At 38.1% G+C, this 488,606-nt stretch overlaps 4 protein-coding genes and 3 pseudogenes across 11 annotated transcripts; 2 read left to right on the forward strand and 5 right to left on the reverse strand.

The window, feature by feature from the left end:
• Nucleotides 1-7,632: 7,632 nt before the first annotated feature.
• On the reverse strand, nucleotides 7,633-11,975 carry COX7B (cytochrome c oxidase subunit 7B). The gene is made up of 3 exons (XM_030849618.2): nucleotides 11,816-11,975; nucleotides 9,120-9,244; nucleotides 7,633-7,834 (listed from the first exon to the last, which is right to left on the reverse strand). Exons 1-3 carry the CDS (start codon nucleotides 11,853-11,855, stop codon nucleotides 7,757-7,759), a joined length of 243 nt encoding a protein of 80 aa, XP_030705478.1. The 5' UTR covers nucleotides 11,856-11,975; the 3' UTR covers nucleotides 7,633-7,756.
• A 5,369-nt stretch (nucleotides 11,976-17,344) lies between these two features.
• Nucleotides 17,345-64,872, forward strand: MAGT1 (magnesium transporter 1). Of its 3 annotated transcripts, none has more exons than XM_030849609.3 (10): nucleotides 17,345-17,504; nucleotides 33,447-33,616; nucleotides 36,152-36,269; nucleotides 47,844-47,984; nucleotides 48,746-48,886; nucleotides 49,403-49,492; nucleotides 50,147-50,210; nucleotides 59,019-59,093; nucleotides 61,479-61,569; nucleotides 62,844-64,872. In XM_030849609.3, exons 1-10 carry the CDS (start codon nucleotides 17,403-17,405, stop codon nucleotides 62,857-62,859), a joined length of 1,008 nt encoding a protein of 335 aa, XP_030705469.1. In that variant the 5' UTR covers nucleotides 17,345-17,402; the 3' UTR covers nucleotides 62,860-64,872. The 3 variants fall into 3 exon arrangements, with proteins under 3 accessions (XP_030705469.1, XP_060148792.1, XP_060148793.1); XM_060292809.1 differs by having other exon boundaries at nucleotides 17,350-17,504; nucleotides 36,203-36,269; XM_060292810.1 differs by lacking the exon at nucleotides 17,345-17,504 and adding an exon at nucleotides 34,646-34,676 and having other exon boundaries at nucleotides 33,596-33,616.
• Nucleotides 38,185-38,997, reverse strand: LOC115848732 (general transcription factor IIE subunit 2 pseudogene; annotated as a pseudogene).
• A 13,686-nt stretch (nucleotides 64,873-78,558) lies between the features above and the next one.
• ATRX (ATRX chromatin remodeler) lies at nucleotides 78,559-327,574 on the forward strand. 6 transcript variants are annotated; one of them, XM_030849631.2, is made up of 36 exons: nucleotides 78,559-78,784; nucleotides 100,169-100,227; nucleotides 131,484-131,596; nucleotides 153,213-153,268; nucleotides 154,172-154,224; nucleotides 155,112-155,236; nucleotides 158,273-158,386; nucleotides 162,544-162,653; nucleotides 164,308-164,375; nucleotides 164,679-167,761; nucleotides 171,043-171,115; nucleotides 189,277-189,410; nucleotides 189,865-190,041; nucleotides 195,323-195,416; nucleotides 201,899-202,001; nucleotides 203,644-203,862; nucleotides 224,587-224,728; nucleotides 225,900-226,009; nucleotides 227,044-227,190; nucleotides 227,347-227,524; nucleotides 233,551-233,688; nucleotides 235,222-235,397; nucleotides 236,768-236,885; nucleotides 242,716-242,846; nucleotides 244,794-244,882; nucleotides 245,013-245,185; nucleotides 263,949-264,102; nucleotides 266,829-266,935; nucleotides 272,806-272,914; nucleotides 289,083-289,260; nucleotides 289,877-290,071; nucleotides 320,217-320,366; nucleotides 321,209-321,334; nucleotides 322,075-322,170; nucleotides 322,683-322,811; nucleotides 323,841-327,574. In XM_030849631.2, exons 3-36 carry the CDS (start codon nucleotides 131,581-131,583, stop codon nucleotides 324,117-324,119), a joined length of 7,350 nt encoding a protein of 2,449 aa, XP_030705491.1. In that variant the 5' UTR covers nucleotides 78,559-78,784; nucleotides 100,169-100,227; nucleotides 131,484-131,580; the 3' UTR covers nucleotides 324,120-327,574. The 6 variants fall into 6 exon arrangements, with proteins under 6 accessions (XP_030705491.1, XP_030705486.1, XP_030705484.1 ...); XM_030849626.2 differs by lacking the exon at nucleotides 100,169-100,227 and having other exon boundaries at nucleotides 164,679-165,730; nucleotides 165,818-167,761; XM_030849624.2 differs by lacking the exon at nucleotides 100,169-100,227.
• Nucleotides 172,542-176,716, reverse strand: LOC115848731 (translation machinery-associated protein 7-like; annotated as a pseudogene).
• LOC115848725 (large ribosomal subunit protein uL16-like) lies at nucleotides 252,049-252,878 on the reverse strand (annotated as a pseudogene).
• A 19,303-nt stretch (nucleotides 327,575-346,877) lies between the features above and the next one.
• FGF16 (fibroblast growth factor 16) lies at nucleotides 346,878-354,872 on the reverse strand. Its single transcript, XM_030849634.2, has 3 exons — nucleotides 354,599-354,872; nucleotides 348,482-348,585; nucleotides 346,878-347,123 (listed from the first exon to the last, which is right to left on the reverse strand). The coding sequence occupies exons 1-3, from the start codon at nucleotides 354,870-354,872 to the stop codon at nucleotides 346,878-346,880; spliced, it is 624 nt and encodes a 207-aa protein (XP_030705494.1).
• Nucleotides 354,873-488,606: the final 133,734 nt, after the last annotated feature.

Raw genomic sequence — 488,606 nt, forward strand, 5'->3', positions numbered from 1 at the left:
ACTCCAGATGAATTTACCCATATCCCTCAATTGAAAAATGATCTCTGCGCGCTCTCCGGTGAGGTCGTGGGAAACCGCGCTCATTCGCGCAAAATGGAATTCGCTTTGCTTCACTTCCGTGTTTCTCCAACAGAAAGGTGAACAGATGTGCATCAAAAGTTTAAAAAAAAATCGGTGGCTGAGGCTTGGAGGAGTGACATTAGATTCTGAGTGAGAATACCACTTAGGTAAACTTGGAAGGCCCAAAAGGCTAAAGCTTTTCTGCAAAACAGATGCGGGGGACACTGAGGGGTCTGTCCCAACTCAGCCTCCAGCCGACAAATCTTGTCAGTGGATTCTGCCCTGCTGTCCACCGTGCCAATGCAGTCAGTCAAGCTGGGCGGCGGAGCCTTGGGTTTTGCTTTCCAGAAGAATTGGTTCGTCTTAGGCGGCCACGGAGAAAACCCAAACACTGGAGCAAAACCAGAAACGGAAGCAGAGCACACCATTTACTTTTGAGGAAACTAGTGAACTTACATGATGGTTAGCATTCAAGGAAAAGCTACTTTATTCCCTGGCAGATTGTACAGCAGATGTCTAGAACTTATTCATCTTGCATAACTGAAACCTTATACCCATTGGTTAGCAATTCCCCATTTCCCCCTACCCTCTGCCCCTGGCAACCACCATTCTATTCTCTGCTTCTATGAGTTTGACTATTTTAGATACCTCATCTAAGTGGAACCATGCAGTATATGTCATTCTATGACTAGCTTATTCAGTTAGCATAATGTTCTAAAAGTTCATCTATGTTGCCACATACTGCGGGATTTCCTTCTTTTTTAAGGCTGAATAACATTGCACTGTATGTATATGCGTATTCGTTAGCCATTTGTCTGATGGACATTTAGGGGCTTTCCACATCCCTGCTGTTATGAATAGTGCTGCAGTGATCATGTGAGTGCTAATGTCTCTTCAGTTCTTTTGGATAAGTACCCAGAAGTGGGTTTGCTGAATCATATGGTAGTTCTATTTTTAATTTCTTGAAGAACTTCCATACTGTTTTCCTTAGCAGCTGCACCAACAGTGTACAAGAGTACCAATTTCTCCACATCTTTGCCAACACTTGCTTTTTTGTTGTTGTTGTTGTTCATAACCATTCTAACATGTTTGAGGTGATATTGTGGTTTTGATTTGCATTTACCTGATGATTAGTGAGGCTGATTATCTTTTTTTTTACATCTTTATTAGAGTATAATTGCTTTACAATGGTGTGTTAGTTTCTGCTTTATAACAAAGTGAATCAGCTATACATATACATATGTTCCCATATCTCTTCCCTCTTGCATCTCCCTCCCTCCCAGCCTCCCTATCCCAGCCTCCCTATCCCACCCCTCCAGGCGGTCACAAAGCACCAAGCTGATCTCCCTGTGCTATGCGGCTGCTTCCCACTAGCTATCTACCTTACGTTTGGTAGTGTATATATGTCCATGCCTCTCTCTCGCTTTGTCACAGCTTACCCTTCCCCCTCCCCATATCCTCAAGTCCATTCTCTAGTAGGTCTGTGTCTTTATTCCTGTCTTACCCCTAGGTTCTTCATGACATTTTTTTCTTAAATTCCATATATATATATATATATGTTTGCCATTTGTGTATCTTTAAGAAATGTCTAATCAAGTCCTTAGCCCATTTTTTTTAATTTATTTATTTTTGGCTGCATTGGGTCTTTGTTGCTGTGCGCAGGCTTTCCCTAGATGTGGCAAGCGGGGGCTACTCTTTGTTGAGGTGCGCAGGCTTCTCATTGCGATGGCTTCTCTTGTTGCGGAGCACAGGCTCTAGGCATGCGGACTCAATAGTTGTGGCACATGGGCTTAGTTGCTCCGCTGCATGTGGGATCTCCCCGGACAAGGGCTCGAACCCGTGTCCCCTACATTGGCAGGCGGATTCCTAACCACTGTGCCACCAGGGAAGCCCCCTTAGCCCATTTTTAAATTGAGTTATTACTTTTACTGTGGAGTTGTGGGAATTCTTTATATTTTTGGGAGCATAACCCCTTATCAGATATATAGTTTGCAAATATTTTCTCCTATTCCTTAGATTGCCTTTTCACTCTGTTGTTTCCTTTGGTGTGTGGAAACCTTTTAGTTTGATGTAGTCCCACTTGTTTATTTTTGCTTTTGTTACCTATGCTTTTGGTGTCATATCCATGAAATCATTGTCAAGACCAATGTCATGAAGTTTTTCCCCTATGTTTTCTTCTAGGAGTTTTATAGTTTCAAGTCTTATATTTAAGTCTTTAATCCATTTTGAGTTGATTTTTGTGTGTGCTGTAAGATAAAGGCCCAATTTCATTCTTTTGTATGTGGCTACCTAGTTTTCCAACATCATTTGTTAAAGAGACTATCCATTCCCCATTGTGTATTTTTGGCACCCTAATTCAGTACAGTTGCAGGATACAAAATCAATAGCATAAAAAAATAAAGCACTTAGACCTAGAAAAATTGTACAGATGAACTGGTTTGCAGGGCAGAAATAGAGACACAGATGTAGAGAACAAACGTATGGACACCAAGGGGGGAAAGTGGTGGTGGGGGCGGTGGTGGGATGAATTGGGAGATTGGGATTGACATATATACACTAATATGGATAAAATAGATAATTAATAAGAACCTGCTGTATGAAAAAATAAAATATAAAAATAAATTTTTTAAAAATAAAACACTTAGGAATAAACTTAACTAAGGAGGTGAAAGACCTTGTACACTGAAAACTACAAGACATTGATGAAAGAAATTGAAGATACAAATAAATGGAAAGCTATCCCCCCAAAATAATGATCTCAAATTTTTTTTAATTAATGTTTTTAAATTCATAATCTTTATGTATGAGTGTATTTGAGTTGGGGCAGGGATCTCACCTCACACTACCTTCACATCGCCATTTAAAGCTCTCAAACACTTCCCCATTTATTTATTCATTTGTCCATGATCTTAAAAACTTACAGGATTCCAAGGATGCAAAGAATATTAAAGTATCTATCATCCTGAGTTTAGACAGAATTGAGATGCCTAAAATGTAGCAATACGATGCAATAAATAAGCAGTACAGAAAGCATTTCAGAAAAAAGTGTATTTTTTATTCCTTTTCCAATTTGTCATTTTAAAAAGCAGCAAAATCCTAGAATTTTTAAAACTGTAAACATTAACAGTAAGAGGGAGGGGCTCCATCTCACTAATTTTGAAGTAAGATGTGGTCTTTTCACACTTCCTTTCATTAAATATCTGTCGTAAGATGTAGGGGGAAAATAATCATAGGATTATTTATATTTTCAACTGGAACCATTTCAACCCAGTTACCATAGAGTATCAAGTCAAATAACGTTGCAGAACTCAGTCAGCAAAGTGCAAATATTATTGTAAAACTGTAAAAGACTTGGAAAAGTGGCACACAGTATGCATATTTATATGTTTAATAATTTTCATCCTACCTGTTTGAAATCCCTAATAAGCCTTGACAGGCAACACTGCCCATAGATTTAAATTTTAGGCCTACAATTAAGTATTTCAGAAAGAATTATTCTTTGCCGCTTTACACCCATCCACATAAAAATTCACTTCAGGACTCCTTACCTTCCTGGACATTCAATTGTAGTTGTCAATCAATGTGCATAGCCTTAACTATTAAGATATAAATTCAGCCCCAAATTTAAAAATCTTAACTCACATCACATGAAATTAAGATGGGTTTTAAGTGGGCTTCCAATTATTAGCAAGTTGTTTTCTAACTTCAACATTAACACTGTGTTAAACTTTCAAAGAAATTCACTGAAAGGCAGAAACCAGAAATAAAGCTTTATCAGAAGAATATCAAATCTACTAGGCTCTCTAGTTTTTAGGTAAAGTTTATCATTATGAGTGGCAACATCCTCTACATTCTTAATCACTGGGCCTTTCCCTGACTTTAAAACACTTCAGGGTGAGAGTGGCATTGATATACACTACCAAATGTAAAATAGATAGCTAGTGGGAAGCAGCCACATCACACAGGAGATCAGCTCGGTGGGATAGGGAGGGTGGGAGGGAGATGCAAGAGGGAAGGGATATGGGGATATATGTATACATATAACTGATTCACGTTGCTGTACAGCAGAAACTAACACAACAATGTAAAGCAATTATACTCCAATAAAGATGTAAAAAAAAAAAAAAGAAAAGAAAACACTTCAGGGACCTCCCTGGTGGTGGAGTGGATAAGACTGAGCTTCCAATGCAGGGGGCCTGGGTTCAGTCCCTGGTCAGGGAACTAGATCCCACATGCATGCTGCAACTAAGAGTTCGCATGCCACAATTAAGGAGCCTGTGTGCTGCAACTAAGGAGCCCACTGGCCACAACTAAGGAGCAAGCAAGCCGTAACTAAGGAGTTGGCGATCCTCAACTAAGGAGCCTGTGAGCCACAACTAAGGAGCCCGCCTGCCACAACTAAGACAACTAAGATCTGGTGCAACCAAATAAATAAATAAATATTTATTTAGAAAAAAATAGAACCTGGATAATTAAAAAAAAAATAAACCGGGCTTCCCTGGTGGCGCAGTGGTTGAGAGTCCACCTGCCGATGCAGGGGACACGGGTTCGTGCCCCGGTCCGGGAGGATCCCACATGCCGCGGAGCGGCTGGGCCCGTGAGCCATGGCCGCTGAGCCTGCGCGTCCGAAGCCTGTGCTCCGCAACGGGAGAGGCCACAACAGTGAAAGGCCCGCGTACCGCAAAAAATAAATAAATAAAAATAAACCACTTCGTATCTCTACATGAATCATCCCTAATCTCCCATATCAATGCATGAGCATACCAACACTTTTTAAATTACTACTATATTAAACTGAGCTTTCAAATAGAAGGGAATGTCTTCAAGAAGTATATCAGGTTTCCTGGCATTGAGCAGATAGTAGGTACCCCCCAAATGCTTATAAAATGCTTATTAATATCACCAATAAAATTGATAGTCAGGAGGGTGAGAACACAACATCTGTGCCTCTACAACTACCACGATACCTAGTTCTAAGTAAGTTTAATGAATTTAAAAGAACAGAACACATGCACTAAAATAGCTTGAGTCAAATTAAGAATGGCAGTTACAACATTCACCCTTTTTAAAAAATACTTCATAACTCCCCCAATAAATAACATTTGAAGGATTGGCAATGCTTCCAAATTAAGTCACTTATCTAAATTCTTCAAACATACAGATTTTTACAGGGAGACTAATTTGACAACCTTCACACAGGATGAAAACTTTGAGTACACTAAGCAAGCTGCAAGGTCAGAATATTGTGATGACACAAAATAACTTCGACTTAAACCACAGCTTCATTTCTGGTAGTGGCCGTGGTAGTTTTATAACTACTCATCAGGACAAGATTAATCATAAAACTAAGTTTTGTAAGTATTTTCAAAGATGCTGACTACCACCACGATTTTATCACACAAGGCAACACGTATGCTGACAAATAGACATTTTAAAATGTCATACTAGGACTTCCCTGGTGGAGCAGTGGTTACGAATCTGCCTGCCAATGCAGGGGACACAGGTTTGAGCCCTGGTCTGGGAAGATCCCACATGACGCGGAGCAACTAAGCCTGTGCGCCACAGCTACTGAGCCTGTGCTCTAGAGCCTGCAAGCCACAACTATTGAGCCCATGTGCCACAAGTACTGAAGCCCTCACGCCTAGAGCCTGTGCTCAGCAACAAGAGTGTAGTGACCGCAATGAGAAGCCCGCGCACAGCAACGAGCACTGCAACGAAGTGTAGCTCCCGCTCGCCGCAACAAGAGAAAGCCCACGTGCAGCAACAAAGACCCCAAAACAGCCAAAAAATAAATTTATTTTTAAAAAAAGTCATACTATTTTTTTTTTTTTTTTTTTTTTTTTTGCGGTACGCGGGCCTCTCACTGTTGTGGCCTCTTCCACTGCGGAGCACAGGCTCTGGATGCGCAGGCTCAGCAGCCATGGCTCACGGGCCTAGCCGCTCCGCGGCATGTGGGATCTTCCTGGACCGGGGCATGAACCCGTGTCCCCTGCATCGGCAGGCAGACTCGCAACCACTGCACCACCAGGGAAGCCCCCATACTATTTATTTTTGCCTATCAGAATAGCTGACAATTACTACTTATCTGACAGAAGTGGTATAAATCATACTGAAAATTACCTCCAGTCATTAGAAATTCTCAGTGCCAACTCAGGAACAAAAACAGAAGGTTGAAACTTTCTTAAAGACATGTTTATTTTGCTTAATCATGTTGGAGGGTTACGTGCATTTGAATACTTTAGTCCTCTTTTAACATTCTAAATATGATATAAAGTGTTCAAATTTTACCAAATGGTGTCACTACTATGTAGTTACTAATCTTGCAACCTTCTGTGCTGCAATGACATTCAAATCCTTATTCCTACTTTAAAAAGTCATGAAATTACTGGCTTTGGTACATTAATGAGAAAACAGGACATATTGCCATAAGAGCAATTCTAGTATTTCACCTATTGAGTAAACATTCTTCAAATGTTTGGTTAAGTATAAATCCTTATCTACATCAGGAAAATTTGGAGAGTCCTAAAAGCCACTTACCTGATAACCTACAGTATCAGGTAAGTGAATTTTAGAAATCTCAAATTTAGCCAATATAGATAGGTTACTCAACTGAAATTTCATTTTCTGCTTGAGCACTATTAAAAAGCCACTACTTGAGGCTTACTTCAGAGCCTTTGGCTGAGGAAATAAAGAAGCACATGGTGTAGATACTGTGTTTTCTTCAGTTAATATCTTACACATAAAATCCAATGTCATAGTGAATTCAGGATAATCCACCAATCCAAAAACTGGTATAGTTACAGAAAGCCAACAGCAGAGGTCACTAGTAGTTAGATAAGTAAAACAGATCCTTTCTTTAATAACCTCATAAACATCTCAAATAAATATGCTGAAAAATATAGAGCTCGGGCTTCCCTGGTGGCGCAGTGGTTGAGAGTCCGCCTGCCGATGCAGGGGACACGGGTTCGTGCCCCGGTCCGGGAAGATCCCACATGCCGCAGAGTGGCTAGGCCCGTGAGCCATGGCTGCTGAGCCTGCGCGTCCAGAGCCTGTGCTCCGCAGCGGGAGAGGCCACAACAGTGAGAGGCTCGTGTACGGCAAAAAAAAAAAAAAAAAAAAAAAATAGAGCTCTAAGATAAATGTACCGAGGGAGCCAAGAAGCTAGCTAGTCTTCAGACATCCTAGGAGTTCATTTGATAGGACCACTCTTCCTATGGGTCTGGTGACACCCTAAGTTCTCTTGGCAGGAGTACAAAGGACTTAACGCCAATTCTAAATACAAACATATATGAGAGGCTGAAAGTAGTAGGTATAACCAAGATATGGACACCAAATTTTAAACTCATAGATGCCCTAAAATAACTCTGTTATCAGTTATTCATTAACTGTAATTTCAGCCTATTATAAAGTTGACTCCTAGGTGACAGCCAAACTTTCCTTTCACACTACCTAATAGAGAAAAGCTATTCAAGAAGTTGTACAGTGTTTTGACTTTAATATTAACACAAAGGTTAAATAAATAAAAATGATCAAGCTTGGTTTCATTTACAAAAGAAACAAACAAACCTACAATGAGGTTTTCAAATGTACTTTATTTCTTCAATCACGCCATATTTTAATGGGTACATAATGCTTTTACTTGGCATCAATTATGAGTTGATTTTGAAACAATTCAGTATTAAACGAGCTGGGATGATCACTGATCTCTCCATTCCTTTGGGGTGACTCTGCCAACAGGGGACAGGTTCCATTCTATTCCAATTTGTGTTGCTGTCTGTAAGAATTAAAATGCTGTCAGTTATATGTTTAAACCAGAGCCCACTCTCCCTTGGAGAGTATTTCCTAAAGTGGCAAAGGTATTCTGCACTATAGGTTAAAAACACACAGAAAGTCACCTGGGATACAGTGCCCTCCAGGTAGGCCAAACCTAATTGCTGTCCTAATTCTCTAGAGCAGTGCTGTTCAGTAGAACTTCCAGAGATGAAGGAAATGTTCTATATCTGCACTGTCTAATACAGTTAGCCACTAGCTACATACAGCTATTGAGCAACTAAGATGTAGCTAGTGTGACTCAGCAACTACATTTTAAATTTCATTTAATTAATTCAAATTTGTATATCACATTTCTATACTACATCCTCAAAAACATTGTTGCACTCAACCACGACTACCTAAATACTGCCAAAGAGAACTTTTATAATATCCCTTCTTCAAGTAGCACTTCACTTCCAAAAGTGCCCCCGATCACACATTTGTTCAACATCTGTTTACTCTTCCAATTAAGTACACACACTTATTTTAATAATATATCTGATTTCAGGAAGATCAAAATAAGAATGAAAAAGGCCTATTAATAAAGTCTTTGATTATTAAGGCAAGGGTTGTTTCATATCTTTTAAAATCAGTTTATATATTTATTATAACTTCAAGACTCCTATTTTTAACCAGCAAGTACAGTGACTGGTAAGTAGATTGGTAAATGAAGATGTAAAAAACTAAAATATTAAAAGCAAGTCACTTTATATGTCATCCATCAGAAATGCTGTACTCAGTTCTTCTATAGAAGAAAGGTTGATTAAGCAAAGAAAGGTGACCAAGATGGTGAAAACCCTGGAAATCATATAACAAAAAAATGATCAACAGAACTAAGAATGTTTAATATGAAAGAGAAGATCCAGGAGACATGATAGGAATCTTCTAATATCTAACAGCTGATACATGGAAATGTGATCAGAATTTCTGTATTGCAATGAAATGATGGGTAAAATATGAAGGAGGCAGATTTTAACTCAACATAAGATCTTTTCAACCAGCTACACAATATGGAAAAGACTGCCTTTTGATCCACTAAGCAACTTGTCATTGGAAATGTTAAGAACAGATGACGGATGAATGCTCAATGTTGAGGAAGAAATTCCTGCACTAGGTGGGTAATTACGTTAGAAAATCTCTAAAGCCCCTCCTAACTAGAAATGTATACTGTGTGAAAACATTTTGAATACATGAGATAAATGGGAATAAAAAACATCTAAAACAGGTTATCAATCAACAGTACTTACATATGCCCATACAGCAACACAGAAAGTGGCTCCACTTGCTAATACAGCATTACCATATTTGTCATGGAAATCAGGTGCCCGCTTCTGGTGGCTCTGCCTTGCCATTGTTTGCGGAATGCTTCGAACTTAAAGGGGGAAAGAAAAGAGAATACGGGAGCATATCTATCAATTATCAGGAAAAGAGAACATGTGTAATTGATATTGCCACTCACAAAAGCCAAGGAAGTTAATTCTACAGTATTACGCAGTATAATAAAATGTTAAAACATATTGCAGCTAAAAGCAAAGTAGCATACTTTGAAATGCTTCACAAATAAGATTGACAGATGGATAAATATGTGATATAACAAATACAGCAAAATGTTAGTTGTAGAATCTATGTGGTGGGTATGTGGGTATTCATTATACAATTCTTCCAACTTTTCGATATGTCTGGAACTTTCCACAATAAAATGTTGAGGGGAAAAACCAAGAAAAAGTGATGTCAGTAACATCCATGACAAATTGGTATTTGTATAACCTCTGAACTTAGCTCCTACTTCATTAATTTGAGTATTTATGACTTTGAATTTCACTAAAGTTTACTCAGCAGTGCTCAACAACTTACAACATAAAGGGGTAAATAAACTCAAAATCATTAAAGCACGCTAAATGTTTATGACCTTAAAATTACCCCAAAACCTCCAAAAACTAGAGTAATCTTGACTTTTTAAAAAAGTGACTAATGAATATAGCACCATGCTAAAAGAAATGGGGTATATGGAAATGTGTAAGACACAGACCCTGTTCTTGGGTAACTTCCACTCTAGGGGAGGCTATTAGATACAAAGACACAAACCATTATAATAAAAGGAAGTACAATGTTACCTAAGCACTTTGAATAGCAGGTAGGATTTGGTTATGTAGCCAGGCTATTAGATACGAAGACACAAACCACTATAATACAAGGAAGCAGAATGTTAGCTAAGCACTTTGAATAGCAGGTAGGATTTGGTTATATAGGCATTGGAAAGGCAAATCTGAAAAAAGCAGAGACAGAAAACCCAGTGTCCTAGAAAACAAATTACGTTTGAAGGACAAGGTAAATAAATTAGTAACAGGAGGTAAAACTAGAAAGGTTCATGGAGGGTCACTTTTTTGGTAGAGGTAAAAGCTGTTGAGCAGAATGACAACATGAAAGCTTTGCTATTACTGCTATTTTAGTAGAAAGAGTTTCAAACTGCCTCTGGAGGTAGTTGGGGGGCTTGGGAAAGAGCCAAGACTGGAAAATGCATATTTCCAGCTGCTTTTTTCTTCCTCTCCAATCTAAGTAGCAGGTCCTTATTGTTTTAGAGCCTCAAAAGGTATGTAATGAAAAACGTATTAAAGAAACAGCAATGTTGCCCATTCACTAGCACTTATGAATATAATGGGTTATGTGATACAATGGGTTATTTGATATAATGTGATACAATGGGTTATTTCACGATAGTTATTTGACCATTTAATGGTTTCTTCGCTTAAGTGCCTTAGGTTTTTTTCACCTTTAGTCACACTTGGGATGAGCAAATTTACAAACATTTCCCAATATAATCTGCTCTAGAGCAGTTAAAAAGTGAGCATGTGAATTCCACATTGAAAATAACAACCCCCAAACCCCTTTCCTGAGGTACAAGGCCCTACCTGCTCAAAAAGCAAAGAAAATAAGATTACCAAGCAAGCAATTCTGGAACACCTCATGACCTCAACACTCAGGTCACCCAAGTGGATTTCTTTGGACCTCTTCTCTGTGACAAGAAATGGTTCAGTTACCACCTATTGGTAATCTCATATAATCCTCAACAACTCTATGAGGTAGGTATTATTTACTAAGCCTCTATTTTACAAAGGAGGAAAATGAAGTTGAGAGAGGTTAAATCATTTGCCCAAAGTGAAAGAGATAATAGATGTGGCTTTTGGAATATGAAAAACCGGTCAGACAACTATTTTTTGGTTATTGTCAAAGGTGCTTGAGCATTTAGAACACAATCTAGCAATACTTCTAATGACTCCATAAACAGAAAATAAAAAGATGGCTAAAGAAGCTAAATGGTAGTTGTTTAAGGTCACTTTCATTGTAAAACTGCTCACGTTACTCAAGGTCACCTTCAGTGCAAATCAAGTATGGAAATGACTTTTATCTCTCCAATCTAGTGCATTCTCAGTACATAATGCTGGTCTCAAAATTTCCCTGTACCTGCCTAACTTTTAGGTAAGAAAAAAATGACAATTATTTAGTTAATAATCCACAAATAACATAAAAGCTGCAGTGCTACCATTTAGGTTGTCTCCCTGCAATGAAACCAAGAATTGGAGAAGAGGCTCTTCCATTTGCGGGTAAACGTGTCCCCAAAGCTAAAGTTTACGGAATTACTTAAGGAACGAGAAGTGTTCACCAGGTGTCTCCCCTGAAATCGTAGGCTACCGAAAAATAAAAAAAAAAAAAAAAGCAGAGCTGGGTTATGACTCCAGTAACAAAAGAGAGCTGGGAACCCAAACAGAAACGCTGAGCGATTAGGCTAATGCTAAGGACATTTTCCCAATTACTTGGGGTGAAGTAGGAGACAGAGCATTTAGAATAATAAAGTCGAGATGCACATGGAAGGAAGGGGCACGAAAGACCACGAAGACAACGGATAAAGGCAGTTGGAAAAGATGTGCTCACAATTTTTGCTCACCTCCGAGACGACTTAGTGCGTTTTTGGCCAAGGGAAACATCGTGAAGCTGAAGACAGAACGGCGGCAACTGCAGCTGCTGACTTCTTGCAATTTCACCTCTAGTACCCTTGCAAAGCGCCCTGAGAAACAAAATGGCTTCCTGCTGAGCTCGTTAAAGAGATTTGATGAATCTCGCGAGACCTGTAAAAAACCTATAGAATTTGTCCTCTTTACAGCACGGAAGGATAAACGCCTTGTGGGAAACGAAGTTTTACACTTTGTAAATGACATACCAAGATATTTACGTAACAATGAGAGAATCCCTGGCCTCCAAGCCAGGTTTAGGGATCTATAGAGGAGAGCTGAGACATTGATCTCAGACTGAGACATCAAAGGCACCAGCTTCAAGATAGTGTTTCAGAGGACTGAGCTTGTGTCTCGCTCCACACTAGCAGTACTTTCTGTTCCCTCCAAACTTCCTTCATTTCTTTAATTTTTTTCCTATTACTACCTACTAATTCGTTTAACTTTTAATTTTGAAATGATTTCAAGTTATGAGGAAACTTGCAAGAACAGTAAAAAGAATTATTAATATGTAGATAAATATGTGATAAAGCAAATTTAACAAATTGTTGATTGTAGAATCTTGGCGGTGTGTGTTCAGAGTACAATTCTTTCACTTTGTATATTTGGATATTTTCATAATAAAATATTGGGGGAGGGAGACTTCCTGTACACCCATTACCAAGGTACACCACTTGGTAATATTTTGCCACATGTTTTCTTTGTGTGTATGATTAAATACATGTACATAAAAGATGTATATATAAATGCATCTCTTTTTTTCTGAACCATTTGAGAATAACTTGCATACGTCATGTGTTTTTACCTGTTAATACTTCAGGGTTCATTTCCTAAGAGTAAGCTATTCTCTTACATAACCACAGTACAGTTATTAAATTCAGAAATTTTAATATTGAGACACTACAGCTCATATTCCAATTTCACCAATTACCCCAATATCTCTATCCAGAATTCAATCCAGTTCCCTGTATTGAATTTAATTATGTCTTTTTTTTAAACATCTTTATTGGAGTATAATTGCTCCACAATGGTGTGTTAGCTTCTGCTTTATAACAAAGTGAATCAGCTATACATATACACACATCCTCATGTCTCCTCCCTCTTGCGTCTCCCTCCCACCCTCTCTATCCCACCCCTCTAGGTGCTCACAAACCACCGAGCTGATCTCCCTGTGCTATGCAGCTGCTTCCCACTAGCTATCGGTTTTACATTTGGTAGTGTATATATGTCCATGCCACTCTCTCACTTCGACCCAGCTTACCCTTTCTCCTCCCCGTGTCCTCAAGTGCATTCTCTACGTCTGCGTCTTTATTCCTGTCCTGCCCCTAGGTTCTTCAGAACCTTTTTGTTTTTTTAGATTCCATATATATGTGTTAGCATAAGGTATTTGTTTTTCTCTTTCAGACTTACTTCACTCTGTATGACAGACTCTAGGTCCAGCCACCTCATTACATGTAAGTTATGTCTTTAGTCTCCTAGAAAATCAAACAGTTCCTCGGCCTTTCTTTGTCTTTCACAGCACTAATTTTTTTCTTACTAAGGTAAACTTTACACTCTCAAGCTTACATATGAAGGAAGTGAGGTGCAGAATCAAGATTAGGCAATTGTAAGTGACAACTGGTAACGGACCTTCTGACTCCACAGGTCTGTGCTCCGTAATATATTTGAAGAGTACAGGCCAGTTATTTTGTAAAAGTTCCCTCAAATTTTGTGTGCTTGACATTTTCTCCTAATTAGATTCAGTTAATGCACTTCTGACAGGAATACTACATGACAGATATGTCTTCTTAGGGCATCTTATCAGGAAGCCTATAATATTAGCTTGTCCCATTATTGATAATGCCAACTTTAATCATTTGATCAAAAGGGTGACCTCCAAGTTCCTATAGTATAAAGTTACTGTTTTTCCCTTTGTCATTAATAAGTAACGTGAGGAATACATTCAGACTATGTATATATCCTGTTCTTTATCAAACTTCCACCCACTAGTTTTTGTATCCATTGATGATTTTTGCCTAAAAGAATTATTAGTATGAAAGTTGCAAAATGGTGATTTTCTAACTCTATCATTCCTTCCATATTTAATACTGAGTGTTCTACTATAAAGAGGAGTTTGATCTTCTCCCCTATTTATTTGTTCACTATCAGTGTGGATCCATGGATTCCATAGGTTATAATCCATTGCTATCATGATTTATTTTAATGCTCAATAGTCTCAGATGTGGTCAGTAGGATTCCCTTCAAGCTGGCTTATATGTCTTTTTTTGACGTCGCCATCATTTTTTTTGAGCACATCTTTATTTTCTGACACAAGGCTCATCTTGTACTTTCCCTGCCCCAGCACTGGAATCAACCATTTCCCTAAGGAGCCCCAATTTATTTCAGGGATGGCATTTAGCAACCTAGATTTGGCACTAGGTTTGCTCATTGATATTGGAGTGTCATTGCTTCTAGTCCTTCCTGTGAATAGAGCTAGGAATATATATCATGAATGATAAATTTATACAAATACTTCCAATTCCAGTCCAACCCCCAAAAGTTCTTTTTTACTTTCCCTCATTTCATATTTGTATCTCCCTTCTTACACAGTGAGAATCCTGGCTCTCAACATCAGTGTTTTTACATATTACATTATACACAATATATTTTCAGAATTGCTTTGCTCATATCACTATGAAAAAGAAATCTACCTAGTAGAGTTTAAGATTTGCTTGTAGTTGTGTTTTTTTCTTTAGACTAATGGTATGTAATCAAGGTACTGTGTTCATAAATTTTTCAGATTAGTTATTTTTTTTTAGTGTGGTTTTTTTTCATTTGAAATAGAGCTGTGCTCCCTTTTTTCTGTTTGTATTCAATTTCAGTTTTTTAACCCATTCTTACTGATGTGATTTTTAAATGTTTAACTTATTTTTTAAATTGTGGTAAAATATACATAACATAAAATTTAGCATTTTAACCATTTTAAAGTGTATAGTTCAGTGGTATTAAGTACATTCACATTGTTGTACAACTATCACCACCATCCATCTCCAGAACTTTTTTCATCTTGCAAAACCATATGATTTGCTTTTATATTTTATTTTTAAAATATTAACATTATTTCAAAAGTCAAAACTATACAAACTGGTGTACTTAGAGAAGTGTCATTCCCTCATAACTTTTCTACTCCATTTTCTCCACCTTCTGTAGGTAACCAATTTCATTAGTTTCTAATTTAAGCTTTCTGTGTTTCCTTTTGCAAAATGGGCAAACATATATATTTTCTTATTTCCTCTTCTATTTTACACAAATGTAGCATAATATGTATGTACTTTTGCACTTGGTTTTTTCATTTTAACAATAGATCTTGAAAATCCGTATCATTTACAGAGCTCTTCCTCATTCCTTTTCTTTACAGCTGTGAAATACTCCATGGTATTTATGTACCATAGTATATTCAATCATTCTCCTATATTTGAACATTTAGGTGGTTTTGAGAATATTTCAATTACAAATAGTGCTGAAATGAACAAATTTGTGAGCATATATTTTCTTATTGTTGGAGTAGATTCCTAGAAGTGGGATTGCTGAATCAAAGGATAAATGCATTAGATATTAAGTTATCCTCCATTTTTCATTCCCACCAGCAATGTATGAGGGTGCCTGTTTCCCCACAGACTCAATGACATCATGTATTGAATTTTTGCCAAAATGATAGGTGAGATTTTTGTGTACTTAAAAAACTTACCTTAATTTTTTATTTGTTAAATTTACATGCAGTAAAATTCACTCTTTTTTAGTGTAGTCTTCTGAGTTTTGACAAATGCAAACAGTGTGTAACCACCCCAATAATTAAGGAGAGAAAGGCTGTATCCTCACAAAAAATCTCCTTGTGTGGCCCCTTTGTAGTCAGTCCCTCTCCCCACCTCCAGCCCCTGATAGTCACTGATCTGTTCTCTACCTTTCTAGAATGTCATATAAATGGAATCATATGGCATGTCCCAGTGTCCTTTTTTAAAAAATTTCTTACTACGAGTGTCTGTAAACGTTTTAATTTTTTACATATCTCTAGATCACATCTCTTCAGAAGCAACTATTTTCCCTTCCATACCCATCTCTTTGTCTCTCCAACTTAATGAAATTATTTTCCTCTCCGTGTGTTTCTCAGCAGGGCCTAAAAGAATGGTCATATGATATTCCACAGCATCAAAATAAATCCAAATTACATGCAATTGGTTTTGTTGGTGTTTTTCCTCTTGAGTATATTATTCTTCTCTATTATCCCAGTTTTACAACCCACAATGGTAAACAGAACTGGGCCAAATAAGTGGAAAGTTCTGCTATGTAGGATTTTTATTATTTTTTAGATAAGGGAACTGGATATTTAAGAAAACCGATTATGACACAAAAACTTTAAAAAGACAGAAGTGCTTTCTTACAACCTTAGTGCTGCGTCCATCTCTCAAACAAAAGAACGGCAAGTAAAAAAAAAAATTTGCTGTCTATAACAGAAATTTAAGTACTTGTTGGTGCCTACCTAATAAACCTAAAGGTTTGCCATGAATAAACACTTTAGAATATAACTTTTGATGTCTGTTGTGTTCAGCACATGTGGCACAGTTCCTGGGACACACAAGGTATTCAACAAGCTCTTGTTCATTCACTTTTTAAAATATCCCTCAGTAACACTGTTTTTGCTTTCCTGCTTTTACCTATTTTTTGGCTGTGTTGGGTCTTCCTTGCTGTGTGCGGGCTTTCGCTAGTTGCGGTGAGCCTGGGCTACTCTTCGCTGCAGTGCGCAGGCTTCTCATTGTCCTGGCTTCTCTTGTTGCAGGGCACGGGCTCTAAGTGCGCAGGCTTCAGTATTTGTGGCTCGCGGGCTCAAGAGCTCAGGCTCAGTAGTTGTGGCACACGGGCTTAGTTGCTCCACGGCATGTGGGATCTTCCCCACCCAGGGCTCGAACCCGTGTTCTCTTCATTGGCAGGCGGATTCTTAACCACTGCCACCAGGGAAGCCCCAACTTTCTTTTTATTTTTTTATTTGAAATACTTTGGAGGCCAAATAAGGGACTTGGATAGCTCCTATCAATCACGTGGCTAGGTCCAATTTCTCTAGAATATTACACGAAAGAGGTGTTCAAAGAGTTCTAAAGAGTCTCCGGGAAAAAGTTTCTGTCCTAACAACCCTAAGCCAGCTTGGACGCTGAAAAGCCACAATGCTTCACAACTGCGCACGCGTATTTGAAGAACCGCTAAGCCCGCCATCTTTACGTTTAATGAAAGGGGCGGTCCCTCATCCTTAGCGGACCAATGTAAAACCTCCAGATTGTCATTTTTCTATTGGCTAACAGAGACCAATTAGAAGTGAAACGTCTTTTAGCGGGCGTCTGGCTGTACAGCGCCCTGACGTAATGTGAGGGGACTACGGGCAGGGTTGAGCTGGACCAATGAGGAGGCGCGAGGGGGCTGGTTTGCCTGTTCTCACGCCCAACCCTCAGACCCAGCCCCAGGAAAGTTTCCCTTCTAGGAAGGAGAGAAGCGAACATGGCAGCGCGTTGGTGGCTTTGGTGCGTCTCTGCGACCGTAGCGGTGGCACTGCTGCTCGTTTACGGGGTTCCCTCAGCCTCTGCCCAGAGAAAGAAGGAGGTGAGGACGCTGTTTCCAGCAACACGGGCTTCTCCCAACGAGTGGGGCTTGAGAGGGTCTGTTTTGTCCTTCCCGATCCCTTTTCCCCGCCGATTCTGTACCTTTGGCGGCTCCAATTCCGCCGTTTTTGGAATTGTGGGATTCGCGAGAGAAGAAACTGTAATACCTTGTCTTCTGGGACTGTAGAGTCTGAGAGTGGGGTGGGGTAGGTGACAAGCTGGCTTCTATAGGCCTGTGGATGTACATAGCTACGAGTTTTGACACTTCTTTGAGTATGGGCCCCATCAGGTGGTGGCGGGAAGTTCGACTTCAGGTCCAAGGGGTAGAATATCTGAGTCTTTCTTCTGTCAGTAGATGTAACTCCCTTTTAGACGTGTGAGAACTATGTATTTTGTAGCATTTTCACTTCAGGAATGAGAGGAGTAAACAGAAGAGCGGAGCTATGCCAAATTTATTTCATTGTCCAAATAATTGATTCAAAGTAAGTTACCGGAGTGAAGCTCTTAAACCATTTTCAATGGTTTACCAAATATCAAGCGCGCCAGGCGCTGTTGTGAGAAGCTTAGTGTATATAAGTGAACAAAACTAAGATTCCTCCTCGTGGAATTTACTGACTTTGGCAAGTGGAGGAGATACAGTATTCTTTACTCACCATTAAGCAATCCAAGCTGAGGAATTTTAACATTGTTGTTTTGAAACATGTGTAGAGCCGTATGCTCTTAGAGCTTTACAGATTACTAGCAATTCTTTATGCTCTCTAATTTTATAAATAAGGAAACCCAAGTCCTAAACTTACACAGTTAACTGTTGCAGAACAAGGACTGAAATCCTAGGTCAGTCCGTCTTATGCTATTTCCTGTACATTCTGTGCCTCCTTCTAGTACACGATACCTGTACAGGCACTTTTAAAATGCCATTTAAACATCTCCGATGCTTGTCAACTTGAGCTGAATTTAAGAGAACCTACCTTCTCTGTTTTTGAATATGTGTACTATTCCATAAGAAAAAAAATAAGCTAGCATATTAAAACGAGTTAATTAATAGATTGGCAAAAAGTAAAATTAAAAATATACAATTTTCAAAGTAATGGTGAAATGAGCAGGCTCATACACTGGAACTAGAAATCTATGTGCTTTTTTAGGAGGGTTCCAAGCCATTTTTACGTGGAAAACAAGATGTAAAACAATACATAGTTTTATATTCTAGAGGCCTTTTATGTTTATATATATATATATATATATATAAAAGTGTATATATATAGAGAGAGAAACCTTTGTAAGGATATACAACAGTGGATATCTCTGGGTAGTTGGGATTGTTCATTAGGGGAACACTGTAACTTTTTACCTTATATGTTGCTATTGTCTAAATTTCTACAACCACCATTTTTTAATAAAACAGTGAAAAATGTTAAAAACTAGTATTTCTACCAGTTAAATTATTTATTCATTTAACCTCTCACTAAACTAGAAGCAGAAGAGCCTAGCAGGGGATAGATTACTTTCAAAAGGAATTAGCAATGAATTATGTACTTGATTTTTTATTTTTTAAACATCTTTATTGGAGTATAATTGCTTTACAATGGTGTGTTAGTTTCTGCTTTATACCAAAGTGAATCAGTTATACATATGTCCCCATATCTCTTCCCTCTTGCATCTCCCACCCTCCCACCCTCCCTATCCCACCCCTCTAGGTGGTCACAAAGCACCGAGCTGATCTCCCTGTGCTATGTGGCTGTTTCCCACTAGCTATCTATTTTACGTTTGGTAGTGTATATATGTCCATGCCACTCTCTCACTTTGTCCCAGCTTACCCTTCCCCCTCCCCGTGTCCTCAAGTCCATTCTCTAGGAGGTCTGTGTCTTTGTTCCCGTCTTGCCCCTAGGTTCTTCATGACCTTTTTGGTTTTTTTAGATTCCATATATATGTGTTAGCATACGGTATTTGTTTTTCTCTTTCTGACTTACTTCACTCTGTATGACAGACTCTAGGTCCATCCACCTCAGTACAGATAACTCAATTTTGTTTCTTTTTTATGGCTGAGTAATATTCCATTGTATATATGTGCCACATCTTCTTTATCCATTCATCTGTTGATGGACACTTAGGTTGCTTCCATGTCCTGGCTATTGTAAATAGTGCTGCAGTGAACATTGTGGTACATGAGTCTTTTTGAATTATGGTTTTCTCAGGGTATATGCTCAGTAGTGGGATTGCTGGGTCATATGGTAGTTCTATTTGTAGTTTTTTAAGGAACCTCCATACTGTTCTCCATAGTGGCTGTATCAATTTACATTCCCACCAACAGTGCAAGAGGGTTCCCTTTTCTCCACACCCTCTCTTGCAATTATTGTTTGTAAATTTTTTGATGATGGCCATTCTGACCAGTGTGAGATGATATCTCATTGTAGTTTTGATTTGTGTTTCTCTAATGATTAATAATGTTTTATGTACTTTAAAATTGTTAACACGGTGGATTTTATGTTACGTGCATTTTATCTCAATAAAAAAATGTTTTTAAGGAATCAGATTCTAACTCCCTTCCCATCATGCCACTGTTCAAGACCCTTATCGCTCTTGCAAATCTCTTGCCATAACTGCCTAACTGGTCATCCTTGAACTCATCCTTCATAGTGTTGCCAGAGATGCTAAGGTAAAAAACTGACAACCGAAAGGTTAAAATAACCTATTTTGCAAAGTATAAAAGGACTCCTGTGGTCTGTCCCTGGTCTGCTTTTTCCAGGCTCATCTCAATTCAAGCTCCGCCCTCTACTGGCCGCATGGCTTGCGGGATCTTAGTTCTCCCACCAGGGATTGAACCCTTGCCCCAGCAGTGAGAGTGCCGAGTCCTAACCACTGGACTGCCAGGGAATTCCTGCCTTGATCTTTCTATACTCTCTTGCAAGTATCTATACTTGCTGGAGTATCTCCCTTCTTCTCCCTCACCCCACTCCCTCATTCACCTGAGGGTTCCTACTCTTCAACTCTTAGCTCAAACATTACCTTCCTTCTCAACTAAGCTTTTCCTGGTTCCCCTAGGTGAATTGAGATGAATTCAGCACATTGTATTGTCATTGTTTATATACCAGTCTTTCCCATTAGACTGTGAGCATCTTGAATACAGACACTTTTGTTTAACTGAGGTATAGTTGATTTACAATATTATATGAGTTTCAAGTGTACAACATGGCTATTCACCATTTTTAAAGATTATACTCCATTTATAGTTATTATAAAATATTGGTTATGAATACAGACACTTTTAAATTAATTCTTTTCACACCTAGCAGTATCTGTCAATAAACATCTAATTAATTAATTAATTAACTGTGTACATATAAAGTCAGCAATCTGTTCTTTCACTTGAGGGTTTGTTTAGGTTTCACAATCTAAAATTGGATTTTCTCATCAGTAATCAAGGAACAAACATAGGCTGGTAAAGTTGGTTTCGTTTTTATACCTTTCCCCTATAACTGAGCATGTTTTGGACTTTTAAATAATGAGATTACTGTGATACTACTTAGAGACAGTTTAAAAATATAGACGTTCTGTTGCAAAATGCTTACAATTTTTGAAAACATTATTTTTAAAAAATCCCAGGTCTATCCACCATAGTAGATTTGACTTTAAATGGTAGGATAATGTATGATCTTATAATCTAAGTATTATGTTTTAAAAGACACCTCTCCTGTATAACTGAGTCACTTTGCTGTACAGCAGTAATTAGCACAACTTTGTAAATCAACTACACTTCAATTAAAAAAAAATAGAGGGCTTCCCTGGAGGCGCAGTGGTTAAGAATCTGCCTGCCAATGCAGGGGACACAGGTTTGAGCTCTGGTCCGGGAAGATCCCACATGCCACGGAGCAACTAAGCCTGTGGACCACAACTACTGAGCCTGAGCTCTAGAGCCTGAGAGCCGCAACTACTGAGCCTGTGTGCCTAGAGCCCGTGCTCCGCAACAAGAGAAACCACCAAAATGAGAAGCCCAAGCACCGCAACGGAGAGTAGCCCCTGCTTGCCACAACTAGAGAAAGCCTGCGTGCAGCAATGAAGACCCAATGCAGCCAAAAATAAATAAATTAAATAAATAAATTTATTTTAAAAAATAGAGAAGAACAACAAAAAAAGACACCTCTCCTAAATGAATATAATTAAAAATCACTCAAGTTCTTCATAGTTGTCTGTTGTTAAATGAAATGCTACCCTACTTATCAGATTACTTACACTCGTAACAGTGTTTTCACTGGAACATTGACTTATTCTCTAATATTTATTCAATGCCTTCTACATGTCATGCACTATGGTTTACATGCATTATCTCTAATCCTCACAATAACCCTGCAGAGTATTAGCCCTTTTTGAAAGGTGAGGAAACTGACACTGAGCAAGAGAGACGTTGGGGGTTTGCCTAAAGAAGCACAGCTGTAGAGGCTGAGCTGGGATTCTACCCCTTGTCTGACTCCAAATCGTATGCTCTCTGCTAGGCCACAAAGGCTTATTTTGCAGTGACTTATTTTATTTTTATGGTGAATTATTTCCCCCTCTGGTAGAAAGAAAGTTGCTTATTCTTGCAACTGGTGTCATTTTAGGGAGGCAGCATGATAAAAATGAAAAGGCATGGTCTTTGACAAAATTATCCATATCTCAAGACTTCCCTGGTGGTCCAGTGGGTAAGACTCTGAGCTCCCAATGGAGGGGGCCTGAGTTCGATCCCTGGTCGGGGAACTAGACCCCGCATGCATGCCGCAACTAAGAGTCCGCATGCCACAACTAAAGATCCCACATGATGCAAGGAAGATCCTGCATGCTGCAACTAAGACACGGTACAGCGAAAATAAATATTTAAAAAAAATAATAATTGACAATTCTTCACTTGTAAAAAATTATCCATATTTCTTGATCTACTTCTGGGAATCTGTAATAGAAAAATAATATGGAATATGGAAAAGAGTGTCATTTTTTTTCTTTTCTTTGGCCACACTGTGTGGCTTGTGGGATATTAGTTCCCTGACCAGGGATCGAACCTGGGCCCTGTGAGTGAAAGCCCTGAGTCCAAACCACCAGACAGCCAGGGAATTCCCTGGAAAAGAATGAATGCACAAAGCATACTGAAACATTAAAAAATGGTCTTAATAATGCTAGGGTGGCAGATAGTTTTCCTCCCGTTTGCTCAGTTTTCAAAAAATTGTGTAAAATTTTAAAGATCATGTATGTTAATGCAACCCAAGTGATCTTTAGCAAGTTACTCTGAGTCTCATTTTCCTTATCAGTAGAATGGGAAAATGCCTATCTTCTTTTGTATTGTGAGAATTAAAGGAGATGAGGGCTGTAAAGTGCCTAATGCAGTACCTGGTATGTAGAAGACATTAGATGAATATTATTGATAGAAAATAAAATAAGCTTGTGTTCCTCTGCAGTATAAAATATTTTTCAATTGATCTTTTTATATTGTTTTTATGAAGCTTATTCAGAAAATAAAATTATCTGCATATTTTGACAAGGCAGGCAATTATTGGAAAAAACTTCTGTATTCTTTGACATTGCTTTGAGAAGTGATGCATGAAAGTATCACATGCGCAAAACCCCAGCAATTACTTAGAAAATACCTTATTACCAAGAACAAAAGGCTCAGTAGCATTGCAAAACAAACAAATTGAGACATCCTCCAAAAATAAACATCAAGGAGAGGGGACAGTGGTATATTTTAGCCCTGTGCAAGAAGTATGTGAACTGAGAATGGAGCAGATAGCATTTAAGGATTACAGATACTCTCTTCTCTGTTCACTGTCTTTCTCCTTCAGTCATTATCTGCCAATTATGTTTCCAGGTCTGTTCAGTCTCACTTGTAATTTAAGGATGGAGTTGAAAATTTATTCCTTAACCAGGAATTTTTTAAACTAACATTTGTAGGCTAGTGGATTATTAAGAAAGCTAAAAATATCAAGAATTTTTATGAATAAACCCTGATGGTCTAGAACACAGATATAATGAAATAAGTTTTGGGGGAAAGGGAGGTGCATTTTAGAGGAATTCAGACTGTTGATGCTTAGCTTTATTACTTCTGAAATTCAAAAGTAATCTTAATGGCAGCATCAGAATTTAGATTTAAATTATAGTGGATTCCTATATACCAGGGGTCCCCAACCCCCGGGCCACAGACTGGTACCGGTCCGTGGCCTGTTAGGAACCGGGACTCACAGCAGGGGCTGAGCGGCGGGCCGCCGGGCGGGCGAGCGAAATACAGCCGCTCCTGATTGCTCGCATTACCGCCAGAGCTCCACCTCCTGTCAGATCAGCGGGGGCATTAGATTCTCATAGGAGTGCGAACACTACTGTGAACCGCGCATGCAAGGGAGCTAGGTTGCGCACACCTTATGAGAATCTAATGCCTGATGATCTGAGGTGGAGCTGAGGCGTTGATGCTCTGCAAATACAGATTATCATTAGCAGAGAGCTTTGACTGTACGGAGACCATAATAAATCAATTGCTTGCAAACTCATATCAAAACCCTATCAGTGAGTGGCAAGGGAAAACAAGCTCAGGGCTCCCACTGATTCTGCATTATGGTGAGCTGTATAATTATTTCATTATATATTACAATGTAATAATAATAGAAATAAAGTGCACAATAAATGTAATGCACTTAAATCATCCCGAAACCATCCCCCACCACCCCGTCCATGGAAAAACTGTTCCACGAAACCAGTCCCCGGTGCCGAAAAGATTGGGGACCACTGACTGCTATATGCTATCTTTGCTGAGTGATATTTAGTGATAATAGGAAAATTTGTAGTTGTTAAGGCTTAATCTATTTTGCTAGAGCTAATTGGGATACATATTATGCAAGCAAGTAGAATAAAGTAAAATTAGTGCAGTGCTGTGTTACTGCACTTTCTTGGTCCTCTTAATCCCTTGTAGTCCTAAAATTTTCATCGTACTTGATTATTACTAACAGAATTAGAGATATTAATTGACTTCCTGTTAGTGGGATTATTTTGTGGCCATAATAATTTAAATGCTTCAAGAGAAGAGAAAGACTTTAAGCTTACTTAACTTTGTTGGTAAGCATTATATTTTAATTGTGAATATTATTACTCTTCTTTTTGTTTTACTTAAATAGTTGAAAGTAGAGTAATGTACTCCAAGAAGGGGAGATATCAATTGATTGTGAAAGTCTTTGCTTATAAATTTAATGTTTTTTCATAGTAAACTTTTATTTTGTTTTAAATAAATATATCCAGTGCAAATTTTAAGACTGGATGGGTATATTTTCTCAAATGTTTTTTAAAACTGTAGTGGAAAAAGTATTTGCAGTAGGAGTTGTTTCCAAATCAATTACTTTTTTGAGTTGAGCTCACTTGATAAACCTCCTACCTTTATGTACTATAGTCCCTGGAAAATATCTTTCCTACTAACAACTTTAAAGTATTAAATAGTAAATAGAAGGGCCTGAAGGTCACAGGTGATATATTAATCCTTTACTTTTGAAGGTTATGACTTTGGAAGATAAAGGAATATTTAGAGAGTGAATAGTGGGACTTAGTGTAGAGCCTATAGAGAAACAAAATTTTTATTTCTAAGGCATAGCTTTCAGTACCCAAACAATGGGCTCTTGACAACGAATAAGAGGCATCCTAAGGAAGAAGGTTCTTCAGTACTAGCGATTTACTCCGATCAAGAAAACTTTTAACTCAAATGTGAAAAAAGAGAAATTCCTTTATAAAATCATATAACAGAAGAGACAAAAGAAGACTAGTGAAAGAAGTGTCTAGGAATTATTAAGGTGTTTTATATATATATATATATATTTAACATCTTTATTGGAGTATAATTGCTTTACAATGGTGTGTTAGTTTCTGCTTTATAACAAAGTGAATCAGTTATACATGTACATATGTTCCCATATCTCTTCCCCCTTGCATCTCCCACCCTCCCACCCTCCCTATCCCACTCCTCTAGGTGTCACAAAGCACCGAGCTGATCTCCCTGTGCTATGCGGCTGCTTCCCACTAGCTATCTATTTTAAGTTTCATAGTGTATATATGTCCATGCCACTCTCTCACTTTGTCCCAGCTTACCCTTCCCCCTCCCCATATCTTCAAGTCCATTCTCTAGTAGGTCTGTGTCTTTATTCCCGTCTTGCCCCTAGGTTCTTCATGACCTTTTTTTTCCCCTTAGATTTCATATATATGTGTTAGCATATGGTATTTGTTTTTCTCTTTCTGACTTACTTTGTATGACAGACTCTAGGTCCATCCACCTCAGTACAAATAACTCAATTTTGTTTCTTTTTTATGGCTGAGTAATATTCCATTGTATATATGTGCCACATCTTCTTTATCCATTCATCTGTTGATGGACACTTAGGTTGCTTACATGTCCTGACTATTGTAAATAGTGCTGCAATGAACATTGTGGTACATGACTCTTCTTGAATTATGGTTTTCTCAGGGTATATGCACAGTAGTGAGATTGCTGGGTCATATGGTAGTTCTATTTTTAGTTTTTTAAGGAACCTCTGTACTGTTCTCCATAGTGGCTGTATCAATTTACATTCCCACCAACAGTGCAAGAGGGTTCCCTTTTCTCCACACCCTCTCCAGCATTTATTGTTTCTAGATTCTTTGATGATGGCCATTCTGATGGGTGTGAGATGATATCTCATTGTAGTTTTGATTTGCATTTCTCTAATGATTAATGATGTTGAGCATTCTTTCATGTGTTTGTTGGCAATCTGTATATCTTCTTTGGAGAAATGTCTATTTAGGTCTTCTGCCCAGTTTTGGATTGGGTTGTTTGTTTTTTTGATATTGAGCTGCATGAGCTGCTTGTAAATTCTGGAGATTAATCCTTTGTCAGTTACTTCATTTGCAAATATTTTCTCCCATTCTGAGGGTTGTCTTTTGGTCTTCTTTATGGTTTCCTTTGCTGTGCAAAAGCTTTTATGTTTTGTTAAGTCCCATTTGTTTACTTTTGTTTTTATTTCCATTTCTCTAGGAGGTGAGTCAAAAAGGATCTTGCTGTGATTTATGTCATAGAGTGTTCTGCCTATGTTTTCCTCTGAGAGTTTGATAGTGTCTGGCCTTACATTTAGGTCTTTAATCCATTTTGAGCTTATTTTGGTGTATGGTGTTAGGGAGTGTTCTAATTTCACACTTTTCCATGTAGCTGTCCAGTTTTCCCAGCACCACTTATTGAAGAGGCTGTCTTTTCTCCACTGTATATTCTTGCCTCCTTTATCAAAGATAAGGTGACCATATGTGCGTGGGTTTATCTCTGGGCTTTCTATCCTGTTGCATTGATCTATATTTCTGTTTTTGTGCCAGTGCCATACTGTCTTGATTACTGTAGCTTTGTAGTATAGTCTGAAGTCAGGGAGCCTGATTCCTCCAGCTCCGTTTTTCTTTCTCAAGATTGCTTTGACTATTTGGGGTCTTTTGCGTTTCCATAAAATTGTGAATTTTTTTGTTCTAGTTCTGTGAAAAATGCCAGTGGTAGTTTGATAGGGATTGCATTGAATCTGTAGATTGCTTTGGGTATTAGAGTCAATTTCACAATGTTGATTCTTCCAATCCAAGAACATGGTATATCTCTCCATCTATTTGTGTCATCTTTAATTTCTTTCATCAGTGTCTTATAATTTTCCACTTACAGGTCTTTTGTCTCCTTAGGTAGGTTTATTCCTAGATAAGGTGTTATATTTGAGTTATCTAGAATATATCACATTCTTCAACCATTTCAGGAAGATCAGGTGGTGGTTTATTTTTAGGAATGGTGTATTTTTTCCTGTTGTGTATAATTTGAATTGCTTAATGTTTATTTAATTTCCCTGTGTAATTGCATAGAAATTATATAAGACGTAGTCCTTACCCATAAGAATTAAAATGTAGAGCAGTAGTACTCAAACTTCAGTGTATAAAGAATCACTTGGGGAACTCCCCTGGTGGTGCAGTGGTTAAGAATCCACCTACCAACGCAGGGGACATGGGTTTGATCCCTGATCCGGGAAGATCCCACGAGTCGTGGAGCAACTAAGCCTGTGTGCCACAACTACCGAGCCTGCGCTCTAGAGCCTGCGAGCCACAACTACTGAGCCCGCGCACCACGACTACTGAAGTCCGTGCACCTAGAACCCGTGCTCTGCAGCAAGAGAAGCCACCGCGATGAGAAGCCCATGCACGTGGCCCCCGCTCACCACAACTAGGGAAAGCCTGCGCACAGCAACAAAGACCCAATGCAGCCAAAAATAAATAAATAAAATAAATAAATTTTTAAAAAAGGAATCACTTGGGGTACATGTTAAAATTCCGTATTCCTGGAATCCACCAGAAGCTACAGAGCCCCCCAGGAAGAGAAAGGGAAATCACAGCCTTGATTAAAGATTTAAAGGCATCAGAGGTGGTAAGTGATGCAGTATCTCACAACAGCAGCCCTCAATGGCCAGTGAAAAAAGACTAACAGGAACTGAAGCCTTATAGCAGATTATTACCAACTGATTTCAATTGTTTTTCCCATAGCCCAGGCTGTTCCAGACATTGCGACTGCAACTGAATCTATTACACAGACTGATGACAAGTGGTATGCAGTCTTAGACATCACTAACACCTTCTGTGCCATCTTACTGATATTTGAGGATCAAGGTCAGTTCATTTTCAGGTAGCAAGGTCTCCTATATATGTTTATAGTATTCTCTAGGGGTACCTAAGGTCCCGTGCCATTTGCTACCAGTTGGTGAGTCAGGATTTAGCATAAGTTCCTCTACCCTTCCATGTTTAAAGCTTTCACTATATGGATGATGCCTTGTTGGCAAGTAAAAGCCTCAGCCTCAATGACCTTGGTGGTGGTGCTCTCATACTACAGAGGTAGCCAGGAGCAGTAGCTGATAAACCCGACGAAATCCAAGGGCCTGCTCACCAAGCAAAGTTCCTTGGGACTAAGGGAATGGATTTATAATGCTCAATTCCTGTTGTGGTCATGGAAAAACGGCTGTCTCTTTGGCCCACCAAACCAAACAGGAAACCCAGCACCTTATTGGACAGTTTTGGGTATTGGAGACAGTATGTGGCTCACTCAGGCATGCTGCTTGGTCTTTTTTATCAGCTAACCCTGCTAATCAGCATCCTTTGAGTAAGGCTTATGTAGATCTACTGAATCAAATTTACTGGAGGATGAAACCTAGAAGTCTGCACTTTTAACAGGCTCCTTTATACTAGCCACACTTTGAGAAACATGGACCTAGTAAGTGTATTATCCATTATGCTAAGGGCTTGCTCTGGGAAGTTTTGATTTACTTTATCACCAAGTCTTTCTTTTACATTGTGTTCCGATCGGTAATTAATAAAAATAGTTTTGAATACATAATAAGATTATAAAAGCTTAAATCAGACTGTGAAAATCCTTTTCAGTTTAGAACAGTGGTTCTCAAGAGGGAGTGGGGAATTTTACTTCCCAAGGGTTATCTGGCAATGTCTGGAGACATTTTTGGTTATTGCCAGCTGGTGATGCTACTGGCATCTAATAGGTAGAGGTCAGGGATGCTGCTCAACATGCAATGTGCAGGACAGCTCCCCACAAAAGAATTATCTGGCCCAAGATGTCAGTTACCCTGCTGCTGAGAAACCTTGGTTTAGAATGATCTGTTTGAATCCTAGCTCTGTGTCTTACTATGGCACTTTGGCCAAGTTGCTTAACCTCTCTGATCCTGTTTACTCAACATTTAAATGAACTAAAAATAGAGTATTTAACCTCATAGTGTTGTTCTGAGGATTGAATTAAATACTCATTCTATAAGGAGAGAAGTTGCTGCCTGACACATACGTACTAAGCATTCCAAATAGTAACTGCTATTTTCTCCATAAAATCAAGATGGGCTTACTTTAATATATATTAAAATGTTAAAAGATTAGGTCATTGTGAATAAGGATTATAGCTTCTAATTATCATGTCCCAAGCTATGTTCATGTACTTTTATTGTAAAAGTTTAAAACTAGTTCATTTTAAAAAAATGAACTGAGAAAGTAACCTAATTAATTGCCTCGGTAATAAGCAGTCTTTTGAGGTAATAATCCCATTTATAAGAGCTTTAAAGAGAATTTGTAATTCCTTTGAACTAATTTCTTCTACTTGATAAGTTATTTGGGGATTGTATAGCCAGAAATCTGGTCTTTCCAGTCTGTTAATAAACAAGAAGAGGAATATAATACATTTTTTACATAGACCTATTCAAGACTTTGTTTAAGAAGACTCCACATGTTTACCACTAATTCAAAGCACATACATTTGTTTTATTGGAATGATCATATATCTATGTGGTTGAATAGAGATAGACTATTTGAAACTATACCTGTTACTGCTTTACATTTTTTTTTCTAAAAGAGCCCGAAATAGTATCTGTAGCCATGGTGAATAAAATAGGCAAATTATGTTTGAATTTGCTGGTAACTGTCAAATTTAATTTGAAAATATAACAGAATTAATGACTGCTTTAGAATATAGAATGCATATTTTCTGTGAACTAATATTGTTCTCTTAGCCAAGAGGATCATTAAGTCTGTATCAAATAATAAGAATTCATTTTTTAGAAAAACTGAGTTTAATTTATGCAGCCTTATTTTAAATCAAATATCCCTATTCTTGACAATTTTTGGTAACTAATTCTACTGCTAAAGATGAACTAGCCTCCATATACTGTGTATATGTTAATCCCAAATTCCTAATTTATCCCTCCCCCAACAACCTGTTTCCTATCATTCATTGTTCCACAAGTCTTGTTAATTATTTGTTATACCAGTCTTCTGCGAGTGTATATATTTCTCTGTGGGCTTATTAGAGACTATATTCATTTTTCCATGTGTAGCATATTCATTTTGTGGCTCTTACTGGAATTACTTTATATCTGCTACAAAACTATTTTTTATGCCATCTTTCTCTATTGTTCATAGAAGTGTACTCAGGAAGTAAAATTTTTTTCAGTATTGCCTGAATTCAAGCATGCTTTAAAGGTAAATCATGCATTTTTAGAATCCATGTTATTGTTGCCTTCCTGAAATTAAAAAAAATCCCATTTCTATTAAGTGTTTATGTGTATAATCGTCTTTTTTTCCTTATATGTTGATGATGCAAGTGAGTCCATTCCCAGCTGGGTTCTGTTAAATAGAAATTCAGTACACACTAACTGAATGCCTACTATATGGCAAAGTACTATGTGTGTCTGCTCTCTAGTAGCTAATAATCTAGAGAAGGAAACAGATATCAAATTGTCTTAGAATGATAAGTGCTATAACACAGGTAAAAAGTGTTGTGAAACATCTAGCAGGGGTGGGGAGATTAATATGCTTGTATCCTGGTTCCTTGACCACCTAGGAAAACCATTTAGGGTCATTCAATTAAAACCCACTAAACCCACTAGACGTGCATTCTTTGAGAATTTTGTTGGGATGACTAAAGCCACAGAAGCCATTCTTATTGGTTCCAGGGATTATTTTTCTTAGCCTAAGTCTGAGGCAACTCATTTGCATTACTGACACCTATCTTTCAAAGAGTGCTATCTTTCTACTAGGTTCCTGATCCACTTCCCAACTGAAAAGGCACATCCTAACATCTGTTCTTTGATGATTGAATTTAATGAGAAGGAACTATTTTTAAAGTTTGAATGCCAGTGCCCTGGCCAAACTTCAGTGTAAGTAATGGGAAATGTAATTGGTCAAATGCTTCTGAATAGTGAACCACTCCATGATTTCCCAGCCCTTTACAAACATATCCCTGTAAAGAAGAACAAACCCATAAATTAGCATTAACTCTGCATTGAGATTCTTCTGCACTTCTTTTTTTTTATCTTTTCCCATCTTCTTACTACTCTTGCAAAGTTTGAACATAAGGGTAGAGGTGAGGGGAAGGATAAATGAATATGATTGCGTTTATTTCAAACTGAAATTCTCATTGACTAACCATGCTTCTCTTCCATTGCCTCATTGATGACTGGCTTTTAAAAAGAAACAAACAAAATGTAGCTCTTTCTTTGTTTAGACGTAAATTTTCATTTCTCCGAGTTAAATGTTTGGGAGTGCAGTTGCTGGATTGTATGGTTAGTGTATATTTTACTTACTTAATTTTTTTTAACATCTTTGTTGGAGTATAATTGCTTTACAATGGTGTGCTTGCTTAATTTTTTTTTTGTTTTTTTGTTTTGTTTTGTTTTGTTTTGTTTTGCGGTACGCGGGCCTCTCACTGTTGTGGCCTCTCCTGTTGCGGAGCACAGGCTCCGGACGCGCAGGCTCAGCGGCCATGGCTCAAGGACCCAGCCGCTCCGCGGCATGTAGGATCTTCCCGGACTGGGGCACGAACCCGTGTCCCCTTCATCGGCAGGCAGACTCTCAACCACTGCGCCACCAGGGAAGCCCTGCTTGCTTAATTTTTTAAAGAAACTGCCAAACTGTTTTCCGGAGTGACTGTACCATGGTACATTCCCACCAAAAATCTATGAGAGACCCAGTTTCTCTACGTCCTCGCCAGAATTTGGTACTGTCGCTATATTTTGTTTTAGTAACGGGTGTGTAGTGATAGCTCATTGTGCTCTTAATTTGCATTTCTGTAACGGCTGATGATGTTGAACATCTTTTTGTGTGTTTCTTTGTCATCAGTAGATCATCTTCGATGAAATCTTTTCATGTCTTGCCTATTTTGTTTGTTTTACTGTTGAGTTTTGATAGTTTTAAAAAATATATTCTAGCTACTAATTCTTTTTAGATGTGTGGTTTGTAAATATTTTCTCCCACTCTGTAGCTTGTCTTCACATCCTCATAACAGGGTCTTTCACAGAGCAAAAGTTTTTAATTTTGATGAGGTCCAGTTTACCTTTTTTTTTTCTTTTTTATGAATCGTGCTTTTGGTGTCAGGTCTAAGAACTCTTTGCCTACCCCTTGATCCTGAACATTTTCTCCCATATTTTTTCCTAATTTTTAAATAGTTTTCATTTTTACATTTAGGTATGTGATCCATTTTTAATTAATTTTTAAAATAAATTTATTTATTTTATTTTATGTATGTATTTTTGGCTGTGTTGGGTCTTCGTTGCTTTGTGCAGGCTTTATCTCTAGTTGTGGCGAGCAGGGGCTACTCTTTGTTGCGGTGAGCCGGCTTCTCATTGTGGTGGCTTTCTCTTGTTGTGGAGCGCAGGCTTTAGGCACGAGGGCTTCAGAAGTTGTGGCAGGCAAGCTCAGTAGTTGTGGCTCGTGGGCTCTAGAGTGCAAGCTCAGTAGTTGTGGCACACGGGGTTAGTTGCTCCTCGGTATGTGGGATCTTCCCGGACCAGGGCTCGAACCCGTGTCCCCTGCATTGGTAGGCGGATTCTTAACCACTGCACCACCAGGGAAACCCCTTTAATTAATTTTTGTATAAGGTGTGAAGTTTAGTTTGAGGTTCGTATTTTTGACTATGGATGTCCAGTTGCTTCAGCACCATTTATTGAAAAGGCCGTCCTTTCTGTACTGAGTTGATTTTGCACCTTTGTGAAATATCAGTTAGCTATACTTGTGTAGGTCTGTTTCTGGCTCTTGTTTCTGTTCCATTGATCTATATGTATCTATCCTTTTATGTAGCTATATAATAAACCTTAAAATCAGGTAGAGTGGCTTTTCTCACTTTCTTTGGAATCTTTAGCCAATGAAAGGTTTTTTGATTTTATCTTATTTATTAAGAAATAAGTAATTCACAAAAAAATGTAGTATTGCAATATACATTTAAATCTCATCATGAAATAATGTAATTTTAAGAATAATTATCATCATCAGGCACAAGTACTAAATTTAATTTTTAGTTCTTTCACATTTTTTATGTACCTCTGCTTATTAGTCTTGGTTTTAAGTAAGTTATCTAGCTAAAAGAAATTTTAAATGCCAAGTTGAGAGTATTAATGGCATGCTGTCTTTGTCTTTTTTTTAGATGGTGTTATCTGAAAAGGTTAGTCAACTGATGGAATGGACCAATAAAAGGCCTGTAATAAGAATGAATGGAGACAAGTTCCGTCGCCTTGTTAAAGCCCCACCGAGAAACTACTCCGTTATTGTCATGTTCACTGCTCTCCAACTTCATAGACAATGTGTCGTGTGCAAGTATGAACTTTCAACTACACTTTAAAAATTAAATAACTCATAAGATTTTAACCATATCTCAACCCCAGAAGAATGAAATTAGTTCAGTGGGTACATAAACAATTAATGTATATACGTTACTTAGAGTGTCTGTAGTAACACATAATAGTACTACTCTTTTATAGTCTTTTCTTGATGGTCCATATTATTGGGGGAGGGACAAAGAGCAAGGATAAAGTTTCATGGTAACCATCCTAGAAATAACATAAAAAAATCTAACAATCATCTTATAAATTGGTATCAACTTATATAAATGCGTGTCAATAGCATTGATGTAGTGTTTTATTATTTGTGTGTGCTTTCAACTTCATACTCTTGTTTTATCACAACAACCCCAGAAGGTACATAAAGCAAATATTCTCTCATTTTTGAAAGAAACAGGTTCCAATATGTTAACTGGTCTACCCAAAGCTATAGATATTTATTAATGCAATAATGGTGGCTACATCCAAAATTTGGAATTACAAGAGAACTTTTTTAGAAAACAAAGATGCATGATTTAGAGGTGTTTCTTTTTTCTAGATTATTTTGTAGTAATTTTAAACCTTAGAAATCGAGACTAATCTCACTTAAAATTTCATCAAACAATGGTTTGTTGATTTTATTTTACTATTTCTGAATGATCTTAGGAAAAAAGACATTTCTTTAAACAAAAGCACTATAGATAATTAAAAATAGTGGATACTAAAAAATAAAATCGCTTTTGCTTTTTGTTGTTTATTTACTTATATTTTTAGATCAGTATTGTGATCTGGGAATTCACTTTAAATGAAACGACAAAGTTACCCTGTGAAAAACTAATTTAGTAAAATCTTGGAGGCTTTCCAAATTCTGATAGCCTGAGTCCATGTGAAGGAATAGACAGCCTTCTTTCAGAATAGTGTGTTATGCTACCCCAAGCCTTTCTAACTCTTTTTAAAGGATTTTCTCCTCAGAGGTAGGAGATAGTCAAGGGATTTGGTACCAGAGTGCTTTTTTTTTTTTTTTTAGGGATGGCTGTTATGCTGAGTATAAATTAAAAGTAAGTAGAAGAAGGAAAAACAATAGTAGATATTAACTGTGAATAAACTTAAACTCTGGAATTACTCTATAATTCAGTCAGTTTACTCACTAGCAATCATGAGTATACAAAAATGTCAGGGAATGAACAAAGTCCTTCATAATTCTGTATTAAATGCAAATTAATGGAGTTCTTAATAACTAAAGTTTTTAATACTGTCTTACTTTTTACAAGACCAAATTGTAAATTAGCACATTTTCCTAAACTCATTCAAATAATTAAAACTAAGCAACAGCGATGTGTGTAATACTATATATTTGGTGCCATCAGGATGAAAAGTATAAGAAAGATATGCTATTCTTATCATCCGGCTAGGGAAATCAGTTCCACATATGAAAATTTAGCTGGCAATATAAGACAATTTATGATTAAGTACCAAATGAATTGTGTACATAATAAATGCTATAAAATTTCAGGAAGGACATATAAGAGGAGTGGTTAGGGTTGGCCTAATGGAGAAGATAGGACTTGTACTAGGGCTAGACAGATGGATCAGATTTACATAGCAGTAGGATATTCTGATTAGAAGCAATGATGTGTGCAAGGGTACAGAGATAGGCATAAAGTGCTGGAATTAAGAGATCCTGTTTGAGGTTGAGTTGTAGTAAGGCTATGTAAAAGCTAGATGCATTATTTGGAAATAGATGATAAAGAACTTTGAATAACCAGTGAAAGAGCTTGGAGACTGTTCTGAAGGTAATAGAAAAGCAACAATGGTTTCTGAGACGAGGAGGAGTATCAGGAAAGTAGTCATTTAGGAAGACTGATATATATTGCAATGTAAGAAGGATTGGAGGAGGAGAAAGTAGAGTTAGGGTTTTAATGTTCTAATTTCAGATATTAAGGATCTGACTTTAGATGATAACAATGAAAATAAATGGGGAAGGATAGAGTTAAAAGATAATCAGAAATGAAAAATTGTCAGATCTTAGAAACTGAAAGCATATGGGAGATCAGGGAAAAGTAAAATATGGCCTGAGGTTTCAATTAATCTCAATTCCTTAGATTCTTCTTCTTTTTCACTGTAATAATTCATCAGACTGTATTCTTACTAAGTAGCGTTTTGTACTTTAGATTTCTTAAATAGATTAATATTATAGTCTAATTTCTCTGGGAAGTACTTCAACCTTGTCTTTGAACTCTTAGAAGTAATTTAGGGTATTAAAAATTGGTATAGAAACAATCTAGTTAGACTTTCTTCCAGCGAATGTTGAAGGAACTTTGAGATAAGGAGTAGGCACAAAGTATGAAGCAGAGTCAAGTAATCACTACTTCATGGTGAAATCCCCAACACTTGGTATAAGGCTTCTCTTATGCCAAAACAGTTGGCAGTGTTTTCCAAGGTTTGTCCTAACCCTGTCAGCAGAGCCTGACTTGCATTAGATTGCTTTAAAAAATGTTTTATATGTTATCTTCACAAATCCGATTGCATCCAGGCAAGCTGATGAAGAATTCCAGATCCTGGCAAACTCCTGGCGATATTCCAGTGCATTTACCAACAGGATATTTTTTGCTATGGTGGATTTTGATGAAGGCTCTGATGTATTTCAGATGGTAAGCTATTTGGTTTATTCTATTAAATAGAAATAGATAACATATGGCTAATATGGAATACCTTTATTTCAATGGCTGCAAGAAGTTAAATAAGATTTGTCTTACCTAAGATCTAGAGTAGTTAATGAGATAAAAGCTAAACTTAAGCTAAACATGAAATGTAGTGGTCAATACTAGCCTATTAGAATATGGAAATTGGGTAGAAATCAAGTAACTTTTATGTATTTTTTATTGTGGTAAAATATAATAAAAAATTACCACTTTATTTTTTTTAAAATAAATGTATTTATTTATTTATTTCTGGCTGTGTTGGGTCTTCGTTGCAGTGCATGGGCTTCTCATTGCGGTGGCTTCTTTTGTTGCAGAGCACGGGCTCTAAGCACGTGGGCTCCAGTAGTTGTGGCTCACAGGCTCTAGAGTAGTTGTGGCACACGAGCTTAGTTGCTCCGTGGCATGTGGGATCTTCCCGGACCAGGGCTTGAACCCGTGTCCCCTGCATTGGCAGGTGGATTCTTAGCCACTGTGCCACCAGGGAAGTCCCCCCTCTTTCATTTCTGATATTAGTAATTTGTGTCTTCTCTCTTTTTTCTTAGTTAGCTTGGCCTAGAGGCTTATTGATTTTACTGATCTTTTCAAAGAACAAGCTTTTGGTTGCATTGATTTTTCTCTATTGCTTTTCTACCTTCAGTTTCATTACTTTCTTCTCTAATTTTTATTATTTCTCTTCATTTACCTTTGGATTTAATTTGCTCTTTTGTTGGTTTCCTAAGATGGAAACTTAAATTATTGAGTTTAGACCTTTCTTTTTTTGCCGTATATGCATTCAGTGTTGTAAATCTCCCTGTAACCATTGCTTTTGCTGTATTCCACAGATTTGGATAAGTTCTGTTTCCATTTTCATTTAATTCAAAATACTTTTTAAGTTTTCTTGCGATTTCTTCTTTGACCTATGTGTTAATTAGAATTGTGCTGTTTAGTTTCCATGTATTTTGGAATTTTCCAGTTATCTTTCTGTTATTGGTGTCCAGTTTAATTCCATTGTGGTCTGAGGGCAGACATTGTGTGATTTCTGTTCTTTAAATTTGTTATGGTGTGTTTTATGGCCCAGAATGTGGTCTTGCTTGGCAAATTCTGTTGTTTTGGATGAAGTCTATAGATGTCAGTTATATCCAGTTGTTTAGATGGTGTTATTGAGTTCAGCTATGTCCTTACTGATTTTTTGCCTGCTGGATCTGTCCATTGGGTCTTGAAGTCTCCAACTACGATAGTAGATTTATCTATTTCTTCTTGCAGTTCTATTAGTTTTTGCCTCACATAGTTTGACACTATGTTGTTAGGCACATACATGTTAAGGATTGTATCTCTTCTTGGAGAATTGACCCCTTTTTCATCACGTAATGCCCTTTTTTATCCCTAATATCTTTCCTTGTTTTGAAGTCTGCTCTATCTGAAATGAATATAACTACTCTTGCTTTCTTTTGATTAGTGTTAGCATCGTATATTTCTTCCAGTTACTTTTTTTTCCTTCTACAATGATTTTATTATAAATATGTTCTTTTGAAATAAACAAATATTGCATTCAAGACTATCAGCAAACTTGTTCTAAGGTAATAAAAGAGGGAAAATGGAACCAGGAACCACTTAGAAGTAGAGATAAATAGCAAAGACACCTGCATGCCATGCTGACTGCCTTTCCCCCAAGAAGTAACAGGAGGTTAACGGGGACATCACATTCTCATTAGCGCATTAATGAAAATAAGCTTCGAGTATGGTAATTTGCACTAGTTCTGTAAACTGAACTGCTCCTCTCCTTGGTCCTAAGAACTAGAATGGGAAGACAGTCAGTCTTCGGATCCCAGCATCAACAACGAAGATCTTGACTTTGTAACTCTTTGCTCTCAGACAAAACTGTTCACTACTTGCCAGGAGCGATGTCAGAGTAGTCCTTCAGCACCCAGGCCAAGTGCTCATTGTGAGGCTTAAACCATCGCTTTTTCTGTGAAGCAGGCTTTTTCTTTCTCTGAATAGGGGCCACTTTCTTTGGTCCAGATTCCTGCATGGAAAAAATACCCTGTCACTTTAGATATTCTTCAGTTTTCTCCTCATCCATTGAATCCACGGTGACACTCCTTCACAGTTTCTGAAACTTCTCATCCACAGAAAACTGACAGCTCTTATCATTGAAGAAAAGAATTTTCTTCTTATCAGGAAGGTTTACAAATGGTATCTGGTTCCCTGAATCCTTAACTGCTTTCTGGGAATTGGGCAGTCCTTCCCCAATGTCTTCTAAAAGAATTCTTCCTAAGCCTTGCTGATCATGCTTATTTAAGAGCCTAAGTAGGACCTTCTTATCTTTCAAGTTGTACTTGGGCTTGAAGGCATCCTTTCCATCTATTACTTCAGTTTTGGGATTACTGACTATTGCCTCAGTCATTAGCCGTTGTTTCTGCTTGAGTCCAATATCTAAATGTTGTGTTTCATCCAAAATTTTAGTAAGAGGATGTGTATCTCGTTGCTAATGCCATGTTTTCATGTAATTCAAAATCTTAGCAAGAACGCCAAACTTATATCCAGAGTGTTCTGATAGAACTTTCGAGTTAAATGATCCATTGCTATGATCAGAATTTTGTTTAGAGCTTGATGATCCTCCATGTTCTAGCTTTGCTTTCTTCTTCTTTGATGATGATCATAATGACTCAGAAGATACAGCATGGTATGTTTCCTCCATCTATTTACTTTTAATCTATATATGTGTCTATTTTAATGTGGGTTTCTTGAAGACAACATATACTTGGGTCTTGTTTTTTGAACCACTCTAACAATTTCTGTCTTTTAATTGGTGCATTTAGACCATTGATATTCAAGTTTATTATTGATATAGTTGGATTACCATCTGCCATATTCATGAGTGTTTTATGTTTTTTGCCCTTTGTTCCTATTTTTGTCTTCCAATCTTTTTCTGCCTTTTGTGGCTTTAATTGATCATTTTATATGATTCCATTTTTCTCTCCTTTTTTAGTATATTAGTTATACTTTTTTTTTTTTTGCTTTTCTTAGTTGCTGCCCTAGAGTTGGCAGAATACATTTACAGCTAATTAAAGCCCACTTTCAAATAACACTATACCACTTCATGGGTATCAAGAATACCTTATAATAACAAAATAATCCTAATCCCCCCTTCCATCCCTTGTATCATTTCTGTCATTCATTTCACTTATGTATAGGCACATACACACACACACAATTGAATGTATTGCTGGTGTTATTTTGAACAAACTGTTATGTGTTAGATTAATTAAGAATAAGAAAAACAAAAGTTTTTATTTTACCTTCACTTATTCCCTCTTCAGTCCCTCCCTTAATATATGTAGATCCAAGTTTCCAACCTACCTTATTTTCCTTTTCTCTAAAGAACTTCTTTTAACATTTCCTGCCTGGAATTCCCTCAATTTTTCTTTGTCTGAAAAAGTCTTTATTTCTCCTTCACTTTTGAAGAATAATTTCACAGGGTACAGGATTCTCTAAGTTGGTGTTGTTTTTTCCTCTCAACACTTTAAATATTTCACTCCGCTCTTTTCTTGTTTGCATGGTTTCTGAAGAAACATTGGATGTAATTCTTATATCTCTTCCTCTATAGGTAAGAGGAAGAGAGATTCCTCTGACTTCTTTCAGAGTTTTTTTTTTTTTTTTTTAGATGTTGGGGGTAGGAGTTAATTAGCTTATTTATTTATTTTTGTTGTGTTGGGTCTTCGTTTCTGTGCGAGGGCTTTCTCTAGTTGTGGCAAGCGGGGGCCACTCTTCATCGCGGTGCGCGGGCCTCTCACTATCGCGGCCTCTCTTGTTGCGGAGCACAGGCTCCAGACGCGCACGCTCAGTAGTTGTGGCTCACGGGCCTAGTTGCTCCGCGGCATGTGGGATCCTCCCAGACCAGGGCTCGAACCCGTGTCCCCTGCATTAGTAGGCAGATTCTCAACCACTGCGCCACCAGGGAAGCCCCAGAGCTTTTTTTTTATCTTTGGTTTATTTGAGTTAAATTATATGCCTGGGCATAGTTTTATTGGCATTCATCCTGCTTCATGTTCTTAGAGCTTCCTGGATCTGTGATTTGGAGTCTGACGTTATTTTGGGTTATTCTCAGTCATTAAATATTTCTTCTATTCCTTTCTCTTTCTTCTGGTATTCCCATTATGTGTATGTTACACCTTTTGTAATTGGCCCACAGTCCTTGGATATTCTGTTCTGTTTTAGTTTCCTTTTTTTTTTGTCTTTGTTCTCTTTGCTTTTCAGTTTTTGAGGATTCTATTGATAGATCTTCTAGCTCAGAGATTCCTCAGACATGTCCAGTGTACTAAGTCCATTAAAGGCATTCTTCATTTCTGTTACAGTGGTTTTCATCACCAACATTTCTTTTTGGTTCTTTTTAGGATTTCCATCTCTCTGCTTACATTAACCATCTGTTTTTGCATGTTGTCTACTTTATCCATTAGAGATATTAGTATATTAGTCAGTTTTGTTTAAAATTCCTGGTATGATAATTCCAACATCCCTTCCAAGTCTGGTTCTGATACTTGCTCTGTTTCTTCAAATTGTGTTTTTTTGACTTTTGATATCCCTTGTAATTTTTTTCTTCATAGCCAGACATGATGTACTAGATGAAAGGAACTGCTATAAAGTGGCCTTTAGTAACGTGGTGTGAGGGGAGAGGGATGTTTTATAGTCCTATAATTAGATCTCAGTCTTTTAGTGAGCATATGCCTCTGGACTGTGAGCTTCACAAGAGTTTCTCAGTTTTTTTCCTCCCCTCTTAGAGGACAGGATGGCTGGAGTGAACTAGAGTTCGGTATTTCCCTTCTTCCAGGTCAGTTAGGCTCTGATAATACCCCAGCAGGTTAGGCTGTGGTTAACTAGTTTCCTCTGAGGACAGACCTTGTTAAGAAGAGCAGAGTTCTTTGGGGTATTTCAAAATGTTTTATTTTCCCCTCACCCTGACAGTAGCATGAGGTGATTTTTCTCCAGTATTTACTGTGGGAACCTAGTCAAGCTCCTGGAGGTAAATCTCACAATATTTTTACCCCCCTCCCCAAAACTGTGTGCTTTTGGAGTTTTTAACTCTCAGAGTTGTCCACACTGAGCCTCCAGTAATTTGTCAGTTACAGATCAGGTTTTCCTACTCTGGCAATGTTCCTGAGGCGGTTTCCACTTGTTGGTCTCTGCTCAGATAAGCCGTGACTCCCTGTATTTGCCTGTCTGTCTCTCCAATCTTGGGGGCAGTCGTTTGCCCTGTGTCTTCCTCTCTCTTAGGGAATCCCAGAAGAGTTGTCTGCTTTTCAGTTTGTTCAGGTTTTTACTTGTTAATATGATAGAGTAGCGACTTCCAAGCTTCTTACATGCAGAACTGGAAATCATAACTTTCAACTGTATTTTTAACTTCAGCATCTGTACTAGTTTTTTTTTTTTTAATTTATTTTTGGCTGTGTTGGGTTTTTGTTGCTACACGTGGGCTTTCTCTGGTTGTGGCGAGCGGGGGCGACTCTTCGTTGCGGTACGTGGGCTTCTCATTGCGGTGGCTTTTCTTGTTGCGGAGCACAGGCTCTAGGCGCGTGGGCTTCAGTAGTTGTGGCTTGGGGGCTCCGTAGTTGTGGCTCGTGGGCTCTAGAGTGCAGGCTCAGTAGTTGTGGTGCACGGGCTTAGTTGCTCCGCGGCATGTGGGATCTTCCCAGACCAGAGCTCGAACCCATGTCCTCTGCCTTGGCAGGCAGATTCTTAACCACTGCGCCACCAGGGAAGCCCTGTAGTAGTTCTTTCCCCTTTGCGTATAAGGGGACATAGATGCAATCAGTAGATTCAAGGACATAGATTGAGTTTTGTCTGTTTATAAATCTGTCTAACTCATATATTTGGACATATTTTACTCAACAATTGTATAAAACAGGAAAGGAAAGATTTGCGTATAACTTCTTGTTGTACACCTTTATATGAATGACTTCCCAATCCAAAAATTCATTATGTCCCAAATAAAACTCCTGTCTCTCCCACTTCCACTCAAACCCAGTCCTCTTGGGTTCTGTATCATTGGTGACACTTCTTTGTCATTCCTCTTTTTCTACAACATCCATCATCCTTTACTTCCAAGGCCTTCATCTTCTTTCATTTGAACTTACCATCCATATAATACTCTCTCGATATTGCCTGCCGTAACAGTTCCTAGAGGTTTTTTTCTAGAGGGTATTAATAAGAAAACTTGGGGGAAAATAAAATTTGGGAAACCTTAATTTAAACAAAATTAAATTTTATTTTTTACTTCAGGATATCAAGAACTATGAAGGGTCTTGAGGTTTTATTCTACTTGCAAGCTAACAAGTGACCCTGCCACAGTTTCATAGATGCTCACAGATGACATGACACTCCTGGGTTGGAGTTAAAGGACTTTATTACTCACAACAACAAAATCCAAAGTATCAACACTTCATTGCACTGGTTCCCTAAGCCCCACTTCCCATAGGACAATGCAAGGAAAATGAGTGGGTTGCATTATGGAAGAGGAACTCTAAGCTTTGGGAACCCAAATCTTCTATAAAGGCCAGTAAGCATGCATGCCCATTGCTTTGGAGGGAGACTCTGTTACTGTCTTCTAAGGCTGTACAAACATCCTTGAGAAGATCATCCAGAACAAAGGCAGTCAGTGCCTCTGCTCACAAGACATGCATAAACATGAGAAACTGTTTTCCAACACAGGACTTCTCATAGACTTCAACATGCTGAAATGTGTTATTCCTTCCATTCTAATAGTGAGCTGTAATATGCAGAATTTCCCCAAGTATTGGACCACTTAATGGAGCATTTTAGTTGTATTCTATGGAACACACTTTTGGAAATAGTGGCATATAGACTAAAGCCAAAATTCCTTAGTCCTCCTCACTTCATGCCCTCTTTACTCCAAACACATAACCACCTTTCCCATATTAATATTATGTCATTGTTTTATTTCAACATTGTTGATCATTTCCTTCAACATAAAGTATCTTTTCTCTCTTGCTCCCTTTCTCTCCACTTTCAAAGTTCTGTTTACCCTTTAAGCCTCATTTCAGATATTCCCCTGAAGCCTTTTCAAATCCTCAAATGTGAGTCAACCCTTTTTTTATATTGTCACACTACTTTCCTTATATTTCTATTATATATATATATATCCAGATTCTATCTTATAGTAGAATTAACCCTAGAGTTGTTTGACAGTCCCTCTTAGAATATACTTACTTATGGGCAGAGCCAACATCCTGTAGCTATTAGTGCTAAGCACATAATAGATGTTCAGTAAATGTCAAACGGATGGATTAATGTTCCATTTTACAGTATGTCATCGTGCTGGTCATATTCTAGTCTCACACAGCTCCATAAATCAAAATCAGTATATTCATAAAACATGCTATAGCCTAAAAGGTTAGTGCATTTAGGCCTTTTTAGACCAAAGGAAACAATTTCTAAAGTTTAAGAACTGCTTTCTCATTCTCTACTATTAAAGCAAGGACTGTTTTGGAAATTAAAAATTGTAATTCCATTTATTTGAACAAGATACACATAAAGAATTTCTATTAGTGATTTGTAAAAATACAAAACCAATTTTCTTCTACGTCAAATACCTTTTAATATCAATGTTCATTTTAGAGCTATATTTAGAATTAGTGGTATAAGGATGGCAGTGTGTCCATCTGTGGAAGAAATTCAAACCTTTCTCCAAAGAACAATGTCATATGCCACAGTATACAAAAGCTAAGCATGGATGAAAAGTGGTACCTACCAAAAACAGTACATCTTATTTTGGTTCTTTAACATCTAAGGATTTTCAAAGCCTACAAGACTTTAAAAAATTTTTAAATTGAGAAAATAGGCATAACATGAAATGTACTATCTTAACCATTCTTAAATGTGGTTCAGTAATGTTCAGTACATTCAGGTTGTTGTACAACCAACCTCCAGAACTCTTTTCACCTCGTAAAACTGAAACTCTTTACACATTAAATAATTCCTTATTCCCTCTTCCTCCAGCCCCTGGCAACTATCATTCTACTTTGTCTCTATGAATTTGACTACTGTTGGTACCTCATATAAGTGGAATCATACAGTATTTGTCTTTTTGTGACTGGCTTATTTCACTTAGGATAATGTCCTCAAAGTTTATCCATGTTGTAGCATGCATCAAAATTTCCTTGCTTCTTAAGGCTGAATAATGTTGCACTGAATGTATATACCACGTTTTATTTATCCATTCATCTGTTGATGGACACTTGGGTTGCTTCCACCTTTTGGCTATTGTGAATAATGCTGCTATCAGCATAGGTATACAAATATCTCTTCAAGACCCTGCTTTCAGTTGTTTTAGATTTATACCCAGAAGTAGAATTCCTAGGTCATATGGTAGTTCCATTTATTATTTTTTTAGTAGCTTCCATATTGTTTTCCATAGTGTCTGTACCATTTTGCATTATTTTTGATTTTTTGATAATAGTTGTCCTAATGAGTGTGAGATGGTGTCGCATTGTGGTTTTGACTTGTAATTCTTTAATGATTAGTGATGTAGAACATCTTTTCATGTGCTTGTTGGCAATTTGTATATCTTTTTTGAGAAATGTCTATCCATATCCTTTGCCCAGTTTTTAATCAGTTTGTTTGGTTTTTAGTTGTAGGATTTCTTTATGTATTCTGGATATTAGCCCCTTATCAGACATATGATTTGTAGATATTTCTCCCATTCCATTGATTGCTTTTTCACTCTGTTGATTGTATCTGTAGCCTACAAGATATTTTTACAAAGCTGATTTGGTATAAAGATGTTATACTGGTAATCATGGACATACAAATTACAATAATGGTGATACACAATATTCATCCATTAGATCAGCTTTTGGCAAGAATGTGGGGAAACAGATACCTTCCTATGTCTCTGGGTAGGAGTGTAAATTGGTACAGCCACTTCTGAAGGCGAGTTGGCTCTATCCATTTTAATTTAAGATGTTTCTGCCCCATGAACTAATTATTCCATTTCTAGAGAAACACTCTCAGATGTATACAGGGAGATATGTACATGGCTGTTCATTACAACATCATTTTTAATTGGAAAAAAAGAACTAAAATACCAACAATAGCATAATTACTTAATAAACTGTGAGAGTGAGGTCAATATATATATACATACTGTCATGGATAGATCTCTCAAACATGGTTGAATAATAAAAAGCAAATTGAAGAATATTACAGTTAATGTGATACCATTTGTGTTAAAATAAAGCACACACAAAGCAATATTTTATGTTTTCTGTTGGTACATACACATGTATATGAATAAATTCAGAAAGGTCTAGAAATGGTAATAATGGCTGCCAGAATGGACTGGAGTTGGTCCTCATAACCCTGTAATTTTTTATTTTTAATTTCATAAGGGAAATGGATTTCATATATTACCTAGTTCTTTTAGATGCATATATATATTTTAAATCCAAAGGAGGTACAATAGTCCCCTCTATCTACAGGGGATACATTCTAAGACCCTGAAACTGCAGACAATACCAAACCCTATATGTAACTGTATTTTTTCTTATACATGCATACATACCTATGATAAAGTTTAATTTATAAATTAGTACAGTAAGAGATTAGCAACAATAATAATAAAATGGAAGAATTAAAACAATATACTGTAATAAATTTATGTGAATGTGGTCTCTCTCAAAATATTTTGTTGTACAAATTTATCTTTTCCGTCTTACCTTTTCTATCTTAATTAAGCACTTATCATTTACTGTGGCTGTAATTTTTGCAATTGAGGTGGAACAGCAAAGTCAGCATGAATTTATCTTCCTTCTTCACAATTTCATGAAGATTCACTCTTACCATAGGTCTTAGCAACCTCAGCATATGATTTTTTTTCTTTCCTTATTAAGTTGAGAACTTTCACCTTTTCACTTAAAGGAAGCACTTTACAGCTTCTCTTTGGGATATCTGAATTGCCAGCATCACTACTCTTGTGTTTGGGGCCATTATTAAGTAAAATAAGGGTTACTTGAACATAAACATTGTGGTACCAGGACAGTTGATCTGATAACCAACACTGACTAATGGGTGGGATATGCTGGACAAAGGGATGATTCACATCCTGGGTGGTATGGCGAGAGATTTCATCACACTGCTCAGAATGGCTGCAATTTAAAATTTTTGAATTGTTTTTTTATGGAATTTTCCGTTTAGTATTTTCAGACTGAAGTTGCCCATGGGTAACTGAAACTCTGGAAAGTGAAACTGCAGACAAGTGGGAACTGCTGTATAGCTAAACAAATACTGAAGAGTTTGGCCTAAAGTTTGGGCAGCAGTTTGGTGGCGTGAACACTATCCAGGGTGTGGTTCTTAAGTTTTGCAGACTCAAATTGAATTTTTAACAGTGTAGCCAGAATTTATCTAGCTCTGCAGACTTTGTATATACTCACCAAACCATAAAAATCCATGGACATTGGTAACCAAAGACCTAATCTTTTAATTCACCAATTCACCATATTTTACTGCCAAGGAGACCAAAATAATCATGTCCACTATCGGTATACCCTCTCCCCTTATGAGAATATCTAAAAATATTACTGTTAGAAGGGTTACTGTAATAAGTATAGAATCAAAGCAAGGGAGTGGGTTATTTTATTGGTTGATGTCTTAAGTTATAATTGTTTTATACAAGCCAATCTCCATTAAAGGATTACCTGCTGAGGGGACCTGAATGCTTGCATCCGTTGGTCAACATCTTTTCCCTGGACTTAGACTTTATTTTCCACAAGTATAGTTATATCACGTCAGGAAAGATATAATGCGGATGAGTAGGTCATAGATTCTTTACCTTAGCAATTCCAGTGTTATCTTCTTAAGAGTACCATGGTCTCATGACAGAGAACAGAGAAACATGATGCTTATCACTAAACATTTATGAACCTTTTAGAATTGACTATTTCTCATATTGGTTATCATTTCGTATTGGTTTTCACTACAATAGAGCACTCTTTTATCCTGATCTTGTTTCCTCCAAATTGAGAATGTGCTCTAGGGACTTCCCTGGCAGTCCAGTGGTTAAGACACTGCACTTCCACTGCAGGGGGTGCAGGTTCCATCCCTGGTCAGGGAACTAAGGTCCCACGTGTGCCACATGTCATGGCCAAAAAAAAAATAGAGAGTGTGCTCTATTTGGAGCTTACCTAAGCTACATGAGACAATTTTAGTTCTCATAAATGTATTATGTTTTGCATAATCTCTGAACAGATTAAAGTGATTGCAGTATGGGAAATTTTCCATTCTAAAGGAGTAAAATGTTGGTTTCTTAGCTAGGAATTTATATTTGGTAAGTAAAGTGTGCTAGTTAAGGTCACAAGCAGCCTTCGGTTTGAATCCTGTCTCCATCACTTACCACTTTCCTTAGGCAAATCACTTAACCTACCTAAACCTGGGCTTCCTCATCTTTGTAAAATGCCTAAATTTCAAGATAATATTTGCTGTTAAGATTATTTTCTTGGTAATTTATATTTTAACGCAATACTTTTTATTCAGCTAAACATGAATTCAGCCCCAACTTTCATCAACTTTCCTGCAAAAGGGAAACCCAAACGGGGTGATACATATGAGTTGCAGGTGCGTGGATTTTCAGCTGAGCAGATTGCCCGGTGGATTGCTGACAGAACTGATGTCAATGTAAGTTTCCTTGCTTTGTACAGTAGAAAGTTACTTTGTCATTATCCACTTTGAATCTTTATGGGAGGTCCTAATTGGTCTTGTCCCCATATCACTGAGGTAGTGATAGTTTGTCAGTCCCTTCATAAGTAGCATTTAAGAGAATCATCCTGATGAAAGACTGACATTACAAAACATCCTCTATTACGTAGTCAATTCAGCATGGAAACCACTCTTTTGTCCTTGTTAAGCCCATGGACTATCTAGTTGTACTTGGCAAATTCTTCTTAATCTAAAAGATGTTATGTTGTGAAAAAAAATGGCTTTCAAAAAGCAAAAATAGGGCTTCCCTGGTGGCGCAGGGGTTGGGAGTCTGCCTGCTGATGCAGGGGACGCGGGTTCGTGCCCCAGTCCGGGAGGATCCCACGTGCCGCGGAGCGGCTGGGCCCATGGGCCATGGCCACTGGGCCTGCGCGTCCCGAGCCTGTGCTCCGCGGCGGGAGAGGCCGCAAAGGTGAGAAGCCCGCGTGACACGAAAAAAAAAAAAGCAAAAATAAATAAATAGATAAATAAAAGATGTTATGTTGTGGTTAAAGAGAATATTGTATCCATCCCATTTTCGGGTACATTGTAGACTTTTTCATTAGGATGAAAAGAAAAAGTGTAATTTTTCTTGAAAATGACCACACTAATTTTGATTGCTTTCATTTCAAAGTATTTTGAACTGTATAATTAATGGATAAAATTCATACTTTAAAGTGTTTTTCTCTCCTTTCCATTAGATTAGAGTAATTAGACCCCCAAATTATGCTGGCCCCCTTATGTTGGGATTGCTTTTGGCTGTTATTGGTGGACTTGTATATCTTCGAAGAAGCAATATGGAATTTCTCTTTAATAAAACTGGATGGGCTTTTGCGGCTCTGGTAAGTGAATTTTAGAAGAAAAATTGCTTGAATAGAACTCCTAATATTACATTGTTAGGTGGCATTTTGTTTATTTCTTACCTGTGGGAAAAGATTTGATATATTTTTATTTTATACCTTAAAATCAGTTTGTTTCCTCCATTATCTCATTAGGATGGACAGAGCTTGAAGGAACTCATTGTACCCAGTTTTTATTCAACCTGAAAGACTGTCACCCCTACAAAAATCTCCAGTTCTTTTGAAAATATTCTTCTAAAACGGTTTTCAATATTCAATTTTAAACTTGTGTCAGTTTATTTATAATGTTAAAACAGTGTTTTCCTTTCAAAGTAAATATTATTGATTCTTGTGATCCTTGTGATGAAATATAAGTCTTTTATCTTTTATCGTTTATCTGAAAAAATTTATTTCATATATTACTTGAGAGGGTGCACTTTTCATACACCTATGAGTCTAATCAAGGTGGGAACAGCTACACCATGTTATATGAGTATTTCATTACTTTTTGTTTCCTAGTGTTTTGTGCTTGCTATGACATCTGGTCAAATGTGGAACCATATAAGAGGACCACCATATGCTCATAAGAATCCCCACACAGGACATGTGGTAAGGGAAAGTCCAGGATTTCTTTTCATCTTATACCAAAGTTAACCTTAATTATTATTATCCTGTGAGATCAGTGCCAGAGTATGAAGGAACTAGATTTAGTTTTGACTTTTCAATCTCTTTGTATTAATGAACTTCAATTGCTAAAAAGCTGTGCAGTACTCTTAAAAGTGGGAAGTTCCTTATCCCATTTGGTAGTTCTTTTGAGTAAGGTGGCTAAGAATGAAAGTTAGCCTTCAACTAAATAGAATAATAGATGATCAAGTACTTGAGCATCTATCCTTTCTAGGCACTGTACTAGGTATTACTAGGTATAGTGATAAGAAAAACATAGTCCCTGTTTTCATGGAGTTTATTTTACTGTACCTCATGGTCTTCTACACTGAAAAACTAGTTTTCTCATATATTCTGTTGTTGAAAACACAGTATAAGTACAGTGAATAAGTACAAATAAATATAAGTACAAATAATAATAAATAACAGAAATAGCTTTATTTTAATCAAACTTTTTACTGATGAATGCTACAGATCCAATGCTTACATACATCAGGTAAATTATTAATTTCATAGTGTTTGAAAGTAGTCAATTTTAGGATTAAATCACCAAAATTTACTGTATATTTAAAGATTAAATTTTGTCCTTTTTCCCCCCAGAATTATATCCATGGAAGCAGCCAAGCCCAGTTTGTAGCTGAAACACACATTGTTCTTCTGTTTAGTATCCTCTTTACAATAAGTTCTTGGTGCCACATTTTAATTTGTCTGTTTTCTTACATTCTACAGCATTTGGTTGAGGCTGCTCTCTTATTAGTGCAAGTCATAATATCTTTGGAATCATATTACTGTGTCATCTGTCTTAGCCTGATCAGCTAAAGACCACCAGGGACAAACCTGCAAGTCTGATAAAGCCAAGCTTATTGGATCATTGCTACAAAGGAGACTACAAATCAGAGGGACCATGCGATATCTTACCTAAGGAAAGATAGAGTTGTTATAGGATTTAAGGAAAGGTGGAGCTTAGATGAAATGTAAATGAAGCAATGTTTTGATGAGCTCAAAGCAAAGCCAGGCTAAGTGTAAAGGGATCAGAATCAGGTCTGGACTGTGAAGTGAACCCAGGGTTCTGTTTCCTGGAAACTACACCGTTCAGATAAATTTGGGAATTTGTCTTCAGAAACTCCTTTTTTTAAAAATTAAATTTATTTATTTATTTTTGTCTGCATTGGGTCTTCATTGCTGCATGTGGGCTTTCTCTAGTTGTGGCAAGCGGGGCTACTCTTTGTTGCAGTGGGTGGGCTTCTTGTTGCGGTGGCTTCTCTTGTTGCAGAGCACAGGCTCTAGGCGTGTGGGCTTCAGTAGTTGTGGTACATGGGCTCAGTAGTTGTGGCTCGTGGGCTTAGTTGCTCCACAGCATGTGGGATCTTCCCAGACCAGGACTCGAACCCGTGTCCCCTGCATTGGCAGGTGGATTCTTAACCACTGCACCACCAGGGAAACCCAGAAACGCCTTTTTTAAAGCTCTGTACTTTGGTTGTAAATTGAGGCTACTTAGAAATGTACTTGGAAATTGAGTAACTTAGATCCTCCAGTCCAGAATGGAATGTTTCCTTCTTACTGATGTAATTTGAATCAGTCTATGATTTTAGAGAACAAGGTTCCTCATTGAGTAAGAAAACTGTAGTTACTCAAAGACAGGGTTTATTTTGACATTTTACAGCTGCAGCATGCCCTACGGAGAAATATTATTTCCTGTAAACTGTGCAGCTACTTTATATGTGTGTTGGCCCATCCTCTTGAATGGCAGGGCAGATTTTTACTTTCTCACATCTGAAAATTGATGTCTCTGTAAGCTGAAGAATGGGTAACAGTGATATCAGATAGGTAGCAGTCTACATTTCTTAGTATTACTGATCATAGTTTACCCACCTGAATGCATAAACAGTGACTCTGCGGAGCAAATCAACAAGGGGAATAAATGTAATGTTCCTAGAGTTGCGCTTCTCAGCCAAGGGGTCCTAACATTGACATACAGGAATCAATTGTAGCCCAGGCTGTTAGAGAATCTGCCCAGTGACTTGGTGGTAGTGTCATTTGCCCTGCCTTGTCATCCCATCATCTAGATGACTAAGAGGAGTTCCATTTTTTATAGTTATAGACATACTTCACACACAGTTTGGTTTTTTAATGTATTGTAAGCATTTAATAAATTGTATATGGCCTTCAAAGTTACAAAAGTGCATGAGAATTACAGAGCAATAAGAAAATATTGGCAAGGAAAAGGAAAAATAGTCATCATTATCAATGTCTTTATAATGGATATATCATAATTCAATTATTCTCCTATTGGTGAATATTGGAAAGAATGTTTTCTTGGGTATAAAAATAATTGACAGCATTCCCTGGTGGTCCAGTGGTTAGGATTCCAGGCTTTCACTGCTGGGGGCCCAGGTTCGATCCCTGGTCAGGGAAATAAGATCCTGCAAGACACGCGGCACAGCCAAAAATAATAATAATAATTGGCATATCTCTGAATTTCCAGAAGTATGAAACAGAGTGTGTAAATCTGTCTATTGCTCTTCGTGTTTTGTCCAAATTGTTTTCCAAAAGGCTTTTGCTTAAATTTAAGGGTAGGAGGGACTTCCCTTGGCGGTCCAATGGTTAAGATTCTGTGCTTCCAGTGCAGGGGGTGTGGGTTCAATCCCTGGTCAGGGAACTAAGATCCCACATAGCACGCAGTGTGGCCAAAAAAAAAAAGGCGGTGGGGTAGGGAGGTTTGCTGCCAGAAATATATATGTGCCCTGCTTTCCCTGGCAAGTCCTAACCATCGTGATGTATTATTTTTTTAAACTGCTAATTCAGTAGGCAAAGAAATTGTTTAAATGTAGCTTGGACAATAATAATCAAAGTAACAAACATTTTTCCTCAATTCTATACTTATGCTTCCTTTTATACAAATATCTTTGCCTTCATCGTATATAATGTACTTTCTTCTACTGGCTCTTTTATTTTTTTATTGAAGTGTAGTTGATTTACAATATTTGTGTTAGTTTCAGGTGTACAACATACTGATTCAGTTTTTTTCAGATTATATTCCATTATAGGTTATTACAAGATATTGAATATAATTCCCTGTGCTATACAGTAAATCCTTGTTGCTTATCTATTTTATGTATAGTAGTTTGTGTTTGTTAATCCCATAACCCTAATTTGTCCCTCCCTCCCTCTCCCCTTTCATAATCATAAGTTTGTTTTCTATGTCTATGAGTCTGTTTCTGTTTTGTACATAGATTCATATATATTGAGTTGGCCAAAAAGTGCCTTCGGTTTTTAAGTAAAAATAAAAGACATTTTTCATTTTCACCAAGAACTTTATTGAACAAAATCTTCACCCTTTTGTTCCACTACTTTCTGCCATTTTTCAGGCAACTTCATAATTCCATCCTCCCAAAACTTTTTATCTTTTTGAGCAAAGAACTGTTCCAGGTGCCTTTTACAGTCTTCCAGGGAATTGAAATTTTTTCCATTAAGAGAATTTTGTAAAGACTGAAATAAATGGAAATCCGAAGGTGCAATGTCTGGTGAATAAGGAGGATGAATCAGAACTTCCCAGCCAAGTTGTAACACTTTTTGCCTGGTCATCAAAGAAACATGCGGTCTAGCGTTATCCTGATGGAAGATTATGCGTTTTCTGTTGACTAATTCTGGACGCTTTTCATCGAGTTCCGCTTTCAGTTGGTCTAATTGGGAGCAGTACTTGTTGGAATTAATCGTTTGGTTTTCCGGAAGGAGGTCATAATAGAGGACTCCCTTCCAATCCCACCATATACACAACATCACCTTCTTTGGATGAAGACTGGTCTTTGGTGTGGTTGGTGGTGGATCATTTTGCTTGACCCAAGATCTCTTCTGTTCCACATTGTTGTACAGTGTCCACTTTTCATTGCCTGTCACAATTTTTCTTAAAGACGGAACGTTTTCGTTACTTTTCAGTAGAGGATCACATGTGGAAATACGGTCAAGAACGTTTTTTTTGCTTAACTTATGTGGAACCCAAACATCAAAGCGATTCATATAACTAAGCTGGTGCAAATGATTTTCAGCACTTGTTTTGGATATTTTGAGTATGTCGGCTATCTCCCACGTGGTATAACGTTGATTGTTCTCAATTAATGTCTCGATTTGATTGTTATCAACTTAAACTGGTCTACCCGACCGTGGCACATTGTCCAGCGATAAATCTCCAGCACGAAACTTTGCAAATCACTTTTTTTGTTTTTATAAATTTATTTATTTTATTTTTGGCTACATTGGGTGTTCGTTGCTGCACACGGGCTTTCTCTAGTGGCAGCAAGTGGGGGCTACTCTTCATTGCGCTTCACGTGCTTCTCATTGAGATGGCTTCTCTTGTTGCAGAGCACGGGCTCTAGGGAGCACGGGCTCAGTAAATTGTGGCTTGTGGGCCCTAAAGCACAGGCTCAGTAGTTGTGGTACACAGGCTTAGTTGCTCCATGGCATGTGGGATCTTCCCAGACCAGGGCTTGAACCCGTGTCCCCTGCATTGGCAGGCGGATTCTTAACCACTGCACCACCAGGGAAGCCCCGCAAACAACTTTTGACATGTTCGATCAGTCACAGCACCTTCTCCATACACTGCACAAACCGTTTTTTGCATTTCAGTTGCGTTTTTACCTTTCTTGAAATAATAAAGCATAATATGCTGAAAATGTTGCTATTTCCCCCATCTTCAGTATTAAAATGGCTACACAAAAATTCACCAATTTTGATTAGTTTTTTTTAAATGCATGCTGATATGACAGCTGTCACATACAGTCTAACAAAATTGTTTCAAATGAATAAAGACAACTAAGTGCTACTAGAGCCATCTTACGGAAAAAACCGAACGAACCTTTCAGCCTACCATATATATATATATATATATATATATATATTCATTTATATGCATATACTCCCCTCCCCCACATTCTGTGATTTTGATGTCCTGTTTTACATCTTCATGCTTAACCTTTTACTGTTTATTGTAGTTACAGTCACTTTTAAAATTTTTTAAATTGTTTTTTAAATCTATGTACTGGTTTATTATTATTTTATTTTATTTTATTTTTTTGCTGTACGCGGGCCTCTCACTGTTGTGGCCTCTCCCATTGTGGAGCACAGGCTCCAGACGCACAGGTTCAGCGGCCATGGCTCACGGGCCCAGCCACTCCACGGCATGTGGGATCTTCCCGGACCGGGGCACGAACCCGTGTCCCCTGCATCGGCAGGCGGACTCTCAACCACTGCGCCACCAGGGAAGCCCTGTACTGGTTTATTTAAGTGATCTTAAACCCTTTTATATATTTGCCTTTCCTCTTGTGGTTTTCCCTTTCCTATAGATCCTTGCTTCTTTTCTATTTAGAGAAGACACTTCAATATTTCTTTTAGGGTAGGTTTAGTATTGCTGAATTCTTTTAGTTTTTGCTTGTCTGAGAAATTCTTTCTCTCTCCTTCTATTCTAAATGATAATCTTGCTGGCTATCCTGATTTCAGGTTTTACCCTTACAGGACTTTGAATATATCATGCCACTCCCTTCTGGCCTGCAAAGTTTCTGCAGAGAAATCAGCTGATAGCCTTATGGAGGTTCCCTTGTAACTGACTGTTTTTCTCTTGCTGCCTTTGGAATCCTTTCTTTATCTAGTTCCTTGTTATAATGATCTGCATTTCTATCGATAATCTTTCTTAATTCAGTTATTTTTATTACCACCTTTTTGAACTTGGGGTCTACTAGACTGGTGAGCTCTGTTTCATTATTTGTTTTCTCTGGGGATTTCTCTTGTTCTTTTTTTTTTTGTGGTAGGCGGGCCTCTCACTGTTGTGGCCTCTTCCATTGCGCAGCACAGGCTCCGGACGCATAGGCTCAGCGGCCATGGCTCACGGGCCTAGCCGTTACGTGGCATGTGGGATCTTCCCGGACCGGGGCACGAACCCATGTCCCCTGCATCGGCAGGCGGACTCTCAACCACTGCACCATCAGGGAAGCCCTCTCTTGTTCTTTAATTGGGAGTAGTTCTTCTGCCTTTTCATTTTACTTAACATTCTCTGTCTCTATGATTTCAGGAGAAACAGTTATCTTCTGTGGTCTTAAAGGGGTGTTTTTAAGTGGGAGCATCCCGGTGTAGACTATGTGTGTCCAACGTTTTTGCTGCGAGGGTGGTTTTGGTGTGGATACCAGCCACGTCTTTCCTCAGGGTGTGCTGGTCATTATCCCCTTGATGGGGGTTTTGGTTGGTGTTGGAGTATCTAGAGACTATGCAAGATATGAGGTGGGCTTCCTCTCTGCTCCATGGCTATCCCTACCCTGTTAGGGGCAGGGTCTGCTCCCCAGTTCTTGGAATAGAAGCCCTGAGGGTCGGGTTCAATCAGGCTCCACTGCCCTTGAATGCGTGCCCTGCCCCATCGGAGGTGATTGCTGAAGCAAGTGAGGCCTATGCAGTCACAGAGGACTTATGTGCTGCCTGTGTAGCTATCCACAGTTCCGCTCAGAAGCAGTCCAAGGTTGCGTCCCTTTGTTGTGTTTGTCCCAGATCTAGTGCAAGGCTGTGGGGGTTGGAGCATTGTGGCTGCAGGAATTGAGGTGGCTGCACTGCCATGAGAGATCTGGGCTGCCTCTGTGGCAGTCTTCTCCCAGGACCTGTCTGTCCCATATCTAGAGCTAAGCTAGGGTGTGGAGTTGGCAGAGCCTAGGTGCCACTGCGATAGGAACGACTGTGTACACCTGGACCACACCCCAGGCCCTCCAGGCAGTCTTTGCATAGCTAGATGAGTCCTCTCCCAGGGCCTGTCTTCCTGAGATTTCAGCGCTTAGCTGCTGCATGTTCTTGTGGTACCACCCTAGGCAACCTGGTCTGTCTCTGCATAGCTAGACCAAGTCTTTGCCCAGATCTCGCGCCAGGCTGTAGGGTGGAGTGAGCACAGCCGGGGTGTCCGCCCCTTCCGGTTGGGGTTGTGGTGTGGTGACAGACATCAGTGCAGGGCTCACTCTGCCCTGATGGTTAGTAAGCCATCACTCGTGTGCTCCTTGCAAGTAGAGTCTAAGCTTCTGTAGCCCTTTTGTCTGTCCCAGCAAATTTCCTAGCAGGCAAGGACTGGGATGCCCAGACTCTGACATGACCTGCTCACTCCCCAGGGTGAGGATCCACCCATGCAGACCTTCTCTTCCTTACAGATCTCTCCAGGAGGAGTAGGTCCTGACCCAACGCCTTTTTTTTTCCTGACCTACCCGGTTAAGTGGAGATCTTCCTTTCAGTTTTGGTTGTATAGGATTTCTTCTGCCAGTGTCTAGTTATGTTTCCATGAGAATTATTCCACATTTAGATGTATTTTTGATATGTTTGTTGGGGGAGGTGAGCTCACATCCTCCTACTCTGCCATCGTGAACCCCAAACCTACTAGCTCATTTATTTCTTTTATTTAATTTTTTAATTAATTTTTTTCAATTTATTTTTGGCTGCATTGGGTCTTTGTTGCTTCATGCAGGCTTTCTCTAGTTGTGGTGAGCGGAGGCTACTCTTCATTGCGGTGCAGGGGCTTCTCATTGTTGTGGCTTCTCTTGTTGCAGAGCACAGGCTCTAAGTGTGTGGGCTTCAGTAGTTGCAGCACATGGGCTCAGTAGTTGCAGCACGTGGGCTCAGTAGTTGTGGCACGTGGGCTCAATAGTTGTGGGTCGCGGGCTCTAGGGCATGCGGGCTTCAGTAGTTGTGGTGCGTGAGCTCTAGAGCACAGGCTCAGTAGTTGTGGAGCACGGGCTTAGTTGCTCTGTGGCATGTGGGATCTTCCCGGACCAGGGATCAAACCTGTGTCCCCTGCATTGGCAGGCGGATTCTTAACCACTGCACCAGCAGGGAAGTCCCCCTAGTAGCTCGTTTAGTAGCCTAGTTTCTGTATGTTATGTAATATCACCTCCTCTCTTTTCTATTTAGTTCTCTCAGGGTAACATGTCATCATGATTATGTAATTATTTATTATTTATTGCTTGTATCCCCCCACTAGAGTGTAAACTTGTCCAAGGAATGGTCTGTATTTCCTCTAACTTTGTGACTCCAACTAATAGTGCCTCCCTATAATAGGCAGTAAAAGTATAATAGTAAAAGTTTAAAGAGTCTATAAATGAAATGAAACAATACATATGGAAGTGCACCATAGCTCTTGATAGCTGGACCTTGGTGGTATACTGTAAGATGGAAAGCTCATAGACCATGATACAGAAGCAAACCATTCCAAAAACAAAAGTCTCAACCATTAATCAGAGTACCTATAGCCAAAGCCTATAGAAATGATCAGTCTTTATGCTTACATGCATACAAAGAACCCCAGTAAGAAAAAAAATAATCACTGGAGAAGACAACTTGGCTAAAAAACAAAAAACATGAATGAGTTTATGCCCCTTTCTGTTTAATTATACCCACATGAGGTAGCATACAATATGCATGTGTATATGCATAATTAATATGAGCATTTTAAACTGCTGTTTGTATTCACCAAACTGCAGGGTGAGTCTCTTTTTTCTACTAGAACACATTCTCTTTGTTTCAAAATGTGATTTTTCTTATTTTACTGTTCTGCCATGCCATGTGTTACCTTTTGCACGAGTAAGTCTATTTTGTATTTATATAGCTTCTATATTAAGCTGAATAAAAGTGAGGTTATGGCTCGCAGGATTTTCTCTTTTTATTAGAATAGGACAATTTAGGTAGTTTAGTAGTCATTTGTGCTTTAAAGGTTAATTATTGAAATTCTGGAAAATTTTGATAAGTTATTTTTCAAATAAAAATTAGTTGCTATTCTTTTTTTTTTTTTTTTTTGCGGTACGCGGGCCTCTTTCTCACTGTTGTGGCCTCTCCCGTTGCGGAGCACAGGCTCCGGACGCGCAGGCTCAGCAGCCATGGCTCATGGGCCCAGCCGCTCCATGGCATGTGGGATCCTCCTGGACCGGGGCACGAACCCCTGCATCGGCAGGTGGACTCAACCACCGCGCCACCAGGGAAGCCCAGTTGCTATTCTTTAAATGGTGTACGTTTCAAGTGTGTTCTTTTTTGGAGGGTGGTTCAAATATTCAAAATGGCTATTTAACTTTTTTAAATGTGTATGAGATTGACGCAATAGTTGGAAGAATGTTCCAGAAGTTTATTTCAAAGTACAATTTTAGAGGAAAACTCATATTTCATCTATGAGTTTAAATATCAGTTTTAAATACTGATATCAGACAGTATTTAAAAACAAGTATCAGACATTTGTTTAAAATATCAGTTTTTATTTGTGCAAATAAAGTAATTTTCTAACCTTAATTTTTTATTTTATCTTCATAGTAAATAATTGTCATACTATGTAGACACCAGATTATGTAGTTATAATTTTTTATAATTGAGAGTAGAAGGTTTATATATTTATTCATTCTATATTATTCTAGAAATATTAAAGTTGTATGTTATTTTTGTCTGTGTGAATTTCTCCTTAAACAATTTTTCTAAGATGGTGGGGTTACCTTAGGGATGGTGCTTTTATGTGAAGCTGCTACATCTGACATGGATATTGGAAAGCGAAAGAGTAAGTCATATCATATGCCAAAATGTAGCAATTCTGCCTTTAATACAGAAAAAAGAATGTCCTTTTAATCACTTCCCCTCTTAGTTATATTATTTTACTTCTTTATGATTATAAAAATAATATGTGCTCATTGTAGAAAATGTGGGGGAAAATAGGAGAATGAAACATTTCGGGGGAGAGTTACCCATTGTTCCACCATTGAAAAGCTAATAATTTTAACGTAATATAAGTTCCTTCCATTTATAAAAACATCTTTTCAACTGTATGTATAATACTTTGAATCTTATACCACCCCTTTTTAACCAGAGTTAAAATATTTCACTAATACTTTCCCATACATAATTTTTAATTTATAGTCTATACTGTAATTTACTTAACCAATCTGATTTTGTTAAGTGTTTACTTTTTTCCTAACTTTCATTATAATACTTATTTAGTGACTATTATGGTGCATATTAAACTTTATCCTCTTTCATATTAATTCCTTAAAGTAGAATGACTGTGTGGTCCTGTGTATGAGTATTTTCAATTATCTTGATGTTTTAAGCTGACGATGCCTAATTCTTTCCCCAAATATTTTAATAATTTAGATTCCTACCAGTGGTATTTCAGAATGCTTGTTTCACTGTAACTTTATCAACATTAGATAACCTCATTAAAAATGTGTATGTGTATATTTGCTAATCAGATAAGGGGGAAATACATTATTTTGTACTTCTTTGGTTATTAGTATAGTTGAATATTTTCTTAGATGTTTATTAGCTGTTTGTGTTTTCCCTTCTGTAAAATGTCTTTTGCCATTTATGTATTAGAGTCTTATTCCTTTTCCTATTGGTTTGCATAGACTTTTTATATATTAGAATATTCACACACTGATATTTGTTACAAAGAAATGCAAACAATGTAATTTATGTCTAAGAGTTTTACATGAAATCAGTCTAAGAGTTTCTTTTTATGGTTAAAGAGTTAAATGTCATCAAAATTAACCTAGGTTAATAAATCTATTTACTTTTTCTTCTAGAAAAAAGATGATGACATTGGATTTTAAATTTGGGAGATATGTATTTTGCTGAATTGAAATGAATTTTTACATATTAGAAAAATAGAACTAATGTAACAATTTTTTATCTAGTCAATATACATCCTTTCATTCCTGACTTTTGAAAAATTGCCTATTTCAGTATTCATTATTGGGGAAAGGCCATCTGGGTACTACACTGCTGGCATGAATTTAAATTGTAAAACATTTTGGTGACATATATTAAAATAGTCACAATTTGATCTACTTCTAAGATTCTAACTTAATGAAATAGTCACAAATAGTAATAATATATATTTCTTTAGTGCCTATTATGTACCAAGAACTACCTGAAGCACTCTTAGATACGTGGAAAAAGTAGAGTACAAATATATATTCAGAGTGAAACTGTATATATACATGTATGTGTGCATTTGATTAGGGAAAAAAAAAGACTTCTCCAAAGAGCATGTGTTAATACTCAGATATAATATATTTAACATTTACATTTTGGCCCCTAATCATATTGTGTGAAAATTTTAAAAGGAAAAAGAATTATTCTCTAAGTAACAAAACTAAAAGTTGTTTTTGGTATCGGCCAATAAATATGGAGCTCCAGTTTCCCTGGAGCTTCCATTGCTGTAGCACACATGCTTTCCCACACCCCTCCCTCTATGCTTCTTAGCCAGTCTTAGTCCAGGGACTCAAAGAGCCTCATGTTATGGGAATCATACTTGAGCATTGTAGGGTCAGCATCTAGAGTTAAGGTTGGTAACTGCTATGCTAAACCAGAGCATGTGGGATTAATGGAGAGAGCTATGAATTTAGGACTAGGAATCTGGGCGGATTTTTTCCCCTCATAATTCAAATGCGGAATCCATGTTGAAGGAGTTCCTCATACAAGCAGTGTAGTTACCAGTGAATGAATAAAATACTTTCAAGTAAGGCTTTCACAATGATATTGCCAGATGTCTTTAGGTGAATATTTATCAATAATAAATAAGATAATACTAAGAATTTAAAAGAAGTTTAATAACTGAGTGAGTTATTTTCTTGTCAGTCATAAAACAGTGTATTTAACACTAAATTCTTGACTGTGATGGCTTTAATAAAATTCATTATTTCATACAATTAAATTACACAAGTATGTAAATGGAACTATTCTATTATATTGTAATGGAGCAAATTAAAGGAGAAGGCAGACTGCTGAAGATATAAGAATGGGGATGAACTTTGTTGTACAGTTTAGATTTACCAGTAAATTAAAGCCCTTGCTTTTTACTCTTGGAAGTATAGCCTACAAGTTATGCTCTTGCTCTTTATTATGCTTAACATGCTCATTTTACTGTCCTTTTATTTTTCTGCAGTAATGTGTGTGGCTGGTATTGGACTCGTTGTATTATTCTTCAGTTGGATGCTCTCTATTTTCAGATCTAAATATCATGGATATCCATATAGGTATGATTATTTTTCATTTATATAGTGATTATCTATACTTACAATGATTAGAGTTGATGTTGCTTTATAGTATTTTTGACTGTATTGCCAAATTACTCTAGCTTCTAAAGCAAAGAGGTAGGCTTTAATTTAGGTATGTTGCATATAGAAATTAAAATAATTATGAACAATAGCATGTGATTTCTCAGGAACATCATTCAGGGTTATTCTGACATCTCCTAATTTAACCTAGAAATCTATCAAACACATAATGATTAGGACATTTTATACCCTGTCTACTCATACAGTTCCTTATCTGCATACTTTACGTGTTTTTGAGGACAGAATTATTTTTCTAATGTTTTTTAAAACTTCTCACTCTACTTTTCAGGCTCTTTAGCTGGCATAAACAGAACATTTGATTAGAATCCAGTTTGTAGAGTGTATAATAAGAAAGAGTGTTTAAGAAGGTCTAATTGGCTTATAATGTTCATAGAGATCTCTAAGGCTCAGGGAAGACATTATTCTCCTGGTTATAAGTTCTTGGTTTTATTCTGTTACTAGCCAAAATAAATGTACCAGTACACAATGGGGAATGTTGTAAGTTAGTTTTATAATCTGAGTGCCATTTACTATAATTCCTATTCTTTTAATACAACATTGTCCTGTTGTATAAACGACTATGAACACTAAAGGTAAAGTATATCAAGTGATATTTTTGAGACACATTCATTCTTCGTATTTTTAACACAAGTTTTTAGTAGGTAATTTTGAAACACTCCCTGATCAGTTCATTATATTGTCACATTCCTAAATGCATTTTGATTAGTGAACAACTTAATCTTCTTTTGCATTTTCTGCAGAGTTACTTAATTTTAAGACCAAAACCTACTAGAACTTTGATCCTTGACTTATAATCCTCTAGCTTTATACTTTTATTCTTCTGTGTATGTACATTTTAAAATAATTTATCCCCTATAGAATACTAGCTGAGATACAAGGGTAATCTTCTGCTCCCCAGAAGCTGGGACTTCTGTTACGTATTTGATCACCGTGGTTGATTCAGTTATTAATTGGTGTCTCCAGGAGATATTTTAATTCGAAGTTATTTCTATTTCCTTTTCTCCTAAGACTACCTCAATATCTCAGTGTTTCTCACTTTTTGTGATTGATACTCAAAGTTTATTATACATGTACCCAAACGTTCTTTGATCTGAAAAAATCAAGATATTTATTAGAAGTAAAGACTACTTTTCTTTCAGAGACTAATAGATTGGTATATATTTTTGTTTCAGCTTTCTGATGAGTTAAAAAGGATTCCAGAGATATGTAGACACTGGAGTAATGGAAATTGAAAAATGAAAAACGTGTGTGTGAAAAGAAGAATGCAATTTGTGTATTTTGTATTACCTCTTTTTTTCAAGTGATTAAAATAGTTAATCATTTAACCAAAGAAGATGTATAGTGCCTTAAGAAGCAATTTTCCATCAAAATCATGAAGTATTTGGATATGATTCTCCTCTTAACCTTCCCTTCCCAGTAAACTTTGTGGAATATTTAATTTAGTGGAATTAAATATTTTTTAAAAATTTTAAAGCTACTACTTCATTTTAGTTACAACAAGGTTCAAAACTGCTTTAGTTAACTTTTGACCATCTGATTTTTTATTATCTTATCCAAAGGTGTGGGGGGCAGTTCTGATAACAACATCAAGAATCCATTCTTAACTTTTCCATCTTTGCATGGATGTGTATACTTTGCACATCTTTCCTTTTGGGCAGAGAAATCATATGTGCTATGTGTCTTCTGAAAATGGAACACCATTCTTCAGAGTACATGTCTAGACTTTAGAAAAAAAGACTAGCCAGTCCTCCTCCATCTTTCCTCCTGAAATGCAGTGCAAACTATGCTTCTTGGTAGCTGTAGACATTAAGAAATATCTCTAAATGCAGGATTATGATTTCTGCATGAGTGTGGTATTAACTACCTGTATTTGGAAAGATTTCAGGCTCATTCTGTCTCCCTAGTTTTCTTTTATTTAAGGTGGGCGCCTTTCTAATAAAAATGTAGCTTAGTGCTAAAATCAGTGTAAATTTTAAATGGTCTAAAACGTTTCTGCAAATTAGAGCTCATCACTTATTTCATTTGTACCTAAGAGAAAAAGCTAGGTTCATCTGGTTAAGTTGATATCTGTATTACAGTTGCAACATATTTCATTAACCCTTGTGTTTAGGAAAAGGACTCCCCTAGATTGGGAAAATAAAATCGTGAAATATTAAGCTGTTGCCTGTGAATAGAAAGTAAATGTTTCTTGAAAGCTGTTCTGGTTTTTGCTATTATTTTAGCCTTCATTTTCTCACTTTAAGTGGAGAACAAAGTAATCATTTGAAGAAGTTTTGAGTTTTATCTTTTTTCTGTCAGTGAAAATAACCGTATGTGCTAACCAAATTTCTGTGAAGAATGGAAGTTGATGGTTATCATTAGATCTAGCTATAACCTCCCCCATAGTTATAAAGAGTATCCAGAAATGCCACTGTTAATGGAAATATGAGAATTCTGATAATGAAAAAAATGTTTAATAAATCTTAGAAGTATTATTACATTAAAATAATACTGTGACTGCCTGCTACTATTTACCATCTAATAACTCTCCCACGTGGTCTGGAAGTCTTATATAATAGAGGTTTGAAGAAAGAGATGGATATAATTGCCTAAGAAGAAATGTTGTATGTGGGGGTTTTGTTTTTGTTTTTGTTAGTAGATTTGGTGGGTGAGGGGATATTTACTCTCTAGTGGAGCCTGTTTTTGTTACTCCACTGTAAATTGTATGATTCTGGATTCCTTATCTGCTGTTCTTGTACTTGTCTCAGGCCAAGTAAATTTATGCTGTGATTCTTATGAGACTTGTATGAATATACCCTGATTTGTACATACTAACCGGGGGAATATTACTGCCATGTAAAATGTATAGCTCCAGATAATTTGCAACGAACATTGAAAGAATGACAGTTTTTTTTGTATTTGTTTTGTCTCTTAAGAGCACATTCTTCTTCTTTAAGGAGAGAAGTTGCATTCTGGCTAAAATCTGTAGAAAGCAGATTTACTACACTTAGAATAGTGTTACTTTTGTGGAAATGTTGAAATTAGCTTTCATCTGAAGTGCCTTAAGTAGACTCTTAATTAACTTTTCTAGCAATTGTTTAAATATTATTTGTTATGCATTTAAAAATACTATTTAAAATGACACATTGTAGTGACAAAGATAACCAAATGTCTGGCTGTTTGCTTTTTGATCATATCAATAAACTTTTACAATCTAAATTCTGAGTTTCTGGTTAACATCTAAGGAGAGGTGAATTTAAAACACTAAACTAGAATTGTAATATTAGGACGTACCATTTTGAAATTATAGTTAAATTTCTTATTGTCCTAATGACAGTGAATTTGATAGGCCAATTTACTTAGGTATTTCTGGACTGAGATACATTCTTCCAGGATTCCATACATTATCCTTCATTAATGCTGTCACCCATTAGATTAGTCAAAACAACCAAGATAAGTAAATGAATGACTGTTTTCAATGGTTCATTACATTTTGCCCTAGTCAGTGAATGCTGTGACTAGGTAATTCCCTTTTGGCACTAATTAATTTGAAACAGTTACCCAGACAGATTATCAAGTTATATAAGACTGGGCAGCAGTAAATTTGCAAATATGGAGTAGAAACACTGGATAGGAAGTAAAGAAATCTGGCTTTTAAACAGCTTTTGGTCCTTACTTTGTTTCTGTCTAGCTATGTGACCATAGGCAAATCAGTGAACCCCTCTGGACCTGTTTCTTTATTCTAATGTGAGTGCATTGGATTAAACCACCTCAGTGTTCCTTTCAGCACTACTGTTCTGTGATGTAAAATATTAAAGATGTATTTCAATTTTGAATGGATATCATTTATGATATTCAGCTTTGGTGTTGAATTAGATCAATTGAAATGCAGGGTGTTTTGTAGTCAGATTTCGGAAGAAGCTATGAAATGCTTGTGGAAGCCATTATAGCTGAAAATTGTTTAATAATATGCATTGAAATATTTTTTTAGAAAGAATACACTTGAAACAATTATGTTAATATCAGATCTTGATTTAAGTGGGTTCTGCCCAATTTTGAGCAAGGATGAGATGAATAACTGTAATAGTATGCTAATATTATAGAAAGTCAAAACCAAAGGGACCTTAGATACCATTTAATCACTCCCTTCGTTTTGACTGCTAAAGAAAACCTGCCCTAGAGAGGTGAAGCAATTTACTGAAGGTTATTCCAAGGAAATTCCTACAGGTTTCCTATTTAGCTGCAAATTTCCTATGGATTAGGTTTCACTTCAGGATACAAATTACTCCCTGGAGAAATGGAAACCATAGTTAGTCTGTCTTGATTGCTTCCTGATATCTAGATTGCAGGGACCTAGGGAAAGGGGAATGGGGAGTTGTTGCTTATAATTAGAGTTTCAGTTTTGCAAGATGAAAATAATTCTGGAGGTTGGTTGCACAACAGTGTGAATGAACTTAACAGTACTGAACTATACGTTTAAAAATGGTAAAGAAAGTATATTTTATGTATATTTTACCACAACTCAAAATTAAGACAAATAGTATTGCCTTGGCACCAACCCCATATTAGCATATCCTTACTGACACCACTTTGTATTTGATCATTGTCCTGAAAATGATTACAGCTGAATAGAGTATGACTCATGGTGGGAATGTTGGAGTATGGTCTTCAGGCTCTTTGGGTGACAATTTAAGAACATGCAGATAAACCCTGCCTTCAGAATCAGTGATGAGTATATTCCTATGAGTGCTTTATAAATAATGACTTCCAGCTGAAAAAAAGAAAAACAAACTAAGATGTGCTGGCTCCACCAAATACCCAGACTCAGAAATGATGCATTTGGTCTGAACCTTCCAGTTTATAATGCCTGGCTGTGGCTCTGTGGCTAGCAGTTGTACCTAGAGAACTTTGGGTCTGAAGTTCTTTTTATGATCATCAAATAAAATAAATGCAATATTTTCTCTCCCTCCAAACACAGCTTGAATATTATAGTCTCCTGGAAGCTTTCCTGACCTCCCGGTTTGGGTTTTATACCCTTCCTCTCTTCTTCGATGCATCTCTGTTATCCTATCTTGTAATTGCCCTGTCCCTCCCATAAACTGTAAATTCCTTGGGAACAGAGACATTGTCTTACTCATCTCTGTATACTCCTTTTCTAAAATGCATGCATAGTACACACTCAGTAAATTTTCACTGATTGAATAAAGAAAAAAGTCTTTACTCTCAAGTTGCAGTCTTGTGGTGGAAACAAACATGTAAACAAATGCAATCCTAGTGAGAAAATATGTTTTATATCATAGATACAGAGGAGGGTTTGATCACTTTCTTGAGGTTGGGTGGGAGGGGAAAGGAGAGGTTTCTGTGATGGGAAATGAAATTTTAAAGGATGATTGATTAGTTCACAAGATACATTTTTAAAGTACTGAAATGCCAAATTACTCTTATCAGTATAGTATCATTTTAGTACTTTTAAGAAAATCTCAAGTCAGAGTCATTTACATCCCAAATAATACCCAAAGAGTTACATGGTATGTGACAATTTCTAAATGAACAAAAATGCACTACTTTAAAAATATTCTTACCATTCTTATCCCTCTGCCTGTTTTACAAAGTCTTCTGAGGGATCTCATTTTAATGACCAATTCTCAAGTTATTAGTAACTCTGAACATCTTTTCTCTTTATTTCTTAGTCATTTGTATATCCCTTAGAACCAATTTGGGCCTTCGTCTAATTCCAAAGGTCTTCCATAGTCTTCTTAGAATTGAGGTAGAGAAACTTTATGGAAACAGAAAGAGAAGATAGGGACTTCCTGGTGGCACAGTGGTTAAGAATTCGCCTGCCAATGCAGGGGTCACGGGTTCAATCCCTGGCCCGGGAAGGTCCCACATGCTGCGGAGCAACTAAGCCTGTGCACCACAACTACTGAACCTGCAAGAGCTCACACACCAGAACTACTGAGACTGCTTGCTGCAACTGCTGAAGCCCGTGCGCCTAGAGCCTGTGCTCCGCAAAAGAGAAGACACTGCAATGACGAGCCCATACACCACAACAAAGAGTAGCCCCCACTGGCCGCAACTAGAGAAAGCCCATGTGCAGCAATGAAGACCCAACACAGCCAAAAACTTAAAAAAAAAAAAAAAAGAAAGAAAGCAAAAGAGAAGATAGTAGTGAAATTTGAGGTAAAAAAGAAAAAAGATGGAGGCAGGTTTCCAGGACCCCTGAAACCCAAATGCTTCTCTTCCTCCATGGTTAGATTTCCTCCTCTTACCTCTCTTTCTTTCCCTCAAAGGTCAAATTCATTCTCACAAGTCTGACCCCTCCTCACCTCTTTTAATCAAGATTTTCTTCCTTATTCATTCTATTTGGAAAGCCAGACATACAAGCGATCCTTAATCCTAGTTCCTGGTCCTTTTGCAGGTGTAACAACATTTGAGGACATGTAGATGACTATGACAATTTTATCTCAGATTTTAATAAAATACAAATGTTTTGATAATATACAAAATACTAAAATATTAGTACAACCATTTTGCTCTAGTATCATACATATTATTGACAGATTCAAGTTCCAACAGCTTAGCAGAAGAAAGGAAGATGGAATTCCCTGATAGTGACTAGCTAGTTCTATCAAATGTTAATTCAAATTAAGATAGTATCAGGAATAAATGTAATAATAGATGTGCAAGACATATTGACTGGAAACTACAAAACATTGTTGAGAGAAATTAAAGAACACAAATAGGAACTTCCCTGGCAGTCCAGTGGTTAAGACTGCGTACTTCCACTGCAGGGGGCACAGGTTTGATCCCTGATCAGGGAACCCAGATCCCACATGCCACATGGCATGGCTAAAATAAATAAATAAAGAACACAAATAAGGGATATACCCTGTTCATAGTTTGTGTGTGTGTGTGTGTGTGTGTGTGTGTCACACGGGCCTCTCACTGTTGTGGTCTCTCCCGTTGCAGAGCACAGGCTCCAGACGCGCAGGCTCAGCGGCCATGGCTCACAGGCCCAGCCGCTCTGCGGCATGTGGGATCTTCCCAGACCGGGGCATGAACCCGTGTCCCCTGCATCGGCAGGCAGACTCTCAACCACTGCGCCACCAGGGAAGCCCCTGTTCACAGATTTTAAAATTCAATGTTCAGCTATACTCCAATAAAAATTCTTTAAAATTTTTTTTAAACTTTTAAGGAAATAAAATAATTCTTTCAGTTGAAATGTGTATGAACCTTGAACAATAATAACCCTTTACAAGTTACTTCCTACAATTATAACACTAAGTAACATCAAAAATGAAATATGCTAAACTTTCTCAAAAAAATACAATTTAATGTTGTAAAGCTCTCAATTTTCATATCAACTCCAATAAAAATTATAGCATATTTTTGTGTGTGTGTGAAGGTTGAAGTTTATATGGAAACGTGAAGGGCCAAAAATAGCTAAGATAAATATTACTCAGCCATAAAAAGGACGAAATAATGGCATTTGCAGTGACATGGATGGACCTAGAGACTGTCATACTGAGTGAAGTAAGTCAGAGAAAGACAAATATCACATGATATCACTTATATGTGGAAGCAAATAAAAGGTACAAATGAACCTATTTACAAATCAGAAATAGAATCACAGATGTAGAAGACAAACTTACAGTTACCAAGGGGAAAGGGGGGAGGGGAGGGATAAATTGGGAGATTGGGATTGACATATGCACACTACTATATATAAAATAGATCACTAATAAGAACTTACTGTATAGCACAGGGAACTCTACTCAATACTCTGTAATGACCTATATGGGAACAGAATCTAAAAAAGAGTGGATATATGTATAACTGATTCACTTTGCTGTACAGCAGAAACTAACACAACATTGTAAATCAACTATACTCTAATAAAAATTAATTAAAGATAAAATGTTGCATAACAATCAAAAAACAAAACAAACAAAAAAAATAGCTAAGATAGAAAAATGACAGAGTAAACAGTTCAGAGGGCCCATCCCTCAGCAGAAACACTGAAAAAGATGTAAAGACTGCCAGAATCAACTTTGTTGTAACTCTGGAAAATAGGCAAAGGTTTGAAACAACAAAGTGAATGCTAAATCAGAAAAAGTTTCCTTTAGAAAAAGGAAACTTAAGCATGGTAGGAGAACTTTGTGGTGTTTTAGCCTCGCCCTGTCTCCCCATGTTGGTGTGGCAGAGTTTTGAAGATGGCATTCTGTGTTTCCAGTTTGGGTAGCTGGTCCCAAAGAGAGCAGAGCAGACCTTGTTTCCAAGAAATTGTGTTTGTCTGTTTTGACCTGTCTGTGGGTTCCCTAAGAAATGACACAAGAGACTTACCTCAGTTTTGCCCAGCTCAGAAATCATTCAGGACCGAAAAGCAGATATCCTCAAAAATGTTAAAAGACAAATGAACAAGCCACTGCTGCCTGAGGCAAAACATTGCTGTTGTGGCAATCAATAGATGTGTCAAAAGTCTAGGAGCAAAAGCTGAGAAGAGACTTACTTTGGGAAACAGGATGCATGCTCAGAATAGACTTAACAGGATGCATGCTCAGAATAGACTTAATAGTTCTCTAAGCTTTTACCTCTGACTAATCTTTATGCTCAATGCAAGCAGGAAGTGAAAACTAAGGCAGAGTTGTAAACAGACTGGCTAAGTGTTGAAGGACTGTACCAAGACAGGGCCAATCTGCGAAGATTGAAAGAGGGTTTTTGTTTTGTTTTTTTGCCTCCAGATGTTTAAGGAAATCACTCTCATATCACTAGATGACCACTAAGCTAGTGAAACAGAGACTTCAGTGTCGACATATGACAAAGAATACAGTCTTTACACAAATAGTTTAGGAAGTTCACTAAGCAAAAACTATAACCTACAACATGCAGAAACAACAACTAATGGGAAAGGAGGAGAATATGATTTCCAGACTTACCACATTATAATATTCAAAATGTCCAGTTTTCAACAAAAAATGATGCAGCACATGAAGGAATAAGAAAATATAGCTCATTCACAGTGGAAACATAGAAATTAACAGAAACTATACCTCAGGAAGCCCAGACATTGGACTTACTAGAAAAAGATTTTAAATCAGCTATTTAAAATATGTTCAGAGAGCTAAAGGAAATCATACGCCAAAAATAAAGGAAACGAGGTAAACTATGTATCACCAAACAGAGGATATCAATAAAGAAAGAGAATAACAACAGAATGGTAATTATGTGAGGTAAAGGATGTGTTAAGTAACCCTATTGTGGTAAACATTTCACAATATATATGTGTATGAAATCATCATGTTGTGCACCTTAAACTTACACAATGTTATCTGTCGATTATATCTCAATAAATCTGGATAAAAATAAAACACATTACTCATGGGGAGAAAAAAGAGATATAAAAAAATAGAAATTCTTGATCTGAAAGATACATTAGTGAAAAAAGTTTACTAGAGGGCTTCAAAAACATATTTGAGCAGACAGAAGAAATAAATAGTGAGCATGAAGATGAGTTGATTACAATTATCCAATTGGAGAAGCAGGAAAAAAAAAGAATGAAGAAAATTAACAGAACCTAAGAGACCTGGGGGACAGCATCAAACACACCAATATACAAATAATGAGAGTCCCAGCAGAAGAGTAGAGAGAGAAAAGACAGAAAGAAAAAATGAAGAAATAATGGCTGAAATCTTCCCAAATTTGATGGAAGACATGAGTCTACACATCAAGAAGCTCGTCGAACTCTAAGTAAAATAAACACGGAGATCCACACCAAGACAGACAGACAAAGAATTTTGAAAGTACCAAGACAAAAATGATTTTTCACTTTGAAGAGATGCTCAGTAAGACTAACAAAAATGAATACACTCCAAAAAATCAATTAAACACAAAAGTAAGCAGTAATGGAGGAACCAAAGAACAGAGTATATATGACATAGAAATCAAATAGCAAAATAGCAAAAGTAAGTCCTTCCTTATCACTAATTACTTAAATGTAAATGGATTAAATTCTCCAATAAGAAGATAGAGAACGGCAAAATGGATTTTTAAAAAACCCCACCATCCAACTATAGGCTGTCTACAAGAGACTCACTTTCATTTTTTTCTATTTTCTTTATTGAAGTATGGTTGCTGTACAATATTATATAAGTTGCAGGTGTACAATACAGTGATTCACAATTTTCAAAGGTTATACTCCATTTATAGCTCTTGTAAAATATTTGCTATATTCCCCGTGTTGTACAATATATCTTTGTAGCTTATTTTATTTATTTATTTATTATTATTTATTTAATTTTATTATTTAGTTTTGGCTGCATTGGGTCTCTGTTGCTGCACGCAGGCTTTCTCTAGTTGCGGTGAGCGGGGGCTCCTCTTCATTGCAGTGTGCAAGCTTCTCATTGCAGTGGCTTCTCTTGTTGTGGAGCACAGGCTCTAGGCATGCAGACTTCAGTAGTTTTGGTGTATGGGCTCAGTAGTTGTGGCTTGTGGGCTCTAGAGCGCAGGCTCAGTAGTTGTGGCACACGGGCTTAGTTGCTCCACATCATGTGGGATCTTCCCGGACCAGGGCTGGAACCCGTGTCCCCTGCATTGGCAGGTGGACTCTTAACCACTGCACCATCAGCGAAGCCCCTGTGTCAGGTCTTAGCTGCGGCACGCAGGATCTTTTTGTTGCAGCACTTGGGCTCTCTTGTTGAGACGCGTGAACTCAGTAGTTGTGGCGTGCAGGCTTAGTTGCCCCGTGGTATGTGGGATCTTAGTTCCCTGACCAGGGATCGAACCCACGTCCCCTGCATTGGAAGGCAGATTCTTAACCACTGGATCACCAGGGAAGTCCCTCCCCTATTATTAATTACTTAAATTAGTGTGGTATATTTGTGACAATTGATGAACCTACATTGATACATCATTATCACCCAGAATCCGTAGTTTACATTAGAGTTCACTCTTGGTGTTGTACATTCTGTGGGTTTGGACAAATGTATAACGACAAGTATCTACTATTATAGTACCATACAAAATAGTTTCACTGCTGTAAAAATCCTCTGTGCTCTTCTTCATCGATCCTTCCCCCAACAACCCCTGACAACCACTGATCTTTTTATTGTCTCCATAGATTTGCCTTTTTCAGAATATCAGGTAGTTGGAATCATACAGTATATAGCTTTTTAGATTGGCTTCTTTCCCTTAGTAATAGGCATTTAAGTTTCCTCCATGTATTTTCATGGCTTGATATCTAATTTCTTTTAGGACTGAATAACATACCACTGTCTGGCTGCACCACAGTTTATTTATCCATTCACCTACTGAAGGACATCTTGGTTGCTTCCAGGTTTCGGAAACTATGAATAAAGTTGGTATAAACATCTGTGTGCAGGTTTTGGTGTGGATGTCATTTTCCAATTCATTCGTGCATTCATTCCTGCAAGTGTGGGATCATATGGTAAAAGTATGTTTAGCCTTAGGCTTGGTAAGAAACTTTCCAAAGTGTCTGTACCATTTTCCATTCCTACCAGCAATGAATGAGAGTTCCTGTTGTTCCACGTTCTCATTGGCGTTTGCTGTTGTCAGTGTTTTGGATTAGCCATTCTAATAGTTGTGTAGTGGTATATCATTGTTCTTTTAATTTGCAATTCCCCAGTGACATGTGATGTTGAGCATTTTTTCATAAGCTTATTTGCTATCAGTATATCTTCTTTGATGAGGTGTGTCTTTGATTCTTTTGCCCAAGAAGAACCCAATCTTAAAACTGGGCTTTTGTTTTCTTATTGTTGAGTTGTAAGAGTTCTTTGTGTATTTTGGATATCAGTCCTTTATCAGATATGTTTTGCAAAGATTTTCTCCCAATCTGTGGCTAATCTTTTCATTATCTTAGTAGTGTCTTTTGCTAGCACCATTTGTTGAAGACCTTCCTTTCCCCGTTGAATTGCCTTTGGTCCTTTGCCTCAGATCAATTGACTCTGTTTGTGTGGGATTATTTCTGGCCTCTCTGTTCTTCCATTGATCTATTTGTCTGTTCTTTCACCAATATCAAATTGTCTTAATTTTAAATTCACATTCATTTTTTGAACAGGAAATACACCCACATGTATTTATAAAATATAAAAGGTGCAAAGAGTATATAGTGTAGTGAAGTTTCCTCCTGCCCTGGTCCCCCCACTCCCAGGTTATCTTCTCCAGGTAATCACTATTATTAAATATAATTTTCATTCTTTCAGAGTTATTTTATTTCTTATCCTCTCTCTTTCTCATTCTCACTCTGGCTCTTACTCTTGCTCTTCCTCTCTCCCCAACACAAATATTAAAATACAGTGTTATGCAACTTGCTTTGTTTTTTCATTTAACAATATAACTAGAAAAACATCTCATATATGTACATCTATACCTGCCTTTTTAAAAAAGTTTTTAGGGCTTCCTTGGTGGCGCAGTGGTTGAGAGTCCGCCTGCTGATGCAGGGGACACGGGTTCGTGCCTTGGTCCGGGAAGATCTCACCAGCCCAGGCGGCTGGACCCGTGAGCCATGGCCGCTGAGCCTGTGCGTCCGGAGCCTGTGCTCTGCAACGGGAGAGGCTGCAACAGTGAGAGGCCCGTGTACCGCAAAAAAAAAAAAAAAGTTTTTATTTGGTAAAAAAGCATGTAATATTAAATTTACCATTTTAACCATTTTAAGTGTACAGTTCAGCAGTGTTATGTATATTTAGATTGTTGTGATCTCTAGGACTATTTAATCTTGAAAAACTGAAACTTTATACCCATTAAAAACTAATGCCCTCTCCTTTACCCATCTCCCCAGTCCTTGTCAACCACTTTCTACTTTCCATTTATAGGATTTTGACTATTTAAAATACTTCATATGAGTGTAACCATACAGTATTTGTCCTTTTGTGAGTAACATTTTGCTTAGCATAATATCCTCAATGTTCATCCATGTTGTAGCGTACGAAAGGATTTCCTTCTTTGTTAAGGCTGCATAATATTCCATTTTCTTTATTCGTTCATCTGCCAATCGACATTTGGGTTGCTTCCACCTCCTGACTATTGTGAATAATGCTACAATGAACATCAGTGGGCAATTATCTCTTCAAGATCCTGCTTTCAGTTCTCTTGGTTATATACCCAGAAGTGGAATTGTTGGATCATATGGTAATTCTCTTTTTAACTTTTTGAGGAAGCTCCATACTGTTTTCAATAGCAGCTTCACCATTTTATATTCCCAGCAACAGTGCACAAGGATTCCCTTTTTACCGTGTCCTTGCCAGCATTTCTTTTTTTAAAAAAAAAATTATTTATTTATTTATTTTTGGTTGCCTTGGGTCTTTGTTGCTGTACATGGGCGTTCTCTAGTTGCCGCGAGCGGGGGCTACTCTTCATTGCGGTGCGCGGGCTCCTCATTGTGGTGGCTTCTTTTGTTGCAGAGCATGGGCTCTAGGCACGCAGGCTTCACTAGTTGTGGCATGCAGGCTCAGTAGTTGTGGCACATGGGCTTAGTTTCTCTGTGGCATGTGGGATCTTCCCAGACAAGGGGTCGAACCCATGTCCCCTGCATTGGCAGGCAGATTCTTAACCACTGTGCCACCAGGGAAATCCCTTGCCAACATTTCTTATCTCTTGTCTTTCTGATGATAGTCATTCCAACAGCCTGAAATAATACCTCATTGAGATTTTGATTTGAATTTCTCTTATGATTAGTGGCGTTGAGCATCTTTTCATATGTTTGTTGGCCATTCGTATATCTTCTTTAGAGAACTGCCTATTCAATTCCTTTGTCCATTTTTTATTCTTTATTTGTCATTGCTGCTAATTGTAGAAGTTCCTTATATATTCTGGATATTAACCCCTTATCACATATAGGATTTGCAAATATTTTCTCCCATTCTGTAAGTTGCCTTTTTACACTGTTGATAGTTTCCTTTGATGTGCATAAGTTTTAAAATCTGATATAGTCCCATTTATCTTTTTTAGTTTCATTGCTTGTGCTTTTGCTGTCACATCCAAGAAACCAGTTGCCAAATTAAATGACCTAAAGCTTTCCCCCTATGTTTTCTTCTAAGAATGTTACAGGTTTAGGTCTTTAAGCCATTTTGAGGTAATCTTTGTATATGGTATAAGTTAAGGGTACTACTTCACTCCTTTGCAGCTGGATATCCTATTTTCCCAACACCATTTATTGAAGAGACTATCCTTTCCCCATTGTGTAGTCTTGGCACCTTAGCTGAAAATCATTTGGCCATATATGCAAGGGTTTATTTCTGGGCTCTCTTTTCTGTTCCATTTTCTATATATTATGCCAATACCACACAATCTTGATTACTGTTGCTTGGTAGTATATTTTGAAATCGGGAAGAGTATGGTCTCCAATTTTGCTCTTCTTTTTCAAGACTGAGTTGGATATTAAGGTCCCTTGAGCTTCCATGTTAATTTTGGGATTTTTTTTCTATTTCTTCAAAGAATGCCACTGGGATTTTAATACAGACTTCATTAAATCTGTAGGTCTTTTTAGCTAGTAGGACATTTTAACAACAGTCAGTCTTGCAGTCCATGAGCATGAGATGTCTTTCCATTCTTTTTGTCTTTCTCTGATTTCTTTTAGCAATGCTTTATAGACTTCAGTGTGCAAGTCTTTCACAGCCTTTGTTAAGTTTATTCCTAAGTATTTTATCCCTTTTGATGCCATAGAAAATGAGATTGTTTTCTTAATTTCCTTTTTGGATTGGTTGTTGTTAGTGCATAGAAACACAAGTGATTTTTGAAAAATTTTTATATTAAGGACTTATGTGGTATTATGTTATATGGATAGCATAGTTTATTTCACCAGTCCTCTATTGAGGACATCTATGTTGTTTCTAAATCTTTGATGTTACAATGTTGCAATGAATAGTCTTGTGAACAACTCATTTTTCACATGTAGAGTTTATCTGTTAGATAAATTCCTAGAAGTTAAATTTCTGGATTAAAGGATATATACGTTCAAAAATTTCATGATTATCACCAAAGCATTATGATTTTGACATAAGATAGTCAGAATTTGTGATGCTGTTTATTTAAAATTATGAGAGTACTTTTTCTTCTAACTTGCACTTTAAAGGTAATTTACCTTGTCTTTCTTCCAAAGCAAATAAATAGATTCACAAATCACACATTTATGTTCAAGAGTCCAAGAAAGGGGTCTGTGTTGATTTCTGTGGCAACTTGATGAAAAATGTGAAAGTGATGTGTACCAGTGAATTTTTTCTAAAATACAGCTGAAGGAAAGTCTTTGAAAATTATATGTTGAAAGTGATCCCCCTATAAATACATCAATAAAACTTTGTTAGTCATCCTTTAATGGCAAAGATATTCTTTATGATTCACAAATAGTGAGTTATTTTATACTTTTAAAATTGTGTGATTATAATTTTGTTATTAAGATGTTTTTCTATTTGTGGAATTTGCCATTTAAATCTGCTTAGTGTTGAGTCTTGTCCCCAAGAGCTCGTTTGAAAGTTGTGTGACGTCTTCTAACGGAGTGGATCTCCTTTCAAATTAACTGCATTTACTAACCAGGAAAACATAACTTCTGTAAATTGTATGTTTAAGTAATATTTAATGTATAAAAGACAAGAAGAAAATCAGTATTCCAGATACAGAAGGCTGGTTTCTACAGTTGGCAATGGTACTTCAGTATCTGAAAGATGACTTGAAATGTGTACAGGCTTCTCTTGATTAAAAAGTTGCCCAAGTCTATCAGATTATCAAAGTGTTCCATTCAAAAAATGCTCATCGCTTGCTATTCCAGTAGAAAGTAGCAACCTTGTCACCTAAACACAACAGGAGCTCTTGTAGATTTCAGGAAAAAGCAAGTAGAATGAACTTTATTTATGGCAGAATAAATTTAGAAATAAAACTTGAAACTATTTGATTTTAGAGAAGTGATTTGTGACTTGCAGAGATTACCAATAGACAATTAAATTATAGAACGTGAAAACTGGACAGGCTTTTATTCTATTTTTATTTATTTACTCTGGCCACGCTGCACAGCTTGTGGGACCTTAGTTCCTCGACCAGGGATTGAACCCTGGCCCTCAGCAGCGAAAGCGCAGAGCCCTAACCACTGGATGGCCAGGGAATTCCCTGGAAAGCCTTTTAGAGATGATACAGCCAAACCTCTGTAATGAGGTGGAAATAGACCTAGATTGGTTAGTTTGTGAGCCAAACATCACATCAGACTGGGGAAATGGTCCACGTGTGTGTTCCAAGCGGCAATTTATTCAATATTGAAAAAATTGTGTGCAGATCTCAAGTTGGTCTTATGTTTTATATTTATAATATATATATATGTAAGCATGCTGGAATGATTAATATTATATATAAATCATCTAGGAAAGTAAAGAACTTGATGATAACCTGGAATATAGGAAAGAAAATGTATAGGATGGCCACGTAGATTAGTGGTTAAGAGTGTGGTGTCTGATCGGAATCTTGGCTCCACTACTGTGTGACTTTGTGTTTTGGTTTCCTCGTCTAGAAAATGTAGGTAACAAGCGGCTGTCTGACTCAAAGGGTATAAGGATTACATGAGACAATCCGGATAAAGGATTAGTATAGTGCTGGGTATATAGTAAACTCTCAATAAATGTAAATTGCTGTTCTTGTTTTGTCAGTATGTCAAAGAAAAGAGGACGGATTAAAAAGCATTTTCAGAATAAAGTCAAAATACGTCACTAGTACTTTCAGGTCAATGGGACTGAATTGGACCCCCTATGAAAAGGTGGAGGGGATCAAATGACGTAGACCGCCTTAGCAACAGGCCCCCAAAGAAGGTGAATTTCTGTACCCAATAGGCATCTGCGCTGCCGAGAAGGCAGCCAATGGATGATGGAAGGAGGAAGAGGGAGGACGCGCCAATTCTGCTGCCTGAGCCTCGGCCCAACAAAATGGCGGCGGCGGCGGCGTCGCTTTGTTTCCGCGGCTCCTGCGGAGGTGGCAGCTGTGGCGGCCTTTGAGCTGTGGGGAGGATCCAGCGCCAGCTGTAGTGACGACTAAGAGTCCAGTGCATTTCTATCGTAACTGGGCACCGGGGAGCGCAGAGTGGCGCCCTACGGTCGCTGAAGCCGACAAGGCGTTGAAGCGAAAACATGACTGCTGAGCCCATGAGGTAAAACACAACCCCGTCTCACGGATCCCAGTGGTTTCGGCCTACGCGCCTTCTGAGCCGGGTGTTTGGGAAAGCTTTGGCTTGGTGGGTTAGGCCTGTGTTTTGCTGAGCGGAAAGAGGCATCGTTTTCTCCTTAGGTGAGGAGGGTTTCGGGGTTTCGGCGGTAGGCTCCAACCCGGGGTGGGGGTGGGGGGCGCGGCCTGGCGTGTCGGGCGCTTTCTCCAGCCTCCCCGAACCGCGGAGCTTAGTTGGTCTCCTCTGTTTATTCTTTGGTGCTTGTGGAATTGAGACCCTGAAGTGGGAGGCGGTTTTTGGTATCCCGGTCTTTCTTACTAATCTTTGGGCCTAGAGACTGCTAGGGGAAGAAGGGGTGGGGGTGAGGGGTGGGAAGAGGGGGAGGGGCGGTCGGGAGGATGTGAGATCCTGGGACGACTTAGTGGCGTTTGGACTGCTGAAGACGGGAAGTACCCCGTCCTTGCAGAATTTTATTTTTTTTTCTGCAGCCCCTGGGGACAAGCCCATTTTGTGGGGTGAACGGGTGGGTCTTGCCAGTATTCCTTATCTATCCCAGACCCTGAGGGGTATCCTTGGATTTACCTCTAGGCAAAGGGATACTAACGCAGGGTTTTGCTTCCAGAGGACCCCAGTATACTACTTTTTGTGTAGTGCAGCTTTAAATGGGTGGTAAGGCAGTCCTTAGATGTTTCTCCAATTTATGGGCAAATTTTGAGCAAAAGTAATTAGACCTTATTTTTGTTTATTTATTTATATATTCCAAGAGGGGTGGGGAGCACGTTAACATGGGTTGATGGGAAGTAAGATCTATTGCAAGGAAGTAGTGCCTGGCAGGCCACCTCTTACCAATCAAGCACGTTTATATTAGGTTGAGGCTGCTTTTCTCTTGTGCTTCTGATTTGCCTCTTGATAGTGTCTAAAAATAATGGGTTGTTAATAAGAAATGTATACCACTTTTACACAGGTGGCTGGCTTGCTTTTCAGACAGTTTGACATTTGACTTTTCATCCCTTGTGAATTAAGTAATTTTTCTGCTCTGAGATGGATCCTTGGTGCCTAGTGGCAAAGTAAAATTACAGGGATCATAGATCACAATTGCATTCGTAGTTGGCAAAATATGCTTTTGAGTAACTATTAGGATGGTGTATATATGTGTGTGTGTGTGTGTGTGTGTGTGTATATATATGTACACATCATCTTAATAGTATATAGGTATATATGTTTTTAGAGCACTTTACCTAGTGTATAGAATTTGGGAATGAACCTATGATGTTTATTGTGCCTATTTTTCTGCATTAACAAGCAGTAGATGGAAGATGTTTTCCTTCCTTTGAGGAAAAAAAATGCACTTTAGTTCTTAGATTATAGATCCCTAGTTGTGTAAGGATTGTGGCCTTGGTTTTTGAATTTGTGTTAATTGGTCAAAGTGCAATAAGCCTTTACGTAAGGGGTATTGGGCACATAAGAGGTACCCAGCACAACTTGTTGGTTAGTTATTATCAGGTGCCCATTTCCTGTACATGAAGGGTGTACCTTACAGTTAAATATGACCTCTAGATTTTACTAAATGTCACAAAGTCTGCCTCTAAAACTGTAGCTTGAACTTGGATTTTCTCCCTTTCTTTAGGGTGAGCAAATTAATTATGTATAGACTTTCTGAATAGAATTATTCATTTTATGCCAGGGTCAGTTTTCCTTATGAGCCTTGAATTTTTGTTGATCTTAGTGGTAAAAGTAATAATCATAACTAAAATTGAGTGCTTACTGTTGACTTTTACCTGTGTAATCGTGATTAATTCTCAGAACAACTCTATGGGTAGGTACTTGGTGTTCCCCTTTTTACAGATAAGGAGGAAACTGAGGCATAGAGAGATCAAAGAACTTGATCAAAGTTATATAGTTTGTAATTGGTGGAGCTGGAATTGAACCCAGTCTTGACTCCAGAGCTTATGTTCTTAACCACAGGCATTAATACCTCCTTGAGCTGCCAGATACAATGTGATTATGACCATTTTAATTTAGCCTAAGTATTACAATGGAAGAAGTTCATGTTAGCTACTATTGTCATTTGTTGTAGGTCTTTTGAGTTTGTAGGTGTTTATAATATTTTGTCTTTTATGTTCATATGAGATAGTAAGATAACTGAAGCATTTAATTCCAGGAGAATCTTAAGCTACGTGAAAACCCCCTTGCAAAGAACACATGTATAAATGTGAAGAATTAATTTAAAAAAGTGTGATGCTGATTATTTACTATGAAAGTGCTCCAAGTGGGTGTTCAGAAGAACTGTCTCAGTCTGAAGTGTCATTCATCTCAAGCCATAATTGTAGTTAAAGGATAATCTGACAGGTAATGCTTGAGTGAGTTGAACCCACAATACCAAATCACTCTTGATTCTCTTCTAATGTGAGGCAGAAATAATATGAACAATTCTATGAATTGTCATTAATTTTATTTTACACAATTGTTCCAGATTTTTTCTTTATCAGATCTTCTGTCCAGCACTTAAAAATAGGAGCAAAGATTAGTTTCTAATTTTTACTTACATTTATAAAAAAAGAACATTCCTAGGATTCTGTGGTAAAAAAATAGCCAAAAGGCAAGAGGGAGGAAAATAAATTGATGATTTGGCTAAATCATACAGTTGGCTCTGTGTTCCTCCACTCAGTACCAAGGATTTCAATCTGTGGTTGATTGAATCCGAGGATGCGGAACTGCTGATATGGAGGGCTGACTATGGGACTTGAGCATCTTCAGATTTTGGTATCTGTGGTGGGTCCTGGAACCAACTCCCCTCAGATACCGAGGGACAAATATACACTGAAAAATCAGTGGCTCAGTTTTCAAAGGTTTTGTTATTTATTTATTTATTTTTTTTTTTGCGGTACGCGGGCCTCTCACTGTTGTGGCCTCTCCCGTCGCGGAGCACAGGCTCTGGACGCGCTGGCTCAGTGGCCATGGCTCACGGGCCCAGCCGCTCCGCGGCATGTGGGATCTTCCCAGACTGGGGCACGAACCTGTGTCCCCTGCATCGGCAGGCGGACTCTCAACCACTGCACCACCAGGGAAGCCCTGTTATTGTTTTTAAAGAGTTTTTTGTTATTTATTTTGTTTTAAATAAGATTATTTCTTCAGTTTTTTGGCCTGAAAGATCAGCCTCTGATTGACAGGTAAACTTTCATTTATTTATTTATTTATTATTATTTTTTTGCGGTACGCGGGCCTCTCACTGTTGTGGCCTCTCCCGTTGCGGAGCACAGCCTCTGGACGCTCAGGCTCAGCGGCCATGGCTCACGGGCCCAGCCGCTCCGTGGCATGTGGGACCTTCCCGGACCCGGGTACGAACCCGTGTCCCCTGCATCGGCAGGCGGTCTCTCAACCACTGCTCCACCAGCGAAGCCCTCATTTATTTTTATATAAAGATCTTGGAGATTTGATGGAACTTGTCATTCTAATCCTTATGGCAATTGATTACTTGAAAAGCTGAAAGCAATATAACCAGTTATTGGTCTTAAATTTTTAAAGGTAGAAGTGGTCCTACTTGAGAGATGTTTGGAAAATGTCTTAGAAAATGTCTGTTATTGTGGTAGTTCACAATCAGTTGCATACTAATCTATTTTTGAAAAATGTTATCTGTGAAATATGTGCATTCCCACTGTGTGGAAATTATTAAGCCGGGCCTGTGGCAGCGGAGTACATGCAAATTTTACAAAGGGTTTTGAAAATATTCAAATGCCAGCTGTTTCCTTATGTTATTGGTGGGGATGAAAAGAAAGACATTTGTGATTTTAATTGTGATCAGGCCAGTTCTCATTATTGGCAACCCTTGGTATAGTTGACCATGAGCCTTCACTTTTATATTGTATTTCTAGGGATAAGATAAATGTAGTACTTAAAGGTATTTGTATATAGATTTAGGTGTGTGAAATATTTTTTTCTGTAAGAAATTGTGTGTATTTATGTGCCTATTTCACTTTTGAAATCTGAATAAATTTACGGATTGGGCGACAGAATACAGGCAATTCTTGGGTTTACATGAAGTCTTTTTCCTCCAGAGCTTGAATGTTCTCTTGGACATTGGCAGAAGCTGTTAAAATGGGTTAAGCCATTGGAAAATGATGTATAGCTCTTCCTTTAGGAATGTTGAATATAGCAGGGCAGTAAAAGGAGTGTCTAAGTAGGATCTCTCTGTACATGTATCCTAATGCTTGTCTTATTGGCTTGATAGCTGACATGCAGGATGATTAATCTCCATAGCTCTTCATCTGTAAAATAGGAGTAAGTTTAAAAGATACTGATAAAGCCTGCAGTTCTGGAGGAGATAACATGGTTTTAACAGCGGTTCTTAAAAGACAGTAAACTAAAAGCTCTTTGGGGGTCTTTGTTAATTTTTAAGTGTTTTAGGAGTGTAAAGAGGTCCTGAGACTAGAAGTTTGAGAACTGCTGGTTGTAGAGGAATGAATGCTTAACTCGAGGCAAACCTGGGTGTTCTAGTTACAGCTCTGTTGCTCAACTGATTGTTGTGGACAAATCATTCATCTTTCTAGGCCTCTGCTTTGTCATTTACAGAATGAACTTGTACTAGATAGTCTACAAAGTTATTAAAAACATAATCCTGGTTATGTTAGTGTCGATCATTTTTTGACTTTGTTTGCCTTTTTGGGGGTAGGGAGAAGAAGTGATGAGGGAAAGTTTCTTTATTCAATGTATGCATATCTTTTTTGCCTTGAAGCGTACATGGTTAGGATACAGGTGTTTTGTTGCTAATATAATCTCATATACTGTCACATACACAGACATTTATTAGAACGGAAAAACTTTGCTGGGAAGTTCGTTAATAATTATTACGGCTCAGGATATGTTCTGTTTTGAAAAATTACTATATGCAGTGTATTTCTGCTCTTTTATGATTGGAGATGATACTTCTGAAAAGACGTATATTCTAGCTGATTGTGATTTTTGCCCTGGGAAAAGGTTCTGTGAATTTTGCTCTCTAGCCACTGTTTTCAGATCCTGTCTCTGAGACTTTGTCTCTGAGTTTTGGCTTGAAGTAGCCATTCTTGGTATCAGTAGTCCAGCTTTCTTGTGAACTGTTACATAAAATATTTGTTTAAGAAATTTATTGGTATGGTAGTGGTGTTCATGTGTATATAGCCTATACTCCATATTTTGGAGGAATGCTTTATTAGTTGATCAAATACTTGAGTACCAACTAGGTGCCAGGCATTGTACTAGCGTATGCAAAGGGTAAAAGACAAAATTCCTGCCTCCTTAAAGCATTCTTAATCTAAGGAGGGAAATTGTAAGTAAATAAGCAGTTACAAAGCAGTGCTAAAATGGAGGTATATTGGTTGTGCTAGGGATCAGAATGAATGAAAGCCTAATTTGGGGGATGTTTAGGAAAGTTTTGCAGAGGAGATGGTATCTGTATTGGGTCTTGAAGGTAAGTTAGCAGTTAAGGGTTGGCTGTGATAAAGGGCAGTCCAGCAGAGGGATTAGTATGGCTAAAGATTAGGCTTATTTTCCACACAGCAGAGGAAATAAGACATGTTCACAAATAAATTTGAAGCAGGATATAAAGTGCTACATGCTGTGTTGGGTAAAAAGTGACTTGCTATGGGAGTTTAGAGTAGGAAGACATTTCTGATGGGGTCCAGGGAAGGCTTATAGAGAGGTAGCATTTGGATGTGACCCTTGGAGGATGCATCTGCTTTTAACAAAGAAGACTGGGGGAGGATTTCAGATGTGAGTTATAGCAGCCTGAGCAAAGAAATGTTGTATATATTAGTGTTTTCTAATTGAAAGGAGGTCAACTTAGACTTTTTAACTCAGTTCCTGGGCAAATATTGTATAACCATGTGCAATTAGTATTTTTCCAGCTTTATTGAGATATAATTGACATATAGCATTGTGTAAGTTTAAGGTGTACAATGTGATGATTTGATATGTGTATATATTTTGAAATGACTGTCACAATAATTACCTTTTTTTGTTATTGTTGTGGAGAGAACATTTAAGATCTACTCTCTAGCAACTTTCAAGGATATAATACAGTATTGTTAACTATAGTCACCATGCTGTATGCTGTACATCAGATCTTCAGAACTTATCTTACAGTGCAGTTCATATGTTAACTTTGATTGCTCGATGATCTTGTAAAAGCCACATGTGCCCTTGTGACTGAGCCCGATAATTTTAATTCAGAAGAGCTATCAAAAGCATAACCCATTTTCCTTGAAGATTGTGTAGAATTTAATGCACAGATTTTGAATGACTATGAGTGTTCAAAATGTACCATTAGTTGTCTTTATTTTGGTCATTTGTCAGTTGACTTTTGGGTGACATTTGATTTATAAAATCCAAAATCAAAAATAGTTTATTTTTGAGTAATACTGGATTTATTTTGCTTATTTGAATTATATCAGTTATTTTTTGGTTTACTTGATAGCATTCTAAACTTAGTTCTGCTATAAAACTTGTTTTGAAAAGTGAATTTGTTCCAACAAGATGGATGTATCGGGGGACAATTTGAGCATAAGACAAAATTTGCATTTGCTTATTTAGGATTTTGTCTGCAAGTTCAGGGCTCAGCAAACTATGGCCACCAAACTGCCCTATTTTTGTAAATAAAGTTTTGTTGGAACACACCCAAGCCCATTTGTTTACTTTGTCCTGTGGCTGCTTTTGTAGCACAGTCTCAGAGTTGAATAGTTGCAACAGAGACCTAATGGCCCACAAAGCCTAAAATATTTACTATCTGGCCCTTTATAGAAAGTTTGCCCTGGGTGAATGCAGGAAACTGCATCCAGCTGAACTGAGTTACATTAAAATACACGCATATATAGGCACATACCTCAGATATCTACCACATACCTCAGTTCACCCCTTGTGTTATGAACCACACCCATCCACACCTATTGTTACAATTTTCCATCCGATTTCAGATAACTCTCCTTCCATCACTTCACAGTAATTCATGAGCTGCAACCCTTCTGATGCCCACTTCCACAAGCAAACTTCAGGTCTTTTTCAAGGTAACGTGCCATATTTATTGTTGTGCTTGTGTATTTCTTAATCACTTAATATGTGTAAACTGTGTAAAATTGTGCTACCATTTCTATTAGGTTTCTGTCTTTTTTAAAAAAATGTGTCACTGATGAAGTTTTTTCAGTGTTGTGCTTTTAACCCCGTTTTTCCCGTGAATCCTATGGTGTTCATTGCACAATTTTGCATTACCTGGTGATTTTTAGGAACTCATGTTATATTATTGCAGAACTGACTGTAATTGTCGTACTGCAAAAAGTATTGATTCATTCACCAAACATTTCTTGGGTTGTGTGAAGACTAAATGAGTTAATGGACACAAAACACTTAGGTAAGTGTGACATAATAATTACTCAAGTATTAGTTGTTACTAATTACTATTACCATTGCCAAGAACTGTTCTAAGTACTGCTTAGGTGAACAAGACAAATTAAATTAAGGCTCCCCATGGAGCTTACATTATACTTTACACTATACTTAAAAAAATCGGTACTAATTTACATTTTGGCTAGTAACTCTGTTCTCCCACAACAACAAAAAAAGATGTTTTGGTGTTTTTATAAATGATACTTAAAAAATGTCTATCCATGAGACCTTCAAGATGGTGGAGGAGTAAGAGGTGGAGATCACCTTCCTCCCCACAAATACACCAGAAATACATCTACATGTGGAACAACTCCCACAGAACACCTACTGAACTCTGGCAGAAGACCTCAGACCTCCCAAAAGGCAAGAAACTCCCCACATACCTGGGTAGGGCAAAAGAAAAAAGAAAAAATAGAGACAAAAGAATAGGGATGGGACCTGCACCAGTGGGAAGGAACTGTGAAGGAGGAAAAGTTTCTACACACTAGGAAGCCCCTGTACTGGTGGAGACAGGGGGTGGCGGCGGGGAAGCTTCGGAGCCACGGAGGAGAGTGCAGCAACAGGGGTGCAGAGGGCAAAGCGGAGAGATCCCTGCACAGAGGATTGGTGCTGACCAGGACTCACCAGCCCAAGAGGCTTGTCTGCTCCCCCTCCGGGGCGGGTGGGGGCTGGGAGCTGAGGCTCGGGCTTTGGAGGTCGGATCCCAGGGAGAGGGCAGGGCTTGGCGTGAACACAGCCTGAAGGGGGCTAGTGTGCCACAGCTAGTCTGGAGGGAGTCTGGGAAAAAGTCTAGAACTGCTGAAGAGGCAAGAGACAATTGTTTCGGGGTGCACGACAAGAGGGGATTCAGAGAACCACCTAAATGAGCTCCAGAGACGGGCATGAGCCATGACTATCAGAGAGACACCAGAGACGGGCATGAAACGCTAAAGCTGCTGCTGCAGCCACCAAGAAGCCTGTGTGCCAGCACAGGTCACTATCCACACCTCCCCTCCAGGGAGCCTGTATAGCCTGCCACTGCCAGGGTCCTGTGATCCAGGGACAACTTCCCCGGGAGAACACACGGTGCACCTCAGGCTGTTGCAATATCACGCTGCCCTCTGCCTCCGCAGGCTCACCCTGCATTCCGTACCTCTCCCTCCCCCGGGCTTGAGTGAGCCAGAGCCCTCTAATCAGCTGCTACTTTAACCCCGTCCTGTCTGAGCGAAAAACACATGCCCTCCGGCGACCTACACACAAAGGTGGGGCCAAATCCAAAGCTGAACCCCAGGAGCTGTGCGAACAAAGAAGAGAAAGGGAAATCTTTCCCAGCAGCCTCAGGAGCAGTGGATTAAATCTCCACAATCAACTTGATGTACCCTGCATCTGTGGAATACCTGAATAGACAACGAATCATCCCAAATTGAGGCGGTTGACATTGGGAGCAACGATATATATATTTTTTCCTTTTTCTATTTTTGTGAGTGTGTATGTATATGCTTCTGTGTGTAACTTTGTATAGCTTTGCTTTTACCATTTGTCCTAGGGTTCTGTCGGCCCCCCCCATTTTTTTTCTTTCTTAGTGTAGTTTTTAGCGCTTCTTATCATTGGTGGATTTGATTTTTGGTTTGGTTGCTCTCTTTCTCTTTTTTTCTTTTTTAAAATTTTTATTAATTTTTTATTTTAAATTTTAATAACTTTATTTTATTTTATTTTTCTTTCTTTCTTTCTTTTTTTCTCCCTTTTATTCTGAGCCGTGTGGATGACAGGATCTTGGTGCTCTGGTCGGGTGTCAGGCCTGTGCCTCTGTGGTGGGAGAGCCGAGCTCAGGACATTGGTCCACTAGAGACCTCCCAGTGCCACATAATATCAAATGGCAAAAATCTCCCAGATATCTCCATCTGAACACCAAGACCCAGCTCCACTCAATGACCAGCAAGCTACATTACTGCACACCCTATGCCAAACAACTAGCAAGACAGGAACACAACCCCACCCACTAGCAGAAAGCCTGACTAAAATCATAATAAGGTCACAGACACCCCAAATCACACCACCAGATGCAGACCTGCCCACCAGAAAGGCAAGATCCAGCCTCATCCACCAGAACACAGGCACCAGTCTCCTCCACCAGGCAGCCTACACAACCCACTGAATCAACCTTAGCCACTGGCGGCAGACACCAAAAACAACACTAACTACAAACCTGCAGCCTGTGAAAAGGAGACCCCAAACACAGTAAATTAAGCAAAATGAGAAGACAGAAAAACACAGAGCAGATGAAGGAGCAAGGTAAAAACCCACCACACCAAACAAATGAAGAGGAAATAAGCAGTCTACCTGAAAAAAGCTTCAGAGTAATGATAGTACAGATGATCGAAAATCTTGGAAATAGAATAGAGAAAATGCAGGAAACGTTTAACAGGGACCTTGAAGAACTAAAGAGCAAACAATGATGAACAACACAATAAATGAAATTAAAAATTCTCTAGAAGGAATCAATAGCAGAATAACTGAGGCAGAAGAATGGATACGTGACCTGGAAGCTAAAATAGTGGAAATAATTAATGCAGAGCAGAATAAAGAAAAAAGAATGAAAATAATTGAGGACAGTCTCAGAGGCCTGTGGGACAATATTAAATACACCAACATTCGAATTATAGGGGTCCCAGAAGAAGAGAAAAAGAAAGGGACTGAGAAAATATTTTAAGAGATTATAGTTGAAAACTTCCCTAATATGTGAAAGGAAATAGTCAAGTAGAGGAAGTTCAGGGAGTCCCATACAGGATAAATCCAAGGAGAAACACAACAAGACACATATTAATCAAACTATCAAATATTAAATACAAAGAAAAAGTATTAAAAGCAGCAAGGGAAAAACAACAAATAACATACAAGGGAATGCCAAAAAGGTTAACATCTGATCTTTCAGCAGAAACTCTGCAAGCCAGAAGGGAGTGGCAGGACATATTTAAAGTGATGAAAGGGAAAAACCTGCAACCAAGACTATACTATCTAGCAGGGATCTCATTCAGATTCGACGGAGAAATTAAAACCTTTACAGACAGGCAAAAGCTAAGAGAATTCAGCACCACCAAACCAGCTTTACAACAAATGCCAAAGGAACTTCCCTAGGCAGGAAACACAAGAGAAGGAAAAGACCTACAATAACAAACACAAAACAATTACAAAAATGGGAATAGGAACATACATATCGATAATTACCTTAAATGTAAATGGATTAAACGCTCCAACCAAAAGACAGACGGGCTTAATGGATACAACAACAAGACCCCTATATATGCTGGCTAAAAGAGACCCACTTCAGAGCTAGGGACACATACAAACTGAAAGTGAGAAGATGGAAAAAGATATTCCATGCATATGTAAATCAAAAGAAAGCTGGAGTAGCAATTCTCATATCAGACAAAATAGAGTTTAAAATAAAGACTATTAGAAGAGACAAAGAAGGACACTACATAATGATCAAGGGATTGATCCAAGAAGAAGATATAACAATTGTAAATATTTATGCACCCAACATAGGAGCACCTCAATACATAAGGCAAATGCTAACAGCCATAAAAGGGGAAATCGACAGTAGAATCATAGTAAGGGACTTTAACACCCCACTTTCACCAATGGACAGATCATCTAAAATGAAAATAAATAAGGAAACACAAGCTTTAAATGATACATTAAACAAGATGGACTTAATTGATATTTATAGCACATTCCATTCAAAAACAACAGAATACACTTTCTTCTTAAGTGCTCATGGAACATTCTCCAGGATAGATCATATCTTGGGTCACAAATCAAGCTTTGGTAAATTTAAGAAAATTGAAATCGTGTCAAGTATCTTTTCCAACCACAACACGGTGAGGCTAGATATCAATAACAGGAAAAAGTCTGTAAAAAATACAAACACATGTAGGCTAAACAACACACTGCTTAATAACCAAGAGTTCACTGAAGAAATCAGACGAAATCAAAAAATACCTAGAAACAAATAACAATGAAAACAGGACGACCCAAAACCTATGGGATGCAGCAAAAGCTGTCCTAAGAGGGAAGTTTATAGCAATACGGTCCTACCTTAAGAAACAAGAAACATATTAAGTAAACAACCTGACCTTACACCTAAAGCAATTACACGAAGAGAACAAAAAAACCCCAAAGTTAGAAGAAGGAAAGAAATCATAAAGATCAGATCAGAAATAAATGAAAAAGAAATGAAGGAAACAATAGCAAAGATCAGTAAAACTAAAAGCTGATTCTTTGAGAAGAGAAACAAAATTTATAAATTTATTTATTTAATTAATTTTATTTTTGGCTGCATTGGGTCTTCGTTGATGCGCATGGGCTTTCTCTAGCTGTGGCGAGCGGGGGCTACTCTTCGTTGCGGTGCGCAGGCTTCTCATTGCGGTGACTTCGCTTGTTGCGGAGCACGGTCTCTAGGCGCGCGGGCTTCAGTAGTTGTGGCCCACGGGCTCAGTAGTCGTGGCTCGTGAGCTCTAGAGCGCAGGCTCAGTAGCTGTGGTGCACGGGTGTAGTTGCTCCACGGCATGTGAGATCTTCCCGGACCAGGGCTCGAACCTGTGTCCCCTGCATTGGCAGGCAGATTCTCAACCACTGCGCCACCAGGGAAGCCCGAGAAACAAAATTTATAAACCATTAGCCAGACTCATCACGAAAAAAAGGGAGAAGACTCAGATGAATAGAATTAGAAATGTAAAAGAAGTAACAACTGACACTGCAGAAATACAAAGGATCATGAGAGATTACTACAAGCAGTGATATGCTAATAAAATGGACAACCTGGAAGAAATGGACACATTCTTAGGAAAGCACAACCTTCCGAGACTGAACCAGCAAGAAATAGAAAATATAAATAGACCAATCACAAGCACTGAAATTGACATTCTGATTAAAAATCTTCCAGCAAACAAAAGCCCACAACCAGATGGCTTCACAGGCGAATTCCAGCAAACATTTAGAGAAGAGCTCACACCTATCCTTCTCAAGCTCTTCCAAAATACAGCAGAGGGAGGAACACTCCCAAACTCATTCTACGAGCCACCATCACCCTGATATCAAAACCAGACAAAGATGTAACAAAGAAAGAAAACTACAGGCCACTAACACTGATGAACATAGATACAAAAATCCTCAACAGAATACTAGCAGACAGAATCGAACAGCACATTAAAAGGATCATACACCATGATCAAGTGAGGTTTCTCTCAGGAATGCAAGGATTCTTCAATATATGCAAATCAATCAATGTGATACACTTATTAACAAATTGAAGAATAAAAACCATATGATCATCTCAATAGATGCAGAAAAAGCTTTCAACAAAATTCAACACCCATTTATGATAAAAACTCTGCAGAAAGTAGGCATAGAGGGAACTTACCTCAACATAATAAACCCATATATGACTAACCCACAGCTAACACCATCCTCAGTGGTGAAGAACTGAAACCATTTCAACTAAGATCAGGAACAAGACAAGGTTGTTCACTCTCACCACTATTATTCAACATAGTTTTGGAAGTTTTAGCCACAGCAATCAGAGCAGAAAAGGAAATAAAAGGAATCCAAATCGGTAAAGAAGAAATAAAGCTGTCACTGTTTGTAGATGACATGATACTATACATATAGAATCCTAATGATGCTTACTAGAAAAGTACTAGAGCTAATCAATGAATTTGGTAAAGTAGCAAGATACAAAATTAATGCACACAACCCTCTTGCATTCCTATACACTAATGATGAAAAATCTGAAAGAGAAATTAAGGGAACACTCCCATTTACCATTGGAACAAAAAGAGTAAAATACCTAGGAATAAACCTACCTAAGGAGACAAAAGACCTGTATGCAGAAAACTGTAAGACACTGATGAAAGAAATTAAATATGATACAAATAGATGGAGAGATATACCATGTTCTTAGAGTGGAAGAATCAACATTGTGAAAATGACTCTACTACCCAAAGCAATCTACAGATTCAATGCAATCCCTATCAAACTACCACTGGCATTTTTCACAGAACTAGAACAAACAATTTCACAATTTGTATGGAAACACAAAAGACCCTGAATAGCCAAAGCAATCTTGAGAAAGAAAAATGGAGCTGGAGGAATCAGGGTCCGTGACTTCAAACTATACTACAGAGCTACAGTACTCACGACAGTATGAGTACTGACACAAAAACAGATATAGATCAGTGGAACAGGATAGAAAGCCCAGAGGTAACCCCACGCACATATGGTCACCTTATCTTTGATAAAGGAGGCAAGAATATACAGTGGAGAAAAGACAGCCTCTTCAGTAAGTGGTGCTCGGAAAACTGAACAGCTACATGTAAAAGAATGAAATTAGAACACTCTGTAACTCCATACACAAAAATAAACTCGAAATGGATGAAAGACCTAAATATAAGGCCAGACACTATCAAACTCTTAGAGGAAAACATAGGCAGAACACTCTATGACATAAATCACAGCAAGTTCCTTTTTGACCCACTTCCTAGAGAAATGGAAATAAAAACAAAAATAAACAAATGGGACTTCATGAAACTTAAAAGCTTTTGCACAGCAAAGGAAACCATAAACAAGATGAAAAGACAACCCTCAGAATGGGAAAAAATATTTGCAAATGAGGCAACTGACAAAGGATTAATCTCCAGAATTTACAAGCAGCTCATGAAGCTTAATATCTAAAAAACAAACAGTGTGCTCCAAAAATGGGCAAAAGACCTAAATAGCCATTTCTCCAAAGAAATACAGATTGCAAACAAACACATGAAAAGCTGCTCAACATCACTAATCATTAGAGAATTGCTGATCAAAATTACAATAAGGTATCGCCTTACACCAGTGAGAATGGCCATCATCGAAAAATCTACAAACAATAAATGCTGGAGAGGATGTGCAGAAAATGGAACCCTCTTGCACTGTTGGTGGGAATGTAAATTGATAAAGCCACTATGGAGATCAGTATGGAGGTTCCTTAAAAAACTAAAAATAGAACTACCAAACGACCCAGCAATTCCAGCACTGGGCATATACTCTGAGCAAAGCATAATTCAAGAAGAGTCATGTACCACAATGTTCATTGCAGCTCTGTTTACAATAGCCAGGACACGGAAGCAACCTAAGTGTCCATCGACAGATGAATGGTTAAAGAAGATGTGGCACATATATTCAATGGAATATTACTCAGCCATAAAAAGAAATGAAATTGAGTTATTTGTAGTGAGGTGGATGGACCTAGAGTCTGTCATACAGAGTGAAGTAAGTCAGAAAGAGAAAAACAAATACTGTATGGTAACATATATATGGAACCTAAAAAAAAATTGTTATGAAGAACCTAGTGGGGGACGGGAATAGTATGCAGACATAGTAGAGAATGGACTTGAGTACATGGGAAGGGGGAAGGGAGAGCTGGGAGAAAGTGAGAGAGTGGCATGGACATATATACACTACCAAATGTAAAATTGATAGCTAGTGGGAAGCTGCCGCATAGCAAAGGGAAATCAGCTCGGTGCTTTGTGACCTCCTAGAGGGGTGGGATAGGGAGGGTGGGAGGGAGGGAGACGCAAGAGGGATGAGATATGGGGATATATATATATGTATAGCTGATTCACTTTGTTATAATGCAGAAACTAGCACAGCACTGTAAAGCAATTATACTCCAATAAAGATGTTAAAAAAAAGTCTCTCAACAGATCGAAGATACTTCCTTAAGTTTCTAGTCGATGTCTCATTCATCTCATGTACTATTTTATTGAATGATTTTTTGTGAATGTTTTTTATAACTGTAACCTCAGGAGGTGAACGTGATCCTACCTTCAGGGAGATAAAGAATAATCATCTCCTGGGACTCCCCTGGCAGGCCAGTGATTAAGACTCTGCACTTCCACTGCAGCAGGAGGGGGTTAGATCCCTGGTCTGGGAAATAAGATTCCACATGCTGTGTGTGGTGTGGCCAAAAAAAGAAAAAAGAATATCTCCTTTTTACTATATTTCAAAATTAAAAGTTTCCCGAGGGACCTCCCTTGGTGGCGTGGTGGTTACGACTCCGACTGACAGTGCAGGGAACATGGGTTCAAGCCCTGGTCCGGGAAGTTCCCACGTCCCGCGGAGCAACTACTAAGCCTGTGTGCCACAACTACTGAAGCCCACGCGCCTAGAGCACGTGCTCTGCAACAAGAGAAACCACTGAAGCCTGTGCACCGCAACAAAGAGTAGCCACTGCTTGTCTCAACTAGAGAAAGCCCGCACAGCAGCGAAGACCCAACGCAGCCAAAAAAAAAAAAAAAGTTTCCCCAAAATGGGAATATTGTCTTATATAACGTCAATATAGTTAGCAAATTTAGAAATTAACCTTGATACAGTACTGTTTCTAATCTACAGACCTTATTTACATTTTGCCAATTGATTCATAATGTCCTTCATAGCGAAAGACTAAAATATCATTTTTTCTGGTCCAGGATCCAGTTCTGGAATATGCATTGCATTTTATTTTCATGTCTGTTTAATCTTCTTTAATCTGGAGCAGTTCACCGTGCCTTTTTTTTGCCTTCCGTTCTTTGAAGAACACAGGCCAGTTAATTTGGGTTTGTCTGGTGTTTCCTTGTGTTTATGTATTTTGCTAGGGATAGCATGAAGTGATACGCCTTTTTGAGCACATTTTATCAGGAGGCACATCTTTGCTTGTACTATACTTTATTTTATTATTATTTTGTAAAAATATTTATTTATTTGGCTGTGTCGGGTCTTTAGTTGTGGCATGCGGGATCTTCGTTGTGGCATGCAGGATCTTTAGTTGTGGTGCATGGGCTCTTCATTGTGGCATGCGGGCTCCTCTCTAGTTTTGGCGTGCGGGCTCCTGGGCACATGGGTTCAGTAGCAGCACGTGGGCTCTAGAGCGCTCGGGCTTAGTTGCCCCGTGGCATGTGGGCTCTTAGTTCCCCGACCAGGGCTCGAATCCCTGTCTGCTGCATTGGAAGGTGGACTCTTAGCCACTAGACCACCAGGGAAGTCCCTAGTATATTTTAAAAATGGTTTTACTTTTAATACTAATATTATCAGCCCACTTTAGAGATTTTGAAGCTAGGCTTGGTTAATTTCTGTAGAGTTAGAGAGAATTTGCCCACCTCTTATTTTTCTTGCCTTTCCCCTTTCCTCAGATACCCCCAACATTCAAAATCAAAACACCCTATTTATGAATTTTCATTGTGTTTTCTGAGTATCTCCTAAAAATAGAGAACTAAGAGTAAATGTTTCATATTACAGTGACTGGACCTGTTACTGTTAAGTATATGAAATAATGCATTTCTTTTGAAGGCTGCCTGTAGAGCATCCAACATAGCTTATTGAATATTTCAATTTAGAGATAGAAGGGAAAATATTTGATTGTACTAAATGACTTCAGGGCTTTTAAAAAATGCTCAACAAATCAACACTCTTTTCTCTTAAGGAATCCCTGAGCAGGAATTATCTTTATCTTAATAAACATTTAGTATTCCTCTGTTCAAGGAAATTTGTTATTTCTCACATGGGAAAAAGAGGTGAACTCAGACCAGTTTCCTCCTTTGAGGCGTTTACACTCCAGTAGGGAGTACTCTTGAGTTTTAAACAAGGAACTATAAGCTGAATGTGTTGCTCTTAAAGAGAAGTAAAGCAATATTCAGTGGGTGAAGAGGGGAAAGAGAACCTTCTTTGAGCTTAGAGTTGTGGTCAGATGAGATTGGAAAGTCATCTGTGAATTATTTTGCAGAGACCTTCAAATTCTTGCTTAGGATTTTAAAAAATATGTATTTATTTATTTTGGCTGTGCCAGGTCTCAGTTGTCGCACGTGGGATGTTCATTGCGGCATGTTTAGTTGCAGCATGTGGGCTCTTAGTTGCGGCATGCTTGGGGGATCTACTTCCCTGACCAGGGATCTAACCTGGATTCCCTGCATTGGGAGCATGGAGTGTTACCCACTGGACCACCAGGGCAGTCTCTCTTGCTTAGGCATTTGCACTTTATCCTTATTTATAAACATGGGAAGCCCCTGGATGTTTTGAGCATGGGCGTGACAGATATTTGAGTCTGCTCAACTATACCAAATATACTGGATTCTGCATCCGTGGATTTAACCAAACTCGATTGAAAATATTTGGGGAAAAAAGTTCCAGAAAGCAAAACTTGAATTTGCTGCACATAGGCAACTATTTATTTACTTATTTATTTTTTTTGGTTGTGTTGGGTCTTCATTGCTGCATGCAGGCTTTCTCTAGTTGCGGCGAGTGGGGGCTACTCTTTTTTTTGGGGGGTGGCTACTCTTCGTTGTGGTGCACAGGCTTCTCATTGCGGGGTGGCTACTCTTCGTTGTGGTGCACAGGCTTCTCATTGCGGTGGCTTCTCTTATTGCAGAGCATGGGCTCTAGGCACGCGGGCTTCAGTAGTTGCAGTGCATGGGCCCAGTAGTTGTGGCTTGTGGGCTCTAGAGTGCAGGCTCAGTAGTTGTGACGCACGGGCTTAGTTGCTCCGCGGCATGTGGGATCTTCCTGGACCAGGGCTCGAACCTGTGTCCCCTGCATTGGCAGACGGATTCTTAACAACTGCGCCACCAGGGAAGTCCCCTGCTTTCTTGATCTTGCCACGTTCTTTGCCTCCTTTCTCCATTTGAAGCCTCTGCGTTTGGGTGGGGATGGGGTGTGGCATATTGATGAAATGAACTGTATTTAATCAGTGTGCCAAATAGAATGAAACATTTCTTGAAGTTCCTACTGGGAATTACTGATTTGGCCCATGTGAACATGGTGACTGTTATTGCAATTAAAAAATTCTGAATGTTACGCAGAGATCACTATTTATACATAAGGTAAAATGTAGGTCTTATTCAAATGTTGCTGCTTTATTACTCAAACTTGCATCTTTTTACCTGCATTAGAGCACTTATATCTTTGTATTCAAAACAGTAGACTGGAATTTGTTCAGTCCTCCATTGTTTCTTCATTGTTTTGGAAAGTTTGACGTTTTCTGACAAATTCTGAATAGTGTTTATTTGCTAAAGTAGGTACTGTTGGTACTGAGTCTAATAAAACCAGAAATACCTAGGTTCTGCCCTTAAGTGCTTTTAGAATAAAACTAAGCTAATAACACAAGACAAGATATTTAGTGAATTGTATAAACATATTTTTCTGGCAACAAATATGGAGATAGGTTATACATGCACACTTATGAACTATCAATATAGATTTTTTTTTTTTGGTTGTGTTGGGTCTTCGTTGCTGTGTGCAGGCTTTCTCTACTTGCTGCGAGCAGGGGCTACTCTTCGTTACGGTGCGTGGGCTTCTCGTTGCGGTGGCTTCTCTTGTAGAGCACAGGCTCTAGGCACACAGCTTCAGTAGTTGTGGCACATGGGCTCAGTAGTTGTGGCCCACGGGCTCTAGAACGCAGGCTCAGTAGTTGTGGCACATGGGTTTAGTTGCTCCGCGGCATGTGGGATCTCCCCGGACCAGGGCTCGAACCCGTGTCCCCTGCCTTGGCAGGCAGATTCTTAACCACTGTGCCAACAGGAAAGTCCCAATACAGATTTTTTTTTTCTTTGCGGTACGCGGGCCTCTCACTGTTGTGGCTTCTCCCGTTGCGGAGTACAGGCTCCAGACGCGCAGGCTCAGTGGCCATGGCTCACGGGCCCAGCCGCTCCGCGGCATGTGGGATCTTCCCGGACCAGGGCACGAACCCGTGTCCCCTGCATCGGCAGGCGGACTCTCAAGCACTGCGCCACCAGGGAAGCCCCCAATACAGATTTTTTAAAAAATTATTTATTTTATTTTTGGCTGCATTGGGTCTTTGTTGCTGCACGTGGGCTTTCTCTAGTTGCGGTGAGCGGGGGCTACTCTTCGTTACGGTGCACAGGCTTCTCATTCCGGTGGCTTCTCTTGTTGTGGAGCATGGGCTCTAGGCACACGGGCTTCAGTAGTTGTGGCCCACGGGCTCAGTAGTTGTGGCCCATGGGCTCTAGAGTGCAGGCTCAGTAGTTGTGGTGCACGGGCTTAATTGCTCCGCGGCATGTGGGATCTTCTCGGACCAGGGCTAGAACCTGTGTCCCCTGCATTGGCAGGCGGATTCTTAATCACTGTGCCACCAGGGAAGTTCCCAGAGACATAATTTAGAAGTTTTTTAGTTTTATAAGTTTATTTAAGTGATGCCATATAATACATATGATTTTGCAACTTCCTTTTTCGGTTCAGTATTGTTCTGGGGATTTTGAGGTAACTTTAGATCTGCACTGTTCAATATAATAGCCATTAACTATCTGTGGCTGTTGAGCACCTGAAATGTGGCCAGTGTGAATTAAGATGTGCTGGAAGTGTATTTGCTCAGAGGATTTCAAAGACTTAGTACAAAAAAAATGTAGAATATCTTATTACTAATTATTTTATATTAATTACATATTGAAATGATGATTTGCATATATTGGGTTAAATAAGATTAAAATTAATTTCACCTGCTTTTTCTTTTTCAAAATGTTTCTAGAAATTTTTAAATTATATTCGTGGCTTACATTATATCTCTGTTGAACAAACTGATCTGGAATGCTCACTTTTCATTTTATTAGTTTTGAGTTGAATGTGTATACTACAATTCATCTGTCTACCATTGGTGGGTATTTAGAATTTTTTCTAATTTGGTGCTATTAAAAAGTGTTAGAACATTCTTAAATGTGTCTCCTTTGCACATATGCTGGAGTTTCTTTAGGAGGTCAATTTTATTTTTTATTGTAAGATGATTGCCAAATTGATCTCCATAATGGTTTTACTAATTTACACTTCCAGTGGCAGTTTGAGAATTTTCTTATTCTATAGTTGTTCACCCTGGCCAATGTGGTTTTGTAGACAACTATAACTTAACAGCTGAAGCAAGCATTGGTAATTCTTTAAGTGTGTCAGCTTATTTCTCTTTGTGAATCTTTTGTAATAGTCAGTGCACATAGCCCTTTTTTTCTGCACTATTTATGTTCTGAATAAATAAAAATTGATTTTAAAATTTAGCAGCCATGCTACAGATCCTAATAGGAGGCAGCTGCAATTCCTGCAACAAAAGCATATCTGTCGTTAAGTGCTGTTAGCTTGAGAAAAAACTTCTGGCATCTTTACATGATGGAATACTATACTGCCATTAAAAATTGTTTTAGGAAAATAACGATGCAGGAAAATATTCACTGTGTATTAACAGAGGGAAGAGGTTACAAAGCAGTAAAGTAACCATTCGATTTTGTTAAAAACAATGAAAATGCGTGCTAACATTTTCCCCTATGATTATCTCTGCATGGTGGGATTTTACCTGACATTTTATTTTGTACTTCACACTTTTCTTTATATTGCACTTTCTATAGTGGACTTATTAGGGAAGGAGGATGTGGAGGGAGTCCTTAGCAACAATCAGCTAAAACTTCCACATCTGGAATATTATTATAGGCAAGGGAGAGTAAATGAGCTGTAATTGTTCCCATTCTAGATATTAAATATCAGGCTTTCCTTAAGATACAAATGGACCCAACTATATTATTCTATACCCATTGTTTTTCCAGTATTACAGGAAGTTTTCCAAGAATTAGGGATTGTCATTTAACTTCAGTAAGAAGACCATTTGCATTTGATGTGTTCTACTCTTGGGGAAAAGAAATAGTGGAAAAATGGATTATTCTCCAGTCCTTTGGAATAAAATTCAGACAGTTTGAGCTCCGGTCTCAACTTGCTTTCATTTGGAATTACCTCATGTATGGCTAGATTTGGGTTCAAATCCAGTTCTCTTTGTAACCTTTGGAACGTTACCCAACTTTTGCGTTGTTCTTTTATCTATGCAGTGGAGACAGTAATACCTAAATGAAAATCTTTATGAGCTGTATAGCATAGTGTAAGCGCTTAACAAAATTGAGTTGCTTTATCTCCTCCTTTTCTATTTTTCAGAGTGGATGCACTTAATAGCTGGAGACAGAACTGATTAGGTATCAATTTCATGAAAAGAGGTATGAGTAGCTCTGATGTACATATCAAAAAGTAGAGAAGTTACTTATAAGTTGATTCTGATTTTTCATACCTTCCCCCTCAGGTTTCTATCACCTGGAGCATTGAGTTCACTAGATTCTAAAGATAAACCAAACACTGTATTTTCAAAGATTATCTAATCTGTTTATATATCTTTTCCCCTTGGAATGATGGTTTTGTTGCTCTTGTAAAAACATTAATACTATCTCAGACCTTAATCAGCAGTTATCAAAACTCCATTTAGCTAGTGATTGCATTGCAGACTTTATCTGATTCCGTTTTTATTGATTAGGGACGTAAGCTTTATTTTTATCTGGAGAGATTTGCTTTTTATAACTCCCTCAAAATTGAGTAGGAGTCCACAAATTAAATGATTAGCTCAATGGCTTGTAGATGGGCTTTGTTAAAGCACTGAATGCTTAGCTATAGATATAGGAATTATGTGACTTTGTCTTCTCTCAGAAAACCTAGATTTTGTTTTTCTCCCCTTTCCTCTTTACCAAAAGAGAAATGAGAATCTTATTTAAATTGGATTTCAGTACTCTTTGCATTACAATATATAGGTATATAGATTCACTCTGATTCAAGTTGTAGAAGAAAATTGATTTTCTTACAATGGGCAAAGTAAAATTGCATTTCTGCTTCATCTGAGGATAGTTTGTTTTTTAACCTATTTAAAACTAAGTTCATTCCCTTTGAGCTAAAATGTACTTCATCCCAATAAAAACTTTCCAAAGGTTTCTTTTTTTGAGGGAACTTAGTATGCTTTTGTTAGAAAATAAAGATAGTGATATAATACTTGCACTTATTAATTTTTGTGTTAAAGTGAATAGAATATATTGAATTTAGATAGATGTGCCTCAAATGGAATAAATCTAAGTTTTTCAAATATTTATGCATATTTCTCACCCTCAACTGATTTTTATTTTCTCTTGATTCTGTATAAAACCATTACACCTTTCTCTTTTAATACAGGGAATATCCGTGGTTCAGTGTTTGCTTTCCCAAGGTATTCTTCAGGAAATTCCTGATTCTCTAGCAAACTTTGCTTTTTAAAATGGAGGTTAGCAGGTGTTGGAAATAAGGTTAAGAGTTTTAACCCTAAAGGAAACTGTATAAAAATTAGATGAAAAAAATTACATGTATGAGAGATTTAAAAGCATTAGGAAATTCACAGTTATAAGGATGGTTCCCCTTTCTTCCCTAGATTATTCCTGGGATACTTAACAGCCTTTCTTTACCATTAGATTGTGAGTTCCTTAGGGTCAGGTATTATGTATTTATTTTTTATTGCAATACTACGTACTCACAATATATTCAGCATTTGGTAAATATTGTAAAATGAATAAGTGAATCTTACTCCTCATGAATAAAAAGTGAAATCTGACTGACTTACGGTTAAAACTCTTAGGTCAGTTTGGGAAGAGTTTAAATGGAAGTTTTTCAGGCAAGTGATATTTGTGAAGCTGACCTGAATTGCCTTTGTTTTGAAATTTTAATGCTTTACAGATGCTTTAAAGGATTTTCCAAAAAGCTTGAACAATTAGAGAGTTATATCTCAACAAAGTTATATCTCTTAAATTAACAAGTATCTGATTTGCTTATATTATAACGTCTGGATTATAGCTCATCTTTCCACTGAGGCATCAGCCCACTGAAAGAAAGAGATTGATATGACTTTCAGATGTTAAAGTCGGACTGGAAAATTAGAAACTCAGGATGTTAGCCTTTTCTGAATCTCTTTTATTTAGTCTTGCGGAATGATAAGAAAATCAGTTAATAGTTAAAGAAGATACGATATTTACCATTTATTATTTACGATAATACCATTCTGATAGCTGATATTAGTTTAAAATTTCCAGGATTGGATCCATCAACTGAAAGAAATGAATGAGGAAGTTTAACCAGAGGGACAAGGAATGATTTGTAGTTTTGGGTGGTAAGACTGTCATAGAGTTAGGTTACACATACAGCACAAGATACTCAGATGTTAGGATGAGTACACACAGACTAGGAGCGCTAGTCGTCTTGAGATAGGAGGATTAGAGTTGATGTTGAACAGGTTTGTTTGGTTATTTTCTACTCATCTATCAGAATGTAGAACTTACTGATTTTCTCTTGTTTCTTCTTAGTTGAGTCCTTTCTTCATGCTAATCTTTATATAACTTTAATATCTAAGCATTGTTTATATAATTAGTTCGCTTCTGATCAACTCCTTTTGGATTATTCTGTTTACTTCTATAAAGGGATGTTTTCTACAAAATTTAGAAAGACTGTTCTGCTTTTTAACTCAAATAAGTTAGATCCAAGTTTTTGTGAAAAAAGAGATTGCCTCCTTTTTGCTTTTAGAGAAATGTTCAATGGTACTCAAGAGATTTTTAGTGGCTCTTTGTATTCAGTATACTTATTTATGAAAGACTAACTTTTAATATATCTTCTTGTTTTGGGACTCAAAAAAAAGGTCTTATATTTTAGTAGTGCCTTGTTTGTTGTGGTAAATTTTGGATTCTGTTTTCAGAAAAATAAAATTTATCTTCTAAGATGATTATTCTATGGTGCCCATGCTGGATATGCCCTGTCATCTCATATACTTAATTTTTATGTCCTTAGATGGCTAAGAGGCCTGAATGATTTTTTGAGATGATGTAAAAGAGATACCAGTGTTATTTCCTGTTTCAGTATTTTTTTTGTTCCCCTCCCTTTTCTTCTTTTTGTAAAGGAACAAAAATTTGTTGTATTCCCAGAAATTCTTCAAGTATAAGATGTTAATAACATTTCCCAAGGGTCAAGAGAAGCATGTGGCTTTAAAAAGTCTAGGTCTTTTAGAGGATACCTAGAGGAATCTCTGAAGAATTTAGAGGGTAGATACCATTTAACTTCTCTTATTTGCGGCACAAGTTTTATACCAGACTGTGTGGTACATTGATCCTTCCTATGTCCCACTATAAAATTACTGTTAAACAATTAATGTTAAATAGAAAGAATATTACAATAATAAGATTCAGGTAGAGTTGAAGGCTGGAAAAGTCTTATTGTAGATAACAGAAATTGTAAAACCATATTGTAAAACCTTGTGCTCTTGTGAACATGAAGTGTGGACACTTGATTCTTTTTTTTTTTTCCTCCTGTACGCGGGCCTCTCACTGTTGTGGCCTCTCCCGTTGCGGAGTACAGGCTCCGGACGCGCAGGCTCAGTGGCCATGGCTCACGGACCTAGCCGCTCCGCGGCATGTGGGATCTTCCCGGACCGGGACACGAACCCATGTGCCCTGCATCGGCAGGCGGACTCTCAACCACTGCACCACCAGGGAAGCCCTTGATTCTTTTTTTTAATACTGAATGTGGAATTTTTCAGAAGCAGAGCTTCATGAAAGGCTTGATATCCTACGGTGAGATCCTGGGTAGAAGAAACTTGTGCTTTTTCTACATCATTTTTAATATCGTCAATCAGTGTTCACTGCTACTTGGCCTCCAAAGCACCAAAGTAGCTATCTAGTTTGACAGATGAGTTTTAAAAAAGATATAGATAACAGATTTATTTTAATTTCTGTTTCTATTCCGTAGTTTTATAATCTGTGCTGAACCAAAAAATTCAAGCAGTATAGCAGATCGATTACTTCCTATTCACTGCTTTTAAAGCTAAAGATATTCAAGTAATATCCTCAGATCTTGTTAAAACTTTTAGTTTGAGTCAGTTTTTCCCCTAACTCTTGTTCAGGGTAGAAATTGTATGAAAGGTCTAAATTCTAGTGCAATTGCTGTCAAAAGATCTCTGAACAACTCAGCTAATGTCCAAGTCATTTTCTAAAAATTAACAACTTTATTGATGTAAATCACATACCACAGTCTATCCATTTAAAGGGTACAATTTTGTGGTTTTAGTATACTCACAAATCTGTACAGCCATCAACAGAATATTCATCACTCCAACAAGAAAGCCTATACCAATTAGTGGTTACTCCTCATTTTCCCCCATATCCCTACCCCAGATCCTGACAACCACTATTTTATTTTCTATCTCTATGGATTTGCATATTTTGAACATTTCCTGTAAAAGGAATCATACAGTATGTGATCTTTTGTGATTGGCTACATTCATTTAGCATATTTTCAGGGTACATCCATGTTGTAGGATGACTCAGAACTTTACTCCTTTTTATTGCTGAAAAATATACATTCATCATTTCATGGATATTTGGTTTGTTTCTACTTTTTGGTTATTATGAATCATTGCTGCTGTGAACATTTGTGTATAAATTTTTGTGTGGGCATTTATTTTCATTTCTTTTTGGAATCCTGGGTCATATGGAAACTCTATGTTTAACTTTTTGTGCAACTGTCAAAACTGTTTTTCAGTTTTGTATTATTTTACAAATAGTAAAGTGTGCTTTTTTTTTTTTTTTTTTTTTTTGCGGTACACGGGCCTCTCACTGTTGTGGCCTCTCCTGTTGCGGAGCATCTGGACGCGCAGGCTCAGTGGCCATGGCTCATGGGCCCAGCCGCTCCGCGGCATATGCGATCTTCTCGGACCCGGGCACAAACCCTCGTCCCCTGCATCGGCAGGCGGACTCTCAACCACTGCACCACCTGGGAATCCCCAAAGTGTGCTATTTTATGTTCACATCAGCAGTGTATGAGGGTTCCAATTTTTCCACATCCTCACTAATACCTCCTGTTGACCATCTTTTAAATTATACCCATTCTGGTGGGTATGAAGTAATATCTTGTGTTTATTTTTACTGTGGTAAAATATACATAACATAATATTTATCACTTTAACCATTTGTAAATGTGCAGTTCAGTGGCATTAAGTACATTCACAATATGTAACAGTCACCACCATGTGTACCCAAAACTCTTTGATCATCCCCAACAAAAAACTCTGTACCCATCTTGATAGTCTCTTTAATAAATGGTGCTGTGTCAATTGGATATCTACATGTGAAAGAAGGTTGGACCCATAGTTTACACCATATACAACTAAAAATACCTAAATTTCAGAGCTAAAAGTATAAAACTCTTAGGAGAAAACATAAGGACCTTGGATTTGTCAGTGGTCTCTAAATAAGATGGAAACAACACAGGCAAGAAGAGAAAAATATAGATAATACAGACTTCATTAAAATAAAAAATGTGTGTGTTAAAGGACACTATCAAGAGAGTGAAGACAACCCACAGAAATAGAAGAAAATGTATGCAAATCATATATCTGATAAAGATTTAATATCCAGAATATATAAAGAAGTTTTGCAACTCAGCACCAAAAGGACAACTCAGAAAGTGTACAAAGGACTTGAATAGAAATCCCTTTACTTTTTTAAAAAAAATTGTGATAAAATAACATAACATAAACCTTTTGAAGGTGTACATTTCAATAATGTTAAGTACATTTTTATATTGTTGTGCAACCAATCTCCAGAACTTTTTCATCTTGGAAAACTGAAACTCTGGGGACTTCCCTGGTGGTCCAGTGGCTAAGACTCCACGTTCCCAGTGCAGGGGGCCTGGGTTCAATCCCTGGTCAGGGAACCAGATCCTACATGCTGCAACTAAGAGTTCACATGCCGCAGCTAAAAAGATCCCGCATGCCGCAACTAAGACCTGGCACAGCCAAATAAATAAATAAATATTTTAAAAGAAAAAATAACACAAACTCTACACCCTATAAACAACAACTCCCCATTTCCCTTGGCTTCCCTTTACTTATAATCATTGTCTTTATATTTAAAGTGGATTTCTTGTAGACAGCATATATTTGGGTCTTGGTTTTAGTCCTCTCTGACATCTGACTGTATCCACCTCACACTCTGACACACTCTCTTAGTTGGTGTACTTAGATTATTCACATTTTAAGTGAATTTTGATATAGTTGGTTTAATATCTACCATGTTTGTAACTTTTCTCTTCATTGTACTTGTTTTTTATCTTCTCCTTTTTTGTCTTTTTAAAAAATATTTATTTATTTATTTTATTTTTGGCTGCATCAGGTCTTAGTTGCAGGATCTTTGTTGTGGCATGTGGGATCTTCCGTTGCGGCGCATGGGCTTCTCTCTAGTTGCTGTGTGCGGGCTTCTCTCTAGTTGTGGCGCATGGGCTCAGTAGTTGCAGCGCGGGGGCTTAGTTGCCCCGTGGCATGTGGGATCTTAGTTTCCCGACCAGGGATGGAACCCACGTTGCCTGCATTGGAAGGCGGATTCTTAACCACTGGTCCACCAGGGAAGTCCCTTTGCCTTTTTTTTTTTTTTAAGTCTTTATTGAATTTGTTACAATGTTGCTTCTGTTTTATGTTTTGGTTTTTGGCTGGGAGGACCAGGGATCGAATCCACACCCCTTGCGTTGAAAGGCAAAGCCTCAACCACTGGACCGCCAGGGAAGTCCCTGCCTTTGTTTTGTTTTGTTTTTTTTAACATCTTTATTAGAGTATAATTGCTTTACAATGTTGTGTTAGTTTCTGCTGTATAACAAAGTGAATCAGCTATCCTGCCTTTGCTTTTAATTGAACATTTATATGATTTCATTTTCCTTCCTCTTTTAACTTATAAATTATACTTCTTTAAACATTTTATTGGTTGCCTTATAGTTTGCAATATGCATTTATAACTAGTCTAAGTCCATTTTTAAATGACACTGTACCACTTCACAAGTACTGTAGATAGCTTATAATAGTATTCCCAATTCCTCTCCTTATCCATAAGCTATAATTATCCAATGCATTTTTGCTGTTATTAATTTGGACAGTTAACTATTAGGTCAGTTAAGAATAAGAAACATAGGGGCTTCCCTGGTGGTGCAGTGGTTGAGAGTCCGCCTGCCAATGCAGGGGACACAGGTTCGTGCCCCGGTCTGGGAAGATCCCACATGCCCTGGAGTGGCTAGGCCCGTGAGCCATGGCCGCTGAGCCTGCGCATCTGGAGCCTGTGCTCCACAATGGGAGGGGCCGCAACAGTGAGAGGCCCGCGTACCACACACACACACACAAAAAAAAAAAAAAGAATAAGAAACATAAAAGATGTTATTTTACCCTCATTTATTCCTTCTCTAACGCTCTTCCTTACTTTATGTAGATGCATGTTTCTGCCCTATATAATTTTTTTTTATTATTATTTTTTGACCACGCCCTGCAGCATGCAGAATCTTAGTTCCCTGACTAGGGATCAAACCCGTGCCCCCTGCATTGGGAGTGTGGAGTCTTAACCACTGGACCACCAGGGAAGTCCCATATAATTTTTTTCTCTCTAAAGAACTTCTTTCAACATTTCTTGCAAGGAAAGTCTGCTGGCAACAAATGCCTTTGGTTTTTGTTTGTCTGAGAAAGTATTTTTCTTTTACCTTTGAAGAATCATTTTGCTGGGTACATTATTCTAGCTTGGTGGGGTTTTTTTTCCCCAACACTTTAAATAATTCATTCTACTGTCTTCCTGCTTGCATAGTTTCTGACAACACATAAGATGGAATGCTTATCCTTGTTCCTCTATAGATAAGATGTTTTTTTTTTTTTTCTCCTGGCTTTTTAAAAGATTTTTCTCTCTGTCTTTGGTTTTCTGCTGTTTGCATATGACATAGCTAGGTGTAGATATTTGCTATTTACCCTGCTTGGTATCCTGCTTCTGTGGTATCTGTCATTGATTTTGGAAGTATTTCCACCATTCTTTTATATCAAACATTTCTTCTCTTTTCCTTCTTCTCCTTTGTATTCCCATGACATGTATGTTACAACTTTTGTAATTATTCTACAGTTATAGTTTTTCTGTTCCCTTTTATTTGTTCTTTTTTCTCTTTGCATTTCAGTTTGGAAAGTTTCTATTGACATGTCCTCAGCCTCACTGATTCTTTCCTCTTCAGTCTCATTGATCCTTTCCTTGACTATGTCCATTCTGTTGATGAACCCATCAAAGGCATTCTTTATTTCTTTTACAGTGTGTTGGATTTGTAGCATTTTATTTTATTTATTTGAGTTTTCATCTCTCTGCTTACAGTACCCAATTATTCTTGCACACTGCCTACTTTATCTATTGAGTCCTTATCATTCTAGTCATAGTTATTTTAAATTTCCCTGTCTGATAATTCCAAAAATCTGTGTCTTCTCTGAGTCTGGTTCTCATGCTCTCTTTGTGTCTTTAGATTGGGTTTTTTCTTGCCTTTTAGCAGGACTTGTAATTTTTTTGAAAGCTCTATGTGATATTTCTGGTAATAGGAAATCAAACTTTTAGTGTGAGATTTTATGCTAATCTGGCTAGGAATGGGGCTGTGTTTAATGTGTGCTGTAGCTGTAGGTGCTACAGCACACATTAAACACATTATTTCTTCTAGTTCCCTTGTCCTAGTTTTTTTTTTCCTTCCCTTTTGTCTTTGGGATTCCTTAAGAATTCCTTTTTTTTTTTTTGTTGCGGTACGCGGGCCTCTCACTGTTGTGGCCTCTCCTGTCGCGGAGCACAGGCTCCGGACGCACAGGCTCAGCGGCCATGGCTCACAGGCCCAGCCGCTCCGCCGCATGTGGGATCTTCGCGGACCGGGGCACGAACCCGTGTCCCCTGCATCGGCAGGCGGACTCTCAACCACTGAGCCACCAGGGAAGCCCAAGAATTCCTTCTCAGAGTCTGTATCTTGTAGCTTTCTCATTTATAATTCAGTGTTACCATATTGGATCCCAGGAGTTGGAGAGGGAAAGTGATCTGTAATCTTATGAATTACATCTTTCTTTTTTAAGTGGTCCCTGGGCTGTGACCTTCAGAAATGTTTCTTAGCCTTTCCCCCTGCAACACTACTTAGGTGAGACAGGAAACCTCCAGGAGACTGAGGTTGTCTAATTGCTCTTCCTCCAGGTACACAATGCTCTGGTAAAGTAGTTTATCTTGAGAGCATGACTTTGTTAAAAAGAGAATGCTCTGGGTGAGTTTTAATATGTTTACTTTTCCCTCCTCCTGCTCAAGGCACAAGAGGATTTTTTCCCCTCAGGTCTTCCTCATGAATACCTGAAAAGCTTGTGGCACTCCTGGAGGTAAAACCCAGGAAAGTGTGCCCAGCTGGGACACCAGGATTTTTTAACACTCAAGCTAATCTGTATTTGGCCTCCAATAATTCATCAGTTACTATTGAAGTGTTTGCACTTCAGATAAAATGTGATTCTCTGTATCTGCCTGTCTCTCCTTTTTTTTTTCTTTTTGGTGATTTGTCCTGTGACCTCAGTTCTCTAATGGATCTAAGATAACTTACTGATTTTCAATTTGTTTATCTTTTTTCTTGTTGTGAGCATAGGAGTGAGGACTTCTAAGCTCCTTACCTTTTGTAGCTGACTGGTTAGTTTTTTTGTTTGTTTTTGACTTTTTAAAATAAATGAACCTATGTGAGATGACATAGCTATCTGTGGCTTTTTGGGGGTGCTCTCCTTTGTTTGTTACATCTTTCAGGTCTTGGTCTTTGTGAGGATCAGGTTCCAATTTCAGTTGGAAGTTTTAGGAATTGATTTTAAGATGATTTGTTTGTCTTATTGTTAACACCTTATGTTTAGTTACTGCTGCATTCAAATAAGGATAGTGTGGTAAGCTCAGTGGATTAAGCATGCACAGTAAAACTAGAGAACTTAGGTAATTTAAAGCATTCATATAGTGTTTTTATTAAAAATTAAAGAAAAAATCAATGAGTGTATTCAAAATGATAACAAAGATAGCAATGAACAAAGATGAAAAACTTTGGAAAAGTATGCTGTAGTAACTGAAGGCACTTTGTGGACATCTTAGTTTATCCTTAGTCCTTTGAAGTGTTCTGACTTTTGAGGATTATCTACTAGTGTGATAACTACTTTTCTGTTCATTAAGTTATATTAGTCACTGTGCCTTGAGTTTTCTTAAGGGATGTGGTATAGGGTGGGCTTTGGTTAGAGATAGAATTCCTGATTTTCCAACGCAAGTGCAAATTATTTAATTCCCTTGCTGTATTTAGCAAATAAGTGCCTTTCTGAGCCTCAGTTCTCTGTAATAAGGAGGGAGGTTTCATGAGGTTTAAATCAGGCCAGCGTGTATAAAATGCATGTTAAAATTTGTCATGGTTATGTAAGGAAACCCAAGGCAGCGTAGACTCACTAAGAAAAATTCCACCTTTTACCCTAACACTTGATCTTCCAGTGGTTGATATTCATTGGCATAGTAGAAACCTGTATGGACCTTTATCACATTTGGGAGTAAAATTAAGGCATAAAAAGTTTATAGGGAATTAGGCTTTATATTATATGCTTACATAGTTAATATTGGGCAGCTGTTAAAAGGATTTCTTATAATTTTACTTGAATAAGGACATAAGTTAGAAGATTTTAAACACTTATATGAATACTAAACTTGTGGTAAATAAAGGAAGTGTAGAAAATCTGTTGGATTAGTGAAAAGCCAATTGTGAATTACTAGTTAATTTATAAGTGAAATTACAGATACTAAGAAATAAATGAACTGTATATTTTATAATGCATTATAAACACATATGATAATTTTAAACCTAAAAAAACACATGCACTTAGGAGTAATGCAGTGAATTTATGTCACAAAAAAACATTGTTTTTTTGAGGAAGGCTTGTATCGCTATGAACTTCCCATTTCTTTTCCTTTGGTTGATTTCTAGTTTCATGCCTTTGTGGTCAGAGAAGTTGCTTGAAATAATTTCTATAGTCTTAAATTTGTTGAGGTTAGTTTTGTGCCGTAGCATGTGGTCAATCCTAGAGAATGTTCATGTGCACTTGAAAAGAATGTGTATTCTGTCTTTTTTTTTTTGGATGTAATGTCCTGAAAATGTCAATTAAGTCTAAGTGTTCTATTGTATCATTTAGCATCTCTGTTGCCTTATTGATTTTCTGTCTAGGAGATCTGTCCATCGATGTGAGTGGGGTGTTAAAGTCTCCTACCATTATTGTATTCCCATCAATTTCTCCCTTGATGTCTGTTAGTATTTGTTTTATGTATTTGGGTGCTCCTATATTAGGTGCATATATGTTGATGAGTGTAAAATCCTCCTCTTGTTTTGATCCTTTTATCGTTATATAGTGTCCGTCTTTATCTTTCTTTACAGCCTTTGCTTTAAACTCTATTTTATCTGATACGAGTATTGCAACGCTCACTTTCTCTTCATTTCCATTTCCATGAAATATCTTTTTCCATCCCCTCACTTTCAATCTATGTGTGTCCTTTGCCATAAGGTGGGTCTCTTGTAGGCAGCATATTGTAGGCTCTTGTTTCTTTATCCAGTCTGCCGCTCTCTGTCTTTTGATCGGAGCATTGACATTTAAGGTAATTATTGATACATATGTATTTATTGCCATATTAAACCTTGTTTTCCAGTTGATTCTTTGTTTCTTCCCTGATCCTTTCATTTTCTTTTTGTGGCTTGATGATTTCCTTTTATTTTATGCTTGTGTGTTCTCCTTTTTGTTTTTTGTGAATGTATTGTGTGTTTTTGATTTGTGTTTGTTCTGTTTTTCAAGTATCTTAACCCCTTCCTCTGTCTGCTTGCTTTAGATACATAGGCTCAAACACATTCTTAAAAAAAAAACATGGGCTTCCCTGGTGGCACAGTGGTTGAGAGTCTGCCTGCTGATGCAGGGGATGTGGTTTGTGCCCTGGTCTGGGAGGATTCCACATGCTGCGGAGCAGCTGGGCTTGTGGGCCATGGCCGCTGGGCCTGTGCGTCCGGAGCCTGTGCTCCGCAACGGGAGAGGCCACAGCAGTGAGAGGCCCACGTACCGCAAAAAAAAAAAAAAAACAGAAAAAAACCAAAAACAAACAAACAAACAAAAAATACAAAAGGAGCTGCATTTTCTTACTCTCCTTCCCCACATTATGTGATTTTGATGTCCTTTTTTACATCTTCGTGTTTATCCTTTTGCTGTTCCTGGTGTTTATTATCAATTTCACAAATAGGTTTTTTTTTCTCTTTCTCTTTTTGATCTGTTTACTGGCTAATTAAAGTGATTTACTTTCAAATTTTGAATTCCTCCTTCCTATATCTTCTTGCTTCTTTAATATTTAGAGAAGATCTATCAATATTTCTTTTAGGATAGGTTTAGTATTGCTGTATTCTTTTAGTTTTTGCTTTTCTGAGAAGTTCTTTATTTCTCCTACTATTCTAAATGATAATCTTGCTGGGTAGAGTATTCTAGGTTACAGATTTTTCCCTTTCAAGACTTTGGATATATTTTTCCACTGCCTTCTGGCCTGTGGTGTTTCTGTTGAGCAATCAGCTGATAGCCTTATGGGGCTTCCCTTTTAATTAATTCTTTGTTTTTCTCTTGCTGCCTTTAGAATTCTCTCTTTATCTTTAACTTTTGCTATCTTTATTATAATATGTCTTGGTGTAGGTCTGCTTGGGTTCATCTTGTTTGGGACTCTGTGCTTCCTGTATCTGGATATGTTTTTCCTTCTTTAGGCTTGGGAACTTTTCAGCTGTAATTTATTCAAATACATTTTCAGTTCCCTTTTCTCTTTCTTCTCCTTCTGGAATCCCTATTAGTAGATTGGGATGCTATGTATTATCCCCTAGGTCTCATACTGCTTTCTTTTATTTTTCATTTGGTTTTCTGTCTGCTGTTTTGCTTCAGTAAATTCCATTATTCTATCTTCCAGATCGCTTATTCTTTTTTCTGCATTATTCATTCTGCTTTTCATTGCCTTTAGATCGGCTTTCGTCTTGGCAAATGAATTTTCTAATTTTTCTTGTCTCCTCCTCATAGTTTCTAGTTCCTTTTTACAATAATCTGCATTTCTGCCAATAACCTTTCTTAATTCCTTCAGTATTTTCATTACCTCCTCTTTGAAGTCGGTGTCTGTTAGACGGAAAAGGTCTGTTTCATTGTTTGTTTCTTCGGGAGAATTCTCTTGGTTTTTTAACTGGGAGTGGTTCCTCTGCTTCTTCACTTTGCTTATGTTTATCTTATTCTGTGAGTTTAGGAGAAACAATTATATCCTGTAGTCTTGGAGCCCTATTTATATGCGGGAGCATTCCTGCATAGGTCATATGGGTTTAATGATTTTTGGCATGAGGGCTGTTTTTGATTTGGATCCTTGCAGTCTCTTTCCTCAGTGTTTGCTGGCCATTATCCCCTTGATAGGGGGTGTGCAGGTGTGTGGCTTGTGCACGCTCCAAGTAAGGCGGGGGCAGTAGTTGGCTCCCAGTCGTGGGACCCTCAGCAGTGGCAGTGGTCTGTGCCCGCCTCTGGAGTCTGAGATGGCAGCGGCAGCTCATGCCCGCCCCCAGAGCTCTTGTAGGCAGTGCCTGAGAGTGTGTGTGGAGAAGGATGCTCCTATGGAGGCATGCCCCCCAACAATGTCGCCTTGCCTCTCTGGTGGGCCCAGACCTTCCACACCACACCCTAGCCCCTTCAGGCTGTCTCCATGCAGCCAACCCCAGTCCTCTCCTCTGGGTCTGACCTCCAAATCCCGAGGTTCAGCGCCCAGTCCCCACCTTCCCCAGTGGATGAGCATCTCAGACTGGGGAGTGCTGGGCAGCACTGTCTGTGCAGGTCTCTCTTTGCTTTGCCCTCTGTAAACCAGTTGCTGTGTTCTTCTTCGAGGCTCTGAATCTCGCCCTTTGTCCTGTCTGATCTCCCCACCAGTGAGGGAGCTTCCTAGTCTTCAGAGACCTTTCCTCTTTCACAGTTCCCTCCCAGGGGCACAGGTCCTGTCCCGATTCCTTTCTCTCTTCTTTTCTGCTTTCTTCTTTTGCCCTACCCAGTTACATGGAGATTTTCTTGCCTTTTTGGAAGTCTGAGGCCTTCTGCCAGTGTTTGGTAGATGTTTTGTGAGAATTGTTCCACAGGTAGATGGGTTTTTTTTTGATGTATTTGTGGGAGAAGGTGAGCTCCACATTCTACTCCTCTGCCATCTTGATCTGATCTCTGATTCTAATGTTTTAATTGAAGTATAGTTGATTTACAATATTAATGTCAGGTGTACAACATAATGATCCAATATTTTTGTAGATTATACTCCATTTAAAGTTATTATAAAATATTGGCTGTATTCCTTGTGCTGTACAATATACCCTTGTAGCTTAATTATTTTATGTATAGTAGTTTCTACTTCTTAATCCCCTATTCCTATTTTGCTCCTCCCCTTTCCCTCTGGTAACTACTAATTTGTTCTCTATGTCTGTGAAACTGTTTCTGTTTTGTTGCATTCATTCATTTTATTTTTTGGATTCTACATATAAGTGACAACATGAAGTGTTTGTCTTTCTCTGAGTTATGTCACTAAGCATAATACCCTCCAGGTCCATCCATGTTTTTGCACATGGCAAAATCTTCATTTTTTATGGCTGAGTAGTATTCCATTGTGTGTATATACCACATCTTCCTTATCCATTCATCTGTTTATGGAAATTCGGTTGCTTCCGTATCTTGGCTATTGTAAGTAATACTGCTCTGAACACTGGGGTACATGTATCCTTTCAAATTCGTGTTTTTGTTTTCTTTGGATATATACCCAGGATTGGAATTGCTGGATGATATGGCAGTTCTACATTTAGTTTTTTGCGGGATCTCCATACTGCTTTTTATAGTGGCTACACCAATTTACATTCCCACCAACAGTGTACTAGGGTCCCCTTTCTTCTGCATCCTTTCCAACATGGGTTATTTGTAGATGTTTTCATGATAGCCATTCTACAGGTACGAGGTGACATCTCACTGTGGGTTTTTTTAAAAAAAAATTATTTATTTGTGGCTGCGTTGGGTCTTCGTTGCTGCATGTGGGCTTTCTCTAGTTGCGGCAAGTGGGGGCTACTCTTCATTGCGGTGCACGGGCTTCTGATTGTCGTGGCTTCTCTTGTTGCAGAGCACGGGCTCTAAACACGTGTGTTTCAGTAGTTGTGGCTTGTGGGCTCAGTAGTTGTGGCTCATGTGCTCTAGAGTGCAGGCTCAGTAGTTGTGGCTGTCAGGCTTAGCTGCTCCATAGCACGTGGGATCTTCCCAGACCAGGGATTGAACCCGTGTCCTTTGCATTGGCAGGCAGATTCTTAACCACTGCGCCACCAGGGAAGTCCCTCACTGTGGTTTTGATTTGCATTTCTCTGGTGACTAGTTATGTTGAGCATCTTTTCATGTTCCTGTTTGTCATCTGTATATCTTTGGAAAAATGGCTATTCAGGTTTCCTACCCATTTTTTATCTTTTTTGGTTTTTTTCTAATATTGAGTTATATGAGCTGTTTATATATTTTGGATATTTACCCCTTATCAGTCATATCATTTGAAAATATTTTCTCCCATTCTGTAAGTTGTCTTTTCATTTTTTTGATGGTTTCCTTTGTTGTGCAAAAGCTTTTAAGTTTAATTAGGTACGATTTGTTTATTTTTGCTTTTGTTTCCTTTGCCTTAAGAGACAGATCCAAAAAAAATTGCTATGATTTATGTCAAAGAATCTTCTGTCTTCTAGGAGTTTTATGTTTTCCACTGTTATATTTAGGTTTTTAATCCATTTTACGTTTTTTTTGTATATGTTGTGAGAATATGTTCTGATTCTGTTCTTTTACATGTAGCTGTCCAGTTTTCTTGCACCACTTACTGAAGAGACTCTCTTTTTTCCATTGTATATTCTTGTCTCTTTTGTGATAGGTTAATTGATCATAAGTGCATGGGTTTACTTCTGGCTCTTCATTCTATTCCACTGATCAATGTGTCTGTTTCTGTGCTGTTACCATAATGTTTTGATTGCTGTAGCTTTGTAGTATAGTTTTAAGTCAGGGAGTGTGATACCTCCAGCTCTGTTCTTCTTTCTGAAGATTGCTTTGGCTATTCCGGGTCTTTTGTATTTACATACAAATTTTAGAATTATTTGTTCTAGTTCTGTGAAAAATGCCATTGGTATTTTGGTAGGGATTTCATTGGCTCTCTAGATTGTCTTGGGTAGTGTGGTCATTTTAACAATATTAATTCTTCCAACCCATGAACATGGTATATCTTTCCATCTGCTTGTTGTCATGTTCATTTTCTTTCATCAGTGTCTTACAGTTTTCTGAGTATAGGTTTTTTACCTCCTTAGTGAGATTTATTTCTAGGTGTTTTATTCTTTGTTATGTGATGGTAAATGGGATTGTTTTCTTAATCTCCCTTTCTGATAGTTCATTGTTATTTTATGAAATGCAACAGATTACTGTATATTGATTTTGTATCCAACATCTTCACCAAATTAATGAGCTCTAGTAGTGTTTTTTGGTGGCATCTTTAGGATTTTCTATGTTGGGATGATCCTAATTAAGTCAATGCTTGGAAATAGTTGCATGCAAATTATGTGTGATAGAGATAATAGAATACAGTAATGAAAAAAAGAAGTATTGTGAAGATTTGCCCATTGAACTGAGATTGTTTAACAAGCTAGTTCCTCTCTAAAGTGATGTGCAATTTTTATGATACCTTTTCATAATCCTAGTACAGGTTACATTGTTCATAATGCATTGTCAGTTGAAGACAATCTGAGTTTTTCTACCAACAGCTGTAGTTTCTTCAAACTTCTCTTCCAGTTTTCAAGAAAACTGTGTTTTCAAGGTGCTTTCAGTTTTTATGGTGAGAGATTTGCTGTCAGAAGTGACGACACAGTCTGGCTTGGCCATTGCATCCATTTTTCACAGTGCCAATCCCACTCCTCTTGCCTTCCTGTATTCCTCAAAATCTTTACTCTTCCTTCATATATTCATCAAAGCCATTTTCCTATTAGCTGCTGAAAGGTAGCCATGGTTGGCCTTGGGAACAGTGTCTTGTGTGGGAAGCAGGGCACTTGGTCCTGGGAGGGGTGCTTTGCCTTACCCCTTCTAACCCCTGACCCCCATTCTCCTGAGCCAGGAGGTGCAAACTAGCTCCGCTCAGGACTCCTCAGGTACTTCCTGCAAGCTAAGTTGCTTTATTATTAAAATAATATGCTAGTTAAAATTAATTACATTTCCTTCAGACTTTAAGTTATTAGAATATTGTAGCTAAAGCTTAAGTTCCATTTGAACTATTTTCTGATGTATCTATATTGATACATATGGCTCTAGTTCATTCATTTAATTCATATATGGTCATCCATCATGTGAATGTATAATCTGTCTATCCTGTTTTTTATGGATAATTAGGTTATTTTCAAATTTTCTCTAGTACAAACAGTACTGCAGTTTGTACATGTCTTCATTCATAGCTTTAGTGGCCACATACAGCACGAGCTTTCTTTTAATATTTGCCTGATATATCAAATATCTTTTAAAAATTTACTCTTTTAATCATTTTTAAGGGTACAGTTCAGTGGCATTAACTACATTGGCAGTCCTTTGTAACCGTCCACACTCTCCATTTCCAGATCTTTTTCATCATCTCCAAAACAGAAACTCTGTACCCATTAAACAATAACTCTGCATTCCCTCCCCCCTCCAGCCCTCTATTGTGCTTTCTGTCTCTGTGCATTTGACTACTCTAGGACCCTCATCTAAGTGGAATTATACAATGTTTCTCCTTCTGTTGTGCCTGGCTTATTTTAGCTAGTATAATGTTTTCAAAGTTCATCTGTGGTGTAGCATGTATCAGAATTTCATTCTTTTTTAGCGAATATCATTCCTTTTATACCATGTGTATTGGGTTGGCCCAAAGGTTTGTTCAGTTTTTTCCATAAGATGGCTCTAGTAGCACTTAGTTGTCTTTAACTTCATTCGAAACAATTTTGTTAGATTGTATGTGACAGCTGTCATGTTAGCATGCATTCAAAAAAAGGTATCAAAATTGGTGAATTTTTTGGTAGCCATTTTAATATTGAATATGGATTAAAAAAAGCATTTTTTGCATAATATGCTTTATTATTTCAAGAAAGGTAAAAATGCAACTGAAATGCACAAAAAGATATGTTCAGTGTATGCAGAAGGTGCTGTGACTGATCGAATGTGTCAAAAGTGGTTTGTGAAGTTTCGTGCTAGAGATTTCTTGCTGGATGATGCTCCCCGGTCAGGTAGTCCAGTTGAAGTTGACAGCGATCAAATCGAGATATTAATTGAGAACAATCAACGTTTCACCACATGGGAGATAGCCGACATACTCAAAATGTCCAAATCAAGCATTGAAAATCATTTGCACCAGCTTGGTTATGTGAATTGCTGTCACGTTTGGATTCTACATAACTTAAGCAAAAAAAAAACCTTGACTGTTTCCACGTGTGATTCTCTACTTAAATGTAACAAAAATGTTCCATTTTTAAAACAAATTGTGACAGACCATGAAAAGTAGATACTGTATAGTAATGTGGAACGGAAGAGATTGCGGGGCAAGCGAAATGAACCACCACCAACCACATCAAAGGTCAGTCTTCATCCAAAGAAGGTGATGTTGTGTATATGGTGGGATTGGAAGAGAGTCCTCTATTATGACCTCCTTCCGGAAAACCAAACAATTAATTCCAACAAGTTCTGCTTCCAGTTAGACCAACTGAAAGCGGCACTCGACAAAAAGTGTCCAGAATTAGTCAACAGAAAACGCATAATCTTCCATCAGGATAACGTAAGCCAGCATGTTTCTTTGATTACCAGACAAAAACTGTTACAGCTTGGTTGGGAAGTTCTGATTCATCTGCTGCATTCACCAGATATTGCACCTTCGGATTTCGATTTATTTCGATCTTTACAAAATTCTCTTAATGGAAAAAAATTCAGTTCTCTGGAAGACTGTAAAAGGCACGTGGAACAGTTCTTTGCTCAAAAAGATAAAAAGTTTTAGGAAGATGGAATTATAAGGTTTCCTGAAAAATGTCAGAAGGTAGTGGAACAAAATGGTGACTACGTTGTTCAATAAAGTTCTTGGTGAAAATGAAAACTGTGTCTTTTATTTTTCCTTAAAAAACCGAAGGCACTTTTTGGCCCACCCAGTATATTAAATTTTACTTATCCTTTCATCTGTTGTTGATGGATGTATTGGTTGTTTTCCCTTTTTGCCACTTGTGAATAATGCTGTTATGAACATTGATGTATAAGTATCTGTTTGTGTCCCAGCTTTCATTTCTTTTGGTATATACTTAGAAGTAGAATTACTGGATCATATGGCAGTTCTATGTTTATCTTTTTGAGGTACTGCTATACTGTTTTTCCACAGTGGGTGCGCCATTTTATATTCCTAACAGCATCACACTCAGGGTTCCAGTTTCTCCACATCCTCACCAACACTTGTTATTTTCTTTACTCTTTTTTTTTGTGTGGGTGGGGGTTAATAGCCTCTTAACGGGTGTGAAGTGTTATCTCATTATGGTTCTAATTTGTATTTCCCTAATGACTAGTGATGTAGAACATCCTTTTGTGTGTTTATTGGATATTTGTATGTCTTCTTTGGAGAAATGTCTATTCAAGTCCTTTGCCCATTAAATTTTTTTTTGTTGAGCTGCATATTTTTATTTTTTATTGAAGTATGTTGATTTAAAATATTGTGCTACTTTCAGGTGTACAGAAAAGTGATTCAGTTTTACATATACATACATATATATACATACACATATATATGTGTGTATATAATGGGTTGCCCAAAATGTTCCTTCAGTTTTTAGGTAAAAATAAAAGACACATTTTTCATTTTCACCGAGAACTGTATTGAACAACGTAGTCACCGTTTTGTTCAACTACCGTCTGCCATTTTTCAGGCAACTTCATAATTCCATCTTCCCAAAACTTTTAATCTTTTTGAGCAAAGAACTGTTCCACGTGCCTTTTACAGTCTTCCAGGGAACTGAAATTATTTCCATTAAGAGAATTTTGTAAAGACCGAAATAAATGGAAATCTGAAGATTCAATATCCGGTGAATGCAGCAGATGAATCAGAACTTCCCAACCAAGCTGTAACAGTTTTTGCCTGGTCATCAAAGAAACATGCTGGCTTGCGTTATCCTGATGGAAGATTATGCGTTTGCTGTTGACTAATTCTGGGTGCTTTTCGTCGAGTGCCACTTTCAGTTGGTCTAATTGGGAGCAGAACTTGTTGGAATTAATCGTTTGGTTTTCTGGAAGGAGGTCATAATAGAGGACTCCCTTCCAATCCCACCATATACACATCACCTTCTTTTGCTGAAGACTGACCTTTGGTATGGCTAGTGGTGGTTCATTTCGCTTGCCCCACAATCTCTTCTGTTCCACATTGTTGTACAGTATCTACTTTTCATCGCCTGTCACAATTTGTTTTAAAGATGGAACATTTTCATTACGTTTAAGTAGAGAATCGCATGTGGAAACACCATCAAGAAGGTTTTTTTTGCTTAAGTTATGTGGAACCCAAACATGAAAGCAATTCACATAACCAAGCTGGTGCAAATGATTTTCAGCGCTTGATTTGGACATTTTGAGTATGTTGCCTATCTCCCACGTGGTATAATGTTGATTGTTCTCAATTAGTGTCTTGATTGCTATCAACTTCAACTGGCCTACCCGATCGTGGAGCATCATCCAGCAAGAAATCTCTAGCACGAAACTTCGTAAATCACTTTTGACACATTTTTTCAGTCACAGCACCTTCTCCATACACGGAACATATCTTTTTGTGCATTTCAGTTGCATTTTTACCTTTCTTGAAATAATAAAGCATATTATGCAAAAAATGTTGCTTTTTTAATCCATGTTCGATATTAAAATGGCTACACAAAAATTCACTAATTTTAGTAAGTCTTTTTTAAAATGCATGCTGATATGACAGCTGTCACAATACAGTCTAACAAAATTGTTTCGAATGAAGTTAAAGATGACAGTGCTACTAGAGCCATCTTATGCAAAAAACAGAACGAACTCTTTGGCCAACCCCATATGTGTACATGTGTATGTATATGTGTATTATTTTTCAGATTCTTTTCCATTATAGGTTATTACAAGATATTCAGTATTGTTCCCTGTGCTATACAGTAAATCCTTGTTGTTTGTTTTATATATAGTGGTATGTATCTCATAATCCCATACTCCTAATTTATCCCTCCCCATTACCCTTTGGTAACCATAAGTTTGTTTTCTATGTCTGTGAGTTTGTTTCTATTTTATATTTAGATTCATTGTATTATTTTTTAGATTTCACACATAGTATTATATAATATTAGCCTTTTTCTGTCTCCGTATGATAATCTGTAGCTCCATCCATGTTGCTGCAAATGGCATTATTTCATTCCTTTTTTATGGCTGAGTAATATACCATTGTGTATATATACCACATGTTCTTTATCCATTCATCTGTTGATGGACAATTAGGTTGCTTCCATGTCTTGGCTATTGTAAATCGTCCTTTTATGAACATTGTGCTGCATGTATGTTTTTGAATTAGAGTTTTTGTCTTTTCTAGATATATGCCCAGGAGTGGGATTTCTGGATTGTATGGTAACTGTAGTTTTCATTTTTGAAGGAACCTCCATACTGTTTTTTATAGTGGCTGCACCGGTTTACATTCGCACCATCAGTATAGGAAAGTTCCTTTTTCTCCACATCCTCTCCAGCATTTACTATTTGTAGACTTTTGCTGATGGCCATTCTGACTGGTGTGAGGTGATACCTCATTGTAGTTTTGATTTGCTTTTCTCTAATAATGAGCAACGTTGAGCATCTTTTCATGTGCCTGTTGTCCATTTCTTTTTTGGAGAAATGTTTGTGTAGGTCTTCTGCTCATTTTTTGATTGGGTTGTTTTTGTTTTTTTTCTATTGAGTTGTATGAGCTGTTTATATGTTTTTGACATTAATCCCTTGTTGGTCGCATCACATGCACATATTTTTTCTGAGTCCGTAGGTTTTCTTTTTACTTTGTTCATGGTTTCCTTTGTTGTGTAAAAGGTTTTAAGTTTGATTAGGTCCCATTTTATTACTTTTGTTTTTATTTCTATTGCCTTGGCAGACTGACCTAAGAAAACATTGGTATGATTTATGTCAGAGAATGTTTTACCTGTGCTCTCTTCTAGGAGTTTTATGGTGTCGTGTCTCATGTTTAGGTCTTTATTTTACGTTTTTTTGTTGTATATGGTACGAGGGAATGTTCTAACTTCATTGATTTACATGAGGTTGTCCAGCTTTCCCAACACAACTTGTTGAAGAGACTGTCTTTTCTCCATTGTATATTCTTGCCTCCTTTGTTGAAGGTTGATTGACCCTAGGTGTGTGGGTTTATTTCTGGGCTCTCTATTGTGTCACATTGATCTGTATGTCTGTTTTTGTGCCAATACCACACTGTTTTTATTACTGTAGCTTTATAATATTGTTTGAAATTTGGGAGAGTTATGCCTCCAGCTTTGTTCTTTTCCCTTAGGATTGCTTTGGCAATTCCAGGTCTTTTGTGGTTCCCTGTTACTTTTAGGATTATGTGGTCTAGTCCTGTGAAGAATGTCATGGGTAATTTTATAAGGATCGTATTAAATCTGTAGATTGCTTTGGATAGTATGGCCGTTTTACCAATATTTATTCTTCCAAACCAAGAGCATGGAATATCTTTCCATTTCTTTGAGTCAACTTCAGTTTCCTTTTTCCTAGTTCTCAGTTTCCTTTTTCCATGTTTTATAGTTCTCAGGGTATAGGTCTTTCACCTCCTAGGTTTTTTTCCTAGGTATTTTATTTTTTTGTATGCTGTTGTGTCATATTATTTATTTTTAAAAATTACCTTAATTTTAAGTTTTGTTTATTTCTTTGGCTGCACCGTTCAGTTTGCAGGATCTTAGTTTCAGAACAACGATTGAACCCAGGCCATGGCAGTGAAAGCACTGAGTCCTAACCACTGGATCGCTTGGGAACTCCTTGGATGCTATTTTAAATCAGATTTTTTTTACTTTCTCTTTCTGATATTTCATTGTTAGTGTAAAGAAGTGCAACAGATTTCTTTTTTCTTTTTTTTAAAAAAATTATTTGTTTATTTGGCTGCATTGGGTCTTAGTTGCAGCACGTGGGATCTTCATTGCTGTGTGCGAGATCTTCGTTGTGGCATGCAGGATCTTCAGTTGCGGCATGCGGGATCTTTTTAGTTGTGGCATGTGGGATCTAGTTCCCTGACCAGTGATCGAACCAGGGCCCCCTGCATTGGGAGCACAGAGTCTTAGCCACTGGACCACCATGGAAGTCCCCAGAAATGCAACAGCTATCTGTATATTAATCTTGTATCTTTCTACCTTGCTCAAGTCATTTATTAGTTCTAATAGTTTTTTTGTGGCCTCTGTAGGAATATTTGTATAGGGTATCATGTCATCTGCATATATTCACAATTTTACCTCTTCTCTTACAATTCAGATACCTTTTATTTCTTTTTCTTATCTGATTGCTGTGCCTTTGCCCATTTTTGTATTTGGTTGTTTGGTTTTTTTGGAGTTGAGTTATAGGATTTCTTTATGTTTTCTGGTTATCAATACCATTTCAGATATATGATTCAGAAATACTTTCTCCCATTTTGTGGATTGTCTTTTCTTCTCTTGATAGTGACCTTTGATGCACAAAAGTTTTTCATTTTGATGAAATCCAGTTTATTTTTTGTTGTTGTCTGTGCTTTTGGTATCATATTCAAGAAAGCATGACGAAATCCAATGTCATGAAGATTCCCCCTCTATTTTCTTTAAAGAGTTTCATAGTTTTAGCTACTATTTTTAGGTCTTTGATGCATTTGGAGTTAATTTTTGTATGTGGTGTGAAGCAGGCATCCACTTTATTCTTTTGCATTTGGTTATTCATTTTTTCCAACACCCCATGTTCAAAAGACTGTCGTTTTCCCATTGAATGTTGTTGATACCCTTCTTGAAAATCAGTTGACCACATATATGCAAGGCTTTATTTCTGGGTTCTCTATTCCATTGTTCTATATGATTGTCCTTTTGCCAGTACCATACTGTTTTGATTATTTTAGCTCTGCAGTTAGTTTTGTTTTTTTAATTTAAGTATAGTTGATTTACCATATTGTGTTAGTTTCAGGTTTACAGGAAGGTAGTTCAGTTTATATATATATATATATTCAGATTATTTTCCATTATAGATTATTACATGATATTGAATGTAGTTCTCTGTGTTATACAGTAAATCCTTGTTGCTTTTGCAGTTAGTTTTGAAGTCAGGAATTGTGAGTTCTTTAATTTTGTTGTATTTCACAACTGTTTTGGCTGTTCAAGATTCCTTGAGATTCATCATGAATTTTAGGATGGAATTTACTGTGTCTGTGAAAAAAACTGTTGGAATTTTGATAGGAGTTGAATCTCTAGATCACTTTGGGTAGTATTGTCATCTTAACAATATTTATTTGTGTCTTTAATTTCTTTAAGCAGTGAAAGTTTTCCTGTTTTGCGGCTTTCCATAAGTCTTTCAATTCCTTGGTTAAATGTATTCTTAAATACTTAATTCTTCTTGATGCTATTGTAAATGGCATTGTTTTTTTTAATTTCCTTTTTGGATTGTTCATTGTTAGTTTGGAAAAATGCAGCTGATTTTTGCGTGTGAATTTTGTATCCACCAACTTTACTGAATTTGTGTATTAACTGTTAAGAATTTTTTGTGGTATCTTTAAGGTTTTGTACATGTAAGATGTCATCTGTGGACAAAGATAAGTTTACTCTTCTTTTCCAGTTTGGATTATAATATGCTATTTTAAACAGTTGTTAAGTGAACAAAAATGTAAAGTTAATTACCAATGATTTGTTTGTAAAAAAGACCATTTTTGGTCAGTATACTCATGAACATATGTCCAAATTTTAGAGACTCTATATGGTCCATTGCTAGAAGACAGCCACCCATCTGTGTGAGCAGGTAGATGAATGGGGGAAAATGAAAAATAGTTTTTGTTTTGTTTTTGTTTGGCCATGCCGTGAGGCTCGTGGGATATTAGTTCCCCAAACAAGGATTGAACTTGCGCCCACAGTAGTGAAAGCGCTGTGTCCTAACCACTGGCCAACCAGGGAATTCCCGAAAAATAGTTTAGGATGTTACCATTGTGGAAGACTGGGTAATGCATACACAGGATCTTTCTTACAACTGCATGTGAATCTACGATTATCTCAAAATGAAAAGTTTAATTTAAAAAAGGCTAGCTCCTTTACACATATACTTCTCCAAATAATGCAAAAGAGGTGAAACACTAGTAATTTTTAGAACTCCACATTTCTCATGGAAGAAATGTTGTAAAACATTCAGGGTGAAGAAAATGGCCCATAGTTAAAAACACTGACATTAGTACTTAAAACTTGTCTGAAATCCAGTCATTTATGATATGGTTAGCTTACATTAGGAATTTAGAATTTTTTTGGTTCTCTTGAAGATAGGTAGATTAGATGTCATTGGTCATTTACATCAAGCCCATGTTGTAATTGTGTGTTTGTGAGTATGAAGGCTGATCAGATTCTTCTTCAATCAAGATTTTTAACTATTCTTAAGGATCATTTTAAGGACTTGTACCTAGAACCTAGAATTAAGTAATGTATAGTACTGGTGGAGTAAGCTTCACATTTTGGTGGAGGAGGAAGAGAGTGACAGCCACGTCTGGATTTAATAAAAATAACTTAGAATAGTTCACAATTATAAAACTGATAAGTTAATGTGTGCAGTTTTGCCTTAGGAAAAGATCCTTCAATTTACAAAAGGGTTGATAAGTGTTGTCTTTCAAACAGTTTATTTGGTGTGTTTAAAATATCATTTCCACAAATAAGACTTAATTCCAAGGACCATCTCCAATGTATGACTCTAGAAATGAGGCAGATTTTAAAAGCTGACATCAGAGCTTTTATAAATGAATGAATATTTCCCTTCTAAATAGTCACCCTTGGAGGCCATACTGAAACCAATGATGATGTCATTCCTGAGGATACTTCAAGAACTCTCCTTTTGTAACCAATTTAGAAGACATGCAAGAAATTAAGTCTTCAGGAATACTTTGAATTTTGGCAAAAACTATTTTTAATGCACCTGATAATCTTTCATTATTCACCATACTTGACTCTAAATGACATTTGGCTATTTCCAAATATCACATCTGCCCTTAGAGAAGATTTTTCAAATGAGTGGGCAAATTTTTTAAGTATCAATTTTTTTTCACCATTGGACTTATAGCTGGTCTTATAATATATAATATTACACAAATATGTTCATTCCTAAGAATGCTGTCCTTCAGAGAACAAAAAAATTCTGATTGTATCCTCTTGTTTTAATTTTTTCATATTGAGGTACTATTAATGGGCTGCATTGATTTATCCATAGTCTTGACCTTGTTCAGCTACAGTATGAATTCATGTGATAGCTGGCTTTGTGGTTGGATTGCTGTGAATTCTAGGAATGAGTGCGATAATCATTATGCTGGTTTGCTGTGCTCTTTCATTTCTAAAGTACAGCGCTTTTGCTGTTTGGTAATCTGTTGATGAAACAAGATGTAGAATGACATCGTCCATTCTTATTTTTAGATTTTGGTTACCAGGAATATTGTGTGCCATTGGTTGACATGTAGCGTCTTTTCCTCTGGTTCCATTCTCTAATTGAAAATTAAGGATACTGAGTGACTTGATGATAATTTTTTTGTACATCTGGTTCATTTCCAAAGGAAGGTTATGGCAAAAAGTAGAAACCATACCCTCTTGGTACCTATATTCTAGAGTCAAGTTTGTTTTAAGATTATTTAAAACAACCCTCTCCACCAAAACAACCAAAATCCCACACACAATGTCTAGTTGCAGTATGCCTGTTAATTTCATTTCTTTTTCGTTCACTAAATATCTTGGGATCTTCCTAACCAAACGTAGAAAAATGGTACAGAGGGGCCACTGGGTTTGGAGCCCAGCACCCTGCTTGAATCAGGGTGGTATCTGGCCCATGAAGGCCTGACTGAGATGTTACCTGTTTCCTAATTTTTTTTTTTTTTTTTTTTTTTTTGCGGTATGCGGGCCTCTCACTGTTGTGGCCTCTCCCTTTGCGGAGCACAGGCTCCGGACGTACAGGCTCAGTGGCCATGGCTCACGGGCCCAGCCGCTCCGCGGCATGTGGGATCTTCCCAGACTGGGGCACGAACCCGTGTCCCCTGCATCGGCAGGCGGACTCTCAACCACTGTGCCACCAGGGAAGCCCCTAATGTTTTAATGTGCATTCTTTTGATGATTAGTGAGGTCGGTGTGCTTTTTCTCCCATTTTTTTTGGTTACACAGTTATATTCCCTTTTTAAAAAATTTTTTGTCTTTTATTCATTTATCTACTGGGAATTTAGTATTATTATTTTTTGGCCATGCCACATGGCATGCAGGATCTTAGTTCGCCCACCAGGGGTCAAACCCGTGCCCTCTGCAGTGGAAGCATGGAGTCCTAACCACTTGACTGCCAGGGAATTCCCAGTATTATTTAGTATAATAAGAATCTTTATCTCTTTATTTTCAGATGAGTTTGCCTATTAAATTTTGGTTATTTTTTTGGAGGTTGCATGCAGAAGTTTTATTTCTTATGTAAAGTTTTATTACTTACATACATTCTTTTTTTTTTTTTTTTTGCGGTACGCGGGCCTCTCATTGTGGCCTCTCCCGTTGCGGAGCACAGGCTCCGGATGCGCAGGCTCAGCGGCCATGGCTCACGGGCCCATCCGCTCCGCGGCATGTGGAATCTTCCCGGACCGGGGCACCAACCCGTGTCCCCTGCATCGGCAGGCGGACTGTCAAACACTGCGTCACCAGGGAAGCCCTACTTACATACATTCTTGAATTCCTTTCTCTATTTTGCATTTTCCGTTGAGGTGAAATTCACATAAAATAAAATTAACCATTTAAACCATTTTAGTATATAATTTAGTTTTTAAAGTTTTTACTAAATTCACAATATTGTACAATTGTCACCACTTTCTAATTCTAGAATATTTTTTTGCCCCCAAAAGATAACTTATACCACCCAATTTCCCCCTTCCTTTATCCCCTGGCACCCACTAATCTACTTTCTGCCTCTGTGGATTTGCCTACTTGGACATTTTACATATATAAATGGAATCATCCAATATGTAGGAATTTGTGTCTGCATTTTTTTTTTCAGTATGCAAGCCTCTCACTGTTGTGGCCTCTCCCGTTGCGGAGTACAGGCTCCAGACGCACAGGCTCAGTGGCCATGGCTCACGGGCCCAGCTGCTTTGCGGCATGTGGGATCTTCCTGGACCAGGGCACGAACCCCTGTCCCCTGCATCGGCAGGCGGACTCTCAACCACTGTGCCACCAGGGAAGCCCTGTGTCTGCATTGTTTAGCACAAAGTTTACAATGTTCATCTGTGCTTAGTATAGATGAATATTTCATTCCTTTTAATTGGGGTATAATATCCCATTGTCTCTTCATCAGTTGATGGATATTTGGGTACTTTTCACTTTTTGGCTGTTATGAATATTGCTGCTATGAACTTTTGTGTTTAGTTTTTTGAGTGTGGGCATATGTTTTCATTCTCTTGGGTATATATCTAGGAGTCGAATTGCTGGGTTATTTGGTAACTCTGTGTTTAACTTTTTGAATTACTACTAAAATGTTTTTCATACTGACTCCCATTTTACATTCCCACCAGCAGCGTACGTAAGTTCCAATTTCTTTCCATCCTTGCCAACCCTTATTTTTTAAAAAATTATTATCATATCCATTCTAAAGAGTGTAAAATAGTATCTCATTGTGGTTTTGATTTATATTTTGCTCTAATGATTAATAATCTTGAGCATTTTTTCATGTGCTTCCTATTTGTGTATATTCTTAGAATTGTATATCTAACTTCTGTTTTTTATCGAGGTATAGTTGACTTACAAAGTTGTGTTGATTTCTGCTGCACAGCAAAGTGATTCAGTTATAAATATATATACATTCTTTTTTAAAAATATTCTTTTCCATTATGGTCTATCATAGGATATTGAATATAGTTCTCTGTGCTATATAGTAGGACCTTGTTATTTATTCATTCTATATATAAAATCTTACATCTGCTACCCCCAACCTCCCATGCTATCCCTCCCCCAACCCCCTCCCCCTTGACAACCACCAGTCTGCTCTCTATGTCTATGATTCTGTTTTTGTTTCATACATAGGTTCATTTATGTCATATTTTAGATTCCACATATGTGATATCATGTGGTATTTGTCTTTCTCTTCCTGAGTTACTTCACTTAGTATGGTGATCTATAGTTGCATGCATGTTGCTGCAAATGGCATGATTTTGTTCTTTTTATGGCTAAGTAGTATTTCATTGTATATATGTACCACATCTTCTTTATCCATTCATCTGTCAGTGGACATTTAGGTTGTTTCCATGTTTTGGCTATTCTGAATAGTGCTGCTATGAACATAGGGGTGCATGTATCTTTTTGAATTATAGTTTTGTCTGGATATATGCCCAAGAGTAGGATTGCTGGATCATATGGTAATTCTGTTTTGGCTTTCTGAGGAACCTCCATACTGTTTTCCACAGTGGCTACACCAACTTATATTCCTACCAACAGTGTAGGAGGGTTCCCTTTTCTCCACACCCTCTCCATCATTTGTTATTTGTAGACTTTTTAATGGTGGCCATGCTGACTGGTATGAGGTGGTACTGCATTGTAGTTTTGATTTACATTTCTCTAATAATTAGCGATGTTGAGCATCTTTTCATGTGCCTGCTGGCCATCTGTATGTCTTCTTTAGAGAAATGTCTATTTAGGTCTTCTGCCCGTTTTTCAGTTGGGTTGTTTGGTGTTTTGTTGTTGAGTTATTGTATATCTAAGTTGTTTAAAACCCATTTCAAATTGGATTTGCCGTTTTACTGTTTAATTGTAAGAATTCTTTACATTATTAAAAGGGTATACATTTTATAAAAGGATTATTTTATTATTTTTTATTTTTTTGCGGTACACGGGCCTCTCACTGTTGTGGCCTCTCCCGTTGCGGAGCACAGGCTCCGGACGCGCAGGCTCAGCGGCCGTGGCTCACGGGCCCAGCTGCTCTGCGGCATGTGGGATCTTCCCGGACCGGGGCAAGAACCCGTGTCCCCTGCATCGGCAGGCGGACTCTCAACCACTGTGCCATCAGGGAAGCCCTATAAAAGGATTATTAATGCTTTTTCAGATATATGATTTGAAAATAGTTGTCATCAGCTATGTGGGTTGTCTCTTCACTTTCTTGATGGTATCTTTTCATACACAGAAGTTTTGAATTCCAATGAAATAAGTTTTATCTGTTTTCTTTCTTGCTTTTCAGTTTAGGAAATCTTTTATTAGAAATGGGGTATATGTTTATTTTCTGCATTTTAAACTTTTAAGTTTTTTTTTTTTTTGCGGTACATGGGCCTCTCACTGTTGTAGCCTCTCCTGTTGCGGAGCACAGGCTCCAGACGCGCAGGCTCAGCGGCCATGGCTCATGGGCCCAGCCGCTCCGTGGCATGTGGGATCTTCCCGGACTGGGGCACGAACCCGTGTCTCCTGCATTGGCAGGCGGACTCTCAACCACTGCGCCACCAGGGAAGCCCTAAATTTTAACTTTTTATAGCCCTGTTTGTTGGATTACAGGTACACTTATTACATAACTTAATAGGATATGCTGTGATAATTTAGTTATATAAATATTTCCATGGGAATCTGTGAGCTCTTCTAGGTCCTGTTCTATTCATCTTAGTGTTGGTCATTTATACATTTATTCTGTTCTAAGCAGAAAATAGAATAATAAACAAAAGAACTACTGAAGGCTTCCAGAGACTAAGTGCTCAGGAAATATATTTGATACATTACTGGATTATTATTTTAAATGATGTAAAGCAAAATCTCATACTACCAGCATTTTCCTTGAATAGTACTTTTTAATTTTTTAATTTATTTTATTTAAGTATAGTTATTTTACAGTGTTGTGTTAATTTCTGTTGTATAGCAAAGTGATTCAGTTATACACATATGTATATAGATGCATTCTTTTTCGTATTCTTTTCTATTATGGTTTATCACAGTCCTTGAATTATACTTTTTTAAAAAAAATAATTTTGTATTGGAGCATCGTTGATTAACAATGTGTTAGTTTCAGGTGTACAGCAAAGTGATTCAGGTATACATATATGCATATATATACATTCTTTTTCATATTCTTTTCCATTATGGTTTATCACAGTCCTTGAATTATACTTTGATTGTAGATAAGTGTACAGGTAGATTTTGTTACTCATGTTTTCATATCCTCAGTGAAATAAAGAAAATTCATTTTCTTTCTTATTTTAAGTATGCATTCTTTCAGACCACTTACAGTGTAGATATATTTTCAGTTTGTTAAACTTTATATTTAATTTAATATATGACCTGGTAAGTTAGGATATTCTTAAAATTTTTATTTTGACAGTGAAAGCAAGTTGAATACATTGGTGCAGAAGCTTCATGACTTTCTGGCACACTCATCAGAAGAATCTGAAGAAACAAGTTCTCCTCCAAGACTTGTGATGAACCAAAGCACAGGTAAATTGAAAAAGGATGTGTAACATCTTCTAGTCTATTTTCCATTTATTTTTGAGCAGGTGCAGTTATTAAAGTCTTTAATAGCCCCTGTGTACCTAGTAGTTAGATAATATCTGATACTTGAGATTTTAATTCAGATAAGTAAAAAGTATAAGGTTTTATGGTTATAGGTGCTTAGAGAAGCATATACTTAGGGTTTTGTGTGTAATAGAAATGCTTTATAGAGGTGGGTGATGAGGTTATCTGTTTAAAATAGATAGTATTAGAAGTTGTAGGAATAGTACAGAAATATATTATCCTAGAAGTTATGCATGTATTACGAGTTACATTTTTATATTGTTTGATAACTTCTTTGAGTAGATTTGGTACATAAATTTGTTTTTAATAAAAAACAACATCTCCTCTCTACCTCCATTTTTCCTTTTTAAAAGTATCTTGTATCATATATGATGATTACCATCATTTGTTTTGAGGTTTTTAAGGGTAGCCACATATATAAGAGGTGAATACACACACACACGCACACACGCACACACGCACACACACGTACTTGCACACAAACACAATATGTACAAAAAGGGTGAAGAGTGGTAGATCACAGTGAAAAGTTCAGCCATATGTGTAATTAGAGTACCAGAAGGAGAAAAGAGAGAATGGGTCAGAAGCTGAATTTGATGAGATATTCACTGAGCATTTTCTTTTTTTTGTTTAAAGATTTATTTATTTATTTATTTTATTTATTTTTGGCTGTGTCGGGACTTAGTTGTGGTGTGCCGTCTCTTTCATTGTGGTGCTCAGGCTTCTTTCTAGCTGTGGCGTGAGGATTTTCTCTTCTCTAGTTGTGGCGCGCAGACTCCAGGGCTCTGTAGTTTGCAGCATGCAGGCTCTCTTGTTGAGGTGCGCAGGTTCTCTCGTTGAGGTGCGCAAGCTCAGTAGTTGTGGCGCACAGGCTTAGTTGCCCCATGGCATGTGGGATCTTAGCTCCCTTACCAGGGATCGAACCTGCATCCCCTGCATTGTAAAGCGGGTTCTTTACCAGCGGACCACCAGAGAAGTCCCTCGCTGAGCATTTTATAAAAGTGAAGAAAGACATCAAGCTGTAGATTCATGAAACACTATGAACCCCACGCAGGATAAATAGAAAACTACAACTATGAATATCATAATTAAACTCCTAAAGAACGAAAACAAAGAGAACAATCTTAGGAGCAGCCAGAGGAAAAATGTCTTTGCTTTTTGAATGTTGAATGTTCTGAACAACAGTAACACTGATAGCTCATTTGACGACAGGAATTTTAGAAGCTGGATGATGAAGAAATGATTTATTTAAAGTGAGAAATGAAAATAATTGCCAGAGTCAAAGTTTTCTCAGTGAAAACATCTTTGAAAAGTGAAGGTGGAGTAAAGATAAAAAGTGAGAACTTGATGTCAGCACACCGACACTAGAGGAAATAGTAAAGGGTTTTCTTAAATGAGAAGGAAAATAATTCGAAATGGTGACAGCAAAATACAGGAAGTTACAAATAACAATGGGAGGGATAAATAGGTGAATAAAATGAAATATGTACTTTTATCTAATCCACAGTCCGTAGTCTTAATTCATAAATTGCCCCAACAGTGTTTTCATAGGTAACTTCTCGCCCCGCAAGTCCAGGATCCAGTTGAAGATGCCACATTGTAAATAGTTATTTGGTCTTTAGCCTTTTCATATCTGAAACAAGCTGGAACCATAACATTTATCAAATGTACAGATATATTATTTTGGTGGTTGTCCCTCAATGTGGATTTGTCTGATTAGTTATAATTAGATTGGGATTTTTAATTTTTGGCAGGATTGCCATGTAAGTGGCATTATGTTCTTGTTCATACATCATATCACAAGGTACGTGATGTAATCTCCCCGTTTATTGGTGATGTTAACTTAGGTTACTTGGTTATGGTTGTTTTTCTAGGTTAAGCCACTGTAAGGGTATGATTTATTCCTTTGTAACTAATTTGTTGAAGATTACTTTGAAATTAACTTAGGTTTTTTTTTTTTTTTTTTTTTTTTTTTCCCGGCACGCAGGCCTCTCACTGCTGTGGCCTCTCCCGTTGCGGAGCACAGGCTCCGGATGCGCAGGCTCAGCGGCCATGGCTCATAGGCCCAGCCACTCCGCGGCATGTGGGATCCTCCCAGACCGGGGCACAAACCCGTGTCCCCTGCATCGGCAGGCAGACCCTCAACCACTGCGCCACCAGGGAAGCCCCCTTAGGTAGTCTTTTCATCATCGGAAGTGAGCTTTTATGGTTTCTTACTGCAAATTACCACAAACTTGGCATCTTAAAACAACCCGGATTATTTATTTATTTATGGCTGCATTGGGTCTTCGTTGCTCCACGTGGGCTTTCTCCAGTTGTGGCAAGCGGGGTCTACTCTTCGTTGTGGTGTGCAGGCTTCTCATTGCAGTGGCTTCCCTTGTTGCGGAGCACGGACTCTAGGACTCTAGGTGTGCGGACTTCACTAGTTGTGGCATGTGGGCTCAGTTGTTGTGGCTTGCGGACTCTAGAGCGCAGGTTGAGTAGTTGTGGCACATGGGCTTAGTTGCTCTGCAGCATGTGGGGTCTTCCTGGAACAGGGATCAAACCTGCATCCTCCACATTGGCAGGTGGATTCTTAACCACTGCACCACCAGGGAAGTCCCAACCCAAATTTATTATCTCATAGTTCTGTAGGTTTGGAGTCTAGGTGGATTTTGATGAGCTCTGCTAAGGGAATCACAAGGTCTAAGTCAAAGTGACAGTAAGACTATGTTCCTTTCTGGAGACTCTGTGGAAAAATCCATTTCCATGCTCATTCAGGTTGTTGGCAGAATTCAGTTCATTGTGGTTGTAGGCCTGAGGTCCCCATTTCTTGCTGACTATTGGCCAGGATCCTCTCAGCTCCTTAATTTCCTCTCACATGGCCCCCGCCATCTACAAAGACATCAAAAACATGTGTCTTCCTCATGCTTTGAATTTCTCTGACTTATCCTTTTGCTTCTCTGCACCTTCTGCACGAGCTGGAGTCATTTTTCTACTTTAAAGGTCTCATGTGATTAGACTAGACCCCCTCCTTCTCACCACTTCCCAGTGAGCTCCCATTTTTAAGGTCAACTGTGCCATTTTACATAGCAAAACCATGGGAGTGTTATTTCCTCACGTTCACAGGTTCTGAAGATTCGGGATCATGAAATCTTGGGGACCATTCCTAGAAATTCTGCCTACACCACATCCATTCACGATTCTTGTGGCTCAATGATATGTTACTATGGTGGGTTCAAAATCATGATGTTCTGATCTATCATTCCTCCTATGTTTTAGTTGGCATATTACTATAAGGGAGAAGTTTACATTTCTATGCTCTGTATTCATTTGTTTATATTAGTATATACTAATTTTTTTCTTTTTCCATGAACATTTTCTTACTGTCATTATTTTAATATCCAAATTGTACCAGTATTGGCTAGTGGGAACCCCTTTTGTATGGCTCCTGCAGACCTTTTCACAAGTCTTCATCAACCTTGAGCACTTTCTTACTTTCTGCTCTCACAAGATGTTCATTATTTACTTTGCACTGTCCCTTCCCCAGCCATGGAATCAGTTATTTCTCCAAGGAGTTCTGATTCCTTTTAGAGGGATATGGTATTTAGAAAGCAATATCTGGGTGTATGATGTGCTCATTGCCGCCAGGATGTCTGCTTCCAGGCCCTTTAGCAGAGAAAGCCAGTATATGTGTTATGTTTTCATGCACTGATATTGATACTTTTAATTTTACTTTGGACTACAGACATCATTCTAGTCTTCCTCTTTTTGTATTTTAACTTCTTACTGCAACAGAAAGATGGCTCCCATTATCCTCAGTTTATGTACTCAGTTGATCAGTCTTCATTGTATCCACGTGGTTTCAAATTTGCAAACCAAATCATCACAATAAAGAAACCTAACTAGTGTTAAATATTTGTTTAAAGTTCCTTTTGTCTTTAGAATGAAATCATAGCGTCACAGTTCTATATTCAGTAGTTAGTTGGGGAGTTCTGCTTCTGGTAGTGGCAGAGTAGCTCTTTATGGATAAACAGATATCTCTCACAGATACCAATTATTAATTCTGGCCAAAATACTGAACACAATGATGTGAGGAAACTGAACAGTGACACAAAGCGGACACAAATTGGAGTAGGGTCAACCCATGGAAGAAAGAAGTATTAATGGCTGAATTCCCAATTGTTAAGCCTTTTTTCCTTAGGAAAGGTGCCAGTTAGCTCCATCAGTGGAATTTAAGACTTGGATAGCTCTGTCCTTCTGGATATGCTGTTTGAGCTTGCAACCCCACTACTTCTGATAGCCTTCTTGCGACTAAGGTTGAACCAGCATAAAACTCAGCATTTGGTCCAAGGTGGTGGTGTAGGAAGACCCTGATCTCACCCCTCCCCACAGACACACCGAATTTACAGCTACGTAAAGAGTGATGCCTCTTGCAGAAGAACTGAGGTCTGATTAAACAGCTTCTCCACAACAAATGATACAAGGACCACATAGAGATTGGTAGGAGACACAGAGAGAGAGTATTGAAGGGAGCCCCACTTCAGTGTGGTGTACTGCCGTGGCGAGGGATATCACTAAGGGGCCTGTGTACAGACCTGCCTCCCCTGGGGCACAGAGAAAAAACAGTGGTTTAAAGGAGATCTAGACTGTACATGCAGGAAATCCACTTACTAACCCTAGAGTGTCTGCTAAATGGGCAGGGAACTGCTGGAACTATCTCCAGTGTTGAAGGTGCTAGAGAGCACCATTTTTTGTGTTCCTCCTTTACCTTGATAGTGCAAGTGGGAACATAGTCCACGTTCTCTGGCTGGCCTTCCAAGGCCACCTCAGCATACCTCTGGCCCACACAAGCTATAGGCGTCCTACCAAGGCAGCCTGAGTATACAGTGCCCCAGGACCCCCTGGCTCATGACTTATTAGGCTCCAGCCGGCTTGCCAAAGCTGCCTGGCACACACAGACTACACAGGGGATGCTCTTAACTGAGGTTATGCCTTCAAGACCGGGAGAGGTACCTGTTTTGCCTGATGTATAGAAAGAAACACAAAGTCAAACAAAATGGGGACAGAGGAATATGTTCCAAGTGAAAGAACAAGGTAAAACTGCAGAAAAAAATCTTAATGAAATGGAGATAAGTAATTTACCTGATAAAGAATTCAAAGAAATGGTCATAAAGATGCTTACCAAACTAGGTAGAAGAATGGAGGAACACAGTGAGAACTTCAGCAAAGAGAAAATATAAAAAAGAAACAGTCAGAACTGAAGAACACAATATTGGAAAATACAGTAGAGGAAATTATAGTTGATACAGTAGAACACATCAGTGATTTGGAAGACAGAATAGTGGAAACCACCCAATCAGAACAGAAAAAAAGAAGAATTTTAGAAAGTGAGAGTTTAAGGGATCTCTGGGGGGCTTCCCTGGTGGCGCAGTGGTTGAGAGTCTGCCTGCCGATGCAGGGGATGCGGGTTTGTGCCCCGGTCTGGGAGGATCCCACATGCTGCGGAGCGGCTGGGCCCGTGAGCCATGGCCACTGAGCCTGTGCGTCCAGAGCCTGTGTTCCACAACGGGAGAGGCCACAACAGTGAGAGGCCCGCATACTGCAAAAAAAAAAAAAAAAAAAAAAAGGAGATCTCTGGGACATCAGGAGTACTAACATTCTCATAGTAGGGGTAGGGGTCTCAGATGGAGAAGAGAGAGAGAAAGGGACAAAAAATTTACTTAAAGAAATAATGTCTGAAAACTTCCCTAGTCTGGGAGAGGAAACAGACATCTAGGTACAAGAATCACAGAGTTCCAAACAAGGTGAACCCAAGGAGATCCACACCAAACATGTAAGTAAAATGGCAAAAGATAAAGTGAGAATTTTATGGGCAGCAGGAGAAAAACAACTAATCATATACAAGGAAAATCCCATAAAATTATTAGCTGATTTTTCAGCAGAAACTCTGCAAGCCAGAAGGGGGGGGTGGCATGATATATTTAAAGTACTGAAAGTAAAAAAACTTCCAACCAAGAATACTCTACCTGGCAAGGTTATCATTCAGAATTGAAGGAGAGATGGAGTTTCCCAGACAAGCAAAACCTAAAGGAGTTCAGCACCACTAAAATGGCCTTACAAGAAATGTTAAAACGTATTCTTAGGTGGAAAAGAAAAGGCAATAGTTAGAAATAAGAAAATATATGAAAGAAAAAAATCTCACTGGTAAAGGTAAATATATAGTAAATCAGCCACTTACAAAGCTAGTAGGAAGGTTAAAAGACAAAAAGTAGTAAAATCAACTATAACTGCAATAAGTAGCTAAGGGATACACAAAGTATAAAGTTGTAAAATATCATGTCAGAAACAAAATGTTGGGGGGGTAGTAAAAATGTAGTACTTTCAGAATATATTTGAACTTAAGCAACTGTCAGCCTAAATTAAATCACAGTGTGTTTGTGTATGTGTGCGCACGTATCAACCTGATGGTAGCTGCAAACCCAAAACCTGCAATAGATAAACAAAAAATAAAGGAGCCCAAACATAAAGAAAATCATCAAACTACAAGGGAAGAGACTTCCCTGGTGGTCCAGTGTTTAAGAATCTGCCTTCCAACGCAGGGGACGTGGGTTTGATCCCTGGTCAGGGAACTAAGATGCCACGGGGCAGCTAAGTCTGCGTGCTGCAACTACTGAGCCTGTGTGCCGCAACTAGAGAGCCCACACGCCACAACTAGAGAGAAGCCTGTGCGCCACAGCTAAGACCCAAGGCAGCCAAAAAATAAATTAATAAAATATTTTAAAAAAAACTACAAGGGAAGAAACCAAGAGAAGAAAGGAATAGAGAATAACTATAAAAACAAGCAGAAAATAATTAACAAAATGGCAATAGGTAAATCCTTATCAATAACCACTTTAAATATAAATTGACTAAATGCTCCAATCAAAATAGAGATGGCTGAATGGATTAAAAAGCAAGACCCATTTATATGCTGCCTACAAGAGACTCACTTCAGATCTAAAGACAAATAGAGTTGATACTGAAGGGATTGAAAAAGGTATTCAATGCAAAAGGAAACGAAAAGAAAGCAGGGGTACTAAACAAAATGCTACAAAACCAATGCATCAACGAAGAAATCAAAGAGGAAATTAAAAAATACCTTGAGACACATGAAAATGGAAACACAACTTTCCAGAATCTATGGGATGCAGCAAAAGCAGTTCCAAGAGGGAAGATTATAGTGATACAGGCCAACTTCAAGAAAAAAGAAAAATCTCAAATTAAAAAAAATGTAGCTTTACATTTAAAGGGACTAGAAAAAGAAGACCAGAACAAGTCCTGACTTAGTAAAAGGAAAGAAATAATAAAGGTCAGATTGGAAATAATGCACCTGATAGCTCGTCTCCTTCCTCTTAACAGGGTCTTTTGTAGAGTGAAAGTTTTAAATTTTGAGGAAGTCTAATTTATAGATTTCCTTTTGAGGATCATGCTTTTCTTACATATAAAGGAGCTAGAAAAAGAAGAGCAAACAAAACCCAAAGTTAGTAGAAGGAAATAAACCATAAAGATCAGGGCAGAAATAAATGAAATAGAGACTAAAAAATAATAGAAAAGATCAATGAAACTACGAACTAGTTTTCTTTTTGAAAATGTAAACAAAATTGAAAAATCTTAAGTCAGACTCATTGTGAAAAAAAGAGAGTCCAAATAAATAAAATGAGAAAGGAAAGAGGAAAAGTAACAACTTAAACCACATCAATGCAATGAATCCTAAGAGACTATTGTGCCAACAAATTGGACAACATCGAAGAAGTGGATAAATTCCTAGAAACTTACAATTTTCAAGACTGAATCATGGAGAAATACAAAATCTAAACAGACTGATTACTAATGAAATTCAATTAGTGATCAAAAAACTTCCAACAAACAAAAGTTGAAGAGCAGTTGGCTTCATAGGTGAATTCTATCAAACATTTAAAGAAAAATTAATAGTTATCAATATTGTAATAACTTAGTATGGTGACAGATGATAACTAGACTTGTAGGGGTGGTCATTTTATAACGTATAAAATATTGAATCACTATGTTGTGCACCTAAAACTAATATATTAAGTTAATTATTTTTCAATTAAAAGAGTTGAATGGAAACCTGCATTCTTGATGAGGCATAAAGGAATTTAGGGAGACCACAGTATGTTTAGTAAAATGAGAGGGGAGATCCCACCTAGAAGAGAGCTACAGTTTGGGAGCTCTGGAACCTGCAAAAACTCTTGCCATATCTGGTTGATTCACAAGTGCAGCCCAGATTCTAGGTAGCCCAGTTAGGGCTAAAAGAACAGAATAAAGCTTTCAGCTGCTTACACTAGAGGGTATATATTTTGGGGTTTGATTTCAGGTAAGCTGACTATCCGCTATTAACAAAAATAACAACTGTAACAGCATGCAGTGTTTTCACTGTATCTTTAAAAATGTCCAGTACCCAATCTGAAATAAAAAGAGGAAATTGTGACTCATGTTCAAAAGGAAAGGCAAGCAGTAGAGACAATCCACATATGTCTCAAATGTTGAAATTAGCAAGCAAGAATATTAAAGCAGCTATTGCAACTATGCTTTAGTATAATAAAGCAAATACATTTATGTTGAACGGACAGGTAAGAAATCTCAGTACAAACATAGAAAATGTAAAAAAGAACCAATTTGAAATTCTAGAACTGAAAAATAAATTTCTGAATAACAAATCATTGTTTGTACTTAACAGGAGATTAGAGATAGCTGTAGTAGTGTCAGTAAATTTGATGATAGTCTAATAGAAATTATCCAAAATGAGAATAGAAAACATTGAAAAATAAGAAGTGTGCAGAACACTTGCTCTTCAGATCCTTTCCCCAATAAATCTGTGTAGTTATCCACCAAATACATGTAAAGAATAGGAATGTTTAATGATAGAGAAAAAAATGTTGATAGAAACTCTCAGTTGGCCCAGTGTTTTGTAGTTAGCCGTATACTAATCTTGCATATACTTTGATACATTTTTACCTTCTTACTTCATTTTTGTGGTGCTATTTTAAATTCCCTGGTTTTTAAATTTCAGATTCCAATTGTTCATTGCAGGAATTCACTTATGTTTTTTATGTCGACCTTGTATCCTGTGAACTTGCTCTAGGTAGCTTCTTTTTCATCTTTTAGATTTATTGGAATTTTCTACCTAATCTGGTTGTCTGCAAATAGGGTCACGTTTATTTCTTCCGTTCCATCTCTTTGCCTTTTAATTCCTTTTCTTGCCTCATTATGCTGGGTAGGACTTTCTGTATTTTCCATTATTATGTTGAAGAAGAATGATGATAGCAGACATCTTGGTGTTTCTGATGTTAGTAGGAAAGCGTTCAGCTCTTTCACCATTAAGTATGATGGTTACTGTATAAGATTTTTGTAAATATTCTGTCAAGTTGAGGAAGTTCCCCTCCCCTAGTTTTCTGAGTTTTTCCCCTAAAGTGGTATTTTTATTGAGATGGATGTAGATTCATATGCAGTTGTAACACACACACAGCTCTTACACACTTTTCCCAGTTTCTCACAATAGCAACATTCTACAGAAGTATAACATATTGTCAGTTAACCACGTTATTGATATCTACCAATCTGATTTAGATTTCCTCAGTTTTACTTGTACTTTTGTGTTTTTGTTAAGTTCTATACAGTTTGATTACCTTGAGTTGATTCATGTATCCACCACCACAGTCAACATGCAGATTCCTTATCTTGCCCTTTTATAATCATGCTCAGCTCCCTACCCCTACTCCTACCTGTGCCTAACACCTGGAAATCACTAATTTGTCCTCCATTTCTAAATTGTTTTTCATTTTAAACATGTTCTATAAATGGAATCCTATAGTATATGACATTTGGGGATTGGGTTTTTTCACTTAGCATAATTCCCTTGGGATTCAGCCAGGTTGTTGCATGTGTCAATAGTTCTCTCCTTTTTATTGCAATGTGTAGTTTTCTATGGTATGGATGTACCACAGTTTAACCATTTACCCATTAAGGGACATCTGGGATGATCCCAGATTTGGGCTGTTACAAATAAAGCTGCTGGTAAACATTAGTGTACAGGTTTTTGTGTCAACATAAGTTTTCATTTCTCTGGGATAAATACCCAGGAGTGCAGTTGGTGTGTCATAGGATGGTTGCATGTTTTTTTTTTTTTTTAAGGACACTCCTAAATTGTTTTCCAGAGTGGCTATACCATTTTATATTCTCACAGCAATGTATGAAGGATCAATTTCTCTGCATCCTCTCCAGCATTTGGTTTTACCACTATTTTAAAAAAAATTTAGACATTCTGATAGATACCTAATGATATCTCAGTGTGGTTTTAATTTGCATTTCCCTAATGACTACTAAAACTTTTAACACCATTATTGAGATATAATTTACTTACAATACAATTCACCAGTTTAAAGTGTACAATTCAGTAGTTTTTAGTATGTTCACAAATACATGCAGCCGTCACCACAGTAAATTTTATAATGTTATTATCACTTGAAAATGAAACTCTGTACTCTTTAGATATCACCCCCTACCCCCAGCCTTAAGCAACCACTAATCTACTTCCTTGTCTTTATAGATTTCCCTATTTCAGACTTTCTTATGAATGGCATTCTATTACATGTGGTTCTTTGTGACTGGCTTCTTTCACTTAGTATAATGTGTTTAAGGTGTATTTATGTTGTAGTGCATATTAGTACTTCATTTCTTTTTATGACCAAATAACATTCCTTTATATGGATATACCACATTTGTTTGTTGATGGACAATAACATCTTGTTTCTACCTTTTGGCTATTATGAATAATGCTACTATAACATTTGTGAACAAGTTTGTGTGTGGCCATATATTTTCATTTCTCTTAGGAGTGGAATTGCTGAGTTATATGGTAACTCTGTTAAATCCTTTGAGGAAATATCAAACTGTTTCCCAAAGTGGCTACACCATTGCATATTCCCCCCAGCAGTGTATGAGGATTCTGATTTCTCTGCATCCTTGCCAACAGTAGTTGTTATCTGACTTTTTAATTTTAGCCATCGTAGTACATGTGAAGTCGTGTCTTATTATGGTTTTGGTTTTCATTTTGCCTAATGGTTAATGATGTTGAGCATCTCTTCATGTGCTTATTGGTAGTTTGTATATATTCCTTAGAGAATTATCTATTTAGATCCGTTGCTCATTTTTAATTGGGTGTTTGTCTTTTTATCATTGATTTATAAGAATTCTTTATATATTCTAGACTTTTATTATGATAAAACTACACAATATAAAATTCACTATTTTAACCAATTTTAAGTATACAGTTCTATGGCATTAAGTACATTCACACTGTTGTGAAACCATCACTACCATCCATCTCCAGAACTTTTTCGTCTTCTCTACCTGAAACTCTGTACCCATTAAAATCACTAACTTCCCAATCCCCTTTACCCCCAGTCCCTGGCAACCACTATTCTACGTTCTTTCTCTATGAATATGACTACTTTAGGAACCTCATATAAGTGGGGTCATACGGTATTTGTCCTTTTGTGTCTGGCTTATTTTACTTGGCATAATGTCTTCAAGGTTAATCAGTGTTGTAGCATGTATCAAAATTTTCTTCTCTTTTAAGGCTGAATAGCATTCTGTTGTGTATATGTATGTATTTCTTTAATTTTCTTGATGATGTCCTTTGAAGCACAAATGTTTTTAGTTTTGATAAAGTCCAGCGTATCTATTTTTATTCTTGTTGCTCATACTTATGGTGTCATGTCTAAGGATCTATTTCTAAATCTGGGGTCACAAAGATTTACCCCAATATTTTCTTGAAAGAGTTTTATAGTTTAGGCTCTTATGTTTAGGTTTTTAATGATGCATTTAGAGTTAATTTTTGTATGTGGTGTAAGGCAGGTCTCCAACTTAACTTTTTGCGTGTGGATACACAGTTGTGCCATACTGTTTGTTGAAAAGATTATTCTCTCCCTTCTGAATGGTCTTGGCATGCTGTTGGAAATCAGTTGACCATAGATATATGGGTTTATTTCTGAACTTTCATTTCTTTCATTTCTGATTTTTATATCTGTTCTTTTGCCTGTAGTACACTGTACTGATTATAGTTGTTTTACACTAAGTTTTAGAATCTTGAAGTGCGAGTCTTCCTATTTTGTTTTTCCTTTTGAAGGTTGTTTTGACTATTCTGGGTCCATTTTAATTCTACATGAATTTTAGAATGAGCTTGTCAATTTCTACAAAGAAGTCGAGTGAGATTCTGACAGGGATTGCCTTTTTTTAAAAATTGTAGATCAATTTGTGGAGTATTGCCATCTTAATGTTGTCTTCTATTTCATGACCATGCAGTGTTTTACCACTGATTTAAGTCTTTAATTTCTTTCAATGATGTTTTGTAGTTTTCAGAGTATAAGTTTTTAACTTCTCTTGTTAAATTTATTCCTAAGCATTTTATTCTTTTTGATGGTATTATAAATGGATTGTTTTATTTTCAGATCATTCTTTGCAAGTGTACAGAAATACAGTTGACTTCTGTATATTGTTCTCACATCCTTCAACCTTTCTGAACTCATTTACTAGTTGTAATATTTTAATGGATTTCTTGAGACTTTCTCTATTCAAGATAATGTCTCCAAAGACAGTTTTACTTCTTCCTTTTCAGTCTGGCTGCCTTTTATTTCTTTTCTCTTGCTTACTTGCTCTGGCTAGAATCTCCATTACAATGTTAAATGGAAGTGGCAGGAGAGGATTTCCTTCTCGTATTCTGATCTTAGAGCAAAAGCATTCAGTCTTTTACCATTAAGTATGATGTTACCTGTGGGTATTTTGTAGCTTGCTGTGGAAGTTTCCTTTATTAAGAGTTTAAAAAAATAAATTATATTCTTTAGAGCAGTTTTAGGTACACAGAAAAATTGAGTGGAACGTACAGAAATTTCCTATTATGTGTCCACACACATGCACAGCCTCCCCCACAACCACAGTTGTACATCTGTTACAGTTGATGAACCTACAGTGAGTGACAAGTCATTATCATCTAAAACCCATAGCTTGCATTGGATTTCACTCTTGATGTTGTACATTCTAGGGATTTTGACAAATGTGTAATGACATCTATCTATCATTATAGTATCACACAGGTTAGTTTCACTGTGAAGCTGTACACCTCAGATTGGGACTTGAACTCAGTCCCACCTCAGATGGGACTAAAACCCAGTTGTGCCTCAGATGGGACTTGAACGTGCAACCTCTGGCTTAGGAGGGGACTCAAACCCTCCCAAGCTGAAACTGCACACCTGGTCTCAGGACTCAGTGAAGCTCAGATTTTTATGTCTCAGCACAGAAGTAATTCAGCGAGAGGCAAAGTGACAGGCAAGAAGTAGATTTATTAATGTAAGATGCATGTGAAGTATACAAGCAGGCAGGCAAGAGGGCTGTGCCCTGAGAACTAAGTTGGCTACATTTTTACAATCAAAGGAAAAGTGGGAAAGGAGAGAAGACCACCTTCTTCCTCTTCCTTTGTAAAGATGTTGCAGGAAAATGGGGTGCAAGAGGATGGTCATGTTCCAGGTCTTGGGTGAGTTCCTGGGATGTGCTGCCAAGTGAAGGTCCCTGGCTTCGTGCAGGAAAGAATTCAAGAGCGAGCCATAGTGAAGTGAAAGTAGGTTTATTGAGCGAGATACACATTCCGTAGGCAGAATGCGGTTCATCTCAGAAGGTGAGAGAGCAGCCCTGGGAGCTACACAATCCATAAGGTGTGGGCCACCTCAGAAGTAGAGAGGCCCTGGGGTGTGGGGGGTGTTTATTTTTTATGGGTTTGGTAATTTCATAGGCTAATGAGTAAGAGGTTTATTCCAACTATTTTGGGGAAGGGGCGGGGATTTCCAGGAATTGAGTCACTGCCTACTTTTTGGCCTTTTATGATTAGCCTAGGAACTGTCATGGTGCCTTGTGGGTGTGTCATTTAGCATGCTAATGTATTACAGTGAGTGTATAACAAGGCTCAAGGTCTACTGGAAGTCGAATCTTCCACCATCTTGGGCCTACTTGGTTCTAACCAGTTTTTGTCGTATCCTCAATGGCTCTCATTCTTTTAATGGTTGTGCCCTGCCACCCTCCCTCCTGTCTCAAGTGCACTAAAAATCCTCTGTTCCATCTATCCATCCTTCCCCCTGTCCCCGCCCCCAAATCCATGGCAACCATTGATCTTTTTCTGTCTCCGTAGTTTTGTCTTTTCCAGAACGTCATATAGTTGGAATCGTACAGTATGTAATCTTTTCAGATTGGCTTTTTTCACATAGTAATATACAATACATTTAAACTTCCTTCATGTCTTCTCATGGCTTGGTAGCTCATTTCTTTTTAGAGCTGAATATTATTCCATTGATTGGATGTAACACAGTTTATCCAATTCACCTTTTGAAGGATATCTTGGTTGCTTCCAAATTTTGACAATTATGGGAAAAAAGCTACTTACGAAGGTGTTTTCTTTTTTTTTTTAAGGTTTTCAAAATAACATTTATTTCTTAAAAGTTAACATGTGCATAATAGGAAACCAAAGAACACAAGAAGCAAAAAACAAAGTCATCCTCCATCACAAGCAGTTTACCATTTGATGTGTCCTTCTAGGTCTCGTTTGTGTATTTAAACACAACTAAGCATCCATTTTTATGTAATTAAGATCATACAGTTATGTATCATGCTTTTTCACACATCATGAATATTTACCATTTCAAAGTCCCAAAGTTATGAGTATTTTGATAACCAAAAATACACTACACCAACTCAATCTGGAAGGAAAAAAAATGTAATCCTTTTTTGGTGACAAAAACTTCAGAAAAGACAAAAATGGCAACAGGCCTCTAGATAAAGATATTGGCAGAGTTATGATTAAAATACTACATTCCCTTAACGTTCAATTAAAAATGAGACATAAAGCAACAGCGTACCCAAAGTATAATGCTTTTAAGAGGATTCATTATCTGATCTAAACTATTAAAGTATTAGCAAGGAGGTATGTTTCCACTGAATTACTTAACAATGTATTCCTATAGTACAGCTAAGAGATGCACACACATCAATGGTTATCATCAAAATATAAAAAGGAACACATCCACGTACTTCCCTCCCTTTTATACTGCCTTCTGCCCCTCTGCTGCCAACCTAATGAACAAGTCCTGGTGTACGTTTCTCAGATGGTTTAACAATTCCATGTCCAAGATGCTACTTTTTTACCAATTATAACAAAGATACTTACAAATTGGTTAATTCACTAGCTCTACTTTTTATCATACATTGTCACCTCAGGACTCCTAAAAAGCCTAGATGTTGCAAAATAATGAATGAACCTTGTCCATAGTAAGCATTGGTACTTTACAAAAATGCACATTTAGACCTATGGTTATAACCTAAAACTGTCTTCTAGATATGGAGATATTAGCTAAGAGCCCTTCCCTTCACCCTTCCTCTTACCCCTCCTCCAGCATATCAGCAACTAAGTACAGGACTATATCTAGCTCCAAGAGGTGGATTAACATAGACGCTCCCAGAAGACACAGCCCTTCCTAAAAACCAACAAAAGGGCATTTATTAAGGGGTTATTTTACTACCTCTACTTTTAATATACTTTGGGCATTAGGACTTGCTTATTCTTTGATACACAGCAATATTAACTAAAACACACAAATAGAACACTGGTTAGACAATCTGAACTTGTCTAAAGACTCATGGGCACAGATCCCTTCTCTGTACTTCCTTCCTGTCTGCTCCCGCCTCCCCACCACCCAGTGAATAGTCAGCTTACTCTACAAGACTCAAGTTTAACAATTTCCACTCCCCAATACAACCATTCCTATGAATTAACAGAAAAAAAAACTTAAAAGGTGTTACTTTTAACTCTCTATTTTCAACATATGTTGTGTACTTTTACACATCTAGAAAGATTAGATGTTTCAAATACAGATTTAACTTTGTCCACTATGTATACACGTAGTAGCACTGAAGAAACTGCACACAAAGGCTATAGTCACAAAATGTCTCCTAAACAGGAACACTCTGGCCTAGAAGCTTCCCCTTCTCATCTCTATCAACCCAGTGGACAAGAATAATAAGCAACTGTAATGCTTAGAGGGGATTTTAACAATTTTACTTCCTCCAGTTGTTTTCAGAAGTCTTTCCTATGAATTTTAACACGAAGTGTACACAATGTATTTATCGGCTATTTTTGTCATACACTGGCAACCTCTTTAACATCTAGGAAGACTAGATGTTGTAAATTTGGACCCTCTGTCCTTTATGTACACTATGTACACAGCCAAGTAAAACAAAACACAGAGACACACCAGACAATGGTTAGTCTTGGTATAAAGCCCTTTACACTTTCTTCTTTCTCCCTGAACCAGCACAAATAAAATAATGTGTACTGCTCAGAGATGTGGTTTGATCATTTTGATCACTCCATTTCTAAAAGACAGTATTTCATATGAATTTTAACAAAAGGATATATCTACAAAATATGTTACTTCACTACCTCTACTTTTAACATACTTTGTGCACTTCTAAACATCTAGAAAGACTAGATGTTTCAAATAAGGACTAAAGTTTGTCCACTATATACACAGTAGTGTTGAATAAACTACACACATGTAACAGTGGTTAGGTCTGAAAGTGTCTTCTACATAGGAACATTCTAATCTAGAACACTTCATTTCTCCCAGTACCTCCTTTCTGTCATCCATCCAACATTGGGCAAGTACAGGCACAGGTGTCACTTAGATGTGATTTACAATTTCACTTCCAAAGGCCCTTTTCAATGAATTCAATGAAGACGGCCTTTCAATGAATTTTAACACAAAGTGTACAAAATGTGTTAGTTTACTAACTCTACTTTTGTCATACATTGGCAACCTCTTTAATATCTAGAGACTAGATATTATAAAATTGGGACCCATTGGTCCAGTATATACAAAATATATACAGTAAAGTTAAACAAAATGCATGTAACATATAGAGCAATGGATAAGTTGAAATGTTCTAGTACCTGCTAGCAAAACATCTTTTGCAGTCTTCCCTCCCACCTCCCTAAACCCAATGAACAAGCACAGAGTATACTGTTCAGAGAGGAGGTTTAACAATTCCATTTCCAAAGACAGTGTTTCCCATCAGTTTTTAAAAGCTATTTACAGGAAGCATTATTCTACTAAAACTACTTTTAAATACATCAAGCACTTCTAAACATCTAGAAAGAATAGATATTTCATATAAGAACTTACTTGTCCACTATGTACACAGCACTGTTAAATAAAATTGCACACATGTAACAATGGTTATAATCTGAGGTATCGTCTAAATATGACCATTTGGCCTGAACCATTTCCTCCCTCACTTCCTTCTCTCCACCGCCAATCCAGTGGACAAGTACATGCGTATGTAATGCTTAGAGGTGGCTGAACAAATTCATATCCAAAAGTCATTTACAGAAGACAAGCTTTCCTATGAATTTCAATAAAGTATACAAAATGTGCTAATACACTGGCAACCCCTTTAACATCTAGAGACTAGATGTTGCAAAACTAGGACTCAATTTGTCCATTATATACACTATATACACAGCAAAACAAAATGAACATACAAAAAATGGTTTTGTCTGAAAATGTCCTGGTATGAACACACTAGCATATTACCTTTTGCAATTCTTTCCCTCCCTCCTCCAAACCACTGAACAAGTATAGACAATAGTATACTGCTCAGACAGGTGGTTTAACTTCCCAAAGACAGTACTTCCTGTGAATTTTAGCAAAAAGATATTTACAAAGTGATATTTTACTACCTCTACATTTAACATACGTTGGGCACTTGTAAACATCTAGATGGACTAGATGTTTCAAATAAGGACTTAATTTGTCCACTATATACAGAGCAGTACTGAATGAACTGCACACATGTAACAGTTATAATCTGAAACTGTCTTCAAAATACCAGCATTCTAGCCATTCTAAGACCAACCCCCTTCTCTCTCTCCCCCCCACCAACCCAGAGGGCTATCATGCTCAAATTTTCAGAAGACAATCCTTCCTAGAAATTTTAACACAAAATGTACAAAATGTATTATTTACTATTTTTGTCATACACTGCCAACCTCTTTAACATCTAGAAAGACTAGATGTTGTAAATTAGGACTCATTTGTCCATTATACACACTATATACACAGCAAAGTGAAACAAAATGCAGGAACATAAAAAAGACAATGGTTAATCTTGCCTCACTATAAACACACTGGCACAGAGCTCTTTGCACTTCCTTCTCCTCCCCGCGACCTTGAACCAGTGCACAAACAAACACAGTGCATACTGCGTACTGTTCAAAAAGGTGGTTTGGCCACCCCTCCCCCCACAAAACAACATTTCATACGAATTTTAACAAAAAGATATTTACAAAATGTCTTTTTACTACCTCTACTTTGAACATATATCAGGCACTTTAGAAGATCTAGAAAGACTAGCTATTTCAAAAAAGTACTTATGGTCAACTACACATACAGTAGTAAGGAGTAAAATGCACACACAAAACAATGGTTCTAATATGCAAATGTTTTCTGTGACCAGTCTGGCACAGAACCTTCTTTTCTTCCTCCTCAACGTCTTCCATTCCATGTCCTCTAACCCACTGAACAAACGTGGACCTCTGTGGCTCCTGATGTTGCCTCTAGAGGTAGTCAAACAACTCCATTTCGAAAAGTCATTTCCAGAAGACATTTCTTTTCTACGGTTTTTTTTTAAAGAAACAAATGGGCATTTACAAGACATGTGACTTTAACTCTATAATACGTCGGCAACCTCTTCACATCTAGAAGGCCTATATGTAGAGAAAAGTTTTCTTTCCAAAGGTTGGGGGGAAAGTTGAGAGCAGCTTTTTCATATTATATACACAGGCCTTCTATAAACGGCCAGTAAATCTTCCCAAAGGGTGGCTGGCACTTCCTGTTGGCCGCGTGTGGTACGTTATAATACCATTTCTATCTTCCGACAGCGAGGTCTTGGTAGAACGATGACCAACCGCCCGATGACCCGCTAACGTTCCACCCATCGTCGACCGGGGCTCCGCTCACCTTCCGGGCCTGTTAAGGCCTTTGTCTGTCATTGTCCGGACGATGTGAGGTCTCGTCCAACTGGGGCAGAGAGGTCACCTCAGGTCCCGGATCCGCGCGGGCTCCAAGGCCGAAGGGTGGCTGAGCTGGCGTCCACATAGAGCCCCCTTCCCAGGCCCTCGAAGCTCTAATGGCCCTCCGCAGTGTTCCAGTGGCCTCTATTTTTCTCACCCTGCCACGCCCAACGCCCAAAGGCGCGACGTCCTCCGTGGCGTGACGGAGGCTTGCCTAACCCCTGCAGCGTGGGGTCAAGAGACCCGGCGGTGGGTGGGATCTGGGCTCCGAGGGGCCGCCGCCATTAGGTCGTGGAAGTGGCGGTGCGGGAGCAGTTTGTTGCTGCTTCCAGGCTCGGGCCCTGCCAGTGGGCGGCTGCGGCGAGGGCTCTGGGGCTCGGTAAGACACAGCCTGAGCTTGTCCCGGGGGCCCCCCAGTTCACCTGCCGACCAGAGGCCGGAGGGCCTGGAGGGCCCCGGGCTAGAAGGCCGCGATCCGCTTCTCACCGCGCTCTCTGCCGGAACTCGAAGGTGTTTATATAAGTAAAAATATTTAAAACCATCTGTGTGCAGTCCATCTGAGTGGACTTTATTTTCAACTTATTTGGGTAGATATCAAGGAGTGTGATTGCTGGATCATGTGGTAAGAGTTTGGTTAATTTTGTAAGATATTGCCAAAAGTTGCTGGACCATTTTGCATTTTTTTGAGCGGTGAATGAGAGTTCCTATTTCTTCACATCCTTACCAGCATTTTGTGTTGTCAGTGTTCTGCATTTTGTCCATTGTAATAGGTATATAGTGTTATCTTATTTTTTAAATTTCCAATTCCCGAGTGACATATGATGTGGAGCATCTTTTCATATGCTCATTTTCCATTTGCATATATTTGGTAAAATGTCTTCAGATCTTTTGCCTGCTTTTAATCATGTTGTTTATATTATTATTGTTGAGTTTTGGGTTTTTTATATATTTTAGATAATAGTTCTTTATTAGATATGTCTTTTGCAAGTATTTTCTCGCAGTCTGTAGCAGAAAGACATGTCTTTCATTCTTTTGAAGTTTGCTAGTATTTTATTAAGGACTTTTACATCTGTATTCATAAGTGATGTTGGTCTTTTTGTGGTATCTTTTCTGGTTTGGTACGATACTGGTCTCATTGAATGAGTTAGGATGTGTTCCCTCCTTTTTTACTAGAAGAGTTTGTGAAAAATTGGTGTTAATGCTTTTTTTCTTTTTGAACGTTTGGTGTAATTTGGTGGTGAAACCATCTGGACCTTTGCTTTTCTTTGTGGGTAGTTTTTTGATTACCAATTCAGTCTTTTCAGTTATAGGTCTATTCACATTGTCTCTTTATTCTTGTGTCAACTTCAGTAGTTTGTGTGTGTTTAGGAATTTGTCCATTTCATTTAGGTTATCTAATTTTTTGGCATACAGTTGTTCATGATATTTCTTTATAATCCTTTTATTTCTTTAAGGTAAGTAGTGGCATCCTCTCTTTAATTTTTCATTCTAGTAATTTGAGTCTTGTCTCCTTTTTTTCTTGGTCCATCTAGCCTAAGTTTTTTTTTTTTCAGTTTTATTCATCTTTCCAAAGAACTTATTTTGGTTTTGTTGATTTTTCTCTATTGTTTTCTATTCCCTGTTTCATTAATTTCTATTCTAATCTTTATTATTTCCTTCCCTCTGCTTCCTTTAGGAAGTTGTTTTTCTTTTTTTAGTGTCTTATGGTAAAGGAAAATACAGTTAATGTGATTTTATTTTTAGTAGAAGATGGAACTTAAATTTTCTTCTAAGAGAAAAACCTTGAACAATTACAGTAGGAAATATTTTGATTACAAACTGCTCTTTTCAGAAATGCTGTTTCAGAAGGGATTAGCGTGTCAAAAGAGAGTGATTTTAATCAGAAAACTCTTTTTTTTTGGTTTTTTACATGAATTTCTTTTTAACATCTTTATTGGAGTATAATTGCTTTACAATGGTGTGTTAGTTTCTGCTTTATAACAAAGTGAATCAGTTATACGTATACATATGTTCCCATATCTCTTTCCTCTTGCGTCTCCCTCCCTCCCACCCTCCCTGTCCCACCCCTCTAGGTGTTCACAAACTACCGAGCTGATCTCCCTGTGCTATGTGGCTGCTTCCCACTAGCTATCTATTTTACGTTTGGTAGTGTATATATGTCCATGCCACTCAGAAAACTCTTTTTTAACCAAAGCAATATTATTTAAAAAAAATTTATTGGAGTATAGTTGATAGAAAACTCTTATATTTTAATGTGAGTAAAGTACTACCAATACTGCCATACTACATAGTTTGAAAAATAGGTTCATGGAATCGTAGGTATTGGTGTTCTATTTGATAATGCACCAAAGAGATAAATAATGTTTTTACTTCTTCTCTTTTAAGATAAAGTCAGTGGTTCTGGAAATAACTCTGATATGATGGAAAACAGCAAGGAAGAGGTAAGAATAATTTGAAGCATTTAAAAGATATTTATTAATTAATGCTAATCAACTAGAGTATGTCATCAGGTTGCTTTTATTTAATACATGCATGTGTTTGAGTTTACTGTTATACCCAAGTATTATTACAGTACTTCATTTTGGGTCGTTGTCCACTTTTTGATGGTGTTCATTGTTTTTGTTATTGTTGTGGTTTGCTTCAGCTGTATAGCTAAAGTCAGACAACTGAAGGCTTGCTAACAGATAGGTATTTGAGTGTTATTATATTGCAACAGTGGTGCCCAAGGTGGTTGTTATGGGCATGACCCCATGGTTCTGAGATCTCTCAAAACTGAGTATTTTAGAGTCTCTTAAGCAGTATTATTGGAACCCATCCTGAGGTCCTTCACCTGATACCCCAGCCTACACTACAGTTTTAGGATTCTTCCCACCTAGTGTAAAAAATTGAATCCAATAAAATATACTGATTATATTGGCAAAACCAAGGTAAATTTAGTATCTCAAAGGAAATCGTAGAAGGTATTCTGTGCCATATGTTAGGACAGAGAAAGTGACACATGTTTAGATCCTTAAAACTCTCTGCCCCTGTTGGGATCTGATTACCTCTACACCTTTGTTTTGTCTTTGTTGGCTTAGGCCGAGATCATGATATAGCAGTGTATCATCTTCTGTACCTCAAAATTCAACAGTAACAATTTAATGAAAAAAATTAATCTTAAATCAAGGAAACTTGAGAGTAAATTAGAATTAGTTTTTGAAGTTCCTTTTAGAAAAATACTTCAGGCATAAAAATTATATCTCATTCTATCACTATATTAGACATCTTGGTATAGGGAAACAGTGAATTGTAGGGATGTTTCTCTGAGAGTTTTACTCACCTTTGTATTTATTTCTCGCATTTAGGGAGCTAGCTCTTCAGAAAAATCCAAATCATCAGGATCATCACGATCAAAGAGGTTGGTTGATGTTGAAGGGAAAAAAGTTACTTTCTTTTTCAGGTTGTTTTATTTTCTTTTTCTTAGAATAATCTTTTTTTCTAAACTTAAAGCACTCTGTTCTCAGTAAACTATTTTATACAAACATATATATTTTTAAAAGGGCAGTATAGTATAATGAATCTCTTGTATCCATCACTTGACTTTTAATTTTAATTAAAAATTTCCCAGGAGGGGATTTATTATATATTAGTGGCCCTGGCAATATGTAGATAATTTCTGTCAGATAATATATGTGCTTTAAAAACAAGGAGAAAAGGGGAAATGAAATGTTGAATGCCTCATGAGGCAATCTGAGTTTTTTAGGGTTATATGAAATTGTCTAGGATGGGGACTGGTAGCCATCATAGTTATGAGGAAGTTATAAGAAGATCAAAGAGTGGTTCAAATACTTGTCTGTGTTAAATTGTCAAAGTGAATTGTACGTAACAACTGAAACTACTTCAAAGCATAATGTAATGCATAATATAACTGTGGAGTGTAGTTTGTATTAGAAGTTTGCAATTTATTCTATTGGACTTTTACTTTTTTGAACCAGTGGAAATGTCTCTTAATAATCACAGCTTGCTTGTTATTAACTTATTCCCTAAAGTAGTGATTCTTAAATAGGAGTTCCCTTTAAAATCTTCCTCATAGCTTTTTCAGAATGCACATGCTCTGATCCTCCCAAGACCTACTAAATCATAATATTCAGTTATATGGTATAGAGATGTATGCTTCCCTAGGTGATTCTGATATGTATCCCTGGTTAAGAGCCACTGCTTAATCTAAACATGTTATTTATGTTACTTGGGTGTTTTTCCAATAGCAGAAATGTCCATAATTCTGTGGACTTAATTCTCTCATAGGAAACCTTCAATTGTAACAAAGTATGTAGAATCTGATGATGAAAAACCTTTGGATGAAACTGTAAATGAAGATGCTTCTAATGAAAATTCAGAAAATGATATTACTATGCAAAGCTTGCCAAAAGGTAAAGTGTATTAATTTTTCATATGAAGTTAAAGTTGAAATGCATTTTTAAATGTCATTATTATAAAATTGGAACTTGATTACTTTAAGCTGTGTGTGAAGGACCAAACCTAATATTTTGATAGTGATGGTCTGGAAATGTATTAGTATGGTAATGATAATGTGTGTTACTGAGGTTCAAAATTTAGAATATTCAGTCAGGTTTGATAAGAAGAAGACTTATTTTCTCTTTCCATTGGGTTTTAGAAAAGGGATTTTATTTTCCAAATTATACTTGAATGTGGAAGTTGGTTTAAAAATTTAGTATATTAAGTTTTGGTTCAGTAAATTTTAATGTGTTTGCTTTATAGAAAAACATAATGAATACTCTGAAAACTTCTTAAGAAAACATTTAAAGTCTAGTTTAGTCTTACTGCATTCTTAAATTCCCTAAGACGCAAAGCTGAAGTTACCTATTAAATTTGACTTAGGTATATTTCTTGTAATTATCTTTTTAAAAATGCCTTGTTACATTTCCTCTCAACCGTTGCATTTCTAATATTAAAAGTGCATTGATTAGATTGGGGCCTGGGCAGGGGTGGGGAGGGGGGAAGCCAAATGAAAATCTTGGACTTTTCATAGCCCAAGTCTGAGAGCAGTGTGATTACATGATGAGAGAATGACAAGGGTCTTGGTAATTTCATAGTGTTTCAGAAATCAACAGTTTAGATTTTTCTCTTTATTGAATAATATGTTTAAAGGCTCTTAGCAGATTTTTCAAATTTATTCTCACAGATCATTTACAGCAGTGTTTACTACTTTATTCTCTTTCTCTACTTATGCTTATGTGACACATTTTTTGATTATGGAAATTTAAAAAAATGATGAGTTAGGAGAATAATACATTGCTTTACTAGGACAAATTGGGAGTTATAATAGATGAGAAATGAAAAGAGGAAAAGAAATGAATGAGAGAAAGAAGAGAGAAGGAAAATTGATGGGCCTACCATTTACTTGGCTTTGAAAATCATCTGTGACAATTTTATGTAATGGTTTTGGTGGCCTATGGCAGAAACAACTAACATGGGAGTCTGAGTCCCATAGGCAGTGACTCACTTTGGATTATTACATTCTCAGTGGTTGTCACTGGGAGTCCTTATGATGGCCACTGGGTGAGCTAAGAACTAGGAATTCCAGTCTTTGTTTTAATGATATTGTGGAAGAGAGTTAGTATGGGATGTTACGAACCTGAACTAAGTGTAATTGTCTCCCACCAAACCAAAAATAGACCTGTTTCATAAGGTTAAATTTGATTGATTATAATTATTGTTATCATACTATATTGAGTATGTGTAAGTACCAGACTCTTAAAAAGTTAACTTATTTAATCCTCAAAACAATGCTGTAAGGTAGTTACTGTTTCTATTTGTAGAGATGAAAGAACAAATTCAGAGCTCAAGGAACTTTTTCAGCTTTAAATTGAGAAGCTAAGATTTGAACCCAGGTCTGCCTGAATCCAAAGCTAGTGAGTGCTCTTTCCACTCTGCTGCTTTGCTTCCATTTAGAGAAGAATCTTCAGAAAGAAATCTGGTTTTTTTTGGTTAACTATAAATCTTTAGCTTTTTTCAAATGCCAGGGCTTCTCTGAGAGTATATATGTGAAATGGTTGTTGTGAATAAAGGTTTTTTTCTGTGTGTGGAGATTATTTATATTTACCAGTTTGTAAAAACTCAATCCTCTGTGCCCTATTTCCCCTCTTTTTTCAGAGACTCAGAAGTTCATTTAAGTAGGTGCTATACCTTGCTAAAACTTGCTCGCTAAATAACATAGACCCATGTTTCAGGGAGACAGCCCCTGACAACTACCAGATTTTACAGTTGGCCCTCCGTATCCGTGGGTTCCGCATCTGCATATTCAGTCAACTGCAGATCAGAAATATTTGGGGGAAAAAATTCTGGAAAGTTCCAAAATGCAAAACTTGAGTTTGTTGTTGGCTGGCAACTATTAACATAGTGTTTACATTGTATTAGGTATTATAAGTAATCTAGAGATGATTTAAAGTATACAGGACGATGTACGTAGGTTATATATGCAAATACTATGCCATTTTATTTAAGGGACTTGAGCATCCACGGATTTTGGTATCCAAGGGGTCCTGGAACAAATCTCCCATGGATACTGAGGGATGACTGTACTTTCTTAATTGTTGTCAGTAATGCCCAATTACTAAGCCCAGCAATGTAGGTAAATGTGAGACCTGGACCCTTTTTACTATGCCCCTGCTTTATTTGCTCTTGAGAGATTAAAATGAAAACTTAAATTAGCAGCCTCTCTCCTCAGTTCACATGTTTTATAGCTAAGAAAGTACATTCTTTCTAAAAGATTTCCATAGGGACCAACAATTGATCTCATTCTGCAATTTATTGTCATAGCACTTGAGCTTAAGTATCTTAAGGCAGTCTTTGTTTAAAACTCTTTAAGGACTTTGCAGGGTACTGAAACTTGGATGTATTATTTGGGAAATGCCACAGAATAGGTATAGCAGTAATAGCAGAATTAACTTCTCACATTGTCCCCCACTATCCTCCCCCAAAGCAATATAAAACAACCCCTTAAAAATCTTTTTCTGCATTTATGATTTGGCTTATGAGAAGAATAGGATGTCTTTTTAAAATTTTCTCTTCTGATCCTTTTGTTTTTTTAAACTGTGGAACTTAGCATGGATGTTCATATTCAGAACAGCTTTTGTGATAGGCAGTATAAAATTCAGAACTGGGCTAAGGCTTTATACTTTATTCACACATTTCTGTTATGAATCAGTACATAATACTGCCCCCCCCCATTTTTATGAACTATATTCCAAAAAGTAATCTGTTGACACCTGGCCCTTTTACTATTTCCCTGTTTTATTTATTCTTGAGAGGTCCTTATACAAATACTGAAAACTTGAAAGAAACAAAACTATGTACCAGCAATGTTGGCTTTATCTGAACTGAAGTCTTGTACTTCACTTGCACATTTAATATGTGTAATGGTTTTTTAAATGAAATCATTCTAGGTACAGTGATTGTACAACCAGAGCCAGTGCTGAATGAAGACAAAGATGATTTTAAAGGGCCTGAATTTAGAAGCAGAAGTAAAATGAAAACTGAAAATCTCAAAAAACGCGGAGGTAAATACAAGTGAAAATGAAAACATGAGTTTAAAGTGCTGTTTATGACCATATTGGAAAATCTGATGTGCTTACTAAAAATACCTCCACTTTTCTGCCCATTGTTTTTTAAAAGCACTACTTAAAAATAACTTCTGTTTCTTTCTGAGCTCTGAAGCAGAAAAGGTTAAACACCATTTATCAAAATGCCTTTGCCTTCAGTGGCTATTAAGTTATCTCAAGAAGCTTACTATTTCCTTCTTACACATGTTAGTTCTGTAATGCTTATATGCCAGAATACCATGTGTTCCCTCTCACCCCGAAAGAATTTTAGATTTGGATAAAATCTTGCCTGTGGCCTTCAGGTAACTTTATACATATCTAAAACATTGTTTCACAGAGTGATGGACATCTGCATTAGTGTCACCTGGGGTGCTTATTAAAAATGCAAGTCCCTTGACTCCACTCATAACAATTTAGAATTTCTGAGGATGATGTCAAGACTCTGCCCCAGTTTGTTCTTATGTGCGTTCAAGTCAGAGATCTATTGATCTAAGGATATCAGTGCAGAGATGAGTAGGAAGGAGATGGGAACTAGAGCTAGTAACCTTCCCTCCATCTGTCTGAGCCGCCTTTCCCTTTGTATGTCTACCCTCACTTATACACACAACCATTGGCTAATCATCTGTAGAAAGTTAGCATAAGGAGGATTCATTTAAAAATTTACGACAGTGGAGTATGTGTCCCACTTGTTTGTGTGTGTTTAAAATAGTACCTGTATGTATTTTTTGGGCAGATTAAGAGAGTCAGAATCCATTACTGTAGGAAGAATGAATCTCTAAAAGATAGAACATGACACTAAGTTTCTAAATAGAAGTGTAATGGAAGCGTGTCTGTTAAATATTTATCATGTACATTGTGAAATTATAGCATAGTTCTTGGTGAAATTTTGTGAAGATTTTAATTTCAGTGCTATGTGATATCTTGATGGTACTAGTAAAATATATCTGTGTTTATAGTATATATACACATATATGTGTATATACACATATATGTATATATATGTGTGTGTGTGTGTGTATATATATATATATATAGGTTTTCAGATTCAATAATTCATTAGATTGTTAGAGAAAATCAAGGAAATGTTGTTTAGTCTTTTGTCCACAAGGGGGTGTTCTACCCCTCTCAAGCATAAGGAAGATTCATTGAGAATCTAATTCATAGTAAGGAAACTGCCATTGCAACAACAGAGCTCACCAAAGCTAAGTAGTATTTAAAATAAGAGAATCTGCAAGTAGAAGGTGATGATAAGGACCAGTAGTAAGAGTTTCTTCTTTTTATTTCTGATTATGGGTCCTCTAGGGAAGACAGATAACTAAGTGTATTGTGTCAAAATTAATATCTAATTGGTGGCTTTTGGGGAGGGACTCTGGAGCAGTCAGTGTCTCAAATGTGGATAACAGCTAAAAGGAGAATAAAAAAGAACCACAGTCATTGGGGAGGGTGTTTTTAGTGACACTTTACTATGCTGCTGGTATTTGGTCTGAGCTGATATGTCTCTGGAACATTTTATTGAGTGTTCTGTGTAAGAATGTTTATATTGTGCTTAAGGGAAAATGTATGTTTATAGCCATATAATAGCACTTAAAATCTTTCATGTTAATTTTTGTCTTAATGATTTTCTACATCTTTAAGCTGTCGGAAATCACACAGGAAATTTAACTATGTTTACTCATGTACACATGTACGAATAAACTAGTGATCTGAGGTACTGAATTGCTAGTTAATATTCAAACTTCCTAGGAAAGTTAGTTCTAAAATTGAATTCTAATATAGGAAACTGTCAAGAAGGTAAACTTTATACATAAAATAATCTTATAATGATTTGAAACAAAATTAAACACAAAGATATTGATCATTTCAGGAGCCATTGTTTTTTAAATACCATAGCCTATTTTGATATCCTTTCCCTAGTTTAATTGTTAGAAAACATATTTTACACCTAATTTTTCTATATGGCAGAATAATTTTGTTCTTTCTTTAAAACTGATAAAATGTATTGAGCTCAGAATTGAAAATGCCGCTTTTCCATTTATATACTATATATATTATAATCATGAAGATATTTCATAGCTAAAAATAAAAATTTAAAACATGCATGCATAGAAACAAGTATGTATACTAAAGTACCACTTGAGCATTTTACAATATTTGTTTCAGATCTCACTTAAATAAGATCTCACTTAAACTAATTGGTTTAGTCCTACTCTCATCTATATATCCTTCCTTTCACACCTCAGGTTGTGATTATTTGACGTTTGTATGCATGTGTGGTGTTTCCATGCATGTTTTTATATTTTTCTTTACATATTTTTATTCTTAACAGCATTTATTTTTCATTTAAAAGTATACAAAGTAGTATCTTGTATATATCCTTTTGTAGCATTTCTCATCCAATATTGATTTTGACATCTATTCATATCAGTAAATGTACAATCTAGTTTTTTTACTTTTTGCTCTTCTGTAGAATTTAGTTGTATGAGTAAACCACTATCCATTTTCCAAATGTGAAATTATTTCTAATTTTCATTTTCAGATTTTTCAAATTTGCTAATTAACACTGCAATGAATATCCTTTATATGAGTCATTGTGCACAGATGGGAGAAAATCTCCAATGGATCACCTAGTTTTTTAAAATTCTTGAGTGATATATGTGCAAAAGCACATAGAAGATACTTAATATTATCTAACAGTGGATGAGCATTCAAACTCTAGCTTTTTGTTACCTTGTTTATATGAATGCAATCATTATTTGACATGAAAAAGCACACTGTATATTTATTTATGTTAAAAGAAATACAGAATATATGAATACTCAAGATCAAAACTAATGGAGGAGAATATGATTTAAAGGAAAATATTAGCAGCTTATATAGTAGGTCTTCAAATTCTCTGTATTTTCTGGAAAAGTATCATGGTGCCCTTATACCTTGGTTAAACTTTTTTAACTTATGCAAATAAAGATATTTGTGATAATGCTTGGGTCCATGGTGCTTTGGATCTTAAAACTAAGAAAAACACAAAATAGAAAATTAAAAGGTGAGAAATGTATTTATTGTTTTGTCTTTTATTTAGGGATAGAGACAGTTTTTTTTTTCTTTTTTTAAGTCATTCACTTTTTTTTTTTTTGGTGAATGCAGGCATTTTCACTGGCCTCTTTTGAATCATAATCTACCATCTTATTTGGATCAAGGTCTTGGTTGCACATCAGAGTCGTCTGTAAAACTTAAAAAAGAAAAAAGTGTCCAGGAGATCCCCATTCAGTGGGTTAGGGGTGGGAATGGCTGTCCCTGTTTTTAAAAGATTCTTTGGCTGATTCTAATGTTCAGCTCAGATTGTGAAGCACCGTGCAGAACTATGGACGAGAGTGAGGCAGGAGAGGTCCCCTTTATTCTTGTGTAGGTTATCTTCCATCTGTTTTTCTGCAGAAACTGTGGAATGGGGCTCTGTCAAAACGCAGCCATTCTGAAGTTTTGCTGTCAAGATAGATATACCTGCAAATCTTATTTGTCATTATTTGGAAATAATAGACAGTGCCGATATGGAATAGACATAGAAAAAAGGCAGGTTAATGGGGATTGTGGATAGTATTGAAGGGACTCTTAGGAAGGAAATTGGTAATATAAAGTTAGCAGGTTTTCACATAATATTGAAAGGATCTGTGTAGACAATTCCATTTTGAGAATAAAAACTTTATGGCATACCTAACTTAAGTACAGGGTTACAAAAGAATCTATTCCATATATTTCACTTCCCCATTCTTTAAGAACTGATCCTGAATTTCTTTGTGAAGCAGTAGCAAAATGAAAAAGAGCTCTTGACCCCTATTTTTAGAACTTTTTTTATAGAGTCTCTTCATGTTATATCAAGTTGTTGTAAGAAACAGGGTTTGTATCTGTAAAAGGGAGCAAATTAGCTCTGCAATTTGTCAAGGTTGTCATTTTTTTAGTAAGTCTGTAAAATTATTAACCTTTGTATTTGTGTCCAAAATGTCATTTTCTCAAGGATTATGAGGTATTTAATTTTCAATTCGAATGTTGGGAAATGCTGACTAAAGTATATATCTTTTTGTACGTGTGTATATGTGTGAATAATGGTCACTCCTTTCTCCTAGAAGATGGGCTTCATGGGATTGTGAGCTGTACCGCTTGTGGACAACAGGTCAATCATTTTCAAAAAGATTCCATTTATAGACATCCTTTACTGCAAGTACTTATTTGTAAGGTATGTAATGATCTGTTGATAATTAATTCCACAAATATTTGAATGCTTAACATGTGTCAGACTTTTGATGCACAGTGATGAAGACGGAAATGGTCTCTGCCATTGGAGGACATATAATGTAGTGGGGAAGACAGACATGAAAGGCCCAATAAGTGCTATGATAGGGGAGTTACTGTGTACTTTGGGAACACACAGGAAGCCTTTGTAATTTGGAGTTGGGTGGTGGGGGGCTTTATAATGGAGATGATGTAGGTGGTACCTGAAATATAAATAGGAATTAGCTTGACAAAGTGGGATTGGTTCAGCATATTCTAGGCTAGAGGCAACATGGTATTCAAAGGCTCAGAGGTGAGGGAGAGTGTGATGTCTTGGGAAACTGCAGAGTATATATGTGTGCACACATATGTTTTACAACATTCCCTCTTACATAGCCTAATTACCCAAATCTGAACTCTCCATGTGGAGCAGGGTTTTGACATAATTTGGAGATAATAGAATTAAAAATGTTTCATATGTATTGAAGATAGTTTTAACAGTCTGTGTAAACTTTTTTTACAAGTAATACCTTGGAATTAATTTTAAATATCTATAGTATCAAGGTTATCATTTCCCTAACTCATATTACTGCTAAAATTAATCCTTTGTTAGTTTGCTTCCCAATAAAACGCCTCCTTGAATTACAGGGGCAGACCAGACTTTCCTTAATTAGAGTTCCAGTTCTAGATCTTGTATGAATTTTTGGTAGATGTAGACCTCCTTAAATGTACTAAATTTACTCCATCTTTTAGTAATTTGTGTCCTCCTTTCCTTGAATTCATTTCAGCCAGGAGCCTGTTTAGGGTACATGTTGTAGCTTCTAGTTTTAAATTGTGACAGCTGAATTTTATATTGTTGGATTTGTAATGTGCATTGCTTTTCTCTTTTCTTACATGCGTGATTGGTTTTTTTTTTTTAAGGGCCAGTCTGTTGTGCCTAGCCCATTTCAGTAATCAGTAGTTTTCATCAGTGGGCATGGAACCTTCCCTTTTCTCCAGTCCCAGTGAAAAAGAATTTAAAGTCATTCAGACTTGGATTTGAATACCAGTTTTGCCTCTTCCAGTTGTATAACTTTAGGAGATTTAGTTACATATTAATGAACCAAAGCCTTTTCTCTCAAATTGGGCTGTAATACCTCCTACCTTGCACAGTAGGTATTTGAGATTTAAAGATAATATGGGTTAATGTAGGATACTGTTGCTCAGCTCTATACATAGTAGCTGTTTATATATGATGACTAGTAAATTATTATTAACTAATAGCAACATCTAATACATTTTTATGTAGATCTTTGGTAGCTAGTCATATGAGATCAGAAATTTGCTTTACCAAAATCTTTTATCAACTTTTATGTAAGGAAAAGTGGTACTTGATGATATGGAAATCTATTTCAAGGAATTAATTTCTTGAGCTATTCCTGTGTCTGGAAAGTACTCGTAGGGGTAATACAGTGTTATCGCTTTGATTCTCTAAAACACACACAAACACACACAGACACACACACACACACACACACATTCCCTGTACTTTTTTAATGACTTAAAAAATAAAGTTTTTCTCCTTTATGAATGTTAACAGTTTTGAATAAATTTCCCCTTTCCCTTTTCTTTTTTAATAGAATTGCTTTAAATATTACATGAGTGATGATATTAGCTGTGACTCAGATGGAATGGATGAACAGTGTAGGTAGGTAATAAATCAAGATGAACTAAAATTCAGTGTTGTCTGCTTTTTGAGGCGAAATTCTTACATAGTCTGTTACTAGATCTATTTTTTATAGTATCATCATTGATATCTTTCGTGAAAGGTTGTTCTTTTCCATGAAGTCCTTGGTTTATGTCTTTTAATTTTCTAATAAAGAATAAGTAAATGACCAAAATTACTTTGCTATTAAAATTGCTGCCAGGAAATTTTAAATTGCTTTAATACTGTAAAGGTTTAAAATATGTTTCATTTCAGAATAATATTTTAATCTTTAAATAATTTCAGATGGTGTGCAGAAGGTGGAAACTTGATTTGTTGTGACTTTTGCCATAATGCCTTCTGCAAGAAATGCATTCTACGCAACCTTGGTCGAAAGGAGCTGTCTACAATAATGGATGAAAACAACCAATGGTCTTGCTACATTTGTCACCCGGAGCCTTTGTTGGATTTGGTCACAGCATGTAACAGCGTATTTGAAAACTTAGAACAGTTGTTGCAACAAAATAAGAAGAAGATAAAAGTTGACAATGAAAAGAGTAGTAAAGTATATGACCATGCACCCAGATTTTCTCCAAAGAAAAACAGTTCAAATTGTAATGGAGAAGAAAAGAAATTAGATGATTCATGTTCTGGTTCTGTAACCTACTCTTATTCAGCACTAATTGTGCCCAAGGAGATGATTAAGAAGGCAAAGAAACTGATTGAGACTACTGCCAACATGAACTCCAGTTACATTAAGTTTTTGAAGCAGGCAACGGATAATTCAGAAATCAATTCTGCTACAAAGTTACGTCAGCTTAAGACTTTTAAATCTGTGTTGGCTGATATTAAGAAAGCTCATCTTGCGTTAGAAGAAGATTTGAATTCAGAGATTCGAGCTTTGGATGCTGTAAACAAAGAGAAAAATACCAAAGAGCATAAAGTCATAGATGCTAAGTCTGAAACAAAAGTACGAAAAGGGGAAAAACCCTGTGCTTTGGAAAGGAAGGATTTTTCAAAATCAGAAGCTAAACTGTCAAGAAAGCAGGTAGATGGTGAGCGTGTGGATCAGAGTGTTGCAGTAGAGGAACAAAGAGCAAATAAAAATCCCAGTGGTGAACATAAAAAATCTGATAAAAAAGAAGAACCTCAGTATGAACCTGCTAACACTTCTGAAGACTTAGACATGGATATTGTGTCTGTTCCTTCCTCAGTTCCAGAAGACATTTTTGAGAATCTTGAGACTGCTATGGAAGTTCAGAGTTCAGCAGATTATCAGGGAGATGGCAACAGTGGAACTGAGCAAGAACTGGAGAGTTCTGTAAAATTAAATATTACTTCAAAAGACAACAGAGGAGGTATTAAATCAAAAACAACAGCTAAAGTAACAAAAGAATTATATGTTAAACTCACCCCTGTTTCCCTTTCTAATTCCCCAATTAAAGGTGCTGATTGTCAGGAAGTTCCACAAGATAAAGATAGCTATAGAAGTTCTTGTCTGAACCCCAAGCTGGAGAACTGTGGACTTGAACAGGAAAAGAATGATAATGAGCATTTGGTTGAAAGTGAAGTTCCATTACTTTCAGAAGAATCTGATCTTCGAAGATCCCCACGTGTAAAGACTACACCCTTGAGGCGACAGACAGAAACCAACCCTACAACATTTAATTCAGATGAAGAAAATAATGACACCATTAAGGAGAAACAAAAACTATCAGTTTCAATGAGAAAAAAGGATAAGCGGAATTCTTCTGACAGTGCTATAGATAATCCTAAACCTAATAAATTGCCTAAATCTAAGCAGTCAGAGACTGTGGATCAAAATTCAGATTCTGATGAAATGCTAGCAATCCTCAAAGAAGTATCCAGGATGAGTCACAGTTCTTCTTCAGATACTGATATTAATGAACCTCATACAAATCATGAGAAGACTTTGTATGATGTAAAGACTCAAACAGGAAAAGATGATAAAGGAAAAAGGAAACGAAAAAGTTCTACTTCTGGCTCAGATTTTGATATTAAAAAAGGCAAGTCAGCTAAAAGGTCTATAATTTCTAAAAAGAAACGACAAAACCAGTCTGAATCTTCTAATTATGACTCAGAATTAGAAAAGGAGATAAAGAGTATGAGTAAAATCGGGACTGCCAGAACAACAACAAAAAGAGTTCCAAATAAAGAAGATTATGATTCTTCTGAAGATGAAAAACACAGCAAAAAAGGAATGGATAATCAAGGTCAGAAAAGTTTGAGGACTGCCCAGGAAGGATCATCTGATGATGCTGAAAGGAAAGAAGAGAGAGAGAATTTCTCTTCAGCAGAAGGCATAGTTGATAACGACAAGACTCTCATGGAATTGAGAGATCGACTCTCTAAGAAGCAGCAGCCAAGTGTTTCCTCAGATGGTGCTGATAAGCTTTCTTCTGGGAAAGAGGAGAGTTTTAATTCTCCAGAAGACAAAAAGGTTGCTGAAACTAAAGAAAAGAGTAAGTATCTGAAAACCAAAATGTGTAAGAAAGTACAAGGTGGCTTATCTGATGTTGCTGAGAAGTTCCCAAAGAAAGAACAGAGTGATGAATCCTCTGAAGATGATAACAAGCAGAGCAAAAAGGGAACTGAAGAAAAAGAAAAGAAAACTACAAACTTGAAGAAAAAAGTAATTAAGATGGAACAACAGTATGAATCATCATCTGATAGCACTGAGAAATTACCCGAAGGAGAAGAAATTTGTCATTTTCCTAAAGGCATAAAACAAAGTAAGAATGACACAACTGATGGGGAAAAGAAGAGTAAAAAAATAAAAGATAAAACTTCTAAAAAGAAGGATGAATTATCTGATAATGCTGAGAAGTTACCAGGGAAAAGAGATAGTTGTGATTCTTCCGAAGATAAGAGGAGTAAGAATGGAACATCCAGTCGAGAGAAGAAAAGGTGCAACTTACCTGAAAAGAGTTCAAGGAAGAGACAAGATTGTTCATCATCTGATACTGAGAAATATTCCATGAAAGAAGATGGTTGTGATTCTTCTGATAAGAGACCAAAAAGAATCGAATTAAGGGAAAGAAGAAATTTAAATTCAAAGAGAAATACCAAGGAAGTACAAAATGGCTCATCATCTTCTGATGTTGAGGAGAGTTCCGAAGATAATAAAAAGCTGAAGAAACAAAGAGCTTCAGCTAAAAAGAAGGCAGGCAATATGAAGGAGAAAATGAGAAACTCCCTAAGAACAAGCACTAAAAGGAAGCAGGCTGACATTTCTTCCTCATCTTCTTCTGATATAGGAGATGATGATCAGAATTCTGTAGGTGAGGGGAGCAGTGATGAGCAGAAAATAAAGCCTGTGACTGAAAATTTAGTGCTGTCTTCACATACTGGATTTTGTCAATCTTCAGGTATGAGAAAATAAATAGAAAATTTGTACTTTCTCCCTCTTGAATAACTACATTGTTTAATTTTCTCTGAAGTCAATCAAACGCAAGGTTACTTACTGTTTAGGAAAACACCATTTAAAAATTCTTTATAGAGATTTACTAGAAACTCTTTCTCCATTTTTTGGTCATCATTGGGAGGTATTTGCAGCATTGTTAGTATTCTGTATCAGTTATACCAAGTGTGTTGGGTAAATTTATCAATGTTTAATGCTTTTATTTGGAGTAATGAAAAGTAATTTATGAAGGAAGATCAGACTGGTGCTAGTAGTTCAGTAGATATTTATTCAAGTAATGGAGATGAGTGCTTGGTATGGATATAATGTGTGTGAAAGTTTTAACTGCTTTGCCATTCATCTGACTTTTTAAATTGGGCAGAGTAACTTTGTGTCCTATGAAATCCTCAGAAAAATTTAAGTTTATTTATTGAAACCCTTTGCTTATGCTCATCAATTTTTTTCTAATGACATGAAAAGATATTTCCATTTTTAACACTAACAAAATAGAGGAAGAAAGAAATCCAGAAAGTAGGTGGATTACCCTACCCTGATGAGATAGAGCACTAGGACAATTAGGTTTGGGTCAACTGGTCAATAATATGCCCCCCCCCAAAAAAAATTAAAAATATTTATCATTATGGCAGTTCTTTAAAAAAAATCAGTTGTATAGTAAATGTACACTTGTTGGTCATATTGTCTTTTTTTTTAAGTCAGTAAAACCCATCAGTTAACCAGGGACACTTAAAATTAATTTTAAAATATAAAGTAGATTTCTTATGTAACTGTTTTCCCAGCACAAGCAAAATGTTAAAAATTTTTCCTTTCTTTCCTTTTGTTGTGATTTTCCATATATCCCAGTTGGATTTTAGTGGAATTCACTTGAATCTTGATTTTTAGTAAAACTTTAAATCCCTTTTTTGGAGCTCCAGTGAGTTGGTTTGAAAACCAAGTGGGATATGCATGGTATACTCATTTTAATGCTCTGCTATATCAGATACCTAGATGGAGTTCTGCTTGTATGGCTGTTTTAACTACAGGTCCGCAGTCCCTGATATTCTTGGGGCTTAATGTATTTCAGGATTTTCAACTTTTTTGTTTTTAGGAAGGTAATATAGAGTAGTTATCATATATTATATAGTAGCCCCAGTAGGTCCTGAGGCCCCATAATCAAACACATTAGTATTTCCGCAGCAAAACATATGAACGTTTACATGTAAGAGGAATAAACAGTTCAGATTAGATTTTGCTGCCAAATGAACTTTGGCACCACCTTACAAAACTTTAAATTTTGAGAACTTTTTGGATTTTCAAATTGTGTATGAGATTGTGGACTTGTATTCAAAACATAATATAATAGTTGCTAAATTTATTTATTCTCCCAATATGTCCAACTTAATTTAGGTGACAGTTTTTATGAGCTCTTAAAAAGCCTCCCCTGCTCCCATGAATTTAGAGGATTCCAATTTATTCAGCAATAGTTGGGTATCCTGTTACAGGGTACAACATTTTCCTAGAAATTGTGGCATGGCATGACCAACCAAGATGAAGAACACGATCCTAGGAGGTTATAGTCCAATGAGCAAGATAGACATAGATAAGTCATTTTTAAAAAAAAATACCAGAAGAAAGATATAAAACTAAAATGGGGCTGTGTGATAAATAGCAAGTGAGCCACTTAATATAAACATTGGAGGAAGACTTAAAAGAACGGGTAGCATTTGAACTTGACTTTGAAGGATGGGTAACATTTTCAAAGGTGTAGTAAAGAGGAACAATGGTAATATCACTAGTAATATTTCATTTGAAGATTGGTCTGTTTGAATGAGGTATTTATTGTGAGTTTGCTAAGATATTGTGAGATTTATTATTGCCTTTCTATATTTAGCATATTTCTATCCTGAACCTGTAGGTGTCTGTGTTCCTTATGGGATTTTTTTCTCCAATATTTTCCCCCAGTATTTTATTATGAAAAAATATTAAATATGCAGAAAAGTTTCTACAGTTAACATTGTACTGTATTTGCTTTATCACATACTTATCTATATATCCTATCTATCCATCAGTGTACCTAACTTTTCCCCCCTTTTAACTGTTTATTTTGAAATAATTATAAATTCACAGGAAGTTGCAAGAAAATGTACAGGGAGGTTTTGTATGCCTTTCATTAATTTCCCTCCAATGGTAACATCTTTCATAATTATAGTGCAATCTCAGAACCAGGAAACTGAAGATTTATTCAGATTTCACCAGTTTTACATGTACTCCTTCATTTGTGTGTGTGTGTGTAAGTATAGTTCTGTGCAAAATTTGTATCACGTGTAGCTTTGTAAATATAACCACCACAGACAACCAAGATACTGAACTTTCATTACCACAAGTTCCTTTGTGCTACCCCTTATGCACACTCCCTAGCATATCTCTATTCTTAACCTGTGGCGATTGTTAATCTGATTTCCATCTCTGTAATTTTGTTATTTTGAGATGGAATCATGAAGTGTGTAACCTTTTGAAATTGTCTTTTTTCACTCAGTGTAATGCCCTTGAAATCTTTGATGCATTTGAAAGTAAATGGTAAACATTAACATAATTCTCCCTGGTTACTTCAGCGTATATAGTGTTAACTAGAGTACAGTGTTTAAGTTTGTTTTTGAGGCAAAATTTACATACAATGAAATGCACAAATCTTAATCTCTTTATAGTTTTAATCAAAGGATAGAAACGTTGCTTTTTGTAAGGAAGTAAGTTTTACTGTACTTGAATATATCCCTGGATGATTCTACTCCTGGATACCATACAAATTCAGGTATATTTTAAAATTATTTGGTACTACCAAGTATTAATAGCATTTTAAAAAGTTCTTCAATGATACAGGAAAAATTAGACATCTGTTAACTTTAAACTTAAAATGGATCACTACAAAGCTTATTTTAGCCACAAACTTATGCTAATATGGTGGTGAATGATAAAAGATTTGTTACTGCGAAGGATGAGTTTTAAAATTCTTGTGCTCTGGGAAGGAACTTTGAAATATGTAACATCCAGCTATTTATTATTTTGCTGCTGACACTTCTTAAATTCCCCATTGTACTTTCCTTATAAATCCTTTTTATTCATGTTTTGGATCCCAGAGTATACTTTAGAACTCACTAGTTGTTTTAAAGTTTTTGGCTTTCAGTTTTATTTTACATGGTTTTACTTATAAAGATAATTTAAAGCTAATTTTAAGTACACTTTTGTTCCTTCAAGGAGATGAAGCCTTATCTAAATCAATGCCTGTCACAGTGGATGATGACGACGATGACAATGATCCTGAGAATAGGTATGAATCCATCTGTAAGGACTTTAAAAAGATTATAACACACCCTAGGTGTGGGCACAAACAGCAGCAAGGGAACCACAAGCAGGTTTAAAAACCAGGAGTGCCTGCCTTAGAAAGACTCGCTCACAGTCTTCCTGCAAGTTTGAAAGAAAGGCCAGAAAATGGGCTAAAACTCAGAAACCTTAAAAGAAATATAAATAGTAACACACCTAGCATAGGGTGTGTTATAAATACAGCACTGTCAATTTTTATGTTTCCCTGTAATTTAGTGATAGTTTTTTGAGAATATTTTAATTTTGACAGATTATTTTATTGGTAAAAGTAAATCATATCTCAATAAATTGGTGACAACAGACATCTCTCTCCTCAATATTTGATTATTGTTTTAAATTGCCATCCAGTGTGGTGGTCCTATTTATTAAAACCTGTTCAAAGTGAAAAAGAGACTGCTAAGATGTTTAAGATTAAGAAATTGCTTTCAAAATAAGTATGAATTTGCAAAGTATCTAGACTGATTTAGATTTTCACAGTTTGTCAAATAAAAGTAGACAGTATGATAGTATTAATTTTAATACTTAATAGGTTTATATGGGAACAGTGTAGCCTGTACAGATTGACTTAACTAAGGAATAGCTGGGAGAAGAAAAAAAATAAAGATACACCCATATTCTAGCAATGAGGAATAAAGAAAACAAAGGTATTAAAGAGTATAACCATAATGTTTTTACATATTTTTTAAACCCTTCCTGGACTATAGGATCCCCCACACTCATAATCTTCAACGAGAAGACAGTGTGGTATAGTGGATGGAATTTTGGAATAATGGGGATAAGAATATCTGACTTCTAGTTCTAACCTTTCTGTGTGATCGTGGGCAAGTGACTTAACTACTCTTTGCCAAAATTTTCTGTTCTTTAAAACAAAAGGGTTGGATGAAATGTTTTCTGATTAATTCTAGCACCAAAAAATCTATAATAGACTTGAGGTTTTACTACATAGTACTGTATTAACCATCCATTTATTCCTAATAATAAACTCTAATAATTAAGAAAACATGAAGATAAACATGTAATTTTTGTGTCATAATTTTGTAAGGAATTAACTTTGAGTTGGTAAATACTGTGGGGCCAGCTGTCACTCCAGCTGTTTTATATCTTGCTGGTGCTGATAGATTTTTCTGTTTCAAAGATCAGCATTCTCCTAATTAACAGGAGGGCGTTTTTATTAAGGTGAATGAACAATTTTATTTTGCACTTTTGAATAGAGCTTAATCACAGATGCAAAGACTCAGATGCTGCTTTACCTACTTATTTTTTTTTTTTTACAGAAGTTTATTCTTAAATGTACAATAGGTTCCAAGACAACACTTCATTCTAGCTATAGGTGGCAACAGATGTTATGGCAGGGAATCCAGATGTTTAATCCAGATGTTTAAACAGGAATGGAACTAAGGATCATCATTGCCTCAGGCACAAGGAACAGCTTACTTTTTGCCATATTTCTTAATTCCGCCTGTTGCCAGGGGGCCTTTCCCCGCGGCCTTCGCTTTTAGCTCCTCGAGTTTCTTTTGCTCCTCCTTCTGTTTCTGCTTGAATGCCTTATCTTGTCCATCTCCTTGGCTTGCTTCTTGGGCTGCTTCAGGGGCTTCTTCTTGCCACCTGCATGCGACACGAGCACGCTCAGCCTGGCCCCCGCCGGGTCCCGTCCCTCTCCGCCCCCTACCTACTTATTTTTTAATTAAAAATATATATCCAATTATTTTGTGGGATCGGGGTCGGGTCCATAATGGAATGGTGAAGGCATACATTTTATTCATCAGGCATTTTATATAGTATATGATATGATCACAGTGAGATTATGAAAGCATTTAAAATTTTATTCTCTTTTAAAATGCTTTAATTCCTCTTCATTTATTTATGCCACCATTTGCTTTCTTGTAAATCTTAAGGCCTCAAATGTTATTGAAAGGCTAATAATGTTTAAAACATGCTATATCCTAATTTACTTATGAGTTAGAATCTTAATTTCGTATTTAAACACCAAATGAGTGTCATTAAGGTATGATCGTTTTTTATTTGTGTTAGAGCTTGTCAAAATATAAATATCATTTTTATCTTTTAAGCTACTTGATCATATCTCTCTGTAACTGGCAATTATTTTATTGAAAGGTATCTTTAATTCCATCTTGCATTTGTGATTAAAAAATACAGCCCTGTTGAGTACTTTTGAGAAGAATTGAATTTTACCTTGAGCATGTTTTTCTTTATATTCAGTTTAGTGTGCTTTTATAAAATATGCCATTAATAACTTGTTTCATATCCAATATACCAATGAGGTATCTAATACCCATGGGTTATCTAATGATGGGGATACAAATACCTTCTTGAATTATTTTGGTATAGACAGCGTACTTGAGCATATTTGAATATGCACTAAGCAACTTTTAAAAATTTGTTTTCAGATCATGATAAAGTCTTGGAATTATTTTTACCTTTCACATTTTTGAGTAGGATGTATTTTGGTAGACAGCATATTGTAATTGTGTATAAATTTGTACACAATTGTGTAACTGTGTATAAATTTCATATGCTTTGCCTTTTTAGCAGTATTATAATACATTTTCAGTGTTAATGTTTATGGAGAGGTAAATAGTGTATTAATGCAAATGGTTAACTATTTGGATGCAATAAATTTCTGTAAAACTTTTTGCTTGTTCAAGCATTTAATTTTAATTATAATCCATCTTTTCATGAGAGTTGAAAGAATTTGATTGAACCAAGATATGTAGGCTAGTTTGTAGCCAAAGAAGTTTTGATATTTCTAAAATTGACGAAGTAATAATTCCCAAATCATATGTACTTAGATATGACATATTTACTTATATATGTGTGTGAAAGTTTTACAACAGATTTCACCATTATTTATCTTTTCTGTTTTAAAGTTATAATAGCTTTTGAGGTCATTTAAAGAACTTAGTCATGTCCTGAATATTTCAGTAGGTGTGAATAAATAAGTTTATGTTATTTTAGTGTATTTAGTCTATTATGTATTTAGTCTATTATGTAGTATCATTCATATTTGAAAGTAAATGTATGCTGTTGTGAGATAGAGTGGTCTAACTTGTAAAGTAATTTCTATTTAATTGCATTTATTTAATAAACAATGACAAGAATTATAGGTTGAATAACAGGTTAACTTTTACGATTTTTTGACTGAGCTTTTTAGAAAAAATTAAATAGTGGACGAACTTTATACTTTCAATTTTGTATAACTGAGAATTTACTTCAAATTTTATAGCTTAGACTTTATGTACTTTTTGAAAGGGAGAATAATAATATCAAACAGTTTGTCAGGTTATTTAAATTATACCCGTAATTTTAAAGTCATTTATTTGAATGTGCCATTATGTTAATGTTGCCTTTCAAATACCTGTTAGTTATGTTTGAAATTGGTTCTTTCATTGAAAGGATATTTAATGTCCTATATTTTAATACCTGCACTGTGAATTAGCCTCAGTCATAAGATGGTAGTGTATTCAAGTTCAACAGTGATAGTGTTGAGGATTATTAAACCAGGCTTTGCTTTAGGGGTTGCATACTAAAACAGTCACTGAAGAATCCATTCCTCCCAAAAAAGAAATATTTTAAGAATATTCTTCATTTGTATTTTTACAGGGCGTGGAAAATATTTAAAACTGAGCTTTTAAGAGGAGAGAAATAGATTGCTACATATTTTTCTAAATCAGCATTCTTTTTTTTTAATTCCAATTTTGTTTAAAAGCTGAGGTTTTTATATGGATACCCTCTCCTGCCACACAGATACATGTATTTACTTTGTAGTTGAAAAATGCTTAGTTGGGTCTACAAATACCGCATAATTTTTCTCATAATTTCTCTCTCAGTGGGACTAAATGATTTTTTTTTCATTGAAGCAAAATTTGATTTAGAGATTGCTTAAAGAAATTACCCAATGTTAATAGAAGTTCTGTTTAATTATTGTGGGACTACACCGTAGCCTTCAAATTTTCCAAGTATTTTATCATTTGGTAATACTTTGCTTTTCAGACTGGAAAACATGCAAATGATTATTTTTTTTCCCTACTAGCTCGGTGTAGGTATTCTTTTATTTTTAATTTAATTTAATTTTTTAAACATCTTTAATGGAGTATAATTGCTTTACAATGGTGTGATAGTTTCTGCTTTACAACAAAATGAATCAGCTATATACATATACAAATGTTCCCATATCTCTTCCCTCTTGCGTCTCCCTCCCTCCCACCCTCCCTATCCCACCACTCCAGGCGGTCACAGAGCACCGAGCTGATCTCCCTGTGCTAGGCGGCTGCTTCCCACTAGCTATCTACCTTACGTTTGGTAGTGTATATATGTCCATGCCTCTCTCTCGCTTTGTCACAGCTTACCCTTGCCCCTCCCCATATCGTCAAGTCCATTCTCTAGTAGGTCTGTGTCTTTATTCCTGTTTTACTCCTAGGTTCTTCATGACATTTTTTTTCTTAAATTCCATATATATGTGTTAGCATGCAGTATTTGTCTCTCTCTTTCTGACTTACTTCACTCTGTATGGCAGATTCTAGGTCTATCCAACTCATTATAAATAGCTCAATTTCGTTTCTTTTTATGGCTGAGTAATATTCCATTGTATATATGTGCCACATCTTCTTTATCCATTCATCCGATGATGGACACTTAGGTTGTTTCCATCTCTGGGCTATTGTAAATAGAGCTGCAGTGAACATTTTGGTACATGACTCTTTCTGAATTATGGTTTTCTCAGGGTATATGCCCAATAGTGGGATTGCTGGGTCATATGGTAGTTCTATTTGTAGTTTTTTAAGGAACCACCTTACTGTTCTCCACAGTGGCTGTATCAATTTACATTCCCACCAACAGTGCAAGAGCGTTCCCTTTTCTCCACACCCTCTCCAGCATTTATTGTTTCTAGATTCTTTGATGATGGCCATTCTGACGGGTGTGAGGTGATATCTCATTGTAGTTTGGATTTGCATTTCTCTAATGATTAATGATGTTGAGCATTCTTTCATGTGTTTGTTGGCAGTCTGTATATCTTCTTTGGAGAAATGTCTATTTAGATCTTCTGCCCATTTTTGAATTGGGTTGGTTGTTTTTTTGTTATTAAGCTGCATGAGCTGCTTATAAATTTTGGAGATTAATCCTTTGTCGGTTGCTTCCTTTGCAAATATTTTCTCCCATTCTGAGGGGTGTCTTTTGGTCTTCTTTATGGTTTCCTTTGCTGTGCAAAAGCTTTGAAGTTTCATTAGGTCCCATTTGTTTATTTTTGTTTTTATTTCCATTACTCTAGGAGGTGGGTCAGAAAGGATCTTGCTGTGATTTATGTCATAGAGTGTTCTGCCTATGTTTTCCTCTAAGAGTTTGATAGTTTCTGGCCTTACATTTAGGTATTTAATCCATTTTGAGCTTATTTTTGTGTATGGTGTTAGGGAGTGATCTAATCTCATACTTTTACATGTACCTGTCCAGTTTTCCCAGCACCACTTATTGAAGAGGCTGTCCTTTCTCCGCTGTGCATTCCTGCCTCCATTATCAAAGATAAGGTGACCATATGTGCGTGGGTTTATCTCTGGGCTTTCTATCCTGTTCCATTGATCTATCTTTCTGTTTTTGTGCCAGTACCATACTGTCTTGATTACTGTAGCTTTGTAGTATAGTCTGAAGTCAGGGGGCCTGATTCCTCCAGCTTCGTTTTTGGTTCTCAAGATTGCTTTGGCTATTCGGGGTCTTTTGTGTTTCCATAAAAATAATTGTGAAATTTTTTGTTCTAGTTCTGTGAAAAATGCCAGTGGTAGTTTGATAGGGATTGCACTGAATCTGTAGATTGCTTTGGGTAGTAGAGTCATTTTCACAATGTTGATTCTTCCAATCCAAGAACATGGTATATCTCTCCATCTATTTGTATCATCTTTAATTTCTTTCATCAGTGTCTTATAATTTTCTGCATACAGGTCTTTTGTCTCCTTAGGAAGGTTTATTCTTAGATATTTTATTCTTTTTGTTGCAGTGGTAAATGGGAGTGTTTTCTTGATTTCACTTTCAGATTTTTCATCATTAGTGTATAGGAATGCCAGAGATTTCTGTGCATTAATTTTGTATCCTGCTACTTTACCAAAGTCATTGATTAGCTCTAGTAGTTTTCTGGTAGCATCTTTAGGATTCTCTATGTATAGTATCATGTCATCTACAAATAGTGACAGATTTACTTCTTCTTTTCCGATTTGGATTCCTTTTATTTCCTTTTCTTTGATTGCTGTGGCTAAAACTTCCAAAACTGTTGAATAAGAGTGGTGAGAGTGGGCAACCTTGTCTTGTTCCTGATCTTAGTGGGAATGCTTTCAGCTTTTCACCATTGAGGACGATGTTGGCTGTGGGTTTGTCATATATGGCCTTTATTATGTTGAGGAAAGTTCCCTCTATGCCTACTTTCTGCAGGGTTTTTATCATAAATGGATGTTGAATTTTGTCAAAAGCTTTCTCTGCATCTATTGAGATGATCATATGGTTTTTATCCTTCCATTTGTGAATATGGTGTATCACAATGATTGATTTGCATATGTTGAAGAATCCTTGCATTCCTGGAATAAACCCCACTTGATCATGGTGTATGATCTGTTTAATGTGCTGTTGGATTCTGTTTGCTAGTATTTTGTTGAGGATTTTTGCATCTATGTTCATCAGTGATATTGGCCTGTAGTTTTCTTTCTTTGTGACATCCTTGTCTGGTTTTGGTATCAGGGTGATGGTGGTCTCGTAGAAGGAATTTGGGAGTGTTCCTCCCTCTGTTATAATTTGGAAGAGTTTGAGAAGGATAGGTGTTAGCTCTTCTCTAAATGTTTGATAGAATTCGCCTGTGAATCCATCTGGTCCTGGGCTTTTGTTTGTTGGAAGATTTTAAATCACAGTTTCAATTTCAGTGCTTGTGATTGGTCTGTTCATATTTTCTGTTTCTTCCTGATTCAGTCTTGGCAGGTTGTGCATTTCTAAGAATTTGTCCGTTTCTTCCAGGTTGTCCATTTTATTGGCATAGAGTTGCTTGTAGTAATCTCTCATGATCCTTTGTATTTCTGAAGTATCACTTGTTACTTCTCCGTTTTCATTTTTAATTCTATTGAGTCTTCTCCCTTTTTTCCTTGATGAGTCTGGCTAATGGTTTATCTATTTTGTTTATCTTCTCAGAGAACCAGCTTTTAGTTTTATTGATCTTTGCTGTCATTTCCTTCATTTCTTTTTCATTTATTTTTGATCTGAGTTTTATGATTTCTTTCCTTCTGCTAACTTTGGGGTGTTTTTGTTCTTCTTTCTCTAATTGCTTTAGGTGCAAGGTTAGGTTGTTTATTCGAGATGTTTCCTGTTTCTTAAGGTGGGCTTGTATTGCTATAAACTTCCCTCTTAGAAGTGCTTTTGCTGCATCCCATAGGTTTTGGGTCGTCGTGTCTCCATTGTCACTTGTTTCTAGGTATTTTTTTGATTTCCTCTTTGATTTCTTCAGTGATCACTTCGTTATTAAGTAGTGTATTGTTTAGCCTCCATGTGTTGGTATTTTTTACAGATCTTTTCCTGTAATTGGTATCTTGTCTAATAGCGTTGTGGTCGGAAAAGGTACTTGATACAATTTTAATTTTCTTAAATTTACCAAGGCTTGATTTGTGACCCAAGATATGATCTATCCTGGAGAATGTTCCATGAGCACTTGAGAAAAATGTGTATTCTGTTGTTTTTGGACGGAGTGTCTTATAAATATCAATTAAGTCCATCTTGTTTAATGTATCATTTAAAGGTTGTGTTTCCTTATTTATTTTCTTTTTCTATGATCTGTCCATTGGTGAAAGTGGGGTGTTAAAGTCCACTACTCTGAATGTGTTACTGTCGATTTCCCCTTTTATGACTTTTAGTATTTGCCTTATGTATTGAGGTGCTCCTATGTTGGGTGCATAAATATTTACAATTGTTATATCTTCTTCTTGGATCAATCCCTTGATCATTATGTAGTGTCCTTCTTTGTCTCTTCTAATAGTCCTTATTTTAAAGTCTATTTTGTCTGATATGAGAATTGCTACTCCAGCTTTCTTTTGGTTTCCATTTGCATGGAGTATGTTTTTCCATCCCCTTGCTTTCAGTCTGTATGTGTCTGTAGGTCTGAAGTGGGTCTCTTTTAGACAGCATATATATGGGTCTTATTTTTGTATCCATTCAGCCAACCTCTGTCTTTTTGGTGGGAGCATTTAGTCCATTTACATTTAAGGTAATTATCAATATGCATGTTCCTATTCCCATTTTCTTAATTGTTTTGGGTTCGTTATTGTAGGTCTTTTCCTTCTCTTGTGTTTCTTGCCTAGAGAAGTTCCCTTAGCATTTGTTGTTAAGCTGGTTTGGTGGTGCTGAACTCTCAGCTTTTGCTTGTCTGTAAAGGTTTTAATTTGTCGATCAAATCTGAATGAGATCCTTGCTGGCTTGAGTAATCTTGGTTGCAGGTTTTTCTCCTTCATCACTTTAAATATGTCCTGCCAGTCCCTTCTGGCTTGCAGAGTTTCTGCTGAGAGATCAGCTGTTAACCTTATGGGGATTCCCTTGTGTGTTATTTGTTGTTTTTCCCTTGCTGCTTTTAATATGTTTTCTTTGTATTTAATTTTTGACAATTTGATTAATATGTGTCTTGGCGTATTTCTCCTTGGATTTATCCTGCATGGGACTCTCTGTGCTCCCTGGACTTGATTAACTATTTCCTTTCCCATATTTGGGAAGTGTTCAACTACAATCTCTTCAAATATTCTCTCAGTCCCTTTCTTTTTCTCTTCTTCTTCTGGAACCCCTATAATTCGAATGTTGGTGCGTTTAATGTTGTCCCAGAGGTCTCTGAGACTGTCCTCAGTTCTTTTCATTCTTTTTTCTTTATTCTGCTCTGCAGTAGTTATTTCCACTATTTTATCTTCCAGGTCACTTATCCGTTTTTCTGCCTCAGTTATTCTGCTATTGATCCCATCTAGAGTATTTTTAATTTCATTTATTGTGGTGTTCATTGTTTTTTGTTTCACCTTTAGTTCTTCTAGGTCCTTGTGAAATGTTTCTTCCGTTTTGTCCATTCTGTTTCCAAGATGTTGGATCATCTTTACTATCATTATTCTGAATTCTTTTTCAGGTAGACTGCCTATTTCCTCTTCATTTGTTAGGTCTGGTTGGTTTTTATCTTGCTCCTTCAACTGCAGTGTGTTTTTATGTCTTCTCATTTTGCTTATCTTACTGTGTTTGGACGTCTCCTTTTTGCACGCTGCAAGTTGGTAGTTCCCCTTATTTTTGGTTTCTCTCCCCAGTGGCTAAGTTTGGTTCAGTGGGTAGTGTATGCTTCCTGGTGGAGGGGACTAGTGCCTGTGTTCTGGTGGATGAGGCTGGATCTTGTCTCTCTGGTGGGAAGGTTCACGTCCGGTGGTGTGTTTTGGGGTGTCTGAGGACTTATTATGATTTTAGGCAGCCTGTCTGCTAATGGGTGGGGTTGTGTTCTTGTTTTGCTAGTTGTTTGGCATAGGGTGTCCAGCACTGTCGCTTGCTGGTCGTTGAGTGAAGCTGGGTGCTGGTGTTGAGATGGAGATCTCTGGGAGATTTTCGCCATTCGATATTATGTGGAGCTGGTAGGTCTCTTGTGGACCAGTGTCCTGAAGTTGGCTGTCTCACCTCAGAGGCACAGCACTGACTCCTGGCTGTGGCACCAAGAGCCTTTCATCCACACGGCTCAGAATAAAAGGGAGAAAAAGTAGAGAGTAAGAATTAGTAGAACTAGGAAGAAAGAAAGGAAGGAAGGAAGGAAGGTAGGAAGGAAGGAAGAAAGAAAGAAAAGAAGGAGAGAAGGAAAGGAGGGAGGGAGTGGGACGGTGGGAGGAAGGAAGGAAGGAGGGAAGGAAGGAAAAAAGAAAGAAGATAAAGTAAAATATAATAAACTAAAATATAGTAAAGTTATTAAATTAAAAATAATTATTAAGAAATAAATTTAAAAAAAACAAAAACGGACGGATAGAACTTTAGGACAAATGGTGGAAGCAAAGCTATAGAGATAAAATCTCATACAGAAGCATAGACATACACATTTACCAAAAGAGGAAAAGGGGAAAAAATCATAAATCTTGCTCTCGAAGTCCACCTCCTCAATTTGGGATGATTCACTGTCTAAAGGAGGGAAGGAAGGATAGAAAGAAAAAAGAAAGAACGAAAGAGAGAAGATAAAGTAAAATAAAATAAAGTTATTAAAATTAATTATTAAGAAAAAAATTAAAAACAAAAACGGATGGATAGAACCCTACGACAAATGGTGGAAGCAAAGCTATACATAACAAAATCTCACACAGAAGCATACACATACACACTCACTAAAAGAGGAAAAGGGGAAAAAATCAAAAATCTTGCTCTCAAAGTCCACCTCCTCAATTTGGGATGATTCGTTGTCTGACATTCATATATTCCACAGATGCAGGGTACATCAAGTTGATTGTGGAGCTTTAATCCACTGCTTCTGAGGCTGCTGGGAGAGATTTCCCTTTCTCTTCTTTGTTCTCACAGCTCACAGGGGCTCAGCTTTGGATTTGGCCCTGCCTCTGCGTGTAGGTCACTGGAAGTCGTCTGTTGTTCGCTCAGACAGGACGGGGTTAAAGGAGCCGCTGATTCGGGGATTCTGGCTCACTCGGGCTGGGGGGAGGGAAGGGCATGGAGTGCGGGACGGGCCTGCGGCGGCAGAGGCTGGCGTGACCTTGCACCAGCCTGAGGCTCGCCTTGCGTTCTCGCGGGTAAATTGTCCCTGGATCCCGGGAACCTGGCAGTGACGGGCTGCACAGGCTCTCCGGAAGAGGGGTGTGGATAGTGACCTGTGCTTGCACCCAGGCTTCTTGGTGGCGGCCGCAGCAGCCTTAGCGTCTCATGCCCGTGTCTGGGGTCCGCGGTTTTAGCCGCGGCTCGCGCCCGTCTCTGGAGCTCCTTTAAGCAGTGTTCTTAATCCCTTCTCACGCACCAGGAAACACAGAGGGAAGAAAAAGTCTCTTGCCTCTTCGGCAGGTCCAGACTTTTCCCAGGACTGCCTCCCGGCCAGCCGTGGTGCACTAACCCCTTCAGGCTATGTTCAAGCCGCCAACCCCAGTCCTCTCCCTGCGCTCCGACCGAAGCCCGAGCCTCAGCTCGCGGCCCTGCCCGCCCCGTCGTGTGAGCAGAGAAGCCTGTCGGGCTGGTGAGTGCCGGTCCACACCAATCCTCTGTGCAGGAATCTCTCCGCTTTGCCCCCCGTAACCCTGTTGCTGTGCCTCCCCCTTGGCTCCGAAGCTTCCCCCTCCGCCACCCACAGTCTCCGCCCACGAAGGGGCTTCCTAGTGTGTGGAAACCTTTCCTCCTTCACAGCTCCTTCCCACTGGTGCAGGTCCCTTCCCTATCTTTTTGTCTCTGTTTATTCTTTTTTCTTTTTCCCTACCCAGGTACGTGGGGGCTTTGTTGCCTTTTGGGAGGTCTGAGGTCTTCTGCCAGCGTTCAGTAGGTGTTCTGTAGGAGTTGTTCCACGTGTAGATGTATTTCTGGTGTATCTGTGGGGAGGAAGATGATCTCCGTGTCTTAGTCTTCCGCCACCTTCCCGGAAGTCATAGGTATTTTTTTGATGCAGGCTCTGTGCTGTTAATCCAGCATATTTTTGGAAGTGATTAATGATTCCTGGATATTGTTTATGCTAATAAAGATATTTGATGATTGTTTACCTGATTTCAGCAAAGATTAATGGCATGAGTATATCTCACGTTCCTTTGATATGTGACTTTGGTTTCTATTTTAAACACTTTTCCAAATGTTCATCTTCTATACATGACTTTATCTGTTCTCTATACAAATTTGCTGAATCTGGAATAATTTTTTTCTGTGAATTTTCTTTCATGATGGTCCTATTTGGTTAGCAAAATTGCTTTAGTTCTCCTTTATTGGGTTTGAAAAACAAAGGTAGCTTTTTAAATGAGTATTTTACTTGTTTCATGTTTGAGTAAGGGTTTTAAATGTCTGGCAATTTTAAGGTAATTCTTGTTCAATTTATTTTGTCTTTATAGTGCAGGTAAGTATTGTAACTCAAGTATAATACAGGTGTCTAGACACTGGATAGGATCTATTTTTAGATATCTAAACTGGTTACAGTTGCCACCAGCTCTCTCTTTTATGCTAGAATTCCCAGCAATGAAAGAAATATGGTCATTAGTGGTGATCTCTCTGCTTAAGATGTAAATATTATGTTCAGCCTTCTGTTCCTATTCTCTATTCTTTGGTGATACTGTAATGGGACTTTTAGATGAGAAAAAGCACCCCCGCCCAAAAGGAGAGTTTGGATTTTTCTAGTGTTAGCAAAAAAGGTTCATTTTTCTGACTGTATTGTCTTTGTCTTTTAGTTTGATTTTTTTTTTTTTTTTTTTTTTTTTTTTGCGGTACGCGGGCCTCTCACTGTTGTGGCCTCTTCCGTTGCGGAGCACAGGCTCTGGACGCGCAGGCTCAGCGGCCATGGCTCACCGGCCCAGCCGCTCCACAGCATGTGGGATCTGCCCGGACCGGGGCACGAACCCGTGTCCCCTGCATCGGCAGGCGTACTCTCAACCACTGCGCCACCAGGGAAGCCCTTTTACTTTGAATTTTAAAAATAAAATTGAGACACATAAGTCTTTGTTTTTACTTTTCAGTTATAAAAATATTGAACTATTTAGTATGATCTTTAGTATGATAAAATTTTCTAAATTTATATCAATGTTAATAAATTTTTTCTTGTTAAAATTTCCTCTAAAGCTGACTTAGATTTTTACATAAAATCAGGGAATACACATTTTGTAATTTGAGCCCATGTATAAATTGTTAATAAACTGTGGGTTCTTGATTTCATACAGCTTTTATTTTTGTACTCCTAAGACTTTTTTTAAAAGTTATTTGATATTAATTTTACGAAAACAGTGATGTTTTTCATTAACTGCAAACATTGTAGAACATGTGACTTAAAAAATAGTTTCATACTGTTGTTCAGCTTTTTGGTTATTTAGTGACGTCATCATTGTTTCATGAATAGCACTGTCTTTAGGTGCAGATCATTATGCCTTGGTTATAGTTTTTCATAGAACGGTTTATATCAAGGTACTAATTTGGGGAAATCCCTGGCGGTCCAGTGGTTAGGACTTCATGCTTCCACTGCAGGAGGCCCAGGTTTGATCCCGCAAGCTGAGTGGCGCCGTCAAAAAAAAAAAAAAGATAATAATTTTGAACCAAGGAGTTAAAAAATCACTAATACAGATTTTGAAGATGAGGAATTCCATTGTAATTCTGTGATTGATTTTTTTTTTTTTTTTTTGCTGTGCTGTGCGGCATGTGGGATCTTAGTTCCCTGACCAGGGATTGAACCCGTGCCCCCTGCATTGGGAGTGCAGAGTCATAACCACTGGACCACCAGGGAAGTCCCCAAAATGTTTTAATTCTCAACCTGAAGTATGTAGCATTTGTTAAAACAAAGCCTCCCTCCCTACTAGAAGAACGTGTGTTCCTCACAAAAAATATTCAACGATTTTTGGACTGTAGTCATTTGAATTGTTTTACATATCAACCTTTTATATATGGTATGATGTTTTAGTACTACATTTACTTACACAGTTTTTTTTTATCTCGAAACTTATAATCTTATTCAGAATTCTCTGTTTTAACTATTGTGATATTGTGCACAGAATGTAAAAAGAAATTTAAAATTTTGTCACCTGTGTGTATGGGTGCACAGTATTTTGGCCTTCTAAAAATGTATTTTTCATTTAGCAATTTTCTTCAAGCCTGTTTTCAGAACCTCTTAAAAGATAAAGCAGTAGATTGTAGGATGTATTTAAGATGACCTGTCAGTACATTTTAGAGATGGTGCATACTGGCCGAAAGATGTTTAGAACTCTTTCAAAAAAATTTTTTTTAATCAAAACTTGAATTCTTTCATTTCTAAATCAGTGAAATACAGATAACTTTCAGAATGTGACCTTAGTCTATTGCCCCAAGCACTCATTAGCACAGTAGTAGTGAATTAGTAGAGAATATAGCACTGGCATAGTAAAATTAGTAGCAGATTGGGGTTCAGGATCTTAGGTACTACTCCTGGCTTTGACACTAACTAGCTTTGTTTCTTTGGCCAAGTCATTTCCCCTCTTTAAGCCTGTTTCCTCATCTGTAAAATGACAGAGTTGGACTCTAAGGTCCCTTCTTCTAGCTCTAACATTTTGTGTTGCTTTTGTAATGGCTGTTTCTCTACAATTCCCTGGTGCAAGAGATCTTTCTCTTGATCACTCCTTTCTTAGAAACTCAGTGTTTTGAATTCTTGATTTACCTACCAGCAAGAGGCAGTTTACTTTCTTTTCCTGTTTGAGTGCTTAAACAAGAGGCATTACTGATTTCCTTTCTAGATAGGATCAGAATTACTAAAGGCTTTCTTGGCTCGCTCGCTCACTCGCGCGCTCTCTCTCTTTCTCTCTCTCTCTCTCTCTCTCTCTCTCTCTGATTGCTTGTTTGTCTTTGCATTGTTGGGCTCATTCCTTATTTTAGTTTTGCTTTATTTTAGTAGACAAAGGTGGAAGGTGTAATAAGGCATTATCGTATCTTGGTATTCATTATGTGATTTAGAAGACTTAGCTTGTTCGAGTTTTGCAATTCTTTTATTTATTCTTTCATGCACCAGTTCCGATCATTGTTTGTTTGTGGGTTTTTACCCTCCCTCCCATATTGTTTTGCTTTCTTCCCCTCTCCCTTCCCTCCCTTTCAGGAAAATGGAGGACTGGCTCCATTACTTCCAGCTCTGCCCAGGTTTTCTGCCACAAGAGTGGCACAGCCTGTGCCTCTAATGCTTCTGATAGAGTCGTGACTGCTTTGGATGCTACACCTGCCCCAAGATGTAATGTTGAGCTTTGAGATTCCAGGGGCAGTACCTTGTTGCTTGGATGATTTTCTCAGAAACAGAATCAACTAGGGATCATGACTATACATCCATCACATGCATACCAGCACGGGTCCAGCCGAGGCCTCCAAAATGATGCTTTGCCAGCCTCAGCTGGTTCTCAAGTGATGATGTCCTTGAAGTCTCTGTGGCCTGTGACTCAAGAGTTAAGGTAGTGGAGTTTCCCTTAAAGCATCTCACAGCAGGCTCTGTAGATGGGACACATCTCACCTCAACATGTTTGCTGAATACTCAAGTTGAAGGTCAGCCTCAGCCCTTACTTAGGTCCTTCAAATTAAGTTCTAACTTTGAGGTGTCGGCTATGCGATAGGCTAGGTGTGTGGTACAGTAGGTCTTTGACATATTGGACATGAGCCATCAGCCATAATTTATGCAAAATAATTTAACTTTATTATTCTTTTTAGGGCTTAATGTATATGGCTGTACATTAGGCTTTCCTTTGCTCAAAAGGTGTTAGAGGGGAAATTTAAAACATCTTAGTGAGGTAAAGCTTAGGGAGTCTCTATCACTCTGTATAACTGTCAGTTTGGAGAAAAATGGGCATTCTCTGAAGTTTGTAAATTTTTTTTTGCTTCTAAAGTATCTGTGATTGTTCTATATATTATGGTCTTATTGAAGGTTGTTGCTAAATCAATTAATTCTTCATTATGTGGATCTCATTTTATTTTCCATGACTTACGTGATTATTTTAAGTTGGTATAGAATCTTATTGTTTTATATATTTCATAGTTCTTCATGACAGTCTAGAACTTTAGTATTTGTAGGTTTACATATTTTGACTTTCCATTTAGTAGACATATTAGGAGTCTAGAGTTTGAAAGAAGAAATATTATGTGGTTTGTTAAAGTTAACAACCAAGTCTTTACAGATTATACAGAATTTAAGACATTTTTGAACTTGTAAATACAAACTGAAATCAGGTGATTGAACTAAACTTTAGAGTAACTAAATTAATAATTGTATTTTTGTTGGCTATTATTGTACCACCCAAATGGGTATATAAGATCTTGTAACTGCAAGTAAACTATGTTTTCCTATTTGTAACCTATTATCCAGTGCTTCACATTATATGCACACTCGAGCACGCACACACATTTATTCATTCCAAAACAGTGTTTTTACTCAAACTGGCTCGAGAAAGTTCTTCCTTGTTCATGGGAAATGATAATGTGGTGTGTATTAAATATGATTTTAGAGTTTTTCCAGAAAGATGCTTTTAATAAATTTAAAGAACCACTGTTTATTTTGAAACTGTTTCTAATTTGTGGAGGGTGTGTTTGTTTATTTTATAAAATGATAAAAATAAATGATATTTGGGTTTAAATTTTTTTCTTGACGAAATGAAAAGTTGGCAACCCTATATTAGTCCCCATTTTGAAAATGTTTACCGTGTGCAACCGAAGTCAGCAAACCACTGATGTAGAAGTTTAAGAGCAACGAAGACTTAATTGCTCAACTCGAGTAGGGTTTTTTTTTTAATTTTTAAAATTTTTGATGTGGACCATTATTAAAGTCTTTTATTGAATTTGTTACATTATTGCTTCTGTTTTATGTTTTGGTTTTTTTGGCCGTGAGGCATGTGGGATCTTAGCTCCCTGACCAGGGATTGAACCCGCACCCCCTGCATTGGAAGGCGAAGTCCCAACCACTGGAACACCAGGGAAGTCCCCAACTCCAGTAGGATTTAAATTGGAGTGATCTAATTTTAGCAAATCAAGTTGGAAACCCTCAGAAAAGCTAACTCATCTGTGGTTTCCTCTTGCAATTGGTAACTCTCCACGTTGTGTAAATATTTCTTATCTATCTGGTTAGGGGGGAAGTACCAAAGGGCATATAACAAGCATTTATGGAAGTGATTAGCTATTTTGTTTGCTTCAGTCTGTTTAGGTGCCTTTGCTATATATCTTTGAGTATAAATAGCAATGAACAATGTATCAAATAAAGTTAAGGCATTAACATGCATTGGCATCTCCTACCATTGAATGTATTCTTGATTTAAATGTGAGTGCTTGTTAAGAAATAAAAAGAGGAGTTTCAAATCCAAAAATAACAAAAGTTTCATAATTCCAGTTGCAAGTTTTTGACTGAGCTAGAGTTATTCTTGATTGCAGAGTAGATGTTTATCCACATAGAAGTTAGTCCATGGAAAACCAAGAATCATGTCAACTTTTGAGCCTTTCTGTAAGGTATTCCTTTGTTAACTGTGATTTATGAATTTATATCAAAAGCTGCAAAACACTTCGTCTTGCACAAAAACTGCTTTTATCGTACACTTTCAGATATCTTCCTTTAGTGCAAATATGGAGATTTTTTAGGAATATATTTTATTTTAACATAAGATGGTATTAAAGAATTATTTTCTCATGCTTTTAGCAGTTGATTTTTTCATTAGCAAATTGGTCTTTGAGGAGCATCTTGAAAAATTTTGATATGTTTGAGGCTAATGCACTATCTACTTCTTTGGAAAGTGGAAACTCATTTATGGTAGTTTTTGTTCTTTTAACTATGTATGTGGTTAATAGCACTCTTGCCCCTTCTCTGCCCTAGTTTGAATATTATTAGGGATTTTTGATTGCTTCACTACTTATGTGTTGTATTCTTTCATTTGGTTAGAAGAATTTATGAAGCAAATTGAAATTTAAGGGCCAAAATATTATCCACTAGTTTGAGGTACTGTTTCACAATAAAGTGGTTTATTACACACTGATTTTATAAGAAAATGTTTTGCTGTTGAATAAATCCTCTCATGTGGAGTTCAGTGTTGGAATGCCATTTGTCTGAATGAATTGATTTACCTTTGTGGGCCTGTCTTGATATTGTAGTTGTTGGATGGTGGCAGCAGAGCAAGTGTCGAATTGGAAAGTTATCCAGCATGAAGTTGGAATTGGTCAAAATAGTTAGTAGAAATGTCCCTGAGATTTTTCACTATATTGCAGAATTGTATAGAACTGGGAGAAAATCAGTGCTAAGAGCATTTTCAAAACTTTTGGTTGGTAGTTTAGGTTAAAATATGGTTTTGATAGCCTTTTCTTTATAATAAAATATCTATTGACACATTTATTTCTATTTTGATACACATAATTCTTTTTGTTTTTAATTTGTTACACTTCACCACCAAATATATAGTTTTTATTGTCTTTTTACTCAAGAATTGCCAAGAAGATGCTTTTAGAAGAAATTAAAGCCAATCTTTCCTCTGATGAGGATGGATCTTCAGATGATGAATCAGAAGAAGGGAAAAAAAGAAGTGGAAAACACAATGAAGAAAACCCTGGAGATGAGGGTGAGCTCCCCAAAGAGAAGTATAGGATGTCATAATTATTTGACCAATTCAGGCGTTGAAGACTGTCTGACCATGAAATCTCTTAACACATGCATTTGAAGTTTATTAAAATGTTGAAAACTTTGCTACCTTTACTCCGTTTGAATATCTGGTAATAATTGTGCAAGTTTTGTCAGTTACTGCCAATAAACAGATGATTTTAAAGGAAAATATTTTTTACCTTTTAAAAAAATGTATAAATGTATACTGGTGATATTTAATCAATATTTAATAATAGTAATAGATCAAGTTTGATGTATGAGATAGCCTGTTATCACCAATGCAACCCAGATAAGTACACAGCTCTGATCAGTTCCATAAATCATGATAATTGTCAACAAACAAAATATGTAGTTTTATAACATTTTAAAGGAAAAAAGGCTGAAGGTTTTACTGATTTGTTTTCTCCATTTAGAAGCAAAAAATCAAGTCAATTCTGAATCAGATTCAGATTCTGAAGAATCTAAGAAGCCGAGATACAGACATAGGCTTTTGAGGCACAAGCTGACTGTGAGTGATGGAGAATCTGGAGAAGAAAAAAAGACGAAGCCTAAAGAGCACAAAGAAGCCAAAGGCAGAAATAGAAGGAAGGGTAAGACATTTTAATTCTGATAGCAAGGAACATACTGGTTTTATAAACTAAGTATAGTTGTGAAATTTAAGTATATTGGCTCCAACAGTTGACCACCTATATTAGGTGAGTATCAGCACACTGACAACAACTATTCTGAGAGTGAAATAAAGAATTTAGAGTGGGAAGATAACCCAGAAACTTGAGAGATGACACAAAGACTATTTTTGACCTTTAGTAGTCATATACATTTAGATTAAAAAGACAAAGAAATATGACAATAAATAAAATATGCATTAAAGTTATGTAGAAAATTTAAGACTGCCTGTAAGTGCAGGAAGAAATAATGAGGAAAGATAGAACATACAATTAATTTGGATAGATTTATGCAAGTTTATATGTAAAACTTTAGCCAGATTAAATTTTTATTACATTAAAAGTCTGAGACCTTCTGCACTGAGTTACTTAACCTGTTTCCAGCATCATGGTAAACACCGAGGATACAAAATGAATAAGGAAATCATTGTCTTATGTGATGGTTTTCAACCTGACTACACATGCAGTTAACTTGGATTTAAAAATATACCTATGGCAGGGCTGCACCCCAAGCCAATTACAGCATAATTGGTGGTGGTGGGACCTATGTATCCATATGTTTTAAGAGCATCTCTGATATGATTTGGCAGTCATTGGTTTAATAAGAATTATTGACATTAATATTATACGAAATTATAGTACCATGAGGGTTGTCTTGTATAACAGAGGTATTATAAAGTGTGGCACTGAGAGGATTTCTTTAGCTTCTTGGGGGCTAGGGGTTATCACCAGAGAAGACTTCACAAAGATGAAGAATTTCACCCAGCAGATCAAGTTCTAAATGGGGAGCAGGTAGATGTGTTGTGAAGATGTATAATATAAGCAGGGAAAAAATTATAAAAGCCTCTGCAAATTGTTTAGCACATGGTGGAGGGTATGCAATTGATGTGGTATAGTTGGAGTATAGGAGGGAGTAGGGAAAGGAACAGCAGGAAATTAGGCTGGGCCAATAAGACAGAGACCAGATACTAGAGACCTTTGTAAGCCTGTGTTTCTCAAACTGAAGTACTTGGCAGTGGACTCATGGGTATATCAGGCTATAGAGTAAACATGGTACATCTCTTTGGTGTGTTCATTTTACTTGAGAGTTGGTGGAGAGCATTCTTATATTAAGTAATCACATATATTGAGGAATTAAATGTGAACTTTTCCTGAGAATTTCGGCTAACAAGAAGTTTAAAGAAAGTTTTTTCTTCTTTGGGGCAGATTCTGAAGACTTTACTAGCCAATTCCTGTCGGGCAGATTAACTCTTCTTTGCCACTAGGAATAAGAAAGCATTTTTGGAAGTGTCTGAGAAGTATAGTAGGCTCTATAGGATGGAAAGCCATTGAAAGGTTTAAATTTTTTTTAATTTTAAAAATTATTTTTATATCATAGCTATATTGAGACATAATTCACAAACCATACAGTTTACCAGTTTAGTGTATAATTTGTTTTTAGTGTAGTCACAGAGGAGTGCCACCACTTTTTAAAAAACTTTTTATTTAAGGTATATATACAGAAAAGTGTGCATTTCATAAGTGGATAGCTTGATGAACATGTATGGCACCTCAAGACACAGGACATTCGTTACCAGCACTCAAGAATCACAACTTCAGCACAACCACTCATTTTTTCCATTGAAAGATTTCAACCAAGGTTGTAATACGTTCAGATTAGTTGCCTGTTATTCTGTGAGACTGAAGGCTTTGAATCCATTTGAAGGATATTGCCATAGTTGATGTCAAGTGTGGTTGTTCTGGTATAAGTGTAATAGTGAGATTACCCAGTGGAGCTGTAATGTTGTGCAAATAGAGGGCTAAGGAAAGAATCTTGGAATCCTGAACATTTAAAGGGCTAAAGAGCAGCAGCTATCCATTAAAGAAGAGGAGGAAGGTACCCCCCCACCCACACATATACTTAATATTTCATGGATATTTTCATGTAGACAAATAAATAATAGTACCTCATTTTGTGAATGCTTTTCTCATAAATTTCTTTGCAGCCTGAGTACAAGCCAGTCTTTCAGATTCTATAAAGGAACTGAGTGATTTAGCATTCTATAAAGGAACTGAGTGATTTAGCATAACAACATGATTTCCTGTGCATCTTCAACAAAAGGAGAAATACTGATTTTGCCTCTGAGGCTTAGCTCAGGAATATAGAGTCCTTTAGTGGGCCAAATACATTTGAAATGCTTTATTGAAACCCAAGTTTTCTGTGACCTGTGTTTCCATTGTCTTCTTCTGTGGGTAACTTATTACCCAGCTGTTTTGTTTTTTTTTTTTGGTTCGTTTGTGTAGAAGGGAGTAAACTAAAATCCCATCATATTAATTTTTCTAATGTAGGTTATGATCATAGTGATTGATACTACATTTGGAGTTGCATGATTTTCCAAGTTTTGCAAACTCTGGTGTCCCTGTGTTGTCTGGAAACTTAACGTTGGGTAATGGGGAGAAATCAAAAGCTAATAGCTGAATTATAATATTAAATCAAGTGTAGTATGTGGATTTCAATTTTCACCTAAATTTTTAAAAAGTTATAAAAGTTATTTTGGTGATAATTTCAAAAGTGTAGTTATTGATTGCCTTTATAGTATATGATATTAAAATTGATGTTATTTTTCTCATGCATTATAGTGGTATTTAGTTATGTAGGACAGTGTCCTTATGCTTAAGGGTTAACTGTCATGATATCAGCACTTAATTTCAAATAGTTCAGTGCAAAAAAGGGTGTGTATATGTTTAGGGAGAGATAAAGCAAATGTGCTAAACTTAACAGTAAGTGAATTTAGGAGAAAGGATACATTCAAAAATTCTTTAAAACTTTTGGTAGGTTTGAAAATTTTTAAAATAAAATGTTTGATGAAAAATGAATACTAGACTTAAAATTGTATTTAATTACAGGAGAAGTTTGTGTGTCCATGTGGACACCTGTGTTCTCCCAAATTCCCAGTTGCTTAGCAGTTCTTTTTTACTATTTTTTTTTATTGTGGTAAAATATACATAACATAAAATTTTAACCATTTTTAAGTTTTTGAATTAATTCAGTAGCATTAATATATTCACATTGTTGTGCAACCATTAACACTATCTGTCTCCAGAATTCTTTCATCATCCCAAGCTGAAACTCACTAAACACTAATTCCTCATTCCCCTCTTCTCCCATAGCAAGTCTTTATATTATTTATGCCTGCCTATGTTTTTTTTAGATAGAATAGACTTTTGATTCTGAGGTCAGCTCATGATATTCTAAAAATATTTTATTTTGACATAATTTTAGATTTATAGAAATGTCAGAAAAATAGTGTGGAGTTCCTATATACCCTTCACCCAGCTTCCCTAATTTAATACCTTACACTTATTACAGCACAACAATCAAAACCAGGAAATTAACATTGATGCAATACTATTAGTTCAACCAGGGTTTGACAGACTACACCTGTAGGCTAAATCTGACCTTCTGTCTTTTTTTATAAGTAAAGGTTTATTGGGGCACTGTTACACTTATTCAGTTACTGCTTTCATGTGTTTACAGTGGCAAAGTTGTGTAGAGATGAGTGGTTGCAACAGAGACCATATAGCCTACAAAGTTGAAAATACTTACCGTCAGACCTCTGACCTCTGATGTAAACTATAGATTTTATTTGGTTATCATTATTTTTCCCACTGATGTTCTTTTACCACTTTGGAATCCATTCTAGGATCCCACATTGCATTCACTTGTCTCCTTAATCTACTCCAATCTGTGACAGTTCCTTTGTCTTTTCTTTCATGACCTTGACACTTTTGAAGTCTATTATCAATTATTTTCTAGACTGTCCATCTATATGTATTTGTCTAGTGTCTTCTCATGGTTAGATTTGGGTTATTAGGCATTTTGACGACAGTACTACAAAAGTGATATTGAATCTTTCTCAGTGTATCATACCAAAGGTGTATGATGACAATATGTCTTATTACTGGTAATGCTAACCTGATTTAAGTTGCTTAAGTTGGTGTCTGCTGGATTTTTCCACTGTAAAAAGAAAAACTATTTTTCTGTTCATATTTAATATCTTGTGGGGAGATACTTTGAGACAATGCAAATATCCTGTTTCTCATCCATACTTATGCCCACTAATTTTAGCATCCAACTGCCTGAGCAGTTTTTACTGTGATGTATGTGTAAGTGGTGATTTTCAGTTTCTTTCATTACTTCTAGGAAGAGTTGTTTCCCCGTTTATTTATTTATTGCATTGCTTATATTAATATGGACTTATAGATGATACTTATTTTATTCTATGAGTTATAATCCAGTTGTTCATTTTGTTGCTCACATTGTTCCAGCTTTGCTTATTGGGAGCTTCTCAAGTTGGATCCTGTGTCCTTTGAATATATCCCCATCATTTTTTGAGCACTGCTTTACTTTCTGGCACCACAAGATAGTCCAGGCTCATCTTATATTTTCCCTGCCTGGCTTCCTCTGGCCAGAAAGATATGGGTATTCTCCTGGGGTTTCAGATGCCTGTGTCTTAGTGGCAGTTTTGGTACAGAAAAATAAAATTTTGGAGAGAAAAAATAAAATTGGGAATTCACCTTATATTCTTGTGATATGCAGGGCTCTGCTCCTTTTCCCAGTGCTGTGGCTAGAAATGCAGTCCTCCCAGAGTTTTGCTGTCAGCACCCTCTGCATAGTTTTGGAATTCAGCCGGCCTTCCTGTCAAAACCAGGAAAGAACGGAGGAAAAAATAAAACACATGACATTCACATCCCTCCACAATTTTATGGGGATCATTATTCAGGTTTTGATTTCAGTCCCTAGTCTGCCTGCTCTTGTTTCCTTTTCACAGTTCTTAGGTTGTTATTTTATGTATTCTGTCTATAGTTTTCAGTTGTCATAAATGGCAGAGGGTCTGTAATCGCCATTATTCCACCTTGGCCAGCCTACTTTGCTTGTTTTAAATAACCAGAATTCTTTTATTGACAGGCAATTTCTCATTTTGTCAATTCGTATACAATTAATACTTACATTTTAATGTAGAATCATAATTTTATAACCATAGTTGGATTTTACTTGATTTTTTTATAAATACCATTTGTGTCATTAACTGGTCTAATCTATATGACATAATATGTACTACAGATATTATTCTCATAATACTCTAAGTTTTAATGTGAAGTTACTGACAAATTGCATTTCTATTGGGAAGTATTTAATAACTTTTAATATATATTTTTATTCAAGTGAGCAGTGAAGATTCTGAAGATTCTGATTTTCAGGAATCAGGAGTTAGTGAAGAAGTTAGTGAATCTGAAGATGAACAACGGCCAAGAACACGGTAAATATATAGTATTTTCTAAAATTTTAGGAATTAATCTGAATAACCATGCTTCAAATTATTTGTAGAAAGTTTGCTGTTACTAATAAAGTAAAATATTTAACATTTTGATTTGAAACTAATTATTAAAATTATTAATTTAAAAATAGTATGTATAAACATGCTGTATATACTTGAATTGTATGTTCTAAATTAGGTGGACTTTCAGTGTGCAAAAACACGCTTAACTGTAATTTTTCGTTGTTGTGGTGAGAAGTTGTGGTAGGTAAGAGGCTCTGTAGACAAACTACTGTACTCTAACTCCTGGCTTTACTACTTCCTGTTTGTATGAATACTCTGTGCTTCAGTTTCCTTATCTGTAAAATGGGGGATTACATTATTATTTACCTTATTGATTATTGTGGGCATTAAATGAGATGGTGCATGTAAAGGACTTATAATAGTGCCTATTTGGTAATTAGTAAGTGCTCCATGAATGCTAATTATTGCTGTTTGTAGTACTACTAGTATTATAGTAATTAAGATGTGTTTGTTCTCTCAATACACATAGCTACTGATCTAGATTACAAGTTATTTAAAATTTTGCTTCCTTCTTAGCATAGTATTTTAGATAATAATAACCGTTCTAAGAAATTTTTATTTCCTCCAGAATAATATGATACTTCTATCAACTTATCAATTTGTGTTTGTGTGAGTGTATATATGTATATCTACATAGCTGTTTGCACTTGTAAATTTTAACATATTTGAGGTTGTTTTAGATTAATACCAGGTTGTGCCTGGAGTATAGTAACATACTGTACTTCAGGGAAATATAAAATAACAATAGGATACAATGAGAATTTTAAAGCACTGAGATGGAATTCATATAGCACAAAATTCACTATTTTAAAGAGTAGAATACAGGGATTTTTAGAATATTCACAAAGTTGTGCATCTACTACCACTATCTAATTTCAGAACATTTCCATCATCCCAGAAAGAAATCCTGTACCCCTTAGCTGTCATTTCCCGTTCTTCCTGCTTCTCATCCCCTGGCAAAAACTAATCTATTTGTGTATGGATTTACTTATTCTGAACATTTCATATGAATAGATTCGTAAATATGTGTCTTTTTTATGAATGGATTTTCTCAGTTAGCATAATGTTTTCAATGTTTCAGTACTTTATTCCTTTTTTAAAAAGTATTTTATTGAAGTATAGTTGATTTACAATGTTGTGTTAATTTCTGCTATATAGCAAAGTGATTCAGTTATACATATTTATATTCTTTTTTGTATTATTTTCCATTATGGTTTATCACAGGATATTGAATATAGTTCCCTGTGGAACTTGAGTATAGTTCAAGTAGGACCTTGTTGTTTATCCATCCAATATATAATAGTTTGTGTCTGTTAATCACAAACTCCCAAGTCCTTCCCTCCTTCACCCCCTCACTCCCCCTTGGCAGCCACAAGTCTGTTCTCTACGTCTGTGAGTTTGTTTCTGTTTCATAGATATATTCATTTGTGTCCTATTCTAGATTCCACATATAAGGGATATCATATGGTATTTGTCTTTCTCTTTCTGACTTACTTCACTTAGTATGATAATCTCTAGGTCCATCCAAGTTGCTGCAAATGGCATTGTTTCACTTTTTTGACGACTGAGTGATATTCCATTGTGTGTATATGTGTGTGTGTGTGTGTGTATGTACACACACACCCACCACATCTTTATCCATTCATCTGTAGACGGACATTTTAGGTTGTTTCCATGTCTTGGCTATGGTAAATAGTGCTGCTAGGAACATAGGGGTACATGTATCTTTTTGAATTATAGTTTTATCTGGGTATATGCCCAGGAATGGAATTGCTAGATCATATGGTAACTCTAATTTTAGTTTTTTGAGGACACTCTATACTGTTTTCCATAGCGGCTGCACCAATTTACATTCCCACCACCAGTGTAAGAGGGTTCCCTTTTCTGCACACCCTCTCCAGCATTTATTATTTGTGGACTTTTTAATGATGGCCATTCTGAATGGTGTGAGGTGGTACCTCATTGTAGTTTTGATTTGCATTTCTCTAATAATTAGTGATGATGAGCATCTTTTCATGTGCTTTCTGGACATCTGTATGTATTCTTTGGAAAAATGTCTATTTAGATCTTCTGCCCATATTTTTGATTGGGATTTTTTGTTATTTTTATTGAGCTGCATGAGCTATTTGTATATTTTGGAGTTTAATTCCTTGTCAGTCGCATTGTTTGCAAATATTTTCTCTCATTCTGTGGGTTATCTTCTCCTTTTGTTTGTAGTTTCCTTCACTGTGCTAAAGCTTTTAGGTTTAATTAGATCCCATTTGTTTATTTTGGTTTTATTTTCATTATTCTAGGAGGTGGATCTGAAAAGATGTTGCTGCAAGTTATGTCGAAGAGTGTTCTGCCTATATTTTTCTCTAAGAGTTTTATAGTATCTGATCTTACATTTAGGTCTTTAATCCATTTGAGTTTATTTTTGTGTACGGTGTTATAGAATGTTGTAATTTCATTCTTTTACATGTAACTGTCCAGTTTTCCCAGCACCACTTATTGAAGAGATTGTCTTTTCGCCATTGTATATTTTTGCCTCCTTTGTTGTAGATTAATTGACCATAGGTGCATGGGTTTATTTCTGGGCTTTCTATACTGTTCAAATGATCAATATTTCTGTTTGTGTGTCAGTACCATACTGTTTCGATTACTCTAGCTTTGTAGTATAGTCTGAAGTCAGGGAGCCTGATTCCTCCAGCTTTGTTTTTCTTTCTCAGGATTGCTTTGGCTATTCAGGGTCTTTTGTGTCTCCATATAAGTTTAAAAAATTTTTTGTTCTAGTTCTGTGAAAAATGACATTGGTAATTTGATAGGGATTGACTTGAACCTGTAGATTGCCTTGGGTAGTACAATCATTTTGACAATATTCATTCTTCCAATCCAGGAACATGGTATATCTTTCCATCTGTTTTTGTCATTTTTGATTTCTTTTATCAGTGTCTCTTGTGATTTGATGACACTCTTTAGTGTTGTGTTTGGATTGCTTTTCCTTTTTTGTGTGTGTATCTATTGTAGATTTTTGGTTTGCAGTTACCATGAGGTTTTGATATAGCAGTCCATATATATACAAGATTGTTCTAAGTTGCTGGTCTCTTAGTTTCCAGAGCATTTCCAATATCCTGCATTTGTACTCTTCTCACAATTGCTGATTTTGACATCATATTTGTGTGTGGTTGACTTCCTACCTTCACTGTATGTTTGCCTTTACCAGTGAGCTCTTCCATTCATAATTTTCTTGTTTCTAGTTGTGGCCTTTTCTGCCTAGAGAAGTTCCTTTAGCATTTGCTATAAAGGTGGGTTTTGTTGTATTGAATTCTCTTAGCTTTTGCTTGTCTGTAAAGCTTTTGATTTCTCTGTTGAATGTGAATGAGAGCCTTGCTGGGTAAAGTATTCTTGGTTGTAGGTTTTACCCTTTCATTACTTTAAATATATCATGCCACTCCCTTCTGGCCTGCAGCGTTACTGCTGAAAAATCAGCTGATAACATTATGGGGATTCCGTTGTATGTTTTTTGTTGTTTTTCCCTTGTTGCCTTTAATATTTTCTCTTTGTCTTTAATTTTTGTCAATTTGATTAATATGTGTCTTGGCATGTTCCTCCTTGGGTTTATCCTGTGTTGGACTCTGCACTTCTGGACTTGAGTGTTTCCTTTCCCACGTTAGGGGAATTTTCAGCTCTTATCTCTTCAAATATTTTCTCAGGCCCTTTCTCTTCTCCTTCTGGGCCCCCTATAATTTGAAAGTTGGTGCATTTAATGTTTTCCCTGAGGTCTCTGAGACTGTCCTCCTTTCTTTTCATTCTTTTTTCTTCATTTTGTTCTGTAGCAGTGATTTACAGGAATCTGTCTTCCAGCTTATTCATTCTTCTGCCTTATTTATTCTGCTATGTTTTAAAATAAATATATATATATATTATTTATTTTTGGCTGTGTTGGGTCTTTGTTGCTGCACGCAGGCTTTCTCTAGTTGCAGTGAATGGGGGCTACTCTTTGTTGCGGTGCTTGGCCTTCTCATTCCAGTGGCTTCTCTCATTGCGGAGCATGGGCTTCTAGGTGTGTGGGCTTCAGTAGTTGCAGCGTGTTGGCTTAGTAGCTGTGACTCACGGGCTCTAGAGTGCAGGCTCTGTAGTTGTGGCGCATGGGCTTAGTTGCTCCGCGGCATGTGGGATCTTCCCAGACCAGGGCTTGAACCCATGTCCCCTGCATTGGCTGGTGGATTCTTAACCACTGTGCCACCAGGGAAGTCCTTATTCTGCTATTGATTACTTGTAGTGTATTTTTCATTTCAGTTATTGTGTTGTTCATCTCTGTTTGCTCGTTCTTTAAATCTCCTAGCTTTTTGTTAAACTTATTTCTTGTATCTTCTCAATCTGTGCCTCCATTCTTTTTCTGAGATCTTGGATCATCCTTACTATCATTAACTGAATTCTTTTTCAGGCAGATTGCCTATCTCCACTTCACTTAGTTGTTCTTCTGGGGTTTTATCTTGTTGCTTCGTCTGGAAAATGTTTCTCTGCCATCTCATTTTGTCTGTCTGTGTTAGTGTTCTCTGTTCCGCAGACTGCAGGATTGTAGTTTGTCTTGCTTCTGGTGTCTGCCCTTTGGTGGGTGAGGTTGATCCAGGGACTTGTGCAGGCTTCCTGTTGGAAGGGACTGGTGCCTGCCCACTGGTGGGTGGAGCTGGGTCTTGTCCCTCTGATGGGCAGGGCCATGTCAAGGGGGTGTGTTTAGAGTCGGCTGTGGGCTCAGGGGGACTTTAGGCAGCCTATCTGCTGATGGGTGGGGCTGTGTTCCCACTCTGTTGTTTGTTTGGCCTGAGGCATCCTAGCCCTGGAGCCTGCAGGCTGTTGGGTGGGGCCCGGTCTTGTTGCCAAAATGGTGACCTCTGGGAGAGCTCTTGCTGATGAATATTCCTTGGGGCCTCCGCCACCGGTGTCCTTGCCCCCCATAGTGAGCCATAACTGACCTCCCCCTCCCCAGGCGACCCTCCAAGACCCACAGGTTCATCTGATCCAGTCTCCTATGGAGTCACTGCTTTGCCCTGTGGCCCAGTGCACATGAAACCTTGTGTGCGCCCTCCAAGAGTGAAGTCTCTGTTTCCCCCAGTCCTGTGGAGCTCCTGCTCTCATGCCCCGCTGGCCTTCAAAGCCAGATCCTCTGGGGTCTTCTCTTACTGATGTCAGATCCCCAGGCTGGTGAGCTTGATGTGGAGCTCAGAAGTCTCACTCCTGTCAGAGAACATCTGTGATATAATTATTTTCCTGTTTGCCGGTCACCCTCCCAGCCAGTATGGGATTTGATTGTGTGGTGAAAGCACCCCTCCTCCTGTCTCAATTGTAGCTTCTTTGGATGTAGAACATCTTTTTTGGTAGTTTCCAGTTTTTCTTGTTGATGGTTGTTCAGCAGTTAGCTGTGATTTTGATGTTTCTGTGAGAGGAGGTGAGCTCAAGTCCTTCTACTCTGCCATCTTGTCTCTTCCCTCATACCTAAATCCTAGAGTAAATTTCTAAAAGTGACATTGTTGGGTTAAAGTTTTGCAATTTTAGGACTTTTCATATATATTTTCACGCTATCTTATAGAAGTCAGTTTTTTCATCTCCCAGCAGAGTATGTAAATAGCCATTTCCTCATTCTTTCAACAATAAAACAATGAGCAGTGTATTAACTAGAACGTATATCTTAGGGGAACTACAATCCATTTTGAGTTAATTTTTCTGTATGGTGTAAGATAGGGGTCCAGATTCATCCTTTCACATGTAGATACCCAGTTGTCTGAGCACCGTTTGTGAAAAGACTGTTTTCCGTATTGCATTGTCTTGACCTCCTTGTGGAAAATCAATTGACCATAAACATAAAGTTTTATTTCTGGACTCTCATTTCTCTTCCATTGATCTGCATGTTTATCCTTTATGCCAGGAACGTACTGTCTTGATTAATGTAACTTAGTATACCAATTCCTAAGCGCAAAAATACATTACTCATCACAAATTGTTGTTACTGTTTTTGTTTTAATTTGTGTGAGCTGGTATGAAGAAAATCATATCTAAGTTTTGTAATCTGTTTTTTTTTAATTTAAAGAGATGGTGAATATTTTTCATGTGTATATTGACCATTTATATTTCTAAAGGCCCTCCATCCATCTTATTACTCATATGCTAAACCTCCCCCTTGAATAAATTAAAATGTCGACTGGATTTCTGTTTGATTTTTTTTAACTTTATTTTTTTGATCACTGGATTTCAAATTAAGGGTTCTCCTTTTTGAACCTAGTGAAGGTTTTTTTGGCTCTTTGATTTTTCCTTTATCTTTTTTAGGAATGTACACACAGGTAAAGCAGTTCTAAAATAGTTTATAATTTACTTAAGGAAATTCATCATGAAGTATTTTATTTTGCATTTTAAATATTCTTTAGGTCTGCAAAGAAAGCAGAGTTGGAAGAAAATCAGCGAAGTTATAAACAGAAAAAGAAAAGGCGACGCATCAAGATTCAAGAAGATTCATCCAGTGAAAACAAGGTAGTAAATAATGAGATTTACTGTGTGCGCTTGGAATTATAACTGGTACAGTAGACCATTGTAAATATGTTATTACATCTTCTGCATTCCATTCATTAATTAAATTCTACTCATTTATTTTTTTTATTTATTTTCTTTTTTTAACATCTTTATTGGGGTATAATTGCTTTACAATGGTGTGTTAGTTTCTGCTTTATAACAAAGTGAATCAGTTATACATATACATATGTTCCCATATGTCTTCCCTCTTGCGTCTCCCTCCCTCCCACCCCCCCATCCCACCCCTCCAGGCTGTCACAAAGCACCGAGCCAATATCCCTGTGCCATGCGGCTGCTTCCCACTAGCTGTCTACCTTACTACGTTTGTTAGTGTGTATATATCCATAACTCTCTCTCGCCCTGTCTACTCATTTATTTACATTTTAAATTTTGTGGAAGAATTGACTTACTGAAAGTATAAATATGCAGAAGTATTAACTTTGATATATTATCAATATTTTTCTTTTCCTTAACTGAATCTAATGGAAGTTTTAAGCTGTTCTAATTCATTATTTCCATTCTTAGGGCTATAGACTTGATGTGAAGTATTCTGTCTGAAGACATAAAACATAATGACTCATGTGATTGAATTTCTTTTACCAGTGAAGTCAGTCAATTTAAGTTTCTTGTACAATATATAAGCAGAATTATTTAGAGTACAAGTTCTCTGTAATGTTTTGTCAATCCTGTTCTCTTTTGGGGGGAGTTCATTTTTTTAATGAACCTTTTAACCATTTCTAACGTGCAATTCAGTGGCCTTAATTACATTCATAATTGGGAACTCTGTACCCCTTAAACGGTAACTCCGATTCCCACCTATCTGCAGCCCCTCATAACATCTAATTCTAATTTCTGTGTCTATGAATTTACCTGTTTTAGGTATTTCATACAAATGGAATCACACAGTATTTGTCCTTTTCTGTCAGGCTTCTTTCATTGACATAATGTTTTCACGGTTCATCCACGTTGTGGCATATGTCAGAATTTCCTTTCTTTTTAAGGCTGGATAATATTCCACTGTATGTATATATCACTTTGTGTTTATCCATTCATCTATTGATGGATGTTTGGGTTGTTTATACCTTTGGCTATTTTGAATAATGCTGCTGTGAATGCAGGCGAGTCCCTGCTTTTAATTCTTTTGGTTATAATCTGAGAAGTGGAATTGCTGGATCATATGGTAATTCTGTGTTCAACTTTTTGAGGAACTGTCACACTGTTTTCCCAATGCACCAGCCTTCCAGTTTTTCTACATCCTCACCAACACTTTTTATTTTCTGTTTTTTTTTTAATAGCCATGCTAATGGGTGTGAGTTAGTATCTCATTTGTGGTTTTGATTTAAATTTCCCTAATGACAAGTGATGTTGAATATCTTTTTATGTGCTTATTGGACATTTCTGTGTCTCCTTTGGAGAAAGGTCTGTTCAGTCCTTTGTCCCCTTTTTAGGGTTGTTTTATTAATACTCTTCTGTATTACAAAGTGTAATTCTGAAGCTTTTCAGTACGTTTTCTTCCACCTTTTCTTGGTATGTTAATTGGAATTTCAAGTGGACAAATTAGAAAACTTTATAGTATTAACCTTTGATCATTTAAATTCCATAGAGTAATTCTGAAGAAGATGATAAAGAAGAAGATGAAGAAGAAGAAGAAGAAGAAGATGAAAATGATGATTCCAAGTCTCCTGGAAAAGGCAGAAAGAAAATTCGAAAGATTCTTAAAGATGATAAACTACGAACAGAAACACAAAATGCTCTTAAGGAAGAGGAAGAGAGGCGAAAGCGTATTGCTGAGCGGGAACGTGAGCGAGAGAAATTGAGAGAGGTAAACCAATTTTTATTTATGATTTTTTTAAATATATGACCTTCATAGATATACTTTAGTATTTCAAGAATAGGATGTTGTAATCAACCACAGATTTTTAGTTACAGTTACTTTTTCCTATTAGCAATATTTTATGCAACTTATAAATCTTCATTAGATTATATGAATTAGGTACAGAAAAGAGTTGAGATTCTTGATCACCAGAGTGATTGTGTTTTATTTGGAGTAGAAAACTGTTAAGAGGTTATTGCTTAAATCCATAAAGCATTTCAATTTTTTGAATAAACTTTTTCTTGTAAAAAATTTTAAGCACAGGTACAGGCAGAAGGAATAGTGTTATAAATCTCCATGTATCCATTACCCAGCTCCAATAATTACTAACACGTGGCCAGTTTTGTTTAACCTATTCTTTTGCCTTCAGATTATTTTGGAGAAGTCTCAGAAATCATATAATTTTGTTTATATATAGTTCAGAATATATTGTTGAAAGATAAGGACTTTTTAAACATTACCATAGTGCCATTATTACACTTAAACTTTAACAGTAATTCCATAATATCATCAAATATCCAGTTAAAATTCAAAATAATTTCATTTTCCTCACAAACATGATAGTGGTTTTGAAAATAGTTGGTGTGAATCAGGATCCCAAGAAAGTCTCACTACATATTGTGTTGCATTTGGATACTTATGTTTATGTTTATCCTTAAGCTAATACCACACTGTCTTGATTACTGTAACCTTATAGTAAGTCTTGAAATCCGATACTGTAACTTCTACAACTTTGTTCTACTTTTTTATTTATTTTTTTAAAATTTTATTTATTTATTTATTTATGGCTGCGTTGGGTCTTCATTGCTGTGCGCAGGCTTTCTCTAGTTGCAGTGAGCGGGGGTTACTCTTCGTTGCAGTAAGTAGGCTTCTCGTTGTGGTGGCTTCTCTCATTGCGGAGCAGGGGCTCTAGGCGTGCGGGCTTCAGTAGTTGTGGCACATGGGCTCCGTAGTCGTGGCTCACGGGCTCTAGAGCACAGGCTCAGTAGTTGTGGAGCATGGGCTTAGTTGCTCCGCAGCATGTGGGATCTTCCTGGACCAGGGCTCAAATTGTGTCCCCTGCGTTGGCAGGCGGATTCTTAACGACTGCTCCACCAGGGAAGCCCTGTTCTACTTTTTTAGAGTTGTTTTGGCTCTACTCAATTATTTGCATATGGTTTAGTATCCTCTTGTCAATTTTTAACAAGAATCTTCCTGGAACTTTTATTGGGATTGTGTTGGATATTTAGATTAGTGACATCTTAACAGTATTTTGTTTACTGTTACATAAATATAGTATATTTCTCCATTTATTTCGTGCTCCTTTTGTTTCTCTTAGCAATGTTTTATGCTTTTCATTGTACAAACCTAGCACATATTTTGCTAAATTTATCCCTAAGTAATTTATATTTTCTGATGTCATGGTAAATGAAATTTTAAGTGATTTAAAGACCTTGTGTTCTGTGACCTTGCCAAATTCTCTTATGAGTTCTAGTAGCTTTTTTTGTAGATTCCTGAAGATTTTCTACATATTCAGTCATGTTGTCTATACACAGAAACCATTTTATTAATTTCTTTCAAATTTATTGTTCATTTCTGTTTTTAAATTATAAAAGGATAGTTAATTTTTTCAAATGCTTTTCTTTTTATAAATTTCTTTCTTTCTTTCTTTTTGGCTGCGTTGGGTCTTCGTTGCTGCGTACAGGCTTTCTCTAGTTGCAGTGAGTGGGGGCTACTCTTTGTTGTGGTGTGCGGGCTTCTCATTGCGGTGGCTTCTCTTGTTCTGGAGCACAGGGTCTAGGGCACGTGGGCTCAGTAGTTGTGGCTCGCGGGCCCTAGAGCGCAGGCTCAGTAATTGTGGCCCATGGGCTTAGTTGCTCTGCAGCATGTGGGATCTTCCCAGACCAGGGCTTAACCTGTGTCCCCTGCATTGACAGGCAGATTCATAACCACTGTGCCACCAAGGAAGCTGTCAAATGCTTTTAAATGTATCTGGTGATCTAGAAAATTAGTCTTGCATTGCTAGAATAAGCCTTGCTTGGTCATGGTATATTACTCTTTTTATATATTGTTGTATTTCTTTTGCTATATTGTTTCAACAGGAGTTTTACCTCACTGTTAAGGAGACATGTTGGTTTGTAAATTCCTTTTCTTGTAATATCTTTCTGTTTTTGCTATCACAGTAATACTGTTCTCATGTAAAATGAGTAGGGAAGTGCTCTATCTCCTCTTCTTTTTTTTTTTTTTTTTTTTTTGCGGTACACGGGCCTCTCACTGTTGTGGCCTCTCCCATTGCGGAGCACAGGCTCCGGATGCGCAGGCTCAGTGGCCATGGCTCATGGGCCTACCTGCTCCACGGCATGTGGGGTCTTCCTGGACCGGGGCACGAACCCGTGTCCCCTGCATTGGCAGGCGGACTCTCAACCACTGTGCCACCAGGGAAGCCCTCCTCTGTCTTCTTAAAAGAATGTTTGTAAGATAGATATTATTTCATTCTTAAATGTTTGATAGAATTCTCCAGTGAAGCTATTGGTCTGATGTTTTCTGAGTTTTTAGAAAATTTTAAACAGATTCAGTTACTTTAATAAATATTGGGCTATTTAGACTTATCTGTTTCTCCTTAGGCCTGTTTTGATCAATTTTGTCTTTAAGGAATTTGTCCATTTCATTTATGTAGTCTAATTTATTGATGTAAATTTGTTCACACTATTCCGTTATTAAGTTTTTTGTTTTTTGTAGACACTGTCATGATATCTCATCTTTCATTTGTGTTATTGATAATTTGTCTTTTTTTTTCTTGATTAGTCTCTCTAGAGGTTTAGCAATTTTACTATCTTTTCAAAAACACCAGCTTTGGATTTAATTTCCTCTATTGTTTTCACCTTTTTCTAATTCATTGGTTTCCATTCTATTTTTATGTTATCACTCTTTCTTTGGGTTTAATTTGCTTTTTTACCAGCTACTTAAGGTGAATTTTGGATCTTGCTCCTTTTTTAATATATACATTTAAAGGTATAAAGTTCCCCACTCTGCATACTGTTAAATGCTGCAGTGTATGAATTTTGATGTTTTGTGTTTTCCTTTTACTCTGTTCAGATCTTTTCTATTTTTCTTATGACCCAGAAAATGATGTATCTTTCTGAACGTTCCATGTATATATTCTGCCATTGTGGGGTGAAATATTCTATAAATTTCAATTAGGTTATGATGGTTTATTACATTCAGGTCCTGTGTATCCTTTTTTTTTTTAAGTTAACACTTAAAAAAGTGTTTATTTAGGCTGCTCCAGGTCTCAGTTGTGGCATGTGGGATCTTTTTTTTTTTTTTCTAGTTGCAGCATGCGGACTCTCAATTTGCAGCATGTGGACTTCTTAGTTATGGTATGCAGAGTCTTAGTTGCAGCAGGCGAACTCTTAGTTGTAGCATGCATGTGGGATCTACTTCCCCGACCAGGGGTCAAACCCGGGCCCTCTGCATTGGGAGCATGGAATCTTATCCACTGGACCACCAGGGAAGTCCCAGGTCCTGTTTATCCTTAATGATATTTTGTCTCATATTGAGAGAGCAGTGTTGAGGTCTCCAACTATAATTGTCAATTTGTCATTTTCTCATTGCTCTTCTCTCAGTTTTTGCTTATAGTTTGTTATTAGGTACATGTACATGTATGATTGTTATGCCTTTCTTGTGAATTGACCCATTATCAATGAGTAATGTCCCCTTTTACCTCTGGTGATTTTTCACCATCTGAAATCTAGTCTATGTGATGATAGTATAGTCACACCATCTTTCTTTTCAAGCATTTTTCTATGAAAAGTTCCAACATACTGCAAGGTTTACAGAATTTCACAGTGATTTCCCATAAACTCAGGTCCTAGATTTTCTGTTAACATTTTACTATACTTGGTTTGTTACATTCCTATTTATCTACTAATCTCTCTATCCATCATTATATTTTTTATGCATTTCAATGTCAATTGCAGACATCATTTCACTTAACCTTAATGCTTTAGCTTGCATGTCATTAGCTAGAATTCATATTTATTTAAAATTTTTATGTAAAATTTATTTTGAGTGAAATGTACCAATTTTAAGTGTACATTTGCTTTTGACATACCATGGAATGCACACATCTACTGTATGTATTTTTGTGTTTTTCTTCAGCTTGCCTTTTTTCCTTTTACTTAATGTTTCGAGAGTGTTCTGTCCTCCCTAGGTTGTGTCTGCTCTTGACTGTGAAACAGCTTATCTGTTGAATGGATGTACCACTGTCAATCCTCCCCTCCCCAAATCTTCTTTTGAGGTACAGTTAGGTTGTTCCAACGTTTTCACTAAATTGGAGTATCCTGTTACATATTGGCATGACTTCTTTTGTTTGTGCTTCTTTGGGTTTTTTAAAAAAATTTCTTACTATTTTAACTATTTTTAAGTACACAGTTCAGTGAAATACATGTTGTGTAACCATCATCACCATCCTTTTTCATGACTTTTTTATCATCCTAAGCAGAAACTGTGTACCCATTTAACAATAAATTCCCATTCCCCCTTCTCCCTAGTCTCTTGTAATCTCTCTTCTACTTTCTGTCTCTATGAATTTGGCTATTCTAGGTACCTCATATGAGTGGAATCATTCAGTGTTTGTCCTTTTCTGTCTGTCTTATTTCACATGGCAGAATGTTTTCAAGATTCATTCATGTTATATCAACTATCAGAATTTAATTTCTTTTTAAGGATGAACAGTATATTCTATGCATATACAACATTTTGTTTATTCATTTATCTGTTGATGGATACTTAGGTTTCTTCCACTTTTTGGCTATTGTGAATAATGGTGCTTTGAACATGGATGTACAAGTATCTCTTCAAGTTCCTGCTTTCCAGTCTTCTGGGTATATATACAGAAGTGGAATGGTGGAAGATATGGTAATTCTTGATGTATTTTTTGAGGAATCACCACAGTGTTTTCCACAACAGCTGCACCATTTTATATTTCCACCAGCAATGCATACAGGTTCCAATTTCTCTACATCTTTACAATATTTCTTTTCTCTTCTTTCTTCTCTGCCTCTCCCGTCTTTTGTAATAGCCAACCTAATGATTGTGAAGTGGTATTTCATTATGTTTTTTTTTTTTTGCGGTACGCGGGCCTATCACTGCTGTGGCCTCTCCACAGAGCACAGGCTCCGGACGCACAGGCTCAGCGGCCATGGCTCACAGGCCCAGCCGCTCTGTGGCATGTGGGATCCTCCCGGACCGGGGCACGAACCCGTGTCCCCTGCATCGGCAGGCAGACTCTCAACCACTGCACCACCAGGGAAGCCCTCATTGTGGTTTTGATTTGCATTTCCTTAATGACTAATGATGTTGATCATCTTTTCATGTGCATATTGACCATTTGTATATTTTTGGAGAAATGTCTATTCAAATCCTTAGCACATTTTAAAATTGTGCTTTTTTCGTTATTGTTGTATTGTAGGGGTTCTTTATATATTCTGGATATCAGTCTCTTATCATATATGTAATTTGCAAATATATTCCCCCATTTTGTGGATTATCTTTAATTCTATTGATAAGTATCCTTTGCATAAAAGTTTGAAATTTTGATGAAGTCCAGTTTATCAATTTTTTTCATTGCCTGTGCTATTGATGTTTTATTTAAGACATCATTGCCAAATCCTTTGTCATGACAGTTTCTTTCTTTGCCATTTTGTATAATCCTGTTAATGTGCTATTGAATTTGGTTTGCTAGTACTTTGTTGAGGAGTTTTGAATCTATATTAATAGAGAATCTGTAGTTTTCATATAGTTTATTTGTCTGAATTTTGAATCAGGGTAATGCTGGTCTCATTGAATGAACTGGAAAATATTCCCTCATCTTCAGTTTTCTAGAAGAGTTTGAGAAAAATTGTCATTATTTTTTAAATGTTTGGTAAAATTCACCAGGGAAGCCCATCTGGCCCTAGGCTTTGTTCTTTGTTGGAAGTTTGATTACTGATTCAGTGTTCTTAACTAGTTTAGCAGTCTGTTCAGATTTTGTTTTTTTCATGGGTCTGATCTGGTGGTTTGTGTTTCTAAGAATTTTTCCATTTCATCTATGTTATCCATTTTGTTGTATAGTTGTTCATAGTATTCTTTCATAATTATTTTTATTTCTGTAAAATTGCTAGTAATGTCATCACCTTTATTTCAGATTTTAATAATTTGAATCCTCTGTCTTTTTGTCTTACTCATTCTAACTAAAGATTTGTGAATTTTATTCTTTTCAAAGAACCAACTTTTGATTTTGTTGATTTTCTCTTTTTCTAGTGTCTGTTTTATTTCTGTCTGCTCTAATCCATTTTATTTCCTTCCACCTGCTAGCTTGGGTTTAGTTTGCTCCTCTTTTTCTACTTCTTTAAGGTGTAAAGTTAAGTTCTCAATTTGTGATCTTATTTCCTTTCTAATGTGTGTGTTTACCACTATACATTCCCCACTTAGCACTTCTTTTGCTGAATCCCACAGGTTTTAGTATTTTGTGTTTTCATTTTAATTTGTCTGAAGGTATTTTCTAATGTCCCTTGTGGTTTCTTATTTGACCTATTGGTTATTTAAGAGTATCTTGTTTAATTTATGCATATTTGCATTTTTCCCATTGTCCTTTTGTTATTGATTTCTAGTTTCATTCCACTGTGATTGGAGAAGATAGTTTTTTATGATTTTATTTATTTACTTATTTTTAAGTGGTCAGTAAAACCTTTCATTTTATTTATTTTTTATTGAAGTATAGTTGATTTTTATGATTTTAATCTTCTAAAATTTATTAAGGCTTGTTTTGTGCCCTAACATGTGGTCTGTCCTTGAGAAGTTCCATGTGCACTTGAGAAAATTCGTACTCTGCTGTTGTTGAGCAGAGTGTTCTGTGTGTTAGGGCTAATTGGTTTACAGGGTTGTTCAAGTTCTGTGTTTCCCTGTTGATCTTTAGTTGGCTTGTTCTATGCATTATTGAAAGTAGGGTGTGATGTCTCCAAACTATTATTGTAGAACAGCCTATTTCTCCTTTCAATTCTGTCAGTGTTTGCTTCATATAATGTGGGACTCTGTTTTGGGTGCATTTATGTTTATGATTGTTATATCTTTTTGATTAATTTACTCATCTGTTAATATATATATATTTTGCCTTTTGTAATTGTTTTTGACTTAAAGTCTATTTGTCTGATGTTTATATAGCCATCCCAGCCTTCTTAGTTGCTGTTTACATGGAATATCTTTTACCATTCTTTCATTTTCAACCTATTTGTGTCTTTTGATCTAAAGTGAGTCTTTTGTAGACAACCAATATTTGGATCATTTTTTAATGAATTTTAGCATTCTGTACCTTTTGATTGGCGGTTTAATCCGTTATATTTTAAGTAAGTACTGATGAGTAAGGATTTACTTCTTCCATTATGCTATATTTTATATGTCTTACTGCTTTTTTGCTCATCATTTCCTCCATTGCTTCCCTTTTTTTTGTTTGTTTATTTCATTTTTTGCAGTGACACATTTTGATTCCCATCTCATTTTCTTTTGTGTATCATATGTAGATATTTTCTTTGTGGTTAACATGGGATTACATATAACATCCTAACATCATAATGATGTAGTTTAAATTGAATGAACTTGACCTCAGTCATGCACATAAATCGTAGTCTTTTAGAGCCCCATTCCCCCCTGTATATAATTCATGTCACAGATTTTGTTTTTATACATTTTATGCCCCAATAATATATATTTATAATTACTTTTTATGGTTTTGTCTTTTAAATCCTATAGAAAGTAAACCTGGAGTTACAAACCAAAATTACAATAATACTGGGTTTTATATTTGACTGTGTATCTTTTCCATACATCTCTAGTTCTTTATACATCTTTGAGTTACTATATAGCATTTTTTTCATTTCAACCTGAAGGCTTCCCTTTAGTATTTCTTTTAGGGTAGGTCTATTTTTAACGAACTCTCTCAGTTTAGGAATGTCTTGATTTCTCCCTCTATTTTGAAGGATACTTTTGTTTGATATAAAATTCTCAGCTGACAGTTGTTTTCTTTCAATACTTTAAAATATATTATTGCACTGCCTTTTGGCCTTCAAGTTTCTGATGAGAAATAAGCTGATCATATTATTTATGATCCCTGTATGTGACAAGTCACTTCTCTTTTGCTACTTTCAAGATTCTCTCTTTCTTTGTACTTTGAAGTTCTGATTATAATGTGCTTAGTCTGGGTCTCTTAGTTTATCTCACTTCAAGTTTGTTGTGCTTCTTGGATTTCTAGATCCTGGTTTTTACTCAAATTTGGGGAGTTTTGGCCATTATTTCCTCAAATAACCTTTCTGCCCCTATTTTTCTTCTCCTTCTTAGACTCTCATAATGTATATATTGATCTGCTTGATGATGTCCTACAAGTCCCTTGGTCTCTCAGTTTTCTCAATTCTTTTTTCTTTCTGCTCCTTAGACTTGATAATTTCAGTTGACATCTTCATGTTTGATAATTTTCTGCCTGCTCATATCTGAATCCTTTTTGAATTTTTAATTTTACTTATTGCCTTTTTCAGTTCTTTTGACTCCTTTTTATAATTTCTACTGCTTTGTTGATAGTCCCATTTTGTGCCTACATTGTTTTCCTGATTTCCTTTAGATTGTCCACAGGTTCCTTTGGGTTTTTGAACATATTTTAAGACAGTTACTTTAATGTCTTTGTCTAATAAGTCCATTGTGGGGGACTTATCAGGGATGGTTTCTGTTGTCTTATTTTGTTTTTTTGAATGGGCCATGTTTTCCTGTTTCATTGTTTGGTTTGTGGGTTTTTTTTAATTGCATATTGGGCATTTGGCTATTATAATGCAGTAACTCTGGAAATTAAGTTCTCTCCCTTCCCAAGGATTTGCTGTATTTCTTTTCTTTAGTTGTCATAGTCTGATTGATATGAGACTCTCCCCATTTATTTTTGCAAAGTTTGTTTATTGTTTTGCATCATTACTGAATGCTCTTTTCCTTTCACTAATGTTCTGTTAATGTTTTGAAAGAGATTTCCTTGAATGCCTGATCTTTTCCAGTCTTTGTAGATTGGCTCTGTACTGGGGCACTCCTTCAGTACTTAACAAGACTTGCAATGAAGCTAAAGGATCACTCTGAGGTTAAAACTTAAGGGCTTTTCAGGTATTTTCTGAGCATGTTTCTTACCTGGGCATACACTTGGTTTTATAATTCTTCTGTCTATTTTGCTGGTTTTGAATGTCCTAAATTCCAAGAGTCTCATCCTAGCTTCGTCTCTGGGCCTTAGGTGGTCAGTTACATGTCTCCACCTATAATGTCTTGGCCCTGACAACTGTGGGTTTATAGTTGCCTTGTAGCTTTTTTTTTTTAAGCATTTTTTTCTGCTTTTTCCCATCAGAATTTCAACTTAGGTGAAACAATGGTAAGAGTTTTATGTCATTCCTTTGGTTATCCCCAGGCAGGTTATAATAGATATACACCATAATTTGCAAATAATTTCTGCTGTGCTCCCTCTATTTTGAGGGAGGAAACTGTCAACCAGGCTGCTGCTGCTTCAAGAATAAGACCATCACCTCACTAGGAGGTAGTGGGATAAGGGCAAGTAAAAATACCATAAAACTTTCCTACCATTTTAAAGATGGCCTATCTCTGGTCTCTACTGAATGCCCTGTGTTATGCATGAAGAGTATACTCTACCTTGTTTGAAATTGAATGCCTTCCAGACCTATATGATAATTGGGAACTATTTAGCTCACAACTTCTTGGTCACACTTTGTCTGACTTTGTGGAGTTTTACTCCTCATGTGCATTTTAATATTCAGTTAAGACAGTGACTCCCATTTTGATTTCTGGAGGTCTTTTTGTATAGTCCTTTTCTCTCTGTAGTTCTATGTAGTTTCTCTCTGTAGTTTTTCTAGCCATCTCAGCTTGACTTCTGTCTCCCCAGCTCAGCACAACTCCAGTGTTCTGCTTTGGATACCCTCGATTCTGGAATGTGCCTTCAGGCAGCAGTCAAGGGGGAATAGGGCCCTCCTTATTGGTTTTGCTTCTCTCAGGTATCAGTGTCCTGCTGGTGCCTGTTATTCAAAGTCCAAAAATGTTAGTTTTGTATATTTTGTCTACTTTCCTAATTGATTACAGCAGGAGGGTAAATTTGGTCCCTAGTACTCCATCTTGCATTGTGATCCTGAATCTCCATCAGCAGAAATGGGGCTCAGCCTTTTCAGTATGTTGCTTAAATGGTTTTGCTTTCATTTTTTCTTTTCCTTTTTCAATTCAGACATGGGATACATTTCATGTCCTTATTTATTATTCTTTGCTATAGCTTAATTTATCATTTCTCCTAAATTCTCCCATTTCATTACTATTATTAGTTATATAAACTTTACTTAAATTGTACCTTGAGTGCATAAACACATGCACTTAGTCACTAATAAGTAGACAGTTTTTTTTATAAGTTGTCTTCTCCTCCATTCAGGATGAAGATTCACTAATCTCCAATCCTGAAGATAGTGCTTAATAGCTAAAATATCACTTATGAATACATGGTTCGAAATTCTTAAAGCCTTGTATATTAGTTTACTACTGTGCATTAAAAAATACCACAAGCTTAGCTTAAAACAAGACAAAGTTATTATCTCACAGTTCTATAAGTCAGGAATTTGAGAGTGGCTTAGCTGAGCCTGGTCTACTGGGTCGTCTGCTCAGTGTCTCACCAAGTTGAAATTAAGATGTTAGCCAGAGCTGCAATTTTCATCTAAGACTTTGTTGTTTTCTAGCTCACATATTGGCAGAATCCAGTTCCTTGTGATTGTATCAGTGAGGTCCTTAGCTACTAGAGACTTCTCACAGTATGGCAGTGTGCTTGTCTTGGAGACCAGAAGAGAGCATCTCTTACCCTTCGGTCTTTTAAAGAGCTTACCTTGATCAGGTCTGGCTCACCTAGGAGAATGTCCCTTTTGATTAAACCAAACCCAGCTGATTAGTGGCCCAATTATGGGGATGATATCTCATCATAGTTACAGATCTCAGTCACACTCAAGGGGATGGGATTATACCAGAGGGTGGGAATCTTGGAGGCCATTTTAGGATTCTGCCTACCACACCTTGCAAATAGGACAAGACATTCAGAGAATTTTACATTTTGGCTAAAGGCTTTGCCCCAGCAATATGAAGCTGGGACACATCCAAGCTAGAAAACAATAAAAATTTAGTGAATACTTAGTCTATGCCTAATACTTTTTATTCTCTGCCTTATTTAATCTCTGCAACAACCCCATGTGGGTTATTTATAATCTTTCCTAATTTGCGCATGGAGAAACTGAAGCTAAGAGGGTTTAAGTAACTTGTTGAAATGGAGCTGGGATCTAAATGGCCTGTGCTATTTATACTCCACCACACTTTATCCTAGTATTAATCTTGATTTGTATATAATTTCAGTTTTATATAAGTGAAGTATCTATCCAGGTGATTTATTACAAATTTGTGACTTATTTAACATTTTTTACATGCAATAATGGTACTGTAGTTATGATTTTAAAAAGAGAGTGTCCTTTTTTTTAGAAGACTACTATTTAGCTTCCTTTATTGACTTTTTTATTTTATTTTATTTTTTACATCTTTATTGGAGTATAATTGCTTTACAATGGTGTGTTAGTTTCTGCTTTATAACAAAGTGAATCAGTTATACATATACATATGTTGCCATAACTCTTCCCTCTTGCATCTCCCTCCCTCCCACCCTCCCTATCCCACCCCTCCAGGCAGTCACAAAGCACCGAGCTGATCTCCCTGTGCTATGCAGCTGCTTCCCACTAGCTATCTACCTTACGTTTGGTAGTGTATATATGTCCATGCCTCTCTCTCGTTTTCTCACAGCTTACCCTTCCCCCTCCCCATATCCTCAAGTCCATTCTCTAGTAGGTCTGTGTGTCTTTATTCCTGTCTTACCCCTAGGTTCTTCATGACATTTATTTTTTCTTAAATTCCATATATATGTGTTAGCATACGGAATTTGTCTTTCTCTTTCTGACTTACTTCACTCTCTATGACAGACTCTAGGTCTATCTACCTCATTACAAATAGCTCAATTTCATATCTTTTTATGGCTGAGTAATATTCCATTGTATATATGTGCCACATCTTCTTTATCCGTTCATCCGATGATGGACACTTAGGTTGTTTCCATCTCCAGGCTATTGTAAATAGAGCTGCAATGAACATTTTGATACATGACTCTTTTTGAATTATGGTTTTCTCAGGGTATATGCCCAGTAGTGGGATTGCTGGGTCATATGGTAGTTCTATTTGTAGTTTTTTAAGGAACCTCCATACTGTTCTCCATAGTGGCTGTATCAATTTACATTCCCACCAACAGTGCAAGAGGGTTCCCTTTTCTCCACACCCTCTCCAGCATTTGTTTCCAGATATATTTTTTAACATCTTTCTTGGGGTATAATTCCTTTACAATGGTGTGTTAATTTCTGCTTTATAACAAAGTGAATCAGTTATACATATACATATGTTCCCATATCTCTTCCCTCTTGCTTCTCTCTCCCTCCCACCCCACCAGGCGGTCACAAAGCCCCGAGCTGATATCCCTGTGCTATGCGGCTGCTTAACACTAGCTATCTACCTTACGTTTGGTAGTGTATGTATGTCCATGCCTCTCTCTTGCTTTGTCACAGCTCCCCCTCCCCCCTCCCCATATCCTCAAGTCCGTTCTCTAGTAGGTCTGTGTCTTTATTCCTGTCTTACCCCTAGGTTCTTCATGACTTTTTTTTTTTCTTAAATTCCATATATACGTGTTAGTATACAGTATTTGTTTCTCTATTTCTGACTTACTTCACTTTGTATGACAGACTCTAGGTCTATCCACCTCATTACAAATAGCTCAATTTCGTTTCTTTTTATGGCTGAGTAATATTCCATTGTATATATGTGCCACATCTTCTTTATCCATTCATCCGATGATGGGCACTTAGGTTGTCTCCATCTCCGGGCTATCATAAATAGAGCTGCAATGAACATTTTGGTACATGACTCTTTTTGAATTACGGTTTTCTCAGGGTATATGCCCAGTAGTGGGATTGCTGGGTCATATGGTAGTTGTATTTGTAGTTTTTTAAGGGACCTCCATACTGTTCTCCATAGTGGCTGTACCAATTCACATTCCCACCAGCAGTGCAGGAGGGTTCCCTTTTCTCCACACCCTCTCCAGCATTTATTGTTTCTAGATTTTTTGATGATGGGCATTCTGACCAGTGTGAGATGATATCTCATTGTACTTTTTTTTTATTTTTTTTTAACATCTTTATTGGGGCACAATTGCTCTACAATGGTGTGTCAGTCTCTGCTTCACAACAAAGTGAATCAGTCACACATAAACACATGTTCCCATATGTCCTCCCTCTTGCGTCTCCCTCCCTCCTACCCTCCCTATCCCACCCCTCCAGGCCGTCACAAAGCACCGAGCCAATATCCCTGTGCCATGCAGCTGCTTCCCACTAGCTATCTACCTTACTATGTTTGTTAGTATGTATATGCCCATGACTCTCTCTCGCCCTGTCACAGCTCACCCTTCCCCCTCCCCATAACCTCAAGTCCGTTCTCTAGGAGGTCTGCATCTTTATTCCTGCCTTACCCCTAGGTTCTTCATGACATTTTTTTCTGAAATTCCATATATATGTGTTAGCATACGGTATTTGTCTTCTTCTTTCTGACTTACTTCACTCTGTATGACAGACTCTAGGTCTATCCACCTCATTACAAATAGCTCAATTTCGTTTCTTTTTATGGCTGAGTAATATTCCATTGTATATATGTGCCACATCTTCTTTATCCATTCATCCGATGATGGGCACTTAGGTTGTTTCCATCTCCTGGCTATTGTAAATAGAGCTGAAATGAACATTTTGGTACATGACTCTTTTTGAATTTTGGGTTTCTCAGGGTATATGCCCAGTAGTGGGATTGCTGGGTCATATGGTAGTTCTATTTGTAGTTTTTTAAGGAACCTCCATACTGTTCTCCATAGTGGCTGAACCAATTCACATTCCCACCAGCAGTGCAAGAGTGTTCCCTTTTCTCCACACCCTCTCCAGCATTTATTGTTTCTAGATTCTTTGATGATGGCCATTCTGACTGGTGTGAGATGATATCTCATTGTAATTTGGATTTGCATTTCTCTAATGATTAATGATGTTGAGCATTCTTTCATGTGTTTGTTGGCAGTCTGTATCTCTTCTTTGGAGAAATGTCTATTTAGGTCTTCTGCCCATTTTTGGATTGGGTTGTTTGTTTTCTTGTTATTGAGGTGCATGAGCTGCTTGTAAATTTTGGAGATTAATCCTTTGTCGGTTGCTTCCTTTGCAAATATTTTCTCCCATTCTGAGGGGTGTCTTTTGGTCTTGTTTATGGTTTCCTTTGCTGTGCAAAAGCTTTGAAGTTTCATTAGGTCCCATTTGTTTATTTTTGTTTTTATTTCCATTACTCTAGGAGGTGGGTCAGAAAGGATCTTGCTGTGATTTATGTCATAGAGTGTTCTGCCTATGTTTTCCTCTAAGAGTTTGATAGTTTCTGGCCTTACATTTAGGTATTTAATCCATTTTGAGCTTATTTTTGTGTATGGTGTTAGGGAGTGATCTAATCTCATACTTTTACATGTACCTGTCCAGTTTTCCCAGCACCACTTATTGAAGAGGCTGTCCTTTCTCCACTGTACATTCCTGCCACCTTTATCAAAGATAAGGTGTCCATATGTGCATGGGTTTATCTCTGGGCTTTCTATCCTGTTCCATTGATCTATCTTTCTGTTTTTGTGCCAGTACCATACCGTCTTGATAACTGTAGCTTTGTAGTATAGTCTGAAGTCAGGGAGCCTGATTCCTCGAGCTCTGTTTTTCGTTCTCAAGATTGCTTTGGCTATTCGGGGTCTTTTGTGTTTCCATACAAATTGTGAAATTTTTTGTTCTACTTCTGTGAAAAATGCCAGTGGTAGTTTGATAGGGATTGCATTGAATCTATAGATTGCTTTGGGTAGTAGAGTCATTTTCACAATGTTGATTCTTCCAATCCAAGAACATGGTATATCTCTCCATCTATTTGTATCATCGTTAATTTCTTTCATCAGTGTCTTATAATTTTCTGCATACAGGTCTTTTGTCTCCTTAGGTAGGTTTATTCCTAGATATTTTATTCTTTTTGTTGCAATGGTAAATGGGAGTGTTTTCTTGATTTTACTTTCAGATTTTTCATCATTAGTATATAGGAATGCCAGAGATTTCTGTGCATTAATTTTGTATCCTGCCACTTTACCAAATTCATTGATTAGCTCTAGTAGTTTTCTGGTAGCATCTTTAGGGTTCTCTATGTATAGGATCATGTCATCTGCAAGCAGTGACAGCTTTACGTTTTCTTTTCTGATTTGGATTCCTTTTATTTCCTTTTCTTCTCTGATTGCTGTGGCTAAAACTTCCAAAACTATGTTGAATAAGAGTGGTGAGAGTGGGCAACCTTGTCTTGTTCCTGATCTTAGTGGAAATGCTTTCAGCTTTTTACCATTGAGGATGATGTTTGCTGTCGGTTTGTCATATATGGCCTTTATTATGTTGAGGAAAGTTCTGTCTGTGCCTACTTTCTGCAGGGTTTTTGTCATAAATGGTGTTGAATTTTGTCGAAAGCTTTCTCTGCATCTATTGAGATGATCATATGGTTTTCCTCCTTCAGTTTGTTAATGTGGTTTATCACATTGATTGATTTGCGTATATTGAAGAATCCTTGCAATCCTGGAATAAACCCCACTTGATCATGGTGTATGATCCTTTTAATGTGCTGTTGGATTCTGTTTGCTAGTATTTTGTTGAGGATTTTTGTATCTATGTTCATCAGTGATATTGGCCTGTAGTTTTCTTTCTTTGTTACCTCCTTGACTGGTTTTGGTATCAAGGTGATGGTGGCCTTGTAGAATGAATTTGGGAGTGTTCCTCCCTCTGCTATGTTTTGGAAGAGTTTGAGAAGGATAGGTGTTAGCGCTTCTCTAAATGTTTGATAGAATTCACCTGTGAAGCCATCTGGTCCTGGGCTTTTGTTTGTTGGAAGATTTTTAAGCACAGTTTCAATTTCCTTTCTTGTGATTGGTCTGTTCATATTTTCTATTTCTTCCTGATTCAGTCTTCGCAGGTTGTGCATTTCTAAGAATTTGTCCATTTCTTCCAGGTTGTCAATTTTATTGGCATAGAGTTGCTTGTAGTAATCTCTCATGATCTTTTGTATTTCTGCAGTGTCAGTTGTTACTTCTCCTTTTTCATTTCTAATTCTATTGATTTGAGTCTTCTCCCTTTTTTTCGTGATGAGTCTGGCTAATGGTTTATCTATTTTGTTTATCTTCTCAAAGAACCAGCTTTTAGTTTTATTGATCTTTGCTATCATTTCCTTCATTTCTTTTTCATTTATTTCTGATCTGATTTTTATGATTTCTTTCCTTCTGCTAGCTTTGGGGTTTTTTTGTTCTTCTTTCTCTAATTGCTTGAGGTGCAAGGTTAGGTTGTTTATTCGAGATGTTTCCTGTTTCTTAAGGTAGGATTGTATTGCTATAAACTTCCCTCTTAGAAGTGCTTTTGCTGCATCCCATAGATTTTGGGTCGTCGTGTCTCCATTGTCATTTGTTTCTAGGTATTTTTCGATTTCCTCTTTGATTTCTTCAGTGATCACTTCGTTATTAAGTAGTGTATTGTTTAGCCTCCATGTGTTGGTATTTTTTACAGATCTTTTTCTGTGAGTGGTATCTAGTCTCATAGTGTTGTGGTCAGAAAAGATACTTGATACAATTTCAGTTTTCTTAAATTTACCAAGGCTTGTTTTGTGACCCAAGGTATGATCTATCCTGGAGAATGTTCCATGAGCACTTGAGAAAAATGTATATTCTGGTTATTTTGGATGGAATGTCCTATAAATATCTATTAAAACCATCTTGTTTAATGTATCATTTGAAGCTTGTGTTTTCTTATTTATTTTCATTTTGGATGATCTGTCCATTGGTGAAAGTGGGGTGTTAAAGTCCCCTACTATGAATGTGTTAATGTCGATTTCCCCTTTTTTGGCTGTTAGTATTTGCCTTATGTATTGAGGTGCTCCTATGTTGGGTGCATAAATATTTACAATTGTTATATCTTCTTCTTGGATCAATCCCTTGATCATTATGTAGTGTCCTTCTTTGTCTCTTCTAATAGTCTTTATTTTAAAGTCTATTTTGTCTGATAGGAGAATTGCTACTTCAGCTTTCTTTTGGTTTCCATTTGCATGGAATATGTTTTTCCATACCCTTGCTTTCAGTCTGTATGTGTCTGTAGGTCTGAAGTGGGTCTCTTTTAGACAGCATATATATGGGTCTTGTTTTTGTATCCATTCAACCAATCTGTGTCTTTTGGTGGGAGCATTTAGTCTATTTACATTTAAGGTAATTATCGATATGTATGTTCCTAGTCCCATTTTCTTAATTGTTTTGGGTTCGTTATTGTAGGTCTTTTCCTTCTCTTGTGTTTCTTGCCTAGAGAAGGTCCTTTAGCAGTTGTTGTAAAGCTGGTTTGGTGGTGCTGAACTCTCTCAGCTATTGCTTGTCTGTAAATGTTTTAATTTCTCCATCAAATCTGAATGAGATCCTTGCTGGGTAGAGTAGTCTTGGCTGCAGGTTTTTCTCCTTCATCACTTTAAATATGTCCTGCCACTCCCTTCTGGCTTGCAGAGTTTCTGCTAAAAGATCAGCTGTTAACCTTATGGGGATTCCGTTTTTGTTATTTTTCCCTTGTTGCTTTTAATATGTTTTGTTTGTATTTAATTTTTGACAGTTTGATTAATATGTGTCTTGGCGTATTTCTCCTTGGATTTATCCTGCATGGGACTCTCTGTGCTTCCTGGACTTTATTAACTATTTTCTTTCCCATATTAGGGAAGTGTTCAACTACAATTTCTTCAAATATTTTCTCAGTCCCTTTCTTTTTCTCTTCTTCTTCTGGAACCCCTATAATTCGAATGTTGGTGCGTTTAATGTTGTCCCAGAGGTCTCTGAGACTGTCCTCAGTTCTTTTCATTCTTTTTTCTTTATTCTGCTCTGCAGTAGTTATTTCCACTATTTTATCTTCCAGGTCACTTATCCGTTCTTCTGCCTCAGTTATTCTGCTATTGATCCCATCTAGAGTATTTTTAATTTCATTTATTGTGGTGTTCATTGTTTTTTGTTTCACCTTTAGTTCTTCTAGGTCCTTGTGAAATGTTTCTTCCGTTTTGTCCATTCTATTTCCAAGATTTTGGATCATCTTAACTATCATTATTCTGAATTCTTTTTCAGATAGAGTGCCTATTTCCTGTTAATTTGTTAGGTCTGTTGGGATTGTATCTTGTTCCTTCATCTGCTGTGTGTTTTTCTGTCTTCTCATTTTGCTTATCTTACTGTGTTTGGGGTCTCCTTTTTGCAGGCTCTATGTTCGTAGTTCCCCTTGTTTTTGTTTTCTGTCCCCAGTGGCTAAGGTTGGTTCAGTGGGTTGTGTAGGCTTCCTGGTGGAGGCGACTAGTGCCTATTTTGTGGTGGATGAGGCTGGATCTTGTGTTTCTGGTGGCAGGTCCACGTCTGGTGGTGTGTTTTGGGGTGTCTGTGGCCTTATTATGATTTTAGGCAGCCTCTCTGCTAATGGGTGGGTTTGTGTTCCTGTCTTGCTAGGTGTTTGGCATAGGTTGTCCAGCAGTGTATCTTGCTGGTCGTTGAGTGAAGCTGAGTGCTGGTGTTGAGATGGCGATCTCTGGGAGATTTTCGCCATTTGATGTTATGTGTAGCTGGGAGGTCTCTTGTGGACCAGTGTCCTGAAGTTGGCTCTCCCACCTCAGAGGCACAGCACTGACTCCTGGCTGCAGCACCAAGAGCCTTTCATTCACATGGGTCAGACAGGGAGTTCGAAGTGTATTGGTCATTTAGGTTCCTGAGACGTCCTGTGAGTTGGTGCAGAACATTTATAAAATCTCACAGTAACGCAATTTCAGGGACGGAAGGACAGTAAGAAAGTCTCCATCTGTGGATCCAGTCTCTTTTATCCTAGAGTCCCCAAGGACGGGATACTTAGCTGACTTCTTGGGGAGCTTCATCTCTGGGAAGACGCTGCCCGGTTGCCACCTTTGCAGGCAGATGTGAGGGGGAATGTCTCCTCTTCCTCTCATCCCCCTCCCCCACCCCTCGGCTACAGTCTTGGGTGTTTCCTTGCCTCTCTCCCGACCTCTTAGATGGGCAGAGCACAGAGAAGGGACATGAGACCAAAAGTACCCTCTGGAGGGCAAAACACCTCGGGGATACATGCAAGCCGAGAGCGGGAGCACCTCTCGAGAGTGTCCTTTTAAAGAGACATTCTAAAACACTTACAGATGAAATACCAATCTTGCTTGGGTTTGCTTCAAAATCATTTATGGAATCAAAGGAGGTGTAGAACGGGTGCGAGGCTGTCAGTGAAACAGAACTGGCCAGAAGTTGATAATTTTTGAGGTTGAATAATGGGTAACAGGGCTCATTATGCTACTGTCTACTTTTGCTTATGTTTGAAAATTTCAGTAGTGAGTATCAAATAATCCATTCGTTTCTAGTTACAGTTCTAAATAAGGCAAAGGATACCAGCTAATATTTTATCCTGAAGCAGCACATTGTCTACAGTTTAAAATCATGAATCTTTATTGATTGTCATGGAACCATAAACCTGTTTATACAAGTATTTCATTTATTAAAGTAGTAATGCATAGTGGTTAAGAGCATGGACTCTGGAGCCTAACCCTCTGGGTATAAATCTTAGTGTTGTGATACTTAATAGTTGTATGACCTTGTGTAAGTTATTTAACTTCTCAGTCTCTCATTTTTTTTTCATATGTAAAATGGCAACACTTGTACCTAGCTTATACAGTTCTTGGGTATACTATGTAATGGATAGATAAGAAAGCAAAAAATATATACAGATACATGTATTCATATGTATTTATATCTATTTAAGTTTTCTTTCAAATAAGAAACTTGAGGTAATTGCTTCCCTTTTGCATTTGGAGGTTATTATATGTTCTTGTCATGCTTTCGAGCCTGAGTTTCTCAAACCAGTGTTTCTGAAAGTTTTTCCCTTTCACAACACATATTTACAGTGTTTTTCAATGGGAGTCTTCTGGAATCTTGGGTGGGACAGTTCTTGTTTGGGACTGTCTTTCACATTGTAGAACATTTATATTTACCTTCCCCTCTGCCTACATTAAATACCAGTCCTAATCAGTCGTTGTGATAACCATAAGTGCCCTTGCACATTTTCACATGTCCTATAGAAGAATAGAAAAATCCCGTTTGAGGAGCCAAATTTTAATGGTGGTGCCATGGATTAATTTAGAGTGCTACTTTTGTCACATCTCTACCTAAAACGTGTTGAGATGTTCAAGGTGAGAACCGATGAGCTAAATCAGCAACATTATCACAGTGATTCTAAGTCTTGTGGAGGTTTTTGATTTTGGACAACATATAAACCTGTGATCTGTCCTGGTCTTACTGAACCAGAATATTGGATGTATGGTATGGAAGTAGATGTGTCTGTATTTTGCAAAATTTCCCTTAGTAAGACTCATACTCCTCCATTGCTTGAAAGATTTCTTTGTGCTTAACTATAATTGTCTTTCTTGTAGGTGATAGAAATTGAAGATGCTTCACCCACTAAGTGTCCAATAACAACCAAGTTGGTTTTAGACGAAGATGAAGAAACCAAAGAACCTTTAGTGCAGGTTCATAGAAATATGGTTATCAAATTGAAACCCCATCAAGTAGATGGTAAGAAACTATTAGATGATTAAAGCATTTTTAGTTAAATTTTACCAATATTTGGTGTCCCCTGTGTGCCTCACATTCTGCTAAGTACTGGAGTTACTTCTACTGGTGAGCAAAACAAATATGATCCCTGCCCTTATGGAGTGCATAAGCAAATGAAGAAGAACAAAACTGGACAATTGCAAAGAAAATGAGTATTATGAAAGGGGAAGTGTGCCCCTCACAAATGGGTATATATAGCAAGTGAATTTCACCTAATCTGCAGTGGTTGGCTAAGGGCAGCTGTGGGGTAGGGAGAGGTACAGTTAGCTAAAAGCCTTCTTCAGGAAATGCTTTTTCAAGTATGTTTGTTAATAATATCCCTACATTGGTTTTCGAAAGATACCAAATTATCCCTATCCTCTGCTTTGTCAGAGTGAAATCAGTAAGTCAGTTTTGATTGTGTATATGAATGAATTCATAAGGGAAGTTCTATAGTTCCTACTCCTTAGGTAGCAAGCCCCTTTATTGTTCCGTTTTTAATGTTGAATAAAGGGAGAAATGATGAATTATCTCCTGGATTTTTTTTTCCTGATTGACTCAAAAAACCTGAAAGTATATTTGATAGGAATCTATTCTCCCTTTGGATGAAGTTTCTATTTTGGATTATTCATATGTCTCTTTGGACCATCCCAGGGAATGGAGAAGATCTGCTGTGATAGTTTAGAGGAGTGAAAGTTACCCTCTTGTGTGCTTGTGTTCACATTTTTTTCTATTTAACCTTAGTGTGTGTGTGGGGGGGGCGTAAAACAAATCTCATTTACATTTAAGAGATTTTTATCTCTCTTTTTAAAAAATTCTATTTCTTAGAAGTTTTGGTTATGTTTTTGATGTGTTTATGATGGAAGATTTATTTTATTTTATCTTATTTTATTTTATATATTTATTTGGTTGTGCCAGGTGTTAGTTGCGGCAGGCGTGCTCCTTAGTTGCGGCTCTTTGGCTCTTTAGTTGTGGCATGCGAACTTTGGTTGTGGCATGCATGCGGGATCTAGTTCCCTGACTAGGGATCGAACTGGGGCCCCATGCATTAGGAGTGTGAGTCGTAACCACTGTGCCACCAGGGAAGTCCCGACGGAAGATTTTTTTTTAACTTGAGCCTTTAAATTGAGCATAACGAAACTGTCATTTTTAGGTGTTCAGTTTATGTGGGATTGCTGCTGTGAGTCTGTAAAAAAAACAAAGAAATCTCCAGGTTCAGGATGCATTCTCGCCCACTGCATGGGCCTTGGTAAGACTTTACAGGTAAGAACATGAAGGTGTTCTGTTCTTGTACATTCATTAATTTAAGAATATGTATTCTTTTATATTCCAGCACAGTTGTAGGAGCTGGAGATACAGCAATGAACAAGAATAACAAGATTTCTCCCTCAAGAAGCTTATATTCTGGTGGGGGAGAGAGATTTTAATCAAATAAAATAAGAAATATGTACTTTCAGATAATAAATGTTAAGGAAGAATAGAGAGGGAAAGCATCTTTTAGGAAGTGATCTTTGAGCAGAGATCCTAATGAAGTGAAGGTGTAGGGTTACAGGCATAGCCAGTAAAACTGCAAAGAGTCTGAGGTGGAAATGGAGTTCCTTTACAACACTGTTTTTCTTTTTGGCCGTGCTGCGTGGTTTTGCGGGATCTTAGTTCCCCAACCACGGATTGAACCTGCGCCCTTGGCAGTGAAAGCACCGAGTCCTAACCACTGGACTGCCAGGGAATTCCCAACTTTTTAACTGTCTGTGATCCTATAGTAATGAGAACATAATATATTTTTCACTATTAAAATACTACATTTCTGAATGCAGGAAGTTGCAGGAAGACTGCAGGAGTTGTAGCAGAGATGTGGAATTAGTTTATATATATATATAAAATTTCAAGCCATAAGACAATTACTATAGATTCAGTGAGTCAGAACACTACATGGAAAAATACTTGGTAACATAATTCTCTTCTAAATGGGCAGTGGTATTTTCTGAAGATCGTAGGGATGTTCTCTGGGGACTAGGGACTTAGTAGCTGCTTTGGTGTGGTTACTTTTTATATTCATATTATTATTACCGATCATAGAATCATGGAGCTTTAGAGTTGGAAGGATCTTATATATCATCTAGTTGAAGTCCCTTATTGTACCTATCTCTTTCCCTGTTGACCTTTGGTTGGTTGCTTTATTGTTTAAAACAAAAAACAAAACAAAATCCAAAAACCCAACTATTGTAAGTTTGCTCAATTTATTAACTTGTTTTGCAGATATTTAAATGAAGGTGGCAACTTAATTTGTTTTCTTGTAGGTGGTAAGCTTTCTTCATACGGTTCTTTTGTGTGACAAATTGGATTTCAGCACAGCTTTAGTGGTTTGTCCTCTTAATACTGCTTTGAATTGGATGAATGAATTTGAGAAGTGGCAAGAGGGATTAAAAGATGATGAGAAGCTTGAGGTATCATATTTAGAATGTTTTCTATTATCAGAATAACTGCATGAAATTCATATAGTAAAATAAAAAGATTTTTAATTACCAATGATGCATATTTCAGTGGGGATATTTAGTATTCATACATTCCTACCTTAAAAAATCTTTATTTCCTCACAAAAGGTCTCTGAATTAGCAACTGTGAAACGTCCTCAGGAGAGAAGCTACATGCTGCAGAGATGGCAAGAAGATGGTGGTGTTATGATCATAGGCTATGAGATGTACAGAAATCTTGCTCAAGGAAGGAATGTGAAGAGTAGGAAACTTAAAGAAATATTTAACAAAGCTTTGGTTGATCCAGGTAAGATATTAACAGGCACTGAGATAAAGAAACAAGTTGAATGAAAAATATGCTTATATTTAACAAATACTAATTGACCAACTACTGAGTAGCTGGTTTTTGTTTATCTTTCAGGTTTTTGCCTTCTGTTTCTTAGTATAATTTCATTAAGATGATATCACCCTTAATATTGCCAGATGTTCAGAATTCATTTGCTGAGTCTGGAAGTGTTTGAGGTTTTCAGGGGAGACCTTGTAAATGATTAAAAATTCACCAGGTACCTGTGTCACAATCGCAGATTCTTCTGACTGTCTGAATATTAGATGATTACAAGAGCTCTCTCCATACTCTGAAAACAGTTCTTTACATTTCTTTCCCAACTTTATGTCATTAGAAGAATTGGCTGCATTTTTTCTGTCTTTTAAATAGTCATCACTGTGGAAGGTTAATATTTGCAATGCTGTCATTCCTTCTAACAGTAATCTTCATGATGCAAGATCCAAATATTTGATTCTTACTTGCGACTTGTAAAAGCAGCAAGTTGTACGATCCACAGAACCAATGAATATTTAGTTGTTTGTATTCTATATTTTTTCCTTATCAAACTTTATTTTGTCATATCTAATTACTTTAAGACACTGTTGAGGCTTTAGATGTTTGTTGAGAAAGTCCAATTTTTCACTGGCAAAATAATTTAGAATTATTTAATCCAAGTATTATTTAGAATCCTTGGCTTTGCCCCTTTATAATTTTACTTTTAATTTATTTTTTCAGCTTTATTGAGGCTTAATTGAGAAGTAAAATTGTAACATAATTAAAGTGTACAATGTGATGATTTCATATATGTATACACTGAAAGAATAACCCCCTTTGAGTTACACATCATTACCTCACTTAGTTTTCTTTTTCTTTTTTGTTCAGAACATTTATGCTCTACTCATTTAGCAGATTTCAGTTATAATACATTGTTATCAGTTGCCATGTTATTACGATGTTATTTATACATTAGGTCCTCAGACCTTATAAATCTTATCACTGAAAGTTCGTACACTTTTGCCTCTTTTTTTTAGATAATGATGTAATTAGCATGTACCAAACTAATTGCCATTGTAAGTGTTAAGGCCTAATAATAAGTTTATCATTTTCTCATGATTAAAATAGTCGTCTAGAAGTCCTGTGGTTGTTTTGTTGTCAGAGAGCTATGAGCTAGTGAATAGCATGTTTTTCAGAAGGTTTCCTTGGAACAGTTTAAACAAGTTTCAGATGCTTAATATGGTCATCATGAGGAAATGAGTTAAAAAGAAATTAAAGCTCATAACATGAAGAGTAATGTTTGTTATTTCCATGTAAGTCATTTAGTGACATTTAAAATAATTATTTTGGAAAGTTTTGTGTTTTCTTTGTTTACAGAAAAGTTGAATGATAGTAAAGAACACTCCCATTTACCTTGAACCCAAATCCCGCACTGTTCATCTTACATTGCCATGGCAGATTTGTCAAAACTAAGAAATTCGTATATTATTAACTAAACTCCAAACTCTATTTGAATTCTACCAGTTTAATATTACTGTTCACCTTCTGTTCCAGGATCTCATCCAGGGTACCACATTGCATTTAATTGTAATGTCTCCACAGTCTCCTCTGGTCTGTGACAGTTTCTTAGTCTTTCTTTTATTTTCTGTTATCTTGTCAGTCTTGTGGAGTACTGTTAAAGTATCCTGTAGGATGTTCACTAGTATCTGTTGTTTTTCTTGTAATTAGACTGGGATTATAGGTTTTTGAAATAATGTACTAGAGGTGTAGTATCCTTCTCCTCACATTATATCAAGGGTAAATTAGATCCACATGACATCACTAGTGATGTTAATTTTCATCACTTGGTTAAGGTAGTGTTTGCCAGGTTTCTCTGCTGTAGAGTTACTGTTTTCACCTGTGTCTGTTCTTTGCTGGTCACTAAGTCTAGCCCATCCAAGTGGGGGGAGGGCAAAAATTAAGCTCCATCTATTATAGTGGGCTACACTTAAATTTGGAATTTTTCTTTAATTTTTCTTTAAGAAAGATTTGTCACTTCTTACCCATTTATTTAATCAGTCATTTATATCAGGATAGATTAATTATCTATTATTAGTTTATATGTTAGAACTAGCACTGTATTATTTATTTTGTTGCTCAGATTGTTCCAGTTTGTCCACTGGGAGCTCTTTCAGATTGGTTCCTGTATCCCTTTGATGTTTCATCCTTTTGATTTTTTTGAGCACTTCATTACTTTCTGGTAGTATGCTCTAGGATCATGTTAATTTGTCCTTGCCCTGGAGTCCATCATTTCAACAAGGAACCATGCGTGGTTCCTTTCACTGAAAAATGGTGTTTACGAACCAAGATCTGGGCACTGGGTGTGTTTGTTGCTACTGCAGTGTCATTGCTTCTAGGTTCACTCAGCAGACAGAACTAGGTGATAGGTCTACGAATCCAGGTATATACACAAATCTATCTGTGTGTGTGTGTGTGTGTGTGTGTGTGTGTGTGTATAAACATAAACTTGATGTCATAGTGATATATTTGACTCTAATTCAGTATCATAGGGTTCATTTTAGTCTTTTTTTGTTATTCTGTTACTTGTCTTTTTCAACAGTGAGAATCTTGGCTTCAACCATCCACTATCCATTTACTTATTTATTCAACCTCATCTTATATGTAAAGTAGTTTTAGAATTATTAACCTATACCCTCGTGAGAAACAAATTTACCAACTAGAGTACAGTGCTTATGTATGATTGCTTTTGTCTGTAGCTTTATAATTTCCAAGCATCATTTTCTAAAGTTACATAGGTCAGTTCCTTCATTTTATTTGCATACATTAAAGTTTATTCTTTGTAATGTAGAGTTTAATGTTTTTTTTTAAAAATTGAGGTATACTTCATTTACAACATTATGTTAGTTTCAGGTGTTCAGCATAGTGATTCATTATTTTTACAGATTATACTCTATTAAAAATTATTACAAGATAATGGCTATAATTCCCTGTGCTATACGATATATCCTTGTTGCTTATGTGTTCTATACATAGTGGTTTGTATCTTTCAGTCTCATATCCCTATCTTGCCCCTCCCCCCTTCTCTCTCCCCACTGGTAACCACTAGTTTGTTTTCCATATCTGTGAGTCATTTTCTGTTTTGCTATATACATTTGTTTGTTTTGTTTTTTAGTTTCCACATGTAAGTGTTATCATACAGTATTTGTCTTTCTCTGTTTGACTTATATCACTAAGCTTAGTATTCTCTAGATCCATTCATATTGCTGCAAAGGGCAGAATTTCATTCTTTTTTATAGCTGAGTAACATTTCTCTGTGTGTGTGTGTGTGTGTGTGTGTGTGTGTGTGTGAGAGAGAGAGAGAGAGAGAGAGAGAGAGAGAGAGAGAGACATTTTCTTTATCCTTTCATCTGTCGACAGTTGGTTTGCTTCCATATCTTGGCTCTTGCAATTAGTGGCACTGTGAACGTTGAGGTGTGTATCTTTTCAAATTATTGTTTTCAGTTTTTCCAGTTATATCCCCAGTAGTGGAATTGCTGGATCATATGGTAGTTCTATTTTTAGTTTTTTGAGGAACCTCCTTACTGTTTTCCATAGTGGCTGTAACAATTTATATTCTCACCAACAGTGCACAAGGGTTCCCTTCTCTCCACATCCTCACCAACACTTGTTATTTCTTGTTTTTTTTATCATAGCCATTCTGATAGGTGGGAGGTGATATCTCATTGTGGTTTTAACTTGCATTTTCCTGATGATTAGTGATGTTGAGGAGCTTTTTATGTACCTGTTGCCCATTTGTATGTCTTCTTTGGAAAAATGTCTCTTCAGATCCTCTGCCCATTTTTAAATTATATATTTTTTTGCAAGCATGTATTTTATATTGCAATATTTGGATGTTCCCAAGACCACTCTCAGGTTCAGTAATTCACTAGGACTCACAGAACTCAGAAAAGCCTTTATACTCATGGTTATGGTTTATTACAGTGAAAGGATACAGATTAGAATCTGCCACAGGAAAAGGCACATAGGACAGGGCCCAGGAGAGTTCCACACCCAGTTTGTTAGTGGAATCGTGCAGGCAGCACTTACTTCTCCCAGAAGTGATGTGTGACAATACACGTGGAGTATTGCCAACCAGGCACACTCATCCGAGCCTTGGTGTCTAGAGTTTGGGCTTGGTCACATAGACATGGTTGACCACCCATGCAGGTGATCTTAGTCTCTAGCTCCTCCAGAAGTTGAGAAGATGCCACATGACCAAAGCTGCTCTCCCTTCACCCCACATCATGTTAGCATAGACTATCTGATGTGTCCCAAGCCATCCAGGTGAACAGAGATATTTTTATCAGGTCAGACATTCCAGGAGTTTAGAGGTTACCTCCCTAGAGGTGGAGGCAAAGGCTAAACTTTTCTTTGGGCCAGATTAATCCTTTACTTTACTACATATATGTATATGTAGATAAAAATCACCCTGTTTGAGGTGGTTGTTTAAATACAAATGGAATCATAATATAGATACTGAAACTCTTCTTTTTGTTTAATAATATAAAGAACATATTTGGCATATCTTTCAAGGTTATTACATAGAAATCTACATCATTAATTTTAGTTCTGTGACATTCCATTATAGCATAGTTTTGTTAACCCCCTTTGCCAATCTTCTAAGTTGTTTCCAATTTTCCACCCTAAACAAACAATACTTCAGAGAATATTTTATGTATCTTGGGGTACTCGTGGAAGTATATCTTAAGGATAAATTCCTAGAAATTGAAATTTGGGTCAAGGGTGCACATATTTTACATTTTAAGAGATACTGTAAAATTGTCTTCCAAAATGTTTGATACTAATTTAGACTTCCACAAAGAGTATATGAGAGTACCTGCTTCACCACACCCTCATGAACACTGAATATTAGGTGGTAGAAATCATTTAAATCACTTGTGTAAGAGGTAATTTACAAAGCAAGATACATATTTTAGTTTTTAGAAAGTCGATTAGTAATTTAAAAATGTCTTACTATTCATGTAGCCCCATCTAAATACTGAATAGCAATTGTGTTATTTGATCAGGCATGCTGAAGCAGTTACTTTTGAAATCATGTAGAAGATGCATTTTCTATAATGCCTAACATATAGAGGATAATTTGACAACTGCTATTGTTTAAATCAATATTTAAGTAATTTGTGTGTATGTTAAGCAGCAAGCAAATTGTGTTTATAGGATACTTTAGCAAAGAATACATATGGTTATTTTCATAAAATAATAATATGTATTTCTTTTGAAAGAGTCACTCTCAGCTATGAGATCTTTTACAGCTTGGAAAGTGTTTTCCCCCCAACCCCAATACCCATGTAACAATCAGTTTAGCGGTCCTTTATCAGTTAAATTTTTCCCCAGCAATGGGTATTAGTTATTAGGAATAAGTCAAATGGGAAATACTACTTGGCCTATTGTGATTTACATATTATTTCTTAAAATGTAACTTTTGAAATTTGTCATTTCATGTATATATAAATTGCTCTTGGCCTCAGTTGATAGGTTTTTTTTATTTTTTATTTCTTTTTACATCTTTATTGGAGTATAATTGCTTTACAATGGTGTGTTAGTTTCTGCTCCACAACAAAGTGAATCAGCTATACATAAACATATCAGTTGATAGTTTTAACTTGATACATTAGTGCTGAAATGTATCTTTAGATACTGTTTTTTATTTGTAAAAGATATTATTTTTTTCAGATACCCCAGATCTCTTGGGATCTTTTCATCTGTGTGATTATTTCTATTCTTGCCTATTTTTGTACTCTCAGAGAACCTTAAGTACCATCCATAGTAGTACTTTAATACTCTAATAAAATTAATACTAGTGAGAGCCACATTAACCATATACAGATAAAATATAACTTATCAGGATGTTGTTTTATCTTTCCACAAGAGCAGCACTGTAAAATGATTAACTTAACTTAAATGGATTATATTTTTAGTTTTATTATATGTTAATTAAATGTTGTTTTTTCTAGGCCCTGACTTTGTTGTCTGTGATGAAGGCCATATTCTAAAAAATGAAGCATCTGCTGTTTCAAAAGCTATGAATTCTATACGATCAAGGAGGAGGATTATTTTAACAGGAACCCCACTTCAAAATAACCTAATTGAGTGTGAGTCAATATCTGTAGTTACGCTATAGAGTATTGGCATTGCCTCAGATATATTTTTGCCACATCGCCATCTGCCTATCTTTAGTTTATTCTAGTATAGTCTCTGACCATGAACTACATAGGTCCATTCTTAGTCTACTGTGAAAGTATACCATTCATTTCAAGTGGAATGGGGTTTTTTTGTGTTTTTTTTTTTTTTTGTGGTACACGAGCCTCTCACTGCTGTGGCCTCTCCTGTTGTGGAGCACAGGCTCTGGACGCGCAGGCTCAGTGGCCATAGCTCACGGGCCCAGCTGCTCCACGGCATGTGGGATCCTCCCGGACCGGGGCACGAACCCGTGTCCCCTGCATTGGCAGGCGGACTCTCAACCACTGCACCACCAGGGAAGCCCATCAAGTGGAATGTTTTATAAATATAAATGATAAACCACAATCAAGAGGTGTGCCATTATGAGTGTTCAAATACAAATATAAAATTTAAAGTATATGCAAGGTATCAGAAGTCTTAATGATTGCTTAAAAAATACAAATGCATTTGTGACTATTCAGGAGCTATTGTAATAAAATATATCCAGTTTTGGAGGAGGTACTGATAGGAAATTGAAAAGAAATGCTAAGCATGAAAGTTTTAGGAAGGTGGAGATTGGAGGAGAGCTATGTTGAATTGATGTCAGGATACAGTTTGCTGAGGCTGAGGATAGATGATGTGAACCCAGGGAAGTGACTTGTGAATTTCCCTTATTTTCATATGTGTGTGATGACACTAAAGAGGGAACATGAGTTACTCAGCAAATAACAAATTGAAATTTCCCATTGTAATCTGTTCTAATAGCTTTTTGTTATTTTTATGTTATTTATATTCTTTTGGTGTATTTATAGTTACTGTTTTCTGTTTTATTATTCGTAATGCTGGTTATTGTCTCACTTTGTCCTTGTTTATATTTATCTATAATATGTATCTATATTTTATCTTTATTTTTGTCTGTTCCAGTTTCCCCCTTTTCTGTTGCCCCATTTATAGACTGTTGCTCTGTTTCACATTGTGGTCCTGTATAGTATAGGGCAACTGATTACTCTGTTAAGGATTTCTGGAACTAAATCAGTTAATACAAAATTTGATATAGTAGTTTATTACCTGATTTTATTATTTTGATTCAGTATCTATGTTTTTTTCACGAGATTCCCTTGCTGACCATAAAATCATGGTTAGAATTATAGAGCAGTTGTTTTATACTCAGTATCTATTAAAAAGACTAGTGAGTTCAAATAAAATGTTCTTTGGTGTTTTCTTAAACATTCATGTCTAGAATTTTGGGATGGGTTTTATTTGAGTTTCTCATCTGATTTAGGTAATCCAGTTCTAAATCATACTGATAACCAGTATTAGTCTACACTCAGTTTGGTGTTCTTTCTTTGTAGCTTAATTGTAATGCTTCCATGGCATGCCTTTTAGACACGAGCATTTTATCAGAGAATTGTTCTCAGTTCTTTTAGCCATTACTGTTGTTAATGAACTAATATCTTCTTTCTTAGATCATTGCATGGTTAACTTTATCAAAGAAAATTTGCTTGGATCCATTAAGGAGTTCAGGAATCGATTTATAAATCCAATCCAAAATGGTCAGTGTGCAGATTCTACCATGGTAGATGTCAGAGTAATGAAAAAACGTGCTCACATTCTCTATGAAATGTTAGCTGGATGTGTTCAGGTACAAGTACATTCCACAGTAATAAAATATTGTTACTTTGGTATATTGCAATCTCAAAATGTTTTCTGAATTCAAACTTTGTGTTTTCTTTCTCCTTTCAGCATGTATCAATAGTTTTATAGTTAAATCTCTTTGCAGTCTCTTCCAAAGTTTATGCAGCATTGAACTTTAAAAAAATTGCCTTGAGAGGTTTAGAACATAATTGATTAATTCATTTGCTGGGTGTATAACTTCATGTGTTAATATGTTCATGTTTAGATTTTCTCATCCTTAAGATAGGGAGCATGTAAAAGGAACACAGCTATTATGATTAAGAAATTTCTGTGCTCACCTAATTCTATAGTATAGTATTCCAAGCCTCATTTGTTTGAAATGGTTTTAGGAAAGGCAATTATGAATTATGAGTGAAGCCATATTAATGTAATCCTGAAGAAACAGTTTTATTAATTCCAAGTACATACAGTAACCTTAATGGGCTAATAGTGTTGTTTACACATGGATCTTCAGTAAACCTTTGTTAAAATGAGTAGATAAGTATGTAGAGACTGACCAGTTGGTCAGTCTGCATTTTATCTTAGTTCTGTATTTTTCTTAAGACACTAGATATTAATGGTAGCAAAAAAGATGTAACAGATGAGACAGGCTATCATTTTGACTGAATATACTACCGTTACGTAAGGTGAAATCATCCTGTTTGTTCAGGTTAGCCAGAGGTACTAGCAGGTACTGTATTTCTGTATTACTGCTGCTACTTAGGCAGCGTTTTTCTTGTTTAGGTAGTCATTTGTATCTAGCACATTAGTGTTCTTTCTTTCCTGTTCCTATATTAAATGGTTTCAAGAGTGCCTATACTTGGCTTGTTTTCTCAGTTGGGCAAACATTCCCCCTGACATTATGTGTTATCCTCTGGCATGTTGGCACATCTTACCCAAAGGATAACCCAGACTGCATCAAACTTTGATTCAACGGTTTTACTGTATGATTAAAGCAAGTCTTTTTGCTAGCACTACCTACTATATCCCCTCCCCACCTTTTTTTCTTTTCTTTTTTTCTATATAGAGGAGACCATTTGAAAACCTAAATTGCTCACTTGGTAATATGGCCACTTCAATTTAAAACCTGCCTGGTGTGTTGCAGTATCTTTTTACCAGTGCGTCATATTGTATAGTCACATGAAATACATTAACTACAATTATATGGGATCATTGTGTGATTAAAGAGGGTAAATATGTTTAAGTAAATGTTTTCTTATATGTCTGGTACCTATTTATTTATGTACATTTTTTTAGTTGCAAGCAATGATAATTCTTAGAACAGTTAGTTACTGTCATATATTTAACTAATTTTCATTCTCTTTTTATTAATTGCAGAGGAAAGATTATACAGCATTAACAAAGTTCTTGCCTCCAAAACATGAATACGTGTTAGCTGTGAGAATGACTCCTATTCAGTGCAAACTCTATCAGTACTACTTAGATCACTTGACAGGTAACAAATACACTTAGCTTATTGTTTTCTCTCTTAAAGCATTCTTTTTCTGAAGAATGCTGTCTTGATAATTTCACCATGTCAGTTGTTCTTTTGCAATTTTGCATTTGCATAAAATGGGTATGTTTATATTGTAAAAGCACAAAATATTTCTAATTAAAAAAACTAATATCCAAGATAAATAAAATTCCGGTGTATTATTAAAAAATATCCAACCACATTAATAATAAAAAACCTGTAAATCAAATTTATGAAATCATTTCTTAGGTATCAAATTGACAAAGTTTGAAGGGAAAAAAAGGCAAAATACAAAGCAGCACACACATTATGTCCCAATGTTAACAGTAAAAATATGCACAAATGCCTAAAATACACAAAAATGTTAATAATAGCTTATTTTCTGGGTGATGACATTATGCAGAACTTTATTTTGTACTATTTTCTATGTGCTTTTTAAAAATACAATGAACAGATATTGTTTCATCATCAGTAAACTCGTGTGTTTGTGTGTGTCTGTGTGCCCAAGGTTGTCACTGTTCACAGAGCAAAACTTTAGTTTCTGTTTGGTCTGGAGTGATTTTTTTTTACTTGTTAGTCACTTTATTCTGGTACCTTTCCTCAGGTGATGTGCCAGATTTATTTAGGAGCTACAGGTTAGAAGGCACCCTTCAGCCATTGTGGATACAATAGTTGATCAAAAAATAATGGAGGGTGGAGGTGTATACACACATATTAGAATGATACTTCCTATCCTATCAATAGTTAAAGTAATACTCTTTGTGACAGCAGTGCATTTTAGAAAGTAGAATAATGATGATAGTCCTCAACAGTTGTTCTGCTTTGGGGAAAAGAGGATTTGAATGTTTGTATTTTATAGAAATGTTGTTTTGCTGTATTATAAAAACAATTTTCTGACTGACTTTTGGAAGGAGATCATTTCCAGCAAGGCATACAGTTTCATTTGTATAGTAATCATAAGCTATTAGATTTATTGTATCAGTACCATTCTGTTTTGAATGACAAAAATTGCAGACATGATTAAGTAACCAAATGTAGAAATTCCAATGAGAGAGAGAAAGAGAGGGATTATCAGACCTATCTTTCATTAATCTCTGAGTAATAAAGGGTACTAAATTTGGTCATTTAATATTTTCTCCATTTGAAATTTTGTTTTATTGTGAGGAATGTACTAGATGTTTTCAATTATTAAAGAATCAGTTGTCTCTAATAACCAACAGCAAAATGTTAATAGCTCATATATAGATATTAAAATGTACTCTTTTTGAGAGCAATGCAGTATTTAAGAATTAAAGGGACCTCATTCTTTGTGACTTCACTTGATAGGAGTATATATCTAAAGTACTAATTGCCAACGCTTCTAAACTCAGAAAGGTATAATTGCTAAATTATTATCTGATGCCATGAATCTTTCAGTCATGAGAATGTCTTGGGTTTTCCCCCTGCTAAATGTGATGTTTTATTTTCCTTAAAGTTAACCTGAGTTAATAGCCATAAAAGGCTAAATGGATTATATTAAAGGTTACTTTATCTTGATTCTCACTACAAACCATCAAAGTGTTTCTCCCAAAATGTCATTCACCTATCTCACTTGCATTTAAAATGTTTGGTATTTTTTCTGTTACATATTCCAGAAATTCTTTTGTTTCTATATATGACTCTTTTTATATTTGACTTGGCTTTTAAAAGTTCACATAAATTTTGCTTTTGATACTAGCAACAATTTGATGTTAATTTTAGTAGTGATAATTTATAATATATTTAATATTTACAGAATTAAAGTCATGAGAGGCTAAATTTAATGAATTTCAAGAAAATTAACATCCTCTTAATTTTCCTTTGTTCTCTAAAAAGTACAATCCTGCAGTCTTCCTTTTTACCATCAAGTGTCAGAAGTTTATATTTACATGTAAGCCTCTGCCTTCGGTAAACAACTTTAGGTTTTACAAGTGTGAATACTTAGTTTTCAAACAGCCTGATTTTAAGCTTAAATCAGTATTAAAATCCATACACTGTCTTAAGGAATGCAAAAATGGAGCACATAAAAAGACAGTCCACAAATTGGAAGAAAATATTTGTAAGTCACTTTCCTAAAAGGGGGATAATATCCAGAATATATAAAGAACTCTTACAACCTAACAACAACAACGAAAAACCAAACAAGCCAATTCAAAAATGGGCAAAGTTTTCAATAGACATTTCTCCAAAAAAGATATACAAATGACTGATAAGCACATTAAAAGATGCTCTACATCATCATTAGTTATTCAGGAAATGTAAATTGAAACCAAGAGATACCACTTCACACCCAATAGGATGACTATCAGATAAAGAAAGATAATAAGTGTTGGCAATGATAAGGAAAAACTAGAACCCTGGTGCATTGCTGCTAGGAATATAAAATGGTACAGCTCCTGTGGAGAAAGTAGTGTGGCAGTTCCTCAAAGAGTTAAACAGAGAGTTACCATATGATCCAGCAATTCCACTTCTAGGTAGAATTCCACTTTCAAAATAATTGAAAGCAAGAACTCTAATAGATACTTACCCATTCATGTTTACATAGCATTATTTCATAATAGCCAAAAAGATGGAAGCAATCCAAGTCTTCATCAAGTAATGAATAGATGAACAAAATATGATATATGCAAACAATGGAATATTACAGTCTAGAAAGAAATCCTGACATGAATGGATCCTGAAGACATCATGTTAAATGAAATAAGCCAGACACAAAAGGACGAATCCTGTGTGATTACACTTAGAGGTGACTGGAATAGTCAGATTCATTTAATGGATACAGAGTTTCTGTTTAGGATGATGGAAAAAAGTCTTAGAAATGGAGAGTGCTGATGGTTGCACAACATTTCAGTTATACTTAATGCCACTGAACTGTACTCTTAGAAATAGAGAACAGTAATATCCTTTTGTCTCTAAAAATGAATGGGTCTAAGTGCCACACATTAGAGGTTGAGTCAGTGGTTCTGGAGTAGGGCTCAGGCAGCTGCATTTTTATAAGCCCTCTAGGTGATTTTGATGTACCCTCTGCTTGAGTATCACTGCTCTAACTGATGCTCAGTATGATTGGCCATCAGGGAAATGTAAATCAAAGCCAGAACAAGATACAGGCATACCTCAGCTTCTTAAGTGTTCAAGTGAAAGGAAGACTTGCTTGTCATTATGTATTTACTTGCCCTTTTTTGTGCTTGTATTTCCAAATAAAGCCATTTGGCGTCAAAACATTTTTTTTTAGGATAGAATGATTCAATAATAATTGTCAATTCTCTTTTGTATAGAGAACATTTTTCTGTGGATGTTTATTTGGCTAACTTATTAATATATTCTTTTTAATGTGGTTCCCATTCCTCACAAAGAATAACAGCTCTAACACATATCAGTACTGTAGGTAGAGGAGACTTCAGTTTTTCCCCTTTAACATTCTACACTAGCCAGTTAGGCTTAAAAGTCTTATGAAATTTTTTTATAATAGAAGATGTTTATGGTATATACAAGAGTAGTTCCCACCCACCAAAATAAAAATTGACTTTTTAATCAGCCTTTCTTGGAGAATAAATGGTAGTTGTTTAGCTTACTTTTTTTTGAAATCTCTCATTTCTTCACATTAATTTAAAAAACTCATAAGGCTTTCAATATTGGATAGAACAGCTAGGCAGAAGATCAGCAAGGAAATAGAAGACTTGAAAAACACTTATGAATCAACTAGGCCTAACTGGCATCTGTAGAACAGTCTGTCCAATAGGAGCAGAATACACATTCTTCTCGAGTGCACATGGAATATTCTCCAAGATAGACCATATTTTAGAGCATAACACAAGCCTCATTTAGTATAAAAGGATAAAATCCACACAAAATATTTTCTTTAACCACATTAGAATGAAATTACAAACCAATAACTGAAGGAAAGTGAGAAAATTCACAAATATGTGTAAATAACATGCTCTTAAGTAACCAGTGAGTCAAAACAAGAAATCACAAAGGAAATTAGAAAACATTTAGAGGTAAATGAAAATGAAAACATAAGATACTAAAATAGGGGATGCAGGTAAAGCAATGCTTCCAGGGAAGTTTATGGCTGTAAATGCCTATATCAAGAAAGAAGATCTCAAATTTATAACTAACTTTCTACCTTAAGAAACTAAAATAAGAGCAAACTGAACCCAAAGCAAGAAGGAAGGAGATAATGAAGACTAATCAGAAATAAGTATAAAGGAGAAAAGGAAAACAGTAGAGAAAATTATTGAAACCAAAACTTGGTTTTTTGAAATAATCAAGATAATTGATAACTCTTTAGTTGTACTTACAAAGTAATAAATAGAGCAGATACAAATAACTAAAATCAAGAATGAAAGAGCATTACTACTGACCTTACAGAAATAAAAGAATTATAAGGGAATGCTATGAACAGTTGTATATCAAGTAATTAGATGCCTCATTTTCACAGCAATGATTTCTGTCATACACAGTGGAAATACCTCTATCAGGCAAAATAATCAGTATCAGGCTTTTATGCATTTTTATTCATATTTCATATCATTACTGAATATACTCTTGTCCCTCATGGAGACAAGACATTAATTATCAGTGAATTTACATCTTTTAAAACTGTGGACAGAAAAATGTTATTGCTTAAATGCTGTTTTTTAAAAAAGTCAGCTTTGGGCTTCCCTGGTGGTGCAGTGGTTAAGAATCCACCTGCCAATGCAGGGGACACGGGTTTGAGCCCTGGTCAGGGAAGGTCCAGCATGCCACGGAGCAACTAAGCCCATGCGCCACAACTACTGAGCCTGCGCTCTAGACCCCGTGAGCCACAACTACTGAGCCTACGTACCACAGCTATTGGAGCCCGTGCGCCTAGAGCCCATTCTCCACAACAAGAGAAGCTGCCACAATGGAAGCCTGTGCACTGCAATGAAGAGTAGGCCCCGCTTGCTGCAACTAGAGAAAGCCCGTGCGCAGCAACGGAGACCCAATACAGCCAAAAATAAATTTAGTAAAAAAAAAAGTCAGCTTTGTTCTTCTGTTTTACCCTCTTGATGATTTTGTCATATTAATGAAATGTGCATTCATTTAATTTTCACTTCATTTTCATATGAAAAATATAATTTTGTTGAAATTACTCTGGGCAAAAGAAATCTATTTTTTTCAACAGGAAAAATATAAGTTTTAGAAGTAGTTTTTTTGGTGTAAGAATAATTGGAGAGAGTTGCTAAAATACTGTATACAGAGAGTGGCTTTATCTAAAGCAGAAGTTTGTCATCTAGGGTCTATGGTTAGAATCTAGGACCTGAATAAGAAAAACCTGAATAAGAAAAAAATTACGTTTTCACTAACCTCTATCAAAAATACAGCATTTTTCCAATTATTAATATAGGCAACAAACCAAAGTAGTATTAGTGTTAATTGTGACTTTGTTACCAATAGAAATCAGAAATATTTCTATATATTATTGTCATTACCGATATCTCAAATTTACCTTTATCAATGCTTCAGAATTTCAGGCAGTTGTTAAAATTACTGCTGTAGTTTGTTATTTAATGCATTAATAAGGTACACATACCACTATATCAAAAGTTTGTTTTTAAACATCTTGATAATTTCTGTATAATGGGTTTCTTTTGTTATCCTATTTATTTTATATGTTTTGAAATTTTCTGAGAAAGAGGGCCTATAAGATTCTCTACATGGGCAAAGGAGTCCAAGGCACAGATAAAGTTAAGGCCCTAATTTAGAAACACCTTGGATGAATTAGAGAATTCTTATGTCTTAACATTAACTATTTTTTTCTTTTGATCAGGTGTAGGTAATAGCAGTGAAGGTGGAAGAGGAAAGGCAGGTGCAAAACTTTTCCAAGATTTTCAGATGTTAAGTAGAATCTGGACTCATCCTTGGTGTTTACAGCTGGACTACATTAGCAAAGAAAATAAGGTAAATCAACTAACCTAAAGTTGATCAAAAGGTATCTGTCGGAAGCAGAATAACTTTAGGAAAAAGGTTGATCTGTATAGACGTACTGTATATTCAAAAATTTTTTTCTTTTTGGTACAGTAATTCAACTTATTTTATTTCTAGTTAATTACTATATGTTTGAATGCATTGTGATTATGGAAGGAGTGTTAAATGTTAATCTTTTTTAAAGATTTTATTGAAATATAGCTGATTTACACTGTTGTATTAGTTTCAGGTGTACAGCAAAATGAATCAGTTATATGTATACAGACATCCACTCTTTTTTAGATTCTTTTACCATATAGGTCATTACAGAGTACTGAGTAGAGTTCCCTGTGCTATGCAGCAAGTCCTTATTAGCTATCTGTTTTATATATAGTAGTGTGTATATGTCAATCCCAATCTCCCAATTTATCCCTCCCCACCCTTCCCCATGGTAACCATAAGATTGTTTTCTATATCTGTAACTCTATTTCTGTTTTGTAAATAAGTTCATTTGTACCCTGTTTTTAGATTCCACATATAAGTGATATCATGTGATATATGTCCTCTAACTTACTTTACTCAGTATGACAATCTAGGTCCGTCCAGGTTGCTGCAAATGGCATTGTTTCATTCTTCTTTATGGCTGAGTAATATTCCATTGTATATATGTGTCACATCTTCTTTTTCCATTCGCCTGTCGATGGACGTTTAGGTTGCTTCCATGTCCTGGCTATTGTAAATAGTGCTGCAGTAAACATTGGGATGCATGTATCTTTTTGAATTATGGTTTTCTTCAGGTATATACCCAGGAGTGGGATTGCTGGCTCATATGGTAGCTCTATTTTTAGTTTTTTAAGGAACCTCCATACTGTTCTCCATAGTGGCTGTACCAGTTTACATTCCCACCAACAGTGTAGAAGGGGGTTCCCTTTTCTCCACACCCTCTTCAGTCTTTATTGTTTGTAGATTTTTTGATGATGGCCATTCTGACTAGTGTGAGGCGATACCTCACTGTAGTTTTGATTTGCATTTATCTAATAATTAGTGATGTTGAACATATATTCATGTGCCTTTTGACCATCTGTATGTGTTCTTTGGAGAAATGTCTATTTAGATCTTCCATGCTTTTTTTTTTTTTTCCCATGCATTTTTTGATTGGTTTGTTTGTTTTTTTGATATTGAGCTGCATGAGCTGTTTGTATATTTTGGGGATTAATCCCTTGTCAGTCTCTTCGTTTGCAAATATTTTCTCCCATTTTGTGGATTGTCTTTCTGTTTCGTGTATGGTTTCCTGTGCTGTGCAAAAGGTTTTAAGTTCATTAGATCTCATTTGTTTATTTTTGTTTTTATTTTCATTACTGTAGGAGGTGGGTCAAAGAAGATCTTGCTGTGATTTATGTCAGAGTGTTCTGCCTATGTTTTCCTCTAAGAATTTTTATAGTATCTGGCCTTACACTTAAGTCTTAAATCCATTTGAGTTTATCTTTTGTGTATGGTGTTAGAGAGTGTTGTAATTTCATTCTTTTACATGTATCTGTACAGTTCTCCCAGCACTACTTATTGAAGAGGCTGTCTTTTCTCCATTGTATATTCTTGCCTCCTTTGTCATAGATTAACATCTTGCATAACCATAGTAAAATGGTCAAAATTAAGAAATTAACATTGGGTTAGTACTATTAACTAAACAATAGACATTAATTGGATTTCATCAGTTTTTGTACTTACATCCTTTTTCTTTTCCTTGATTCAATCCAAGATTTCACATTTTGTTTATTATTCATATCTGTGACGTCTCCTTTATTTTTTCTAATCTATGATAGTTCTTCAGTTCTTCCTTATCTCATAACAATTAACTTATCCTTAAATGAAATAAACATTATTATAATTTCCAGTATAAATTGATATAAATTCTTAAAACATTCATCTTTTTTTTTTCTCTAGGGATATTTTGATGAAGACAGTATGGATGAATTTATAGCTTCAGATTCTGAAGAAACCTCCATGAGTTTAAGCTCTGATGATTATACAAAGTAAATTGAATACTTTTTGTGCCCTGTGTTGACATGTTTAAAATCCCTACTTGCTGATCATCCTCTAATAATTGGCACTTGTATCTTTCCTGTGTTTTCCTAATACTTTGAATTTGTTCTTTTTTTTTAGAAAGAAGAAAACAAAGGGGAAAAAGGGGAAAAAAGATAGTAGCTCAAGTGGAAGTGGCAGTGACAATGATGTTGAAGTGATTAAAGTCTGGAATTCAAGATCTCGAGGAGGTGGTGAAGGAAATGTGGATGAAACAGGAAACAATCCCTCAGTTTCTTTAAAGCTGGAAGAAAGTGAGTCTGATTAATGTTATGTTTATCATGGAACATTGATTTAGAAAATATCATGTCATTGTAATGTCAGTGCTTTTTTCAGTTATTAATTATCCTCACTGGTTGGCTCAAAGGAATATCTTTCCTCAGTTGGTAAGCATCTAGGATAATCAGATACAAGTAATAACAAATATTTGATGAATGTTGAATTACAAGCAAGCCATTGTGCTCTCTCTGGTATTTAAGAGGAAGGGAAAAAAGAAAAACTAACATTTATTTACATGTATATGCCTAAACTCTGTATTATTTTCACTCCATGTGTTAGCTAACTTAATTCTTGAGCAGCCTCGCAGTGCTGTTATCTTTATTTTTATAAATGATTGGTAGAAGTGGGATTCAGACCTAGATAGAGCCCATTTCCAACCCACCAGGGTAATATCACTTAACTACTATATAAATAAGTGGAAGCATTTCAGATGATAAACTATGATTACAATTCATTTTATACAGTAAAACTAGTTTCATTGGTTTAGTCTTTTTCCTTTTTAATTCTTCATAATCTATATTTATTGTCTCTAGGTTTCCCCTGTGTCAGGTACAGTTTGTCATATGTTTCGCTTTCTCTTTCTTTCTTTCTCTTGTGCATGAGTGTATACTCAGTGAAAGTCTTCCATTGAACTTCCCAATGGCTAAAGTTATCTTTACTCATATCTACATTTGAAGGTTTAGTGTTCAGGCTCTGTATACTCCTAGTGCAGCCTGACTGGGTGTTTAGGAACTCCAGTGCTGGGAACAGATATCTGAATATTTGAAATATCAAATATCTGAAAACAGAACAGTGTAAGTAACTCTAAATATGTGGCATTTGGGAATCATGGAGCAAAGCAGTAGAGACCATCTGAGAAGAGATGTGAATGCCAGCTAGGTGAATGATCCTGTGCACAGACGAGCTTAGCTGGTCTCAGGCCTGCAGCTGAACAAATTTGGTGATTCCTTGATAAACATTTCTCTCTTCAGTATCTCCTTGAAATAGACAGATGGCAGCCTAACCACAGACCCTGGCTTACTTCTCCTAGAAATCAGGGGAATAGTAAAACTTAAACTACAAAATTTCTTTTCTTGTTTTTCTCTCCTGTTACCCCATAAAGGCAGTTTATTATCAGCATTCATCTTCCAACTAGATTTAAAGTATGCTTTTCTAAGAATAGTAAAGGAATGGTTATAGTTTAATTTAAGGTAGTGGGAAGCTCCTGTTATCTCCTCCCCTGGTCTCCTGACCTGCATTTTCACTTAAGTTCTCCTCAGTCTCTCATCTCGTAATTAGAAATAAATAGCTTAAAGTTTATGTGTTCCTGGGAATGATTTTCTTAAAATATTCTTAATTTTTTCTCATAACTTATGGTTAAGAGAAAAGAGAGAGTAGACTAACCAGTGTGTCTCATACTGTGCTCTAAATGGATTACATAAAAGTATGCTGAGGTATTGATGTGTTCATCACTTGGAACTGTAGATGGGGTCTTATGCAGCTGGGTCACCTTCAGAAATGAATAGCATCTTCCAGTTTTCCTGGTGTGCTATTGTAAGTACTATTGCTTTCCATATATGCCATAATATGAAAAAATTTGAAAAGAACTGGAGAAGAGAGTAGGTTGCTACATGTTATGAACTTAAAAGCAGACAGGGAAGGCTGTGGGTTCCAAATGACAAACTTTGCCTACTTTTCTATTGTGTTTGTTTCATTTTAGCTCTGTGCAGTCAAATAGAAGTCATTCATAGATGGATATATTTTTTATTTATTGTAGCTATCTACATGTATAGTTGATCAGAAACATTTTCTAGAACAAATAGATGATAAAAATCTATTTTTGTTCTTTACATCTAGATTAACTCTATATAAGGCTGAGTAGATCATAATACATGATCATATATACCTGGTACTATGTAAGTGTTAAAAATAAATCACTTTTTCTTTTTTTTTTTTTTTTTTTTTTCGCTGTGCTGCATGGCTTGTGGGATCTTAGTTCCCTGACCAGAGATCCAGCCTGGGACCCGGCAGTGAAAGCTCCGAGTCCTAACCGCTGGATCGCCAGGGAATTCCCCTTGCAAATCACTTTCTTATAGTAAATGTAAGAAAACCTAAATAGGAAGTATTAGAGAGCCAAAATGTTGCACCTGGAAATTGAAATGGATATTAAATAAGTAGATGGCTATAACTGAGCTATGATTTTCACTGCATACTTCACTTTCACTTCAAAGAGTTTATGCTTAATTCTTTTGCGGTAGCTTTCTGAACTTTTTGAGAAGCAACACCTTGAATAAGTCATTTACGTTTACCTTACAGCATCCACATCTCTGTGTTTTAGTTTAGTATCGTATTAGGACATCTTATGATGAGGAAATGACTGTATATTAACTACTTCAAAATATTTGATTTATTATTTCAGCATAAGCATACCTTGTTTTATTGCACTTCACAGATACTGTGTTTTTCACAAATTGAAGGTTTCTGGCAACCCTGTGTTAAGCAAGTCTATCAGCACCATTTTTCCAACAGCAATTGCTCACTCCATATCTGTGTGTCACATTTTGTAATTCTCACAGTATTCGAAACTTTTTTGTTATTATTATGTTTGTTATGGTGATCTGTGATCAGTCATATTTGATGTTACTATTGTAATTGTTTTGGGGAGCCATGAACTACACCCATGTTAGACAGGCAACTTAATTGATAAATTTTGTGTTGTGTGGGTTCTGACTGATCCACCGACTGGCCTTTCCCTTGTCTCTCTCCCTCTCCTCAGGCCTCCCTATCCCCTAAGACACACAGTATTGAAATCAGGCCAATTAATAGCACTACAGTGGCCTCTAAGTATTCAAGTGAAAGGAAGACTTGCTTGTCTCTCACTTTAAATCAAAAGCTAGAAATGATTAAGCTTAGTGAAGAAGGCATGTCAAAAGCCAAGATAGGCCAAAACTAGGCCTCTTTGCCGAACAGTTAGCCAAATTGTGAATTCAAAGGAAAAGTTCTTGAAGGAAATTAAAAGTGCTATTCCAGTGAACACACAAATGATAAGAAAGTGAAACAGCCTTATTTCTGATAATGGAGAAAGTTGTTGTGGTCTGGATAGAAGATCAAACCAACCACGACATTCTCGTAAGCCAAAGCCTAATCCAGAGTAAGGCTTAGCTCTCTTCAGTTGTATGAAGGCTGAGAGAGGTGGGGAAGCTGCAGAAGAAAAGTTTGAAGCTAACGGAGGTTGGTTCCATGAGGTTTAAGGAAAGAAGCCATCTCCATAACATAAAAGTGCAAGGTGAAGCAGCATGTGGTGATGTAGAAGCTGCAGCACGTCATCCAGAGGAATCTAGCTAAGGTATTTCATGAAGGTGGCTACACTAAACAACAGGTTTTCAGTGTAGACAAAACAGCCTTCTATTGGAAGAAGATGCCATCTAGGGCTTTCATAGCTGGAGAGAAGTCGATGCCTAGCTTTGAAGCTTCAAAGAACAGGCTAAGTCTCTTATTAGGAGCTAATGTAGTTGGTGACTTCAAGTTGAAGCCACTGCTCATTTACCATTTGGAAAATCCCAGGGCCCTTAAGAATTATGCTAAATCTGCTCTGCCTGTGCTCTATAAATGGAACAACAAAGCCTGGATGGCCTCACATCTGTTTACAGCATGGTTTACTGAGTGTTTTAAGCTCACTGTTGAGACCGACTGGTCAGAAAAAAAAAAAGATTCCTTTCAAAATATTTCTCCTCATTGACAGTAATTCTAAAATATTACTGCTCTTGGTCACCCAAGAGCTCTGATGGAGATGTAAAACGAGATTAATGTTGTTTTCAAGCCTGCTAACACAACATCCATTCTGCAGCCTATGGATCAAGGAGTCATTTCAACTCTCAAGTCTTATTATTTAAGAAGTACACTTTGTAAGGCTATAGCTTCCATAGACAGTGATTCCACTGATGGATCTGGGAAGAGTCAATTGAAAACCTCATGGAAAGGATTCACCATTCTAGGTATCATTAAGAACATTCATGATTCATGGGAAGAGGTCAAAATATCAACATTAACAGGAGTTGGGAAGAAGTGAATTCCAACCCTCATGGATGACTTTGAGGGGTTCAAGTCTTCAGGGTAGGAAGTCACTGCTGATGTGGTGGAAATAGCAAGAGAACTAGAATTAGAAGAGCCTGAAGATGTGACTGAATTGCTGCAATCTCATGATAAAACTTTAATGGATGAAGAGTTGCTTCTTATGGATGAGCAAAGAGAGTGGTTTCTTGAGATGGAATCTGCTCCTGGCGAAGATGCTGTGAAGATGGTGGAAATGACAACAGAGGATTTAGAACATTTCATAAACTTAGTTGATAAATCCATTGCAGGGTGTGAGAAGATTGACTCCCATTTTGAAAGAAATTCTACTGTGGGTAAAATGCTGTCACACAGCATTGCATGCTACAGAGAGATCGTTCGTGAAAGGAAGAGCCATTATCGATTCAGCAAACTTCATTGTTGTCTTATGTTAAGAAATTGCCACAGCCACCCCAGTCATCAGCAGCCACCACCCTGACCAGTCAGCAGCCAGCAACATGGAGGCAAGACCCTCCACCAGCAAAAAGATTATGACTTGCTTCAGCGAGATGATGCAAGCATTTGTTTAGTAATAAAGTATTTTTAAATTAAGGTATATACATTGTTTTTTAAGACATAATGCTATTGTACACTTAATAGACTACAGAATAGTGTAGACCTGACTTTTATATGTAGTGGGAAACCAAAAAATTTGTGTGACTCGCTTTATTGTGATAATTCGCTTTATTGTGATGGTCTGGAACCAAACCTGCAACATCTCTGAGGTATGCCTGTGTTTTCAGAGTAAGCTTTATCAGTGAGCATTATATTTGAAAACAAACATAGAGTGGACTTGGATAGGTTACGGCACAGGAAGACCCTATGCTCACCTCCTCCCCTGAGCACAGTGATCTACACCTAAACACAATGCATTTTCTCTTGAAGAAGATCTGGGGGCTGAATGAACTGGTGCTGCCAATAGAAGAACCACATAGAAACTGGTAGGAAAGTCAGAGACATGGTATCCATGGGAACCCCTCCTCTTTCGCAGTGATCTACAGTAGGGAGATGGATTGCTGAGGGATCCAAATGCAGACACACTCACCCTGGGACACAGTGAAAAAACTTTAAAGGCACCTACAGTATATGTAAAGGAAATCTGTTTCCTAACCCTAGAGTTTCTGCCAAAATGACAGGGAACTGTTGGAGCCCTTGCCTGGGTAGGAGGCAGTGGTGATCACTATTGTTTGGAGTTCCCTCCCCAGACTCCTCCTGCCCCATATCTGCTCCAGCTCCAGCCGCCCCATCAAGGCAGCCTATGGCCCAGCACTCTTCAGGGACTGCCCCTGGACCAGGTCCTCTCCAGCTCCAGCTATCCTCCTAAGGCAGCCTTGGGTGCAGTACTTCCCAGGGGGCTACCTCTGGACTGGGCCCTCCTCCAGGTTCTGTGGTCCCACCAAGGCAGCCTCGGGCATAGTGGTCCCCAGGGATTAACCCCAACTGGTGCCCACTGCAGCCTCATCTGGCCTGGCAAAGTCTCTAGGCACAAGTAGTCTACACAGGGAATGTTCCCACACAAGGCCTCTTCTTCAAGATCAGGGGAGGTAGCTGTTTCACCTAATTTATAGAAACACAAAAGAAGATCAAAGTAACAAGATAGAGGAGTATGGTCCAAACAAAATAACAAAATAAAACCCCAGAAAAAAATAAACGCTAATGAAACAGATAAGTAGTTTACCTGATAGAAGTGTTCAAAGAAACAGTCATAAGCGTGCTCACCAAACTCAGGGAACGATTGGAGGAACTCAGTGAGAACTTTAACAAAGACTTAGAAAATGTAAGAAAGAATCAGAACTCAATACAGTAACTGAAATAAAAAATACACTAGAGGGAATCAGAAGCAGATGAGATGATACAGAAGGGATAAGTAATCTGGTAGATAAAATAGTAGAAATCACCCCATAAGAATAGCAACAAGAAGGAAGAATTTTTAAAAATGAGAGTTTAAGGGACCTCTGTGAAACATCAACCATACTAATATTTATATTGTAGGGGTCCCAGAAGGAGAAGAGAGAAAGGGACAGAAAACTTATTTGAAGAAATAACGGTGGAAATCATCCGTACCTAGGGAAGGAAACAGACATCCAGGTACAGGAAGCATAGAGATCCTAAACAAGATGAACCCAAAGAGACCCATACCAAGATACCTCATAATTAAAATGGCAGAAATTTAAGAATGAAAGAGAATTTTAAAGACAGCAAGAGAAAAACAGCTAATCATATACAAGCGAAACCACATAAGCCTATCAGCTAATTTTAAAGCAGAAACTTTGTGGGCCAGATAGGAGTGCCATGATGTATTTAAAGTGCTGAGAGGATAAAAACTTAAAGTCAAGAACACTGTACCTGGCAAGGTTATCATACAGACTTGAAGGGGAGATAAGGAGTTTTTCAGACAAGCAAAAACGAAAGGAGTTCATCACCAATAAACTGGCCTTACAAGAAATATTAAAGGGTTATCTTTAAGGGGAAAAGGAAAGATCACAACTAAAAATAAGAAAATATATGAAAGGAAAAAAAATCACTGGTGAAGGAGAATATATAGTAAAGGAATTGAATCAGTCACTTTAAAAAGCTAGTATGAAGGTTTAAAGACAAGTAGTAAAAAAAATCAGCTGTAACTGAAGTAAGTAGTTAAGGGATACACAAAATAAAAAGAAGTAAAATATAACAACAAAAAATAAAACGTGACAGGCGAGTGAAAAATGGAGTGCTTTTTTTGATTGATTGACAGACAGGAAAGTAGGATTTATTGGTGGGCATGAGCAAGGAATGGACAACAACACCAAGGCTCTTGTGAGTGCAGGGCCTGCCATTTGTCCAAGGGGCTGTGATTAAGGATGTATTTAACCCCACAGCCAACTGGGTTAAGTCACTTTTCTGCCACCACATGTTCAAATTCATCGACTTTAAACTTAGTAAATCCCCACTCTTGGACATGTGAATCTTCTGGTGGCCAGGGAACTTGAACTTGGCCCTGTATAGGGCCTCAACCACATGCTCCTTGTTCTTCAGCTTGGTGGGGATGGACATGATGACTTGACAAGTGTGTACTGTGGCCACTGTGCCCTGGGGCTTTCCAGAGGCACCCTACATACCTACCCAGAGCTTGTCAGCCTCAGCACAGGAGAATGTCTTGTTGATGTGGATGATGTAGAAGGGGTGGAGATGTGTTTGGATGTGAAAACCATCTTTGCCACAGCTTTTCACCATGTACTTGTTGGCAGAAATATGGGCAGCCTCCAGTGGAGAACTGCTCATACTCATTTGACACCATGTAGCCACAGAGTGGGAACTTTTGCCTTCTTCTACCCCAGGTAAAAGATGTGGATCTTGGCATCAGGGTCACCTTGGCAGAAGCAAGACTCTGGGTACAGATTGTTCTTACAATACTAGTAATACCAGGCATGGCAGCAGCCCATGGTGACAACAGGATTTTCAGAGGCATGCTGAAGGGAAAGAGCAAAATGTAGTGCTTTTAGAATGCCTTCAAACTTAAAGTGACTGTCAGCTTAAAATAATTGGGTATATATATATAGGTTGATGTATATACACATACATACATACATACATACCCATACACACACCTCATGATAACCACAAATCAAAAACACCTACAATGGATACACAAAAAAATAAAGAGAAAGGGATCCAAACATAAAACTAAAGGAATCCATCAAACGATAAGGGAAGAAATGAAGAGAGTAAGACTGGAACAGAGAAGAACTAAAAACACAACCAGAAACCAAGTAAAAAAAAATGGCAATAAGTATATACCTGCCAATAATTATTTTAAATGTGAATGGACTAAATGCTCCAATCAAAAGACATAGGGTAGCTGAATGGATAAAAAAGCATGACCCATCTATATGCTGCCTGTAGGAGACTCACCTCAGATCTAAAGACACACATAAACTGAAAGTGAGGGGATAGAAAAAGATATTCCATGCAGATTGAAAAGTAAAGAATGCTGGGGTGGCAATACTCGTGTCAGACAAAATAGACTTTAAAACAAAAACTATAACAAAAGACAAGGAAGAGCATGCCATAGTGTAAATGGAGTCAATCCAAACAAGAGGATATAACATTTGTAAATATTCATGCACCCAACATAGGAGTGTCTAAATATATAAAGAAAGTATCAATGGAAATAAAGGGAGAAATTGACAGTGATACGGTAATAATAGGGGACTTTAATACCCCACTTACATCAGTGGATAGATCATCTAGACACTAAATCGGTAAGGAAACACTGGCCTTAAATCTGGTATTTGACCGGATGCATTTAATAGATAAATATAGAACATTTTATCCAAAAGCAGCAGAATACATATTCTTTTCAATTGCACATGGAACATTCTCCAGGATAGATCATGTTAGGTCACAAAATGGAACATTGTCCAGGATAGATCACATGTTAGGTCACAAAACAAGTCTTAATAAATTTAAGAAGATTGGAATCATATCAAGCATCTTTTCAGATCACAGTGATATGAAACTAGAAATCAAGTACAAGAAAAAACTGGAAAAAGCAATAATATGGGGAGGCTAAAAATCATGCTACTAAACAAGCAATAGATCAACGAAGAAATGAAAGAGGAAATAAAAAAATACTTTGAGACAAATGAAAATGGAAACACCATTACAAAATCTATGGGGTGCAGCAAAAGCAGTTCTAAGAGGAAAATTTATAGTGGTACAGGCCTACTAGAAGAAATAAAAATGTCAAATAAACCATGTAAACGTACATTTAAAGGAACAAGAAGAAGAAGTAAAGGCAAAACCCAAAGTTTGTGAAAGGAACGAAATAATGAAGATCAGAGTGGAAATAACTGAAGTTGAGTCTTTAAAAAAAAGGAAAATTCAATGAAACTAATAAGTGTTGTTTCTTTGAAAAGATAAACAAAATCAAATATTTAGCCAGACCCATTGAGAGAGAGCTCAAATAAATAAAATCAGAAATGAAAGAAGAGAAGTTACAACCAACACCACCAAAATACAAAGGATCATAAGAGACTACTATGAACAATTGTGTGTCAACAAATTAGACAACCTGGGAGAAATGGATAAATACCTAGAAATGCACAATTTTCCAAGACTGAATCATGAAGAAATAGAAAATCTGAATAGATCTATTACTAGTAACAATATTGAATCTGTAGTTTAAAAACAAAAGTCCAGGTCCAGATGGCTTCACAGGCGAATTATCTCGAACATTTAAAGAAAATATATTTTCCAAAATATATTTTCCAAAAAAGTGAAAAGGAAGGAACACTTCCAAACTCATTTTATGAGGCCAGTGTTACCCTGATACCAAAATGAGACAAAGACACCACCAAAAAAATAGTCTACAGGCTAATGTCCCTGATGAACACAGATGCAAACATCTTTAACAAAATATTAGCAAACTGAATTTTAAAATGCATTAAATGGATCATACACCATGATCAATGAAATTTATCTCAGAGGTACGAGGATGGTCTAACATCTGTAAATCAATCAATGTGATATACCACATTAATAAAACAAAGGATAACATCAAATGATCATCTTAGTAGATGCAGGAAAAGCATTTGATAAAATTCAGCATCCATTTATGATGAAAACTTTCAACAAAGTGGGTACAGACAGAACGTATCTCATCATAGTAAAAGCCATTTATGAAAAACCCACAGGTAATATACTCAGTGGTGAAAAGCTGAAAGCTTTTCCTCTAAGATCAGGAGCAAGACAAGGATATGGATTCTCACTAGTTTTATTCAATACAGTATTGGAAGTCCTGGCCCCAGCCATTAGGCAAGAAAAAGGGAAAAAGCATCCAGATTGGAAAGGAAGCAGTAAAACTGTCACTATTTGCAGATGACATGATACTATATGTATAAAACCCCAAAGACTCTACCAAAAAACAATTAGAACTAATAAATTCAGTAAAGTTTCAGCATAAAAAAATATACGGAAACCTGTTGCTTTTCTGTACACTAGTAATGAACTAGCAGAAAGAGAAATTAAGAAAACTTTCCCATTTACAATTGCATCAAAAAGAATAAAATATCTAGGTTTCAATTTAACCAAGGCACAGGACCTATACTCTGAAAACTATGAGATATTGAGGAACAAAATGGAAGATGACACAAAAATAATGGAAATATACTTAGTGCTCATGTATTGGAGAGTCAATATCATTAAAATGTTGATACTACCAAAAACCATCTACAGATTCAATGCAATTCCTGTCAAAATACCAGTGGCATTTTTGACTGAATGAGAACAATCCTAAAATTTGTATGGAACAGAAAAGATCCCGAATAGCCAAAGCAATCTTGAGAAAGAACAAAGCTGGAGATAACATGCTTCCAGACTTGAAATTATACTACAAAGCTTTAGTAGTCAAAACAGTATAGTACCAGCACAAAAACTGACACATAGATAAATGGAACACAGTAGCAAATTCAGAAATAAACTGAAGCTCATATGTTCAATTAATCTACAACAAAGGGGGAAGGAACATACAGTGGGGAAAAGACAGTCTCTTGAAATAAAATGGTGTTGGGAAAACTGGACAGCTATATGCAAAAGAATGAAACTGGATCACTTTCTTACACCATATACAAAAAGAAACTCAAAGTGGATTAAGGACTTAAATGTAAGACCTTAAACTTTAAAATTCCTAGAAGAAAATATAGGCAGTACGCTCTTTGACATGGGTCTTAGAAATATTTTTTTTTGAATCTGTTTCCTCAGGCAAGGGCAACAAAAGTAAAATTAAACAAATGGGACTACATCAAAGTAGTCCCATTTGTTTAATGGGACTAAATGGAGAATATATTTACATGTGATATATCCCATAAGGGGTTGATATCCAAAATATATAAATAACTCATACAACTCAATATCAAAAAACAACCAGATTAAAAACTGGGCAGAGAACCTGAATAGACATTTTTCCAAAGAAGACATACAGATAGATGGTCAACAGGAACATGGGAAGGCCTTCAACATCACTAATCATCAGCAGAATGCAAATCAAAAGCACAGTGAGATACAACCTCACACCTGTCAGAATGGCTGTTATCAAAAAGCAAGAAACAACAAGTGTTGGTGAAGATGTGGAGAAAAGGGTACTGTTGTGCACTGTTGGTGGGAATGTTAATTGTTGCAGCTATTATGAAAACCATGGAGGTTCCTCAAAAAATTAAAAGTAGAACTACCATATGCCATATGATGCAGCATTTCCACTTCTGGGTATTTATCTGAAGAATACAAACACACTAATTTGAAAATATATGTGTACTCCCATGTTCATTGCAGCACTGTTTACAGTAGCCAAGATACGGAAGCAACGTAAGTGTCCATCAGTAGATGAATGGATAAAGAAGGGGTGTGTGTGTGTGTGTGTGTGTGTGTGTGTGTGTGTGTGTGTAATGGAATACTACTCAGCCATAAGAAAGAATGAAATCTTGCCTTTATGGCAACGTGGATCAACTTGCAGGGTATTATGGTAAGTGAAATAAGTCAGACCAAGAAAAACAAAGACTGTATGATTTAACTTATATGTGGAATGTAAAAAACAAAACAAACAAACTAAACTAAATAGGAGCAGACTCGTTGATATCTAGAGCAAACTGGTGGTTGGCAGAAGGGAGTGCATCTTGGGGGGATGGATGAAATAGGTAAAGGGAGTTAAGTGGTACAAACTTCCAGCTATAAAATTAATAAGTCACAGACATTTAATGTGCACATAGGGAATGTAGTCAGTAATATTGAAAAATATGGTGATGGATGATAACTGGTCTTATTGTGGTTATCATTGCATACTGTATAAAAACATCTAATCACTGTGTGGTGCACCTGAAGCTAATATATTGTATGTTAATTGTAACGCAATTTAAAAACAAAATGTATATAATTTATTGTATGGATATAATCTTTTGTGATAGAATCTTGGTATATGATATAGGACCATAATATTAGCATTAACATACCATATTTATTCATTCAACAAATGTTTATTGTGTTCTTACTATGTGCCTGGGACAGCTCAAGAAGCTTGGGTTATATCAATGTGCAAAATACACTTACAGAGTTTACCATTCTACTAGTACTACTATTTATACATATAATATTTTAATGATGTTCTACCTTTATTTCTAAAACTACAGTGTAGGTTTTTAAAATTTTATTTATTTATTTTTGTTTGTGTTGGGTCTTCATTGCTGCACACAGGCTTTCTCTAGTTGCAGTGGGCGGGGCTCTAGTTGCGGTGTTTTTTCTTGTTGTGGAGCACAGACTCTAGGCATGCGGGCTTCAGTAGTTGTGGCACGCGGGCTCAGTAGTTGTGGCTCATGGGCTCTAGAGTGCAGTCTCAGTAGTTGTAGCGCACGGGCTTTGTTGCTTTGCGACATGTGGGATCTTCCCAGACCAGGGCTTGAACCCATGTCCCCTGAATTGGCAGGTGGATTCTTAACCACTGCACCACCAGGGAAGCCCTACAGTGTAGTTTTTTAAGGAATCTCCATACTGTTCTCCATGGTGGCTGTATGAATTTACATTCCCACCAATAGTGTAGGAGAGTTCCTTTTTCTCCACACCCTCTCCAGCATTTATTATTTGTAGACTTTTTTATGATGGCCATTCTGACTGGTGTGAGGTGATGGAGGTTCCTTAAAAAACTAAAAAATAGAGATACCATATGATCCTGCAATCCCAGTCCTGGGCATATATCCAGAGAAAAACATAATTTGAAAAGATACATGCACCCCAGTGTTCATTGCAGCACTATTTACAATAACCAAGACATGAAAGGAACCTAAATGTCCATCAACAAATGAATGGATAAAGAAGATGTGGGGTGTGTGTGTGTGTGTGTGTGCGTGCATGTGTGTGTGTGTGTATACATAAACACACATACATATGTATACAGTGCAATATTACTGAGCCATAAAAAAGAATGAAATAATGCCATTTGCAGCAACATGGATGGACCTAGAGATTATCATACTAAGTGAAGTAAATCAGAAAGAGAAAGACAAATACCATATGATATCATTTATATGTGGAAGATCAAAAAAGAAAAATGATGCAAATGAACTTATGTACAAAACAGAAATAGACCCACAGACAGAAAACAAACTTATGGTTACCAAAGGGGAAAGGGGAGGAGGAATAAATTAGTTTGGGATTAACATATACACACTACTATATATAAAATAGATGATCAACAAGGACCTACTGTATGACACTGGGAGCTATACTCAATATTTTATAATAACCTATAAGGGAAAAGAATCAGAAAAAGAATATATATATATATGTAACTGAATCACTTTACTGTACATCTGAAACTAATACAACATAGTAAATTAACTGCACTTCAATTTAAGAAAAGGTAAGAAGAGTTAAGGGGTGAGGTGGTAGCCTGAAAAGGGGGTGGAGTCAGGAAAGAGTTTCAGTTTTAGGAGGTGGTAAGAAGTATCTCTGATTCTTTGGTTCTGCTGGTCTTTTACTTTGGGATACATTTTGAAGACATTGATGATGGTGATTGATTGATTGATTGATAGATGAATTTATAGCCTAATTCTTTCAGTCATTCTATTGATTCAAAAATACGTGGTGCATATCAATATGCTGACACCAGAAATCAAAGGAAAAGCAAAGGGGCCTGGTCTTCAGAGGTGCTTGGTCTGGTGGGGAGTGTTCTTCACTAGACTGGCAAATATGTTGCATTTCCAATAGCACCAGTGAGTTTAGTAAGCATAGAAACATCTGTGCTACCTAAATGGGATGGGGAGAGTATTTTTTAAGTTGCATTTAACAATAATCTGCATTTCCAATGACTCCTCCCAATATTCTTGTGTAGTAGAATTCTGGTATAAAATAAAGTTCGAAAAAATAAAATAAAGTTCGTTATTATAAGAAGAAAACTACAGTGTATCTTGCTGCAAATATGGTGTTTAAATATATATTTAAATTGCTTGAAGAAATTAGGGGTAAAAGTGTTGCTTTCTATTTGTTTGTATTTCCTTTGTGCCTTGTAAGCATTTTTTGATATCCAGAGTGGATATTTAGAAGTGGCTTTGATTTATTAATTCACTGTTACTTGTCATGTATGCATACACAGTACAGAGTTATAACAGGAGGAATGATTAATCCATGTCGATGATGAAGTAAGAATATTCAGCATGAAATATCTATTTGTAGGTTTTAATTATTTATTCAGGATATTTATGAACTGGAGTAGCCCATATTTTTCTGGGTCACTTTTCTTTTTTTTTTTCCGGTACGCGGGCCTCTCACTGTTGTGGCCTCTCCCGTTGCGGAGCACAGGCTCCGGACGCGCAGGCTCAGCGGCCATGGCTCACGGGCCTAGCCTCTCCGCGGCATGTGGGATCTTCCCGGACCGGGGCACGAACCTGTGTCCCCTGCATCGGCAGGCGGACTCTCAACCACTGCGCCACCAGGGAAGCCCTCTGGGTCACTTTTTATTTTTTTTAGAGATTACTCTGTTGTGATTATATCCAACAGGATTACAGTTAGAATGAATGTATTGTATTTGCACAGAAATTGTCACCTGTGCTAAGCTTTTACACTTCTTATTTAGCTGCCACATTTGTACTATCTGCCAGCTTTTTTTTTTTATAATTGCTTACACTTTTACCGTGTATAAATTACCTTAATTAAATTGGGTAACCATTGCTGAAGTTGTGTTCAGTCTGTGGAACTGCAAAATTCCCAAAGGCACTGATTATTTGCCAGTTGACTAATTGTAGAAAGGAATTTTAGTTAGCATATGCTTGATAAGCTACGTGTCAGGATTCCTCAAAGCTACCCCCTGGTTTGGTGATTCATAAGACTCAGCATATAGTCATATTCAGGACTATGGTTTATTACAACAGAAGAGTACAAAGCAAAATCAGGAAAGGGAAAAGGCACATATTGGTCAAAGTCCAGAGGAAACCAGGCATAACCTTCCAAGAGTCCTATCGCAGTGGAGTCACACAGGATGTACTAATTTCTGCAGCAGCAAGTTATGGCAGCAGCAAGTTATGTGAAGTGTTGTCTACCAGAGGAGCTCATTAGAGACTAAGTACCCAAGGTTTTTACTGGGGACTGGTGACATAGGCACTTTCTGCCTGGCTCTTACCAAATTCTAGACTCCCAGAACGAAAACAGGTATTTTCTTTCTAGGTGCCTAGATGAGGTGCAGCAATCCCTTCTTCTCAGGGAAAGTTTAAAATCAGTGCAGGGAACGGTTTACCATTCAAGTTCCCAGACAACAGCCAAGGGTCACCCTCTTAAGAAGGCTCTTCTAAGATGAAATTTTTGTTGACTCTTGAAGGATAGTAAAATATGCCTGGAAGTTGGTCAAGAAAAGAGGGGGAGAACGTAATATAAGACATTCAAGGAAAGGCATGGAATCGTGAAAATATGTGGTACATTTAGGCAATAGTTTATTGTGGTTTAAATACAAATGCATAATGAGCTCTGTAAAAGTAATGGAAATCACCAGGACCCAGCCTAAAAAGAAGGAACCGATAAACAGTAAGTTCAAGAAAGTATGCTATGGAAGCTCTAGGGATAGGCTAGTCTTGAGAGTAGCAGCTTTGGTTTTCACCTACTCAGGGGTAAGATTCAAGGCCTTGAGCGCTCTATAAGGTGGAGAGTTCTTAGAACTCAGATTTAAGCTGAATCTGTTTAACATAGGTACATACTCCATAGAAGAATAGGATAGAAAAAAATTTTCCCATCAATCCAGGGAGATGATAAGGAGATGACAAGGAAGCTTATCTGTGTCACCCTGGGCTGTGGGTTTCAAAAATAGTTTTCTTGGATTCATAATCATGGGCTTTCTCTCACATGGTTTATGGTTTGAATTTACATTATTTACATAGTCTAAAAATCTCAAGCTGAAATACTAACCTCAAAAGTAATTCTGGGTTGGTGATCCCCTGGAGCATCTGACAGAAGCAGATGCAGAATCACTGTGGAGTTGTATGATGTCAACCCAGGCTACCGAGGATTCTCTCATATTACAGCTACATTGAAAGTGAAATGACAAGAAAAAGTTATAGAGTACCTAAAGAAGCAATCAACATTAGGAAAAGTTAGCAACAAAATAAGTTATCAGTCAACCTGACAAAGTTAAAACAAACAACATGATCAGATTGTCAAGAACCACAGATATTAGAACTATTTGATAAGAATATAAAGTAGGTATGTTTAATATGATATGAGTCATGAGCATAATTTTATAACAGAAAATTTTAAACTTAGATGAAGTAGACAACATTCTAGAAAAATACAACACTGAGTCTTCATTGCAGTTATTTCACAGTAGCCAAAAATGAGAAATAATCTAAATGTCTATGAATAGGAGAACTAATAAATTATGGTATATTCATGCAGTGGAATACTATATGGCAGTTAGAATTACTGAATAAGTCTCACTTTGAGTGGAAAATGAAAAACTCCATTCAGTGAAAAAGTAGGTTGTAAAATTGTACAAACAGTATGGTACCATTTACATACAGTTTAAAAACATGATACATAATTACAGTTTACTAATACAAATGTAGTGAAAATGTAAAAACAACATAAATAGTAAATATAAAGTTTAGGATTTTATTACTTTTCCAAAAGAAGGGGAGAAAGAAGAGAACAGTATTGGTTAGGGTCACATATTAGGCTTCAGTTGCATCAGAAGTAGATTTAACACGTTTTAAAATTTGATGAAGATGGGATATGGGAACACTGCTGTTCTTTATATTCTATATACTTTTCTGAATCTGTAAAATATTTTATAACAAAATATATAAAAATTTAAAGTACTTTGCATTAAAAGGCAATTGAGAGAAGATACAGAAACAGGTTAAACCTGTACATTCCTTATTTTAAACTGAACTGTTTATATCTTTCATAGATTATTTTGTTATTCTCTTCTTACCTTTTTTTTAACATCTTTATTGGAGTATAATTGCTTTACAATGGTGTGTTAGTTTCTGCTTTATAACAAAGTGAATCAGTTATACATATACATATGTCCCCATATCTCTTCCCTCTTGCATCTCTCTCCCTCCCATCCTCCCTATCCCACCCCTCTAGGTGGTTACAAAACACCGAGCTGATCTTCCTGTGCTATATGGCTGCTTCGCACTAGCTATCTGTTTTACGTTTGGTAGTGTATATATGTCCATGGCACTCTCTCACTTTGTCCCAGCTTACCCTTCCCCCTCCCCATACCCTCAAGTCCATTCTCTAGTAGGTCTGCATCTTTATTCCCATCTTGCCCCTAGGTTCTTCATGACCATTTTTTTTATATTCCATATATATGTGTTAGCATACAGTATTTGTTTTTCTTTCTTACTTCACTCTGTATGACAGTCTCTAGGTCCATCCACCTCACTACAAATAACTCAGTTTTGTTCCTTTTTATGGCTGAGTAATATTCCATTGTATATATGTGCCACATCTTCTTTATCCATTCATCTGTTGATGGACACTTAGGTTGCTTCCATGTCCTGGCTATTTTGAATTATGGTTTTCTCAGGGTATATGCCCCGTAGTGGGATTGCTGGGTCGTATGGTAGTTCTATTTTTAGTTTTTTAAGGAGCATCCAAACTGTTCTCCATAGTGGCTGTATCAATTTACATTCCCACCAACAGTGCAAGAGGGTTCCCTTTTCTCCACACCTTCTCCAGCATTTATTTTTTGTAGATTTTTTGATGGCCATTCCAACCGGTGTGAGATAATACCTCATTGTAGTTTTGATTTGCATTTCTCTAATGATTAATGATGTTGAGCATTCTTTCATGTGTCTGTTGGCAATCTGTTTACACCTTTTATAATCAAAGTTTGTGGGGAACGTAAGAGCAAAATGATTTAACATGATATGGTGATGCTGGGATCAATCCTTGTTTGAGTTTTCCAGAATTCTAGTAGCACAGTGAAATGTTGCCGGCCCCTAAGATCTTTTCTCCCTTGATCTCTACGTGAGTCAGACTCCCTTCCCTTCTTCTTTTCCTCTCTTCCTCTCTCTTTGGGTCTCTAGGTCTTTCTCTCCTGGTCCCTATCTCTTGGGGTATGCTTTGGGGGTTATACTGTCTCAGGACCTGAGGGGCTTCATCTCTTTGGGTCTCTGTCTTTCTGAGCCCTCCTGCCCCCACGTTCTGTTTCTCATACTTGCACTTTCTCAGGGTCTGTCTCTTGCTTACTGTCTCACTTGGTGCCCCTCCCCCATGTCTTTCTTCCTCTGTGTACATATGTGTATGTTTATATGTGCCTTTGTGTGTCTTTCTGATTCTCTGTCTCTTTACCTCCCTCTTCCAGGGTCCCCTCTACCTTACCTCCCCCATCTTGTGTCTTTCTCTCAGAGTATAGAGCTCTTTCTCTCCTAGGGTTGTCTTTTTTCTCTCTCTCCTTCTGTGTGTGTGTGTGTGTGTGTGTGTGTGTGTGTGTGTGTGTGTGTGTGTGTGTGTGTGTGTGTGTGTTGCACCCATCTCCCACATCCTTACCAATCTCTTTCTTTCTCACTCTCTCCCTGGGTTGGTTGGTCTATATGTCTTTCTCTTAATCTCTGTCTTAATCCCTCTCTGGAGTCTTTCAGCTTCTTCCCTTATTTGCCTACTTATTTATGTTTCATTTATTTTGTTTAGGTAAAGCTACTTCCTCTTCTAATCCAAGCAGCCCAGCTCCAGACTGGTACAAAGATTTTGTTACAGATGCTGATGCTGAGGTTTTAGAGCATTCTGGAAAAATGGTACTTCTCTTTGAAATTCTTCGAATGGCAGAGGAAATTGGGGATAAAGTGTAAGTTCTTTTCCTATTTTTATTATATGAACATTTTGATAACATTTTTATTGTTTAAACAATTTATTTAAAGCAATCTATTTTGTTTTCTTCTTTTCTAAAGATGTAATTTCATGGTTAGTGTAGTGACAGCTATCTTCCTTCTTAGTCACTGTTTCTGAGTACATATTCTGGTTATTTCTTCAGTGCTGTTTTCCCCTTCTGGCTATAGTATCTTGAACTTATTTCCTTGAGCCAAGTCTCTAGTTGATGTTTGTATTTCATCACTTTCAGAATCATTTTTCAATCCATGCGGTGTGGCTTCTACCCTATTACTTTACTGAGTTTTCCCCCCTAAAGTCACTTAATGACCTTCTAATTTCCAAATCTAGTGGACACCTCTCAGACTTTATTTCACCTCTTTGACTACTCTCTTTATTATTTCTCCTTTGTTTTTTGTTCCTGTTTATTTTACTTCTAGCATTTGTGCCCCCTTTCCCTTCCCTGGATTCCAACCCCCAATCTTATCCTTCATTTTATTATTTAAAAAACATACTTTTAAAGTTTTGAACCAGACCTGCTGTTTAGGCTTTTATAAGATCCCAAGTTCTGGTCATAAAATATTTTAAAAATATAATGCTTTTAATATAACCATTTTTTTTGTTAAAAAATTTAAGCACTTTAACATAAGGCTAAAATAAAACAATCTTCTATCTTAAAAAAATGTCAAATTTAGTTTCTTTAACTTTCCTGGAAAGAGGTAGCTCTGTTATATTTTCATACCACCTTTTATTATACCTCTACTCTACACTTAACACATTCTGATGTACTTGTGTCTTTTCGCTGGATAGTGAGTTGTTTGAAGACACAAACTGTTTTATTTCTTTTTAATTAACTCCTTCACCTGGCATCTAATAAGTACTCACTGTAAGTTATTTTTGTTACATATTGCCACTTATACAGAAACAAGTAGTTCAGATAAGGGGTGATGTTGGCTTGGAATGGAGTAGTAGTAGTGGAGATGAAGGGTATGTTTTGGAGTAGAAACAACAGTACTTGGTAGATTTAATGCAGGGCAGTAAGAAGGAGAGAGTAGTCAAAGATGACCCTCAGGCTTTCCCCCTAAGTGACTGGTAGATTATGGTGTTATTTACTAAAATGGAGAAGATTAAGGGAGAAGTAAGTTTATTAGAGGTAGTAAGGAGTCCTGCTCTGGCTTTGTTAAGTTTCCAAGGCCTATTAGATGTCCGTGAGAGATGTCAAGTAGAAAGTGGATATTTGAGCTCAGAGTTCCTGAAAGACCAAGAGAGATTAATGCTCTAGACATGCTTATGCTTTTTTATCTATTAACTTCTGTAGTTCAAAGTTAATTTTTATTGGATACCATACAAGAATTTTATGAGTATAGGGGAAATTTTAGTAGTCTTTTAATTTCCTAACCAGTTCAAGAATCTCTTCTACCATGTTCATCATGAATGTTCTCCTGATCTCTCCTGGGTAGAATATTTTGCATCTCAGAAGGCTCCCTATAGTTGAATACTTCAAAGTGTTAGAAAATGGATCCTTATCTTTAGTTTATACTCTTCCTATAGCTCTTTCCCCCCTGGTCTAAAATAGAATATATCTACTGCTTTTTAAAAATACTGTTATAATGATCATTTTTAGTTATTAACCCAACTGATAGGTGTTATCGACGTTAAGACTATAAAACTGCATTTCTGGAATTGTGATTACCACTATTCTTTATTTGTCCAGCATTTCATTATGGAAATTTTCAAACATAACAAAAAGTAGAAAGAATTTTTAGAGTGAATACCTATATACCTGTCTCCTAGAATCTATACTATATTCTATATTTTATCATACTTCATTTATTACATATCTATCCATCATCCATCTTATTTTCCTGATGCCTTTCAAAGTAGGTTGCAGACATCACTACTACTATTTCAATTGTCTCTTCAGATAATGGTGGGTTTATCTCTCGTCACTTAGCTTTTTCTTCTCAGTTGTTTTATCTGTTCTTTATATGGCATAATTTCAGTCCTGACATGGTCTTGAATATACTTCATCTTTTTAGCACTTATCTCAAAATATGGTCACAAACACTTCAGCTGAATTTTTATTAACACAGAATTATAGTGACGCTGGTTCTTGTTTATTCTGGACCCTATCTTTCCATTCCTGCAGTCTGATGGAGCAGTTTTCCAACATCCAAATAACACTATTGGTTCATATTGACTTGTGGTCAACTAAGACTTTTTTTTTTAAGAAGAACTTTTGTCAAATCAGATTCTTCTATTCCCTATTTGTGCAGCTGAAGCTTAGGCGGAAATTCATTTTTTTAGCATATGAATATCCAATTTTGCCAAGACCATTGTTAAAAATACTAATTTTTTCCATTGAATTGCTTTTGCCTATTTGTCACAAACCAATTAACTATAGTGTAGCTTTATATCGGGACTATATTCTGTTCCACTGATTTGTGTTGGTCTCCTCAGTACTACACTATTTTGATTACACTAGCTTTGTGTTGAAATCATGTAGAGTTAGGCCTCCAACTTTTTTCCTTTCAAAATTGTTTTGGCTACTCTGTGTGCTTGGCATACCCATATAAACTTTAGAATCAGCTTTTTAATTTCTACAAATTTCTAATTTTTAATTCTTTTGGATATTTACTGAGGTTTAGATTAGAATCATGTTGTTTGTGAATCTTCTAATCCATGAATACTAACTTGTCTTTTTAGCCTTGTTTTCAGCCAGTCTCTCATATCTCTGGACCTGATTGAAGATTTTCTTGAATTGGCTAGTAGGGAGAAGACAGAAGATAAAGATAAACCTCTTATTTATAAGGGTGAGTTACATTTGTATATCATAATTTTAAAAACATTCATTTAAACATATCGTATACACATTTTAACAATAGAAGAAAACAATATTACCCAGACCCACAACCCTAATATATCTATTTTTTCTGTCCTTTCTTTTTGTCCTTACCCATATAAATGTGGTGTTTGTTGCTGCAGTTGTAGCAAAATTTTTTTCGCTGTTTTTTTTAAACAGCGTTATTGAGTTATGATTCACATATCGTGCAGTTTACCCATTTAAAGTGTACAATTCAATGGTTTTTAGTACATTTTCAGAGTTGTGTAACTATCACCATAGTCAATTTTCAAACATATTAATCAACACCAAAGAAACCCTGTACCCTTTAGCTGTCGCTCTGCTAACCCCCTTTCTACCTCTTTACCCCTAAGCAATCACTAATCTACTTTGTTTGTATGATTGACCTATTCTGGATCTTTCCTATAAATAGAGTCATATAATATGTGGTCTTTTGTGACTGGCTTCATTCGCATAGCATGTTTTTAAGGTTCATCCAAGTTGTAGCAAGTGTCAGTGCTGTATTCCTTTTTGTGGCCTAATAATATTCCATTTCATGGATAATACCCACATTTTGATTATTCATTAATTCATAGATATTTGAGTTGTTTTCTCCTTTTGGCTATTGTGAATAGTGCTGCTATGAACATTCATATACAAGTTTTCATTTCTTTAAACATCTGTTTTTAATTCTTTTGAATATTTAGTTAGGAATGGAATTATTGGGCCATATGGCAATTCTAAGTTTAATGTATTGAGGATCCACCAAAGTCTTTTCTACACTGGTTGCACTATTTTACATTCTCAAGAAGTAGTGTTCAAGGTTTCTGATTTCCCCACATCTTTACCAACACTTGTTTTTGTTGTTGTTGTTGTTGTTGTTGAATTATAGCCATCCTAGTGGGTGTGAAATGGTATCTCATTTTGATTTTGATTTGTATTTCTCTAATGACTAATAATGTTGACCATTTTTTCATGGCCATTTGTATATCTTTGGAAAAATGTTTATTCAGGTCCTTTGCCCATTTGTCTTTTTGTTATTGAGTTGAAAAACTTAAAAAAATTATTTTTAATTAAAACTTTTTCTGCATACCAGGCCCTTATCAGATACATGCCTTATAAATATTTTCTCATTCTTTTCATTGTCTTTTCATTCTCTTGGTAGTATTCTTTGATGCGGAAAAGGTTTTCAGTTTGATGAAGTCCAATTTTATTTTTTTTTCTTTTGTTACTTATGCCTTTAGTGTTATATCTAAGAAACCATTGCCAAATCCAAGTCTATGACTATTTACCCCTATGTTTCCTTCAAAGAATTATATAGTTTTAGCTCTTACAGTTAGTTCTTTCATGCATTTTGAGTTAATTTTTACATTTAGTATGAGGTAAAGGTCCAACTTCAGTCTACCAGTTGAGAAGACTGTTCTTTCCCCATTCACTGTTCATGGTACCCTTGCTAAAAATTAGTTGACCAAAGAGACAGGTTTATTTCTTGACTCTGAGTTTTATTCCATTGATCTGTATGTCATTCCTCATGCTAGTAGCAGTCTTGATTACCTTTACTTTGAACATAAGTTTTGAAAGTGTGCGTCCTCCTACTTTGTTCCTCTTCAAGATTTTTTTGGCTATTCTGGGTCCCTTGCAATTCCATATGAATTCTAGAATTAGCTTGTAAATTTTACCAAGAAGTCAGCTTGGATTCTGATAGTGATTGCACTGAATCTGTAGTTCATTTTAGGAAGTATTGCCTTCTTAACAATGTTAAGTCTTCTGATCTATGAACATGGGATATTTTACCATTTATTTAGGTCTTTAATTTCTTTCACTGTTGTTTTATAGTTTTCAGTGTATGCATTTTGCATTTCTTATGTTAAATTTATTTTATTCTTTTTGATAGTATTGTAAATGGAATTGTGCTCTTTTAGTTTTAGATTCTTCATTGCAAATGTATAAATTAAGTTTTTCATAATAACTCATTTATTAGTTCAAATAGTGTTTTGTGGATTTTTAAAGGATTTTCCTTATACAAGATCATGTCATCTGCAGATAGAGATAATTTACTTTTTCCTTTACAATATGGATTACTTTTATTTCTTTTTCTTGACCATTTCCCTCCTTAGAACCTCTAGTATGGTGTTGAATTAAAGTGACAACACCAAACATCCTTTTCTTTTTCCTAATCTTAGAGGGAAAGCATCTGATCTTTCACCATTCTGTATGGTGTTATTTGTATTTTTTTCATAAATATCATTTATCATGTTGTGGAAGTTCCTTGTATCAGTATTTCCAGTTTTTTGAGTGTGTTTTTCTTATCATGAATGTGTATTGAACATTGTCAAATGATTTCTTTGTGTCTACTGAGATGATCATGTGGGGGTTTTATTTTTATTAATTCGTTAGTTTTAGATTTTTTTTCAGGAATAATTTATTCTTATATACTTTAAGATGTATCCTAAGACTTTTAAACTTTTTTTTTTTTTTTTGTGGTACGCGGGCCTCTCACCGCTGTGGCCCCTCCCGTTGCAGAGCACAGGCTCCGGACGTGCAGGCTCAGCGGCCATGGCTCACGGGCCCAGCCGCTCCGCGGCACGTGGGATCCTCCCAGACTGGGGCACAAACCCGCGTCCCCTGCGTCGGCAGGCGGACTCTCAACCACTGCGCCACCAGGGAAGCCCTAAACTTTTAATATTATTTAAAAGGAAAACAATTGAAACACATCCTGTTTGTAGGAATATCATTAATAAAACTAGATCATTTATTCCAGAAATCCTTAATATTTGAATCTTGTAGGATATTACAGTCCTTAGGACATAAACAAAATTTGACTTGATGAGACATACTTACTTTTGCTGTTTTGTTTGTTTGTTTTAGTCCAAATTCTCAAAGGAGTAGATTTTTTTTTATTGAAGTATAGTTGATTTATAATATTATATTAGTTTCAGGTGTATAGCATAGTGATTCAGTATTTTTGCAGATTATACTTCATTAAAAGTTTTATAAAATAATGGCTATAATTCCCTGTGCTATACAATACCCCTGTCGCTTATTTATTTTATACATAGTAGTTGGTATCTTTTAATCCCTTATGCCTCCTTTACGCCTCCTCTCTTGCTTCTCTCCACTGGTAACCACCAGTTTGTTTTCTATATCTCTGAGTCTCTTTCTGTTTTGCAATATACCTTTGTATGTGTTATTTTTTATATTCTACGTATAAGTGATATTATACAGTATCTGTCTTTCTCTCTCTGAATTATTTCACTAAGCATAATATTCCCTAGGTCCATCCATGTTGCTGAAAATGGCAGAATTTCATTCTTTTTCTTATGGCTGAGTAATATTCCTCTGTGTGTGTGTGTGTGTGTGTGTGTGCGCGCGCGCGCCACATCTTCTTTATCCATTTGTCCATTGATGGACACTTGGGCTGCTTCCATATCTTGACTACTGCTGTGTACATGTATGTGTGTACATGTATGTGTTTGAATTAGTGTTTTCAGGTTTTCTGATATATACCCAGGAGTGGAATCGCTGGATGATATGGTGGTTCTATTTTTAGTTTTTTGAGGAACCTCCATACTGTTTTCCATAGTGGTTGCACCAGTTTACATTCCCACCAACAGTATACAAAGGGTTTCCTTTTCTTCACATCCTCGCCAACATTTGTTATTTGTAGATTTTTTGATGATAGCCATTCTGGCAGGTGAGAGGTGATATCTCATTGTGAATTTGATATGCATTTCTCTAATAATTAGCTATGTTGAACATCTTTTCATGTCAGCCATCTCTTTGTCCTCTTTGGAAAAATGTCTGTTCAGGTCTTCCACCCATTTTTTGATACTGTTGTTTGTTTGTTGATATTTAGTTGTATGAACTGTGTGTATATTTTGGATATTAACCCCTTGTTGGTCATATTGTTTGCTAATATTTTCTCCCATTATGTGGGTTTTCTTTTCGTTTTGTCAATGGTTTCCTTTGCTGTGCAAAAGCTTTTAAGTTTAAGTACAATTTGTTTATTTTTGCTTTTATTTATTTTGCCTTAGGAAATAGATCCAAGAAAATATTTTTACACTTTATGTCAAAGAGTGTTCTGCCTGTGTTCTCTTCTAGGAGTTGTATGGTTTCAGGTCTTACATTTAGGTCTTTAATCCATTTAAAGTTGATTTTTTTATACAGTGTGAGGAAATGTTCTAATCTCATTGTACGTGTAGCTGTCCAGTTTTCCCAGCCCCACTTACCAAAGAGACTGACTTTTCTCCATATATATTCTTGCTTCCCTTGTTGTAGATTAATTTACCATAGGTATGTGGATTTATTTCTGGGCTCTCTATTCTGTTCCATTGATCTATGCATCTGTTTTTCTGCCAGTACCACACTGGTTTGATTACTGTGTAGCTTTGTAGTATAGTCTGAAGTTTGAAAGGGTGATACCTCCAGTTTTGTTCTTTTTTTTCTCAGGATTGCTTTGGCAATTTGGGGTCCTGTGGTTCCATATGAATTTTAGGAATTATCTATTCTAGTTCTGTGAAAAATGTCCTGAGTATTTTGATGGGGATTGCATTAAGTCTGTAGATTGCTTTGGGTAGTATGGCCATTGGATCAGAAGATTTAACATTACTAAAATGACCATACTACCAAGAAGCATCTTTTAAACTAACGTACTGAATTTAACTAAAAAGTTTGCTGAAAGACATAAATCTCAGTGTTGTCAACTTGTTTTATATTAAGACTCTAGGGTGTGATGATATGAATTTTGCTTGGAGTGGAAGTAATAGTATTATGTTTGCAGTTAAAGAATTAGAATGAAAAAAAAATGAGAATGGAAATTATGTATGATAAAATATAAAAGTGTCATAAGTACTTTATCCATTGGTGTTTTAGTATGAATGTCAGGCTTGGGTAAAATTTTACCGCACTGTGCAAATGTTGACATGTCTGATCAGTGTTTAACTTATAAAATCACAGTTCTTTACTTGTTCATACATGTTCACAAATATGTAATTGTCATGAAATAGGAACATATGCTGATATTTGTGGCTAAATCATAGAATATTTTTTGGCACATAAATAGGCATTCTGTAAATATTTGTTCAGTGAATGAATAAACGTGTTCTATGTCTCTGGTTTTTATCTGTTTAGTATCAACTTGTTGATAACAAGGTGGGAAACCTGGTCATTTATAGATTTAATTAAAAAGAAGCTTCATGAACATAATACAGCTTAATCATACTTTTGAAAGTTTTATAGGATTCTAATCAAGGAAATATTTTCAGACATTTACATGTAGATGAAATACTTTTGAAAAGTACCTTTGCTATTCAATATCTGTTGGAAGGAAATCTGTAGTGAATTTATTTGTAATATGATGAATTATCCCTTGATTTAAAAAATTTGTCTTGCTATGCAAATTGACTATATATGACCAACTTTTTTTTTTTAATTTTTAAAAAATTTTTGGCTGTGTTGGGTCTTTGTTGCTGTGCGCAGGCTTTCTCTAGTTGCAGTGAGTGGGGGCTACTCTTTATTGCAGTGCACGGGCTTCTCATTGTGGTGGCTTCTCTTGTTGCAGAGCATGGGCTCTAGGCACCCAGGCTTCAGGAGTTGTGGCTCATGGGCTCTGGAGCGCAGGCTCAGTAGTTGTGGTGCACGGGCTTAGTTTCTCTGCAGCATGTGGGATCTTCCTGGACCAGGGCTCAAACCCGTGTCCCCTGCATTGGCAGGTGGATTCTTAACCACTGTGCCACCAGGGAAGGCCTATGACCAGCTTTTAAATGGCAAGCAAGGAAGAAAATCTTTTAGTACTAGGATAACAATATATGTCTCTTTTTTCTTTTCTTGTTGAATTTTCAGGTGAAGGGAAGTGGCTCCGAAACATAGACTATTACCGTTTAGATGGTTCTACAACTGCTCAATCAAGGAAAAAATGGGCTGAAGAATTTAATGATGAAACTAATGTGAGGTAGGAAGCATTTCTGAATGTATAGTTTTTAAAAAATCACTTTAAATCTACATATAGTAAAATTTACTCTTTTTAGTGTCTACTACTATAATTTTTGACAAATGCAAGATGTAGTCAAGATATAAAATGGTTTCATCACCCCTTAGGAAATTCACTTATGGAATCATACAATTTGTAGCCTTTTCAGTCTCACTTTTTTCACATGGCAAAATGCATTTGAGATTCATCCACATTGCTGCATATGTCAATAGCTTGCTCCTTTTTATTGTTGAGTAGTATTCCATTGTATGGATGTGTCCATTGTATGGATGTATGGTTTGTTTTCATTATATGGACATATTCGTTGTGTGAATGAGTAGCTTGTTTAACCATTTCCATTTGAGAGACATTGGAATTGTTTCCAGGTTTTGAAATTAAAATTGAAGGTGCTTTAAACATTCATGTATAAGTTTTGTGTGACCATAGATATTTATCCAAGTGAAATGAAAATCCAGGAGTGCAATTGCCAGGTTATATGGTAAATTTATGTTTAGCTTTGCAGGAAATTGCCAAACTGTTTTCCAAAGTGGTTGTACAATTTTGCATTCCCACCAGCAATGTTATGAGGGTTTCAGTTGTTCTGCGTCCTTGGTATTATCATATTTAAAAATAAAAAAATTTACCCATTCTAATAGGTATGTAATGGAATCTCATGTGATTTTAATTTGCATTTCCCTAATGTTAGTTGATGTCAAGAATCATTTTATGTGCTTATTGGCCATTTTTATATCATCTTTGGTGATACATCTGTTAGAGTGTCTTAAGGTTAACGAGGTATTCTTGATCTCTTTACTTACTGTAATAATTTGAATAATATACTTTAAACAACTGCAGGCAGAGGTTGTGTTATATAGGTGATGTTGCTTTTAACTATCAGCAATTACATACTTGAACTGCATTTGGAAGAGAAAAATTTATGTGTATAATACATATAAACATTTGCGCACACACATACACGTTGAAAGCATTGCCTTTAAGAAAGTGATGAAGAGATGGGGTTAGTTTAATGCAAAGATGGCTAAGATATGACTTACTAAATGTTCTAAAGTATGAAAGGTATTATATTTTGTGTGTAAAACGTGTTTTAATTCTAACAGAGTCCTGAACTACACCTGGGGTTAAAACTAGGGAAATTCCAGTTAGACCATAGGAGGAGTATATTCTTATTAGGTATTTAAAATCTGTAGAGTCTGGGAGAGCTTACAAAGGGATTGTTCGAGTACAGTAAAGTTACTTTAAAAATGATTACATAACTTTTTAAAGAATAAGTACATTTTTATATTTTGTTTACCATGTTTTAAACAATTATTATTTGTGCATGAGTGTAAAGAAGTAATTTTATTGAGTTATCCTAGTCTAATTTGTCAAATTTAATCTAAACGTTTGGCTTGCTCAGTTTCCCAAATTTGTAAATATCGTAATAGCATATGATTTGTCCCATAATAGTCATATTTGATAACTAGTAGGGAACAGCATTGAAATGTGGATGTTGAGCTGTCAGCTTGGCTTTTTCACTAACAAATTAAGCCTCCTAAACATATGCCAGAAAGTGTCTCTGATTCAGATTCATCATGTGTGTGTGTGTGTATATATATATATATATATATATATATATATATATACACACACACATATCACACACACACACACACACACACACACACACACACACTCCATGGATTTGAGGGGTTACTCTTGAGTAGCTAAATCTGTAAACTTGTCTGGATTAAATTCACAAATGTGAGAGATTATGTCTGTTTTTCTACCTATCTTCTGTTTTCTCATGACTCAGTAATGTTCAGAAATAGAATATAAATATAATTCTGTTCATTGTTAACCAGTTAGAAAGACACATTAAAATAAGTTTTAAGATAGTGACTTAATGTTGTCTTATGTGGCGAGGAAACAGTTTTAACAGTCTCAGGGCCTTTTTTTTTTTAGTTTATTTTATTTAGAGTCAAAGGAACTTACAAAGACAGTATAGAGAGGTACTGTGACCCTTTCACCTAATTTCTCCTAATGGTTACATCTTACCTATGATATCAAAACCAAGAAATTGGCACTGTTTCAATGTGTGTGTATATCTATGTTTTTTTTAAATCACATATGTAGAGATTCCTGTAAGCATGACTGCAGTCAAGGTACAGAAATATTCTATCACCACAGAGATTCCTCTCTCTCTGACCTTTTATAGTCATACCCATCCTGACCACCAATGTTGCCACAATCCCTAACTCCTGGCAATAACTCATTTGTTCTCCATCTTTATAATTGTCATATCAAGACTGTTATATAAATTATATCATAGTATATGTGACCATTTGAGATTGGCCTTTTTCACTCAGCATAATGCCCTTTAGTTTCGTTCAAGTTGTTGTGTATATCAGTAGTTCATTCCTTTTTACTACATAGTCGTATTCAATGGATTGGATGTACCAGCTTGTATAATACAAACTGAATGTCTACTGCAGGGCATTTTGTTCATTTCCAGGTTTGGCTATTACAAATAAAGCTGCTATGAACATGTGTACAGGTTTTGTGTGGACCTAAGTTTTCATTTCTCTAGGATAAATGCCCAGGAGTGCGATTTCTAGTTTACATGGTAAGTGATTATTTCATTTTTTAAGAAACTACCAAACTGTTTTACAGAGTGGCTGCACCGTTTTACCTTCCCTTCAGTAAAGTGTGAGAGATCAAGTTTCTCTGCATCCTCACCAACGTTTGATTTTATCACTGTTTTTTATCTTGGCTGTTTTCATAGGTGTGTAGTGGTATCTCGTGGTCTTAATTTGCATTTCCCTGATGGCTGGTTATTTTGAACATTTTTTTCATGTGTTTATTTATCATCTGTATATGCTCTTTGGTGAAATGTTTCTTCACATCTTTTGCCCATTTTCTAACTGGATTGTTTGCTTTTTTATTGTTGAATGTTGAAAATCCTTTATATAATTTAGGTATGAGTAATTTTTCATATGTGGTTTGCAAATATTTTCTCCCAGTCTATGGGTTGTCTTTTCATTTCCTTCACAAGGTCTTTCACAGAGCAAAACTTTTTAATTTTGGTGAAATCTAGTTTGTCAGTTTTTGTTTTAGTCATGCTTTTGTTGTCAAGTCTAAGAATTGTTCCCTAAGCCCTAGGTCCTGAAGATTTTCTCCTATGTTATTTTCTAAAAGGTTTATGGCTTTACGTTTTATATTTAAGTATAAGGTGCATTTTAAATTAATTTTTGTATAAGATGTGAGATTTCGGTTGAGTTCACTTTTCTTTTTCTTTCTTTTTTTTTTTGCCTGTGGCTGTCCAAGTGCTCCAGCACCATTTGTTGAAAAAGCCATCCTTTCTCTACCAAATTGCTTTTGCATTTTTGTGAAAAATCATTTGGCTATACTTCTGTGGGACTATTTTTTGGTTCTAGTCCATTGGTCCATATATCTGTCCTTCTGCCATTACCACATAGTCTTGATTATTGTAGCTATGTAATAGGCCTTAGTATCAAGTCAATATCTCCCACTTTATTCTACTTTTTCCAAGTTGTTTTAGCTAGTCTAATATCTTTGCCTTTATATATAAATTTTAGAATCCTCTTGTCTAATCTATAAAAATCTTGCAAGAATTATTAGAAATTGCATTACACCTGTCATCAATTTGGGGAGAATTGATATCTTTACTATATTGAGTCTCCCATGAACATAGTATCTCTGTTTATGTAGATCTTTGATGTTTTTAATCACTGTTTTGTAATTTTCAGCATGTAAGTCGTGTATATGTTTTGTTAGATTTACACTTAAATATTTCATTTTTTGGGAATTGTAAGTGATATTGTATTTTTAATTTTACTTTTCACATGTTCGTTGGTAGTATGTAGAAATGCAGTTGATTTTTGTGTTGATGTTTTACCTGTGATCTTGCTGAACTCATTTATTTGTTCTAGGAGTTTGTTTTATAGATTCCTTGAGATTTTCTAATAGATCATTATGTCATCTGCAAGTAAGGATAGTTTTATTTCTTCCTTTCCGATCTGAATGTAGTTTGTTTCCTTTTCTTGCCTTGTTGCACTGGCTAGAACTTCAGTAACATGTTGAATAGCAGTGATGAGAGTGGACATCCTTGCCTTCTTGATCTTAAGAGAAGAGTATTCAGTGTTGATAACTGTGATATAGCTGTAGATTTTTTGTAGATACTCTTTATTAAGTTGAAGTTCCCTGCTATTCATCTCTATTCCTAGTTTGCTAAGAGTTTTTACTATGAATGGATGTATAATTTTGTCACATGCTTTTTCTTTCTCATTTAATTTGATAAGTATTTTTTTTCCTTTAGCCTGTTAACATGGTATATTACATAGCTTGATTTTCAAGCTGAACAGCCTTGCATCCCTGGAATAAAACCCATTTGGTCATGATGTATAATTCTTTTTACATAGTGCTGGCTTCTATTTGCTAATATTTTGTTGGGGAATATTTATGAGATATTGGTCTGTATCCAGTTGTTTTTATACTGTCTTTGTCTAATTTTGGTATCAGGATGGTATTGGCCTCATAAAATGTGTTGAGAAGTGTTCCCCCTTCTGTTTTCTGAAAGAGATGTGTAGAATTTGTGTTAATTAATCTTAAATTTTTGGTAGAATTTGCCAGTGAAACTTTCAGGCCTTGGAAATTTCTTTTTTTGTGAGTTTTTAAATCATTAATTCAATTTCCTTAATTGTTATAGGACTATTCAAATTATCTATTTCATATTGAATGAGTTGTGATAGTTTGTGCTTTTTGAGGAATTGGTTCATTTCAAATTTATGTATAGAACTGCTCATAGCACTCCCTTATTATCCTTTTTTTTTTTTTTTTTTTTTTGCGGTATGCGGGCCTCTCACTGTTGTGGCCTCTCCCGTTGCGGAGCACAGGCTCCGGACGCACAGGCTCAGTGTCCATGGCTCACGAGCCCAGCCGCTCCGTGGCATGTGGGATCTTCCCAGACCGGGGCATGAACCCGTGTCCCCTGCATCGGCAGGCGGACTCTCAACCACTGCGCCACCAGGGAAGCCCCCCTTATTATCCTTTTGATAGCTTTAGGATCTATAGTGATAGCTTCTGTTTCATTCATGGTATTGGTAATTGTGTATTCTCTTGTTTTTGTCAGTCTTGCTAGAGGTTTGTCAATTTTATTCATCTTTTCAAAGAACCAGCTTTTTATTTAATTGATTTTCTCTATTTTTTCTTTCTGTTTTCAGTTTCATCTTGTTTTGACTTAGTTTGCTCGTTTTCTACTTCCTTGAGGTGGAACCTCAAATTACTCATTTAAGATTTTTCCTCTTTTCTAATATAAGCATTTAGTGTTGTAAATTTCCCTTTCAGCACTGCTTTAGCTGGCATACAAATTTTGATGTGTTTTATTTTCATTTCCGTTCAGTTCAGTGTATTTTTTCTTTTGAGACTTCTATTTTGAGTCATAGCTAGAAGTATACTGTTTAATTTCCAAGCATTTGGAGATTTCTATTATTTTTCTGTTACTGATTTCTAGTTTGATTCAGTTCTGTTCAGAGAATATACTCTATGATTTCAGTTTTTAACTTTGTTATTTTTTGTTTAATGGATCAAGATATAGAACATCTTGGTATATCATACATGGGCCCTTGAAAACAATGTATTTTTTGCAGTTGTTGACCAGAGTTTCCTATAAATGTTGATCAGATCCTGTTATTTAATGGGGTTGTTGTATTCTTCTTTATGTCCAGTTGGTTATTGATTTTTGAGAGAGGAGGTTTGAAACCTCCAACTATAATTGTGGATTTGTCTGTTTCTCAAGGTTTTTACTTCTCATATTTTCAGCTCTGTTGTTTACTGTATACACATTTATGTCCCTCACTATTACTTATAATTTTCTTTGGTCTGAAACATACTTTATTTCATGCTAATATAGCCACTCCTTTATTTTGATTGATGTTTACTTGTTATATCTTTTTTCATCCTTTTACTTTCAACCTACCTATTTTGTTATATTTGAAGTGAGTTTCTTGTAGACAGCGTATGGTTGCATTATTTTTTTTTTTTTACCCATTCTGTTAATCTCTTTCTTTTAAATGGTGCATATAGACCATTTACAATTTTTTTTACTGAGGTATAATTGGCATATAACATTATATTAGTTTCAGGTGTACAACCATGTACATTTAATACAGAACCTGAGGCTGCCATTTTAGTTTTTGTTCAGTTTGTTCTATTTCATTCTGTTTTCTTTTGCTTCTGATTTCTTTTCCTACCCTTCCTGTGGGTTACTTTTACAATTTCTGGAATTCCATTTTGATTCCTCTATAATGTTTTTTAGTGTATCTTTGTATAACTTTTATAGTGGTTGTTCTAAGTATTATACGTACATAACTGATCATAGTCTACTGGTGTCATCATTTTACCATTTTGATTGAAGTGTAGAAACCTTTGCTCCTTTTTTTCCCCTTTATAATTATCTTAAATGTTTTCTTTACATAAATAGATTAGGAACCATAATAATTTTTTCTTCAACCATCAAATATAATTTAGAAAACTTAAGAGAAGGAAAATCTATTTTATTCACTCATAATTTTTGTTCTTTTCATTTTTGTTTCCTCCTTCCTAATGTTTCATATTTCTTTTATAATTTCCTTTTTTAAAAAAAAAGAGAACTTCCTTTAGCCATTCTTTTAGGGAAGATCTACTGGCAACAAATTTTCTGAGTACCCTTATTTGACAATTTGTTGATTTTCCCATCATTTTTGAAGAATATCTTAACTGGGTATAGAATTCTGCGTTGGCAGTTCTCTTCTTTTAGCACTTGAAAAATGTGCCACTTCCTCCTAGCCTCCATGATTTCTTAAAACTGGCTATTTTTACAAGTTTGGCTTTTTTAGATTCTACATGTAAGTGATACCATAAAATCCTTGTCTTTGTCTCACTTATCTCACTTAGCATAATGTATTCATGGTTTATCTGTTGTCACATATGGCAAGATATCCTTCTTGGCTGAATAATATTCCATTGTATATATATCCCACATCTTTTTCATTCATTCATCCACTGATGGGCACTTAGGTTGTTTTGGTATCTTGGCTGTTGTGAATAATGCTGCAGTAAACACGACTGTGCAGATATTTCTTTGACATCCTGTATTAATTTCTTTTGCGTATATACCCAGAAGTGGAATTGCTGGATAATGTGGTAGTTCTATTTTTAATTTTTTGAGGAACCTCCATGTTGTTTTCCATAGTGGCTGAACCAATTAATGATACAGAGAATATTTTATTATAATCATCAAACTTGCTAAGAGGCTAGAACTTAATTTATCCAACCACTAAAAAGAAATAATTATGTAACCTCGGAATTTAGTTGTCACTACAATGGCAATCATATTACAATATATAAATGTATGAAATTAACATGTTGTATACCTTAATTTTACACAAAGTTATTATGTCAGATATATTTTAATTTTTAAAAAACCTGCTGTTTTTCAAATTGGCTTTTTCTCCTGTCATTAAGATCCTGTTTCTCTCTCACTTCTTTCAAGAGTTTTTCTTTATCTTAGATTTTAGAAGTTTGACTGTGGTGTGTCCTGGCATGGATTTCTTTGGTTTTACGTTGTGTTTCATTCAGCTTCTTAAATTTCTACATTTGTGTTTCTTGCTAAATTTTGGTAATTTTCAGCTGTTATTTCTTTGAATACCTTTATAGCCTGTTCTTTTTTTCTCTTCTCCTTTTAGGACTCTGATAACAAGACTGTTACATCTTTATTATAGTCCTATAGGTCCCAGAGTCTCTGTTATTTCTTTCTTTTTTTTTTTTTTGATTTTTGTTATTCAGATTGGGTCATTTCTGTTCTTCTGTTTTCAAAGTTCATTGAATCTTCTCTACATTCTACTGTTGAGCCTATCTATTGAGTTTTTTGTTACTGTACTTTTCAGTTCTCAAATTTCCATTTTGTTCTTCTGTATGGGTTGTGTTATAACTCCTGATTCTCCACTAGACCTCCTTTGATACCAACCCAGTAGTGGGGGAGAGGATTTTTCTTATAACCACTGGGTGGGGGTGGATATCCTGGATCCCTATGTGGTCTTATCTGACACTGCTGGGCTGGTGGGAGGACTTGGTTAACTCAAACGTATCTGACAGCACTGTCTGGCAGTATGCCTTGTTACAACTACATGAGGGTAGAAGTTTGGGCTTCCCACTCAGCCTTTAGTGACAGGGGTGGAGGTACACTGCATTTTTTCTGTACCATTTGACTGGAGTCAAATGGTTGTTGTTTTAAAGCTCTCTGTCTTACTAGTCTGCCTTTCGTTTGGTCCTTTTGCTAGAGAGAGAAGACTTTTCTTGGAGATTTATTTTGACAGCACCCACTGATATTTCCAGATTGCTGGGCTCTTCAACACTCAGTCTGGAATATATGAGGCAAAAAGAAAGCCTGTGGAACTCACTGCCATGTTCTGTCTTAGGTCCCAAGCCAGTATGCTTCCTTCTCCTCACTTTTCAGAAAAATCTTATGTTCACTTTATATATAATATCCAGGCATTTTAGCTGTACTTATGGCGAGGAATAGGGAACAGCATGTCTGTTCCATCTTTCCAGAATTGGAAGTCCCAAGATTACACTTTTAAAGAATTATATCTGTCTTAGAGTAAACATATGCATGTGCTTGTGTTGTGTATGTATGTCTAGAAGTGGGATTGCTATGTAATAGGTATGTGCATATTCAGCTTTAGCTTATACTGCCAAAACATTTTTCCAAAAAGGTAGTACCAATTTGCACTCCAGCTAGTAGAGTACCTGTTTCATTTGTTATCTGTCCTCACTATCAATTGATGATGTCTGTTTTTCTTTTTTTTTTTTTTTTGCGGTACATGGGCCTCTCACTGTTGTGGCCTCTCCCATTGCGGAGCACAGGCTCTGGACACGCAGGCTCAGCGGCCATGGCTCACGGGCCCAGCCGCTCCGCGGCATGTGGGATCCTCCCTGACCAGGGCACGAACCCGTGTCTCCCACATCGGCAGGTGGACTCCCAACCACTGCGCCACCAGGGAAGCCCCTGGTGTCTGTTTCTTTAAGCCATTGTCATAGATATGTAGCAATAAGGCTTCATAGTCTTAATCTGTATTTTCCTGATAACTAATTCACAGTAGTTCATAGATGTCAGTGTTGAAGCTAAAACATAAAGGTTTTAGAAGACAAACAGTATGGAGTATTCTCCTGATTTGTAGTGGGAAATTTTTCATAAACAGGGCACACAAACTGCTAACAATAAAAGGAAAGATTGATAAGGTGAGCTTCATTAAAATTAAGAACGTCTGTTCAGATTTTCACACTAGGAACTCTAGTCTGCAGCACCCAGGGCAAGGCTTCTGCACGCCACAGTCTACGAGCAAGTGAAACTAGACGAAGCACCAAGGAAAAGAGAAAAAAGCTGTGTGGCTGACAGGGTCTTTGTGCCCCGGCTGGGTGTCAGGCCTGTGCCTCTGAGGTGGGAGAGCCAAGTTCAGGACATTGGACCACAAGAGCCCTCCCAGCCCCACATAATATGAATCGGTGAGAGCTCTCCCAGAGATCTCCATCTCAACGCTAAGACCCAGCTCCACTCAGCGACCAGCAAGCTCCAGTGCTGGACACCGCATTCCAAATAACTAGAAAGACAGGAACACAGCCCCACCCATTAGCAGAGAGACTGCCTAAAATCATAATAAGGTCACAGACACCCCAAAACACACCACCAGACACAGTCCTGCCCACCAGAAAGACAAGATCCAGCCTCATCCACTGGAACACAGGCACCAGTCCCCTCCACCAGGCAGCCTACACAAGCCACTGAACCAACCGTAGCCACTGGGGGCAAACACCAAAAACAACAGGAACTATGCACCTGCAGCCTTCAAAAAGGAGACCCCAAACACAGTTAGTTAAGCAAAATGAGATGACAGAGAAATATGCAGCAGGTGAAGGAGCAAGGTAAAAACCCACCAGACCAAACAAATGAAGAGGAAATAGGCAGTCTACCTGAAAAAGAATTCAGAGTAATGATAGGAAGGATGATCCAAAATCTGGGAAACAGAATGGAGAAAATACAAGAAACGTTTAACAAGGACATAGAAGAACTAAAGAGCAAACAAACAATGATGAACAACACAATAAATGAAATAAAAAATTCTCTAGAAGGAATCAATAGCAGAATAACTGAGGCAGAAGAGCAGATAAGTGACCTGGAAGATAAAATAGTGGTAATAACTACTGCAGATCATAATAAATAAAAAAAGAATGGGGCTTTCCTTTTGGCGCAGCGGTTAAGAATCCACCTGCCAATGCAGGGGACATGGGTTGAGCCCTAGTCTGGGAAGATCCCACAGGCCACGGAGCAACTAAGCCCGTGTGCCACAACTACTGAGCCTGCGCTCTAGAGCCTGCAAGGCACAACTACTGAAGCCTGTGTGCCTAGAGCCCGTGTTCCACAACAAGAGAAGCCACCTCAATGAGAAGCCCACACACTGCAATGAAGACCTGATGCAGCCAAAAATAAATAAATTGAAAAAGAAAAAAAGAATGAAAAGAATTGAGAACAGTCTCAGAGACCTCTGGGACAACATTAAATATACCAACATTCAAATTATAGGGGTCCCAGAAGAAGAAGAGAAAAAGAAAGGGACTGAGAAAATATTTGGCGAGATTATAGTTGAAAACTTCCTTAATATGGGAAAGGAAATTGTCAATCGAGTCGAGGAAGTGCAGGGAGTCCAATACAGGATAAATCCAAGGAGAAATACGCCAAGACACATATTAATCAAACTATCAAAAATTAAATACAAAGAAAAAAATCTAAAAAGCAGCAAGGGAAAAGCAACAAGTAACATAAATGGGAATGCCTGTAAGGTTAACAGCTGATCTTTCAGCAGAAACTCTGCAAGCCAGAGGGGAGTGGCAGGACATATTTAAAGTGATGAGAGGGAAAAACCTACAACCAGGATTACTCTACCCAGCAAGGATCTCATTCAGATTTGACAGAGAAATTAAAACCTTTACAGACAAGCAAAAGCTAAGAGAATTCAGCACCACCAAAGCAGCTTTACAACAAATGCTAAAGGAACTTCCCTAGACAGGAAACATAAGAGAAGGAAAAGACCTACAATAACAAACCGAAAACAATTAAGAAAATGGTAATAGGAACATACATATTGATAATTATCTTAAATGTAAATGGATTAAATGCTCCCACCAAACGACATAGACTGGCTGAATGGATTAAAAAACAAGACCCATATATATGCTATCTACAAGAGACCCACTTCAGACCTAGGGACACATACAGACTGAAAATGAGGGTATGGAAAGAGATATTCCATGCAAATGGGAATCACAAGAAAGCTGGAGTAACAATTCTCATATGAGACAAAACAGACTTTAAAATAAAGACTACTGTAAGAGACAAAGAAGGACACTACATAATGATCAAGGGATCAATCCAAGAATAAGATATAACAATTGTAAATATTTATGCACCCAGCATAGGAGCATCTCAATACATAAGGCAAATGCTAATGGACATAAAAGGGGAAATCAACAGTAACACAATCATATTAGGGGACTTTAACACCCCACTTTCACCAATGGATAGATCATCCAAAATGAAAATAAATAAGGAAACACAAGCTTTAAATGGTACATTAAACAAGATGGACTTAATTGATATTTATAGGACATTCAACCCCAAAAGAACAGAATACATTTTCTTCTCAAGTGCTCGTGGAACATTCTCCAGGATAGATCATATCTTGGGGCACAAATCTAGCCTTGGTAAATTTAAGAAAATTGAAATCATATAAAGTATCTTTTCCAACCACCACGCTATGAGACTAGGTATCAATTATAGGGAAAAAACTGGAAAAAATACAAACGCCTGGAGGCTAAACAGTACACTACTAAATAACCAAGAGATCACTGAAAAAATCAAAGAGGAAATCAGAAAGTACCTAGAAACAAATGACAATGAAAACACGATGACCCAACACCTATGGGATGCAGCAAAAGCAGTTCTAAGAGTGAAGTTTATAGCAATACAATCCTACCTCAAGAAACAAGAAACATCTCAAATAAATAACCTAACCTTACACCTAAAGCAATTAGAGAAAGAAGAACAAGAAAACCCCAAAGTTATCAGAAGGAAAGAAATCATAAAAATCAGATCACAAATAAATGAAAAAGAAATGAAACAGCAGCAAAGATCAATAAAACTAAAAGGTAGTTGTTTGAGAAGGTAAACAGATTGACAAACCATTAGCCAGACTCATCAAGAAAAAAAGGGAGAAGACTCAAATCAACAGGATTAGAAGTGAAAAGGAGAAGTCACAATGACACTGCAGAAATACAAAGGATCATGAGAGATTACTGCAAGCAACTATATGCCAATAAAATGGACAACCTGGAAGAAACAGACAAATTCTAAGGAAAGCACAACCTTCTGAGACTGACCCAGGAAGAAATAGGAAGTATAAACAGACCAATCACAAGCACTGAAATTGAGACTGTGATTAAAAATCTTCCAACAAACAAAAGCCCAGGACCAGATGGCTTCACAGGCGAATTCTCTCAAACATTTAGAGAAGAGATAACACCTATCCTTTTCAAACTCTTCCAAAATATAGCAGAGAGAGGAACAGTCCCAAACTCATTTGAGGAGGCCACCATCACCCTGATACTAATACCAGACAAAGATGTCACAAAAAAAGAAAACTACAGGCCAGTATCACTAATGAACATAGATGCAAAAATTCTCAACAAAATACTAGCAAACAGATTCCAGCAGCACATTAAAAGGATCATACACCATGATCAAGTGGGGTTTATCCCAGGAATGCAAAGATTCTTCAATATATGCAACTCAATCATTGTGATACACCATATTAACAAATTGAAGGATAAAAACCATATGATCATCTCAATAGATGCAGAGAAAGCTTTCTGCAAAATTCAACACCTATTTATCATAAAAACTCTCCAGAAAGTAGGCATAAAGGGATCCTACCTCAACATAGTAAAGGCCATGTATGACAGACCCAGGGCCAACATCGTTCTCAATGGTGAAAAACAAACCATTTCCACTAAGATCAGGAACAAGACAAGGTTGCCCATTCTCACCACTTTTATTTAACATAGTTTTGGAAGCTTTAGGCACAGTGTTCAGAGAAGGAAAAAAAATAAAAGGAATCCAAATCGGAAAAGAAGAAGTAAAACTGTTCAGTATTTGCGGATGACATGATACTATACATAGAGAATCCGAAATTTGCTACCAGAAATCTACTATAGCTAATCAACGAATTTGGTAAAGTAGCAGGATACAAAATTAATGCACAGAAATCTCTGGCATTCCTATACATTAATGATGAAATATCTGAAAGCGAAATTAAGGAAACATTCCCATTTACTATTGCAACCAAAAGAGTAAAATACCTAGGAATAAACCTACCTAAGGAGAAAAAAGACCTGTAGCAGAAAACTATAAGACAGAAAACTATAAGACACTGATGAAAGAAATTAAAGATGATACAAACAGATGGAGAGATATACCACGTTCTTGAATTGGAAGAATCAACATTGTGAAAATGACTATATAATCCAAAGCAATCTACAGATTTGTGCAATCCCTTTCAGACTACCAATAGCATTTTTCACAGAACTAGAACAAAAAATTTCACAATTTTTATGGAAACACAGAAGACACCGAATAGCCAAAACCATCTTGAGAAAGAAAAACGGAGCTGGAGGAATCAGGCTCTCTGACTTCAGAATGTACTACAAAGCTACAGTAATCAAGACAGTATGGTACTGACACAAAAACAGACATATGGATCAATGGAACAGGATAGAAAGCCCAGAGGTAAACCCACGCACATATGGTCACTTTATCTTTGATAAAGGAGGCCAGAATATACAATGGAGAAAAGACAGCCTCTTCAATAAGTGGTTTGGGGAAAACTGGACAGCTACATGTAAAAGAATGAAATTAGAACACTTCCTATCACCATACACAAAAATTAAACTCACCATGGATTAAAGAGCTAAATGTAAGGCCAGACATTATAAAACTCTTAGGGGAAAACATAGGCAGAACACTGTATGACATAAATTACAGCAAGATCCTTTTTGACCCACCTCCTAGAGACATGGAAATAAAAATGAAAATAAACAAATGGGACCTAATGAAATTTAAAATCTTTGCACATCAAAGGAAACCATAAACAAGTCAAAAAGTCAACTCTCAGAATGGGAGAAAATATTTGCAAATGAAGCAACTGACAAAGGACTAATCTCCAAAATTTATAAGCAGCTGATGCAGCTCAATATCAAAAAAACAGCCCAATCCAAAAATGGGCAGAAGACCTAAATAACCATTTCTCCAAAGAAGATACACAGATTGCCAACAAACACATGAAAGGATGCTCAACATCACTAATCATTAGAGAAATGCAAGTCAAAACTACAATGAGGTATCACCTCACACCAGTCGGAATGGCCATCATCAAAAAATCTACAAACAGTAAATGCTGGAGAGGGTGTGGAGAAAAGGAAACTCTCTTGCACTGTTGGTGGGAATGTAAATTGATACAGCCACTATGGAGAATAGTATGGAGGTTCCTTAAAAAAACAAAATAGAACTACCATATGACCCAGCAATCCCACTATTGGGCATTATACCCTGATAAAACCATAATTCAAGAAGAGTAATGTACCACAATGTTCACTGCAGCAGTATTTACAATAGCCAGGAGATGGAAGCAACCTAGGTGTCCATCAACAGATGAATGGATAAAGAAGATGTGGCACATATATACAGTGGAATATTAGCCATAAAACGAAACGAAATTGAGTTATTTGTAGTGAGGTGGATGGACCTAGAGACTGTCATACAGAGTGAAGTGAGTCAGAAAGAGAAAAATAAATACCCTATGCTAACACATATATATGGAATCTTAAAAAAAAATGGTTCTGGGCTTCCCTGGTGGCGCAGTGGTTGAGAGTTCGCCTGCCGATGCAGGGGACACGGGTTCGTGCCCCGGTCTGGGAAGATCCCACGTGCCGCAGAGCGGCTGGGCCCGTGAGCCATGGCCGCTGAGCCTGCGCGTCCGGAGCTGGTGCTCCGCAACGGGAGAGGCCACAGCAGTGAGAGGCCCAAGTACCGCAAAAAAAAAAAAAAAAAAAAAAATGGTTCTGACGAACATAGGGGCAGGACAGGAATAAAGACACAGACATAAAGAATGGATTTGAGGACACAGGGAGGGGGAAGGGTAAGCTGGGACGAAGTGAGAAAGTGGCATGGACTTATATACACTACCAAATGTAAAATAGATAGCTAGTGGGAAGCAGCCGTATAGCACCAGGAGATCACCTTGGTGCTTTGTGACCACCTAGAGGAGTGGGATAGGGAGGGTGGGAGGGAGACGCAAGAGGGAGGGGATATGGAGATATATGTGTACATTTAGCTGGTTCACTTTGTTGCACAGCACCAACTAACACAACTTTGTAAATCTATTATATTCCAATAAAGATGTTAAAAAAAACGAGAAATATAAATTCTTGTGTTCCAACGTAGCAGGTTATCTATCAGTTTTTTTTTTTTCTTGAATACATTCTTCCTGGAGCCCTCTGTCTACTTGATCATATTTTTCTTACCTCAGTACCTAGCATCTATCTAACTTCTCTTCTTACATTTGTTACATTATATTGTAATTGCATATCAGTCTCCGCTACTACACTCAGCGCCTTGGGCAGTGCCCTTCATTTTGATGCAGTTAGTGCTCATAACAGTAGTGAACAGAATATATTTTTTTGAGTTGTACGTAAATTTTCTACATTTACTGAGAAATCTATCAATGCGTTGAATACATTTTAAACATGTGGTTTCCATATTTATCTTTATTCCTAAATAGACTGTTTTGTTTTACTGCAGTAAGATTCTTCTTGTGCATGTAAATCATCAACCTGACTCCTTAGACATGTCTTTTTTTCAGTGAGTGAGTAATGAATTCTCTGAACTCTTGATTGTTCATAAAACTACCTTAGAATAAAGAAGTCATATCATAAATATATGTGTAGCACTCATTACTAAACATTTATTTTGTATTTTCATTTTCAGAGGGCGCTTGTTTATCATTTCAACCAAAGCAGGATCTCTTGGAATTAATCTGGTAGCTGCTAATCGAGTGATTATATTTGATGCTTCTTGGAATCCATCTTATGACATCCAGAGTATATTCAGAGTTTATCGCTTTGGACAAACTAAACCTGTGTATGTATATAGGTTCTTAGCTCAGGTAGGTTTATCATTTACATTCTCTCTCTCTCTCTTTTTTTTTTTTTTTTTGTGGTACACGGGCCTCTCACTGTTGTGGCCTCTCCCATTGTGGAGCACAGGCTCCGGACACGGAGGCTCAGTGGCCATGACTCACAGGCCCAGCCGCTTCACCGCATGTGGGATCCTTCCGGACCGGGGCACGAACCCTTGTCCCCTGCATCGGCAGGCGGACTCTCAACCACTGTGCCACCAGGGAAGCCCTACATTCTCTTTTTAATATTGAAAGATTGGGTGGAACTGATCATATTGGCATTTTAGTTATTAATTTTTTGTCCTGAAGTTATGGAAAGTAAGACTTAAATTACATAAAGACAGTTTATAGTGATTGTTGAGAGCTTATTGTATTCCATTGGAAAGGAATTAAACTGTTCTCTTGCATTCTTACATCAGTAACCTCCTAAAATCTTAATTCTCTCATGAATTAAACAGCATTGTACATAAAATTTGCTTCATGGCAGTATATCACTATGAAGTTCTGCTGTTTTGTAGTAACCAATAACCTATATTTCTTCATGATTAAGTTTCATGTTTACAAAATTTATTTATTTGCATATTGTTCATTCTTTTTTGCAAAGGGAACCATGGAAGATAAGATTTATGATCGGCAAGTAACTAAGCAGTCACTGTCTTTTCGAGTTGTTGATCAACAGCAAGTTGAACGTCATTTTACCATGAATGAGCTTACTGAACTTTATACCTTTGAGCCAGACTTGTTAGATGACCCTAATTCAGAAAAGAAGAAGAAAAGGGATACTCCCATGCTGCCAAAGGTAAACATCTTTAAATTGTTAGCTTAAAAAAAGAAACTAACGTGGACCAAGGAAATTTTATTCCTACTATGAAAGTTATTCATCTAAGGCTATATTTTAGAATTTTTCAAAGAGAATAAAACTGTATTTAAATGAGAGGTCAATTCTCCACATAACACCATAAAAGATAGTATAATCTGAAACACATATTTTATGCCAAATAAAAAATTCAGCCCTGCAGAAAAGGGTTTCTGAGTAGAAACCTTAAAGGAAATAGTATGGTTCTCTTTTAATAATCTCCAGTAGAGGGCATACATAATTTTAATAATTATATATGAGATTTAATTGTCTCTTCCTTAACATTTTTTGTTGTCATATAGCAATTAAGAATCAGCAAATAAAAGTGTCTCCTACTTGATATTTTTCACTGTCATAAAGTAAGTAGGACTTTCACATTTCCAAGTGTGAAAGTCCTCTCATTTTATAGATGGGGAAACTTAGGGTCAGAGGCATTCGATGACTTGCCCAGTTTTTACCTAATAAGTGGCAGAGACAGGAATAGTATCTACATCTGTCTTCTGGTCCATTGTTCTTGGATAAGAAAACAGTATTTAATATTAATATAGAAATTTAATATGGTAGATACCATTTTGACCCTACTGAACATGTGAGAAAACTGTATGTTCTCTGATCTAAATAAAGAGTTTATATATTTAAACCTATTCTAATTATCTAAAATGTAATTTTGGGGGGAGATTATTGGGGGAGGTGCTGTTCCTGTTGTCTTGGTTTCAAATTTAAGCACTTAATGTTCCATGTAGCTGTTAAGAGAATTGGGAAAGCAACTACTGGGTTACAGTGTCACTTTACCAAACTTCAGTCATTTGTAAAGAAAATTCAACAGTATCTTAGTTCTTCATATGGTTGGAACATTTAATTAAAACAAAAGGTAATATAAATAAATATATTTCTAACATTAATATAAATCAGTGATTTCTCTAATTATTTTTCAATGTATATAAGTCAATTAAAGTAACATGAATATTTAGCATTTGGGAAAATTTTTTAAACCTCCTTTGTCTATATAAGCAAATATTTTGTTTTTGTAATCAATGAACTTTTCTTCCATTTAAAGTTTACTGATAGAGCATTTAGGAAAGAGGTTTTGTGACAGTCTCTATCAAATCTCTTTGATAATGGCTTAGGGCCACATGAAGGTTAAAATCTATCGTTTTTATAATACTTTTTAAAGAAGAGTCATTTCACTTTCCATGTTACAAAATACTAAATTGATAGTGATTTGGCTTCCTTTCTTAATTATATTATTATAGAATGTGAGTAGGGGTCTTGAATAGTCTTCAGAAAATTTTCTGTGCACAAACAGATTTGTTTGTGTATCTTTAAAAGCAGACGAACACAAATGGGCTCATACCATACATACTCTTTTACAACTTGCTCTTTTCACCTAGATGTTTCTTGAACATCTTTCCATATTGGTACCTATATCTCTACTTTAAAAAAAAAACTGCGTAGTATATACTTGCCTTGTTTTATTTAACTCTTATATCCCTAACACCTTTCCTATCAGGTACTTAATTTTGTATGGCAAAGAGTATTCTTTAAAGACTTGCACACATTTATGTTTATAATTTTAAAGATAGTGAAGTTTCCTTTTTCAAATTGAGACTGATTTTATATTTAATTAGCCTCTTTCCTAAAATTAAACTTAACTTTAAACTTCAATTTTCATGAGAAATAGCCCATGATTAGTAATATTTCTCATAGGAAGCTACCATTCCAAGTTGAATAGAGATAATTGCTGGGCTTCCCTGGTGGCACAGTGGTTGAGAGTCCGCCTGCCAATGCAGGGGACATGGGTTCGTGCCCCGGTCCGGGAAGATCCCACATGCCGTGGAGTGGCTAGCCCGTGAGCCATAGCCGCTGAGCCTGTGCGTCCAGAGCCTGTGCTCCACAATGGGAGAGGCCACAATAGTGAGAGGCCCGCGTACTGAAAAAAAAAAAAGAGAGAGAGATAGTTGCTTTGAAGTTATTTGTTATATGGTAAATGTCTGATTGTAGGAAATCTGTTTAATTTAATAAACATTTACTGATTGCTTGCTGACTTTGAGGTGTATTGTGAAGGTGTATTAAGAAGAGCAAGACATTGCCTAAGCTTTAAAGAAGATTTAAAAAATCCAGCAGTAAAGAAATGCTATTTAATTGTTACAGGATATCTGCAAAGAAACCATCTGTTTTATAACTTGGCACTCTGAGTTGTCAAAGGTGTCATGTTTTTTCATTTATAGACTTTACTTACTGTATTTTGTTTTTGGTGCTATGACCCTTTGCCCATGAAAAAAAGGAAAAGGAATATTGAATGCTACTTTAATGCAAAGTGCTTCAACTCTCCCACGCCTCTTCCCAAGAAGAAAATAATAGTTAACTTACTGATTTCTTACTGGTTTCATACTCTGTGCTAAATAATTAGTTCAGGTTATTTTCCTTAATCTAGCAGCAACTGAAAAGCTGTTAGTGCTGTTCTCATTTTTGAGATGAGGAAATTAAGGCTTGGGGAGGTTTATGTAACTTATCCAAGTTTACACACCTAATTAGTGGTAAAGCTGGCTTTCAAACCAAGTCTGCCCAACTCAAAAGCATGTCCTCTTAATCATTATACGTTATTGCCCCCAAATGGAGATTAGAAAGTTAATTCTAAGTACAAGAAACAAGGCAGAGGACTTGGGATTCCCAGAATTTGATGATATTTAGAATGCTTTATTTTATTTTAAATAAAGGTGGATTTTAAAATATAGAATGCTTTCACAGTCGGTACCATTGGGTGATGTAACTATTGTTAAGATTGTATAATATAACCAGTTTAGCTCACGGCTTGTGAAGTTGTAAATTCCTCAAATTTATAGAAAGCTTTAAAGTTTACAAAGGACTTTCTCACGTATACTCATTATCTCAGGAAATTGAAACTTAGAGAGTTTGTGATTACCCAAGGGTACATGGCCAATAAGTGTTAGAGCTAGAACTTGAACACAGTAGTTTTCAAATTGTATTCCAAAGATCCTCAGGAGATTTTCAGAGGTGCTCCAGGGCTACCATGTGGCTAAGCAAGTTGGGGAAGGCCAGATGGGCAGCACTCCAAGCTCTGCATCCCATTTCGATCAGAGTCCCTCTCCTTTTATCAATTTTATGTATTGGGCTGCAACATAATATTTTATTTAAAAAGAGGACTTTTTTAGTTTTAAAAAAGCTTTTAAAAAGTTTTTAAAACACTGTACCATATAATGATGGCTTACTATCATAGTAACTAAGAATTGTTAGGGATCTAAAAGGAAATACAATAGGATGTATATGAGATTTACCTGAAGGAGTAAATTTTTCTCTCCACTTGGAGAGAAAAAAGTAACATTCTTAAAAACAAAAGAATGAAGTGCTGATGTGACTGGTACTGAATGTATTCGCTATAGCATATGGTTAAAAAATGGAGGGGGTGCATTCAGGTACAGTTTTAATGGAAAAAAATCAGACTGGCCCATAAGTGATGGTTAGTATTTAATTGGATTAGGTAAGAATAAGGTGTGAATATAGAATGAAACAGTTTGGGTGAAAGGAAAGGGTAAGAATTTATGTACCAGACTCAAGCTATGATGAAGAAATTGGCCAGATGACGAGTTGAAATTGGATAGGTAAAGGTAGGACCAGCTTTTGGAGAGACATTAAAGGTAAATGGAGGCATTTGGATGTAAAATAGTATTCACTGTAAGTTCATGAATGGGGCTTTTTTATGATGAATGTGGGCTTTTGGAAAATTAGTGTGGCATTAAAATGCAGGATGAGGACATATAATAAGGTGATGATTGTGGAGTGAAACAGACATTTCAAGGAAATAAATGATGGAACTCAATCACTGATGATAGACTATACCTTTTGGTAGGCAGTGAAAAACCTTTAACCTAAGTAATGAAGCTTATTTATTTATTAATTGGTTAAAAACTTTGTAGGTACCTGTGATGTGCCAATTATTGTGCTGGTTAGTAAGGATACTTTGGTAAATAAGACTAGGTTCCTGCTCACAAGGAGCCTACAGTCTAAATAAACATACCGTAACAATAAAAATTATGGGTCCTGTAATAGAAATCTGTATAGGCACCCTGTACAGGAAGAAATATTCAGTTCTTTCTTGGAAAAGTTGGGGATGGGGAGCTGACATTAGGGGACTTGAACTGATGTTGAAAATAGACATGGTAGCTCTGTGCATCGCTATGAGGGCAAAAGATGAAGGCCCTTCAAGGGGAGGAGCAGAAAAAAAGAAACATGTGCATAAAACAGCATTGCAAGTTTTAGGAACCTCAGGTAGTTAAAAATAAATAATGGCGTGTAAGGAGATAGGGGTGTAGAGTATAAGGGTGGGCATGGGAAGAGGCGAGAGAAAGACTGGAAAGGTAGATGGGAATCAGATCGTAGAAGTTAAAGAGCTTGGACATTGTGTTACAGGCTGTGGGATCTATTTAATGATTTTAAACAAAAGACCAACATCAAATTTTCATTTTAGAAAAATCACTTTGGGTGTCAGTGTGCAGGATGGATTGGAGAAAAGAAAATGGATAAGATACTTGTTAGTATGCTATTAAAATGATCCGCATGAGAGAGGTAATGCAGGCCTGGAGTAAGGTGGTAGCAATGGGGATAGAGAAGTACCAGGCATGATGTAGGTACTCAATAAATGTTAATTTTGTTCCCTGGGCTTGTATTTAGAATTTCATTTAACTTTGCCCAATACTATTTGATTTTCATTTCCTTTAATGGGATTTTGAAAATTAGTTCTCTCTGAAATGGGTACAAGTAGATGTTTTTTATATTTGCCGTGAAGGATTTCTTGGTGTTTGAACCTGCTCTTATTTAAAGACATTTCAAAGTTGGTTCCTACTATGTTATAGTACAATTGCAAACACCTGCCCTTTTATACATATTTTTTAAGATGAAAGACTGCTAAAAATGGTACATTTTCACTTCCCCCTTAACTTGCTATTATCTAAATAATGATTAAGTTGCATGCCTTTTTGAGTTAACTTTTCTTTGTCCGTTGAAAAAGTATTCATTTTCAACTTACTTGATATGTGATTGTCTCTTTCTGCCTCATCACTTCCTTTTAAAGTCATTATTATATAACTCCTCTTCTGTATTTCTGTTCTTGTTTACTTTCTTTTACTTCTTCACTTTCTAATTAGATTTACTATCTCAGTTTATTAACCACTTGACTTTTTCTTGTCTTTTTATCTCTGAAGTTCTTTAAAGGCAAGAACTGTACTTGCTCCTTTTCTTTCATCCATAGTGAATAAAGCAGTATTAACACTTTTATATGGCCTTTTTAGTCACCTTTATAGTGATATTTAACTGTATTTTTTATTGTTCCATATTGATCCATATATCATTGAAAATCGGTGTTAGAATTTGACTTACTTTTGCAAGCAGTAAAATTGAAATGAATCAGGTATGTAAAAGGAAGAGAATTGGAGCTTTAATTCATGTCTTCAGTTCTATATTCAATCAGCTATCTCAGCTCTATTCATCACTACACCCCATGAATTATATTGTTATATCCCCTCATTGGTTTCTTGCTGTTGTTGGTGTTGTCGCTTTTTCCTTTTTGAAATATAATGGTCTTGTAGTTCTGTGGAACCGTATTTTTTAAAATATATTGATTTTAGGGTCTCTTGTATCATGGCTACCAAATGTCTGTGCATTTCTTCAGTTGTTCAGGGTAATAATGTTCCTCAGACATTTTGAAACTTCAACATGACCTAAACTGATAAATACTTTAACACAAGTTTCTAGTGATAAAGATTTGGTGACTGATTCTTAACTGTTTGTTTTTTTAATATTAAAGTAATATCTGACCTCTGTTAACGTTTATGTAAATTATGTTAGGGGAAAGTACCTCTTCTGGTAATAAACTTATGAATTATATAGATATCAGAGATAAAAATCTTGGTCAAGGTCATTTTTCGTAATATGCTTCAGTGGGTATACAGCCTAAGCTCTGTACCCTTTAGTAAGAAAACAAAAGTCAGTAAAATTGGCATAGAAATTTTTTTTGCACTTCCCTTTTCCAGCATTTACTACCTATGTCTTTTTAAATATGGACTGCATGTTGATAATTATAGGGAAAACAAAATGGGGATTTAAATTAAAGTACCTAAAGTGAGGCTTTACTTCCTCTACCCTGATGTTGTGTACAATTTTGTCCCTTTGTCTTTAATCCTTCATTCAAGTTTTAATACCTCATAGCATAGTTTACTGAACAGAGGTGTTATTGTGCAGTTTTATTAGCCAGCAGATGGTAGTATAAGGTTTTACCTTTGTCATTCTTAACATTAGAGAGAAATATACTCCATTAAAATAATTTGATGTGAAGTATAAAATAGCTAATCAACCTATTTCAGGAAGTTGCATGCATTTACCTTTAAGAATAAAGGTTCGAAAGGACCCATTTAATTGTAGGGTGAGTATTAATAACCTATAGCATATTAACCGCATGGTGGCACATGAACCCCATTTTTGTTGACATGTACCTCTAAGGAGCTATGCTCATAATTGAAGCATATATGAGGTTTGATGTCATTATCTCCTACTTCTCTGCCTCTTTTATCACAAGTTTAGTACGTTTATTATTTACTGCAAGTTTTAGTATTGTTTCTATATTTGTATTCACTAGCATAAAAATGATTATTATTCATCTGAATAAGAACAGACCACCAGAAATCATGCTAAACTCTAGAAAAATTGTTTTAATTCTACCATTTCTTTGTAGGTTGTAAAAGTCTCCTATTCAGTATTTGCTGGGATGGTTGATGCCCAGTAAAAAGAGCAAATGGTTTAAGCCCCTGTCCCTTTTGCAAGTAACCTGCCAATCACCCTTTTTTGGGTGTAATTTTAGACAAGCCACATAAGCTTTCCAAGCCCCACTTCCCTTAAGAAGATAAGAAAACAGTAGTACCTACCTCACAGAAGAGATAATCCATGTAGAGCACACTGCCTAGCACATAGTAAGTGCTCAAATGTTAGCTGCTATTTTTGTTTCCATAATCGTCATTAATATTGCCATTATACTTGGTTCATTTCTCTGAAACCAGTATAGACTTAAATTTGTGGAATTTCAGAGGAGTCATATGAGGTCCTGATCCTTAGAAGGTTTAGCTTGACGTATGACAGATCAGTAGAAGACTATCATTTAGAGGCCAGAGGCAATAATCCCAGCTAGGCTGCAGAAGAGATAGGTATTTGAGGCTTTAACTCCCTTAGAGATCAATTATAATAAAGAAGAGGGAATATGATAATATTTAATTACTAGACATTGATAATCACTTCCAGTGATGTTAGCATGCATTTGACTACAAACTGTTACTTTTTCTAACATTCAAGGATTTTCCCCCTTAAATAATACATAAAACTTTAAAGGAATTGTCTGCCTCACAGCCAGCTGTGATACCAGTGTAGTAATTTTTAAAACTGAAGGGTTGCTTCTAGTATGCTTTCTCAAACTACAAAATAAATACATGTTAATAGACTGATATGATTTTTAACAGTGCTGTTTTGTGTCTTAACTTTGATTGTATCACCTTATAACACAGGAAAAACTAAGGAGCCAAAGTCAACAAGTATTTTAGGGAGAACATTTGGGTTAAAGAGGTCATGGTACCAATGATGGCCCTAAATGGCAACCTCCCTAACTCAGGCAAGCTGTTTTACAAATCACTGCTAATGGAAACATCAACACAAATGAATTGTCTTGCTGGCAGAGTTGGGGGTGGAATGTGAGATTCCATTGCGGGGGTGGAGAGGGGTTGGGGGAGTGGAGGCAATTGGGGATAGACTTAAGGAAATGTGTCTCCTTTTGAAGCACTAGAAATAGCCACTACTATGGATCATGGAAATTCTGAAATTGAAAATACCAGGTTTATATTTAGTAAATGCTCATTGAATAAATGAATTAAGTAGTAGAAACTTTTTGGTTTTATATACAAATCCAAAGATGTATCTGTTCTCTCTAGGTTATATGCTTCTTACTAGCCTATGCAGGCAGGGATTGTATTAGTATATCTTCATCACTGTATCCCCAGCTCCTGGTATAATACCTAGCACATAGCAAATAGTCAATAAAAGTGACAATGAACAAATAAATTTTTGTCCTAAAATTGCAAGCTAAGACAATGGTTGACATGCCTTGGACTAACCTGCATTTATATTTGCCTGACAGCTTGATAAAAAATGCAGATTCCTGGCTTCATCCAAGACCTACTGAATCAATTTCTTGATGTGGCACCTAGGAATCTGTATTTTTAACAAGCTCTACTGCTGCTGTGAGTACAAGGTATATAGGAGTATGATTCGCCTTTCTAATTATTATCAGCTAAATCTTTGAATTAAGAAGAATAATGAACAGTAGCTAATGTTTGAGTGCTTTTTATGCTAGGTACTGTATTTTTTTTTTGGTAAAAATTTGACTTTTATTATTGCTTCCAAAGTCAATTAAACATGGAAATTTTGGACATAGATTGAACACAATTTTTACCTAACTCACCAAAGACAAAGGTATTTTTATCTGACTGCTGGCATTTTTAAAAGGCATTCCTTCCCCTCCTACCCACTAAGGAAAAAGTCCTCATGCTACCAAATGAGGCAGTGTTTCTGAACCTGTGACTTCTGCCCTTAATTTAGTTGAAAGTGAGAACAAATTAATTTATGTTTCCTTAATTCCAAACAAGGATGCGAAGCAAGCTGGTAACTATTTTATGCCTGGACCTGGGTTGGAGTTTTAAGGAATTAGGCAGAAGGTGAGTGTGTGTGACATTTAATCTGTCTCAAAGATCCTGAAAGTTATTCCTAGCTCTTGGAAATTATGAAAAAAGAAAGGAGTGAAAACAGAGTTCAAACCCTCTATTCATAGGATAAGAGGAAGAGGAGGGAGGGAGGGAGGAAACCGACTTTCATTCACTTCACAAAAATGTATTCTGTACCTGCTGTGTGCCAGTCACTGTTCAAGATCCTGGGGCTATAGCAATGTATAAAGCAGACAAAAATCCCTGCTCTTGTGAAGCTTCCATTGCAGTGGGGGTGGGGAGAGACAGACGATAAATAAGGTAAATACATAAAATATAGAGTGTGACAGTTAAACCAATGCTATGAGAAGAAAAACAGGCATGTGGTTCTGAAATGTGTGTATTGAGTGCATTTCGGAGATTTTATTTACTTTTATTGAAGTATAGTTGATTTACAATATTGTGTTAGTTTCAGGTGTACAGAACAGTGATTCAGATATATGTAAATATTTGGGTTGGCAAAAATGTTCCTTCAGGTTTTTCCATAAGTCTTATATATTCCTTTTCAGATTCTTTTCCCTTATAGGTTATTATAAAATATTGAGTATAGTTCCCTGTGATATACAGTAGGTCCTTGTTGGTTATCTATTTTATATATAGTTGTGTGTATATGTTAATCCCAACGTCATAAATTATCCCTCCCCCCCATTTCCCCTTTGGTAACCATAAGTTTGTTTTCTAAGTCCGTGAGTTTCTTTCTGTTTTGTAAATAAGTTCATTTGTATCATTTTTTAATTTTTTTAGATTCCACATATAAGTGATATCATATGGTATTTGTCTTTCTCTGCCTGGCTTAGTTCACTTAGTATGATAATCTCTAGGTCCATCCATGTTGCTGCAAATGGCATTATTTCATTCCTTTTTGTGACTGAGTAATAATTCCATTGTGTGTGTGTGTGTGTGTGTGTGTCGCATCTTCTTTATCCATTCATCTGTCGATGGATATTTAGGTTGCTTCCATGTCTTGGCTATTGTAAATAGTGCTGCAGTGAACATTGGGGTGCATGTATCTTTTTGAATTATAGTTTTCTCTGGATATATGCCCATGGTTTTCTCTGAATATATGCCTAGGAGTGAGACTGCAGGATCATGTGGTAGCTCTATTTTTAGTTTTTTAAGGAACCTCCATCCTGTTCTTCATAGTGGTTATACCAATTTACATTCCCATCAACAATGTAGGAGGCTTCCTTTTTCTCCACCACCCTCTCCAGCATTTATTATTTGTAGACATTTCGATGATGGCCATTCTGACCAGTGTGAGGTGATACCTCATTGTAGTTTTGATTTCCATTTTTCTGATAATTAGCAGTGTTGAGCATCTTTTCATGTGCTTTTTGGCCAGTTGTATCTCTTCTTTGGAGAAGTTTCTATTTAGGTCTTCTGCCCAGGTTTTGATTGGATTGTTTGGTTTTTTGATACTGAGCTGTATGAGCTGTTTGTATATTTTGGAGATTAATCCCTTGTCAGTCACTTCATTTGCAAATATTTTCTCCCATTCCGTACGTTGTCCTTTTGTTTTATTTATGGTTTCCTTTGCTATGCAAAAGCTTTTAAGTTTAATTAGGTCCCATTTGTTTATTTTTGTTCTTATTTTCATTGCTCTAGGAGACGGATCCAAAAAGATATTCCTGTGATGTATGTCAAAGAGCGTCCTGCCTGTGTTTTCCTCGAAGAGTTTTATAGTATGCAGTCTTACATTTAGACCTTTAATCCATTTTGAGTTTATTTCTGTGCATGGTGTTAGAGAATGTTCTAATTTCATTCTTTTACATGTAGCTGTCCAGTTTTCCCAGCAGCCAGGTACTGTATTAAGGGCTTTATTAGCACTGAATCATGTAATCCTTATAGCCACCTTACAAAGCCAGTAGAGTTTATTTCTATTTTATAGGTGATAAAATTATGACAGAGAGAAGTGGTGTCACCTGCATTTGATCTTAGTGCAATGATTCCAGACCCCATGCTCTTTAACTACTACACTCTACTATGCTGCCATTAATATGTTATGTGAATAAACTTGTGAAAATAGTAAAATGAGGCAGTCTCCTTTGCTAGGACTTGACACTTTCTTCTTTTTATATCCAACTTTTTTCCATTCAGATATAATTGACATATAACATTATGTTAGTTTCAGATGTACAACATAATGATTTGATATATGTGTATGTTGCAAAATGATCACCACAATGTCTAGTTAACATCCATCACCATACATAGTTACAATTTTTTTTTGATGAGAACTTTTGAGATCTGTTCTCTAGCAACTTTCAAATATACAATACAGTACTAACTATAGCCAACACCCTGTACATTATATCACCAGAACTTACTCATCTTATAATTGGAAATTTGTACCCTTTGACAAATATCTCTCCATCTCTCACACACACACCAGCTCCTGTAAACCATCACTCTACTCTGTTTCTATAATTTCAGCTTTTTTATATTCCACATATAAGTGAGATCATATGATATTTGTCTTTCTCAGTATGACTTACTTCACTTAGCATAAGCCCTCACCATCCATCCATGTTACAAATGGCAGGATTTTCTTTTTTTATGGCTCAGTAATATTCCATTGTATGTACCACATTTTCTTTATCCATTCATCCATGGATGACACGTAGGTTGTTTCCATGTCTTGGCTATTGTAAGCAATGCTGCGTTGAACATAGTAGTGCAGATACCTTTTTCTTTTTGGATATTTGAATTTTGTTTATTTTTTTATACAGCAGGTTCTTATTAGTCATCCATTTTATACACATCAGTGTATACATGTCAATCCCAATCTCACAGATATCTTTTTGAGTCAGTGTTTTAGTTTCCTTTGGATAAATACCCAGGAGTGGAATTGCTGGATCATACGGTAGTTCTATTTTTATTTTTTTCAGGAAGCTCCATACTGTTCTCCATAGTGGCTGCACCAATTTACATTTTCACCAACAGTGCACAAGGGTTCCCTTTTCTTTACTTCTTCACACTTCCTTTTTAACCAGTGCTGTGAGTTTATGGAAAGGCATTTGCAATGTTATCAAGGTGTGTAATACTGGAGAGTATAGATTTCATCTTTTAGTTACTGCAAAATCCTAGAGTGGCAAAGCTGATTCCAGTCCTCCTTAATTATCTTTGATGTTGAATTTATTGATCTTCAGTCCTCAGTCAGTATAGCATGGCGGTTAAGGGCAAGAGCACTCAGACAAGATGACCTGGGTTTGAATCTTGACCATATCAAGTTATTTTACTCTTCTGTGCCTCAGTTTCTTGATCTGTTGTTCTGAGAAATTGGTGTCCATTACTCCTCAAAAATCTCATTCTCTCCATTTTTATTTTCATCTCCTTCTGAGACTGTTATTACTGAATGCCTGCCCATCTGCTTTTAGCTTCCATATCTTTTAGCTTTTCTTTTGCATTTCCTATTTCTTTATCCTTTACTGCTGTCTTCTGGGAAAGTGTCTCAGTCTGATCTCCAAACTCACGAAGTTATTCTTCAGCTGTACCTCTCCTGCTATTTATACTATACATTATTTATTTCAATGATTACTTTTATCCAAAATATTTCATTTTGACCCTTTTAAGATAATTTTTATTTGAATTTCATATTGGTAATGCCTTCCCTTATTTCCTTAAGTACACCTATCATACATATTAATTTGAATTATTTTTCCCGTAACTGTGCTTTAGATGGCATATGATGCCCGTTGTGTCACCCCAGTGATATTGCACACACATGTCTGTGTCTATAAGTTCCTGAACTTCATGTTTCCTTTTCCCTTCTGTAGTTTTTCTGCAGGTTGATTTTCAGAGAGGGGACCAGCAGCCCATTCTGATTCGCAATCTTAGAGATCTCATCAGTAACATGGGGGTTAAAAATAGTATGTACTTCAGACAGTTATTATGACAAATTTGATATTTCATTTGAAGTTCTTAGAACAGTGTCACCATGCATTTATGCATTCAGTTTAGCTTTTTTTAAAAAATGTTCTTTTTATTATCATTATTTTATTTATTTATTTATTTTTAACATCTTTATTTGAGTATAACTGCTTTACAATGGTGTGTTAGTTTCTGCTTTATAACAAAGTGAATCAGCTATACATATGTTCCCATATCTATTCCCTTCTGCATCTCCTCCCTCTTGTGTCTACCTCCCAACCCTCCCTATCCCACCCTACTAGGTGGTCACAAAGCACCGAGCTGATCACCCTGTGCCATGTGGCTGCTTCCCACTAGCTATCTATTTTACATTTGGTAGTGTATATAAGTCCATGCCACTTTCTCACTTCGTCCCAGCTTACCCTTCCCCCTCCCTGTGTCCTCAAATCCATTCTTTATGTCTGTGTCTTTATTCCTGTCCTGCCCCTATGTTCGTCAGAACCATTTTTTTTTAAGATTCCATATATATGTGTTAGCATAGGGTATTTATTTTTCTCTTTCTGACTCACTTCACTCTGTATGACAGTCTCTAGGTCCATCCACCTCACTACAAATAACTCAATTTCGTTTCGTTTTATGACTGAGTAATATTCCACTGTATATATGTGCCACATCTTCTTTATCCATTCATCTGTTGATGGACACCTAGGTTGCTTCCATCTCCTGGCTATTGTAAATATTGCTGCAGTGAACACTGTGGTACATGACTCTTCTTGAATTATGGTTTTATCAGGGTATAATGCCCAATAGTGGGATTGCTGGGTCATATGGTAGTTCTATTTTGTTTTTTTAAGGAACCTCCATACTATTCTCCATAGTGGCTGTATCAATTTACATTCCCACCAACAGTGCAAGAGGGTTCCCTTTTCTCCACACCCTCTCCAGCATTTATTGTTTGTAGATCTTTTTGATGATGGCCATTCTGACTGGTGTGAGGTGATACCTCATTGTAGTTTTGATTTGCATTTCTCTAATGATTAGTGATGTTGAGCATCCTTTCATGTGCTTTTTGGCAATCTGTAAATCTTCTTTGGAGAAATGTCTATTTTGGCCTTCTGCCCATTTTTGGATTGGGTTAGTTGTTTTTTTCGTATTGAGCTGCATGAGCTGCTTGTAAATTTTGGAGATTAGTCGTTTGTCAGTTGCTTCGTTTGCAAATATTTTCTCCCATTCAGCGGGTTGTCTTTTTGTCTTGTTTATGGTTTCCTTTGCTGTGCAAAAGCTTTTAAGTTCTTAAAGTCCCATTTGTTTATTTTTGTTTTGTTTACATTTCTCTAGGAGATGGTTCAAAAAGGATCTTGCTGTGATATATGTTATAGAATGTTCTGCCTATATTTACCTCTAAGACTTTTATAGTGTCTTGAATTACATTTAGGTATTTAATCCATTTTGAGTTTATTTTTGTGTATGGTGTTGGGGAATGTTCTAATTTCATTCTTTTCCATGCAGCTGTCCAGTTTTCCTAGCACCACTTATTGAAGAGGCTGTCTTTCTCCACTGTATATCCTTGCCTCCTTTCTCATAGATTAGTTGACCATAGGTGCATGGGTTTATCTCTGGGCTTTCTATCCTGTTCCATTGATCTATCTTTCTGTTTTTGTGCCAGTACCATACTGTCGTGATTACTGTAGCTTTCTAGTATAGTCTGTAGTCAGGGAGCCTGATTCCTCCAGCTCCGTTTTTCTTTCTCAAGATCGCTTTCACTATTTGGGGTTTTTTGTGTTTCCATACAAATTGTGAAAATTTTGTTCTAGTTCTGTGAAAAATGCCAGTGGTAGTTTGATAGGGATTGCATTGAATCTGTAGACTGCTTTGGGTAGTAGAGTCATTTTCACAATGTTGATTCTTCCAGTCCACGAACATGGTATATCTCTCCATTTGTTTGTATCATCTTTAATTTCTTTCATCAGTGTCTTATAGTTTTCTGCATACAGGTCTTTTTTCTCCTTAGGTAAATTTATTCCTAGGTTTTTTATTCTTTTTATTGCAGTGGTATATGGGAGTGTTTCCTTAATTTCTCTTTCAGATTTTTCATCATTAGTGTATAGGAATGCAGGAGATTTTTGTGCATTAATTTTGTGTCCTGCTACTTTACCAGATTCATTGATTAGCTCTAGTAGTTTTCTGGTAGAGTCTTTAGGTTTTTCTATGTACAGTATCATGTCATCTGCAAACAGTGACAGCTTTACTTCTTCTTTTCCAATTAGGATTCCTTTTATTTCTTTTTCTTCTCTAATTGCCATGGCTAAAACTTCCAGAACTGTGTTGAATAATAGTGGTGAGAGTGGGCAACCTTGTCTTATTCCTGATCTTAGTGGAAATGTTTCAGTTTTTCACCATTGAGGACGATGTTGGCTGTGGGTTTGTCATATATGGCCTTTATTATGTTGAGGTAAGTTCCCTCTATGCCTACTTTCTGGAGAGTTTTTATCATAAATGGGTGTTGAATATTTTTGAAAGCTTTTTCTGCATCTATTGAGATGATCATATGGTTTTTATCCTTCAATTTGTTGATATGGTGTATCACAATGATTGATTTGTGTATATTGAAGAATCCTTGCACTTAGGGGTTAAACCCCACTTGATCATGGTGTATGATCCTTTTAATGTGCTGTTGGATTCTGTTTGCTAGTATTTTGTTGAGGATTTTTGCATCTATGTTCATCAGTGATATTGGCCTGTAGTTTTCTTTCTTTGTGACATCTTTGTCTGGTTTTGGTATCAGGGTGATGGTGGCCTCTGCAAATGAGTTTGGGACTGCTCCTCCCTCTGCTATATTTTGGAAGAGTTTGAGAAGGATAGGTGTTAGCTCTAAATGTTTGGTAGAATTCACCCGTGAAGCCATCTGGTCCTGGGCTTTTGTTTGTTGGAAGATTTTTAATCACAGTCTCAATTTCAGTGCTTGTGATTGGTCTGTTTATATTTTCTATTTCTTCCTAGTTCAGTCTTGGAAAGTTGTGCTTTTCTAAGAATTTGTCCATTTCTTCCCAGTTGTCCATTTTATTGACATATAGTTGCTTGTAGTAATCTCTCTTTATCCTTTGTTATTTCTGCAGCGTCTGTTGTGACTTCTCCTTTTTCATTTCTAATTCTAATGATTTGAGTCTTCTCCCTTTTTTTCTTGATGAATCTGTCTAATGGTTTGTCAATTTTGTTTATCTTCTCAAAGAACCAGCTTTTAGTTTTATTGATCTTTGCTGTTGTTTCCTTCATTTATTTTAAGTTTATTTGTGATCTGACTTTATAATTTCCTTCCTTCTGCTAACTTTGGGGTTTTTTTTGTTCTTCTTTCTGTAATTGCTTTAGGTGTAAGCTTAGGTTGTTTGTTTGAGCTGTTTCTTGTTTATTGAGGTAGGATTGTATTGCTATAAATTTCCCTCTTAGAACTTTTGCTGCATCCCATAGGTTTTGGGTCGTCATGTTTTCATTGTCATTTGTTTCTAGGTATTTTTTAATTTCCTCTTTGATTTCTTCAGTGATCTCTTGGTTATTAAGTAGTGTATTGTTTAGCCTGAATGTGTTTGTATTTTTTACAGATTTTTTCATGTAATTGATATCTAGGCTCATAGCATTGTGGTTGAAAAAGATACTTGATACGATTTCAATTTTCTTAACTTTACCAAGACTTGATTTGTGACCCAAGATATGATATATCCTGGAGAATGTTCCATGCGCACTTGAGAAGAAAGTGTATTCTTTTGTTTTTGGATGGAATATCCTCTAAATATTAGTTAAGTCCATTTTGTTTAATGTATCATTTAAAGCTTTTTATCCTTGTTTATTTTCATTTTGGATGATCTGTCCATTGGTGAAAGTGGGGTGCTAAAGTCCCCTACTATGGTTGTGTTACTGTCGATTTCCCCTTTTATGGCTGTTAGCATTTGCCTTATGTATTGAGGTGATCCAATGTTGGGTGCATAAATATTTACAATTGTTACATCTTCTTCTTGGATTGATCCCTTGATCATTATGTAGTGTCCGTCTTTGTCTTTTGTAGTAGTCTTTATTTTAAAGTCTATTTTGTCTCATATGAGAATTGCTACTCCAGCTTTCTTTTGATTTCCATTTGCATGGAATATCTTTTTCCATCCCCTCACTTTCAGTCTTTATGTGTCCCTAGGTCTGAAGTGGGTCTCTTGTAGACAGCATGTATACCGGTCTTTTTTTGTATCCATTCAGCCAGTCTGTGTCTTTTGGTTGGAGCATTTAATCCATTTACATTTAAACTGTTTATCAGTATGTATGTTCCTGTTCCCATTTTCTTAATTGTTTTGGGTTTGTTATTGTAGGTCTTTTCCTCCTCTTGTGTTTCCTGCCTAGAGAAGTTCCTTTAGCATTTGTTGTAAAGCTGCTTTGGTGGTGCTGTACTGTCCTAGCTTTTGCTTGTCTGTAAAGATTTTAATTTCTCAGTCGAGTCTGAATGAGATCCTTGCTGGGTAGAGTAATCTTGTAGATTTTTTCCTTTCATTATTTTAAATATGCCTTGCTCCCTTCTGGCTTGCAGAGTTTCTGCTGAAAGATCAGCTGTTAACCTTATGGGCATTCCCTTGTGTGTTATTTGTTGTTTTTCGTTTGCTCCTTTTAATGTTTTTCTTTGTATTTAATTTTTGATAGTTTGATTAATATCTGTCTTGGCGTGTTTCTTCTTGGATTTATCCTGTATGGGACTGCCTGCACTTCCTGGACTTGATTGACTATTTCTTTTCCCTTATTAGGGAAGTTTTCAACTATAATCTCTTGAAATATTTTCTCAGTCACTTTCTTTTTCTCTTCTTCTTCTGGGACCCCTATAATTTGAATGCTGGTGTGTTTAATATTGTCCCAGAGGTCTCTGAGACTGTCTCAATTCTTTTCATCCCTTTTTCTTTATTCTGCTCTGCAGTAGTTATTTCCACTGTTTTATCTTCCACGTCACTTATCCATTCTTCTGCCTCAGTTATTCTGCTGTTGATTCCTTTAGAGTTTTTAAATTTCATTTATTGTGTTGTTCATCAGTGTTTGTTTGCTCTTTAGTTCTTCTAGTTCCTTGTTAAACATTTCTTGTATTTTCTCCATTCTATTTCCAAGAGTTTGGATCATCTTTACTACCATTACTCTGAATTGTTTTTCAGGTAGACTCCTTGTTTCCTCTTAATTTGTTTGGTGTGGTGGGTTTTTACCTTGCTTCTTCATCTTCTGTGTGTTTCTCTGTTATCTCATTTTTCTTAACTCACTGTGTTTGGGGTCTCCTTTTCACAGGCTGCAAGTTCATAGTTCCCGTTGTTTTTGGTGTCTGCCCCCTGTAGCTAAGGTTGGTTCAGTGGGTTCTGTAGGCTTCCTGGTGGAGGGGACTGGTGCCTGTGTTCCAGTGGATGAGGCTGGATCTTGTCTTTCTGGTGGGCGGGACCACATCCAGTGGTGTATTTTGTGGTGTCTGTGACCTTATTATGATTTTAGGCAGCCTCTCTGCTAATGGGTGGGGTTGTGTTCCTGTCTTGCTAGTTGTTTGGCATAGGGTGCCCAGCACTGTACCTTGTTGGTTTTTGAGTGAAGCTGGGTCTTAGCATTGAGATGGAGATCTCTGGGAGAGCTTTTGCCATTTCATATTACGTGGAGATGGGAGGTCTCTGGTGGACCAGTGTCCTGAACTCGGCTCTTACACTTCAGAGGCACAGGCCTGACACCCCTCCAGAGCACCAAGACCCTGTCAGCCGCATGGCTTAGAGGAAAAGGGAGAAAGAAAGAAAGGGAGAAAGAAATAATCAAATAAAAAGAAATAAAGTTATTAAAATAAAAAATTATTAAAAATTTTTAAAAAGTAATTAAAAATAAGAAAAGAGAAAGAAAGAAGAGAGCAACCAAACCAAAAAACAAATCCACCAATGCTAACAAGTGCTAAAAACTTTACTAAAAAAAAAAACAAACGGACAGACAATACCCTCAGACAAATGGTAAAAGCAAAGCTGTACAGACAAAATCACACAAAGAAGCATACACATACTCAGAAATAGAGCAAAAGGAAAATAATATATATATCTTTGGGGAAGTCTGAGGTCTTCTGCCAGTGTTCAGTAGGTGTTCTGTAGGAGTTGTTCCACATGTAGATGTATTTCTGATGTATTTGTGTGGAGGAAGGTGATCTCCACATCTTACTCCTCCACCATCTTAAAGGTCTCCTCCTCATTATTTTATATGACAGTGTTTCAGCCGTCTGTTTTTTTTAGTTGTAATTATTTTAGGCTGCATTGGGTCTTCATTGCTGTGCGTGGGCTTCTCCAGCTGCGGCAAGCGGGGGCTACTCTTTGTTTCGCTGCGCAGGCTTCTCGTTGCTGTGGCTTCTTTTGTTGCAGAGCATGGGCTCTAGGCGCACGAGCTTCAGTAGTTTCAGCACGTGGGCTTCAGTAGTTGTGGCGCATGGGCTCAGTCGTTGTGGCACATGGGCTTAGTTGCTCTACGGCATGTTGGATCTTCCCAGACCAGGGATTGAGCCCGTGTCCCCTGCATTGGCAGGCAGATTCTTAACCATCGCGCCACCAGGGAAGTCCCAGCTTAGCATTTTAAAAAATCTGTAAAGGGCTTCTCTGGTGGCGCAGTGGTTGAGAGTCCGCCTGCCGATGCAGGGGACATGGGTTAGTGCCCCAGTCCGGGAAGATCCCACATGCCATGGAGCGGCTGGGCCCGTGAGCCATGGCCGCTGAGGCTGCACGTCCGGAGTGTGTGCTCTGCAATGGGAGAGGCCACAGCAGTGAGAGGCCCACGTACCGCAAAAAAAAAAAAAAAAAAAAAAAATCTGTAAAAAGGTGACTTGGATTCAGACTCCAGCTTAAGAAAACTGTTTTGATATGCTAAAATAGAGAGCTAACTTGGGCTAAAAAGGGTATGGACCCATCTTTTAGACTTTGGTCTGTCCCAGAATTCTGCCACATAGTCTTCTGTTGTCTGTTTCCCTTATCATAAAGACAGTATGTTTATTTTTGTTTGTTTGTTTTGCGGTACGCGGGCCTCTCACTGCTGTGGCCTCTCCCGTTGCAGAGCACAGGCTCCGGATGCACAGGCTCAGTGGCCATGGCTCACGGGCCCAGCCGCTCCGCGGCACATGGGATCTTCCCGGACCGGGGCACGAACCCTTGTCCCCTGCATCGGCAGGCGGACTCTCAACCACTGCGCCACCAGGGAAGCCCCTATTATCTCTTTTTATCCTTACAGTGGTCCTATTAGTTACAGGTGGTATTACCCCTTTGTAGTAAGGGAATTGGTTCTGAGAGATTACCCAATTATTAAAGAGCAAAGTTAGAATTCCAAAAAAGGTTTCTCAGAAAACTAAAAATAGTACTACTATATGACACAGCAATTCTACTTCTGGGTGTATATCTGAAAGAAATGAAAATGTTAATTCAAAAAAGTATGTGCACCCCAATGTTCATAGCAGCATTACTTACAATAGCCAAGATATGGAAGCAACCTAAGTGTCCTTCAACAGATGAAAGGATAAAGGAGATGTGGTAACATATGCACAATGGAAAACTACTCAGCCATAAAAAAAAGAATGAAATTTTGCCATTTGCAACAACGTGGATGGACTTGGGTATTACGCTTATTGAAATAAGTCAGCCAGAGAAAGACAAATACTGTATGATGTCACTTATATGTGGAATCTAAAAAATACAACAAACTAGTGAATATAACAAAAAAGAAACAGACTCACTGATATACAGAACCAACTAGTGGTTACCAGTGGGGAGAGGGAAGTGGGGAGGAGCAAGATAAGGGTAGGGGATTAAGAGGTACAGACTACTATGTATAAAATAAAAAAGCTACAAGGATGTATTGTATAGCACAGAGAATATAGCCAATATTTTATAATAAGTAAAAGTGGAGTATAACCTTTAAAAATTGTGAATCGCTATGTTGCACACTTGAAACTTATATTGTATATCAGCCATACCTCAATTAAATATAATAAGATAAAAATTCTTTAAAAGAGAGAACGGGGAAAAAGTCAAACAAGGCACTTTATCTTTACATAGACAAAATTTTTTACTAATTTTACTGCTCTTTGTGCTTCAATCTCTCGTAAAATATTGGGTGGGCCAAAAGGTTCGTTCAGTGTTTTCCATAAGATGGCTCTAGTAGTGCTTAGTTGTCTTTAACTTCATTTGAAACAATTTTGTTAGATTGTATAGTGACAGCTGTCATATCAGCTCACATTTAAAGAAAACTTTTCAAAATTGGTGAATTTTTGTGTAGCCATTTTTTTGTTTTGTTTTAACTAATTTATTTATTTTTAAAATTTTATTTGTTTTGGGCTGTGTTGGCTCTTCGCTGCTGCGTGCGGGCTTTCTCTAGCTGTGGCAAGCCGGGGCTCCTCTTCATTGCAGTGGGCAGGCTTCTCATTGCAGTGGCTTCTCTTGTTGCAGAGCATGGGCTCTAGGCACGTGGGCTTCAGTAGTTGCGGCACGCGGACCCTAGAGCATGCAGACTTCAGTAGTTGTGGCGTGCGGGCTCAGTGTTTGTGGCTCGCAGGCTCTAGAGTGCAGGCTCAGTAGTTGTGGTGCACGAGCTTAGTTGCTCCACGGCATGTGGGATCTTCCCGGACCAGGGCTCGAACCCATGTCCCTTGCATTGGCAGGTGGATTCTTAGCCACTGTGCCACCAGGGAAGTCCCTGTGTAGCCATTTTAATATTGAAGATGGAAGGAAAAAAGCAACATTTTCAGCATATTATGCTTTATTATTTCAAGAAAGGTAAAAACGCAACTGAAACGCAAAAAAGATTTGTGTAGTGTATGGAGAAGATGCTGTGAGTGATCGAACATGTCAGAAGTGGTTTGTGAAATTTCGTGCTGGAGATTTCTCACTGGACAATGCTCCACGGTCGAGTAGACTAGTTGAAGTTGATAGTGATCAAATTGAGACCTTAATTGAGAACAATCAGTGTTATACCATACGGAAGATAGCTGACATACTCAAAATGTCCAAATCAAGCGTTGAAAATCTTTGCACCAGCTTGGTTATGTTAATCGCTTTGATGTTTGTGTTCTACATAAGTTAAGTGAAAAAGACTTTCTTCACCATATTTTTGTGTGCGATTCTCTACTTAAACATAACGAAAACGTTCCATTTCGAAAACAAATTGTGATGAGCGATGAAAAGTAAATACCGTACAATAATGTGGAATGGAAGAGATCATGGGGCAAGCAAAATGAACCACCACCAACCACACCAAAGACCCGTCTTCATCCAGAGAAGGTAATGTTGTGTATATGGTGGAATTGGAAGGGAGTCCTCTATTATGAGCTCCTTCTGGCAAACCAAACGATTCATTCCAACAAGTACTGCTCCCAGTTAGACCAACTGAAAACAGCACTTGATGAAAAGCGTCTGGAGTTAGTCAACAGAAAACGCGTTATCTTCTATCAGGATAACGCAAAACAGCATGTTTTTTTGATGACCAGGCAAAAACTGTTACAACTTGGCTGGGAAGTTCTGATTCACCTGCTGTATTCACCAGACATTGCACCTTCGGATTTCCATTTATTTCAGTCTTTACAAAATTCTTTCAATTCTTTACAAAAAAAAGAATTCTTTACAAAAAAATTTCAATTCCCTGGAAGACTGTAAAAGGCACGTGGAACAGTTCTTTGCTCAAAAGACAGAAAGTTTTGGGAAGATGGAATTATGAAGTTGCCTGAAAAATGGCAGAAGGTAGTGGAACAAAACGGTGACTATGTTGTTCAATAAAGTTCTTGTTGAAAATGAAAAATATGTCTTTTATTTTTACTTAAAAACCGAAGGGGGCTTTCTTGGTGGCGCAGTGGTTGAGGATCCGCCTGCCGATGCAGAGGACACGGGTTCGTGCCCTGGTCCGGGAAGATCCCACATGCTGCAGAGTGGCTGGGCCCGTGAGCCATGGCCGCTGAGCCTGCGCGTCTGGAGCCTGTGCTCCGCAACGGGAGAGGCCACAACAGTGAGAGGCCTGCGTACCGCAAAAAAAAAAAAAAAAAAAAAAAAAAAAACGAAGGAACTTTTTGGTCAACCCAACAAATTGATCTTCACATATATAAATTGCTTTGGCTTACCATGCTTTCATTTAGGTAATGAGAGGTATCCTATGAGCATCAGCTAAATTTTTTTTAAATATGTACATTCTCAGGACAAGTAATAACTTATTGGTCCTTCTATAATTATGATGGCCATATATCTAGAATTTTCTAGGACAATTCTGATATCAGATAATTTGTCCTGTCAAATTTGTTTCATGAATTTTTCAATAGGAAGACTTGGTTAAGGTGTAAAAACTACTCTCTCTGTATGGGAATACATTGTTTTTTAAAGTGAGGGTCTGCTTTAGACCTTTAGAAAAGGTGTTGAAAGTAAGAGTAAGTGGTAAATTAACACCTAGTAGAGTCTTTTCTTGGTCCCAGTTAGCTGTCCAAGAGAAGAAAATATTTTGGTGAAGAAAGTGATTAAATGCTGTTAGATGTTACTGGTAGATGGATCGGATCAGGTCTGAGAAGTGACCATTAGATTTAGCAATGCAGAGGTCATTGGTAAACCAGGCACTTTGCTAAATACTTCCTGTGTAATAGTTAGTCTCCATAGTAATCCTGTGAAGTAGATACTTATTAGGCCCATTTTGCAGACCAGGAAACTTAGATCCAGAGAGATAACTTGCTCAAGGACATAGGGCTAATAAGTGTTAGAGCTAGGATTTAAACCCAGTAAGACTCTAGATCTGCACTGCCCAGTACAAAAGCCACTAGCTACATGTGGCTATTTACATTTAAATAAATTAAAGTTTTAGTTCATCAATCACACTAGTCACATTTCAAGTGCTCAGTAGGTACCATATTGGATAGTGCAGACTCAGAACGTTTCCATCATTGCCCAGAGTACTGTTGGAGCAGTACTCTAGAGCCTGTGATTTTAACCACTGTGATTTTTATATATATATATATATATATATATATTCTTTCATTTAAATTCTGCCAGTAAACTTTCCTCTGAAAATCAAAAGACTGGTACAGGTCTTCTTTTGTTATCAAATCAGTTGATTCCCACAAAATTATACTGATGTTTATATTTCATGCAGTCTGGTCATACATAAAATTGTTGTCAAGAGAAACATGGTAAGCATGGCTATATGTCCTTTCAGTTTTTTCCATTTTCATTTAGGGGAGTTCAGAGGACATAACTAATATGTTGAAGTGACAGTGATTCTGAATTAGTATAGGTACTTGAGTGCCACAGTATCTGTGTATTAATATCCTAAAGTGTATAACTGAGGTTGGCTGGTTCAAATGTGTCTTGTAAAACTTCCAGGAGTAGGGACAGTGGGAAATTGAAGCTGTGATGCTTTTAGGGGAATTAAGTAGGTGAATGTCTCACTTCTGTCTCTTCAATTACTAATGTTTTCATGACTGAGCTTTTTACATCAAATTTATTACTTTGGACCCTTCAAGGAATATAAATTGTGGGAGAGATTTGGTCAATATAAGAATCATTAGATGGCCTTATTTATGTCATTTTTAAAACCATTTTATATTTTAATGTTTTCTTTCTCTTTTTTATCAATCATACTTTTTTTAAAAACATTCATTTATTTATTTACTTTATTACTTATTTGGCTGCACCAGGTCGGGTCTTAGTTGCGGCATATGGGATCTTTAGTTGCAGCATGCGGACTCCTAGTTGCAGCATGTAGGATCTAGTTCCTTGACCAGGAATCAAACCCAGGCCCCCTGCATTGGGAGCGCGGAGTCTTAGCCACTGGACCACCAGGGAAGTCCCTGATGTTTTCTTTCTTTAAATGTAATTTGAACTGCTAAATAACTGCTTTCCCTCTTATTTTCATATATTTTTTAGAGCACACCTATGGTTGAGTTAGAGGATGTAACAGTGTTAATAAATTAAAGAGATGATGTGAACTCCAGATTGTATAGCATAAGAATTGAGTTAAATTCAGGCTCTACTTGGAAAGCTGCAACCTCTAGAAAGTTACTACAGTCACATAAAATGCAGAATGACACTCTTTACCTCGCAGTGAATGGCATATGTCATGTATAAGAATTGTAATGGATCACCAGTTTTTAAAGGTTAAATGCTAAATATAGTATCTAGTTCTTTAAATGTTAAATTGAGTATAAAACATTTTTATCAAAGGAGATTCTGGCTTTTACCCTCTACCAGTGTCAGTTTGGCAGGCCTGCCTTTTCTTTCCTTGAAAGTTACAAGTTCTGTAGTTGTCACTATCTTATTCATACCTACAATTTGAGAATCTGGATATATTTATCAATGCTCTTTGGCAAGGGTTATGTACTCTTGACCTAAAAATCTGATATGAGGTGGTATGTGAACTTCATTCAATAGCTCTCTACTTACTCATCAAATATGTTGCATTTTTTTCTTGTGTAGTTTGGGAAGAAAGAGGCTTTAAATTTGAAAATAGAAACTTTTTTGACCAGGAATATTGTTTATTTATTAAGAATCTAGACTTATTTAAGTAATAAAAGGAATTTTTTCATAGCTTTTTGAGTGGGTCCTGTGACACTTAAGTATTCTAGTGACATTTTATTTCCAGATATTATGAAACTCAAGTTCAAAGTGATGGCAAGCAAAATATTTTGAAACATGACAAATCCTTGCCCCCACCTCTAGGCAAAGTCTTGATTGTTTTTTAAAAATTTTATTTTCAAGGTTGAATTTCAGAATTAATGAAACGGAAATTTTTGTCAGCTTACCAAATACTTTAAACTTCTAAATAGATTAACTTAAACTTGTAGTTTATCATTAATTTTATTTTATTAATTGAACTAGTCATTTTGAAGCTCAAACTAATTTAGGTTGTTAGCTAGAATATAGACCATGCTTTTCCCAGCTTGTAAGCTTTTTCACTTATTTAAGGAAAAATAAAGTTTAGACAAAGAAAAGTAAAGGTACACATTTGGATGTAATTTAAACCTCATTTTGATGACTGTTGGCCTAGTGATTATAGATTCTGTTCCAGTATTGTTTTCAATAATAGTGTTACTATAGCAACTGATATAAATGCATGCTTCAAGGGGAAAAAACAAAAAACCTCTCCACGATTATATTGTATATTGGGATGAAATTTTTCTTTATTAACTTTTATAACTTGCTCTAGATTTTGCAAAACTTTTTCCCAAAGAAATATTCTGAAGATCTTGTTACAAATACTTTTTTGCCCTCTTAATCTCATCAAGTTTCTTGTATTGACAGTATGCTGCAATTAATTTAAATGGGAAAGATGTAGAAACAGTTTGTATCAGAAATCCTGTATCTTCTTTCTGTTATTTGTGTCTTACACAACACTCTGGAAGAAAGAAAGATTTCTGCTTTCATGCTTCTGAAATGTATAAATGAATCTTGTTCCTATAAAAGTCAGTTAACTTTTATGTAATGTCTTTTCTTTGTTAAAATGAAGATAGTGGTAAACATACTCGTCTGAGTCCTTGAGTATTGTCGGCATATTATTGTATGAACAAGTGGTTCATATAATAATACATTAAAATTTTTTAAATTAATTAATTTATTTTTGGCTGCATTGGGCCTTTGCTGCTGCGGCAGGCTTTTTTCTAGTTGCGGTGAGTGGAGGCTACTCTTCGTTGCAGTGCACGGGCTTCTTTTTGTGGTGGCTTCTCTTGTCGCGGAGCACAGGCTCTAGGCGCGTGGGCTTCAGTAGTTGTGGCTCATGGGCTCTAGAGCAGAGGCTCACGGGCTTAGTTGCTCCGTGGCATGTGGGATCTTCCCGGACCAGGGCTTGAACCTGTGTCCCCTGCATTGGCAGGCAGATTCTTAACCACTGTGCCACCAGGGAAGTCCCTAAAATTTATCCATTAACCTATTTCATTACAGATTTGGTAATAATTAAAAACTAGAAGTGGCATAAATGTCTTGATAAACTCTGAAGAGAATAATTAAATAGATGATAAAGTGTATCTATATAATGTTCACACCTTGCAGCCATTAAAAACAATGAAAGTTTGTATTTAATGTAAAATAATGTTCATGGAAAGATATTAAGGCAGAAAGGTAGGTTTTAAATATAGTACAATCCCATTTTTATGTGAAAATGTGTGCACACACGTGTGTTAAGTGTAAATGTGTGGCGGGATATACAACAAATGTTACCAGTAGTTATCTCTAGTTTTTATAATAGATATTAACATCGTTTCCATTAAAATTTTTAAAAATTCTTTGAAAAGAAGGGAGTGCTGTAGCCAGTAGTAGCAATATGATTGATTTTTTGGCTTGATGTTAGCAGGGAGGTAATGTTTTAGGAAAAGGGTCCAAATTTTTTTAATGATAAAAAGCTAAGTCACATGCACTTTTCCTCTGACTTGTTGACATTTTAGTTGACTGTGGGTCAAAATGAAAGTTATTGCATGGGCAGAAGCTGAACCTCTATCATAATCTGACCTTAAAATTAGGCAATCATGTTTGACTTGATAGCATAGATCTTAAATCTGGAATTGGTGGGGAGAAGATATTTAAAGGTTTTAGAATGGGATTTCCTGAAATGAATATCTCCTGAAGATGAAAATGGTAAAAATAGTTCATGTCAGGTTCAGGCTAAGCATGAACTGGCCTTTCACAAGTTTTTGTCTAAGAATTGTGTTTGTTTCAGTTTTTATATTTTCTTTTATTAAAAAATTAACACATACTTGTTTTTAAAAACTTCAGAAAGAACAAAGGTGTTAAAAAGAGAAAAAATAGACCTACTTAAGTTTTTCCTTCCCCTGGAATCCTTTAGGGAATTTTCTTTTTTTAAGAGAATAGATCTGGGAAATAGAGGGCACTATACCTCAAGAAAACAGTCATTCTTTACAGTGTGATAGAATAATCACTGGATAGGAGTCAGGAAATTTATCTTCTAGTCCCAGCTAGTCCTTAGCTCTGTGATTGGAAAAAGGTTACTTTGCCTCTCTGGACATCAGTTTCTACCAATTTCAAGATGATAAGTTTGGACTTTGAAATTACAGGATGCTAAGGACTAACTTGATAAAGCTCCCTGAAATCACAGTCACTTTTTAAAAGGGTGTATATGGGTGTGTTTGTGTGTATGTGTGTGCATGTATGCACACTGCATACATGCATTTCTGGAAAGGTTTTTCTCTAACCATAAAAAGTAGTTAATGTATGGATCGTGGTATTTATAATTGAGAAATAAACATTACACTTGATTGACATAGTGTTTATTTCCAAATAATTGGGTATTTCATTTATTCCTGCTATTCTTATCTCATCCTGTTACATATGTGATGGTAGACTATTTCATCCATGTTTAACTTATAGTCATAACTAGATTAAGTTATTATCCAGTATTACGGAGAAACCACACAGCTGAAAAATAAATTCAGTTCCTAGCACACAGTTCTCCTGGTCTTCCCCTTAGGTTGCTGTCTTAGAGAAATGAAGTGATTTTTGACTATGGTTAAGAACATCACCTATTGTTAGACAGAAGTAAAATTAGGGACTATCTATAGAACATTTCTACCTTGTAATTTATTTGGTATTTTGTAGAACAGCTAACTTTCCTAATTGTACTTGGCATGGTCACTTGCTAAAAATATTAGTCAATGTTATCTGGTTTTATTACATACCTCTCTCCTGAGTCATGCTTGGGGGGTAAGCATGGGAGACACACATCTAAGAAAGCATTATCTTTTAACAGAATTTAATTCAGACTGCCCTATCTCCCTGCCTGCCTGGTCAGTAACTCTGAACTTTGGAGATCTATCTAGTGATGATAAACCTGTTCTATATGTCATAGGCCAGAGAAGTCAGCTTTGATGGCAGACTTCTACACTGGTGCAGGAGAGAAATGTTTACTTAACATTTTAAAAGAATAAACTTATTAACATATATGTGTTCCACCAGTAGACTTTCTTGAGCCCTCTTGCTTGTATGGTCTTTTAATGTTTTCAACGAAAGAAATAGCACATGCCTTCAAAATGAGTTATAAAATCTCAATTACAGCTGTATGCATTAAGAAAATCAGTTCCTTTTCTTTCGTGAAATTATGAAGTGATTATTTATTGAGGTAGCAAGATAAAAAGTTTGTTAACATGATGCCAAATATCAGAATGTTTGGAATTGGTGTCAGCATTTGCTCTTGTACAGAAAAAAACTTAGGGCCTCATGAGCTGAATTTTTCATCTTGAGTTATTTAACAAACATTTGAGCCCCTACCCTGTGTTGGACGCTATACTCTAGGTATGGTTGAAGATGTAAAGACAAAATTCTTTTCATAGACAAAAGTCTATGCTAAACTTATGGAGGCATTAAGCATTATTAGATGCAGATTAAGTTTAAATTTAATGTGCTATATACCTCGCTGTACCTTCCTTTGGCCAGTCAAATATTATTTACGTTCTTTCACTAAGTTCACACTCAATTTAGAAAGTGTGTTCTAAGGAAACTTGCTGTTAGAAGCTATGGAAAATCCTTTTGTAAAGTGAATTAATTTGCCTTTTATATATCCAGGTTTTCATCTTTTATTTCTTAATAAACAACTTGTGAATATTTTAATTTTTTATTAGCAAGTAACATACCCATGGTTCACTTTAACCCCCTGCCCCCCAAATCTCCGTTTGTGTGTGTCTCTCTCATAATCATAATCACACAGAGCAGGAGTTTGGTGTTCTTACTGAGTATATAAATGATCCCAATTTTTAAGCTTTTAGTTTTTTTAACCTTAAAAGACTGGCTTAAGACATTATGACTTTTAAAAAAGACACTATGATAATAAATTGATAAACAGTGTATATCAGTTTAAATTTGAACCGTGTGTCCTTACAGTGTAATTTATATTTGACCTTCTTACAATTGAAATATAAGGATTGTATGTTCCAGTTAAACTGTTCTGTAGCTGTTTTGATTAATTTAAATTTAGTTTTTGTTAGTATAGTGGTTGGTAGCTGAAGTGATTATGAAAATAAAGTTGTTAAACATGTAAGAACAGGAGTAGCCATGATTTTTAGCACATTCATTCAGTGTTATCTCTGAGTTAAGCAGACTTCTGTTAGCATTTTTTTATCAACTCAGAACAAAGCACAAAACAAAATGCATATGAAAAAGTTAGAAAAAAGTTGGAGGAAAAAACCTTGAAAGATGAAAAGTAGTCATTAAAAAATTGAGCCCCTAAAACATGCTGTATAAACATAACATTCTTACGTAAGAGGCTGGTGTTGCATGTATTGTGAATGTTTTCTAGGTAATTTATCATAAATATCAGAAATATGTATAGCAGCCAGTTTCTAGCTTCCAGTCTAACAGTAGGCCAAAGAACTATGGCGATATGATCCAGAGGGAGAAAATAATTATTATTTCAACCCCTCTAAACAGGACACCATACTTGCAGAACTTCTTCAAATACATAAAGAACACATTGTAGGATATCATGAACATGATTCTCTTTTGGACCACAAAGAAGAAGAAGAGTTGACTGAAGAAGAAAGAAAAGCAGCTTGGGCTGAGTATGAAGCAGAGAAGAAGGTAGTTCATTTGAAATGCTTTTTTTTTATGTTAGTCATTTAAAAGAACAGTGGGGGAAGAAAAACGTCACATTTGGAACAGGTAGTAATGTAGTGAATCTTCAGGAACAGAGTCTCCAAGTAGGAGACTCTGTTTATGGGCTTTTCGGTACCTTTGGTGATAGAGTGGGAGGAGAGGAGAGAAGAAAATATTTTCCCCTTAAAGAGTAGTAACCTCATTTCTGATTAGCACTTGCTAAATTGAGAGATTAGTGGGAAGCTATATATTTAGCATCACTTAACTTCCATCAACACCCTCACAGTAGTAACAGACATATAGGAGCTTAGAGTTTGGAGGTAGGAGTAAATGTTGCTTTTAGCATGTGTACCATGAAATCTAAGTTTTGACTGATTATCAGAACACAGAAAGACTCCATTATTAGACATTAGTGTCAATCTCCAGCAGCAACTTTATTTAAAATAGTTCCACATCTGTTTTAAACACCACCCCCACTTGAGCAAAAATATGCCTGAGCATGTGGGAAACCTTATCCTAATGCCTGAATCCTTTTTAAACTCATTGTACCAAACTTCTTTAACGTTGTGATTTTAGTAGTCTCATCAGAATTCTCTGAGTTGCCCCATTCTGTGGGAATTATCAGAAAAAGAGTACACCTTTAGGGGTTAAAGCTTTCTATGTAAGAAGATCTTGGTTTCGGGTGAAAAGGGTGTTTTGTTTGTGTGTGAAAGAGTGTTAATAATTTCCTAGATCTGAGAATGTGGATTTTTTTCTAAACCAGTAGGTGATGTAGAATTTCAAGTTTTAAATCACAATGTGGAAAGTGCATATTTTTTTGTTTTTAGGGACTGACCATGCGTTTCAACATACCAACTGGGACCAATTTACCCCCTGTCAGTTTCAACTCTCAAACTCCTTATATTCCTTTCAATTTGGGAGCCCTGTCAGCAATGAGTAATCAACAGCTGGAGGTATGTTGTGAAGTACAAAAGTAGTTTAACTTGAATTAAAGGCAATTTCAAATGCCCTGTTGTTGAAGGTTCCCTATGCTGGAATATCACATTCTCCAAAAGATTACCTCTGAATAGACCAAGAAAGTTTTCTTTTATTTGTTGACCTTTTTGAACCAGCATAGTATAATAAAATGTGGTTTGTTCATAGCACAAGGGAATCAGGCCTTGAATTAATGTAGTTTGAATAATTTTAATTAAGGAACAATAGAGCAGCTGACTGGCTAGGGAAATAGCACTTTCTTCAGTTATAAAATATTTTGAATAAACAGGATAAATACACACATTGATTTATATTCTAATGCAGTGTAGATGCAACATTAAGTATACGATAATGCACAGTATTTTGAAATAAGTAATTGAAAACTAGAATCAGTTATGATTTAAATAAGAAGGACTAGGTTTTAATATACCAATAATTTAATAATTTAATCTGTGGTTTTCTTTTTAAAATGTGCTTATGGAGTCATTTAAATTATTAAAATATTGGTGCAATAGAACCCAAACTTTTATCTTCCTAACAAGACCCTCACTGATGAGTTTTACTCCATTTTATTGATGCTGAATTTTGCTGTTCTTTTCAATTATTTAAAGAGTTTTAAGACCAAGTGCTATAAATTGGCAAGAGAAAGGATCCCTATACTTTAAAACTATGCTGTCTTTTACATGCCCTTATAAAGTTATTTCTTGCATTCTTCTAGGACCTCATTAATCAGGGAAGAGAAAAAGTTGTGGAAGCAACAAACAGTGTGACAGCAGTGAGGATTCAGCCTCTTGAAGATATAATTTCAGCTGTAGTAAGTTAATTGGCAGTTGTTTATTCCAACTTGCAGTTTGTGTTCTCCCCCCTCCATTTGTTTTAATTTTTAATTGTTGTTTGACTCACTACTTCCATGGGGAAAAGAGCGTAATCCTTATAACGTGATTTGCAACAGTAAAATACTAATAAACTGGATAATAGTGCCAAGCTATATGTAATTCAGTTTTACCTGGATGTTGGCACAAAAGAGAAATGTAAAATCTAAGAATTTGGAAATCAGTTAATCATAGAAATGTGTGCATTGTTTACATAAATGTACTTTAATTACCAGTTGCATGAATTAAATCCAAATAGTTTTATTCCAGACATAGGTAACCTTTGTACAATAGTGGACAACTTAGTACCCGGCTTTTACATCATTGTCTTCTTTAGAAAAGAGTAAAGGAAAAGGAAAAAAAAAACTTAAAAAATCCTCAGTATCTTTAAGTACCTTAATTATTTTTTCTCAACTCTACTGCAATAAGGAGTAAATAGAAACTTTTCTTCTAGTGGAAGGAAAACATGAATCTCTCAGAGGCCCAGGTACAGGCGTTAGCATTAAGTAGACAAGCCAGCCAGGAGCTTGATGTTAAACGAAGAGAAGCAATCTACAATGACGTATTGACAAAACAACAGATGGTAAGAATTTGGACTATCTCTAGGTTATGTTTAATTTTCTTGAATTTATAATAATCGGTTTGTGTGACATCTGTGTCAATAACCATTCCCTCATATGGACGGATGGATGGTCATTGGTTATTCCCAGAGAAACTTTATCCAAAAACCTAGTAATGTCAAATAAAGGTAATGTCTTTTGTTGCAAAGGAGCAACAACTTCCCAAATGGGTCTCCTTGAAGTTTACATAGACTCTCTTTCCTATAATTTTATTTTTGTATATTCTGGACATCTAAAAAGGGATTTTTGCCAGACTTTTTACCACATTTACTATTTTAAAACAACTTCCACAAATATGTATACTTTTTAATATATTTAATTTGAGATAAAAAGTGGAGCTATAAATGATACATGACACAGGTTCCTACTAAATTATGTAATTCTTTAAAAGACTAGCATATTCCAGGATCCTTGATCATCTTTCCTAGCATGGTCTTTGCCAGCCATCTGCCTTGCACTGGGAAATTTCAACTCTTGACACCAGGGAATCAATTTCTGTGGCATGAATTTTACTTAGAAAGCACTGTAGAATTATGTGGTTTTAAATTATCTTAGGAAATTTGAGCCATTCCAAGTAGGAATTATTCCCACTGCAAGTGCCTTTTCCCTTGGGTGTTTGTCACTAAAACTGTTTGTCTGTCATCAGGTGAAATATTCAAAAGAATGACAAAGAAAGGAGACTTGACAAAAAAGTGCTGTAACTAATACTTGAGACTAATCACAGTGCAGGATGGGTTACTATGGCAACTAACCTAAATGCTGCTTGCACTACAATAGTCAAGTCATTAAGAGAATTTAGCCCTAAATGGTGTTACTAACCGGTTTCTACAGTAATGGTCCTGTGAATGCCATCAAATTAGTAATGGTGATAACAATAATGTGTTTCCCTTTTGGTATGGTACCCCCTTAACAAATTGATTTTAACTCAAAACTTGATACTGCCTCTTTGAGACAGGTCATGCACTTGTAACAGCTCTCTTTTCTCTCTTTAGTTAATCAGCTGTGTTCAGCGAATACTTATGAACCGAAGGCTCCAGCAGCAGTACAATCAGCAGCAACAGCAGCAAATGACTTATCAACAAGCAACACTGGGTCACCTCATGATGCCAAAGCCTCCAAATTTAATCATGAATCCTTCTAACTACCAGCAGATTGATATGAGAGGAATGTATCAGTCAGTGGCTGGTGGTATGCAGCCACCACCATTACAGCGTGCACCACCCCCAATGAGAAGCAAAAATCCGGGACCTTCCCAAGGGAAATCAATGTGATTTTGCACTAAAAGATTAAAAGATTGCTAAAATCATAGAAAGATCTTTTATTTTTTTAGGAATCAATGACTTAACAGAACTCAACTGTATAAATAGTTTGTTCCCCTTAAATGGCAATCTTCCATATTAGTTTTAAATTTTTTTAATAGGGCATACCATTTCTTCCTGACATTTGTCAGTGATGTTGCCTAGAATCTTCTTACACACACTGAGTACAGAAGATCTTTCAAATTGTTTTCAGTGAAAACAAGTCCTTCCATAACAGTAACAACTCCACAGATTTCCTCTCTAAATTTTTATGCCTGCTTTTAGCGACCATAAAATTGTCATAAATTAATGGATTTATGAAAGAATACAGATTTATATATTCATTCTTTACATATAAAAACACACAGCTGAGTTCTTAGAGTTGATTCCTCAAGTTACAAAATACTTTTGTATTAATCCATTTCTTGATTAAAGTGATTGAAATGGTTTTAATGTTCTTTTGACTGAAGTCTGAAACTAGGCTCCTACTTTATCGTGTCTGTGACTGAAAATTAGAAACTAAGGGTTATCTTTGACACAGAATTGTGTGCAATATTCTTAAATACTACTGCTCTAAAACTTGGAGGAGTCTTGCAGTTATCTTAGCATTGTATAAACAGCCTTAAGTACAGCTTAAGAAGAGAATTCCTTTTTCTTCTGTAGTCTTTCTGCCATTTTTTATTTTCAGTTATACGTGCTGAAATAATTACTGGTAAAATTTCAGGGTTGTGGATTATCTTCCACACAAGAATTTTCTCTCTCCTGGCACTAATATAAAGCACATCTCTTAACTGCTTGGTGTCAGTGCTAGTGCTTCATCCTGTTGCTGGCAGTGGGATGTGGACTAACAAAATCAAGTTCTAGCATTTTAGGAGGTTAAGGATGATGTTGTGGTTGTTAGCTTCACACCCTGTTTTATAAACAACATCAAAATGGCAGAACCATTGCTGACTTTAAGTTCACATGAGGAATGTGCTTTAAAACAATTCCCAGTACTGTCAGTATTGTGAAATAATTCCTCCTAAAGATAAGGTTCACTGGCTTCTATGCTCTTCTTTTCTCTCATCAGTATGTTCTTTTTACCCAACTACATTTTCTTACGTAAATTATGTTTCAAAGCTCGATTTTTTTTTTCAGTTTAGATCTGTGAGGCAATTTTCTGATCAAAATTAATTAATCTCTAATGCCCTTTTATGAGGTTTTACTAGAAAGTCATTACATTGTCATTTTTCTTAATCCAGGCCTGTAAAAATGACTTATAAGCTTATTCATGTACAATTTGGTTGCTTGAGTTTCTTAAAGAAAAAGATTGTTAGACTATGAGAGTCAACTCAACATGGCAAAACTATTTTTGAGATGGTGACGTAACATGTAGTGGAAATGGCCAACGAATTCCAAAAAAGAGAAAGCTGGGTGGAGGATTTGCTCTAGGTATCACTGGATTAGAATGAGGAATGAGTTTAACATTAGCTAAAACTGTTTTGAATTGTTACGATGATTAAGAGATTTCCACTTTGATCATGAAAAACTAGTGGTAAACATCCAAGAGTACTAAGTTTGTCATATAGAATTTTGAGGTTTGGTGGATCCACCCTCCACCTTCCCGTGGTGAGTTATCACTAACAAATTCCATGTATTTGGATATTATGCCAGCCATATAATCAAGTTCATTCAATTGGTGTGTGTGTGGGGGGGTGTTTTTACTTTAGAAGAAATGAAAGAGACAAGATTTATGAGATAAATATTTGAAGACAGTATACTTTGGCCAACTGTTATCAGTTGGTATTTCTACAAGTCCAGAATACTTTAAACCTGATTTACTAGACCTGTGAACTTTCATCATGGTCTGATTGCTTGCTCAAAGACATAGGTGTCAAAATTTTAGGCAACCTTCTAAACCTTTTTCATCATTAATGAAACTATGACTTAAAGGATAATACATAGAAGAATGATTTGGAAATAAGAAAGTTTGAGATAAAACTTGGACCACTTTGCATACTCTTCTTCACTTGACATTTTAGCTACATAATATGTACTTTGAGTATAACATCAAGCTTTAACAAATATTTAAAGACAAAATCACATCTATAAGATACTAAAAGGCTCATTTTTATATTTGTTTTAGATGTTTTAAATAGTTGCAATGGCTTAAAAAATGACGATTTAAAATGTTGCTTGTAATACAGTTTTGCCTGCTAAATTCTCCACATTTTGTAACCTGTTTTATTTCTTTGGGTGTAAAGCGTTTTTGCTTAGTATTGTGATATTGTATATGTTTTGTCCCAGTTGTATAGTAATGTTTCAGTCCATCATCCAGCTTTGGCTGCTGAAATCATACAGCTGTGAAGACTTGCCTTTGTTTCTGTTAGACTGCTTTTCAGTTCCGTATTGAGTATCTTAAGTACTGTAGAAAAGATGTCACTTCTTCCTTTAAGGCTGTTTTGTAATATATATAAGGACTGGAACTGTGTTTTTAAAGAAAAGCATTCAAGTATGACAATAATACTATCTGTGTTTTCACCATTCAAAGTGCTGTTTAGTAGTTGAAACTTAAACTATTTAATGTCATTTAATAAAGTGACCAAAATGTGTTGTGCTCTTTATTGCATTTTCACAGCTTTGAAAATCTGTGCACATATTGTTTCATAGAAAATGTATAGCTTTTTATGTGCTATTTAATGGTGGTTCTTTTGCACATTTAGTTATTTAATATTGGGAGGTGAAGAAGTTTGGTTTTTAAATCTGTTATATACTAAATTCTGTAAAAGGAGATCTCAAACCTCAAAAATAATTTACATCCCAGGAAGTCTATGTGTGTTTGTGTTAGTTTTGGTTGTCTGTGTGTAATCCAGTACCATTTCCTGCTTCCCAACTGCTGCGTCACTCATTTAAGTCAAGCAGAGCTACAGCTCCACACTTGATACAAAAGCTGCTTACTATCCCGGAGCAATAGCAGGTTGATGGAAACCTTGTTACGTGACCTCCAAAGAAGGTGAATATTTTGTAGTCTTCCCTTAGCTATGCCCATTCTCCCTCTAGTATCATAAAATCAGATACATATTTCTGTACCCTAAACAAAACTTTAAAGAATTAATTACATACCCCAGTAAAAATCGTTTCCTTTGAGGGTGGCATGTTGTGAGATATTTTAACAGTAAAATAGGTCATCCTTTTACGTGCTTATTTCACGAAAAATTATGTTCAGGTTATTCCCCACCTTAGTTCACCAGACTTAATCTCAAGTGACTTTTGGCTATCTCCAAATAAAATCTACCCTTAGAGATGAAAATTCTTCCACCGTTGATTTTTTTTCCAAAAGTATGTAATCTTTGCCAGTCTCAAAGGAGTGACCAGAAATGCTTTTTGTCTGTGCAACATTTTATATATGCTGTTATATGGAAGTGAATAAAAATTTAAAAGCCAAAATATATACTGTTTCTAAGCTCAATATCTGCCAGGTAACCAAACTGCCCACATCACTCATGTTGGATCTAATAAGGGAATGGCCTTTGCGGCCCCTAGTTTTACTCCCTAGAGTATGTACTACCATAAAATTTCTATACAATATATACTGCCACCCTCTCTTTGGAATAACCTTCCTGAAACCATTGTGCCTACTTGGCTGACTATGGAAATCACTCTTCCTCCCCCCACTCTAGGGATCTGTCTTTCTGATAGTGACCACTGCATACCTTCACCAAGGGATGTGTGACAAGGAAGGCAGCATATAAATTGACACCTCTATTAAAAACAATAAAGATAAAGCTTTAAAGGAATGAAAGGGTGAGACAAATCCTAAAATACTCCTCTTTTAATACTCAGAACTGCCACATTTTCCAAGCAGTCTACCCAGCAGCACTCTTCCGCATTCTATTCCTGAACATTATGCCCTCACTTCTCCTCCCTGATAGAAACACGTTAAGGGAGGGGGAGCTTGGCTCCAATCTCCTTTGGGTAATCATATCAGATGACTACTGAGAGACTTCTACCTATTAAGTAGACTCAGCCCCCTGCCTATAGTTCTCACATCAGATATGTGCTGGTTTTCAAGAAAGGTGACGAGAGATGACTTATCAGATGCAAGGATGGGATTTGTTTCAGGTATATGAGGAGAAAGTGTAGTATTGAAAGAAAAAGAACAAAGGTTAGAGAAGGATCGGGAAAGACAGACTAGATTGGAGTGGATTGATGGAGGACCTTGAAATCCTGAATGAGTAATTCAATACGGAGGATAACAAGGGTTTGTGAGGGAGCAGATGTGTTCAAAGTAGCAGGTAAAGATAGTGATTTGGGCAGGGGTAATTTGAATGGTTAGGTGAAGAAAGATTGCAGACAGGAAGATGGATAATTAGGCATTCAGTGACCAGACTACTGACAATTTTAAGGACAAAAGGCACAGTCATCAGAGCTTGTATAGGATAGTGAACTTCTTAAATTGTAAGAAAAACCTTATTTCCTTTTACCCTTCCCCAAGGAGCCCAATTTGTTCAGGATTTCTGATTTTACATGCAAAAGTTCACTTACTCTTTGTTTACCCTCTCAAACATAGTGATAAATGCATTAGTGGCATTCATGTTCTTTCACAATTTTTCGTTACTCCTAATTAACCCGTATACATTATTTGCAGAAAGTGAGTTTGGTCCATTTAGGTCGAGTGTAATTCTACATCTTTCCTCAAGCTAACTCTTCAAAGGGCTAAATCCATTCCTGTTACTTTTCCTTGAGACCCATCCATTCCAAGGGCTAGTATCTCAGTTGGTAATGTTATATTTATAATCTTCCCTTGTTATTTTCAAAGTGCTTTGTGCTTATTACGTGTTAGCCTGTGTACAACATATCTGTGAGAAAAGTGAGGAGAATAGTTACATTTTCCTCGTGACAGTTAAGCTAAAAGACCAAAATCAAATCTATTGGCACTTAGGATGCAGAAGACATATTCTAGTCAATTTATCTGAGCCTTTCATGTCTCATTTGGAAAATGGGACTATAATAATACCTTACTTTCTTGAAGGCAGGAGACTGGACCAGGTGATTTCTGGAGGTCCTTTTCAGCTCCAAGAGTTAGGGTTTAGCTGTGAGCAAAGCACAGTTTGAAGCCAAAAGGCAATGTTTATCTAAAGTTACACAGTAAGTTTGTGAACAATTAGAAATCCCTTCCCTTTAGCTAACCCTCTCCCCTACTAAGCTATACCTTTTCTTTTCCTCTGCTTAGAAAAATGAGAGGTCTGACAGGCGTTTTAATGACAAAGCAGGTAAGTCAAGTTGTAATTGGCTCTAATTACCACTTCCACAAGCTGTAACCTCCTCTATCTTTTGCCCAGGGGCACTCTCAGAGCTGTGTTTCTTACTGCTTCTGGAACTCTGCAGAAAATGAAAAAACATGTTTAAGGATCTGATTCTTATAGCTTTGTCACCTGATTGGGTTATATATTATACATGACAAAACATCAAGATAAATATAAATCCGCTTTTGTAAAGTCAGCTTTTAAGCAAATAATTGGTAACTTCCCATTTGATTGTTCATAACTGTAAAGCCCAAATTAGGCCGATATTTAAATTGTCTGGTCTGGACAAAGTTTATAGTGAGTAGGAGGCAATATTTGCTTATATTGACTCTTACGTAACAACGCATATGGCATACTTTTTGAGATGTAGGTTTTATAATAGTCAAATCTTGTGACAAAAACTACAAAAACTAATAGAAGAGTGAAATAGTGATCATTTTTTTCTGTAGCTGCTTGTCCCCACCTGCCAGTAGCAAAGCAGGTAGAAGCTTGTGTCTGGCCCGCTGAATACATTTCAATGAAAACAAAACCAAACAAAAAAGAAAAAGAAATATGGTTAATATAAATCATTTGAGGTATTGTTCGTTCATTACCAGCTCTTGGTAGGTTTTCAATAATATACAGCATAGAGGTTGGCCTTCAAAGGCTTTAGTGATACAGGCTTGCTTGGACCCTATCCTTAGCAAAGTAAACCTATTTTTCTATTAGCAAGTGATTCTGTCCTATCTTTCCATATCTTGCACACTCCACCGTATGTGCTAAGCTCAAATGAAGTACCTGCCTGCAATTTTTTTCCCTTTCTCCAAACTATCATCTCCCCACACCTCACCACACACACATCCCTTTATATTCTAATACCTCAGTGTCTGTGTGTGTGTAGGGGAATTATAGAATTATAATTTATAAATTATCATTTAGAATTATAATTTATAATTGTAATTATAGAATATTCTATAATTATAGAATAATTATGGGATAATTATTCTATAATTATAGAATTGTAATTTATAAATTATACTTTATTATAATAAATTATACTTTATTATAATAAATTATACATTAGAATTATAATTTATAATTATAATTCTATAATTATAGAATCATACAGTGCTAAAGATGGTAGGGGTCTTAGAGACCCTGTAGCCTATCCCTCTCCCTTTATAGTCGGGAAAAACAAAGGTCCAGAGAGGGGAAGAGATACCCAAGGGCACCCACGTCTTCTAGCCTCTATTCCACTTCTCATTCCACTCTGTTCAGATGCTTCCTATTACACTTGTATTCCAATTCAATTTTTTTTCAATCTGTCAGACCACGTTAAGCAAATTTTCAGAATAACTGGTACTGAACTAAACTTTAAAATGAGAACTGTTTGTGGGAAGTAGAGGGGTATGTGAACCAAGATGACGGAAACAAATTCCTGTGTGATAACTGTACAATGGGATCTTTATTTGTTTCTTCTTTCACCACACTCAGCACAGTTTAGACCAATAGGATCTGGAAGCACTGTTCTGCTTTCTGGATCTCAGTGTCCTTCAGAGCCAAGGATGGAATAATTCAGCCTTCCTCAGATGAGGTAGATTGATGTACCAAGTACTTCAAAATCCTCTATTTCAAATGAGAAATGCTGCTGTATTCACAAGGGAACAAAACAGAAAGTTCTGTGTTAGTGTAGTGACATCTGTCAGGATAGGGGCAACTAACTATTCTTGAGTTATAGAGATGTGCCAGAAGGATCATGAATAGTCATATTTCCAAAGAACTAAGAAACAGCAAAATGATCTTAATATGCTAGAATTTGGGAGCCAGGTTCTATTTTTATAAACTTGGACAAGTTACTTCACCTCTCTGAATCTTCTCTCGCATAGCAATATTTATTGAATGCCTATTATGTGTCAGGCACTATGACTAGTCACTTTTATAATTGTGTTTTACAGATGAGGAAATAGGTTTAAAATAATTAAATTATTCACTCAGTGGCACGTGACTAACTGGAAGAGGCAGGATTCTGTTTTTGCCATTGAACAAGCTTGTTTTCAGGGCACTTCCTTCTGTCTCTCTTCGGTGGTGCCTAGAGGGTTTAGCTTTATCCTTTCATTTCCTTCTGTGATCCAAATAGAAGTGTCTGAAAAATCCAGTGTGAGTACTTTGAAATTCTTGTTTTAAGATATCAGAACTCATTTTTAATACAGTGGCTTCCTCACAAGTCCAATTAAACACCAATTGAGAATCCTAAAGATAGAACTATTCTGAACTAAGTTTATTTTTCATTTTTCCACCTGGTAAAGTCTAGGTACCATTCAAGCAAGGCCTTAAAAGAGCTAGAATATGGACATGCAGAGACTGAGGAGAAGGGCATCTCAGAGGAAACAGCAAACACAAACACAAACACAAACACATGTAGGCAGCAAAGAACAGAACTCAGGATAGTTCTAGGAAATGCCATGCTTCTGTACTTGTGCACAGAAGGTCAAAGCCCCATTTAAGCCAATAGTTTCTGGAATACACAAATTGTAATTAAATGGCATGGTAGGCTGAATAATGATCCCCCAAAGATATCCACCTCCTAATCACAGAACCTGTGAATGTTAAGTTACTTGGCAAAGGAGAATTAAGATTACAGGAATTAAGGTTGCTAATCAACTGATCTTGAAATGGGAGCACCTCCTGGATTATCTGGTGGGTCCAATGTAATCACAAGGGTCCTTAAAAGTGGAAGAGGGAGGCAGAGGTAGAGTTACAGGCAGGTGTGACAAGGAACGAGAGGTTCAGAGAGATGCAATGCTGCTGGCTTTGAAGGTGGTTGGAAAGGGTCATGAGGCAAGGAATGTGTGTGGCCTTTTTCCTGGTGGTGCTCGGAAAGGCCAAGGAGAAGAATTCTCACCTAGAATTTCCAAAAGGGAACGCAGCTCTGCCAACACCTTGATTTTAGCCCAGTGAGACCTGCTTCAGACTTCTATCCTACCTGCCGAACTGTAAGATAATAAACAGGTGTTGTTGTAAGCCACTAAATTAGTGGTGATTTATTACAACAGAAACAAGAAACTAATCAAATGGTTATTTGTGTGATTACTTGATTAATGTCTTGCTCCCCTGCTAGATATGTGAGCTCTTTAAGGGCAGAACCCTGTCTATTTTGCTCACTTTAATATCCTCAGCACCTGACACAGAAAAAGTATGAGATAGTTTGATGAATTGGTGTGTGAATGTCTTGGTGGTCATATATTACCTGAGAAAATTATGGCAATGTCAATACCATCAATGTCTGTTTCTGTGTCCCTAAATGTATATGTATGTCTGTTTCTCTGCCTTTTTCTTTGGGTCTCTTTGTCTTTCTCCTTCACCTTCTTTAGTCGCCCTTCTCTCTTCCTGACTTCTTTTTTTTTAATATAAATTTATTTATTTATTTTTGGCTGCGTTGGGTCTTTGTTGCTGTGTGTGGGCTTTCTCTAGTTGCGGTGAGCAGGGGCTACTCTTCGTTGCGGTGCACGGGCTTCTCATTGCAGTGGCTTCTCTTGCTTTGGAGCACGGGCTCTAGGTGCATGGGCTTCAGTAGTTGTGACATGTGGGCTCTAGAGCACAGGCTCAGTAGTTGTGGCACACAGGCTCAGTTGCTCCACGGCATGTGGGATCTTCCCAGGCCAGGGCTCGAACCCATGTCCCCTGCGTTGGCAGGCAGATTCTTAACCACTGCGCCACCAGGGAAGCCCCTCTTCCTGACTTCTGTCCCTATTTCTTAATTGGCCATAACAAAGAACTGAAGTACATCTTGTAATTCTCTATTATGTTTATGGAATAAGGTCATATTCTGTTCATGGTTTTTAAAAAGAAATAAGTTATATAGTTCATTGCACTGAAAAAATTGCTTTCTACTCAAGGGCCCCCTTCATTTATTACCTGTTTAATTGACATCAGTGGGTGAGTGACCCTTGATAGAAGTTTCTCATTTCTGACTTAGGAGGGTGTATAGAAACCAGGGGCAGAAACATCCCACAGAAGCTATGCCTTTGTACCTGATGGTGGGAACTCATTCCCTGATTGCATGGCCCACATTAGCCAGATAACATAATTTCCTCTCTTCTGAGAGGAAATTGTTTGACCTTGTGTACTTAGAAGAAATTGGATCCCCCCTTAGGATCAGAATTATTTAGTCTTTTCCCTGGTTCCATCTGCCGGCTACTGAGTTTGATCATAAAGATGTTTAATGTTTGAATGGTATGCACTTGGAATCCTGAGGAAAGCATTGGGCCTATTGTTAATCCACAAAGCTCAGCCTGTTCCATGAAGTAGAATGGCCTAAGGAAAGGTAAAACTTTTGGTGGGAAAGTCTTGAAATTTCTAATGTTCAAGAACATTTAGGAAAATCTTCATTCCTAGAATTGAAAGGACCTGTGCTAGTCCAGTGCTTCTCAAATTTTAATGTATGTGCAAATCACCCAGGGAGCTCATTAAACTTTAGATTCTGATACAGTAGGTCTGAGGTAGGGTCCAAGAATTTGCATTTCTAACAAGCTATCAGGTGATGTTGATTCTTCTGGTCCAGGGACCACACTTTGAGGAGCAAGAGGACAGCGGATCTAGGACAATCAGAGCTAGAGTATCTGCATTCTGCATAGGGGAACCAGAAGGTGGTCATTTCTAGAACCAGAGCCTCACAGAAGGTGTCTGAGCGCCCCTCTCCTTTCAAGCAGATGGAGGGCTTAGGTCTCTCATATGCTGGGCCCCCAGAATCAGGGGCTGAGGCAGAGTACAGCGAGTCTGGCCTTCCCTGTGTGTGTGTGTAGGGGGTTAAGGAAAGTGAGGCAAGCACGTGTATTAGGGTAATTAACCCTAGCTGCCACAGAGACAAAGCTCAAAAGCTCAGCCAAAGTACTTGCCTGACCCCTTGCTGTATGCGGGCACACATACTGAAAGACAATTTGAAAACCATTATTGAATGAATAGAAAAATGTCCAGAATGATATACACCAGAATGTTAAAGATGATAGGGAATTTTGTTTTCTTATTTTTTGCTAATCTTTATTTTCTGATTTTTCTGTAGCAAAAAAATACTTGTATAATTTTTCAAAAGCTACTTTTAAAAAAGGGCACATCTATCACTTTTACAATAAGGAAAAAGGTTTGCCAAAAGCAAAACAAACCCAATCATATCCTGCATGTGCGTTTTGCTTAAATAATAATAATAATCTAATACTTATCAAGTACTTACCATACTCTAGTTACTGTTCTAAGTGTTTTAGAAATATTATCTCATTTATTACTTGCAAGAATCTTGAGGTAGTTACCGTAATTTTTCCCATTTTTCCATTGAGAAAACTGAGGCACAAAGAGGTTAGGTGACTTTAATTAATTTTGAATAAAAATGGCAAAGCCAGAATATGAACCCAGGCACTGATGGCTACAGAGCCTGTGCTCTTAAACATTACTTTATATGACCTCCATTAAAGTACATACATAGCATCTTTTTTAGACCTCGAAGTCTCTGCTACCCTAAAAATAAACACAAAGTGTTCTTTATTTACTTCTTCCTCAAGCCATGGCCCTATCTCCCTTCTTCTCTTTTCTGCTAAACCTCTTGAAAGCGTGGTCTGTACTTGCTGCCTACAGTTCCCCTCACCATTCTCTTCATTCCTCAGGTCCAGCAATATGCCTTCTACTCCTACTCCTCCACAGAAGATATCAATACTTTCTTGACAGGAACCCATGATATCCAAATCACCATAACCATATAACTTTTTCTCAAAAAGAAAAGCCCACAACTCTATGGACTGGAGTCACAACAAAGTCATGATCTCTAAATTCAGCTGTCTAGAAACCCTTCTAAGTGTCCCTAATCAGCTGCCTACTACCTTCCTCTCCATGCTCAGGAGATGGTGCCTCCCAGTTCACTTTGAATGACAAGAGCATCAAGTCAGAACTTCTCGACCACCTTTCCACCCAGTCTCCTTCAAAAACTTACCTTTCCTTTTCCCTTCTCTCGTGTTTCAGTGTCTCCCTTCTGTCAATAAATGAATTCTTCCACCTGTGCTATGGAGCCAAGTTCCTCCCTCTTCCTTAGAGATTTGGCTCCATCCATCATCCCCTCTTTCTCCTATACCTTCCTTCAACCTCCAGCTCCCCAACTCTGATCTCTTCCTGATGCGATAACTGCAGTAGCCTCTTGGTTAGTCTCCCCACCCATACAATCCATCTTCCACGCTGCAGTCAGAATGATCTTATTAAAACACAAATCTGACCATGTTACATTTCCTTAGGTTGCTTCCCACCATATAGCTCATATAGTACATTTGCCACTAAACTCCTAAAAGTGATCAAAACTGCTAGAGGGCTCGGCCTCATTAGCCTAGGAGTTCTGCCCTTCCCATCCAGATTTGCCTTGAGGAGCAATGTGGGTGCGGGTCGGGTCGGGAGTGTGGGGCAGGGGTGGGGGTGGGGACTCGTGATTGTTTTCTCTGTCAGTTAGCCTCAGGGTTTTGAGTCATTACTGTGCAGTCAATCACCGTATTACACTATTACACTGTAAGCCCCCACCCCGTCAAGTCAAGTCAAGTCAAAGAAAATTTGTTAGCACCTACTCGGTACCCTGCACTGTGTTGGATATGATAAAAAGTTACAGAGAACTTGCTGGTCTAGATCCTGGCATTAAGAAGCCTATGTATGTGTGTGTTTATGTCCCGTTTATGAAGTATCTTTATGCCAGGCACTATCCTAGGTTATTTACACCCATAATGTCATTTAGTCCTGTATTATTGCCACCTTTTTATAGATGAGGAAACTGAGCCTTGCCAAAGGTCACAGAAGAAGAATGTGGAACACACGGGTTTCAAATCCAAGTCTGCCACCTGCAAAGCCCCTTCTTTTTCTTTTATGGCACTTCTTGCAACCTGCTTGGAAAGATAGAGCTGATGATCTTGATATGAAGACAGCACACTGGAGCAGTATACGATCAGGTGGTAATGTGTGGTATAGGTAAAAACAAAATGATGTGATACAAAGAGTCTAGGATTGATGTTCAGTAAACTATGGAGCCAGTTTTGATTCTGTCACTAATTAGGTATGTGCCCTTAAATATATTACCCTCTTTGGGTGTCAGTCTCCCCATCTGAAGAAATGCAAATGGTTTTTAAACAAATAGAAAGATGCTTAATCTCAGTCATAAAATGCAAATGAGCTAAAACAAATACAATTTTCATCTATGTTTCATTGGCAAAGATAAAACAATTGTTTATTTTGTTGACAAGATCATGGGGAAACAGGCACCCTCATAAATTATTGGTGGTCGTATAAACTGGTACAACCTCACTGAAGGATAATTTGGCACTAACTACTGAAATTTAAAATGCTCATCACATTTGTCCCAGAACATTTCAGTTTTAGAAATTTATCTTACAGATATACTCACATATGTGCACAAAGATATATGTTTAAGTATATTCACTTGAATGTTGGTCATAGTGACAGAAGACTAGAAACAACCCAAATGCCCATTGATGGGGGACTGATTAAATACTGTAATGGCCTCAAGGCACTATAGATAATTATACATGCCCACTGTAGAAAAGTTAGAAAAATATAGAAGATAAAGATCATAAAAACCTACTGCTCAGAGACAAGTGCTCAACATTTTGTCTCCTTTACCTCTATTATTTTTTCTATTCATATTATGTATGTATGGTATATTTACATGATTGAGATCATAGTGTAATACAATTCCATATTCTGCTTTTCCCTTTAAATTATCCTGAGAGAATATCTCTATGTCATTAAAATATTTATCATGGACTGCAGAATGATTGATCACAATAATGTACTGTAATTTATAGCTATTCTTCTATTGTTGGAAAGTTAGTTTTCTTTTTCTTTTATAAATAATGTTGCAAAGAACATCGATTGCATTTTAGAAGAATTACTGGGTCAAAAAACATGAAAAATGTAAAGTTCTGGATTTATATTATCAAGTTGCATCATCAGTATTTTCTCAACAGCAGTATATGATTGAAACTAGTTCTCTGCACCCTTGCTGGTTTTAAGTATTATTATATTTTTTAAAACTTTCTTAATTTCATAAGGAAAATATATTTCATTGTTTTGCATTTCATTAATTACTTGTGAGGTTGAAGTATGTTGCTTATGATTTTTACAAGTTGTATATCTTCTTTTGTGAATTGTCTGTATATTTTCTTTACCCATATTCAATTGGAAGCTTAGTGTTTTTGTTATATATTTGTATGGGTCCTATAGTCAGTATGTTAATGATAATAACTTTTTAAAATTTTATGGCAAATGTTTCCCCAGTTTTTTTAAGCTTTTAATTTTATTATTTTTTTTATATTTAGCAGTTAACAAACTTCTTGATTTTTTTCCTTAATGATTCCATCCTTTACTTGTATGTTTAGGAAGTTCTTTAAGAACTAGAGAAATTTGGACATATTGAAAGGGAAAGGCTATGTGGAGGAGTTGGAATCAAGCGTGCAGAGGAAGGACATAACTTTCAGAGATGGAGGAACACTATCTGAAAGAGGAAGAAAGGGAAAATGAGTCTAAAGCCTGCTTGAAAAAGATTAAAGGAGACCTAAATAAATGGAAAGACGTCCCATGGTCAGGGACTGGAAGATTTAATATTATTAAGATGGCAACACCCCCCAAATTGATCTACAGATTCATCACAATCTCTATCAAAATCCCAGATGGTTTCTTTGTAAAAAATTTACAAGCTGATCCTAAAATTCATATGGAATTGCAAGGGGCCCAGAATAGCCAAAACAGTCTTGAAAAAGAAGAACAAAGTGGAGGACTCCTACATCATGATTTCAAAACTTACAAAAAATCTACAGTAATTTTGATTGTGTGGTACTAGCATAAGGATAGACACATACATAGATGGATAGAATTGAGAATGGAGAAGTAAACCCATACATCTATGGTCAATTGATTATCCACAAGAGTGCCAAGACTATTCAGTGGGGAAAGAATAGTCTTTTCAGCATACGGTGCCATGACATTTCGTATACACATGCAAAAGAATGAAGTTGGGTCTCTACCTCATCCCATATACTGTGTCCAGAATATATAAAGAAATCATTTTTTTCTTTTTAAGTCTCTTATTTGTTTCTATTTCATCTTATACTCTTTTTTAAAATTTATTTTACAAACCCTTGTGTCGAGGGCTGACTTTCAATAGATTGTGGCAAGGGAGCTGCTCTGCTACATACGAAACCCTGACCCAGAAGCAGGTTGTCTACGAATGGTTTAGCACCAGGTTCCCCACGTATAAAGAAATTTTATAATTCAATAATAAAAAGACATAAAACTCTATTAAAGATGGACAGATAATCTGAATAGACATTTCTCCAAGAAAAATATACGAATGGCCAATAAGCACATGAAAAGATGCTCAACAGGAAAATGCAAATCAAAACGACAGTGGGATGCCATTTCACATCCACTAGGATTGCTACAATAAAAAAAGATGGAAAATAACAAGTGATAGTGAAGATATGAAGAAATTGGAACCCTCTTACATTGTTGGTGGGAATGGAAAATGGCACAGCCTCTTTGAAAAAGTGTTTGGCAGTTTCTCAAATGGTTGACCATAGAGGTACCATATAACTCAGCAATGCTATTCCTAGCAATTCTATTCCTATAAAAATAAATGCAGTATTAATACATGCTGCAATACGGATGAACCTTCAAAACATTATGTTACATGAAAGAAGCCAGTCACAAAACACCACATATTCTATGATTCCATTTATATGAAATGTTCAAAATAGGAAAATCCATAGAGACAAAGTAGATTAGGGGGTCACCAGAGGCTGGGAGGAGGAAGTAATGAGGTTTCAGAGTTTTTGTTTGGGGTGATGAAGAATTTTGGAAATAGAAAGTGATGATGGTTACATAACACTGTGAATGTAATTAATGGCCCTGAATTGTACACTTGAAAATGGTTAAAATGGCAAATTTTGTTATATATATTTTACCACCATAAAAAATTCAAAAAACTGTTTTCTTTAAAAGAAAAAGGCCAGGACTTCCCTGGTGGTCCAGTGGTTAAGAATCCACCTTCCAGTGCAGGGGACGTGGGTTCAATCCCTGGTCAGGGAACTAAGATTCCACATGCGTGGACAACTAAGCCCGCATGCCACAACTACTGAGCTCACGCACCTCAACAAGAGAGCCTGCATGCCGCAAACTACAGAGCCCACGTGCTCTGGAGCCCTGCGCCACAACTAGAGAGAGAAAACCCGTACGCCACAAGTAGAGAGAAGCCCGTGTGCCACAGCGAAATATCCTGTGAGCCGCAACTAAGGCCCAATGCAGCCAAAAAAATTAAGAAAATTTAAAAAAAGAAAATATACAAATGGCCAATAAAAGAAAAAAAGAAAGAAAGAAAGAGGCCAAAGTAAACAATACCAAAAAATGAATGCTAGGAAGCCACTACTAGATGGCTTAGGTCTTAGTAAAACATGAGGGAGGTTTCATCTACAGAGAGAGACCAGAGAATGCCTGATCTGGAACAGTCTGGAGCTGAGAGCTAGAGACGAATGGAGATTTGTAATATCTCACATGAAAAATGCAGTGTTTGCCACCTATTTTCTTGATAAGAATTCCTTGGGGACTTAAATATACAGATCAGTGATTCTCAAAGAGTAGTCTAAGGATTCTTGGGGGTCCATGAGGTCCTTTCTTTCCTAATTACAGATCTAGGAGAGGCCAGATTTTCTCCCCATATTTCAGCCAAAAGAACATATAGCAACAAATTGAATGCAGAAGCAGATATAAGAATTCAACTGTCTGCTATTAAGGCAGACATCAAAGAGGTTTGGAAAAATGTAAAATAATACCACTCATTAAATTTTTGAGAATAGAATTACTTTTTTCATAAAAATGTAATTTATGTTAATGTTAATGGGTTTGTTATTTTAAATTAATTATTAGATAATTAAAATTGCTGAATTTTAATTTCTAATATGTTAAATACCAATAGCTATAATCCAAATAAATAAAAGCTCTTTGAGGTCCTACATAGTTTTTAAGTTTGTAAGGGCTCCTCAGATCAAAAAGTTTGAGAAACATTGATATAGATAACCAAGCCTTTCAGCTGGAAATTCTGATTTAGGAAGTCCCAACAGAGCCCAGAGTCTATTTTTAGACAATTTTACCAGATGCTTAGAAAAAAAGTTTGGTTAACACTAAGCCCATATAAAGCTGTTTAGATGTTAGGGATTTTTATGATAGGCTACGGTGAATGCCAGACAGACTCAAAACTAAATGAATAAAAGGCCTGTTAAGTGGGAAAAGGCTGGTCTGTTTGAGATTGATGTGACTGTATTTGTAGTGGAGTCATTTGATGACCCAATTTTCATAGCTTTATCTAGCAATGTTGGCAATCCAGGAGCAGAAGCAGAGAAAGTGGGCACTTTAAACTGAGTTGGATGGAGCTTTGGGTGTGGGCTCTCCAAGTTATTCTGTCCTGTATATATACATGACATTCAGATTGTACATTGAGGAGGCTGTGCCCTGGGTTTATATTGGAGGAGAATTGTGGGATCTATTGGATGTGGGTATAATAGCTTAAGGGGCAAGCATGGAGAAACCTATAGGATATAGTGTTAGGTGAGGTTAGGATGGTATGATGGGTTTTGGAAACTTGGAACATTTACAACTGGTGGGACACAGGGAAATTGGAAACAGACAGGGCAAGCATGCATCTGCCACCACGAGTTTACTAGGAGTCTAGTGTGTGGCATGTTAAAGAGGACTGGGATGGGGCTCAGAGTGCATGACTATAAGGAAGAGAAATGAAGAAGGAGGGTTCTGGATATGTGGGACACGGGTGAGGCTGTCTATTCATGGTGTGGTCATGGGAGCCTGCAGAAGGGAGTCTCCTGTGACCATAGGATGCACTGCTAAAATATAACTAAAATAGAAGTTGGATGAGGGCTGACAGATTCTGTTGGTTTGCTTCATTAGGTACATTAGACAGTGGAGTTTCCAAGTGGGTACTCTCATTATGTGTTCTTAGTAAGAGGTTGGCATGTGTATGGCATGGCTGTCTCATGTACCACCTTACCTTCTGGTACCTGTCCTTTGTAAAACCCCAGCAAAATCATACATATGGAGAGGGGGTGGAGTGATGCATATGTTCATTCCGAGATATGTCTTCAAATTAATACTGCTACTAATAAATAATGAACTAAATGTAATAGCGATAGCAAACATTTATTGAGCGCTTACTATGCACCAGGAACTGTGCTAAGCACTTTACACTTTCAATACATTATCTTATTTAGTCTTCATAGCAATTGCCCTTGAGGTAGGTTCTGTATTTATTTTCACCTTACAGGTGAAGACCCTGTGGCTTACTACAATTGAGCCACATCACATTCTCATAGTTTTTTGATCATGCCTAACTCCTTCCTGCCTCTGGACTTCTACATATTCCTGTTCTCTATCCCTGGAAAGCTATTCCTACCCTCCTAGTCACCCTTCAGGTCTCACCGTAAGAATCATTTTTTCAGGAAGCCTTCCCCTAATCCCCTTAAAAGGTTATGCCTGCCTTGCTATATACTCTCATAGCACCTTGTACTCTTTCTTTATGGCACGTGTTACAATTTGTAGGTTTACTTGTTTATGTCTGTCTTCCTGACTAGACCATATCAGGAGGAGAGGAACTACACCTGTCTTATTTACTGTTATGTCTCTAAAGATGAAAAAATGCTCAACAAATACTCGTTGAATTAATGAATTAATTAATGAATTTGTTCAGGGTCAAAGAGGAAGTAAAGGAATCTGGATATAAAACAAGGTTGGTCTGACTTCAGGACCTGAAGAACATGTTACCTGCATGTCTTGTGCTACATTGCAACGATAAGGAACAGAGCTGAGCCCATACTTCGTCTGGGAATTGGAAAGAGATTTAGAGGAGCAACAGCCTGTGCTGGGTTGCGAGAGTTGGGTATCTCTGCAGTTGACACCAGAGCCCTGGTGTAGAGGCCTATTAGAAAGGTCTTCCATTTTCTCTTTTGAGAACAGGAGCTCTAGGAATGACAAACTAAATTATGTTCTGTTCCTCCTGCTGAGCAAGGAAGTTAGTTAGATGACTGACCGTGAACGTGTCTTTCCAAAAGAAAGTGTCCTTCCTCACTGATCGCTTTCTCCCTAACATCCCACATTCCTCCTCAGCAGCTCCCTGTTCTGGGAAAAAGCAATGCAGCTCCAACTACTCCAGAGAGAAGGAAAGCAGCAGTCCCCGAAAGTCAGCTGAAGAGTCAGGGAGAGGAAGGCTAAACCCGTGCTTTAGGCAACTTGGACAAAGCCTGTGTGACTTGTGGCCCCACTAGAGCCCTGAGCCTGATGGATTTCTGACTATGTAGCCAGGGATTCAGTGGCTGAGCACCACAGTGACTTGAAGGTAAGATAAACTTGGGTTCTTTTATTATCTTAAGCCTTTGATTAAAGTCCTCTGGGGAGGGAGTCTGCTCTGATGGTTCTGATAAGCTCCTTGTGTCTGGGCCTGGTGGGTTCAGTCTCTGATTGTTTTTTCAGCATGAACAACATTTTGCTGTGGCAGTAGGGGTGAAAAGAGGGCTGGAAGGGAGGGGAAGGAGAATCTTGTTGCCATCAGAACTGCTGTCAAGGTTGGCCCTGGGTTGAGCTTTGTGCAGAACCACTGAGCAGTGAAGCCAGCCCAGCTCTTCCCTCTCCTCACTCCTACCTCCCTGTTGCCAAACTTACAGCTATCTCTTAGATGATAGGAGTCAAAGATTTCACACATAAAATCTATGTCTTTGAGAAAAACAAAACTAAACTAAAACTCTGTCAAGGTTTCACACAGGATCGCAGTGGCCACCAGTTCTTATGCCAAATGTTTTGAGGCTGTGGAAACTCCTAGGGTAGTGGTTCCTAACATGTTGGGGGATCCTCTGAGAACCAATGGAAGATCAAATGTACACACACATAAAAATTTGCATACTGTATGGGAGTTCAGGTCCAAAGGGCCTTCCATGGACCATTAAGGACCTTGTGAACCCCAAGTTTGGAAATTCTGGTGTACAGTGTTTTTCTTGGCCTGGAATAGCAGTTGTGTAGCACTCCTAGGTCTTATATCCTCTTTCTCCTAGGACACGATAGGTGCCCAGGAGAAATCTGGGGGTCCCGTGGAGTATGTAATTAGTAAATAATGCCACCACATTCGGTCACTTTTATTTAGCATTCACCCTGTTCCATCCAAATGATGTAATATCCTTCTCAAGACTTTGTCTAGCCTCTGCTTAAACACTTCCAGTGACAGGGAACTGAGTATCTTTCTTAAGATACAGCTTAGTTTGTCATTGTGCATATTTAAGTGTACTGGGAACTTAATAGTTCAGATGATTCTTGTATGTAATGCATTTGGTTTCTCTAGCCCGGCATTTGCATCATATACATATTTGCTAAAGGTGTCTATGTCTTTGTCCATTCATTCATTTACTCATTCTTTCTTTCAACCAACCATTCATTTATTCAGCAACCATTTCCTAAGTGTTTGTTTTGTTCCAGGAACACCCTAAACACTGGGAGGGGATGAAAAGATGACTAGTAAACAGTCTCTGTGCATGTTTTCATTCAAAACCAGAGGTCCAGAGCTTACTACTCTACAATTCCCTCTAGGTTGGCACAAAATCCATTACTTTAGCACTTTGGGGATACAGTGTCAATCAGCTGCTGATTGCTCTAGTGGTACTAGGTCATCCATCTTACATTTTAATTTCCAGAATATATCTTTTCCCTCTTTTTGACCGTGACAACAGATGCCCACTGACATTTGCTGGGAATGTGCCCCATTCATTGTTATTCCTAAAGCTCAGTACAAGAGTGCCTCCCCTATGAACCCCTTCTGCATCTTGGGACCCTTCTTCTGTTCTTTTCCCCTCTACTTCTACCCAGAGGAAAAAGGTAAGGCCTGACCCTAGGATTTGGAATCTTTGCCTTTTCATTACATTGGCATTTTCATTGTAAATCCTACCCTGTGTAGTATGGTGCTTGTGGCATTGCCAGGCCCATGTCAACTGCCTCACTAGAGTAACACTGGCCCTACTCACAGGGAAGTGCCAGCTTCCTATTGGTTAAAACAGATCTTACTTATCTCACAAGCCCTCAGAAGTTGGGGCTGTGTATCAGAAGTTCTAGGTAGCTGACCATAGAGAATATAGGTAAAATTTTGGTTTTAAAATAAAGGTGTGATGCACATTCAAAATGTGATAAAAAATGTCACACGGCTGATTTTTACCCTCCTTCCAGAGACCTCTAGATGTGGTGTTTCTTCCCTGTAGCCCAACACAGACATTGCCATCAGCCTCTTGGCTCTCTAAATCCTCCTGTTGGTTCTCCGCAGCGGGCATTACCCCTTTCAGGGAACTTTCCCTGCTCACCCCAGCCCTGTGTGATCTCTGCCTTGGTGGTTCCGTGGGCAAGCATTCTAGTCTGTGATCACATACACTGTGCAACTTAGCACTTTCTATCAATCATACAGTCGTATTTGCTCTTTGATATGTGTATGCTCATACGTGTGGTTTCTCTGTTGGGTACTTAGATTTGGATGAACTTTTATAGAGTTTTTGGTTTTGATTTTTAAGTGAGCCGCTACCTAAGCTATTTGTTTTACCAATCAGTTGGGGAAATAGTGGATGTGACTGAGGAGCACCAGGAGGAACGATCCTAAACCCAAAAACTTCTCCCACCAGTACTTCATGGTGCCTGAGTACTCAATGAGACTTTTATTCCTTTGGTTCTTGTTTCCAGACAGCATTTGCTTTGAAAATGTAAATAACCCTATACTCCCACCTCAGTAAATATCAGTCAAGAGGCCAGGGATTTCAAAGCAAGATATCTCAGAGGCTGCTCTGGAGAAGACGGAGCTCCAAGAATGCCTTCCCCACTTCAACTACAGCTACTCTTATTTTATGGACTGAATTTATCCTAAAACTTTCTTTATAGACAATTCAGATGCCAAAAGAATTCTTCTTGAAAACCATTCTTTTAGGGCACTAGATTTCAAACTTTATTGTGCATAGGAATCCTCTGGAAGGCTTGTTAACATGCAGATTGTTGGGCCCCACACCCAGTGATTCTGATTTGGCAGGTCTGGGGTACGACCTGATCTCTTACATTTCTAACAAGTGCTCAGATGATGCTGCTGGTGAAGAAACCATATACTCTAAGAACTGTTGCTCTCTAGGAGAAACACTGGCAGAGAATGGGGCTGGGGGTTTGGAGAGGGAGTGGGAGAACACCTCCAGAAGGGAAGCTGACTGGTTCAAAAAAAATCATTCTCCCTATTGATTGTTATTTTTTTTGAATCCCGTCATCTTCATATGTTAAGTAAGAAGCCACCAATTAGGGTTTCTGACCTTCAGGCTTTGGGCCCTAACCAAATCCCAAAGGAGGGTTTCTCTATGCTTAGTCCTAAGCACAAACGGGTGCTTCCATAAGGGCTGTTGGTCTGGGCCTTCCTGAAGCTTTGATTCACCACTAAAGTTAAAGTCATAGAACCAGAAGGAACTTCAGATAGGGCCCCTAGATAATGCTAATATTGTAGATAGTGGGTCACCTAGCCTAGGCAGTGTGATGCCAACATCAAGAGATTCTAATTAGTGAAAGAAGCTAACCAACCTTCTAATTCTAAGTGTACAAATGAATAGAATTAGACAGTGGTTACAATATAAAGACAATTTTATTGCCAATAAAAGCCTTTACTAACTCATTTATCCTGTTTCAGTAGGACCTTATTCTTTCTGATGAAAATCCAGTCATAGCATCTCTCATTAAAAATAAAATTATTTTGAAATAAATAAATATATAAAATAAATAGCATATACATTTCATAAATAGTTTGTCCTTATGCACAGTATCCATGCTTACATTTTAATATCATTTTCTTACAGCCTACCCCATCTCCCACTTCCAATGGCAGGGAAACTGCATGTCAGGACAGATGAGAAATCTGCAGAGCCAGTGCAGGGATGGCTTGCAGCAGGGCTGTAGCCCCAAGGATTTTCTTAATGAGACTTCTCCAAAGCTCTGTAGGTAGCATCTATGGCAGATCCCTTGGTCTTTCATTTACCCACTGTCAAGGTATTTGGGTAGATTGTGGGGCAAGACAACTCTGGCCCTTGGCGGGGACCCCATTCTTTCTTGTGCCACCTCAGGGGAAAGAACATGAGTAAAGAAAAAAGTATATACAAGATTCCCTCTAGACCTCCCCCTCCCCCCACATCCCTCCCCAAAATAACCCAACCTTGATATACACTTTGAACAACAAGGGAACAGCTGGGTTGAGTTGAACAGTAAGTGCTTCTCTGTTATCTAAATTGATAGGAAAGAAGATTGAAAAGCTATGAATATAGTGCTTCCAGAGACAACTGTGGCCCCAGAGTATACAGGTCACAGAGGTCACACTAGGGGTCCGTTACCTATAGCGGAAAAGGTCTCTGGACATGGAGGGCAACTTAGAAGGATCTACTGGCCTGGGTAAAAAGTGAGTGAATTTCTGGTGTCGTTTAGTCCTGTATCCCTCCCGGGGTGAGCCGTCTTTATTCAGGGCCACATAATACTGTCTCTCCGAGTCCGAGTGTTTGTACAAGGTGGAGGCATAGGTGTTGTACCAGTTTTCTTCAAACTGTTCCCGGAAAACACATTCACGTGTGAGTTTCTTCTGTGAGGGTAAGAAAATAAAGCAGAGCCCATTATATGACTATTTCTCCCATCCCAGCTTGCTGGTGGAGAAACTAAAATAGTAATAGCACATTGATATTAGAATATTTCAGTCCTATCTCCCGGTATTCCTGAGGCATCTTCTTTCCAAACAGCACAAAACAGCCCTGTCGGTATCACTTTCACCCTCTTTTGTGAGCCACGCAAAAATGTTTCCAGTGATATTTTTTCTGAAGGCAGGAGACTGAAAGAGATGGGCTCACCTGGCACTTTGAGCCTGAGAATTTCTGCTATGGCTTCCCAATGCCCCGCTGGCACCCCTGAGTTTTCTCCCTATTTAGGGCTAATGATGTTCAAATCCACTGAGATTGCAGTCAACTATGTCAACTGACAGGCAAAGGCCTCAGATCTATATAAAGCTCCATGGGAGGTGAGCTGTGATCTCTCCTAATGAAGGGTCTCAGGCCTGTCAGTTGGAAAGCTCAGAAAAGATCTCCTTGAAAAGTTCCTCCAAATCTGGCTACTTCAAGCTGGCAGCTCCTGGGTCTCTTGCCTCTGTCCCTTCTCACACTTGATCCAACCACCATACTACTTGCTGGGGTTTTGCCGATACTGAGTGCTGGGGACAGGCCTATCTCTTAGGTGTCAGGGAAGAATGTGCTCTGATTTCATGGGGTGCAGGCAGCCAGAAAGTATGCTCTGTGACTCAAAAGCCAAAGCCAGGAGTTGGGATCCTCTGAAAGGGTTAAGATCAGCAAAGTCACCATTCCCCAGCTCTGGGCTGGCTTCCAAAATAGTGAACATGCACTGCAGCCAACCCAGTTCTAGCTGGGGACTTTAGGGCTGTCACCAGACCCTGGAACCCTCACTCTTCATCTGTTTGTTTATTTTGTTTGGCCTTTGGGATTCAGCTGAAGCAATCTGGACATCAAGGACTGTGTCGTTAATCTCAGAATCCTCAATCTGAAGGCCAGCTTTACCATTGCCTATTTTTGTGCCAGCCAGTTGGCTACTCCTCTGGGTACCCATCACAAATAAGATGTGCTCCTTGGGAGAGTTAATGCCCCAAACCCTTACCATCTACTGACAAACCAGTACAGCTTCCTATTATTATCAGATGAGCTGGCCCTCTAATGGAGAAGGTGAAAGCAAATGTACTACAGAAAAGCTTCTGTTTTGATGGAGGCTGAATGAGTGAAAGTGTTATGTAGCAAGTTCCTGGGCAGTCAAGAACTGACTAGAAGACACTAATCCTTTAAAGTTGACAAAAGTGCTTTCAAGTGCTAGATGAATGTTTTGCCTTACATTGTCCAAACACTTGTGGTAACAGCTTCCGAGGACAAAAAACCTTAAACTTACCGACCCATAGAGTTCTCCTCGCTCGTTCATTCCTAAATACAGGCCAGAGTCCACTCCCCGGATGCTGATCAGCCCCACAGCCAGGCTGATAAACTCCAGAATTCCTAGAGCAAAAAAGTGAATGCCATTTCCATCACTGATATCAAGCTAAGAGGAAACTGTTCAGGTGACATGAGCTACTAGTCCTTTATGCCCAACTGGAGGCCAGCTCTGTGTGCCTTTGGTGAATTACCTGATGAAACCATCTTTTGCAGCAAGAATGGAACCTCAGAGAAGACACTGAGTCTCTCTGGGCCTCGGCTTGTCCATATGTAAAATGGGGGACACAATCTCTGCCTCTATTCAACACTCTTAGGCATATTATAAGGAAAAGACCATGAGAAGCGTTTGGCTACAGAAGCTCCATAATTACAAGGTACTATTGCTGTTAAATACCACCGTTTCAAGAACTGGGAGGGCAGCTTTCAAAATGAAAGAATGTGGCCAGGTTTCTGTATCTTCCCAAAGTCACTTCCCTCCTCCCCAGAGCACACAGCATTACCTTGCTGTCCTCTAGGCTGAACTTGTTTTGCAGCCTCTTAGCTCCCATGTCCTTAAAGCCACATGAGGCTGTCAACTGCCTGTAACTGACTCTAACAAAGGCCACACGGGCCACTCACAAAGTTTGTTCCTCCAGCCTATGGCAGGAAGCAAAACTTGGCCTGGTGAGAGCTTTCTCCTCAAAAGTACTCTTGGCCAGTGCAGCCTCAGGCTTACCTCTTGAGGATTTTAAATTTATCTATGGCAAAGAGTTGGCAGGTAGTATTAGACTTGATACTGATGTGAGATGTTGCAGCTTTAAGGGAAAAGGGAAGATACTCAGAAATGTCCCTCTAGCTGACAAAGTTAGAGGTGAGGATTTGAAAAACTTTTCATTTACCCAGGAGCAGTACGGGGGAAAAAAGAAATTGACTACTAAGAGGGAAAAAAGAACCAGAACTGAAATCCTGGTGATACTGAAGACTTCACAGTTTTGTTCTAAGATAGCACATCTATTATTTGGATACAGATGTAATGGTCAACTAGATTTCTCTTTGATTTTCTCTAACCATGTTTTTCAACATACAGACCAAAACGTGATACTATTGACTCACACAGGCATCCAAAGGTATGAAATGAGCTCATATCTGGCTGTCTTTCTCATCCAAAAATGTAATTCTTAAGGGTAATAATATTCTATGTAATCTACACAGGGAGTGGGACTGATTCCTTAAAGATCACTTTAAAAAATTAAGTGGGCAATTGTGAAATCAGGTTCAGAACTCCAGTGGGAAGTCTCCTGAAGAGCCCCAGTGACTTGGGCTGGTGGGTGGGCAATCAGGTATGGAAGCTTTTAGGGCACACTCGGACCTATTTGGAGAATGTAACGCTCTTCTGCTGCCATTGTATAGAACACTCAGAACGTGGCCTTTGTCCTCTAGCATTGACATCCTCCAAGCTTTAGTCTCAGTCTGGTTGTTACTAACTCTTGTAGTACAAAAAAAGAGTTTTGGGAAAGGATATTGACACAAGATGGTAAGAGGGGAAGGGAAAATACCTGGTGCCAAGTAGGGCTTAAGCAGATACTGATTTAGTGGACCAAAACCTTTAGTTACACTGCACAGGTTCTGATTTTGGTTCTGCCCTGTTTAACATTTTAATAAATGACTTATAAAAGGACATAGGGGGACTGTTTACCCTAGTTCCAGAAGACATACAGCTGAGAGGGCGACAATAAAAATCCAAAGAGATTTCAAGAGAATGGAAAAATGGGCTGACTCCAACAAAATAAGCTTTAATTAGAATAAATGTAAAGTCCTGCACTTTGGTCCCCAAACCAGTTACCCAAGATATTTTGTGTTTGGGGTTTTGTTGGGGGAGGGCAAGCCTCAAGTACAGTATGAGTCAATCATACTCCTTATTTCATGGCCTATTATCATAATTGGTCTGCGTAAAGGCTTTTTTATTTATCTATCTCTTTCTTTTTATTTCCATAAGCTTCTCCCCCTCTCCTCCCCCCTTCAGGCAACCACGTATATTTTCTTGAAAACATGGACTGTTCTTTTGTGTTTTCATGCATTTTTACTAAATGCAAGTCTGCTCAGCTTTGGAATGGGGAGACGTGGCTTAGCAAAACATGCACAACAATGGAGTACAGAATTTGATTGAACAAGGTAACCTCAGTATGGCTGATTCACGAGATTATTAAAAAGCTAATGTGAAGCTAGTCATGTAAAAATTAAAAATTGCTAAAAGCTAATGTAAAAAAATAGAAAAAAAGAAAAAACACTAATGTGATCTAAGGCTGTATTGATCAAGATCTAGTAACTGGCATAAAGGAGGGGATTGCCCCATTCTGCTCTGCCTCAGATCACAAGAGTGCTGTTTTTAGTTCTACTGTGTTTAAAGAGGGCTATGGAAACACAGGAGGGTGTTCAAAGGAGAGTGGCCAGTATGGCCAGGAAACGAGAAGCCAGGTCATGATTCAGTTCTGGGTGCTAAACTTTGAGGGATACCAACCCGCTGAAGCCTTCTGTTCTTTGCTTAGGCAGCTTACTTCTGAGCTTCTGAGTCTTAGTTCCCTCATTCTCTATCTCATGTCTCTGACCACCCTGAGCTCATTAAGTAGCAGAGGGTAGCTTGTGATCTCACCATCCAAAACCTGGTATGAGAACAAATCATGAAACCCAAGAGGTGTGGCCATTTGAGTCACCACCATTTTTCTCCAGCTCTCTGTTAACCCTGATGCCAAAGGACAGATCATAGAGGAAGTCACTTGGGTTGTGTCCAGTAACAGGGGTCTCCAACAGCTGGAATCATCCCTGCCCAGCTGTCTTTGGGCATCATTTCCCTTTGCCAACTTTCCTATTAGCTGGATTCAAACTGTGGGAACCCAGTGGCACATGATGATGGAACAGATATTCCTAAACCTTCTCCTGAATTCCAGCCAGCATGAAGGGAGAGAGAAAACAAGCCATTTTTACATTTTCCCAACTACAGCTGGAGAGGGGTGTTAACAGCAAAACGTTGAAGCAAAGTATTAAGTAGACAAAGTTTGTCCTCAGTACTTTCACCCCCTTCAAAGCCCAGGACCTCCCTCTCCCCTGCCTCATTTGACCTGTCCACCTCAGGTTCTGGCCTGTGTTCGACAGTTTCCAGACTCTTCTCTTCTTACACCTTTTGCCCCATGGCTTCAGTGAAAACAGATCTGTTCTGGGTCCCACTGCTTCAGAACCTAGCTAGATGACTGGCCTAGTATGTCATTTAATCTGGCTCCATAACTCACCCGAATGCCCTCAGCCATCCTTTCAGCCTTTCAGGGCCAAGACAGTGCTGTTTTGGCACCTTGCCAAATAAGAACCATATCGCTCACAAACCAAAGCAGCTGCACGAGCCTGTTCCATCCCACCTGGCGGGAGGCCTCTCCTCCAGTCTGGCTCCCAAGCTCCGCTCTGCCAGCCCACAGGTGACCCTCAGGAATGTCAGGATCCCTGTGAACCTTATGTAAATGCCACCAGCCAGCCAGGCGGAGATTGAAATACTCCTGGCGACTGATTGCAGAATGGGGGGGTGTGGGGGAGGGGTGTGGGGGAGGGGAGGGGAGGGGGAGCATAGGCTGTGCCAACAGGTTATTATTTGGAGTCGAGGCTGCTCTTGGGCTCAGCCTGACTCATTCTGAACACATGGATTCCAGGGTAATCCTTGGGGGCCCTGCTCTCCAATTACAACAAATAGCTATTTACTTTACATGGCCTTTGGAGACTACCTCCTCCCCCCAAGCAGAAATCTATAATATTTTATATCTTAAGTCTGGCCTACTTTACCCTACTGGAATGTTGACTGCTAAAGCACTTATGGAATGTTAAAGTTTCGATTTATTGAATACCCTGGCTGATTAACTCAAATGTGGAGGGAGGAGAGAGTTAGCAAACTCAAAACGCCACCTCTTTCTCTGCCAAAAGCTAAACTGAGAAAGAGTAAATGTGTGCTTGCAAGTTGGCAGGGGACGTTACAAAGACACAGCTTTGACCAGTTATCATTTCCTTTACAGGAAATACACGGAACTGCCAGGAAGCCAGGGAAGGAGGAAAGGGAAAAGGTGATGCAGAGGTGGTCTCAGTCAGTATGTGTGTGTGTGCACATGCACTTAAGGCAAAACCCAAAATCAAACAGTTAAGCAGCAGTGAAAACACCCCTTCCTCCCGCCAGTTTTATTTCCTTTGGTTTCTCCTTAAACTTAACACCCTTAGCAGACCTGGGAGATGAAAAGAAATCAAGATGTGTCCTTAGGGAGGTAATTAAAGACCACTTATCCCAAGAGCCTATTACTGCTTTATGTTGACCTTGTAGGTTACTGGGCTTAGTTTAGGCACAGAATCAGACGAACACTTGTAGCTGCTGGGAGTCAAGCTCACAGTTTCTCCACCTCTGCTGCTCCCACCTCACATTTCTCCATCATTTCAGAATTTTTATTCTACATCTCAGGAATGAGCTACCCCAATATCTTTAGGCCATTTCTGGGAGTTTTGGGAGGCTCTGAGGCCAGGGTGGGAGTCCCATTCCTTCCGAAGAGGAACAAAAGGGGACTGCAAAGTCACTAGTGATGGAAGGGAAAGGAGCTAAGTTAACCCTCCCTCTCCCCTCACCCCACCCCACCTTGTCACCCTTTTGAGGACCTGCTGCAAATTTATACAGACACCTGCACCCCTCCATTACCCCCACCCCACACACAACCTACTGTACTCCAGCTCTCCAAGTGCATTTTTCCAAGATGACATAGACCTCATTAGGGTTCCTGCTTGCTCCCAGCAAGGAAGACCAGCCCTGGCCCCAAGTTGTTTGCTAGACTTAGCCTTGCCCAGGAACAGGCCTCTGCCCCTCTCCCCATCCACCCCAGGCTTTTTATGGTGCACTGGGGTGCAGCTCTAGCAAGGCACGGGGAATAGGAGGATAGGGAGGTTTGGGGGAAGTGAGGGAGGATGGGAAAAAGAAGGGAAGAGTATCACGCCTGATGGTAGGCAAAGCCTCTCACTGGCTTAGATGGTGTCTTTGGCCCATAGGGTCCTTGGGAGGAAGCAGAGGGCATTGGGAGATGCGGGGACCCAAAGAAGGGTAGCTGTCACAGCATCAAAATAACAGTTTAGTAGAGGATAGGAAATTGAAACTGAAAATGGCCAAATTATTGAGGAGTGAACACATTTGCTTAGAAACCCAATGATCTCTGTCCCAGGTCAAGGTTTATACTAATTGTGTTCTGTATGTGAGACAGGCAGCTGTGCCCTTTGAACAATCTGCAGAGTGGCAGGCAGAGAAAATCCTGGATGGAGGCTGGGTGTCTTCTGCCCTGGGCCCAGAATACACCTGTTTTGGGGCCTGGGAGTGGGCCTAGAACGGTTTCCTCACTGAGGCAAGGAGTCCAGAGGTAGCTCCGGCAAAAGCTTCCCCAGGGCTTGTGCCCTTACACAGTAGCCACCGGGAGGTTTTCCTAGTTTCTCTAATACCCAGATCCCGCCGTGCTGTCTGGGTTGTACCTCAACACGGGCAGAGCAACACAGAGGTAGGCAGGTGCCACGGCTGCCGCGTCCCCGCGGGTCAAAATCGACTCGGGCGCGGACCGTCCACACGCCGTATCCACGGCCCACGAAGGCTCCAGCTTCAGGTAATCTGCCGCGACAACCCAGCTGCCCTGGAGGCTCAGCCTCACGCTGTAGCCACGGTCCCCGACCTCCTCGGCGGATGCTCCTACCCCTCTCCCAGCTCCACCTGCAGCGTCCAGGTCCCAGAACAATCCCCTAGCTCCCGGGGGAGGGAGGGTGGAGTGGGGAAAGGAGAAGCCGCACCTCAAGGCGCCCCCGCCTCCTCCCGAGAGTGTCTGAGGGTGTCAGGCGCCCCGACGCCGCTGCGCGGCTCAAGTCCGCACCGTCGCGTCCCGCCTGCCCCGCGTCCCCGTCGGCCTCCCGCCTCGAAGGGCTCAGACGGCGCCGAGCCGAGGGGCGGGGGGGGGGGGGGCGGTCCGCGGGCCCCAAGCCGGAGCCTCGAGCCGTCGGCTCCCCAGTGCGCCGTCTGCTCGCCTCCCGTCCCTCCCGGCCGCGTCCTCACCGAAGCGGCTGTGGTCGTGGCGGGTGCCGTGCACCGTGCCGTTGGGGAAGATCTCCAGGTGGAAGCCGGTGCGGCAGTAGAGCTGGCGGCGTCGCAGGATCCCCTTCAAGTGGGCGAAGTCGGTGGGCGAGCCGCGCTGCAGCTTCCCTTCGATCTGGCCCAGGCGCTCGTTCAGGAAACCTGGGGAGTCAGCTAAAGGCACGTTCCCCAGAGACGAGGAGAAGCCGTGCAGATCCCAGTCCAAGGAAGAGAAGACGCCCCCCACCTCAGCCATGGCGGGGTGCGCGGGGCCGAGTCCGGGCCGTGGGGCGCGAACTGCCTCTCCCCGCCGCGGGCGCGGGCGACTCGGCGGCGCTCGCTTGCTAGCTCGCTCCGCGCTCTGCCGAGCTGCAGTCGACGTCTGTTCTTGTCCAAGGAACTTCTCAGCGGCGGGGAGCGTGGGGCAGCGCGCTCCTGACCTTGCGCTCAGTCAAAGTGCCGCTTCCCCTCCGCATCCATCTCCCCAGGCCTCTCATAGCTGGCTTCGTCGAGCTATCAGATGCAAACGGCACTTTATATACATACCCACTCCCCTTACATTGACATATTGGATATTTAAATACAAGCCACACCTCAATGGCATCCCCTCGGAGATTGGTGTGTGGGTTCTTTTTTTTTTTTTTTCTCCTCGTATCCTTTTGGCTCTTTTTAGGAGAGGGGGGTGGAGTGGGAGAGAGCGAGCGAGCTTCACTCCCTCTTTTATTATGAAAAAATGGCAGGAAAAAGCTACACATTGCAGTGAGGCATAACTGCTTTTGGCAGGTTTTTCTGAAACTGCTGATGAAATAACGGAGCCCAGTGCGTGGAGGCTGTTGGCGTCCACTGCCACTCAGGCCTGTTGCGCTGGGGCAGCACCCACCTCCCACGCGGCCTGCGGCTGCTCGCCTTTAGAAAGTGGCGTGAGACCCGGGCTGGGGGGTTCACGCGTTCGTGAGCCTCTCTTGTTCCCCGGCCGGTCGGAGGCTGCAGAAGGGGCGCCTGGCCTGGGTCAGTGACTCCCTGGTTTCTTTGTTCTGTTGCCCCCTAGTCCCACTCCCCACCTGTAGGTCGGCAGGGGGCTGAGGAAGTGAAGAATTCGGAAACGCATGCAGTTGCAAAGCGTGGGATTGGGGGTGTTGGTGGTTCCTGTAGGCACCCAGGCTGGGAGCCTTAAGGGGCCTTAAGGGGCCTGGGAGGAGCGGGAAGCCCCACGGAGGAAAGAAGGCATTTTTTTTAAAAAGGGACGTTACAGCTTAGGAAAAGGAGGGGGGGAGTAAGAAATAGAAAGCGATCTTTTTGAAAAATGATCTCCTCTGGCTTTCTGGGCGCGCTTTTACTAGGCTCTCGAGAGCAAGCTTGATGAGACCATTGGAAGTCTGGTGGGGGGTTTTCCCCACCTCTTTTCTTGTTGGAAACAGGTGTTTCCTCGCTCTGTCCTGTGCCCTCCTCGGAGATAGTCTATCAGGAAGAGCGGCAGTTGGGGCGGGAACTGGAGGCAGCCAGGGCAACGGGCAGCGTTGAGAAGACCTGGGGAGCAGGTGCCCGGCCTGCCCCGCGCCCCGCGCCCCTAGCCGGCACCAGAACCCTGGGGCCTCTCTCGGGGCCTCGCGCTCAGCGTCCTGCTCGCCTGCCTATTAAACTACGTTGTCTGCAGTTTGCACCCCCATGGGGGCTCTGGCTACCTTCCCTGGCTCCGGCTCCATCAGGAGAAACTGAAAGAGCGAGCACCCCATCCCCGCCACTCCTTTGCAGCGCCTCCTGCTGGAGAACCCGTGTCTCGCGGCGAGTTGGAATTCAGTCTCCAGGAGAGGAGAAAACTGACTCAGCTCAATTCAGTTAGTACAATTTGAGGTCCTGCTCCTCAGCTCACACGGGCACCCTGTGCTCAGTCTCCAGAACTGTAGCAATTCTTGGTTTGGAACATCGTGGCTTGGTTCTGGTGTGCCTCCCTAGCTCAGACAGAACCTCCAGAGCCAAGCACAAGGTCTGGCACGTGGTAGGTGCTCAGAAATCATCTTCTGGTGTGCACCCAGTAGTGGGGAACACAGATGCAAGTAATCTTCCGACTCTACAGGACAGAAATGCAAAAGATGGCGTCTGTATTGGAGTATTTACGGATGAAATGGCAGGCTATCAACGATTTGCTTTAAAATAATCTAGAGTGAGAAAGCAGGAGGAATGGAGGTTTAGATGAGATAATAACATTGTTCATGTTACTAATTATTGAAGCTGGGTGATGGGTACATGGGTGTTCATTATATATGTCCTCTAATCTCTCTATAAACACACAAACGTGAAATTTCCATAATAAAAGCTTTAAAAAATGGGACTGACATGAAACAACAAAGAAATCCTTCTTTCCTTCTTCATTCTTCCCTTCAAAGAGTTTGTGGATTTAGTGAGGAGGTGGGGAAGGTGGAGCAGAGGTTAAGCTAAGTGTATAAATGACTAGAATGCAGGCAGTTTAAGGTGCATAGTACTGTGTGGATTCAGAAAGCACAGAGAAGGTTGATCTGGGGGTTTAGAGCCGGGTTCTGGACCAAAGTGGCCTTTGTGATGGATGGGCCTTGAAGGGAAGATGGGGAAGATCTTGCAAATTCAGATGGGCCACTTCCAGGAAGGGGAAAATAGTAATGAAGCAAGTGGAAAAATTTTAATTGGTAAAGACTAATTCCTGGGGGTTTTGGTGAATGTCAAATGAAATAATGTTGATGAAACTGCTTTGAGAAGTATGTGATGTGAAGGAGTTAGATGTCTCTATGATTATATAAATTACACATTGATAATGGTCAAAGCCCATTTCTTCAACAGTCACTTCAGGGAATTTCTACATTCTTTGTCCCCCAATATTCCCAAAGTCACCAATTGCAGTTGCATATCTGGAGTCCTACTTGTCCAAATGTTAGAGATATAAGCATCCCATTGCCCTTCTTGGGTTCTTTTTATTTTCATTTTTTTAAACATCTTTGTTGGAGTACAATTGGTTTACAATGGTGTGTCAGTTTCTGCTTTATAACAAAGTGAATCAGCTATACATATACATATATCCCCATATCTCCTCCCTCTTGCATCTCCCTCTTTTGAGATTAAGCTGACTGATAATTCTGTTTAAGTAACGTTTCCATGAAGTATCCCAATTGACAGAGCACTTTCATGAAAGTTATTTAATTTTCACAACCTTGTGGAGTAGGCGGTACCATTATCCCTATTTTAGAGGTGAAGTTAAGTGACTAGCACAGAATCATATAGCTAATAAGGAGCAGAGTTGTCATTTAATCTCAGCTCCACTGGGGGCAATTTACTCTCAATTTATGGGCCTTGGGATTATGCAAAGATTGGCATGTGAAGGACAGTGAGATTTCAGAATATTTTTGTTTATCGAATATCCTCAGCAGGACACAACCCCAGGGCAGCATTGTGCTGGATGCATGGGATGAGAGGAAAATGTACATAAAAAAAGAAGCGACCCTCTCTGGATTCGGGATGTCACTTGTAAAGTGAGGATAACTGTACCCCTTCACAGTGGTATTACGAAGATGAAATAAAATAACTGTCCCCGATGCAGGGGACACGGGTTCGGGCCCTGGTCCAGGAAGATCCCACATGCTGTGGAACGGCTGGGCCTGTGAGCCATGGCCGCTGAGCCTGCGCGTCCGGAGCCTGTGCTCCGCAATGGGAGAGGCCACAACAGTGAGAGGCCCGTGTACCGCAAAAAAAAAGAGAAAAAAACTGATGGAAAGTGCCCAGCATTCTGTCCAGCACACGGAAGATAACAACAAATCTGAGGTTCCGTCCTCCTTTCCCAATATCTCACAGGGCTAATGTGAAAAATTAAGCAACCTATGTGGAAAGGACATTGAAAAATAAAACTCCATTAAAAAAAATGGGAGTTCTGACTCAGGCTGTAAGTGACCAGAGGCTGAGGGCAGCCTGCTTTTGATCTGTTCCTTGAGGAAGGAGATGGTGAAGCTAATACTGCTGATGCTCACCTCTCCCTCCCCCTGCCGCAACAGTACACCTCGGAGAGGGGAAAAGATGTCTGGAATTGTTGCTCCGCCCGGTTCTTCAGCTTATAAATGTTTTTTCCTTCCTAATACATTTTCCCTGATAACGGACAGCAGGAGCTGTATTGCTTGGCAAATCCAGCAGGAAGTGCAGTTAACTCCATCACTTGCTCCAGTTTATTTAGTACTTACTTTGGGTTAAGCATTGCCCTGGGCGCTTTACGTGCATTATCTCCCTAAGCCTTATAAAAACTCTAAGGAAGAGTTTTGTTTTGTTTTTTGTTTTTTGGCCACACCATGCGGCTTGTGGGATCTTAGTTCCCCAAGGGATTGAACCCGGGCCCTCGGCAGTGAAAGCGTGGAGTCCTAACCATTGGACCACCAGGGAATTCTCTAAGGCAGTGGTCCCCAATCTTTTGGGCACCAGGGACCGGTTTCGTGGAAGACAATTTTTCCACAGACCGGGCGGGGGTGGGGAGAGATGGTTTCGGGATGATTCAAGTGCATTACATTTATTGTGCACTTTATTTTTATTATTATTATTACACTGTAATATATACTGAAATAATTATACAACTCACCATAATGCAGAATCAGTGGGAGCCCTGAGCTTGTTTTCCTGCAACTAGATGGTCCCATCTGGGGGTGATGGGAGACAGTGACACCCGAGGTGTGTTGCTTATGTCCAGTCTGTTCCGTGGTTTTGGTTGCTGTCACTGCAGAAAACCCTGCTTCACAAAGATAGGATGCTGGAAATGGAAGCAGGCTTTTCACTGCTTTTGCGGCAATCTCGGGATATTCCGCCTTGACTTTAATCCAGAATGTATGGAGAATTGAAGTTGCCTCAAACATACTTTTAAGGCCACCGTCATTTGCGATCTCAAGCAGTTGATCCTCTTCTAGCATGGACAAAGTTGATTCACCCGGCTTATTCACAAATGGGTTGCGGACCCATTCCTTCCCAGTTCGGGGGTCTTTTGTTGTTGGGAAGTAATGCTCAAACTCTTTTGAAAGCTGAGATAGGTGATCATGCACCAGCTGGGAGAAAGAAGGCCCTGGCTCAGTCTCTTTCAAAATCTCTGCTCATGTTTGAAACATGTCAGAAATCCCAGTGTTCACTTGTTGCCCCCATAATTCCAGTTTGGCTTGGAATGCAGCCACTTTATCTGCCCACTTGAACACAGTTGTCATTTTCCCCTGAAGTGACAGATTGAGTTCGTTGAGCAGATTGAATATGTCACACGAGTAAGCAAATTTTGCGACCCATTCTGTGTCACTGAAATGTGCTGCCAGTGGTGACTGTTTTTTTAAAAGAAATCTCTGGAGCGGCTCTCATAACTCAAAAACTCTGGCCAGTGATCTACCTTTAGAAAGCAATCTCACTTCTGTGTAAAAGAGAACACGTGTGTGCTCTTATATGTCCATCTCCTCACAGAGCTGTGCAAACAGAGGTGAGTTAAGAGCATGTACTTTAATGTGGTTAATAATTTTAATCACATCCTGCAAAACGTTAAGTTCAGGTGACATTTTTCATCTAGCCAGCATTTCTCTATGGATGACACAGTGCGTAGACTCACATTCAGAAGAGACCTCTTTGACCCGAGTAGTGAAACCAGAAAGCCGTCCAGTCATGGCAGCTGCTCCGTCCGTGCGTATACTGACACAAAATGACAAATTCAGTTTTCCTGATATGTAATCATTCAAAGACTTGAATAGTTCTCCAGCTGTGGTGTTGGTTGGCAACAAAAGTGCACATAACATATCCGCATGCACATCCTCCTGAAAAATATATCACACAAACAAGCATTGTTGCCTTGTTGTCAACATCAGTAGACTAGTCAACCTGGATTGCGTACCACGGTGAGTCATTAATCCTCTCTAACAATTGTGCCTCAGTATCCTCTGCTATTTCATCAATTCGTCTAGTTATGGTGCTAGCCGAAAGAGGAACACGTGCCACCTTTTGAACTGTAGCCTCTTCTAAAAGTTCACGACAAAAGTCCTTAGCAGCAGGCAGGATCAACTCTTCACCAACAGTAAAGGACTTCCTAGCTTTAGCAATGTGGTTAGCCACTAAGAATGATGCTCTCAGATCAGACACATTTGATGAAGTCGTGGCCTTCAATAATTGCTTCTGTTCTTCGTGTTTTTTCTTTGGAAAAACTCCAAAGGCTTGTCTTTTAATGCAGGGTTCTTGGTCTCACATTATACAAAGTGGGCTTGGAGAATGTGAATCACCTGTTGCAACGGACCCGTAATTTAAGTAGGACTCTTCGTATTTTCTTTTAAATGCAGCTTTCCTTTTGTTGGCAGTCTTAGAGTCTTCTGCTGTCTCATCATTTGGTCTTTCCCCCTTTTCAAAGAATCTCTCCAGCGACGTCTATTTTTTACTCATTTTGGCTAGGGTTAGCTTGTGGGCTTACCAAGACTGTGACTGAGACAAGCACGCAGTGCGGGAAAGAGGCGCGGACGGAAGTGGTAAATAAAATAATGGGCGGGCCACGCGCGGACTAAATTTCTTTTTTTAAACAGCTTTATTGGAGTATAATTGCTTTACAATGCTGTGTTAGCTTCTGCTCTATAACAAAGTAAATCAGCTATACACATACATATATCCCTGTATCTCCTCCCTCTTGCGTCTCCCTCCCACCCTCCCTATCGCACCCCTCTAGGTGGTCACAAAGCACAGAGCTGATATCCCGGTGCTATGCAGCTGCTTCCCACTAGCTATCTATTTTACATTTGGTAGTGTATATATGCCCATGCTACTCTCTCACTTCGTCCCAGCTTACCCTTCCCCCTCCCCGGGTCCTCAAGTCCATTCTCTACATCTGGGTCTTTATTCCTCCTGCCCCTAGGTTTATTAGAACAATGTTTTTTTTTTAGATTCCATATATATGTGCTAGCATAGGGTATTTATTTTACTCTTTCTGACTTCACTCTGTATGACAGACTTTAGGTCCATCCACCTCACTACAAATAACTCAATTTCGTTTCTTTTTCTGGCTGAGTAATATTCCATTGTATATATGTGCCACATCTTCTTTATCCATTCATCTGTCGATGGACGCTTAGGTGGCTCCCATGTCCTGGCTATTGTAAATAGAGCTGCAATGAACATTGTGGTACATGACTCTTTTTGAATTATGGTTTTCTCAGGGTATATGCCCAATAGTGGGATTGCTGGGTCATATGGTCGTTCTATTTTTAGTTTTTTAAGGAACCTCCATATTGTTCTCCATAGTGACTGTATCAATTTACATTCCCACCAACAGCGCAAGAGGGTTCCTTTTCTCCACACGCTCTCCAGCATTTATTGTTTCTAGATTTTTTTTTAACATCTTTATTGGGGTATAATTGCTTTAAAATGGTGTGTTAGTTTCTGCTTTATAACAAAGTGAATCAGTCATACATAAACATATGTTCCCATATGTCTTCCCTCTTGCGGCTCCCTCCCTCCCACCCTCCCTATCCCACCCCTCCAGGCTGTCACAAAGCACCGAGCCAATATCCCTGTGCCATGCGGCTGCTTCCCACTAGCTATCTACCTTACTATGTTTGTTAGTGTGTATATGTCCATGACTCTCTCTCGCCCTGTCACAGCTCACCCTTCTCCCTCCCCATAACCTCAAGTCCGTTCTCTAGGAGGTCTGCGTCTTTATTCCTGCCTTACCCCTAGGTTCTTCATGACATTTTTTTTCTTAAATTCCATATATATGTGTTAGCATACGGTATTTGTCTTTTTCTTTCTGACTTACTTCACTCTGTATGACAGACTCTAGGTCTATCCACCTCATTACAAATAGCTTAATTTCGTTTCCTTTTATGGCTGAGTAATATTCCATTGTATATATGTGCCACATCTTCTTTATCCATTCATCCGATAATGGGCACTTAGGTTGTTTCCATCTCCGGGCTATTGTAAATAGAGCTGCAATGAACATTTTGGTACATGACTCTTTTTGAATTTTGGTTTTCTCAGGGTATATGCCCAGTAGTGGGATTGCTGGGTCATATGGTAGTTTTATTTGTAGTTTTTTTAAGGAACCTCCATACTGTTCTCCATAGTGGCGGAACCAATTCACATTCCCACCAGCAGTGCAAGAGTGTTCCCTTTTCTCCACACCCTCTCCAGCATTTATTGTTTCTAGATTTTTTGATGATGGCCATTCTGACTGGTGTGAGGTGATACCTCATTGAATTTTGATTTGCATTTCTCTAATGATTAGTGATGTTGAGCATCCTTTCATGTGTTTGTTGGCAATCTGTATATCTTTTTTGGAGAAATGTCTGTTTAGGTCTTCTGCCCATTTTTGGATTGGGTTGTTTGTTTTTTGATATTGAGCTGCATTTGCTTCTTGCAAATTTTGGAGATTAGTCCTTTGTCAGTTGCTTTGTTTGCAAATATTTTCTCCCATTCTGAGGGTTGTCTTTTTTTTTTTTTTTTTGCGGTACACGGGCCTCTCACTGTTGTGGCCTCTCCCGCTGTGGAGCACAGGCTGCGGACGCGCAGACTCAGCGGCCATGGCTCACGGGCCCAGCCGCTCCGTGGCATGTGGGATCTTCCCGGACCGGGGCACGAACCTGTGTCCCCTGCATTGGCAGGGAGACTCTCAACCACTGCGCCACCAGGGAAGCCCTGAGGGTTGTCTTTTCATCTTGTTTATGGTTTCCTTTGTTGTGCAAAAGCTTTTAAGTTTCATTAGGTCCCATTTGTTTATTTTTGTTTTTATTTCCATTTCTCTAGGAGGTGGTTCAAAAAGGATCTTGCTGTGATTTATGTCAAAGAGTGTTCTGCCTATGTTTTCCTCTAAGAGTTTTATAGTATCCAACCTTATATTTAGGTCTTTAATCCATTTTGAGTTTATTTTTGTGTATGGTGTTAGGAAGTGTTCTAATTTCATTGTTTTACATGTAGCTGGCACGGACTAAATTAAGTGTTGGATTCTGACTTAAAGGCTGCCACCAGATGCAGCTGTATAATTGAAGTACATCAACTCACTTGCCACTATAAATGCTGCCACCAGATGCAGCTTAATTGTCACTTGCTACTCACTGATAGGGTTTTGATATGAGTCTGCAAGCAATTGATTTATTATGGTCTCTGTGCAGTCAAACCTCTCTGCTAATGTTAACCTGTATTTGCAGCCACTCCCCAGCACTAGCATCACTGCCTCAGCTCCACCTCAGATCATCAGGCATTAGATTCCCATAAGGAGCGCGCAACCTAGATCCCTACTGTGCAGTTCACAGTAGGGCCCGCGCTCCTATGAGAGTCTAATGCCGCCTCTAATCTGACAGGAGGCGGAGCTCAAGCAGTAATGCGAGCAATGGGGAGTGGCTGTAAATACAAATGAAGCTTCACTCACTCGTCTACCGCTCACCTCCTGCTGTGCAGTCCAGTTCTTAACGGGCCACGGACCAGTACCATTTGGGGACACCTGCTCTAAGGAGTAGTTTTCTTCCCATTTTGCAGAGGAGGAAACTGAGGCCCAGAGATATTCAATAACTAGTAGCAGAGGTAGGACCTCTGATCTTAAGGGATAAATTTTTGATCTTAAGTTCGAACCTAACCATGACACTACACTGCCTCAATCTATTTACTTCAAAAAGAATTTGTATTTCTTCTTTGTCTTTTGTTCCTGTCTCCCCTCTCCTTCTTTCCTTGTAGGCAGTAGTATAATGCAGCAGTTGCACATTCCATCTCCGGTGTCAGACAACCTGGGTTCAAATCCCAGCTTAAAGCCATTCTAGGTGTTGGAGCCTCAGTTTCCTCTTCTGTACAATGCAATGATGATGGTCCTCATAACCTCATAGAGATGCTATGAGGTTTAAGTGAAATAATATACAGAATATACTTAAAACTGTGCCTGGCACATATTAAGTGGTCATTGTTCTTAATATTATTTACATCCTATCTGGCCCCAGTCATATTTCCTCCCCAGGTTCCCTCAAACTATGCTCATATTTTCCTAAGGGAGAAATGAACTGGATGAGAACACTGGCCTAGTCACCCCAAAGCAATCAATTCCAATCCTATTACTCTTTCTGTATGATATTGGGCCAGTCTTGTTCTCTCTGGGTTTTAGAAGGCCTGTCTCAGAAATGGGGTCACCAAACTGTCACCTCTGTGTGGGCAAGCAGGGAGTGAGGGAGTGGAGGTCTGGGAGAAACAGGAAACTGCTCACCTGTAGAGTTTCATTTATTGAGCATCCTAAGTACCAGGCATTATCTGATTGCCTTACATTTAACTCACATCACACCCCCACAAGGTAGATATTATCATTCCGATTTTTAACAGATGACAAAACTGAGGGCTTGAGAGGTTAAGTAACTTGCTTAAGGTCACACAGCTTGTATATGGTGGGGCTAAAATTCAAACCTGGAGAGTAACTCCAGAGACCATGCTGTTGGTCACTACACTACTCTGAAGAGCGTTGGGGCCTTGTTCAAAAGAGAAAGTATTATATCATGACACAATCCTCTTCTGGACAGGGAAAACCCAGGTTAAAAGAGCAATACCACTCCCACTCCCCGCCCAGGTGATTTGTAGCTAGAGTTTGCGAAATCTGCAAAAAGTCAGACCACCTTCCAATCTCCCCACCCCCGACTCTAGGGCCCAGAGAGGAAAGGCAATCTCTTTGGTTTGAATGAGCCCCCTTCTTACCTTTCCGGTCAGTCTCCTGCAGTGACACTGAGCCACAAGTCTCCTTTGTCTCTGCTGTCATTCTTCTCTGGGCCTACCTGTAATGGGGGTGGGTAATGGACCATTTATTCTGGCTGTAACTTGCCATTAGTCGGCAGGTGATGACATCTTTGTGAAATGATCTGTTAGTTCTCTGAGAAGAATGGGACACTGTGGAATGTGGCTCTAACCCTGGCAATCTGGGTCACTTCTCAACCTGGTGTATGTGACTGTGAATGTGGGTACAATGGTGGCTGTGTGTGTCTGGGGCTGGGTGTTGGGGGAGAAATATGGACAGAGAGCATGACTGTACTGGTTTTCTCAATACAAATGTGTGCTTATGTTTGTGTTTGTGACTGGATGCAGAAGAGTTTGCATGTCTGTGTAACAGCAAGAGTTGTGGGTTTACGGTGTGAATAAGTGGATTTAAGTATGTGAATCTACCGGCAGCCTCTGCTAATTTGCACGAAGATATATGATGGCTGTGAAGCTGAGCTCATTTGAATCTAAAGTCATTTCCTTTTTTTTTTTGCGGTACGCGGGCCTCTCACTGTTGTGGCCTCTCCCGTTGCAGAGCACAGGCTCTGGACGCACAGGCTCAGCGACCATGGCTCACGGGCCCAGCCGCTCCGTGGCATGAGGGATCTTCCCGGACCGGGGCACGAACCCGTGTCCCCTGCATCAGCAGGCGGACTCTCAACCACTGCGCCACCAGGGAAGCCCCCCCCTTTTTTTAAACCCAAGGTGATTGTTTTGGTCGCACAGCCTGAGGGCACATTCACATCAGGAGATAGGAAAACCAGTTGGGGGACTCCTCTGAGGGCCCAGTTTCCTTGGAGCCTTGTTGAGGTGGCCTTATAGAATCTCTTTCTTACATAAACCAAGGAACAAAACAGAGTCTTAAGATCAGATCTTTGCTTCCTGGCCTCTGATTAGCAGGACCTCCTCCCTGCTTTTCCTCTTTCTCCCTAAAGCTATGGACTTCATCTTGTTTCTGCGAGGGATTTGAATCTCATCAGTTACACTCTGATTTCTGGGAAATGGAGCATTATTCACTGCATTTGAAGATTTAGAAAGGGACTAACAGTTCTGTCCTGCTCTCAGAGCTGCTGGTGCCACAAGCACAGGTTACAGAACCCTTGGCAAATTAAAAAAAAATGTTGAAGGGTACAAAGCATGGAACAGAGTTAGCAAGGAAGTGTAGTTCAGTCAATAGTCACCTGAGCAAGTCACTAAGGAGAAATGTACATTCCGAGGGGGTGGATTGTGGTCCTAGCTCTAGCTCAACTCACTGTCTGGGGCTTTGGCCAGATTATTTCTCATCTGTGGGCCTCCGTTTTCCTAAGTATGAAAAGAGGGAGCTGGACTAGATCCGTCTTCTCAAACTTTTGTTTATTTCTTAACTGAAGTAACCCTAATGGCAGAGGAGCATGGGTGGAGGAGAGGGGTGGATGGGGGTAATCCAAAGCAGCCTACTGCAAGGTCAAAGTGAGCTTGAAGTGTCATGTTTTATCCTAAAAATGTGTTCAAAATTTGCATTCCCTTCCATGATATAGCCATATTTGTTTTGATAAAGAAATGTTTTTTTTTTTTAGAAGATGTTGGGGGTAGGAGTTTACTAATTTTATTTATTTATTTTTGCTGTGTTGGGTCTTTGTTTCTGTGCGAGGGCTTTCTCTAGTTGTGGCAAGCGGGGGCCACTCTTCATCGTGGTGTGCGGGCCTCTCACTATCGCGGCCTCTCTTGTTGTGGAGCACAGGCTCCAGACGTGCAGGCTCAGTAGTTGTGGCTCACGGGCCTAGTTGCTCCGCGGCATGTGGGATCCTCCCAGACCAGGGCTCGAACCCGTGTCCCCTGCATCAGCAGGCAGATTCTCAACCACTGTGCCACCAGGGAAGTCCGATAAAGAAATTTTTTAAATTTCTTATACTGAAGTAAAATTGACACTCTAAGAACATGCCATGTTTATCCTGTGACTCTGTGGACCCCCTTGGCACACTGCCATGGATCCCCAGGGGTATGCACACTCTGGTTTAAAAGTTTGGAAGTAAATGATTAAGATTCCTTTCCGCTCTAACACTCTGGCTCAATGACCTGGGAATACCTGTGGTGTCTTTTGTAACTGCTCCCCAGGATGCTAGAGAGTTTTTTTTTTTAATGGCTCCATCTGAGCACTCCATTTTCTAGACAGTTATGCAAAAGGAATGGAAACCTCTGATTTTTTTTTTTTAATTTATTTATTTATGGCTGTGTTGGGTCTTCGTTTCTGTGCGAGGGCTTTCTCCTGTTGTGGCAAGCGGGGGCCACTCTTCATCGCGGTGCACGGGCCTCTCATTATCGCGGCCTCTCTTGTTGCGGAGCACAGGCTCCAGACGCGCAGGCTCAGTAGTTGTGGCTCACGGGCCTAATTGCTCCGTGGCATGTGGGATCCTCCCAGACCAGGGCTCGAACCCGTGTCCCCTGCATTGGCAGGCAGATTCTCAACCACTGCGCCACCAGGGAAGCCCTGAAACCTCTGATTTTGTTTCTAGAACAAGCATCTCCAATATGTCTTTGCTGAGCCCCAAGTACAGGCTCAGGCTTATGCTAAGTTGTCCTGGGGATTCTTATGGCACTACTGTGGCGCTTAATCTAGCTTCCATGAAGCAATAGGGGTTAAGAGTTTGGTGAGTTAAGTAGTAAACTGTGGGCTGTGGATTTTAAATGCGGCAAGAGTTTGAGAAGTAGAACATAGATGTGCTTCCTGGAGGAGGTGATAGGATGATAGTTCAGGTAAATGGAGTAGAGGGAGAGGGACAATCCAGCTGGGAGGAGGGCAAGAGTAAAGGTCTGGAGGCTGTCAGGATCATGGCCTGCTTAGGTTGGGGCCAGAGTCTTGCTCAGTGGCAGGAGACACAGAAAGCTGAAATGGGGTCTTTCTCCCCCTGGGCATGAATTATTAGCTACTTATCAGTTCACTGTCTTCTTTTTAAGGAGGTTGTGACTAGGGCTGATCCCCTCTCCTGCAGGGAGTAGGAAATCCCTGGAAAAAACCAAAACAATCTTCCAAAAGGGATTTGGGGGAGAGAGTGGAGGATAAAAAGATATCTACATGACCTCATATACTATCATCCAATCCAATCTGTGATTAGATGTATGCTTATTCTGTAAGCCATTTGATTTCTATTCTTTGGGGTGCATGTTATTTCCTCTGGTTTTCTTTAATTTACTGGTAAAAATTCCCTTCAAGGGAGGCTGGATAGTACAGCGCATGTGGCTCAGGGCAGCCTAGGGCGCAGGGGAGCTCCCAGCCCCTGTCTGCACCACCTCAGAGCAGAGTGTGAGGGCCAGAGTGAAGGAACCTGCCTAGGACCTGCTGGTGGCTGGGGTTGGTGATGCCAGCATTGCCTCAGAGCCTAAGGAGAAACACACCCAAGGGGAGCAGAGTTGGTGACAAGGGGAGGTTTCAACAATAGGCCCAGGTAGAACGAGGTTGTAGGCCAGTGGTCACAGGATCAGGGAGCCAGGCAACAGGCAGTCACAGGTGGCCCTGAAGGGGGCACAGCCAGCATCCTGGGAGCCTGGTGGCGGGGTTCAGATAAGGTCTAGGGAGCAAGCTGGTGTCAAGGAAGTGCAGTTGCAAGTGTCAGGGACACATTACCAATAGGTTACAAATCCAGAAAAAGTAAAAATATTAACGTGACTAACAGAATTAAGGAGGTGAAGGAAGAGAAAATAAGCAGAAATGAATAAGTGCTGATTTTTTTAAAATATTGAGGCATGATTGACATACAAAAACCTGTACATATGTAAATATATACAACTTTGGTGTGTTTGGGGATAAATATATACCCATGAAACCATCACTACAATCTATGCAATAAACCTATCCATCGCCTGCAAAAGTGTCTTCCTATCCTCTTGATTTCTTTATTATTATTGCTATTATTTTTTTGTCATAGGAACACTTAACATAAGATCTACTCTCTTAACAGAATTTTAAGTATACAATATAGTATTATTAACCATAGGTGCTACCCTGTTGAGTAGCTCTCTAGGACTTATTCATCTAGCATAACTGAATGTGGAGTCCTTAATCTTTCCTACCAGGGAGCCGATTTATAACATCTAAAATTGAAATGTATAAATTTAAAAATTCCAAAGTACTTCAATTGCCATAAAGGACCCAGGTTGGGTAGGCATTGGAAGGATTGGCAAAAAAAAAAAACCCTCTCCCCTCAGTGTTGGAGGAACTTAGAGACCTAGGGAAACTACAGGGCCTCGGATATAGAGGAAGTAAGACAGCAGCCCAATCGCAGGAACTGGGTACAAAGCACGTACCTGTACAGAAAGGAAGGGACAAGACCCCTGTTACTGGAACTGAAATTATGAGCTCAGAGCAGGGCCAAATGCCACTCACTTGAGCCTCAGCTGGTAAGGTATGGATGGAGATATCTTATACTTCCCCCTGGTTCAGGACAGAATGAATCCCAGAGTCCAGTTTTTGTAGAAATGGGGGAAAAACCTACCAGTGAGGGTTAGGTGGCCTTAGAAGGGCCATGGAGCTGGACAGGTCATCACAGTGCCACCCAGGCAAGCTCCCATAGCCATACTACTGTTCAAAATCTCTGCCGCAGGATCCAGAGACATATGTTTCCTCATCACCCCCTGCCCCCGTCCCCCTTGACACCACCCCAAGAATGGAGCACCGAATTGTCGTTTCAGGGCGTTAACTTCATTGGCTCTTGACTGTCTGGACCTCCCCAAAACCAGGCCTTTCTTGATTAGCATTTCAGGCCCACAGTGGAGGATGAGGTCACCCTGGTGTGAGATGAAATGACAGTATCATGACTTGGCTGGCCATAAAACAACTGCTTTTAAAGCTAAATTTTGTAATCTCATAGTTTACCCAAGGGGTTGTGTAATTCAAAGCAATGACCATGAAGCTATTTGTAAAATTCTGACTTTCTTCCGAACCAAGTGTGGATTAGGGGATGGTTATGGTGGTGTGGGGGATGGAAGAGCTGAGAGCTGGGGAGACAAGCAAGGCCCAGATGGTTCAAGGGTGAGACCAACACTCATGGTTTCTCTTAATGTGATAGGGGTCTCCTCTTCTGGAGATATAAAAAGCTTTGTCTTTTCAAGTGCCTTGAAGATTTCCAAAGCAGAGGGTGCTTAACCTACTGACCCCAACCTGGAAAAAAATAGTAAGAGAGAAAGAGAAAATCCTAGCAGGAATTGCTCAGCCTCCTAAACCATAACTGGGGCCAACTGGCTGCTTGCATGGGGCAAGATGTCTTGCCCTCCAGCAAGGGTTTGGGGCTGGGCCAGCTGATGGTCTTAAAATTAGATACACACAATAACTGGTGGGTCTCAGGCTCTCTCTGAGTCCAAGAGTGAATTTGTGGAAGGTGTGAAATATCAGGTAAAGCATTGATAAGCAGTGGAGTGTACTGGATATAGAATCAGATCTGAGTTTGACTCCTGGTTCCATCCTTGGCTGTGTGGCTTTAGGCAAGGCAGTGAGTCCTCTCCAATTCTGCCTCTTGCTGTAAAATTGAAACAATAACTGAAGCTACCTCTTAGGTGATTTTGAGACTAAAATATGATTATACATATTTATCTGAAGCTCTGACAGTGACTATACATATTTATCTGAAGCTCTGACAGTGAGTTAGTAACACAGTTATACTGGGTTATGTATGCCAGGGACCCTGTGGTTCTACATTATTGGGTCTTTTGATTCTTTTTTATTTCCATGATTGCTGACTATAGTGAAGTTTTTGAGAGGTGGGTTAGAGTGACTTTGAAGCAATAGAGGACTGTTTTATGAATGCATGCTTCTTGCTTGTTTGACTTTTCCCCTTCTATCCACCCATTATCTTTTTAAAGGATGAGAAGCAGCATGGCGTGGAGCAGAAAGAGTCAGACGGATGGGGATTGAACCCCAACTGTGCCACTTACAGGCCATAGAACTCCAGATAAGTCATGTTAATGTCTCTGAACTTCATTTTCTTTGAAGGATTTTTTTTTAAGAATCAAAAGAGATAATGCGTGTAACATGCTTGGCACTTAAATATACAGAGAAGTTTTTATTCTCTCAATCATTGTTCAGAGATTTTAGATTTTTAAAGATGTGTGGGTTAGCTAAGGCTGTGAAAGGCTTATTCATACTCCACGGTTTCAAGGATTTGAAATGTTGATTTTTCAAGAAGATCCACTTTGAGAAATTATGCCACAGAAACATCCTTCCCAATGAATATGCAGACTCACAAGTTGCAGGTCTCCTCACCTGACATCTAGAGACCTAGTTTGCTCACGTGACAAAGACTGCTGTTTGCTACTGAGTTCAGTATCTTCCCTTCAGAAGTTTTGTGGCTCTTGGGATTTTTCAGAACTTTCTGGAGGTCCTACCATAAGGGCTCCTTCTTCTTCTTCTTCTTCTTTTTTTTTTTTTTTGCGGTATGTGGGCCTCTCACTGTTGTGACCTCTCTCGTTGCGGAGCACAGGCTGCAGACGCGCAGGCTCAGTGGCCATGGCTCACGGGTCCAGCCGCTCCGCGGCATGTGGGATCCTCCCGGACCGGGGCATGAACCCGTGTCCCCTGCATCGGCAGGCGGACTCTCAACCACTGCGCCACCAGGGAAGCCCAGGGCTCCTTCTTTGTATTTTTTATTTTCCCATTTATTTATTTATTTATTTATTTATGGCTGTGCTGGGTCTTCGTTGCTGTGCATGGACTTCCTCTAGTTGCGGCGAGCGGGGGCTTCTCGTCGTTGTGGTACGCGGGCTTCTCACTGCAGTGGCTTCTCCTGTTGCAGAGTACGGGCTCTAGGTGCACAGGCTCAGTAGTTGTGGCTTGCGGGCTCTACAGCGCAGGCTCAGTAGTGTGGTGCACGGGCTTAGTTGTTCCGCGTCATGTGGGATCTTCCCGCACCAGGGATCGACCCCGTGTCCCCTGCATTGGCAGGCAGATTCTTAACCACTGAGCCACCAGAGAAGTCCCTCTTTGTATTCTTAAGGTCCTGTGGTGAACCGACGTAAACAAATTTGGTCCTGTACAATTATTAGGTTTTGTGAGTAGATCTCGGTAGTCACCAATAGTGGGAAGAAGGTGAAGGGTTTAGCTACCTCCCCACAACCTTGCTGCTGGTTTAGAATAAAAGCAAGCATCACACCCAAATCTGCCACACATGTAAATATTTATTAGCAAGCAGGTACAAAACAGTCATAAAACCTGTTCTAGAAGCTCAGTGATACTTCATATCTCTGTCCTTTTTGGTTCTTCTTGTATGAAAGGTTCACCTGAGGTAAATGTGATAATATCCCAGCCACAGATTCAATTAACCATTTAGTGGGGTCAGGGGACCAAGAATTATCTGCAAACAGCAGCAGGACCCAGGACCCTTTGGGAATCAGGTCAAGAGTACCCTTCAGGGGCTTCCCTGGTGGCGCAGTGGTTGAGAGTCCGCCTGTTGATGCAGGGGACACGGGTTCGTGCCCCGGTCCGGGAAGATCCCACATGCCGCAGAGCGGCTGGGCCCATGAGCCATGGCCGCTGAGCCTGCGCGTCCGGAGCCTGCGCTCTGCAATGGGAGAGGCCACAACAGTGAGAGGCCTGCGTACCGCAAAAAAAAACACAAAACAAAAAAAAAAGAGTACCCTCCCTAAAAAGTAGAGACTACTAGATTTTAATACTCTGTTCAAGCAAAATATTCTAGTCTGTCCACATATTTTGAATACCACTAATTTCACCAATAAGAACCCAATTTTAACAACCATTGTATTCAATATTAGTTAACATGCCTCTGTTTTCTCCAATGAAAACTTATTTCTAACATTTATTATGCTAATTATCATAGCCTCTGGTATTACTAGGAAGTAATGATAGTTGAAGCAGATAGCTGTAGTAGCCATCTCTGGAGCGCGGCTTTTGAGTGAGAGGTCTTGATTAAGGTAACCCTACATAGAGTATATATTTAAACTAATCACACAGAACATCACACTGTCTCTGCTTTAGTATTTTAAAGTAAATTACAGACATCATAGCAGGTGCCTCATTCTGATGATCCTGGAATCAATAGAAGTTGAAGAAGCAGAAAGTCTTTAGGGTTTCAATATGAGTGAAAGAAGAGAAATACGAAATCAGTACCATGAAGACTGCTGGAGAATATCTTCCTCAAAATAATTCGAGAATTCCAGCTCTTGCCTTTGGCTTTCCTGAGGCTCCTTGGCTTCTGCCATGTTTTTTTCTTCCCCAAAAGGCAACTGTTGCTCAGTATGTGGACAGTTTCTGGAATGTTAAGCACTCAATAGTTGGGCTCTGCTAGGATTAAAGATTTCTTACCTCTGAGGCTTCTCCTCTAGAGAGTGGAGTCTGATCTGGGTGGAACCCCCAAATGCCAGATGTCTTGTGGTGACAACTGCTGGTGGCTGATTGCTAAAGAACAGGGCTGTGTACTTTTCAACTAAAAGAGGGAGCCACATGCTTATGTGCAGTTCAGGATTCCAGGCATGTCTTCAAGGAAGGAAGAATTCCACTGAGGCACATGCCCTCTGCTTCTATAGTTCCTTCACTGGGCTGCAATGCCATCTCCAGGACCTTTCCTTCAGTGTATTAAGCCACTGGCGGATTTCCCTAACTTAAAAGTGAGTGCAAGATAAAAAGGAATGAACTATCAAAACATGCAACAACTTGGATGAATCTCAAGGGTATTAGGCTGAGTAAAAAAAGTCATTCTCAAATGGTTGCATGTTGTATGATTCTGTTTATATAACATTCTTGCAATGACAAAATTATAAAAATAGAGAACAGATTAGTGGTGGCCAGGGTTTAGGGAAGGAAGAGGGAGTGAGGCAGGTGTGAGGGATGAGGGCAACATGAGGAATCCTTGTGGCAATGGAACTATTCAGTGTCTGGACTCTGGTGGTAGATACACAAACCTACACAGGTCATAAAATAGCATAGAACGAAACACACACATACACACACAAATAAATACAAGTAAAACTGGAGAAATCTGAAAAAGACGGGTAGATTGTATCAATGTCAATGTTCTGGTTGTGATATGGTTCTACAGTTTTACGAGGTGTTGCTGTTGGGGGAAACTGGATAAAGTGTACAAGAGACATCTGTGTTATTTCTTACAACTATATGTGAATCTACAATTATCTTAAAATAAAAAATTTAATTAAAAAATCAGGAGATTTGTGGCAATGGTTGGACAGCCCTGGGCATATATTAAAACACATTAAATTGTACATTTTAAATGGGTGAATTGTATGATATGTGAAGTATATCTCAATAAAGCTGTTAAAGTGGGTGCAAGGATCATCAGGGAAGCTAAGGAGTCCAAGGTAAATTACTGGCCCACAAAGGATGACCCTGACGGTGGAGTTGTTATTTTGTTCAAGAAAACTACAAGCCTCTGCCTTCTCAGCCTTTCCCAGTTCCCCGCCCCCCCCCCCGCCGAGCCAGTCCTGAATGGGGTATGGGGACGCCTCAGCTGCCTCAGCCCACTGGTGACTGGAGTGAGCCACAAGAAAGTCCCAAGTACCTTGCAGCCCTCTTATGACAGCCTTTTTCTATTCCCCACTGTGTGGCTCGGTTCATCTGCCTGGGTTTTGGTTCTCTGCTTGGACTAAGGGCCACTTGGTTGAGACCTTGATTGCCCACCTGGCTCCGGCCAAGTTCCTCCCCTGGAGGCTAAATGCTTTTTCCTGTCCTCTCCTGCCAGTGGCTGAGGTTCAGCTGTGAATGAATTCAATGCTACCATCTGTCTAATTTGGAGGGTTGCGGCCTGCTACCTAAGTTCTCTGGCTGTGATTGGGAGGGAGGTGCTCCTGGTCCTGCCTTCCCTCTGGGACCCCACATTCTGTCCCTAATGGACCCCAGATATCCACATGCCTTTTAGCCAAGTTGCGTTGTCCTGTTCCACTGCTTCCTCCCTCAGGGCCCAGCCTCAGTAGTCAGTGTGGTGACTCCTAGTTCTCCTCTCACCCGGTTCTAATGTCTTCCTCCTCTCCACTGGTCCATATTGCATGTCTCACACCTAAACCCACTCAAGTGACAGTAAAGTGTAATCTTGTTATCTTGCCCATTCTGCAAAGAGCACACCCAGGAACTGTTGATACTAGCTGCCCTGGGTGAGATTCTAATGCTAAAAGCAACATGGACAGAGGAGTGTAGAGCAGGTGGAGCTGCTTGGTCCAGCCTTCAGCCCAGCACCTCTCTTTCCAGAGGAAATCTCCGTGGAAAGCTACAAATCAGCTACAATGATTTGGCAGGACCATTCCAGGGAAGAGACTTGTGTCCTGTCGGTGGTAGCTCCTTTTCTAAAGAGAGCCTGATGCTCTGAGTCCCATCCCAGATGTCCTGCAATCACACCTCTGAGCTCCATAATTTCTGACAATGAGCTTGGGTTTACCTTAGTTGGGCTTAAGGAGTTTATTTATTTATAATTTTTATTTTAAAAAAATTAATTTTTTATTGAAATAAACCTACAGACATAGAAAACAAACTTATGGTTACCAAAGGGGAAGGGGGGAAAGGATATATTTATATATTCTCTCTCTATATATATTTATATATCTATATATAAAATAGATAAGAAACAATGACATACTGTATACCACAGGGAACTACACTCAATATTTTATAACGTATAAGGGAAAAGAATTTGAAAAAATATATCTATGTATGTATATGTATAACTGAATCACTTTGCTGTACACCTGAAACTAACACAACATTGTATTTATTGATTTACTGGTTTATTTATTAGGTGAAGTGATTTTTTTTTTTAAAGAAGGAAACTTAGCTGAGCTGTCATCATCATAACTCATCACCCTCAAGCAAATGGTTAGGCTGAAAGGACAGTCTAGAGACAACCAACTTTATCCCTAAAGTGGATAGCTGGGTAAGATTGGCCAGCAAGACTTGACAAATTTCTCATCACTCAGCAAGTTGCTCTTTGACATCTGACAACAGGAGTCAGTCATGGTGTATTATTAAGAGGACAAAACCTGAAGACTTTGATTCATCATCTACATCTATATTCAACTGTCACTTTTGCTATTATCAATATTTCTGCTTCCTCACAATTTGCTGTGTCTCTCATTTGTTGTGGCTATGAAAACAATAAACACCCTTGTAAGGATTTAGTCTGAAGTAAAGTAAATTGGCTCCTAGAAAGATTGTTTTATGAGTAAAGCCTGAAAACTTCACTGTATGGATGCTGACATCTATTTTGACTTCCTCGAGGATTTTTTTCCTTCTCACTTCTTTATTCTCTGCTTTGTTCCAGATATATGAGGTTGCCAAAGAAGTGACCTCTAGATGAGTCAGGTGTTAGTCTGTTTGGTTCTGGAGAGTGGGTCTTGCCTTGCTTCAGCAGTTTTATCGTTGTCTTTGACCCCCTTCTCCTCTGGGGCCAGTGAATCCCCACTGCTATGGGTCAAAGGCAGCTGTCAGGTTGTAGAGCTGTAGATGTAGTTTTAGCCCAACTGTCTAGGTGGACCTGCCCCAAGGGGGTAGTCTCTAGGGCCATCAGGAAGGGGCCTTTTTGTTTTGGTAGTAGATGGAGGTTAGGAAACGTGGCATCTTTCTTTTGAATATAATGAGACCATTTGGTATAGACATTTTCCTGCTAAACTGTCTCTGTTCAAGTCCCCTGGGGAATGGCAGAGGGAACTAACATCTGTGAAATACATGGGTCAAGCAGCATACAGGCTGGGCTGGCCCAGCAATTCCTTCACAACCGTTGAAGCCCGAGGCTACAGAGCCTGGGCCAGCACGTCTGGGAAAGAAAGAGGGGCAGGTCCAAGCGAGACCAATGAGAATGAATGTGTGTGTGTGTGTGTGTGTGTGTGTGTGTATGTGTGTTCATGCACCTAAGACAGTGCAGAATGAGGGAAGGGAGAGAGGAGAAAGGGAGAGAGGAGAAAGGGCCCTATAACTTAGGGTCCCAAAGCATCCTGGGATGGCATGTTGTTCTTTTTCAAACATTCTTTCAGCCAACCTTTTTTCTTCCACATCTTTCCCTCAGCTTCTTTCCTTTTTCTTCCCCACTTCTTCCTCTCCTTGTCTCTCTTTCCACCCTTTTCTCACTCCCCTCCTTCCCTCTCTCCAGGATAGTGAAGGACATCTGGACACTCGAAGTGGCCCAATGCTGGAGCAGCATCTTTGAAAACAGGAGACTGTAATCGCACTGCCTTTTTCCTCTACAGTTCAGGATTTCTAGTGCATCCATTCAGGCCTTTTCTGTGTCTCTCCTTCCCGTTCATTTTGTGAGGCTGAATGAAAGCACATGAGCTGCAACCTTCTCCTCTGATAACCCTGTTTCACTGCATTTTTCCCTGACTCACTGGGGAGAATCACACATCTTTTTGGATGGAGCACTTGGCTGGAGGCAGAGGACCTGGCTCCCATTCCCAAGCTCTACTCTATACTTTTGGTGTGACCTTGAGCAAGTTCCTACCCTCTTTGGGGCCTTAGCTTCCCTTTCAATAAATTTGATAAATGGAAAGGAAAACCTTTGGAGCCCACACTCAAAAGTGATGCTAATTAGAATACTGGGGCTTCTAAGATCTTCCTAGCCCTTGCCCCACCCCCTCCTTACTATCTCTCCTCCTCCCAGGAAGCAGTTACTTAACCGAAAAGCCACACCCAAGGGTATGGTCTGAGTAGAGGGACTGAGTTATTTTTCACTTCTTAGTGTAAAAGATATAATCACAGAGAGTTACCAAGCAAGAAGAGGGCAGGGGTAAGGTTCTAGAAGTGTAGGAATTTTGTGGATAAAGGCAAACAGTTAACCCCCTGACCTTTCCCAAGCCCCTCCACTCACAGGTCCAGGATGAAGTGTTTGGATTGCTGTTAAACCCAGAGTTAGGCCTGGAAGCAGGCTGGTTTTGGGTGGTAGTTGGGGGTAGGGAACTGTCAGTCTGAACAAAACATACTTGACTGTACTGTGTGGGGATCTGTGGGCCCAGTGCCTCTTTCCTTATGACTGGGCACCTAGCAGCAGGGTTGTGGGTCTTTGGTTTGTCCAACTGTGAAAGAAGCAAGAATGGGAGTCTCCACAAAGGCCTGCAGCTGCCTTCCAAGGAATTTCAGTGTATCTGGGAGCACAGAGGCTGAGTCATATTTTGGGAGAGGATTGTGTTTTTATACCCGCAATACAGGGTGTTGCCATAATATTAATCATTATTATGGTTAAAAACAAATAAACTCATCCTGAAGTTATGACAAATCTGTGTCTTGGCTCTTTCTTGCCCCTGCATTGTCTTTCTTTTAGCTCCTGCCTTAGGGAACCAGAGTTTAACTCCATATTGCCAGACTAGGCCACTGTCTTCCTAATATCATTTTTAGGGATGCAGTAAAGTACCTAATTAAAAAAAAACCTCCACATCTATTTACTAAGACCTACAATTCCACTCTGTCAAAATTCAAATGCCTCATTAGTTACTTCGATTTTTAATATTAATGGGCTTTTACTATTGTTTCCTGAGAGAAGGAGATGGGCTGAAAGGAGAGACCATGAGGGTACTAGACACCTGGCCAGGGAGAGATCACCCTCAAGGGAAGAGAAAGGCATACAAAGGGGATGTTGGAGCACTGCAAACAAATCACCAACCTGATGGTTTTTCCACAAACTATTTGTAGACAGAGGTCATGGCTGCCACTGCAGGGGGTCTGTTCCTGGGGCGGGGGTTGGGAGGTAGAGGGATGGTAAGGGGAGGGAGGTAAAAAGAAGATGCACTTAAGTTTAATGAGCCATTTTCCCAGCATGGGCCTCAGGCCCTGGTTCTAGAGTGACAGACCCTGGCCTCAAAAAAAGGAGAGAGACGACTGCCTGCTCATGCATTTGGGCCAGTTTAGGCTGAGCCCCTGGGCACTGGGCAACTTCTGTGGGTCACACTTTGGCTGTAGGACCTCTGGTTCCCACTGAGTTGAGAGAGCTGAACCAGCTTGGGAACTTCTAGGTATTTGAGGGGAGGAGGAGAGTGTGTGAAGACTTGGGCTGAGTGACAGACCTGAATGTTAGAGAAAAGTGTGCCCTTAGATGTAGCCCATTCTGCCAGGCTAGACCCCCCTCCAAGCCTGATTTTATCCACTGACCCAGAAATACATTCTCCCTTTTTCTGGACCCCACTCTATCTTGAACAAATAAAAAAAAACAGGCTCAAGTGGCAGGGGAGGGGGTGGTGGTGTGATGAATTGGGAGATTGGGATTGACATATATACACTAATATGTATAAAATGGATAACTAATAAGAACCTGCTGTATATTAAAAAAAGAACAAAACAGGCTCAGTGCTACCCTACGTGTCTTTCACCTGGGCTTAGATGAAAGCTAGTGTGCAGAGTCTCCAGTTATGGTCTCAACAAACATTTTTCCTATCATAGTCTTCACTGCTCTCCTACATCTACCTTCATTTGGCTTATGGCAAAAGTGACACCTCCTCAGAGGCTTTCCGTCACTTCACTAGTTTGATAGCTCCTCCAACACCTATAGCCGTATCACTCTGTTTATTGTCTTCATAGCACCTATTACTACCTCAAATTGCCATTTGGTTATTTGGTTGTTTCTTGTCCCTCCCCATCCTCCTGTCCCGTGTACGCCCCATGAGAGCAGGCACCGACTGTGTTTGGTCCCCACTTCATCCCCAGAATTGAGCAGGCCTCTTCTCTGTCTCCTGAATACAACATACATGTGCTCACTTTGTACCTTTGCTCAAAGTATTTCCCATCTCTGGAATGTATTTCTCCCTGTTTGTCCAATCCTTCTTGTCCTGCAATGCTGGACTCAAGTCCCACCTCTTCCCGAAAGGCCCCTTTGATCACCTCAGCTCACAGAAAGCTTTTCCTTCTCTGATGCTATAGCCCTGTCTTTGCTATGTATTTTGCTAATTCTTTCTTTACTGTCATGTATTCCTTCCCAGTTGTTTCCTTTGCATTGGTCTTACCTCTCCAAGTAGATCGTGTCTGCAGTACTTTGTGCTTTTGATCTGGTCTAGCTCTTCTGTCTTACTTTGGAATAAAAATGAGTTTGCTCTTATTCAGTGATACAAAGGATGCATCAGGACACAGGAAACAGTTTATCTATGTGCGGTCCAAGGAAGACAAGCAGCCCTTCTTTCTTTCTTTCTTTTTAACATCTTTATTGGAGTATAACTGTTTACAATGTTGTGTGTTTCTGCTGTACAACAAAGTGAATCAGCTATATGTATACATATATCCCCATATCCCCTCCCTCTTGCATCTCCCTCCCACCCTCCCTATCGCACCCCTCTAGGTGGTCACAAAGCACTGAGCTGATCTCCCTGTGCTATGCGGCTGCTTCCCACTAGCTATCAGTTTTACATTTGGTAGTGTATATATGTCCATGCCACTCTCTCACTTCATCCCAGCTTACCCTTCCCCCTCCCCGTGTCCTCAAGTCCATTCTCTACATCCAAGCAGCCCTTCTTTAAATGCAGATTCCCAGGTACTATCTCCAAAGGTTCAAAATGTGTAGTCTGGGGTGGGACTCTGGAATCTGCATTTGAAAGAAGATCCTTCTGATGCACAAAGTTTGAGTGCCTGTGATTTAGGGAGACTCATCTTCATCCTGGCTCAGTCACTAACCAGCTATGTGACTTTGGGTGACTCACTTGTCCTCTCTGGGCTTTTATTTCCTCATTGTAGGATGAAGGGGTTGGGCAATATGACCTTTCAGTTTTAAAAATCAGCAAGTTTATATTCTGTGAAATCTTGGAAGGTAAATTCCTTGGCTTACATATCTTAGAATCTTAATTACAGCATATTCAAGTGTAGTACCTTAAATGTAGGAGGTGCTTAATAAAAGCCGATGAGTGACTGAATGGAGTGAGTGGCTGGAAGGCAGGAGAGGGGGGCATTATGACAATTCAGGGACAATAGTGTAGTGAACCACATTACAGGCCTGGGTTAGAATCCCAGTCTCTGCCAAGTCATGTGATCTCTCCAACTCTCCATTTTCTCATCTGTAAATTGGAGGTGTCAATAGTACCTACTGTATAGGGCTGTTGGAGGATGAAATGAGATAATGTCTACAAAAAGCTTAAAGCTTATCACAGTGTCTGGCACATAGTAAACAATACCTTTTTTAAAAATACCTTTGTTTTTAATTAGGTCATCCCAATGAGGAGCAAATGATTGATTTCCAATGAGGCAGAATGTGAACTTCAACCATATCCTAGACTCCTCAGGTCTCCCCCTTTCCCACTGGCCCACAAGTTAAAGGGGAAGAAAATCAATGTTTTGGGAAGCTCACAGAGGCCTGACTATGAGGGCAGGGCCTGGCAGCCTGGCTGATCTGACAGCCATAGCTGTGAGGACCTGACTTAGAACTTGGGAACGATGGTCTGGGATCTTGGAACATGCTATACTTTATCCATGTACCTTATCCGTGGGCTGGGAAAACTGGGGTGTCAAAGCATCATGATGTTTATCATCAGCGATATGGAGAGAGTATGGGTTTTGGAGTGAGAACATTTGGGTTCAAGTCTTAGTTTTTGCAGGAAGCGTTCCTTGACCTTGCGGTATCCCACCTCCCTATCTGGGTCAGGTGCCTTGTCTCTTCCTCCTCACAGTGCCTACTATTTCCCTTATCATGGTATTTGCTTCTGTTGTCACTACCTTCCAACTGTCATCCACAGTAGACTGAGCTCTTTGAGAGTGAGGACAATGTCTTGACCATCTCTGTATCCTGGACAAACAGCATATTGCCTGAGTGGAGCAGATGTGCAGGAAATGTTTATAGAGCTCAATTCAAGTGATGAGCTGACGTACTGTTGAGTTTAGCCATTGATTAGCTTTGGGCAAATTAACTAACCTCTTTAAGCCTATAAGAGCAGGATGGATAAACAATTTACCAGGGTTATTGTGAGGCCCAAGCACTTTGTAACCTCTAAGAGAATCACAGTTACTGCTTTTCAGGCCTCTTACCTGCCCCTTCCCTCCCAGCCCTGCTGACCTTTACCTAAACCTGTTTACCATCGCTTTAGGACTCTACTTTCTGTTCTCTAGGCTATTTTATCTCCAAATCTGGAAAAGGATTCCATGCTAGTGTGTTAAGGGCTGTTAATTGGACGATATATTTACATTTCAACAGGGAGCTTTCCCTGCTTCAGGAGGAATGAGTAATGGTGGATTCCAGGTGCTCATTCAGGGGAGGGCTAGGTTTAGTTGCTGTTGTTAGGGGGCCTCTTAAGGCATTTCTCAGATTGCCCTGGTAGGGGGCCACTTACTTTTCCTCTGCCTAGGACTTGCTCTGCAGCACACACTGTGGTTTGTGTGCAGAAAATGCCTGAGGTGTCTAGGACCACCTTGGGGTCTTCTCTTGTGTGAGGCCTCCGAGAGCACAAAGAACCAATTTCTAGCAATTTACCTGCTCCTTCCCTGAGTTTTGAGTCACACTGACTCAAGAGGCCTGATGAGCTCTGTTCCAGGCTTGGAGATCAGACCTGGGGCTCAGAAAAGCCATTAGTCTGGAAAGATTATTTCTGCTAATCCCCCTAAGCAGCTCCTGAGGCTTTTCACATGCTCACAGAATAGCCTGGGGCCTAGTGTTAAACTCCTTTGGAGAGAGGTGTAATTCCTAGTTAAAAGTTCCTCTGGTGCTATTAATGTTGAACAGAAATAAGTTTTGTGCCTGAAATATCAATGCCAAGGATCTCATGTGTGTTGAGGACCGGGGTGGGGGTGAAGGTGAAGGGGTTACTGGCTGAGGCTAGTTTGTAGGTACGTACAGGGCGAAGGGGTGGGGGAATGTTCTTTTGTGGGTTGTGGGCATAAGTGTGTATTTTGAGCGTGCATGCGCTGTATTCATGCTCTGTGAATTTGCCCTTTGGTTATTTTCAGGATTCTCTACTTTAAGAGTTTGCTATGAAAAGAAATGGTTCTTCCTTGCTGCCTTATATGTAAGTAAAATCACCGCCTAATCTTCTTAGAGCATTGTTCCTGATTGTGTTGAGGTCTGACAATACCCAGGGCATGATAAGTTGCCACTCTAGGTATCAATGTTCTCCATTCAGAATGTGGGGACCTTGGATAAATTTGGGGAAAGTGACCCAGGAGAGGTTGGAGCAGAGGACCTGAATTTGCCAGGGGCTGTTTGTCTTGTGGCTGGTAGGTTATCGCAGGGCTTGCCTTCCATTTCTACTTGTCTGCCTCTTGCTCACTTCTCCAGAGGAAGACTGAAGAGGGAAAGAGGTGAGCATCACCTCCCTTCAGTTGGAAAATGTCTCATTTCCCAGTCTTTGTAGGGTCAGTGGTCAGCAGGTTGCCCCACACTCCAGCCCCTGCCAGGAGCGCTGATGAAGCCTCCACCCATATTTGTGTATTGGAATTGTACCCTCTCTCTGTGGTAGATTCAGATAGATCTTTTCTCTGAATGGGGCAGGCTTAATATATAAATGTGGATACTAATGTTTTTGATGGGCCAGGAGGGGATTGACAGGTGATTTGCTTTCAGTGCAGTGGGATTGTAGGTTAATTCCTTCTTGGGCCAAGGGCATCAGAACAGGAGCTCAGAGCTCTATTGGCAGCTGGGGTGGGGGTTGGGAGCAGGCTAAGAGGGACAGGATCTCCTGATGAGGGTACTAGCTGCCAAGTGGGAATCTGAAGGCCAAATCCAGCATTCACACCCCATTGTGACTGAACAGTATTTTAAAACATTTGACTTGTTTCCCCAATTTAAAAATTCAGAAACTTGAAAGTAATAGGATCACATAACACTGGGCAAGTTGCCTGCTTAATAGTACTCAGTTATACTGAGTAGTGGCTACCACATTTGGGCAAGATCTGTACTTTCCAGTTTGCCATAGTCCCCCATTTCCTTATCAGTTGCATTATACCCTGTGTGCTTCTCTCACTTAGACTACCTGTCTGGCTCCTATAGACCAGTTTGTGATCCCTGAACTTTGAACACTCATCATGGTGGAATAGGCCTTAGGGGGAGATTCTGCTGCAGGGGATGGGAGACCAGATGAGTAGTAGGGCTGGAAAATAATGAGAAAGCCTGAAAGCCTGAAAGGGGCAGCTGGAGATCATGATTTGGCATCCTGTCAGGCAGAGGAATCACAGCAAAAGGGAGCCCAGAATCTAGCATCTTGTGAAGACCCGGGCAGGAAGCATCGAGGGAAGGAATATTCTGCAAGTAGGAGGATAGAGCCAGACTGTTTGAGGCCAAGTGACTCCACCATAGTCCTACATAAACTCTCGATGACTTCCCTTTGTTCTAAGGATAAAGACAAACAACCTTACTATGGTCAGCAAGGTGCTGCATGGTTTGGCCTGATGATGTTGAAGTTTATCTTGAGCCCCATACTTCTAGAAAACCCCTTATCCTTTTGTGACTCTTTTGTGTTAGGAGAAATGACTAACAGCAAAGGACCACCCCACCCTCACAAATTATAAGACAAGACCCTCCTTAACCCTTTCTAAATGACTCAGATAAGCTCCACCCCAAGTTTTCTCCATTTATTTTGATATAGTCCTCATTCATGAACATTCTTCCTATTGCAATAGCCTGAATAAAATCATCTCCTTAACTGTCTGTTGCATTTTGTCTTTCAGGGTTTTGGTGCCATGATTTGAGTGGGATTGGACCTCACCTTCAGATCCATATTTACTCCACCCAGGTAATAAGGCCTCTCAGAGCCGCTTGTGCTCCTCTCCTGACTGGTGGGTGATCAGAGGACCCAACAGTGAGTCCAGCTCCAGATCCTCGGTTTCAGACTCTTGTCTACTGTTAGCACTCTAAGGATTTGATTTTGATTATTTTTGAGTGTTTGCTTGATCTCTGGTGCTGGCTTCTTTTGGTTTCATTGTCTGACCATTCAGTGATCTCTGTAAGTGAATTACAACTCTTGACTTATGATGGGGTTACATTCTGATAAACCCACTGTAAGTTGAAAATATTGTAAGTCAATTATGCATTCAATACACCTAACCTTCCAAACATCATAGCTTAGCTTACCTTAAAAACATGCTCAGAACACTTACAAACTACACTTGGGCAAAATCATCTAATAGAGCCTATTTTATAATAAAGTGTTGAATATCTCATGTAATTTATTGAATACTGTACTGAAAATGAACAACAGAATGCTTATAAGTGTATCAGTTGTTTACCCTTGTGATTGTGTGGCTGACTGGGAGCTGTGGCTCAGTGCCGCACATGAAAGGGTATTGCACCACATATTGCTAACTCAGGAAAAGATCAAAAATCAAAATTCAAAGTATGGATTCTTCTGAATGCATATTGCTTTCATACCATCATAACGCCAAAAAACGTAAGTCGAACCATCATAAGTCCGGGACCATCTGTAATGGTTTATAGAGATCTTATCTCTGTTGGGTGAAAGATGATGGTTAGTCTTTTCTATTTTGAGCTCAAATCAATTAAGAATTCCATGCCCATCAGGAAGAGAATGGCTGTTTAATATGTATTCTGTACATTGTAATATTGTAATCTGTGTTTACACTTGACCCATGACAAAACTTTAGAATTAAAGCAATAAGCTGTCTTTCTATCTATGTCTGTCTGTATGTTTATATGTAATTCAGAAAGGCCTTTACCTTTCATTGTGTGATCATGTAATATTTTTCTACTTCTGGATGGTATTACCAAATTAGATTGTAAAATCTCTTAAAGGAGCTCTATTCTGATTGGCTTAGAGATAAATAAGTGCTTGTATAAATTGAATGTTCTTAGAATTCCCAGAAATTAAGGAATTGTATTGTATTAGACACTTTCAATATGCTAAACAGAAGTGTTTTTACAGAAACTAATTCAAATATTTTAAGAATTCAAGTTCACATAATTTAGATAAATATAGCAAATGAGAGTAGTTTAATATTTTGATTTAATAAAATGAGCTATGCTTTTTCTTATTTATCAGTGTTGAATATGCTACAAGCATACATAATTATTCTACTTGGGTATGTTCTTCCTAAATTTATATAAGTTTACTAATCAAATAAGCTAGTATTACTTCTATTAAGTGTTTAAGATTATGAAAACTGTAAATTTGTGTTTAACCAAATCAAATCATTATTCTGACAAACTCTATTTCAAGAGTAATTATGCTTTGTAGCATGTTAGTTTGAAGATAATTTCCAAAAGATTTAGGTAACTTAAAACCTTGAACTGATACTAAATCGACTTGATTAATGGATATTCATTAAATACCTTAGATCATTTCCAAGATAGAATACTGAAATATTAATTACTAAGCATAATTTTAAGTTTATATACCTTTGTTTCTTATTTTTACATACTACAGAGAGGCTATATATACTTTGCAAATTTAATAAATGTGTTGGTTTTTGCTACTTTGAAAAGTAATGTAAGGGTTGTATATGGATATAGACAGTTGTAGAAGGTTTGTGGAAAGGGAATTTATTTTGTTGAGTTCAAAGCTGGCTAAGGCTTGATGTGCTTGTTTATAAGATTTTCAAAAAGAGCTTTAGTGTTAAATATCTTACTGAGGCAAAAGTAGAATTGGATTTTCTCTCTGTTAAAACATCAATTTTTTTCTTGGATTATTGGTCTGCTCTTTTTTTAAAAATTTATTTATTTAAAAATTTTTTTTGGCTGTGTTGGGTCATCGTTGCTGCGCGCAGGCTTACTCTAGTTGCAGTGAGTGGGGGCTACTCTTCATTGTGGTGCGCAGGCTTCTCACTGTGGTGGCTTCTCTTGTTGTGGAGCACGGGCTCTAGGCACGCGGGCTTCAGTAGTTGTGGTGCATGGACTCAGTAGTTGTGGCTCACCAGCTCTAGAGCACAGGCTCAGTAGTTGTGGAGCATGGGCTTAGTTGCTCTGTGGCATGTGGGATCTTCCCAGACCAGGGCTCGAACCCGTGTCACCAGCATTGGCAGGCGGATTCTTAACCACTGTGCCACCAGGGAAGCCACTATTGGTCTGCTCTTAATAAGAGGTTGTAAAAGATTATTCTTTACTTTCTGTGTAATCTGTCTAGAAGTCAAAGATTCTGTGTCTTGCTAGAGTAACCTTCTATGGTTTATATTGACTTTTTGATGTCCTTGATTATTTAAGAAAGCAAAGTATTTCCCTTCTTAGGAAAGAGCTATGGTTCTTTACAATCATGTTACCTACTATGTTTACTTTCCAAATCTTTTATTGTCTAGTTGGTCAAATAGGCATCCAAGTACTGTTTTTCAGTAACCCATGAGCCTATTTTAAGTGTTCAAATATCCTGACAACTTTCGATATTTTGGATTCCCCAAATCTAATCCTAAATGATATCTTTTGCACCTACAATTGTCTTTCAGATTTCCCAAAGGGCCCCTGGGGGAAAAAAAGAATTTGTTCTTTTATCTTGTAAAATAGAATTGCTAGAAATAATTGGGTTTCTTTGATATATTACTATTGATGAGTTGCATAAGAAGAGTGGTTAAATCAGAGGAGATCCTCAGCCTTCTCTAGGTTAAAGTGGTATAGGTAAATGTTATTAATTTAAATATTTCAGAAATTGTATGCTGTAGGGGAAATTCTTAGAGAATCGTCAATGTCCTTGCTGTCCATGAAATGTTTCTATTTGTCAGAGTCCTAGTGTTGCTTTGCCTGATAATAGAAATCAACAGTATAGTATTATCAGTCATAATTTCAGTTTTTTAAAAATGTTAATTTGGTTGTAACTTTGCTTATTTAATTTGAATATAGCATCTTCTAAGCCAATGATTGTTAATTGGGGATTCATGTCACTTAGCCATGGAGTTTTATTAATATAAGCCTGTTTAGGACCTACTCTAGACTTGTAGAAACTCTTTACTTGATATTCTTCATATATTCTTGGTATATTCCAAAAATATCCTTAACATATTCATGCATGTTATGTTAGGATTACTATGTTTGAGTAATTTTTCTTTGTAAAGATTATGTTAATCCTTTTTTTAATAACTTAGATGCAACATACACTCTTCTTTGAAAATTGTGTTAATCATTATGTTTATAGATATTTTTAAACTTTTTGGGGGATTGACTTTATTGTCTTGTTTTGCATGCCACAGAAACAACCAAATTTCCTTGACAGTTATTTTATTTTTGTAATGAACTCTCATTAGATCTTTCACTTTTGAGAATGATCAGTAGTAAACCACAGCTAATGTAAGTCTTTTGTAATCTACAGATACTTTAAAAAAATGTTTTAATTTGATGCTTCCCTGAAAGCATTTGCAATCAGCTACAGGCCAGAGTGCTTCATCTTCAACAAAGGACTGTCTCAAAGTTCCTTTGAAAAGGACTATTCCAGGTACTACTGGGTACAGAGTTCTGATGGCATCATTTAAACAACTTTGAGATGTACCAATATACTGAGTTTGAATTTCCAGAACTCCAGTCAGAAAACAGATGGGTCCATGAGATCACTAACCAAGATTACATGGAATAAGAACAAATACATAAACCTGAATGAACAGATGAGGGATGATTGTGGGTTATTGTGGGGTTTTTTGCCATGCCGTGCGGCTTGTGGAATCTCAGTTCCCTGACCAGGGATTGAACCCAGGCCACGGCAGTGAAAGCCCAGAATCTTAACCACTAGGCAACCAGGGAACTCCCAGATTGTGGGTTTTGTTTGGAATACTACTAATGTTTTAATGTTCTCTTTCCCAAATATATAAGGAACCCTCTTTTCTTTTGTCTTAAGTTATCTATAACACAAGACAATTTAGTAGACTATGCTTTTGTAAACAGAAAGGAAATATTTATAAATGATATCTTATTCATTCTGTTTAAACACTCCAGAATTCTGAAACTTTTATTCAGTATTTTAATTTTCATGGCAATATGATAATTTGCATAGGCTCAGTAAGAATCTGTTGTCCTGGTTAACACGAGGTGATTGGAAACGTTGCTTATGCAACCAAGGTCTTGCCCATACAACAAAGGCCTTGCCCAAATGCTATATTTGAGAATGATGCTCACTGAATCAGATATGACCAGATGCTTTTTAGGAACTTGGATTGACTTTATGGAACCAATGATTACACAGCTCTCTTGGGGAAACTTGTTTGGTACCTGGTTTACAGGGTTCCCAGTCTTCCAGGTGAGTAAGGAAAGTCATTTCCTGGCAGGCCAGGAAAATGGGATATTTTGGAGACCTTGGAAAGAGAGGAATTTGCCTAAATTTATAGGTACTAAGGTGAAATCTGGTGGTGAAGTTCTTGATTTGGCCTCCCAGACTCAGGGCTTTTAAAATTCCAATCTGAGGTTCCTTATGAAAACTTCTAGCAAAGCCAGTTTAAGAAGCCCTAAATAGTAACTTATTCTTTCTGCAACTATGTAAATAATTAGATCAAATCTAATAAGAACAGCCTATTTGTGTGATCAAGAATAATCTTTCTCTGAGATTATCTTTCATGCAAAATGGGGAGATGGTAGAGGTAAATTTTGTGTTTCAATAGGAAACTATCAAATCCTTCTGGGTTATCAATTCCTGGTCCTGTTTATTGTCTTTGAGCTACTTTGCATCTCTTTGTAAATTGCAAGCAACTGATGACTATGAAAACTCTGTCTTGTCTGGTGGAGATTTAATTGACTTTTCCTCAACCATGGTAAACCAGTTTTGACACCTATCTGCAAACTGGACTGGATCATGTTAATTGTCAATCCTTACCAAATTTTCAATTCTTCTAGCTTCCTTCAATATCTGACTACAACCCTCCAAATTAACTTTCTAATTTTTCTTCCTCCCCTTGGCTTGGTACACTGAGAACTAAAACCTGACAGTTTAGACTGCTATTGAAACTGTAGCTTGCCTTGCAGCTTGCCCTTTTATCTAAGATCTGAAGCAGATCTTCAAGCTAAAGCCTAGTAACTTGATACAAACTTGGAAGAAGACATCACTGCTGCAGACAATGCATAGGTCCATTTTCTCCCTGAACAAGCCACTGCCTGGACCTTTAAAGAATTTGAATGAAATGTTTGAGTCATGTACACCCTTATATGAGAAGTAACTAAGATTGTGGGCAACATCACCAAGAGTAGCAACATTCTAGTTTCAAAAAACTCAATGAGTGGTGCTGTATAACCGAGATCTTTCTCTACTGGCCTCTTAGAATCTACTGGTCTGGTTACCCTAAGAATTCAACTCCTTTATACAACCTTTTATATTAATATTTCTCTTTTTTTCATTTTACATACCCCTCTTTAAGGATGCCTAATCTTTAGGATCCTAAAACAACTGATCTTTGCCACCACTCCTCAACAGATGGTTCAACAATTTTGCATAAAATTATGCAAAATTGCATAAAATAGCCTGAGAGACTACTTCTCAGGCCCTGTTTTACCCCATTCAGGAGGTTTGTGGCTGCCTCTGAGTGGTTCAGCAATGAATGATATTTATTTATTTATAACAAAAGGGTGGAACTGATGATGTTGAATTTTATCTGAACCCTGTGCTCCTGGAAAGCAATGATAGATAAGAACTCTTCTATCCTTTTAAGACCCACCTCTACCCTTCCTCAATGACTTCCCTCTTTTATAAAAAACCTTGTTTCCTTCCTTTTTTGAGATGTTCCTCATTTACGAATATGCTTCTTATTGCAGTAGGTTGAATAAAATGATCTCCTTAATTGTCCAGTGCATTTTGTCTTTTATAGGCCCCTACCTTTCTTTCCAGGCTTATCACCTAATTCTCTCTCCCTTGTTCACTATAATCAAACCACACTGGCCTTTTTGTCCCTAGAGCAGGCCTAACTTCTCTCTGATTTAGAGCCTGTGAACATGCTGTTCCCTGTACTGGAATGTTCTTTTTCACCCCTCCCTCTCATCCAGCTCAGCTCAGATGTTACTTCTTCAGATAGGTCAGAGTGCCCCCCTCCATTATTGTTTCTCATAGTACAGTTGATCTTCATTATTTGTGGGTTCTGTATTTGTGAATTAGCTTACTTGATAAAATTTGTTTCTAACCTCAAACTCAATACTCATGGTGGGGTTCCGGTTCAAAGTGGTGATGTAGGATGATCCTGAATTCACTTCCTCCCATGGAAAAATTTCCTCTTAAAAATCCTAAAGTCTGGCTGAGTGATGACTACATATTGGGCAAATGAGAAGGAAACCACATCAAAGCAGGTAGGAGAGGCTGGGATAAAATCTCACCATAAACCCCATCCCTGGCTCAGTGACCCATAACTGAGAGAGAACTCAAAACCTGGAGCTTCTCCCTGAGGAGTGAAGGGTTCAAACCTCACATCAGTCACCCCAACTTCTAAGACAGGCACTTGAGAGATAAGCCCCTAAAACATCTAATTTTGAAAATCAGCAAGGCTCGTGTTCCAAGACCCACAAGATGGTAGTGATCTGAGAAATGCCTCCTAAAGGGCTCAAACACTTGGGCTCACCCACCCCAAAGTCCAGCTCTACCAGATCAGAGGGAGCTGATCATGTATAGACTTAAAATGAAGGAGGCTCACCTGCTTACATTAAAACTTCAGCCTGAGGGGCAGGCATGTAATTTGGCACACACATCTAGGATCCTGCTGGAAAACTCTCTGGGGATGGAGACTTATGGGTGACATCTTCACACTCTCCCTTTGCTGTGCTCCTGGAAAGAAGCATTTACACATGTATGGTGCCCCAACTTTTGTGGCTGCCACCCAGAGGATGCCTCTTGATCACCTGGCTCTGGAGGCCAGGGTAACTTGCATTCCTGGTCATATGGGACTATAATAATCAGTATCACCCAGAAAGGAGTTTATACCCCTGTCTGGTACCCCAGGTTTTTTGACTCCCAGCAGGGGACACCTATACATTGTCTGGCTCTGGTGGCCAGTGGGGCTTGCACTTGTGGGTCCCTCAGGACTGTAACCAATGGAGAAAGAATTCTTAAACAGCTACCACCCACAGGTACAGCAAGAGGCAACAGACCCAAGAGCTCAATCTTTCTGTGAAGTAGACCTATTAGCTAATCATCATGACTGTGGCCTGAGTGGTAGGCTTCTAATTAAACATGTATCTAGGGGCTGACTGTAACTCTTCCCAGAGACCTCAGAGGGTGGATGCTATCTTTACCCTAACCCTCTGGTATCCTCCACAGAGCCAGTGTCTCCTGGAGGAGAGTTTTACATGCATCTGATGCCAGCATTTTGTGGCTGATGCCCAAGGGACACTCCTTGAATATCGGTCTCTGGTGGCCAGAGGGGTTTTTGTTCCTGGGTCTCACAGAACTGTCTCAATCGGAGATGTGGTTCTTGGCAGGCTACCACACCCAGGGCACTGCACAAACAGTGGACTAAGGCACGCCCCACCCCCCCACCCAGTCTTTCTGTGAAGGAGGCCACTTTGCTTCTCCTGGAGCTTTGGACTGATGGTAGTCTTCAAGTGTGGCACATATTTAGTGGCCTATGGAGCTGTTTTCAAGGAACATAAGCTGTGGACACCATCTTTGCGCTTTCCCTCTGCCTTGCCCCAGCTTTTCAGTATCTCCCAGAAAGGAACTTATACACCTCTCTGGAGCCCCAAGTTTTGTGACTGCCACCCAGGGGACATCTCCAAGATCACCTGGTTCTGGCAGCCAGTGAGTCTTATGCTTGTGGTCCCTCAGGACTGTATATATTTGCATACTTCTAAAAGCCGCTGCCTGAGGGTCTGGCTTCCAGTTAGCCTGAATCTAGGTGCTGAGATCCTCCCTTTGGGACACTGACAGGTCTTGGCACATCCTCAACTACTGGAAGCTATTAAAAATATAATCTAATGCTTGGACAAACACAGAGATCTGAGAGACGACAAAGGGCTTGGGCAGGGCTGAATAAAGAGTTTCATCTTCTACATGAGAACACTCCTTCAAGACTGGCAGAGGGGGTTGTTTCATCTACTGCATAGAAACCCGCACAGAGAGTCAAGAAAAGTGAAGAAACATAGCAGTATGTTCCAAATGAAAGAATAAGATAAAAATATCAGGAAAAAACATTAATAAAATGGAGATAAGTAATTTACCTGATAAAAAGTTCAAAGTAATGGTAACAAAGATGTTCACTGAACTGCAGAGAAGAATGGATGAAAACAGTGAGAACTTCAACAAAGAGATGGAAAATATAATAAAGTACTAAGTAAAAGTCAAAGAACTGAAGAATAAAATAACTGAACTAAAAAATACACTATGGGGTTCAACAGCAGACTAGATGAAGCAAAAGAAAGGATCACTCCGCTCAAAGACAAGGCAGTAGAACTCACCTAATCAGAGCATCAAAAAGAAAAAGAGAATGGAAAAAAGTGAAGATTGCTTAAAAGACTTATATGACAACATCAAACAGACGAACATTTGCATTATAGGGCTCCCAGAAGGAGAAGAGAGAAAGGGACAAAAATATTATTTGAAGAGATAGTGGTTGAATGCTTTCCTAACTTGGGGAAAGAAACATACATCCAGATGCAGGAGGTCCAGAGAGTTCCAAAAAAGATGAATCCAAAGAGACCCACACCAAGACACATTATTATTAAAATGTCAAAAGTTAAAGATGAGGAAAGAATATTAAAATCAGCAAAACAACTTGTTACATGCAATGGAACCCCAATAAGACTACTAGCAGATATTTTCGGCACAAAATTTGCAGTCCAGAAGGGAGTGGCATAATATATTCAAAGTGCTGGAAAAAGAAAAAAAAGGTTTCCAACCAAGACTACTGTGCCTGGAAAAATTATCATTCAGAGTCGAAGGAGAAATAGAGTTTCTAAGACAAGCAAAAGCTAAAGGAGTTCATGACCACTAAAATGTTGAAGGGACTTCTTTAAGCTGAAAAGAAAGGGTGCTAATTCGGTTAACAAGAACACATAATGAAAGAATGAACCTCACTGGGAAAGTAAATACATAGTAAAGGTAGCAGATTAATTAATTATAAAGCTGGTGTGAAGGTTAAAAGACAAAAGTAGTAAAAATCACTATGATTACAATACAGGCACACCTCATTTTCTTGTGCTTCACTTTATTGTGCTTCACAGATATTGTTTTTTTTTTCCTTTTTTTCACAGATTGAAGGTTAATGGTAACCCTGTGTTGAGCAAGTCTGTTGGCACCATTTTCCCAAAAGCATTTGCACACTTTGTGTCTCTGTGTCACATTTTGGTTATTCTCCCAATATTTGAAAAATTTCATTATTATTATATTTCTTATGGTGATCTGTGATCAGTGATCTTTGATGTTACTCTTGTAATTGTTTTGGGGCACCACAGAACATGCCCATATATGATGGTGAATTTAATTGACAAATGTTGTGTGTGTTCTGACTGCTCAACTGACTGTCCATTCCCCCATCTTTCTCCCTCACCTTGGGCCTCCCTATTTCCTGAGAGGCAACAACATTGAAATTAGGCCAGTTAATAACCTTACAATGGTCTCTAAGTGTTCAAGTGAAAGCAAGACTCGTTTGTGTCTCACTTTAAATCTAAAGCTAGAGATGATTAAGCTTCTTGAGGAAGGCATGTCGAAAGCCAAGATAGGCCAAAACTAGGCCTCTTGCAACAAACAGTTAGCCAAGTTGTGAATTCAAAGGAAAAATTCTTGAAGGAAATTAAAAGTGCTACGCCAGTGAACACACGAATGATAAGAAAGTGAAACAGCCTTATTTCTGATTTGGAGAAAGTTGTCGTGGTCTGGATAGAAGATCAAACCAGCCACAACATTCTCTTAAGCTAAAGCCTAATCCAGAGCAGGGTGCTAATTGTCTTCAATTCTATAAAAGGTGAGAGAGGTAAGGAAGCTGCAGAAGAAAAGTTTGAAGCAAGCAGAAGTCGATTCATGAGGTTTAAGGAAGGAAGTCATCTCTATAACATAAAAGTGCAAGGTGAAGCAGCAAGTGGTAATGTAGAAGCTGCAGCCAAATATCCAGCAGATGTAGCTAAGATAATTAATAAAGGAGGGCATGCTAAACAGTAGAATTTCAAAACAGGCTTCTATTGGAGGAAGATGCCATCTAGGACTTTCATAGCCAGAGAGGAGAAAGCCAGTGCCGGGCTTCAAAGCCTCAGAGGATAGGCTGGCTCTTTTTATTTTTGGGGTACGCGGGTCTCTTACCTCTGCGGCCTCTCCCGTTGCAGAGCACAGGCTCCGGACGCGCAGGCCCAGCGGCCATGGCTCACGGACCCAGCCGCACCGTAGCATGTGTGATCCTCTCGGACCGGGGCACGAACCCCCGTCCCCCACATCGGCAGGCGGACCCTCAACCACTGCGCCACAGGGAAGCCCAACAGGCTGACTCTTGCTCGGGGCTAATGCATCTGGTGACTTGAAGTTGAAGCCGGTGCTCATTTACCATTCTGAAAATTCTAGGGCCCTTAAGAATTTTGCTAAATATACTCTGCCTGTGCTTTATAAATGGAACAACAAAGCCTGGATGACTTCACATCTGTTTACAACATGGTTTACTGAGTATTTTAAGCTCACTGTTGAGACGTACTGGTCAGAAAAAAAGATTCCTTTTAAAATATTACTGCACCTGGTCACTCAAGAGCTCTGATGGAGATGTACCACGAGATTATATTTTCATGCCTGATAACACATTGTCCATTATGCAGCCCATGGATCAAGGGGTCATTTTGACTCTCAGGTCTTATTATTTAAGTACACTTTGTAAGGCTATAGCTGCCATAGATAGTGATTCCACTGATGGATCTGGGCAGAGTCAATTGAAAACCTCCTGGAAAGGATTCACCATTTTAGATGCCATTAAGAACATTCGTGATTCATGGGAAGAGGTCAAAATATCAACATTAACAGGAGTTGGGAAGCAGTTGATTCCAACCCTCATGGATGACTTTGAGGGGTTCAAGTCTTCAGGGTAGGAAGTCACTGCTGATGTGGTGGAAATAGCAAGAGAACTAGAATTAGAAGTGGAGCCTGAAGATGTGACTGAATTGCTGCAATCTCATGGTAAAACTTTAATGGATGAAGAGTTGCTTCTTATAGATGAGCAAAGAGAGTGGTTTCTTGAGATGGAATCTGCTCCTGGCGAAGGTGCTGTGAAGATGGTGGAAATGACAACAGAGGATTTAGAACCTTTCATAAACTTAGTTGATAAATCAATTTCAGGGTGTGAGAGGATTGACTCCCATTTTGAAAGAAATTCTACTGTGGGTAAAATGCTGTCACACAGCATTGCATGCTACAGAGAGATCGTTCATGAAAGGAAGAGCCATTATCGATTCAGCAAACTTCATTGTTGTCTTATGTTAAGAAATTGCCACAGCCACCCCAGTCATCAGCAGCCACCACCCTGACCAGTCAGCAGCCATCAACATGGAGGCAAGACCCTCCACCAGCAAAAAGGTTATGACGAGACGATGCAAGCATTATTTTAGTAATAAAGTATTTTTAAATTAAGGTATGTACATTGTTTTTTAAGACAGAGCGCTATTGTACACTTAATAAACTACAGAATAGTGTAGACATATCTTTTATATGCACTAGAATGCCAAAAATGTCACGTGACTCACTTTATTATGATATTCAATTTATTGCAGTGGTCTGGAATCCCGTAATATCTCTGAGGTGTCCCTATAGTTAATAATACTGTATTGTATACTTGAAATTTGCTATAAAAGGATCTTAAGTGTTCTCACCACACACAAAAAATAATGGTAACTATGTGAGATGATGGATGTGTTGTGGTAATAATTTCACAATGTATACATATATTAAATCATCACATTATAGTCCTTAAAAATCACATTGGACAACCTAATATATACAATTTTTATTTGCAGTCATACCTCACTAAAGCTGGTAAAGTCTTTTAGAAAATTGAAAAAAGAAAGAAAGAAACTAAGTTGCCACATCTCAGGAAATCCCTCAATTCTGGGCAAATCAGAATGGTTGGCCAATCTAAGTTTGCATTTACCTTACCCCTCAGATAAGTAAATTTGAGCTACTAATCCCTGAAGCCAATAGGGATCCTCCAGTCAAGATCCCTCAAATTGTTCTGGGAACACCATTTCTTTACCCATTATCAATACTACTGCATCTTAACTATTTCTGGGATGTACTGTTTTTATATCTAAGTAGTCTGTCTCTCTCTCTCACACACACCACCCAAAAGACTCCCCTATTTCTCACAAGTACACAATTCACAGAGTAAGAAGCAATGTTTGACTTATCTGCTCTGGGTCTGTTCTCACTGCTTTAGATCTAAGCTTCATGGCCTTTATGACTTCTGGGCAGGGATTTTTTTATTGTAATTTTTAAAACTGAGATAAAATTTGCCATTTAAAAGTGATTTCAGTTTTTTTTTTAGTATATTCACAATGTTGTACAACCATCACTCCTTCTCATTCCAGGCCATTTCCATTACCCCTCAAATAAACCCTGTATGTGGGAAGAGATCTTTAAGGTCTCCCTCCACTATTGAATAAACCTGTTCTTCAAATGTGATAATAATGATAAAAACAATAGTTCCTGCATTTTCAATTGTTTATCTAATAAATGGAAATGGGATATATCAATCTAACATGTTGGGTCCCCTTTGCAACCAAAGAGCTCACATTTGAGGGTAGAATAACGAAAATAACGATTTCCTACATTACAAAATATAAGCAATAGTATTAACTGCTTCCACTTATATGCTGCTTTACAGCCTAGAAGGGGTTCTCACATACTCCCTCTCTCATACAACTCTCAGACTCATGCAAGGTCTCACAGCTGGTCAAGAGCAGAGCCAGAGCAGAATCTCTGGCTTGACTCCTAGTCAAATTCTCTTCCTTGACTTTATGCTGCCTCTCTGGCTGGGCTGATTGTTGGCCTAGCCAGTGTTTATAGAGTCAATCTTCATTTTGATATAAAGTTGATTGACTTCTGATAGGACTATAACTCCTGAGCTTAGTGTTATTTGCCTTCTCAAACTCCAACCAGGTAGAGAGGCAACTGAGGATGACACCCAAAAGGGAGTTATAGCCCAAACTGAAGGCCCAACTTGGCACCTCCACCCTGAGGACAAGGGGAACATATACGCAGGGGAATAGATATCATTGGAAGAGCTCTAGTCTCACCTCTTTAGAGGTCACCCATACTAAAATATACTCACTTATATTTCCCCCTTAATCCTGGGATTTCCTTATTCCCTCCTAGAGGTGTTAAGTAGGAGAATCCAGACCATGTGGTAATAATGACATTGGACCCTCATATCTGCACCAGGCTTTGTGTGGCTTTGTAATCCTCTTAATGACCCTGTGAGGTAGATTAACATCATCCCCGTTTAAAAAAATTATTTTATTGAAGTATAGTTGATTTACGATGTTGTGTTAATTTCTGCTGTACAGCAAAGTGACTCAGTTATACACAGGTATATTCCATTTCATATTCTTTTGCATTATGGTTTATCACAGAATATTGAATATAGTTCCCAGTACTATACAGTAGAACTTTGTTGTTTATCCACCCTATATATTATAGTTTGCATCTGCTAATCCCAAACTCTCAATCCTTCCCTCCCTCAACCCCCTCCCCCTTGGCAATCACAAGTCTGTTCTCTATGTCTGTGAGTCTGTTTCTGTTTCATAGAACATCATTCTCATTTAACATAAAAGGCAATCAAGACCCAGAGGAGTGACAAGAAATTTTTTTTTTGTCCCACAGTTAGGTGGAAGAGTCAAAGACAGGTGTCTTGACGGGGACACGTGTTAAATATTCAACTCCCGTCCTGTTAAGACTTGACTAGAGGATTAGTCTCCTGGTAGTCTTGTGATGGTTAGCTATGGGTTCCCTGGGCCCCAGGAAGTTATATCTTTTTATGCTCCCAGCCCCGAATTCCAAGGCACCCAGTGCCTTGATATTGCCTACTTAACCCACACTTCTCCCACACCCCTAAATCTGGTCTTTCCCAGAAAATTTTACATAGAGAATTAAAATAATAAAATTATTAAATATATTCTAAGCAGCATTTTCAACCTCCCACTTCACCTTTGAGCATACCTGCCATTCTATCTGGGGTCTTGACAATCATACTTCTTTCTGCTGGTTTATAAAGGGTCAGGGAGCCTCTACAAGTTCCAAAGTCCTTACAAGAGGAGGCAGTCAGACTTGAAACCGATAACTGGTTCTGTTGTTTAGTTCATGACTAGAGACCTGGCTCCAGCTCTGGCTCTTGGCTGGCCTCTGTGAACAGAAAGAAGGAAACTCGTTTTTCATCCTTTCTTTCCAAAGTCCGATCTAACTGTCTGCACGCAAATTCCATGACAGAGTTAGGCGCTTTAGGCGCTAGCAGGTGGAAAGTGTTTCATTCCTGATGGGAATTCCTGGGCCCAAATCCTAACCCCTCCTTCCCTTCTCACAGAAACTCACAGGCCCCTGCTCTCCAAATGCCCCAACATCTCCTAAGCAAAGCAAACAGAATCCTAGCTCAGCCTGGCCCCAGCAGCGTCCCCCTTAATTGCTGACTGCTTACCTGAATTAGGAACCAGGGCCACCAGGAACTGATTGATTGAGCTTAGCTTTGTGGGGCAGTGGTAAGTGCCTTGGGCTGGAAATGAGCAGCCCAAGACTCCTAGGTCCACCTCTATCTCAAATCACTCCTTGTGAGGCCTAAGTTTTCTAATCTAGAAAGCAAAGGTAATAGTGTCTTCCTAGCCTGCCTCTATAGGGTGTTACACAGAAAATGAAAAATCCTTTTAAAAAATGACAGAAAGTATGGAACAAATTTGTTAAGCCCACAATCCCTCAGCCCCAGTCCCAGGGCACAGTCAACCCCTGGGACTGGAGATAAGAGTGCTCCAAGCAGGACAATGGAGCAGTTAAAGCATGCACTGTCTTCCCAGAACCTTCCACTCTGTTCCCTGAATCTGAAGGTTATTTAAATTGATGCTGTTGCACGTGGCATGTGAAGACTGTGTGTGTGGAGTGCTTCCCAAACAGACACGAGAATGGTCTGGGCATGAGTCCATATGTGTATGAGCAATCATTGGAGTAGGGGGACTAGGGATGCCAAGAGGCATAATGACTAATGTGCCTAAAGTGTATGAGTCACATCCATGTACAAAGCACAGCAGTGCCCATCCTCACTCCCTCACCCAGCCCTCTTTTCTACCTGCTATTAACTCACTCCTCCATCAAGACACCTTTGCTGAGGCTTGTGCAAGGAAAACATCCCCTCTCATTGTGATGCTGGCTTAGCGCCAGTCTACAAAGACAGCCAAGGAGCCCAGGCTCTGTCCTCCAGGAGCTCATACCTGTAATGGGAGAAAGAGACACTCACAGACTTGAAGACGTGACTCGCTGTTTAAGACATGTTTGATCTGAGCTACGTAAGGGACATCTAAGTGGAGGTTTCACGAACCAATGGAATATCTGAAGCTCCAGAAAAAGCACCAGAAAAAGGTAAAGTCTGGAGGTAGAGATTTGAGACTCATCTTGAAAGAGATCGTTGTTAAACCAAGGGAGTAAATAGGATTTGTCAGAGATATGAGGGATACCTTCTAGAGCAAGAATGGAAGAGGGTCAAGAAAGGGCTCCTGGGCCCAATTATTGTGAGAAATGAGAGGAAGAAGTCGGATAGTTCAACCAAGGAGACTGAGAAAGAACAGTCAGAAAGCAGAAGGAGAACCAAGAGAATGTCATCATGAAAATCTAGGGAAGACAGTTCTTAGAAAGAAGGTAAGCACAGAGAAAAGTGGTCAAGGAAATGAGCACAGAATAAAAACTACTTGATTTGGTGAGCTTTGAAAGAATTAAGCCTTAAGGGCAAAATCTAGGCAGCAGAGAACTATTATCTGAGAGGTAGGGTTGTCAGAGCCGGCATCCAGGTTTGAAAGATTTGCAGACCAATGACAGGATGGAGGGAACAGCCAGATTCTTACATGAATAGCAACGTCAAGCAGAGGACTTTCAAGGAGAGGGAGATATCAAAGTCACCTTAGATTCCTTGGTCTCCCTCCTGTTTTCTTCCAATCTTATCCCACTTCCTGTCCTGTTCTATCCTGTTTCTAATAGATTACATTGAACTTGACTGAAGAAATATAGAACCATAGCAAATATTTGCCCTCTGATACAAGCTGGGATCTCCCTACTGTCCAACACATTTTCTAGGCATTTCATGTTCTCTCTCCAAAACAATGGTTTCAATTCTTGTCCACTTTCCTTAACTCATTGGCCTTCACCTATTCTTTCTTGGTAGATGATCTCATCTGCTATATGTACCTACAAGATAGTCTTATCAGACCCAAACTCCTTCCACTCTACCTCAGGTATCTCAAACTTTATACCCTTGTTCTCACTCTTTTCTTTCCTCCTGTCTTTGAGGAGAACATCAGTGCCCAAATCAATGCCTTCAATTCAATTCCCCCTAGTCTCCCTCCAGAGCTCTGCTCCCTCATTTTATCCCTTCTCAGGTTGATTTAAGTGTGTGCATCTTGTCTCCCCCCAAAAACTCTGAGCTCCTTGCATCAGAGACTGTTACACTGTTCCGCAGTTTCCACAGCAAAGCTTATAAAGAACAAATGACTTGAGAGAGCAACCTGATTTCAAGCATTCAATACATTACAAATCCTTGGAAAACCAGCTTCTGAGAAGCAGTTTAGCATAGTTGTTAAGAGCACATACTTCTGAGCCAGATTACTTGTGTTAGAATCCTGTTTCCATCATTACTAACTGTGTGATCTTGGACAATTCACTTTTTTCAAATTTCCAAACATATATAAAAGTTGAAAGAATTTTACAGTGAATACCCATATATCTACCTCTAGATTCTACCATTAATATTTTACTGGTTGCAGACATCAGCACACTTGCTCCTAAACACTGTAGCATGCATGTTATTAACTAGAATTTAGAATAATTTGTATTTAACTTCTCTGTGCAAGTTTCCTCATCTATAAAAAACGGGGATAATATTAGTAGCTACTTCAAAAACTTTGGGGGAGGGTTAATACAAGTAAACACTTAGAATAGTGCCTGCGTATAGAAAGTAGTCAAAAAAGTTATTACTGTTTTGAGACTTCCCCGGTGGTGCAGTGGTTAAGAATCCGCCAGCCAATGTAGGGGACACAGGTTCGAGCCCTGGTTCGGGAAGATCCCACATGCAGTAGAACAACTAAGCCCGTGTGCCACAACTACTGAGCCTGTGCTCTAGAGCCCATGAACCACAACTACTGAGCCCATGTGCCACAACCACTGAAGCTCATGTGCCTAGAGCCCGTACTCTGCAACAGGAGAAGCCACTGCAATGAGAAGCCTGCGCACCACAATGAAGAGTAGCCCCCACTTGCTGCAACTAGAGAAAGCCCATGTGCAGCAACGAAGATCCAATGCAGCCAAAATAAATTAATTAATTTAAAAAAATGTTATTACTGTTTTACCCCAACAAATCCCACGTATTCAATTGCTCCTAAGAGAAGCAGGTCAGTGTGCCAGTATTGCATCTCCTCCTTCCCCCCTTATTGCCACATACACACAAATTCATGAATTGTCTTCTAGGTCTTCTGAGGTCTCCACACCAATAGGAGTTTATCCTTTTCCCCCAAAGAGACAACTTCCTTCAACCTTCACACCCCTAAGCACTCAGTCACAGTGGCCTGAAGCCATAGAGCTTCCTCTTGCCTGTGTGACTCCTTTTTCATCTGTCTTTGCTGAATCATGGTTAGGGTCACTTGGACAGAACACTTGCAAAGGGCTACAGCAGTCTTTGTCAAAGGAAGTGTCTTTCTTCTACACCATATTTCCCTTGATTCTGTTTCAAATCACAGTCCAATCTAACTTGAAAAAAGAGGAAAAAACTGACTGGAATATTTGCCCTGTAAGCCAAATAAGCAACTTAGGGTAGCAAGGCGGGGGGTAAAGATTATGACCAAAGGCATTCCTCCCCTCTCCAAGAGGAGCCATGTTGCTGAAGAGACTTGCCTAACAATCCAATCACACAATCCACCTAATTACCTGAACAGTTTTCTCTCTGGGCCCTGTTGCCACACTTCTTGACCAAGCAAGCAGAATTCTAAGATGGTCTGCCAAGATTTCCCGCTCCTGGTATACACATCTCCCACTTATTCAATCAAACATTAATTTAGGTGGTGCTGTGAAGAGATTTTGCAGATTCAATTAAAGTCCCTAATCAGTTGACTTTATTTTAGGGAGATTATCCTGAGTGGGCCTGACCTAAGCAAGTGAGCACTTAAAATAAGTCAGAGACATTCAAATCAGCATAGGTTATCCTATTGGTCTTGGAGAGGCAAACAGTTATGTTATGAAATGCCTGTGGAGGAGGCCACATGGCAAAGACATGGGAGGCAACCTATAGTAACTGAGAGTGGTCCCCAACCAACAGCCAGAAAGAAAATGGAGACCTCAGTCCTACAACCACAAGGAAATACATTCTTTCCAACATCAGTGACCTTAGAAGAGGACACAAGGCCTCAAATGAAACTGCAGCCTTGATGTCAGCCTGGTGATACCCTGAACAGAGGACCCAGATAATCTGTACTTGGATCCTGACCCATGGAAGCTGTGGGATAATAAGTTTGTGTTGTTTTAAGTCACTGAATTTGTGGTAATTTGTTACACAACAATAGAAAACTAATACAGTGTGGAAATTCCTTCTTTTCCCTTAGGTCAGTGAAGACAAGTTTGGAATTTGTCAGAAAGAGTTTTTACCAGGAAACCAAGGGCAAACAAAACAACACAGATCCAGGTAATTTTATATAACATTGAACTCTGACCGAAGAGTAACTCAGACAAGTTGGTCTGTCTGACATAGCTAATGGAACATAACATCCCAGTTCTTTCTTCTTATACCTTAGCAATTCCTGGGGTGAAGGAGTCAGTGCTAAAGCAAGCCACTGAGACACAGAACCTCAGGTTCTGGGCTATGTCCTTTTTCACTTCCAAAGTCTACCTAGTCTTCTTTTTTATTGCTTTATTTATTTTTATTGAGGTGTAGTTGATGTACAATATTATATAAGTTTCAGCTGTACAACTTAGTGATTCACAGTTTTTAAACCAAATATGTCTTTTGTTGTACTACAACTCAAAGCCAATACCCTGTTGTTTGTGGTTCAGCTCCTCAATCATTCATCAGGTTTGTAAAGAAGGAAGAAAGCAAGAAAGTAAGTAAACATTTATGTGGTTTGTCAGGATGCTTTTTTTTTAACATCTCTATTGGAGTATAATTTCTTTACAATGTTGTGTTAGTTTCTGCTGTATAAAAAAGTGAATCAGCTATATGTATACATATATCTCCATATCCCCTCCCTCTTGCATCTCCCTCCCACCCTCCCTATCCCACTCCTCTAGGTGGTCACAAAGCATCGAGCTGATCTCCCTGTGCTATGCAGCTGCTACCCACTAGCTATCTATTTTACATTTGGTAGTGTATATATGTCAATGCTACTGTCTCACTTCATCCCAGCTTACCCTTCCCCCTCCCTGTGTCCTCAAGTCCATTCTCTACGTCTGTGTCTTTATTTCTGTCCTGCCCCTAGGTTCATGAGAACCATTTTTTTTTAGATACCATATATATGTGTTAGCATACAGTATTTGTTTTCTCTTTCTGATTTACTTCACTCTGTCTGTCATACAGACAGACTCTAGGTCCATCCACCTCACTACAAATAACTCAATTTTGTTTTTTTTTATGGCTGAGTAATATTCCATTGTATATATGTGCCTCATCTTCTTTATCCATTCATCTGTCGATGGACACTTAGGTTGCTTCCATGTCCTGGCTATTGTAAATAGTGTTGCAATGAACATTGTGGTACATGACTCTTTTTGAATTATGGTTTTCTCAGGGTATATGCCCAGTAGTGGGATTGCTGGGTCATATGGTAGTTCTATTTTTAGTTTTGTAAGGAACTTCCATACTCTTCTCCATAGTGGCTGTATCAATTTACATTCCCACCAACAGTGCAAGAGGGTTCCCTTTTCTCCACACCCTTTCCAACATTTATCATTTCTAGATTTTTTGATGATGGCCATTCTGACTGGTGTGAGGTGATACCTCATTGTAGTTTTGATTTGCATTTCTCTAATGATTAGTGATGTTGAGCAATCTTTCATGTGTTTGTTGGCAATCTGTATATCTTCTTTGGGAAATGTCTGTGGTCTTCTGCCCATTTTTGGATTGGGTTGTTTCTTTTTTTGACATTGAGCTGCATGAGCTGCTTGTATATTTTGGAGATTAATCCTTTGTCAGTTGCTTTGTTTGCAAATATTTTCTCCCATTCAGAGAGCTGTCTTTTCGTCTTGTTTATGGTTTCCTTTGCTGTGCAAAAGCTTTTAAGTTTCATTAGGTCCCATTTGTTTATTTTTGCTTTTATTTCCATTTCTCTAGGAGGTGGTTCAAAAAACTGGGCATAGAAGGAACCTACCTCAACATAATAAACACCATATATGACAAACCTACAGCCAACATCATTCTCAATGGTGAAAAACTGAAACCATTTCCACCAAGATCAGGAACAAGACAAGGTTGGCCACTCTACCACTATTATTGAACATAGTTTTGGAAGTTTTAGCCATGGCAATCACAGAAGAAAAAGAAATAAAAGGAATCCAAATCGGAAAAGAAGAAGTAAAACTGTCACTGTTTGCAGGTGACATGATACTATACATAGAGAATCGTACCAGAAAAGCACTAGAGCTAATCAATGAATTTGGTAAAGTAGCAGGATGCAAAATTAATGCACAGAAATCTCTTGCATTCCTATACACTAATGATGAAAAATCTGAAAGAGAAATTAAGGAAACACTCCCATTCACCATTGCAACAAAAATAATAAAATACCTAGGAATAAACCTACCTACCTAAGGAGACAAAAGACCTGTATGCAGAAAATTATAAGAGACTGATGAAAGAAATCAAAGACAATGCAAACAGATGGAGAGATATACAATGTTCTTGGATTGTAAGAATCAACATTGTGAAAATGACTATACTACCCAAAGCAATATACAGATTCAATGCAATCCCTATCAAACTACCTAGTCTTCTTGAACAGAAAGGCCCTTTCTGTTTTTGTCCTGGAGGTTTCTGAACCCTGTCTTTGGAGTTACATACCTTCCTGCATCAAAGTTGCAGTCACCTCTCCAGCCAGTCAGAGATTTTCAGGACTCTTGCCACTGGAAATCTTACCTTCTATTCTGGCCTAGTCTGCCCTCTGGTCTGTGGACCATTGACTGAAGCTTATTCATCAGCCAGTTTGTAGATTTGTGCTCTTTACTGAAGTGGAAACAACTGCCAATTGAAGCTTCATGGAGCTACCTCCTTATTCCCTACTTATAAGATCAAACGTGCCTCTAGAAGCTGCTTTATTCTCTTGGAACAAGGTGACATTCTTCAACTCCAGTCTCTGAAAAAAATTCCATGAAAATTCCCTAAGATCATGCTCAGAAGGTACAATTCCAGTTTGTATAATATTTTCCAGGATAAATAGCAATGTACAATCACCAAATTTCAGAGCTAAAAGGGACATTAGAGAACATCTAACTCTGTGGTATCTAAACATGGCTTGTCAAGAGAATACACTGGGAAGTTTGTTTGGTACAGATCCTGTGTCCCACACCCAGATGTCAGCATTCAGGACACCTAGTGTAGAGTTCAAGACTCTGTCCTTTCAAAAATGTTTCCAGATGATTCTGATGCTCAACTAGCTTTGCAAACCAATGCTTCTATTCTTCTTCCTTCCAGATATGTGGCATTCTTCTTCTATACCACTGTGAGTTACAGCACTGTCAAAGGCTGTCAGCTCTACCCTGGGCTCCATTCACTGTCATATTACTTTTTGAAGCCATGAATGGTAAAAGCAATGGTTAGCAATAATGATTTTAGAAAGAAGAAAGATATTTAATCCTCACAAAACTTTGTGGTGTGGGAGTATTATTGTTTCCATTTTATAGATGAGGAAACTGAGGATTCAGCAACATGTTCAGGGTCACATAGATAAATGGTGGACTGAGCAATGGAAAGAAAGTTCTCCTAAGTCTATTGTTCCTTTTGCTACTTCCCTGATGACTTTATTAGCCAAGTGATGGTGACTTCCCAGTGAGACTGGGGAAAGGGCTGGAGTACAAGGGAATATCAGGCAGGGACTAGGGACCAAGGCAAGGGAACCTAGGGAAGTGGTCCTCAATCTGGGATGTTTTTTGCCCCCCAGGGCAGGGGTCCCCAATTCCCAGGCCACGGACTGGTACCGGTCCATGGCCTGTTAGGAACTGGGCCGCACAGTTGGAGGCAAGCAGTGGGCAAGTGAGCAAAGCTTCATCTGCCGCTCCCCATCACTTGCATTACCACCTGAACCATGCCCCCCTCCCCCCACTGTCCGTGGAAAAATTGTGTTCCACAAAACCGGTCCTTGGTGCCAAAAAGGTTGGGGACCGCTGCCCCAGGGGACATTTGGTAATGTCTGGAGACATTTTAAATTGTCACAACTGGGTCAGAGTCTGCAACTGGGTAGGGGGTGCTATTGGCACCTAATGAGTAGAGGCCAAGGATGCTGCTAGACTTCCTATAGTGCACAGGGCAGCCCCCCCTATATACACATATGCACACCAGTGAATTATCTGGCCTAAAACGTCAAGAGTGCCAATGAAACCTTGGCCTAGAGTGTAAGAAAATGGTCGAAGTTAGGGGTAATATGCTTATTTTAGCTAAAAATAGGGAATAAGATAGAAATGAGGTAGAAATAAGGTAGAAAATAAGGCCAGAGCCCAGGCACCGCAATGCCCAGCCCCTGGCCAAAGGGGTCTCAGATATACTGTGGAGGTCTTTTGCTAAAGAGTCCTAAAAGTGATGCAGCAATTCTCCTTTTGTCTGGAACTTTTGAAAGGGGTCTTTAGAACCACAGTTCCCATCAGTTTTAGAACAGTTCACACTACTATGAGTGAGAGTAACTTACCCTCACAAAAGAGAGAAGACTCAGCAGAAAGGGACATGGAGAGAAAAAGCAGAGAAACAGAAATAGAGACATGGGCAGCATACAGAGAGAACAAGCTTCAGAATATGCACAGGAAATAGCCAAAAGAGATTCTACTTGGATACTCACAAAATAAATCATGTAACTGGGAAAAAATTAATCTAAGAAAGACATGTTTCTGAGGTAGGAGGAAGCTGAAGAACGCCAGGGCTGAGAGATATCTGGCCTTGCTAACCAATGAGCCAGGGGTTGGCCTTAACCTGTGGCGAGTTGCAGAGGTCATTCTGGTGATGCCTGGACTGTCCCAAGGTCCAACTGGGGCACAGGGAGATCTGGTTCTCTAGCCAGGGTTCTAGTCATTAGGGAAAATACCCTGACCTAGGCAGACTGGCAGTGGGAGGCCTAGAGAAGATCTTGAAATATGATCCTGGAGAATCAGCCAGGATGATTAGTGAAGACCGGTGAAAGAAACTAAATCTGGACTGGAGCAAGCGTGAGGAGGGAAATGATAGCAACCTGCATGTATTTGGACTGTGTAAACACAACTAAATGGAATGGATGGGGTGGGGGTAGCGGGATCATAAGCAAGAGGGTGCTGAATCTCAGAGGAAGAAGGGACCAAACAGGGATTTAAGGACACTAAAGACCATCTCTACCTGCATTCCAAATGTGTTTGGGCTGGTCCCACGTGCCAAAATCAACTCTTGCTTGGTCAGTGGAGAAGGTAAATCCCAGGTCATGATCATATTTGTATCAGACCCTACCACCCAAACTTTCTTTATCCAGAGTTGTCTCTGGAATATAGTAAACTCTCAAGGCAATATAGTTCTCTGGGGAAGGAGAGGTCCCTTCCAGGTAAGGTGGACACAGAAGGCTTTACAAAGGTCAATTGCTTGACTCCATTTTTGAACAAATCTTTACTAAAGACCAAAATGTACAGAAGATTGTGCTAGGAAATGTTGGGAATACAGAGGAAATGTTGGACATTTTCCCTGTCTTCCAATAGTGTATAACATCCTTCAGGAAAACATGTCAACAGAGCCATACAATGTTAGTTGCATCACTGTTTATCACTGATAAAGGCAGTCAGTACATGCAAAGAAGTCCTAGGATGCCCAGACAGTCGGACAGTGAGGGCACTGAGACCTAACGTCCAGTGAGACTTCTTAGAGGGGCAGGGCCTTGAATGATAACTAAGATTTAATGAGGCTGAAAGAAAAAAGGAAGGTTAGTTTAGGGGAACAGAACAACCAAGAACATAGTTTGGGTGTAAAACAAGATCTTACTAAGGAATAAGTGTGGGAGGATGCTTCCTGATGACACTCAAATCATTCTCCAAAGGTGACCACAGAACAGGTTACTTACCATTTCTGCTTACATATAAGGTCAGCTTTCAACCAATCCTTTACTAAGTTAGATAAAGCCTTCCCTGACTTGGCCCTGTGCTTATTATGACTTCCTTTCCACAATGACCCAACTGGCTGGCTCCTTAATATGGCTTTCTGATAGCTGGATTATCTTCTACCTTCTGGGATTACTAAATGAATAAATATTTGTCTAGCTGTGTTAGGTCAGGACACCTAGAAAGGCCTGAGTGATTCAATTTCAATACACATAATGTGGAGATGTGTTCCAGGCCTGCCTGGGGAATGTTAACAGATATGAACCCCAAAAGGAGCTGTGACTACATCTGAGAGCCAATTTAAGGCCTCCAATGGAAAGGAGGAAGAAAACCCCATGCCCCTTCTAAATCTGTCTGGTATTTGTAGCCACCAAGTTACAGGAGTTGCTTTTGACTGTTTTCACTATCAGCACAATGAAAGGATGTTAAACTACTTAGAGGAAGGTGGTACTTTTCTTTGGCACCTGAAAAGTCTTACTCTCAATGGAAAATCCTTATTATACATTGAGTATAGTCAACACTATAGGACAAGTGTTACTATAATGGAAAAGGGAAACAGACTGATGGTCCCTCCTACCACAGTCTGCAACCTCTTTCTGTAATGACCTGCCTGGCTCCCTGCCCAGGTATTCCTCTGTGCCACACAGCCACAGGCACTTTGTTCATTCATTCACTCATTTAATTTTTCATTCAACAATTTTTTACCAAGCACCAGCACTGGGATATCAGGTACTGGGGATCTAATCAAATGAAAAAAATCCTAGTCCCTGTTCCCCTGAAGCTTACATTCTGCTGGAGGAGACTGACATTTAAAAATCACACAAATAAATATATACTTATAACGTGTGATCAGTACTATGAAGGAAAAGACCAAAGTACAGTTGATTCTCATTATTCACAGTTGTTACACTCTATAAAGTTGCCGCCAGGGGCTTCCCTGGTGGCGCAGTGGTTGAGAGTCTGCCTGCCGATGCAGGGGACGCAGGTTCGTGTCCTGGTCCGGGAAGATCCCACATGCCGTGGAGCGGCTGGGCCCGTGAGCCATGGCCGCTGAGCCTGCGTGTCCGGAGCCTGTGTTCCGCAACGGGAGAGGCCACAGCAGTGAGAGGCCCGCATACCGAAAAAAAAAAAAAAAAAAGTTGCCGCCAACACTAAATTAGTGAATCCTGAACCACTGCTCCCGGCGAAATACAGACTTAAGTTCCTGTGAGCCCCTGGTCACAATGCTTTTATCAACTGATCAACACATAGCTTTGTTTTATGTGTGTCTCTGTTTAAAGATAGTTTATTTAATATAAGTTGTTGAGTCATGAACATTTAACTCATGGCCAACATCACTGTAACTCAAGCCTGAATGAAGCTTATCAAACACATATTTTTTCTGTAAGACTTCACAATCTTGTGCTTAGGAACACTAGACAGCACTTCAGCACTATGCATGAAGGCCATTTTAAATAGCAAAATCACCAACAAAAAGCACATAAAAGGGGAAGAACATGGCACTAAATAGATTTCAAATAGGACTCTTGTTTACAAAATGAGAGCTGAAACAAAAGGCAGAGTATTGCCCTGTTCAACCTCAGCTGGGAACACATGCCTTGGACAACTCAAAATTCTCACTGCTCTATGCCTGTTCATGAATGATTGCCAAAATGTCATGAATATTTTAAAATTTTTAAATTCAATTTATTTAAATTTTAAAAAGTTCACCCATTTCTCCTACCCCCACCATCCACCTCTTGCAGTCACCATCTGTTTTCTGTACCTATGAGCTTTTTTTTTTAATGATTCCACATGTAAGAGAGATCATATGTTATGTGTCTTTCTTTGTCTGACATTTCAGTTAGCATAATGCTCTCGAGGTCCATCTATATTGTAGCAAATGGTAAGATTTCATTCTTTTGTATGGTTGAATAATATTCTGTTGTATATACATATACACAATTTCTTTATCCATTCATCCAATGATGGACACTTCGGTTGTTTCCATGTCTTGGCTATTGTAAATAATGTGGTGATGAACATGGGGGTGCAGATATCTTTTCAAATTAATATTTTCATTTTTTTCAAATAAATACCCAAAGTGAAAATGGTAGATCATATGGTAGCTCTATTTTTAATATTTTGAGGAACCTCCATACTGTTTTTCATAGTGGTTGCACCAATTTACATTCCCACCAGCAAGGGCAGGAGGGTTTCCTTTTCTCCACATCCTCCCTAACACTTGTTATTTCTTGTCTTTTTGATACTAGCCATTCTAAAAGGAGTAAGGAGATATCTCATTGTACTTTGATTTGCATTTCCCTGATGATTAATGATGTAGAGCATCTTTTCATGAACTTGTTGACCATCTGTATGCCTTCTTTGGAAAAATGTCTATTCAGATCTTCTGCCCATTTTTTAATCAGATTTTTTTTTGCTATTGAGTTGTATGAGTTTTAAAATATATTTTGGATATTAGCCCCTTATCAGATATATGATTTGCAATTATTTTCTGTCATTCAGTAGGTTGCCTTTTCATTTTGTTGATGGTTTCCCTTGCTATGCAGAAGGCTTTTAGTCTGTTGTAGTCTCACTTGTTTATTTTTGCTTTTGATGTGAGATTTAAAAAATAATCACCAGGAACTATGTCAGAAGGTTTTCTTCTAGAAGTTTTATAGTTTCAGGTCTTATGTTCCAGTATTTAATCCACTTTGAGTTAATTTTGGCATATGGCATAAGATGTTCAGTTTCATTCTTTTGCATGTGGTTATCCAAACCTCTCAACACTATTGAAGAGACTGTGTTTTCCCATGTATATTCTTGGCTCCTTTGTCATAAACTAATTGGTCATATATATATGTTTTTATTCTGGGCTCTCTATTCTGTCCCACTGATCTACATGTCTATTTTTATGCCAATACCACACAGTTTTAATTACTATAGCTTTGTAATATACTTTGAAACCAAGCATTGTTATGCCTCCAGCTTTGTTCTTTTTTCTCAAGACTGCTTTGACTATTCAGGGTCTGCTGAGCTTCCATACATATTATAGGATTATTCTATTTCTGCAAAAAGCTCTATTGGAATTTTGATAGAGATTGTATTAACTTTGTAGATTGCTTTGGTTAGTATGGATATTTTAACAATATTAATTCTTCCAACCCATGAGCGTGGAATATCTTTCCATTTATTTGTGTCTTCAATTCCTTTAATTAATGTCTCATAGTTTAGAGTGTACAGGTCTTTCACCTGCTTGGCTAAATTTATCACTTGGTGTTTTATTCTTCTTGATGCAATTGTAAATGGGATTGTTTTCTTGGTTTCATTTTCTGATAGCATGTTACTAGTGTATAAAAACACAACAGATTTATGTATATTGATTTGTATCCTGCAACTTTAGTGAATTTGTTTATTAGTTATAATAGTTTTTTTTAACATCTTTATTGGAGTATAATTGCTTTACAATGGTGTGTTAGTTTCTGCTTTTTAACAAAGTGAATCAGTAATACATATACATGTATCCCCATATCTCTTCCCTCTTGCATCTCCCTCCCTCCCACCCTCCCTATACCACCCCTCTAGGTGGTCACAGTTATAATAGTTTTTTGATGGAGTCTTTAGGGTTTTCTATATATAATATCATGTCATCTGCAAATAGTGACAGTTTTACTTCTTCCTTTCCAATTTAGATGCCTTTTATTTCTTTTTCTTGCCTAATTGCTTTGGCTAGGACTGCCAATAATATGCTGAAAAAAAGTGGGGAGAGTGGATATCCTTCTCTAGTTCCTGATCTTAGAGGAACTGTTGAGTATGATGGTAGCTGTGGGCATCTCATACATGAAATGTATTATGTTGAAGTCTGGTCCCTCTATACCCACTTTGTTGAGAGTTTTAATCATAAACAGATGTTGAATTTTGTAAAATGCTTTCTTTGCATTTATTGAGATAACCATATGAATTTTAACCTTCATTTTGCTAATGTGGTGTATCACATTAATTCATTTGCAGTTGTTGAACCATCCTTATATCCCTGGAATAAACTCCACTTGATCATGGTGTATGAACTTTTAGTGTATTGTTGAATTCAGTCTGGTAATACTTTGTTGAGGATTTTACCATTTATGTTCATCATGGATATTAGCTTGTAATTTTCTTTTCTTTCTTTCTTTTTTTGGTAGCATCCTTGTCTGGTTTTGGTATCAGTGTAATGCTGGCTTTGTAAAATGTGTTTGGAAGGGTTCACCCCTCTTGTATTGTTTGGAAGTATTTGAGAGGAAATGTTACTAATTCTTTGGTTGGTGGAATTCACCAGTGAAGTTTTCTTATCCTGGACTTATATTTGGGGGGAAGTTTTTGAATACTGATTCAATCTCCTTACCAGAAATAAATTTGTTCAGATTTTGTGTTTCACCAAGATTCAGTCTTGAGGGGTTGCATGTTTCTAGGAATTTATCCATTTCTTTTAGGTTGTCCAATTTTTGGGCATATAAGAGTTTGATAGTTTCTGGCCTTACATTTAGGTCTTTAATCCATTTTGAGCTTATTTTGGTGTATGGTGATAGGGAGTGATCTAATCTCATAATTTTACATGTACCTGTCCAGTTATCCCAGCAACACTTATTGAAGAGGCTGTCATTTCTCCACTGTACATTTCTGCCTCCTTTATCAAAGATAAGGTGACCATATGTGCGTGGATTTATCTCTGGGCTTTCTATCTTGTTCCCTTGATCTGTCTTTCTGTTTTTGTGTCTTGATTACAGTAGTTTTGTAGTACAGTCTGAAGTTGGGGAGACTGATTCATCCAGCTCCACTTTTCGTTCTCAAGATTGCTTTGGCTATTCGGGGTCTTTTGTGTTTCCATACAAATTGTGAAATTTTTTGTTCTAGTTCTGTGAAAAATGCCACTGGTAGTTTGATAGGGATTGCACTGAATCTGTAGATTGTTTTGGGTAGTAGAGTCATTTTCACAATGTTGATTCTTCCAATCCAAGAACATGGTGTATCTCTCCATCTATTTGTATCATCTTTAATTTCTTTCAACAGTGTCTTATAATTTTCTGCATACAGGTCTTTTGTCTCCTTAGGTTGGTTTATTCCTAGATATTTTATTCTTTTTGTTGCAATGGTAAATGGGAGCGTTTCTTGATTTCACTTTCAGATTTTTCATCATTAGTGTATAGGAATGCAAGAGATTTCTGTGCATTAATTTTGTATCCTGCAACTTTACCAGATTGATTGATTAGCTCTAGTAGTTTTTTGGTAGAATCTTTAGGATTCTCTATGTATAGTATCTTGTCATCTGCAAAGAGTGACAGCTTTACTTCTTCTTTTCCAATTTGGATTCTTTTTATTTCCTTTTCTTCTCTTATTGCTGTGGCTAAAACTTCCAAAACTATGTTGAATAAGAGTGGTGAGAGTGGACAACCTTGTCTTGTTCCTGATCTTAGTGGAAATGCTTTCAGTTTTTCACCATTGAGGACAATGTTGTGTGTGGGTTTGTCATATATGGCCTTCATTATGTTGAGGAAAGTTTCCTCTAGGCCTACTTTCTGCAGGGTTTTTATCATAAATTGGTGTTGAATTTTGTTATAAGTTTTCTCTGCATCTGTTGAGATGATCGTATGGTTTATCTCCTTCAATTTGTTAATATGGTGTATGACGTTGATTGATTTGCATATATTGAAGAATCCTTGCATGGAATAAACCCCACTTGATCATGGTGTATGATCCTTTTAATGTGCTGTTGGATTCTGTTTACTAGTATTTTGTTGAGGATTTTTGCATCTGTGTTCATCAGTAATATTAGACTGTAGTTTTCTTTCTAAGTTACATCCTTGTTTGGTTTTGGTGTCAGGGTGATGGTGGCCTTGTAGAATGAGTTTGGGAGTGTTCCTATCTCTGCCATATTTTGGAATAGTTTGTGAAGGATAGGTGTTAGCTATTCTCTAAATGTTTAATAGAATTCGCCCGTGAAGCCATCTGGTCCTGGGCTTTTGTTTGTTGGAAGATTTTTAATTACAGTTTCAATTTCAGTGCTTGTGATTGGTCTGTTCATATGTTCTATTTCTTCCTGATTCAATCTTGGCAGGTTGTGCTTTTCTAAGAATTTGTCCGTTTTTTCTAGGTTGTCCATTTTATTGGCATAGAGTTGCTTGTAGTAATCTCTCATGATCTTTTGTATTTCTTCAGTGTCAGTTGTTACTTCTCCTTTTTCATTTCTAATTCTATTGATTTGAGTCTTCTCGCTTTTTTTCTTGATGAGTTTGGGTAGTGGTTTATCAATTTTGCTTATCTTCTCAAAGAACCAGCTGTTAGTTTTATGCATCTTTGCTATCATTTCCTTCATTTCTTTTACATTCATTTATGATCTGATCTTTATGATTTCTTTCCTTCTGCTAAATTTGCGGTATTTTTGTTCTTCTATCTCTAATTGCTTTTGATGCAAGGTTAGTTTGTTTATTCGAGATGTTTCCTGTTTCTTAAGGTAGGATTGTATTGCTATAAACTTCCCTCTTAGAACTGCTTTTGCTGCATCCCATAGGTTTTTGGGTTGTCGTGCCTCCCTTGTCATTTATTTCTAGATATTTTTTGATTTCCCCTTTGATTTCTTCAGTGATCACTTCGTTATTAAGTAGTGTAGTGTTTAGCCTCCATGTGTTTGTATCTTTTATAGATCTTCTCCTGTAATTGATATCTAGTCTCATAGCATTGTGGTCAGAAAAGATACTTGATATAATTTCAATCTTTAAAAATTTACCAAGGCTTGATTTGTGAACCAAGATATGATCTATCCTGAAGAATGTTCCATGAGCACTTGAGAAAAATGTGTATTCTCTTGTTTTTGGATCGAATGTCCTATAAGTATCAATTAAGACTATCTTGTTTAATGTATCATTTAAAGCTTGTGTTTCCTTATTTATTTTCATTTTGGATGATCTGTCCATTGGTGAAAGTGGGGTGTTAAAGTCCCTTACTATGAATGTGTTACTGTCGATTTCCCCTTTTATGGCTGTTAGTATTTGCCTTATGTCTTGAGGTGCTCCTATGTTGGGTGCCTATATGTTTATAACTGTTGTACCTTCTTGGATTGTTTCCTTGATCATTATATAGTGTCCTTCTTTGTCTCTTGTAATAGTCTTTATTTTAAAGTCTATTTTATATGATACGAGAATTGCTACTCTAGCTTTCTTGTGATTTCCATTTGCATGGAATATCTTTTTCCATCCCCTCACTTTCAGTCTGTATGTGTCTCTAGGTCTGAAGTGGGTCTCTTGTAGACAGCATATTTATGGGTCTTGTTTTTGTATCCATTCAACCAGTCTGTGTCTTTTAGTGGGAGCATTTAATCCATTTACATTTAAGGTAATTATCGATATGTATGTTCCTATTCGCATTTTCTTAATTGTTTTGGGTTTGTTATTGTAGGTCTTTTCCTTTTCTTGTGTTTCTTGCCTAGAGAAGGTCCTTTAGGATTTGTTGTAAAGCTGGTTTGGTGGTGGTGAACTCTCTCAGCTTTTGCTTGTCTGTAAAGGTTTTAATTTGTCGATCAAATCTGAATGAGATCCTTGCTGGCTTGAGTAATCTTGGGTGCAGGTTTTTCTCCTTCATCACTTTAAATATGTCCTGCCCGTCCCTTCTGGCTTGCAGAGTTTCTGCTGAAAGATCAGCTGTTAACCTTATGGGGATTCCCTTGTGTGTTATTTGTTGTTTTTCCCTTGCTGATTTTAATATGTTTTCTTTGTATTTAATTTTTGACACTTTGATTAATATGTGTCTTGGCGTGCTTCTCGTTGGATTTATCCTGTACGGACTCTCTGTGCTTCCTGGACTTGTTTAACTCTTTCCTTTCCCATATTAAGGAAGTTTTCAACTATAATCTCTTCAAGTATTTTCTCAATCCCTTTTTTGTCTCTTCTTCTGGAACCCCTGTAATTCATGTTGGTGCATTTAATGTTGTCCCAGAGGTCTCTGAGACTGTCCTCAGTTCTTTTCATTCTTTTCTCTTTATTCTGCACTGTAGTAGTTATTTCCACTATTTTATCTTCCAGGTCACTTATCAGTTCTTCTGCCTCAGTTATTCTGCTATTGATCCCAACTAGAGTAGTTGTTTTATTTTTATATTTCTTTTTTTTAAAACATCTTTATTGGTGTATAATTGCTTTACAATGGTGTGTTAGTTTCTGCTTGATAACAAAGTGAATCAGTTATACATATACATATGTTGCCATATCTCTTCCCTCTTGCAACTCCCTCCCTCCCACCCTCCCTATCCCACCCCTCCAGGCAGTCAGAAAGCACAAAGCTGATATCCCTGTGCTATGCAGCTGCTTCCCACTAGCTATCTACCTTACGTTTGGTAGTGTATATGTGTCCATGATTCTCTCTCACTTTGTCACAGCTCACACTTCCCCCTCCCCATATCCTCAAATCCATTCTCCAGTAGGTCTGTGTCTTTATTTCTGTCTTACCCCTGGGCTCTTCATGACATTTTTTTCCTTAAATTCCATATATATGTGTTAACATATGGTACTTTTCTTTCTCTTTCTGACTTACTTCACTCTGTATGACAGACTCTAGGTGTATCCCCCTTATTACAAATAGCTCAATTTCGATTCTCTTTATGGCTGAGTAATATTTCATTGTATATATGTGCCACATCTTCTTTATTCATTCATCCGATGATGGGCACTTAGGTTGTCTCCATCTCCGGGCTATTGTAAATAGAACTGCAATGAATATTTTGGTACATGACTCTTTTTAAATTCTGGTTTTCTCAGGGTATGTGCCTAGTAGTAGGATTGCTGGGTCATATGGTAGTTCTATTTGTACTTTTTTAAGGAACCTCCATACTGTTTTCCATAGTGGCTGTACCAATTCACATTCCCACCAGCAGTGCAAAAGTGTCCCCTTTTCTCCACACCCTCTCCAACATTTATTGTTTCTAGATATTTTGATGATGGCTATTCTGACTGGTGTGAGATGATATCTCATTGTAGTTTTGATTTGCATTTCTCTAATGATTAATGATGTTGAGCATTCTTTCATGTGTTTGTTGGCAGTCTGTATAGCTTCTTTGGAGAAATGTCTATTTAGGTCTTCTGCCCATTTTTGGATTGGGTTGTTTGGTTTTTTCTTATTGAGCTGCATGAGCTGCTTGTAAATTTTGGAGATTAATCCTTTGTCCGTTGCTTCATGTGCAAATATTTTCTCCCATTCTGAGGGTTGTGTTTTTGTCTTGTTTATGCTTTCCTTTGCTGTGCAAAAGCTTTGAAGTTTCATTAGGTCCCATTTGTTTATTTTTGTTCTTATTTCCATTTCTCTAGGAGGTGCGTTAAAAAGGATCTTGCTGTGATTTATGTCATAGAGTGTTCTGCCTATGTTTTCCTCTAAGAGTTTGATAGCTTCTGGCCTTACATTTAGGTCTTTAATCCATTTTGAGCTTATTTTTGTGTATGGTGTTAGGGAGTGATCTAATCTCATACTTTTACATGTACCTGTCCTGTTTTCCCAGCACCACTTATTGAAGAGGCTGCCCTTTTTCCACTGTACATTCCTGCCTCCTTTATCAAAGATTCGGTGACCATCTGTGCGTGGGTTTATCTCTGGGCTTTCTATCCTGTTCCATTGATCTATCTTTCTGTTTTTGTGCCAGTACCATACTGTCTTGATTACTGTAGTTTTGTAGAATTGTGTGAAGTCAGGGAGTCTGATTCCTCCAGCTCCATGTTTCTTTTTTTAAATTTTTAATTATTTTATTTTTTACTCTATGAATTGCCTTTGCAGCATCCCATAGGTTTCAGTAGATGGTGTTTCCACTTGCATTTGTTTTGAGGGTTTTTTTTAAAATTCACTTTTTATTTGTTTTATTTACCTTATTTATTCAATTTTGGCTGTGTTTGGTCTTTGTTGCCCAGTGCAGACTTTCTCTAGTTGTGTCGAGCAGGTGCTACTCTTCACTGCAGTACACAGACACTACTCTTCGTTGTGGTTCGTGGGTTTCTCATTGCGGTGTTTTCTCTTGTTGTGGCAGCTCCATTTTTCTTTCTCAAGATTGGTTGTCTATTCGGGGTCTTTTGCGTTTCCATATAAATTGTGAAATTTTTTGTTCCAGTTCTGTGAAAAAAGCCAGTGGTAGCTGGATACGGATTGCATTGAATCTGTAGATTGCTTTGGATAATATAGTCATTTTCACAATATTGATTCTTCCTATCCAAGAAAATGGTATATCTCTCCATCTATTTGTATCATCTTTAATTTATTTCATCACTGTCTTATAATTATCTGCATACAGGTCTTTTGTCTCCTTAGGTAGGTTTATTCCTAGATCTTTTATTCTTTTTGTTGCCATGGTAAATGGGAGGGTTTTCTTAATTTCACTTTCAGATTTTTCATCATTAGTGTATAGGAATGTGAGAAATTTCTGTGCATTAATTTTGTATCCTGCTACTTTACTAAATTCATTGATTAGCTCTAGTAGTTTTCTGGTAGCATCTTTAGGATTCTCTATGTAGAGTATCATGTCATCTGCACACAGTGATAGCTTTACTTCTTCTCTTCAGATTTGGATTCCTTTTATTCATTTTTGTTTTCTGATTGCTGTGGCTAAAACTTCCTAAACTATTTTGAATAATAGTGGTGAGAGTGGGCAACCTTGTCTTGCTCCTGATCTTAGTGGAAATGCTTTCAGTTTTTCACCATTGAGGATGATGTTGGCTGTGGCTTTGTCATATATGACCTTTTTTATGTTGAAGAAAGTTCCCTCTATGCCTACTTCCTGCAGGGTTTTTATCATAAATGGGAGTTGAATTTTGTTGAAAGCTTTCTCTGTATCTATTGAGATGATCATGTGGTTTTTCTCCTTCAATTTGTTAATATGGTGTGTCACATTTATTGATTTGCATATATTGAAGATCTCTTGCATTCCTGGGATAAACCCCACTTGATCATAATGTATGATCCTTTTTTTCTTAACATCTTTATTGGAGTATAATTGCTTTACAATGGTGTGTTAGTTTCTGCTTTATAACAAAGTGAATCAGTTATACATATACATATGTTCCCATATCTCTTCCCTCTTGTGTCTCCCTCCCTCCCACCCCTCTAGATGGTCACAAACCACCGAGCTGATCTCCCTGTGCTATGTGGCTTCTTCCCACTAGCTATCAATTTTATGTATGGTAGTGTATATATGTCCATGCCACGCTCTCACTTTGTACAGCTTACCCTTCCCCCTCCCCATATCCTCAAGTCCATTTTCTAGTAGGTCTTTGTCTCTCTGCTTTTTATTTATTACTTAAAAATTTGTTTTAGTTTAATAACTTTATTTTATCTTACTTTTAAAATTTTATATTGTCCTCTTTCTTCCTTCCTTCCTCCCTTCCTTTCTTTCTTTCTTTCTTTCTTTCTTTCTTTCTTTCTTTCTTTCTTACTTTCTTTCTTTCTTTCTTTCTATTTTTCTCCATTTTATTCTGAGCCATGGTGATGAAAGGCTCTTGCTGCTCCAGCCAGGAGTCAGTGCTGTGCCTCTGAGGTGGGAGAGCCAACTTCAGGACACTGGTCCACAAGAGACCTCCCAGCTCCACATAATATCAAATGGTAAAAATCTCCCAGAGATCTCCATCTCAACACCAACACCCAGCTTCACTCAATGACCAGCAAGCTACAGTGCTGGACACCCTATGCCAAACATCTAGCAAGACAGTAACATAAGTGTATGATCCCTTTAATATGCTGTTGGATTCTGTTTGCTAGTATTTTGTTGAGGGTTTTTGCATCTATATTCATCAGTGATATTGGCCTGTAGATTTCTTTCCTTGTGACATCTTTGTCTGGTTTTGGTATCCAGGTGACGGTGGCCTCTTAGAATGAGTTTGGGAGTGTTCGTCCCTCTGCTGTATTTTGGAAGAGTTTGAGAAGGATAGGTGTTAGCTCTTCTCTAAATGTTTGATAGAATTCGCCTGTGAAGCCATCTGGTCCTGGGCTTTTGTTTGTTCGAATATTTTTAATCACAGTTTCAATTTCAGTGCTTGTGATTGGTGTGTTCATATTTTCTATTTCTTCCGGGTTCAGTCTCGTAAGCTTGTTCCTTTATAAGAATTTGTCCATTTCTTCCAGGTTGTCCATTTTTTTGGCATAGAGTTGCTCGTAGTAATCTCTCATGATCCTTTGTATTTCTGCAGTGTCAGTTGTTACTTCTCCTTTTCCATTTCTAATTCTATTGATTTGAGTCTTCTCCCTTTTTTTCTTGATAAGGTGGCTAATGGTTTATCAATTTTTTTATCTTCTCTAAGAAAGAGCTTTTAGTTTTATTTGTCTTTGCTATTGTTTCCTTCATTTCTGTTTCATTTCTTTCTTATGTTATCTTTATGATTACTTTCCTTCTGCTAACTTTGGGTTTTTCTTCTTCTTCTTTCACTAATTGCTTTAGGTTTAAGCTTAGGTTGTTCATTTGAGATGTTTCTTGTTTCTTAAGGTAGTATTGTATTGCTATAATGTTCCTTCTTAGAACTGCTTTTGCTGCATCCCATAGGTTTTGGGTCGTCGTCTTTTCCCTGTCATTTGTTTCTAGGTAGTTTTTGATATCCTCTTTGATTTCTTCAGTGATCTCTTTGTTATTAAGTTGTGTTTTGTTTAGCCTCCATGTGCTTGTATTTTTTTATAGATTTTTTCCTGTAATTGATATCTCATCGCAGAGCATTGTGTTCAGAAAAGATACCTGATATGATTTCAGTTTTCTTAAATTTACTAAGGCTTGTTTTGTGACCCAATATATGATCTATCCTGGAGAATGTTTCATAAGCACTTGAGAAGAATGTGTATTCTGTTGTTTTTGGATGGAATGTCCTGTAAATATCAATTAAGTCCATGTTGTTTAATGAATCATTTAAAGCTTGTATTTCCTTATTTGTTTTCATTTTGGATGATCTGTCCATTGGTGAAAGTGGGGGGTTAATGTCCCCTACTATGATTGTGTTACTGTCAATTTCCCCTTTTAGGGCTGTTAGTATTTGCCTTATGTATTGCGGTGCTCCTATGTTGGGTGCATAAATACTTACAATTGTTAAATCTTCTTCTTGGATCTATCCCTTGATGATTATGTAGTGTCCTTCTTTGTCTCTTGTAATAGTCTTTATTTTAAAGTCTACTTTGTCTCATATGAGAATTGCTATTCCAGCTTTCTTTTGATTTCCTTTTGCATGGAATATCATTTTCCATCCCCTCAGTTTCAGTCTGTATGCTTCCCTAGGTCTGAATTGGGTCTCCAGTAGGCAGCATATATACAGGTATTGTTTTTGTTTCCATTCAGCCAGTCTATGTGTTTTGGTTGGAGCATTTAATCCATTTACATTTAAGGTAATTATTGATATGTATGTTTCTATTCCCGTATTCTTAATTGTTTTGGGTTTGTTATTGTAGGGCTTTTCCTTCTCTTGTGTTTCCTGCCTAGAGAATTTCCTTTAGCATTTGTTGTAATGCTGGTTTGCTGGTGCTGAATTCTCTTACCTTTTGCTTGTCTGTAAAGATTTTAATTTATACATCAAATCTGAATGAGATCCTTGCCTGGTAGAGTAATCTTGGTTGTAGGTTTTTCTCCTTCTTCACTAAAAATATGTCCTATCACTCCCTTCTGGCTTGCAGAGTTTCTGCTGAAAGATCAGCTGTTAACCTTATGGGGATTCCCTTGTGTGTTATTTGTTGTTTTTCCCTTGTTGCTTTTAATATTTTTTCTTTGTATTTAATTTTGATAGTTTGATTAATATATTTCTTGTGCTTCCCTGGTGGCACAGTTTTTGAGAGTCCGCCTGCCGATGCAGGGGACACGGGTTCGTGCCCCGGTCCAGGAAGATCCCACATGCCACGGAGCGGCTGGGCCCATGAACCATGGCCGCTAAGCCTGCGCGTCCGGAGCCTGTGCTCTGCAACGGGAGAGGCCAAAACAGTGAGAGGCCAGCATACCACAAGAAACAAAAACAAAAACAAAAACAAAAAAATATGTTTCTTGGTGTGTATCTCCATGGATTTATGCTGTATGGGACTTTCTGTGCTTCCTGGACTTGAATAACTATTTCCTTTCCCATATTAGGGTATTTTTCTACTATAATCTCTTCAAATATTTTCTCAGTCCCTTTCTTATTGTCTTCTTCTTCTGGAACCCCTATAATTCGAATGTTCATGCGTTTAATGTTGTTCCAGAGATCTCTGAGACTGTCCTTAGTTCTTTTCATCGTTTTTTCTTTACTCTGCTCTGCAGTAGTTATTTCCACTATTTTATCTTCCAGGTCAGTTATCCGTTCTTCTGTCTCAGTTATTCTACTATTGATCCCTTCTAGAGAATTTTTAATTTTATTTATTTTGTTGTTCATCATTGTTTGTTTGCTTTTTAGTTCTTCTAGGTCCTTGTTAAACTTTTCTTGTATTTTCTCTATTTTATTTCCAAGATTTTGGATCATCTTTACTCTCATTATTCTGAATTCTTTTTCAGGTAGACTGCCTATTTCCTCTTCATTTGTTAGGTCTGGTGAGTTTTTACCTTGCTCTTTCATCTGCTGTGTGTTTTTCGTCTCCTCATTTTGCTTAACTTACTGTGTTTGGGCTCTCCTTTTCGCAGGCTGCAGGTTTGTAGTTCCCATTATTTTTGGCATCTGTCCCCAGTGGCTAATGTTGGTTCAGTGGGTTGTATAGGCTTCCTGGTGCAGGGGACTAGTGCCTGTTTTATGGTGGATGAGGCTGGATCTTGTCTTTCTGGTGGGCAGGTCCACGTCTGGTGGTGTGTTTTAGGGGTGTTTGTGGCCTTATTATGATTTTAGGCAGTCTCTCTGCTAATGGATGGGGTTGTGTTCCTGTCTTGCTAGTTGTTTGGCATAGGGTGTCCAGCACTGTAGCTTGCTGGTCGTTGAGTGAAGCTGGGTGTTGGTGTTGAGATGGAGATTTCTGGGTGATTTTTGCCAGTTGATATTATGTGGAGCTGGGAGGTCTCTTGTGGACCAGTGTCCTGAAGTTGGCTTTCCCACCTCAGAGGCACAGCACTGACTCCTGGCTGGAGCAGCAAGAGCCTTTCATCCACATGGCTTAGAATAAAAGTGAGCAAGAATAGAAAGAAAGAAAGAAGAAAAATAAAATAAAATGTTATTAAAATAAAAACTAATTATTAAGAAAAATATTTTAAAAAGTAAAAAACAAAACAAAACGTATGGACAGAACCCTAGGACAAGTGGTAAAATCAAAGCTATACAGACAAAGTCACACACAGAAAGATACACATACACACTCACAAAAAGAGAAAAAGTGATGAAAAAATACATCTTTGCTTACAAAGTCCACCTCCTCAATTTGGGATGGTTCGTTGTCTATTCATGTATTCCACAGATGCAGGGTACATCAAGTTGATTGTGGAGATTTAATCCACTGCTCCTGAGGCTGCTGGGAGAAATTTCCCTTTCTCTTCTTTGTTCGCACAGCTCCCGGGGTTCAGCTTTGGATTTGGAACAGCCTCTGCATATAGGTTGCCTGAGGGAATCTGCCCTTCGCTCAGAGAGGACGGGGTTAAAGGAGCAGCTGGTTCGGGGGCTCTGGCTCACTGAGGCTGGGGAGAGGGAGGGGTACAGATCCGGGGTGAGCCTGCGGTGGCAGAGGCTGGCGTGACGTTGAGGCATGCCATGTGCTCTCCCAGGGAAATTGTCCCTGGATCACGGGACCATGGCAGTGGCGGGCTGCACAGGCTCCCGGGAGGGCAGATGTGGACAGTGACCTGTGCTTGCACAGAGGTTTTTGGTGGCGGCAGCAGCAGCCTTAGCGTCCAATACCCATCTCTGTGGTCCGAGCTGATAGCTGCGGCTCGCGCCCGTCTCTGGAGCTCCTTTAAGCATTGCTCTTAATCCCCTCTCCTCGAGTGCCAGGAAACAAAGAGGGAAGAAAAAGTCTCTTGGTTCTTCGGCAGGTCCAGACTTTTTCCCGGACTCCCTCCCGGCTAGCCGTGGTGCACTAACCCCTTCAGGCTGTGTTTACACTGCCAACCCCAGTCCTCTCCCTGCAACCGACCAAAGCCGGAGCCTCAGCTCCCATCCCCCGCCCGCCCCAGCGGGTGAGCAGACAATATTCTCAGGCTGGTGAGTGCTGGTCGGCACTGATCCTCTGTGCGGGCATCTCTCCGCTTTTCCCTCTGCACCCCTGTTGCTGTAGTCTCCTCCGTGGCTCCAAAGCTTCCCCCCTCCGCCACCCGCAGTCTCCGCCCACGAAGGGGCTTCCTAGTGTTTGCAAAACTTTCCTTCTTCACAGCTCCCTCCCAGTGGTTGCAGATCCCGTCCCTATTCTCTGTTTATTCTTTTTTCTTTTGCGCTACCCAGTTACGTGGGGAGTTTCTTGCCTTTTGGGAGGTCTGAGGTCTTCTGCCAGCATTCAGTAGGTGTTCTGTAGGAGCTGTTCCACGTCTAGATGTATTTCTGGTGTATCTGTGGGGAGGAAGGTGATCTCCACGTCTTACTCTTCCTCCAGCTTGAAGCTCCTCCTCCTGTTTTATGATTTTGATGTCACATTTTACATCATTTATATTGTGTATCCCTTAACTGATTACCAGCACACCTCAGAAATATTATGTGTTCAATTCCAATAAAGTGAGTCACATGATTTTTTTGGCATTCTAGTGCATATAAAAATTATGTCTACACTATGCTGTAGTCTATTATGTGTGCAATTGCACTATGCCTAAACAATAATGTTCATACATTAATTAAAAATACTTTAGGCTGGGCTTCCCTGGTGGCGCAGTTGTTGAGAGTCCACCTGCCAATGCAGGGGACGTGCATTCATGTCCCGGACTGGGAGGATCCCACATGCCACGGAGCGTCTGTGCCCGTGAACCGTGGACACTGAGCCTGCACGTCCGGAGCCTGTGCTCCGCAACGGGAGAGGCCACAACAGTGAGAGGCCCGTGTACCACCAAAAAAAAAAAAAAAAAAAAAAAAGAACTTTAGGTAATTCCCTGACTGTCCAGTGATTAGGACTCAGTGCTTTCACTGCAGGGGCCCAGGTTTGATCCCTGGTTGGGAAACTACGATCCTGTAAGCTGTGTGGCACAGCCAAAAAAAATGCTTTATTACTAAGGAATGCTAACTATCATCTTTCTGAGGTGAACTGTAATCTTTTTCCTGGTGAGGGGTATTGCCGCCATGTTGAGGGGTATTGCCGCCATGTTGATGGCTGCTGACTGATCAGGCTGGTGCTTGCTGATGACTGGGGTGGCTGTGGCAATTTCATAAAATAAGACAACAATGAAGTTTGCTACATCAGTTGGCTCTTCCTTTCATGAACAATTTCTCTGTTGCATGTAATGCTGTTCCTGTCCAGGAAGTTTTCAATTGACTTTGCCCAGATTCATGAGAAAAATGATTATGTATGGCATCTATAGCCTTACAAAATATAATTCTTTTTTTTTCAATATATGATTTTTTTAACATCTTTACTGGAGTATAATTGCTTTACAATGGTTTGTTAGTTTCTGCTTTATAACAAAGTGAATCAGTTATAAATATACATATGTTCCCATATCTCTTCCCTCTTGCATCTCCCTCCCTCCCACCCTCCCTATCCCACCCCTCTAGGTAGTCACAAAGCACCAACCTGATCTCCCTGTTCTATGTGGCTGCTTCCCACTAACTATCTGTTTTACGTTTGGTAGTGTACATATGTCCATGCCACTCTCTCACTTTGTCACAGCTTATCCTTCCACCTCCCCATATCTTCAAGTCCATTCTCTAGTAGGTCTGCGTCTTTATTCCCGTATTTGTCCCTATGTTCTTCATGACCATTTCTTTTTTATTTTTTCTTAGATTCCATATATATGTGTTAGCATACAGTATTTGTTTTTTTCTTTCTGATTTACTTCACTCTGTATGACAGACTCTAGTTCCATCCACCTGACTACAAGTAACTCAACTTCGTTTCATTTTATGGCTGAGTAATGTTCCACTGTATATATGTGTCACGTCTTCTTTATCCATTCATCCGATGATGGACACTTAGGTTGCTTCCGTTGCCTGGCTATGGTAAATAGAGCTGCAATGAACATTTTGGTATGTGACACTTTTTGAACTATGGTTTCTCAGGGTATATGCCCAGTACTGGTATTGCTGGGTCATATGGTAGTTCTATTCGTAGTTTTTTAAGGAACATCATACTGTTCTCCATAGTGACTGTACCAATTTACATTCCCAGCAACAGTGCAGGAGGGTTCCCTTTTCTCCACACCCTCTCCAGCATTTATTGTTTCTAGATTTTTTGATGATGGCCATTCTGACTGGTGTGAGATGATATCTCATTGTAGTTTTGTATTTCTCTAATGATTAATGATGTTGAGCATTCTTTCATGTGTTTGTTGGCAATCTGTATATCTTCTTTGGAGAAATGTCTATTTAGGTCTTCTGCCCATTTTTGGATTGGGTTGTTTGTTTTTTTCTTATTGAGCTGCATGTAAATTTTGGAAGTTAATCCTTTGTCAGTTGCTTCATTTGCAAATATTTTCTCCCATTCTGAGGGTTGTCTTTTGTTCTTGTTTATGGTTCCCTTTGCTGTGCAAAAGCATTGAAGTTTCATTAGGTCCCATTTGTTTATTTTTGTTTTTTTCCATTTCTCTAGGAGGTGGGTCAAAAATGATCTTGCTGTGATTTATGTCATAGAGTGTTCTGCCTATGTTTTCCTCTAAGAGTTTGATAGTTTCTGGCCTTACATTTAGGTCTTTAATCCATTTTGAGCTTATTTTTGTGATGGTCTTAGGGACTGTTCTAATTTCATACTTTTACATGTACCTGTCTAGTTTTCCCAGCATCACTTATTGAAGAGGCTGTCCTTTCTCCACTGTATATTCTTGCCTCCTTTTTCAAAGATAAGGTGACCATATGTGCGTGGGCTTATCTCTGGGTTTTCTATCCTGTTCCTTTGTTCTATAGTTCTGTTTTTTGCCAGTACCATACTGTCTTGATTACTGTAGCTTTGTAGTATAGTCTGAAGTCAGGGAGCCTGATTCCTCCAGCTTCGTTTTTTGTTCTCAAGATTGCTTTGGCTATTCGGGGTCTTTTGTGTTTCCATACAAATTGTGAATTTGTTTGTTCTTGTTCTGTGAAAAATGCCAGTGGTAGTTTGATAGGGATTGCATTGAATCTGTAGATTGCTTTGGGTAGTAGAATCATTTTGACAATGTTGACTCTTTCAATCCAATAACATGGTATATCTCTCCATCTATTTGTATCATCTTTAATTTCTTTCATCAGAGTCTTATAATTTTCTGCATACAGGTCTTTTGTCTCCTTAGGTAGATTTATTCCTAGATACTTTATTCTTTTTGTTGCAATGGTAAATGGGAGTGTTTTCTTTCTTCCTTTTATTTATTTATTTATTTTTTTTGCGGTACATGGGCCTCTCACTGCTGTGGCCTCTCCCGTTGCAGAGCACAGGCTCTGGATGCACAGGCTCAGCAGCCATGGCTCACGGGCCCAGCTGCTCTGCGGCATGTGGGATCTTCCCGGACTGGGGCACGAACCCTTTTTCCCTGCATTGACAGGCGGATTCTCAACCACTGTGCCACCAGGGAAGCCTGGGAGTGTTTTCTTGATTTCACTTTCCGATTTTTCATCATTAGTGTATAGGAATGCCAGAGATTTCTGTGCATTAATTTTGTATCCTGCTACTTTACCACATTCACTGATTAGCTCTAGTAGTTTTCTGGTGTCATCTTTAGCGTTCTCTATGTAGAGTATCATGTCATCTGCCAAGAGTGACAGCTTTACTTCTTCATTTCCAATTTGGATTCCTTTTATTTCTTTTTCTTCTCTGATTGCTGTGGCTAAAACTTCCAAAACTATGTTGAGTAAGAGTGGTGAGAGTGGGCAACCTTGTCTTGTTCCTTGTTGCGGACTTTTGCATCTATGTTCATCAGTAATATTGGCCTGTAGATTTCTTTCTTTGTGACGTCTTTGTCTGGTGTTGGTATCAGGGTGATGTTGGCCTCCTGAAATGAGTTTGGGACTGTTCTCTTCTCTGCATATATTGGAAGAGCTTGTGAAGGATATGTGTTAGCTCTTCTCTAAATGTTTGATAGAATTTGCCTGTGAAGCCATCTGGTCCTGGGCTTTGTTTGTTGGAAGATTTTTTTTTAGCATCTTTATTGGAGTATAATTGCCTTACAATGGTGTGTTAGTTTCTGCTTTATAACAAAGTGAATCAGTTATACATATACACATGTTCCCATATCTCTTCCCTCTTGCATCTCCCTCGCTCCCACCCTCTCTATCCCACTCCTCCAGGTGGTCACAAAGCACCGAGCTGATATCTCTCTGCTATGCGGCTGCCTCCCACTAGCTATCTACCTTACGTTTGGTAGTGTATATATGTCCATGCCTCTCTCTCGCTTTATCACAGCTCACCCTTCCCCCTCCACACATCCTCAAGTCCATTCTCCAGTAGGTCTGTGTCTTTATTCCTGTCTTACCCCTAGGTTCTTCATGAGTATTTTTTCTTAAATTCCATATATATGTGTTAGCATACGGTATTTGTCTTTCTCTTTCTGACTTACTTCACTCTGTATGACAGACTCTAGGTCTATCCACCTCATTACAAATAGCTCAATTTCGTTTCTTTTTATGGCTGAGTAATATTCCATTGTATATATGTGCCACATCTTCTTTATCCATTCATCTCATGATGGGCATTTAGGTTGTTTCCATCTCCGGGCTACTGTGAATAGAGCTGCAATGAACATTTTGGTACATGACTCTTTTTGAATTATGGTTTTCTCAGGGTATATGCCCAGTAGTGGGATTGCTGGGTCATATGGTAGTTCTATTTGTAGTTTTTTAAGGAACCTCCATACTGTTCTCCATAGTGGCTGTACCAATTCACATTCCCACCAGCAGTACAAGAGTGTTCCCTTTTCTCCACACCCTCTCCAGCATTTATTGTTTCTAGATTTTTTGATGATGACCATTACGACTGGTATGAGATGATATCTCATTGTTGTTTTGATTTTCATTTCCCTAATGATTAATGATGTTGAACATTCTTTCATGTGTTTGTTGACAGTCTCTATATCTTCTTTGGAGAAATGTCTATTTAGGTCTTCTGCCCATTTTTGGATTTGTTTTTTTGTTTCTTTCTTATTGAGCTGCATGAGCTGCTTGTAAATCTTGGAGATTAATCCTTTGTCAGTTGCTTCATTTGCAAATATTTTCTCCCATTCTGAGGGTTGTCTTTTTGTCTTGTTTATGGTTTCCTTTGCTGTGCAAAAGCTTTGAAGTTTCATTAGTTCCCATTTGTTTATTTTTGTTTCCATTTCTCTAGGAGGTGGGTTAAAAAGGATCTTGCTGTGATTTATGTCATAGAGTGTTCTGCTTATGTTTTCCTCTAAGAATTTGATAGTTTCTGGCCTTACGTTAGGTCTTTAATCCACTTTGAGCTTATTTTTGTGTATGGTGTTAGGGAGTGATCTAATCTCATACTTTTACATGTACCTGTCCAGTTTTCCAAGAACCACTTATTGAAGAGGCTGTCATTTCTCCACTGTACATTCCTGCCTCCTTTATCAAAGATAAGGTGACCATATATACGTGGGTTCATCTCTGGGCTTTCTATCCTGTTCCATTGATCTATCTTTCTGTTTTTGTGCCAGTACCATACTATCTTGGTTGCTGTAGCTTTGTAGTATAGTCTGAAGTCAGGGAGCCTGATTCCTCCAGCTCCATTTTTCATTCTCAAGATTGCTTTAGCTATTCAGGGTCTTTTGTGTTTCCATACAAATTGTGAAATTTTTGTTCTAGTTCTGTGAAAAATGCCAGTGGTAGTTTGATAGGGATTGCACTGAATCTGTAGATTGCTTTGGGTAGTAGAGTAATTTTCACGATGTTGATTCTTCCAATCCAAGAACACGGTATATCTCCATCTATTTGTATCATCTTTAATTTCTTTCATCAGTGTCTTATAATTTTCTGCATACAGGTCTTTTGTCTCCTTAGGTAGGTTTATTCCTAGATATTTTATACTTTTCATTGCAATGGTGAATGGGAGTGTTTTCTTGATTTCAGTTTCAGATTTTTCATCATTAGCGTAGAGGAATGCAAGAGATTTCTGTGCATTAATTTTGTGTCCTGCAACTTTACCAAATTCATTGTTTAGCTCTAGTAGTTTTCTGGTAGCATCTTTAGGATTCTCTATGTATAGTATCATGTCATCTGCAAACAGTGACATCTTTACTTCTTCTTTTCCTATTTGGATTCATTTTATGTGTTTTTCTTCTTTGATTGCTGTGGCTAAAACTTCCAAAACTATATTGAGTAAGAGTGGTGAGAGTGGGCAACCTTGTCTTGTTCCTGATCTTAGTGGAAATGCTTTCAGTTTTTCACCATTGAGGACGATGTTGGCTGTGGGTTTGTCATATATGGCCTTTTTTATGTTGAGGAAAGTTCCCTCTATGCCTACTTTCTGCAGAGTTTTTATCATAAATGGGTGTTGAATTTTGTCAAAAGCTTTCTCTGCATCTGTTGAGATGATCATATGGTTTTTCTCCTTCAATTTGTTAATATGGTTTAGCACATTGATTGATTTGCGTATATTGAAGAATCCTTGCATTCCTGGAATAAACCCCACTTGATCATGGTGTATGATCCTTTTAATGTGCCAGTGGATTCTGTTTGCTAGTATTTTTTGAGGATTTTTGCGTCTATGTTCATCAGTGTTATTGGCCTGTAGTTTTCTTTCTTTGTGACATCCTTGTCTGGTTTGGGTATCAAGGTGATGGTGGCGTTGTAGAATGAATTTGGGAGTGTTCCTCCCTCTGCTATATTTTGGAAGAGTTTGAGAAAGATAGGTGTTAGTTCTTCTGTAAATGTTTGATAGAATTCACCTGTGAAGCCATCTGGTCCTGGGCTTTTGTTTGTTGGAAGATTTTTAATCACAGTTTCACTTTCAGTGCTTGTGATTCGTGTGTTAATATTTTCTGTTTCTTCCTGGTTTAGTCTCGACAGGTTGTGCCTTTCTAAGAATTTGTCCATTTCTTCCAGGTTGTCCATTTTATTGGCATAGAGTTGTTTGTAGTAATTTCTCATGATCCACTGTATTTCTGCAGTGTCAGTTGTTACTTCTTTTTCATTTCTAATTCTATTGATTTGAGTCTTCTCCCTTTTTTCCTTGATGAGTTTGGCTAATGGTTTATCAATTTTGTTTATCTTCTCAAAGAACCAGCTTTTAATTTTATTGATATTTGCTATTGTTTCCTTTGTTTCTATTTCACCAAATATAATTCTTAAATGATAATGCTTGAGAGTTGAAGTGACTCCTTGATCCATGAGCTGCAGTATGGATGTTGTGTTAGCAGGCTTAAAAACAATATTATCTCATTGTACTCTCCATCAGTGCTCTTGGGTGACCAATAGCAGTAATATTTTGAAATTACTGTGAATGTGCTTAAGCATTTCTAGCTTTTGATTTGAAGTGAGAAAAGTGTGACTCTCCCTTTCACTTGAGCACTTAGAGGCCATTGTAAGGTTACTAATTGGCCTAATTTCAATATTGTTACCCCTCAGGGAATAGGGAGACCGCCCCCCCCCCAGGTGAGATAGATAGACGAAGGAATGGCTGGTTGGTGGAGCATTCAGGACACACACAACATTTATCGAGTTACTTCACCATCTTATATAGGCACTGTTGTTGGTGCCCCAAAACAGCTACAATAGTAACATCAAAGATCACTGATTGGATCACCATAATCAATATCATAATGAAAAAGTTTGAAATATTGACAGAATTATCAAAATGTGACATAGAGACATGAAATGAGCAAATGCTTTTGGAGAAATGGTGCCAATAGGCTTGTTCTGATGCAGAATTGCCACAAACCTTCAATTTGTAAAAAACACAGTATCTGTGAAGCACAGTAAAGCAAAGGACAATAAAACAAAGTATGCTTGTATAATCACCATGCTCCATGTTAGATCTTCAGAACTTACTCATCTGATAACTGAAAGTTTTTACTCTTTGACCAAAAATCTAAGTGTCCATGAATTCATGAATGGGTAAAGAAAATGTGGTATAACTGTAAAATGGAATATTATTCAGCTATGAAAAAGAAAGAAATTCTTCCATTCATGACAAATGGATCAACCTGGAGGGCATTATGTTGAGTGAAATAAGCCAGACATGGAAAGAGAAATACTGTATGCTATTGCTTATATGTGGGATCTAAAAAAATCGAACTCACAGAACCATAGAGTAGAATGGTGGTTGCCCGAGGCTGAGGGTGGGGAAAGTGAGAGATGGGGGACTTTCAATGTTAAAAGTGAAAATGTCTTGGGCCTATTTTCCCTATATCAAGTTGCCCTAAAACTAGCAACCCTGTTAGCAGATATGGTGACAGGGCCTGAGGAATGCTTTACAACCCTTTGGTTTAGATGAAAGTGAAATCTTGTCCCTAATTGGGATAGGAGAACACCATTCAGAAAGGAAGCCAGAAGGAAAAAATTCTGAGAGATACTGGGCAATTAAAGCCATTGTCAAGATGCTGGTGAATGAGAAACTGTCAAGGATGACAAGGAATATTTTCTGGTTGTAAATGTGGGCCTTATAAGTGATAATCCATAGAAGATAAAATTTTTGGAAGCCAGAGCAGTTTTTCTTCAGAGCATAAGGACTGCTCATACAAACTAAGAGATGGGGAAGAACTAGATTCCTGGCTCTCTGAGTGTAGAACTAGATCAGTGGCTCACTCCATTTTGAGGCTGACAGAGGTTATCACACCTAGATCTGAAATGGTCAATTGAAGTTAAATTTCCTTTAGGACCTGTGTTCAAGATAAGGCATTAATTCGAATGTTTACAAAATGCTTAGAGTGTGTTAGGGATAAAATGATAAACAGGATTGACGTGACCTTTACCTCTATGGCAGGTAATCATTTAAATGTTACAAGAGAAGTATGGGACCTCAGAGAGAATATAGGAGAGACACCCAACATACCTTGTGAATCTGGGAAAGCTTTCCAGAGGAAATGAAGTCAAAGCATAGGCCTGGAGGACAAATAAGTGTTATCTAGGTGATCAGATGGAGGACAGGCATCCCAGGCACAGGGAACAGCATGGGCAAAAACAAGGGAGAGAACATATGCATTTGAAGAATTATGGCATGGTCCAGTATAGCTAGAGTAGGTTGTAATTCTCCAAGTATGATACACCAACCATTTGCACCAGAGTTACATGGGCTGTTTCTTAAGAAAATGAAGAGTCCCAGACTTACTGTATCTCTGTGGTGGGATCTGTAAATCTGCATTTCAATTTGTTTCCTTGGTGATTCTGATGCACTATAATGTCCTATATAGTCTATATGGCAAGCTTCTATACATTCATATATCAAGAAAAATAATATGAATGTGAATGTGTGTGTGTGTGTGTGTGTGTGTGTGTATTTAGGAGCTAAATAGAAGATTAGAGAGGGATTCAGACACCACATTTTTGAAAGTCTTCTCTCAAGTCTTTATCATAAGTCAAAAGACCTTTCCTAAGGCCAAGGTCTCTAGGGCTCAGCCACTCCAGGCCTCTATGCTGGGCTGAGTTGATTAATATCTAGGTACACTTGCAATCCATTTAGGGCACACTGGTTGAGCAGCTCTGCTGTTGACCATGATAAGGAATACAGACTTTGTTTAATAGGCAATGGGGATCCACTGAAAGGTTTTAGGGAGAAAGTAACTTGAATTGATTTGTTGTTTAGAAAAATTATTCACTTTACAAGAGACTGTATTAGAGTGGGGACAAGATTGAAGATGGGGAGATATTTTAGGAGAATATTGCAATAGCTAAATTCTTCAACTTATCTGGCCTGATAAATAAAAATATATGGTTTTATTCCATGATTAGAGGTTAACAACACTCTTCTCATCCCCCGTTTTCTTTATGCCTGATATAATCAGGTACTGTCATGAGTATCAGGAGCTGCAAGGAAAATATTTTGTTCCATATTTGAATTTAACTGATTATGATGGCAAACATTCTTTCTCACACCTGAAGTTTCTTAAATTGGAAATATAAGAAACTGAAGATAACGGAGGTCTTCCCTTATGGTTGGCACTGGGTTCTGTCCATGGGACCCCCTTCATTGAATGGGAGAGGTGAGATCAGAATCTCTGAGATGGAGTGCAAAGTCAGAAGTCAGGAAGATGCCAATTGGTGCATAAACCTGAAGAAGCAGAAGTGCCAGAAGACAAGAGATAGCTGGCAATGGGAAAAAAGTACCCAAGGTAAATGGGGCATATTCTGGCTGACTTTTGTCCTGCTCTACCAGTTCCCTTGGGATCTATGGACACTGATTCCTTGCTTCTGTGGATGGTAACCCAGACTAAGGTAATCTCAAGGGAACAAAGGGATCTGCAGAGGGCAGTGGTGTATGAACCTAGGGATTTGAAAAGCTACTTGTCTATGAAGCATTTCTCATTTGGGGAGAGACTGATTCATGTGGGGAGGAACCTGGTTCCTGGAGATGTGTGGTGTCATCTGACCTCCTGGAGCCTCCATGGCCTGCTCAGAGGCAGTCTTCCCACCCTAATTAAGACTTTTGCTGCAGGTAAAAGAAACAGCTGCTGCTATCCTGAGTAAATTAGTCACAATGAAGCCTGCTCCTCATTCTGTCTCCTGGCTTCCCATAAATGCCTGAAACCCAGCCTTGGAGTTGGTATGTACTTTTAATTATTTCAAGAGCTGGCATCGCTTGCCTCATAGTAAAAGTGTCATGAAATTACTGTAAGGTTGCATGAATTTGAGTCATAAATCTTATTCACTTTGGCTACATCTCATACCTTAATTCACTAGAGTATAAAATGCCATTTACACTGGTTCATAGTTCACTTAATCATAATTAAATGACCTCAGAGGGCAGTAATTCATTGAGGCTCTGGCTTTGATGTGACACAAATAACAAATTTGGTTTGCCATGTGGACAGGTTCTTCCACACTTTTACATTGGCCACGGACCTCATGGAGCATATAATGTTGGCTTTTTGGTGTGGGCATGTGCTCTGGTTACACGGAACATCTGGGCTACAGATGTGGTTGGAGGGACCAGCTAAATGGTCCCTTTTGGAATTTTGTTGCACCATCTTCAGGACCCTCTAGGACTTCCCTTGGTCCTTTCAGTTCTCCAAAAAATGAGTGTTTGCCCAGTGTTAAGCCTAGATAAGAGATGATGAGGGCACTTCCTTTTTCACCTTCTCATCCTTGTGTTATTCTCTTTCTAAAATGACTAAGGGATCATTGGCTCAAGGGCTTTCAGACTTTACCTCCAGGTGTAAGGCTCCCTAAACTCATGTCCCTAATCATGATATGTTTCCTGGGATCCAGATCCTCAAGACCAACAGCTCTAGGTGTCGTTACCATTAGGACACTCCACTTAATTTGCACAACTTTGTTGTCTTCCCATCAAAATGGATTTCTCTTGTTTTCTCCATCATCATCAGTGGCACTACCATCCTTGTGAGCTCCCAAGTTCTAACCCCTGAAGCTCTTGGTAAGTACAATAGTTCCTCCAAACCCCAAAGATATTTGTGCCCTAATATCAGAAGCTTTGAATATGTTGTTACATGAAAAAGAATTAAGGTTGCAGGAATTATTAAGGAATTAAAGTTGCTAATCAGCTGACCTCTGGATGGAGAGAGTCTCCTAGATTACCTGGTGGGCCCAATGTAATCACAAGAGTCCTTAAAGTGGAAGAAGGAGGTAAAGGGAGAGTAACAGGCAGATGTGATTAAGAACAAGAGATTCAGAGATGCAATGCTGCTGGCTTTGAAAGTGGAGGAAGAGGGTCATGAGGCAAGGAGTGTGGGTGGATTCTAGAAGCTTCAAAAGGCAAGGAAAAGTATTCTAGCCAAGAACCTCCAAAAAGGAAGGCAGCTGGTTGGCACCTTGATTTTAGCTCAGTGAAACCCACATCAGACGTTGGACCAACAAACTGTAGGATAATACATATATGCTTTATTTATTTATTTATTTTTTACATCTTCATTGGAGAATAATTGCTTTACAATGGTGTGTTTCTGCTGTATAACAAAGTGAATCAGCTGTAAGTATACATATAGCTCACATCCCCTCCCTCTTGCGTCTCCCTCCAACCTTCCCTATCCCACCCCTCTAGGTGGTCACAAAGCACGGAGCTTATCTCCCTGTTCTATGCGGCTGTTTCCCACTAGTTTTCTATTTTATATTTGGTAGTGTATATACGTCCATGCCACTCTCTCACTTCGCCCCAGCTACACTTCCCCCTCCCCATATCCTCAAGTCCATTCTCTAGTAGGTCTGTGTCTTTATTCCTGTCCTGCCCCTAGGTGCGTCAGAACCTTTTTCTTTTTCTTTTTTACATTCCATATATATGTGTTAGCATACGATATTTGTTTTTCTCTTTCTGACTTACTTCATTCTGTATGACAGTATCTAGGTCCATCCACCTCACTACAAATAACTCAATTTCGTTTCTTTGTATGGCTGAGTAATATTCCATTGTATATATGTGCCACATCTTCTTTATTCATTTATCTGTTGATGGACACTTAGGTTGCTTCCACGTCCTGGCTACTGTAAATAGAGCTGCAATGAACATTATGGTACATGACTCTTTTTGAATTATAGTTTTCTCAGGGTATATGCCCAGTAGTGGGATTGCTGGGTCGTATGGTCATTCTATTTTTAGTTTTTGAAGGAACCTCCATACAGTTCTCCATAGTGGCTGTATCAATTTACATTCCCACCAACAGTGCAAGAGTGTTCTGTTTTCTCCACACCCTCTCCAGCATTTATCATTGGTAGATTTTTTGATGATGGCCATTCTGACTGGTGTGAAGTGATACCTCATTGTAGTTTTGATTTGCATTTCTCTAATGATTAGTGATGTTGAGCAATCTTTCATGTGTTTGTTGGCAATCTGTATATCTTCTTTGGAGAAATGTCTATTTAGGTCTTCTGCCCATTTTTGGATTGGATTGTTTGTTCTCTGATATTGAGCTGCAAGAACTGCTTGTAAATTTTGGAGAATAATCCTTTGTCAGTTTCTTCATTTGAAAATATTTTCTCCCATTCTGAGAGTTGTCTTTTCGTCTTGTTTATGGTTTCCTTTGCTGTACAAAAGTTGAAAGTTTCATTAGGTCCCATTTGTTTGTTGTTTTGTTTATTTTATACACCAGGTTCTTATTAGTTATCCATTTAATACATATTAGTTTATATATGTCAATCCCAATCTCCCAATTCATTACACCACCACCCTCCACCACTTTCACCCCTTGGTATCCATACGTTTGTTCTCTGCATCTGTGTCTCAATTTCTGCCCTGCAAACCAGTTCATCTGTACCATTTTTCTACGTTCCACATATATGTGTTAATACATGATATTTGTTTTTCTCTTTCTGACTTACTTCACTCTGTATGATAGTCTCTAGATCCATCCAGGTCTCTACAAATGACCCAATTTCGTTCCTTTTTGTGCCTGAGTAATAGTCCATTGTATATGTGTATATATATATATACCACAACTTCTTTATCCATTCATCTGTCGATGGGCATTTAGATTGCTTCCATGACCTGGCTATTGTAAATAGTGCTGCAATGAACATTGGGGTGCATGTGTCTTTCTGAATTATGTTTTTTTCTGTGTATATGCCCAGTAGTGGGATTGCTGGGTCATATGGTAATTCTATTTTTAGTTTTTTAAGGATCCTCCATACTGTTTTCCATAGTGGCTGTATCAATTTACATTCCCAGCAACAGTGCAAGAGGTTTCCCTTTTCTCCACACCCACTCTAGCATTTGTTGTTTGTAAATTTTCTGATGATGCCCATTCTAACTGGTGTGAGGTGATACCTCATTGTAGTTTTGATTTGCATTTCTCTAATGATTAGTGATCATTAGATCATTAATGATTGATCATTAATGTGATCATTAATGATTAGCTGAGCACCCTTTCATGTGTTTTCTGGCCATCTGTATATCTTCTTTGGAGAAATATCTATTCAGGTCTTCTGCCCATTTTGGATTGGGTTGTTTGTTACTAAGCTGCATGAACTGCTTATAAATTTTTGAGATTAATCTTTTGTCAGTTGCTGCATTTGCAAATATTTTCTCCCATTCTGAGGGTTGTCTTTTGGTCTTCTTTATGGTTTCCTTTGCTGTGCAAAAGCTTTGAAGTTTCATTAGGTCCCATTTGTTTATTTTTGTTTTTATTTCCATTTCTCTAGGAGGTGGGTCAAAAAGGATCTTGCTGTGATTTATGTCATAGAGTGTTCTGCCTATGTTTTCCTCTAAGAGTTTGATAGTTTCTGGCCTTACATTTAGGTCTTTAATCCATTTTGAGCTTCTTTTTGTGTATGGTGTTAGGGAGTGATCTAATCTCATACTTTTACATGTACCTGTCTAGTTTTCTGAGCACCATTTATTGAAAAGGCTGTCCTTTCTCCACTGTACATTCCTGCCTCCATTATCAAAGATAAGGTGACCATATGTGCGTAGGTTTATCTCTGGGCTTTGTATCCTGTTCCCTTGATCTATCTTTCTGTTTTTGTGCCAGTGCCATACTGTCTTGATTACTGTAGCTTTGTAGTATAGTCTGAAGTCAGGGAGCCTGATTCCTCCAGCTCCATTTTTCGTTCTCAGCATTGCTTTGGCTATTCAGGGTCTTTTGTGTTTCCATACAAATTGCAAAATTTTTTGTTCTACTTCTGTGAAAAATGCCAGTGGTAGTTTGATAGGGATTGCACTGAATCTGTAGATTGCTTTGGGTAGTAGAACCATTTTCACAATGTTGATTCTTACAATCCAAGAACATTGTATATCTCTCCATCTATTTGTAACATCTTTAATTTCTTTCATCAGTGTCTTATAATTTTCTGCATACAGGTCTTTTGCCTCCCTAGGTAGGTTTATTTCTAGATATTTTATTCTTTTTGTTGCAGTAGTAAATGGGAGTGCTTTCTTGATTTCACTTTCAGATTTTTCATAATTAGTGTATAGGAATGCAAGAGTTTTCTGTGCATTAATTTTGTATCCTGCAACTTTACCAAATTCATTGATTAGCTCTAGTAGTTTTCTGGTAGCATCTTTAGGATTCCCTATATATAGTATCATGTCATCTGCAAATAGTGACAGCTTTACTTCTTCTTTTCTGATTTGGATTCCTTTTATTTCCTTTTCTTCTCTGATTGCTGTGGCTAAAACTTCCAAAACTTTGTTGAATAAGAGTGGTGAGAGTGGGCAACCTTGTCTTGTTCCTGATCTTAGAGGAAATGCTTTCAGTTTTTCACCATTGAGGATGATGTTGGCTGTGGCTTTGTCATATATGGCCTTTATTATGTTGAGGAAAGTTCCCTCTATGCCTACTTTCTGCAGGGTTTTTATCATAAATGGGTGTTGAATTTTGTCGAAAGCTTTCTCTGCATCTATTGAGATGATCATAGGTTTTTTCTCCTTCAGTTTGTTAATATGGTGTATCACGTTGATTGATTTGCATATATTGAAGAATCCTTGCATTCCTGGAATAAACCCCACTTGATCATGGTGTATGATCCGTTTAATGTGCTGTTGGATTCTGTTTGCTAGTATTTCATTGAGGATTTTTGCCTCTATTTTCATCAGTGATATTGCCCTGTAGTTTTTTTTCTTTGTGACATCCTTGTCTGCTTTTGGTATCATGTTGATAGTGGCCTCATAGAATGAGTTTGGGAGTTTTCCTCCCTCTGCTATATTTTGGAGAGTTTGAGAAGGATAGGTGTTAGCTCTTTTCTAAATGTTTGATAGAATATGCCTGTGAAGCCATCTGGTCCTGGGCTTTTGTTTGTTGGAAGATTTTTTTTTTTTTTTTTTGCGGTACGCGGGCCTCTCACCGCTGCGGCCTCTCCCACCGCGGAGCACAGGCTCCGGACGCGCAGGCCTAGCGGCCATGGCTCATGGGCCCAGCTGCTCCGCGGCATGCGGGATCCCCCCGGACCGGGGCACGAACCCGCGTCCCCCGCATCGGCATGTGGACTCTCAACCACTGCACCACCAGGGAAGCCCTGTTGGAAGATTTTTAATCACAGTTTCATTTTCAATGCTTGTGATTGGTCTGTTCACATTTTCTCTTTCTTCCTGATTCAGTCTTGGCAGGTTGTGCATTTCTAAGAATTTGTCCAATTCTTCCAGGTTGTCCAGTTTATTTGCATAGTGTTGCTTGTAGTAATCTCTCATGATCCTTTGTATTTCTGCAGTATCAGTTGTTACTTGTCCTTTTTCATTTCTAATTCTGTTGATTTGAGTCTTTTCCTTTTTATCTTGATGAATCTCGCTAATGGTCTGTCAATATTGTGTATCTTCTCAAAGAACAAGCTTTTAGTTTTATTGATATTTGCTATTGTTTCCTTCATTTCTTTTCCATTAATTTCTGATCTGATTTTTATGATTTCTTTCCTTCTGCTAACTTTGGGGGTTTTTTGTTCTTCTTTCTCTAGTTGCTTTAGATGAAAGGTTAGGTTGTTTATTCGAGATGTTTCCTCTTTCTTGAGGTAAGATTGTATTGCTTTAACTTCCCTCTTAGAACTGTTTTTGCTGCATCCCATAGATTTTGGGTAATCCTCTCTCCATTGTCTTTTTTTTTAAACATCTTTATTGGGGTATAATTGCTTTACAATGGTGTGTTAGTTTCTGCTTTATAACAAAGTGAATCAGTCATACATAAACATATGTTCCCGTATGTCTTCCCTCTTGCGGCTCCCTCCCTCCCACCCTCCCTATCCCATCCCTCCAGGCTGTCACAAAGCACCAAGCCAATATCCCTGTGCCATGCGGCTGCTTCCCACTAGCTATCTACCTTACTACGTTTGTTAGTGTGTATATGTCCGTGATTCTCTCTCGCCCTGTCACAGCTCACCCTTCCCCCGCCCCATAACCTCAAGTCCGTTCTCTAGGAGGTCTGCATCTTTACTCCTGCCTTACCCCTAGGTTCTTCATGACATTTTTTTCCTTAAATTCCATATATATGTGTTAGCATACGGTATTTGTCTTTTTCTTTCTGACTTACTTCACTCTGTATGACAGACTCTAGGTCTATCCACCTCATTACAAATAGCTCAATTTCGTTTCTTTTTATGGCTGAGTAATATTCCATTGTATATATGTGCCACATCTTCTTTATCCATTCATCCGATGATGGGCACTTAGGTTGTTTCCATCTCCGGGCTATTGTAAATAGAGCTGCAATGAATATTTTGGTACATGACTCTTTTTGAATTTTGGTTTTCTAAGGGTATATACCCAGTAGTGGGATTGCTGGGTCATATGGTAGTTCTATTTGTAGTTTTTTAAGGAACCTCCATACTGTTCTCCATAGTGGCTGAACCAATTCACATTCCCACCAGCAGTGCAAGAGTGTTCCCTTTTCTCCACACCCTCTCCAGCATTTATTGTTTCTAGATTTTTTTGATGATGGCCATTCTGACTGGTGTGAGATGATATCTCATTGTAGTTTTGATTTGCATTTCTCTAATGATTAATGATGTTGAGCATTCTTTCATGTGTTTGTTGACAGTCTGTATAGCTTCTTTGGAGAAATGTCTATTTAGGTCTTCTTCCCATTTTTGGATTGGGTTGTTTGTTTTTTTCTTATTGAGCTGCATGAGCTGCTTGTAAATTTTGGAGATTAATCCTTTGTCCGTTGCTTCATGTGCAAATATTTTCTCCCATTCTGAGGGTTGTCTTTTGGTCTTGTTTATGGTTTCCTTTGCTGTGCAAAAGCTTTGAAGTTTCATTAGGTCCCATTTGTTTATTTTGGTTTTTATTTCCATTACTCTAGGAGGTGGGTCAGAAAGGATCTTGCTGTGATTTATGTCATAGAGTGTTCTGCCTATGTTTTCCTCTAAGAGCTAGATAATTTCTGGCCTTACATTTAGGTCTTTAATCCATTTTGAGCTTATTTTTGTGTATGGTGTTAGGGAGTTATCTAACCTCATACTTTTACATGTACCTGTCCAGTTTTCCCAGCACCACTTATTGAAAAGGCTGTCCTTTCTCCACTGTACATTCCTGCCACCTTTATCAAAGATAAGGTGTCCATATGTGCGTGGGTTTATCTCTGGGATTTCTATCCTGTTCCATTGATCTATCTTTCTGTTTTTGTGCCAGTACCATACTGTCTTGATATCTGTAGCTTTGTAGTATTATCTGAAGTCAGGCAGCCTGATTCCTCCAGTTCCTTTTTTCGTTCTCAAGATTGCTTTGGCTATTCGGGGTCTTTTGTGTTTCCATACAAATTGCCAAATTTTTTGTTCCAGTTCTGTGAAAAATGCCAGTGGTAGTTTGATAGGGATTGCACTGAATCTGTAGATTGCTTTGGGTAGTAGAGTCATTTTCACAATGTTGATTCTTCCAATCCAAGAACATGGTATATCTCTCCATCTATTTGTATCATCTTTAATTTCTTTCATCAGTGTCTTATAATTTTCTGCATACAGGTCTTTTGTCTCCTTAGGTCGGTTTATTCCTAGATATTTTATTCTTTTTGTTTCAGTGGTAAATGTGAGTGTTTTCTTGATTTCACTTTCAGATTTTCATCATTAGTGTATAGGAATGCAAGAGTTTTCTGTGCATTAATTTTGTATCCTGTTACTTTACCAAAGTCATTGTTTAGCTCTAGTAGTTTTCTGGTAGCATTTTAATGATTCTCTATATATAGTATCATGTCATCTGCAAACAGTGACAGCTTTACTTCTTCTTTTCCAATTTGGATTCTTTTTATTTCCTTTTCTTCTCTGATTGCTGTGGCTAAAACTTCCCAAACTATGTTGAATAAGAGTGGTGAGAGTGGGCAACCTTGTCTTGCTCCTGATCTTAGTGGAAATGGTTTCAATTTTTCACCATTGAGGACGATGTTGGCTGTAGGTTTGTCATATATGGCCTTTATTATGTTGAGGAAAGTTCCCTCTATGCCTACTTTCTGCAGGGTTTTTATCATAAAATCGGTGTTGAATTTTGTCGAAAGCTTTCTCTGCATCTATTGAGATGACCATATGGTTTTTCTCCTTCAATTTGTTAGTATGGTGTATCACATTGAATGATTTGCGTGTATTGAAGAATGCTTGCATTCCTGGGATAAACCTCACTTGATCATGGTGTATGATCCTTTTAATGTGCTGTTGGATTCTGCTTGCTAGTATTTTGTTGAGGATTTTTGCATCTATGTTCATCAGTGATGTTGGCCTGTATTTTTCTTTTTTTGTGACATCTTTGTCTGTTTTTGGTATCAGGGTGAAGGTGGCCTCGTAGAATAAGTTTGCGAGTGCTATATTTTGGAAGAGTTTGAGAAGGATAGGTACGCATTCTCTAAATGCTTGAAAGAATTTGCCTGTGAAGCCACCTGGCCCTGTGCTTTTGTTTGTTGGAAGGTTTTTAAAGACAGTTTCAATTTCAGTGCTTGTGATTGGTCTGTTCATATTTTCTATCTGCCTGGTCCAGTTTTGAAACGTTGTACTTTTCTAATAATTTGTCCATTTCTTCCAGGTTGTCCATTTTATTGGCATAGCGTTGCTTGTAGTAATCTCTCCTGATCCTTTTACTTTTGTGGTGTCAGTCGTTACTTCTTTTTCATTTCAAATTATGTTGATGGAAGTATTCTCTCTTATTTTCTTGATGAATCTGGCTATCGAATTATGTATTTAGTTTATCTATTCAAAGAACAAGCTTTTAGTTTTATTGATCTTTGCTATTGTTTCCTTCATTTCTTTTTCATTTATTTCTGGTCTGATCTTTATGGTTTCTTTCTTTCTGATAATTTGCAGGTTTTTTTGTTCTTTCTCTAATTGCTTTAAGTGTAAGTTTAGGTGGTTTATTTGAGGTATTTCTTGTTTCTTTTGGTAGGAGTTTATTGCTATAAACTTCCTTCTTAGAACTCTTTTTGTTGCATCCCATAGATTTTGGGTTGTCATGTTTTCTTTTTCTTCTTTTTTCTTTTCTTATTTTTTGAATTTTATTTTATTTATTTATTGTTTTATACAGCAGGTTCTTATTACTTATCTATTTTATACATATTAGTGTATATATGTCAATCCCAATCATTGTGTTTTCATTGTCCTTTGTTTCAAGTTATTTTTTGATTTCCTCTTTGATTTCTTCAGTGATCTCTTGGTTGTTTAATAGTGTATTGTTCAGCCTCCATTTGTTAGTATTTTTTACAGATTTTTTCCCTGTAATTGGTATCTAGCCTCATAGTGTTGTGGTTGGAATAGTTGCTTGATAGTATTTCAATCTTGTTAAATTTACTGAGGGTTGATTTTTGACCCAAGATGTGATCTATCTTGGAGAATGTTCTATTTGCACTTAAGAAGAAAGTGTATTCTGTTGTTTTTGGATGGAATGTCCTAGAAATATCAATTAAGTTCATCTGCTCTAATGTGTCATTTAAAGCTTGTGCTTCTTTATTCATTTTCTCTTTGGATGATCTGTCCATTGGTGAAAGTGAGGTGTTAAGGTCCCTTACTATTATTGTGTTACTGTTGATTTCCTCTTTTATGGCTGGTAGCATCTGCCTTATGTATTAAGGTGTCCTATGTTGGGTGCATAGATTTTTACATTTGTTATACCTTTTTCTTGTATTGATGCCTTGATCATTATGCAGTGTCCTTCCTTGTCTCTTGTAATAGTCTTTATTTTAAAGTCTATATTGCCTGATATGAGTATCGCTACTCCAACTTTCCTTTGATTGCCATTTGCATGGAATATCTTTTTCCATCCCCTCACTTTCAGTCTACATGTGTCCCTTGGTCTGAAGTGGGTCTTTTGTAGACAGCATATATACGGGTCTTGTTTTGTATCCATTCAGACATTCTGTGTCTTTTGGTTTGGGCATTTAATCCATTTACCTTTAAGGTAATTATTGATATGTATATTCCTATTACCATTTTCTTAATTGTTTTTGGTTTGTTTTTGTAGGTTTTTTCCTCCTCTTGTGTTTCCTGCCTAGAAAAGTTCCTTTAGCATTTGTTGTAAACATGGTTTGGTGGTGCTGGATTCTCTTAACTTTTGCTTCTTTGTAAAGCTTTGGATTTCTCTGTCAAACCTGAAAGACATCCTTGCTTTGTAGAGTAATCTTGGTTGTAGGTTTTTCCCTTTCATCATGTTAAATATGTCCTGCCACTCCCTTCTCGCCTGCTGAGTTTCTGCTGAAAGATCAGCTGGGAACATTATAGGGATTCCCTTTTTATAAAAAATTAATTTATTTTCTTGTATTTATTTTTTAGGTTGCACTTTGTCTTCATTGCTTCAGATGGACTTTGTCTAGTTATGGTGAGCAGGCCCTACTCTTCATTGTTGTGTGAGGGCTTCTCACTGCAGTGGCTTTTCTTGTTGCGGAGCACAGGTTCTAGACATGTAGGTTTCAGTGGTTGTGGCACACGGGCTAAGTAGTTGTTATTTGTGGACAGTAGTTGTGGCACGTCGGCTTAGTTGCTCCGAGGTGTGGGATCTTACCGACCAGAGATCGAACCCGTGCCCCCTGCATTGGCAGGCAGATTCTTAACCACTGTGCCACCAGGGAAGTCTCTGGGAATTCCCTTGTATGTTACTTGTTGTTTTTCCATTGCTGTTTTTAATATTTTCTATTTGTATTTAATTTTTGTTAGTTTGATTAGTATGTGTCTCGGCATGTTTCTCCTTGGGTTTATCCTGTATGGTACTCTCTCTGCTTCCTGGTCTTGATTGACAATTTCCTTTTCCACGTTGGGGAAGATTTTGGCTATAGTCTCTTCAAATAGTTTCTCAGACCCTTTATTTTTTTCTTCTTCTTCTGGGACACCTATAATTAGAATGTTGGTGAGCTTAATGTTGTTTCAGGAGTCTCTGAGACTGTCTTCATTTCTTTTCATTCTTTTTCTTTATTCTGTTCCATGACAGTTATTTTCACTCGTCTGTCCTCCACCTTTCTTACCCATTCTTCTGCCTCAGTTATTATGTTATTGATTCCTTGTGGAGTATTTTTAATTTCAGTTATTGTATTGTTCATTACTGTTTGTCTGCTCTTTATTTCCTGTAGGTCCTTTTAAAACATTTCTTATATTTTCTCTATTCTGTCTCTGAGATTTTGGATCATCTTTACTGTCATTACTCTGAATTCTTTTTCAGATAATTTGCCTATTTCCTCTTCATTTTTTTGGTCTTGTGGGATTTTTTTTTTTTTTTGGTATGCGGGCCTCTCACTGTTGTGGCCTCTCCCGTTGCAGAACACAGGCTCTGGACGTGCAGGCTCAGTGACCATGGCTCATGGGCCCAGCTGCTCTGTGGCACGTGGGATCTTCCCGGACCGGGACACAAACCCATGTCCCCTGCATCAGCAGGCGGACTCTCAACCACTGCGCCACCAGGGAAGCCCAGTCTTGTGTGTTTTTATCTTGCTCCTTTGCCTGAAAGATATTTCTCTGTCTTATAATTTTGTTTAGTTTACAGTATTTGAAGTCTCCTTTCCCTAGGCTGTAGGGTCGTAGTTCCTCTTGCTTCTGTTCTCTGCCCACAGTGGTGTGGTTGGTCCAGTGACTTATGTTGGCTTCCTGATGGGAGATTTTGGTGCCTGTGTTCTGGTGGGTGGAGCTGAGTCTTGTCCTTCTGATGAGCAGGGCCGTGTCAGGTGGTGTGTTTTGGGGAGTCTGTTAGCTTAATATGACTTTAGGTAGTCTGTTTGCTGATGGGTGTGTTTGTGTTCCTGTCTTGTTTGTTGTTTGGTTGAGGTGTCCAGCTCTGGGAGCTGCTGGCAGTTGGGTGGAGCTAGGTCTTGGTTAGTCTTTCCTGGGGCTGGGAATTCTCTTGTGGTCCAGCATCCTGGCTCCTTGCTCCCACTCCAGAGCCTCAGACCCGATTTCCCCTCGAGGAACCAAGACACTGCAAGTTGCTTGTGCTGGCAATAAAGGGGATTTAAAAAGAAAGACTAACAAAACCCCAGACAAATGGTAAAAAGTAAAATCAAACAAACAGAAACAGAAACAAGGAACCATGCACACATACAAAAGAAACAAAAACTTAACCAAATAAATCAAAAAGGAAGGGAACAGCCAACCAAGCAAAAGAACCCCAAAAGGAAATCAAAGAATTAAAAAGAAACCTGACAAAAGCACAGAACCAAAAAACAAAACCAAAGCAGAGTGCCAACTGAAGAATGAAGCAAAGAAACAAAACCAACAAAAATGGTTAAAAAAAGAAGAAAACAAGAAATGGGAAAGAAGACAGAACAACAGAAAAGAAATGTAGAAATAGAATTATAAGAAAAATAAAATAGAAAGTATATTAAAGAAAAATAAATGCAAGCAAAACCCCAGAGAAATGATAAAAATAAAATGAGACAAAGAAAAACAGAAACAAGGAAACACACACACAATTAAACAAAACAAAAACAGAGCCAAATATAACAAACAGCTAGAAAATATCCAGACAAATAGAAGAACTCAAAAATGAAATCAAACAATTAGGATTAAAACTAACAAATACACGTATCCTAAAAACAAAATCAAAGCATTGTGCGAACTGAAGAATAAAGCAAGGAAACAGAACAAACTGATAAAAATGATTAAAAAAGTAATAATCATAGTAGAATAAAATAAAATAAAAAGGGAAGAAACACAAGACAGCAGAAAAGTAAATTAGAAATGGAAATAATAAAAAAAGAAAAATATATGAAAGAAATAGAAGAAGAAAAATAAGGGAAAAGAACACAGACAACAGAAAATAAAGTAAAAATAGAAATATTTAAAAAATAAAAATAAAAAATAAGTTATAAACATGGGGATCCCAAAAGACTAAATAAAAAATACTAAAACAATAATAAAAAAATAAATTAAAAAAATAAAGAAAAAAGAAAGCTCCCCCCCAAAAAAGCCAGAACCAATAGCAGAATGAATCAAAACATAATAAAATTAATAGTAAAAATTATATTTTCCTGGGGTCTCTGCTGTAAGTGTCCTTGCACACACCATGAGCCACAGCCCACTTCTGCCTCTGGGCTGGTGCCTGGACCTGCTGTGGGCTCTGTGGGGAGCACTCAGACTCTGATCTGGCCCAATTCCTGTGTGTGCTTACCCCCAAAGTCCACAGCTGCTGGAGCTAGACCGTTTTCATTTGTGGGAACACTCATTGTCTACTCAGATATTCCATAGACACAGGGTCTACCTAGCTGGTTGTGGGGATTTAATCTGCAGCTTGTACAGCTGATGGAGAGATTTTCAATCTTCTTCATTAGTCGCCCCATCCCTGGGGCTCAGGTTTGGTTTTTCTTTTGGTGGTACACGGGCCTCCCACTGTTATGGCCTCTCCCCTTGTGGAGCACAGGCTCCGGACATGCAGGCTCCAGATGTGCAGGCTCAGCGGCCATGGCTCATGGGCCCAGCCACTCCGCAGCATGTGGGATCTTCCCAGACTGGGGCACAAACCCGTGTCCCCTGCATCGTCAGGCGGACTCTCAACCACTGTGCCACCAGGGAAGCCCCTCAGGTTTGGTTTTACCCTCACCTCTGTATGTGGTCCACCCACAGGAGTCTGGTCCTGAGTCTGCCTTGGAGCTCTTGGGTCTGCTCCTATGAGGATAGGGTGCAGGCATGGTGTGACTGCTTGGATCATGGGAGTCCCAGTGGTGCCAAATGCACAGGGAAGCCGGCAGCCATGGGTGCAAGAGATATGGCCCTAGTGAAGGCCTTTTTTCATGCCCGGGATAAGGTGTGTGAGGGCCAGCCCTGGCCAGGCTTTTTCTGGTGCCCAACAGCAGGCGCATGAGGGCCAGTCCTGAGAGGGCTTTATTTTTTTTTTAATTGCCCTGCAGCCAGCACATGAGGGCCAGCTCTGAGGGGGCTTGTTTTATTGCTCGGCAGCCAATGGGCAAGAGCCAGCCTTGAGTGGGTTTCTTTTATTATTGTTGGCAAGCGTCAGCATGTGGGGAGATAGAGGTTACCATAGTAGCTCCTCCCCCTGCGTGTGACTCAGCAGTAGTGCCCTGCTTCCATGGCAGTCTGGCCTTCCTCTGTAGGCATTCCCTGCTGTGGATTTCCTCCCTCCCCTCCCCTCAGTCCATCTCCCCACATCCAACAACAGTCCTTGCTCCAGGCCTATTCTCCAATCCCCAGGCACAAGCTCCCAGCCTCCTTGTACACCTGTGAACACACGTCCCAGTTTGGGGCACGTAGGGCCTTGGTACAGACCATCTGCATATTTCTCACTCTGTCCCGTCTGCCACAGATTGGCCACTTCACCCTCTTCTGACAGCCTCAAATGCTTCCCTTCTGTCCCAATCGATTTCCCAGTCAGGGAGGGGGTTTCTGCAAATTCGGGAATCTCTCCTCTGCTTCAGCTCCCCTGCCCCAGGGTGCAGGTCCTGTCCTGCTTCCTTTCCTCCTCCTTCTTCTTTGTTTCTTCTGTCATACCTAGTTATGCAGGGATCTTTATAGTCCTTTCCAGTGTTCAAGGTCTTCTGCTAGTTTTCAGTTGGTGTTCTGTGTGAATTGTTGCATCTATAGATATATTCCTCATACATCCTTGGAGAGAGATGAACTCCATGTCCACCTACTCCTCCGCCATCTTGAATCTCTCCTTCTTTTTAAAGGCTGAATATTATTAAATTAGTGTGGTCCATTTGTTAAAATTTATGAACCAATATTGATACGTTGTTATTAACTGAAATCCATAGTTTACGTTAAGGTTCACACTTTGTATTATAGAGTTCCATGGGTTTTGACAAATGCATAATGTCATGTATCCAACATTACAGTATCATACAAAATAGTTTCACTGCCCTAAAAATCCCTTTTGTTTCACCTATTCTTCCCTCCCTCCTCCCCCAATCCCTGGCAACCACTGATCTTTTTTACCATCTCCATAGTTTTGTCTTTTTGCAGAATGTTATATACTTGAAGTCATACAGTATGTAGCCTTTCTAGATGGGCTTCTTTGACTTAGAAATATGCATTTAAGTTTCCCTTTCCCTTTTGTTGGCATTTGGCATCACAAGCAGGCCAGAGGCAGACCTGAGTATACCCTCAGGGCCTTCTCCCACTTGGGATTTCTGCTAGGCATTGTTTTTGGAAGACTTTTGAATAGTTTTTCATGAGTAACCCAGACAGGATGGGAAAATAAGCAGACAATAGTGCCAGCCATTGGATGTGTCTGCCTAAATTCTAAATAACAGCTGTGGTAGATTGTTTAAGTAATTGTTCCTAATGAGTCATCCCTCCCGGGATCTATGCACTTTTATGGTTCTTTCCCACATTGATGCTTGGCCAAATATCTTGCTTTGGCCATTGGAATATTAGCAAATATGACACAAACAGAAGCTTGCAAAATCCTTGTGATGTGTGGTTGCCACCTCTTGCTCCAGGGAACTCTTCTGCCACCATCTGAAATATACCACACTTTGAGGATGAGAGATCTTGAGGACGAGTGACCATATTGAGAAGCCCATCTGACAGGCAGTACCCACTGCCACACATGAGGAAGGACATCTTAGACTATCTAGCCCCAGCTGAGCTATTTGATAGCTATAGCCACATGAATGACCCAAGAGAATCCAGCAGAAACAACACCCTGCTAAGTCTAGCCCAAATTCCTGATTGCCAACATTTGTGAGCGTAATTAAATGGTTGGTTTTTGTTACTAAGTTTTGAGGTGGTTTGTTACATAGCAATAAATAATTGCTACAATAGCTATCTAAATTTGAGTTTCCTGTTATGGGTCATTGATTAAAACTGGTCTGCCTGTAAATGTGCTGCCAGGACCTGTCTGAGTACACAGAGAAGAGTAATTAAACACTGAGGGAACCAAAAATTTACATTCTTTTGAAACTAGGAAATGCTGTTCTTAAAGATGTCTCATTTTTTTGAACTCTGAAAATATCTTCCTGCTAATTTGTTTTGTAACTCTTTAGTCATTTGATTTAAATCTCTATAAATTCTCCCTCCCCACTTTAAAGAAACATCCTGTCAAATACCCTTCTCCTAGGCAGCTGGTGATAGTTCCAACTTCCCTTAGAATTAATATGGTTTTCCCAGAGATGGCAGCATCATGTGTACACTCACCTTCATGGTACTGACTTTATGTCTATGACAACAAGGTTGTTTGTTTTTGCCAACTTTTTTTTTAAAAAAGTACATCTTTTAGATACTGTCATTTAAAGTTCTAATTATAATTATTTGTCGCTATTGTCTTTCTGCTTCCAAGTGAGGGCAGTACTATAGCATAGCAGTTAAAAAAACACACCTTAGAGTCAGACTTCGTGGGTTTTTATTGCAGCTCCCCTACTAACTAGCTGTGTGACTTCAGGCTAGTTATTTAACTTCATTGTCCTTCAATTTCCTCACCTGTAAAATGAGCTTTATAACATATCTCCTAAGGCTGAGATGATTAAAAATATATAATTCACATAAAGCACTTATAATAGTGCCTAGCATATATTTCCAATCAATATTAGCTGTTTGTTATTATGTAATATGGACAGGGTCTCAAAGCCTAAAGGCAGCTTCCTGCTGGACCAGGCTTCTCTTAGAGAGAACTTTTAAAAATTGGGTATTTATTAAGACCCTACATGGGCAAAAACCTCTGCTAAGGGTTTAAAAACAGAACTTTTGTAGGGAGTATGACCACCTGACATTCTGTTTCTATGCCAAGGCCACCGTTCGATTAGTCAGTGGATGTGTCATTATAGATTATTTGCTATGGGCCTGCTGTGGACAATATGGAAAATCACTTCATGCTACACTTTCCCTTTCCTGGTGTTCCCAGGAAAAAATTAAATAACTGATAAAAGTTTTCTTTTTAATTGTTTGATTTTATTCTTGGTTTCTTTTGTTTGTCTGGTTGTTCTCTTGCCTTTTGTTTTATTTGGTTCTATTTTTGTTTCTTTTATGTGTGTGCATGTGTCCTTGTTTCTGTGTGTTTGATTTTACTTTTTACCATTGGTCTGGGGTTTTGTTAGTTTTTTTTTTAAATCCTCTCTATTGCCAGGACAAGCGACTTGCAGGGTCTTGGTTCCTTGACAGGAAGTTGGGACTGAGGCTCTGGAGTGGGAGTACTGAAGCCAGGATGCTGGACCATGAGAGAATTCCCGGCCCCAGGGAAGATTAACCAAGACCCAGCTCCATCCAACCACCAGCAGCTCCCAGTCCTGGACACCTCAACCAAACAACAAACAAGACAGGAACAAAAACCCACCCATCAGCAAACAGACTACCTAAAGTCATATTAAGCTAACAGACTCCCCAAAACACACCACCTGACATGGCCCTGTTCATCAGAGGGAAAAGACTCAGCTCCACCCACCAGAGCGCAGGCACCAGTCTTTCCCATCAGGAAGCCTACACAAGCCACTGGACAAACCTCACCACCAGGGGCAGAGAACAGAAGCAAGAAGAGCTATAACCCTGCAGCGTATGGAAAGGAGACTTCAAATACTGTAAACTAGACAAAATGATAAGACAGAGAAACATCTTGCAGGCAAAGGAGCAAGACAAAACCCCAAAAGACCAAATAAATGAAGAAGAAATAGGCAAACTACCTGAAAAAGAATTCGCAGTAATTATAGTAAAGATGATCCAAAATCTCAGAAACAGAATAGAGAAAAATACAAGAAATGTTTAACAAAACCTAGAGGAACTAAACAGCAAACAAACAGTAATGAACAATAAAATAACTGAAATTAAAAATACTCAGGAAGGAATCAAAAGCAGAATAACTGAGGCAGAAGAATGGATAAGTGAGCAGGAAGACAGAATGGTGGAAATAACTGCCACAGAGCAGAATAAAGAATGAACAGAAATGAGCACAGTCTCAGAGACCTCTGGAATATTAAGCACACCAACATTCAAATTATAGGTGTACCAGAAGAAGAAGAAAAAAAGAAAAGGTCTGAGAAAATATTTGAAGAGATTATAGTGAAAATTTCCCCAACTTGGGAAAGGAAATAGTCAAGTCCAGGAAGCACAGAGAGTCCCATACAGGATAAAGGCAAGGAGAAACATGCCACGAAACATAGTAATCAAACTAACACAATTTAATACAAAGAAAAAATATTAAAAACAGCAGGGGAAAGGCAAAAATAACATACAAGGGAATCCCCAGGGACTTTCCTGGTGGCACAGTGGTTAAGAATCCACCTGGCAATGCAGAAGGTATGGGTTCCATCCCTGGTCTGGGAAGATGCCACATACCTCGGAGCAACTAAGCCTGTGCGCCACAACTAAATGAGCCAGTATTCCACAACTACTGAAACCCAGGTGCCTAGAGCCTGTGCTCCACAACAAGAGAAACCACTGCAATGAGAAGCCCATGCACCACAATGAAGAGTAGTCACCATTCACCATAACTAGAGAAAACCCATGCACAGGGATGAAGACCAAAAGCAGGAAAAAATAAATAAATAAAATAAAATAATTTAAAAAAGGGAATCCCCAAAAGGTTTCCAGCTGATCTTTCAGCAGAAACTTGGCAGGCCAGAAGGGTATGGCAGGATATATTTAAAGTGATGAAAGGGAAAAACCTACAATGAAGATTACTCTACACATTCAAGGATGTCATTCAGGTTCGACAGAGAAATCAAACGCTTTACAGACAAGCAAAAGTTAAGAGAATTCAGCACCACCAAACCATGTCTACAACAAATGCTAAGGGAACTTTTCTAGGCAGGAAACACAAGAAAAGGAAAAGACCTACAAAAAACCCCCACCCAAAACAATTGAGAAAATGGTAAAGGAACATACATATCGATAATTACCTTAAATGTTAGTGGATTAAATGCCCCAACCAAAAGACACACACTGGCATAATGGATACAAAAGAAGACCTATATAGATGCTGTCTACAAGAGACCCACTTCAGACCTAGGGACAAATACAGACTGAAAGTGAGGGGATGGAAAAAAGATGTTCCATGCAAATGGAAATGAAAAGAAAGATGTAGTAGCAATTCTCATAACAGAAAAACTAGACTTTAAAATAGAGACTATTACAAGAGACAAGGAAGGACCCTACATAATGATCAAGGGATCAATACAAGAAGAAGGTATAACAATTGTAAATATCTATGCACCCAACATAGGAATACCTTAATACATAAGGCAAAGGCTAACAGCCATAAAAGGTGAAATCAACAGTAACACTATAAGAGTAGGGGACGTTAACACCCCACTTTCACCAACAGACAGATCAACCAAGCAGAAAATAAATAAAAACAAGCTTTAAATGACACATTAGAGCAGATGGACTTAATTGATATTTCTAGGACATTCCATCCAAAAACAAAAGAGTACACTTTCTTCTCAAGTGCACATGGAACATTCTCCAAGATAGATCACACCTTGGGTCACAAATCAAGTCTTGGTAAATTTAAGAAAATTGAAATCATATCAAGCATCTTTTCCAACCACAGTGCTATGAGGCTAGATACCAATTTCAGGGAAAAAAATGTAAAACTACAAACAAATGGAGGCTAAACAATACACTACTAAATAACCAAGAGGTCACAGAGGAAATCAAAGAGGAAATCAAAAAATACCTGGATGCAAAAGACAGGAAAACAAGATGACCCAAAAGCTCTGGGAAACAGCAAAAGCAGTTCTAAGAGGGAAGTTTATAGCAATACAATCGTACCTCAAGAAAAAAGAAAAATTTCAAATAAACAACCTAACCTTACACTTAAAGCAACTAGAGAAAGAAAAACAGAAAACCCCAAATTTCAGAGAAGGAAAGAAATCATAAAGATCAAGTCAGATATAAATAAAAAAGAAATGAAAGAAACAAGAGCAAAGATCAATAAAACTAAAAGCTGGTTCTTTGAGACAATAAATAAAATTGATAAACCATTAGTCAGACTCATCAGGAAAAAAAGGGAGGAGGCTCAAATCAACAGAATTAGAAATGAAAAAGGAGAAGTAACAACTAACACCGCAGAAATACAAAGGATCATGAGAGACTACTACAAGCAACTCTATGTCAATAAAATGGACAAACTGGAAGAAATGGAAAAATTCTTAGAAAAGTACAACCTTCCAATATTGAACCAGGAAGAGATAGAAAATATTAACAGACCAATCACAAGCACTGAAATTGAAACAGTGATTAAAAATCTTCCAACAAACAAAAGCCCAGGGCCAGATGGCTTCTCAGGTGAATTCCCTCAAACATTTAGAGAAGAGCTAACACCTATCCTTCTCAAACTCTTCCAAAATATAGCACTCCCAAACTCATTCTACTAGGCCACCATCACCGTGAAACCAAAACCAGAGGAAGATGTCACAAAAAAAGAAAATCACAGGCCAATATCACTGATGAACATAGATGCAAAAATCCTCAACAAAATACTGGCAAAGAGAATCCAACAGCACATTAAAATGATCATACACCATGATCCAGTGGGGTTTACCCCAGGAATGCAAGGATTCCTCAATATACACAAATGAATCAATGTGATACACCATATTAAGAAACTGAAGGATAAAAACCACATGATAATTTCAACAGATGCAGGAAAACCTTTCGACAAATTTCAACAGCCATTTATGATAAAAACTCTCCAGATAGTAGGTATAGAGGGAATCACCTCAGCATAATAAAGACCATATATGACAAACCCACAGCCAACATCATTCTCAATGGTGAAAAACTGAAACCATTTCTTCTAAGACCAGGAACAAGACAAGATTGCCCACTCTCACCACTATTATTAAACATAGTTTTGGAAGTTTTAGCGACAGCAATCAGAGAAGAAAAAAAACTAAAAGGAATCCAAAAAGGAAAAGAAGTAAAACTGTTGCTGTTTGCAGATGACATGATACTATATATAGAGAATCCTAAAGATGCTACCAGAAAACTACTAGAGCTAATCAATGAATTTGGTAGAGTAGCAGGATACAAAATTAATGCACAGAAATCTCTTGCATTCCTATGCACTAATAATGAAAAATCTGAAAGAGAAATGAAGGAAACACTCCCATTTAACATTGCAACAAAAAGAAAAAAATATCTAAGAATAAAACTACCTAAGGAGACAAAAGACCTGTATGCAGAACTATAAGACATTGATGAAATAATTAAATAATAATTATTTATATCATTAAATATATTAATAATAATTATTATTATTTACTAATAATTAAAGATGATACAAATGGAGAGATATACCATGTTCTTGGATTGGAAAAATCAACATTGTGAAAATGACTATACTACCCAAGGCAATCTACAGATTCAATGCAATCCCTATCAAACTACCAATGACATTTTTCACAGAACTAGAACAAAAAAACTTCACAATTTGTATGGAAAGACAAAAGACTCCAAATAGTCAAAGCAATCTTGAGAAAGAAAAATGGAGCTGGAGGAATCAGACTCCCTTACTTCGGACTATAATACAAAGCTACAATAATCAAGACAGTATGCTACTGGAACAAGAACAGAAATATAGTTCAATGGAACAGGACAGAAAGCCCACAGATAAACCCACACACATATAGTCAGCTTATCTTTGACAAAGGTGGAAAGAATATACAATGGAGCAAAAACAGCCTGTTCAATAACTGGTGCTGGGAACACTGGACAGCTACATGTAAAAAAATGATTTAGAAGACTCCCTAACACCATACACAAAAATAAACTCAAAAAGGATTAAAGACGTAAATGTAAGGCCAGGAACTAAAAAATTCTCAGAGGAAAACATAGGCAGACACCCAATGACATAAATTACAGCAAGACTTTTTTGACCCACTTCCTACAGAAATGGAAATAAAAACAAACAAATGGGAAATAATGAAACTTTCAAATCTTTTGCACAGAAAAGGAAACCATAAACAAGTCGAAAAGACAACCCTCAGAATGGGGGAAAATAGTTGCAAAGGAAGCAACTGACAAAGGATTAATCTCCAAAATATACAAGCAGCTCATGCACCTCAATATCAAAATAACAAACAACCAAATACAAAAATGGGCAGAAGACCTAAATAGTCATTTCTGCAAAGAAAACATGCAGATTGTCAACCAACACATGAAAGGGTGCTCAACATCACTAACCATTAGAGAAATGCAAGTCAAAACTACAATGAGGTATCAGCTCACACTGATCTGATTGGACATCAAAAAATTTACAAGCAACAATTGCTGGAGAGGGTGTGGAGAAATGGGACCACTCTTGAACTGCTGGTGGGAATGTAAATTGATGCAAACATTATGGAGACCAGTATGGAGGTTCTTTAAAAAACTAAAAATAGGGGAGGAGAGGGGGAAGATGGCAGAAGAGTAAGGCACAGAGATGACCTTCTTCCCCACAGATACATCAGAAATACATCTACACGTGGAACAACTCCTACAGAACACCTACTGAATGCTGGCAGAAGACCTCAGACCTCCCAAAAGGCAAGAAACTCCCCATGTACCTGGGTAGGGAAAAAGAAAAAGAAAAAACAGAGACAAAAGAATAGGGACGGGACCTGCACCAGTGGGAGGGAGCTGTGAAGGAGGAAAGATTTCCACACACTAGGAAGACCCTTTGTGGGTGGAGAATGCAGGTGGCAGAGGGGGGAAGCTTCACAGCCGTGGAGGAGAGCACAGCAACAGGGGTGTGGAGGGCAAAGCGGAGAGATTCCCGCACAGAGGATCAGTGCCAACCAGCACTCACCAGCCCGAGAGGCTTCTCTGCTCAACCGCCGGGCGGGTGGGGCTGGGAGCTGAGGCTCGGGCTTTGGTAGGAGCGCAGGGAGAGGACTGGGGTTGGTGGCGTGAACACAGCCTGCAGGGGGTTAGTGCACCACGGCTAGCCAGGAAGGAGTCCGGAGAAAAGTCTGGACCTGCCGAAGAGGCAAGAGACTTTTTCTTCCCTCTTTGTTTCCTGGTGTGTGAGGAGAGGGGATTAAGAGCACGGCTTAAAGGAGCTCCAGAGACAGGAGCGAGCCACGGCTGAGAGTGCGGACCCCAGAGACGGGCATGAGATGCTAAGTCTGCTGCTGCCACCACCAAGAAGCCTGTGTGCGAACTCAGGTCACTATCCCCACCTCCCTTCCAGGGAGTCTGTGTAGCCCGCCACTGCCAGGGTCCCGGGATCCAGGGACAACTTCCCCAGGAGAATGCACGGCACGCCTTAGGCTCTTGCAATGTCACGAAAGCCTCTGCTGCCACAGGCTCGCCCCGCAATCCGTACCCCTCCCGCCCTCCGGCCTGAGAGAGCCAGAGCCCCCGAATCAGCGGCTCCTTTAATCCCGTCCTGTCTGAGTGAGGAACAGATGCGCTCAGGTGACCTACACGCAGAGGCAGGGCCAAATCCAAAGCTGAGCCCCGGGAGCTGTGCGAACAAAGAAGAGAAAGGGAAATCTCTCCCAGCAGCCTCAGGAGCAGTGGATTAAATCTCCACAATCAACTTGATGTATGCTGACTCTGTGGAATACCTGAAAAGACAATGAATCATCCCAAATTGAGGAGGTGCACTTTGAGAGTAAGATTTATTATTTTTTCCCTTTTTCTCTTTTTGTGAGTGTGTATGTGTATGCTTCTGTGTGAGATTTTGTCTATACAGCTTTGCTTTCAACATTTGTCCTAGGGTTCTATACGTCCTTTTTTTTTTTTTTTTTACTTAAAAAATTTTTTTCATAATAATTATTTTAATAATTTTAATTTATTTTATCTTACTCTATTTTATATCCTTTTATCCTCTTTCTTTCTTTCTTTCCTTCTACTTATTCTCCCTTTTATTCTGAGCCATGTGGATGAAAGGATCTTGGTGCTGCAGCCAGCAGTCAGTGCTTTGCCTCTGAGGTGGGAGAGCCAAATTCAGGACACTGGTCCACAAGAGACCTCCCAGCTCCATGTAATATCAAATGGCGAAAATCTCCCAGAGATATTCATCACAACACCAACACCCAGCTTCACTCAATGACCAGCAAGCTACAGTGCTGGACACCCTATGACAAACAACTAGCAAGACAGGAGCACAAACCCACCCATTAGCAGATAGGCTGCCTAAAGTCATAATAAGTCCACAGACACCCCACAACCAGCCGTGGACCTGCCTACCACAAAGACAAGATCCAGCCTCATCCATGAGAACACAGGCACTAGTCCCCTCCATCAGGAAGCCTACACAACTCACTGAACAAACTTCAGCCACTGGGGACAGACACCAAAAACAACGGGAACTACGAACCTTCAGCCTGCAAAAAGGAGACACCAAACACAGTAAGATAAGCAAAATGGGAAGATATAAAAACACACAGCATATGAAGAAGCAAGATAAAAACCCACCAGACCTAACAAATGAAGAGGAAATAGGCAGTTTACCTGAAAAAGAATTCCGAATACTGATAGTAAAGATGATCCAAAATCTTGGAAATAGAATAGACAAAATGCAAGAAACATTTAACAAGGACCTAGAAAAACTAAGGATGAAACAAGCAATGATGGACACCACAATAAATGAAATTAAAAATACTATAGAAGGGATCAATAGCAGAATAACTGAGGCAGAAGAATGGAAAAGTGACCTGGAAGATAAAATAGTGGAAATAACTACTGCAGAGCAGAATATAGAGAAAAGAATGAAAAGAATTGACGACAGTCTCAGAGACCTCTGGGACAACATTAAATGCACCAACATTTGAATTATATGGGTCCAGAAGAAGAGGAGAAAAAGAAAGGGACTGAGAATATATTTGAAGAGATTATAGTTGAAAACTTCCCTAATATGGGAAAGGAAATAGTTAATCAAGTCCAGGAAGCACAGAGTTCCATACAGGATAAATCCAAGGAACAACATGCAAAGACACATATTAATCAAACTGTCAAAAATTAAATACAAAGAAAGCATATTAAAAGCAGTAAGAGAAAAACAACAAATAACACACAAGGGAATCCCCGTAAGGTTAACAGCTGATCTTTCAGCAGAAACTCTGCAAGCCAGAAGGGACTGGCAGGACATATTTAAAGTGATGAAGGAGAAAAACATGCAACCAAGATTACTCTACCCATCAAGGATCTCATTCAGATTTGATGGAGAAATTAAAATCTTTACAGGCAAGCAAAAGCTGAGAGAGTTCAGCACCACCAAAGCAGCTTTACAAAAAATGCTAAAGGACCTTCTCTAGGCAAGAATCACAAGGGAAGGAAAAGACCTACAATAACAAACCTAAAACAATTAAGAAAATGGGAATACGAACATACATATTGATAATTACCTTAAATGTAAATGGATTAAATGCTCCCACCAAAAGACACAGACTGGTTGAATGGATACAAAAACAAGACCCATATATATGCTGTCTACCAGAGACCCACTTCAGACCTAGAGACACATACAGACTGAAAGTGAGGGGATGGAAAGAGATATTCCATGAAAATGGAAAGCAAAAGAAAGCTGGAGTAGCAATTCTCGTATCATACAAAATAGACTTTAAAATAAAGACTATTAGAAGAGACAAAGAAGGACACTACATAATGATCAAGGGATCGATCCAAGAAGAAGATACAACATTTGTAAATATTTACGCACCCAACATAGGAGCACCTCAATACATGAGGCAAATACTAACAGCCATAAAAGGGGAAATCGACAGTAACACATTCATAGTATAGGGGACTTTAACACCCCACTTACACCAATGGGCAAATCATCCAAAATGAAAATAAGGAAACACGAGCTTTAAATGATACATTAAAGAAGATGGACTTAACTGTTATCTATAGGACTTTCCATTGAAAAACAGCAGAATACACATTTTTCTCAAGAGCTCATGGAACATTCTCCAGGATAGAGCATATCTTTGGTCACAAAACAAGCCTTGTTAAATTAAAAATAATTGAAATTTTATCAAGTACATTTTCCGACGACAATGCTATGAGACTAGATATCAATTACAGGAGAAGATCTATAAAAGATACAAACACATGGAGGCTAAACACTACACTACTTAATAACGAAGTGATCACTGAAGAAATCAAAAAGGAAATTTAAAAATACCTAGAAACAAATGACTATGAAGACACAACGACCCAAAACCTATGGGATGCAGCAAAAGCAGTTCTAAGAGGGAAGTTTACAGCAATGCAATCCTACCTTAAGAAACAGGTAACATCTCGAATAAACAACCTAACATTGCACCTAAAGCAATTAGAGATAGAAGAAAAAAACAACCCCAAAGTTAGCAGAAGGAAAGAAATCATAAAGATCAGGTGAGAAATAAATGAAAAAGAAATGAAAGAATTGATAACAAAGATCAATAAAATTAAAAGCTGGTTCTTTGAGAAGATAAACAAAATTGATAAACCATTAGCCAGACTCATCAAGAAAAAAAGGTAGAAGACTCAAATCAATTGAATTAGAAATGAAAAAGAAGTAACAACTGACACTGAAGAAATACAAAAGATCATGAGAGATTATGACAAGCAACCCTATGCCAAAAAAATGGACAACCTGGAAGAAATGGACAAATTCTTAGAAAAGCACCACCTGCCAAGACTGAATCAGGAAGAAATAGAAAATATGAACAGACCAATCACAAGCACTGAAATAGAAACTGTGATTAAAAATCTTCCAACAAACAAAAGTCCAGGACCAAATGGCTTCACAGGAGAATTCTATCAAACATTTAGAGAAGAGCTAACACTTATTCTTCTCAAACTCTTCCAAAATATAGCAGAGGGTGGAACACTCCCAAACTCATTCTATGAGGCCATCATCACACTGATACCAAAACCAGACAAATATGTCACAAAGAAGGAAAACTACAGGCCAATATCACTGATGAACATAGATGCAGAAGTCCTCAAGAAAATACAGTATGGAGGTTCCTTAAAAAACTATAAACGGAATTACCATGTGACCTAGCAATCCCTCTACTTGGCGTATACCCTGAGAAAACCATAATTCAAATAGAGTCATGTACCAAAATATTCATTGTAGCTGTATTTACTGTAGCCAGGAGAAGGAAACAATCTAAGTGTCCATCATCGGATGCATGGATAAAGAAGTTGTGGCACATACATACAATGGAATATTAGCCATAAAAAGAAACAAAATTGAGTTATTTGTAGTGAGGCGGATGGACCTAGAGTGTGTCATATAGAGTGAAGTAAGTCAGAAAGAGAAAGACATATTCCATGTGCTAGCACATATATATGGGATCTAAGAAAAAAAATGTCATGAAGAAACTAGAGGTAAGACAGGAATTAAGACAGAGACCTACTAGAGAATGGACTTGAGGAGATGGGGAGGGGGACGGGAAACCTGTGACCAAGTGAGACAGTGGCATGGATATATATACACTACCAAACTTAAAATAGATAGCTAGTGGGAAGCAGCCACATAGCATAGGGAGATGAGCTCGGTGCTTTGTGACCATCTAGAGGGATGGGATAGGGAGTGTGGGAGGGAGGGCGACGCAAGAGGGAAGGGATATGGGAACATATGTATATGTATAACTGATTCACTTTGTTATAAAGAAGAAACTAACATACCATTGTAAAGCAATTATACTCCAATAAAGATGTTAAAAAAAAACTAAAAATAGAATTACCATGTGACCCAGCAATCTCACTACGTGGCATATACCCTGAGAAAATCATAGTTCCAAAAGGGACATGTACGACAATGTTCATTGCAGCACTATTTACAATAGCCAGGATATGAAAGCCATCTAAGTGTCCATCATCAGATGAATGGATAAAGAAGATGTGGCACATATATACAATGGAATATTACTCAGCCATAATAAGAAACTAAATTCAGTTATTTCTAGTGAGGTGGATGGACCTAGAGACTGTCATACAGAGTGAAGTAAGTCAGAAAGAAAAAACCAAATACTGTATACTAACACACATATATGGAATCTAAAAAAAAAAAAAGGTTCTGATGAACCGAGGGGTAGGAGAGGAATAAAGACACGGATGTAGAGAGTGGAGTTGAGGACACAGGGAAGGGGAAGGATAAGCTGGGATGAAGTGAGAGAGTAGCATTGACATACATACACTACCAAATGTAAAAAGATTGCTAGTGGGAAGCAGTTGCATAGCACAGGGAGATCAGCTCGGTGCTTTGTGACCTCTTAGAGTGGTGGGGTCGGGAGGGAGGGAGGGAAACGCAAGAGGGAGGGGATATGGAGATATATGTATACATATAGGTGATTCACTTTGTTATACAGCAGAAACTTATGCAACATTGTAAAGCAATTATACTGCAATAAAGATGTAAAAAATATAACTGACAAAGATGAAAGTACAGGCTATGATAGAGGACAGTCTATGCTAAGTGCCAAGTAACAGTAAGTGTTTCAGAATTTCAGAGAAGTGAGAGATTTGTGAGGCTAAAAGAGGGAAGGCCGACTTCCTAGAAGAATTAACACTTGAAGCTGGCCTTGAAGGATTTATTAGATAAAAAGGAGGAAGGAAGCCATTCCATGCAGGTTGCAATCTAAGCAAAGCCAGAAGCTGATGTGGCTAAGTGAATTCAGGTAACTGTGAAGAGACCATTAAGGAATGTACCAAGGGCCCTCAACTTGCAGTGTTTGGGTTTTCCCCATATATACCCCACTTTTGCTCTTCTCTTCTTCTGTTACTTGTTACTTCTAGCACAACTGGTTCTCTCCAAAGCCTCTGCCTTGTAAAAAAGTGTTGTGAGATTTTATTTAGCCTGGCAGGTAGAAAGGTTGTTCAGCCCAAGTCCAGGCTCCCTAAGGGCTGTTACAAAGTTTCTATCTGGCCAGAAATATTCTGTGCGTATTCAAGCATGTATTGCTGTACATTGTATAAAATGAAATGTTCTAGGGAAGAAGAAAGACATGGCTTTCTGTAAGAAGTTTGTGGTGGAAGTGAAATTCTAAAGTTGATAAAAAATATGCTGGGATCTTTCAGAGATGATTTTGAGCAGCCTAAGGGAAATTAAGTTTTTATACAGTTATGTGTTCCAAGGGACAGGGAAATTAGGTAGGAGGGAAAACAGGTGGATAGAAGATCTGGCAAGAAAACAAAATCATGGGGTTTCTTCTGTAGACGTTTTGGGGCATCCAGCCTAGGTAAACATATGGAATTGTGTTATGGTGAAAATTTTTCTTTATCCACTGAAACAGGGTGGAAGCAGAGAAGACTCAAATGGAACTGAAAGCAGTTCTTTTCCTCTGTACAAAAAAGATGCAGGACAAGTACTTTGGAGGTTCTGAAATCTAAATAAGGGCATACTAAGAAGGCCACTCATGACTTTCTCTCTTGCAATTTCTAAGAATATGAAGCAGCAGAAATTTCACAGTCACAAAGCAGATGGTTCTTCTTTCCTTTATATTACAGAGCTCAACTTTGCTCTGAACCCAGCTCAGATACATACAGTGATTTTTTTTCAGCAATTATTATATCAGACCTCCTGGTCTTTCAGGCATTATGTGTTCAACTCGCTACTGAGGACCATAGACGTTGCCAGGCCCTTCTCTTGTCAGGAGGTCATAGTACTTTGGCACATCCTCTTCTGGCTCATTAATCCTTCTTTTAGTGTTTCTATGCTCCCCTTCTCCTAATGGGGACTTAGGAACCCTCTGCTTCTTTCTCCAGGTACTGTAAGAGTGTGCAAGCTCCTGCAAGGCTGCCCTCAGGCCCACCTGCCTTGCCTCCAATTTTAGTCCTAACTACTCCATAGTTTTCACACCATATTTTCTAAGCAGTAGGAGCTTCAGAGGGCTACTCTAGGGAAGCAAGGCACAAGCCTTAGTTGTTCTTTTATTCCCCTAAACCTACCTGCAGTCCTCCCCCTGCAGCCCCATGTGGGGGTTTCACTCCTATAGTTCAAGACAAGGGAATCATTTCTCAATTCCTTTCCTTCCATCTGTCCCCATCTTTTCCTTCTCCAGCCCCAGAAGGCTTATCCTTTTCCTACGGGGTGGGAAGTTTCCATATGTTATAACTTACTATCTCAGTTCTACAATTTATTTTATGGTGAGTCCTCCAAGTTTGGTTATTGAAATGTATTAACTCAGCTTTTTACAGTTTTGAGAATAACCCTTTTTCTTTTTAAAAGGCTGAATTTCAAGATTGTTGTCTCTAAATGGACTTCCAAAAGCCTAGTTACAAATTTGAAGCTGAACAATGACTTTCATTTTAGGTACCACCTGCCTTTCTTCTTTAGAAGAAATCATAGTCACTGGGTTCTAGGCTTAAACACAGAAGGTCTAGGCTAGTGGTACTCAACTAGGGTTGATTTTGTCCTCTAGGAAACATTTGACAAAATCCGGAGATATTTTTGATGGTTACAACTAGGGGTTGGTGCTACTAGCACCTAGTGGGTAGAGGCCAGGGATGCTGCTAAACATCTTGCAATGCACAATACAACTCTCTACAATGTCAAGAACGGTTAGGTTGAGAAATCCTGGTCTAGGACCATGTCATTAATGACCAAGAAGGGAAAACCTACTGAGTGATATTTAAAAATGTTACCATGCTGGGCTTCCCTGGTGGCGCGCAGTGGTTGAGAGTCTGCCTGCCGATGCAGGGGACACGGGTTCGTGCCCCGGTCCGGGAGAATCCCACGTGCTGCGGAGTGGCTGGGCCCGTGAGCCATGGCCGCTGAGCCTGTGCGTCCGGAGCCTGTGCTCTGCAACGGGAGAGGCCACAACAGTGAGAGGCCCGCGTACTGCAAAAAAAAAAAAAATGTTACCATGCTGCTTTTACCTTGAAAAGTCTAACTTCCTGAGGAGCGACCAAAGTCTAGCAGAGTCATTGTGCTAAACAAATAAATGCAAATGTAATGTAATGTGATATAGGGGTTGAGATCTAATCAAATTGATACTAGCAGTTTTTTAAACCTCACTCTTCACTGTAGTCGTTAAGTTTATGAAACACTCTGCATGACAGTCTCTAGGTCTATCTATGTCTCTACAAATGACCCAATTTTGTTTATGGCTGAGAAATAGTCCATTGGATATATGTACCACATCTTCTTTATCCATTCCTCTGTTGATGGACATTTAGGTTGTTTCCATGTCCTGGCTATTGTAAATAGTGCTGCAATGAACATTGAGGTGCATGTGTCTTTTTGAAGTAAGTCAGAAAGAGAAAAACAAATATTGTATATTAATGCATATATGTGGAATCTGAAAAAATTGGTATAGATGATCTTATTTACAAAGGAGAAACAGAGACGCAGACATAGAGAACAAATGTATGGATACCAAGGGGAAAAGGGGGGGTGGGATGAATTGGGAGATTGGGATTGACATAGATACACTATTGATACTATGTATAAAATAGATAACTAATTATAACCTACTGTATAGCACAGGGAACTCTACTCAGTGCTCTGTGGTGACTTAAATTTGAAGGAAATCCAAAGAAGAGGAGATATACATATATGTATAGCTGATTCACTTTGCTGTACAGTAGAAACTAACACAAAATTGTAAAGCAATTATACTCCAATAAAAATTAAAATAATAAACTTATGAAACAGTAACGAGTGATTTGTTAGTGTTAAGCTTTTTCAATTTAACAAAAATTGCGTCACAAGTATTGTCTGTGTTCTAAGTTGTATCCACCAACCCCCATCTGCCTGAAAGTCTTCTCATAAAAGTCACACGCTGGCAACACTGTCCAGTTAGTGGGGGCCTTCTGAATGGTAAGCATAAATGGCTAGAAAGTACTAATCAGCCTTGACAGTGTTGGACTTGGTAAATTCACGTGTATAATATGATAACAAATATTATGGCTAAGATGACCATATAATGTATCTCCCAAATTGGAACATATTTGAGTGTATATGGGGGTGCTATTGAATAATCATTTCAGGACAATAGGTATAAACTGGGACCACCCAGAGCAAATCTTAGCCATAACCCTCTTAAAGGTGACTACCAAAAAATATCTAATTAATTCCTCATGAAGCATTAGCTGCTAACAGCTTACAATGTTTCTCCCTCTAGAGGGAGTTGTGTTTCCACATGGGGCTTTAGGAGACCACAGAGCCTTTAAGATCTAAAATAACACAGTTGTGGTGATACTAGGGTTGACTAACAGTGGTGAAATTGAGAACAAGAAATACCTTTCTGGGGCTCTTCAAATTCTACTAGCCAGGTGGTGACATTTTCTGCCAAGTTTTTTGGGGAAGTCAGGATTTCTGGGCTCCTTTGGAACCCTTCTTTGATGACTACTCTTTTCTTTATAAATGAATCATTCAAAGTGACCATATAACTGAAACAGGCATGTCACCTTGACTAATTAGTGTCAGAAGATGCCCAGCTTGCAAGTAAGGTAGGTAGGTGGCATTTGGTTTCCAGAGCTAATTTAACACCAGCAGATGGTGCTAAAATGTAGCTTCTCCCTCTTAAAATAGATATTCAAATTTTCCTTAAAATCAGAGACTAGATAAATGTAGGCATATTAATTGCTCTGGAAAGTTCATATGAGGGAGATGATTGTCACCATTTAACTCCCTTGAACAGAGCTTCACCTGAAACCTAGGTGCAGCTTCCACCCATACATCCAGGCTCCTTTCAAGCTAAATCAGTTTTCTTCCAGTTGGACTCTCACTCATAGGAATGTAACTAAAGCACAGAAGATTTTCGCCTCATGCTCCAACTGGGAGGCAAAACTCAACAAAAGATCTATCTGTGTAGCTCAGTGACAGATGATTCTTTGCTACTTCTTGGGGTTTTCTTCCCAGCAGAGTACCAGTCTCCCAAGAAAAAAAATTATTTCTTCTCAATTTATGACTCTTTCTTCATAGACATATAGAACATTAGTGCTTGTAGGGCACTTATCAAGCATGCAGACCAGTAGCTTTCTATTTTTAGCATTAGAACAATATATTTTTCAAATGGAATCTTTTGTGGAAGCCTGATATATAAAACTGATAGAAGCTGAACTGCTCTGTTGAAGTGTGTTTTGTAGATCTCTGCCTTTTTGGCCTCTCCTGTCTTTCTCATCAATGAGGTAGCCCTTGAGCCATGAGCTCAAGCCATGTCCTTGAGTCTGAACCTAGGGCTCCACAGAATAGTTTGAAAACTGTGACTGCTTTCAAACTCTCTCATTTACATACCAGGAAACTGAGTCTAGTGAGGGAAAATGCTCAAGGGTATGAAAGATGGCTGGAAAGGCCAGCTAATCTGGTCAGCAGGGCCAGAGTCTATGTGCATGCAGAGTTCATGTGCATGTACGGAGCATGTAATAGAGCTCTAGTTCTCCGGAACCTCTGTTGAATGGAAGTTGATGTTCACACAGGTCCTATCTTACTTATAACAATATTCGATATTCCAGTAGATATCATTGAGTTCATTCCCCTGGGAGAAGTATAACCTCTCCACTTTTGCCAAAGATACCCTTGGGGAAGTACCTCATGACCGTCTGATATATCCCACATCTGGTGCATTCTTGGTTTGGCCCAAGGAAATTTGTGAAGTCTTCCACTTAGCTTAAAGAATTCTAATCTTACCTTTCCATGACTCCTTCTCCTCTAGGCACTTGGACCTTTATGCTAGGAGAAAAAGACCTGTTTATATTATTCAGGCCAAGATGCTCCCTTCAGCTGTTCTATCTTCAACTAAATTGAACCTTTTTGTTCCTTTTACATAATGCAAGCTCTCCATCCTTTGAACAGAGATGCCATTCCTCATAAGCCCTACATTTTTGGGAAGGAGACCAAGACAGAGATCTAGAGATTTATGCTTTCTCATTGAAGAAGGAACCCGAGGTTTTGAAGTGGGGGACTCTTTTGCCAAAGTTTAGTGGGGAAACAGGCTTTAAACCAGTATGCATGGCCCAATACATATATATGTCATGGCAGGCATTACACTAAAAAAAACTTTGTCAGGTTCTCAAACATGATGCCAGGTGATCTTAGGGTCTCAGGTGAGTGGTAACCCCCACAATATGAATGGTGCCATTTGGAGCTGTGCAACCCTGAGGTACTGAAGATGACCTTAATTAAACTTCTGAGAAAGTGCATTCTAACATGGATGTGTTTGTGTGAAAAAATCATGATTATTAGAATCAAAATGGTCCTGAGAGTTTACCTAGTTCAACCCGGTGATTTTAAAATGGATGAATTTTAAGATGGATGGATTTTAAGATGGACTTTAAAAGCCCAAATAATAGAAAGGGATTTCTTAAGGTCACATACATGGTGACAGAATTTGGACCAGCAACCAGACTTCCTAAGTCCCACCGATTGCTCTCACCAGTGTGTATGCTGCTCTTATATATGTATAAGACCATGAGGCCAGCTCCCTAGTGAGAAAAGAAGTTCCATGAATGGCACTGAAGTGTTTGCATTCTTAACTTGTTTTTTGAAGGGTGAGGAGCAAGGTGAGGGGGTTTCTAGAGGAACTGGTGTATGCAGAGGGTCTGGGAAACACTATCTGGTTTCATTATATCAACTCAGGAAGACCTAGGCTCAGGTGAGTGCTGGAGCCTTTGCTAAGAATAAGGTGAATGGAAAGATAAGCTCAAAAGTTTAATAGGAAAAATGTGAACATTGAAAAAAAATCTACCTCATTGTTCAGCAAACTCTAAGGCTACCTTCAGTGCTGGTGGATAAAACCCAAATGCTGGCAGATTTTCTTCTCATCACAGTCAGACTTGAGCACCCGCAATAACTTAGCATACTGAAATAATGCAATTAAGCAGACTCCTCATGCCCAGCTTCCAGTCTCACTCACTTTAACAAATATAATTTGGGTGACATCATGAAAAACAACATTCTTCTTGTGAGTGGATGTAGATTACAAGAAAAATGATCACATGGCTTAGCCTTGGCAAGCAGAAAGAAAGCACTAAATTTGGCCCTTATGAAAATGTGTTCTGTAAATGGCTTGCACTTACACAAGTGATAGGGCTTGTTCAATACAATGTGTGTTTGTGTGTGTGTGCGTGTGTGTGCTTGCATGTATGTGCCCAGGCATGTGACTCTGCCTAGCGTCCCCTTAATTCTAGGTCATAGATTTACAGGTGTCAACTCTCAAAGCAGCCTTATTTATCCCAAGTCCCTTGTTCTACAGATGATAAACACTGAGAATGAGAACTGGGCAGTGACTTGTCTGATGTCATGCAATGCATCAATGACAAAACCTGGGCTAAAACATAAATCTCCTGACTGCCAGTTCTGTACTCTCCCCTCTCTCCCTTACTTAGCACTTGGCTGATGTGATTGGGACACTCCTCCCAGGAGCCACCATAGTCAACTTTTGTCCTACCTCTGTAAAATCTATCTCTTTATTTTCTTTAAACAGTGGCTTTTGCCTGTTTTCCTGGAAACAATGTCTTGAAATCCCTGTCCCATACCAACAAGGATTGTCTGAAGCCTGGAACTGGCCTGTATTAAGCAAAAGCCTCTACCGCTCTGGTGACAAATCCCTGATGAGGCAGAAAGGTGAGCAGGAGAGCAGTGTGCATATAGTCACAAGAGGCTGTATGATGAGTACCCCAAATTTGAAGGCATATGACCCTTTGAAGTAGATGACAGTGGCAGAAAGTGAGTTTGGTGTGACCACTGTGACTGATTAATTCAACATTTATTGTCAACTTTATATCAGGTACTGTGGTATAGTGGAAGAACACAGCCTTTAACATCTGAATGTACAATTGAAATTCTACCTGGACCACTTGCTAGAGGTGGTATCTCAGTCAAGTCAACCCAACTCCCTGAGACTTAGTTTCATTTATTAAATAGGAATAGTAATAGTATCTACTTTCTAGGGTTGTTGAGAGGACTTTAGATAAAATAGTATATATTAAGTACCTATACAGTTTTTGGTATATAGTGAGTGTGGAATAAATTTTCTTAACCTGCTGTGTGGAATGGATAGATGAAGATGTAGTCCCAGACTTTAGGGAAAGTACAGCCTAAAAAGGGAAATAAGCCATGTATTCAAATGACTATTACATTTTTTTTTCGGTACGTAGGCCTCTCACCGTTGTGGCTTCTCCCGTTGGGATGTGCAGGCTCAGCGGCCATGGCTCACAGGCCCAGCTGCTCCGCGGCATGTGGGATCTTCCCGGACCGGGGCACGAACCCGTGTCCCCTGCATCGGCAGGTGGACTCTCAACCACTGTGCCACCAGGGAAGCCCTGTTACATGTTTTTATAGTTTTGATTACTTTTCATCTCATTATAAGAGGCAAACACTACTAATTACCTACTTAATAGGGAATTTCTTAATTCCTTAATTTCTCCTGTACTAAAACTCCTCTGAATTTATTTGGGGACGTGATATGCCCATTTAAAAATTTTGATTTCTTGAGAGGGTTTGTAGCTAAAGGTAATCATGTGATAAAGTTCTGGCCAATGAGATGTAAGTGGAAGTCTACAGCGTGAGGCTTCTGGGAAAACGATAGTTTTCTTGACAAATCTGGTTGACTTGCTCCATTTACTCTTTTCTCTTTCCATCCTGGAATGCATATGTTATGTCTAGAGTTGTAGCAGCCATGTTGTAACATGAGATATTGTGGAGGCGGCTGTATCTGCTCTGGACTGCATACCATCAGACTTCTGGTGTCATGAGAAAATAAACTCATTTCTGGTTTAAGTCACTGGATTTAGGTTTATATTACGTGCAGCTGAACACAATTCTAACAGACACAGTAGAGTTTCAGAGATTTTTTTTCATGCATACTGGAATTTTCCATTAGAATTTGAGGAAGTATAGTAATTATTCTCTAGAAAACCCATGCTTTTGGAGGTAGCTGGGCAGTTTCATTTGAGCCAGAACTGATAGATGTTCTCTGACCAGGTATTTTAGCTGTTATTCCAATAAGAAGGATTTCATAAGATACAGAAGGTCATTGAAGCTCATGTTTGGGGTGTCTATCATCAGTGGGTCCACTGACAATAGGAATTTTGTTGTAGTGTCATCTTTGTTCTGGGTGTACTGATAGGTTCAGTATGGGAGGTAAAAGGTGAGGCCATGTCCTAGCTAATGAACAGTCCAGTAATAATGGGGCTAAACAATGAAAAGAGAGGTTCATTGTTTAAAGTATATTGATGATGGAAACTAGTGTATGAACAACAGGGAACACTCTTGGAATTGTCTGGCTTTGTCTCTGACCAGCACTCCTAGGGACTCAAATCTTTTCTGAGGTGCCTTTGTGTCTCAGATTGTGGGGTGCCAGTATAAGCATCTGCCTTCAGGATAGCTTTTGCTGTTTGTACCTCCTTTATACTCCAAAGAGTATAGTCTAAGGTAGAAAGGACTCAGTGCCTGAGGAAGGCACAGAGAAAGGGTATGGGAATTTAGATGCTGGGGAAATCCAGAAGACTTCTTGGCAACGGTGACATTAGAACTGGAACTTAAAGGATGGACTGTATTTGTACATTGGTAAAAGGTAGTGGGAGTGGGAAAAGGTTATCCCAGGCAGAGGGGAAAAGAGTGAACAAAAGCAGAGGTGGGAAGTGTGGTCTTGTAGGATGAGTTGGGCTGATACTTTGGGATTTTAGAGACATTAAGGAAACCTCAAAATGACCTTATGCAGCCTCATTCAGCTCTGGAGTTTTCCCTGGGGTTGACAATCCATTCTCATGCTAGGCAGCATGAAAATTAGATATGTCACTCCCTTCCCCATTCAAAACCACCATGGCCTCTCCTCACATTTATAACAACATCCACTTTCTACACTATGGAGTTAAGAAGAATATGTAGATACTATTTTTAACACTCATGTAAATTCTCTTTGAGGAGAGGTTAACAAAACACTGAAGTCAGATTCTAGAAAGTTCAGATTAAAAAAACTAGATGTCAATGCTCAGCAACATTTTAGAATTGATTAGTAAACTGATGGATTGTGAGGATCCAGAACAGGGAGGGATCACTAGGAGCCAGCTTACCAAAGGAAGTCAATTTCTTCTCTGGATGTGGTTACTTCTAGAGAGAGAGAACTCTTTAGTAATGATGTATATTGACTTCAGTAAATTTTCTCTGTGACATCTTTGTGTACAGAAAGCAGAAACATGGGCTGAATGATGGAACAGTACAAGAGTAATAATTTGAGCCCCCAACTCTTTGATTTATGTTTTTATGTCCGCCTAAAGGAGATCTCTAGTGCCACACTGGAGTTGGTCTTTTTCTAGTCAACATTTTAATCAAGGATATGGATGAAGACATAGATAGTGAGCTGATCAAATTGCAGATGACAGAAAGCTGGGAGAAAGTGAATAGGCTGAATGTCAGAATAAAGATATAAAAAATAATTGGACAGGCTGGAATAACAGGTCAAAAAAACACAATGACCCTAAATAAGAACAAAATAGTTCCTGTTTTTGCAACTGCAAATGTCTAGGACAGGGAGATCTGACTGGATTTCAATTCTTGTAGCTAAGATTTGGGAGTTGTAATTGACAACAAACTCACTATGAGCCAAAATTATGACATGGATTCTAAAAAAAGCTACTACAATCACAGTCTTCTTTTTCGGTATGCAGATCAAAGGAGGGCTAGCTCCAGGATAACGTAGATCTTGAGAGACTTTCTACCCTTGATTTTCAGAGCACTGTACTCTACTGGTTCTCCTACTGGTGATTCTTACGTCTCACTTGAGAACTTTTAACTTGTCTCTCTCCCCCTTCCCAAGTTTTATTGAGGTATGATTGATAAATAAAATTTGCTTATATTTAAGGTATAAAATGTGATTTTTTTACATCTTTATTGGAGTATAATTGCTTTACAATGGTGTGTTAGTTTCTGCTTTATAACAAAGTGAATCAGTTATACATATACATATGTTCTCATATCTCCACCCTCTTGCATCTCCCTCCCTCCCAACCTCCCTATCCCACCCATCCAGGTGGTCACAAAGCACCAAGCTGATATCCCTGTGCTATACAGCTGCTTCCCACTAGCTATCTACCTTATGTTTGGTAGTGTATATATGTCCATGCCTCTCTCTTGCTTTGTCACAGCTCACCATTCCCCCTCCCCATATCCTCAAGTCCGTTCTCCAGTAGGTCTGTGCCTTTATTCCTGTCTTACCCCTAGGCTCTTCATGACATATTTTTCCTTAAATTCCATATATATGTGTTAGCATATGGTATTTGTCTTTCTCTTTCTGACTTACTTCACTCTGTATGACAGACACTAGGTCCACCCACCTCACTACAAATAACTCAATTTCATTTCATTTTATGGCTAATATTCCATTGTATATACGTTCCACATCTTCTTTACCCATTCATCCGATGATGGACACTTAGGTTGTTTCCATCTCCGGGCTATTGTAAATAGAGCTGCAATGAATATTTTGGTACATGACTCTTTTTGAATTATGGTTTTCTCAGGGTATATGCCCAGTAGTGGGATTACTGGGTCATATGGTAGTTCTATTTATAGTTTTTTAAGGAACCTCCATACTGTTCTCCATAGTGGCTGTACCAATTCACATTCCTACCAGCAGTGCAAGAGGCTTCCCTTTTCTCCACACTCTCTCCAGCATTTATTGTTTCTAGATTTTTTGATGATGGCCATACTGACCGGTGTGAGATGATATCTCATTGTAGTTTTGATTTGCATTTCTCTAATGATTAATGATGTTGAGCATTCTTTCATGTGTTTGTTGGCAGTCTGTATAGCTTCTTTGGAGAAATGTCTATTTAGGTCTTCTGCCCATTTTTGGATTGGGTTGTTTGTTTTTTTGTAATTGTGCGGCATGAGCTGCTTGTAAATCTTGGAGATTAGTCCTTTGTCAGTTGCTTCATTTGCAAATATTTTCTCCCATTCTGAGGGTCGTCTTTTTGTCGTGTTTATGGTTTCCTTTGCTGTGCAAAAGCTTTGAAGTTTCATTAGGTCCCATTTGTTTTTTATTGTTTTTATTTCCATTTCTCCAGGAGGTGGGTCAAAAAAAATCTTGCTGTGAGTTATGTCATAGAGTGTTCTGCCTATGTTTTCCTCTAAGAGTTTGAGAGTTTCTGGCCTTACATTTAGGTCTTTAATCCATTTTGAGCTTATTTTTGTATATGGTGTTAGGAAGTATTCTAATTTCATTCTTTTACATGTAGCTGTACAGTTTTCCCAGCACCACTTATTGAAGAGGTTGTCCTTTCCCCACTGTACATTCCTGCCTCCTTTATCAAAGATAAGGTGACCATATGTTCGTGGGTTTACCTCTGGGCTTTCTATCCTGTTCCATTGATCTATCTTTCCTTTTTTGTGCCAGTACCATACTCTCTTGATTACTGTAGCTTTGTAGTATAGTCTAAAGTCAGGGAGCCTGATTCCTCTAGCTCCATTTTGCGTTCTCAAGATTGCTTTGGCTATTCAGGGTCTTTTGTATTTCCACACAAATTGTGAATTTTTTTGTTCTAGTTCTGTGAAAAATGCCAGTGGTAGTTTGATAGGGATTGCATTGAATTTGTAGATTGCTTTGGGTAGTAGAGTCATTTTCACATTGTTGACTCTTCCAATCCAAGAACATGGTATATCTCTCCATCTGTTTGTATCATCTTTAACTTCTTTCATCAGTGTCTTATAATTTTCTGCATACAGGTCTTTTGTCTCCTTAGGTAGGTTTATTCCTAGATATTTTATTCCTTTTGTTGCAATGGTAAATGGGAGCGTTTCTTGATTTCACTTTCAGATTTTTCATCATTAGTGTATAGGAATGCCAGAGATTTCTGTGCATTAATTTTGGATCCTGTTACTTTACCAAAGTCATTCATTAGCTCTAGTAGCTTTCTGGTAGCATCTTTAGGATTCTCTATGTATAGAATCATGTCATCTGCAAACAGTGACAACTTTACTTCTTCTTTTCCGATTTGGATTCCTTTTATTTCCTTTTCTTCTCTGATTGCTGTGGCTAAAACTTCCAAAACTTTGTTGAATAAGAGTGGTGAGAGTGGGCAACCTTGTCTTGTTCCTTACCTTACTGGAAATGCTTTCAGTTTTTCACCATTGAGGACGATGTTGGCTGTGGGTTTGTCATATATGGCCTTTATTATGTTGAGGAAAGTTCCCTCTATGCCTACTTTCTGGAGGTTTTTTATCATAAATAGTTGTTGAATTTTGTTGAAAGCTTTCTCTGCATCTATTGAGTTGAACATATGGTTTCTCTCTTTCAATTTGTTAATATGGTGTATCACGTTGTTTGATTTGCCTATATTGAAGAATCCTTGCATTCCTGGGACAAACCCCACTTGATCATGGTGTATGATCCTTTTAATGTGCTGTTGGATTCTGTTTGCTAGTATTTTGTTGAGGATATTTGCATGTGTGTTCATCAGTGATATTGGCCTGTAGTTTTCTTTCTTTGTGACATCCTTGTCTGGTTTTGGTATCAGGGTGATGGAAGCCTTGTAGAATGAGTTTGGGTGTGTTCCTCCCTCGGCTATATTTTGGAAGACTTTGAGAAGGATAGGTGTTAGCTCTTCTCTACATTTTTGATAGAATATGCCTGTGAATCCATCTGGTCCTGGGCTTTTGTTTGTTGGAAGATTTTTAATTACAGTTTCACCTTCAGTGCTTGTGATTGGTCTGTTCATATTTTCTATTTCTTCCTGATTCAATCTTGGCAGATTGTGCATTTCTAAGAATTTGTCCATTTCTTTCACGTTGTCCATTTTATTTGCATAATGTTGCTTGTAGTAATCTCTCATGATCTTTTGTGTTTCTGCAGTGTCAGTTGTTACTTCTCCTTTTCCATTTCTAATTGTTTTGATTTGAGTCTTCTCCCTTTTTTCTTGTTGAGTGTGGCTAATGGTTTATCAATTTTGTTTATCTTCTCAAAGAACCAGCTTTTAGTTTTATTGATCTTTGCTATCATTTCCTTCATTTCTTTTTCATTTATTTCTGTTCTGATCTTTAGGATTTCTCTCCTTCTGCTAACTTTGGGGATTTTTTTCTTCTTTCTTTAATTGTTTTAGGTGCAATTTTAGGTAGTTTATTTGAGATGTTTCCTGTTTCTTAAGGTAGGATTGTATTGCTATAAACGTCCCTCTTAGAACTGCTTTTGCTGCATCCCATAGGTTTTGGGTCGTTGTATCTTCATAGTCATTTGTTTCTAGGTATTTTTAAATTTCGTTTTTGATTTCTTCAGTGATCACTTCGTTATTAAGTAGTGTGTTGTTTAGCCTCCATGTGTTTGTGTTTTTTACAGATCTTTTCCTGTAGTTGATATATAGTCTCATAGTGTTGTGGTTGTAAAAGATACTTGATACAATTTCAATTTTCTTAAATTTACCAAGGCTTGATTTGTGACCCAAGATATGTTCTATCCTGGAGAATGTTTCATGAGCACTTGAGAAAAATGTGTATTCTGTTGTTTTTGGATGGAATGTCCTATAAATATCAATTACGTCCATCTTGTTTAATGTATCATTTAAAGCTTGTGTTTCCTTATTTATTTTCATTTTGGATGATCTGTCCATTGGTGAAAGTGGGGTATTAAAGTCCCCTACTATGAATGTGTTACTGTCGATTTCCACTTTTATGGCTGTTAGTATTTGCCTTATGTATTGAGGTGCTCCTATGTTGGGGGCATAAATATTTACAATTGTTATAACTTCTTCTTGGATTGATCCCTTGATCATTTTGTAGTGTCCTTCCTGGTCTCTTCTAATAGTCTTTATTTTAAAGTCTATTTTCTCTGATATGAGAGTTGCTACTCCAGCTTTCTTTTGGTTTCCATTTGCATGGATTATTTTTTCCATCCCCTTACTTTCAGTCTGTATGTGTCTCTAGGTCTGAAGTGGGTCTCTGGTAGACAGCATATATATGGGTCTTGTTTTAGTATCCATTAAGCTAGTCTGTGTCTTTTGGTGGGAGCATTTAATCCATTTACATTTAAGGTAATTATCGATATGTATGTTCCTATTCCCATTAATTGTTTTGTGTTTGTTACTGTAGGTCTTTTCCTTCTCTTGTGGTTCTTGCCTAGAGAAGGTCCTTTAACATTTGTTGTAAAGCTGGTTTGGTGGTGCTGAACTCTCTCAGCTTTTGCTTGTCTGTAAGGGTTTTAATTTCTTCATCAAATCTGAATGAGATCCTTGCTGGGTAGAGTAATCTTGGTTGTAGTTTTTTCTCCTTCATCACTTTAAATATGTCCTGCCAGTCCCTTCTGGCTTGAAGAGTTTCTGCTGAAAGATCAGCTGTTCACCTTATGGGGATTCCCTTGTGTGCTATTTGTTGTTTTTCCCTTGCTGCTTTTAATATGTTTTCTTTGTATTTAATTTTTGACACTTTGATTAATATGTGTCTCGGCATGTTTCTCCTGGGATTTATCTTGTATGGGACTCTCTGTGCTTCCTGGACTTGATTAACTATTTCCTTTCCCATATTAGGGAAGTTTTCAACTGTAATCTCTTCAAATATTTTCTCAGTCCCTTTCTTTTTCTCTTCTTCTACTGGAACCCCTATAATTCGAATGTTGGTGCATTTAATGTTGTCCCAGAGGTCTCTGAGACTGTCCTCAGTTCTTTTCATTCTTTTTTCTTTTTTCTGCTCTGTAGTAGTTATTTCCACTATTTTATCTTCCAGGTCACTTATCCGTTCTTCTGCCTCAGTTATGCTGCTATTGATCCCATCTAGAGTATTTTTCATTTCATTTATTGTGTTGTTCATCGTTGTTTGTTTCATCTTTAGTTTTTCTAGGTCCTTGTTAAATGTTTCTTGCATTTTGTCCATTCTATTTCCAAGATTTTGGATCATCTTTACCATCATTATTCGGAATTCTGTCTCAGGTAGACTGCCTATTTCCTCTTCATTTGTTAGGTCTGATGGGTTTTTATCTTGCTCCTTCATCTGCTGTGTGTTTTTCTGTCTTGTCATTTTGCTTATCTTTCTGTGTTTGGGGTCTCCTTTTTGTAAGCTGCAGGTTCGTAGTTCCCTTTGTTTTTGGTGTCTGTCCCCAGTGGCTAAAGTTGTTTCAGTGGGTTGTGTAGGCTTCCTGGTGGAGGGGACTAGTGTCTGTGTTCTGGTGGTTAAGGCTGGATCTTGTCTTTCTTTTGGGCAGGTCCACGTCTGGTTGTGTGTTTTGGAGTGTCTGTGGACTTATTATGATTTTAGGCACCCTCTCTGCCAATGGGTGGGTTTGTGTTCCTGTCTTGCTAGTTGTTTGGCATAGGGTGCCCAGCACTGTAGCTTGCTGGTCGTTGAGTGAAGCTGGGTGCTGGTTTTGAGATGGAGATCTCTGGGAGATTTTCACCATTTGATATTACGTGGTGCTGGGAGGTCTCTTGTGGACCAGTGTCCTGAAGTTGGCTCTCCCACCTCAGAGGCACAGCACTGACTCCTGGCTGCAGCATCAAGAACATTTCATCCAAACCACTCTGAATAAAAGGGAGAAAAAGTAGAAAGAAAGAAAGAGGAGAAAATAAAATAAAGTAAGATAAAATAAAGTTATTAAAATAAAAAATAATTATTAAGAATTTTTTTAAAAAAATTAAAAAAGAAAATGAAACTAAACAAAATAATAAATAAATGGACGGATAGAACCCTAGGACAAATGGTGAAAACAAAGCTATACAGACAAAATCTCACACAGAAGTGTACACATACACACTCACAAAAAGGGGAAAAGGGGAAAAAATAATAAATCTTGCTCTCAAAGTCTGCCTCCTCAATTTGGGATGATTCATTGTCTATTCATGTATTCCACATATTCAGGATACATCAAGTTGATTGTGGAGATTTACTCTGCTGCTCCTGAGGCTGCTGGGAGAGATTTCCCTTTCTCTTCTTTGTTCGCACAGCTCTCGAGGCTCAGCTTTGGATTTGGCCCCGCTTCTGCATGTAGGTCGCTGGAGGGCGTCTTTTCTTCGCTCAGACAGGATGGGATTAAAGGAGCAGCTGACTTGTGGGCTCTAGCTCACTCAGGCCGGGGGGAGGGAGGGGTGCGGATGCGGGGTGAGCCCGCAGCGGCAGAGGCCGGCGTGACGTTGCACCAGCCTGTGGCACACCTTGCTTTTTCCCAGGGAAGTTGTCCCTGGATCACGGGACCCTGGTAGTGGTGGGCTGCACAGGCTTCCCGGAAGGGAGGTGTGGATAGTGACCTGTGCTCGCACACAGGCTTCTTGGTGGCAGCAGCAGTGGCCTTAGCATCTCATGCCCATCTCTGGGGTCCGCACTGTTAGCCGCGGCTCGCGCTCATCTCTGGAGCTCCTTTAAACAGCACTCTTAATCCACTCTCTTCGCACACCAGGAAACAAAGAGGGAAGAAAAAGTCTCTTGCCTCTTCAGCAAGTCCAGACTTTTCCCCGGACTCCCTCCCGGCTAGCCGTGGTGCACTAACTCTGCAGGCTGTGTTCATGCTGCCAACCCCATTCCTCTCCCTGAGCTCCGACCAAAGCCCAAGCCTCAGCTTCCAGCCCCACCCACCCCAGCAGGTGAGCAGACAAGCCTCTCGGGCTGGTGAATGCTGGTTGGCACCAATCCTCTCTGCGGGAATCTCCCAGCTTTTTCCTCCGCACCCCTGTTGCTGCACTCTCCTCCATAGCTGTGAAGCTTCCCCCCTCCGTCACCCGCTGTCTCTGCCAGAGAAGGGGCTTCTAGTGTGTGGAAACGTTTCCTCCTTCACAGCTCCCTCCCACTGGTGCAGGTCCCGTCCCTATTCTTTTGTCTCTGTTTTTTCTTTTTTCTTTCGCCCTACCCAGGTACGTGGGGGAGTTTCTTTCCTTTTGGGAGGTCTGAGGTCTTCTGCCAACGTTCAGTAGGTGTCCTGTAGGAGTTGTTCCATGTGTAGATGTATTTCTGGTGTATCTGTGGGGAGGAAGGTGATCTCTGCATTTTACTCTTCCACCATCTACCCCCTCTCCCCAAAGCAATCTAGTACTTTCTGAATATAACAGGCAGAGAGAGGATGCACAGAGGAAGAACGAGCGACTCCAAATGTGATGTTTTGATGTATGTATCCACTGTTAAATGATTACCGCAATCAAGCTAATTAACATAGTCTTTCCCAGGGTTTATTTTTTGATTCTCTTCTCTTTTCAGTCTATATTTTGTCCAAGGGTAAGCTCATCTATTTTCATAGTTTTGGAGGTCTCCTATATACTGAGGACTCCCATATCTGTATCCCTCTTCTTCATCCTCATCACCATTATCTTACTCCAGGCCTTTGTTGTATCTCACCTAGACTACTGTAGTAGCCTCTTAACTGGTCTTCCTTCTGTACCATTCTTATTTCTTTTATTCCACGATCCATATAAACACTGGAGTTGTCTTTTTAAGTCAGAGGTTAGACCCTGTCACTCCTCTACTTTGATAATTCCTAAATAATTAAATCCTCACAGTCTGGACCCTGCTACTTTCTTCTGATGGCATCTCTTATTGCATTTCTCCAGGAATCCTACATGTAATCATTCAATATCTAGTGGGCACTGTGGGCCAGGGCTCATGCCACCTCCTTTAGTTGCAGCTGATTACTCATTTGTAGCTCAATAACTCACTTACTTCTCTTCCTTCATACCCTTGCTTATGATGTTCTCTCAGCCTGGATTGATCTTTGTTATCATTTCTATTTGCTGAAATGAAACTTACCCTTCAAGCCTTAGCTCTAATTCTATTTCTCTTTAATGTTAGCCATGATCTCCCAATTAGATTGAATGGTTCTTTTCTTTTTAATCCCTTAGCTCTTTGCTTGCAGTTTATCATATTATTTCATTCCTCCTTATTGGTACTAATATTTATTATGTACCTATCTGTTACTCCTCCTAGACTGTAAACTAAACCTTAATCACTATGCTATACTTTTAAGTAAATGTCTGTCTCTTTGTTAATTAAAGGCAACAGTACTTGTAATAGGTTCTGCTAAAGGGGTTTGGAGTATAGCCTCAGTTAAGGAGTACCCTACCTTGCCCTATTTCTGGGATCCAGCACGCTGGATAAGAAGCATGAGGGCTCCCCAGATGCTCTTCTTCAATACATAACTTACTTGGTGGACTGGGGAATGTTCTTGGAGAAAGTAATTTGATCATTGCAATAAAAGAGCTGCAATGAAGGCATGCTAATGGGAATTGTCAGCAGTGAAGGCCTGGCTCCCACTCTCTGGAGGATGCCGAAAGCCTAATGAGTCTATTTGCAGGGAGGAGAAAAGAAGGAGAAGAACAGTTATTTATACAGATGAGACCTTTCTTCCTCCCTATAACCTTCCTGAATGTCAGAGGGCTCCTGGCAGTCTACCAAACGCAGCTCTTCTAGAATGCTGCGAAGGTGAGGCTTTGAGGCCAAAAGGGTGGGGAAGTGCAAAATCTCTTTGACACCGTGTAGATCTTCCTTTCCCTTAGACTTATATGTAGTTGCCTTTCCCAACTTCTCCTCGGAAAACTGCAATCAACAGATTCATTTCAGTGGTTGTCTCCGTAGCTTCCAACACCCTACTTTAACCCTTAGGAATATCTTCCCTTAGCCAACCAGCCCCTCAAAGGGCTAAAAAAGAAGTTCATGAAGGGGTATTGGTGACTGATGTTAGCTTAGTTTGTTCTTCATGAGAGACTTGAAACTTTTCATGGACAATAACTAGGAGTGAAGGGTGAAGGATGGTGGCTGGAAAATTTCTCCACAAGTGGGTATAACTTTGTTGTTTCTTCTGATTATAAAAAATATTATATGTTTAATGTTAAAAGTTTAGGGCTTCCCTGGTGGCGCAGTGGTTGAGAGTCCGCCTGCGGATGCAGGGGACACGGGTTCGTGCCCCGGTCCGGGAAGATCCCACATGCCGCGGAACGGCTGGGCCCGTGAGCCATGGCCGCTGAGCCTGCGCGTCCGGAGCCTGTGCTCCGCAACGGGAAAGGCCACAACAGTGAGAGGCCCGCGTACCGCAAAAAAAAAAAAAAAAAAAAAAAAAAAAAAAAAAAAAAAGTTTAAACACTAAGAAAAGCATGAGTAAAAAAGTCAAAATTGGGGCTTCTTTGGTGGCGCAGTGGTTGACAGTCCGCCTGCCAATGCAGGGGACACGGGTTCATGCCCCGGTCCAGGAAGATCACACATGCCATGGAGTAGCTGGGCCTGTGAGCCATGGCCGCTGAGGCTGCACGTCCGGAGCCTGTGCTCCTCAACGGGAGAAGCCACAACAGTGAGAGGCTCGCGTACCACAAAAAAAAAAAAAAAAAAAAAAAGTCAAAAGTAACTAAAACCTTACCACCCAGAAAAAAATGGCCATTAGCTTTATAGTGAACTTCTTTTCAGACATTTCTCTCTTTACACAAAACACATATACATGTACATTCAAAATTTTATATAAATGTGAGTATAGTATATATCCTATTAGAATTAAATTCCATTCTCTTCCTAGTTGCTATGACAATACCTGGTACATAGTAGATGCTCAATAAAAATCTGCCTAATGAATGAATATCTCATTTTGAAATATGCTTTAAAAACCTAATAATGCATCTTTCCATGTCAATATATATTAAATTCTTTGAAAAAACTATTTGCATTATATTTGATTGCACATAGAATATTTTATTTAACTAGTTTCTTATTGATGGCAGTTAAGTTTGTCTAGGTCTTTTTTTAGAAACAATCTTGGATGCACAGTTTTATTTTTTTGTTTTGTTTTCTTTTTCTTATAAACATCTTTATTGCATGTGATTTTAAACACATCTCTAAATGCATTACAGAAGAGCTATCACATCCATTTCCTGAAATAAGACTAGTGTTAAAGTAGCTGGATGCATAGTTTTATACCTACATCTTTGAAAAGTTCTCTGCTTGTTTTCTCCTTAGGTCACATTCTCATAATGGGAATCTGTTTCAAACAGTATGTGTATTTTGAATTTTAATACATTACCACACTTCATTTCACAAATTGTAGGAAAATTTTTTAATCAACAAGGTGTTATATCACACAACTATCTACTTGTAAGGCTAGTCCCAGCATTCTAGGGCTCATATATAAACAAAAAAATGCAGGAATATATGTGAAAGGGGACAAAGTTAGGACAAGAAAAAGAAAGTGGAAGGCCAGGATAGAAGTCACAGGGAACTACCAAAAGTATCAGATACTAGAATTTAGCCCCATTCCTTGCCATACCAAAAATAATTAGGAGAGGTAGGAGTGGCCAGATGGTAGAGTAGGGAGACTCTGAGCTCACTTCCTCCCACAGGCACACCAAAATTATAACTACTTACAGAGCAACCATTGATGAGAAAAACTGGAGGACGAGCAGAAAAGATCTACAAATAAAGATATAAAGAAGGAACCACAACAAGATGAGTAGGAGGGGCAGAGATGTGGTATAGTAAATACCCAGACTCCTAGGTGGGTTACCCACAAGTGGGAGGGTAATTACAATCACAGAGGTTCTTCCCAAGGAGCAAGGGGTCTGACCCACACATTGGACTCCCCAATCTGTTTGGCTTGAAGCCTGGGGTGGGGCTTACTTTTGGGAGATCCAGAGGGCTGTAGGAAATAGAAAAGGCACTCTTAAAGGACACACACAAAATCTCACCCACTCTGGGGCTCAGGGCAGAAGCAGTAATTTGAAAGGGTCCTGGGTCAGAACACCTACTGATCTTGGAGAGCCTCCTGGAGAAGCAGGAAGCATCTGTAGTTCACCCTGGGGATGTGGACACTGGTGGCATCCATTTGGGGAACTCATTCTACCATGAGGACACTGGTGCTGGCAAGTGTCATTTTGGAATCCACTCCCTATCTTATTAGCATAGGGACCCAGCCCCACTTACCAGCCTGTCAGCACGAGTACTGGGACACCTTAGGCCAAGCAACTATCCAGGCAGGGACAAAACCTCTTACACCAGCAGGCTGGCTGCCTTAAGATCTCCTGAGCCTACAGCCACCCTCAGATCTGGCCCTGTCCACCAGAGGGCCCAGGACCCTGGGCCACACAACAGTGCACTGGCACTAGATTAGGAACCCCAGATCTGCAGGCAGAGACTCTGGGACCTGGCTCCACCCATCAGTGGGCAGGCACCAGCCCCAGGACCCCCTGGGCCTGGCCCTGCTCACCAGAGGGCTGAAACACCAAATCTAGGACCCCAGGAGTCCTGCAGCCAGAGATACCTGGACACAGCTCCACCCACCAGAGAGCCAACACTAGCCCTAGGACCCAGTCTCACCCATCAGTTGGCAGGCCCAAGCTGGGATTCCCTGGGCCACAACATCACTCACCAGAGGGTGGCTGCCAGCCCCAGGATGACTGTATACCTACAGCCTGCTATGTCAGGATCCAGCCCACCCACTAGCAGTCTGGAACTAGCCCTGGGAACCCCTGGGCCTCAGCTGTGCCCACTAGCAGGCCAACACCAGCTATGAGACACCTTGGGCCACTCAGCCAGCTGCCCTGGGATCTGGCCCTACTCATCAGTGGGCTGACACCAGCTTTGGGGCACCCTGAACTCTGTAGCCAGTAACCCTGGGAGGTGGGTCTGCCCACAAGTGGGTTGGCATTAGCCCTGGGATGCCCCTGGGCCCTGGGCTCACACACCAGGGGACTTGCGCTAGCCCTGGGACCCCATAGGGCTTCATAACCAGCAGCCCTGTAACACAACCACCCACCAGCAGCTAGCTGCCTCTGCACGAGGGAGGGCCTGGCAACCAATAGGACTGGGGGCCAGACCTGCCTACCAGACCACCCACAATAGTCATCTCACACAGAAGGACCCACACAGCTCACATAAGGGGTACCACTAGAACATGTAGCTCTGGTAACCAGAGGGGAGTGCCCTGCTGGGATGCATAGGATGTCTCCCATAAAAGGCCAATTCTCCAAGGTCGTGAAATGTAACCAACCTATCAGATACAGAGAAATAAAAACTGCAAGTTAGGCAAAATGAGGCCACAGAGGAATATGTCCCAAATGAAGGAGCAAGATAAAACCCAGAAGAAGAACTAAGTGAAGTGGAGATAAGCAATCTACTCAGTAAAGAGTTCAAGGTAATGATCATAAAGATGTTCAGAAAACTCAGGAGAAGATTGGGTGAACAGAGTGAGAACCTAGAAGTTTTTAACAAAGAGTTAGAAAATATAAAGAACAACTAAACAGAGATGAAGAATACAATAACTTAAATAAAAAGTACACTAGAAGGATTCAAGAGTAGATTAGATGATACAGAGAAATGGATCAGTGAGCTGGAAGACAGAGTAGGGGAAATCACCGAAGCTGAGCAGAAAAAAGGAAAAAGAATAAAACGAAATAAGGATAGTTTGAGAGACCTCTGGGACAACATCAAGCATACTAATGTTTGCATTATGGGGGTTTCAGAAGGAGAAGAGACAGAGAAAGAGAAAGAGAACATACTTGAAGACATAATAGTTGAAAACTTCCCTAACCTGGGAAAGGAAACAGGCACCCAGGACCAGTAAGCACAGAGAGTCCCAAACATGATCAACCCAAAGAGAAATACACCAAGACACACTGTAATTGAAATGTTAAAATTAAAGATACAGTGGGCTTCCTTGGTGGTGCAGTGGTTGAGAGTCCGCCTGCCGATGCAGGGGACATGGGTTCATGCCCCAGTCCGGGAAGATCCCACATGCTGTGGAGCGGCTGGGCCTGTGAGCCATGGCTGCTAAGCCTGTACGTCCAGAACCTGTGCTCCACAGCAGGAGAGGCTACAACAGTGAGAGGTCTGCGTACTGCAAAAAAAAAAAAAAAAAAAAATTAAAGATACAGAAAGAATAATAAAAAGCAGCGAGGGAAAAGCAAAAAGTTACGTTCAAGGGAACTCCTATAAGTCTATTAGCTGACTTTTCAGTGGAAACTCTGCAGACCAGAAGCAAGTTGCATGATGTACTTAAAATGATGAAAGGGAAAATCCTACAACCAAGAATACTCTAACTGGCAAGGCTTTCATTCAAATTTGATGGAGAGATTAAAAGTTTCACACACAGGCAGAAGCTAAAAGAGTTCAGCAGCACAAAACTAGGTTTACAAGAAATGTTAAAGGGACTTTTCTATGAAGAAAAGGTCACAACTAGAAATATGAAAACTGCAAAAGGAAAGTATACAGAAAAGATAGTAAATCAACTACATATGAAGCTAGTAGGAAGGTTAAAATACAAAAGTAGTAAAATTATCTACATCTACAATAAGTAGTTAAGGGATACAAAAAACAAAAAGATGTAAAATATGATGTCAAAAACAGTAAATATGGGAGGTGGAGAATAAAAATGCAGGGTTGTTAAAATGTATTTGAACTT

The sequence above is a fragment of the Globicephala melas genome, chromosome X (genome assembly GCF_963455315.2).
Source record: "Globicephala melas chromosome X, mGloMel1.2, whole genome shotgun sequence".
Classification (NCBI taxonomy): domain Eukaryota; kingdom Metazoa; phylum Chordata; class Mammalia; order Artiodactyla; family Delphinidae; genus Globicephala; species Globicephala melas.

What these genes read in the sequence shown, in the direction of transcription:
- COX7B (XM_030849618.2), bottom strand. Translation starts at nt 11,855, where the DNA reads ATGTTTCCCTTGGCCAAAAACGCACTAAGTCGTCTCGGAG. An exon ending in CGCACTAAGTCGTCTCGGAG is followed by an intron (nt 9,245 to 11,815) that starts GTGAGCAAAAAT and finishes TCCCCCTTTAAG; the next exon opens with TTCGAAGCATTCCGCAAACA. An exon ending in GTGTTGCTGTATGGGCATAT is followed by an intron (nt 7,835 to 9,119) that starts GTAAGTACTGTT and finishes TAATTCTTACAG; the next exon opens with ACAGCAACACAAATTGGAAT.
- MAGT1 (XM_030849609.3), top strand. Translation starts at nt 17,403, where the DNA reads ATGGCAGCGCGTTGGTGGCTTTGGTGCGTCTCTGCGACCGTAGCGGTG. An exon ending in CTGACAGAACTGATGTCAAT is followed by an intron (nt 47,985 to 48,745) that starts GTAAGTTTCCTT and finishes CCTTTCCATTAG; the next exon opens with ATTAGAGTAATTAGACCCCC. An exon ending in ATCCCCACACAGGACATGTG is followed by an intron (nt 49,493 to 50,146) that starts GTAAGGGAAAGT and finishes TTTTCCCCCCAG; the next exon opens with AATTATATCCATGGAAGCAG.
- ATRX (XM_030849624.2), top strand. Translation starts at nt 78,765, where the DNA reads ATGACTGCTGAGCCCATGAG. An exon ending in GGATCATCACGATCAAAGAG is followed by an intron (nt 154,225 to 155,111) that starts GTTGGTTGATGT and finishes ATTCTCTCATAG; the next exon opens with GAAACCTTCAATTGTAACAA. An exon ending in AGAAAACCCTGGAGATGAGG is followed by an intron (nt 189,411 to 189,864) that starts GTGAGCTCCCCA and finishes TTCTCCATTTAG; the next exon opens with AAGCAAAAAATCAAGTCAAT.
- FGF16 (XM_030849634.2), bottom strand. Translation starts at nt 354,872, where the DNA reads ATGGCTGAGGTGGGGGGCGTCTTCTCTTCCTTGGACTGGGATCTGCAC. An exon ending in CCACGACCACAGCCGCTTCG is followed by an intron (nt 348,586 to 354,598) that starts GTGAGGACGCGG and finishes TTTTTGCTCTAG; the next exon opens with GAATTCTGGAGTTTATCAGC. An exon ending in GAGGAGAACTCTATGGGTCG is followed by an intron (nt 347,124 to 348,481) that starts GTAAGTTTAAGG and finishes TTACCCTCACAG; the next exon opens with AAGAAACTCACACGTGAATG.